At 40.4% G+C, this 573397-nt stretch overlaps 29 protein-coding genes and 2 long non-coding RNA genes across 66 annotated transcripts; 16 read left to right on the top strand and 15 right to left on the bottom strand.

The window, feature by feature from the left end:
- Positions 1 to 89163: 89163 nt before the first annotated feature.
- On the bottom strand, positions 89164 to 236008 carry tns1b (tensin 1b). 15 transcript variants are annotated; one of them, XM_026296460.1, is made up of 34 exons: positions 235881 to 236008; positions 198344 to 198458; positions 185448 to 185485; positions 154769 to 154807; positions 143767 to 143808; positions 138910 to 138959; positions 135623 to 135794; positions 134886 to 134936; positions 134681 to 134803; positions 131823 to 131887; positions 131054 to 131137; positions 130377 to 130489; positions 130227 to 130287; positions 126654 to 126729; positions 124138 to 124267; positions 123865 to 123930; positions 123377 to 123499; positions 106334 to 107848; positions 105222 to 105302; positions 102285 to 102478; positions 102068 to 102206; positions 99045 to 99140; positions 98212 to 98389; positions 97003 to 98045; positions 96817 to 96903; positions 95481 to 95609; positions 95155 to 95247; positions 94285 to 94362; positions 93844 to 93912; positions 93633 to 93659; positions 93023 to 93191; positions 92393 to 92461; positions 92224 to 92253; positions 89164 to 91904 (listed from the first exon to the last, which is right to left on the bottom strand). In XM_026296460.1, exons 1-34 carry the CDS (start codon positions 235977 to 235979, stop codon positions 91766 to 91768), a joined length of 5583 nt encoding a protein of 1860 aa, XP_026152245.1. In that variant the 5' UTR covers positions 235980 to 236008; the 3' UTR covers positions 89164 to 91765. The 15 variants fall into 15 exon arrangements, with proteins under 15 accessions (XP_026152245.1, XP_026152253.1, XP_026152246.1 ...); XM_026296468.1 differs by having other exon boundaries at positions 102131 to 102206; XM_026296461.1 differs by having other exon boundaries at positions 106334 to 107845.
- A 3980-nt stretch (positions 236009 to 239988) lies between these two features.
- cyp27a1.1 (cytochrome P450, family 27, subfamily A, polypeptide 1.1) lies at positions 239989 to 247421 on the bottom strand. The gene is made up of 9 exons (XM_026295765.1): positions 247174 to 247421; positions 246450 to 246631; positions 244977 to 245176; positions 244692 to 244889; positions 242748 to 242911; positions 242287 to 242453; positions 242131 to 242212; positions 241774 to 241974; positions 239989 to 240122 (listed from the first exon to the last, which is right to left on the bottom strand). Exons 1-9 carry the CDS (start codon positions 247411 to 247413, stop codon positions 239997 to 239999), a joined length of 1560 nt encoding a protein of 519 aa, XP_026151550.1. The 5' UTR covers positions 247414 to 247421; the 3' UTR covers positions 239989 to 239996.
- Positions 247422 to 249009: 1588 nt separating this feature from the next.
- On the bottom strand, positions 249010 to 251968 carry bcs1l (BC1 (ubiquinol-cytochrome c reductase) synthesis-like). Its single transcript, XM_026295517.2, has 7 exons — positions 251192 to 251968; positions 250922 to 251061; positions 250647 to 250841; positions 250266 to 250329; positions 249960 to 250132; positions 249716 to 249833; positions 249010 to 249320 (listed from the first exon to the last, which is right to left on the bottom strand). The coding sequence occupies exons 1-7, from the start codon at positions 251509 to 251511 to the stop codon at positions 249068 to 249070; spliced, it is 1263 nt and encodes a 420-aa protein (XP_026151302.1). The 5' UTR covers positions 251512 to 251968; the 3' UTR covers positions 249010 to 249067.
- On the top strand, positions 251943 to 261017 carry znf142 (zinc finger protein 142). Of its 3 annotated transcripts, none has more exons than XM_026295513.2 (8): positions 251943 to 252365; positions 252700 to 252986; positions 253093 to 253320; positions 254063 to 254887; positions 255031 to 255208; positions 256051 to 258916; positions 259461 to 259566; positions 259825 to 261017. In XM_026295513.2, exons 2-8 carry the CDS (start codon positions 252863 to 252865, stop codon positions 260334 to 260336), a joined length of 4839 nt encoding a protein of 1612 aa, XP_026151298.1. In that variant the 5' UTR covers positions 251943 to 252365; positions 252700 to 252862; the 3' UTR covers positions 260337 to 261017. The 3 variants fall into 3 exon arrangements, with proteins under 3 accessions (XP_026151298.1, XP_026151299.1, XP_026151300.1); XM_026295514.2 differs by having other exon boundaries at positions 252584 to 252986; XM_026295515.2 differs by lacking the exons at positions 252700 to 252986; positions 253093 to 253320.
- Positions 261018 to 261367: 350 nt separating this feature from the next.
- Positions 261368 to 274504, bottom strand: plcd4b (phospholipase C, delta 4b). Of its 6 annotated transcripts, none has more exons than XM_026295936.1 (17): positions 274245 to 274504; positions 273052 to 273121; positions 271881 to 271934; positions 271602 to 271760; positions 269436 to 269664; positions 268883 to 269012; positions 268382 to 268613; positions 267995 to 268196; positions 267463 to 267607; positions 266722 to 266874; positions 265075 to 265245; positions 264010 to 264166; positions 263677 to 263793; positions 262598 to 262776; positions 262320 to 262452; positions 262053 to 262202; positions 261779 to 261870 (listed from the first exon to the last, which is right to left on the bottom strand). In XM_026295936.1, exons 3-17 carry the CDS (start codon positions 271897 to 271899, stop codon positions 261779 to 261781), a joined length of 2268 nt encoding a protein of 755 aa, XP_026151721.1. In that variant the 5' UTR covers positions 271900 to 271934; positions 273052 to 273121; positions 274245 to 274504. The 6 variants fall into 6 exon arrangements, with proteins under 6 accessions (XP_026151717.1, XP_026151722.1, XP_026151721.1 ...); XM_026295935.1 differs by having other exon boundaries at positions 273052 to 273118; XM_026295933.1 differs by lacking the exon at positions 273052 to 273121.
- Positions 274505 to 276816: 2312 nt separating this feature from the next.
- On the bottom strand, positions 276817 to 283099 carry LOC113124007 (CCR4-NOT transcription complex subunit 9). The gene is made up of 8 exons (XM_026296448.1): positions 282677 to 283099; positions 282128 to 282313; positions 281898 to 282013; positions 281572 to 281681; positions 281365 to 281474; positions 280394 to 280492; positions 280175 to 280266; positions 276817 to 277135 (listed from the first exon to the last, which is right to left on the bottom strand). Exons 1-8 carry the CDS (start codon positions 282692 to 282694, stop codon positions 276967 to 276969), a joined length of 900 nt encoding a protein of 299 aa, XP_026152233.1. The 5' UTR covers positions 282695 to 283099; the 3' UTR covers positions 276817 to 276966.
- An 84-nt stretch (positions 283100 to 283183) lies between these two features.
- usp37 (ubiquitin specific peptidase 37) lies at positions 283184 to 296957 on the top strand. 4 transcript variants are annotated; one of them, XM_026296074.2, is made up of 23 exons: positions 283184 to 283338; positions 284295 to 284513; positions 285575 to 285725; positions 286421 to 286509; positions 286602 to 286717; positions 287091 to 287168; positions 287458 to 287546; positions 288285 to 288534; positions 289569 to 289700; positions 290541 to 290664; positions 290852 to 291096; positions 291193 to 291310; positions 291442 to 291521; positions 291720 to 291884; positions 292141 to 292194; positions 292455 to 292536; positions 292663 to 292894; positions 293232 to 293398; positions 293561 to 293621; positions 293935 to 294050; positions 294334 to 294403; positions 294953 to 295091; positions 295308 to 296957. In XM_026296074.2, exons 2-23 carry the CDS (start codon positions 284340 to 284342, stop codon positions 295393 to 295395), a joined length of 2820 nt encoding a protein of 939 aa, XP_026151859.1. In that variant the 5' UTR covers positions 283184 to 283338; positions 284295 to 284339; the 3' UTR covers positions 295396 to 296957. The 4 variants fall into 4 exon arrangements, with proteins under 4 accessions (XP_026151859.1, XP_026151856.1, XP_026151857.1 ...); XM_026296071.2 differs by having other exon boundaries at positions 292455 to 292602; positions 292675 to 292894; XM_026296072.2 differs by having other exon boundaries at positions 283184 to 283539; positions 292455 to 292602; positions 292675 to 292894.
- Positions 296944 to 298420, bottom strand: ybey (ybeY metalloendoribonuclease). Its single transcript, XM_026296078.2, has 4 exons — positions 297885 to 298420; positions 297658 to 297789; positions 297412 to 297480; positions 296944 to 297216 (listed from the first exon to the last, which is right to left on the bottom strand). Exons 1-4 carry the CDS (start codon positions 298092 to 298094, stop codon positions 297142 to 297144), a joined length of 486 nt encoding a protein of 161 aa, XP_026151863.1. The 5' UTR covers positions 298095 to 298420; the 3' UTR covers positions 296944 to 297141.
- A 37-nt stretch (positions 298421 to 298457) lies between these two features.
- mcm3ap (minichromosome maintenance complex component 3 associated protein) lies at positions 298458 to 316888 on the top strand. 3 transcript variants are annotated; one of them, XR_003294981.1, is made up of 29 exons: positions 298458 to 300862; positions 301636 to 301883; positions 302261 to 302342; positions 302587 to 302743; positions 302863 to 303056; positions 303147 to 303286; positions 303692 to 303889; positions 304038 to 304306; positions 304420 to 304582; positions 304799 to 304956; positions 305283 to 305512; positions 305656 to 305903; positions 306506 to 306606; positions 306792 to 306923; positions 307086 to 307199; positions 307307 to 307459; positions 307622 to 307819; positions 307983 to 308051; positions 308135 to 308269; positions 308394 to 308547; positions 308985 to 309249; positions 309456 to 309553; positions 310015 to 310405; positions 310546 to 310830; positions 310936 to 311065; positions 312562 to 312747; positions 314632 to 314782; positions 316025 to 316238; positions 316753 to 316888. XR_003294981.1 is itself a non-coding variant. In XM_026296069.1 (28 exons), exons 1-28 carry the CDS (start codon positions 298819 to 298821, stop codon positions 316184 to 316186), a joined length of 6855 nt encoding a protein of 2284 aa, XP_026151854.1. In that variant the 5' UTR covers positions 298458 to 298818; the 3' UTR covers positions 316187 to 316676. The 3 variants fall into 3 exon arrangements, 2 of the variants coding, with proteins under 2 accessions (XP_026151854.1, XP_026151855.1); XM_026296069.1 differs by lacking the exon at positions 316753 to 316888 and having other exon boundaries at positions 316025 to 316676; XM_026296070.2 differs by lacking the exon at positions 316753 to 316888 and having other exon boundaries at positions 298459 to 300862; positions 305283 to 305506; positions 316025 to 316676.
- On the top strand, positions 316802 to 326036 carry lss (lanosterol synthase (2,3-oxidosqualene-lanosterol cyclase)). Of its 2 annotated transcripts, none has more exons than XM_026296075.1 (22): positions 316802 to 316974; positions 317272 to 317440; positions 317678 to 317816; positions 317956 to 318064; positions 318510 to 318631; positions 318921 to 319017; positions 319675 to 319810; positions 320224 to 320332; positions 320545 to 320663; positions 320917 to 321014; positions 321252 to 321279; positions 321532 to 321588; positions 322681 to 322752; positions 323019 to 323069; positions 323192 to 323341; positions 323911 to 324007; positions 324402 to 324507; positions 324746 to 324811; positions 324891 to 324971; positions 325080 to 325250; positions 325488 to 325566; positions 325645 to 326036. In XM_026296075.1, exons 1-22 carry the CDS (start codon positions 316946 to 316948, stop codon positions 325780 to 325782), a joined length of 2223 nt encoding a protein of 740 aa, XP_026151860.1. In that variant the 5' UTR covers positions 316802 to 316945; the 3' UTR covers positions 325783 to 326036. The 2 variants fall into 2 exon arrangements, with proteins under 2 accessions (XP_026151860.1, XP_026151862.1); XM_026296077.1 differs by having other exon boundaries at positions 316897 to 317038.
- Positions 326037 to 334102: 8066 nt separating this feature from the next.
- hibch (3-hydroxyisobutyryl-CoA hydrolase) lies at positions 334103 to 353390 on the top strand. 2 transcript variants are annotated; one of them, XM_026295085.2, is made up of 14 exons: positions 334103 to 334227; positions 334395 to 334431; positions 334805 to 334936; positions 335542 to 335626; positions 335713 to 335793; positions 335977 to 336029; positions 342067 to 342145; positions 348446 to 348591; positions 349331 to 349417; positions 349546 to 349604; positions 349737 to 349818; positions 351103 to 351213; positions 351523 to 351556; positions 351681 to 353390. In XM_026295085.2, the coding sequence occupies exons 1-14, from the start codon at positions 334196 to 334198 to the stop codon at positions 351794 to 351796; spliced, it is 1134 nt and encodes a 377-aa protein (XP_026150870.1). In that variant the 5' UTR covers positions 334103 to 334195; the 3' UTR covers positions 351797 to 353390. The 2 variants fall into 2 exon arrangements, with proteins under 2 accessions (XP_026150870.1, XP_026150869.1); XM_026295084.2 differs by having other exon boundaries at positions 351103 to 351222.
- A 6018-nt stretch (positions 353391 to 359408) lies between these two features.
- Positions 359409 to 363139, top strand: mstnb (myostatin b). The gene is made up of 3 exons (XM_026296131.2): positions 359409 to 359990; positions 360347 to 360717; positions 361438 to 363139. The coding sequence occupies exons 1-3, from the start codon at positions 359612 to 359614 to the stop codon at positions 361816 to 361818; spliced, it is 1131 nt and encodes a 376-aa protein (XP_026151916.1). The 5' UTR covers positions 359409 to 359611; the 3' UTR covers positions 361819 to 363139.
- Positions 363140 to 363908: 769 nt separating this feature from the next.
- On the top strand, positions 363909 to 366530 carry LOC113123487 (uncharacterized). Its single transcript, XR_003294966.1, has 3 exons — positions 363909 to 364024; positions 364575 to 364692; positions 365880 to 366530. It is a non-coding gene; the product is annotated as an uncharacterized LOC113123487 (long non-coding RNA).
- A 156-nt stretch (positions 366531 to 366686) lies between these two features.
- On the top strand, positions 366687 to 374132 carry LOC117152795 (uncharacterized). The gene is made up of 3 exons (XR_004463358.1): positions 366687 to 367471; positions 373745 to 373904; positions 374032 to 374132. It is a non-coding gene; the product is annotated as an uncharacterized LOC117152795 (long non-coding RNA).
- pms1 (PMS1 homolog 1, mismatch repair system component) lies at positions 373564 to 386619 on the bottom strand. 2 transcript variants are annotated; one of them, XM_026295621.1, is made up of 13 exons: positions 386543 to 386619; positions 385981 to 386124; positions 385709 to 385891; positions 385367 to 385469; positions 384608 to 384771; positions 381849 to 381965; positions 379583 to 379705; positions 379307 to 379453; positions 378380 to 379188; positions 376057 to 376521; positions 375730 to 375860; positions 374026 to 374186; positions 373739 to 373939 (listed from the first exon to the last, which is right to left on the bottom strand). In XM_026295621.1, the coding sequence occupies exons 2-13, from the start codon at positions 386110 to 386112 to the stop codon at positions 373739 to 373741; spliced, it is 2736 nt and encodes a 911-aa protein (XP_026151406.1). In that variant the 5' UTR covers positions 386113 to 386124; positions 386543 to 386619. The 2 variants fall into 2 exon arrangements, with proteins under 2 accessions (XP_026151407.1, XP_026151406.1); XM_026295622.1 differs by lacking the exon at positions 386543 to 386619 and having other exon boundaries at positions 373564 to 373939; positions 385981 to 386112.
- A 259-nt stretch (positions 386620 to 386878) lies between these two features.
- On the top strand, positions 386879 to 391399 carry ormdl1 (ORMDL sphingolipid biosynthesis regulator 1). Its single transcript, XM_026295480.2, has 4 exons — positions 386879 to 387032; positions 389578 to 389757; positions 390577 to 390728; positions 390994 to 391399. The coding sequence occupies exons 2-4, from the start codon at positions 389584 to 389586 to the stop codon at positions 391127 to 391129; spliced, it is 462 nt and encodes a 153-aa protein (XP_026151265.1). The 5' UTR covers positions 386879 to 387032; positions 389578 to 389583; the 3' UTR covers positions 391130 to 391399.
- Position 391400: 1 nt separating this feature from the next.
- Positions 391401 to 396738, bottom strand: adat3 (adenosine deaminase tRNA specific 3). 2 transcript variants are annotated; one of them, XM_026295476.1, is made up of 2 exons: positions 396652 to 396738; positions 391401 to 394042 (listed from the first exon to the last, which is right to left on the bottom strand). In XM_026295476.1, exon 2 carries the CDS (start codon positions 394024 to 394026, stop codon positions 393010 to 393012), a length of 1017 nt encoding a protein of 338 aa, XP_026151261.1. In that variant the 5' UTR covers positions 394027 to 394042; positions 396652 to 396738; the 3' UTR covers positions 391401 to 393009. The 2 variants fall into 2 exon arrangements, with proteins under 2 accessions (XP_026151261.1, XP_026151262.1); XM_026295477.1 differs by lacking the exon at positions 396652 to 396738 and adding an exon at positions 394545 to 395048.
- alkbh6 (alkB homolog 6) lies at positions 395174 to 396733 on the bottom strand. Its single transcript, XM_026295478.1, has 2 exons — positions 396652 to 396733; positions 395174 to 396045 (listed from the first exon to the last, which is right to left on the bottom strand). The coding sequence occupies exon 2, from the start codon at positions 396038 to 396040 to the stop codon at positions 395336 to 395338; it is 705 nt and encodes a 234-aa protein (XP_026151263.1). The 5' UTR covers positions 396041 to 396045; positions 396652 to 396733; the 3' UTR covers positions 395174 to 395335.
- Positions 396739 to 396953: 215 nt separating the features above from the next.
- Positions 396954 to 400305, top strand: osgepl1 (O-sialoglycoprotein endopeptidase-like 1). Its single transcript, XM_026295809.1, has 8 exons — positions 396954 to 396983; positions 397070 to 397304; positions 397387 to 397774; positions 397867 to 398071; positions 398283 to 398431; positions 398849 to 398979; positions 399093 to 399164; positions 399266 to 400305. Exons 2-8 carry the CDS (start codon positions 397093 to 397095, stop codon positions 399348 to 399350), a joined length of 1242 nt encoding a protein of 413 aa, XP_026151594.1. The 5' UTR covers positions 396954 to 396983; positions 397070 to 397092; the 3' UTR covers positions 399351 to 400305.
- Positions 400306 to 400457: 152 nt separating this feature from the next.
- Positions 400458 to 405533, bottom strand: fkbp7 (FKBP prolyl isomerase 7). Its single transcript, XM_026295810.1, has 4 exons — positions 405113 to 405533; positions 404658 to 404809; positions 401369 to 401496; positions 400458 to 401098 (listed from the first exon to the last, which is right to left on the bottom strand). Exons 1-4 carry the CDS (start codon positions 405340 to 405342, stop codon positions 400937 to 400939), a joined length of 672 nt encoding a protein of 223 aa, XP_026151595.1. The 5' UTR covers positions 405343 to 405533; the 3' UTR covers positions 400458 to 400936.
- Positions 405534 to 416012: 10479 nt separating this feature from the next.
- glsb (glutaminase b) lies at positions 416013 to 448000 on the top strand. 3 transcript variants are annotated; one of them, XM_026295806.2, is made up of 18 exons: positions 416013 to 416405; positions 421802 to 421898; positions 422097 to 422218; positions 423165 to 423294; positions 427120 to 427199; positions 427487 to 427650; positions 429271 to 429329; positions 433435 to 433467; positions 433838 to 433896; positions 434813 to 434879; positions 435400 to 435450; positions 435829 to 436005; positions 436301 to 436432; positions 436938 to 437030; positions 445218 to 445279; positions 445654 to 445730; positions 446142 to 446205; positions 446719 to 448000. In XM_026295806.2, exons 1-18 carry the CDS (start codon positions 416098 to 416100, stop codon positions 446870 to 446872), a joined length of 1929 nt encoding a protein of 642 aa, XP_026151591.1. In that variant the 5' UTR covers positions 416013 to 416097; the 3' UTR covers positions 446873 to 448000. The 3 variants fall into 3 exon arrangements, with proteins under 3 accessions (XP_026151591.1, XP_026151592.1, XP_026151593.1); XM_026295807.2 differs by lacking the exons at positions 445218 to 445279; positions 445654 to 445730; positions 446142 to 446205; positions 446719 to 448000 and adding an exon at positions 437744 to 441447; XM_026295808.1 differs by lacking the exons at positions 416013 to 416405; positions 421802 to 421898; positions 422097 to 422218; ... (2 more) ...; positions 427487 to 427650; positions 429271 to 429329 and adding an exon at positions 429372 to 432462.
- Positions 448001 to 448533: 533 nt separating this feature from the next.
- LOC113123611 (signal transducer and activator of transcription 1-alpha/beta-like) lies at positions 448534 to 455951 on the bottom strand. Of its 2 annotated transcripts, none has more exons than XM_026295804.1 (24): positions 455802 to 455951; positions 455438 to 455562; positions 454563 to 454707; positions 454317 to 454412; positions 454136 to 454213; positions 453934 to 454012; positions 453791 to 453855; positions 453455 to 453606; positions 453186 to 453335; positions 452984 to 453076; positions 452573 to 452632; positions 452434 to 452463; positions 452266 to 452356; positions 452013 to 452054; positions 451600 to 451680; positions 451372 to 451473; positions 450926 to 451061; positions 450749 to 450789; positions 450576 to 450652; positions 450229 to 450368; positions 449772 to 449951; positions 449394 to 449457; positions 449225 to 449288; positions 448534 to 449019 (listed from the first exon to the last, which is right to left on the bottom strand). In XM_026295804.1, exons 2-24 carry the CDS (start codon positions 455560 to 455562, stop codon positions 448888 to 448890), a joined length of 2223 nt encoding a protein of 740 aa, XP_026151589.1. In that variant the 5' UTR covers positions 455802 to 455951; the 3' UTR covers positions 448534 to 448887. The 2 variants fall into 2 exon arrangements, with proteins under 2 accessions (XP_026151589.1, XP_026151590.1); XM_026295805.1 differs by having other exon boundaries at positions 455438 to 455567; positions 455802 to 455902.
- Positions 455952 to 457214: 1263 nt separating this feature from the next.
- On the bottom strand, positions 457215 to 472158 carry stat4 (signal transducer and activator of transcription 4). 3 transcript variants are annotated; one of them, XM_026295236.1, is made up of 24 exons: positions 472068 to 472158; positions 471772 to 471900; positions 470494 to 470629; positions 467544 to 467642; positions 466417 to 466509; positions 466253 to 466331; positions 466017 to 466102; positions 465689 to 465840; positions 464665 to 464823; positions 464249 to 464341; positions 464031 to 464090; positions 463878 to 463898; positions 463312 to 463405; positions 462790 to 462834; positions 462528 to 462611; positions 462338 to 462436; positions 460956 to 461091; positions 460756 to 460808; positions 460452 to 460546; positions 459828 to 459964; positions 459333 to 459524; positions 459170 to 459215; positions 458826 to 458931; positions 457215 to 458240 (listed from the first exon to the last, which is right to left on the bottom strand). In XM_026295236.1, the coding sequence occupies exons 1-24, from the start codon at positions 472109 to 472111 to the stop codon at positions 458217 to 458219; spliced, it is 2262 nt and encodes a 753-aa protein (XP_026151021.1). In that variant the 5' UTR covers positions 472112 to 472158; the 3' UTR covers positions 457215 to 458216. The 3 variants fall into 3 exon arrangements, with proteins under 3 accessions (XP_026151021.1, XP_026151022.1, XP_026151023.1); XM_026295237.1 differs by having other exon boundaries at positions 463312 to 463402; XM_026295238.2 differs by lacking the exons at positions 457215 to 458240; positions 458826 to 458931; positions 459170 to 459215 and having other exon boundaries at positions 459339 to 459570.
- Positions 472159 to 473519: 1361 nt separating this feature from the next.
- wdr75 (WD repeat domain 75) lies at positions 473520 to 490113 on the top strand. Its single transcript, XM_026296336.1, has 21 exons — positions 473520 to 473646; positions 473885 to 474014; positions 474730 to 474795; positions 476059 to 476158; positions 478467 to 478591; positions 479012 to 479082; positions 479310 to 479426; positions 479693 to 479781; positions 479896 to 480054; positions 480229 to 480288; positions 480739 to 480854; positions 482662 to 482837; positions 483328 to 483485; positions 484238 to 484418; positions 486506 to 486600; positions 486724 to 486819; positions 487228 to 487397; positions 487557 to 487616; positions 488364 to 488501; positions 488717 to 488808; positions 489208 to 490113. Exons 1-21 carry the CDS (start codon positions 473561 to 473563, stop codon positions 489425 to 489427), a joined length of 2505 nt encoding a protein of 834 aa, XP_026152121.1. The 5' UTR covers positions 473520 to 473560; the 3' UTR covers positions 489428 to 490113.
- Positions 490114 to 494438: 4325 nt separating this feature from the next.
- slc40a1 (solute carrier family 40 member 1) lies at positions 494439 to 499826 on the bottom strand. Its single transcript, XM_026296335.1, has 8 exons — positions 499790 to 499826; positions 499629 to 499696; positions 499142 to 499301; positions 498670 to 498785; positions 497097 to 497223; positions 496458 to 496703; positions 495662 to 496300; positions 494439 to 495152 (listed from the first exon to the last, which is right to left on the bottom strand). Exons 1-8 carry the CDS (start codon positions 499824 to 499826, stop codon positions 494836 to 494838), a joined length of 1710 nt encoding a protein of 569 aa, XP_026152120.1. The 3' UTR covers positions 494439 to 494835.
- A 5198-nt stretch (positions 499827 to 505024) lies between these two features.
- On the top strand, positions 505025 to 505937 carry asdurf (ASNSD1 upstream open reading frame). The gene is made up of 4 exons (XM_026296325.1): positions 505025 to 505202; positions 505428 to 505481; positions 505579 to 505654; positions 505796 to 505937. Exons 1-4 carry the CDS (start codon positions 505110 to 505112, stop codon positions 505834 to 505836), a joined length of 264 nt encoding a protein of 87 aa, XP_026152110.1. The 5' UTR covers positions 505025 to 505109; the 3' UTR covers positions 505837 to 505937.
- On the top strand, positions 505828 to 509504 carry asnsd1 (asparagine synthetase domain containing 1). The gene is made up of 3 exons (XM_026296323.2): positions 505828 to 507260; positions 507428 to 507609; positions 509096 to 509504. Exons 1-3 carry the CDS (start codon positions 505857 to 505859, stop codon positions 509349 to 509351), a joined length of 1842 nt encoding a protein of 613 aa, XP_026152108.1. The 5' UTR covers positions 505828 to 505856; the 3' UTR covers positions 509352 to 509504.
- On the bottom strand, positions 509345 to 511445 carry LOC113123928 (glucose-1-phosphate adenylyltransferase 2). Its single transcript, XM_026296324.1, has 8 exons — positions 511123 to 511445; positions 510887 to 510976; positions 510650 to 510729; positions 510436 to 510551; positions 510164 to 510261; positions 509922 to 509990; positions 509770 to 509828; positions 509345 to 509641 (listed from the first exon to the last, which is right to left on the bottom strand). Exons 1-8 carry the CDS (start codon positions 511312 to 511314, stop codon positions 509521 to 509523), a joined length of 825 nt encoding a protein of 274 aa, XP_026152109.1. The 5' UTR covers positions 511315 to 511445; the 3' UTR covers positions 509345 to 509520.
- A 400-nt stretch (positions 511446 to 511845) lies between these two features.
- On the bottom strand, positions 511846 to 522227 carry sympk (symplekin). The gene is made up of 27 exons (XM_026296155.1): positions 522086 to 522227; positions 521658 to 521747; positions 521389 to 521454; positions 521147 to 521200; positions 520668 to 520741; positions 520440 to 520566; positions 520001 to 520250; positions 519738 to 519908; positions 519350 to 519589; positions 518941 to 519092; positions 518695 to 518845; positions 518208 to 518430; positions 517957 to 518107; positions 517622 to 517857; positions 517353 to 517434; positions 517150 to 517263; positions 516915 to 517062; positions 516144 to 516304; positions 515457 to 515565; positions 515224 to 515324; positions 514930 to 515020; positions 513884 to 513985; positions 513584 to 513771; positions 513254 to 513430; positions 513062 to 513151; positions 512686 to 512853; positions 511846 to 512212 (listed from the first exon to the last, which is right to left on the bottom strand). The coding sequence occupies exons 2-27, from the start codon at positions 521724 to 521726 to the stop codon at positions 512048 to 512050; spliced, it is 3660 nt and encodes a 1219-aa protein (XP_026151940.1). The 5' UTR covers positions 521727 to 521747; positions 522086 to 522227; the 3' UTR covers positions 511846 to 512047.
- Positions 522228 to 523612: 1385 nt separating this feature from the next.
- LOC113123765 (solute carrier family 35 member F5) lies at positions 523613 to 538554 on the top strand. Its single transcript, XM_026296029.1, has 15 exons — positions 523613 to 523750; positions 524718 to 524859; positions 525538 to 525687; positions 525870 to 525932; positions 526020 to 526101; positions 526875 to 527065; positions 528715 to 528796; positions 529130 to 529217; positions 530363 to 530427; positions 530514 to 530618; positions 530847 to 531006; positions 531209 to 531299; positions 532854 to 533008; positions 535543 to 535641; positions 536724 to 538554. Exons 2-14 carry the CDS (start codon positions 524725 to 524727, stop codon positions 535622 to 535624), a joined length of 1449 nt encoding a protein of 482 aa, XP_026151814.1. The 5' UTR covers positions 523613 to 523750; positions 524718 to 524724; the 3' UTR covers positions 535625 to 535641; positions 536724 to 538554.
- Positions 538555 to 541202: 2648 nt separating this feature from the next.
- On the top strand, positions 541203 to 572779 carry gpr39 (G protein-coupled receptor 39). Its single transcript, XM_026294565.1, has 2 exons — positions 541203 to 542266; positions 570824 to 572779. The coding sequence occupies exons 1-2, from the start codon at positions 541483 to 541485 to the stop codon at positions 571285 to 571287; spliced, it is 1248 nt and encodes a 415-aa protein (XP_026150350.1). The 5' UTR covers positions 541203 to 541482; the 3' UTR covers positions 571288 to 572779.
- Positions 572780 to 573397: the final 618 nt, after the last annotated feature.

The following is a 573397-nucleotide window of genomic DNA, read 5'->3' as shown; positions in this document are numbered from 1 at the left end:
AATTACTCCGTCAATTCTGATCGTACAGATAAAAGAAGTATATCATTCAAATCTGTAAAGGGTCTAGTTTTAGTGGTATACCATCATAATAACAACAATTTTGTGCTGATTACAGTGTTATCAGACTTTAGACATTAATATGTTTAAAAAACACTGAAAAAAGCACAAATGTCAGGACATGTCAAAATTTGTCCAGGCCCCAAAAACCCCCTCAGACCCCAGAGGGTTAATGACACTCAATATGTCAAATGACATTATATGCCTACAATAATCACAAGCTCTTTGCTTGATATTCAGAGTTTACCTTAATGGTTTGGATTTGGAATTTTGTGCAGTGCTGTCCATGACAATCCAGCCAACTAGGTCCACACCTACACTGCAAGAAATCATTTTTGACTTAATAGACTTACCGAGTAAACATTTGGTTGAACAATGATTGTTGCAATTCATAAGGATATAGTCACTGCATTTCTACATTAACAATTTTCAAATGGCAAATTTTTCACTTATCCCTGTCAAACTATGAAGCCCAACGTGAATTAACTACTGTATGAAGTTCAGGTCACGGGACAGTCACAGTGATGGCAAGGAAAGGTCTCAAGAGGGCACAAACTCTCTCAACTTGCTCCCCGTAGTTTCATGACACATGATTTGGAATGCTAACATGTGCAAACAGCCTGGATTCATGACTGGAGGAAATAGTTCTGAACAATTCATAATCAGATTTAGACTTGTAATGTGCTTATGCTTCAGTGAAACCAGAAATAATAACACTTAAGATCTCATAATATGAGTCATTCCACGAAACTGGTACGATTTGGACTTACACATTTTTAGATTTTTTACCCAAATATATTACTTTTCTGAACACCCCACAACATTAATGTCATTATTTTAAGATATGGGCACTATTAGTCTTCAACCCCGTTATGGACACTATGGGAGATCCCTGAATATGATTATAAAATGTATTTGTAATGAAATCAGCATTTTCCTATTAATCAGATGTCCCTCACACTAATTCAGTATTTGCAAATATAAAAGTTACATATAATCTCACACTTTTGCTATACTAAAGCCTGAAATGGAACTTTTTGTGACAGCAACCTCGTCATTTTTGATCAAAGAAATGGCTTAACATCAGACTTTGAACTAAAATCAGTATTCTTGTGATTGCTCTGAACATTTCACACTAGTTCAACAAAAATGAAATTACTTTTTCATAAACTTAAAAAAATAATAAAACTGTAGGTGTGACAGGGTTGAGACTAGGATAATGGTTGAAGATGGTAACAGGGTTGAAGAGACAAATACAGGTAAACATATAAATAGTTGTTTTTTTACTCAAATTTACTGTAAGATTTTCTATGAACACTGTATTTCATTATATAACCAAGAAAGACAACAGATATAAATTGCAATTGAACTGAGTTTTATTAACCCGACTGCATGAAAAACAATAACACAGTATACATTAGAACATTATAAACTGATTGAATAGGTCATCAAAATAAAACATATAAGTTGTGGGGTCAGTTTGTGGCATTCAATATCTGGCCCACACCTCTTTCGAGATCTCCACATTGCGCTTTGTTACAGGCTTTGGGGGTAGAATGATTTCAAGTACAACCTCGAACAAGTACCAGAGAATATCATCCCGAGCCGGCCAGAAGAATCAGTTTGGCCCAACACGATGCATACATTTCACTTGCACGTGTTTCATCTGTGCTAAGGATGATGCCTGGATACAGCTCTTGGTCATATCTGAGCATGCACCACTGCCAAACCAGCCCTGGACTTCCACACTGGATTTTCTTTTCTGGCTGAGGCTGTGGATTCTCTTCACTGGCTGACTGTGGCACAGTAGTTGGTTCCTCCTGGCCAAAACTGAAATACCGTGCATTGAAGCACTTGCAGTTTAATTGCTGCCGTGTTGCGCACATGTAGCTGACATCACAGTGTATCAGTTCTCCTGGAGCCAGAGTAATCACCTGGTGGATTCTCATTGTTCCTGGGACTGCTGATATTTGCTTTGGCATTTTCTCCATTGCACGCTCAACATCCTCACTCTTCACAAAGAACAGTTTCACTGTTGTGTTTGTCTCAGTCAAGGCCTTGAACAATTTGTGTGCATTCAGGATATCACGTCCTTTTGCCACCATCATGTCAGTGGTTCTTTTTAAGGCTCCCCCGATGCCATCTGGGGCTCCTTTGCCATGGCTGACCTCAAAAAAACTCCAAGAGGCAGCCTTGGATCCTTTTCTGTATAATTCTGTGCTAAAAAGAAAGAAGTTGCCTCGTTGTTTGTGCTGTGTACAGGGGCCATCTCTAAAACAGTGCAGCACAGACACTTGTGGATGTGTGGCCTGAAGGTAATCCAGCACTGGACTGAGATATTGTCATCCTGCTGGAGGGCCTTTATGTCTGCAGGGAGAGATTGTGCTGAAGCACACAGGCTCACGTTTTCCACCAACATACAACACCCCTGTATGCAGAGTGGCCTGGTGGTGTGAAGCCCCAAAGTGGACTGCTTGGATCTGGGAGCTGTAGCTGTAATTTTCTGAAAAGTCAATATGTATCAAGGCCTCTTCCCCTGACATGTTCTTCTTCAGCTCACGGCAGAAGGCATACTGCTGCTTGATGTTGAAGTGATGCTGTTTGAACCGCTGTAGGTAGATGTGGAACAGCTCAGTGAGGTTCTCCTGTGTGCTCTCCACAGATTTTTTGATGGTGACCTTAACAATTGACCTCTCTTCTCCCTCTTTCTTTTTATCCATCTCCTTATCTTCTGTTACTCACTGGGTGAAAGATATTTTTGTCATACTGCTATATGTACCGGCTATTTGGACACTCTTGTCCTTGCAGTGTACACACTCTCCGTACATACAGCTCTTGTTGGATGAGTTGCAACATACCTTCTCTACCAATGTTTCAAGATTGTTGGTCTCAATAAGTTTCAGCTGATTGAGCTTCTCAGCCACAAAGCTCAGATTTTCATTCAATTTACACATGCATGTGTCTCGTTCTGAGATCATTGGATTAACACCCGAAAAAGGTTGGAGATGGCAAAAGAGAAAATATGAGATCTTTTCATCAGTTCTCTGATAAAAATCTTCTGTGAAGATTTTTTAGTGTATCCACCAGGAACCTTTTCTGCATCTTGACTTTGTTCCTTGTGAGTGTTTGTTTGGTCCCTGTTGTTGATCCTACTGACATCATCTCTTATACAGAACGTCTTCACTCTGTTCTTGAATTCATCAGTGAACCTATTTGGTCTTCTTCCTTTCAAAGTTAAGACTCTCCTTATGTTGCCAACGCTTACTCGAAAAGCCAAGTGAATCCTCAGCAAATCTCTGTAACTTGTATTTTTTGACAATTCTCCGTGTTGTCACTTTTGTAATTAGTTGTCTTTCCCTTTCTTTGGTGGTCTGCTGATATTTGTTACTGATGTCTTTAATCAGTGATTGGTGATACAGCAGCATCTTCCTGATTCTGGGGTTTACAGGGCAATTTGCTGTTAGCTCTTTTACCTTTGACCGTGGTGAATTGGAATGCTTCTTTAAACTTTAGTACCTTTTTCTGTATTTTTCTGTCTGTTCTTTTTGTCCAGTCTTTCCTGAAGTTGTTCTATTATCTTCTTCAGCCTGTATCTTTCTTATTTTTTTCTTCCCCTCCACATGTTGCCTGCTAACACAATCAATAGTTAGTAATGATGAGAAATGAAAAAAGGGGAAAGAACACAGGTTCATTATTTTTATGGGAGGAGAATGATTTCTGTAACGGGGTTGAGGGGTTACTGAGGTACAGAACCAAATAATATGATTTTAATGAATAATCATGAATTTACTTAAAAAAAATCATTACCAGCAAAAAAGCACAGAGAGATATTTATGAGAATGACAAATGACAACAGAAAAAAACAATTTAATTTCTAATATAAAGATAAAATGTATGTCATGTTTTTAAACCTTGTTAAAGGAAATATTTCAATTAATACAAAAAACTTTAAAAAATAGATTTTGGTGACCCAATAGATAAAATACAAAATGAAATATTATTAATTTTAACAGCCAATCCAAAAAATTGCCATTGTGGTCCATCCATTTCGGTATCGCCAACTTAGTCTGCATACAAAATTACAAGCACTCCTAACAATCCAAGAGAGACTCCCAACAGATCACTACAGCTTGCAAGTTGAGGGCCAATGGACATGGGTATAAAAGTGCAAGACTAGTTTTTGCTTGCTTTGTTAGCTTGTCAGGAAATACTAAAAGAATGAAGATGTACAATACTGCTGGCCTTTTGAAAATTAATAGCTAAAACCTTCAACAAAAAAAATAAAGCTTTCAATAAACTTGTCATGTTTCTTTATTCTGAGATAATCTCCCTCTACACTGTAATACATATAAATAGTAATAGAAAATACATGCCACTTGTTAATGTCGCTGTGTCACAAAAACCATCTGTGGGACAGTGAGGGCATGGCCCGTCCTGTCCTACCGTCCTGTCCTGTGTTTAATTTTTAGACCCAGCAGCCTGCATAAATATCTGATGCCATCGCCTGATAATCAGTACCTCACAGTCAGATATTCGTCAGGTAAGGCCAATGGATCCAACCTGTCCTGCAAGAGTCTTTTCACATCTGAATGCTAGTCTAACTATCAATGCTTCTTCATCTAATATCTCATCCAACAAAGGGCACGCCATTGTTAAGAGGAAACGTGAATGGGACTTCTGCCTACCTATACTGCCCTCATTACGGACTTAATTGAAACTACCTTTGCAACTTCACCAGATCTCAATGACTGCATCAATATAGGCTGTGTTCATCAAATCTCTGACAGCAATATGAACAGCAGTCTTCAGAAACAGTGTTACACTAGGCCTGACAGCAATGACTACCACATGAGTGATTATAAAAACAATGATTGTTACAATTAAAATAACAATGGGCATACTAAAATGAATGACAATATATCTTTAATTTTATTGCAAGATAATTTTCTTGTTCTTCATCTCTTTTATTTTCTCTAATGCAGGATAATTAAAATAGTGCAAGATATTTACACGAAACCATTGAATAAGAGTAAAAAAGCATTGATTTCTCATTGGATTGACAACTGACAGATTAGTCACTAGGATTAATTTTAGCCTGGCTTGCAGGATCTCCATAGCAATTTGACTGGGTTGAATTTAGCCTGTGTTTGTACAGCCGAATCAAATGCAACCCTAATATGAAGTTTTAGTGCCAAAACTTAACCAGTTTATCACTACCAATTGATGAATTGGTATTTTCGTCAGCCTCTTTTTCCAACAACCTTATGCATGCAAATTCACATTTCACATTTCACAATTTAACCCAAGGAGAAGAGAGTTATTGTTAGTAACCTTGTCTGCTGGATGCTCTGTGGGTTTCTCCAAAGGAGTCTGTGAGCGGGATAATAAATGTCAAGTTTAAATTTTATCAACCAGAAAGTTATAAATTACTGTCCTTGTAATGCTGAAGAGGTTCCATGCTGATTTCCATTCCAATACATTGTGGTTTCATTGCTTATCTTGGCAGACATTTCCACAATAATATTTACATCAGTCACGCTCTAGTGTGCAGGTCTCTTTCCTGTGTCCTTTTTGTAAACCCTGTGTTTAGGTTAGTGGTGACACTGGTTATGAACTGGTCATTTCCTATGAATGCAGCTCCCATGCACCTTTCAGCAAAGAAGGAAATCTCCAGATCTTTTTGACCCATTTCCCCTATAAGAAGACTGGTACCAAAATTAGAATGGTTGGAAACTGAGTAGACTACATGTAAACTGTGCTCAATAGAAAGTTATTATTAATTTGCTTTGCCAGGTTCAACAAAAGGGGAAATGTGTGTAACCATATAATCACTGTGTTGATGGTATCTTTGTAGACAGTAACATCAACTGTGGTGACAGTAAGTACATTATTTTCACACTAGAGATCTGTCTGAACCTCAGAGGAAAATGTAAGTAAAGGGAGTTTTTCCTCTCCACTGTCTCCAAGTGCTTGCTCATAAGGGATTTGTTGTTGTTTTTTTTTTTGTTTTGTTTTGTTTTGTTTTTGTAAAGTTCCTTGAGATGATTGTACTGTGATTTGGTGCTATACAAATAAAATTGAATTGAATTGAATTGAATTGAATTGAATTGAATTGAACTGAATACAGTAGCAAATACTGTTAGATATGTAATGTTTTAGAACTGTACATCGATGGGTGTTACCCACCTTGACAGGAAAATGCCAAGTCTCACTTAAAAGACACACAGTTCAGAACTCAACTACATTGAAGAATTGTTTTTACAGGCCATTTTCTTTTCAACTAGGGAAAGTTTGTTTAGGCACCAGTGTCTCAATTAGGTACTATGTTTTGATAAGGTGTGGTCCCAGTAATGTCCTTACTTCAACCTTATCCTTTTCAAATTATTATATGTTTCCACCATAGAATAAAGCACTAGTGCACCTAGCTTTTTCCTTAAACTATCTTGCCTTCAGGAATGTAACTCACCTTTGATATTTTCAATGTTATATCTTAGCTGCCAGTAATTGCTTTTAAGACTCCCATACAACAGTGGTTGACGCTTTACCTTCTTACATGCCAAAAATGTAAAAAGCACTTTGATCTTGGCTCAATTACCAAAATAAATATGTCACTGAAAAGAGAGTGTAGCATGACAGTGAAGGCGGGTATGGGAAGTGAAGTCTACATGAACAGTACTGACTTGGCAGAGTCCACAAAGAGCACGACAGGATCAATAAAGCTGCCTGTTGGGTGGAAGTAACACAATCTGGAGGTTCTTTTAAAAAACATCAGCCCTTATGATTGACTCTGCACTAACCTCGGGAGAAATGCTAGGGATTTGGCCAGTCAAAACATTGCTTTGTGATTAGGGGGAAAGGAGAAAAAGAGGAAAAAATGAGAGGATATTTATTGTGCTAGCCCAGTAACTTACCCAAGACAGAAAGCCTCACTTAAACACAAAAATGATGCTCTTTAAAGTTTGAAACCCATTCTGGGTCTTTGCCTTGTTTTATAGTTAAAGCCATAGTAGACATTGATGCCAGAGGGTACTGCAAGAAATTCAAGGACTTGAAGTAAAACACAGCCAAGGTTTTTCATAACTTTTGCTAAACCTTCTTAACAAATGCAAGTAGTTGTGATGCTGGGAATCTAATGTTCAACCCTAGAATATTTTAACTACAGCATACTAGTTACTGGTTATAAGTTATACCAATCAGTCTAGCCAACTGCAAAGTTTGCTCCAACAATAAAAAAAGAGAAACAGAAACTCAGATTGAGATATGGAAGCCTCCCCAAAAACTAAACATAATAGCTAAAATTCTGAGGCCAAAATGGTGTTGAGGTAAGATTTAATTTGTTTTAAACAGCTGAAACACACCTCTTGCAAACCCATTCTTGATATCCACTGTAATTCTATTAGTATGGACGTTTTCTGGACTCCTTATTCAGTTTGCAATTCAATTTACAATTGGCAATTCAATACCCAATTCACTTTGTATAATATTGGTTACAATTTTAAAAGAAAGCAGAATCAACATGTCACACTGCCATGTTATTTTTTTTAGGGCTGTCAAAATTAACACATTAACGCAAACTCATTTTAACAGCACTAATTTTATTAATGTGCAATTAAAGCAGCAAGCATTTCCTGTTTGAGCCGTGGCCTAGTCCGTAATCGAAAATGCAGCCATAGACAGTAAAGAGTGCAGCAGTAAACAGAAATGGAGAAAGAAAAAGGTCTTCTGAATGATAAACTTATTTACAAAACGATGTCTGCAGATACTTAGCAACACCTGCCACATCTATACCTTGTGAAAGATTGTTTTCACTGTCAGGGTATGTTGTTCAGAAAAAGTGAGCTGCCCTGTCCTCTGACAATGTAAACAGGCTTGACTGTTTGAGCAACTGGCTCAATGCAAAGAAAGAGAAATAATCGGAACTTATTTTTTCTATGTTCTTTTTTTCTGTGTGTTGATCTCTATGTGGCCCTGTGATGGACTGGTGACCTGTCCAGGGTGTACCCCTGCCTTTCACCCAGAGAGAGCTGGGATAGGTTCCAGCATATTCCCTCACCCTAATTAGGAATAAGCGGGTATAGATGATGGATTGATGGATAAATAAATAAGGATTACTGACAAGGTCTAAGATGTTCAGAAGTCTGACAGTGCTGGGGTATGTACTGGTCTGGAATCTGGTTGTTCTTGTCTTAATGCTCCTCAGTCTTTTGTTAGAGGGCAGAGAGTGAAAAATGTAGTTCACAGGGTGAGACAGGTCTTTTAAAATCTTAAGTCCTTTCCATCAGTCTGGTCTGAACCATGTTATTTAGCTGGCTTTCGTCCTCTGCAGACACATTTCCAAGCCAGACAGTGATACCAGAAGTTAAAATGCTCTCTATAGCAGCTTGATAAAAATGAATCAACCCACAGCCACACTCCCCATTTTTTTTTTCTTTTAAAAAGTATATTTGTTTGATGGGCTTTCTTCAAGATAGCATAGGTGTTGTTTGTCCATTTTAAGTCCACTGCAATATTAAAACCCCAAAACATGTATGTCAGGTTGATTGGTGACTCTAAATTGCCCATAGGAGTGAGTGTGAGTGTGTGAGGTTGTTGGTCTCTATGTGGCCCTGTGATGGACTGGTGACCTGTCCAGGGTGGACCCCTGCCTTTCAACCAAAGATAGCTGGGATAGGCTCTAGCAGATCCCCGTGACCAAAAATAGAAATGTGGGTATAGATAATGGATGGATGGATGATTTCAACCTCATGTCTATACATAGTTTTATTCTCCAAACCTACCAGAGTGATGTCATCAGCAATTTGAACAACTTCACAGACTGAGAGTGGGAAATGCAATCATTTGTGTACAGTGAGAACAGGAGGGGTGAAAGTACACACCCCTGTGGAGCCCCCGTGTTGGTGATTAGGGGCTCAGTTACCCTGTTGTTGATTTTAACCGCTGGTCAAGAAGTCCAGTACCCATTGACACAATGACTGTTCAACCCCCAGGTCCAAGAGTTAGTTATGCAGTTTAGATGGTAAAATAGTATTGGTGATTGTAATCAACAAATAAGACACTTACATAATTACCAAAGCTCTCTAGATGTTGTAGAATAGAATGCAGAGTTAGTGATACAGCATCATCAACTGCTCTGTTAGCTCTGTATGCAAACTGATAGGACTCAATGGCAACGTTAGATAAATAATTACACACCAAGCATTCAAATATGTCAAATATGATGACAGATGTTAAGGCTACAAGTCTGTAATCATTTAAACAACTTAGACAACGTTGTAGGCACAGGTACAATTACAACCAATTTAAAGCGTATCAGAACCTTCTGAGATGCAAGGGACCAGTTAAAAACATCTGTTAAAAGATAGCGTTTTAGGCTGGCAGGTGATATTTGTCTGGCAGGTGATATTTGGTCTGGGCCAGCAGCCTTTCTGCTGTTTTGTTTCCTGAGTAAACCTCTGACCTCATGCTCTCTGATTAGAAATGGTCGAGCAGTAGAGATAGGTGTGGATGTTATGACACTAGAGGGCACTTTGCTATCTTTGGCCTCAAACTTAGAATAAAATTTATTAACTTCATCAGGCAGGTTGAGGTCACTAACAAGGGAAGTATGGTTGCCTTTGTAATTAGTGATTAGTCCCTGCTGTCCTTAGAGTTCAGCTCGTTTTCTTCCGATTCTTCCGATAACCCTTTTTTACTTTCTTTAAAGCCTTAACACATTTATATTGGGCTGGCTTCTATAGATCGCTGTTACCAGATTTAAAGGCTTTGGCTTTGTCTTTCCATATTATTTTAATGTCATTATGTTGTTGTAATTAATGACATTTAATTTGAATAAAAGGCCCAAAAACCTATCGTAATATGACAAGCAATTGATTCTGCTTTCTTTTAAAGTTTTAACCAATATTATTCAAAGTTATTTGCATATTGCATTGCCACTTTGCACATTGAATAGTCAATTGGAAAATGCATTTTTAAGTTGTATGTTGAAATTGAATTGGTTACATGTGTCTACTGGTATATAAAATCCCATTCCAGGTGAGTGCAATTGCTCAGTGCAAACGAGAAACCACCACTAAAGCAGCAGGTTTCAGTCTGCTGTTATCATTAGCAGCAGTGCAAATAATGCTTCAAAAGCAGTACTGGTTAAAAGTATTGTTTAAACAAGTAGCCTTGCTCTTTTCAAAGTCAAAAACATCTCATTACTGAAGTTCAGTTAACATGCAGTTAACAATTAATTTAACATGCTTCTTTGTTTAAGAGGTGGTTTTCATATGCATAGTACTACATATAGCAACCTCACTGTGATGTCTCGTTTCCAGGGTGTCCATGTGTCCAGCTGTTTTTTGATAAGGAATAGCTATAGTACATAACTTCTTGTAAAACAATGTCAGTTAGATATTAGTAGTTAGTAGTATTAAACTTCATGCCCTCAAGACAGACTCAGAGGCACAGCAAATACCAACGTTTTCACTACCATATAAAGACTTTGGAGACTTTACAATGGAGTCCATGAAGAAAAGTTCACTTGATGTCATCCACTTAGGATATGGCATATCACGCTGGCTCTGAGGTCATCCTGATGACATTTTCACTTGGAAGCCGACCTCTTCTCTGACGTGGGGATGACATCCAGGAAAAATGTCAATTTTTGGACCAAAGAAGACCACAACTTCAGCTGGGTCTTCTTCCTCATCAGTGTCAGTCTTCCTCACTCTGTCACTCTCCTCTGACACTTCCTCCTCTAAAGCCTCCTCACTGTCAATCTGGCTTGTCTCCTTCTGATCACTGCCATGGTCAAATATGTGTGTGTGTGCATGCGTTTACGTGTGTGTGTCTGTTCAAAGGTGCGTGTTTAGGTGGGAAAGGAGTGAAAAAAGTGGTTTAACTTTGTTTTATACACTAATTTTAGTCTAACACATTCATTCATTTTTGAACAGGAACACCATGGGTGTAAGAAGTTCCATAAAACAAATTTTTATAAAATTATTTGAAATTTATTTTATGTGCTAAAATACCATGTGTGAACAAAGTCATGGAACCTCATTACAAACGGATGAAATTTACTGCACTTTTTTAGAGAGGAAACTTGTAAAACAGTCAGATTTGACCAGAACACAACAGGAGTGTTAAGGCATCATTCATTTTTGTCTCTGGCATTTATCTTGTTTGTATTCAGTTATATAGATACACTGTAGTTTGTCATCCTTACCCTCTGTCATACTGACCTTTGTTACCTTGTCACACTCAGCAGATTGAGTACGACTCATGACATTTTCCCATGCTGCATATTTCATGTAATGAGATGGAGAGACTGATCTGGGTGTCGTCTGTGTAAACAAACTGTGCATGGGAGTAACTTGTTAGCTAACATCACTCCCCAGTGCTGCTGATGTAAGCAGAGCTATTTTCCAAATTTTCCAAGTCCCCTACTCAACTGTTTAGCCTTTACCGTGACTACATGATAGTCAATATCATTCAATAATGTTTATAATAACTGTAATTTCAGTGTAATGATAATATGCTAAATTGAATTCTCCAGGACTTACCCTGAGCAACCAGGCCAGAAACATCGATGTCATCTTTGACTCAGAATTGAACTTTAAGGCTCATTTATGTCACTAAATCTGCCTTTCATCATTTCAAAAATATTGCAAAAGTTGCTCACTGCCACAAAGGGTCTAACGCAGACTTTTATATAAAGCAGACTGCCTTAGACTGTAAGGAACTCTGATGCATTATACCTGTTTCAAACCCCTTACATTTTCTTCTGCCTAAGGATCTGAGCACAGCTGAAAGTCTTGATGTTAAACCCAAACCTGACAATTATTTATTCTCCTATTTTAATTAGGCAAGGAAAAATATTTTTACAGAGATTGTGCCTCTGTAAATTTGTTTCAGTATCACTCAGGCTAATTCTGAATGTTTGATGATAACTAACCTGTTAACCCTGTTACTGTGGGCAGCTGGGTTGCGTCTGTGTTTTTACAATGCTAGATGCAAGATGTTTGTTGCAATATATGCCTTCTATACATATACATAACCAGCAGAAAGTCAGCTAAAAGCAAAGCAAAACTGATTTTAGGAAAACTAAACACAATTCAAACAACGAGCAGTTAAATGGCCACGTATCGAAAACAAATTGAAGGTGCAAGACCTAAAACATATCGTGAGAAATCCGCCCAAATATCAAAAGCAACAATGCAAGCCCTATTTCTCTTCCTCTAAAACTCACTGAAAAACCAGCAAAGGAATTGAAGAAATAAATGTCTATGATTATGAATTTTATCTTACCTTTGCTGTTTTCTGATCATAAGTTGTTTTTATATAAATAAAGATTTTGGTTATGTCATTTTTCAGCAGTAGTCTTCAAAATGGCCCAGGCCCTAACAGGTTAAGTGTTATATTTTAAAAGTGATTAAGGACATACATGTTAGTGAGATTTCCCTGTTAACAGGGTTGAAATGCAGCCAGGACACTGACAACATGGAAGGAACTAAACACCTTTTATTAATAAACAAAAACGTGTCTCAGGTAATGCAAAACTAGAAGAACAAAGAAACTAAACATACAACCAAGTAAATATCACAAAAGGGTGAGGAAATCCAGTGCTACTCCCAGGTAGCTACTCCAAAGTAGTTATAACCTATTGAATTTATATACTGTACTGTGATCAACAAATTGTTGAACCTAAGCAACAACACACACATTGTTTGTCCCTACTTTAGAATAGGACTCATTGGACGCTTGCGTGATTACGAGACCTTTGTTGTCATAGAGGTTCCAATCCAATGCTCCATACAAATGTTCCACCAAAAAAATTCCAGACCTCACTCATCAAAGAAATAATGCAAAACACACTGTAACAGCTATGGAACTGTAATGATTTTATTATGTTTATGAACCAAAAAAATTACTTGTTTAGACTCAGAAAACAAAATTATGTAAACTTTAAAAAAACACCTTTTACAGTCACCTGTGTGGAAGTCATGTGTTCCCTCCTAATGCCCTCTATTGTCACTCTAACGTCACCTAAATTCCACCTTTGTTAAAAGTTTCTGCAGTCTCTTGAAGTCACCAAACAGTACATACAACACATTACAGTTGTTTCTAATAAGCTGCTAGCACAAACGCTAATCAGACCTTTAGAGGATAATATTATTCTTGGCAGACTTACTAGGGATGCCCACTGTTCCTGTACATTTACAAAAAAAATCAGTTGGTTTTATTCAGAGGTGAAGAATGCGTGACCACAGATAGAGCATGATCAGGATTTAAGTGTGTTCTGTGTACTTTCCAAGGCTGATATTAAGCTAAGAGCTGATGGTCAGTAAATACATCTGAGCTGCAAGCAGACAGCTTGTGCAAAGCATTATGTCTCATCTAATATAAATAGAGATCTTGTAGCATGTGGTCGTTGAGGCTTCAGAGTTATGTAAGGGCACCTTTGGCAGAACTGTGCAGAGTGATGAAAATAAGGTAACAAGAAATGCAATTAAGTACTTGCACTGGCAGTAATGCTGTTGCATAGGTATTATAGTATCATAAGCTAGGCTTGTGTGGTAATGTAGTTCACATTTAAATATGATTTAAATAGTTCTTGATTAGGGCAGCAGGGTAGCAATGGCAGAAAGAAGGGTGCAGAGTTTACATGTTCTCCCTGTGCTTGCGTGGGTTTTCTCCAGGTTTCTCCAGGTCTGGTTTCCTCCCACAGTCCAAAAACATGTATGTCAGGTTGATTGGTGACTCTAAATTGCCCATTGGAGTGAGTGTGAGTGTGTGAGGTTGTTTGTCTCTATGTGGCCCTGTGATGGACTGGTGACCTGTCCAGGGTGTACCCCTGCCTTTCACCCAAAGAGAGCTGGGATAGGCTCCAGCAGATCCCTGTGACCCTGGTTATACTTTTCGAGTGACTTTTAATGACAATGTCATTGACCTACAGCTGGGTTGTGATGAAACTGGTATAGGTTGCTTCGTCTAACTCTTGGCAACAACACAGTGTGTTTCCCAAAATGGTGTTTAAAAACACTGGCCAGTTATGAGCCCCTCTTCTGCCAATCCATCCATCATCTATACCCTCTTATTCCTAACCAGGGTCCCAGGGATCTGCTGGAGCCTATCCCAGCTCTCTTTGGGTGAAAGGCAGGGGTACACCCTGGACAGGTCACCAGTCCATCCCCTCTTCCGCCCTTTTGAAGCAATAACTTTCTCATATATTTTTACTGCGCTTCTACATAACTATTCTCTTCAACTATTCTTTTTTTTCCACTTTGTTTCATCTCTGAAATCACATCTTTCATCCTCTGTTTGTTTTCCCAATTTTTCTCACAGCATTACTACCTCACTTTTCCTTTTCTTGTTTGGCTCCAATTCATTTTTGCCGCTGTAGGAACTTACTTTCCATTACCATACTATTAATCACATCAGTCGTTCTTTTTCCCCTCCCCTCCCCTCCCATTAGAATTAGTCTTGTTTGACAGTTGTTATCTTGGAAAATGGCTGTAACGGCAAGTGTCACACAGAAAAGCACATGAAAGAGGAAAATTGAACAACTACCATCTGAATGCACATGCTGAATTACACTGACCAGCAACCCATCATAGGATGGGTGCAGACTCTTTGAAAGTTTTGAGCCCTTGTAAAAACAAGGCAGAGTGGATGAGGGAGCAGCTCAGCAGTTGGTCAGATTTTGCAAGACTTTGGATACATTGCTGTAGTGGACGCTTAAAACAAATGAAACGCCTGTGAGTCATCCTGGCCATTGGATAGTTAATGGTGCAAGAAACACTGGCTATTTGAAACTGTTCTTGTGCGAGTGTGTTTATTCATGTTTTCATGTTTATATTTGAGTGTGATTGTATTTGTCTGTGATTTTAAGCCACACTCTGTAAAAATGAAATGAAATACCATTGAAATAAAATGATTCATTTTGCTCAAGATCCTCTTGAGGTATCCCACTCAGGCCTGGGAAACCAGATATTTGATGCAACAAGTGGGCATCCAGAAAAATTAAGCATTAAGGTTTATTACCTGAACTGTACTATATAATAATTTAATTGTATGTGGTGCACTAGGTTCAACAAGGACAACCAGGTATTTAAAGAAATGGTTTAACTGAGGTCTGTGAAATGCAACAGCACTACTTCATATTGAAGGTGGACCATGCACTATGCCGTGCGTCATTATAGGCTAGCATGTCACATATATAATGCAAATGCTTCCTTGGGTACACATGCAAAATGCATGGTGGTAGGAACACCGAGCAAAGACTATAGGATACATTGTTTTGTTTAGGTGCTGTTAAGGCCTCTAAAGGGTAAGCATCTTTAATTGAGAAAGAGTTGCACAATAATTGCGGCTTCTTAGGTGTCTGACCTTTGCATAGGTGGTTGATGAGCTGTCTCAAATAACAATTCCGTACCTTGAAATTAGCACCAGACAACAGTCATGCCACCTATTCACTTAAAAATCTTTAACGAGAGAAAATCTACTCCTTCTTTCTTTATTAGCTAATCCATATCTGTAAAAGCTTGTTTATATTCTTTTGTTTTAGTTAAACTAGACTGCATGTGAAGGAAACAAATGTAAAAAAAGAAAAAAAAAAACTTGTCATTTTTCCATTATGCTTGACTTAGACACTCAAGACATGTATAGGGACATGAGCAGACCTACACAACAGAGAATCCATATAGTTCATGTTCAGGATAAGGACTGTCTTGTTATATGCTGGTCAAAACCTGAGCCAGACGGGTGCGGTGTTTCCATAATACTCCTGCAGTTTCACTCAGACTGAAGGCGACTGCATAGCAGGGCCACCCATGCTGTGCCGTGCCGAGGTTTGTGCAGTACAGTAAACATGGCAGGGGCCTTGTGGACCAGCTTCCCAGGGCCCTGGCCAAGCTGTCTGTCGTGAATGCCAACCAGAACTAACTGAAAAATTGTCAAAGTTGTCCTATAAGTTAGCCTTGCCAGTGTATTCAAAGGACTTGTTGCAGTGCATGAAATATTCACAGTGCTGCCAATAGAGATGAAAGTAACTGCAGGCACATCATTAATTTGTCAAACTTCTTTTTATTCTGAATCATGGCTTTTGAGAATGTGATGGATTTTCCTAATAAAGAAGAATTACTAACAGCAATGCTGCTCCAAATCTCTCAGTAGTAATAATTATGAAACACATTGGTGATTCTCAATCAATACAGGACTAGTTTTTTAAAGAAAACTAAATACAGAGCAAATTGTTTCCAGTTTAAACATGAAAATGTAGTCAAAGTAGGAATCGACCTGTAGTAACTTTAGATGAAGATGGACACATTAATTATACAGGCCACCCAACCCCTGTCCTCCTGGGCTCTTATTGGCCAGCTTTCCTGTTGTTATTGCCACCCAGTCAGCATGGGAAACCACACAAGCTCATGTAATTTTCTGCCTTTTGTAAACACTCCACCAAGGGCTAGATATAGAATTACACTGTCCAATTAGAAATACACTGGTCACTGCTGTGGTCAAAATTAGTGTGTATGTATGTAAGGAAGCAGCAACACATCACAATAGTGCCACATTAAAGAAACTCCAATCTCAGGTGTCTTCTCCAATCACAGGTAAGTATGCAGTTGAAAGTTTTACAGAAACGGGTGAGTGCTCTGCAGTCTCCACTTTTAAAAGAGGCTCAAAACTTTTGTGTGTGTGTGTGTTAGGCTCATCTTGTTCCACTCTGATCTATTTACTGTATTTATTTATGGTATATTGTACTGGCATTTTGTTGTCGCTGTTATTGCTGTCTATGAAAGGTGCTGTATAAATAGAGTTGACTTGACTAACCTCATGCATTTAAAAGTTGTAGTATGTCACTATAATAAAGTAACTACACTGAGTAAAGTACTGAGTAAAACTGTGCAAAAAAGTAATCTGATGCTACACTTTTATTATAATCCGATATTAATCAGTCCTACAGGTTGTGAGTAAATTTGCTCACTTGCTTACTTGCTGTGCAGTTGTTGCAGAGGGGTTTTTGTATTGCTTTTGAATATGATATTTTCCCAGTGCTGCTTGTCCATCCATCCATCCATCATCTATACCCGCTTATTCCTTAACCAGGGTCACAGGGATCTGCTGGAGCCTATCCCAGCTCTCTTTGGGTGAAAGGCAGGGGTCCACCCTGGACAGGTCACCAGTCCATCACAGGGCCACATAGAGACAAACAACCTCACACACTCACACTCACTCCTATGGGCAATTTAGAGTCACCAATCAACCTGACATGCATGTTTTTGGACTGTAGGAGGAAACCAGAGGACCTGGAGAAAACCCACACAAGCACAGGGAGAACATGCAGACTCCACACAGAAAGGCCAGGTTGCGAACCCATGACCTTCTTGCTGTGAGGCAACACTCAGCCACCATGCTGCACACTGCTGCTTGTGTCACGCTTAATTTAAACTTGTCCCCAACTGTGCATAGGTGTTGATGTGTACCTACAGTACAGGGTAAATGTAGGTTGCAAATGGTTGCAGATGGTCTGAGTCTGACATGAACATCTTAAACAGACGCATATGTTCCCATACAGGAAGTGATGCAGAAGTCCACATTCAGCTTTAGTCCAAATAAATATATAAAAAAAAATAATAAAATGGTCAGTTTCCTGAGGTTGAATTCTTAAGTGCATTTCACAAAGTCAATAAGCACTGCTCTCTGACAAGTAGTGGTGACATGGTTTCTTGATTAACTACAATATGGGAGGACTGACAAGCAGCTTCAGTGTAATACTTGCATGTCAAAAACCCAAAACCACTCTCTAGAGCTTTTGACAGTTTTTTTTTTTTTTTTTTTTGCACATTTCAATTATATATCCAAGTCATGCATAATCTTCTAAATTTGTCAAGCATGGTACAGTATATACAGGATCAGCCATAGTGATGCCTGTATATGACTAATATCCACAGTGCACTTCAATAGTCTCTATAGGAGGAATTATTCCCTAAATGAATTCATTTCATAAAAACCACCTACTGACTACTACTAAACCGTAATAGATAAATGTCCCTCCTTGCCTTTTGAGTGCCATTGTAAAGCAGAGATACATTAGGTAAAATAGCAGAGCCCTGTAATATAGGAACATTCATTCATCCATCCATTATCTATACCCGCTTATTCCTATTTAGGGTCACAGGGATATGCTGGAACCTATCCCAGCTCTCTTTGGGTGAAAGGCAGGGGTACACCCTGGACAGGTCACCAGTCCATCACAGGGCCACATGAAAACAAAAAATACAGTTCATGACACAAGATGCTGATGCAGCATCAGATGCTGTTGTGTTTCAGATTTGTTCAGGCATATATTACAGCTAGATTTTTCCATCAGATAGAATGAATTCACCTCATTATGTAGTGTGTCCATATTGTAAACAATATACCATACATAGCTTAGCTTGGAAAGTTGTGCATGTGGTGCACCTGTAATAGCAGTTACATGGTTGGCTTCTCATATGAAAAGAGGTACATATCACTCTTCCATACAGAGACATTAAGCCTTGTGGGGGGAGCTTCAGTGCAGCTTTTTGTGCTTGCTAGATATACAGTATATCTACTTATGTAGTAGATGTTGTTTTGTTTGTTGTTTTTCAGTTTTGAGTTATTTAATCACTTGAATGCTAAGAAATAATATGTTTGTGCATTATGCACAACACAATAATTCACCTAGTATTTCACAGTGCACTGAGGCAGCACCAACTCCCATTTGTGAAGCAATATGGTGTGCTGCTTATAACTTTTCCTCTGAATGAACTTCTGTCCTTATGTCTCATAAAATCTAAAAAAAATGGGCATTTACTTTTCAAATCATCATTTCCAAGAAACATTAAGTACACATTTTCTAAATTAAAATTGAACCTGCAAGTTGCACTTCAAAACATCCAAGTATAAACATTAAACCCAATTCCAAGCATCTGGGTGGAGCAGACCATCTGGATGTAAATCATACAAGTATAATACTGTCAGATTGGTACAGACAGTATTCATCACATTCCACAACAGATGCCACAGATGTAAGACCAGCATGTCTTAAATGCAGTGGAGCTGAGCGTGGTAAAGCAAAAACCAAGGAAATCTGAGCTGACTGGGGCACTGACAGAGAATGCCTTGAGATGAAAAATACCATTGAATGAACAGGATTCTTGCCATTTTCTCATCCGCCACGCCACACCACCCAAAATGTAAAATTGAACTGATGAACATCTATGCTGATAGATGCAATCACAAGCATTTCAACAGCAAATTAAATTACACAGTGTACTCATTCTATTCTGTATGAACTGCAGGTTGGTATCACAGTAGAGTTCGATTTAGATTCATTGTTTCTAGCACTTAGAAAAGCACAATGTCATATTCTTGATTGGCTCACAAAAAATACAGCATGTGTAGTACTACAGTATACTATCACAAATTATACTGTAGAATACAAACTGTTTATTTTCAGTCTAGGGCTGCAACGATTGACTATTTTCATAATTGATTAATTATGCTTTTGATTAACCAGATTAATCGATTAATCAGACTTTTACAAAAGAATATAGACTGTTTTCAGCATTTTATTGTCAAAATATGAACCCAGTTTGCTTTAAATGCAACTGGAATTATTATGTGTGACACCATTTTAACATATTTTAAATTCTGCTACATTAAAAAAGGTGCTTGCTTATGAGAATTTCAGACTGAAAACTGAGTGGCACATTAAACCTAATGAAGTGACATGCTTTCAGATATGCACTTGAACACTACTGGTGAGCTGCATAAATACAGCTGTCCAAGGAATACAGACCAGACTTTTTTCCTGCAAACTTCTTAGTTAAAAAGTCTGGGTAGTGCTGTGGTGTGAGCACTGTGGTATCCTATATACTCTACAAAGCCAACACTGCCCCTCACTGATATCAACTTCTCACCATGTGAGAACACTTCTCAGTTGGACAATCTCCCTATGTGTGCTGCATGTGTTAAAACAAGAACTCCAGACTATCTCTGGACATGAGTTTAAAACAGAAACAGTTCATCCACACAGATGACACGGCGACACGGACCTGCGTTCAGTCATCAGAACAGTGGTGTGCCGTTTTCACAGCAAGTCAAAGAAGCCTAAAAACCCAGAGGGTAAGGGTGGTATGTGTCTCATACCCATGTCTTAGAGTTAGTGTGGACTGGCATTAGATAAAATTCTGACCGCTTAGAACAAAAAGCTAGAACATGAAGGTAACACCAGCATCAATGCTGCTATACAGCCATGGACTCTGCTGTTCCAGGACTTATAGCCATAATAAACCACTTATTGACCTGAGGCAATCTTGATTTTATGTTTTTAACAAAAACATGGTTAGACAGCAAGACAGGAAATGCAGTTCTCATTGAATCCACCCCACCTAATTTTACATTTCTGTCAGAAACACAAGAAAACAAAAAGGGTGGTGGCGTATGTGCTTTTTTTAGGGATAATGTGGTTACCTACAGGCTGTCATTTGGGGAGTTCTTATCATTTGAGTATGTATCTTTTAAAATGGACCAAAAATGATCTCCCTCTGTACTCTATATAATCATTTACAAACCTCCCCAATGCTGCCAAAATCTTAATGATGATTTTACTGAGATGCTTTCAGTTGTCCTCACAGAGTTTGACTGTTTGGTTATTAAAGGTGATTTTAATGTTCACGTGGATAAGGCCTGTGACAGATATGCCAAAGAACTTTCTGCTGTTTTTGAAACCTACGGCCTTAGTCAGTATGTTAGTGAGCCGATCCATACCAGAGTTCACACTCTGGACCCAAGGATGTTAACATTTCAAATGTGATTAACGTTGCATCGTCTGATCATGTTTGTGTCTTTTTTGATTTGTTTACAATTCCCAAAGATGTAGCTGGACATACACTTGTTCAGAAAAGACTATACAGATAACTCTGTTAACGGTTTACATAAATGATAACGCCAGGTCACTGTTTATGTAGATGATTAGGTTTGAAAATACCACTTTCTCTCATGTTGAAGATTTGTTGAATTCATATACTTCAAGTGTTCTAAATGTCATGGATGTGATTGCTCCTGTTAAAGATAAATTGATTGGATTGAACAGGCAAAAGCCACCATGGAGAAAATGATGACTCGGTCAGGGCACAGAAAAGGGGGTGCCGGAAGGCCGAACGAAAATGGCGTAAATCAAAGCTCCAGGTTCATTATGACATTTATAAGCAGATGTTGTGTGTTCAATGAAACTCTACATAGAAAGAGAGAAATGTATTTTTCTGAAATCATCAACAACAGCAGTAACAACTCACATGTCCTGTTTGCTACAGTGAGTAGATTAACAAACCCATCAGAACTAATTTCAACATCTAAATGCAATGAGTTTGCATTATTTTTTAATGGCAAGTGTCAGGGTATTAAACAGGCTATTAAACAAGCAATAAACTGCACAACACAGATACCAACTCTGCAGCCATCCAGAAGACACTTGGTAGAACTGACACATATTACACCTGAAGATGACAAACCAGTAGAAGAGATCATATACAGTCTGCTACCTCGATGTTTTACCCACTAGAGTTCTGAAATCAGTATTAAGCAGTTTGTTATCACAACTCACTCAATTAGTTAATAACTCATTACAGTCTGGAACATTTCCAAGGGCCTTGAAAACAACTATCGACCCATATCAAACCTGCCAATTTTCTCATGATAAACAACTGCTTTAATGATTTTCAGTCAGGTTTTTGGCTCCATCACAGCACTTAGACTGTACTCATCAAGGTGACAAATGACATTTGTCTAAACGCCGACGCTGGCAGAGTCTCTGTCTTAGTACTGTTGGATCTGGGTGCTGTGTGTGACACAATGGACCATGTGATCCTGTTAGAAAGGTTAGAAGACTGGAATGGCAGCTCTGGTACTGCCCTTAAATGGTTTAAGTCTTATCTTGACGACAGGAAGAACTTCATTGAAATTGTGTCTCAGACCAAATGGCATTGACATGTGGGGTCCCCCAGGGGTCCATCTTGGGACCCCTTTTGTTCAATCTTTACATGTTTCCTTTAGGCCAGTTAATACGCAGCAATAATATGTCCTACCATAACTATGACACTCAGATTTACATATCGCTCACAACAGGTGAATATGGACCAGTCGATTCACTGTCACTACATTGAACAAATCACTGTGTGGATGCAAAACAACTTTCTCCAAATAAACAGTGAAGACTGAAATAATCATCTTTGGGCCACAGAAACAAAGATAAAGTGTCAGCAGTCACCTTGAGTATTTTTCCCTAAAATCTAAAAATCAGGTTAGAAATCTAGGGGTAATTTTTACAGCCACATTAAATCAATAACATCGTCAGCATTTTACCATCTCAAAAACATTGCCAGAATCAAAAGGATCATGTCTAAACCAGACTTGGAGAGACTCATCCATGTATTTATCTCCAGCAGGTTAGATTACTGTAACGGCCTGTTCACGGGGCTCTCAAAATGAGCTATAAGGCAGCTGCAGTACATTTAGAACACTGCTGCTCTGGTCCTGACTAGAACCAGGAAGTACAACCACATTACTCCCGTTCTCAGATCTGCACTGGCTTCCTGTTGCTCAGAGAATAGATTTTAAAACAGCACTGCTTGTGTATAAGTCTCTTCATGGCTCAGCACCACAGTACATCTCTGACATGCTGATGCCATATGAACCATCTCGAACTCTGAGAACATCAGGGACAGACCTTCTAAAATCTGAAGTGATTTATCTGCACTCATTCGCCTTTAATTTTATTTCAAGTTCATTTCCTACTGTTTGTTGGTTCTTATTTTGATTTTTGCGTATATACTTTTAACTTATTTAACTTTAACTTATTTCTGTAAAGCACTCTGTGTCACGGAGTGCGGGTGTGGTGTGAAGGAGGAGAGGAAGAGAAGGCAGGACCCAAATGCAGGACAACTGAGGCATTTATTCTTTCATGGGATTTCCAGGGCAAACACAAAACATTAAACTAGGAAACCGGATGAGATGGTAAACTCGAGAGAGACCGGGTGAAACGGTCAATACAGAAAACACACTTCTTCATTAATGATCCGGCGCCGAACAAAGGAAGACGGGAGGTATAAATAGGGAGGAACACAACCGGTGATTAAACTCAGGTGAACATAACGGGGACAGGTGAAACTCATGAACACAACTTACACAAAAAGCTGCCAGAGACCAGAACGGGGGGAAAACAGGAAGTCAATACAAAATAAAGGTCCTCTGACAGGAAGTCCCCAGAGGGACTCATGACACTCTGAATTACTCTGTGTTTGAATTGTGCTATATAAATAAACTTGCCTATCACATAACAATGTAACAATTGTTTAATTTGGAAAAACGTGACTTTCACTTTTCTTGGCTTTTGCTGTTTTCATTTCTGCAAGTGCTTATGTCTCACCAAGTGCCATCATAGTTACATCACTAGATCCAACTAATCGATAAATACATTTGTTGCCAATTATTTTAATTGTTCATTTTTATCAAATGGCAGCACAGAGGATTAGTTGTTAGCACTGTTGCCTCACAGCAAGAAGGTTCCTGGTTTGAAACCCATAGGGGCCTTTCTGTGTGGAGTTTGCATGTTCTCCCTGTGCTTGTGTGGGTTTTCTCCAGGTACTCTGGTTTCCTCCCACAGTCCAAAAACATGTATGTCAGGTTGATTGGTGACTCTAAATTGCCCATAGGAGTGAGTGTGAGTGTGTGAGGTTGTTTGTCTCTATGTGGCCCTGTGATGGACTGGTGACCTGTCCAGGGTGTACCCCTGCCTTTCACCCAAAGAGAGCTGGGATAGGCTCCAGGAGGTCCCTGTGACCCTAAATAGGAATAAGCGGGTATAGATAATGGATGGATGGACTTTCATGAATTTATTTATTAGTTGTTGCATTTCAGTATTATTTTTTCTCACTTTACAATAAATCCCTTGTGCCATGGTAAATTAAGAGTTGATGTGTGCTGCACATGCAGTTAGGACTTTGTGTGTAGTGTAGCATAAGGGTATGAAGTCTTTTAATATGGTTAAATTTATACAGTAACACCATTTTTATTTTTGTGCAAATATGTACTTCATGATTGCTGTTCATTGTATTTTAAATTTAAAACAAAGTTATGAAAGTATTGACAAAAATACAAAATTCTTAAGCTTTCCAAATTCCTGTCCCTTGTCTTGATATATTCTGTCAGTACGGAACATTCCCAAGAATTTTAAATAGATATATAAACTAACAAAAAAAAATAAATAACAGCAGCAGGACTATGAAAACAGGGAACAGATATTCTGCCATCATAGCGAGAGATCAGACATACAGTATGGTTTGTGAAAGAAAACAAGAATCTAGCATGTGCAGAAACTTGTAGCTTCAATTGAGGTTTGGGGTGAACATGCACATCTTTCATCTTTGACATTTTGTCTGTCTTTTCCTGCTCCCATCTATGACTGGGGCAAAACACCAGCAGCAGAGTAATAGTGTTTGATTGTGGTGGACCAAAACCCAAACTACTGACCAATACGTGTTTTGAATCAAGACTGAGGATCGAATTTAAAGTGATGGAGTAGAGAATGTAAGTAGGCAGAGCCCTGTGGGTTGGCAGCCATAAAGAGCTGTGAAAGACTGCAGGCAGAGGACAGCCAATATTTCCTTGAATCAAAGGTAGCCAGTTCTCTGAGTGTTTAAGCTTGAACTTGGCAACTTTTAACTAAAATAATAAGACATTTGATTTGTAATGTACCTTTCAAGCTTTGATGCCTCGATTGCAATATGCTGAAATTTCTGAACCACAGAAACCAGCGTTTCTTAAGTGTAGTCTTGTGGGTTAGGGTTCAAGTTAGTTTAGGGTTAGGGCTACATTTGTCATTTCAATGTGTAATTCAGATTTTGGAGTCCATTTTTAAATTTTCATTGGATACACATTGAAAAGAAAAATAAAAAAAATATATTGTTTTTTTTTCTGTTTTGTTTTTGTTTCATTTAGTTTTGTTTTCTATTGGAGCCTTGGGTTTGCTTGAGATGATGGGGTCTATGTTCCTGGCCCAACTTTGTGTGATTGATCAGCAGGGCAGCCCATCTAAAAGCTCATCATCACTCCTCCTTTTAAGAATTACATCTTGTCCTAAAACTGTCATTGCCACTTACCAACATGCATTCATGCAATCTGTTTTATATTTCAAAATATATATAAGTGTAGTTCTGTCTATGAAATCTCAAATTGGGCCTACATAACTGAACCCTACTCAAAAACAAAGGATTTCTAAATTTCTGTCTTGATCCAATCTGTCAGAACCTGAGGTAACAAAGGGTCCTGACGGGTTCACACAAACTTTCTTGTGCATTTTTGACTCTGCCCAAAGTGCAGCTTGTGTAACTCACTTGCATTCATGATTTGAAAGCAACCATGAGAGTAAGCAGAAGGAAAAATGATAAGCCAATAAGACACACAATATGTAAGCAGGTTGTGGAGCAGTTTAAATAGTGGAAGTACTCATTTCCATGACATTTTGTGAATTCTATCTGTTGTGAACTATCTGGTCCTCTATAAATATGCATCCAAAAGCTACAAACAAAAGAAAGAATCTAGCCTGGCACAGTATGTATATAACAAAGTGTATCGAGCAGTACATTTAAAGTTCACCAATTAACATGTTTTGTCTAGTCTGTACAAAAACCAAAGTATAAAAATGACATGGCTGTTTGTTGACTATTTTCTGGTCGGCAGCAGTGACTTCATGGAGTCTTTACTTGTTGCCTGGATTAAACAAATGAAATCTAACATGTTAATTAGTATGCTTTAGAAGTGCTGCTAGGCAGAAGGATGTTGTTATCCTTGCAGAGAGCCAAGCTAGCTGTTTCCCCATGTATGTAGTCTTAATACTACTGCTGAAAACCTATGTTTTCAGTCTTGATACTAAGTTAAGCCAACGATCTTGCCTTGGCTGTACCCATATATTATATATCCCAAAATGTCACACCTCACCTTTAAGCTACTTGTTATAAAGTGACGGTCTTCTCCTTAAAGACTTTGCCAGAAATTGAGGAAGTGTATTTTATAACATTACAAGCAGTTCCTTTAAAACAAAATACAAAAAAAAACAACAACAAAAAATAGTGCTCTTAAGTATATTCTCAGTAATAATAGTCATTTCTGGCATTTGCTTACAATGAACTGTTTATTGCACATCGTTCAATTTCTGGTACTAAAACTCCCTTTTTGCCTAAAGAAAAAAATGTATTCTAATTTTAATGACTTGTTTGGTATTTTAACATAGTTAGCCTGAATCCAGTTCAGAATGGCTTCCCGAATGCTGCATACATGTTTTTTCACATTTGGCAGAGCTGTCCAAGTCTTGCTTGTGTACTCTAAGTGTGCTCATGACATGTGAGAGTCAGCCAGCTTTGCCTGGGCTTTTTGACAACAGCTGGCTTGTATTTAACTGGTCTATAAATAGATTCTCCTCCAAATGCAAACCACCTGGAAGGGGTGTGTGGGGTCAAAACACTGCCACACACATCCATTTCAGTGCTTGCTATAAAGGACCGTATGAGAGGTAACAATAGTGATATAAAGTGCATTGAAAAGTTCACATGTATCCACCAGAAGCTTAGTTGCACTTGAGTGTTAGAATCATGTGGTCTGCAAATACTGAGCACACATATGCAGCCTTTTTGATGGCTCCACAGCTCACTATAAGTTCAGTTCAATAAATAGCTGTGTTTACTATGAGCCACTTTTAATGGTCTTGTAATGGTTTTACTGCTTAGTCCTATATAACTGATGGGATTTGGGTGGCCTCACACATGAAATGTCTGTGTTTGGTTTGCACTAATTGCTTTCACATGACTTGGTCACAGGTGTCAGGCAGACACTTTTGGAAAATGTTTGGCATAGTTGAGTAAGCAAAGTTTCTGTGCCTACCTGTAATAGTTTGAGGTTGAAATAGCAGCAGGGTGTTACCCATTTCTTTCGCCAGCTCACTTGATGCAAACACATATGAACTGATGAATTACAAGTTCACTGGAAATTATGACGACTTAGAAAAAATAAGAACAAATTTGCAGTAATTGCCATCAAACTGTTAGATCTTCCTGTGCAAAGGCTCTTGCGTGTTGGGAGTGTGGTGGGAGGTAGGTATTTTTAGTATCAAACTCCTTGTTCCAGTGGCATGGCACTCAAGCACAACATACCTTCTGTGTTGTGCTTTCCTCCTTAGGACAAGTACTTTCCCGTCTATGTTTTGTGTGTTGGGCAGGCTGCCAAAGCTTTGGCTTCATAAAGAGTCACTGAGCACAAGCTTTTAATAGAACTGCTTTTTGCTGACTCAAAAAAGAGCATCAAATCTACTGTCCATGGTGTCTGGATGTGCTTTTATTCCTCAGTTCAGTATGAGTCAGGATTTATACATAAAATGCAAGCTCAGCCTCAAGAAATTAACAACAGAATATTTAAATATTTTAAAGATTTTCTTTTTTAATTACAACACAGCCAGATATTTGATTTTTTAAAAGAAATGTTCACTTGGCAAGGAAATCTTGGATGCATAACTAGTCTAATAATATACGGCATGAATTTTGTTGAAATTAGTGCCTGACAAGCCCATTAATTACACATTTTGCTTTAAGATATCTCATAGATGCTTAGATGCCATTTTATAGAATAAATGACAATGACAACTGATTAGTTCAGAGTTAAAATGACCAACATCAATAAATGAGCTTGAGGTTGAACTTGAAAACCAAGATGAACATGCCAGTTTCACTATAGCCAAAAAATACATTCAATAGATGTATACTAGACTCAACAGAAATACTGTACACCCAGAAAACCACAGAAAACCACAAAATCACAGTAAAAGGGTAAAGTAAGAACATATTCAAGAAATAAATCTTCTAGTTGTTGCTGAAGATATTTTATTACAACTTTGGATGTATGTATGGGGTCAGTGTCATGCTGCAGATTAGGAGGTGGGCCCCAAATGGTGGGTGGGTGTTAGGGGAGCCGACCAAAGTCTGGGGGTCTAGCCCCAATAATGCCCCAGGACGTAGGGTGACCCAGATGGACGGCCCTTTAGACCTCTGTGAGCCCCAGGTTGCTCTAGAGGTCGGCCCCTCAGGCGAGTAGGGACCCAGGGCTTCTCAAGAGGACGACCCCTCAGGCGAACCAGAATCCAGGGTCGCTTGGGAGGAGGACAGCCCTTCAGGTCAATCGAGATCTGGGGCCACCCGGAAGGAGGACAACGCCTAGGGAGAGCTGGGGTCCCGGGCTGCTCTGGAGGGCGGCCCCTTGGATGAGCTGGTCAGAGATTGAAGTGAGAGGCAGGCCGGAGACTCAGGTGGGAGGCTCGCTGGAAACTCAGGTGAATGGCTGGCCGGAGACTCAGGTAATAGGCTAGAAGTTATATTTTGGTTTATGTACTGGAGGGTGGAAGAAGGGGGGTCAATATGGGGCACATGGAGTCATAAATTAAAAAATAATAAATTAATAAAATGACTTTACACTCTCCGCCTACTGGATGGCGCTATTTGCTATCGGATGACCACTGTTGTGGGTTGTGGCAAAATGTGTTGTATAAACGGGCTTGTGCGCTGGTCATGGCATGTGACTTTATCTAAGAGTGTCACCAGTAGGTATGGGTCTGAGCAGCGTAGAAAACGGGGGCAGAAACGGCGTCAGCATCAGCAGCAGTAGTAGCAGCAGCATCGGCAGTAAGCGCGTGGAGCACGTCGAGGGCGCGGGTGGTGACGCAATAAATGAACCTTCTACTACAGTAGCTATTGACTCATCTGTAAGACCTCATTTATGTTTAGTCTGCTTCTCTCTCATAGATCTCATCAACGTTTGTCTTAGACCCCATCCCGACTAGACTGCCTAAAGACACCCTGCCATTAATTAACTCACCTTTATTAGACTTGGTAAATTTATCTCTAGTATCAGGCTACGCACCACAGGCCTTTAAGACTGCAGTAATCAAACACTTGCTCAAAAAGCCTAGTCTTGATCCAGGAGTCTTGGCTAATTATAGACCAATGTCCAACATACCATTTATTTCTAAAATCCTTGAAAAAGCTGTTGCTAAGCAGCTATCAGACCACTTACACAGGAATGAACTATTTGAAGATTTTCAATCAGGATTTAGAGCACATCATATTATAGAAACAGCACTGTTAAAAGTCACCAACGATCTTCTCCTAGCCTCAGATAGGGGACTTGTTTCTATACTAGTCCTCCTAGACCTTAGTACAGCATTCGACACTATTGACCACAACATCTTATTACAGAGATTGGAGCATGTGACTGGTATCAAAGGAACAGCATTAAAATGGTTCCAATCCTATTTATCGGACAGATTCCAGTTTGTTCATGTCCATGATGAACCTTCGACGTGCACAAAAGTTAGTTATGAAGTTCCACAAGGTTCTGTGCTAGGACCGATTCTGTTCACCTTATACATGTTTCCTTTAGGCAATATCATTAGGAAGCACTCTATTAATTACCACTGCTATGCAGTTGACACTCAGCTGTATCTATCTATGAAACCTGTTAACACAAACCAGTTAACCAGATTTCAAGTGCGTCTAACCGACATAAAGGACTGGATGACCAGTAACTTTCTACTTTTAAATTCAGAGCCCTGGCCTCCAGCACTACTGTGAAAAACCTTGGAGTTATTTTTGACCAGGACATGTCCTTTAACTCACACATAAAACAAATCTCTAGAACTGCCTTGTGTAACATTGCCAAAATTAGGAACATCCTGTCTCAAAATGACGCAGAAAAACTAGTCCATGCATTTGTTACCTCAAGGCTAGATTACTGTAACTCATTACTATCTGGATGTCCCAGTATCTCCATAAAAAGCCTCCACTTAATCCAGAATGCGGCAGCCAGAGTCCTGACAAGAACTAGCAGGAGAGATCATATTTCTCCTATATTAGCTTCTCTTCATTGGCTCCCTGTAAAATACAGAATAGAATTTAAAATCCTTCTTCTCACATACAAATCCCTTCATGATCAAGCTCCTTTATACCTTAAAGACCTCATAGTACCATATTCCAATAGAGCTGTCAGAGTGCAGGTCTACTTGGGGGCAGTCGTGGCCTAATGGATAGGGAGTCGGACTTGTCACGGGTTCGAGTCTCAGGTCCGGCAGAAATTTGTCGGTGGGCAGAGTGAATAGCCAGCACCCTGTCCACCCCCAATACCATGACTGAGGTGAGACCCTTGAGCAAGGCACCGGACCCCCAACTGCTCCCCGGGCGCCACAGCATTGGCTGCCCACTGCTCCGGGTGTGTGTGCACAGTGTGTCTGTGTGTTCACTGCTGTGTGTGTGCACTTGGGTGGTAATGGAATTTCCCCATTGTGGGACTAGTAAGGGAATTAAGTTAAGTTAAGTTAAGTTTGTGGTTCCCAGAGTTTCCAAAAGCAGAATGGGAGGCAGAGCCTTTAGCTATCAAGCTCCGATCCTGTGGAACCAGCTCCCAGTGTGGGTTCAGGAGGCAGACACTCTCTTTTGAGGCTAGATTTAAAACCTTCCTTTATGACAAAGCGTATAGTTAGGGCTGGCTTCAGGTAACCCTGAACCATCCCTTAGTTATGCTGCTATAGGCCTAGACTGCCCAAGGACCATCAGTGCACTGACCGTTCAAGGCAGATGGCCACCCAAACTGAGCTCGGTTCTGCTGGAGGTTTTTTCTTCCATTAAAGGGAGTTTTTTCTCTCCACTGTTGCCAAGTGCTTGCTCATAAGGGATTTGTTGGGTTTTTTTGTTTTGGTAAAGTTCCTTGAGATGATTTGTATTGTATAGTGATGTATTGTATAGTGATTTGGCACTATACAAATAAATTGAATTGAATTGAATTGAAAGACTCAGACAAAGGGCTAGCCATGAGCTCAGGTGAGTGGCTGGCCGGAGACTGAAGTGAGAGGCTAGCTGGAGACTGAGGCGAAGGGCTGGCCGAAAACTCAAGGGAATCACTGCCGGAGACTGAGGTGAAGAGCTAGCTGTGGGCTCAGGTCAGTAGCTGGCCAGAAACTGAGACAAAGAGATAGCCGGAAACTCAGGGGAATGGCTGGCCAGAGACTGAGATGAGGGGCTTGCTGGAGACTCAGGCGAGAATACGGCCAGGGACTGAGGTGAGAGGTTAGCTGGAGACTGAGGCGAAGGGCTGGCCAGAAACTCAAGGGAATGGTTGGCCAGAGACTGAAGTGAAGAGCTAGCTGTGGGCTAAGGTGAGAGGCTGGCCGAAGACTGAAGCGAAGGGCTGGCCGGAAACTCAGGTGAATGGCTAGCCAAGGATTTAGGCAGCTGGGAGGGAACCTCAGCGGGGATGCTGTCATCGGTGCACTGAGGGTCTGGAAGCAGGGCTGGAGCCTCAGTGGGGATGCTGTCATTGGCACACTGAGGCTCTGGAAGCAGGACTGGGGCCTCAGCTGGGGAGACTGGCTGCAGTGGTGGGGAGACTGGTTGTGGCTCGGGCTGGAGATCTGGAGAAGTGGCTAGCCCTCTATGGTGGCGGCGCTGCCACCGGCGTCAGAGCTGCAGAACTGGGAGCTGGTGAGAAAGCCTGGAGAGCCGGCGAAGAAACTAGGATAAGCCGGTGGTAAGGACTGGAGAGCGGACGGGGAGACCTGGTGAGCTGGCAGTGAAACCTTGAGAACTGGAGGTGAAGCCTTGACAGGCAGCGGTGTGTAACGCCGAGAGCCGAAACGTTGAAGGTTCAAGTGCCGGCGGAGGGAGGTTGAGAGCTGGTGGTGTGGGAGGATGGGATGCCTGCAGGGAGAATTCGAGAGCTGGCAATGAGGCAGGGGAAGCCGGCAGGGAAGGGTTGGAGTGCAACGAGGCATTGCCGCATGGGTCGGGAGTTGCTGGCTCCTGCACACCTCCACCAGGGTGTGTAGAGAGGAAAAAAGTTCTGAAAACTTTTTTACCCCCTCCTCCGATACTCCAGGTGGGGGGTGCCAAAGCAGCTGCTCCTGCCGGGCGCATGCAGCGAGCGCCACCGGGTAGTCGCTGGAGAGTCTGAGGCACAGCTGAAAAGCAGTGAGGGACTCCCATAAGGGACAATCACCGAGCATTTCCCCCGCTGGATCTGCTGGGTCCACCGATGGCCAGAGTGTTCTATTATGTGTGTGTGTACAAGGGAGGAGGACCCACATGTTGATCCGACAATATTGAGTCTATTCAGACAGTATCAGGTCGGAGACGAAAGATGTCTCATTCTGGGAAAGTCTCTCCCAAGGAAGCGGCAGCTTGATGGCAGCAGGCGGAGAAGGCAACGACCCGGGAAGAAGGCAGCGGCACGCTGCTGGTAGGAGTTGGGAAGATTACCCAGAAGACACACAGCTGCAGAGTGGAAACCTGCGGGGAAAGAACATAGTAAGAAATTGCGAGAAGGCTTAAAAGCGCTGAGCCTTAATGTTGCTGCTACCGATGAGGTAGACTGACTAACAGGCACTGCCATAGGGGAGAGCAGGAGGCTATGTAGTGCTGGTGCATAATCAGGCACAGGCGCATCAGATCTTCCCGGCGGCGCACCTGCAAGAGAGAGACAAACACCCAACCCTGGAGAGGGGGAATGGATGAAAGGAGAAACTAAAGAAGTGGGGAAGGCAGGTACTGCCGCCTCATGACAAAAACTTTTTCCATGGTTACCACAAACTTTAAAGCTCTTAAAGGTAAATTCCCCAAAAAAACATACACATGAGCAAACATGTCCACACTCCAAAAATACATTGAATTCAGAGCAGCAGAATCCATTGTCATGACAACTATTACACAACAGGAGCCCTGCAGATTAACTGACAAGCCCACTGAACCCTACCCATTTCACTCCTCTAGGTACTCTTGAGCAGAAGACAGTGTCTTGTTCTCAATACTCATTTTGACAAAAAACTAATACCTAGACCACTATGAAAAAAAAAACTGTTGTCAGCCAATAGCCACCTGAAAGGGTAGGCTGCACCTTGCTTTATCTTGTTATAGATCTTTATAGATACATATCCTGAACTGTGTAGAGAAGTAAATGCCCTGACGGATACAAATGTCCATGCAGCGCTTTCACTATAGTATAAGGAACCGTACTTTTCAGTCCTGTGCAATATAATACAAATAATAAAAACTAAAAACATAGTAGCTTAGAAATTTAATATGGGCTGTTTTTTTCTTTTAAATGATTTGGGGCCATAATCTTGCTTTTACTTATTTTCTTTCTATTTCCTCTGTCTGAATGACAGATATTGAGACACCAATAGTAAACGTGGATTACAAATTTTAAATGGGCGTTTAGACAGAGAAATACATTCCAGGTATCACTGTGGGCAGTCCAATCAGAGGATTATCCCTTTGGCCCACCAATGACACAGTGAGTAATGTTTCTCATTCACCCTGTAGGGCTGTCTACAGCCAAAATAAGTACACTTCTTAGAAAGGTTTGGGGCAGTTTCAACCATCTGTCATCCAGTTGTATTAAAGTATGCTATGACAGATCTCTGTGTGCTTTATACAAGTACTTACAAGTGTATTTGGGCACGTGTATGTATGTGTACATGTGGTTTGCTGTCACACTTGAAAGAAATGGGAGACTCTCCTAGTTATAGTCTGATTGGGCCAAACAATAGAATCTAACACTTCTAATTAGACAAAGGGCTTTCTCTTCTAAATGAACATTAATCTTATATTTTATATATAATTACATCCGTCCAATTTTTTAATTTATTCTTATGTTGACAGTGTGTTATTACTTTACAAAAAAGCTTTTTGCTCCAAATGTATCTATCATGGCACTAGTATTTCATCAGCTGTATTTCAGTATTTGAATTTGTATCTCACCAGTGATCTGCTGGTTGATAACATCAATCAGTAAAAAGAATCAACATTCTAAATGAGAGAGATAAGAGGGATTATTATTACTGTTGGGTGTGTAATTTTTAGCCGCAGGCTTTAAGAACATCAGGCAGTTCTTGGAAAAAGCTACTTAATGAATCTCACCCCTCTTGAAATTCTACTTTCTACAATGCCAAAAGGCAGACCTAATAGGACTTGTACTCATTCCAGCTGCTGCAATTAGAACGAAAAGATGTATCATAAAATCTTTGCACAGCACATCTTTCATTTCTTTGATTAACCTGATCACTTGAATAGATGCTTCATCTGAACTGGAACTGAATATGTGCCAGTGATAGTTATAAAGACTATTGTGCATTTGTGTATTTTCATGAACCATTAGAGAACTGTAGATCTTTTTATACATAACCTGTACTTTTCATATGTGTAGTGAACATACTGTATATGTAAAGCTTAAACAAGCAGTTGAGTCATTGAATAGGGGAATTAAAGAAAATTCATCAGCAACAACACAGAGTGGTACTTGTTGAGTTGAGTCAAAACTGTCAGCTTCTACACTGGGAGGATTTCCTGCTTTTCCCTTTATAATGTATAGCACTGTATATTTAATATACAAGACATTACCTTGCATACAGCAAATGTAAACTCAGCTTCTGCACCTGATAACACTTAACTATAGTACTATCTCTAATAAGCTTATCTCTATTTCTAGCAGTTAAATTGTTTTTTTCAAAGTCATTTGTTCTCTGAACAGAACTCAGAAAGCACTTGGGCAGAGTCTACAGACAGTACTCTCCCCTCTCAGTTCACTGAGAGTACTGTCCGAAGAAGGCACATTTCTGCCTATAGCAGAGGTAAAGTGGGAGAAAGGATTGAATGCTAATGTCTGCCCATGAACCGTGGCCCCCTGAGTCTCAATGCTTCGGTGCGATAGCACGCACAAAGACTTTATGCAAACAGTAAATGAGTTTGAGACAGGGTGTGTCGGGCAGAACATGAATAAATTGACAGGCAGACATATGACCTGTGATGGGCTGTAGAGTCATTTGTACAGCCTTGATTTATATTGGTTTCAGATTAAGCCCAATCTTTGAATCTACACACTGGTCTTATTTAGCGCAACTCATGCTACACTCAAAAAAATAACTCATTGGGTGAACTCAATTTAATTGAGGGCAGGATTTCCATCCAATAATTATGTGTAGCCCCAACTCATAAAAAACAAATTCATGCAATGAAATGTAATTGAGTTTGGCCAACTCAATTTGATCAAATTTAGTTTAAATGATATTAATACATTTACAAAATGATTTTTTTTATGCTTGTTGAACTCAAACTAAAACATTTAACTATTTACATTGAAAATAAATTATGTAGAAATCCTTCTAATTGTGTTCCCCCTGAGAGACAAATCTTGACTTATATGTTGTAATGTAAAACACATAAAAACACATGAACATTACTGTACTTTATTTTTGTTTTACTGTAAAACAATCAAAACTTTGAGACATTATTTAACAAGCTGACAGTTAAATACACTGTTTTTAAACATCAGTCGGGTAATTTGCCTTTGTCAGCATGAGCAGCACATGAACAATCTTTGGTATGCCAAAGTCAAGTACTTTTAATAAGAAGTCAATATGAACTTGACCAATTATAAAGGTAACATAATATGAAACATTGTGCAGAAAACAAGAAAAACATCAAAAATAAACCATGAAGGCATCAGCATACAGTTGCACAGAAAACCTTCCATAAGACATGGGGTTTTTTGTGTTGATGTAGAAATCAACATCAGTTCCCAACTTAATGAGTGTGCCTCCAAAAAGTGCACATCTCATGCAAACAGCTTAATTTTAAGCTGCTGGATCTTTGCATTCAACTTATGTCCATCCATGTTCATTATGATTTTCTGGAAAAACTCAAAGGTGTACTTGAGATTGTCAGGAAAGCTCAAGTCAAGAGCGTAAATGAGACCAAACAGCATGATGAACGCCAAGATCACACAGTCTAGGTGGCTCAAAACTTTAACACCCTCGATCACAACTCCTATGTCATCTGGTCCTGTAGAATCTCCTCTTCGAATTGTGTAAATCCCCATGACTGTGCTTGCGATGTCATTTTCTGCATCCTCCATGGCTGAGGCCTAAACAAAATATAAAACACTTTGGTTACGCCTTGTTTAAAACTCAAGGTGATTTTTTTTTTTCTTTAATACATATACAAATTGCATTTCTACTTTTGAGTCTTACATTTAACGTTTTCCTTAACTTCTTGGACTTTTTGATTTGAAATACAAAAAAATGAATAGAATATCAATGAGGGAAAATTGTAATTAGAAAAATGTATAAACAATTTTTGGGGTAGAAGTATTAAAATCAGTGTATTTAATTGTAATGAATCAAGAAGGCCAAATCTGACCCTGTAAATATGGAGTGGGATGTCACTGCTAAAACTACGGCAGAGATCATTCAAGATCATCAACTTACGACTAGTGGACTGGAAGCTCAGTTCAAAGTACAGGTGAAGATAAGATGCCAACTGCTGCCACTGAGATCTTTCAGCATCATTACTACAGTCTTTAGTGCCATATGATTCTTCAGAAATCTTTCTAATATGCTGATTTATTATCAGTTTTGAAACTGCTGTAAACAAAGTTCAAAAGAACAGCATTTGATCAAATATTTTCTAGCAACATTAATAACATAAGTCTTTACTATCACTTTTTATCCATTTAACACTTCCTTGCTGAATAAAAGTATTGTCTTTTAAAAAAAAAAAAAAAAAAACTTTACTGACCCCAAACATTTGAATAGTATTGTATATTGTAACACAGAATTTCTATTTTGAATAAACACTGTTATTTGTAACCTTTTATTTATTAAAGAATCCTGAAAAAATTATCACAGGTCCCAAAAAATATTAAGCAGCACAACTGTTTCCAACATTGAGTATAAATCAGCATATTAGAGTGATTTCTGAAGGATTATGTAACACTGAAGACTCAAGTAATGATGAAAAAATCCAGCGTTGAGTCACAGGAATAAATTACAGTGGGTATGGAAAGTATTCAGACCCCTTTAAATTTTTCACTCTTTGTGTCATTGCAGCCATTTGCCAAAATCAAAAAAGTTCATTTTATTTCTCATTAATGTACACTCAGCACCCCATCTTGACAGAAAAAAACAGAAATGTGGAAATTCTTGCAAATTTATTAAAAAAGAAAAACAAATATCACATGGTCATAAGTATTCAGACCCTGTGCTCAGTATTGAGTAGAAGCACCCTTTTGAGCTAGTACAGCCATGAGTCTTCTTGGGAATGATGCAACAAGTTTTTCACACCTGGATTTGGGGATCCTCTGCCATTCTTCCTTGCAGATCCTCTCCAGTTCATTCATCTTTCCTTCAGTTGCAACCAGTCGTCCTGTCCCTGCAGCTGAAAAACACCCCCACAACATGATGCTCCCATCACCATGTTTCACTGTAGGGATTGTATTGGGCAGGTGATGAGCAGTGCCTGGTTTTCTCCACACATACCGCTTAGAATTAACGCCAAAAAGTTCAATCTTGGTCTCATCAGACCAGAGAATCTTATTTCTCATAGTCTGGGAGTCCTTCATGTGTTTTTTGGCAAACTCTGTGCAGGCTTTCATGTGTCTTGCACTGAGGAGAGGCTTCCGTCGGGCCACTCTGCCATAGAGCCCCGACTGGTGGAGGGCTGCAGTGATAGTTGACTTTGTGGAACTTTCTCCCATCTCCCTACTGCATCTCTGGAGCTCAGCCACAGTGATCTTTGGGTTCTTCTTTACCTCTCTCACCAAGGCTCTTCTCCCACAATTGCTCAGAGGGATTGGACGGCCAGGTCTAGGAAGAGTTCTGGTCATCCCAAACTTCTTCCATTTGAGGATTATGGAGGCCACTGTGCTCTTAGGAACTTTGAGTGCTGCAGAAATTCTTTTGTAACCTTGGCCAGATCTGTGCCTTGCCACAATTCTGTCTCTGAGCTCCTTGGGCAGTTCCTTCGACCTCATGATTCTCATTTGCTCTGACATGCACTGTGAGCTGTAAGGTCTTATATAGACAGGTGTGTGCCTTTCCTAATCAAGTCCAATCAGTTTAATTAAACACAGCTGGACTCCAATGAAGGAGCAGAACCATCTCAAGGAGGATCAGAAGAAATGGACAGCATGTGAGTTAAATATGAGTGTCACTGCAAAGGGTCTGAATACTTATGACCATGTGATATTTCAGTTTTTCTTTTTTAATAAATTTGCAGAACTTTCTACATTTCTGTTTTTTTGTGTCAAGATGGGGTGCTGAGTGTACATTAATGAGAAATAAAATGAACTTTTTTGATTTTGGCAAATGGCTGCAATGACACAAAGAGTGAAAAATTTAAAGGGGTCTGAATACTTTCCGTACGCACTGTATATTTTAAAGTGTACTAAAATAGAAAGCTGTTATTTTAAATTGCAAAACTTCACAAAATATTTTTTCTTTATTTTTGATCAAATGCATACTGCCTTGATGAGCATAACAAAAACCATTTTTAACAAATTCTAAAAAACGTACTCCTTGTAAATTTTTGAACAGCAGTGTATATCATGTCACCCAGGCCAAACACTGCTCAATGTAAATTATAGGGTATCTAGACAATATAACATTTGCTCTTAAGCAATGTGGATTGTAGTACTTACCACATATTCCTTGAAGAATGAATCTGGATCTTCATTGAAGTAGATAACAAGGCCTTTCAGGATGCACTCTCTCCTGATGTTTATGTTGTCACACTACAGCAGATGGAAAATAAATACAGATTTTAGCCAAATGTAGAAAGCTGTACAATAACTACACAAAACAGAACCTGTTGCATGCATTTCTACTAACAGAGTCAGTGATCGCCAGGGTACTTTTGAGCTTCTGCCCTTTTACTCCTCCTTTGCTCTTAAAGATCTGGATCAGTTTATCTGAAAAGTGGTCCAGCTTTGATAGGAATGTTGACTGCAGTGGCTTAGTAGTGATCCGCATGAACTCTGCATTCACCTGCATTCAAATAAAAAAAAACAAAACATAAATTTCTGTTTATTACTACCATAAAAAACAGACTAAAAACAAACACTCCATAACACATTTACTTACTTCACTCTGCTGAAAAAGAGCTGGCCACTGATTCCTAAAATCTTCAATCATGGGCCTTTGCTCCACAATCTGCTGACGTCTGTGGGAAAACGTCCTTTCCATTTTTGCCTTTATCACCACTTCATTGTCACGCTTTTTCACTTCTGACAATAAAGCAATTCTCTCTCCCTCCAAGCTTTCTGTGGATTCACCTTTTGGGTGCAAAGGAATGTAATTGACCTCAGCCTTCCTTGGTTTCTTGATGTTGGCCGCAGCTTTGCCTTGCCCTTTTCGTTTTTTCTTAAAGGAATTCACACAGATTTCAGGATGTCCAAGCCGGCCAAGCTTTGTGCGATAATTTTGCATCTTGTACTTAAGTGACTGCTTCCATCCCCAAATTCCTGTCTTGGAACCCAGTTGCCCCAAACAAGGATAGGCCCTAGTTAAAGCTGCTGCTACCTCTTCACACTGGTAGTCTTTAGGATATTTTGTGTATTTTATCATTTCTTGGGCGAGGCCATCCAGAATGATACCTTTCAGCTTTGGGCCAGGGTTAAAGTATGTCCCATTGGCCTCAAACTCTGCATTCTTTATGTTTAGCTCAAATTCTGCATTGTAGGTAAACTTGGGGACCATAAAAACTTTGGGCCATGGGGCTAAACCCGAGGGCATTTCTGTTGATGAATGAGACGATATATCCTGTGTATCAACATCGAAGGATGAGGCAAGTGATGAGGTTTGTGGTTCTGAATCAGTGGTAGTCTCACTAAATGAATTTACAGGGTACACCGTGATGCAGGGCTCATTAATCTGAGGTTCCTCAAGTGACAAAGCAGGCAAGTGTATTACCTTCAGTGTGCTTTTGTGTTCAATTTCAGAAACTGAAGTGAGGTTCATAAACTCTTTGAAGTCAGTATCCATGTACTGCAGACGGAAATCCTGATTCAAACCAAAGGCTGTCCTTATCACAGCATGAAGTTCTTCCACAGTCTCTGGAATTCCAGACATCAGGGACAATTTTCTGGAGTCAGTCTCATCACCAAAGATAATCCGTAGAGCAACAGCAGGACCCGTCATAATGGAACACCTTTAAACTATTGGGAAAAGAGAACTAGAAATCATCAAAATTGTTTTTGTTTTTTTTATTGGAAGTCTATACATATTTACAGATTTAGCAAGAGAGTGCCTAAATAATACTGTAGACAAGGGTCTTCAGACTTCAGACTAGACTAGGAGGATTATATTTTGAAGTCTTTTACTGAATGTGGATTGTGTTTCCGGTTTCGGTGGGTGTTAAATGTACTGTAAACATTGCTTTCAAATGTGCAACCAACAAACATACACTGAACGGTTTCATTATGCCTGAGATGCCCATTTATGTGTTGAAAATAATCTCTTTCTGTTGATAACTCCCTGCATGAGCACACATGACACTGGAATGTGGTTAATACTTCTGGCTTTAGAATTTCATGTTTAGTGTGTCTTTTGTATGTGTGATTAAGCAGCTTACTCCATGTACTAAATGTGCATGGGCAATCTGTGTATGGACATGGATAGAGCAAGCTGCCCCTAAAACGCACATGAGCCTGCCGAAAATGCTGCAGCAACAAATACCTGCTAGTTAGTTTCAGCGAACACTCCTTGCACTGCCACATCCTAAAAAGAAGAATGAAAAAGCATTAGATAACATAATTAACAAATGATTATTGTCATGTTATTCTGTAGAATTTCAACCACTTTTTTCTTTCTACTGTTACATGTATGTCAACTGGTGTACTATAAAGAGAAAACTACCCCACTGAGCAACAACTAAAGTGACAGGATTTTTTAAACATGTTGAAATATGACTATATTAAACTTTTTAAATATATCACACTAAAAAATAATGCTGGAGAACAGCAATGTAATATTGAATCTTCAGAATAGTGTTGGGGAACCATGGATTGGAAACATCATCCATATAACATAGAAAATAAATGGAAGAAAATTCAAAAGACAAATATTAATCACTTCAACAACTAATGCGTGTTTTATAGCGCCTATCAAATAGTCTGTTCACCATCTGTGTCGCATTTCATGACGCTTTTGGGTTTCATTTCGGACGTTGGGTATCTGCGGGTAATAAAACAGCGTGAATGCCACAGAACGGCCCAACGTTAAACCTGCAGCCGTGGCGGGGCTGCGGGAGAGCCGCTGAGCTAAGCTAGGGTGCGCAGCAAAACTTAACGTTGACGATTGGACAAGTGGATGTTTATCTAGCTAGTTTTACAGGTAGGAAAAATTATGGGGCTTATTTCACTCGAATCACTTACTAGAAAAAAAAAAAAATCAACTTTTCCCTGGTCTCGAAAACTTTAGAAGTTGAAATGAGTTGATGGCTTTAAGCAAAAGGCACGCGTGGAACATTTCACCTTACTTTACCGTACTTTACTTTACTATTATGATATTCACATTCTTTGACAGTGAAGTACATTTTTAACTAGCTACAAAAAAGAATACTTACGAATTACGAATCCAATTGCAAAGCAATCCGTCTCTTTAGAGTCCTCTCCAGCACAAGAAAATGGCGGTCACGCACTCTGAGTTGAGCTTGTTCTGCACATGCGCAAATGGCGACTGCAAACTCAACTAATTTGTGTTAATCAAATTGAAAAAAAACTCATAGATGACACTATTTATACATTTTATGTTGTATTCATTAAATATATATGTGTATTACTCGTAATTAGATATTTTTAAATTAATTGAACAGAATATTAATGTGTCATATCTACGAAGTGCTTGAATCATTTTTTTGAGTGTAGGTGTGGCATAGTGGCAGGCAAAAGGAAACCAAAACCAAATGGGCCTCAGGCTTGGCCCCTTAACAGCAGCCACCTCTGGTCCCTGCAGGAGCTGGCTGCTGCCTAGTGGCTGTCCAGGAAGAAAGGAGTGTAAATCAGGCTACATAGGCGTGGTCCGCCACACAGCCAGCCACACTGTAGAATTTTTGAGGGACAGTCAGCAGCAGACACAACCCTCATATCCTAACGTGCAGTGAGGTGCTCACAGAAGTTTGGAGAGGCCAGCTGTGTATGTTGCTGTTTCTGAGGGCAATTGCTTTTAATGAACAGGGACACCTCTGGCAAAACAGTTCAAGTAAGAAGAGGACAGGGAGTGGCGGGGGCAGCAGCAACACAAGGGTACAACGAGTGTACTGTGCCAGTACCATTGGAGGTTTGGAGCACTAAGAAAACAAGCACCATGACCAAACTTCATGAGGCGAGCAGTGAACATGCAGTCTGGGAGTAGGAGTAGAGGAGGCGAATAAGTGCCCTGCCAGACCTGAGATTTAAACCAGAGCTCTTGAGTTTGTTGACTTTCTCGTAAGAAGGCAACAGCCATGCCAAGTCCATTTTAATTCATATAGCTACTCTGTATGGGAGATGGTAAAAGCATACCACACTGTAAATAAACCTTTTTTTTTAATTTCACAGTTAGTGTGCCTGTGTGGGTACATGTTCTTACTGTTGGATGTGTCAACTTGTTTGTCTGCAGAGAAATTTAAAAATCTTTTTAATGTGACTAATATTGCAAACGCCAGAGTACCTTCCCAGTGGTTGATACTGGCATCAAGTTTAAGTAAAATGATGCAACACTGCTGATGTTTTGTCTCAGTATTTTCAAAACTCTGAGGTTTTCTGGAAGCTAACCAGTGGCTACATGATGAAGGTAATCTACAACATAAACATGCATGAGGCAATGTGATATGCATATGTGACAATACCCAACCTGTGTGCATACACAAAAGGTAATAAATACCACCCACGCAAATCAGCATTTTGCCTGACAGTATTAAAATCATAAACTTGTCAGTTCAGACAGATTCACAGTTTAATAGCAAATATCCCAGAGACCTAGTTTTCCAAAAACTGGAAGATCATGTGGATCAAACTCATGTCTGGCAACCTCTCTACTCCAATGGTTATCATACATGTATTATGAGGCCAAGGGCCCCTGGAAAAGGAGGCGCAGAGCCCCTCATCCCCACCCCGGTCAAGAAAATGTGTGCCCATAGAGCATGTACATTCATATCGAAATATCACAAAAATGTACATTTGAGCACCCTGTGATGGACTGGTGACCTGTCCAGGGTGTACCCCTGCCTTTCACCCAAAGAGACCTGGGATAGGCTCCAGCTGATCCATGTGACCCTAAATAAGGAATAAGCGAGTACAGTATGGATGTACATTTGAATACATGCATAGACTAATATTACAATAAAGATGTGTGCTTGTGTATTGACAGCACTGTAAGGACTATATATCATTTAAGACCAGAACCACACCATACCACTTATCACTCTACTGATACTCTCTGAGTTCATGAAACATAAAAAACTAATGCATGTCACATGTCAATCAGCTATCAACAAAAGTACAAAAACACACAAATATTATTATTGTGTGCAAGACGTTTCCACATTTTGTGCTTTGCAGAGGTCTCCACAATATCATTAAAATCCAAACGCATTGACAGTTCACACTCAATGGTAATGAGGGAAAGTGCTTTGAGTCCTTTTTTTCACCCTCTTCAGTTCAGTTCATTTTGATTTGATTTGATTTCATTCTGGACAGGAGTGAAAACAACCAATCTTCTTACGGACAGGCAGAAAAAAACCACAGCAATCGAACAACAGAACATTTTGAAAACACTGACTGCAGTCCACAGTCCAGAATTATTTTGAGAAATCGAGCTGGGCTTCTATCGTCCTAGGCCTTTTATGAATGACCTGAACTAAACCAGCTCGTCAGACTGGCCAGCCAGACTAATGCTTTCCCTATTCTATACAAAGAATTAGTCTGGAATTTCATGGGTTGAGATCGAATTCTTGGGCGCGGGCCAAGAGACACAGAATCAGCATCAGAGAAATGAAGGATATGATGCAAGCAAAGCGACAGTGAGACCAGTATCAACAAACAAACCTAGTGTTAATCCAACATGGCATGTGGTAGAGTAGAGACACTAGTGAATGACTGTTGTCGTTTTTGTTGTAAAAACATGAGAATACATGCGCCATCTTGGTTGTTTTGGATTTTTCTTCTCTGTTGCTAAAATCTGACTCATTGCTTAAAGCCTGCCCCATTGCCGATAAACAGCTGTGCTAGGCCCAGCTCATTTAAAGCTGCAGGAACAGATTCTCTAAGGCAGGGGCTCCAGACCCACATTCTTTTGCTAAGAAAGTGAGTGGGTCTGTCTGGCCAGGCAAGCAGCTGGCCACCACAGTGATGAGTTTGTGACTGTGTAGAGAGTGTAACATATAAAAATAGCTTCCAACTGCAAGATTCAATACTACTGACTCTGACCAGAGTTAAAGAGTTAAAGTTGCACAAGGGACATGAATCAATGGATTTCTTCTTCCCCTGGATCAATAAAGGTATTGCATTCTTTAGATTTTTGCATTTTTTTTCCAGTGTTAATGTGAAAACTGTTTCATTATTTGTTAGAGATGTCTCCAGCTGATCAGGATCAGTGCATATGCAGGTGTTTAATGGATTATTTCTTCTACATTATACTCTATTTCCAAGCTCTATAGTATGAGGATTTCACTACATAATTAAAACTTATATATTAATGTGAACATTATTTTGGAAAACCAGAGCAAATGACTCCAATTCCAGGCCAGGAGGTTGTCAAAGTGTTGGGATTTGCAATGCTCTGATGCTAATGAGTTTTTAAGCATATTTACCTGCACAAAAGGCAAATTTCATACATATTTACAAGTTCTGCAGAGGAATGTTGACTAAATATGAAAGGAAAAAACAGATTAATCATTAAAAGACCAGTGTATTAAACTTTCATTGTTGCATGTTCTAGCTAAACAGTCAATAAATTCAATAAATTCAAACTAACACTTCTTTTAAACGAATGTGAAATGTAAATTTTACATGTAGCCAGCAATATTTTGTCTATGGTCTCATGTGGATATATGTAATTATTACTGGTGGATCAGACCACAACTTAATATATTTAGTACCAACATACAAGCCCGTAGTAAGACAGCAGTCTGCTACCAAGAGGTATGTGAAAGTTTGGTCAAAGGATGCTGAGGAGGCCCTGCAGGAGTGCTTCAGGGTTACAAACTGGGACCTTTTCATGGACGCTCATGGTGAGGACATCGAAGGCATCTCACACTGTATCACAGATTACATTCACTTCTGTGAGGACAATATTGTTCCATCCAAAAAAGTTTGTTGTTTCCCCAATAATAAGCCATGGATAAATAAGGACATTAAAGGCCTCCTCAATAAGAAGAAGAGGACGTTCATGGCAAGAGACAAGGAGGAACTCCAAGCCGCACAGAGGGAACTCAAGAGGAAGCTGAGGGAGGAAAAGCAGCTCTATAGAGACAGAGTAGAGCACAAGTTGAGACAGAACAATATCAAAGAGGTGTGGAATGGGATGAAAATAATGACTGGTTATAAGAAGTCGCACACTGCTGTGGAAGGAGACTCAAAGTTTGCTAATGAACTTAACCTGTTCTTCAATAGATCTGACACCACTTCTGCTTCTTACTCTGATCCATTGTCCTCACACACCATCCCTCCTCCCTACACCATCTTAGCTGATGCCTTGAGGTCTCTTCACATCCCTCCACCCAACATCTCTGCCAATGCTGCCTCCCCATTGCCCACTGATGCCATCTCCTCTATCAGCAGCCATACAACATTGAAGTGTACCTCACCTCCAATAACTCCTCCCCTGCCCTCATCATCTGACTCCTCATCAACACAATACACAGGCCCAGCCTTTGCCACAGAACAGGTGAGGAAGGAACTAGCTAAACTAAAGGCCAACAAAGCAAAAGGACCAGATGAGATCAATCCCAGAGTACTTAAGGTGTGTGCTAGACAGCTTGCATAGGTTTTTCAGAAACTCTTCAACCTCTCTCTGAGGCTCAAAAAGGTGCCTAAGTTATGGAAAACTTCCTGTATTGTCCCATTACCAAAAGAACCCGTCCCAGTACCCTTAGTGACTTCAGACCAGTAGCGCTAACATCACATGTCATGAAAGTATGAAAGTGTTTGAGAGACTGGTCCTGCAACACCTGAGGTCCCAAGTGTCTGAATTTCTGGACCCCCTGCAGTTTGCATATCAAGAACACATCGGAGTGGAAGATGCCATCAGCTTCTTACTGCACAGAGCATACTCCCATCTGGAGAGGCAGGGCAACACTGTAAGATTCATGTTTTTTGACTTTTCAAGTGCTTTCAACACTATTCAGCCCCACCTGCTAAGTGCAAAGATGCAGGATATGGAAGTTCCCGCAGATATGGTGGAGTGGATCAAAGACTACCTCACTGGGCGGCCACAGTTTGTTCGCTTAGAAGGCTGCATATCTGATGTGGTGATAAGCAGCACCGGTGCACCTCAAGGAACTGTACTAGCACCATTCCTGTTTACACTCTACACCTCAGACTTCTGCTACAACTCAGGAACCTGTCACCTCCAAAAGTTCTCTGATGACTCTTCAATCATTGGATGCATCAACAATAATAGCGATGAGGAATACAGACACTTGATAAAAAGCTTTGTTGATTGGTGTAACAACAATTGTCTAAAGCTCAATATCAAGAAAACCAGAGAACTGGTGGTGGACTTTAGGAGGAACAGGAAGACCCCAGTCCCTGTCTCCATCCTTGGAGATGAAGTAGAGATTGTGGACTCCTACAAATACCTTGGAGTCCACATTAACAACAAACTGGACTGGTCAAACAATACAGATGCACTCTTCAAGGAAGGACAGAGCAGACTGTTCTTCCTCAGGAGACTGTTCTTTTGGTGTGTGCAACAAGCTACTGAAGATGTTCTATCAGTCTGTAGTAGCGAGTACACTGTTCTTTGCAGTTGTGTGCATCATCAGAGGTGGCATCAAGGCTAGTGAGGCCAACAGACTAAATAAGTTGATCAGGAAGGAAAAATCTGTTGTTGGACTGGAACTGGATAGTCTGGAGGCTGTGGCAGAGAGGAGGATGGTTGACAAAATAAACTCCATATTGGACAATCCTGCCCACCCACTTCAGGAGGAACTGTGGCGAATGGGAAGTTCATTCAGCCACAGACTAATTCCCCCTAAAGCCAAGACTGAAAGATTCAGGAAGTCTTTTGTGTCCACGGCCATAAGACTCTATAATTACTCAATATAAACAATAATGCGCACACACACACACACACACAAACACACACACACACAAACCCCCCCAAATAGATAGTTAATTACTTTATTACTTTATTAATTACTTTATGAATTACTACTAATCAATATAATTTAAATAATCTCAAATTTAATAACTGCTGTAACAACTGAATTTCCCCTTGGGGATTAATAAAGTACTTCTTCTTCTTCTTCTTATATGTAATTATATTTCTTCATATGTTTCCATTTGCATTTCTGAAACATCTGGACCTTATAATTTTTTTTTCTCTAAAAACATATGGTTCTATTGTATGGATATGTTTCATACCTAGATGAGATATGGCAGAATGATCTTCCCATGTTATTAGGAAGAATGCTCTTATGAACTCCCAACATCCATTAATTATTCATTTCTTTATTATGTCACATAATAGCATCAGTGGTTAAAAAATTGATTTGCTGTTTCCCTGCGAAATATCTTTGTGAACTGCAAAACATTAGGTAATAAAACTTAGCATAAGCTTACCAAAGAGTTATTAGTGTGCCTCAGCACACAGACCAAAAATTTTATCATCTAATCAATTTTGCATCATGTTGTGGTTCTACAGTATTTTTGGTTTCTTTGCCAGAAGGTTAACACCCACAGTTTCCACCAATAACTAAATTGATTTCTCGTTTTCTGCCAAATACTACCAAAGGGGTCAAGGCCCATTTTAATTGCCTTCCACTGTTGTTAACATTTTGCTCCCAGCTTCTTAAAATCTACTGTTTACTTTAATTTTAAGAGATGGATATTTTTGTCCATGGCTCTACTTTTCACTGTTCACCATTGTTCAGAAGTTTGACATTACAGACATCCAAAATAGTTTTACCATGATATGCAATGCACATACTGTATGTAGTAAAGTGCTTTATGCTGCAGTGAAGTGTTCACTTCTCTTTTAAGGTACCTGCATAACAACAAATGTTACTGTAAGTCTGATGAAAAGCAAGTATAAATGTCCTACACAGAACCGTTACAGTTTTGGACTGTGGTTTGTGTCAGTGACATGATCTCTGCTTGACAAAATATGTACTGCACTTGTACATTTGTTGAAATGAACACATGAATCATGATTTTTTTTTCCTAGTAATATTCTATGTGCCCTTGCATGTGCATAATGAAGTAAAACCTGACCAAGGCAATTAATTAAAAAGTAACCAAAACCAACATAACACATCCCTAACCAACGTCAATAAAAACACACTGGCTTCTACAACAGGACAATAATCCACAACAGACTTCAACATCCACCATAGACTGCTTTAAGAAACATAAGCTGAAACCTTTGGAATGCCCCTAACAGTCCGGTGGACTTTGAACACTGTTGAAAATCTGTCGAGATTTGGAAAAAGCGTCTGACAGAGTGCCGAGAGAGGAGTTGTGGTTTTGTATGAGGAAGTCTGGAGTGGCAGAGAAGTATGTTCGAGTGGTGCAGGACATGTATGAGAGCTGTAAGACAGTAGTGAGGTGTGCTGTAGGGGTGACAGAGGAGTTCAAGGTGGAGGTGGGACTGCACCAAGGATCGGCTTTGAGCCCCTTCTTGTTTGCTGTGGTGATGGACAGGCTGACAGATGAGGTTAGACAGGAATCTCCGTGGACCATGATGTTTGCAGATGACATTGTCATCTGTAGTGAGAGCAGGGAGCAGGTGGAGCAAAATCTAGAGAGGTGGAGGTTTGCTCTGGAAAGGAGAGGAATGAAGGTTAGCCACAGTAAAACAGAGTACATGTGTGTAAATGAGAGGGACTCAAGTAGAACGGTGAGGTTACAGGGAGTAGAGGTGAAGAAGGTGGAGGATTTTAAGTACCTAGGGACAACAGTCCAGAGCAATGGAGAGTGTGGAAAAGAAGTGAAGAGACGTGTGCAAGCAGGTTGGAACGGGTGGAGGAAAGTGTGACAAAAGAGTGTCAGCAAGAATGAAAGGAAAGGTGTACAAGACAGTGGTGAGACCAGCAATGTTGTCTGGTTTAGAGACAGTGGCACTGAGAAAAAGACAGGAGGCAGAGCTGGAGGTAGCAGAGCTGAAGATGTTGAGGTTCTCTCTGGGAGTGATGAGGATGGATAGGATCAGGAATGAGGACATCAGAGGGACAGGTCATGTTAGATGTTTTGGAGAAAAAGCCAAAGAAGCCAGAGTGAGATGGTTTGGACATGTTCAGAGGAGGGACAGTGAATACATTGGTAAAAGGATGCTGAGGTTAGAGCTGCCAGGAAGGAGGCCTAGAGGAAGACCAAAGAGGAGGTTCTTGGATGTAGTGAAGGAGGACATGAGGATAGTTAGTGTGGGTGAGGAGGATACAGAGGATAGGGTTAAATGGAGGCAGATGATTCGCTGTGGTGACCCCTGAAGGGAACAGCCGAAAGGAAAAGAAACAATCTGTAGAGTTAAGCTGGTTTTTTCAGAGGCACCAGTCAGTTACAGAAATAATGTCACTCCAGGCGCTGAAACATATCACTGATTAAATTATAATTTTATTTCTTTATAGTTGCAACAAATGTGGAAATTGTTATATTTTAGTTTGATTTCCTCACTGTGAAAATGGAAAATCTTATGTATAATTGTACTTAATACTTTGTCCATTACTGCAGTAACTGACAAATATTGTGACACTGAGTTTAGGTTCTGGGCTGGAAATGACTTAAAGGACTTAAAAGGAGTGAAAGGTCTTGAACATCATATCTTCAATTATTTCTATGCTATAATTTTGGACTGCAACTAATATTATATCCATTACTGAGTATGCTGCAGATTATTTTCTATATTAATTGATTGTCATCTGCAAAGAGCAGAGATGAAATCCTGTGGTCCCCGAACTGGACTCCCTCCGGCCTCCGGCTGCACCTAGAAATTCTGTCCATAAAAATATCGAACAGAACCGGTGACAAAGGGCAGCCCTCCCAGAGTCCGATATGCACTGGGAAGAGGTCTGACTTACTGCCGGCAATGCGAACCAAGCTCCTGCTCTGGTTGTACAGAGACCGGACAGCCCTTAGCAAAGGGCCCTGGACCCCATACTCCTGGAGTACCTCCCACAGGATGTCATGAGGGACGGGGTCGAATGCCTTCTCCAAGTCCACACAGGACATGTGGACAAGTCTAGGGTGTCCTGGTACCATGTGCACTGTGCACCCTTATGCTCGAACATGGTGTTTGTTATAGACAGACTACGACTAGCACAGTTCAATAGCAGAACACCACTCGGGTTCAGATCAGAGAGGGCATTCCTCCCACCTACTAAGGGCATATAGTCCCACTAGACAACTTAGCTCCTAAGTTCATTCAGACGCTCAAACCCCTCCACAACGATAAGGTGGCGGTTCAAGGAGGGGTTGCCCCAAGAAACACATTGGGACATCCTAACAGGGGAACAGATTGAACAAAGTTATTAGTGTTTAATTCTCTGTTGACTGAGTAATAGACTAATTATATCAACGGTTTTATAAAAAATATTGTGATTCCTAAAGTGTTACCTTTATTTTTTATCCTTCTCAATGGTGTCTCAATGATGCAAACATTATCTCACATGATCATAATCCTCTGCAGTTTTGTCCAAATTAACCTGCCATGAAAAGTTATGCTTTTTCTCATCACATCATATGAATCCAATATGTCTGTTTCCAACTGTGCAAAAGAGCAACCATTATCAGTCATCCTGAATCAAATGTTGGCTGTGGCTTTGTGATTGGATGAGGATGAAGTGGTTGTGTGGAAGGGCAGTACCGGTGTTCAATCAGTTTACAATAGAAGCTTAACTTTTTCCAAAGCAATATCAAAACAGTTCCACTTCAGATGTGACAGCAGGTTATGTTGTGTAGCTATCCACTAACAAGGAAGTCCAATAAAAATTACAAGAACTCTTTCAATGCTAGAACAAGAATTATTATTCAGATCTGTAATGATGTTAAAACCTCAAACAGCCTACAGACAATCGATCTTTAAGGAGGCTGATTGATGAACCTGCAGATTGTCTGCCTGGGTGGGGTTTCTGTATCCAAAAAGGTTTTATTTTCCATTATTTCAACTCCTAAAATGGGAAATGTATCATGATTTCCAGAAAATCTCTCCTTCTTTTTCCTGTCTTTTCTAATTTGTCTTGCAGAAAAGTCATCCAGATTTTATATGCTGATAACATTCAGGTTTTGCTGTGCTGTATATTTGAAGCAGAGTTGGTAACAGTCAGGATCGTTCAATAGTGTACATCTATGTCCTTGAGCACAGAAAAATATTGTTAAGTGCTTTATTCTCTCAGTGGTCTATTGCGTTTGTTTGCACTGGCTTCATTGTTGTGTTTGTCTGACCACTGCATGACCACAGTGGAACAAAATCCACTCCACACAAATGTAGTTATGGTCATTTGCATTTCAATCAGATCTTATCTCATGACCTCGCTCAGGTTTCAGTGGGCAAACTGTTAGGGGAAAAACAACAGCATTTCTAATTTGATAAAACACTTCCAATTTTGGCTTACCTTTATATAACACAAGTCTAAAACTGAAAAATATCCTCTGGCAACACAAAAGAAATGTATAAACTTCAGTCCTTACTGTATTTGACATGATTAGAAAGATTAAGTTCACAATAAATCTTAATATGGTTTTTCAGTGTGGTTATTTTCAAGGAAACGTTAACTTTTAACAAATATTCTATTGTCAAAACAATATTCTCAAAAACTCATGTAACTAACATTTTTTTCTGTTCCCTGTTTGTCATTCAGACTGTAGTCAACAGTTGTTGGATTTCAAATAGCTGCTTTGTCATGATGCCTGCTAAATCAGACACTACTATGAAAACTCCAGTACTTCATAAGCTGAGAGTTTTATTAATACACCACTTAGATTGTACATGTTCAAAATCTCTAATAAAAATGGTGCCCTATGGAGTAACAAACTTATGTACACATTTAGTGTTACTTACCAAAACACACTGTTTATCCTTTCAGTCAGTTTATCTTTTTGCAGAACTACAAGCAGCTTCTAGTGGATGGAGTGAGTGAGTAGAGTAACCAAACATTTAAAGAAACACAAAAGAAACCACTAATGTTGTTAAAGGAAGAAGACCTTTTCCTTTTACAACCTGTACTGTCTCTCATACATCATAAAAACAGCTTGGTTCAGAAATTCTATTTCAGGTAAGAACTTTGAGAACAAACCACACAGAACCTACCTCACCAATGATGTCATACACTGTATGTGTTATAGTGCCCATTTCCTGTATTTTATGTAGGAAATACATTTGCCAATTAGAACAAGAATTGCAGAACATGAATCAGCTACTAGGCTGGGGGGACACTAGATGATTTTAAAATCTTGACTGATTTTGAAAGAATGAAAGACCACAGACATAAGGATAATTTCAATTTATAATTGTCTGAACACACACACTAGAGGATTCAACAAGACAGAAGACCACCTTCCATTTGTAGCAATGATTTCACATTGGTGATTCCACAGACACAAGATTTCACAGAAACTCGCGTGATCAAACCCAACTTTGTGATGCATGCCAAAATTATTTCCCAATTCCCTGGTGGAAATTACAACATGAGGAGCCATTCATGTGCATTTTGCAAAATTGGACACTCGTATTTACCATAATTCCGATAGCACATGAAGGCAGGGTAAGAAACACCTTGGGCCGCCCCAACAGTGAAATGTTTACAATGGTGCATCATGTACAATGTGCGCATGACATCGGCAGTTTGAGTCCAGCTGGTGATATTTGTTGCAGGGCCCTTCCTCTCTCTGTTTCCCTCTCTTCCTGTCTACCTCTCCATGACATACTCCTGGTTAAAGGTTTAACATTTAATGCTGTGGGTGTGGATATAATGTATCCGTTGGAAATCTCTGATGTCACCATCAAAAGGAATTCATATGTTCCATGAAGGCATTCGCCAACATAAATTCAGTTGTTCACTAAAGTACACCTGTATTAATGTTATCCCACAATACCACTTCTTCAGTTAAACCCAGTCAACAGGATTTCAGTAAAAATCTGCAGAGCAGAGGGACAAGAACACAGTGTGCAAACAACTCAAGAGTCTTTTCCCCTGATTATTGATTACTTAGCTTTGTGACAGCACATTGTGACAGAGTGAGCAGTTGCAGAAGCAGAGAAAAGTGAAAGTCACGTTTTCAATAATTATTACATTATTATCTGGATAGCAGTGGTGCCTTCTTATAGTTTTTCTGTTATGTGGTCAGATAATCAGTCATCTCGTAAAACGTGTTTGGTTGTCAACTGACATTGACATGAGACCCATGTCCCCCTTAACCTCCATGCACACATTGGTCTTCTGATGATTGACCGTAGGTCATGTTGGTGTTGTTTAAATGTTTTTGTTTTTGCATCTAAACTCAGGACAATGTCATTAGAGTCATGTCCAGAAATAGTGCAGTTATTGTTTTAACACACGCAGTGTTAAATCCAGTTGATTCAGGCTGGGAATTTGATTTCATCCCTGGATGTTCTGTTTATGTCAAGACAAGCACATGGATGATTGTTACGCACTCTGCATCACTGAGAGACGCTATCACTCTTTTTTGGCAACACAGCAAGAATGGAAGTCACACATGATGCTAGGATTCTGAGAGATCTGTCAGCTTATCCTGCTGCAATGATTCCCTGGTCAAGTTGACTGCCCATGGCAGGCCGAAGGATAAAATGTTAAAAACAAATAGTTTTATAAAAATCAGATTAATCAAAAACATAATTAACCAATTAATCAATTATTTAAAAAGCTGTTTTTGTAGCCATATTTAAAAGTCAGTAGGATTACAGTGCATGACAAAAATTACAACATGCATGACAAAAACTACCATATTTTCTGTCACACTTTCTTTTTTTTTGTCATCTGGCTTGTCCTGCGACTTGTACAGCAAAGCAACTTCCTGTATATGTGTTACTTTATTGTCATTCTGTCAAGGAGTCACTACTAAATGGCACTCTTGATTCAACTGAAGATAATACTGTACCGCCAAAAAAGTAAAACACTTATGTTCATGCTAAACTCTAACCCCTAGTGTAACACGAGTGAAAATGCTGCCCAACAGAAAGAGCGATACTGCAGACTCCAAAGTGCAGGTAATAAAATCTGCAGCTGAAAAACAGTTTGGAGTGATTGTCAGCATTCAAGCAACCTGAGAGAGGAGGACACATTGCTTCACCTTCACCATGTTAGTGCAGTTGTTTAATGTTACTTGACACAGATGAATGAATTTTGTAATACACTTTGTTGTTATGCCTAGCCTACATTCTTCATAGGCTAATTTAGACTAAGTATAATAAGAAATTAGACTTATACGCCAAGACAGATTTTATATATTTTTTTCTGTCCAATAAGACCGTTGTTGCTACAAGCAACTAATATTCTAGTGCGACTTATAGCACCCACTCTGCTTTGTTTCTCTTTGGCTAATAATGTTAGGTTTGAGAGCAAGACCTGCAATGCTGTCAATCCATTGGTATGAAAACACTATTGACCAAAGCATGAGAAACTGCATCCGCAACAAACTCACAGTTTACCTTTAATTTGTTTTTTTTTTTTTGTTTTTTTTTTTTTGCATTTTTCCCTGCACAATGCCAGAGTACTTGAAGCTCCGAAATAAATAGGTAACATGCGTTGCAACATTTTGGGAAAGTCACACTTCAATTTTGCAAATAATTCAACCTCTGACCACTCTCCACTGCAGAGCCAGAACTTTGTGTGTAACTGCTTGGTTAATCAGAATAAGTTAAAACCTTTTCTCACTGTATGGTCACTCTGTCCTAACTCATCAAAGGGGCTCAGGTTGTGCTCAAAGAACACATTAAAGCTTATTCTTTATACTTTTCATTGCTGGCTTCACCTTCTGACATTTTATATAGGTTTAGCGAGGCAAAGCGAGTAATGTGTCCTGCCACATGCAAGCGACAGGCCACCACTACAGACTTCCAAAATTGGTCTATCATAGGCTGGTTGAAATCAAATAAAAGGCTGGCATCAACACTCAAACTGCACCCAACCACATCATAGCAATCCGGGGGCAACCAAAAACATTGCTGCTGGACACGTGCAAAGATGAAAGAGGTTGCTAGATCCCTGTGGTGCCAGCACCAGTCACTGGAAAAAGTATTCATGTGTGTTATGTTTTTAAAAGGCTGAAAGACAAAACCACTGCACAGTGCATCTGAATCTCTATTTCAGAGCAGCAGTTTTTTCACCTCCTTATCCTGTTAATTTATTATCTGATGGCTGTGTTTTCCACTCCTCCGTACTGATCATCAGATTCAAAGCATCAACCTAAACCTCTGGCTTTGTCTAGGAATTAATGCGTCTGAACCACTATAGTTCATTTTCTTTTTTGCTCTCAGTTCCTTTCATATGCTCAGTGGGTCTTTGGACCTCACCCAGCACAGGAAGCTGAACTTCTGGTGTCCACCTTTCATGTGACTCCAGGCAACAGGGAAAGAACAGGACACACACATGCACATACACACAAAAGACAGTGAGAAAGAGAGGAAAAAAGGGAAAAAGACATACAGCAAAAGCAGATTCAAAGGAGTGATTTCATTGTCTGTGTCTGGCGACTTGAATTTCTGACCTCTGCAGCTGTGAACACTGTCGCTTGTTGACTGCTTAGGTGCCGTGTTGATCACAGCTATGACTTAAACACTGTCCTCACTGTTGTATGCTATGACCAAATGTCTAGAAACTAGAATGTGTTCGTCTCTGCCATGTGTTCACACAGTAACTAAACCACCCAGAGATTTCAGTTCTGTTGAAAGACTATAACCAAATTATTGCAGGATTGAAAGTAAAGAAGGTGTCCATTATTCTCACCCCTACACTAACATTTTCACTCTGACACAAAAACAGGATCTTATGAATTTATCTTTCCTTCCTTCCTTTCCTTGCTCCTCTCTATTCCCTTATGTACTTTTTGCTCCACTCAATCATATTTCCTTCCCATTGCTTTTCGACAGTGCTCAAGTTCTGTAATGGCAATCCCAGATGTGGCTTAATAAATTCTCTGTGGCTTGACAACTGAACCTTAGCTTTCGCTAAGAAAAGTTGAAAAAGAAAAAGATGAGCCTGCTCATGAGATGGAAGATATTTTTACTCTTCAACACTAGAGCATGCAGGAGGCTCCGAGGCTGGGAGAGAACATACTTTTCGCACGCCTTAAGAGCATGTTTTGCATTAAGGACACGCCATTCTTCATGTCTTTTTATCAAGAAGATGGTCGGGAGTACACACTGTAAGGAGCTAGTGAGGCTGCAAGTTAAGACACAATAATGTGCCATGACTGAAGTTGTAGGAGTATACCCACTGAATGCACTGAAGTAATTTAGTGAGACTCAACATTAGCGGCCTGCATACACATCATGTGTTTACATGCTCAAGTGTTACATAAGCCTGAAGGGTCCCTGTCAACAAGTTGCGCAGACAGGCTGTGTAAAGACAGATAAGGTGGTTGGTATGCTGTAGATATAACTTTATAAAAGCCAGTATTGGCAGCATTTAAAGTTTGAGTTAGCCTATGTATGATTCTTTGAGGGTGTCTCTATTTCTGTTTTGTTGCAGTTTACCATAAATTTTCAAGTAGTACATCAGTCAACCAGGCCCTAATTTCTACATGTGTACGAAGGTACAAGTATGTGTATTGGCCTGTGTGTATGTATGTGTGGTTGTGCATAAAAGATAAAGTTGTACACACAATTTGTTTTTTTTAATTCTTAAATTAAATTATATCTAAAATACGTATTTTTGTGTAACCTTTTGTGTGAATATCATATTTATTTATGCATTACCGCAGGCTAACACTGCATTTCTGCCATGATCCGCATTGTCACGGAGTGTGTGTGTGTGTGTGTGTCAGAGGTGACACCAAGAACCAACGAGCAGATTCCAAGCTGAACAGGAGGGAACCAGGCTTCTTATTGCAGGGGAGGTGATTGCTGATTGGAGTGCCGTCCAGCCTCGCGCACCTGTGAACAATTAGCCCCGAGAGGGGGGAGCTGGAGAAACGGACGGAAAAGAGTAGGAGAGAAAAAGAAACAGGAAGCGAGTCCCGCCGCCTCATGACAGGACCCCCCCACGGGGCGCCGGGCTTCTCCGGATGGCAACGGTGAAACGCCCGCTCCAGGTCCCGATCCAGGATGTCGGAACGGGCCACCCAACTACGTTCCTCCGGACCATACCTGTCCCAGTCCACCAGAAACTGGAGACCCCTACCACGCCGGCGGACGTCCAGGAGCCGACAGACGGTGTAGACCGGAGAGTTGTCGATGAGGCGAGGAGGCGGGGGGGTGACAGCCGGGGCGTGTAGGTCGCAGGAGGAGACTGGTTTCACCTGGGAGACGTGAAACACGGGATGTATTCTCATGGTGGAAGGCAGAACCAAGCGGACAGCCACGGGATTAACTAGATGGGAAATCCAGAACGGCCCGATGAATCGGGGAGCCAGCTTCCTGGCATCAGAGCGGAGGGGGATGTCCCGTGTAGCAGCGAAGTGCAGCCTTGAGTTCCTGGTTGGCCCGTTCACACTGACCGTTGGATTGTGGATGAAAGCCGGAAGAAAGGCTCGCAGATGCCCCCAGTGCCTTACAGAAGGCCATCCAGACCCTGGAGATAAACTGGGGACCCCGGTCGGAGACTATGTCCTGAGGTATTCCATGTAGGCAGAAAACATGATCTGTCAGGAGCCGTGCCGTCTCCAGAGCAGTGGGAAGCTTGGTGAGAGGGACGCCTCAACCCAAGCTCCGCCTCTCTCTCTCTCTGTCGCTCCCGCAGCTGGTTGTCCAAGGTGACTGTGAGAGACACGAGAACTGAGGGACGACTCCTCAGTTTGCCCCACCAACAAGTCCTTTATGTCACCATTTAGTCCCTGAATATAAATCCCCATTAGCTCCTTGTTCCCCCAGTTAACGGCCGTAGCCAAGGTATTAAACTCAATGGCCTATTTCACCACCCGCCTGTCTCCCTGGCGGAGAGCAAGCAGTCTCTTTACCGCTGTACCGGCGTGGTCAGCGTAATCAAAATATGGCGGAAGGAGGTTAAAAATTGTTCAAAAGTCTGAGTCTCTATGGGGGGAGCGGCAAATTCGGCCTGGGCCCACGTAAGAGCCTCCTCCCTCAATAGTCCAGAAAAAAAAAGTAACTTGGACAGGTCAGTGGTGAAACTGGTGGAACAGGCCTTAAAAACATTCGTGCACTGAAAGATAAAATTACGGCACTTATCTGGTTCGCCAGAGAACGGAGAGGGATCTGGAACTGGCGTGTCCCGCGAGAGGGCAGGTAGGGCTGCGGAGCTGGCCTGGCTGGGAACCGAGGTGCCAGCTCCTGGCTGAAGGGCTGGGGGGTTCAGGCGAGCAGTGATGACGATGATCTGTTCCATCACTTGCGCCATCTGTAGAAGGAGCTGGTGATTAGTCTCCATTTCCGCTCGTAGTGCCCGGTCGTGTTCGCCCAGGAGCGAGCCCTGGCGTAGGAGTGCCTGTTGCAGGTCCAGGGCCGAAGAAGACGGCTCTGGCTTGGTGTCCGCTGGGTCCATCTTTGACCAGTTCGTTCTGTCACGGAGTGTGTGTGTGTGTGTGTCAGAGGTGACACCAAGAACCCATGAGCAGATTCCAAGCTGAACAGAGTTAATTTAGAATGAGCTGAGGAGTTGGCAGGCGTCGCCGATGAATCCCCACAGCGGGGAAGGAAGCAGGGCTGGGGAGATGGAGCGGAGCAACGTTGCCGGGTGAATCACCGGAGTAACCGCCACAGGGTGCGAGGCGGGGCTGGTAACCTGGAGATGAGGTAAGTGGTTAGACTAAATCTTTGCCAGTGGTCAAAACAACAATCGGTGCGATACTACCGGGAAGGTAGACGGACGAACTGGCGATCTGACCGGAGGGAACCAGGCTTCTTATTGCAGGTGAGGTGATTGCTGATTGGAGTGCTGTCCAGCCTCGCGCACCTGTGAACAATTAGCCTCGAGAGGGGGGAGCTGGAGAAACGGAAGGAAAAGAGTAGGAGAGAAAAAGAAACAGGAAGCGAGTCCCGCCGCCTCATGACACGCATCTTGTCTTCCTGTTAGAGGCTTTTGTTTTGAAGGATCAAACAGGATCTGGTTTTTCTCCATTTACTGTTTTTTGATTGATTTGCTGAATTGAATTCACCTGTGTGTCCCATTTTCTCAGATAAATACCATCCTTCTGCCATAGACAAACCGCCAGGTTGCCTGTTATCTCTCTCATGCTTTGTCCTGCGAAACTCCGGTGCTCTCCGCCACAGCTTACCTGTTCCTCGCCTGCCTTGTTGCCTTCTCGCTGCTGTGACCTCAGATTCATCAAGTTGCTTCTACCTCGATCTACTTCTCGTTACCGGACTGCTTTGTCTCGTCATACTAAGCTAAGTAACTTCACCTTGTGCTCTGGAAAGAGATTTTTTTTTACTCAAGAGGAGTTTATTGAATCAGCATCACTAACCTTTGGAGTAACTAACTCCCATTAAAGAAATTCTTTTTTTTTCACGTTTTGGCGGGTAGTTTTTTTTGCGCAAGAGGTATAATAGAGGAGCTAATTCCCACAAGGCTTTTGTTCTATTGGACTGAGATTGCACTGTATATCGTGTTGGCGCAAAAGGATTTGAGTTTTTGTTTTTTCCGAACAGCTGGGACTGTGGATGGGATTGTTGGACCCCACCAGGCTTATAGTCCGCCTTGTTTAAGACGACTGATTACTGGATTCATGTTTTTTCTGTCTTGATGTAGATGGTCACCAGATAGGAGGAAGGATTTGTTTTTTTTGTTTTTGTGATTAACTGATTCCCGTCTCCTCAGAGTTGTTTAACCAGATACCACAGATCCTTTGACCAAGGAAACCCGCTCTGCCAGATTTCGCTCTGTGGAAACCACCCGGATCAAACCTTCTTCATTAGTCACGACTACCTTGGTATTACCGAGTCAGGTCCTGTCTGTAACGTTGCTTCCAGAACTACTCTCCGGTTTTCAACCTCCATCAACTGGTCACTCTATTCTCACTCTCTCTATCTGAAATTGCAGAAATAAAATCGAGCCACCAGTGTGGGCGTATGCGGATCTCTGTTTTCCTCAAATCGTGACACATTTCTCTTAATTCGAATTTTTTAATTCAGCTCATGCCCCATCCACATACATGTAGGGCAAAAGGGTTTATGAAATAAAACATAACTAGCCACAAGGGAGCAATTAAAATATGGTAGTATCACTTTGTGGGAGCCGTGATGTCAGTCATCTTTGTACAGAGTCTATGGTTAAAACTCAATACTTTCGGGGATGGCAACGTAAGCAGGGATGCCCAGACTTCCTTTTCCCTGGACACTTTTTCCAGCTCTTCTGGGGGGACACCAAGGTGTTCCCAGGCCAGCCGAGAGATATAGTCCCTCCATCGTGTACTGGGTCTTCCCCACGGCCTCCTCCCGGTTGGACATACCCAGAACACCTCCCCAGGGATGTGTCCAGGAGGCATTTGGAACAGATGCCCAAGCCACCTCAGCTGGTCTCAGCTTGATGTGGAGGAGCAGTGGCTCTACTCCGAGCTCCTCCCAGGTGACCGAGCTCCTCACCCTATCCCTAACGGAGCACCCAGCCATCCTGCAAAGGAAGTTCATTTCGGCTGCTTGTATCCGAGATCTTGTTCTTTCGGCCTTTCTGTCATGACCCAAATCTCATAACCATAGGTGACAGTAGGAACGTAGATTCACCGCAACAAACCGATACATTGACCGCATTGCTGCTGTCGATGCACCAATCCGTCTGTCAATCAAATAAATCAGAAGTTAACAGAAGAGTTATTCATAAAAACTTAATAAAAATTAAGACCACTCCTCTTATTGAACAGAAAAACAGAACTGTCAAATGTGGATTAACAAATATCAGGTCTCTTTCATCTAAATCTCTGTTAGTAAATGATTTGATAACTGATCACCAAATTGACCGACTTTATCTTACTGAAACCTGGCTACAGCAGGATGAATATGTCAGTCTGAATGAATCAACCCCCCTCAGTCATAAAAATGATCATGTTCCTCGAAGCACAGGTCGAGGTGGAGGAGTAGCTGCAATCTTCCACTCAAACTTATTATTAAACTTTCATCCTCAGAACAGTTATAACTCATTTGAGAGCCTCACTCTTAGTCTCTCGCATCCAAACTGGAAAACACAAAAACCAGTTCTACTTGTCATTGTGTACCGTCCACCTGTCCCTTACTCAGAGTTTTTAACTGAATTCCCTGACTTGCTGTCTGATTTAGTGCTTAGATCAGATAAAGTCATTATAGTGGGAGATTTTAACATTCATGTAGATGTTGAAAATAACAGCCTCAGCATTGCATTTAATTCTATATTAGATTAAATTGGTTTCATTCAAAATGTTAATAATCCCACCCACTGTTTCAATCACACCCTTGATCTTGTTCTAACCTATTGCATCGAAATTGAACATCTAATAGTTTTTCCCCCAAATCCTGTTTTGTCAGATCATTCTTTAATAACTTTTGAATTTAAAATGATGGATCATGCAGCGTTTGGGAGAAAATTCCACTACAGCAGATGTTTATCTGACAACGCTGTTAATAAATTTAAGAAAATGATTCCATCTTTATTTACATCTATGCCAAGTATAAACATAGTGGAGGGCAGCTGCTTCAATCCCACGCCCAACCAAATTGATCATGTTGTTGACAGCGCTGTAACCTCACTGCGTGAAACGCTTGATTCTGTAGCGCCTCTGAAAAAGAAGTTACTGAATCAGAGAAGACTAGCCCCATGGTATAATTTACATATTCGTACCTTAAAGCAGGCATCACGAAGGCTGGAAAGGAAGTGGCGTTCCACAAACTTAGAGGAAATTTTTCTAGCCTGGAAAAACAGTCTACTAACATTTTAAAAAGCTCTCTGTAAAGCCAGAACTGCATACTATTCATCACTAATAGAGGAAAATAAGAACAATCCCAGGTTTCTTTTCAGCACTGTAGCCAGGCTGACAAAAAGTCACAGCTCTGTTGAGCCCAGTGTTCCCTTAGCTCTCAGCAGTGATGAATTTATGAGTTTCTTTACAAATAAAATCACAACTATTAGAGATAAAATTCAGCAGATGCTTCCTATACCTGCCATAAATGAATCTTCTACTACAGTAGCTCTTGAATCATCTGTAGGACCTCAGTTATGTTTAGACTGCTTCTCTCCCATAGATCTCTCTGAATTTACATCAGTAGTTGCTTCATCGAAATCATCAACGTGTCTCTTAGACCCCATCCCATCTAGACTGCTTAAAGGCACCCTGCCATTAATGAACTCATCTTTATTAGACTTGGTAAATTTATCTCTAGTATCAGGCTATGTACGACAGGCCTTTAAGATTGCAGTAATCAAACCTTTACTCAAAAAGCCTAGTCTTGATCCAGGAGTCTTGGCTAATTATAGACCAATATCCAACCTGCCATTTATTTCTAAAATCCTAGAAAAAGCTGTTGCTAAGCAGCTATCAGACCACTTACACAGGAATGAACTATTTGAAGATTTTCAATCAGGATTTAGAGCACATCATAGTACAGAAACAGCACTGTTAAAAGTCACCAACGATCTTCTCTTAGCCTCAGATAATGGACTTGTTTCTATACTTGTCCTCCTAGACCTTAGTGCTGCATTCGACACCATTGACCACAACATCTTATTACAGAGCATGTGATTGGTATCAGGAACAGCCTTAAAATGGTTCCAATCCTATTTATCGGACAGATTCCAGTTTGTTCATGTCCATGATGAACCTTCCACACGAACAAAAGTTAGTTATGGAGTTCCACAAGGCTCCGTGCTAGGACTGTTCACCCTGTACATGCTTCCTTCAGGATATGTCATTAGGAAGCACTCTATTAATTACCACTGCTATGCAGATGACACTCAGTTATATCTATCTATTAAACCTGTTAACACAAACCAGTTAACCAGACTTCAAACCTGTCTAACTGACATCAAGGCCTGGATGACCAGTAACTTTTTACTTTTAAACTCAGAGAAAACAGAAATCATTATATTTGGGCCAAAAAATCTGAGAAATAACTTTTCTAAAATTATAGCTACTCTAGATGGCATAACCCTGGCCTCCAGCACTACTATAAAAAACCTTGGAGTTATTTTTGACCAGGACATGTCCTTTAACTCACACATAAAACAAATCTCTGGAACTGCATTCTTTCACCTGCGCAACATTGCCAAAATTAGGAACATCCTGTCTCAAAATGATGCAGAAAAACTAGTCCATGCATTTGTTACCTCAAGGTTAGATTACTGTAACTCATTACTATCTGGATGTCCCAATATCTCCATAAAAATCCTCCAATTAATCCAGAATGCCGCAGCCAGAGTCCTGACAGGAACTAGCAAGAGAGATCATAGTTCTCCTATATTGGCTTCTCTTCATTGGCTCCCTGTAAAATATAGAATAGAATTTAAAATCCTTCTTCTCACATACAAATCCCTTCATAATCAAGCTCCTTCATACCTTAAAGACCTCATAGTACCATATTATCCCAATAGACCACTTCGCTCTCAGAGTGCAGGTCTACTTGTGGTTCCCAGAGTTTCCAAAAGCAGACTGGGAGGCAGAGCCTTTAGTTATCAAGCTCCACTCCTGTGGAACCAGCTCCCAGCCTGGGTTCAGGAGGCAGACACTCTCTGTACTTTTAAGGCTAGACTTAAAACCTTCCTCTTTGACAAAGCATATAGTTAGGGCTGGCTTCAGGCAACCCTGAACCATCCCTTAGTTATGCTGCTATAGGCCTAGACTGCCCGAGGATTATCGGTGCACTGAGCTCCCCCCCCCGCCCTTCCCTTTCCCTCCCCTCTCTTCCTCTCCTCCCACCTCATGTATATTCCACCATTGAATGTCACTAACCTTGTGCTCTCTCTCTCCCCTAGTTTGTGCTCTCTCCCTCTCTCTCTCTGTTCTCTCTGTACCTTCTGCAGGTGTCCCTGGTCCTGGAGCTGTATATCGCTGATTTGAAGTTACTGGTCCCACCAACCTGCAGTGTCTATTTGTTGTTTATTGTTGCTGTTCTTTTCTCTCTGCTCTATCCACTCACCCCAACCAGTCGAGGCAGATGGCCGCCCAAACTGAGCCTGGTTCTGCTAGAGGTTTTTTCTTCCGTTAATGGGAGTTTTTCCTCTCCACTGTCGCCAAGTGCTTGCTCATAAGGGAATTGTTGGGTTTTAGTTTTAGTTTTTGTAAAGTGCCTTGAGATGATTTGTATTGTGATTTGGCGCTATACAAATAAAATTGAATTGAATCTTACGCTCCATTCTTCCCTCACTCATGAACAAGACCCCGAGATACTTAAACTCCTCCACCTGAAGCAGGGTCTGTCCCCTGACCTGTAGATGGCAAGCCACCTTTTTCCAGTTGAGAACCATAACCTCGGATTTGGAGGTGCTGATTCTCATCCCAGCCGCTTCACACTTGGTTGCAAACCTACCCAGTGCACGCTGAAGTTCCTGGCTCGAGGGAGCTAACAGGACGACATCATCTGCAAAAAGTAGGGATGAAATCCTGTGGTCGCCGAACTGGACTCCTTCCGGTCCCTGGCTGTGCCTAGGAATTCTGTCCATAAAAATGATGAACAGAACCGGTGACAAAGAGCAGCCTAAGATGCACCGGGAACAGGTCTGACTTACTACTGGCAATGTGAACCAAAATCCTGCTCTAGTTGTACAGAGACCAGATAGCCCTTAGCACAGGGCCCCGGACCCCGTACTGCCGGAGTACCTCCCACAGGGTGTCATGAGCGACACGGTCAAATGCCGTCTCCAAATCCACAAAGGACATGTGAACTGGTTGGGTAAACTCCCATAAACCCTCGAGCAACCTGAAGAGGGTAAAGAGCTTGTCTAGTGTTCCACAACTGGACAAAAACCACATTGTCTCTCCTTCTACCACCAGCCGGATTCTCCTTTCCAGCACCCTGGCATAGACCTTACCTAGGAAGTTGAAGAGTGTAATCCCTCTGAAGTTGGAACACAGCCCCCAGTTCCCTTTCTTAAAAAGAGGGACCACTACCCCGGTCTGCCAATCCAGGGGTACTGTCCCCAATCACCACGCAATGTTGCATAGGCATGTCAACTATGACAGCCCTACGAATCTCATCCACCTCCAGTGCCTCTCCACAGAGACGCTGCTAAACTATCTCAGTGACTTCAGCTTGGGTGATAGGCGGATCAGCCTCTGACTCCTCAGCCTCTGCTTCCTCCATGGAAGACGCATCGGTGGGGTTGAGGAGATCCTCGAAGTATTCCTTCCACTGTCCGACAATATCCCCAGTTGAGGTCAGCAGATCCCCATCTCCATTGTATACAGTGTTGGCAGAGCACTGCTTCTCCCTCCTGAGGTGCTGGACAGTTTGCTAGAATTTCCTCGGGGCCGACTGACGGTCCTCCTTCATGGCCTCACCAAACTCCTCCCAGGCCTGGTTTTTGTCTCTGCCACCGCCCAAGCCGCAGCACACTTGGCCTGTCGGTACCCGTCAGCTGCCTCAGGAGTCCCACATGCCAGCCAGGAAGGAAACTCCCTTATGGATCTTATGACTCAGGATCGTCTCCGCAGATAGTCTGTGTTGAGGTACTTTTAGTCCATCAGGGATGGGACAAACTGAAAGTAGGGGACCCACAAATATGGGTCAGCGTGGTCCGATAGTCGATATCACAAGGGGGAAATATGGTAACAAAGTGGTGGCATGCCTTTTTATTCTTTATTCTTGCTTATGTATTTTTAACCTGTCTTTTATTTCTGTGAAGCACTTTGAATTACTCTGTGTATGAATTGTGCTATATAAATAAACTTGCCTTGCCTTGCCTTGCCAGGTGGTGGGCCCACAGAAGGGTGGCCCCACGTCCTCGTTTCAGGCTTTGCCCAACTTGCCCCATTTTTTCCCCACAAGTCCAAACTGTTAGTTTTCTTTGAGTGTTTACTTGACCCACTGACTTACAACATGCCATTGCACATTTTACCTACTTGTCTAGCTAAATGCAGCAGATGTGAACACACAAAATAATTTTTGACTCATTTTTTAACGAACAAATATCTACTGTTGTATCCTCCAGAAACATCCATCCATCCACTATCTATACCCGCTTAGTCTAGCGTCACGGGGGATCTGCTGGTGCCTATCCCAGCTCTCTTTGGGTGAAAGGCAGGGGTACACCCAGGAGTCACAAGTCCATCACAGGACCACGTAGAGACAAACAACCACACACACTCACACAATCACCAATCAACCTGACATATGTGTTTTTGGACTGTGGGAGGAAACCAGAGTAAACCCACAGAAGCACGGGGACAAGCTGCAAACGCCACACAGAAAGATCCCTGGCAGGTTATGAACCTGGTTACTTCTTGCTGTGAGGTAACAGTGCTAACCACTTAGCCACCGGCAGGGGCAGGGGCAGCACCCCGCCAGAAACAGAGACTCGTTATTCTGCTTTGAAGTCATCCTCCTGGTCTCTTGATCAATGCAAGTTCAACCCTCTCTGGCATTTTGCCCCTGGTTTGACCTCCGCTGACCTGCTGCTGGACAAATGAAATCTTCTGACAGCTGCTTATGGTGGTATGGTAGATGTTAATTAAGGAATCAACCATAAGGTTTATGAGCAAGCTATACAACCAAAACAATGAACCCAAGTATACATTCAAATCTCAATTTGATTTGCAATAAGAGGGTTGCTAGTTACCTCCTTATTTGCAGTGCAACAATTGATGAAAGACATCTTCCAGGAGACATACGTAAGCCCTAAGTGTAAAAATATACATCTCTGAGGGAGCGGGATTAGTCATGTGAGAATGCTTGCAGACCTAACAGTAGCTGTGGCTAACTTGGATTTACAGCAGTTACAATAGTGACCAGTTTTCATGTGTGTGTATGTGTGTGTGTTAGGGGGATGAAATAATCCATGGAAATTTCTCAAACTGGCAGGATAATCAACTTCTTCACTGATGGCATGCCCCAGGGACAGGGTGTTTTAATTTAAAAGACTGCCAGGATGCTGTCTTAAAATGACTGGATTATAGAAGGTTGGTGTCAAGCAGATGTAAAACTCTAGTTACTTCACACACATGCATTGGAGTGAGTGTGTACAGTGTAGTTGGGTTTGTTAGATGGCTAAAGGTTTTGCATGTGTCTTGTGTTAACCCAGACCAAAGAGAGACCTCTGCTTAACAGAAGATGTGTCTTAGCAAATTAAGTCACTATAAAACAGCACGAGTAAGAGCCAGAATGAGAGTTCGACAGGCAGTCACACAGCATATCATGTGTATGAGGGCATGTTCTGTTAGGTTATGATCTCCAAGTCAAATGTGTGCAAACCACACAACTGCACAACTGGATCCAAATTCACAAAGAAGGGTCAATGGCCTTTCAGCCATCATGACATACGTATAGTGCCATATGTATTCAACTTCACCTCAGTGTATTTCTTTTTCAAGAAAATAGTTTTGTTTTATTTGACATTGCCAACAAGAAAAAAATGCAAACCATATCAAGCAGAAATGGTTACTCATTGCAACAATGCAAAACAACCTTAAACAACTGTTTCATTCATTTATAAATCCATTGGAGGCAGCAGCCATTTGTGTAGTTACAATAGTTTGTGCTTAACATAAATAAAGGGAGGCTTTGCGTGAAACATTGATTTTGTTTATGGGGAGACTTTTGAGGTGGGGCTCAAATGTAGCATGATCTCATTCTGTACCTGGTCTCAATTCACAAACCTGGATGCAGTTAAATGTATGTGTCATGTGTACCTGCGTAGGAATCTAATGGAAAGACATGCCTTTGTATACGTGCACAGTTTTGTTCCTCTGTTTATTCAAACAAATTTATTCAAACACCGCCTTCCAGTAGAAGTCAGTGTTTACTCATGGGTATTTGTTTGTGTACAACACATACACCGAAATGCCTAAAAGAAGTAGGGGTTTATAAAAAATGTGTTCCCTTGGACGTGATGTTAGTTCTATGATGCCCTCAATTTGTTTGGTCTCTGCTGTCAAGCTAATGAGGTGAGTGAGTGAGGGCGGCCTGGTGGAGGCAGAGGTCAGCCAAGAGCCAGTGCTGCTTACCAGGCTGCTGCACTGTGAGGCTGTGGCTCAGGGCCTGACCACAACTCTTGTGAGGGCACAGTCCTCTGGCAAGGGCTGGCACAAAGTGAACCCATCTGCCATACAGAAATACACACAGCCTGACAAACTGTGTGAGCCACTTGTCCATGTAAAAAGTGTGTAAATTGGCACAGACTGTAAATATTGAAGGCTTGAAAACCACGCTCATGCACACATATACTGTGTAGTATTGAGAGAGATTTTCTTTTAGCCCCCACAAGACCGCCATGAGGGTGGACTAACCCAACCAGCTGCCAGTAGAACACTCAGAACGGATGCTTCAGTGCATGCATCAATATGAGCAATTCCTTTAATTATGGGTGTTGTGAGGCTTTTGCCTCTGTATTTCCTGGACATGGTTCCAGTTATTTGGTCACTCTTGCAGACTGAAACCCAGTCTGTTTACAATTTAAATTCCTGTAGAATTTAAGTTCAGTTTTTCAAGATGTTTTTCTTTGTATGTGGTATATAGTACAGTGGTGTGAAAAGTGTTGGCCCCCTTCCTGATTTCTTTTTGATTTGATTTAGATTTTTTTTTTTTGCATGTTTGTGACACTTTAATGTTTCAGATCATCAAACAAATTTAAATATTAGTCAAAGATAACACAAGTAAACACATCGTGCAGTTTTTAAATGAAGGTTTTTATTATTAAGGGAAAACAAAATCCAAAACTACATGGCCCCGTGTGAAAAAGCCCCCACTGTTAAAACACAACTTAACTGTGGTTTATCACACCTGAGTTCAATTCCTCTAGCCACACCCAGGCCTGATTACTGCCACACCTGTTCTCAATCAAGAAACCACTTAAATAGGACCTGCCTGACAAAGTGAAGTAGACCAAAAGATCCTCAAAAGCTAGACATCATGCCGATATCCAAAGAAATTTAAAATCAAATGAGAAAAAAAGTAATTGAGATCTATCAGTCTGGAAAAGGACACACAGGTAAGCTCTACAAAATGGGACGATAGACCATGTCCCAGTTTACTGTAAACAGTCAGAGGTCATTAATACATAACCATTAAATTACTTTATTAATAAACAAATTGAAAAGAAAAAGATAACCCACAACAAGACCCCTTCCCCCAACACACCCACACCCAAATCAATCCCAGGAGCCAAGGCTCAGCCGTGGGGGAATAAAGACCAAAGGGGAGCTGTACTAAAATAGGAAAACCACCCAAAACACAGCAAAAGAATAACTAAATTGTGCACCACAAACCAAGAAGGGGGAACCACCACCATGGACATCCACCACCATGACACCAGGGCATTGGCTCCTGTCACACACAAATAAAAATTACTACAAACAAATACAATAACCAACAAAGCAAATATGCAAACAATTAACACATACAATTCACTCCAACGTCACAGTGCAGTACAGAGAACCTACAGTTAAAGTTGCTATAAAGCAAGGATCGGACACAAACTAGTACGAGCTACAAGCCGCAAAACAACCCAGTCCAGTAGTTGCAGCATGAGTAGTAGTCCGTCAGGCTCGTACACACAAAAGTTCATCTGCCCCACAGCCCAGGTGCACCACCCGCGCTGGGGCTGAAGAGAAACTCCACAAGGCCCAGAAGGAACAGGGCTACGGCAGAGCCCGCAGCATCCAGCACTCAGAGTAGACACATAGCGAAGCAGCGGCAGTAGTGATGGGAAGTTCGGATCATTTTACTGATTCGGTTCTTTGAATCCATTACCTTCTTCTGTATACCCAATAAAATGATTAATTTCCCACGCCTTCTGTTCGAGTCGTTCGCGCATTACAATGCAAGTTCACCTTAAGGTAGTTATTTTTTCATTAATGCCTTACAATAACCTAAAACATGGACTGGGAACAGTATTTGGGAATAATGTGTCTTACAGTCGCTTTGGGAGGGGGATGCATAATATGGCAAGGGTGATTTCTAACTTGCCGAGATATGCCTCCCCTACGATATACATACGTGTGTTTATGTTATGCTTGTATAATGGTATGAACACAAACGTGATATTTCAATTAATACCAGTATGTTTTACGTAATGTGAACCTCACAATGAAAAAATCAGCTGTACAACTGTGTCAGTGGCTTAAATAATAGGGGATGCATATCTCGGCAAGTTAGAAATCACCCTTGCCATATTATGCATCCCCCTCCCAAAGCGACTGTAAGACACATTATTCCCAAATGGGGCATTCAAATCTCGGCAGGCATGCAGAACTCGGCTTAACACCGGAAGCCAAACAAAAAAGAAAGAAGAACACTAAGGAGGGCAGTTTTACAGGATGCCAACTAGTGCAAATGGCCAATGGAATCCAGACCTTAAGTGACCGGCTAGTCTGCGGCTCATACTGCCACACATGGAACAGTGGAGAACCTTCCCAGGGGTGGCTGGCCGACCAAAATTACCCCAAGAGCGCAGCAACGACTCATCCAAGAGGTCACAAAAGACCCCACAACAACATCCAAAGAACTGCAGGCCTCACTTGCCTCAGTTATTTTCATTGTTCATGACTCCACCATAAGAAAGAGACTGGGCAAAAATGGTGCATGGCAGAGTTCCAAGATGAAAACCACTGCTGAGCAAAAAGAACATAAAGGCTTACGGTTTTGGCAGAAAACATCTTGATGATCCCCAAGACTTTTGGGAAAATACTCTGTGGACTGACGAGACAAAAGTTGAACTTTTTGAAGGTGTGTGTCCCATTACGTCTGGTGTAAAAGTAACACCGCATTTCAGAAAAAGAACATCATACCCGTAAAATATGGCGGTGGTAGTGTGATGGTCTGAATCCGATTGAGATGCTGTGGCATGACCTTAAAAAGGCGGTTCATGCTCGAAAACCCTCCAATGTAGCTGAACTACAACAATTCTGCAAAGATGAGTGGGCCAAAATTCCTCCACAGCACTGTAACAGACTCATTGCAAGTTATCGCAAACGCTTGATTGCAGTTGTTACTGCTAAGGGTGGCCCAACCAGTTATTAGGTTTAGGGGGCAAACACTTTTTCACACAGGGCCATGTAGTTTTGGATTTTGAGAAGAAATCAGGGACGGGGGCAACACTTTTTCACACCATTGTATATGTGTGTGTGTTACTTTGGTTTGTTTTTCAATGTTATTTAATCATCAAAAGGCATACTTAGTTGTACAAATTATTCCTCAGTTGTCCGAGCCACATGTTGTGCTAAGATGCCTTAGAGAATAAATGTCAGATTAAGCTCCATAGTTCAGATATCAAAACCCCGCATCTCTGTCCCTTTTAAGAAACTATACAATACTGATTAGCTAAAAGCTGCATGAAATTGAAAGTTATAAAAAATACCACCACACAGTAGTATTCAGTAAGCCCTGAATATAGAACAGCCATCAGAACAAACATTTTTCCAGTTTATTTTATTTTGTCATAGTGTTATGACCCTAGGGGTCATTGTGTGTGTGGTTGTGTGTTGTTGGCTCTCCCCTCCCCATTTCGAGTGTGTATGTTTGTGTGTGTGTGTGACGGATGCTGGAGTGGGCGTGGACTCGAGGACCGTGGATTGGACTTCCGGGATTGGTCCAACACTTCCGGAAGGACTATAAGAAGCCCACGGTCTGCTGCCCCAGAGAGCTATTCTCCCACCTTTGCCATTCCCAGCTATTTGTTAGAGATTTCGACTTCGAGTTAGTTAGTTAGTTAGTTAGAGATTAGGTTTTTGTTTCGATTAAAGGATTTAGTATTGCTAGGATTTTCGTTATTTAGTTTAGAAATACTTAGAGATTTAGGCTACGTTTGTGTTTTGTTTTCTCCTGTTTGTTTTAGGAGTTTCCAGGCTAGTGACCTGTGATTTTGTGTTATTTCTTTTGATTAGCTATTATAGGGCTGTTTAGCGTTTTTGTTATTTGATCTTTTGTTTGTTTGAGATCGTAGGGCTATTGTAGCGTTTCTGTTATTGATTTTCGTTTGTTTGATATCGTAGGGCTCAAGGAGCGTTTTGTTTTGAGTAGGGCTAAATTAGCGTTTTGTTTGTGTTGTACATTCTGTATTGTATTCTGTGTTTAAACAGAATAAATATTCGTGTTAATTGTAATTCGATTATTCGTTCGTGTTTGTTGAGAGTGGAAGAGGTTTGGAGGAAAACTCCACAATCGTGTTACGCTCCGGCAACCCCTAGGCTGGGGCGTAACACATAGTCTTATTAACATCACTGAGTACTTTGTAAATAACAAAGCCTCAAATTCCATGTGCCCCAGCACTCCACAGCTCTACAGCTTTTGGAGGTGCAGTTCTGAGCAACACCTGCTGAATGCTGCAGCTGTGGCTGTAACAATATGTCTACATAAATGGAGAAAGGTTAAAGGTTGTCACCTCTCCTCCTCTCCATCTCCTTAGCAGTACCTCCCCATCCCCCCATTCTTAAACCTTCATAGTAGCCTAGTAACCCTGATGTCACATGTGCATATCACACACATAGACACAGCTCAGCACAGCTTTATGCAGGGGTCAAGGTCATCAAGCAAATGGTACTTTCTGTTATGTGTGGAGAACAAGAACTTGATTAGCCCTCTGCCCAGGGGACCTTAAAGAAACAACACAAAGAATGTTTTCTGTTCACTTATTTCACACAGTCTAAATCTATATAGCTATACTTCCAAAATGCACATATTTCAACACAACAGAGTTTTATTGTTGACAATTTAGGCAATTTGTCACACTTACTGTCCATGTGCTACTCTGAACATTATGTTCAGGGTAGTGTTTTGTCTAAAATTAGCCACAACAAAAGACACTGTGCAGACACCTTTAATTCAGTCTTTGTGTTTTTGGACCGAAAATTACTTTTAAAGGATGTAATTTTGAAAAACATCATTTAAAACTAAAGCCTTTTGTTGGTCACAATGTTAATTTAAATCTAAAAAGTTTATGTCACATTTGAATGGAGAATGTGTAGCTGCTTGTCTGATGTTTTTAAGAGAAAGTCTCTGAATTTTTAAGTGAGGAGAGAGAGAAGAGAGCTCCTTTTAATAAAACATTTTGTGGATCAGTTTAGACTAAAATGAGTGTAATTAGAAATGTGACTTATACACCTTACTTTTTTTTTTTTTTTTTCTGTTCACCAGTTGTGGATCAGTTGTTGTTTTATTGCTGTGGGAGCCAGAAGCAGAGCCAGTAAGTGGTTTTGGGTTCATGTCAGGGTCTCCTTTCTCACAGAATAAGTGCAAACGTGACAATGACGCCAGCTTCCACTGTGAGTAGCAGACTTCCTGCTCATCTGGCTTATGATAGGAATATTCATGAGGACAGGTGTCCCAAGCAGCTATTGGACAACATGTGACAGACTACTTTATGTTATGTAACAGAAAATGAAACAGAAAAATGAAGAACCCAGACTTTGAGTTGCAAGACCAGTTTTTGTTTTTTTTAGTATCAGTGTAAATCTATGGACACATAGGCTGAATTGGAGAAGCATAATAAATAAATATTTTAAATAAATAATTTACTTGCTGGCTTCAGTTTAGTTCAGAGTTTGGAGACTGATTGTCTTTTTAACTGAACCTTATCCAGATGTGATCCACACTGATAAAGGCAGACTGTAGTCACATATAGCATAGAAGAGGGATCTCGACATTACTCACGTGGTGACAGACATAGACAGACACATGCGCTGGCATGCAGCAAACATGAAAAGTAGACAGCAATCAAGTGAAGAAGGAAAAACTCATTACCTTAATGCTTACTGTTGCCACAATTAAAACCCACCCTTTCCACTCATGCACACATAGTCCCACCAAGCAAATGCATCTGCCAGTAAAGAACACTTTCCCAGAGATATCAGTGACGTACATATGTGAGCAAACTGGCTCACAAACACGTGCGGATGCTCGCCCGCACATGCACGCACACACACACACTGATGTCATGTCAGTCACCACTGGTTTTCATTGTTTTCATTTCTTGCTGTATTGCCTGTTTATTTTAGCAATCTATTCTCAGAGAGCTACAAAGGTCCAGTGATCCATTGAATCCAAAAGGTCTGTACTGACGCCTCTCTATTGTATCAAGGTTTTATAATGTCCAAAACATAACTACATCAATATCAGCGTGTGAGTCTTTAGAATATTATAAGCATAACTATATATTGTATGTATTATATTCATTGTTTTTTAAGAATGAGTAGTTAATCTCTTGATTCACAGTAGCCTGCCCATGCTTTGTGGCATAATCTGACACTGAAAAGAATGCGACAATGAAAACCTATGATTAGTGCAAGTCTAATAGGCATTTTGGGATTTGGGCTTTATGGAAAGGGTGTTGGTATGTTTGACAGGATACACAGACTGGAGAGAGGGTTGCTGAGGATGCCAGGGCAGGTAGGGTTGGAAACAAAAGTTCATATTAGCATTCTGCACTGGGCAGTGATTAGAGTCTAGATGCTTTGTAGGTACGACGAGAGGCTCAGTGTTTGCTTTCCAAGCTATTAAACCAATATAATACCAGTATCTCTTCTTCCTTTACTTTTCCCCTCTTTTTCACCTCAATTTCCTCCCCCAACCTGTGATGAAGAAGTTGGATTGTAGCCCACTAGAGCTGCCTAGAAAGGTTAGGGTTTTTTGACACTGCATACTTCTAACTTTGTTTTATAAGAAAAAGGTAGAGTTTCAGGATTAAATAGACATTTTGTAACCTAGTAATCATGGACCTTTGAAATTTCTGATTGATGTTTACAGAAAAGGGCCAATACAGAAAATAAATAAGAAAGCCTGTTTTGGATGAGCACAAATAAGAGAATTAATTTTAAACCCCTTTTCCCAAAATGCATCATATGCACAATGGGAAATTCAGTGTGAAAGAAACCTGGCTTTGCAGCCCTAAACACCCTGTTGAGCTTGACAGATTCAGAAAGCACCAACCTACACTACAAGGACATGTTAGAAAACAACTGTTCAGTCTGAGAAGGGTATGTCTGAGCAGGTACACTGGTGCTTTGAGCTATATGCTGATTTTAGCATGCTAACATACTCACAATGATAAAGCTAATATGCTGAAGCTATATACATGTGTACCATGTTCAAAAACTTCAACATGCTGACATGATATGCTAATATCTACCTCAAGTACAGCTCAGCATAATCTAAAATATGATGCCTGAATTTGTATACTTTCAGTATGTAAGTGCTGTGTGTCTTAGCACATTAAAGAAAATCTGTAAAACCATCTGTTAATCAATTAAAACACTCCTTCAGTAAACTAAAAAGGTCAAAGGTCCTGGGGGTAAAGGACACATTATTTATACTACCACACTGACCGGATTCATCAATCCTTCCTTGTGTCCTGTGTTTACTTTGACCATTCCCCCTCCAAGGATTAACTCTGCACTTTTGCAGGGCAGGTGTAAAGAGGTGCTGAGTAAGCTGAGTACAAACTTTTGGGGGATGGTCTAGGATCACCATACTGGCTTCTTGACCTGAAAGCTTGAGGAGAGAATCAGGAGGAAGGGACAAAAAGGCACATGGCCACATGCTATTCATCCACCTGTGTACTGACAGGCAGAAAGCCCCTGTCACAACAATCTCAAACACCCCTGTGCCCCAGCCTAACCTTAGCCAAACCCCTCCCTGTGTCAAGTAACCCGTGGTGACCCCTGCAGCCATCTGTTACAGGGCTCTGGGATGTGTTGACTGGCTAGGATGGAGTGGAGTGAGTGGTTGTACTGGGGTAAAAATTAGGAATCCTGAATTGGTGAAAGAAATTGAGGAGCTTTGAGAAAACATGTACACAAAGAATGGTGGGGGTCAAATGATCAAACACTGACTGTAAAACATAATTTTAACTGATTGCATATTAAGCTGTGAGCTGAATACCCCCTGTAAGATCCTTCACAGTGGGCATGTGTGGAAACCACGGCTGTATAATGGGAACTGGATATGGTGCCATGGCTCAGCTATGCAGCCATTTTTACCCAGTGGCTCTATAGTCAAAGAAATGTCTAGAACACTGTTGAAAGGACACAAAGAACTGCAAACCAGGTGAATTATCACTGTAAAACAAAGTAGTCCATTAAGCCACATTCACATTTGTGAAAGTTTGCCTAGCCTAGAGACTTTTATTTTTGGATTGTCATCACAAGGTAGTGATGTACAGGCCAAGTGGAAGCACGCAGGCTGGGCACTCGTGCTTACCCCGCTGGGGTCTCACTAAACAGAAGCAAACATAAAAGGGAAGTGTTTTGAAAATATTTCTGACTAACGGACTAGGAAAGAAATGTTATTTCAAGTTACTGAGTGCCATCTCTGAGTCTAGGACCATGCTCTTAAACTGGAGACAGTGAATGATGTGATTATAGGAAAATAAAAGAAAAAAAGTTACAAGTAGGGATGCAGCAATTAACCAAATTAAATATTAACCGTGCTATAATGCATCATGGTTAATTAATCATAAAAGGCTCTGCTACACCAGGTGTTTCTGACTGTATGGAATGGAGCTGTTGCAACCTGCACAAAACGAAAAAGTGAAAACAGTGCACCAGCTTAAAGTGGTGAAGAGACACAGAGGCTACTACACACACTAGATTAACTATGGCCGAGGGACCAAACAATGAAGCTTTATTTCTATCAAAAGAACGTCCGTCAGTAGTGTGGGAACATTTTGGGTACACCAAGAATGACCAGGGCGTCACTAAAGATGACAGATTATCTGTTTGCAAAACTTCTAAAAAAGTTGCTCCTAAACGAGCCAATCGATCAAATTTGATGCAGCACCTACGGGATCACCACCCAGCTTTGTACGCCCAAGTAAAAGTAATACATACTGTATTTTCTGGGCTATAAGTCACACCGGCGTATAAGTCGCTTTTAGCAAAAACAGCATTGGTGAACAGAAAAAAAAAAAAAGTCACTTTGTCACATTTCTAATTATACTAATTTTAGTCTAAAAAAGCCTGTGAACTCAGAAAAAGAAAACTCAGGAGTGCAGGAGCAGGAGCAGGAGTAGTGGACACGGGAATCTGGAGCTCATGGGGCGAGAGTAGGGAAAACAGGAACCAGAAAAAACTTGAACCAGGGAAGCTAGAGTCCAGGGACGCAGAATACACAAACCGAGGGAGAATCAGGGAAACTCAGGAGTGTGGTAGGGAAGCTAGAGTCCGGTAACATGGAACACAGGGAGAGAGGAAGAACCAGGCAGACTCAGGAGAGTATGGTAGGGAAGCTGGGGTCTGGTAATACGGAACACATGGCTCGTGTAAGGCCACTAGGAGTAAGGTTACACCCTCAGGGATCAGGTTTGGCCTTCAGGAGTCAGGTTTGACCAAAGACTCTCATTTAAGTAAAATCATTCTCATTAAAGCAAAGTTTTGTCTCTCTTAATCCCTGAGGTAAGTGTTTTGTTTTATAGCTGCTAGATATCCAACATAGTTATCAGAGCTTTTTCACTGAAAACCACTGGGCATACTGCTGGATACAAGGGTAATGAGAGGGGAATTGCAGCTAAGAGAAAAGGCTTAGTAAAGCAGAGGTGAAGTACAAAAATAATGAAAATTTTAAGGTGTCAATGTTTGTTTTTCTAGGTTTATTACTATGAAAATTATGACTATGCAAATACTTTTGACAGTAAACAGTTCCTTAGTAACATTATTACTGCTATATGACGTGTGTGTGTACTTTCATCTTAATTATTTATGGAAAAAAAATAAAAAAGAAAAAATAAAAAACACTGTGTCACACAGAATATCCAAGCCAGCCGTGTATCTGAGTTTTAGCAATAACATCCTGAAAGTAGTATTTTTAGTTAAAGTCTTTGAATTAAGGACATGAGGCGGGCAGCCCAGGAGGATAGTGACAGCACTCTGATGGTTTTGCCTTTGAGGCGCCAAGATGGAAACATTTGGAACGCGAATGAGTCACATCTACCGGTCACAGGATGGACAGTCAGTCATGACACCAGAAAACACACACAAATACAATTTGTGTTAACACATTGGTGCACATGAACACACACTGGTGCATACACACACATAGAGGAAAAGTAGTACAGTCCACATTTGTTAGTTCTTTGCATCCATCAGTGTGCTGTAAAAGACAAGAATGTAAACAAAGACACAAAGGTGCAACCTACATGCTACACACACAAAAGCTTGTATGCTTTTAACATCTCTATTTGCAGGCTCATCATGGTTAAAGAAAAATGAGGTCATTGACAGAAACCTTACATAATGTAGGGGTATATACCAGTTTGTTTTTAATGACAACAGGATTCTGTTTTCACATCATTCGTCACCACTTAGGTGTATTTATTTTTTAATATAATCTATTATATATGAATAACATAACCACAATACCGTACACATTTGTTTACTGCTTTGAAGGTTTATATTCTGTCTGGCAAAGTGTACACTGATGTCTCACTGCATCCAGCTGGAGGCAAGAGGCATGGCACATTTTCTTGCTCTCAGTGGTGACATTTTCCTCATGGGTTAACACACTTTGAAGCTGAACTCTGTTCTGGCTTTGCTCACCATGCCCCCTTCTGCCCCCTGCACACACAAACTCTGACCTCCAACCCAGAAAACAGGACAGGAAAAACAAATGAGGAAATAATGAAAAAGATAATTCTGTTGAACACAACGGTGAAATGTGCATTATTTCACATCTTTTAGAGTTTGTGGAAATACAGAAACATCTTGGAGCAACAGTGAAAAACGCACCTTATCTTTTAGTTTTCAACTTTGATCTTTATTCTGACAGAAGAAGATAAAGATATTATCAGAACAAGACTAAATGTCAAGTTCTGGAACAGTGTGAGATGAAACTGGTGAACAAAGCATTACAGAAATCAAGAGGTATGACCACCTTCTGCTGGAATATTGACTATTCTCCTACATAACGAAGGTGAAAGTAAAATGACATTTGTTATACCACCACAAAAAAGTGTTGTTGAGCAGACAAACTGTAGGAACAGGAGTCCGCATCTCTTCTAAGGGAATGCTGACAGTGTTGTTCACTTAGAACCCCTTTCTTAATCTCAGCCTACCTTAAGTCAGTCAACTATATTATCTATAATCACAGGGTCTGTCCCAATCCAGGGGCTGCATCCTTCAAAGGACGTGGTGAACAAAGACACAGCCTTAGTAGCCTACATAGACCACATAGGCCAAACGTTGCCGAGCCGAAATGAGATTGTTTAGTCAACGGAGGACTGTGTCACCAACTGTTCCTGCCCCTACTGTTGCGAAGCTCTGCTTCTGTCGCCTAGCAACCTTCACAGCTGTGTTAAATTACTCAATTATATTACTCAATTACTTAAACTCTCTAATGATGGAGTCAGATATTTGATTTTTCTTCATTTATATTATTTTAGTAGAAAATGAGATGCTTCGCCGCCAGTGTCAGTGAGCGATGTATCTCATGTGACGTCACTTTCGGTCAATGGTATAAACTTTAGCTAACGTAAGTTTACTAGCATTACTAGTGTTTTTAATTTGGATAATTGTATTTTCATGGTCACCGCCTCACTGCTAGTATCCAATATGTTCGTTTTTTGTCACCTTTCACAAAGATTCTTGGGATATGTTGGGCTGCAAAGATACATCAGATGCAGCATTCATCTCCCAGGGAAAGAGGAATGCATGTGTCAGCTGTATTTGAAGGAGCCTTTGAAATGGAACAGCCTTGTCATGACACTGTGATGCAATCGGCAGCCTATGAAGGATGCATCCCCTGAATTGGCACACAGCTATAGAAAAAGTCCTGACTGAGACTTTACATCAAAAAGTGATCATTTGTCATTGCTTTCCAAACCGACAGTTTGATTACCTGACACAACTATGGTTTATTGTACAGACTTTTGTTTAATTAAACTATAGACAGCACAGTGATCCTGATCAGACAAGTATGAATCAGGTAAGATTAGACTTCTGGCTAAAAACCAACCAACTCAAGGTCAACTCATTGGCTAAGCAACCAGCATGTGGCAGCCAGAGATGGGTCCAAAATGAAATAATCAAAAGCAGTGCACAAGACAGGTCTGGAATCAATTAGGCTACACACAACTGTCTGTCCACAAATCCAAGATAAGTCTGAATATGGAAAAGGTATCAAAATCAGAGAAAAAACAAGATATATATGCCTAGAAAGCTTGAAATGTCTTCTTTTAAATGAAACAATTCAAGTTGAAAACAAGTAATCGTGACAGACTTGGCAGGCCCAAACATACTGTGAGGGTCTGTTGGGAATGTATGGCCGAACCCTTTGTCAGAGGGGTCTTTAACTCCCACCTCCGAAAGAGCTTCAACCAGATCCCAAGGGAGGCTGGGGACACTGAATCCGAAAGGACCATGTTTTCCACCTCCATTGTCAACGTGGCGGCTAGGAGCTGTGGCCCTAAGGTTTCGGGTGCCTGTCGTGGCGGCAATCCCTGAACCGGTGGTGGACACCGGAGGTAAGGGATGCCGTCAAGCTGAAGAAGGAGTCCTACCGAGCTTGGTTGGCTTGTGGGACTCCCGAAGCAGCTGATGGCGGCAAAACTCGGGTATGGGAGGAGTTCGGTGAGGCCATGGAGAAGGACTACCAATCAGCCCCAAAGAGATTCTGGCAAACCGTCCGGCGCCTCAGGAGGGGGAAACAGTGCTCTGCCAACACTGTTTACAGTGGAAGTGGGGAGCTGCTGACCTCGACCTGGAATATTGTCGGACGGTGGAAGGAATACTTCGAGGATCTCCTTAACCCCGCCAACACGACTTCCATAAGGGAAGCAGGGGCTGGGGATTCGGAGGCTGATCCATCCATCACCAAAGCCAAAGTCACTGAGGTAGTTCGGCAGCTCCTCGGTGGCAAAGCACCTGGGGTGGATGAGATCCGCCCCGAGTACCTCAAGTCTCTGGATGTTGTTGGGCTGTCATGGCTGATACGCCTGTGCAACATTGCATGGTGTTCGGGGACAGTACCCCTGGATTGGCAGACCAGGGTGGTGGTTGGTTCCTCTTTTTAAGAAAGGGGACCGGAGGGTGTGTTCCAGATTGTCAGGGAGTTATTTGGAGAGGAAGCAGCACAAAAGGTAGATGGTTTGCCTTTGTCGGACAATACAGTGAGCAGATGCATAGTTGAGATGGCCAATGATATTGTATCACAACTTTTTGTCACGATTCGAGGATTTATTATTTAATTTCGGACCAATGATTCGCCCACAACTGGTACTCAGGGTTCAAATAAAGGTTTTATTAGAACAGAAAACAGATGAGGTGTAGGGGATGAATGTGGAGTGACCAGACCATGGAGAATTGCAGACAGTGGACTATGGGAGTTGTGGTTGCAGCCCAGGCCGGGTTTGATATCGCCAAAGCAATATGGACTTATGAATGAAAGTTGAACCGGGGGGTTTTGCAGAACAGAATCTGCCAGACGTTGGTTTTCCTGGTCAGGGGATCCGGATTATCTGAATGATACTCAAAAGGTGGCAGGGGTCAGGAACACTTCTTTCTTTCCAGAACAATGTTGCAAGGGTTAACAAAAACAAACTCTGTAGCTGGATCCCAACTTTACTGATTTTCAATTGTCCAATTCAAAAAATACTCGTTTCCTCTTGAGATCGTTCCATTTGAATCAGTTCAAATATCCAAAAGAAAACCGGGATCTCTTCGGCTCAAAAGAAAAACTCAAACATCCTCCTCTTGAGAAAAAACACAGAAAGAGCATAGATACTCCCCTATTGATATGAAACAAGGTTTACTTAGCTTTACGCAGTACGAGAAACACTTGATTCCATTGTTAGTGGTCCAGGGGTAGTTCATCACATGTCGAAGTAGCGAGAGACAGGAAATTCACTTGGCAAACAGCAGCGTGGAGGAAGCAGACAACCTGGCGGTTTGTCACTGGCAGAGAAGTGGTATTTATCTGGAATCAAAAGGCACAGGTGATTTCAATCAAGAAACTTATGTTACGCTGTACGCTGTTGCCACACACTGTATGCTTCATCGTGAGGCTCTTGTGGCCAAACGCATTGAAGATGATTTGCATTTGAAGTGCTGAGGGATGTAGTAAAAACTGTGAGCTATGTAAAATCACACCCCTTGAAACATAGGCTCTAGAGATGGGTGCTGATTACGAAGGTTTGCTGCTCCACTCAGAGGTACGCTGGCTTTCCCGCGTGTTAAGTCGTGTGTATGCGCTGCGCAGAGCTAAGAGAGTTTCTCTCTGGTGAAAAGCCAGAGCTTGCCAAATGTTTGAAGATGACTCCTGGATACTGAAGTTGTCACACATGGCAGGTGTTTTCCAGCATCTCATTGCCCTCAAACAAAGCATGCAAGGACACAATGTTCACGTGCTGAACACAGAAGATAAGGGGCGCCCATTCACGCAAAAATGATCCCTGTGGGACGTACATTGCAAGAGGGAGTTACAGAAATGTTTCTTCTATATAACCAGGAATGTATCTCCTCCACTGCTGACAACATCACTCCCGTAATTCAGCAACACCTGTCACATCATTGAACTGGATTCATAATCATCTGCATCTTATGTACATCAGTCATGCATGCACTGTAAATACCCATGTCCTATTTATGCAGATACGGTACATACTGTTATTACTCCATCCTGTTACCACAGTACTGACTGTGTTATTTTATTTGTCTTATTTTTATATTTATGCCATCTTATATTTAGTTTATTTTTGTAATTTCTTCTTAAAGTTATATAGCGGATGCTATTCTGTGTGTTTAACTGAGTAAGCTACTTACGTGCCTTGAATTGCCCCTAGGGGACAAATAAAGTTCTTGATTGATTGATCTTCAGGGCTATTTTAAACAGTATTTTCCTGATTTGAACAACACACACCTGGACTTTGTTAGAAACCCATTTGCACCAGGGGCTGGCACTCATCTAGATCTAGCAGCCCAGGAGCAACTGATTGACTTGACAAATGACAGGATGAAAACAAGGTTCCCATGCCTTCCTCTGTTACAGTTGTAGATGTCTGTGAGAAAGGACTACCCTGTGTTGTCTGAGAAGGCAATAAAATGTCTTGCCACAACTTACTTGTGTGAAGCTGGATTTTCAGCACTGAAAGTACTTCAGTCCAAGCACAGAGCCCATCTGGAGGTTGAAAGTGACATGCGCCTTGCTCTCACTAAAATGAAACCATGCTAGGACAAACTATGTAGAAGCCACCAGGCTCATCCTTCCCATTAGGGGTTTTTGAATCAGTGAATGATTAAAATTTCATAAACGCTGTTTTCTCAAAAACACAACCATGTATAAACTCGCAGCTCACATATTATTGTAGCCCAGTTTGTGCTGATTACACTGTTATCAGACTTTAGCCATTAATATGTTTAAAAGCAACTGAAAAAAGCACAAATATCTGGGCATGTCAAAACTTGTCCAGGGCCCCAAAACACCCTCAGACCCCAGAGGGTTAATGTTATAACCTCTGCTCCTGCTGACCCTGGAACAGGAGACCATCAAGTGTCAATCCATTTACACTGGCAGAAAAAGGAAACTGAATAAAGAAAGGAAAGATGAATGCCACAAGGCAGTCTCAAAGATTATTGTTAAAGGTTTGCTGCCTTTTTTTATAGTGGAGACTCCATGGTGGAGGTAAGTAAGCTGTAAGTGGTGTTGGCCAATAAGCATTAAGGTTGTCAGGTTTGTAGGTAGTCTCTTAACCTAGATAAAGTTTTTTTTTTTACCTTTTATAGTAAGAAACAATGATAAAACAATGCTATTTTTGCGTTTTGTGTTCTGATGATGGCAAATGATAAGCACCTTAAACCTCAGATATCCTCCTGAGACCCAGCCCACTGACTTGTGTCCCTTGTAGTGGACAGTTTGTTCACATCCAAACGGTCCTATGGTCCACTACAGTGGACATGCTATAAAATTAAAAATAAAAATAAATTTTAAAAGTCTAAATTGTAACATTTTAAACCAAAAATAGGTAGGAAATTACAAAAAACAAGAAATTGGAAGACACTTATTTTCCTTGGGTCTCAGGAGGATATCAATCCCCCAGTTGAGACATGCTCTCAAATACCATCATACCTGCAGCTAAAAAGGAAATGTCAAGAAAGAGTTACAAGATGTTAGGGATATGGCTGTGACTGCTGATGGCTGGACCAGCATTGCACAGGACCACTACCTGACAGTGTCAGTCCACTATGTGAAAAAGGGCTCCATGAAAGAGAAATTCCTACATACAAGGGCAATATACACATCCCAGACAGGGGACATTGTAGCAGAAGAGATAGGAGATATTCTTGATGAATTCAGTATAAAGGACAGAGACAGTGGATAATGCAGCAAACATGGATGTAGCAGTAAAAAAGATGAGTATTAAAAAATATATGCTGCTTTGCTCACACTCAGTCTCACAGGATCAGAGCAATGGTGGTGTGGCTGAAAAGGTCCAGCCTGGCCAAACCTGTCCTTAAAGAAAAGCAGTGTCTTCTCGGTAGGTAGAAATCACAATAGATCAACCTTAGTGCAAAACTCTTTAGCCAAATAGTTTAGAAAAATAATGCAGTAAAACATATCTGCTAATAAACAACCACTTTAATAAACACACACACACACACACACCTCTTTCTCACTCCAGGTCTTCCAGAACATGCTGTCGTCCTTGATATGAGAACAAGGTGGAATCGACTCTCACATATACTGACTTAAAACTGCTTGAACTTTATTAAAACTGTGATTAAAACTGTTTGCACTGATAGGTTGTGTTGATTACATTTTGTTCCTTTGTGATTTTTTGTTCCTTTATATAGTGGCTCAGGAAATAAACCTGTAAAAAGTGTCAACAACCTGATAAAATAAACTGGACTGGGAGACTGGTCAGGGTTGAGGGAAAGCTTAATGGAGCAAAGTACAGAGATATCCTCAATGAAAACCTGTTCCCCAGTGCTCAGGACCTCAGACTGGGCCGACAGTTCACCTTCCAACATGACAACGACCCTAAGCACACAGGAGTGGCTTAGGAACAACATCTCTGGAGAAACCTGAAAATGGCTGTCCATCGATGGTCCCCATCCAACCTGACCAAGCTTGGCAGGATTTCCAAAGGCCAATGGCAGAAAATCCCCCAATCCAGGTGTGCAAAGCTTGTTGTGTCATACTAAAAAAGACTCAAGGCTGTAATTGCTGCTAAAGGTCCTTTAGCTAAGTACTGAGTAAGGGTCTGAATACTTGTGTAAATGTGGTAGTTTTCTTTTTAATGAATGTACAGACAGTTCTAAAATTCTGTTCTCAATTTGTCATTATGTGGTACTGAGTGAAGATTAATGAGAAAAAATTAACTTATATTATCAGGATGCAACATAACAAAATTGAAAAAAATTAACTGGGTCTGAATACACTGTGTGTACATATACATATATATATATATATATGTGTGTGTGTGTGTGTGTGTGTGTGTGTACACGTGTGTATGTGTGTATGCCTTTTGACTTTGTTTTGTCTGAAAAGGAAACACTGGCATCAAGTGGCCACACATATTATTACAGATACACAAACCACTTCTACCACTATAACCATCAGACAGTTTAGTGGTACATTCTTGGAACATTACCAAGATGAATAAAACTATAGTAAATTATTAAGTCAGTGTTTTTTTAGATTTTTTAGAAAATACGAACTCCTACTTTTCCACTAATGCTGACTTTTAAACAAACCTGTTCTAGTCTTGTATCCACCTAATTAAATCTAATAATATTCTGAAATCGAAAATATTGAAATATTAATTATATTAAATACTTGTTTTGTTGTCACTATGTGTCTCCATGTCTCCATTAAAGTGGTTTATGGTTTGTCAGAATTAGTTTCTAAGATGAGTTGTCATATTAGAAATAAAAGTGTTTAAAGCTGTTCTGAACAACCACACTCAAACACATGAGGGGAGATGTTTAAAGTTGTGTAAACAATTATAAAAAAAGGAGCCAGAACTCTTGCTCTTTTCTCCAGCTGGCCAACCAATGGGTGTGAAGGTTGCACCGTTTGTCTGAGAAAGTCAGAAGTGGTCAGTCATGGAACCCCTCAAATCTGACACCGCAGGAGTGTGGGAGAGAAAGCTATCTGACTGTATTTGAAAGCTATCTGACTGTCTGACAAGCAGTTCAGCCAGGATATGAAGCCAGCTTTTGTCCAGTACAGCCCCAGGTTAACAGAGGGTCACTGCTGAGCACCAATTCAATTCAATTGAATTTTATTTGTATAGCACCAAATCACAATACAAATCATCTCAAGGCACTTTACAAAAACACCCAACTATTCCCTTATGAGCAGCACATGGTGACAGTGTAGAGGAGAAACTCCCTTTAACGGAAGAAAAACCTCCAGCAGAACCAGGCACCAATAAATTGCATACATAAAAATCCAGATTTACACCAGTGCTATGTACACTTGTAAAACAACAGATGCATAAAAAACAAGGAAAAAAAAAAAAGAAAATCAGCTCCTGCTTGTGGTAAACACTACATTGTTCATTTCAGTCAAGCAACCTTAACTGAAATAAAACCATAATTTACTATAAAGGACTCACAAGGACAACTAAAGAAATGGTAAACAGAGTAAGTAGAAAAATAATATACCAAACAAGAAGCTTTCCAAAAGTCCTGCAACCTAAACAACAATATATGTCACTTGTCTCCATACTGTCAAACCCTCTGTCTAGTTCCTTAAAATTTTGGTGGTTTGTTTTGCAGGTCTTAATAGAACTAACATTTGTCACATCATTTACAGACTTGAATCTGGCTAACAAGTTGTGTTTGTGCTTTAAGAAAATTTGCAACCCTTATATTCAATGTTGCGTCATTTAATAATATTGGTGCCTCATAAGTCATAACATGATTGATTTTTTTGTTTTTTAGTTACAAAAACTGTCTAATGAACAGCTGCTAGATTAATTTCCATGAACTTCTCAGCAAGTTTCAAGTAGCAAATATTTCCATGTTAACAAGGTAAACTGCAACAGAGTGAATATAAGTAAACATTTGCAGCTAAAGACCTGCATGTTAGCACCATCATAGAATAAATACATTTGCAAAGCTCAAAGCAATGCTATCCTGATATACCCATTTCAATATACAATGCCATCCTAGCTACACTTTCTGTGCAATTGTGTAGTAGAATTGTATTGCCTAGAGGCAGACAGAGCTGCTTTCACACTGGTGTTAAAAAATGTTTTGATACTGTCATTTATAGTCCAAATAAATGCTTAAAAGTTATTTAGTGCAGAGGCTTTATTCTTCCTTTAGAGTGGTAGTTTGTTTGCAAAGTGTAGCTTTTCAGCTGTGAAATATCATTTTCAGAAAAAATGGGCTCTTACTCTTTAGGAGTTTAGCTCTCTGTTCTTGCATTTCAAGGTCCTTCCAGGTCCTTCTGCAGTTTCACAAAACTATGTTTTGCATCAAATGGCATTTTTAAAGACTTCTCAAAGTATCACTTAAGAAAAAAAAACCTATATGACATCACTGAATGACAATGTTCAGGCAACTGTTCATAGTGTCACACCTCTGTCTGCCCATTTGAAATGGCTGCATGTATGTCCTCAATGACTTATTTTTTTTAAGCCAGTAAGGGAACAGAAAATTGCTGTCCATAAAATGTTATTATAACAATTTAAAACTTTTATGAAGTAAAGCAATGATGTCAAGAGATTGAACTACCAATGATCCCAATAGCTGAAGCTAGACTTGGCTATGTATTTTAACAGAAAAGCCATTGTTGCCATTTCGTCGTAAAAGACAAAGTGTCTGACTGCAAGAGACTACCTTATCCCCTAATCAAAGTGAAAAAAGCCCCTGTTACTCTTCCACTCAAATAAGTGAACTTCCTGTGCTCCAATTTTTCCGTTATTTAGTTACCACATACAGTATGTTACCGTTAGTGTAACATGAGAGTGGATGGTTTTGTCCTTTTCAGCTATCTGTTACAAGTTGAAAAACTGAAAATATTTCCACTTGAAATACCCAGGTGCGCTGTCGGCCATGTTTCCCAAAAGTTAAGGTGCTAGGGAAAAAGGAAGTTAAAGGAAGTTAAAAGCCATGTGAGCGCTTAAAAACAGGATGAGCCATTTGAGGACATTCATACAGCAATGACCTTTAACCTTAGTTGCTAAGACATGTCAGCTTTTAATAAATGACTAATAATATTATTCATAATAAATACTTATTTATAGTAAGTTAATATTATTAGTAATGGTGTTACTGCACTTACATTACTGCGTTTCTATGGAAACTAACAGGCCTGTTATTAAGTCACTCCCAACATTGTGCCAATAATCAGGCGCTAATGACACACTCATGGCTTTGTCATCATTGGATTTGGTCAGGCCCTCCAAACTAACATTACAAAAATAGTCAACATGATTGTTTCCTGATGAAAGTTCGGTTTAGTTTATGTTTAGATGGAAGATACCAATGTCAGAGTTTAAATAACTTCAAAGATTTAACTTAATCTTTTTATTTAACATTTCTAAATAACACCAACTATCGGAGGCACACCGGGCCAGTGGTTGAAGCCTCTTTTTTGTACCATAAATTAGTTTTTAACAGTTTTCTTTGCAGTAGTGAATTTTTAACTATCATTATATAATCAAAATTGATAAATAAAATAAGGTCATTCTCAATGCCCACACTTTAATAAATTTAGTAGTTCAGAATTGTATGTTAAAAATATTTCAAAAGTGCTTATTTTTTTTTGTAAACATGGTTTTTGACCTATGGTTTCCCAGAGTAAGGGCAACAGCAAAGCCAAAATGCAAGTGTTGTGCAAATGAAAACAAATATGCATACTTTTTAATTTGTACTGCTTTTTAATGTGTTTTTTCTTCAGAAATAATAAAGGCCATACAATGTAGCAAAACCAAAACATGACAAAGCTCTATACAGGCATTGTAGCTCATTCATACACAGTCCAGACTAATCTGTCAAATCTGTCAAAGTGGCCAGACGTCACTGGGGTTTCCATCTTGGCAAACAAATGGCTAACATTCAGTTTAAAGAAGAGGAATTCCTCATTTCTCAACAAGCATTTCTTAGGCAAAAATATAGAGTCATCAGTCTCATATACTAATAGTCGAGACACAGCCACCACACTAAAACCTGATGATAATTATGTATGGGCTGAAAAGACTGGTTGAGTAAAACTTGAGAATCCTGTGTACAGATTACAGCCAGCAGCATTAAAATAACAAATGGACTTGAGCATACAGACTCCTGCTAATAAATAATGGAACATTCTAGTCAGATATTAAAGCCCAGTAAGTGCTTATTTTTATTTTTGAAGAAGTATGTTTGCGTCAGTGTAGGGCCCAAAACTAACCCTTATCTAATTAGTTTACATCATGCTGCCATATGATTGTAGTGTATCAGGCATAAAGAAATCCTCAAATGGGATGTTAAAATGAACAAACATAAATTTAATTTGCATTAAAATGTATGCTCTATTAGTTAATTTCCTCAGTGTTCAAATTTACCTAAAACATTTACACTTCAACATGCCACAGCTAAAACACTGTATTAGGATTAAAGTGGTGCCTTTGTAATGATCTTTCTACACCACATGAGGGCAGCAGCTACCTACTGCACTGACTAATTTTTCATGTAGAAAGATAAGTCCCACAACTGTGGAGCAAGTCTCCCTCCATATATGCAATGATGATATGAAATGGGTATGTCAGCATTCATATCTTCTCTTAATTTATATGAACACACCAGTAATACTTAAACATTTAAGTGCTGTACTTAGACAAAGTATTTTCTAGGCAGGATTAACTAAATATAACAATTGTTGGCAACACTTTTGGGTAACTCCAATTTGGACTTCAGTGACAACATTCTTTCATACAAAATATTTCCCTCTTAAAAAAGCCTGCCCAATAAAACAAGAATGTTAACAAAAGAAGGTAATGCTGTGGAAAAAACAACAGTGATACACTTTAAATGCACACATTTTACACCATATATATGTCAATGCACTTGACTTTAGCCAAAATAAAAAGCTTTTCTTCTTTTCTTCTCGCGTTCCGTAAGTTTGATGTATACTTTATAATACATGTATACAAGATAACAAAGAGCAACAAAGCAAAAAAAAATAAATATCTTAAGTCACTGTTTGGAAGTTTTATATATATATATATATATATATATATATATGTATAGCTTACTTTTGGGTAGGGTGTTAGTGTTAACAGGTTTGGCCAGCTGACGCAAAGAGCTCCTTTCTATTGACGGAAACTTACAAAAGATAAAACTGAAGAGCAGTATAATGTGACAACAGTATTCTGTAAAGATCGCCCTCACAAAACGACTCTTGGCTGTTCAGTCACAAGAGTGGACAGCAGCTATGTGCTGTGCAGACTGAACACAGGCTGGGTGGCACAGGGAGCTTGCCTCACCAAAACAAGAGGCTTGGTTATTGACGATTCAGTGGGTTTCTTAAGGCAAATCCACAAAAGACAGGTTTAGTCAATTTTGTCAGACTCTAGCTGCACTTCAGAGAGAACTAACATTTGCAACTTTACCTGCACTACTGCTTCAGACAGGAAAGGACCTGTGGCATTTTTGAAAAACCACCAATAAGTTTGGGTATTTGCCTACTTATAACAGCCTGGGTACGTTTTATGTTTTCCTTTTTGTTAAAAAGCTCTGCATTAAAAAAGTCAGGCACCAAATGTTATCTAGAACAGTCCTACTCATAAAGCAATCAAGAATATTTACACAGACCTTGCCAGCTGCATAAATGTCCGAAAACACTTTATCCAAGATGGCAATGGTGCAGAATTGACCTACAGTATCAGTACATACAGAAAAAAAGTTCAGTATTTTTGATTAAGCAGCCATATTTGTTTTATAAAAGAATACTTCCAACCCTCTGACAGTTGCACACTATACATGCCCTGACTACTTTTTTTAAATCTTTGGTTGATCAATCGAAAGCCTGAAAGACCTCCAATTCATCTTAACAACACACAACCTGACTTCTTCTTTAAACATATAGATGAAACAGTTGCTAAAAAATGTACATTTGCACACACAATGTCTTCCTGTTAATGAGTTACCCTGCCAGGGAGCTTAAGATCACCTCCCATCCCACTGTTACACACAGCCACACCCGTCCTGCACTTCCTCTAGTCCATTCAGTTGTCCATCCAAGATGTAAAACACATGCATGCAATTCACACACACACTCTCATTCTCTTTCTCGTCTTCTCTTTCATTTACATACAACACACACAGACACACATTTGCTTAATTTTAAAACAGCAAGAAAAATAACGTAACACAGAAAATCAAATGCTAAATTGTACAAACCACAAAGTGTCAGTGGTTAAGGGAAAGAAAATAACCAAAGGGTTTTTTTTTTTAAAAAAAGAGCTTGGTTTGCTGAAAGTTTTCATTGTTTCTGCGAGGCAATTGTCTTTGAGACAAAGTTAACGATAGCACTGGCAGGCTGGTCAGGGTCCATCTCAGCGAAGAGGTGGCTGATGTTGTCAGTTGTGCTTCCCTGCTTACGTGCCACAAACCCAAAAAGCCTGGAAAGACAGTTAGAGATTTATTCACTAGGGCTACCATGTTCAAGCAGACTGCATCAAAAATTTAAACTGTTGCAGTAGACCTCTAAACTCATTGGTTAACTCATACAAACAGATGCACCATAGTTCACATTTATCTGAAGTCTCTTTTTCATAGACCAGAATTGGAAAATTTTGTAAGCAAAGTGATATTTCAGTAGTTTTGCTAAAAATTTTTACAAAATGTTGCTACTTTTGCCTTCTATTGTTAGGTAGAAACATGAAACTTAATAGCAGGAAAATGTTCTGTTGAGTCTCCAAGGAAGGAAAGTTTACTTACTTGGCTGTGCCTCCCTCAGGCTTATTCCACCTGATAAGATTTAATAAAGGGTTTATATTATTAACATTTTACTAAAAGTTTTGTTCAAGACACCAATTTTGCCTTTGAGTCAGCTATAATAAACCACTAATAGTACTTTAAATAAGCAATTTCATATCTCTGGGCTTACTTTCTGTCCTGAGGGTCAATATCGCAGAATGTGACAGTGTTGGTAGGGTAGTGGCGTCGGAAGAAAAGCCTGCAACAGAAAAAATCCACAAAGAAAGCATAAAGAAGTGGAACTGTGCATTGTGTAAAGCAGGAGATTGTATACTGTACAGTGCTCCAAATTTCTCTCTTCTGGAGGCAGCATATTTCAGCATTTGATGAGAGCACGACTGATACTGAGCTGCTAACTCTGAAATCTGTTAGCTGATCACACCCATTGACTATACTGAGTCCTCCTGGTTAAAATAAATGTTAATCTTTAATCTAACTCATATGAACATATATATCTTGGCACCCTACACTAAACAAATATGGGTTCATGATTCAAAGAAGTAAATAACAAGGCCCTGATCCTTTAATCCTGTGTTAGCAATTATTTATTGCTTCTGAATCTCTGCAGTGACTCATCTTGGTCCTTGCTATTTGCAAATACTTATGGCTCAAAATTTATGTCTCCAGACATGTTGAGGCATCATGCACGCTCTTCTAATCTCTCTGCAGCAAAATCTCCAGATGTCATGCAATGTTTACACTTGTGAGAAATCTATCAAACATCTCAGGACTTTGTTAGGTGTGTGGCATCCAGACTTACTTCCTCTGGTTGTCAGTCAGTGTGATGCCTTGTGAAGACACCTTGAAGTGTACAATGGTGGCAGCAGGTGGAGAAGCGGCAGCCAGTGTTTCAGATATAGCCTTGGCAACAGCCTGAGGGCCTGTCAGGGACTCCATCTCCACTGAATTGATGTAGAACACGTTGCATGCTGGGTAGAGAGCAGATATTCCTGTCATATGAAACCACTTATGTGAAGAAGAGCTAGAAATTTCAAAAAATGGGAAATGGAATTTTAATTCTGCAAAGACAAAAGAAATTATTTCAGAATAACTCCTGTATAATCTTCATGACTATTTAGAGAAACACAGTAGTCAGTAACCTGTCCATGCATAAATGTCTTCTCTTTAGAGAGCATGCTTTCTGGAACGAAGGAAGGAATCCATCCAAATCATCCCAAAGAAAACATTCTGCCATTTATAGACAAGAAGCTGAATGCTGATGTTAGAAGACACTTTTAAGAGAATTATGTTTAACAGGACCATTAATCATTTGTCTTTATTCGTGCAGGTAACAACAGATACAGACAGGCAACAAACATAGGATGCACATTCCAGAAGAAAGTTTTCAAATGAAAGTGCACAGGTTTTACCATGGGAATCAGCCGGGGCCCTCTGCACTGGGATAACAAGGATGTAATGTTGTCAGATCGTGAATAGGGTGATTCAGGACACAATATTACTGTTGTCATTAATGTTCGGGAATCCTAAACCTGTATTTCATATATTTAGTTCCCCAACACCGAGAGTGGTTGAAAATTAAAGGACTGAGCTTAAAAAAATATGAGTGAGTTGATGTTTTACCTGCTCCTTGCTTCAGTCTCTCAGCCAGTGGATTTGTTGTTGCAACCTCTGGCACTTCATTAATGAGATCTGCATAAACAGAGGAAGGAGGTTTGCAGTATTAGCATGATGTTAATTGTTTAATTGGAGCTTTAATTCAGATAACATTGAAGACTCATGTAAGGCTGCAGGGCCACGTCCAGTTGGATGCCTGGTTTTTTTATTCCCTGAAACTCAACACGAAATTCTCTATTATGATACAAACCTAAAACCACAGCCCTTATGATCTGACATTTGGACACTGATCACAGTAAGCAAGTGCTAAACTTGTGTATCCCTTTTTTCAGTTGAAATACAGCTTTTATCTGTAAATTAACATTGTATGTCAGCAGCTCAGAAGCAATATAGACTTTAAAAAAAACCATAAAACTAACGTAAACTAACATATTTCAAAGCACAGACCTGTGGTAGGGATGAGTAGCTTGCAGGGCAGAGCCAGTGGTGTTATAGCATGTTGGTAGACCAAGGCCGACAAACAGCCTGCCAAACAGATACAAGAGACGTGGTCAAAAGCAAGAATTTAGCCATCCAAACATTTTTGATTTTCATCTTTGGAATGTGCATTTCACACTGAGAATGAACTCAGTGTCTCCATACCTTCTGTGTCTTTAGTATTTCTTACTAGTGTTAACAATTTCTGTACTTGTATTAAAATGTCAGCATTGTTTTAGTGTTTAGTGAGCAAACACTAAAACTGTAAAATTCGATGTGAATATTTGAAACTCACTTTATAATGTCTAAATACAGATGTAATTTACAATGTTCTAAATTATGTAAATGACAGAAATAGACACATTTAGCTTCATTCAGGTCCAAAGGCTTATCGCTCCCCACGCAGTAACTCATTTGCTTGAATTTATAAAAATATCATATTTGTGTTCTTAAATCATTTAATTTTTTACATATTGAGGAAAAACATAAGTAAAAGGAATGAAGAGTGATGAAGAGGGAGTGGAAGGTAAACAAAAGCTTAAAAAAGTCAACTTACCCTGTTTTGGAAAAGAACAAATTTACAGTGAATGCATACACATATTACAGCCTTGCAGGGCACTTAGTAGGGAGACATTAGATCTCTTCAGTCAATACTATAATTACAGTAGGATTAAATATTACAGAATTTGGAAAGGAGTGCAGATGCACAAACAGGCACACAGAGAAGAGTACAAACATTTTGTTTTTCCTCCACCCTCATTTTGGCTGTTACTAAGCTGTCAGTATACATGTGAGTATGTTTGGGTAAGAAAAGATGTGGGGCAGCTGGCTCTCACTAACCAAAATAAGGCTCATTTGGACAACCCTTCAGCTTCACTCCTTTGGGGCTGCTCTCGATCAGGAAGTGCCTCACCAGCTCGTTGGTGATGTCACCTGAAACAAAAGAGGGGGCGATGGGCTGAGTGAGTCCATGTAATTCACAGCTGATTAACCTGCAGACATCACCTCATATCTTTGGCATTAAGACCTTAACTGTGATTCTGTAATTTAAAGACCAAAACAAGGAAGAGCTACACCAAACACTGGACTAAACAAACCAAAATACTTGTTGCATTTGTAACCACTTTAAAATATCTAATCATGTAACCACCATCCTACACACCTACCTTTCTTGTTCTGTTGCACAGAGGGCGGTGGAGAGGCCACTTTCATAGCCAAGCCATAAGCCCCCCTAAATGAGTGACTGTCCCGGATAACAAAGGCTCCAGGCTCCCTCTCTCTCAGCAGGTTAATAGCTGTAACACAGTTAACATTCAGTTATTTTGTGTAGATGACAAACTCTTTAATATTAGTCATGCTAATGAGGATAACATTACATATGAAACATATAAACCTGCCCAAACCAGCAGTTGATGAGGTAAACTGAGACAAGATGAGATGTGTGACATGCTAAGCTTTTGAAACTAAACTAAACTGCAACTGGATGTTGGGATTTGGAGGTAGGAGAAAGCACATTAACTAAACAGAAAGGAAGGAAATAAAGAATTACCAAGAAGAAGGTGAAATGAGTCCTGACCCTTTGTTTAAAAAAATGCTGCCAGTGTGTATTTCATTAAAACTACGACTACTTGTAACATGGCACTTTGCTTCATTGTTCAAGCAGACATGCTTTAGATCTGTTACTTCACTATTTAGTCCTGTGCCTTAGCCTGTTCACATGTGACAGTTTAAGGAAGGAAGATGGATGAGATGAGCAACACATGCAAATGTTCAGATGTTCCCTAATTCTTTACATATGGTGTGGCTTTCCCTCTGGGAATGCATGGCATTAAGTAAAAACCTTGTGTGTGTGTGTGTGTGTGTGTGTGTGTGTGTGTGTGTGTGTGTGTGTGTGTGTGTGTGTGTGTGTGCGTGTGTGCGTGTGTGCGTGTGTGCGTGTGTGTGCGTGTGTGTGTGTGTGTGTGTGTGTGTGTGTGCCTGATGTCATTGCAGTTAAGCACGTGCTTGTGTTTAACTTGATGTTATCCAATACGAGCCATGAGCAAATGCAGATGGGGCAGCCAATAGCCACTGACCTCACAACTAAAATGCACAAGAATATAAAAGTTCTGCATATACCAGTGTTGTATCTGTGTATTGTATAGACATGCATACTCATTATTGCGGTTAATTATATTGTTTGTTGCTTCCAACCAAGGTAATTGATTACAGCTCCCTACTACCAGACAAGCATATGGGTTGTGAGATACTTAAATTCATATTCAATGTGTTGGTTACTGATGGATTGTTCCTTAATTGTTTACACACTATAGCACACACTGAAAATACCAATGTCCGTAGCTCTAGCTGAGACCTAGAACTACGAAAATAAAAACAAATCCTCAAAAATGACTTTACCCATTGGGACATAAATCCTATTAAACAGATAATGGTAATGGCAAAACAGGTGAAGCATATTCAAGGAATAACTCTTTTAGTGAGTCATCCTCTATTCGGTCTTACCTTGCTCCCTGGAAATGTCTGGCTTGTACCAGAACTTGGTCGTGTCTTGGACAAACTTAACGTTCAGCTTGCTCTCAGGACTTCCATCTGCAGTAAAACAAAAAATAAAATCAAAGAAATGGCCTGGATCAATGATAATATTTTATTTAAAGTATTTCCCTTACTCTAGATAATGTATGTCCTCACCAGGCATATTGAACTTTGAGAAGTCAGAGAGAGTGTGGAAGTAGCTGGGTGCGCTTCCTCCACTTATCGGGGACATCAACTTCCCATTCAGTGTGCCATAGGAAAGAGCTCCATTTGGTCTGTCCCCGCTTGACATGCGCCTCTTCTCTGGAAGCTGAGGCTGGAAACCAGGCACTGGGCTACCCTGCCTGAACCCCACACCCATCCCCATCATCCCCCCATCCTGGTACCCTGCAGGTGAGATGGGAAAAGAGGGAGTGGGTGGACCCTGGTAACCAGAGGAACTGCTCTGTCTTGACAAGTTTCCATGTCTCTCATCTGGGGTGGTGTATCCACTATGCATGGGATGACGGTCCAGACTGGGGCTTCTCTGGGACACTGGTGAAACAGATAGGTGATGGCCCATAACTGGACTTTCTTGGGAGTGTGTGATAGATGGCTGTCGGCTGAGCACGGGGCTGCTCTGAATGGGCTGACCCAGGGACGGCTGTCTGCTGAGGACCGGGCTCCGCTGAGACCCCTGTCCTATAGAGGCCTGTCTGCTGAGGACTGGGCTACTCTGAACTCCCTGAGACAGATGACGACCTAAGATGGGACTGCCACCAATCCCTGGAATGCTCACATCAAAGCCATTAGCTGATGTTGTTTGCGGTCCTGTGATGGAACCGTCCTGATTGGTAGCAGAGCGCTGCTGAAGGATGGGACTGTGAGTGGAGCCAGTGATGTTGGTCCTGTGTTGTGCATGAGGGCTTTCATGGTTGAGTGCAAACTGGGGGGATTCAGAGGTGGACAGGCTGGTATCTGTGGACACAGAGCTTCCCACGAAGGTGTTGGGGCCAAGGTATGGCATTGCAGGACTGGTAGTGCCAATGTAGGAAGAGGCTGGAGAGCTGGAATCTGGGCAGGAAGTGATAGAAGTGTTCAGGGCTTGATATAACAGGTTAGGAGTGGGGTAAGCGCTCTCAGTAGCCTGGGAGCGGAAGCCCAAATCACTAGTGGGTTGGGATGGAGTGTTAACACTGCTCTCTGCTAAGACATGATCACTGGAAGAAAAATAGAAGAGTTTATTAACCAGCTGAAGCTTCTGTGTAATACTTGTGGTCATAAGTGAATGATTTTGTCCTTGTTATAAAGAAGCCATCTATGGTTCCCAAAGGCAATCCTCTTCATATCTGACCATGGACAAAAAGTATCATGTATTTAACTTACCCCTGTGAACTCTGGATGGGACTGCTGCTGGACAAAGGTGGGTTCAGTGTGGTTGAGGAGGGAATTGGACTTCTCTGCTGGCTCGTCTCTCCCGGTGGGCTAAAGCTCCTAGGCGATGTGGGCAGCTCTCCACCTACTGCTGCCGATCTTGCCACAGACTCTACATAACTTCTTGGTGCTGCATTTGAAGGGAAAGAATTCTTCTATGAGCCAAGATTTACAAAGGTTTTTCTGTTGAGTGTGACTATTATGTCATTTTGGATGCTTATTACATGGCATCTAATCACAGTTCATAATGTATGGTGCGAGAGTGGACATGGCTTTAATGTAATACTGTAATTCCATGAGAGTGGACACACTTTTCTAGACAACAATGAAAGTGGAAATGGTTTGGCCGTTCTTTACAGTATATATAGGTGGATAAATGGGGTGGAACTGGTTGACAACTTCATTGGTGATGATGATCTGTGGCATTTCAGCAGCACACTTACCTTCCTCACCTTCACTGCTCTCATCATCTGAGGAGCATCATTGGAGATAATCCAGAGAGACAGAAGAATGTAAGGGAAGTTTTTGTGTATCAGGGAATGTCAGAGGTTACTAGTGGTTGTGTTTCCATTTAGCCTTCAGGTGCACACAAGCTTGTTGTGTTGCTACACTAGATGCCAGGTGTTTAAAGCTTAATCCAACTCAAATGCCCAATTTGGGGATTTTCAGCCAGAAAATTAATGTTTTTCAAAAAATACTGATGTAAACAAACCTATAAAAGAATCAGAAAAGGGATTTACTTGCATTCCTTTTCATATCTGACCCAAGTCTGTGTATCAACGTACCTGAGCCTGTTTGAGTCAGAAGGATTTCCGCTGGGTTGTGTGGCTTTAACCCTAAGGCTGACAGTGGAGTCTTGGCAAGACCAGGAGGAGACCGACCTGAAGAGAAGTGGACAGTTATCACCTCACAGCATCATCACAGCCATCTTGACAGCTGTCACTTGTCACAGTCTAACACAATGACACAAGATAATTTTTTAAAAGCTTACAAAAACAACAAACTAAATTCAAATATTGATCCAATTTAAATATGAGCTGTAGGATTTTTTAATGGGAAATATTTCTTTTTAAAGTTGACCTTCAGTCACCATAATCATATACTAATACACAGGCAAACAGCTGTCAAGACATGACACAGTTATCAACACAGGTTAACACACAGGAGCAACGTGTTCAGGGGGCGTGCTCATGCCTCATGCTCTGATGGAGAAGCAAAACATGCATGTGACCAACCACAAAGTGACAAACGACTGGCTGTGACGATTCACTCTAGAACTGGTGTCTATGTGTGTCTAATGTAAGTTGGCATCCAAGCATAGCTGGGTCAAACTGAACTCATAAAGGAACCAGGGGTAAACTACAGTTCCTTTCCAAGAACTTAGATAATAGTGGTGGTATTTTTCACTTGTTCTTTTATGTGTGAATTTTATAGACTCTGCAGTTAGTTTTTATTTACATAATTTACCAAATTCTTTACACTAACAAATCTGCATGTCTTCATTAAATCGCTAGGTTACTACTTTATTATCATCCATGAAATAACAAGATCTTTGACACAGTCTTTACTGCTACATTAACGCTGGAGGAAAAGATGAGGAGCACAGAGTGTCGCTACAACAGCCTTAGTCACTAAAGGCTATGTTACTATAATAACCCTCAATGTATTTCAATCTAGGTGACTCTGTCCCCGTCAATCTGTCTAACCCATCTTCCTTTTAGGCTGCCAGCTACTCCTTTATTCCCTCTCCAGCATAAAGATAAAAAAACATAAATGGCTGGTTAATTAAGACTTCCGGGGGAGGGCAGGCACAGTGCTGGTTGCGGTGACACAAGGCAGCAACAGAAACCCAAACACAGATGGCAACAGCAAAACAGAGAGCAGCAACTGCTGCAAGTCCAGAAGTTCTCAGTAAATGTGTTTGTTTGCTTGATGTGTCTGGATTTACAATATGTGCATGTTTTTGGGTGCTTGTTTCATAGTTAATTTAATAAAAGTGCATGATACTCCCTATTCTTATCTATTTAATCCATAAAAGACTTAAAGTTCTTCACTTTTTCAACTAAAATAAGTGAAGCGCTCAATATGCCTGATGTGTTCTGGGTGTGTAATATATCATGATCATTTCATTGTCAGCGCTGCTCTCATGTGGCTTTCATGCCAAAGCAGTGCAGGACTGTCATAAGTGATGGGAAAATGGTCACTCAGGCAGAAAGAAAGGACAGGGATTTGTGAATTGGGGACATCAATATGGCTGACATTGTGATACAGTGGAACTCTGGCAGACAGACGTGCGTCCTCCACTTACCAAAGAATCCAAAACAATGCTTTGTACTTGCAACCTAGATGCCTCAGATTTCATTGTAACTGTTTTGTGAGGATTGGATGGATACATGGGTAATATGATTTGAGGACGCTCTTTGTATGTGCACTTATCAATTAGCCAACTATGCACCTTCAAGTTTTGCCAATAATTGCAAAACTGTACTGAGTTAACTGATGGCACTAGTTAGCTATATTCTGTGCTCAGCACAGAAAAACATACTTTGTTTTTTAATCAATTTAAACCTTAAAAACATAAGTAATGAGGCGATTCACATAAATGCTCTCTATCTCTCACAAAACCTTACATCATGATTCACTTTGTTTATCTCAGAAAATGTTACCACAGTATCTCTGTGTACGCAATGTTCCACTTTGAGCGTGAGGTGTCATGGGAGCAAGTGTTAAAAATATTTTGTGTGTTTTTATGACTAACTTTTATGGGTGTGCCTGAGGGAGATAGGCGAGAGGACTGGATGGGGTTATTGGTATAGTTGGCAAACGACATGTTACCTAATAAATCAGTCTTGTTTTAGTGAGGTGTGTATGTAAGGCTGAGAGAGAGGGGTGGTGGCGGGAACAAGGGGAGATATGTGTGTAGAGCTGTTGGTTTGTCTGCCTCTGCTGTTTACTTGACTTATTGAAATAGTCACTCTAAAAAAGACATAATTAAGCAGCTGGCCCAGATTACACCACACTGACTTGGCCTCTCTGTCTTATTTTTTTTTTTTATTGATTTTGCTTCCACTGAATGATGACTGCAGACATTCTTGTGAGACAGAGGGATTGAGTGTTTCACTAGATGTGGCCACTCAGGCATTCTGATGGGCCTACACAAGGCCAAAATGCTACTACTTCCCACTCATACACTAAATATTGGAAATGCAGACTGTTAGCAGTCTGAATGAAAATGTGATGAGGTAATAGTGGGTATATTTCTTTGCTACTCAGGATGTGTGTTGGCAAGTGGAATTCATAAAAAGAGAAATTACTATAAGTCAAGATAAAGTACCTGCCAGAAAATTCTGAAGATTTTCCAAGAGCAAGCTGAATCAGTATCAGAAGTTTCATTTGTTCACTTTAAAAACTCAAACTAACCTCCTCCTCACTAAAAAATATCCTACATTAACAAACTATGAAGGTTATCACCCAAAAATATAATATACACAACACAGTGCAACATTTACTTGTATATATAATGCAAATAAATTTCAAAAATCATCTGGATGGCATTTGACAGGTCAGGCAAGCTCTTTTGCCCAAAATAAATAGATTAAATGTGGTTACAAATGCCTACAATATAACATTTAGTCAGTCTTTGATACTTGTTTCTATGGATACACTTGTTGTACTGAATAAGGATACGAATCTAATCTCATGTCCAAAAAAAACCTTGGATATAAATTATTTTATCTTATGGAGCAGCTGATCTGAGAATCAGGCCTGAGATCCACAGTGCCCTCTGTCAGCCTGAGGGGGAACTTACACAGGTTGAAGTAAGGGGTTTGTGGTGAGTTGGGGAAGGCAGGGGTTTGGGGAAACACCTCACCACCAACTGTGGGTGTAGGACTGATGGGGCCTCCTTCCATTTCCTCAAAGGCCTCCCGGTAGCTGTGCATATTTCTCTGGGGAGGGGAACAACAATCCACATTAGTGTCAGGGACACAAAGTGCGTGTAAATATCCAAAATGGATGTTTTCTACCTCCTTTGGCCGTCCCCCTGGGTTCATCGCTATGGCACTGACAAACTCTGGAGAAACACAGCGAATGGGGGAACGAACAGGAACATCGGGAGAGGGACTGTCATCCGGACCGTTCTGATACTGGCCATCGCTCGTGGTGCGACGGCGGGGCAGACTTGCAGGCTCGTCCATTGACTCTGCATGGGCTTGGACACCTGAGATGACGCAGAAGTCTGCATTAAATTTCAGCATGTGCTGGTCACTGCTACTACATCACCTTGCTTTCCTCCAGTATTTCCAACACTGTGATCAGATGTTGATATTTGTCAGCCATGGTGAACGCTCACTGCAGAGGCTGTAGTGCACATTTTGCATACATGAAAACACTGCAAAGCATTTGCAGGAGGCTGTGCATTTTCAAATCTTCAAATTTAACATGCACACACAAAGAAAGTTAATGGCAGGTTAACCACTGATTAATTCACAACAAACAATTCCTAATAAATTCATTAATAAATCTATTCTATGAATGGTATCCCCGACAAGGCAAAACACACAGACTTTTGCAAGTCTTTCAACATCAGTAAAAGTTGTTCCTTGGAAATTTGTTTTAAAGTAATATTCATGCTTTCTAGCTACAACTGAGACAAAAATATCCCAACTATTTTGGAATATGAAGAGACAAATGTTCTCTTACACATATTATCATGGTTTTCTGATACCCTGGAGAACTGAATGTTAGTAATCTAATGCATCGGTGTGGCCAGTTCTGGCTGAACCTCAAAGCAGCCAATAAGCTCATTTTGGTTAATCTGGTGTGAAGTGAGGGAACCAGAGAAAAACAGAGTGCTATGAGGATAAAACAAACAGGATTTGAGTTTAAGGGGTTTAAGCCTACACGATGCCATTGACTGGCGAGTTGATGTAGCAAAGCATCAAATGTTGGCCAAAACAGCAAAGCCAGGATGAAAGACTTATCACCAGCTGCTCTATGCTTTGGAAAGAGATGAAGGTAATTGGAGAAAGAAAGCAAACACAATTGTTTTAGTAAACAAGTGGGAAAAGTTGTGTTGTTTGTGCTGAGGCAGTTTTACTATGTGACTTTTCAAAACATAAATTTTCTTTTGCTTCAAATTCTGTCATTTCTATTTTTTTCCTCAGAGGTGCTGCACAGGTTTTAATCTAGACCTGTTTTATAACTGACTGCTAATGCATCTCCTCCTTCACGTCTTAAAATTACTTAGCTAGGTGGAATAATCTCACAGCAGAACACAAAAAACAGACACAAGCTTTTAATAACCTGATGACGTTAAAAATATGGCTTAAGGTTTTTGTCTGTTTGCTGCTGACAAACAATTTTGTACATAAAAAAATTATGTAGACACCTGAATATTATGGAATCAGTGAAAACATTAGTTCGCCCTCTTCTAAGCCTGACTTTGAAGCAACATAGCAAGTTAGCTGAAATGTCAGTGGTGAAATTTAAGGCATTTTCCTCCATCAAGCCTTTGAAATCTTCTAAACACATATACAAAATAGGTTATGGCCAATCAATCACAGTAATTCATGTACTATTTTTACACAGTAGAATCATCATGCCATCTACTGTATTAGGATGCTTGGTTTGTCTCCAGCTTCACATAGATTGGTGTTGGCAGGGTGTTGGTTAAAATATCTTGGAACTGACATTGTTGAAAAGCATGTAGTCAACACCCCCAAACATAAACACACCCACTATCACACTAAAGCCTGGAAACTGAGAACCAGATGTACCCACGATGCACTGCTCTACAGCAGAGCACTGTCAAACACTGCGTTGTTGCCCTAGCAACAACTAATGGTTTCCAGCTGGGATGACTGGAGATCCTAAGGACTGACGTTTTTTTTTCTCTCTCTTTCTCTCTCCTCCCATTTTCCAGAAATTTAAAGTCGAGTTATCATGGAATAAGCAAGGGGTTGATTCCAAAAACATAAACTTGATAGTTGATCCTGTGGGTTTCTTTTTTTCTTCTTCTTAAAGGGAAGAAACCAGTCTCCATATGTGCACAACTACAACTGAGAGAGTTTATCTAAGGTAAGATTGAAGGAATTGAATTCTTGGCCATTAATAGTTTATTTCCAAAACTTTTATTCCAAACTATTATTAAACTATTAATAGTTTATTTCCACTATAAAACATATAAACAGTATAAAACATACACTTGTCAGGATGACTGCAGACATGACCTCATCAGAACTTCAATCCAACTCTACAATCCAAGGTCTCTGTAAAATTGAACTTTGACATAGCTTTGCATCCCTAAAAATGGGAAATGTGCCCAGATGAGCCCCTGACACTCTAGGGTGCTACACTGAACACTGATCCGTCTGCACACTGTGGCTGTCTCAGTTGACACATATGCTTTAGTGAAGTTTGCAGTCTGTGGACTGTGGTCTGCCTCCAATATTTGGTGTCCTTTGTTTGCCTTCGTAAACCTTTAAAATGGTACAAAAAAGCAGTCTTGAATTAGACTAGTATATCCTGGCCTCCGCATTGTTCCCTGCTGTGAGGCAAAATGGATCCTATGACATGCAGTCTCCTGGCAAGGGACAGAGCTTCCTTTGTGCTTTCCCCACATCTTGTTCTTGTGAAACTTCAACATTATCCATCTGGGGGTTTCTTCTACACCACAGCTAGGATAATTTCCTTACCTTGACATACAAAACTGCAACTCAGAACAAAGTATGGAGAATAAAATAATTAGATGGTTAGTTTGAAACCCGATGACAACAGAGAAAATAGATCATGTATGAAAGGGAGAAAGAAGCAGCACAAATGAGAAATAGTTAAACGCAAATGAAAGACCACCACACTCAAAGGCAAAGCAGACACAGACTGTAACTTAGATTAAAGGAACACTTGAAAAAAGGAACCTCCTTTTTATTAAGTGTTCCTTCAAACAGGATGGGAGAACCAACCCGAAAGGGAATGAGAACGGCGGGGTTCAGACTGAGAGGAGGTCATGCTGGGGATGACACTTTGGACACGAGCCGAGAATTCTGGGTAAAAAGATGAATAATGAGAGAGAAGAATCATGATGACAAAACTAAAAGGTAAAGGAATAGAGGCAGAGAGCAGACCAGGGTCTATCTATGACAAAAATAAGAAAACAAGAAGGTAACTGACATTTTCCATTGATATAAAATACTTTTGTTCCATTTTATAAAGTTTGGACACCAACATTGTAGGTCTAATTTGTATTCTCACCTGTGAATCCCAAATTAACAAGCATAAGTATACTTGTTTTGTTTTTACTGCAACCAAGCAAGTCATGGAAAAGGAGGATTTCTATGACGCAGGAAGTAGAAAGCAACCTGAGATGAATCTCATGTAGCTCATGTAAATAGCATGTAACATTATCATGTTCTGATGGTGTTGGACTTATGCTTGATGCTGTGTAATGTGAACAATTAGTCTACATTTAAATTAAAGTGAACTGTATTGTTGATTCTAGAAATTATCACATTATTACCATTATCACACCACTTTGTGTTGACTTTATTCCATTTCTTGCTGCTCTGCTATGTCTGATGTGCTTATCTAGGGACAGTCAACCTGCTGGACTGGAGAGAATACTTCCTATTTGAGCCTGAGTGATGGAGACTGATGAGGTGATGTGCAGGAAATGAGATAAGGACAGAGCAGAGTATCTTACACAATGAATAACTCTTGAACAATATTTACTTTACAATTTAACATTGATAATAGTTAAAGACCATAATGAATACTGGTTTAGAAACTCATGTATCAAATGTACAGCAATAGTGGTCAGGTGTTTTTTGGAAGACGCTAAAGTGGAGGCTAACCCTATGGCAGGCTTGGGTAATGAGCAGTCCAGTCTATGGAAATATTGTATTTCAGTGTGGGTCTTTTCCTCAAATCAACATTCTTCCACAAATCGTCATCATTACACGAATACCTCAGAAAATGAATCCTGCTGCTGGATAACAGGTTATTTCTGTAATTAAAGGTGCTTAGATCACAAATGAAACTAGATGTCAGGATGAAATAAGTTAATGATCAATCTTACCAGCCACTCTTTGGGCCACCAGACCTTCAACATTGAAGACTTCATCTGTCTCACTGTCTCTTGGCTGGGGTGATGTTGACGCAGCATTAGGGCTCCTCTGGGGCTCAGAGACCTCTGCAGACTGGGACAATGTGCTGGGTGGGTAGGTGGTGATGGGCTCGGGCTGAACTTGGCCAACTACAGTAGGGGTAACTTGTGAGGGTGGAGTGGTTGCAGCAGTTTCTGAAGTGTAACTCAGAGATCCCTGAACAGGTATAGGTTCTGATGCACTGGGCATCCCAGGTGACACCTGAGCTGGTGACAAGCGACTTGCCACGCTGGACATGGGGCCAGAAAAGTGGGTATGAATGACGGCATCATCCTGATAGGGAGGTCTGGCTTGGCTCTGTGAGAAGGATGGTTGTGTAGTCACTACAACGCTGTTTTCGTGCAGTGGAGCACTTTGGGATTTTGGCACCAACGTACGGCCTGGTTCTAAGTCCAACATGAGCAGATTAAGGGTTTCAATGGATTGCTCAATCTCTTGTTGGGATGCGCAGTGGTGATGAGGGAACTGTGGGAGGCTGTGGTGGCTGGGCATCACTGCTGCTGAATGTGGTGAAGTAAAAATGAGTCCTTCAGTTACTGGCTCCTCAGGCACACCATACTGCTGCCAAATATTGAGACCACGCTGGACGGCTTCTCTGCTACTGGTGGTGCGAGTGGGAGCTTGTGGCATAGACTTTGGCTCTGCACCAAATGACTGAGAATGGTACAGGTTACCAAACTGGGTGGCCATATGTTTACCCGAGTATGGGGCTGAATCAATTTGAGTCAGAGTGCCAGGTTTGTCAGATGCGCCAAACTGTGGGTGGACGGTTTCCAGAGGCTTTTCAGGGATGCTGCTCTCCAGATATGGCACATGGTCCTGGCCATTTATAAGTGACTCAGACTGGTAGTAGATATCAGCTGGGGTAGCTCGACCATCGGTGGAGGAGAACGTTCCTAGACTGTCCACACTGTTAGCCTCTTGACTTGTAGGCAGCTCATCATCTAAAATGTCTGTTTCACGGTCAATGCTATTGTGCCCATTGACATGGACCTGGGCAGGCACCAGGTGAAGCATCCCTCCAACAGCAGATGTTGGTGTGGACAGGTAGTCCTGTCGGTGCATGGGTCCCTCCAACCCACTCAGCAACTGATCCAGCTCCTGTTTTTCTTGGGGACTGATGGGTTGTTGTGCAGGTGGGGTGTGGTGATGAATTGGGCGTGGCTCCTCAGCCACAGTAACGTGTGTCTGGCTCACTGTGGAAGCCTGAGGGACTGCTGCAGCGTCATCGGTTCTGTCAGTTTTGATAGAGGCAGTAGAGTTTCCTGAGTCACTGCTCACTGATAAGGCATGGTCAACTGTAGGCAGGACATGTTCAACAGCAGTGGGTGTAAGGCCATTTGCTGTGACTGTTCCTTCAACAGACTCCTTTTTGCGAACCTTTGCATAGAGACTGCCGTCCAAGGGTCCTTGGGTATGGATGACTTCTGAAACAGACATTTATGACAGAAGCTTATTATGATCAAATTAGCAAAACTATTAACAGTAGAGCAATTTTCAATTTGCATATGTATTTCTAGAGCCATAATTCTTAGGCCATCACAGAAATCTTATAACTAGAAGCACGCAATATAAACCAGGCAATTAAGAATAAGGAGTGAGGAACTCTTAAGGCAGACGCATGGGCATTGGGCAATTGTGTGGACATGGCCAAAATAGCTGCAGTTAAATTAAACATTGGCTCATGTCCACCCATTCTGCCAGCTTCAGAAAATGAGCAGGGTCCGTGGCACACAGTGAAAAAAAGTGATAAAATCACAGGAGCCTGCCTTGCATTTTCCCAGGCTAACTGGGATAATCTGTGCCACCTGAGCAATACTGGCATAATATAAGATGAATCAGTTGTTGATTATATTTGTTAATGAACCCCACACCTGTGCACAGGACAAGCTGATATACAAAACAGATAGATGAATATAAATCACTGTTGGTGAATAAACTCAAAAGAAATGTTGCAATGTAGCCTGAATACTATACATTCACACACAGCCACACCCAATGAAGAGGACATAGGGTGCCCCAGTCAGAAGAATTTAGTCATCACTGGAAAATCAGGAGCAATAAGTAAGGAAAGTCTGGAGGTTTTTCCTGGCCTCTGAAACCCAAAGCAAAACAAAAACTAAACACAACGAGCACACAAGCTTATGTGCACTTATTTCCTCCCTCCCACATTCTATAACACAGTACACAAAAGTATCTCAGTTCCTCTGCATCATTTAGTAACAGATTTTGTAGTGTATTTCAGGAGGACAAAGAGAAAAACAATATCTTATCACGTCATTTCTCTGTCCTTGTCCATTAAAATTCCCAAGAAACTTCATAACCCATGATGAGCAGGTCATGATAACCAACTCAGATCCTACAGCTAGGAAAGGAGGTGCACAAAGAAGCAGTTTGTGTCTCTTTAACTTATAGATATCTCAAGCTCAGCTTTAGTGAATACAGTGCTCTGTAATGGAGCTTGGTGGGCGTAGACAAGCTGGGTACTGCAAGGTCTCTTTGGCTGGCCCCAGGCAACTTGCCAAGGGAATGGCGCACTATAGCTGCTGCACTGTCAGGCTACCAGTTGAAACAAATCTGGTGGCACTTGGTCACAGAATATCACAGCATGTATTTGCTACTACTAATCAATTGGGTTTGTTTACGTTACGGATCACATGCAGGTACAAGAAGTATCTTTTACCGTGTCTATTTGGATAATCATATTTGGACAGTACATGACCATTCAGACAGTGTTTTCCAATAGTCAAGAACCATGGTCTAGTAGACGCAGTCTATCAATGCTCAAGGTTGCCATAATTACCATAGTCAGTATAGACAGTTGCCAAAATAAGAGCAATTAAACTTTCTGACATTTGAAGTCAGTGTTGTCTCGCCTGAAAAGTTAGCTACTAAGGCAAGTGGCTCCAAATAAAGTCATTGATACTTATTTACACATCTCATGAAAGTGTTTATGTATCAGGTTAGAGGCTGTGCATTCCTATCCACATATGAATGCACACACTCATAGACACTTTTAACTTATCAGTCATGCTGATAATAAACCATAAAGTGTGAGCTCCCTTCACTTTCTCCATTTCAGTATCTTCTTAATCACCTGCACTGTAGCCAAATGTTACTCAAACAAATTACGATGATCAGTGAGACAGCTGAGCTGATATCACACCCTGAGTGCTAGAAATACATCACTTCAGCAACTCACCTCAAAGTAAACAAAAGCCTGGTTAAATGAAATGACAGAGAAATACCTCCACAGCAGGAGGCTGCCCTACCTGCGTAAGCAGTAGATGACGGTACACTCCCAAACTAAGTTGGGAAAAGCCCAGCACAGGAGTCCCGGAGGTGGTACATGAGGGATTATAGCTGGAGTTGGGGGAGTTGGTTTTGCCTATTGTTTCTTCTCCTTCTTCTATGGAATAGCTCAGTGTCTCAGAATAGGAGAACTGCTGCTGCTGCAGGCTGTGCCTCACACTAGCCTAAAGGCTGCTCCTGCTGTGTCTCCATATGTGGGAGGTCTATCGCAACAGCCTGTTTGACAGTGTATGTGGGAGGTGGATGGTGGGGGTGGAGGGGGTGGGGGTGGTGGGTAAACGGGCTACTAAAATCCAGAGTATAGAGTTTAATAGAATGTCAGTAGTCTCGTTAAGTTAGACTCTCACACAAAACATACACAGTGTAATGCATACACTAACATTCCCAGATTTAAGCCCTACCCATGGTCACATACACACAGATGCTTCTACACTGGTGTTGAAACCACTCGTAATGGAAAGATCTACTTCATGCAGCAACAGTCATTTAACAAGCTCTCTGAGCTAGGAAGCAGTGTGAATATTCTACCCTTGTGCAGAGAGATCGACAAAATGGTAGAGGTAAAAAACAGAGAGATAATTCATTGAGTGGCTCATGATTACATGATGTACAGAACATAAAAAGGCTTACCGTCCTACCAGTGAATACTAAATATGATGGATAAATGCAGATAATTTGCACTAGTTGCGCACTGGGATATAAAGATTGTTTACAAATGTAACATCCAGTCACATGCGGACACACACAGTAAAGTCTAGACAGTCACAGTATGAAATCCCTTCAGTATGTGATTGAGGTCATATCACCTAGCCATCTGTACATATTAGCATGTTGCACAATCGAGAACCACTTCAACCCCGATTTTTGCAGTGATAATTATACTAATGATGTAATAAGACCAGGTCCCACTCTCATATCAAACAAAAGTCCAGTTTAGGCCACCATTTTAACTTGCACATCTTCACTTCAGAGTTGATGAGACTTTTCACAATAAGGATGCTATTTATGTTGGGGATGCTTCTGTGTGTGCTGCTATTACTGCCCTTGTTTTCATTCAGTTTAAATGACCAGAAGTGAGCCTCTACAAATACAAAATGGCATGTGAATGTGTAACGCATACAGTCATTTCTTCCACATACTCTGCAAGGGATAAATACTGATGCTGTTATCCAAAGGACATTAGTCAGAAGAAAGTGCCTGCAGCCCTGACAGTATAGACCTTGCTAATTATCCAGCAGCAGAGGGAGAGAGGACCATGTCTGACAAGTATGCAATGACCAGTTGGTTATGTGATTACAACCTAGGTGGATGTAAAAATCATAAAATGCTACAGAAAGCTGCAGCAGACAGTCAGAAATGTAAAACATGGCAAGCAAAATTCAGTCTGAAGTGGTAAAGTGCTGACACAAATCCAAGTCTAGATAGTGACAGGTAGATTGTTATACATACATGAAAGCAAGAAAGAAAGAAATTAAAAATTAAGTGTTGCAAATGGAAGGTGTTGCCAGATATTTTAAGGTCTTAAGGGCCAGATGGTGCAAGAATGTGACCTCTTAATCTTTGAACTTTGAGCTCTGACCCCCAATGTATGCTATTTTGTTCACAACGGAAATAGCATGTTTCCTTTCTACCTTGCAAGTGTGTGAGAGAGTGTGTGGGCATTTCAGCTGGATGTCCATGTCCTACATGCCACACAAGTGCGACATCAATAAAAAGCAATGCTGAAACATTTTCTGAGAACTGCCCTCAGGCATCAACTACTGAAACCACTAATGGGGCGTTTCCACTAGCCCAACTCAACTCAGTTCGGTTTTTTGGTTTTCCATTAGGGGATAGTACTTGGTAGCAGGTACCTCCTCGGCCGAGGTTTCAGGTGAGCCGAGCCGATACTAAAATGTGATGTCAACAGACTGCGGGCAACTGATTGGCCAAGTGTTGACGTCCAAGTGCGTCGGACACAAGAGTCAAACCCGCCATTTTTAAAAACCGGCAACAGTGACAGTTTGATTTCCATTTTTATAGTCTTTAGTGATGCTACTCACAAAACAACCCAGTGCGGATGCATGTGTTTGTGTCATCATCTGCTACTAATCATGGCAGCTTCACGCCACCGTGCTGTGATGACCCCACCCACGCTGAAGTGGTACTCAATTGTAATGGAAAATGATCAAAACCGAGTCGAGTCGAGTACAGTAGAGCCGAGTAGTGCTAAAACTGTGTAATGGAAAAGTGGCATAATAGTTGGACAGGAATAAAGCTGTGTTTTTAGAAGCCCAAAACAATAAAGAGCCTCAGAATCTGTACTTAACTGTGTAACACTACATAAGTATATCCTGGTGCTATATTTGGTAAAAGTTGATGGCTGAACTATTGATTTAGTATGCCATTATTGTAGCGCATGTGGGGGCTCAGGGACAGCTATTAAAATAATACTGTGGCCTTGTAAGTGATCTACAGACAAGGCTATTACATCTTCTGAGCTGGATTAATTTGACAAGAAGATCAGAGAAAACAGATTCTTTAAAAGACTCAATAGAAAGCTCACAAAGTGTCCCTGCTAAAACTACACTATGTAACTACAATACAAATATAATGATTAGACAATCTGTGCAAAAGCCAGATCTTCCAATGTGAACCTGGGCGGGTTCACGCAACACATTAGTGGAGAATCACACCAGGATGTTCTCTCTAAATACAGTTGAGCTACTGCCAACATACATAGTCCCAAAAAGCATAGTCAAATGTAAGTACAGAAACTTCTTCTAGCTGAATGACAGCATACTCTGCAACTCATTAAACATACATAAAGGACTCCTGTGGATCAATGTTGGTGAGTGCAAACTTGCTAGGACCAGGGAAACAAAGCACAAGGTAATGTAGGGTGATTTGGAACAGGCTGGAATGGGATATTGATTGATGCGGATATGAGATGTTCTCTTCACCATCAGAAACTGGCCAAAGCTTACCTTGTGGCTATATGCAGCATTATTTAGTGTCTAAAAATATGACCGCTAAAAACATGTATAAAAAGTTAAATGCAAAGTAAATTGAGGCCTAATTATTTAAACATGCAAAGCAGCATAAACTTTAACCTGGTACGGTTACCTGTAGACACTATTGGCCAGAGGTAGTTGACTATATTTAGCACACATATCACACACCATATGCTATATTCAGCCAGACAGTTCATCCATGCAGAGCATTGTGTTTCACTCTGGATGCGGTTGTGTCTCAGGAAAAGTCATCAACAGTAGCAGGACTCCAGAAGGAAAATCTTGCGGGCCAAATGAGAAGAGTGTCTGATGAGCTGGCTGTAGCTATCTTGCTCTAGAGGTGAGGAGAAGCTTCAATGGGCTATAACTTTGTTCTGGTAAGACTACAAAGACTCATGTCTTTGTATCCATATCATTTTTCCAGAAGTCCTGACAGTTTATACAGATCATCTTCAAAGAAAGTTGCCAGCTCCTGTTCTAGTCAACAGGCTGGTAATCTGGTACTGTATTATTTCTAGACAGATATTTGGTATTAGAGCTGTATTGATATAATTCTTTACACTGGATTAAATCTTCAAGAATCGTCAAGAAACCTTGTATCGGTGAAGCATTTTGTGATTATTGGGAAATTGAATCTTCCAGATTCCTGAATGACTTTTTCTGCAGCTTTCCAGAATGTGAAACAGAGCAACAGAGCAAAAACCATACCTCATTGCCCAAATCTAATCAGGCATTATATCTTTTAGGTGGTGAGTCTTAAAATTTAAAAGTACAAGAAGTACCGTATTTTCTAGACTATAATTTGCACCTGAGTATAAGTTGCTTTAGCAAAAACAGCCTTAGTGAACAGGAAAAAAACATATGTAAGTTGCTTTGGTGTATAAGTCACATTTATAATTATACTAATTATAGTCTAAATTTGCCTATTGGTGGCATTTTCACTTGTGTTACACTAGGTGTTGTAGTTTAGCATGAACATAAACGTTTTTACTTTTTCAGCTGCGCAGTATTATCTTTAATTTAATGAAGAGTGCCATCTAAGACAAGTGACTACTCAACAAAATTACCGTAAATATACACATATAAATCACTTCGCTGTGTAAGTCACAGGACAAACTAGACAAACTAAAAAAGTGAGATTTATAGTCTGGAAAATATGGTAAATATGAAGCAATAGTGTTTTGACTTTTCTCAACCTTTTTATGTATTTGTATTCAAAGTATTTTTCTGCCATAATCTTCCCAATTTGGATTAATCAGTTATTTTGTTCTTTGTCTCATTTTACGGAGCCAATTCAATGTTTAAGTTTTGGCATTGTAAATAAAGTTTGGCATTGAAGAAAGAAGCATTGGCATTGAAACACCTTTTTTGCAAATGGGCATTAAAAACATATTTTAATTACTACTAATACTTGTTTTTTTTTTTCGAAGACGTTCTTTCTTGTACGATGCCTCTCCTTTATTTGCCAGTTCCAACTTACTTGGTTACGCTTGGTATGTAAATTATATGTAAATCATGGTGTCATAGCTCCTCCCCTTGCCCGTTTGGAAAAAAGGTGTTTCAATGCCAGTGCTTTTTTCAATGCCAAATTTTATTTTCAATGCCAATGCTTCTTTTTTCAACTTTGCCAAAACTTAAAGACATCGAATTGGCTCCATATAATTCTAGCTGCTGGCCTACACATGATGTCATCAGCCTCTTCTTTACACCCACCAACAACAACCTCAAGATGATGGCAAAACCCTCACAGAGGTTGTCACTCTCCCTTCACAGTCCATCCCCATCCAATCAGATACCCTGAACATTTGGTAGGTGGCACTGGTGCAGTGACAAGGGCACTTTCTTCCTGGCTTTGGGTGGTAGGAACACATAAGCTCCTGCTATCAGGTGCTAAATCTAGGTAGTGGCTTGACCATGTATTACCATGCACCCTGGAGGAAGGTACACAATGGCGAAAAAAGAACTTGGTCAGTACAATATGTGTTCCTATTACTACAATAGCCCAATACTGCTTTTGCCACAGTGGCTCTTGAGAAGTGGAGAAAACTGTTACAACAATGAAAGACTTATGAATAATGGCTCTATTTAAAAAGAAAGATAATAATCAAGGAGAGGCTAAGCTCCCAACAGACACTAAATGAAAAGTGCTGCACAAAACACAGTTTCTTTCTCCTTGTAAAACTCATCTCCAATGTTCATTCACCCCTTAGCTCTGGAGGGGTCTTTTCAGTAGGCTTAGTGAGCCATGCCCTAAGCCAGTAACACAACTGAAACAACAACAAACAAGTTTAAATCATGGTTTTCGTCCTTTACTAAGTGCAAAAATGACCTAATTAAATAACATATCCACAAAAAGGTTTCCTGTTGACCAATATAAAGTGCTTTCTCTGGATTCTCCTACTACTGTGCAACGACATCAATACTGGATAGAAGACAGATAAAGAGCAGATGTGAAAAGAACTTGTGGAAAGTGAGTGGAAAGTGATTATATCCTGGCACTACTAGGCCATTTTTAGCCAGATCAGCTGTGTAAAGAGAGCTGGAGAAAAAGAACAGGGAAAAAAGTGTCTGGCCAACAGCTGGAGTAAAGCTGTATCAGTAAGAGAATAACAGAACACTCATTTATTCTCACACATTATAGATGGCAGATAATGATCACTTACTTTTTTTCTTTTTTTTTGTTTGTTTCTTTTGGGGGGGGGGCTCTGATATTCATGCTTTGGAAAAAAAATTCAGAATACTGAAGGCAACACTTAACAGAAGGCTTCATATGCATGTGTTAACTAAGCTCTATCAAATGTTCTTTATTAGAGAAGTTGCTACCATATTTAGTGCCCCACAGTCAGTAACTGTTGCCTAGCAGAAACCCCTGTCCCTGTGCCCCCTGAGCCAAAGTCCAAATAGGGACACTCCACAACACAAGGCACTTGTTCTCTCTGTGTGTCCAATGCAGTCCTTACTAGAAGGCCTTTATTTTTCTGTCCTGGCTGTTACCCAACCTGACCGTGCAATGTTTAAAGTCAAAGCAGCTTTATCTGCCTAAAGCCTCAGGCCAGACTGAGGGGGCTGATGATTTGGAACCCTTTTGCCACTTCAAAAGGTCAGACTTTTCACCTCTGCATCTTCTTGGTGAACTGCCATGACCTGACAATGTCTATGTTTGATATACCTCGCAATGAACACTTCAGGGGGCTTTTTAATCATGACACAACTCATCTGGAACAGTTTGCCTATCATCAAAAGATCTGCAGAACGAATCACCTGAGAATCCATCATAGTGGAAGCAGAATCAACAATATCAGCAAGTCCCTACCCTGCTGAAGGGCACATGTTCACAATGCTAACGAAGGGTGCTATTCTGGAGCTGACACAGATCCCTGACAGCCTTGTTAGGGTCAACTGATCCCTACATGATCAATCTAAGTATTAGATTATTAGTAGCAGTTGACTTTGACCTCCAAGAGAATAGAGAAAACATGTTGTGATGGCAACATTTCAGTGAGATGCAGTTAAATTAAATAATGAGATACCTTTTGGCAGCAATTCATCTTGGGCCAATGGACCGTTTGACTCCCATTCATCCATTGGGCCCAAACACAGTCTCAGCAGTGATATCATTCTGTTGCATCAACTTCTGTCTCCAACAGGATTATGTAACTACCACCCCCCACCCCTGACTCCACCCCTGTCTGTAGCTCGGCAATTACAAAAATACAGACTTAAATTTGTCTTAACTCATCTAAAGCCGACTCTTATGCTATGAGAATATAGCAACTGTGGTCAGCAGTCTGTGCCCAGCAGGTAAACTCATTCCTGCTGTTGGATAAGTTAAGGCTATGGGGATGGGAACAAAGACATCTCTCTGTGACTAATGTGTATGGCATCAAAGGGAAAGTATTGACCTCCTGGAGAGAAAGTATAAAAGAACACAGACACACTTGACACACAGAAATGCTTATTGGACCTTAGATAAACAGTAACAGTAACATAATGGCTTCAGAAAATAAGCTTACACAGAGAACTCAAGGACACCTGACTCATTCCTTTCTAGAAATTGCTATAGTGCCTGAAAACTGTATGTAGCTCAAAACACTTTACCTATAGTCCTCCCTTTAAGGGCAATTCCATTTTGATACAGCTTGAGTCTTGTTTTTGTAATTTTGGTCATTATCGCTATCATGAAATATTATTGAGATCTGGAACACTGCTACTGTACTACATCAACGTGACCACAACTGAACCAAGAAGTCAATGTGTAAATTCTGGATGGATATTTTCAATGTATAATTTGGGTAATAATCTTGCATTTGTCTAGTTTGCAAACTGACTATGTGCCTGCAGCGTGCTTCACGTTTTTAATCACTGTTGCATTTGTAAAAGATTAAGCTTGCATTTGGAGCTTGGCTAAAGCAGTGAAAACAAGGAACAAATAAAACAAAGTGGCCAAGGGTTTGGATAATAGACAACCTGATGTAAATACATTATTGAGCAGATTTCCACATAAAGTGAAAACCAAGTTTGTCTCCACATCTACAATTCTACTGCGTGCTACTCACGTGGTGAAAGACGTCAGCTGCTGAATTTGTGACAACCTTTCCCTCCAGCGTTCTAAAGAGCAGAGGACAAACTCGACACAGAGTCACGGCTGAACTCTTCCACAGCTATCAAAGCTTGACAAAAGGCACAGGCTGCCTCACGCTGATGGAAAACCAAAGAAATGCTGGACACAAATTCGCCATGTAACTCTTAGAAATGGTCTGTCTGTGCTGAGCAGCAGCATGCACAAACCCACACTGACATTCTCTGTCACTCCTCCTCCCGTGAATGTGTGCTTCACACAAAAAGAGCTTCACAGTCTAGTGGAGGAGTCTGCCTTTAACTCCTCCAACTCCTCAGGAGAACTGGGGAAGAGAGAAAGGCTGTCTTAGTAGCCGAAGTAACAGTTTCTGAAGTAGCACAAAGTGCCAGTTTGAGACAGAATGGACTGAGCTGTAGGGGAAATGACCAAATATAATATAATGAAAAAGTACTATTGTGGAGGTTTAGCCACAGCCAAATACTCATCCTAATGATTTCATTGTACACAAAAACAAAATTTACTGTTAATTAAATCCTATGCACAAGATGTTTAGATATTTAACATAATCTACACTATGTAGTGGTGATGCAGTGATGAGGAAATCATTGGAAAATATTTTCTACTGTATTTTTACTTCCCTTGTGAATCTGTATCTTGCCTTGCCTTGTACCTGGCCTTGCTATTTATAATTTTTTCCTCATCTCTCATCTTTCCTTTTTCATCCCAGTTATCCCAGATATGCAGTGGTCAGTTGAACCAGTCATTGGGACTAGTTAGTAAACAAAAAGAGACTATCAATATCCACTGACAAAAATATGATCGTCCTCTTTCTGAACTTGAGCTTTCAGAATCTCCTACACATTTGCTCCTTATACCGTGTTTTCCTGTCTTCCTGTCTCTAAGGTTTGCTGGCATCAGGCTATATCTTGACATTTGGCTGTTGCTAGTGTCAGATGAGACACATCTTTAAGAAGGATCCACTTGTTAAAATACTGTTAAAATCAGACATTCATACATCAAGAAATTAATCATTATACAGGTAAATCTGCCTCCTTGAGGAAATTTTCAAAGGCTATACTGGCTGTACTGTAAACCTTTATGAATATGACTGAACTGAACGATTGGTTCCCCCGTGCTGCTGCATTACTCACTTATTATATAAACTTTTATCTCTTCACAGACACCTGAGATACTCAGTCTAACTGCAGCCTGCACCTGATTCGCAGATTTTAGACTGGCTTTAGAAGGCTTTCAATTGGTGCTTTCATTTCCATAAGATAAAAAGTGAAGCTACAGGTCAGTGGGTAAAATGTGCTGCTTGCCACACATCTTTTAGATGAAATTTGTTGTTTGACAACTATGGAATTTATTCTTAGAGCCGTTAACTGCCCATGAATTGTTTAAGTGTCATGACGTTTTGTATATTTACTTGGTTCTGTGTATGCAAGGTGCAAGCACAACAAAAATAACTGTGCTGAAACTGGCCCAGAGTGACTGCTGCTGTTTTTTACAAAATAAATACAATGAATGGCAACATCAGTCTTTGGAAGCCAAAGACTACATAGACAGTACTTACCCAATTTTGGTCCTAACAAAACACTTTATGGCTGTACACTGCAATCCCTTGATAAGCAAGACCTGCTGTAAGCAGCCTTTTGCTTTCCTCAGAAAAGCAACTGCAATCCAGGCAAATTGCAAACCCAACAACAACAATGCTTTTTGCTTCAACTATTACTTGAGAAGATATATATCCTTCCCTGTTTCCCATTTGGCTCTAAAAGCCACTCTGACAGAGGAGCTAATTGCCCTTTCAGCACTAACAAGTGTAGAGCTGAATGACAGTGGAAACACTCCAGTTTCCTGGAAACCTTTTCAGTGGCAACCATTTTTAACTGTTTCTTTAAATGCTCTTTGCAAGCTGAGTTCATTTAAAATGTAGTATTCATCAGTCTGACTGTGCTGGCGGAATGAATTCACAGCACAAAAGGCTATTATCGAACATGTTTGAAGTCTAATCAACTACTCTGAGTCTCAAACAGCTAAATAAGTGTTTGTGTGTAGTTTTGCACATCTGTCTGCTCATATTTGCCTGGAGCTTCTGCTCATGTCAATAGTTGAAAATGTTTATGTGTGTGTGTGTGTGTGTGTGTGTGTGTGTGTGTGCGTGTGCGTGTGTGTGTGTGCGTGTGTGTGTATAATCTCATTCAAGTCAAATTCAGATGTAACCACAGTATCATCATCAGATGACAGAAGGCAAGATGAGGCAGGCAACTTGGACCATGCACAAACAGGCACACACACACATACACTGGTTCACCTCCACTGAAACAGAATGAGAGGAGACTTACACCTGTTCTATTTTAGCAAGGCCTATTTCAAGCTGCCGACTGGTGCAGGCTAGACACTTTACGGGCACTGATAGACGGTAGCCAAAAAACATCTGACCTTTGACTATCTGGGAGACCAATAAACACTTACAGAGCGGCATCCTTCTTCAAAAAAAGTCAATTTCTAATTTTGTTAATAGCCCTGTAAACTACAGACACCAGTCACTTCTGACATAAAAATGGAGTTGTCCCTTGCTAAAAAATCTGATCAGTTATGTTCTGAATGGTGTCTAGTTTATACAGCATACCAGTTCTCGACTGTGATACATTTGTGCACACATATTTTTTTTTCACACTTTGTTTCTTTTTGTATTAGCAGCAGTGTTGTAGCCAAACTGTTTGCCTGAAGAGATCACAGACAGGGCTACTCCTTTACAGTGGGTACGGAAAGTATTCAGACCCCTTTAAATGTTTCACTCTTTGTGTCATTGCAGCCATTTGCCAAAATCAAAAAAGTTCATTTTATTTCTCATTAATGTACACTCAGCACCCCATCTTGACAGAAAAAAACAGAAATGTAGAAATTTTTGCAAATTTATTAAAAAAGAAAAACTGAAATATCACAAGGTCCTGTAAATTCTGACAGTTATGAAGCTGAATTGTCACTACAAATCACTGGGCAAGAATTTAACCTGCAATAGCTCAAATAATAGACTGCAAAGCCAATGCTGAACTTATGCAGAAAATTAGCTACTTTCTGGTTTTATTATTATCTGTAAATAGGTTATATTACTTTTCCTTTCATGTAATACACAACCAAGATTGTTCTTCAAAACGTTAACAATATCATCTTATTTTCTGCCCCGAACAATACGAAAGTCATTCCAGTGATTATAAAACAAGCTGGCCATCCAGACATTTGAAGGCAAAACAACAGGCTCTCTGCTATCGTTAAGGGTGTAGCATTGCTTCCTTTTTTGGGTGGCAGAGAAAGTAGCACTTTGGCCACAGAATGACCACTGCACCCTCAGTAGAACAGCTCTGTTCATGCCTGTGGCTGAACCCAAGAATGTCTCACAAGGCATTTGGCTTCTCTGCAGCCATAAGTTCCCCACAAATGAATTTAGTGGTATCACTCTCTCCTCCCTTTCAAAACACGATTTACCACTTATATCTAGGAGAGCATGAAGGCAGGCGTGGAATGATTTTTTGATACTTTTCAAAAATTGTTTCAATACCATGTGTACTCCAGAAAGTCAAGCTTGTACACAACTGCTTCACTGTGTTTTGTCTCATAAACATGCTGGTTTGGACCCAGTTTGACCCCTATTATGTGGGAGTTTTAAAGAACTAAAATTGTGAAAAAAAGTCTTTTTACTCTGTTAGGACACAGGCTAAATTTCTCCTCTGTCTCATGCAGAAAGACAAAAACACCCTTGTTACAGAAGGCAGCACAGTTTCTGTCAGAGTGAGAAAGGACGACCCACACTAACTTGCTCTCAACCACATCAAAATGCATTTCCATAGCCATATGTGCAGTCTGTATAATATATATGTAGAGTGACCTCTGACTGACAGACAGCTAATGAGTACACCTCATATGGTCATCCATAGCTGGAATCTGACTGTTAGTCAGCTGTGTTTGTGAAGTGTCACTTGTTTCATGAATCTGTCAATTTACTTGAGATTAGTTAGAAAGACAGGTTGTGGGGAAATGATTGCATAGTAGGCTAAGTTGCCATAAGGGCTATGGCTGTAAAGAGGGAGCTCGGCCTTCACTGTGTGGGTTTGTGCCTGTGCTCGCATGGTGTGTGTGTGTATGTGTGTGCTATGTTTATTTTGCTGCATGTGCAAAAGGTCTGACAACCAATCAATCTTCAACATCCATCATAAGTAACTCATCAAAAGGATATCATCCATCCATCCATTACCTATACCCGCTTATTCCTATTTTAGGGTCCCAGGGATCTTCTGGAGCCTATCCCAGCTCTCTTTGGGTGAAAGGCAGGGGTACACCCTGGACAGGTCACCAGTCCATCACAGGGCCACCAAAAGAATATCATATCACACAATAATATCCACAAGTGTATATTGCACATTATGCACTCATACACACCTGGACAAAACTGTTGCTACCCTTCTATTAAAGAAAGAACTAATGAAACTAATGAAAATCAGACATTGCTTTTGAATTGTGGTTCAGCAGAAAAATTAAAAAAAAAAAAAAAAACTAATGCAACTGGCCTGGACAAAAATGATGGTACCCTTAACTTAATAATATATTTTGTTGCACATCCTTTTGCGGAAATCACTGCAATGAAGGAATTTCTGTAACTCTCAATGAGACTTCTACACCTGTCAACAGGTATTTTGTCCCACTCCTTGTGAGCAAACTGCTCCAGCTGTCTCAGGTTTGTAGGGTGCTTTCTCTAGTCCGCATGTTTCAGCTCCTTCTACAGATGTTCAACATGATTTAGATCAGGGCTCATAGAAGGCCACTTCAGAGTAGTCCAATGTTTTGTTCTTAGCCATTCTTGGGTGTTTTAGCTGTGTGTTTTGGGTCATTATCCTGTTGGAGGACCCATGACCTGCAACTGAGACCAAGCTTTCTGACACTGGGCAGCACATTTCGCTCCTGAATGCCTTGATAGTCTTGAGATTTCATTGTACCCTGCACAGATTCAAGACACCCTGTACCAGATGCAGCAAAGCAGCCCCAGAATATAACTGAGCCTCCTCCATGTTTCACAGTAGGTACAGTGATCTTTTAATTGTATGCTTCAATTTTTGCATCTGTGAACATTAAGCTGATGTGACTGTCAAAAAGCTCCAGTTTTGTCTCATCTGTCCAAAGGACATTCTCCCAGAAGCTTTGTGGTTTGTCAATATGCACTTTGCCAAATTCCAGTCTCTCTTTTTTATGATTTGCTTTCAACAGTGGAGTCCTCCTCAGTCACCTTCCATTAAGTCCACATTGGCTCAAACAGCGACGGATGGTGTGATCTGACACTGATGTACCTTCACCCTGGAGTTCACCTCTAATCTCTTTGGAAGTTGTTACGTGCTCTTTGGTTACCATTAGTATTATCCATCTCTTCAATTTGTCATCAATTTTCCTCCTCACATCCAGGGAGGTTGGATACAGTCCCTTAGACCTTAAACTTCTGAATAATATGTGCAACTGTAGTCACAGGAACATCAAGCTGCCTGGAGATGGTCTCACAGCCTTTACCTTTAACATGCTTGTCTATAACTTTCTTTCTAATCTCCTGAGACAACTCTCTCCTTAGCTTCCTGTGGTCCATGTTCAGTGTGGTACACACCCTGATACCAAACAGCACAGTGACTACTTTTCAGCCCTTAAATAGGTAGACTGACTGATTACAAGTTTGAAGACACCTGTGATGCTAATTACAGGACACACCTTTAGTTTAACATGTCCCTATGGTCAAAGTATTTTCAATCTTTTCTAGGGTACCATCAGTTTCATTAGTTTGTTTTTTAAAAGTCTTCTGTTGAACCACAATTCAAAAGCAATGTGTAATTTTCATTAATTTTCAGTAAATATTTATTTATTATTCCTTTTGTCAGTTTCAAGTTATTTCAGTGACCATTATGGGTTTTCTTTCTTTAATGGAAAGGTACTGACAGTTCTGTCAATGTGCATAGTGTCTCTGTGCTTATATAGCATATATAGCTATGCAGGACAACCCAAAATATCCTCTGTTGTCCAACATTACTCACCGTCTGTGGTTTCCTGAGAATTTTGATTGAAGTTCTCATAGGAGTCCCAGCGAATCAGGGGATCCTGTGTGTTGTAGTCAACCGAGACGCTCGGCCCGTTCTCCAGGTGGTCCATACCTTGATCAGAAGTACAAAGAGGCAGAGCAGAAAATGTGAATGTCTTTACGTTACAAAAAAGTCAGGTCTGAGTACTGTCTGAATGTGACAATGAATGAAGAGGCTGTGGTATTCCCTTTAAATTAAGACGAAATTTTAATTAATTAAACAAAATATTTTTCCTATTCAGTTCATTGCATTTATTAAATTATGATAGATTTAAGTTACAAGATTAAAAAGCCACAGGGTGTTCAAAACAGAATCTGCACATTTACTATCTTGCTTCTCTATTATAAACAGTACTGTCAATTAAAGACAAAATGCCCTAAGTACGGCAGTAAAACATAATGTGTGGAAAATGTTTCCATAAAACCAGACACATTGATACTTACCATGTATTTTCTCTGGTCCAAAGGAGAATATAAATTCCACTTTTCCATATTCTGGAAACCTGTCATCTGCACAAGTGACATAAACAGACAACCTGAGTTTTTTAGTTCATTAAACTAGCAAATAAATAGAAGAATACAGTATTCCCAATGTAGTATTATTTTCAGATGTTCAGATTCATTAACAACTCACTGTATCAAAAAACCTGTTCACACACAGTTCATAATGCCAACCAATGCAGAGTTTTAAAGCCTGTTTTAACCCAGACCTCTAACCTTTAAATGTCTCATCAAGCTCATCTTTCCCAAAGACGATCCCAAGGTTGTGAACAGCACAGGTGTGGAACTGCACCCGGAATATCACATCTCTGCATGGGCTACGGTAGCGCTTGTGGTAGCACTTGAGCTGGAGGGTGAAAACCATTGGAATAAATTCAAACAATGGTGTACAGTAGTGCCATTGCATCAAGCAGGGCCAACACAACTCAACAAGTTAGGTAAATTGGATTAGATTGCAGATGAACACGTGCGGTTTGAGCTTTTACAGGCACAAAGAATATAAAAATAAAGATTTCAGAATATGACATTGATACAATGTGCCAATTCTGATTTGCATTTAAAACTTTACATAGGACAAAGGTGTGTAGTAAATTTGAAGACAATACAACACACCTTTTGTCCTCCTGGGTCAAATTGACCCATTCTGTTTTGACTGCTTATAAAGCATGAGGTATAAAATGATCACCAATTTTTTAGTTTCACCTTTTTAGTGAACTTGTCTCCAACATCTTAACATATATTTTACACTTATAGTAGGGAACCATCCATGTCATTTTTAGTTAGTTATATGGAAGAAAACCAGTTATCACACATTAACAGGAGGGTTAAGATTCCCAAATCCACACAAGCACAGATGGAATCAAGGATGAAAAGAAGGAAAAGTTAATGATCTTGCAGCTTAGCACAGCTGTCTGGGATAGAGGAGGAGGAAACCTCTGACTGAGAGGTCCTTTTCATGACAATACAGGTAACCAGAGTTTGTGAACAAAAAGCTTACAGTTGGGCCCTAACATATTTTCATTTTCATGCATCAACAAAAAACTCACTAAAGGTCTTTCCTTCTTCACTACTGATTATGTTTAAAGAAATATATGACATTGTGGGAAATAGGCTTATTGGATGTTGTTGCAGAGGCAGATGAAGAGTGACAACCATTGATGTATGTCCATTAAATATAAAACTTTAGCCAGGACACACTTAGTTTAGCTTAGCTTATCATGAGATAAATGTAAAAATGAGAGTGTTTGTGGATTAGCCAAGAAATGGTCCAGTACATAATTATTTGCCATTTTACATTTTATTTTTAACAGATAAAAGAAATCATATCATATCATAAGTGAGCTTTAGAGGCACTGATAGATGGGTGGGTTTTTTTTTACCATTTACCATAGAACCACAACCTTTTTGTTTATTCTAATCTAAGCTAACCGGCTCCTGTAGCTTCATGTTTCCAAAACAAATGTGAGAATGCCATTTTCTCATTGAACACTGATTAGGAAAACAAGTAAAAAATTCCCAAAATGTGGAACTATTACTTAAAAATTCCTAACTTCTTCGCTGGTTTTTTTAGTTGTGCTGTTCTGAAAATTTTGCATTATGTTTAGAAAGCTTTTCCTCCACAAATGCCCTTCTTCATCAACCCATTCAGCAATCAGTAATTTCTGGGCAGTCATAAAATCCACAACTCAACTCAACTGCACAAACAAATAGCATTACATTTAAAAATGTAATGAATTACACCCCATGCTGACTAATGTCTCTCCCATTTGGCATTAAGGCCACCATTTACATTTTCCATATTATGTGAATAATAACAAGCATCAGCAGGCAGCTTCAGCAGAATCCATTAGTTCATATTAAATAAAAAATGAGATATGACTTCAGCTCAGAAGCCAAAACAAAACAGCCTTGTGCATGCACACTAAAATTATGGGCCCTGAGGACATCTCATGGATAGCATTGAGGTCTAAATGATAGCAGAAGCTGAAACCTTGCTGATGTATGCAGCTCTCCCATCTGGGATATATGCAAATGTTTTATTGTATTGAGGAACTTTATCCATATCTCATTTTAAAGGTACAAATGGAATGAGTGTAATTTTAGAAAATTCATCAAAAATCAAATCAAAAATAATTCCAAAATGATAAAAAATCAACATTTGACATATAACTTTAATTGATGTCATGTTGTATTAAAATATTATCGTGTGTGATGTGATATTGTTGTTGGAAAGGAAGTAGCAATGACATTTTGCCATCATAGTTTCCAGGAAACATATTGTGTGCTAATGAGGGTCTATAAACTGAGGTATAGGACCCTGGCCAACTGTCCCTCCCTGGGTTTTTATGGCCGTTTTTCTCAGTGGATACTATAAACTGTTGCAGCACATGCACACATACTTAAACCCAAGTCAGTTTGGAAAAACCAGCATGATTCCCTCATTAGTAATAAAGATTTACGGTACTAACAATGGCTTCACTTGCAATCCATGCTAATCATCATTTAACTATCATCCAGTTTTCTTTTTTCTGGTAGACATTAAAGGGATACAATAAACATTCCCCCTATTGCTTTTACACTTCACTCAGTGATGTAAGAATAAAGAGTAAGAATTGTTTCCTATTTTAAATTCCTGAAATATGACACAAACAGCTGCATTGCTGAGTTAATATTTTGACCTATTGCTTTATCATGAGGTTCTAGCTACCGTGGTTTATGTGTGCTACTCTTACCAGGATGTCCCCCTTCAGAAGAAGACCAGGTTCAATGGTGATGCAGATGCTCGTCTGGCTATCTCCTTGAACATTACTGCAAAAGTCACAACACATTGGAATAACCAGTTATTAAAAGATAACATCACTCCATTGCATCACTTTTTCTTTTTGATGTTTCTTGTCTGGATATAACTGAGAGCACATGATCTACATCATCTGCTAACAATCCTTATTGGCTTTAACAGTGGCCATCATAGAGGGTAACCACTATGCCGATCTGGGCTAATATTTGGGTATTAGTGTCTACAGGATTGTCTAACTGACTGTGTAGGATCAAAGGGTGAAGGGTGCTAATAGGGAGCATGTGAGTGGAAGTGGAGAGGAATATGATTAAGAGCTTCAGGGGGTTGAGAGTTTGGAAGCTGGTATGGACTGACCATATCAGACATATGCTGATACGGACACTGATTTCCTGGTAAGAGAATTCACTTCCTGTGTGCGTACAAGCATGTTGTGCTGTGTGTGCTATGTAGCTGTGTGTCACAGTATCTCCATAAAAAGCCTCCAGTTCAAATAAATTGAATTGAATTGAATTGAACTGCTTCTCTCTGAATTCACGTCAGCAGTTGCTTCATCTAAATTGTCAATGTGTCTCTTAGACCCCATCCCAACTAGACTGCATAAAGACACCCTGCCAATAGTTGGCTCATCTTTATTAGACTTAGTAAATTTATCTCTACTATCAGGCTATGTACCACAGGTTTTTATGACTGCTGTAATCAAAACCCTACTCAAAAAGCCTAGCCTGATCCAGGAGTCTTGGCTAATTATAGACCAATATCCAACCTACCATTGATTTCTAAAATCCTTGAAAAAGCTGTTGGTAAGCAGCTATCAGACCACTTACACAGGAATGAACTATTTGAAGATTTTCAATCAGGATTTAGAGCACATCATAGTATAGAAAGCAGAACAACAACAACAGAAACTGTTAAAAGACACCAACAGTCTTCTCTTAGCCTCAGATAATGTGGACTTGTTTCTATACGTGTCCTGCCAGACCTTAGTGCTGCATTTGACACTATCGATCACAGCATCTAAGGAGGCAGTCGTTAGTCGTGGCCTAATGGATAGGGAGTCAGACTTGAAACCCGGAAGTTGAGGAAGTTTGTTCATGTTCATGATGAACCTTCCACATGCACAAAAGTTAGTTACGAAGTTCCACAAGGTTCTGTGCTAGGACCAATTCTGTTAATCTTATACATGCTTCCTTTAAGCAATGTTATTAGGAAGCACTCTATTAATTACCACTGATATGCAGATGACACTCACCTGTATCTATCTATGAAACCTGATAACACAAACAAGTTTTCAGGCGTGTCTAAAGGACATAAAGTCCTGGATGACCAGTAACTTTCTACTTTTAAACTCAGAAGATAGATTATAGTTATTGTACTTGGTCCTAAAAACCTCTAACAATATAGCTACTTCAGATGGCATAGCCCTGGCCTCCAGTACTACTCTGAAAAACCTTGGAGTTATTTTTGATCAGGATATGTCCTTTAATTCACATATAAAACAAATCTCTAGAACTGCATTCTTTCACCTGCGCAACATTGCCAAAATTAGGAACATCCTGTCTCAAAATGATGCAGAAAATCCAGTCCATGCATTTGTTATTTAAAGGCTAGATTACTGTAACTCATTACTACCAGGATGCCCCAGTATCTCCATAAAAAGCCTCCAGTTAATCCAGAATGCTGCAGCCAGAGTCCTGACAGGAACTAGCAAGAGAGATCATATTTCTCCTATATTAGCTTCTCTTCATTGGCTCCCTGTAAAATCCAGAACAGAATTTAAAATCCTTCTTCTCACATACAAATCCCTTCATGATCAAGCTCCTTCATACCTTAAAGACCTCATAGTACCATATTATCTCAATAGAGCACTTTGCTCTCAGAGTGCACTGCTACTTGTGGGTTCCAAAAGCAGACTGGGAGGCAGAGCCTTTAGTTATCAAGCTCCTCTCCTGTGGAACCAGCTCCCAGTCTGGGTTCAGGAGGCAGACACTCGCTGTACTTTTAAGGCTAGACCTTCCTTTTCTGGGAAGGGATTTGTTGGTTTTTTTTCTTTTTAGTAAAGTGCCTTGAGATGAGCTCTATGGACAGCTGTAGTGTCTTTGAGCTCATTGTTTTGGTGTTTCTTGCTTACAAACACAGCTCTTAGCAAAACTGCTTCTTGCTCAGGAAGTCAGGTGTTTCCAGTAAAATCCACTTTACACCACTTGTCCAGCACTAAACAGCAGACAGAAAGGTACAACTAGCAGCTAAAATGACCAAAATAAAGCTAAAAGGAGAGTGAATATTGGACATGTATTGGACATGCAGTAGCAGAACCAGAAATAATAGTGCAAGTGGGGTGATAAAAAATAAGGTGGGCCACTTCCATCTGGCAATGGGTGCCAAAATACATCCTTTACAATCGTACATGTATGATATTCCTCATTTATTACAGGTCACAGCACTGCAGTAGCTACGGGTCTGTGGACCATTACATAGCAAACTTCATTCAAGTGAAATTTGGAGAAAAGGCAAAATAAATATTTTATTGGTCACAGGTTTATGTTCTTCTTTTCCTTTCGGCTGCTCCCTTCAGTGGTCGCCACAGCGAATCATCTGCCTCCATTCAATCCTATCCTCTGTATCCTCCACACCCACACCATCTATCCTCATGTCCTTCCCACAATGGGGACTAGTAAGGGAACTATTACTATTATATTATATACTATTACTACTACTATTACCACCCAAAGTGCACACAGTAGTGAACACACAAACACACCGTGCACACACACCCAGAGCGGTGGGCCACCCGGGTAAGCAGTTGGGGGTCCAGTGCCTTTCTCAAGGGTCTCACCTCAGTTATGGTATTGAGGGTGGACAGGGCCCTCGCTGTTCACTCTGCCAACCGACAATTCCTGCCAGACCTGAGACTCAAACCCACGACTTTTTGGGTTACAACGACTGGAACTGCATGATCTAACTTTAGCACACAGTTCATCAAATTTTTTTTACAGGTTTTTGCTGTCAATCCAGTCACTGTGTATGTTATGTTTAAATTGCATTATTTTCAAATACTATGTAAATGTAACCCATCTGAGTGCAGAGAAGATTTCCCTTTCTATCCTCTCCTCTGACCTCCTCTCTTACCAAAACAATAACAGTAAGCCACAGAATCCATTGTTTCCTGTCCGGCCATGGGAACCAGCAGGGTCCTCTGGCAGGAAAAGCCTGTAGGCATCCACACAGATGTCTGTCTGCCTATTTCATTGGATCTCTAGTCGCACATAACACCAGAAGTGACTGAGAGATCTAAAGTAGAGAAACAAGAGCCTGCAGTGGGGGAGGCTAGCTAAATATAATAATGTGAGGCAAGTACTGAGTGTAAACCAGCAAGAGGGATGATGTGTGTGTATGTTGGAGAGTTAGAGGAGAAGCTATAAATGGAAATTTAAGTTTTTATTATTGAGCCATTATGGGCTTACCATCCTTGGAATCCTGTAAAAGTATTTGAGGGCGTTTTAAGACTTACTAGATCCCAGATGTGTAGAGGGGCTGCATGGCCTGGTAGATTTTGAGAAAAGGACGACAACCTGGAACAAAGAATTTTATAAATTGACCAAAAACAAAAGTTGTGTGTAAAAATGTGTGAGTGAACACAGGTTTTGTGCGTGACATTCACCTCCTTTAGACTCAAAGTTGGGGATGCCGTGCATGATGACATGGTGAAGGAACAGGGGTTTGTTGTTGATCTTGATGTGTCCAGAGAGCAAGCCGCTGAAGTACTCCACATACCTGACCAGGGCAAGGGAAGGGACAAAAACACATGCCCATGCTGCTAGATCTTCTTCCGTCAAATTATATTGTCATTCTTAATGTTTCATAACACAGGGATGAAGGTATAATCCTGTGTTCATCACAACAGTTTCAGACAATCTTTAGATTTGACCTCTACTAACAACAATGAATGCTTTCTGCATGTCAGCTGTGTTGAAGTTGCCTACTTTTAGATTAGAGTGTCAGGTTTTTTATTATAAACTTTACCAATCAACTAAATAATTTAAAGCTGCACTATTCAGTTTGTTTGTATTAACTATAAAACAATTATGTGTGACGTGAAAGAGGCTGCTATTAGTAAGAAATCCTCCCAAAAGGAGTGTAACTGTAATGACTTACATTCATTAGGTGGGAAGAAATGACTCCAGCTGATTGCTAACATTGGCTAATGTCTAAATGTTTGATAAGAACTATATAGGGTATTTATACAGCTCTACAGGGTAAGTATATTATGTTTGCAACCAAAAATGTATTCATGCAACTTCAAACTCATATGTTAACACGTGGTAAGGAAAGACTGACCTTTTCTGTGATGGTTGGCCCACAGGAAGCACTTTGTCTTCATAGAAGCGCTTCATGGCAAACCTGTCCAGAGCCTGGTCAGCACTGCATTGCAACAGAGAAATCTGGTAATTTACACATTTATCCACAATACATATTACAATACATAGAGTTTACATAAAATATGTATTCGCATACGACAAGAATCACTGTTAATACATGTTCTGGTACTTCAATGCTACAGAAGTTTTCAAAGCTGTTTCCTGCCAGCTTTAAAGTGGCATGTATAGAGAAATCTAAGGCTTTCAAAAAAAAAGGATGCAAAATAATTTCAGAGCCAGTCAAGACATTTTTAAAAACAAGTCATGTGCCGCTCTGATTGTTCAACAGTTTACATGTCTTAAAAAAAAAAATCCATTCAATTTTATCACATCTCAAAACAACAACAAAATATTAAACAAAAAAGAAGAAGAAGAAGAAGAAGAAAACAAAGGGGGACACTGATGCATTGGCTTAATCCCACACACACACATACACACACCCATTCTTCATCACAGTCTGTTCTTCAGATGTGGGCTTCAGTCTTGTGACTGTGTACTGGCTTATCTTGTTTTTCCACCCATATTCATGTCTCATGTAATCTCCCTCCTCTCACTTGCTTTCAACTTTGATGTTTCCAAAAAAATACAGCTTCATCTTCATCTTCATCAATCGCTTTCTCTTTCCATCTGACTTTCTCTTCCTTTCTCTAGGTCCATTAGTGAATGTGTTAGTTGAGAATATAACCTACCTGGCAGATATGTTGCTGTAATGCATATAAGCTGCCACCACAACGCCAGTTCTGCCCCGGTTACCCTAAAAAGACATCAGTCAAATCAGAGTCAACAGGAGATTTTATCTTCCAGTTTACAGTGGGTACGGAAAGTATTCAGACCCCTTTAAATTTTTCACTCTTTGTGTCATTGCAGCCATTTGCCAAAATCAAAAAAGTTCATTTTATTTCTCATTAATGTACACTCAGCACCCCATCTTGACAGAAAAAAACAGAAATTTAGAAATTTTTGCAAAATTTATTAAAAAAGAAAAACTGAAATATCACATGGTCATAAGTATTCAGACCCTGTGCTCAGTATTGAGTAGAAGCACCCTTTTGAGCTAGTACAGCCATGAGTCTTCTTGGGAATGATGCAACAAGTTTTTCACACCTGGATTTGGGGATCCTCTGCCATTCTTCCTTGCAGATCCTCTCCAGTTCTGTCAGGTTGGATGGTGAACGTTGGTGGACAGCCATTTTCAGGTCTCTCCAGAGATGCTCAATTGGGTTTCGGTCAGGGCTCTGGCTGGGCCAGTCAAGAACGGTCACAGAGTTGTTCCGAAGCCACTCCTTTGTTATTTTAGCTGTGTGCTTAGGGTCAATGTCCTGTTGAAAGGTGAACCTTCAGCCCAGTCTGAGGTCCTGAGCACTCTGGAAGAGGTTTTCTTCCAGGATATCTCTGTACTTGGCCGCATTCATCTTTCCTTCAATTGCAACCAGTCGTCCTGTCCCTGCAGCTGAAAAACACCCCCACAACATGATGCTCCCACCACCATGTTTCACTGTGAGGATTGTATTGGGCAGGTGATGAGCAGTGCCTGGTTTTCTCCACACATACCGCTTAGAATTAACGCCAAAAAGTTCAATCTTGGTCTCATCAGACCAGAGAATCTTATTTCTCATGGTCTCTGAGTCCTTCATGTGTTTTTTGGCAAACTCTATGAGGGTTTTCATGTGTCTTGCACTGAGGAGAAGCTTCCATCGGGCCACTCTGCTATAAAGCCCCGACTGGTGGAGGGCTGCAGTGATAGTTGACTTTGTGGAACTTTCTCCCATCTCCCTACTGCATCTCTGGAGCTCAGCCACAGTGATCTTTGGGTTCTTCTTTACGTCTCTCACCAAGGCTCTTCTCCCACGATTGCTCAGTTTGGCTGGACGGCCAGGTCTAGGAAGAGTTCTGGTCGTCCCAAACTTTTTCCATTTGAGGATTATGTAGGCCACTGTGCTCTAAGGAACCTTGAGTGCTGCAGAAATTCTTTTGTAACCTTGGCCATATCTGTGCCTTGCCACAATTCTGTCTCTGAGCTCCTTGGGCAGTTCCTTCGACCTCATGATTCTCATTTGCTCTGACATGCACTGTGAGCTGTAAGGTCTTATATAGACAGGTGTGTGCCTTTCCTAATCAAGTCCAATCAGTTTAATTAAACACAGCTGGACTCCAATGAAGGAGCAGAACCATCAAAAGGAGGATCAGAAGAAATGGACAGCATGTGAGTTAAATATGAGTGTCACTGCAAAGGGTCTGAATACTTATGACCATGTGATATTTCAGTTTTTCTTTTTTAATAAATTTGCAAAAATTTCTACATTTCTGTTTTTTTCTGTCAAGATGGGGTGCTGAGTGTACATTAATGAGAAATAAAATGAACTTTTTTGATTTTGGCAAATGGCTGCAATGACACAAAGAGTGAAAAATTTAAAGGGGTCTGAATACTTTCCGTACCCACTGTATTTTAGTCTCCCAGGAACATCATTTAAACACCACAAAACTTCTTATGTGCAACAGAAGACTATTTTTACAGGATGAAAATCACACCTCATCACCTGTCAATAGAGATTTATAAAAAAGGCTTGTTTACAATATTATGTCAGTTTTAATAATAAAAAATTATAACTGTATATACATTATTTATATGTCTAAAAAAGAAGATGCTAGGCATATAATGGAATGTTTACTAAGCTTAACTTCACCAGATGTTACTATGGTGATAAACCAGTGTTTAATAACATTCATTTTACACACATATCCATCTTTAAAACAAGGAGCAGTTTACAATCAAGTCGGCTGCTATAACAACTAGTGTTATTTTTTTGCAGGTTGAGTAATGCTAGTGATGACAGTAGGGCCTGGACTCTGAGTAGTCACTAATGTAGTAGCCCAAGATGGGTTTCCACATATCAACAAGCTAGTTCCCCTGGGCTCTGCAGTGTTTAAGTGGACATGATATTTAAAATGTGGCATGACCTTGTCTTCCACTGTTCTCTTTGGGAACATGTAGGAATGATGCACGGAGGTTCAGGATCCCATGGTTAATTCTTGTGTTGCAAAACACAACCAGGAACACAGTGGGGTTAACATGAAAATAATTAGGTATTACATCTGGGACATGGGCCTGGCAGTTGTATTTGGATATCCTCTTTAGGGCTTGTATTGGCATAGCTAGATGATTGTGGCTTGCCACAAGAGTATAATGTGATGCAAGTAAGTTTAGGCAACAACAGCAAAAGATAGATCACTTCAGTTTTTATGGCATTGTTAAGGATACAAGGGTAAATACGCCTAAGTAGCCATGATGAGTGGTGTGCCTTACTTCTCTAATTTGCGTTTTCCTAACCTTTTTCCAGCCCAAACTCAAAAAGCACAAAGAAGACATACACTCCACCCTAAATGTAATTCTTTTACTCAGGGACAACAACATTGCAGCAGATATAAACACAGAAAACAGCTGCAGCCTCAGGAAAAGTGAGGGTCCTGAGAAGAGCCTGAGAGTGCCCTCTACCGTCTACACATGATTGTGTCATTCCCACAACATCCTGTCATCTTTTAGTCTCACCTTGTTGTGTATGACCACCACATTGTGGCTGTCTGCACTCAGCCAAGTGTCCATGGCCTTGCAGATGCTGCAGATCTTGTCCAGGGCTGGAGCATGGTGGTCAGGCCAGCCAAAGTCCAACACCTAAAAGAAGAAGATATTGTTGTTCATAGTGATAGTCATAAAATACATGGGAGAGAAGAAGATATCTAGCCTTACAGTTTACCTTTGGATTAAGCTGATTGATGTCATAACGCTTCTCACTGAGATTGAAGAGCTATGGGAGAAGTAAAAAAAAAAAAAAACACCTTTGTTGTATATTATTGGCATTACATGACAGAAAAAGGAAAAGGTCATCCTCCACTGGTTTTTAAAGGTTCATCTGCTTACAGATTACAGAGCTGTCTGTACTATCGGATGATAGTAGGGATAAATGAACTGACCCTTCTCTAATCTCTGTCTGCTTTAGCTACTGCTCCTATGGCTGTAAAGCACTGGGATCTTGCACAACACTAAAGAGGTATGTAGTATGTAGTTGTAGCTAGGAAAAGCACTTAAGGCAGGTATCAGCATATGCTGACTAGTGTTACACTAGCTTCTACATGTGCATCAGTCCCTAACAAGAGCTTTCTTACATAACCTGTAACCCAAACTAATAATAGCTATCGATAATCAAACTAATGGCCTTGTAATGCCAGGACATGCATTGCAAATAGCAGTAACACTGGCAATGCTTAAAGGCTAGTATTTGCAAGTGTTTAGTTTGCAAGTGGACAGTGACCATCAGATAGCAACAGCAATAGTATCAGCTGTACTGTATATATGGATGTCAGCAGAGTGAGCAAAACCAACTAATCTGGACAAATAACATGTTCACATCTGATGTTTCACTTGCTTTGAAAATGAATTAAACTAATTTGCTAGATTTCTGCCAGTCACCCAGATGTACACAGGAAGCTGTACCAGGTAGTTGTGGCCATGTTTGGAACGCAGCATAGAGGCGACCTCCTGCAGGTTGGCAGCGTAGCTTTGCTCCTCCACACTGATGGGGAAGGACACAGAGATGATTCTCTCCGTGATGTAGATCAGGTCGAGCTCATAGCTCTCCTCCATGGCCTGCATCAGACTCACACTCCTGTCAAGAGAAACAGAGAAGCATTTGCTGCTACAGTGAGTTATGCTGCAAAAACAGCTGACGCTCCAATAAACAATATTTCTTTCTTCTTAATTTGCCTATGAAGAGGAAATGGAAAATAATCTAATTCACTTTCTTTCCATGAGATCTGTCAAACCTGCCAGTCAACTGCCTTTTAGCTTAATACAAAGACTGGAAGCCTGAAGGTAAACAGAAAACATCCACCCACTAGCACCAAGAAATTGTCCAGCATATTTTCCAAAACACTGAACTTTTGGTTTGATTTCAAAAGCTTTCTCTGACTCTAAAAGTGTGATGACAGATTTTAGGTTGACTGAGTTGATCGTCTTTTTTACACTTTAACCATTTTTTCAAATATCTATAGCGACAGAAAAATAGGTGAAGTCACTGAAAAAAAACAAAGTGGAGGGTTAGATGAAGAGGTTCAAGGGGAGGTGTCTGGACCCTCAGTACCCAGACTGCAGCATATTTCCCACATTTGTCAGCTGTGAGCAGCCCCTGAGGAAATTGCTCATATGTCTGGGACAGCCATACTACACACACACACTGTAACCTACTCTGGACATCTGGACCCACTCAAAACTTGCTTACTGGAAATTATTCATCACTAGAGAAGAGGAGAAACTCATGTAGATCACGTCCTCTCTCATGTGCTAGAAAAAACATTGGACAGCATTGTTTTTATGTTTTTTCATTATTACACACATCATTTTAACTGGATTTCTCACTGTTTGTTCTCTTCTTTTCCAAATCTTAGTATTTCTTAGTAATTCTTTCTTGTTTGCTTTTTTCTGTACTTAGCTCTTTCCATTTCTCTGTCTCTGCATATCTATGTCTTTTGCCTCTGGGTGTAGTCAGGGCCGATGTAGACCTGTTATCTGGTCCTATTCCAGATCCACCAGCATGTGCTGACTGACAGGGCACCAACCTGCTTCTCCTCAGCTGAAGAGATGAAATCATTGCTCTTTTTCTGCATATGGTGCTTGGCGAATAACATTATTTCCACATGCTCAATTTCAGCACTGCAGTGATCTTATTTGTGAATTTGGACAAACCCCTGTGAAGCAGGAATATTTTATCAGCATACCTAAAACAATGGGCTGTAATAAATTTTGTTTTGTTTTCTTAGTATTAAAATGAACCACCAGGATTTGATCCAAACTTGTGACAGGATGTGTTATACATTAGTGTCAGTTGTGAATACCTACATTTTCTTATGAACTGGATGGTAGCATGATCAATCTACTGCATTAATAGATGATTTTTTCATTAAGAATTGATCAAAAGGCATATACTATGTGAAAGGGATTGCTCCTAGAACACAAATAATTCCTTTAGCCTCTTTTAGCTCATGCTGATTTTCCAGCACACATGCTCTGCTCTTATCAAAATCACTTCCACATGCAGCAGGCCGATGTTTTCAGTGTAAACCCACTGTACATCACCTGTCCTGTACCAAACAGTAGAGACACATGCAATGACCAGCATTTAGCAGCTAAAGAAGCTGATACCTCTCCCAGAGTTCACAGAGACCAAAAGCAGTACCCAAGTATTCTGTCTATATTTGCTATTTGGACAGATAGCAAATGTTTTAGCAAAAAAAAAAAAAAAAAAAATAGGTACAGGGAATAATGTACAATGTGTGCCAAGGCTACTGTATATCTCAATATTACATGTATAGTTAATCCCAAGATCCATCAAGCCATTGATTATTATTATTCCTAGTTAGGGTCACAGGGATCTGGTGGAGCCTATCCCAGTTCTCTCTGGGTGAAAGGCAGGGGTACACCCTGGACAGGTCACCAGTCCATCACAGGGCCACATAGAGACAAACAACCTCACACACTCACACTCACTCCTATGGGCAATTTAGAGTCACCAATCAACCTGACATACATGTTTTTGGACTGTGAGAGGAAACCAGAGTACCTGGAGAAAACCCACACAAGCACAGGGAGAACATGCAAACTCCACACAGAAAGGCCGGGTTGCGAACCCAGGACCTTCTTGCTGTGAGGCAACAGTCCATTGGTAGTCTTTGAAATTAATTTAATTTAAAACAATGTGAGAATGGCCTATGCAAAATTTGAATGTATGAGAATTTTTGCATTAATTTTTGCAGTGTGATGCCCAGTTGCAAACCCTAAATATTAAATCATCTTCAAAATAGATTCCTGTGTAGTTCAATTCCCTTTATATGACAAGCTAATATGAACCATGAAGTATTGTGCTGCACAACGCTCCAGCAGATATGAAATCTCTATTCCTTCACAGGAATGTAAATAAGCCTGTCTGGACCTACTACTTTCATCAGATACCTCTACTCAGAGTATTACATAAGAGACCGCTGTCATGAGACTGAGCTGTTACGTGCTTTTGAAAAGATTTTTCCTATATATGGACAGAAACGGACTGTAGTCTATTCAGTAAATGAACTTACACACATACTCTGCATGTTCTGTTTAATGGGACAATGTATCAGATGTTGAACTGTTTCTATAAACTATATCATCTCTTTGATTTACCATGATGGATAAAGCCACCACTCACACCAGCACAGCACTTAAGCATGAACTGCTGTGCGGGTCAAGTTTTACACATTATTTACACAACCGACAACATCTGTGGCTCCCTAAGAACCGAGGTGAGAGGGGTTGTCACCAAATATCTTTTTGTCCAACAAAACAGTGTGAGGTCCAGTTCACTGGCAGGTCATATTGCTTTACTAATTCCCCTGGTACAATCAGCAACTATCATGCTGCAGCTGCACTTTTCATATATCAGTTGGACTGTAAAAGACGTTTGATAAAGTTTGCATTGTGACTGATTCAGTATCTTTCTGAACTTAAAACAGTTTAGATTAATTACTAAAATATTTCAGCAAATGCGCCCTGCAATGGACTGGTGACCTTTCCAGGGTGTACCCCTGCCTTTCACCCAAAGAGAGCTGGGATAGACTCCAGCAGATCCCTGTGACCCTAAATAGGAATAAGTGGGTATAGATGATGGATGGTTGGATTTCACTAAATGCATTCTCATAAGCCAACTGAAGAATTTAATAAGAAACCTGCAGTGAGAAGAGAAGGGTTCCTACCTCGATGGTCTGCGACGTGACTCCATGCTCTTTGAGGATTTTGTTGAGCCCTGTAAAACACAGAAAAACACCTGCTATATCATTGTCGTATACCAACGTTTCCGTACATACAATGAAAAAGCCATATTGTTTGCAGATCACCCGTTTAAAACCAGTTCATCATCAATGATTATGTTCACCACTAATTCCAATAGCTCTTCGTGTTCTTTGTTTCAATCCCTGAATAAGGATTTACCTGCTATTGATCAGCCTGTCATGAATGTTGTTGAATCTCATTCAGCAGTCTTGGCTAAACAAGGTAGCAAACTACTTTAAGGTTTTGATGTTTTATTTTGGAGCTGTGAAAGTTCTCCTGACAGGTTTCCTGGTGAGCAGGAAGTCTTCAATAAAGCAGTATTCAGTATTTCTGAAGGGAAACAATGAAACACCTTGCTCCAGAGAAAGTTTGGGTGAAGGTGACTGTTTGACTCCACTACGCCTGGCATGCATCACCTCCCTCTGTGACCCACTCGACGAGTTGGCTGCTATACATCACCATCCATTAGCTCAGATTGGCTGGCTAACAAACAGCATCATGCTCACTATCCCTGGTCTGCTAATGGCTGACTGGCTGCCAGTGTACAATCTTTATTGTTACGCTACATGTGGGCTGTAGTTGAACATGTAGCTATGTACATGTAGTTATTGAAGTCTGAAATGACTACGGTTTTATTCTTCAGTTTTGATATCTTTGGTAAATGATCAGTCTTTGAACTTTGGTCAGAGTGATACATACCCTAGGGGGAAAGCATGACCTGAGAGTAATAGGCCTGACGTCTAGTTTATATATTAAAGCCTTACAGCAGCCAGTTTTAAATGGAAAAAAGACCAAAATAATATATGAAGAATAGTTGCAGCCTGATTGACTAGGAAGGGATAACAGAGCACATCCCTATAGGCACATCTTCAGTAATATTTATCCAGTATTGGTATAGTCATATTCATACTATTGACTGGCTCCTCTTGATGAAATTGTTGGATGAGGAAACAATAGCCTAAATTTTAAATGACACTTCCAGTGAAACAGTCAACTACACAAAATACATCTCATATGATGTGATAAAAATGGACTCACTCAGTTAACTAAAAGGTAGGACATGCACCAGATCCATTACAGACTGAAGAGTATCGAAGTTATATAAATGCAAACAGAAGATTACGCCTTACAGAGGGGGCATTTAAACTCTTATTAGGCCTAATGTCTATCGAGCTCCACTCTAGTATCCCTGTGTAACTGAGAATTAAATCCAGATCCACTGTTGCTATGAACAAGCTTACTGAGGTTGATGCTTGATCTTTGCTTGTTTTTAAAATTAGTTTGAGTAAAAAGGCATTCCCATGCTTTGATCGTTTCTCTGAGAAAACGAAACTGCATTGACTTGTGAAATAAAATACGAGCTCTGATGGTACTGTACATTTTGACTGCACTTGCCTAAATTTGCAAATTCTTGGAGGTACTGGATGTCTGCACATACATATATGAACCCTGATGCACACTAACAATTCAGGTGAAAGCAAAGGATAATCTGAGGCGACACAAAGCAAATCCTGCCTTCTCTGTCTGTGCTTTGGCCTAAACGTTTCCATATGCTGTAAGGGCTATAAAGTGCAGTGAGTCAGGACAGAGATGAATGAGTAACAAACGGATTAAAAAAAGGGTTCAGAGGCTGATGCAGAGCATGAAGCGGGTTCAGAGTGCTCATGTTGAGTGGTACTGTGGAACGGAGTAAAAAAATCCCAAAGTGCTCTTAAATGGACCACTGTGATATCACCAATCCATTCGCAGATTTTTGAACGGCATGGTAAACACATCTGACAAATGCTGGTAATGTATATGCACAGATGACACAATGCCACCAGCTGAACCAGCATGTAAACAAAGAAGCAGAAACATGTTAGTTAGAGACTGGGATAGTGGAAAGAGAGCTCTGAGGAGATTTGGTTGTGTATTGTGCTGCAAAGGTGGCATTTAATTCACAGTTTTTGCTTCACGTTAGTCAAAATTGGTGTGCAGTGGCGTTTATGAGCCACAACAATTAAGTTAAAGAACAACCATATGGGTAAATGAAAGCATAGCAATGAAGCTAAAGCCAGTAATAGGACAATAACTGATGTTTTTGTCATTGACAAAGTGAAAGACCAGGTAGGAACAGGAAGTACCAGGAATGTATGAATGGAGTGTACAGTGTAAAACGGTAAATTGCAACAAATCACAGCTGTGAGATTTTAAGTATCTTCAAGTATCAATCAAAGAAGTTCTTTTGCTGGAGCAGCTCTGAAGCAGACCAATATTAAAGAACATTAGGCCCTCAACATCATACAGACTGCATCCTAAGACCAGTTTCACTCCTTTGAGAACTTGCATTGGGTAGGAGGGGGAAGCAAGGGGGCAAAGGGATGAGGAGGAGGAGGAGATGGGAACTGGAGTGGGGGGTCCTGCAGGCATGTTTCCAGATAAAAACCATCTGGGGAGGTTGACTTTACAAGCAGGCCATACAAATTAACCATCTGAGAAAAAGCAGTGGAGCGAAGGAGGGAAGGAGGAAGGGCAGAAGACGTTGGGGGCTGGTAAAGTCTGCGAAGGAGGCAAGAGAAACTATTCTGTGAAATAGGGAAAAAAACAAGCAGTGAAGAAGAGGACAGCAAAAAGCAGAATCTATAAGACCCATGTGGACTACTTTCCAAGTCATTATGCAGCCGCAACATGGTAAATCTCTCCAACCATCTATACATCTGCCCTTCATCTCATCCTACCTTCCTGAATAGGTAGCCTGTACTCCATCGCCATGCCCCCCTCAGAGAGGAGAGCCGCCTTCTCAAAGACCCTCCTGGGTTCATTTCTGGAAAGCTCCCTCTGTTTCTCACTGCTTTGTGTCCAGCAGTGAGGTTTCTTCTGTGAAACCTCTCCCTTTTCTCACAGCAGAGGAGAAAAGGAAGAAGAAGAAGGAAAAAAACAAGGGCTCTATTTTGGGCTGTTGCCTGCACTAGGCCACTCCAATTCAGAGTCCTCCACGGCACTCCTTCTGTCCGTCCTGTGTTCTCCCTTCTTTGCCTCTCTTCTCCTTTTCTCTCTGCCCATGTGCTGGCCACCCTCCCCCCTCTCACTCTGCCTCCCATCACGTTATCTCTCCCCCTCATATTCAACTTTTCCCTCCCGCCCTTGCTGCTTCTCATCTGTGTACGGATCTAAATTCCATCTGTAACCCGTTCTCTTTAGGCAAACATGTGGGGTTTGATGCATGTTTGTGCACACAAACACAATCAGCTGACTGTAACTCTGCCGTCCCATGTCTAAAGTCATGACCAGCCAAATGGGTTCTGTAAAGTCTCTTCTGAGTGTATGTATTGAGCTGTGAAGCTACATTATTAATGCTGTTGTTGTTCTGTATGTGTTTTTTGTATGTTTGTATGTATATTCACCCTTTTAGGTATATCATCATTTCCTGAGCTTTCTGTTGCACCTCAGATATCTGTATCATTATTAATGTATTAAGGTATTGTTTGTTAAACCTTCTGATTCAACAGTAATGCTTTACACCTACAGCACATCTAATTTTCTACTTCAGATCAGCAGAGTAAATCAACAAATAACAGTGAACAAGGCAAGAAGCTCAAGTACATCAAATTAGAAACTGATCCAGTGATGTGAGAAAGGCTCATGCAGTCATAAGACAAATGTTTTGATGCTCTGAGGCACTGAGGAGTGGCTAAACATCTCCCACACGTCACAGCATAACCACACAGAAAATGTCCATAACCTCTGCAGACACACACACACACACACGCCATGCACACACACACAAATACATACAGTACATTCATGCATATAAATTCACACGTGCATACCATGAAAACGTGATTGTACAGCATGCGTGAAACACATTTAACCACATATACACACTGGGTACTCCGTATTTCTGGTTTTGCCACTCAGTTAAGGTGCAGACCAAATTATGACTTGAGGGAAAACTCATTAGATGTGACAGATTGTCTCATATGAAGCTCTTGCACGACTAGCGGAATAACAAGCTTGTGCTCTTCAGTAGTACACTACAAGGAATAACAAAGGAAATGCCAATAAAAGCAGCCACACACATATAAACACAGAGGCCCACTGGTGCATTTGTGTTTATTTTGGTCCTTGCAGAGAAAGTGGGCACTTGGCTTTAGGTACTAACTATAAATTGGTTATTTGAGCCTTCCTTTCCCAGACAAAATAAAACTCACAGGATGTTATGTCATAGACAAGTAGTGCCAAGTGAGTCCGAGACATGCACATACTGGTCATTACTCTGAAGAGATGCTAAATATTTTACTTTGGCTCCATCATTATTTCCTAAACTATATAGGCATAGGTGTCATGCAAAGTTTTAAATGCATTAAAGACATCTTTTATTAAAGCCATTTCTTTCGGTATAGTTTGACAGGAATGTGTTCTGGCCAAATAATCCACTCTTCATGTATTTTCATCTATACACTATTTCACTTTCTAACAGAATGAATCATAGTCAGACCTCCACACAGGACAATGAAGTCATAGCACAGTGAAGTTACGCAACATCAGTGATTGGGAATTGAATATATCTTGATAATATTATTGGCCATAGCAGTGATCTCAGTCTATCCCTAACCTGAACATATATTGTAAAAAGAGAGAGCATTTGTTGTCATGAAATTTCTCTGTCCACAATTATTACTTTTCTACTGGCAAACAAAAAATTGTGTGTTCGTTATCCACCAGATGAACAGGCTCTTTCTGTTCAGTAACTAAAAGAGAAATTTAAGAAAAAATAAATAAACATGCAGATTGAAACTCACCATGGTGTCTACATGTTTGAGGGGGAGGTCACTGCTCGGTGCCTGTTTAGAAAAGACAGTAAAAATAAGTGGTGAGGTCAGTAGCTGCAACATATTATACCTCAAAAACTCACCACTGTGTTTTATTGTGTAATGTCACATCATCTCATGTCATCTACTGCTCATTTTGTATTAATGCAACGCTCAGCATCATTCTTTGCCCTAATGTGGCCTGAAGCAGAGTAGGGCTCCACCTTGAATGCATGGGGCCATCTATAATCCTTCTGTGCAAATATTTACACAAAGAGACGAGTCTGCTTCTATTAGCCAAGACCAGAGAGTCCATCCATGGAACTCTCTCTTTCAAGGCCATATACAGCTATGGAGAGAGATGGGGGGACAGAGAGGGACACATGATAAACAGGAATGAAAAAAAGGTGGATGTAGAGCCAAGACAGGCTGACTGATAGACGAAACAGAAAACGAAGACAGTTGAGAAGGCAGGCTTGTGGGGTATAAAAAGAGAAAGATGAAAGTAAAAACACACTTTCATAGTAGAGAGATGAAGCTAAAAAAACATCAGAGCAATCCATGATGTCATGAGCTTGTGTGGGCTTGGCTAACCTCAGACACACACAGATTCTACTCATTAAATGAAGCATAGGACGAGTCAGTCTACACAGCATTGAAAGCACCAGGCAGGGAGGAAAGTATATGTCTGAGGGCACTTTTTAGTCAAACAAAACTACACATTGCTCCCTGCAGTGCCCTGCATCATACATCCTTAGCAGGCAGGGTGGATGTAAAGTTTGGTCTTTTGTGATCATTAAATAAGGACCCTTGTCTTTGTGGATCTTTCTGTCTCTATGCAGAAGTGATGTGTGGACTACTCAGACATCTGAGTAACTGCCTGCACTTCACAGTAAAACATAAGGGGCACAGCATTGATACTGAAACTCATCACTTTTTCAATATTTCTATTATTAATATTAGAACCTTTCAGAAAATTGTAAAACGTATGATAAAAAGTATGACCAAACATTTGTATCTAGTCTACAGGAAACTGTAGATTAATACTATTTAGGCAAAAATGTTGAAAACATATTTTTATTATTCTCCAAACAAATATATCAAGAAAGCAGTTTTAATAAGATGTTTATTAATTTTTAATAAGATGAATTCAACCCCATGTTTTTAAAACTTAGTCACGTTGTTGAAATTTCTTATTCTCAGCAAATCCCATGGGAAGTCTTGAATCATTTCCCAATACTATGTGACTTCACAACCCAATCTCACCCAAACACCAATTCTGTATGCAACATATATGCCTAACTTGTTCTAATTATCTAATTATAAGGGGGTATTGGATTTGACTGAGCCTTCAAAGGATCAGTTCATTGTTGGTTTTGGTATTTTCATGGGATGTAATTACATTACATTATAAGATAAAGAACATCATGCCATGTCCGTAAAATAATTCAACAACAGACTGCCAAAGAGCTAAACACTTAAAGTGTTGCTTGGTAGTGCTCAGTAGCATGTCCCACACAGCGAGCTGGGCAGTGACACCAACGATGGTCTGCTTCCGTAAAATAGCTTCAGTGGAATATAAACAGTAAATGCAAAGGGTAAATTATAGTCTGGCTGTGCAAGCCCCAGAACACAGACTCCAAATGTCCAAACTTAACCACCAACCTGGAAGAGTGAGACCAACCTCAGAATGATTCTCTACTGCAGCCTCACCAGTAACATAACAACTTACAGTGTTTAAAACAACCAAAGGCAAAGAGAAAAGTTGAGATGCCTCTAGAAATGAAGGAAACGGAAACACCAGACGCTCTAAATGTAGTCTATGGATTCACTGTGAGGCCAGAGTTTGCAGCCGCAGGCATTTTCACACAAGTAAGAGGCTATTGTGTTTACCCAGAAAAACTCACAGAGACACAGACAGTAATATCTTCTCATGTGTGCATTTCCACTTTGTTTGACTGCAGCCACATGGTTGGTGTGTGTCTGTTCATTGTGACTGGGAGCTGCAACTAACTCAGAAAAATGAAAAAAATCCTTCAAACCTGTGTATCAGCAAAACAGTTCACAGAAGAAAGGACTGCAGTTTCTGTCAGACCTCTTCAAAGGATAACTACTGAGACCAGTAATAGTATCAAAGACTTTTAGTAAATACAAATTGTGCAAAATAAATCTGTCTAATCACCTATCCAAAGCCATATCATGAACTGCCATCACAGGTTAAACATCAGAACACTATGCATTGTAAGTTTTCCTCCTGAGCAAAGTCTGCAGACCTATTGAACTAAACTCAAAAAGTCAATTACAAATCTCAGCTAAGAAACCATAACATCCAAAATAGGACATCAAGCAGCACTGTGCTCACAAGCTGATACACACACATCAAATCAAATTCACAAAAAAAATCAGCCAGCAAAGATGCAGTCACACTACAGAACCAGTCATACCATTATTTTCACCAAAGTGCTGCCAACATTGGTTCATTTCAAGTTTGTAAATCCATGCTAAATAATTTACTATTAGTTTTCACTTTTGCATTTCTGTATTGTCACTGCTGACCTTTGACGGAATGGAGAGTCTTGAATAAAAAAGAAAAGTTATAGTTTATTTGCTGCAGCTACTTTTATGTAAACCTCCACTTCCCACTCCACAACGAGGAGCACAGGTTTTGTACAGTTATTAGACAGGAGTTATGGGTTTCTCCCTGCAAGCCCCGCAAGTAGTTCATGCAAATTCATTGCAGTGCTGTACCAGTGAGGATTATATTGTATGTGAGACAAAAGAAAATCCAAGAAATATGTCTGTAATGTGAATTTAAATTGATCATATTTCTTAAATTAGTCCAGGAGCACTGTGTCACAATAATTTTGCAACTTTCTGATCAACAGCTGATTACCTTAGAATCCCTGTATCCAGGACATACTGTTGTCCAACAGCAAATGTCATCACATACCCCGAGCAGACTGCTGCAGACTCCAAAAATGATTTTATAATTAATTACAAAAGATGCAAGACTAAAGAACAGGATTCATTGTTCTGCAGTCAAGAGAGTACTAATAACTTTTTTAAAAAATAAACCATTGTTCCCTGTAGATACTTATTTTTTCTGACTCCCTGGCACAGCCATGCCTTCACCTTAAACCAGCTGAGCATCATGTGCTTTGGTCTGGAGCTAAATATTGACTGTTTATCTCAGAATAATAGACAATGTGACAACATTTTGCTACAAAGGAAAATCAAGTTCAGTATTTCCCACTGCATGAACGGGCGTCTGGGCGGTGGCAGAGTGATAAAGATTACTTCAGCAGATGCAACAGACATCCATATTCTGTCAGAATCAGCTGACCGACTTTTCTCTGCTTAGATCAACTTCTGCCAGTATTCAAACTAGATAATGTCTACCTGAATGTCACTTTCTTCTTTGCACAAAGTCTAGTTAGTATGGTAGGTCAAAGTTTTACTGAGGGTTTGATTTTTCTACAACAGAGTCTAGGTAATCATTTTGCTAACCTGGGGTTTGCAACCAGTCTGATATGACTCCTGCTGTTGCTTGCTCCATCTGACTTATTTTGCTAGTTATGTTGTTAGTTTTGCATGTTCTCCCCATGCCTGCATGGGTGTCCTCAGTTTGGGGTTAGGTTAAATGGTGCGAACAGTTGTCTGTAGGTGTGAATGTGTTTTTGCCTGCCTCTTTGTGTCAGTGCTGTGATAGGCTGACCTGCCTGGAACCTGCCTCTCACCCAATGTCAGCTGGAATTGGCTGCAGGAGGAGGCTGCAGGAGGAGAGCATTCAGTATCCTTCAGCTTTTTTACTTATGCTCCAAAGTCCTTGTAAAGACTATCACATGAAAACAAACATGACTGAAGACCATTGCCACAGCCATGTGTCTCTCTGCTACAAGTACAGTACAACACAGCATAACTTTCACCCACAGCTCTTTATCTCTGCCACTGCCGTACCATGTGCTTTCTTTCACATGAGCACAGTGGCTCCTTTGACCAATTTACCAAATTATAGCCCACTCCTTTCGGAAAACAGAGGTAGCTAGCATGCTGGGAGTTTCCCCCCTTGAGCAGTACTTATAAATGTAGCCCAAAGCTGCGCCTCCTGGGAAATGACCATGGGCTAAATATACAGATGGGCATCTTTAGAGCTCGGGACACAGCCCATTTAGTTGGACCCAGCCAGCTCAGCATGGACAGCAGAGTGGTTAACATCACCGCTTTGTATGTGTGAGTGTGGGTGTGAGACGAGGAGTGAGAGTAGAAGTTTCCCTGAAAGGAAACAGGCAGCTCTGGCTGGGAGGGTGGGGAATAATTCAGTGTTTAGGTTCAGTCAGGGACCTGAGCATAAGATAGCTGATTCTGTATGAGTGTGTGAAACTGAAAAACTCAAAGAAAAGTTCACTTCTTAGTGTTTTTAAATTATTATGCATGATTACACTAAACATATACATGATTTTGAATGTGTGCTCTGATGCTACTCCCAGCCAGAGTAGTCTGTCGGACCGCACATGGAAAGCTCCAATATGTTGTTGTCCTTATGTTTATATGTGTGTCAGACCAAGTGTGTGTGCTACTTAGTCTAAATAGTGGTTGTCTCTGAGATGCCACTTGCTGTTGTGTCTATCAGTCTGAGGTTAAAATAAATTTGCAAATAGATTCTGATCCTGTTTCCATGTACTGGGAGCACCAGGACAGGTAACTTTGAACCCAGAGACTAACTTCAAAAGACTACCTTCTGATTGGCTGAATGCTCTGGTGTGTCTAACACAGTGTGTGACCCAGAATGACAGATATTTGACAAAGGACACCTGTAAGAGCTTTTAGCTGGCATGTGCTATAGTGCCTTCTAGTGGGAACTGACACAAACTGCAACCCTAGAGACAAGTTGGCATACAGTGATAAGAGTTCACCTGAATCCTCCTGAAAACTATGAACATGTGTGCCTTCAAAGTTAATGCACAACAGTTTGGCAAGTGACATGAAAGCTCTTCCCCTGTAGTGGCTGCCCAAAAAGGCAATGCTGCTTCACTAGTGCTGAAGCCAAGCTGAAGCTTTATTGAGAAGGTGATGTTTCACTAGGGGGCAAAAGGACCTGCAAAGGTTGAAGGTTCACTTCAGTTCATAGTGCAAAACATTCATTCTTCTCTCTAAAGCAAGAATGGACAATATGTGCATATGTACATAGTTTCCTCAAAAAACAAATGTATTAAGGTATTTTCTTCTAAAATACCAGGGATCCCTTAGGAGCAGTGGAGAGAGAGTGGATAGTTCCTGCTGTGGGAAAAAAGCCCTCAAGCTCTCTGTCACCCTAAGACTCTGTATGGCAGAACAAGTAAAGATCAAGTAAAGTAAAGATCAAATGAATGTTTAAAGCAGCAAACATTCATTTGACAAAACCCTCACCAAGAAACTTTGTTAGGAATCACTTCTTTTCACTGAGAGCTTTTGTAAAATAATAACAAAATATGATCACAATGTGGTACCACTAAAAGCTCATAAACCATATTACTCTACCAGCCTCACTAACACATATGTACAAGCACAGGCATACACAAACTCTCTCATGCTCCATGGTCCTTCATCTGCAGCTTTCACACAGCCATGTTCCAGAAATGTAAACACAGTGCTGAGGAAAGAGGGCCTGCACAGGCCTGTGTGAGTCCAGGGTTAGAGTTCAGGTTGAAGTGTGTGTTTATTCCCATTCCCACCCAGTTGGAGTTTGGGGGTGGTTTCTTCTAAAATACCAGGGATCCCTTAGGAGCAGTGGAGAGAGAGTGGATAGTTCCTGCTGTGGGAAAAAAGCCCTCAAGCTCTCTGTCACCATAATCCACCTCTGGACTTCTGTGTTTCTCGCCCCGCCTGTCCCCTTCTCCTACTGATACAGACCCCACCACTTAAGCTGTTATGTAACCAAAAGCCTTTTCCAACATGTGAGAGAGGAGGGAGTAGTCTCCAAAGGCATGTGCCAAGTATTTTTACTCCTGTGTATGTGTGGGTGTGTGTGCGCTGTGGGGGTCTCGTGCTCTTTCACACACACACACACACACACACACACTTATTAAACCAGTTCATTTTCTCCTTCATTCCAAACTCTAACTCTGCATAGAGGCTGATATGTGAAATATGGTCTATTCTGTAGGTTATCCAATAATTTGTGTTACAGTCATAAAGTACTGTATGTATTTTAGCTTCTAAGCCAAATTTTGTCTGTGCCTTCCAAAATGCCATTACAGATTGATTCATACCTGTCTTTTTGCTGTCTGCATCCATGCTAATAGCTAGTGGTCATATTAGCATCAGCCTAACAAGTTGGGGATGTAATTTCTAAAGATACAGACAACCCACGTCAGAAAACTAACCCAGTAACATTTGTAACTGTGCTAATAACTAAAGGTGCAACCCTTTTTTTATTACCTTAGACGAGAGCTATGAAATGTAAATGTTAACTACCCAATATGTAGTAGTTTAGACTAGCTCTATCCACTGTGCTCACAGAAAATCCATGGCTAAACTTTTTTGAAATTACAATATTATGAAATTACAAAAGATACTGTTACAGTTCATCCTTTGGAGGATATGAATGTCTGAATGTGTGAAAAGTCTCAAGCCTCTTCCAAACAATCTTCTGTGCTGTTTATTAATAGAGTAACTGAATCAACCATAGGAAACCAACCCAAAATGCAAGGTTGACAGACAGGAAAAGGAGGATGCTGGCATTTGATAAATAGCAGTTACTTGATTTTGGAAGGCCTGGCATAAATAAAGGGACTGAGGGTGACCACAGTCTGAACTGATGTTTCTTCATACGGCACTTTGTAACACTGGTAACTGTAAATTACAGTTTAGCATGCAGACCAGTCTATTATGATAATAGGTCAAAGTGAATGAGATTGGAATTGTTTTGCCATAACTACATCTTGACTTGTGGGATGACTTCATAAAACTGCAGTTTACAAGCCACTGTTTACATGTAATTTAGCACTGTAAACTGAAAAGCCCTACATTTTTTCAATCTATAAATGACACTGATTGAAAATGAAAACTTTCTGTTTCATAAAATTGAAAAAGTAAATTTCATTTTTATAACCTATATTTCAACAGTATCTCATACAGCACTTTTCAAAATGAACAATGCATAAAAAGTACATATAGGAAACAAACCACAGAATAAAGTTATATGACCAAGAACAGAGAAAAACAAGAAAGTGTTTTTTAAGCTGCGCTCTAAACATGTTCAGTGTCTTCTCTGCATTTGAAAGAATTACAAGATTTAATTTCAGGTAACTGTGATAAAATCCCATTGCATCAACTATGGGAGTATGTTTCTAATGGTTTAACAGAGGGGTTTTTTTGCCTTAGGACCAGGAATTGCACCCACTACACGTTATCACATCTTTCAATGGCCATTATCGGTTATCAGGACCACAGACATGTAGAGATAGGTTGGGGCCTACTCCACCTCCTAGATGGCTCAGCAGGCTGTTATCAGGCACCCTTTGGCACTGATATTCAAGGGGGAAATCATGTTGTCCCAGTACTTTGCTTAGTCATTGGATGCCTGCCTGTTGGATGTGTCTATGCAATATATATAGACTCTTATTAATGCTGGATTCTCTCAAAGGACTCTTAAAAAAACAGCGACACATGAAACCTGGCTCTTAGTTTAATTAACCATGTTGATTTTTTTGATCTGGCCAGTTCAGACATTCCTAAGGAATTGCGATCATACTGTATATTTTAACAGGACAGCTAATTGGTGATTGTATATAGAGCAGAAAACAGGACACATCAGGGAAATATGTGTGGTTCTAAACACAGCACTAATTAAACCACATCTAGATTGTCTGCCCTGTAGTTACTCATTATTCAGCAACGTCCTGGACCTGCTCCCCCACTGCAGAAAAAGAAGCTTGATGATGTAGGTGTTGGTGGTTTATGGTTTTCTAAGTACGCGTGCTAATCTCTGCGTGTGAGTGCAAGCATTCTTTATGTGCATCTCTCAGGGGCATGTGTCTGGGTGCACAGTCAACCTCATCACAATCCCTAATATCTCTTCCTCCATCCCCCCATCCTGCCTTTGTGGTTCTGCAAAATAAAACCTATTCCTGGCAGCACCAGCTGCTCCCGGCATGCTTTACAGCACGGCATACACTTCTAAATGTGGGAGTCTGAGTGGGGGTAGTCACTTCTGTCATCACCATCGGTGGATGGGATATTCCAGCCACACATCATCAATTACACTAAATGGACTGTCAGTTGGCATCACCTTTCTAGAGCTAGCTTCAAAAGGACACTGATTTAACACTCAGCATGTTACACTAAGTTTTATATAACCTACTGTTATTTCTGTCAATTACCAATGCTGTGGCTCTACTACTGTACATATGCTTAGAGGTTAACCCAACATGGACAAGAAATCCTAAAGATGCTCAAAAACAAATAGAATTCTGAACATCTACAATTCCTGAAATTGGCATATTCCTTCTGCTTTGCAAAAGGTTCAGGATTCCACTATTAAATGGTCCAAGTGGTGAGATTATTAACTACTGCCCCCAGGGCAAAAGAAGGGAATAAGACACACTCCCAGGTGAAGCACCTTGGAATTGGAGAAATTGCAATAGAAAAGTATAAAATAAAGGTGTAGACCTCCCTGCTACTAGTCAGGTTCTCCAAGAGGGCCACAAGAGGGCACCTGCTTTTTAACTCACTGACCACTCCAGCTTTATTGTGTGAAGTTTAATTTGATGTATGACTTTTATACATTGGAGCTATTGACACAATGACTTCTTGCATGTTTGTTCAATAATCATTAGTTGCAGCTACAGCCAGAATATCTATAATCTTGCAACCTGTAGACTTCACTGGTAATCAGTGTGTGCACCCCTATGTCAGTGTGACAATAAACTAACTAACTTTTTGAAAATCTGTAGTCAGCACTAGGTTTAAGTGCTAATTTTCCAGTTTTCCTTGATACAAGTGGTTTATTTTGGGTGGTAAGACTACGCCCACTCTGTTGTCTCCAAGTACAAACCACTGAAAATGGAATATTGATCATGATAGTCAAAAATGCAGTTATTTAATAGGTTTAGGGTATGAAAGAGTAGAATCACAAGGCAGCACCTGTTATTCTTCTACAACTGAGAACTAGCTCCATAAAAAAAATATATATGTATAATAAATATGATTTCCAATTAGTAGGAGCATTATCCAGTAACTTGTATTTGTTGTAGCTCGTCCATCTAATAGGAATGTTTGGATATGCAAACATAAGAATTTTTTTTTTTTTTCAACATTTTTCTCCAGCTACCCAGTTAATAAATGGCCGATGTTGCAATCAGTCTGCACCTGAGTTGGGCAGTAACTCATGTCTGTCTCTGGCCTTGAGTGAAGGAATTCACCAAACATGGGGTTGAGAAGTGCTGACACACTGCAGGCCTGCTGGCTCACACGTCCACACAAAAACACAAACAGAAACAGAAAGCAAAGCACATCAAGTTCCTGTTACACACCAGACGAATGAAAGTTGTTGTAAGAACAAGCAGAATGATCTTGTGTGTAATATGAACTTCAATATAAACTAAACACAATAAGGCTTCCCAGCAATACCCTAACTGAATTGAACTCTTTAAGTGCATAAAAGTAACCTGGATGTACTTCCTTTTCCTTCATTGGCAAGGTAATATTGTCCATCTGGCTGTTTTTTTCTTCTTTCTTACTCCACTTTCCTTGATGCATTAACAAATGTTTTACACCTCAGCTCATCAGCATTTACGAGTGTAATCAGCATCTTTTAATGCTTGCACAAAAGTCTCTGGGGAGACTCCTGTTGGCAAGTTGAGGAGAAAAGAGATATAATGGAGTGAGATGTCCGTTGGCTATGTCTAAAACTGTTCTTTTTCATAATTAGATAGTGAGGAAGGAAGGATCGAAATATAATCTGTGGTTGCATTAACTAATATAAAGTGGCAAGAAAAAGTATGTGAACCCCTTGCAATTAACTGGTATTCTGCATTAATTTGGTAACGCACAATCCCAACTTCTCATGTTTTCATTGAACACATCCATTAAACATTCACCTGTCACACTGCAGGGTATGTTAGTGAAGTGAATGTTTATGTCATACAGGTAGTATGGGAAGTGATGGTTGTGGTAAATTGTCGCACTCTGTGTCCGAAGGTGTTCATTTCAAATACTGATCAGCCCTTTAACAATGCCCAGAAAATTTGGCCCATGCTGCTGCAGGTTTTAAACCAATGTCTTCATGTAGAAAGTATCTAGTGTGAAAGCATTGGTAGAGGTTGATAACAAATTCTTTCTTGATTACTGCAGGCCTTACAAAAGTAAAACAAGACATTTTATGAAATATTTTATCTCTGAGCACAGAAAAGTGCAGGGGATATTTGCTTTGGTTTGTCAAGCACCCAATAACTATTTAAACACATAACATGCAAGAAAGAGCGTGAGTAAACCATATCCAAGTCTAACACAGCTTCTAATGCCAATACCAAATAAGGGAACAGAGCAAGCATGTTTTTATTGCCCTTGCAAAAACCCTTCATACTCAGACTATGGCCCACTTTGTGTTATTCTAAAAACCAAAATCCAGCATCATCATATAGCAGGTTCAAGGAGACAGAATTTACCATTATCTAGATTATTTTTTTGTTTTCAAAATTAATACAGCAATAGAATCACAACTTCAGTATATTACAGTTTTGGAAAAACATAGAAAACAACAGCCAGACAGTATTTATTCTAGTACAGTACAGGTTTATTTATATTACCCCTAATCACAAGTTTGTCTCAGGCGATCTCCAGATAATGGTTCATTATCTGCAACAGTAACTGCCATGTTAGTGTCACTGATAGAGGCTGTTACTTCCCAACCCTGTTTGCAATAATATTTCACTAGGAAAGACCCAGTAATGCCTGCTGGGCCTCTATGGCATGGAAGTAATTATTAAAATAAAAATAAAAATGTGCTACTTACCAGCTCATAGTTTGTTGCAGGAACACAAGATGAAGACACCTGAAAAAAAAAGAGAAATAATTATAGTGCAGTTAATATACTGTAAGCACAACATAACATTCCTGCGGTAACTGTATTTCGATTATACTTTATGGCCTCATTACTAGAAAATGCATCCAGAACGCTTTAATGTGCTACCGATACTGTATTTCACTAAAAATGCCAGTGAACAACCAGAAAAGGCTAGGCTTCATTTATAGATTTATACTACTAGCTGCACTGATCAACATATTTATACACAATAAGAAGAACTGCTGTGCAACATGAAAGGGAATAATTGTAGTGAAAACCCACCATCTCTGTGGGTTCACTCAGGTCTACAAATTGTTGTTAGCATCTTTTAGCTTATCATTGTACAGTCCACAAATCCACTGCTTTCATTCAGAGCTCAGTGCTCACTTGCCTCATTTCCAGCAGCAGCAGGTGAACATTAGTGAACACAGAGGTGCGTTTGGCTAACAAAGATATAACTCATGAGGTGATAATCTGTTAATGTTTCCAACAACATGTCATGCTGCCCTCAAGTGGCAAAAAAAAATCACTTAATGCTCCTTTAAATAAGACTGTTTATTGTATCTTTAGCAAACTGTATGTAGCATTTCCATCAGAAAGGACTATGTGAACCACTGGTACTGGTTCTGACCAAAATAATAACAACAGAACTCAACAATGCTAATATAAGTTTAAATGATAAGGTAATGGCAGAGTGGGCAGCTGAATGCACATCTCTGCAACAAGAACTCTGACTCCAGATGACTCAGTTGAGGTATCAGCTGTGGTTGGGCAGAGGTGGGATTGTTCCAACATAATTTATGATCTGTCAAGTGCCCAGGCTAATCCAATTACCATTCAACATTTTTTATAATGGTTCTGTGAGCGAGAGCATGAAAACAGAGGCTGATAAACAGGAAGGGTATAATGATAATGGCCTCTAACAGTAGATTCAAATTAAGTGCCTCCAGAAATGATGACACTTGATGAGGAAGAATACAAACAGGATGTCACCACTGATGTTTCCTTCCTCTGCATGGCTATTCTGTCCCTTTTGCCTGTTTTGCCATGTTTGTGAGACTGCCCATGGAAAAAAAATCCCTATAAACTATAAACAAATTTTTACTGGTTAGTCTTTTACACCATTCTATCATCTATAGATTACTGACACAACAGGAAAGCCTCATGATTCCTGTCAGCCTTTAACTTTAATATCCTTCATCATTCTTAACACTATATTACTCTAATATAATAGAAGTGAGAGCAGCACGGTGCTGAGTGGTTAGCAGTGTTGCCTCACAGCAAGAAGGTTCCTGGTTCAAAACCCATCAGGGGCCTTTCTGTGTGGAGTTTGCATGTTCTCCCTGTGCTTGTGTGGGTTTTCTCCAGGTACTCTGGTTTCCTCCCACAGTCCAAAAACATGTATGTCAGGTTGATTGGTGACTCTAAATTGCCCATAGGAGTGAGTGTGAGTGTGTGAGGTTGTTTGTCTCTATGTGGCCCTGTGATGGACTGGTGACCTGTCCAGGGTGGACCCCTGCCTTTCACCCAAAGAGAGCTGGGATAGGCTCCAGCTGATCCCTGTGACCCTGGTTAAGGAATAAGAGGGTATAGATGATGGATGGATAATAGAAGTGTGTATTTTTCTTAGTTTTGAAAGATTAATCCCAGAGGTTATCACAACTGTTAACATCTAAAAGCAGCTTCCATATTTGCTACTGCTCTACTGTTATCCAAGGCTAATTACGGCAAACTAAGCTTTCTCTTTTGTTGAGGTCTGCTTTGCCTTACATTTGAAGGAAGCATATTCAGCATGTGCTCACAAAACAACAAAAAAATCTAGTCCTCTTGAACAGAAAGTTGGCTAAAAAGCTTGAAACCCATGTTTATGAAAAACTGACAAACTGCAAAGATGGGAAAAGTGTCAGATGTACAATACAGATGCAAAAATACACACATACACACATGCACAGGTTTCAAATCACAGTCTTATTGATGCTAAAACTTTGGATAAAGTTTTAAAAATAACCTGTCATGATGCCAGAATTTATCTTAGTTTTCTAAATAAAACTCTGTAACTGCTTCAATGCCTGAGCTCCTTTTCTGAAAGCTTTAAGTTTCCTACGATCATAATTTATATAGTAATTTCTTGATTATACTACTTATCTGCCAGGAGGGGATGTTAACCAAACAAAAAGAACCACCGGATAACTGCCACTACAGTGTGAGAACAGCTGATTAGATTCATGAAGTTGAGGATGTGTGAGTCACCTTGGGTCATTATGTTAACTTTAAACAGGAAACAACCTTTATCAGATTGCATGTTTCAGTCCCTAGAAATAGAAGCAGATGCATTGCTTTGAAACAAGACAGTGCCTAGATTTAAGACATGCTCTGATACAGTGACTGTTAGTACACCCGTTAAACCCTCACATGCTTTTAAGATGCTTAATACACAAACACCAGTAGTGAAGTTATGATTGGGAAGTGAATGGATAGATTCTTGTTGGAAATAACTTCTCTCATTAGTTGCTAAAGTTCAAATCTAAAGAAACTCTAAAGAAGAATCTTTTTGTATATTTCACAGGAACAAAATGTTCCTCGGTGGCTCCTGTCTGTCATAGTCTGTCACACGTGAATGATGGCATCCCAGTGGAATGTGTCTCAGTCTTTGAGAGTTTATGTCTGGCATGATGGAATGTGTCTGGAGTTGACAGGGTACAGTATCTCTGTCTGGCTCAAATCATCTCAATTGCAAGTTATTCTAATTCTCCCACAACCACCTCCATTCCCCTAGCTCTTGCCTTACTCCTCAATCCTTATCACTCTGTCACCATGTCACGTCATTGAATATGCAACCTGTATCGCTAAATTTACTTACACACTGTATCCAGTATCCACATAATTGCAATATTTTTGGAATATCCTGTAAATATTCTGAAAATTATCCTAATTTAGAGAAACACAGTCATGCAAACAAGATCATCTAAACGAAAAGTTATTCATGCGGCACATTAGTGTCATTTTCTGCTTGCTACTTTCTCAGGGAGACAGTTACAAAGAGTAACCACCAGTATGAAGATAAGTGACCTCATTGGTATTTCATCTTGTACAAGTATATAACCTGCTACTTTCTGTGTTTACATAGACACTTAAAGCTCCCTGGTTGTCCACCCCTACCTGTGCTTCCACTTATTTCCCTGACTAGATGTCTTCTTATGACTGTGTGGGTGTATTAGTATATGTGGTTTAGTGACCTAATGTCAATGTCACCTGAGCCAGTCAAACTAATGAGTCACTGTGGGCAACTGTGAATTCATTGAAAGAACTATATAAAGTACATGCTCAACGAACTTTCTCTGGAAGAGGTACTTATTATTAAAGAGACATCTGAATAAACTGCATGCATCAACTTTAATTTTAGTAATAACACTATATGGGTGCAATAGGACAGTCTTGCATAAAATTGTTTTTCATCTATTTATGCCAAAGTGCACTGCATCATTATTACAATACACTGCATTCAGCACTTAAATACCTGCAAACACACACAGCAGGGAGAATACCTTGTATCTGTATCTACTGTTTTCCTTTAAAAGGTTAAGGCAAATGTCTCATTCTATTTAGGTATTCTACATTTACTGTGGCTGGATAACTTTACCAAGGTACTGTATACGTCCTATCTCAGTAGATCAGAAACTGCCATACAGCGTTCTAGTGTTTGACAGACTTGACATCTGGGTTCATCACTCATATTCTAGTCATAGTTTGTACCCCAGAGTTGTTTTGCTATAGTGCTATTGGTAATCTGTAGGTGTCTGCTAGATAAACAAAATAAACACTGCTTTGACCTGGCTATCTACTGCATTGTGAGGATGAAATGTAATTTTTAAATTCACCCTTTTAGGGACACTGTTCCAGCAGAGGTAACACAAAGAGCTAGTTCATGTCTGAGGCAGTTCAGTCTCCAAACAACAGAAACGCTATTGCAACTGACATTTAGCTGAATGTCATGTCTAATAAAATTCATACTCTTTATTTGCACTAAACAGAGTTAATTATGTTAGAGACAATATCAACAACAAGTTAAGAAGTGTCACCAGTCTAATAAAAACTCTGATGTAAAAGGTCAGATTGAGAGGGATAGTCTGCCCACACCAGAATAGCTCACATTCTCGCTCATGATAAGTAGCTACTGATGCTGGAGCAGAACTTTGCAGCCCTGCAGTCTGGTGAAGGAGGCACAGCCAGGATCTTCCAGAAACCACAGAGAGAATTCACTGTATCTAAAGGCAGGGGGTAGGTCAGCACTTAGCACTTAGTGGGCCAGTCACAGTTCAAACAGTGGGAAACCTCTGTGTGAAAAATAATCTGGACAAAAAAATTGTCTGCATGAAAATATATAATAAGGTGATAATAAACTTCTGAAAAGCAGCATGAGTTTCAGCCTGCTAGCAGCATGGCTCTAGAGATAATGATGTTTACCAGTCCAAAAATTTGAAATATCCCAACCCACAGGATAAATCCTACTTAGCGATTCCCTAACTTTTCATGACACTGTGAGGTTTATCTTAGTGGTCTTCATTGAAATGTCTCAACAAAGCTAACTCTATCTTCATCAAATCCAAATCTAAAAAAAAAAATCAATGTTTATTCTATTAGCCCTTTCAAGACAACAGAATTGTGGGCAAAGTGCTTCACACAAAAAACAACATAACTAAACAGAATAGAAAGACAGAATATAAAAACGAGACAAAATCTATTGTCCTTGTCTAGCATTGTGAACTAAATGAAGGCATCTAATGAGGGACTGATTAATTCCTGCATAGACTGCAATACAGTTATTTAGTGAGCTACTTATGAATAGCTTTTTCTATGTCAGTCTGTGAGGAGAATGACTTAAGCTTGGAAAACTGCCTACATTGTAAAAAATTACTACAAACCACAAAAGTATTTCGTTAACTATCTATTTTATGGTTACAGTCTAGAATTACTCCCAGAGTTCTCACAACAGATTTCATAAAGGGGGTTAATTCTCCTAAGGCAGCAGTCTGATTTGCAGAGAAACCAAAAATTATACTCTCTGTCTCTCTCTTCATTTCAGAAAGATGGGCAAATAAGTTTTCCAGGGCAATATTATTAGTCAGAGAAATAGGCACATCTGTATATCATCAGCATACAATGGTACTGGAGTATTTAGTAAAGACAGGACCCAGGGGCGTAAGGTAAATAGAGAATAGAACAGGGGCAAGACCTAAAACTCCTAGGAAAGGAAATATGGTTACCAATCTTCAATGACTGAAACCAGCATAAGGGAGCTCCAGTGACTAAATCTGCCAGTCAGTTAACCAAAATCCAATAGTCAACAGTGTCAAATGCTACAGTTACGTCCAATAACAACTCATGAAAGAGTGCCCATAAAATATAAAATGTCATTTAAAACCTTTAGTAAGATGAACTCTGTACTATGGTGACACCTAAAATCAGACTGAAATTTGTCAAATAATGATAATGTTAATAACAATGATTCTCTAAAAACGTCATCAACTGTGTGTATACAATTTTCTCCATAACCTTAGACAGAAAAAGAATTTTAGAGTGGACAAAAATAAACCAAGGGATCCAAATTTGTTTTTCTGAGGTATGGTGTGATAACGGCATGCTCCAAGGCTACTGTAACCTGGCCACATTCAAATTAGGCATTGACTGGATCAAAGTGGTCAAAAAGTGGTCTTATCAAAAAGATAAGATAAGATACGATAAGATAAGAAGAACCTTTATTTGTCCCACACAGGGAAATTTACAACAGATGGAGAAAAGGGAGAAACTACAGGATTAAGAACCTTGTTAATAATAGGACATCATGAACAAAAATGTACAGGATTACAGAAGAGGGAGACAGCCTGCCAGGCACACCAGTGCCATCTTTGTTTTCAGGTTCTTCAGGAAAAGCCAGTTGTAATGAGTATGAGTATTTTCAAGTTATCACAAGATAAGATCAGAACATACCACTGGTCTCAGTAACACAGAACTATAATCAGATATATATTTTTTAATTTGACACATCAGACGTGATGTAACCAATGGCTCCTGAATCACATCTGAATTTTGATGAAAACCTACACAAAATCTTTGTCCATAATCTGTGGTGCGTAGGCAAGAGGCCTGGTGAGAGTGTGTGTTGATGCTATCAGGAGTATTCAAATGAATGTAATATAATAATGGATAATTGTGTTGTTGCATTCCGTACATGCTTGTGTTAACAACATTAAACAAGGGCCCATTTCCTGCAGACAAAAGTCCATGTCAGACAACTCTGGCTTGTAGGACAGTGCTCACATGCAGTCAGCTTCCTGCTTACTACTGACACACTCCAGACACTGTCCCATTATGTAACTGATGTCAGTCTCTCAGGTCTGAAAAAGGCCCTTACTAATGGTATGACTGGTGCAGAGCCGTAGATAAATAGTGATTCATTATTTGGGCAACCAACCTTCAGTAAAATCTCTGCTCATGTCTATAAATCTCAAAATTAAAATAGGAAAATCAAATAGCAGAACGATACATCATGGCAGAGAAAAATACACTGCAGCTTTATTCCAAGAAGTGAAATGACATGCCATGCAGGATAGCTTGTTTCCACTGTGGAAAAGAGCATAGGACTATGCGTTGTTGCTTAAGAAACTTTCCCGGGCCCTTTGCATTGGCATATAAACACACGGCTGCCCTGAGTGCTTTTATGTTTATCCAAATCTCTGCATCTGGCACATCCCAGCAGAGCTATTCAGTGTGCAAATTCAATTTGTGAGGCATAACCAGTTACAGAAGGTTTTCTACAGCCGTGAAGGTGGAGTGTGCAAGAGTGTTGGTCTGTATGGTCTTACTGGGATATTATCAAAGCAGAAAGGAATGATGGGACAGCTTCAGTCGAAGTACTCCTGCCCTTTGTTTACTTTGTGATATATAATTATCAATTTATTACAACGTTGATGCATCAGTATATTGTGAATGATTATTAAACATATTTCTTCCTGTTTAGATCTACATTTTTTATTGTCTTTGTGAAAATTATGACTTCTGGTTTTCTCCAGGAAAGGTTGTGGAAAATCTCAGATTTACTGAGCACATTGAGCAGCAGCACATGTACTGACTGAATGGCAGACACTGTCTCCTTGTGTCTGCACCACTCTATGTTCCACAGCATAAGACAACACTTCACAAATAATGTGAAGTTGTGTTTGTCTATTTTTTTTTTATTGTTGTTTTGGTTTTTTTTGGCATTTATTTTCATATGCTATAGTTACTATCATTGTACTCTGTTCAATATAGTTTAACTTTAGCCTGGAACAATGAGATAAGTGTCTAAAATGGACAAGTGTTACTAGAAGTATTTGATTTTTATATTCTAAACAATGATTTGATTAATTAACAAAGACTAATGAAAATAATTGTTAGCACAGTAGCAGCCCTATTGTATAATGTGTATGTATGCGTGTGTGTCTAGTGCAATAAATGAAAGTATCATGGAACTGGTGGTTGGTCTGAGGTGATACTGGATAAAGATTAAGGTCAATGTCATTCAGATAAAATTGTGACAGATCATACAAATCTAAAGATAAACAACATAAAGAATACATACTGTATGTTAGTCTGCATGTGTATAAACAAGCTGAACCCCATGAGAGACCTAACAGTGTCAGCATGTCCCTGCCATGTTTCTTTGCCATGGCTGGGACTCAAAGTGGGCTTTAGCCCACCGGAGTGTCTGTTCATTCTCACACCGTCTTTGTTGGACAGGACTGACAGCACAGAGAGGGGGAGAAGTTACAGCTTGTTTCTTTTGTTCCAAAGCTACAGCGGGGGTTACGTTCCCTTCCCAGGCTCTTTCAGCTTAGAGCTGGTATTTACCAGTGCGCTGATTTACACATTTAGCATGGCTCTCACTGTCTGGCACTAGGCCAAGTGCTGGAGAACAAGGAGTGGGGGAGAGGGCAGCCATAAAGAATCAGTCTGTGTGTGTGTGTGTGTGTGTGTGAGGGTGTGTGTGTGTGTGTGTGTGTGTGTGTGTGTGTGTGTGCTGGGGGGGGTATGCCATGAAGGTCCCCTCCTTAAAGGGCTGGTTGAAAATCCAGCTATGTAAGATTGCAATCATCAGCTCTTTCTATTTTTGATAGGAAGTAACTCTTTTTCACTTTTTTTTTCTGCCAATCCCCAAACCAGTAATAAGGCAACACGTCAACATTTTGAAGAGTCAGATGATAAAATCAATTCCAATTTCATCTTCGTCTGTGAGGTGTTTTGTCAAACGTGGCTCAAAGACAAGCAGCAGGAGTAGACCGCTTCTGTCAAACATGAAAAATATCTTTCAGCTTCTCTCCATTTCATATCTTAGTGATGATTACATGACAAGATTTTTCCACATGATGTCATCGGACATCTGCTCACTCACAGGAGATGTCAGATGTTAGGAACCAGTGTAAACCCATGCAAATAGATTAACAGAACAAATCAGATGAGACAGACTTGAACGGAAAAGGGCTGTAGGCATGATCATTAACTTACAAAACCTTTCCCTTCAGCTGATAAATGGGAAAACAGTTTTTTAGTGTCAAACTCTGCCCACATATAATTATCATCTGCACTTTGAAGCGCAAACATCAATAAGAAAAACACATTTTTTGACTAGAGGGGGACTTTAATAAAGTGAATTCTACCATTAAACCACAGGACTGAATGCCAGGCCAGAAACTAGTCCCAAAAATGTTTGTGACGTATTCCTGGTACTGTATCCACAAAAATATGCAGAAAAATAACCACATAATGTGATACTGTGGTTATTATGGTTATTGTGGTAACTGTACACTAATATTTACCATTTTATGGTGCAGGATTTGCCACAGCCTTAACCGTAATCTTATATCACTCTTATTTTTAGGCAAACTGTGCTCTAGAAAACAGATAAAAGAAAAGGGATGTCATTGTTTACAAGACAAGAGCTTTTAGTCTTATCACTGGATGGAGCTGTCCAGTGGTCCAGGAGGTAAAACACTCTGACAATGACAATTTGAACAGCTACAGTTCCATGTGTCATCTTTAACACTTTTATCATTTATTTTGAAATCTCTTTCAGCAATCTACAATCATTTTTTACTACAATTACCTATGTCTGTGAAGATTTTCAGTCTTCCAGGTGAAGTTACCTAGAGGTTGAAGATTGTTGTCACAAGGAAACTGGACAAGCTGAGGCGAGCCTCTGCTACGAGTCGACCACACTGGCATTTAGCACACCACAACAAGCTCAAGATGAGCTGTTAACGTTTAACTCAAGCAAAAAGCCCCTGGAGGGGGAAGGATTTTATAGGCATATGTTAAAATTTGAGGATCTTACAGAAAATTACCAAAGTAATATATCTTCACGCCTACACACTTTTCTGTACCTGACCAGACGAATGGGTGGGTTTACCTCTTACAACTTCCTCTTACTGCTAATTTTCAACATGGATGCATTGGCAGCATATATGAGAATATGACAGACTTTATGTGAGACACACAGTAATATAGTGTAACACTAATTTTTAATGTTCTATATACATTTAAAACAGACCTAATCTTAAAAAATATGGATCCATTCACAGGTGCATAGCATGACTCCTGCAAGGATTTCTCACTGCTGAACTGCACTCAAGCAAAAATATTTCTATAATAAATATGGGTAATAAGCCTAGGATAGCAATCAACACTTCCATTACCAGGTCATAAACAACATTCTGATTTCAATCATTTACACACCACTTAAAAAACATCATAAAAGTTTCAAACAGAAAGACCCACAATTCATAAGAAATAGAAACATCTAGCATTTATTACATAGAACGTTTGAGAAAATGAAGTACACAAAAGTACCTATACATATTAATGCTGTATCAACATTGTTGTTGAGAACCAGACAAACATGTTGTTATCTTTTAGCTTTGATTCTGAGCTGCTCGGGTAGATTCAGGAACCTGGCACTGATGTTTCCTGTCTTTCTGTTCAAGCCCCCTTCCCCATCAATCAGCCATAAAAAGCAAACAACAATATCAGGGCAAGGAAACAGGTCTGCTTTCTATAAACATTCCTCAGAGAGCCATGAAGGCTTGATAAGGAAAAAAAAAAGAAAACAACCTTCACCTTCCCAGTTGACTGCTGGCACACACACACAGGGCACATATTTCACATAGTGTTCACGTGGATACTCAGTCATATGGAAACAAACTGCAGAGATGTTTACTTTGACTTAAATTAATGTAAGTCAAAGTTAATCTTTTTTCATGCTGTGTCCAAACATTTGCATATAGTTCACTATGAAATTACCACATAATCTTTAAGTCCTTTTATTGGAAACATAGTAATTATAGATTTAATATACAACATTTGTAGTACCACGTATTATTATTTGTATTAATATACTATATCTGTGGGTTGTGTAATCCACACCAGAACAGATATTTTATTTTTTACCTCACACGTGATTGATAGCAAGTCACTCCATCTCATGCTTATTAAATACAGTTTGCTAGTCATTTTTTACTCTGTTCATTGTGGAGCACACCCAGGAGCTGGTTCTTGAAAACTGATGTAAAAAGTCCATTAGAATTAGCTCAATGACTTGAAATTAATAGAAAAGACCAGTTCTTTCCTAAAACCAGCTATGAGGCAGACACATCTGTAAAATGTTTAAACACTGAAACTAAGCATAGACTGGACAGCTGCCACAGAAATGAAACAAAGATGTCTCACCAGACTGGTACAGAAGTGATTATACTGTATTATACCATACTGTACATTGGAAACGGATATAAGAGAACTACTGAGCATCTTCCAAAAATAAAAGTATACAGCCATCCAACAGCACACAATTCTCTCTCAATAACACATAGCCTATATATATAGCAGCATCAGACGCTGAATAAATCTACAGATCTGCAACTTCAAAACAGTTCACATGGCTGAAACTTAATATACCTTCAGCTGAGTTTCTCTGGAGGAGCCACAATCAATAAGCATCATGCTTTGCTCTGAAGCCAAAACAGGTTTCTGTTTTAGAGGTGGAGGCCTGCAAGGGTTATATAAGGCCAAGCTGATGATCAGAAATGTAAAGCTTCTCGTCAAACTAAAAAGCCATGTCAAAGACTAGGAAAGTGGGACTAAGAATGTTTTTTCTTTCATTCTCAATATGTTCCTTAACTATGAACCCACAACCGCTGTTCAATAAAGGGCCATTATACCAGGCCTCAAGCTTGATTGCATGGATTCATTTAAAGATTAGCCCTCATTAAATGTTTCACTGTAGTATCCCCCTTTTTTAGGGGTATTATAAGGACTTTATTTGTTTAAGGCGTATTTGACTACAAGGGTCTGCAGAAAGCTTTCATCTTAACCTGCTGGCACCAGTAATAATTAAAGGTCATATGGGGAGAAGCAAGGATTGTGGGCAACTGAATTCACTTACAGTTGAGGGCTTTAATTGTCAGAAACCAACAAATAACAGTGATCTAAACTTTCTATCAAAACGTCTAAAAAAAAAACTTGATTTTATGCACAATTTTGGTCCAAGTGAAACATTAGCTTGAGTTGTATGACAAAAATAAAATCAAACATTCAAACTAAAAACATGACATCATTTCTGAGGAGATGAATCGGCATGATTTGGTCCAAGCTGGTGGGCTTTCTCAGAATTCATGGTATTAAGTTGTTACAGCCTTAAAACATAAATTCTCTTCATTTTAAGCTCAAAATAAGTCTGTGGATATGTTCCATCATGCACTCTGTAAATGCCTTCCTCTGCGCCTAGAGCAACAGTTTCTCATATGTATGTGCCAGACAACTTGCTGTGCAACTATAATAAGTGAAACAATATATGGCTCCTTTTTAAAAGTGTGAAACTTTTACTGCACTGTCATCGGATGCTATTAATTATATTAAAAGCCCAAGGCTCTGGCACAGCTATGGCTTTTTTATGCTACTAATGTATTGCAGGTTCATAGTATGTACCAACATCAAGTCCAGAGGACGAAACATATAAACAAACTGCTGTGAACACATTTGTGGGCATACAAGATACAGCAGAGAGGATCTATTTTGTCACCTAGTGATTTATCCTAGGCTGTATACACACACTTTGTACAGTACGTTAGCCTCAGTGTAAGTATTTAAAAGTATCTCTCTCTGTATGTGCACTGGCTGTTGTGTATCAATTAGAAAAATTATTTGACCAAAGTAGAGTAACAAAAAAGGTTAAGCTGTGTCTGACACAAACACACACACACACACACACACACACACACACACACACACACCAAGAAGGATTACATCAGCAGAGGAATATGAGAATTCATGCTGTTTTTTTTTATGGTCTATGGACCACTGCCTCATCTATAATCCATGAAACACAAACACACACACACACACACACACACACACACACACACACACACACACGCACACACAGAATCACTTAACACATACCTTTCAAAACTGCCCAGCCCTTCTTACATGACTTCCCCAGCTGCATGTGTGGTTGTGTGCAGCTGTGGTTAGGCACCCAGCCTGACTTCCCTCAAGAAGAGACCAGGGGTTGGAGTAGAGCACATCTACCCTGACAATAATGACGAAAAATGTCTCCTCTGGAATCCGGTCTGACGTGGGCTCCCAGCCAGTAGATGTACACCATATTACCACACAAACAAGCGTCATAGCGGGGTTGCAAATAATGGGACTAAACCATTTAAGTTAACACAGAGAGGATAAAGTACATGAACATAACATGTCATATGGCGCACACTGGCATTAAACCTATCCGTCTTAATACACTATTTCACACACTGTGTGCCAACAGCTGTTGTGACTCCCAGACACCAACTATGTACAATATTCACACACTGAGGCACAATGTAATAGCACCGTCAGCTGCACAAACCAGGCACAGAGCGGCTGCACACACACAACATCTAACACAATAAACAGTAAATAAGAGTGATTAAGCACTAAGAAAGAGGATAACGTTTGAACACATATATGACACCCAGAATGGGAAACAACTCGTACCTTCAATCAGACATAAGAGACCAGAGCACACTGTTTACAGGTGTCTGAGAATGCCAGCCTGGAAATCAGTCCTCCCTGGCTTCAAGTTCAGTTAATCCATCAACAGCAGCAAAGTTTGACTAGTGCTAACAACACTACCAGAGTCAGTGCTAATAATGTTATTGTTGATTATCTGGTTCTGGGTGTTGGTAGATTTCTTGTTTGCCTTGAAAGTATCATCATCTTTGGCTTTCTTTCTAAATCTAATGTGAGCAAGACTTGCTTGAGTTTGCCTAGCTTTTGACATTGTTTTACAAAAAGACCTAATTTCAGTACCTGAAAATTGAAGGTACTGCAAAGACTTTGGTTCACCTTAAAACAGCAACTGCTGTGCGCAGGGAGAAGAAGTCAAAAAGAGAGGCAGAAAAAGGCTAGAGAGATGGACTTTGTCTTTAATTTGTATGTAGCTTATTTTATGATTGTAGAGGATAAAAAAATATTTTACAACACCCCCAGACCTTTTTTTCAAACATACAAAGTTTTAAAAGTTTTTATGCTTCTGGAGGACTCAGGAGCTGCAATTAAAACTCTGTAAAAGCAGACTACTACTGCTACACACATTTAAAATTTAAAGAGCAGCAGAACTAAAAGACATCCTGTTGACAGACAGCATAGTCATGATCTAATCCATATGACATGTTTACCACTGTAAAACCATTTGGCCTCTCACTAATGTGGCAACCATATATTATTTATTTTGACAGGCAGAATATGACAAAGCTATAGTACCACAGAACCCCAGATCCTTAGGGGCCCAAAAAAACCCAAGGTCCATTGTGCTTCAATTAACACTAAGGAGATCAACTAAGGTTGGTCATTGATGATTACTAATCATTTGACCCTATGCACCCGACCTGATAGGCTCTTGAGCGCAACAGGTTAGACACAACATGCAAAATGAGGCTGTGCAATCAACATCAACAGCCTCCTTACAACTTAATCCTGTTATGTAATTTCTGCTGATTGCAGCAAAAACTAATTGGACCAGCTTCTGCCTTTATTGAAATACAGCACATTAATTCATTGCTTATAGGTATACCTCATGGACCAAAGACAACTTATTTAATATGATGGGCTACTATAAGAACTACATCAAATACAAAATATGAAAAGCCTATTAAGAATCCAGACACCCACACAGACAAATGTGTGGCAAATTCAACCAGTACAGTGCTACCCTGCAAATCTGTTTAACAATATGTTCTATGTTTCCACACTGTGCCATTATTCTCGTTTTCCTCAATTTGAAGCAAATTGGAGGCAATTGCAACACACTCTATGTGCCAAAAACTCCCAAAGTGCTCTTGGGTTTTCTCATGCCTGAGGTCATGTTTTCTGTGCAACAACATTTGCAAGGTCCACTTGTGAAACACTGCAGCTTAGTTCATGGTTGCAGACACACGGACACTGAAATCAGTGAATAACACACACACACACACACACACACACACACACACACACACACACGCAAAACATAATACGCAGTTGCTCTTACTTTCTATCAGAAATGCTTATTGGCAGTTTCTTTTCAAACTGCACTTTGACTTCTGGGTTGGAAATATGAAGCATGAAGCAACACACACACACAACAAAGGTAACCTCAAAGGTGCTGTTTTCATGAATTTGAGAACAAGATGAGATGAGAAGAAAGAAACTGAAAACTACTGGAGACATATGACACCAGTATCATTCCAACTATGACCATGGGCCACCAACCATAAAACATGCTAAGCCAGTGAGACCACCCACAGACACAAGTCTTACAGAAACAAGCAGTGCTTCATTGACATAAATACATATAAATCCTACACTAGTACAACAAACAAATAAATCAAATTCATCTCTCTTATGGTCTCATTTATAGTAGAAACATTCTTGTCATCCACCAGCTCCAGTGAACATACAGCAAAAGCAGCACAATGCACTTGCAAGCATATACTAATGAATGTCCTGTTCATACAAATGCAAAATCCATTGTGTATCCACGTATATAAAAAAGCAGAACACAATTGGTCAGTAAAACCTGCCAACATAAACCACATTAGTTGGGCCAGGTCACATACATGCTTGAAAACACGCACTGTACATGTGAGAGCACTTACAGCTTCTCTCTCCTTCTCTCTACCAGTCAAGCAGATCCACAATGCAGAGGGTTTGCTCTGAATCAGAGCAGCCAAACACATGGGATAACCAGACAGGCAGTAGCAGTTTTCTCCTCTCACAAGCATACTCCTTACCTGAAACACTGCGGTGGCCATCCCTTGTCAGTGTGTGTTTGTATGTGTGTGAAGGGGGGAGGGGGTCGATCTCTTTTTCACTCTTTGGTTTTCTCTATCCGGCTGTGTTTTAGTGCTGCATCGTCCTTTCCCTTTTCCCCCTCTGTGCAACAGAGAGGTTTTCTCTGCGCTCCAACCAGATGGCTACAGCTAAATCCACTCACTGTTACCTTGATGCAACGCAGCGCTGGAGGAGTGTACAAGTGTGTGTGACAAACAGACAGAGAGAGAGAGAGAGAGAGAGAGAGAGAGAGAGAGAGAGAGACAGAGATTTGGTGTGTGTTTCGGGCTCCAAGCTAATAAGTCTGGCTAGTCTCACACTGTGTCACTCCTCCTCCAGGAAAACGAGCATGGAATTGTCTTAAGAGTCAAGAGTGGGGAGAAGTGCAGCCCAAGGCAAATCTTAACGTCCCACAACTGGAAACAGCGCAGTGCAGCACTCAGTGCTGAATAAGCAGGCAAGATCTGGCTACGGACTATAGCTATTTTCTTCTCTTTTGCTGCCTTTGTTTTCTCCTCCCTCTCGTTCAGTCCATTCTCACCCTCCTCCCAAATGTGGGGGACACATGAGTAACAAGAAAGGAAAAAAAATATTGGAGTGAATTTCCCAGGGAGATCTGGGGGAATGGGACATGAGCTCAGGAATCCCTGCTCGTTTCTTTCTGTGTCTCACTGTCTTTTTCTCACTCTCTCTCTCTCTCTCTCTCTCTCTCTCTCACACACACACACACACACACACAGACCTTCATCATAAGCTTCATTCTTCATTCGCTCCTTGTTATCAGCTTCTCAAGTTACAGGTTAAATATGAGTCGTCCCCATCCACCCGCCTTTTCTGTCTCTTTCCTTCTTTCTCACACACACACAATACTCACTGTACTGCTGCAACAAGAGCAAAAGTACCATGAATGAATCCACTGATTTTGTGGCAACTCCAAAGTCAAACAGTGTCAGCAGCAGAGAGCGCATGCATAGTTATTATCCACTGTGCCACTCAGTCATTTTGAGAGTTACACTCTGGCTTAATGTACTGATACAGAGCTGTGAATGTGAACTGAAGATTACAAACTAATTAATATATATATATATATATATACATCACTTTCTTTGATTTGATGACAGGGAAAATTGGGGACCACTTCACTAACCCACCAAGTCATATCCACATCTTTAGATATGCTGTAATTAATTACCCAAAGATACATGTAAACATCTTCACAGATCAACCTTTCACGTTCACACACATTTACAGTTTCTACACTGAACACTGATTGTGTTCAGAATCAGACTGTTACCACCAGCTGCATTTTTATTTTTAGCAAAATGTCGAATCTTGTTGCCTCCATAGAATCACAACACTATTTTGACTGGTTGATGGGTTTATCTCTGGGAGTTTTCAGTTTTGCAGCTTATATGCAGTAATACGAGCAGCTTTACTGGAAACATGGAACCTGTCTAATCATTGCAACAAAATATAACACAAGGCAACCAATGGTAAGCCTGCAAATGAAAACAATGTATTCAGTTGGTACAGCTAGTTAGTGTAGAAAGTATAGTTGCCTCAGTGCAAAGATATATCTAGTTTTATAGTTGAAGCCAATTGGCATGCTTACAATGTGTCTGATTAAATAGGGGCTTTTTATACAATCTTTGCTCTATTCTTGAGGGCCTGAACTTTAACTTTTTTCTCGTCATGGTTTGGCTTATCTTCAAGAGCACCTACATACAGTACATTTTCCAGATATTGGCAGCATTGTGTTACAAGCATAAAATACCCTTGGTCTTGGTCTTATTTCTACTTTTATACTCAGATGGGAATTTAGGTGCTTTGTAAGCCATAAACTAAAAGCAAAAACAGAATTCTTTGTGTATTTGGTTGTCATTTAAAGGAGCAGTAATTTGCAGTAAAACCATTACAGCAGAAACAGCTGTATGTTCAGGTTTACATATAATTATTGATTTGAGTAAAAACACAGAAAGAGTTAATTAAATAATTAAATGGCCCTGCTTTAGAAGTGACAGTGAAGTAGTCTCAGTTTCTCTGCTTTCTGGTTCTCCATAGATATCTCTGACCTCTAAAGCTTTCAGTGACTCAAAAACTGCTCCTGGAAATGACACTGATAAAAGCACTTAGACAGAATTATAATGATGGGCTTTGAAAACAAAAATATTTGAAATAAAGCCCAGAAGACTTGAGGAGAACTACAGCACTGCAATGAATCTCTGTGGATTTGTTGCAACCTTTCACATTAATTTTCAATAATTTTCATTTATTATTAAAAATATAATCTATATATAAATATAATCTCACCTGGAATCCCATTGATAGTCATGTCACCCTAAACCGCACCAGTTCTCACAAACTTACAGTAAGAAAGACATTTTATTTTCAGTCTGTTATCCAGTAGCAGACAAAGGGACATTATTGAAGAATGTTTGGTACAAATTTGTAGCATGGAAAGAATGGCCAGTGTCTTTGATGTTGCACAGAAGTAATTACATGGAAGGCAGCTCTGAAAGCAACACCTTTAACTGAAGTTGTGCTCACCAGATGTTGTCTCAGTAAGCTTTATTTAATTCATTATTAATGACAAGGGCCAGGAAGGAAGGGTGGGCTGCCACAGACATAACACATGGTTTATAGTAACAAAATGGCATGCTTGTTTATGTGATATACACAGATTTAATGGAGGGACAAGCCTTAGATTTGGGAAATGGGGATTTTCCTCTGCATCCCTGCCTTTTTTCCAGGTTACTGTCTTTGGAGCTTTATGTTGTCACAGTCACTGATGTTTCATCATGTTCCTGTGAATGCATTCAGCAATCACACTAACACTGTCACAGACAACCATCAGATTGCCATGCCACAATTTTTTATTTTAAAAAGACCAGGGATTATTAGTAGCAGTGTGCAAAAGATATACATCAAATCCTTCTTCTACATGACTTAAGGGCACCAATCAGGTGTCACTCTTCTTTAGTGTGAGCTTTCAAACATGTTGGCTTTTCCAGAAAAGCTCAGTAAGCAAAAAATAAATCGAGAGATGAAATGTTCCATAGTTTGGTAAAATGAGACGGATGCAAAGAACTGAGGACGGAGGAAGACAAACAAGCATTAGTGTCATAAGTACAGAAGAACAGTTCAAAGACCAACAGTGAATAACAAGAAAGACAGTGAGGGACAACTCTGTCTGGGTGAGGTTCAGCTCCATGACTCTGACTCAGGCTTTCCCAAGCAACAGCAGCAGAGTAGATCACTGTCCCCCAGCACCAAGTGGAACTTTTCACCAACGCCCATGCAGCGTACCAAACAGATTTACCATGGGTTACGCCACTAGACTGTCATGTTTAGGCAGCAGGTGTTCAGACACAGTGGGAGCAGGCGTGAGATGGAAAAGTTGTTACTTTGAATCAAAGGACAAGCTGAAGATATATGGGTGGGGAATTTGAAGAAAAACATGTCTCCAAACGCCCTTTAGTATGCAATGAGGAAATGTCCTCTAGAGGCAGGAAGCTGTTCTAATGGACAGTAAAGCTTAGTGCCTGCACAACAAATGCTCCTCAACACAACATTCATTTAAAACCAAGTATTGTAGGACAGTGAATCAATTGTCCTGTAACATATGCAGCTGTGTGTTCTATAAAGTCTTGCCCCTTCACTTGTTTCCTCCTTCACTGTCTCCTGTATGCACTTGGACCATTGTTGACATTCTTTCCAGAAACTCTTGATTACTCCATCATGTTAACGTCTGGGCGTTCCTGTTTGTTTTCTCTGCTGTATCTATGCACGTCGCTACTATGCAGTTATTAAATACGGCCATAAGCCACTGCTTATTGTGTAAGCACTTTGCCCACACACTCAAACAACATGAGCTGACAGATAAATGTTTTTTGTTTTTATGAAGTTCTGAAATCAGCAGCACTCTGTTTTTTAAGTTTGGAAGGTAAAAGTACTTTTAAAAATGCCAGTTGCCCAGTGCTTCTTTGGCTTAAGTTAGTGTTTGACAAATCAACGCAAATGCACTGTACATCATTCATGGTTCCCATTGTACTGGAAAACAACAGCAGGACCTAAAAAAAGTTCCCCAAAACAGATGTTCTAAGAACTAATATAGTTCTCAGGTCCTGTGATGCAGACAGACAAAAAATGGAAACTTCCTCCAAAGGTTCTAAGAACTATGAAAAGGTTCCTCTGGTTCGAAAGCTGCAATTTTTTTGGTTGTGTGGTCCAAGGTCTTGGTTCAGTCTCACTGCTCTCATTAACCAGAACCATTAAAAATGTTGCCAGCAACCTGAGTCCAACACTAATTTTGCCATGTCTGTTATACAGTATGTGTACAAAGACCAAAATTGCCACATTAGCAGTACCTTGATGAGTTTATATTTATGTATCACAATCATTGTTGTGTTTAAAGATTCTTCTGCTGTAAAAGAAAAAATAGCAGCCTTAAAGTGTTATCCCACTGCATTACCTGAAACAGCTCATTATGGTTAGACTGATGTATTTTTATTCTCATGTGTTACGGTTTGGAGAATTGAATTCCTGTATGGACTTTAATTTTGGATCCTGAGTTTCCCGTGTGCATATTCTAGCTAGTGGTAACTTCTCATTAGTTTATTTCGATCCACCTGTGTTCAATTAATTTGGTGCGTGACTGTATATATAGCACCTGCATTCTTTTGTTCTTTGTTGGAGCATTACTTGATGTATGCAGATTACAAGTTTATTTGTGCTCGCCTGTCCTCGCCGAGTGGCGTTTCATTCCCAGACAGAGATTCTGTGCTTGTGCCTGAGCCTGGGGAAATCCAGGAGTAAATAAAGACTTGTGTTTGTCCCGCATTTGGGTCCTATGCCTCTCCTTCACATCCTCACCGCCTCACCTCATAACACTCATGATATGAAATCCTGATTAACTAAAACAGAAACATCTTTTATGATTCAGTAAATGCTCTCAAATTAAATTCCATATGGTTTATTTTATGCTTAAGTTCCTGCAGATTGCTACTGTCATATGGATGACAGAGTAGCAAGCATGTGTTCTGTCCTGTGACTGCTAATTCAATTATCTTTAGAGCTGCCGGCCAGCTCTGTACTTGATCAGACTAGGAACCGCTTACTTCAAAGCAGAGTACAGAGAGATATCATGGAAAGGACTCAGAGGAATATTTTGATTATGACCCCACCCCAGCCACTTCATGTTTTCTCTCACTTGTTCACAGTGGTATGACTGATGTGACTTTTTGGTTATTTTCTTAACAGAAGCCCACCCCACGCTACTGCTGCCCTCTCTGACTTCCAATTCTCACTCAGTGCAGGGCCACCACATGGAATGGGAAGGAAGGTGTTAACGCAGTCACTAATATTTAATGCCATGGCGACATCTTTTAGGACTACATTTGAGGTCCATCTGTACTTGTAGTGTGAATTATTTATGAGGCACTTAGCGCTGTGATCATCTTGAAGTCACAGAATGGCTAAACTACACATTAAAACTCACTTAAACTGATGCCTAGAAAATATCTGCAGCACTTTCTGAGGAGCAGACACGTACCCACTAGGTAATTGGTCTTACACACTTTGAAAAATAAACTCAAAATGAACTGAGTAGAGTTGTATCAGCATTCAACAAGAATTACCACGGAGCACAAGCCAACATCTTGACAACAGGTATCCAATCTACTATTGTCAGCAAAAACTGAAATCCTTAAAGTCTAGGCTCACCAGTGCCAAAACCTCAGCACTATATTATCTATATGAACTTGAAAAAGCTTTGCTGGTGTTCTGCAGCAGTCAATTAGCTGTAATTAATGTCTGTATGATAAATTAGTCTTGTAGCAATGTGTGGTATTGAACTGAAGTCACTGGAACAAAGGATGTGGTTAATGAATGAAGCTTAACAGCTGCTGCTACTTCATGAGACTAAAAGAGGATTTCTTGGGTCATTTCTGTTCAGGTCCATTTTGAATAAAGTTTTAAAACAGTTAACCAATATTTAAACTAGTAGTATTAGTGCTAGAGTTTATTAGTGATTAGTTGAATAATACAGATTAAGTCAGTTAACTGACAGAAAATTAGGTGAGAATTTGAATGATCAATTCATTTATCAAGTGGGAAGAGTAAGCCTGCAGCCATACTAGCAGCTCTGTGGCTGCGCATAGCTAAATGCAACTGTAAGCATATGTACAGACTGACAGTGACTGTGCTTGTCTGCTGACTTTGAGCAGGTATTTTGTAAGAGTGCATAAAGCTTACTGTATTCTTCACATTAGCTAACAGCGGGGGCTAATGGAAAAGGTATTTGTAGTGCAGGCTTTTACTCAAACCAAACTTTGAAGTAATGAAGATGTTTTGTGGGGAATGAGATCATGAAATTTTTTACATCTCACTGTCACTATCATCTTAAAAGACAACCAGATTTCTTTAACCAATTTCATATCAAACAATTATTGGATAGTATCGTACAGCAAACTAATACTGTCAAATACATGGTGCCACTTCAAGGAAAGTCAGAGGATTGTAGGCTTCATCCTGTGTGAATCAATGATGTCTGCACAAAATTTTTGGACCTAACTGACTTAATTAAAAGTGAGTATCAATTTTATATTGATTGAGATACAGTATTGTTCAAAATAATAGCAGTACAATGTGACTAACCAGAATAATCCAGATTTTTAGTATATATTTTATTGCTACATGGCAAACAAGTTACCAGTAGGTGCAGTAGATTCTCAGAAAACAAACAAGACCCAGCATTCATGATATGCACGCTCTTAAGGCTGTGCAGTTGGGCAATTAGTTGAAAGGGGTGTGTTCAAAAAAATAGCAGTGTGGCATTCAATCAGTGAGGTCATCAATTTTGTGAAAAAACAGGTGTGAATCAGGTGGCCCCTATTTAAGGATGAAGCCAGCACTTGTTGAACATGCATTTGAAAGCCTGAGGAAAATGGGTCGTTCAAGACATTGTTCAGAAGAACAGCGTACTTTGATTAAAAAGTTGATTGGAGAGGGGAAAACCTAAAGAGAGGTGCAAAAAATTATAGGCTGTGCAGCTAAAATGATCTCCAATGCCTTAAAATGGAGGGCAAAACCAGAGAGACGTGGAAGAAAACGGAAGACAACCATCAAAATGGATCGAAGAATAACCAGAATGGCAAAGGCTCAGCCAATGATCAGCTCCAGGATGATCAAAGACAGTCTGTAGTTACCTGTAAGTACTGTGACAGTTAGAAGACGTCTGTGTGAAGCTACTCTATTTTCAAGAATCCCCCGCAAAGTCCCTCTGTTAAAAAAAAGGCATGTGCAGAAGAGGTTACAGTTTGCCAAAGAACACATCAACTGGCCTAAAGAGAAATGGAGGAACATTTTGTGGACTGATGAGAGTAAAATTCTTCTTTTTGGGTCCAAGGGCCATAGACAGTTTGTGAGACGACCTCTGAATTCAAGCCACAGTACACAGTGAAGACAGTGAAGCATGGTGGTGCAAGCATCATGATATGGGCATGTTTCTCCTACTATTTTGTTGGGCCTATTTATCACATACCAGGGATCATGGATCAGTTTGCATATGTCAGAATACTTGAAGAGGTCATGTTGCCTTATGCTGAAGAGGACATGCCCTTGAAATGGTTGTTTCAACAAGACAATGACCCCAAACACACTAGTAAACGAGCAAAGTCTTGGTTCCAAACCAACAAAATGAATATTATGGAGTGGCCAGCCCAATCCCCGGACCTTAATCCAATGGAGAACTTGTGGGCTGATATCAAAAATGCTGTTTCTGAAGCAAAACCAAGAAATGTAAATGAATTGTGGAATGTTGTTACAGAATCATGGGGTGGAATAACAGCTGAAAGGTGCCACAAGTTGGCTGACTCCATGCCACACAGATGTGAAGCAGTTATAAAAAACTGTGGTCATACAACTAAATATTAGTTTAGTGATTCACAGGATTGCTAAATCCTAGAAACAAAAACGTTTGTACAAAATAGTTTTGAGCTTGTACAGTCAACGGCAGACACTGCTATTTTTTTGAACATTGCAATCTTTATCATGCCCAAACAAAAACATCCTCTTACAGCTTTGATGGGGATATGTCTTTTAGGCTCTGGGAGATTGTGCTGGGCATTTTCTGATCAGGGTCAGAAATAAAGACTAGGTTTTGGGTTATAGACTAAAAAAATAACCAAATAATTGAAAAAGTACTCAGCAAATGTATTTAAAAAATTATATTTTTAGTCCAGCCCTGCAGGGAGGTTAACAACAGAACAGTCCTTGGAGTCCTTGGTAGAGATTCAGTTTTTACTTCAGCTGAATGTATGTGTGTGGTCTCTCAGATTTAAAAAAAAAAAGTCTTGCAGTGTAAGGACTTAGCTGACTCTACCTGGCTTTGCACATATAGCTAGCAGTGGTCACCAGGCAGCTACTATACCCTCCCACAGTTATAAGTCTAAGCTGTTTACCAGGTAATAATAATGTTAACTGCAAACACAATGTTTTCTCTTTAAAAACACATCTCACATGGGATGTGTCAAAAATGTTGCCACTAAATAATACAAGATATATGATCTGCCTTATTCTCAACTCCACCAAGAACTTTATATCTCCAAGTAACTTTAAGAAATGTTAAAAATGTATAGAGTTGGTAGCCAATGACCTGCACACAGTGCCAAAGTTACTGCTTGCTTAAACTCAGTGGTATGCAGGTTTATCTGGAGGAGACTTGAAAATGGATTTTCAGCACAGCAAATGGTTATATATTGTACTGACTTAATACATGGATTGGTGCATTACACTTATTCAATGGAGCACTGAAATGCAACTAAAGCTTAACAGTTTTCTTTAAAATGACCTACCATTTAAATTGCTAATGAATAAATATTTCTTTTGTCTACTAAATTATTTCAATAGGACTCATTTGTCAACCACGAAAACATTTAGAGACACAGGAATGAGCAATAGGACTGTTACCACATATAGCTTTTCACTTGGCACACAAGCTAAATGAGGACATATCCATCAACAAGCTGCAAACAACAGATTGCTTAACTGAAACATGTTGTGCACAGTAAAAGGAACCAAAGGGGTCACAAATAACAAATCTGAAATAACAAAGTCCCACAGTGGAAGTTAGCCAGCACAAAGAAACACATAATTTTTCACTGAATACACATTTTGAGAATTCAAAGGTAGTTGGGGAAAAAAATGAAAACAAATGCTTCATCGTTTTGGAGAGGAAAATGAAAAACTAGTTTAGAGGGATTGTGCATGTTCTTCCATTGTTTTATTCATTAATGTTGGAACATACTAGTTTCCTTCTCAAAACACACTTGACAAGCAACAAAGACTCTCATTTTATTCTCAGCTCAAACATGCTACCAAGCCTTATTAGCCAGTAATATGGAAACTGAAATTTGTTAAGTTCACAGCCAACGTCAGTGATTTGCCAAATGTACTTTAACGTACATATGTATGGATTAGTATGTCATGCAATATAAAAAAATGAACTACTTTTAATATTAGCCTTGATGATATTGTTCTTATTGACAATAGAATATCCTGAGGTCATGTTTTCATGTTCACATTTTGTCATTGTGTCCAAATGTCCACCCCTTGTCCCTAACCCCTCAGTCGAAGGGTCCCCTAGTCCCTAACCCCTCAGTTGAGAGCACTATATAGATCACTGTATAGTGCTCTCAATTAGCAGTTCAGTTTCGGCCACTCACCCACTACTCTTTTTCTGTCTCCGATTATAACATAGCACGGGCCACCAGCTTGTCTCCGATTATAACATAGCACGGGCCACCAGCTTGTCTCCGATTATAACATAGCACGGACCACCAGCTCATGAAGACTTCACTTCCTCTTTCTAACTCAAATGATTTTTATTGTTTTAATAATTTAGTGGTAAAAATGAATGTAATTCATCCCGAATGTTTTTTAAAGGCTGTTCATAATTTTCAGCTACAATCTTGAATCTACAATTATAACTTTCGGGTGTTTCCGCCATTCATCCATGCAACACATATCTATTCTGCCTGTCTAGTGACCATTGCTGCTCACTACTTTTTACAATGCATTGTGGGAAATTTTGAGGGAACTACTTTTCAGTTACTAGTGATTCCAACACTATATATAAGGCCCTATATAGGAACTATATAGTTAATAATCAAATTTCATGTAAATTAAATTTCTGTCAATCAACTAATCAGGTTGTTTGATTTATAAACCTCCCCCCTTGTGTGTATATATACTCACTACCTTCCCACTGTTCTCTGCCAGATCGTCTTGTACCCTTGTGTGTCAGCGTTCCAGTATTTCTTTACATTCCTTATGAGTTTGAACCTTCGAGTTGAGCATTTGAATGTTACTAACCTTGTGCTCCCTCTCTCTCCCCTAGTTTGTGCTCTCTCCCTCTCTCTCTGTTCTCTCTGTACCTTCTGCAGGTGTCCCTGGTCCTGGAGCTGTATATCGCTGATGTGCAGTTACTGGCCCCACCAACTTGCAGTGTCTATTTGTTGTTTATTGTTGCTGTTCTTTTCTCTCTCCTCTATCCACTCACCCCAACCGGTCGAGGCAGATGGCCGCCCAAACTGAGCCCGGTTCTGCTGGAGGTTTTTTTCTTCCGTTAAAGGGAGTTTTTTCCTCTCCACTGTCGCCAAGTGCTTGCTCATAAGGGAATTGTGGGTTTTTAGTTTTTGTAAAGTGCCTTGAGATGATTTGTATTGTGATTTGGCGCTATACAAATAAAACTGAATTGAATTGAATTGAATTTTGAGTTCTCATTTCTGTGTGCCATCTGATAGTATGATCTGGCTGCAAAATGGATTCAGCCGACCCCAACCAGATTTTGAATGCTTTATAAGCCCACGGACATATGACTCACCAGCAAGATAAGAGACTTACCTCCAATAGAGAAGAGCTGCGCAGTGTTGCAGATCAATATGAGAGTTTCCGCAGCACAGTATGTGAACAGATCAACAATCTCACTAAAGCCATTCAAACTACCCCAGTTCCCACACCCACTGCTCCTGAGACTGCTTCAGCTCCCATTCCAGCCACCATAGAGACCTCACCAGAGCCTGCTCTACCTCTGCCTGAAACCCACATCATTTCCACACCTGTCTCATCCTGAACGCTTTTCTGGTGACTCTGGAGACTGTCATACTTTTCTGCAACCTCCATTTTGAACTTCAGCCCTCTGCTCTCCTTATCACCCTAGCTGTCAAAACTGATAACCAGCTTTTTGACAGAAAGGAGAGAACATGCTACAGCTTTCCTTTCTCAGACCAGCAAGGCGCACCTACTCCCATCTCCTCTAGACAAGCTTCTACTGCTTTTTTGCCACTTCTGTCCACCCAGGCAACCACTGAGCCATCTGAGAAGCCCATGCAGCTTGGCCACACTCGTCTCACTCCCGCCAAGAGACAATGCAGGGTCCGGGAGGGCAGATGTATCTATTGTGGCCAGCTAGGACATTTCATCTCCCATTGTCCAGTAAAAGACAGGTCTCACCAATAAAGGAGAAGGGTACTGGTGAGCACCACACAGATATCTACAAATCCCTCTCGCTGTATGCCTACCGTGATCCTAATCTCCCTTTGTGTTCCTCGTATGCAGGTGGTGTTGGTGGACTCAGGTGCTGATGCTAATTTAATGAAAATCGTGTTTTGCGGTGAGGTTCCCAGCCCCGGCCCCAGCATCTCACAAGCAGGACTTTCCAGACTCGTGTTCCCCAGTGCTACCATGATCTCAAGGAAGTTTCCAAGAAGGCTCGTGCCACCTCTTTACCCCTTCACAGACCATATGGCTGTGCGATTGATTTGTTGCCCAGATTCTCTCTCCATAGGGTGAGGCTGTATTCCTCGTCCCACCCAGAGATGCAGGCAATGAAGGAATATACTGATGCATCCTTGGGTGCTGGAATAATACGTCCATCTTCGTCTCCTGCTGGAACTGGGTTCTTCACCGTGGGGGAGAAAGACAAGTCTCTCTGACCATGCATCAATTACAGAGGCCTGAATGATGTGACCATCAAAAACAGGTACCCTTTCCTTTTGGTCCCTTCCGCTTTTGAACATTTGCAAGGATCTACAATTTTCGCACAGCTCGACCTGAGAAATGTTTACCGTCTAGTCAGAATAAGGGAGGGGGGCCCCAACAGTTTTTCAGGCTCTGGCAAACAATGTTCTCCAGGAGATGCTCAATGTGTTTGTGTTTGTCAAGTCCTCCAGAATTTTCTAAAATGCCAGCTTTTCGTGAAGACCAAAAGGTTTGAATTTCACCAGCCCAAGGTGTCGTTCCTGGAATACATTGTGGTGGAGGGAGAGATCAATTAGTGAGCAGTTAGTGACTGGGCAGTTCCTTGTAATCAGAAGCAACTTCAGAGATTTTTACCAAAAGTTCATTAGAAACTTTAGCACTGTAGCAGCCCCTTTGAATGCTCTCATTTCCTGCAAGGCTAAGTTTCTGTGGTCCACCCAAGTCCACCTAGCCTTTCAGAAGTTAAAGAACTGTTTTGTCAGTGCCCCTGTCCTAGTGATGCCACTTTGGGATTGCCAGTTTGTGGGCATTGGAGCTGTCCTCTCCCAGCGCAGTCCACATAATAGTAAGCTTCATCCATGTGCTTTTCTTTGTCGTAAACTATCTCCTCTCGAAAGGAAATACGACATTGGCAACTGGGAACTATTGGCCATAAAGGTAGCACTCGAGGAGTGGAAACTGTGGTTGGAGGTTGACAGATTTTCTAAAATGGTACATTATTCCTATGCCTAAGTTACCATCTGCCAAGGCGATTCTGGAGTTTTAGGAGATTCTGCTGGTCTCCGACAGTGGACCTCGTTTCATCTTTCATCTTTGAAAGGCATTCTGCACCCTCCTAATAGCTAGAGGAGATGGTGCCCTGATGTCAGCTTGTCATCAAGGTACCATCCCCAGTACAATCTGTGGACAGAATGCCTTAACTAAGAGCTAGAGACTGGTTTGAGCTGTCTGGGTTCTCAAAACCCAACCTCCTGGAGTAAGCATCTACTGTATATTGCATATCAGACTTAAAGGAAAATATACTGAATTCCTTTCATCACAAATGAAAATTGTATTATAGCAGAAAACACGAAAATGGTGCTGTCGATGGGGATTGGGAGCTTCTACCATGGCTTTTATTACACAGTTTGGCTTTTATTTGTGTGAACAGACCATGAGGTTTTACTTTCTTTAATGCTTTTATGGCAGTACAGTGGGAAAGCCCCAGACACTCTTTAATAATGGGAACTGAGCAGAGGATGAAGATGTGTCAGACTCAGAAAAATGGAAATGCAAGAGTACTGTATATGCAGCACAAATGTACAAGGATTTTGCAAAATTACTCTTGTCTTAACTTCCAAGATGACCTAATACACTCTGTCTGGCTTCTTCCTGTCATCATCCAGGAGTGAAATTTTCCGGACAAGATTGAAAGCATTTTTCTCATCCAGTTGTAAAGAAACACACGTTTACACACACACACACACACACACACATACACACACATAACCATTTGCTTGCAGTTTACAGATTAAAATACAGGTCAAATATTAGAGTCTTAGAGATTTATAACCATATTGTTTACAAAGAAACTCATGACGCTTAAACTTAAGAAGAATCTAGATTTGTAACAGAAAATATTATACAGTATAATGATTGACAGCCTACAAAAAAAGAGCTTTATCTGGTTTTAAAAATAAATAATTAATCTACAAAAAAGTACCCAGCAGTTTTTCAGGGCTGACTTTGGGTCGATAATGATCATGCTTGACCCTGATATAGTCACTCCCTTGTTTTTCATGACAGGCTTGTTGGCAAATTGCTTCCTGCCAAAGCTAAGACATTTTTGGTTGAAATGTTTAGAGAAGGAAATGCTGCTGTGATTTTTAGCAATGGAAAGTTTCACTTTTGTATATCTAGACACTGAGAGTATGTTCTGGGCTGTTTTAACGTCTCCTCCCACAGTTTTGACCTTTGGTTTCCTGAAATTGAAATGTTATCAACAAGCATGTTTTGTATGTTTTCACTTTTATCACACTGTTCTTGAGTGGTTCTTGCATAAGGCCAAAAGTGTCAAATAAAAACATTTAAAATATGTTCCCAACACTAAATTTTTATTTTAAGAATTCAGCATTGTTGCACTTTTTTTTTCAGAAACAATGTCCCGGTTACACTGGGCAATCCAAAGAACTCACTATGAAGAGTTTTCACTATCGCTGCTAAAAAGTAGTCTATAGGCTATAGGAAAACAGTTCACAGCATGTTCTGTGTATTATTCAGAGTGAAGGGTGCATTGTTTCTGGAGACACACATCAATACTGAGCAAGGAACTTTCAGTGATGTCTGCACCTCAAGCAAATGTCATTCAGAGCTAATGCATTTGGATGTATCTGATTTAGATATCTCAACAACTATGCAAGTAGAATAATTTTGTTTGATAAATTTGCACTGGAGGCCTGTCCTGCTGTGTAAGGCAGACCAAAGCCCCCGCCTCACTGTTAGTGTGGCTGGTTGGCCCTACACCCATGGCATTTCCTGTGAGTAAAAAAAAGGGAGTGGGCAAAGCTGGCAACTAACACCAATTTCAATAATGGATACCAGATGAAGGGTGTGCACAGTATATACAGGTATGTGTGTGTTCACATGTTCATGTGTGTAAATCCTATTTAAAACCCCACTGGGCAGTTGAACCTTGACACACACAAAACATACAACTTTCCCACTCTAATAACCCTGCAGGGACTTCAGCTTCACTCTGTTTTCCCTCCCATTATCTTCTACGTGGGCTCCGTCTTTCAAAACAAGATGAATCAAGCGATAGCTCCATCCAGAGGGCTTTTATTTTTAGACACGGGGCGATCTCCAAGATGCAAGAGTTCATCCAATATAAACACATTCAAGTACAAAAAGCACTTGTTTAGACATTCTTAAGATTTTTGCAGGACATAAACTCCACCTACCCCAACATCTGCATGTATACACACATTGTGTCTTACACACACCCACATCTAGTAAAAGCTGACTCCACCTAAAACATAATATTTCCTTCAGATAAGCTTACATAGATTATAATGAGCAAGTTCAGATTGTGTAGGAGCCTTTCTCACGTACTTTTTACATGTGGAAAAATGATTGAATTTTTTAAAAAGGTTGCAAAAACCTCTGAAACATGACATTTTCCAATTTTTTTCTTTAAGATTGTATTTTCAAAAAATATTATGACTCTTACCTTGACTTCACATTTCTTGTGGCAAGCTATTCGGCATACTGGAGAAAACAGAAAAAGAGAAAAATAGATTTACTTCATAGTTCATAAAAATTTCCCATTGTGGAGAAACCCATTGTGGTCCAGTATGAATCATGATACTGAGTAGTTGTATATGAGGTATGAAAAAGCAAGCGGTCCACTCAAATTCCAGTGTTTGTTCTGTGGTTGACTTCTAATATGTGCTGTTCACAGGGTTATCTCTGTGTTCTCACAACACTATCTCCCTAAAAAAGGCTAAATGTATTGTTTCAGAAATGCTCAGCAAGTACCTGTACAGTAAACATATTTACTTTAGATCTTATAAATAATTCAAGGTGTTGTCTTTCTTTATGTCCCACACATTCAGTGATCCACCACCTAGAACCAACGTGCTGATCAGCACTGCTGCCTCACAGCAAGAATGTTCTGGGTTTGAATCCTATAGTTCTAAAGTGCCCACTAGTTGAACTAATGAGAGTCAAAATACTCACTAGTTACCTTGTTGATAAAATGCTAATAAGGAAGTGGCCAGAAGTGTGCACTGAGGCTTCCTACGAGCACTCCAGTCCAAAATGCAAACAAATCAGGACTAAGGAATTTGTCATATTCCTGACTACTTCATCTGCATGTTGCATACTCGTTAACATGCAGGCCTAAGGAAGTGCAAATAGTTACCTAGTGCATACATGTTACAGCTTCCATGTTAAATAGTCAAGGTATAAATGCTGACTAGTAAACCAGTTAAGGTCTGTTCTTACCTACTATTTAACTAGTAAGACTGAAAATGTTTACTAGCTAACCAATTAAAAACAAAAATGTCACCTTTTTGGCTTTACCTGTTAACTAGTTAAACACATGACCTCTTAGTGGTGAGCTAGTAAGGTCTAAAAAAAGTAATTAGTGGACTAGTTAAGATGTCAGACCTGTCGGCCCTTTATTGTAACTAGTTCAGCTTCGCTCAGTACTAGTGGGCAACTATTCACAATTAGTGAGACATTTATTTAACATATAGGCAAATTTGGCACACCAGATGATATTTGGGGTGCACTAGCTGTAAGTGTTTGAGTTTACCGGTGTTACTTCAGTTCATCATGGGGAAAACATGAACGTTAGTACAAAAGGTTCACAATAATTGAGCCAATTTTTGTCAAGACATTTCAGTCTAGACTGACAAATACTGATGCCAAAGTGACTAAAAACACAGCACAAACTGTGTGAAATCCAGAAAAAGTAATCAAACAAAATTAAACTTTAACCATATAGTTTCAACTCAATTTTGCAGATTCCCTACTGTCTTCAATCCCTCTCTGTGGACTCCCACTGGGTCTACAAATAAGGGTCAATAGGGAAGGGCACCTGGACCGGCAGCTCATAAATTTTCAGGACAGAGAATGAAAACACAGTTCAATGTGCCAAACCGTATGCTTTCCAAATAAAGAGAAGACTGTATGCTTTTATTGGAACACTCTACACCTTATGTAATGAGTTATTATTTCTGTCTTTAGCCAAATGTTTCAAAGCACATGTAATATCTATTGTGCTTCGTTGTTCAGTCAGTGATATGAAGTTGGGATTTTGCCAGTCCTCACATTGTGTGAGTGGAGATCATTCCTATGTTACACTATGTTATGCTGTCAGCCATATGTTTTCTGAACACTATACTCTCTGTAAATTTCTTTCCTCATATTTACAGTGTGTTCTCTCTGATGTACAGCATGCCTTTTAACTACAAACTACGTTACTCAAACCTTTTAAAGCCACATGTGCGCTAGACCCACAGTGTCAATCTCATGAACATTAAGTTTTAAATTACACTGTTTGCTCAGCCATGAAGCTAATTTTAAAGGCATCCTTCCTTAAGTACAACTCCACAAACAAAAAATGTTTACAACCAATTCTACAATTTGAATATATTAACCTTATGACAGATTAAAGCAAGTGACATCAGATCCAAGGCACTGAGACATGGCCTGATGACTTTATAGCTGAATTATTATAAAGACTCATTTATACACTAGAGCTTGTCATGGATTTGTTGCTATTTGTTTTTGTTTAACTCCTTTGTAACTTAGTAACTTTTTTATTAACCTTCACTAGCTGTTATTGTTATATGTTATTAGAAAGCACTCCATTAATTACCACTGCTATGCAGATGACACTCAGCTTTATCTATCTATGAAACCTGATAACACAAACCAGTTAGCCAAACTTCAGGTGTGTCTAAAGAACATAAAGGCCTGGTTGACCAGTAACTTTCTACTTTTAAACTCAGAGAAAACAGAAAAACCTCAGAAACATCTTTTCTAAAAATATAGCTATTTTAGATGTCATAGCCCTGGCCTCCAGCACTACTGTAAAAAACCTTGGAGTAATTTTTGACCAGGACGTGTCCTTTAACTCACACATAAAACAAATTTCTCTTTCGTAATATTGCCAAAATTAGGAACATCCTCTCTCAAAATGATGCAGAAAAACTAGTCCATGCATTTGTTACCTCAAGGCTAGATTACTGTAACTCATTACTATCTGGATGTCCCAGTATCTCCATAAAAAGCCTCCAGTTAATCCAGAATGCTGCAGCCAGAGTCCTGACAGGAACTAGCAAGAGAGATCATATTTCTCCTATATTGGCTTCTCTTCATTGGCTCCCTGTAAAATACAGAATAGAATTTAAAATACTTCTCCTCACATACAAATCCCTTCATGATCAAGCTCCTTCATACCTTAAAGACCTCATAGTACCATATTATCCCAATAGACCACTTCGCTCTCAGAGTGCAGGTCTACTTGTGGTTCCCAGAGTTTCCAAAAGCAGAATGGAACCAGCTCCCAGTCGGGGTTCAGGAGGCAGACACTCTCTGTACTTTTAAGGCTAGACTTAAAACCTTCCTTTTTTGACAGAGCATATAGTTAGGGCTGGCTTCAGGTACCCCTGACCCTTCCCTTAATTATGCTGCTATAGGCCTAGACCGCCTGAGGATTCTCCATTAGTGCACTGAGCTCCCCTACCCCCTATGTGCAGTTACTGGCCCCACCAACCTTCAGTGTCTATTTGTTGTTTATTGTTGCTGTTCTTTTCTCTCTGCTCTATCCACTCACCCCAACCGGTCGAGGCAGATGGCCGCCCAAACTTAGTCTGGTTCTGCTCGAGGTTTTTCTTCCGTTAAAGGGAGTTTTTCCTCTCCACTGTCAACAAGTGCTGCTCATAAGGGATTTGTTGGTTTTTTTTTGTTTTTTTTATAAAGTTCCTTGAGATGATTGAATTGTGATTTGGGGCTATACAAATAAAATTGAATTGAACTGAATTGAATTGAACTAGCCCGTAGCCTGATTCAGCGTTAAAGGTTAAGTGTTAAGAGGAGCTAGGGGTCAAATTAACAGCTATAGGGCCTTCAGTCTTATCTAGTGGAGACTAATTTTATATGTATTTTTTAAAGGGACATTCATTTGTTCGTTCAGTTTAAGGAGGCTAATATTTCAGTAGCCCATGCAGTCATGTTTAACTTCATTTACACATCACTAGTAAAACTCCTTCTTTGATACCATAACTTTTAGAAGGTGAAAAAAAAATTCTGTTCATTGTTAGATGTGCATTAAACATGTGGACTCACTTCTAGTGCACTAAATTAACAAGCTGAAACTATAGGGAGAGCAAAAATGTTCCTTTTTCGAACCAAATGTGTAATGATATCATGGTGTTTTCAGTTTCTATTTAAGCACTTCTAGGACTATATTTGCACTATAACATACTTGCTCTGTAACATTTGAAAGTTAGTAAGTTTGATTTCTAAATTGGAGGCCTAACACTGAGAAATCCTACTATGACACATGTCAGTCTCTTCCAAAAAGACATGACATCCTGACATACTGAAAGCTAAACTAAACAGAATTCTGCACACAGAGTCTATTACAGGGCACAGTCTAAGGCAAAAATGATGCAACAAATTTCATTATAATAAGTCTAAACAACATCCTATATATGGGGTTAGTGTTTTACTTTTCTATTCAAATTTTTTTGTTTGTTTGTTTTTTTGCAGCATGGTGGCTGAGTGGTTAGCACAGTTGCCTCACAGCAAGAAGGTCCCGGGTCCACAACCAGGGGTCTTTCTGTGTGGAGTTTGCATGTTCTCCCTGTGCTTGTGTGGGTTTTCTCCAGGTACTCTGGTTTCCTCCCACAGTCCAAAAACATGTATGTCAGGTTGATTGGTGACTCTAAATTGCCCATAGGAGTGAGTGTGAGTGTGTGAGGTTGTTTGTCTCTATGTGGCCCTGTGATGGACTGGTGACCTGTCCAGGGTGTACCCCTGCCTTTCACCCAGAGAGAGCTGGGATAGGCTCCAGCAGATCCCTGTGACCCTGGTTAGGACTAAGCGGGTATAGGTAATGGATGGATGGATGATGTTTTTCTCAACCCACAGTGGGAAAAATAACATTTCAATTAGGGTTTAAACTAACTTCACTTCAATCACTTTTATTATGATGGCTTCAAAAAATAATTACATTTATTATTTATTTATAAAATGTCACAAAATAGTGAATCCAAAGTGTGTAATTTCAGGCCTACTTGTTTGTGAGAGCAACAGTCCAGATACCGAAGAAATATATTCAGTTGTTACTGATAAAGCACATGGTCAATATGGTTCCTTGGCCGAGCTGATTCTGTTTATGGAGCGGCTGTGAGATTGAGCGGTTCGTCCACTAATCACAGGGTTGGTGGTTGGATCCACATTTTGTCCTGCCCACATCATTCTGAACCCAGAATTTCTGGGGATGATCAGGCTTGCATGGCCTTATACCGCCACTGATGTGAGTGTGCTTGGGAATGGGTGAATGATTGGCAGCTGTCATAAGTGAAATTTTTAAATGTGGTACTTTTTTAGTCTCAGTTACTACTTGCGTGGCAAGTCAAAGGCTCTGCACCTCCACTTGTGTTTTCAATTCCTGTAGTTAGGTGTAAGTTATAAAGTACATGATCTCAGCTAGCTCTGTGCACCAAGAATTATAATTCAGTAAGTGTTCTTTCACATTTGATGCTTTATTATAAAAAAAAAACTTACTTGCATACTTCAATTACATCATTTTACACTGTGGTATTACTACCTTTACCTACAGTAAATAAAGGATCTACTGTATATACTGAATGAACATACACTGAGACCTGCACAACGTACTTTGGTATTCCATCAGTCACATGGAATGTGCTCATGAAAATCAAACATACTCGGCTCCTCACTTGATCAGCATTAAAACCATGTGCCTGTTCGTCAGGACAATGTCCAGTGCGGTTCCCAGCATGTAAGTGCCCTGTAAACAACACTCCTGAGCCACATGGGAAGAAGATGAACTTCCATATTGGGTGTGAAAGCATCGAGCCCAGAAAGCTCGAGTTAGGCTTTACCTTGTTAGGAAGTTGGAGCTTTGGAGAATAAACAGAGCCAGGGAGGAGGGGGCAGAGATGAGGAGGGATGGAAGATCAGGAGAGAGATGAAGTTATTGAAGAAAAACATCTGCGTAAGGATAAATAATAGAGTGGTTGCAACAACTGGTCACATCAGTCAGTAAGAAAATGAGAGAACTGCAGGGACGGGAGTTGGTTAGAATGAGATGATGAAGAGTGTGGAGCGCTACTTGCTATCTGACTCTGGGTCTGTTGTGGGGGGATGGGGGGTGGTTGGATGGGTGGGGGGACTAAGGCTAGGTGATTTCCTTCCCCTGGTCTTTTGGAATGAGTGAAAACTCCCACCGGGCTGGGCTGGACCCCTTATAACACTGAACACAATCAGAGGGCAGGGCTGGAGAATTTCCTCTTCCACCCTCCACTCACTCTCACTTTCAACATCCCTCTCTCCTTACGCTCCCCTGTCGTTCCCATGTACATACAGTGCATTAACATACACAAAACACCACACGCACATACTATCAACTTTTTAATTTTTTTCTCTTACCTAATTCCAAGCCAAACATTTGTTATTCCACTGTGCCAAGTGCCTCCATTGTTGTTCAAAAAACAATGACTACATCTGTAAGACACACACTGTTGCACTGTGAGGACATGTTCCTTCATTGCCATGTAGCGTGACATGTTATTTATTTAAGGGCAATCCCACACGCACCATCCAGCTGCTGTAAATACTCAGTAACTCACCAAATCTGTATTTGTCCACAATAAATGCACATTGTCCTACTGTTAGTCTACTGAAAACTAAAGCATTTGTCTTATTTTAAGGATGATTTTTTTATTCTTCAGTGGGAACCAATGGTCTTCAATTTGAGGGTCACAGAGAGAAGGCAGGCACATGAGCACTGTTGAGAGACGGACTAACATTTGGTTTTCATGGGATTTTGTAACAATGAGAAAAATATGGAATATTCCCACTCTTATCCCTTAAGCTCCAATTACAGGTTATAAACTACCCAGCTATAGCATGCCCCTACAAGCCAGTATCTGAATTAGCATTTCTATTTTTTTACCTCAGCTACCTGAAAGAATCTCTGCCCACAGTTCTAAACCCAGATGTTATGATGCATTTTTGCCATTTCAATCACACTCCTGCTTATCTAGATCATACACAGAGTACTGAATGTTAAGGAGAGGCACCAGGGGATTTAAACTGACTATGTGCTGAGTACACTACCTTCTTCAAACTTTATCACCACATTTAAAGTTTGTGAACTGAGCATTCATATACATAGGCAGGGTCCTACTTTACCTCCTAGTAAACTCAGTAAGCCATTAGCATGTGATGGACATTTAATGTCACAGTTAAAATAAAAAACTTTCTTAAGTGCAGCTGGCCCCATAGCATAATTAAGTGTGAGTGTGATAACTGATAACACCCAGTTAATCGGCTGTTAACATTCAAGATAGCTGAGAGCACACTACATATTTCTGGTGTCTTATATAAGCCAGCTTTCAGATCTTGCTGTATCCCCTCTGGAAGTAGCAGCCAAACCAAGCTCTTGTAGTGAAGTTGCTGTAAGCAGCTGATGACCTCCACCTCTCTTCTAAACAGCTGAAGAAAACATTTCATACACCTATAAACTACAATTCCCAGGTGTGTCTGTGCATTCTTTGCAGGTTCCTTAAAGAATTAATGTTAGCACTGACACTCAGCCATTACTATCCCTCTTTTGACTCATCCATGGGCGTCATCATTCATCCGACACATTTTCCTCAGCTATAATCTCTGCCAGTGTTGGGTTTCTGTGGGTAAAGCCCCACCTTCAACCAGCTGCTAAAGAATTCTTGGGACATTCCTGACAACAGTGCAGGAGAGCGGAGAAACTCCTGAGCAAGAGTTTCCATGGAATTACTCTGTGTACTCAGATGTGTGTCAGTTGTTTGCGTCTTCTTGACGAAACAGAACTCCTGTTTGTTTACCTGTCTGTCTTTTCCACTGTAACTGGGAGTAGTCATAGTAGTCATACTTTGTTTGGCTGAAACAGCTGTTTCCTCTGATACAATCTTCACCACTCTCTCCTCTTTAGCCAAAAATTAACATGTAAACACAACAGTAGACCCAACAAATGTGGATTAAACAATCTGCACAAGTTCAGGACTGGGGTCTGTGCCAAAAACCTTGTAAATGTACTCTGGATTTTAGCTACAGATGCAGTTTGTACAGATGGAGATAGTCCATTTGAAACACAGGGCTGTGCTGACATCTGGTGGTTTCTACTGAAGCTACAGGTGGGTTTGGAATAGTAAGGGCTTGTGAGATTATTAAAATATTTAAGAATTAACTTTGATTCTTGATTTTTAAGCCACCATGAATGGAAAGTTTGTCAACATTGCAAAGTCTATCTGTTGAGTCATGTGATCAAAAGCTCCAATACAGCTTCCAAATGGCCATTCTCAACTTTTTTGTCCAAGGTCTAGAAAACACCATTAGAATTTTTTAATATTCTTTGGTTTCCTCTACCACAGGAAGCTTAAAAGGGTCCCATAAATGTTAATTTTCTTTGTTAGAAGTTAGCCTAATCCTTCCTAATATTACTTTTGAAAACTGCTGGAAGTGGCTGAAGCAGAACGCACAAAAACTCATACAACCTAATAGATAAATACAAACTAAAACAAACAACACCCTAAAATTGACTTCAATTGTCCTACGGAGGTTCATATACAGTTCAGGTGTAATTTTAAATTCATCCAACAGGGGACTCCCTGACTGCACTGTTCTGAAGCTGGGTTTGTAAGTGTATACATTTGTTAATGTGTGCATGTACATAGTATGTCAGCGTTACTGACAGAGTAAGTTGTGAGCAAGTAAGAGTGTAAAGTTCAGTAGAAGAAAGTGAAAGTGTTTTTGACAAAATCTTTTCCATTCACTCTTGTTGGCACTGGTTGGTTCTCTGCTTCCTGCTATGCTCTGCTCAGTTTAGTAGATTAGGGTAATGATATTAGACTGGGAGACAGTCACTATCCATCATCCACAAAAAACAATGATCTTCACCCATCTGCTCTACTTGTTAACCTAATGACTTCTGTTGAAGCAAGAAAGACAAGGTAATGGCAATTAAGTCAATGGCTATGACTCTGTGTATGTATACTTTATATGCAATGGCTTCAGAAAGTACTCACACCCTTTTACTTTCTGCAGTTTGAGTTGTAACTTTCAACTTAAATGGATAAAACTAAATGTGATCTCACTTATCAACCAACCCTCAGTAAACCTAGATGTCAAAGTGTGAATGTGGTATGTTAGAAAGTTTTGCAAAAAGCAAAAACTGACTTTACTTTTGTCCATATGCATTCAGACCCTGTGTGTGTGGCTTTGGACATGGCTGATGAATGCACAGACTGAACAGCAAGTGTTATAGTGCCGTACAAGAAATGAAACATTTTTTATATACTGTAGTAACACAATGTTTTCACGAACTAAGAATGTCACTTTAACGTCAGCGCATGACAACTGAAGCTCTATGTACAGACAATTCTGCATGTGTGTGTCTGTGATTGAACCCTCATTGGGATTTGCTGCATACCAGGTGTATGAGCTCAGCAGCCAACAACAGAGCCATGATAACCTCCACTCTCCCTTACTCACACACACACCTGCTATTGTAAAATGTCTCCAGCCAGTCTTTGAAGATCGCTGTTTACACTGCATGGACACAGGGGACGGTGGTGTGGTCTGCTCCAAGGACAACAGAGAACAAACCAGCTGGCCCAGAATAAAAGGGCGCCAAAGACTTCATAGAAAAACAGCTCAAACAATCTGCAGATTTGTCTTTGTTTTTTGTTTTTTTTCGCACTAGAAACTTGTGAGAGGCAGAAGAAATCTGATTGCAGTTTTCCTCCAGTTTGAGGGACACATTTAGGACAAAGCAGTTACTGTATAAACTTAAAAAAATTAAGATGACATCATTAACTATATCAAGTGCTAAAGTCTGAATTGAATGTTACCATTTAAGGGAATAACAGCTTTTATTGAGCTGCTCTCAAACACAAACAATCCACTTCATCTGAACTGTACTACAGTGAATGAATAGAAAAGCCAGTTCCTGCCCTCAGGCCTATTCTCCAAAAATACCTTACCACTGAGGGGAAAACTGCAGTTCTGACCTGCGTCAACATGCTATTGTCAAAGTAAGTAACACCTTGTATCCAGGCAACGGCTGAAAAAAAGAGGAAGTTCAAGCACTGGTGTTATTCTGAGACCATGTGACTACAGACTGTTAGTAAACAAGAGCATGAGAAGGGAAGTGCTGTAGGACTGAGGGAGTGTCTGGATCCTGTAAGGCTTTGGTCTGAACAAGGATCCCTTTGGTGTTACAGTGTGCATGTACCTTCAACAATCTTTAAGATTTATTTCAGCTTTGAATGCTTTTCATATTTCAGTCTTTCATATATATGGTTGTTGATTGTTTTTGAATGAAAAAAAAAATCTCTGAACAGCTACAGCAGTCTTAAACTCGAGAAATATGTTGAGATTTTTGGGAAATACAATGAATGAAATAGCTACATGAAGCTAGAACCAGCAGTCTGTCACCTTAGTTTAATACAAACCTTAGAAACAGGGGCTCTCCTTGGCCCTGCTGCTCAGAGTCAGCCCCAGCACTGTGGGGATGTGTTAGCAGATAATGAGCAATGTCTGCTAATTTACCAGAAATTATTCTAAAGGTGGTTTGATCTCTATAAATATGTATTCATTTGTCAACATGGGTTACTAAGCCTAGAATGATTTAACATAATAAAGTCTAGGGGTCTAAATACATTCTGAAGCCACTGTATAATCAGACCACTGTTTCAAGTATTTCCTCTCCAAAATGCTAAAGTATTCTAACACTGAAGTATGGTTCTGAACTGCAGTACATCTATTCTTCACCCTTTGACCCTGTCACTCAATTCTGCTAGCTGTTTCTAGTTTTGGCAAAATAGGAACCTAATCATAAGCCAGGGATGCAGACAGAGAAAGAGAAAAACAGAGCATCTGATTTCCAGGCAGAAGTCTACTGTTTATTTTACACAAATACACAAACATCATTTGCTTGGGCACATGACCAATCCCAGAATCCTACTAAGGTAAATTAAATCAGGAGAGAATCTTGTCATGATGGTTTATTTCCACTATAAATCAGTTCTACAGGACATTACACACAATTTTGGGTCTCAGATGCTGTCCAGGGTCCTTTTATGAAAGTAACTGTACACAAAACTGAACATCACTTATCCTGAATAGAGCAATGGCAGGGATTTCATTCCAAAATGTAACAAATCACTGTAGGGTTAATCATACATTATAATGGAGTGATTTGTTTCTTTTAAATGTTCTAATTCAGTCCAGAGAGTGAGATTAGCTTTCCATGGATTTAGCAGATTTTGTTAAATTTGCAGGGATACATTCTGCACAGAACAAACACAATCCAGTTCACCCAACATTACCTAATCTAAAGGCACTCTCTTTATGATTACACTCAGCATGTGTAACAGAGAGGCCAATCTGAGATTAACTGACATACACAGCACACTGCACAACCCACGGACATCTGGATTCACCAGTTAGATTAGAGAGTAAATGCTGCAGGTTAAATGCCGGTTGTGAGTTGTAATTTGAATTTATCCTGTAGCCCATTCTTTAACTATGTAAAGTATTCTGTGCCAACCAGGTCTTTTCATGTGACAATGTGCAAAGCATGTAACACCCAGCTAGTCAGTTCAGTGGCCACCCCAACAGACTGATGTTTTACTGACGTATCAACATCTGTCTGCTATGTAGCAGGCAGCGTCTGCAAAAAGACTAACCCTGAATTAATGATGGTAATAAATTATACATGCATAGCATGTGCTAGAACAACAGGAATTTCTGTCTCTGTCTCTTTAGAAGCAAAAAGGATTTCACTTTCACTTTTTTGCTTTGCCCTATAAACAACTAAATCTATCCTCGGTAGGTTTGTGAAGCTGCAAGCAGAATATTCCCTCCTGGTGTGCCAAACCAAACAGCCAGCCATTTCCGCCTGGTTTCATTTGACGTTATCTGTCTGAAAACAGACATGTCCACTACAGCATGACGTGCTGAACAGATCAGGATCATATACTCTTCAGTTTTGTTTTAACCCTCTTGGAGTACTGCAACCAGCTGTGAATACTGTAATGTATTAAAGTTCCTCTGTTACTTTCCTGCAATTGTTTGATGTTTCACATTATACTCCAATCACACCCAAGTGGCATCAGCGTAAGCTTAAAAAAACAGGAGCAGAAAACACTGCTTGAGATGGAGATCTGGATAAAGTTACATTAGTTTAAGGAAAAACAGAAATTAACATTTATTTAGAAAATACACGTTGCCATGGAGCAATGGTGGCTGTCTTTTCAAAAAGTCTTGAATCAAATGGAAAAACATTGTTGCATCTGTTTGCAGTAAGACGTCATGCAAATCACTCAGCTTAGAATTGAGCACTTTGGCTGTTCTGTAAACACCATTAAGGAAATAGAGAAGCTGTTAACCTTTAGCCTCTGTGCAGCCTCTTTTGCCCTCCTCTGTCACTGAACTGATACAAAGATGACCCCAGGTAACCTTGTACAACCCCTCATTCAGACAACTGATGGGTGTTGTAATAGATATTGCCTTCATTTCCCTGTAGGTCAAAACAGTTACTGCAGATTCCCACACATTCAAGTTTACATTACACATCTACTAAATGTTAATCATGTCGCTTGCATTAGTTTTAAACAATGGGCCAGAACAGAATACATTTTTGACCTGAATCGACCCAAGTGTGACAGGGGTGAAAGTCAACTTTTCACGAATATCCTAAAAATAGGATGTGATGAGATTTTACTCCTAACAGATTTCTGACTACAAAATGTTCAACTGCTTCTTCCCTGTAACCCTCCGCCACAACTCAGCAAGGAACTTCTATCCTGGGAAACTGGTCTTAAAGATACCGACTCCAAAAGTGAGACTTTTAGTGAGACAGCTGAAGCTTCCTTTGTGCCTCAGACGAACTTTGGTGTGCATTTTTGCACAGAGCAAAAGGCCTGCATATTTTATTTCTTTTTTTCTTTCTTACACAGTCAAGTTTCAGGTCAAAAGGCTCAGTGCGGAGTAGGAAAAGTTGCAAGAGCTAAGAGCAATTCTCACATACATAAGGGAAATTGAAAAATCCCAAATTTTCCCTTTCAAACCTCACTACAAGAAGAGCAATAGATGAAAAGCACAATAATGTGCACCCACCCCTGACTTTGGCCTACTGTAATTAGTTAGAAGGCTGAAGAAGTACCTCTGCACTACTGTTATATACTTTAGCTTTAACACAAGGCCAAAAATGTATGTTTCAGCAGTGTTTGGTTCCCCTTCATGGTGATAAAATAAATGTCAATGGGATCTCCACAAGAACAGTCCAAAAGACCAGAGTTTCAGTGTGCGGTGACTGACCTCGGCAGATGAGCCCGTCCTGGATGATGCTCTGCTTACAAACGCTGCAGTGCTTGGCCTTCTTGAAAGTCTTCACCCGGAACGTATGGGAATGACGAGCCTCCAACTCCTCTGGCTGCAGTTAAGAAAACAAAAACAAAAACAGATGTTAGTGTTAAAATGCTGGGATCAGGGGGGATTTCAATTAATGTAAGTGGTCTAAGACAATGGTACAGCTATTTTTGACTTTGCAAAAATGTATTGTACTTTCCAAATAGATGCATTTTATTTAAATGGTCATTTGTGAAGTATTAAATGAACACGTTTACACACATACATCCATAGTCACACTTATCTCAGAAGCTGTTCCTTTTAGAGAGCATCAGAGGCAGATGGTGAGAGCTTTCAGTTCTGTATGCTACATAAATGTTCAAAATGTCCCCTAAACGTCATCCAGTAAGTGAGGTTGCAGGTACTCAGTTGGCAGAAGTAGAGAAATGATAAAACAGCTTATTCTCTGCTGTTTTCTTTCTTTCTTTCACCCTCCTCCTCCCTTCCCCTCCCAACTTTTGTGTTGTCATCTCTTTCCCCTCCTTGCAGGTGTTTTATGCAACTCTGGAGAAACTCTCTGACAGTACTCCCCACCCCTGTTAAACATGCCTGTGTGTCTGTCTGGAGTCTGCTGTTTTTCCTCTACTGTATACCATCAACCATCCCTCCCCCAAACCCCTTTCCTGTCTGCTTTGTAAACCTGGCATTGAGGAATGATGGAGCGCAAACAGGAGAATCAACCTTTGAAAGTTTGACTGTTTCCTGCTGTGTCTTTACAAGGAGCCTGCATCGTGTTTCCATTTGCTCCCTAATGACCGACCAGGGGGATATGTGACATGTATGTGGTGTGTTTGCTCAGCTGGTCCCCAGTTTAGCTTTGACATTCATCTATGGGATTAGTGAATCCCCTCGTAAGATAGACTACCTTACTAAACTCTAATTTTAAAGGCAAAAAATAGGCTGTAAAAGTACTGCGCCACAGCAGTTTTTTTACTAAATCAAATACAGTGAAATACAATTTGACATAACCCATAATTAACTGAGTAAAATTCAAAGTTGGCACAACACAGAACAGAATACAAAAGAAAATTTACAGGAATGCATTTTCTTTTTGTTTTTGTATCCTCATTATCATCACCATGTGTAAAATGACACTATTACTGATGTGCAATTCATACATCAGTAATTCATACCAGCATGCATGCAATTCTTGCAATTACCATCAAATCATGAAGCAATGTGTTGAAATAGTCAAAACCTGCAGGTATGAATGTTGTAAGTGTTCTAGTCAGTCCTCTCTTTGATGCACCTATAAGTGACTAGGTTTTCTTTCACCTTTGTAAATCAGGAATAACTAATCTATGAACCATAAAACATCAGTGCTCACTCTCTGTTCCCCTAAAAGCCATGTTGTAGTTCACACACTGATTTTTTTTTTTGCTTTTGCTATGTTTTCTGGCATTCCTTTCCAATGGCAGTTTGAGAAACTAAAAGAATGAAACTGTCTGAATTGCCATTTCTGTAAAATGTAAATATGTTCTACACAGGGATTAAAGAATCAATACAGATGTGTTTTCAAGATAGGAGGTAACATTTTAAAATGAAATGAGGCTTCCATTAAATATATGTACATGCTGGACAGGCCATGTGGCTGGCATATTGGACAAATTCCCATGGGACTTTTCATATGTGAAGATCCATCATGAATGGTAAGGAAAATCTAGTAGTTCTCTCTGCCTTAAAGAGTTCCCAGACTACAAACCACAATAACCTTACAACCACTAATGACCATCTTTTTTCTTCTCTTCAATCCTAAAAGGCAACGTGTTGGAAAAGCAGCTTGGGGTGTGCAATTATCACACAGAACTAGCACTTAAATGACAAAGCAGACCCATATGTCACTCCAATCCTACAGGCTGTCTTTTTTCACATCTCACTCTCCTCCCTCCTGTTATTACCAGGAAAAAAACTGCTGAGCTGCTTGTCTGTTTCCCATGATGTCTTATTTCCAGGCAGTGCAGGATCCAGTTAAAAGACAGCCTTCAAACTGAGAGCCTCCAAATGTCCCTCTGATGTCCTCATTCCTGATCCTATCCATCCTCGTCACTCCCAGAGAGAACCTCAACATCTTCAGCTCTGCTACCTCCAGCTCTGCCTCCTGTCTTTTTCTCAGTGCCACTGTCTCTAAACCAGACAACATTGCTGGTCTCACCACTGTCTTGTCCACCTTTCCTTTCATTCTTGCTGAGACTCTTCTGTCACACATCACACCTGACACTTTCCTCCACCCGTTCCAAACAGGTATGGTACAATATAAAAAGAATGAGCACCAAAACCAGGTTTAGACATCCATTTCATGGAAAGCCATCCAGCAGCTGTGAGATATAAAATTAAAAAAGCAAAAATGTCAACTTCATGATGGCACAAGGGAAAAAGTCAACATCAGTAAGTGAACACTTTGCAAGACAATGACTGAGCCAAAACCAAAAGCATTAAGATTCTGCAGTAAGATGGAGCACTGAGTAACATACAGGCTACTGTATAATTATACATTACAGTCTCTCAAAATTGGCGGTTTTCCATCATTTCTGAGCTCATATGGATGTTTAGGTACTCAAACTGATATTATCTCTGGTGTTCATATTGTTCTGTGTGACAGTTCAGTGTTTGTATTTCAGACAACATGGCAACAGCAGGACAGTCGTCATTCCCAGCTACGCCTTACCACTACATAACATGATTAGCTTAATCTAGTTAGGCTGAAATAATCACCATGGCTGTGCAGGACCTGCCATGTTGGCAAGAGGCTTTTCTAGAGAGGGGTAGAGGTCTCTGCCTGGCATCCATACATTGTGTTATCCAAGGTGCCACCATACCAAGGCCATGACTGCCACCCGCTGAGTTGGGAATCTGGACATGGATTTTGGGGAACTGGAAAGGGGTGATAAGTGGGCTTAATGGTACTTGAAGTATGTGTGGGTGAATGTGTGTATCTGTCAGTCCAATATTCCAAGGTGCACCCTGTATAGTAATTCAAATGTCTAAGTGACTACTCTCAAACCTCATAATCCAAAACAGTTTTGGGTCCAAGAACATGGAAGTTTTGGGCTGCAATGAAGTAATCTGTATTGGTTGTAACTATCACAGAGATAGTTGGGACAGGATGTTTTTGTGATGTCTTTCTTTCTTTCTACTTTAGAAAAATTATTATCAAAACATGCATTCTATCAAATATTTTTTATCTGTGGTTTTGTATAATGACTTATCCATACAACACATTTCCCAGATTTCAAATCAAATTACGGCTTCAACCTGGGGTGTAACTTGTTAATCAACCATAACAATGAACAATGTTTTTCCACTGTAGATGAGTTTCAGCCACTGCCTTTAATGCCCTGGCCCACGCAGCTTTATCACATATCAATTAAACTTCCCTGAAAACAAGCCCCAGAGTGTTTTTAATTAACAGTAAATGGTAAACATGCAGTTGCACAAAACTTTAAAAAGTACATTGTTTAAAAGTAAATAGTACATGGTTTAAGTACATGGTTTAAATCCCATATTAATAAAACGTCTGATAGACCAAGACAGCCTTCTTCGCAAGACCAACAATGATTTCCTCAACAGGCCTGTCTTGCCCTCACTAGAAATCCAGCCTCAGTCATTTAACCTCAACATACTATGTAAATAGAGCAATATAACAGGACGCTCCCCTTTGTGAGCCCTTAATTGTTTCCGGTCATTAGCAGTGCACCCAGCGCTCAGAGTAGATTGGGGGACGACTGGGGTATACAAGGAGTCGCTTGACCAGACATGGGTGACAAGAACCACTTTGAGGATGGTGTGCACAGAATTAAAGATTTAATAGATAGCCCTGTTAATATGTTCACAGGAGATGTGGCGGTCAGTGATGATAATGGTATTATATTTGTATAGCGCTTTTCTACACTTAAATACACTCAAAGTGCTTTTACATTATTTTGCTCATTCACCCATTCACACACACAATCACTCACACATTCATACACCAATGGAACAGCCACCCAGGCAACTTAGGGCTTGACATGTGGACTAGAGAAGCCAGGGATCGAACCACCAACCTTTTGGTTCATGACCGACCAGCATGTTGCCGGACCATGCAAATGTTTAGTCCAACACATTTGTGTCACACTCTCACACTGAAATGGGCCACAAAGGAAGGAAATGGGTTCAGACAGGCAACCAGGACCCCCAAAAGCTGGGGTCAGGTTGTACACATAGCCCTCCCCCCTCAGGTCAGGCAATGCAGCTCCTGGGAACAGGCTCCCATTCCCTTAGAGACGCCTGCATAATCTCCTCCCTCACACTCATTAGCACACATGGGCAAAACAGGGACTCTTGTGCATAACAAATATGCAAACACACACACAGATGAACACACTGTTACACCACTGCACACACAAACATCCACATATGCAGACATACATGCCCCACTTCCCAATGCTAAAAGGTCTTAAAGAAGAGAAAGGTCTCTAGCTCCCAGCACCTCCAGCATAATCCATCCCTCCCATCACCAGCTTACTTTTTCCAATTTGTCCTATTAACTGCTCCAGCATTGATTATATAAGAATTTTATCAGCCTAGAAGTATGTTTGGATTGGCCCCCGTGGCTGTTGGTAGAGTTTCTCCTAGTTATCTGTTGAAATTTGTGCCATGTCATTTTACATATGTAAATTATAAGAACCTTCAGGCAGGTGTTAAATCAGCCCGCCTTAGCTCCTCCCCCAGGACAAAGGTTCAAAAATGTGTGGTCTAAGAAGAATATGGCCATCTCAAAAAAAATTAAAGCTCCATTGATAGACTTTTTGGATCAACATAAAACTGACATAAAAGTTTTTTTGCCTTTTAAAGTTGATATGTTGAAAGTGTTATCAAACAATTCCCTGTTTACAACACTAGCAGACAAAGACCAACATCTGCAATCTTTTTTGTCTGAGTTTTTCTGCCAAATATAATTCCACATTCTGGGCTCTGGTTTGGTTTCTTTGGCTTCTTAGCTACTAAAGACACAATTGTGTATGCACACTATGTTCACCAATTATTTGCCAACTATCTGTGCACCATTTGGTGGTAGGCAACTGGTGGTGGTTTATCACAGCTGAGGACAGCTGCCTACTGCAAATATAAATGAGGCTGATAAGACCATGAGCTGAAAAATAGACAAATAAAGGTAAGTTGTAAGGCTCCTCAAAGCCAACATGGCTGGGTTATAATTCTCTGTGGAATATGGTGGCAACTTAAGCATTACAGTCATTTGATTCATTCATAAATATATTTCAGTGAGTACAGTAAAACTGAGCAGATTTAGATGTTTAAATATCCATGTTTTTGTTAACACCACTGACTACCCATCACTTACTTCATATGCAAACATGGTCAAATGTAGCTTTCCTATATGCTACAAATGTGAGATCATATTTATTTGTGGTTATAATTTTGACACAGAGGCCCACAGGAAGTAAGCCTAATGTTGGATGGATTAAAACAAATCTGAGATATTCCATTCCTTTAAATATACAGTGACAGTGAGCCTCAATGAGAGAAAGGAAAACCACCAGACAAGCAGATGGGAAAAATAAGATGGAAAACCTGCACAAACTGACTGCCATCCATACTTGCAACTACAGGCCCTTGCTGAATTGTTTTCTTGCTGGTATGTTCATAATGTACATTACACATAAACTGATGCATGATCCAGTTTGGAAAATGTAGCTAAAATTTCAGTCATGTAACAAAAACACCTTGGTTTCTCTGTCCTCAAAACCACAAATACATCTCAGCCCTTTAGCAACACATAATTCATTGCAAATTACTGTAAATACCACTGGTGACTTCAGAATGCGTTAGGTAATGCTATACTATGGAGATAAACCATTCCAGATTCTTCTTAGCAACAGACATTTTAGACATTAGGGTAACCAAGAAAGGACTCAAAACTATTCTTTCAACTACTGTAAATTCACGGTTCAATGTAGTTCTGACTCAGAATCAGAACTGACTCTGACAGAACCGAACATCATCAAGGTCCTGTCAATTATAACCAGACTAAAGCCTTGACCATGAATGTCTCTACAACCTTTCATTGCAAGCCTATCTAATTTCCACTTCTTGTCATTTAACAATCGGTCTCAGAAAAAGATTACAGATCATTATTACAGCATCATTACAATATTACAGCATTCAGACCCAAAACAGCTTGTTTTATCCAGTGTTTTGTAGTGTAAGATGGAAAGACAAAGTCAACAACAACACATTCACAACACAACACAAGGAAAGGCAGGTTAAGGCTGAAAGACTTACAGGCAAGCCACTAGACGAGCCAGACGAGCACGAGCAGTCTGGCCTCCCATTCAGCACCGCAGTGATTTCCTAGTCTGAATGAAGTCAGTGAAAAGCATAAACACACACGCATCATCACCCCCTTCCAACTATTATTCATCCCGGTGCAGCCAGAAGACTGTACGAGACCTCTCCAGTCAACTGGGTTAATCAGCCATTGATGCCGCCGTCTCTCATATGGGACACCATATGTATGGATGAACAGTTTAACAAGACACACTGAGGTGACCACCACATGTCTCCATCTGTGACTGTGCTTGTAAGTGTGTGTAAACAGTATATGTGGCACCCGCTGACTCAGTGAGGAAGAAAACAAAACTAATTGCTAAGTAATGCAAAGGTTATTCTTGTTTTCCTATTTTTGCAAAATACTTCCCAAGGTCCTCTCAGCACACCACTTTTCTCATGTTTTGTTCTAACCCCCCACACCCTTCCCACTGTGCATGTTCCCCTGTTACAAGGGAGCCATTATTCATCAATCTCAGTTAAACACAAACTAGCTGGGGCCAACTAACCTTTGACCCATCTTCACTTCTCTTCTTCCCCACTGTCTGAACTCTTTCCCCACTTCTCATCCTCCTCTAGACTCATTTGGATTGAAACAAATCAGTCTATATACTTTTAAATTACTTTTTTAAAAATGTTGCAATTGAAACACATCTGTTTGCAAGGTCTATTCTCTTTCTGTACATAAACTGTATTTATAGTTCATTTCTTTCAACCCATGCCTCCATGCCTTCTTCTGCTACAATTCTGCTTTATTCCCTTTTTAACAAAGAGATCAGGACACACTCGAGACAGAGCCCTTAAGACATGTAAACTGTGAATATGATTTGCTGTCCAAATTAAATGCAAAACAAACTGGCTAAAGTGTCTTTTTAAAATGTATTTATCAAGTTGAAATGTACTGCCAGTGGATGATGCCTCACAGCAAGAAGGTTCCTGGTTTGAAACCCATCAGGGGCCTTTCTGTGTGGAGTTTGCATGTTCTCCCTGTGCTTGTGTGGGTTTTCTCCAGGTACTCTGGTTTCCTTCCACAGTCCAAAAACATGTATGTCAGGTTGATTGGTGACTCTAAATTGCCCATAGGAGTGAGTGTGAGTGTGTGAGGTTGTTTGTCTCTATGTGGCCCTGTGATGGACTGGTGACCTGTCCAGGGTGGACCCCTGCCTTTCACCCAAAGAGAGCTGGGATAGGCTCCAGTAGATCCCTGTGACCATAAATAGAAATGTAGGTATAGATAATGGATGGATGGATGGATGGATGGATGGATGGATGGATGGATGGATGGATGGATGGATGGATGGATGGATGGATGGATGGAAATGTACTGCACATCAGAATTATATTACTACAAATTGCACTGTGGATTAGTTTCATATTAAGTATAAGACAAAAAGTAACAATTAAATCTATCGTACTGTGTACATTTACATAGAAGACATAGTCTGGGCTTATGTTAGATAAATTTATATGCAACTTATTTAATCATGTCATTGTTTGTAACTTGTGTAAAATGTTTTCTGTGACATTTCAGAGTCAGAATGAGATATTCAGAAAATCTGCATATCTGTGCATTAAGCAGTGCAGTGAGTGTTGTGATCGAAGGCTGGTCCCTGACAGACAACAATGCTATCTGAAGGATGTTAATGTTAATTGTAAAGCAGTAGTAGTTTTCTGCTTTAAAAAAGTAGCAGCTCAGTGACTCTTAGGAGATTTTCTTGCTGTCCTGAAGGGTTTGTAAACAAAGTCACTAAAAATGGAAAAATGGAGTGTATATAAAAATGCATCTAGAAAGAATAAGCCTGGTTCCAATAGAGTATTTAGGCAGTCTATCCTGAAAAAATCCAGTCAGCAGTTGAAGAGGGAAGTGTCCATGAATCAGTTGACAAGTGCAACAGGCAACAATTCGCAACTAAATACCAGCAAGATCCTGCCTCCCTTCTGCTCTCCAGTTCCCACTAACCAAATGGCCTTACAATGAACAGTCACCTGCTTTTCATTTGGGGGTAAAATGGGGGCTTTTGCATTTCTGTTGGGCTTCTTTTACAAACACAAAAGCTTGACATAGCTAAAGATTCTTTGTCACAGATCAGAGCAACTAAAATAGATAAAATAAGTTATTTTATTTTAATGAGAACAATAATGTCATATTTTAAAGGTTGTCATCTACACTGCTTAACATGCTCATATCTTTGTATTCAAAGCTGAGTCAGACGACAATTGATGGGAACCTTGACTACTGTACATTTTGCTACAGTAATTCCCTGTTAATGCTGTTTATGAAGACCCAAATCACATGTTTGATGTGTCACGTGTCTGCAGTGCAAAGGCTGTACAACTAACTTTTCAAGTCCAAGAAAACCTGCAACGTGTCCTTAAATCTGTGGTGTTTATGGAAAATAAAATTAAACCTAGAAGATCCATTTAAAGAATAGCAAATGAAAAATAAACACACTGTTTGTATTCTCAGATCATTTTGAAATAACTTTCTCTTTCTGGTTTTGATTCTCAAAATACCTAAATGAGCCCCAGAGAAAACCAAGACAAAGCCAATGTTGTTTTAAAAGATGATTCTAACAGCCAAAGCACCTCAGACATCTCTGAAATAGTTAGAGAAATAAATAAAGCAAATGTCATAGTACCAAAATATTATACACTTGTCATCATAAAGTCCTGCATTAAAGAGCAGAAGGAGCAGTAAGTAACATCTATGTACTTAATCTACAGTGGAGAATAATGCTACAGTATATTTAGCTCTAGTCTCTTGATAAGCTATGCTTTGCTTACTGATGATATGTCCAGCTTTTCATTATATATCTACTTCTTCTTGCTCTTTGTGTGTTATACTGTATGTCCTCTTATCTTTGTGTAGTCGGTTGTTTTGTGTGTCTCCGGGGACCATAATCTGACCAGCACTCTGTGTGTAAAATGAATTCTTTATTATCATTGTAGCACAAGTGATATGGTCATTTCCTGGCCTGAAATCAGGTATGTGTGTTCAAATCTTACAACAAATCTATTTTAAGCAATTCATACAAGTTCAGTTTCATTTGTTTTCAGGGAAGATCTCAAAATTGCCTGAGATAAACTCTTTTTAACGAAAGCAAAGCTCTGAACTTTCTCTCGCAGTACTGTTATATAAGCAGCCTATGAAAATAAATTATACATAAAAGAAAGATGGCTACAAGCCCCAAATGAAAGTAAGAGGAATGGTTTTTGTCAATAGCATGGATGCCTAGGGATAAAACAGGTTTAATCAAATTTCATCATAAGAGCTAACTGCTGAGGGAAAACAGCACATGTTCCATATCACACTGGGCTGGAAGGGGCTCAGACTTGGACAAGACTGAAACTAAAACCCTAACGCCAAAAAGTTCTCTAGGAAGAATGGGGATATTTTGGGGGATTTTGTTCTTATGATTAAATCTCATAATTTCCAGCAGAGTGCCTCTTCTGTTCTTCCAGATTAGATGAAAACTAATTTCTGGATTGTTGCCTAAAATGCATAAGGAAAATCAAATAAGTCCAACAAGGATTTATCCAACATGAAATGCTGACAATACTGCAAAAGATGTCAGCTTACTTGAGTATGAATTAGAATAACTGTAAAACTGAAATCAAAATCTCAAAGGGATTTAAGTTTGAGGGATCCCAGACAGCACAGCAGGATGTTGTTAGCGTCATTTCCAATAAGGATTGTTTGGCCTCACACTTGAATGCATAGGTATCCACAGGATCCTCAGGAGGTCTTAGATCACATCAAGAGATGGAGCTTGGCATGGCATTAACAGGTTCTGTAGTCATCTCTCTGTAAAGACCAATGACTGACAGGTTTGACAAATGGCATTTTAGCAAGATCTCGATCTCCTCAAACAATCCAGAGATCTAAGTCAAGAACTGAACACTGGTGTTACAGAGAAAGCTCCCAGCTCATACTCCCAATCTCTGCAGAGTGCAGGGCTTTCATATTCAAATGCACATATGCTCAAGCTCTTGCATTTTAATAAAGTGACATGTTTACTGGATCAGTGTTGGTGCTTTTTCACTTAACAATGTCTTGTTAACATATTGTTGACAGGTTTAACTTGGCTGCCCTGTTCTGCTCTAGCAGTGAAAAGCAGAATGAAGTGAAGATGATGTGAAGCACATCCATATAAGGTGACTCTGAGTACTGAATGTGGTGGATAAACGGGAACTTTTAAGGCTCTGAAAACTTAAAACATACATACTTTTCAGGGTTTTTAAAGCGAGTTTATATACAACCTTCATGGTACAACACCCACTGAGTCCACAAATGGCAGTTAGAGTACACATAAATGTTTATCCAAGGCATGGCGAAATATACTGTAACAATTAGTGAACTTCGTCAGCATGTGTGATGTCAGTTGAAATATTTATTAAAATTCTGTTAGCATTAGCTACAATAAGCTGCTGCTCATACAGACAGTTGTACATAGAAACCAGATAGTGGAAGTGAACAGTGCAGGCAGTTTTTAAATTCAAGGAAGTATATGTGATTTCTCAAAAGTTACATACTCTTACTTATAAGCTGTTAACAATTTTCAAAATATGTCTGGCCAGTGTTTGTCTGAGATGACTGTATTGTGATTTGGCGCTATACAAATAAAGTGAATTGAATTGAATTGTTTACCTGCTGACCACTCAGTTATTAGAAGAGTCCAAAATGATTCCTGTCTTGCCAATTTAACACAAAGGATGCTTGTGTTATCATCAAAATTACTGTTATTAAGGTCATTGCTGACTGTAGAGGGAAACTGCAAGGGAATAGTTGTGTGATGCCACAGCTACAGTGTTGAGTGTCCAGATACTTGTTTCTTGAATCTTAATTGTTAACAGGTCCACGACCTCTGAATAATCTATAGCCAACACTGAATCTGGGGAAACAGTTGGGTCATTTCTAACAGTGACCTTTGACCCACCTCATCCTCAAGAGTCTAACAGGCGTTTCCTTGAGTGAGGTCATTGCTGTTGATTTACTGCCCACTCCTGAACAATTTAAGTAACCGATCAAATAGTATAGAGTAGGTTGTTGAAAATGAATCGGGGGGGGGGGCTTCTATTGTGTACAATTAGAAAGTTGTTCTATATGTTTCAAGGAAAAAAGGCCACAGACCAAATAGAATTTAAATTTTGAAAGTATTAAAATTGCAACACAGAAAGTTCAAAGTACCACTATAATGGTACCACAAATAATGTTGCTTCCATTGCACCCCACAATATTGTAGATGTTGGCTTGAACAAACTTTAAAATTTTAATTCTTCTTAGAAATTCATACAATTGTTACATTAAACAAAAAAATATAGTTGTAAAGGTGCTGCTAGAGGAAAGAGCATGAGGTAACAGCTGAGAGAAAAAAGGAAACAGAGGTCAGGTAACAGAACCTAACATTTTATAAATTACGAGTCCATATCCCTGGAAAACACATCCTTAAACCTAAACAACAATATCAATTGATTGTGCCTACCATGGGACGCTTTCAGCGGCACGATTACCAGACCTTTGTCATCATGTTAACATCATAAACACAATAAAATTATGGAACCATCATGGTTTCATAATGTTTAGGTACAAAATATATTCTTTAGGTTTATTACAAAAAGTACTTGTCTCATCCTGAACTGGGAAGAGAAAAATTAAGAAAATTAAAACCTAGTCAAATTTCTAAATCCCATAACTCCCTCCAAGGAAAACCAAGAGGCCATGGGAGGTTTAAGATGAATGTGCCCAGTGAAGCATACAAAAAGCTGGGGGTCTCTTCACGAAAGACAGGGGTGAGTAGGGGGTTACACAAAGCTCAACAACTCCCATAAATCAACTGAGCAAGGGTTAAACTTCCCTTTTTGTTGTTCAAGCTTTTTCAACCGATTCGCCACCAAGGGAATACATGCAAAGCGCAACACAAAGATGAAAACAGCAGTCTTGCAGGATGGCAACAACTGAGTTAGCGTCAAGCCAAGAAGAAACTGCATGGCAAATGTATTATAGCCAAAAGCATTCGCACTACATAAATCCAGATGTTACAATTACAGAAACGTTGATGTATTTTAAAAGGGGGGGGGGGCAAACTAGCAACAGACCATGAGCGAAAAAAGAGGTTCAAAAAGAGACAAGGACTGTGAAGGGAAAGAGCCGCAAATAAAAAGAGGACAGGAAGAAATTTGGGCATAAGGCATTTTTCATCAGAACTCTGACCTTGCTTTCAGAGGCAGATGTAAAGGTCAAAGTCAGTCTGAAACAGCAACAAGAATGAAGTTTGTGTGTACCCAAGTCCCAATAAGATCTAAAGTTCCTGAGATGACACTATTTCCCAGAGTGGTCTTTTGGAGACCTAACTCAAAACCTAAATGGACTGAGTGTGTTAGATAGATATTGATCATCCTGAGGAGTTCTTTGAACTCTGACAACTCTGAAGGTTTAGCCAAGGATCAATATTTGCATTAACACAACTGTGAGGCAGAGATCTGCAATCTGTTATGTCAGAGGCCTCTGGCCAGAACAACCAACACTCTTGCACCATCCCTGCCTGCTCTGCCCTCTGATCTTGCCCAGAGCATCTTCTATATATTTCCTTTGTTCTTCAAGTTGTTCCTGTCATTTAATAGAAGGAAACTCTCCCTATTTGAAGTCAAGCTAAAAAATACATGTTGTGTATGTCGTTCATGAAGAAGGGCTGCTTCCTGCATCAGTACCACCACACTCCCTCTTAGACTTCTGACTCCTACCTTTTCATTGCTTCATAACAGCTTTTGCAGCTGCCTGTACTTACTTCTGCAGCTGCTATGGTAGGTCTATGTGCATAATGTGAAAACCTGGTCAGTCTAACAGCTATCATCAATTATCTATTCCTAAATCCCTGTAAACCTTTAACATTTGACCAAAGATTTTTTTAGTAGGCACACCGTTGGGTTCCTTTGCAAGGTACTCTTTCATAGTTAGGGATAACCCAGATCCTGATCCTAATCTGCTGGAATAAAGCATGCCCAAAGTAAAGCTGTTTAAAAGTTCACTTTAAACCTAATCTGTTGAAATAATGTGTGCCCAAATTAAGGTTGGTTTAGAACTAAAAGAAGAACTACTATTAACACAGAGGCTCAGATTGAACCCCACCCCCTTAAGTGAGCTTGCTTTGTCATACAGTGCTCTGATGCAGTCAATCAGTGACCCAGAGCTTAGCTGGGGGGCTTTGAGATTCTTTTATGACCCCCCTTTCACCTCACCTCCCGCTCCTCAAAAGAAAGAATGGTAATTAACTGATGAAGAGCTCTGTAAGATTATCCAGCCTTCTTGCCAAGAACTCCAGCGCTGTCAGTGGTGTGCAGTCATGTCCCCAAGGACCACTGCAGAATGAGGAATGATGGATCTCAATGGTCTATTCAACTATTCTCCTCTTTCATCCTCTATTCAGTTGAAGAAGAGGAAAGCAGCATGCAGGGTTGTATATTTGAGCCAGGAATGTTCTTTCATATCAGCACAGATTTGTAAAAGCACTTACAGTGTTTAAAGAGAAATGTCAAAACCACTGTCACTATGATGCTTTTAGCGTGGGCACAAACACAAACACAGGTCTTTGCTGATGACATCACAGCTCCAAAAGCACACAAGTGCACAAACAGCCCCTCGCTGAGAGTGGGAATGCGCGGCAGATTGAATTCTACAAGAGAAAAGCAAAAATAGCTGCTTGTCCTAACCACCTAGAGCGAGACAGAGCACCCACTGGGGGAAAGGATGAGAAAGAGAGACTGACGAGAAGCAGAAAAGTTTTCAGTGTGTGCATGGAGCTGTAGAGAAAATGCAAAATATGTTTCTTGAGGAAGAAAACAAAACACGGATTTGTCTCACATTTGCACAGCCTTCTATTCTCCTTTATAATATCTCCCTCATTCAAATAAGGCACCAGATCGAAGGCCCCACACAGCTGGGGTCCCAACCCTCCACCCAAACCCTGACAAGCAGACCACCCAATAGATCCCCCAGCTTAAGTTGATCATGGTGCATCATCGAGTTAATTCTGCCCTGATGGTTCGACTCACTCATTTACATCATTATTCCACAATGTTGTTGAATAAGTTGTGCAACATACATTATGAAATTTACATGGTTAGGGTTTGCACAGAGGTAACCAATGTTGTGCAAATTGGTCAGAGACAGATGATCTGTGGTGACGCTTGACACACCGTTCATGATTCTGAGAACAAAGTCCAGCTGAAAAGTTATCTCACCCAGAACATGCAGGACAGACAGACCCAGGTGCGTGCAGGTTCAGCCAGAGCAGTTGGCAGGCTGAGCGACACAGATGGCATGGTGACACAGAGGAGGGATGATGATGCTGTTGTTGCTACAGACCAGTGGGCTTCCTTAATGATAATGCAGCCAGTAGAAGAGCTGCCCAGTGCTGCGAAGCCATGACTATCCCGGACACAAACACTATCCTTCAGCTTGAGCTCCTGAACCCCTCTTCCTCACTGTATGACTTCCTTTCTCCTCCTGCCGCTCCTCTAAACTGGATACTGACTGCCTCTCCTCTGCACTCACTGTGCCTGTCTTTCTGTCTGCCAGAGAAGGTTTCACAAAGCTTTTTTTTTTTTTTTTTTTTTGAGGGGGGTATCAGACTACTCCATTTCTCCACGAGAGCAAAGGGGGAGGGGTTATTGCACTTATTATCCATCTCTTTTGCCCCTCCTCTCTCTCTCTCTCTCTCAATCCCATCTCTCCTCCCTTTTTGCCCCTCATTCTCTCCATTTTTAATTTCATTCTTTCCTGAATACCACCCTCCCTCCCTGTTGGTCCCCCTCAGCATCCACGGCACTTCACCTCCCCCTCCCTAGATTGCGCCATTGCACAGCAGTCCTGTGTATGTCTGTACTGAGCCCATTTTTAATATTTTAGAAACTCAGTCTTCCCCTGTATTCACCCCGAGAGACATGGCTGACCACTGTCATTTCTTCTGACACTGGAAAATGTTACACGTAATTGTTTTGGATGCCAGTGCAGACACCAGCTATCGAGAGTGCAGTTTTTGTTCAAAACACCTGAAATCTGTGTAAAAACTGACAAATTCTCCTTTAAACATCTATTGTTCTCAAAACTTGCTTTACCTGATGCAAAGTTGTCAACTACCCTCCTGAAATTTTAACACACTGTCTCATTAAACCCATCAAAACTGTAAGTAATTCAAGTAACATCAGTTGTAGCCACCTTATTTTTTCATGTTAGTCCCAGTCATTGAAATTTTGTGAAATTAACATGATTGACTTTTATGGCTACATGTGTTATTTTAAGTAAGGGTATCAGTCCACACAGAACTTAAATTTTGGCAGGATGGATGAAAGCAAGAATAACAAAAACAAGAAGGGTCACTAATACGTAGTTCCAAGTTTAAAAAGGCTCAGTAGTTTCCTATTTTCAGGTAGGGATTAATGAATCAACAGAAGGATGGTGGATGTGGGATCGACTCTAACTACATTAAGCATGTGTCTTCATGCTTGGAACATGTTGCCTACTGCAGTATGAAGTATGTAATAGTCAAAATTGGGGCTCTGTGGCAGAGAGGAATGACAAATAACAGACTCTGGATACACACACAATACTTGTTGGATCAAGTGATTGTATTTTAATCTTTTCCTTATATTTGTTAACAATTATGAAAATGATATAAAGCTATACAGTGTGGCCGCACCAGAGTGCAAGTGCCCAATAGTGTCCGCTCTTAGAGGCTAAGCAGGGCTGTGCCTAGTTAGTACTTGGATAGGACACCAACTTCAAAGACCAGGGGCTGGTATCCTCTGACACTGAGGTTGTGTCAGGAAGGGCATCTGGTGTGAAACTTGTGCCAAATCGACAATGCGGATCAATTTATCTGCTATGGCGACCCTGAATGGGAGTAAGCTGAAAGAAGAAAATATGAAGATATACGGCTGAGGATCAAAGTCATCACCTCACTCCATGCACACGTCACCATAAGTGAGTCATGGGCTACATGCATGTCATGAAACATTAATTTTTAAACATACACACAAAGACTCAAAGACTCGCTCACATTATAAAGTCCAGGACCACTACTTCCTAAAAATATAAACCCACTTTTCTTAATCTATAAAACTCCTCATCCATCATCTATACCCACTTATTCCTAACCAGGGTCCCAGGGATCTGCTGGAGCCTATCCCAGCTCTCTTTGGGTGTAAGGCAGGGGTCCACCCTGGACAGGTCACCAGTCCCCTATCACCACATGAATATAAAAGGAAATATACTAATAACCACCTGTTTCTCCCGCATTCTCTCTCTCACACACAAACATCTTTCTCACACAAAGACAAACTCACCAACACACAGAAACTTAGTGGCACAGAGGATTTATTTCCTGGTATTACCTGTAAGCCACCCCTACATAGACAAATTCACTAAAGGAAACGACATTAGAGAGAAAACATTCAGACCTACTCCCACTCCAACCAACACCAAGCCCATTGTTTTTTTTTTTGTTGTTTTTTTTTTTGGTGTTATTACATATCTGTGCTTTTTTTATGGCCCTCGTTGAATGTGAATGCAGGTGTTATAATCAGCCTTATTTTTAGCTGAACTTTGCTGTCTACCAGAGGAAATATCTGGGTCTTTGGCAGCTAAGGGCTCCTCACTGTTCACCAGTTAGCCTCCAGGTCTGAGCTGCCTGCTGCAACTGGAAATAGGCTTGATGAGAGCGGTGTGACTGACCAAGAATAGTAAATTCAAATGCCAGAAAACCAAAAAATGCTTAAACTTTCTTTGCAATTGAGGGAAACTGTAGAGCTGGGTGATCATTCTCTGTCAGTGCATCTCTATGAGAGTCCTCTTTCTTATCACAATCATTTGTGCCTTCTGTAATATAAAAAATACTCAGTAGTCCTATTGCAGCTTTATGTTTTCTAACATGAAACCACTTGAGACTATTTTGAAACACAACACTAAGTCACTGAAATACAAGTCACTGAATGGCTATGCCCTTAAAGAACCCATTAGAGTTTACGAAGAACTATTTTCAGAGGCAAGAAGAACCACGAGTCCTGGTGATGGTCTGACCCCACTGAGCCCTGATCTCAGCAGTGTGGAATCAGTCTGGGATCACATGAAGAGACAACAGACACTGGGACAGCCTGAGTGCAGTTGCAGCACCCACTGGTGGACACTGAACACACCAGCACCACTTTTATCATCACACACGGACACTTGTTCCCAGTATAATTATTAACTATACAAAGGTATGCAGAGAGAATGTGTGTGTGTGTGTGTGTGTGTGTGTGTGTGTGTGTGTGTGTGTGTGTGTGTGTGTGTGTGTGTGTGTGTGTGTGTGAGGGAGGGAGGTTGTAATGTAGTAAAGTGAGGGTGGGCATCTTTTCAAGGCCAATCAGATTCCTTGTGGGATTTGTTTTAGTACCTCTTTAACCTTGACCATTTGTCTTTGTTTGTAAATGAAATCCAAGAGTGGATGGTGAGGCACTTTTAAGAGGCGCAATTAAGAAGATTAACTGGAGACCAAGAGACTAAAGCAAAAGAAATGACAAATAATACAAATAAATCTGCATTCTGATGAATTGATGGACTGATAGAGATATCAGATCAGATAAACACAAAAAGATAAGTAGAGGGTTCATATATAAACAGCAGAAGGGTCTGTTCTGTCATCTTGGCTGACGTCCTAGAACCTGCTAGATGAGGGGATGAGGGGAAAGTCACTTGTTGACAGACACACTCTAGCAGCCCTCCCACCCCCACCCCACATACACACAGAGACATGCACACACCCTTTCCCACTCCCATGACTCCCATCTGTTGAAAACAATACAGACAATACAGACCCAGGGTCTCCCTCCCTTTGCAGAACAGTCACATGTGTGTGCACGTTTTCCTCTGTTTCCTCTGCTGTGTAACACTGAGAGCAAGGACCACCACCAGAACACACTGACCCGTACAAACTGCAGTAATAGCACTACAGTGCAGGGTGCAAAGCTTTGTGGGTTTGCCGTCCTATTCTTTGAAGTGCAGCCATTAATAAACACTAGTGACAACTTGTAATGTCCTTTTTTATAAAAAGCAAACTGTGGAGCAAGCTTGTGTTTATGCAATTCACTCCCTGCAAATCACTTTTCAGTCAAAGCAGCAGTGGTGGCATTATACTACCTCAGAGTTACTCATTATGAAGTTTCATAATCTCTATATCCACCCTTTTGTGTGCGTGTAAACCACACGGCTGTCACTGCTTACTGCAGCTATTCACTTCATCTTCTGTTTATGTCAAACAGTCTACTCCTGTGCCTGAAAGGACCCTGGTTTTGGGTGCAGCAGAAAAAAGAGCTGTTCAACACAGAACCTTACTGTCAAAGACATACAAAAAAAAAAATCAAAAGAACAGCATTAAACGCATTAGTGTACAGTACAATACTTAGATGAACTAACTGCAGTGCCAAAGGTGCCTAGATCCTGTAGCTTTGGCATTTCAACAGAACTCTTCAGCAACTTTGTGAAAGGTACATGGTATGTTGAAAACATAACAAAGAGGAAGGAAATTACATATGCAAACATCATTTGTTAATACTAATTGCCACCATCAGACTAATGAAATGAAGGTTCAAAATACATCTAATCAACAGCCAAGACTGATCTCAGATTCCGGCGTGTTACTCATGCTGTGTGCCACATTTTCCACTGGACCAAATTGCGTTGAATTGTATAAGCATTTGGTAAATGCCAATAGCTAGTATTTTTGATCATAGATTGTTTCTTTTTTTAAGAAAAGTCAAACATTTAAACAGTATGAAAATTGCTACATTGCCTAACATTGTAGATCATTTTGGCGATTTGGATTTTATCTGACAAAAAAATAAAACATCTGATGGCATCAGTTTTGGGTTTAGAAAATTGTGATGGCCATTTTTAACTGCTTTCTGATTTTCCATTGATCAGCAGAAAAATATGTTATAAAAATAATCATGCTGCTGTATTCATCATATCAACTTTACAATGTGACACTGGTGTGGCCACCTGTTTCAGCTGCTCCCCAAAACAGCCAAAAACATCACAAGACAATCAGCACAACTGAATGCTGCTGGGAAACTTAGGAACCATGTGAAAGCCTGTTCGGTCAACTGAAGCAGAGAGCTCACAGCAGAGGGCTATTTATAAAACTGCATCTCGGGGTTCAACTACTTCACCCCACAAAGTAGTGACTCATTCAACCACTGAATTAACTTGCAAGAACTGCAGCTGCAGGTAAAATGTTTATTTACTCCCAGCTGAATGCCACCTAAAGGTACACAACCTTGCCAGTACCTGCCAGTACAGAAAGACGCACAGCCCCAGGAGACAGAGATGCATGACAAAGACCCTCAATGTGCCTGTGGCCAGCCAGTTACTCAAGAACGCCTTCTGCTTTAATTACGGGTGAGCTCAGTGTGTGGCTGCGTGTAGCCAAATACTGTGTGCTTATCAGTGCACACGGCAAATTGTGCATTTGCAGAATTAATGGCTCTTTTCATCATCACTAGTCAAACTGGCAATATCCTGGTGTGTGTGTATGTATCCTGATGTGCTTATCTTTCCATCCTGTTTCACTCTGCAGTCGTGTATGCCTGGGCAACATACAAATATTACTTTTACATCCATTGTAATTTACACTGCCAGTGTTCTTGGCAACTGCACATGGAAATGTTGAAACATTTAGAAATGGGGTTAAAAAAAGATCAGTGGTGTTTCATACATCCTGTGTAAGAGACCAGAATTCATTATTTCAAAGCATTTTCACTAATCAAATTGAGTGTTACCTCAGTTGTCCGACAAAGAGCATTTAGGGGTCTTTCCATCCAGCTTGAATTATGAGCATTTTAATGTGCACATAAAAAAACCCTAAATGGAAATGCTGGGAATTAAAAAATATGGAACCCCGCTTTTTTACACTATATCTAAATCTGTCACAAATTAGATGCAATTTCTTTGCTAAATTACTCTGCATAGTATTATATAAAAAAAACAATTTATGAATAAATGCATTTCACTTTCAATGAATTAAGAATGAATTTAAGCACAGCAATGAGTCTCAAGCCATCCAATCTGCTGTTTGGAGGCAGTGCTTAGATGCTGTGGTGCGCTGAGCTAATATACTGATGGTGTTGTGTTTACCATGTTCACCATGTAAGTTTAGTGTTTTAGTTTGCGAATATTATAACCTAAGGTATGGGACAAATAGGATTTTGAACTTGGTGGTGTTGTATAAAAATCTAAAGGATCCCGTGTTATTACAGTTCATCTTGCAATTGATCACATTGGCTGGAGGAAAAGTCAGGGGATCACCAAAGCCACTAAGATTTGTCCCCTGGGCAGCATAAATGTCTGCATCAAAAGTCCTAGCAAACCACTGAATAGTTCAGTTATTTCAGTCTGGGCTAAAGTGGTGGACCAGTCAACAGACAGACCAAACCACTGACCAGCTTGCATTGTCATCCCCAGAGGTGTACTGCTAGCTTCACTAAAGATTCTGTAATTTGCCTCAACAAAGCCAGGATTAAAGTGGTGGTGTTCCTATTAATAAGCAGCATGTATTTTGCCCTTTTTTAAAATTAAAAAAAAATCAATGAAAGCCACATATTCAAATTCAACACGCATATGCATAAAATGAGTAAACTGAAAAAGCTGCACATGCATCTAGGGTAAACTCATGACGCCCATCATGCATATTACATTGAAAACATAAACTGTACCTTGTTTTTGCATTTCTTTTGTTTCCAAAAAGGGAAGATGCAGTAGAAGAAAAATTTTGCCCAACTAAAGACTGTGGCGAGGCACCAACTTGTTCCGCCCATCCTCTCCTGAACACCTCCTCACGTCCTCTACTGTGTCACTACTGCTGCAGCCTGCTCAGCGTCTCCCTGCCCTTTCTAAACCTGTCCTTCAAAACTTGTGTCCAGCGTGACACTTGTAGTAAGTCCTGGACTGAATCCTAGGGTGGCTGCTGACAAGGACCAAGGAATTGCACGTTATCCTTCAATTTCAGTGACTAGAAGTTTCCTTGAAGCATAGTTGAGGTCATTGCTAAATGTACCCCTCCCCTTTTTGCCTAGCATCCTTACTGCATCCCTGCACCCTCCATCCCCTCTTTCTCTGGATGCTGCAGGTTCTTCCCTTTGAAATCCTGGGGAGGAAAGGATTAGGCGAGGAGAAGACAAGTGGGCGGAGGTGGGATGGGTCAGATAGAGCCGTCTGGTAAAGAAGGAGGCACTTATACTGATGGGAAAAGGAGGGGGTTCTGCAATTTAATGTAGAAAAGAGGGGGTGGCTTAAAGGAAATCTTGGATGTGAGAAAGAATAATGAGATTTGAAATGATTTGTCAAGTGAGTAATCATATACTCCCAGTGATTAAAATGAAGCTGTAAATACAAATCAGAGTATTAAACAGGCACTTTGCTGCTGATGGCAAGACGACTCTCTATTTAATGAGAGAGTTAGTTATAACTGAATACATGTGTACATGTGTTGTGGTTATAAATGTAATCATTTGAGTGTGCTGATGCATTTAGAGCCATGCATTTAGGGAGACTTAATAAAGACTGCCTGTCTCTGACCAATCAAAATGGTAGATGGAAACTCTCAGCCTGGATGCATTCTGCCTAATTGAGACCAAGGACCACATCTATGATTTAAGACAGCAAATAAACTATATGTTTAGCTCCATTTAGTAGTTTAGTTTGTTGAATAAAGTGAACAACACATAAAATAGATTTCATAATAAATAACAAAAATATGTCTGGAACAAAATTATGTCTATAAAAGCACATAAGAAAAAGAAGCCTGAATTATACATGCCCCAAAAAGATAAACTGAAACAGTGATATTTTTAATTACAATTAAAGTAGGAAATTAGATTAGATAAACTTTATTGATCCTCAAGGGAAATTCCTTGAAATCCTGCAGAGTACCTATGCAATATCACATTACTGTAATGAGGTCATTTTCGCATATATATATATATATATATATATAAACATTTATGTTTATATTCAGGAAAATATTACATTAGCCAAATAACCTCCCAGAACAACACACAGTAACTGAGTGATTGTCCCAGAGCTGCTGCTGGGCTACACAGGAATCTCCTTTGTTTTCTTTAGGGGAAACGAGAGAAGGAAGCCTCTGACTTTTTGGTGAAAACGCTACAAGATAGTAATAATGCCCTGTTTAGGTATATTCAGAGCTGCTTCCTGTTTTTCCTGCAGTCAGCTTTTTTCCACAACTGGCTCCAACTCTAAAAATCCCAGGAAGGTGGTGGAAGGTGCAACAGCAAATGAGCAGGGTGCTCATCCAACTCTTTCCAACCATGTCTGCTCTGATGCAGTAGGATGCTGAACCCAGCAGGTATAACGGAGAACAAAAGCTTATTTCTGCTCATTCTCAAATGAATATATCACTGTGTAAAGCTCTGCAAAATAAACAGTGAAAAGCAATGGAGCCACTTGGCCTGCACATAGTTTTAATACAGGAAGAGGTAGGGCACATGGATATAAATGATAGTTAACAAGGTGCATTTAAGTTGACAAATGCTGAACTAGAATGTAAAGCATCATAATCTTTCAATATGAGCTGTAGAGCGAATAACGTGTTTTTCTCACAGGCGCTTTGGTGAAGCTGAAACAATTTACCCGGGTGAAGGAATAGTCTCATCATTACATCAATTCTTCAATCTGCCTGCTAAAGATTATACAATACTGGCAAAGTGACAGAGGAGCTCCACAGAAGGCGAGAGGACAATATCATGCGCACTTCCTGCCTCACTGCAGTACACGTAATGGGCTGGTTTCAATCTCAGTCGGGCAACGTTAGGTCTGTTGTCTCTTCTAGGAAATTAGACAAAAAGGTTAGGGACTTGCAGGTCATTGTTCCTGGGAGAATAAGAGGTCAGCCATGGTTTTAATAAGGAGCTGACAGAAGTGTTTTGGTCACAGCTGGTGGTATCCATTCATCTGTTTAATTTGATATTATCCATCAATAACAGTCTCTTTGTAAAAAACACTAATGAATAAAACTCCTAAAGCTCTCTAGGCTAAATTTAACCAGGAGTTAGATTTTCCAGTTATTTAAAAGAACATCATATTTCTGTAGAACAATACTAAAATGTCAACACAGGTCTGCTGGATGTCAAGTCAACATGAAAAATGTAGCCCTGGGAGAGCTACTATTCATTAGGCAGTGCCACTTAGCCACAGCCTCCTCATCACACTTATTAAATAGACAGAGCTAGACAGCAGGGTACTACAGCTGAAACTGTGCTGAGCTTTCACCTTATTCCATATCTCACATGTACTTCACCTGTCAATAGCCAAGAGCCGAGCCACAATGACACTAGTGTTGTCTGTTAGTGCTGCACAAGCAGAGCAAATTTCAAATGAGGTTAACTAATACCTAATAATAACCTCTGCATCAAAGACCCACTTTAAATGTTATTGCCCCCAACAAAGTGCCTGTGATTAATGCAGCAATTATCTCCTGTCCCTCCCATTATTGATCCAAGGAATTCATTTTTTAGGATGCTGAATGTAAGCATATGGCAGAAAGCCAAGGGGAATTAAGTAAAAGCCTATTTCGTCATTGAACATAGCAATAAGTTACTTTATCTTAAGCTGACATATGGAAATGTTTTATGCAAATTGGCAATCATCAGAGGTTTCAGTGTGGACTGAAAAAATGGAGCCCACAATAATATATTACATTTTGGAAAAGCTATAATCCAAGCTGTTAAACCAAAGCCTCCTCAGACAGAGGCAGGCGAAAAAAAATGACAAAGCTCCCTGGGCACAGGTTCAAATCTGACACAACCTTTATAATATTAGAATGATGTCTGGTGAGAAATGATAAACAAGAATATGAATTTCATGGCATGCATTGGTAAAAATCCAGTACTGTAAAGCTTTAAAAACAGTGAGCAACTTTGTGGTGGTAATCCATGAAATTTGTGAATATGTAAAAAACACAAGTAGAGCAAGCAGACAAACACTTTTCTTCCATTGTAGCAGATAAAAAGAAAGACTTCTTAAAAACATAAAACACTGGATACAATGAAATAGTTCCCACATTTGTGGTGGCAATAGAACTAAGAGAATAAGAAGTTAAATAAAAGATTCTCTGCCAGTGTTACCCTTTGTGAGGAGCACACTACAAATTCCAAAGGGAATGAGGGAGCTATTTAACTTTTAATTATCATCAACAAAAGCACCCGCCACACACAAAGTACCCACAGTGACCATTTCACCTCCAGAGCAGCAATAATCACACACACCAAAAGCTTCTAAGTAATCAGCAGCAGCCTCATAAAAACCCAGACAAGGCAGAAAAATAGCCAGGACTGTAGGTCATGATGATGAAAAGGTACAACAGGAAGTACGCAAGGAAGTTTCTTAAGTTAATACAAAGTGAAAATCTGTTTTTAGAATTTTTTGCAAATGTATTAAAAATTCAAAAGTATTCAGGATTTTAATTCAGTACTTTGCAGAAGCTCCTTTTGCAGCAATTACAGCTGCAGGTCTTCTTGGGTAAGGTTAGGTTCTTCATGTCAGGGCCCCCTCTCCTAACATTTAGTCATTCAGGACTGAATTTACAAATGGAGCCACCATAGGCTTAAAGAAGGTGAATTAAAGAAGGGTGCTTCATAAGACAGACAACCAGCTGACACTGCCCACTGCATGCACAAGTCAGACATGGCTCCACCTCCAGAGATGAGCAGACAGACCCTCTGTCCCATAGTCACTGCTGTGAAAGTTATTGTGCAGCCATAAAGTAATCAGCTGTCTGGACACCACGAAGAGTGACGCTTCCACATCAGAAGGCAGGAGAAAAGAGAGGCAAAGAAAAAACAGACATACAAGCAAATGGACAAAGCACAGTCTGTCTCTGTGCGAGATCAAAACACAGTCCACTACACAATGCATAAAGAGCAGTTCACCTACATTCAGTGGATGCTACTCTGTGTTCCTCTTTGATTCATCCCTTACTGTGGACAAACTGTCAGATTAGTGTAATTTACTGTACAAAGTAAACCAGTGAACACATATGACTGGGAACAGAAAACCTGTCTTTCTGCCACTTTATTAAAGGTGTACTATCATTTCCACATAACCAAAAAAAATGTATTCACAGAAACTGAAATTTCTTCCCAATATTAAACACGAAACTTCTCAGTAAGGATTTAATTAAAATAATTAAATCTGGGATAAATCAATTTAACTTCTTATTCTCTTAATTTAAATGATATTACATTTCATAACTTTAAATTAGAGTAACTGCTGTAACAATTGAATTTCCCCTTGGGGATTAATAAAGTACTTCTTCTTCTTCTTAATCTAAAAATCAATGGAATCCTTTTGAACAATGGTTGTTTGGCACACAAACATGTTACTTTCATTACCTAAAAACAACCCAAACCACCAGCAAAGTCCTTTGACTTGGTTTCAACTATTTGTTCGACTGACCTCAGGATGGGACCACCCAGTTAAAAATGACAAGTTGCAACAGCACTCACCAGCCAGAGGGACATTGCAGAGTTTTCTTTGAAGACACCTGGAGCTGTAATTCCCTTTCACAGATGCAGATCTTTCTCGAACACTTACCAAATTTTTCTGGGACTAAGTGGACTATGGTATTGTCCCTCAAAGTTGAATACACTGACCAAAGAGAGACCAGTGGCCTGGCCCTTATCCTGACATACTTCCTGAGCTGCATTGTTAGCATCGAGAGAGGAAACACACACACACACACACATATACACAACCAGCATGGAAAACCAGTGTCAAGAGATCATTACATGGAAAGTGAAAATACCAGGAGCTGTTTGTTCTGAGACGTCCTTTTTGTCTTGTACTTTTGCCATGATCACCCTTTAGATTGTAAAGTGAACAGTTAAATTCTGGTTTTCATTTCCCCAGTTGCTTTGATGTTTATTTTTAGAAATTGCATATCCTTCAGTTCAGAGAGTGTCCTCAACTGACATAACTGACATAATCCCCTTAAAAATGTAAGCAATGTTTTGTGCTCGCAAATTAAAAATGAAGGATTAACATGATAAGTAGCTCGTTTTATTTCTCAAAGTCTCTTGCACTTTACCAGGCTACACAGTGTTATAGACCCACCTGATTATAACTGAAGCTGTCTGTTGTTGCTGAAACATTATTTGATGGAACACCACAGCTGTGTTGAGAAAGCTTGCTGAGGGGGACAAGAACAAACATAATAAATATAGTAGTATGACAATATGAAGGAATCAGTTCAGTTTGGTTTCTCTGTGACTGCTAGTGGGTTCTGTAGTATTGATCTCCACCAAACGCCTTAGAAAAACCTTCTAAGTTAACTAGATGTTAATTTTGTGTTGCTGCTGTTAAGTGATGGGCAGGCAATGCACAAAACAGCTGTGGCTGAAAATGAGATTGCAGACAGTAAAATAAAACAATACATTAAGGCCAAAAGGTGAGAACTGCTGAGTCAGTCGATAATTCTGTCTCCCCTCCTGCTTTTCCACAATCAGTCATTATCAATGTAACAATATTCATCATTTGAATTTTATGGAAAATACAGAGAAAACGAAATCGACTGGCTCTGGCTAAACACTTTTTCAATATTCCAAGAGATGGAAATCAGTTTCAGTCAAAGGAATCAGTACACTGAGGTGCTGCAAACTGAGGTGAAGAGGTCACCTCACCACGTAAATCCCAAATGAACAGGCTTCTCAGAGCTGCTTTTTTTAACGGATCCTTAATGGAAACCACCACAGAGCTAACAGATTCATTGCCACTCACCCATGAGCATGGAGGAGGCTTAGGAAACAGAGCATGCAGAAGGAAAAAGAAACAGGGTGTAGTATGTGACATTAACAGTCTTTAAGCTATTCTCCTCTTGACACAACTTTTACAAGGTTTTGGAAAAAGAAGGGCTATTTACTTTGAGGGAGATAAAACATGGTGGTGGCCTTCTGGTGTTAGAGTAGGACATATTATTGTAGCACAACACACAGGAGCCATACATCACTCCTACCACACATGTTCATCTTTAGCGAAAACATGTCTTCTCATAGTGAAACCATGTCATGTAATGGAATGTAATGCAATGTAAGTTATGTGAAAGTCAAAGTTGTTTATTTAACATTTTCTGTGTTTAATATACCTAGATATACAGATATGTGCATGTGATTGTAAACTCAAATTTCCAATGAATATAATGTGTTTACCTTAATATGTGTAATGCAGTAAATGAGTAAAAGAATCAACATCATTGTTAATGCCAAGCTGAGTATGTGTGTCTCCGCATGTGTATGCAGACGAATAGAGGGATCCTAAATGTGTCTGTGTTGTAATCTGTGCAAAACCCTGAGCCAAAACCCATACAGGATTCATTCTTCCAAAAGTCCTTCAATAACCCCTCAGCTGGATCAAAGTCTGCGCTGAGTGCATAGGTTTTTAACATGGAGGGGCCCTGGTCTAAGTGCTAAGCCTCAAACGGAGCCTCTACAAAAGCTGCTGCCAAAGTAGTATCTGAAAGGTCGACGTCCTGAGAGTAGTCCTCCCTGCAATGTGTGATGGGGATAAGGCAGGGGCAGGAGGTTTAAATTGGAAGCACATGTTGCATGAGCTCACACTTGTCGTTTCTGATTAAACCACATGAACACTACATAAAAAAATGTTTTTTGATACAGATAACGCTTGCAAGCTTACTGCACCAATGAATCGCAACACTGTCTGCCCCCTGCTGGTCTCTTTCACCAAGCTGCAGCAAACCACTTTCTGTGTTTAGTTGCACAGAGGGTGAATTCTATGGTCTCTTACAGGATTTCCAGGAAACATAGCTGTGGTACTTGAAAATTAGATGATTTCTGAGAGCTCATGTTGGAAGATTCTGCGAGTTCAATAAAAATGCAAATGTTATGCTGTTTTTACTACTGTTCTATGTTGAAGTACATGTTAGTGTTAGAAAATTAAATCAATTCAATAACATATTCATTATGAATGAAACTGATAAAAGTAATCTACTGAAACAAGCATGACTTCATTACTCTGCCTACACTAATGCAGTAAAACAGCTACACACAGGTACACAGGTTGCAGCTTGAATTTCTTGGCCAGCATTCAAAATGACAACTGGAATAGTCAATTGGTAATACAGAAGCAAAGAAAAACACATTTATATTTTCAGTCAAAAGATGTGTGACAAACAGAATCACTTAACCGAGTCTCCACAAGAGGTGGGTTATATCAGTCTGAACGCCAACTAATGAACACTTTATACAGAGTACAGAGTTGTCTTGGTATTATCCAGGAAATTATTTACCCTGACACTGTTTTGTTTGCACCTGAAGATGACTTGGCCTCATTGGATAGGTTTTTTAACGTTAGAATCTAAGTTTATGGTGAAGGCTTTAATCTGATTTAGGTCTATGCCAGGATTAACATTTGTATGCAAGCCATAGAAAAGAAACATAAGGTATTATAGGTATTAAGAAGCAAAAATGGTGTATAGAAATACAAAAGTGTATGGTTGTGTGTTGGTGGTGAGGACTTCCTGCCTGTCAGCTTCACAGAAGATGCACCACTAAACACAGAGCTGCGTTTTTCCACAGCGGCAAGTGTAACCCATGGCGATGGTGAAGCTGCCTAGTAGTCAGGCATTATGCAAATGTAAATCACGCTTGACTGGCCGCAAGACCAGTGTGTGTGTCCATCACACGGCTTCACATTTTGCCCAAGCTTTATTGGAGCCAGTGGCCCTTTGTTTGCTTTAATTCAATTAACTTCTCAGAAACTGACCTTGTTGCAAGAGAGTGATGGGACATTGCACAGCCATCATCTCGACATTGGAGCTTTTAATAGTGTTTACATTGGAATCATTCAGGTCTTTGGAAGAAAACAGGCTTTTCTTTTAGCAAATCTTATAACTTGGTAATATCTTCTTTTTAAGAGCAAAATGACACATTTGCCACAGCCCCTGAACATAACAGATTAGCAAATAAACAGTCCCCACTGATCTCACCCAAGGGAAAACTGTGCTGCTCAACTGTCTTCTGAGAAGCAAAGCATATTCTCATTTTGAGCATACTGAGCCTTTTTCATAAACCCTGTCTTTAAAAAAATATGGAGAAACTGCTAGAAAGAAATAAGGGAGCTCTTCCTTTGCATATGCACTGCTCTTAGATTTCATCTCAATGATTCATTTTGAAATATGAAGATAAAACCTAAATATTCTTGGTCAGCTTTTTACTGCCTAACTTAAGATTGGTTTTGGTTAGTTGGCTATGGGATGAATCTCAGTATCTGTGGTGGGACTGAGTTGGAAAAGAATATCACATACTTCTGTACTGTTCACAGAATTCAGCAGCACCTGAATCAAAACATTATGAGAGTCGGCTGCTGTTTTATTGCCAGGCTGCAGTAAATCAAATCTGTTAAACTCTTAATTAGAAATAAGTTAGCGTCATCTTTCATCATTGCCTATTAAATGTTCCTATGTTTTCAGTGGCTTTAAGAACAAACAGCCTTTATATGTGTTGCCAGCACATTAGTCTTTGCCTCAGCTCATTGCCTCGAGCAGCTGCATGAGTTCAATATAAAAACATTGGTAACAGCTGAGCAGAGGTATATTCATGGCTTCGATAATTTCACTATGTACTGTGCAAAAACACACAAACACAATATCCACCATTTTAATTTATATACCACTAATTACTCCTCAGTTTAAATCCATGGCTCTTTACAATTAACTGAGCAAATCATTGTTTAGGGTTGAAAAAAATGATGGCAATGTCCCCATCTGCTGGTTAAAAAGCACAATATCATTAAAATCATAATGAACAGCCTAACCTCTACTTTGAAGCTTGGACACAAATACACCACTGTTGTTTTGCCTACATGGTGCCATTTTCAGAGAAGGAATGCATTCTGTGTTTGTTGTGTGTCTTCCTTTTTCTTTCAAGTTTATTTGTCCCCAGTCAAAATGGCTCAGGCTGCGAGCAAACAGTGCCACATAGCTTTCCCCAACAGATAAAAGAGATGGAAGATTCAAGTGCTGGGCCAGTCTGAGATAATGTAAAGAAAACACAGTTCTGTCCTTTTAATGCATTACAGACTTGACCAGACTTGAAGCGATGTACTGTGTGCTGCTCAGAATGTGGCTGGTACTGTAGTTAGACATGTATCAAATGGCATCTGCAAAAACTCCTGCCTTACTGTAAAGCCTTGGGATTGTGGGGAGATTTAGAAAATTAGAAACTGAATGTTCACCTCAGAAAATAACACTAGGTATGGATCATTCTGTTAGTAACCAAGCATCTCATACTGCTCTTGTTAATGCAAAATAGAGAAAACTAGTAAAGCATGACACCAAAATTATGTGCGAAGTAGCATTTTCGGGCTTAAACGCTGCTGATGGAAAAAACATTGGAAACAATGATAAGGCTGCTTGCTGTATTTGATATGTTAAATTAACTTTCCACTCAAACAAAACAAAGATACTGTAACAGCATGAATTTGGTTTGCATTCAAAGCCATCTGAAGAAATTCTCTTAGTTTGAGTGATAGTTTTCAAAAATTAAACTTTTAATTTTCATGCATAACAAGACTTCCACATTGTTTTCTTTTGACATCTTAAAACTGAATGCAGTGCAACACATCACACCATGGTTCAGCTTCACCTAAACTGTCAAAACTATTATTTAAATGGGGGTAATTCTGTTGAATTTTTTTGGTACACTAAAGAGGGCAGCATGGCGGCTGAGTGGTTAGCACTGTTGCCTCACAGCAAGAAGGTCTTGGGTTCGCAACCTGGCCTTTCTGTGTGGAGTTTACATGTTCTCCCTGTGCTTGTGTGGGTTTTCTCCAGGTACTCTGGTTTCCTCCCACAGTCCAAAAACATGTATGTCAGGTTGATTGGTGACTCTAAATTGCCCATAGGAGTGAGTGTGAGTGTGTGAGGTTGTTTGTCTCTATGTGGCCCTGTGATGGACTGGTGACCTGTCCAGGGTGGACCCCTGCCTTTCACCCAAGAGAGAGCTGGGGTGGGCTCCAGCAGATCCCTGGGACCCTGGTTAAGGAATAAGTGGGTATAGATAATCGATGGATGGATGGTACAATAAAGACTTCAACTCTTTCACCTCTCAGAAGATGTGGAATATGGTAATGATTACTTAGAAAAATTTCACTTGCTACATGAAAATGATTCCACTAAGAAACTCAAAAAATCAGATCTCATTCCTGCAATTAAATGCACAAAAACAACTTGTTTTGACAGCTTACATTTTTTGGGGGGTTGAGCCTTGGGCCTCAGTCTGGCAACTCACATTGTTTGTACAGTGAAAGACGCAGACATGGAAGCGGGGCCTCCTGTGAATACTAATCTGAGCCTAAACTTAAAAATGCAGATGGCAGGTGTTAAAGGCTTGGCACCAGCAGAGCTTAGCAGTAACAGAAGACAATTGCACAAAATGACAAAACAATTTCAGAAATGTGCCACAAAATGACAGTGCTCAGAAATGTGATCCAGAGAGAAGTAACAGTTTTACAGTGGAAGGAGCTGTTAACTGATAATGCAGCTATTAGAACAGTTTACTTTGTTTAATCTAACACTGATTAAAAGGCACTTTATCTAAAGGCAGACTGCTATATCCATTAGTGTTATCTTTGATAAGAGAGCCCAACCTCTCAGAACAGATAACGAAAACCAGAGTGTTTTAGTCCACAGTCATAAACGGACCCTACAAACAACACAATACAATGCAATACAATCATGTGGCTGTATTCAAGCTATTTTCAGAGTTATGCCATAAAGCCTTGCCAAGGAAGAGAGGCATGTGGAAGGCGAAGTAGTAGTAGATTATATTCTCAGAACTACATTATGACTACCATAATGTAAAATAAGGTGGTCTTAAAGGTTAAACCTTCTCAATTTAGGTAATCCAATATGTTCTTCTTGATGTCTGGGAAAGCCCATGTGGAACCAGAGAAAATACATCTGTGTTAGCACTACAGGCATTTCCCTTAATACCCTGTTGCTGTAGTTGATCAGTGCTAATTTCTGATATTAGATAACAAATAATAAACACAGCACCATTGAAGACACTTGTGTACATGATACAAATATTATGCAAAAACTAGCCTGTCTATCAAAAAGCATTGCCAAGTACATTTTGAATTGTGAAATGTCACTCTTACAACATATAATGGTCACAATTCTATGAAAAATAAAAGAAATCAAACTGATGGTTAAAGTCTAGGATTATTAAGAAAAAGTTACTTTTGTCTGAAATATATATGTATACACACTGATATCAGTATCAAACTTAACGGCACAGCAACACTAACAAATTCTTATCTAAGCATTTAAATACAAGTTAAAATGAGGCTTGTAGTAAATATGTTCCTTAAAACAAGATGGAATGAATAGGGAGCAAAATGCCAATCAGCATTAGGGTAGGCGGGGCATGATTGGTTAATTAATGTAGCAATAATGGAAATGTGTAATGGTGATATGGTACTTTTCTGGGGAAACCCACCATGGTAACTATGGGTTCAAGTGAGTGGGTATATCTGCTTTTGGCTGACAAATCACTGTTCTATTAAAAACACTGCCATTTATAAAACAGCCCTGAAGAGCAGGGATAGCCACCACAGTAGAAAAAGATTTAACAAATTCTGCAGACAAATTGATATCTTCTTGTCATATATCACTTTATTGCCCAACCCTCCTGTAAGTGGAAACAGAATCAGTATATTTTCAGCTATAGTGTAAACCCAGCCTCAGAGGTACCGTAAATAAATTTCCAGCTTGTGTGTAGGATAAAAATGTGCGGCACACCAGTCATGCTTGCATAGGATTTCAGGCACATGCAACAAATGTGTAGCATCACATTCAAGAGTGTGATTTAATTTAAGATTGCTTTTCTGAGAGGGACACACCCATCCTCATTAACAGGGATCACGATGGGAACGTGGAAGATGTGCCTTTTGTTTCTTTTAGATGCAGGGCTATCATGTTTCTACTCATGTTCTTCTAATAGTAATGCTCTGAAAAACTTTGTCTACATAATAACTGTTGTTAACCCTGTGGGCACTGGGGACACACAGAGCCATTTTCCATGTATCAAACATTAATAAAAAGCATATTCACAAGGCTCCAGTCTAACTTTTTACATTGGTTGCAAAGTTGTGCCTAACGTCTTTATTTAGGTGCACCCCCACAATTATACATTTAAAGGGTTACTTTTTTTGTCATTTCCCATAGTTCTAAAAATCATTGTAAACAGCAAAAGCTGGCTGCATTTTTTTTTTTTTTTTGGTTTGTTTTTATTACAGTATATGCACTAAATTGGCATTGCTAATTATCTCATACGTCAAGCATGGGAACTGTGTGAACCAATCTTTACAAAAGGAATACATTTTAGCTTTTTTCGTTTATTTGCCCCTGTCTCTTGCTCGGAGTCTGATTACATTTCCATCTCCGACGCTGGGTCAGGGTTAGGGGAAGCTGTCCTTGTTGATGAGTAGGTCTTGATTTCAAACTCACAACGAACATGAAAGTCTGAGCCAGTCAGAGGTGAAGGCCCACTCCTACTTAGCTTTGGATTAGCTAATACTAATACACATATACACAGACATATGAAATATTAGGCAAGCAGAAAAAAAGATTCAATTTTTGATCACATTTGTGACCAAATTAGTCACACTCTGAAGCCCTGAAACAACAAATGGTTTTATAATACAGATCCTTTTTTTCCCTCTCTGCTGCCTAAAGAGTAGCATTATACAAGTGATCAAATGAATTTTCTGGCATTTCAGCTTTGCTAATGAGCCATCTATATTTATTAGACACTTTATGGCTACATTTCATAATCGTTCCCACCTGACCTCATCCATGGAGAAACCACATTCCCAGGCAAATACCTATGAAATTTCTCCCCCGCGGAATGTTTAAGTGTGCAAACATATCCATTTAAAACCTGTGAACTAGCAACAGTGATCTGCCTGAGCTTGTTACAAGCAGTAGTGCAAAACAGAGAGAGGAGAAAAAAAAAAATCAGGGGTCTTTCTTCCTGTGTGTATTCAGAGTAAATGCGGCATGTCAAAGGGGGGATTTATTAGGTCCCCAAAGAAAAACATTCTCCTGATGATGAAAACATGATTGGGCGACTTGAGTAGCACAGCTTAACTTCAGCTCCACTGTCACAGTAATTACCCTTGGAGCCCTGCAGCATCCTACTCTGAGAAAAAAAAAAAAAAAAAAAAATAGTCACAAACATCAACAAAAGGCACATTTTGAGGCAAAAGGGATGTGACCTGGGAGAGCCAAGCTCCCTGTCCATCACTCGGAAGTGTTGTGCAAGGCTACAAAAGCCCCCAGAGTGAGAGTTTATGCAGTTTCGACATTGCCAAGAGCGAAGGCAACGTTGCCCTGCCAAGTATTAGGGAGAAGACAAGAAAGTCCCCCCCCACACTTAAGAGAAATATCAACAAAACTGCAGCATAAAGGCCACATTCAGGGCTACACAGAGCCATAGAGGCTGGATGGGATGGGGCTGAACAGAATGTATTATGCCATGAGGGCTAAGGCAGAGGTGCAAGTTAGGTTTCAGCTTTACATTCCAAGAAGAGGGGCACACAACCATGAATCTGGAGAGAAAATTCAGTTACCTGTGCCTTAATCCATCATTCTGAATCTGTCATTCTAGCCACTGTGCATTGGCAAGTGAATTAAAGACACTTTAAAATGAACACCTTTTGTATCCCATTATTGTCTTGTTCCACAGGTTGGGTAAGTAATGTCTTGAAAGGCTGTTTGAAAAAGAAATATCCACTTGATTCCCAAATCCTTTGACCATGTGGCGTTGAAAGTAAAGGCACCAACTTCCAAAAAGTAGAGGAGGTTGCTAATTACTAAGACTATTCTAAGCTATTTACTGGCTCAAGTTCAATTTAACACAATATATCTGAACTCCCTAACAGCATTTTCAATATTCAGATTTAATAAAACTACTCAAACTATGAGTGAGCACATTGATATTAAATTTGACACTTTTGTGCCAAAAGGTTTCAATGTTTAGGTCATAGTGGAGCTTATGTCAACAAACAATGGATGGGCTCTGAAACTAAAACATGAGGCTTGGAGAACGTGAACTTACTCCGCTTCCCATTTCTTCTTTTGCTTTCCACCCTGGAATAAAACACCCACCAGAGGTGAAACTCTTGTGTGGATGGGCATTAAAAGCTAAAATGTCAGGGTGTACCTTTGCTAATGCATCGCAGCCCTGTCCTGGGTCAAGCACACACTGGGCACCTTTCCATGAAGGAACACACAGGGGTTTGTTCAGCGGCCCATGTGTGGGTCAGTGGCGGCAGGTAGTAGTGAAATGATAGGCCTCCCCAGAGACACAGCACAGAGGACACACTGTTTCCCCACTGCTAAAGCCTCCACTGGAATGCAATATGGGGTGGCAGGTAACTTTCAGTTCACCACATACCTTTATCGAAAATCTTCAAATCCCAGGAGAGCCTTACTTGTTGTCTGACACTATGGTGGGAATTCAAAAAGAGCAGGGATAAAGAGCTGGACTTGACAGACAAAAAACTCAAATAAGGTCTATTTTAAGGAGAGATACTCATTGGTCTTTCTAAAGTCAAATGTTTGGTCTGCCCATTGCTTGGATCCTACTAAGGGCTGGTGAATGCATTCCTGTCTCAGACTGAGTTAAATATTGCCTTCAAACAGTTAAAGTTTCCACATTTGTTTAACTTCTGAAGCTATAAACGAAACCTTATAAGAAAAAGAACTTATTCAATTTTACAGGGTCATTCTAGACAACACTTTAATGCTATTCCTGCAAATGTGACGTGTGTCAGCTGTCTATCAGCCCATCATAATAATAAATAACACAGCGTACATTCTTTCTGAAGCCTACTCAAGACCCCCCTCATCCGCGTCAAAGTCTCGGTTGTGTACTTTGGGTTTACATGAGGGTTTTACTTTTTGGTTGATTGTTATCACTCTTCAAAAGTTCTGCACCATAGCCCTCCCTGAGTGTCTGCCGACAAAAGCAGCCAAACTGTCTTCTTCGACACAAAAAAAACAAGCTTCACACATACACAAGGAGCAATTGCCACAGGAAGCAGTTAGTCCACACCTGGGCGCACAGCCGACACAAACACTGGCAAGAAAAAGCAAATGGTATGCAAAAAAATTAAATTAAATTTTAAAAAAATGTTTAAAAAAAGCAGCCGGTAGGTCTTTAATTTATAAAAAAAAAAAAAAAACTGCAGCGTTCAGGCTTCTTGTGCTCCTGTAAATCATAGGTGTGCTGCTATACTCAGCGTTACTGTAACTTGGCTACTTGACATGAGTGATGATTTTCAACACTTCAGCACCACTTCGTTATTTTGACCACAGCTCTGCTGGCAGAGTCAGGGCATTCATTTCCCACAGCTCTTTAAAAGTGTTACTTCAGTGTCACTTCCCAGCAGGCCAAAAATAAGACTGTTTCATATAATATGTACTGTGCATATGTCTGGCTGTACATGTGTATTATTTCAGTGACAAAATGATCTAAATCATCTAGATCAGGGCTACCCAGACCCGATCCATGCAAGATGATCATGGAATAGTTCCAATCATCCAAATTCAATAAAAAAAAGAGAACATAGTCATATTTGTGTTTTAGAGAAAAATGATCATTTCAATAGGATAGTCTAATTTCATTATGCTAAATGCTTCACCTCATCACCCGCAGCAGCTGTGCTTGAATGTCTGATGTCAAAACAGGTATTAGAGACACAATGTACCTGGAGTGTCCAAACTGTTTTAACGACCACCGCCTATATTCTGATCTATATGCGAACTGACTGTCAGTGTGAATGTGGTTTAAGAGCAGCTGCCCTTCACTCAGCAGACTTTCAGTCTGTCAAGTGGAAACAAAGGTTGAAAACAAATCTTATCTGAGTCAAAGGAGCTTAACGCAAAGACAGTCGGCTGGGTGGTGAACACCGGTGAACAGCTCCAGCTCTTTTGTCGTCATGTTTTGACTTCCACTCATGCCAGCCTCCACATTTCTTCTGCCAACCTCTTACCTTTGTCAGGCTCCCTTTCTTCTTCTCCTGCACATGCTGGTGAACGGGCATTTGCAGAAAGTCCTCTTCACAGCAGATGAAGCTCACTGTGCATCCCATTGAAGGAAAGCCAGAGCGCACACGTCCAAACCCATTCAAAAACAGAAAAAGGAAAACGCACACACTCGGTCCCCTCCACCCCACCCCACCCCCAGTCCTGTAGGTGACACTTCTGTCTTTATTCCGCCCGCACAGACAGACCCGCGCACTGTGGCCCGCGTCACTGCGCCGTCAGACGCGCATTCAAAGATGTTTTTCTACGCGGTTTCGAGAAGTTTCTTCCGGTTGTGCTGTCTGACTGCCCCTCTGAGGTGAAGTGACTTCCCACTGTACACACACTGGAGGATAAACAGGTAGCCCGCAGCGCCCCACACACTGTTGCGCTCCCTCCCTCTCCTTGACTCTCGCAGTGTGTCTGTGTTTTGGACCTGTGACTGGCGGGTCCAGCTGTCACTCAAACCCAGCCAGCATTAATTGTTTTATAACCTTCACACGTGTAGAAACTTTAATCATCCCCAGCTACAACAAAATCTACCGCAGCGTTGCCTTTTAGTGATGCGGTCGCAGGCGGTGTAAAGGAAGAGGACAGCCTGGTCACGTGTATCTTCCCATTAGTTGCTGCGTGTGCATGAATCCTGGAGAGTCTGCAGACATGTGGTCGGGCTGGGCTCGGTAATGACCTCCTGATCCGGAACCGACAGTTTCACCGAACCCCCGCGCTGAGATCAGCCAGAGCAGGAATCCCAGTGAACTCTGGAGTTTGTCTTCATGCAGCGAGGCCTCCCTCTGCTGGATGACTTGTGAAGTAGTAATCATAAATGTATATGCTTTTTATACGGTCTCCTATATTATATGTTGTTGGTTTTAGGCCCGAGCCCCCACCGAAGTTGAAGGCAAGGGACTATTATAATTGCTCAATGTGCAAGGAGTGAATAGGGGGGGGGGGGTCACCAGTCACCAAACTTGGCATGTTTATTCTTCGTGTCGGGCCAAGCAAAAAAGCTTATCATGTTGAGGTCATACGACCAACAGGAAGTCCACCAGCTTGGAGTTTTACTTGAGGTCATTGAGTTCGCTGTTTTTGCTCACCTGGAACTTGAACGAATTCCTCCTTGGGCTTTTCACCGAATTAACTCATTCTTGGTCAGTCTCATCTACAGGAGAGGGGCAGCTAAAGTCATCCAAGTTTCATTATTAATTTGGATGAGTGGTTAGCGCTGTTGCCTCACAGCAAGAAGGTCCTGGGTTCACAACCTGGCCTTTCTGTGTGGAGTCTGCATGTTCTCCCTGTGCTTGTGTGGGTTTTCTCCAGGTCCTCTGGTTTCCTCCCACAGTCCAAAAACATGTATGTCAGGTTGATTGGTGACTCTAAATTGCCCATAGGAGTGAGTGTGAGTGTGTGAGGTTGTTTGTCTCTATGTGGCCCTGTGATGGACTGGTGACCTGTCCAGGGTGGACCCCTGCCTTCCACCCAAAGAGAGCTGGGATAGGCTCCAGCAGATCCCTGTGACCCTGGTTAAGGAATAAGCAGGTATAGATAATGGATGGATGGTTTTCTTTTGGCAGACCCGACACGCTGACTTACGTTTTTGGTACCTTTGAGTTGAGATAAATCGCACACGCCTTGTTGGGTTTGAATCTAACCAACAAAATCTGATTCAACAAAATCACAATAGGCGCTATAGAGCCCCCCATATAACATTTTGAAAATTTCAATGGAGAGCCAAAATTTACTCTGTCAGAACTGTACCAAATTTGGCAGAAAAATCCTTTAGGGCATCCCGATCGAAAAAGCCAAATGGACCTATGCTCTATTTTACACGCTGACTGAGAGCCACCATTGTTTTTCAATGGCATTTTTACAGTTAAACATGCATTTGCTGTAGAAATATCTGCAGCTGCTGTGTTGCCAAATTTGAATCACTCATACTCCCCGCAGGCCTGAACCCACGTGATCGAACAAAGTCACAATAAGTGCAATGGTGCCCCCTCTGTAATGTCTTGCAAATTGCAAATTTGCATGGAGAGCCAAAAATTTACTGTCAGAACTGTACCAAATTTGGCAGAAAAATCCTATAAGAAATCCTGATCAAAAAGCCAATCAGACCTATGCTCCATTTTCCACGTTGTTGCCTTGCCGATGACAGAAAGCCATCAATTGCTGTAGAAATGCCTGCTGCTGCTGTGTTGCACTTTTGTGTGTGTCTGTATCACTGTGGCCTCAGAAATGTGCCCTCTGCAGTCATTTACAAATTACCCCACCTCAGCTTTCCACCTCAAATTCCTGCTCTTATTTAAAGGGCTCCCAGTGAAGTGACTGGAAACACAGGTTTACCTCGACGCAGGTGACGGATCGCTCGCAGCGGAGGTTCGCTCGAGGTGGGGGCCGTTCCTTTTGTGGTTATAATTCTTTTCTTTTTTTGTGTGCTTTGTATGTTTCTGCTGCATACGATGTATAGAACCCAAACTTTAAACACTGTAAGCACATATTTAATCTCAGCATTAAATAATATTTATTCTACCTGTTTCACTGCATGTCACTTTGTCATTCTGGGTTATTCAGACTGATGGGCAAAATGCCAATTATATTCATTTAAAAATAAATGAAAGATGCAATCAAATCTGCAAGAACTGAAGGGGTCTGAACACTTTCTACAACCACTGAAGGCATGGATGCATCAGCAACTTGATGATGGATGGATGCATCAACAACTTGTGAACACAGAATTACTGAGGCTAAAGAAAGGTTAATAGAAACACACTTCGACCCTTACTTGTGTCTCAGGGTAGAAAGCAGCACCCTCCACTACTGCCCAGCACTGGCAAGCCACAGGCTGAAAAATATTCCTAAACCAGGATATCTATATTATCTCACCTGTCACCAGACATCAGCTGGGCTTGGCTCCAGCACCCCCACAGCCCTGCATATTCCAGAACAAGCAGTAGATGAGATGGTAGATAACAGATGATTTTTTTTACACACACACACAGAGAGAGAGAGAGAGAAAGTACATATTTTTAAGTGTCCCATTAAAGAATAGACACAGTGATGTTTTTTTTTTTTCCACAAATCCCATAGCGTTTAAAACCAATGAATTTTGTGTGCTCATTTTGAAGGTCTATGGTACAGACCAGTACCCTAAACCAGGGTCATCATTGGTTTTAGTCTATGAGATGGAAACCCACTAGGCTTATCCACACCAGTAAGGCATTATAAGAAAACAGCAGGACCACAGAAGTAGCTCACCTAAGTGAGTTGGTTGAGTTGGTTACACCCGCTCTTCCTGCTCTGACATGCCAGCATGTCCGCTGTAAAAAAAAGGTCTGTTGCTCTCAGACATGTTTTATTTAACTGGACATTTTGGTTTTAGTTGTGTAGCATCGACCATCCATTAACATACTTAAGTTGCTACACAAAGATACAGCATGCTGTGTATTGAACATGTTTTATATGGATTTATTTAGTGTTTCAGTGATGAGCAGTATTATATATTCCCTTCTCAAAGAATACATACCTTTCCTTTTCACTGAAAATATCAGAACACTGTGTCATGTAATAAGTAGTTGCTTTCATACAGTAGACTCCAAATCACTGACACTCAAAGTAGAACGGCTTTTAGCAAACACACATGAAAACAGGTCCAGTCAAAGCAGTGAGGAATGGAATGGCAGAAAATCACAAAATCCCCCAATCCAGGTGTGCAAAGCATGTTGCATCATACCCAAAACGACTTCAGGATGTAATTGCTGCCAAAGGCGCTTTAGCTAAGTAACGGGTCTGAATACTTATGTAAATATAATATTTCAGTTTTTCCTTTTTAATAAATTTACAGACATTTCTAAAATCCTGTGATGGACTGGTGACCTGTCCAGGGTATACCCCTGCCTTTCACCCAAAGAGAGCTGGGATAGGCTCCAGCAGATCCTCATGACCCTAAAAAGGAATAAGCGGGTATAGATGATGGATGGATGGATGGACATTCTAAAAATTTTCACTTTGTCATCACATGGTGGTACTTATATATATATATATATATATATATGGTATAATCCAAACCAATCTGCAAATAATGCAACTCAACCTGCACATCCTCGGTCCACAAAGTGCAGGTTTAGTGGTTGGTCAGGTATCAGAACGGTGCGGTTGATGCATTTCACCTCATCCATTGTGGGGTCTGGTTTGATTTCAAACAGTCTGATTAGCTAGAGAAAAAAGAGACATACAGAGTAATTGAAGTCATCTCTGACCTGACTGAATGAGGTTGTGCAAACACAGTTGCCTCCTGACTCCTGCATTAATCACACAGGAGCTTGTTGCTCTATAATCTCCTGTGACTCATTTACTTTTAGTGGCTGCAATGGCCATCTTTTCAACTGTAAAGCTGCACTGCCCAACATACACCATTCAGCTATAACATTATGACCACTGACAGATGAAGTAAATAACATTGATTATCTTGTTACTGTGGCACCTTCCAGTGTGTTGGGTATATTAAGGATTTGATGTGTTGGAAAAACAGTGTGAGGATCTGAGGGGCTCTGACAGAGGCCAAAGTGTGGTGGCTAGATGACTTGGTCAGATCTTGTTGGGTGTTCCTGGTCTCCAGTGGTTAGTACCAACCAAAAGTTGTCTAAGGAAGGACAAACAGTGAACAGACGACAGGGTCATAGGTGTATAAGGCTCACTGATGATAAGGCTAACCTGCTGTGGATTAAACTTAGTAGTGGTGATATCACAACTAGAGTGGGGACAATGTTGAATTTGTGTTGAATCTCTAAGTTGGCAGCATGGTGGTTTAGTGGTTAGTACTGTTGCCTCACAGCAAGAAGGTCATGGGTTCGCAACCCAGCCTTTCTGTGTGGAGTTTGCATGTTCTCCCTGTGCTTGTGTGGGTTTTCTCCAGGTACTCTGGTTTCCTCCCACAGTCCAAAAACATGTATGTCAGGTTGATTGGTGACTCTAAATTGCCCATAGGAGTGAGTGTGAGTGTGTGAGGTTGTTTGTCTCTATGTGGCCCTGTGATGGACTGGTGACCTGTCCAGGGTGTACCCCTGACTTTCACCCAAAGAGAGCTGGGATAGACTCCAGCTGATCCTTGTGACCTTGGTTAAGGAATAAGCGGGTATGGAAAATCGATGGATGGTTTTCTTTTGGCAGACCCGACACGCTGACGCTATGAAAGCAAACATATTCACAGAAGATGCACAGTGAAATGCAGAGTGACACAAGTGCCGAACCTACTGCTGCATTGACTCCTGTGTACACAGTGTCAGGTGGTCATAATGTTATGGCTGATCGGTGTACTTTCACTATTACCTTATTGTGATGATTGATGGGACGCTACATAAAGACAATTTTTTTCACAAAAATTAACCGTCCAGATTTTTTTTTACATAAGAGATTTCTCTTGGTCTGTTGTAGTTTGTAGTTCTCTTTTTACTGCTTTAAAATGGACAGGGCTCAGACGGAAAAAAATGATGTCACATATGTCCATGCCAATTATACCGATTATAATGCAGCTACATTTTAATCAACCTATGATGAATGTTGCTATTTTGTTTGGTTACTGTAAATCAATTCCTATTAAACTCATGAATTAACTTAGTTTATCTCTTAATAAATAACTTTGTTATTGCTGCTGTAGTGAGGAATATTTATCTATATGGATTTGAACGACTTGAAGCCAGGTTTTCAGGGGCTTTAACAGGAATATTATGGTATGCACAGAATAAAAGATACAAGTGTGAAACACAAACATACCTGTTTGTGTTTCACACTTGCTTTGCAGCAAATTTATATGCGATCCAATGCGTTCAGTCAATGTAACAAAAGTTTTTCCCACTTGTCCCTTACCCTAAATAGAACCATATACATCTCAAGCTCTGCAATGCGACGGCCGACACAGCCTCTCACTCCAAAGCCAAACGGGATGGAGCCAAAGGGGTGTGGCTTCTTACGGCCATCACGGAGCCATCTCTCTGGCTTAAATATGAATGGTTCAGGGAAAGTGTCCTCATCATGGCTGATGGCATAGTGACAAAATGTGAAAGCAGTCTGGAAAAATGACAGTTAATAGATAAAATAAGGAAACTCAGATTATTTAGTTTTTTACATCTTTTTTGAAAGAACAAAATGCCTGTAATTTTTAAAGTCTTCAAAAGTCAGTATGTCTAATAATAGTTAAAAAAAATAATAAAAAATCCACCGCACATTCTTTTTAAAGTGATATCCACCAATAGTAACATTCTTGTCTATAATGATCCTTGCATTCATGGGAACCACAGGATACATCCTGAAAAACAAGAAAGAATTATGTGCAAAATCTGAGTAAAATTAAATGTAGATGACCTCTCCAACCAGTCTCACCTCAGTGCCTCTTTGACAACAGCCCTTAAATATGGCATTTGAGTGACCTCCTCAGCAGAAGGGATCCGGTCTGCTGGTATGAATGTGGACACTTCATTGTACAGTCTGCCCTGGATTTGAGGATTCTTGGATAGCAGGTGCAAAGTCCAAGTGAGGGTATTGGACGTCTTGACCACAAAAAAAAAAAAAAAAGTGAAAAGTAAATAGAGACATGCCAACATGTTTATGCAGAAGACATTTTGACATTTTATGATGATGATTATGGATTTAGAATATACACTATTATTAATAAACAAATAGCTTGATGGATTCAGAATGAGTCATAGTACAGATAAGGTGGTGTGGTTCTGGGGGTAAACTTCTTGAGGTATTTTTGCCTTTTATTGTATAGTACCAATATGACAAAGAAAAAAATAATAAAAAGTTTCCTGCCTTTGTTGGCATGTTAGCTTCACACTTACCGTGTCCACTCCAGCTAACAGAAGCTCAGTGATGCTGCCATAGACATTCTTGATGCTCATCTGAGTGTTGGACAGGAGGTACGTTAGGTATTCACCCTCCACACCCTGGTTGTTGTCAACATGCTGCTGAATGACCACCAACTTCTTGTCAATCAACTTTTTAGCTAGAGTAAGAGCAGAAATGTTTTTAATTTTAGTATTCAGACGATGGACAAAAAAGAACTTAGTCTTACAAACTCTAAATAAATCAATATGAACTTTGTTGCAGCATGGTGGATTAGTTGTTAGCACTGTTGCCTCACAGCAAGAAGGTTGTGGGTTCGCAACCTGGCCTTTCTGTGTGGAGTCTGCATGTTCTCCCTGTGCTTGTGTGGGTTTACTCCAGGTACTCTGGTTTCCTCCCACAGTCACACAAAAACATGTATGTCAGGTTGATTGGTGACTCTAAATTGCCCATAGGAGTGAGTGTGAGTGTGTGAGGTTGTTTGTCTCTATGTGGCCCTGTGATGGACTGGGGACCTGTCCAGGGTGGACCCCTGCCTTTCACCCAAAGAGAGCTGGGATAGGGACATCCACAGCTCCCAGATACTAAGGGGTGGTTCGGGTGAGATCTTCCCTAAGGATCGAACCGGTCTTTTCTTCAGCTGGCTCAAGGCTGCGCCCAATTCACAGATTCTTGGGTTACAATACCCTAACCCTAACCCTAACCCTAACCTACGTTCTTTCTCATTGGTGCACAGTGCTCTGGGCTATCACTATGGGTCAAAGCAATAGCCAGAAACGCCCTACGCCTCACTGGGCCCGGCCACACAGGAGAAGAGTCCGAAAAACAAAGGAAATGCGAGTAACCGCCTGACCCGAAACAAAGCACTAGGTGGGATACGTAAGCACTGGTTTCATATAAAGCTGAAACAGACGGATGCCTGCCCAGCATCCATGTAACAAAACACACCTCCGGGGCTTCCCAGTCCAATTACGACTGGGAGGCTCCCAGGACAGTGTGAGAGAGAGATGAGCTCACAACATCCTGCAAGTAGAAACGCACAAAGGAACACGGGGAGGCCCACGAGGCCGCTGCGCAAACTGAAGAGTATGGCCGCTGTGGATGAACTTGTCCATCCAGTGGTCCATCAGCAATGCCCGCGCCACTCTAGATAAGGGACAGGGAGTGAGCCAGGACGGCGATGTTATTAGTTGCCGCGGCGGTCTGGAAGGCACAGTGTTGGGACCTGTCCGCTAGCTTAGCAGCTAGCACGTCCTTCAGAGACAGGGGGGTGGTCGTCGCCTGGCCCGTAGCATGCACTTTGCTCAGAGCAGAGGGAGAAGGCCTCTCCTTAGTCTACCAGCACTCTTCGGCAGCAAGAATGAAGAATTCCGCCCTCTGGCGGAGTGCCTCGAGGAGCAGCCGCTTGCAGAATATGCAGTTCACCCTTGGGGTGAGGGCCCTGCTGGCGTGTTCCACTCCCACACACCGGGGGTGCAGATCGTCCCCGAAAATGTAGCCGGTACCACACTCGCCGCAGATTCTAGTGACGCCACGGTCTGCTGAGGTCATGGTTGCTCTCAATGCTTAGGCTGAAGAAAAGAAAGGGAAGAGCTCGCCCGAACTGCCCATTTATATCTGGGAGCTGTGGATGTGATTAAGACACTCGAATCGGGAGAGGGGGCCCACCCCGGGTGGGCGTAAACAAATTTCTCCTCAGTGCGCAGGCACGAAGAAGGAATATGACCCATAACAATAGCCCAGAGGGCTGCGCACCAGTGAGACAGAACATGTTTGCTTTCGCATAGAGGGTTAAGTGAGAAAACTGATATGGCGTGGTAGTCATAATAGTAGCATTAATATAGTATAAGAACAGAAACACAAGAGTCACATCATTATGATATTGCTATAACCTATTTAATATACTGACACTCAGCTGTATCTCATTCTTGCCAGCTCACCAAAGCTGAAGATGCCCTCCCAGGCAGCAATGTAGCGTCCCCAGTAAGGCAGCACATTCCGGCTCCACTTGGGTGTCACCAACACTGCCATGCTGTTGGAGAACATCTGGGCTATGGAGTTGATGAAGTCTTGTGTACCTGCAGGGATCTCCTTTTCCAGACACCCAAGCCTTGTCTCAAACAGGATGGAGGCAATACCTGGGTGGCAGAGTGCAGAAGGCAGCACTCATCACTGCCTGAGAACCTGAGATTGCAGCTTTTATTATCTTACAGATTTTCAATTACCCTCAAGTGAGAGTCGATAAAACTCATTGGCCATGTCAGTCACTAGTTCTCCTGTCAGACTAGACTGGCGCAGGTAGTAGATTCTCTTGATGAAGTCTGTAACCACGTCATTGATTGTCCTGCCATATTGGGCAGAGTCCTTTGGATGCAGCATGCGCTTGTTCAACATCGCCCTCAGGTTGTACCAGTCCTCGCCCTCCCTGGGAGCAGAAAGGGAGTGACAGTGAGGAAATACAGATCTTTTTGTTGGTGTTCATTTGAGGTTGTTTGGTCCTGTTGTATACCTTCATATCTTCAGGTGTAGCTATACTGTAAGTCATGACATACATAGACTCCAAAAAAGTTGGATTTACATTGATTAATAGAATAACAATGTATGAAACGTGAAGATAATGAGATAAACTTCATTCATCCCTGAAGGAAAATTCAGGCTGTCTTGTAGATAATAAGGAAGTCAGTAGTGAGGGTAGTCAGTTGTCATCTGTCGTTGGCTAAGGTGTTGTAGAGCCTGATGGCAGTGAGGCTAAGTCAAGACACTGTAACAGTAGGAAAAAACATCGAAATCAGTCATCACTAATTTCATGATTCACATGAGATTGTTCCTAATGTGATGTGTGAAAACATCTTGTGTAAAAAGCCTCTTATGTCTACACTAAAGCTACCAATTCTACGCTACAATGGTGGCAAATGGCCACTTATGGAGAGAAGGAAACAAGCTCCAACTCCAGACCTGTGTACAGACAGCAGTAATAATGAAGAGGTGCAGCCAGGGTAACTGGCACAAACACCATAACAAACAAAAGAATTCTCCTCTAAATTGTATTGTCTGTTGTAGTGTCTAACAATTCAAATCAGCAGAAGAACTGTACGATATATACGTATCAACATGCCTTCTTTAGAGAATTGCATGAGCTATGTTTGTGAAAAAGCTGTAGTGTAAATTATTATCTGATCCAGTATCACAAGATCATGAACAGAAATCCTAAAAGCTGGTAGAGTTGAGTCAGTACCGCTCTTACAACTAACCCTAAGACAAGTATTCATTACTGCAGTACTGTTGAATGATATCTAATTTCCTCAAGGCTGAGTGAGATAAAAGGACAACTGTGGTGAAACTAATGAATCTAGAAAAGGCTTTGAATTTCTGTTTCTTCTCGAAGCACATAACATCTGAACCACCATTTGAGTGGATTTGGGCAGGACAGCTGGATTGTAGCATAGTTTACCCATGGAAGTTAAAAATAAACAAATAAAACAAATAATTGAATGCTCCACATGTAGCCCGACTGATTTTGAATATTTTGAGATTTGACATTTTTAGAAATATGCTTTTTTGCAGAAATTTAGATGAGAATATTGATGGATTGATGTAACACTATCTATGTAAGGTGTTTTTTAGACATGGGACAGTGTTTGCAGGGACATGGAAATGGAGCATTGCTGTGCACATCATACAGTAAGTGGCAGTCTTACACTGTGAAAGGCCCATAGCCGACCCCTTTCATATCACGGTACTCTTTCCACAGAGACATGTCTCCTCGGCAGGGGAACTTCTCATCATTGCGCAGGAGTTCCTCCAGCAGGTCAGGAGTGTTCACGGACACTGACTTTAGTCCATCTCTGTATATGGGGCCGTATCGCTGCTTCTCATAGAGCTGATGGAAAGCAAAGTCACACTTGTCAGAGAGACTTGAGGTTAGGAGGAGGAGTGTAACAAATTGCAATGATCCTAATATCAACAAACTTTGAGTGTCTGTTCCACCATGCACTTCGTTGTGTAAACTACCAAAATGCATTGTACAGCTGTAAATCCACTGAGGAGGCACCACAAGTGTGAACATGTGAGTGTGACCGAATGCTGCTCATCTCACAAACAAGTGTTGTTTCCCAGATGGTAAACAATTCTCTCTTTTGTAAATGTGAGCAGAGATTAGGAACTGAAATCTCCAAATTCCTATGGGAACAAAGGTGCTGCAACATGCCTGGCATTCACAACCTACCCTGGTCCCTGCAATAAATACTGTAATCTGTCACCGGGTCACCTCAGAAACCAGAGCAGACACGTTATTTTTGGAGATTTCTGGACTGTATCAGCAATACACAACATTTTTTGACGCAATTAAACCGAGAATGCATCACTTTGGCAGAGAATGTCATCCAGAGACCAAGGACAGCTGTGTGCTGCAGCCTGACATACCTGTAGCTCATGCATCCGGCTGTAAAAGCCCTGAAACACCAGTCTGTAAAGCAGCTCCAAGAAGCTGACATATGGAAGTTCCTCCGCTGCCCGAGGCTTGTCCTGGGAGGTGATGAGGGCCCCAGATGCAGCGCAGGTGCGACCCTCACCTCTAGAGTAAACTCGGGGAGTGGCAACAGGGCACGGCAGCAGCCATCTGCCGCTCCTTTTCATTACTGAACCAAGCAGCAAGGCAGCCATGACGAGGGGAGAGCTGCAAATATACAAGATTCCTGTAACATTCAAGAGACTAACAGGGCAGGGAGGGGCCAAACCTCAAGGAATGTTTAACCCTTCAGGCCCATATTCCAATGAGCATTTAACTCAGATCTACAGTATGTACTGTTAAATAGCTGAAAAGTCATATTGAGTGTTGGGGACAACACGTGCATTGGTTACACGTTAGGTAATAATATTGGCTTTCATAGCATTATAACACGTTACTTAACACTATTACAGTTACTTATTGCAGTCAGAAACAACATGGAGATTTGTTTACATGTCTGATTATCTAAAGGTAACTAATGTAATCTGAACCAGTAACTAATTACCAGAGGTGGGAAGTAACAAAGTACAAATACTACGTTACTGTACTTAAGTAGATTTTTCAGATATCTGTACTTTACTTGAGTATTTATTTTTCTGACGACTTTTTACTTTTACTCCCTACATTTAAACCCAAATATAAGTACAAGTATAATAGTACTTTCTACTCCTTACATTATCAAAACAGGCTTGTTACTCTTTCAACCTCCACGGATGACAACACGACGTAAAAGACGTAACTAGAGGGAAATCCAGTGAGTGTACAGTTTATGATAGAGAGAAAACTTGCAGTGAAGAGGAAGAAAGGGATCCAGGAAGTGTTGGCGAGTCAGATGAAGATGCAGCAGATTCGGAAAAGCAAGACATCCCCCATCCATGGTCGTATTTAAAAGAACTGTTCAAGAATGATTCATGGTGAATGTGTTTTGTTTCCTGTACCAGCACTGTGCAGGTTGTTAATAAAAAAAGAGGAATTTCCTTTTTTTGTGTCAGAGCTTTTTTAGTTTTGTGGAGTTATCAAAAGATGTATTGTGTATTATTGACAGCAAAAAAACATTTTTACTTTTTTACTTAAGTACATTTCAGACCATGTACTTTCTTACATTTATTAGTAAAGAAGTTGAGTCAGTACTTCTACTTTTACCAGTCTTTTTTCATACAAGTATCTGTACTTCTACTTAAGTATAGAATGCGAATACTTTTACCATCTCTGCTAATTACTGTCTTAGTGATGTAATAGTGAAACTTATTGCATCTAACAAACAGTAATACTGCTTAATTCAGTCAACTAATGGGTAAATCACTCAAATGTATGGTAATGTTACTCTTTCATTTGTACAATTGTGCTACAGTTTAAAAGTTCTTACTTAAAGGAAGGTCATATTTGAGATGCATGACAATGTCCATATTAGCTTCCACATCACATATGATAATTTACTGAAGAGAAGCTACAACAGGATTCAGCTACACTACATTTGTGTAAAACACTAATGGTTGTTTCCTCTGGCTTTCTAACTTTTCAGCTGGACACTTACTTCATTCTCTGCCTGCATGCAACTGCTTTCACTGTTTGTACCATTTAAGTGTTTTCTTTTTTGTTTATGTTAACATAGTCAAGCTATCCAGTATACATAAAGTTTAAATGTAAAAAAATCATTTTTGATCCTACGCTGTAAGCTACAATCTATGGTATTAAATCCTATCCATCTTAGTATTAATATCAATTTAACTGGAAATGCAAAAACAATTTTCTCACATTTTCAGATTTTTATTCATTCAGTCATCAGTATCCAAACACCTTCCACTCCTATCATTCTTTTATTTGGGCAACATTGTCTATAGACCCTGCAGGGTCCATTTTGTGCAACAGAAAGTGTCCTTGCACCTGAGCAGCACTGATTTCAGAGTGTGCAGCTAATGCACATTCTGAAAACCGCTCTCCTTCAGAAGCAGGCTCCTCTGGGTAGAACCGCCGGAACATCTGGGCCAGCTGCCAGTGTGTACAATGGCCAATGTACTGCTTCAGATCTACGCGGCCAGGTCGGATCAGTGCTGCATCTAACCTGTGTGCAAACAACTGGAAATGAATGTCACCAAAAACACTCAGTGTACCTGAAACTCACTAGTGCAATGTAACACATATAGGTAGCCATAGATTAGCCATGCCTTTGGTTGCTTTGCTGGGGCAGGTAGTGTATACTGGGTTTATCTGGTGTTTTACTGAGAACTGCTGCTGTCTAGGACTGGAGGTAGAGTCAGGACAGCAGTGTCAGTAAGGTGGAAAACCAAAACAGAATGGTGGACCTCTGGGGAACTAGAGCTGGGTGATAATTCTCTCTGGGTTTGTAAGCAACATCTTTCACATTACACTTAGTCAGCTTTAGTTAGTTTAATTTACTGTATGCTTATTTTATTTGAAGACATTTTAGTTTTTGTGTTTTTTCACAAATGCCAGTACCTGTCAATGAAGTTGGTGGTCATAAAAACTATTCTGGCCTCTGATGAAGCCACTCCATCCAGAGAGTTAAGCAGACCACTGAAGGTCAGTCTTCCCATTCCCTGGTAGGCCAAAGGGTCTGCAGGGCCAGGGAAAAGTAATTTGAAAGTGCCTCAAGTCAGAATGAAACATTTACAGCTTTATAAGGTACCTTAGAACATAATGCTTACTCACTGCATACTTACTGCGTACATTGCATACTTACTCTCTGTGGGAAGGAGCTCTCGGCTGACAAAGGCTGCATCAACATCCTCCAACAATATGATGCTTTGTTGTGGTGCCACACTCAGGAGGTGGTTCAGACGGTCATCGGACAGGGTTCGGTCACTGAGACTCATCAGACAGATGCTGTAGCCCAGCTCGCCTGCCAGTGCTGTGCTGAAATACAGACAGTCACAAAAAGCAGATATACACAGAGTTTGATATATGAAGTAATACATGACCTAGTTCATCTCTGATTACACTTATTCTCAATAGGAAGGGTAAAACTTTCAAATTATGCCACACTCACATGAAGCTACTTTTTCCACATCCCGGAGGTCCATACAGCAGGTATCCTCTTCTGTAGGGAATACCTACATGCACAACAATAAAAATCCAGATGCATCCAGATAACCACCACAAAATAACTGAAAATGCTGCCATACTGAGCAATTTGTCCTACAATTTAAACATAATGTAGGACAATTCCTGTGGCTTTTGCACATTTGACTGTTGTATACTGCCATTATAATGCAAGCATACTACAATACACATTTCAGGTAGCAACTGGTTTCAGGCCCTGTCACTACAGTGTGACAATCATCATGCAGATGTGAAGCTTCATACTAAGTCATTGTTTAAAAGGCAAATTTCCATAAAATGCACAGGCTTGAGCCCCAGCAGGTTTTACCTCTGTCTGTGTACCACTTGGGGTTTCCAATGAACTCCTTCACATCGTCTACAATCCTCTCAGCCACACCAGCTTCCAGGACCACAGAACTGAGGGGTCTGCGTCGCCGTGGAAACCCAAAGGGCCTCCACTCGGCACCCATGGCTGTGTACATTACTGTCCGTCCCTCCTCCTGCTTCAGGGCCAGTTCTCTTGCTAAGGGGCACAACAAAAGTTACATGTATAGCATACAACATATATAGCCTGTCAGGTATAGTGCGCAGACCATACCATACCTTCTTGTAAGATATTAAAGAAGATTTGTTTGTCTCTTCCTAAAGCTGTGAATGTGACAGACTCCCAAGGGGTGCCAGTGTGCAGATCCACCATCTGTTTCTCTCTGGTCCTTTCCACCCTGATCCACTTCCTTCCATACCTGCAGACCACAATAGGTCAAGAAGATTAGTATATGTAGATATGTCTGCATTTTTATGCCATATATCTCAAACCTAGTGGTACCATGCCAAACTAGGTTTAAAGAGCCATTTCTAATGAATTGGTCTGACCAGATAATGTGGTTCCCAGGGCTTGGGTGGAAGTCAAACTGCGTGTGAACCCGTCCACTCTCATGTGCCAGGTAGGAGGTCTCCACGCTCAGGTGCTGAGTGTGCCTGGCATGCTTTGTGATCCAGCTCAGCAGCCAGTGGTAGCTCTTGTCCCTGCTAGGGACCTCCAGTGTGATCATGTAGTGCCTGCGGAAGAACACCATACCCACTTGGGCACCTTTCCTAGCCAACGCCAGCGCTGTTCCGACCCCAACCAGTCCAAACCCAGCTCCAAAGTACGGGTTGTCCTTCAGCCCGTCCACAAAGTCTGACAGGGGCATGGTGATGATTTCTGCACCAACTACTGCTGTGGCTTCAGACTCGATGCAGATGCTCCAACACTGTGTAAGAGCACAGATCTACAGACGAAACTCAGGCCCATTGGCAGATGTGCGCGATAGTCCAGTCTTAGTAAATGAAGGACACCTGTCACCCTTATCAGCTGAAGACTCACAGCCTGGCTGCTAACCTAGTGTCTGCAGGTTTGGTTGTGTATCTACCGTTAAATAATTAACATCCGGCGGAGTAGCCTTGTCTGTCTTCATCTTACGCAATAAGCACGGAGGACGGTGGCGGCTCCACGGTCCATATATCTGCTCAGTATGCTGCTCTTACACAGCAAAGCCCATGTGCTGCAGCATGAATGGGCTACAGTAATGGGAGCGACCTCTACTAGACTTCCTGTGTTTCTTAAATATCACTCCGACTCCTCGCCTGTTAAACAATTGGTCCTCTGCCGTACAAGCTCTCTCCTAAAAATAATTTTGCTCGCAAGCTAAGCTGAGTTACAAAAATGTCGCAGTTATAGTAAGTAGGCTATAGCAGTTTTATTGTAGACTGCATCGCCCTCAGCAGTCACATTAATTACCAGCAGAAACTGGTTTGCGACCAAAATTACAGGAAGCTAACGTTAGCCTTATCAGCGTTAACGTCCATGGCGATGCGGTATTATTAAGTAAGTTGATTTTATCAACGTGGAGCTTCAAATACTGTCACTTAGCGCTGCCGTGGATTCAAGAGCCCTGTAAGCAGTCCAGGTGTATTTAGCGTAAAGAGCGGTATATGTGTGAACGGATCGTGTTAGAGGCTGGAGGCACTGAGGAGACGGGCAGTAGGTCGACTTTCAGTTTCTACTGTAAGTAGTTAACGTAGTGAATGTGTGTCTTTGTGTATAACTGTGTTAGGGATTTGTAGTTGTGTCTGCATACTGTTACAAGTCACTGTGACGTGGATACAATAGATGAAGGTTTACAGATAAAACCTGCGTGAATAATGGTTTGTACATATATTCGATGTGAAAAGTGTGGACTCAGTTTCTTAGACAGTGACATGTTTACTTCCAACCCCTGTTAGAAAAGGCTGGCCTCTCCATCCAGTAAAGGGTAGCTGGATGGCTCCCAGTGCTCCCAGTGCAGTGAGGCCTTTGCCAAGCCAGGTGCTCTGAAACACCACTTTAATGTCATTCACAGTCGGCTTGACCCAAAAGACCTGTTCCCTTGCACTGAGCACAACTGCCCCTTCAGCAGCACAGACCGCCAAGAATATCAAGCTCACTTGACGTCCACACACAGTCTCACTTTTATCTCCAGAACCTTCTAGTCCTGCACAGCCTCCTTCCTCACACAGGCTGAGATGGAAAGACACCCGAGGGGCCACATGCCCTTCGGGTGCTTTCAGTGTCAGTTTGCTACTGAAAATGAGAAAGACCTAAGTGACCACTTCTTGGAGCACAAACATCTTCCAGCTTGCACTCAAGGTAAATTTACACTGCTAGGAGATTGTTATATTACACAAACTCAGAATTCTCAAATGTAACTCCTCATAAGTAGATTACATTAAAAACTTGGTAAATCTATTCATAGATAACATGACTGCATCCATAGCAGCATGCACCAGTGGACGCAATCAGCCTCAAGTGTCTAACAGACCAAAAAGAAAACTGAAATCCAAGCGAGCCTGTGCATTACCACTGCCAGAATATGGGCACAAGGAAGCACTTGAGAGGGAAGTGCACAGTATTAAAAGAGTGAGAAAGGCGATGGAGAGAGGTGGCCTTTCAGCAGTGGACACAGCACCACTGTCATCCAAAGGTATGAACACCAATCTGCTTGGTAGATTACAGCAAGCACTCGTCAGTTTTACATATGTGAAACCATGAAGTTCAGAGAAGTGGCAACAGTATGGCAACAGTAAACATCCCCCAATATCGAGGAAGAGATAATGCACGACTAGTAGTAAAAATATATTTTTAAATAAACATTATTTGAAATGGAAAAAAAAAAAATTCCAGGACATGTGAGTGAGATATGTTGCTATCAACAAAATACTGTAAATGACCTACTACCAATGCAAACCTGAACAGAGTGACTAACTGACTCCAGCAGTCTATACAGCTGATGAATGGTCCTGCACGGGTGTCCACTGTGTCACTGATGTATATCCATGCTACACTACATGGCCAAAATAATGTAAACAAATGAGCATCGCACCCATTTGTTATTAATGATCATGTCCATCCAAAGCCATTAGCTTTAATGTGCTGCTGTAATAACAGCAGATAAAATAAGATAAAACTTAATTAATTCCATAGGATTACAAAAGCAGTTTTAAAATATGTTATTGTACCTGCAGCAGACTACATAACTGCAGTTTTTTACACAGTTAAACTGGTGTGGCTAAGAGTCAACAATGGCTTCATTCTATTACCCTGTTCCAGTAAGCAATGATAATGGTGTCCAGTAGTTTACTGTTAATTCAATGAAGAAACCAATGACAAGCAAAATTAGTTTTATTTTTGAGTTTCATTTCATGTCAAATGTTTTTGTCCATCAGAGTACCTTGCAGAGGGTGCAGAGCACATGTATCGTACGCACACCTGCCCCATGTGTCGCCGCTGCTTCAAGATGCGCTCCCACCTACAGGAGCATCTCCATTTACATTTTCCCGACCCCAATCTCCAGTGTCCCACCTGCAACCGTTACTTCACCAGCAAGAGCAAGCTACACGTACATAGGCTCCGTGAGGCAGGTGAAAAAGTTCACCATTGCCACCTGTGTGAGTATTCAGCTGTGGAGCGAAGCGCAGTCCGTCGCCACCTTCTCAGTGTGCATGCTGATGAGGTGGAAGGTGACACAAAGGGTCACAGCTATCCTTGTCCCACCTGTGGTAAAGGCTTTCATCAAAGCAGGTCACTTAAAGCTCACATGAAGACACACAACATTCTACCGGACACCAAACCAGTGACCTGCTTCCAAGATGGTTGTTCTTTCCAGGGTTCACTGCGCAAAGAACTTTTTAGACACAGTATTGAAGTGCATGGGGTCAAGGCAGTAGAATGTCGTCATCATGCCTGTAGTGCCATTTTTCAAAAAGAGACAGACATGGAGGCTCATTATCGGACACACCTAGCCTACCATTGCTCACAGTGTGATTTCTCTTGTTCCAATAAAACTGTTCTCCTCCGGCACCAGCGGCAAGGTCACCTGGGGAATGACAAGCTTTCCTGTGACTTTTGCCCATTTGTCACATTCAACCCTGTTGAGTTTGAACAGCATATTGGGCATTTGCACGCTAATGAGAAGATCCATCGCTGTTCTCAGTGTGGCTACATGACCTCGCATAAACGTGGACTGAAGAGACACATGCTGATGCATAGTGGTGAGGATGGAGTAAATTTAATGTTCTCATCCAATTTCCACCCTTTTATATTCTCACTCTTTGCTTTTGTCCTTGTACATTTGTTGGTGTAGCTACTACTTTTTGACGTTAGTTCTCCAAATTATTTTTTTTCTTCTCTAAAGGTGAGAAGCCCCACAAGTGTAGCCTGTGTGACTTTCGGTGCCGTGATGAGTCCTACCTGTCTAAACATATGCTCACTCACTCAGACAACAAGAACTTTATGTGTGCTGACTGTGGATATGTCACTAAATGGAAGCATTATCTGAATGTTCATATGAGGAAACATGCTGGAGACCTCAGGTACAACAGAGTTCAAATGAGAGTGAAAATTGCACCTAGATTTAAAGTTAAGCTGAAACATGACTGATGAATGATAATGTTCCTTTACATTTGCTAGATGTATAAACGAGCAATTGTTCTGCGAATATTATGTTTATTATTATAAAATATGTTATCTTAAGAGTTTACAGCTTGTTTCTGCTGCACCTAAGTGTCTTTTTAATTAACATGAGAACAGATAAAATTGCCAGATTGTTTTTATGCAGGACAGTACGGTGTTTTAGTGGTTAGCACTGTTGCCTCACAGCAACAAGGTCCTGGGTTTGTAACCCAGCAGGGGTCTTTCTGTGTGGAGTTTGCATGTTCTCCCTGTGCTTGTGTGGGTTTTCTCCAGGTACTCCAGTTTCCTCCCACAGTCCAAAAACATGTATGTCAGGTTGATTGGTGACTCTAAATTGCCCATAGGAGTGAGTGTGAGTGTGTGAGGTTGTTTGTCTCTATGTGGCCCTGTGATGGACTGGTGACCTGTCCAGGGTGGACCCCTGCCTTTCACCCAAAGAGAGCTAGGATAGGCTCCAACAGATCCCCGTGACCCTGGTTAGGAATAAGTGGGTATAGATGATGGATGGAGTGATGTTTTTATGCAACATGGAGTAACATGTAACATTTGCTACAGCGGGTTTAACTACTCTTTATTTTTCAGTTATGTCCCTTTATTTCTAGAAATAGCATGCAATAATCAGTTGAAGTATATATTAAAAATGTACATACTAAGTTCTTTGCTATTTGTTTGACTAGAGCAAGGGGACATAGTTTTCCATATGTTCTGCTTCTGTTATGACTATGCTTCCTTTCTTCTCCAGGTACCAGTGTGATCAATGCCCATATCGTTGTCACCGCATGGATCAGCTAAACAGCCACAAACTACGACATCAGGCCAAGTCACTCATGTGCGAGATCTGTGCTTATGCCTGCAAGCGCAAAATTGAACTTCGCAATCACATGGTAGCCAAACATTCAGGAGAGGAGAAAGAGCCCTCTGTTTATAAGTGCAAATACTGCACATACACTACCTGCTACCGACAAGCACTTCAAAATCATGAGAACTGCAAACATACCAAGTTGAAAGAGTTTCGCTGTGCCCTCTGTTTCTATTTCTCATTCAGTAACATCAGCCTCTTCCTGCACAAGAGGAAAGTTCATGGGTATGTACCTGGGGACAAAGCATGGCTAGAGAACTATGCTGCAAAGGAGAAGGAGAGGAACTCAACTGGGACCCTGCAGGATTTTTACAATAAGCCCTCCACAGCTCACAAGCAGTCAGAACAATTGACTGAACCATCCCCACCATCTCAAAGAGAACAGCTGGATCTTTCTTCTGCCTCAGATCACAGTCCAAGCAACGAAACTGGACCCGGAATGCAAACTGCTGATACAGTGAATGTTTTTGACGTTGTTTCTCAAAAGGTTAATGAAGCTATTTCAGAAAATCCTCCTGTGAACAATCCAGAGGATTACTGTACTCTTGTTTTAACAACATTATCCACCACAGATTATCAAACTCACTCACTGCAAAATGCAGTAGAAAACCGTATAAATGCACCTCCAAGGGCAGCCAAGTCTAATACATCGCATGAAAAGGCAGACTTCTCATCTGCTAGTTCATCAGACGAAGATAATGAAGCAGTGCCTCATAAAGAGATTCAACCAAGTGACTTAGATAATGGGTATGAGGCCCAGAATATTTCAACCAGTCAAACAGTTCAGTCTGGGAAGTGTCAGACACCTGAGGTGGAAAGTGATGATGTCACAATCACTTCTACTTTGCCACATGATGAAAATCAGCCATTAGAATCTGAGGTCCGTCTGAAAGCCATGAAGAACCACAATAAGGACAAAGCAGAAGCCATGATTTTGGAGGGACAGGTGCAGATGCTTGTGGTGCCAACAAAAAATGTTTATCACTGCGATAAGTGCTCTTATGTAACCTCTAAGGAGACTGCTTTAAAGTACCACTGCCAGGCTTTGTGCCATGGAAGAGTAAAGGAACACAAGTGCCAGACCTGTGGGGCACAGTTCAAACAGAGACGAGGTCTTGATAGTCATCTTTCAAAGAAGTGCCCAGCACTTCCTCAAAAAACAAGGGCATATGTATTCAGTCCAAACACATATTTTACTACAGAGTGGAGCTCTGATCAGGGTAAGGAAGAATCCAAACTGCTGACCGAGAAAAGAAATTCTGATCAAACAGAGCTTCTGTCTTCACAAAATAAGATAGCTACAGATTCGGATCACCAAGAATTCCATCAAGCAGAGAAGCTGTTTGCATCTCATTTAACAATCTGCAAAGGCTTTGATAATAATGCCCCTGCATCCAGTGAATCAGGATATCAGCAGAACACAAACAGAAAAACACAAATAAATAGGATTTTAAACATCAAGCTTATGAGAAAACGGTTAAGCAAAGTTAAAGACAGAAGTGTGTCACAGCAAAAAGATTTCAGGAAAAGAGAGAATGAGATCCTTTCAGAAGTGGATGATGAGTGTGGTAGTGAGCCTGTCAAAGAAAAAGATGGCTTGGAGGATCAGCACTTAAAAAGCGCTGAGAAAGTTTTCAAGAAACTTCAGATCTTCGCTTGTCCAAGCTGTGCATTTAGGTGCAACCAGAAAAGAGCACTAGACAGCCACAAAAACAGAGGCTGCATGAAGCCAGGAGAGGTCCAATGTACCAGGTGTTCTTTTATAGCCAAATCTAAAATGACTTTGACTCACCATGTCCTATACGTTCATAACAGAAAGAAGTTTGGTGTGGCTAAACCTAAACATTTGCATTGCCAGCACTGTACTTTCACCTGCAAGCAGGAAAGATGCATGGCACAACATGTTACGCTCAAACACAAAGGTGTAAGGCCTCACCGTTGCAGATACTGTCCTTTCAGTACCACAAGGCGCTATCGCATGGAAGAGCACGAATCACTTCACACAGGAGTCGGTCGTCACAAGTGTAATGTGTGTGACAAAACCTTTGGGGCTGTGACCAAACTGCATCAGCACAAGATGCGGATCCATGACAAACATCCTACACATTTCTGTTCACTGTGTGACTTCAGTGGCTACACGCTGGATGATGTAAGACGGCACAACCTCAGATGCCACACAGGAGAGTTAGAGCATCCTTGCACCCACTGTGATTCTCGCTTTAATTCCGAGGTTGCATTAAGAAACCACTGTAAACGTAGGCACCAGCTCCAAGCCCGTTTCTCATGCAAGTACTGTGACTATTCATGCAGCAGTGAGATCACACTGAAGAGCCACCAACAATGCAAGCACACTCAGGTAAAGTGCACCACATGCCAGGAGTCGTTCGACACAAAGGAAAGCCTGTTGCTTCATCAGAGAACCCACCTGACACATCAGTGTCAGCTGTGCCTCTTTGCTGCCAAAACAAGGCAGCTGTTAGCTCAGCACCTTCTCAATGAACATGAGGAGGGACCTGTAGAGAACAAGCCTCTTAAGTGCAGCACTTGCAGTTTTGCTTGTCGGCACCAGCTGGTGTTAGAGCAGCATCTCCGTTCACATGGAGGCAAGCGTCTGTACAAATGCACAGACTGTGAGTACTCAACCCCAAACAAGCAGAAGATCACGTGGCATGTTCGCATACACACTGGGGAGAAGCCTTACAGCTGTGAGCAGTGCAGTTACACCTGCACTGATCCATCTAGGTTAAAGGTAAGTGCAAAGTTAACTCAAACTTTCTTGAAAGTGTTTTGTTTGTTTTACACCAGTGTATTTCATTAGCAGCATGGAATATTTAGTTGGTTCAGATACAACTCATCCTTTTTAGTTTTTCATCTCTTAAATAAGTAGGAAATTTTTGAGTGTAAATAGAAATTTTTTTTATTATATAAGTTATTTTTAAATTCTAACAGGTAGGAAAGATTGGTGAATATATTGGTTTGCAGATACTGCAATTTCCCCTTGCATTCATTGAAGGCATCTTTATTTTTTCAGTATTACGTAGGTTCTGTGGCAAATATTTATAGTATTGTATTGCTGCCTATAGTGGCAGCAATTGAGATGATTGGAGTTACAACCTTTTCATAGTTTGACAACCAACTGAAAAACTTTAAACCCTTTTTACTCAGCTTCACTGCTTCAGTAGTTTTTCTAATTTTGGTGGTAAAACAAGAACTATGGCTGGATTACCGTCAATGCACAATACAAACACTACATTTTATTATTTTCCTGACTTTTATAATTACTTCTACCACAGCTCCATATGAGGGTTCATCAAGAAGAGAAGAAGTACCTTTGTCCAGAATGTGGTTACAAGTGCAAGTGGGCCACCCAGCTGAAGTACCACATGACCAAACACACAGGTGCCAACAAGACAAAAGTCAATGATTATAATATTTAGGTATATTTTGAGATGAGAAAGCTACTTGAATGGAAAAATGTTCCTCTGTTAACAGCCTCCATTTTAACAAAACCTCCAGTCAAATAATGTATGTGTGACAGGGTGTTTAACTGGTAGTTTGTACAGCAACTTTCTGTGGATTTGTTAAGTGTAATGTATATGTATGTTAGCATTAAAAATTTTATACTCCTGGGAAAAACTAAACCTTTGTTCTGTGCAGGAGAGAAGCCGTATGGCTGTGATCAGTGTGACTACCGCACTAACAGAGCCGATGCCCTACGTGCCCACCGGGACACGCAGCATTGCGACGTGCGTCCTTATGTCTGTGAAACATGTGGTAAAGCCTTCAAGACAAGTTTCATACTGAAGACCCACCAGCGGCAGCACAGTGAAGGTCGGCCATACGCATGTGGATTGTGCCACAAGACCTTCCGGTGGCCGGCAGGTCTCAGACATCACTACCTCTCTCACACCAAGCAGCAACCTTTCTGCTGCTGCCACTGCTCTTACAGGGCCAAACAGAAGTTCCAAGTGGTCAAACATTTGCAGCGACACCACCCAGAGATGTCGGTAGAGCAGGGAGTGGTGAGGGACTCTGAAGCTGTTAGCCTGACCCTGAGGGAGGCCCTGCAGGGGACATTGGATGAGAGAGCAGCAGAAGCGGAGGAGGAAGGAAGAGCCAGTGAAGGAGATGAAGAGGTTGTGCAAAAAGGGGAAGATAGTGAGATATAACAGAAGAGATGACTCAGTATTATAGAAGAAGCCCATCACTGTTAACAGTCAATATATTTCACCACTTAATGTCATTGTACTATAAAGGATTAATAGATCACATAACTATTTATTCTCAAGTGACAGAATATGGATTGAACACCTGGTATTACTCTGGGGACAGAAATTTGTTAACACACATTGTGTAAGGTGCCTTTTTCATGCTGATCCCAACCATGTAAATCCATCCATTATCTATACCCGCTTATTCCTATTTAGGGTCACTGTGATCTGGTGGAGCCTACCATGTAAATCATGTGAGTATAAATCGCTGACATCCTAATTTGGGAACAAAAACAAGTACTCAAAGTAAATTCTAAACTTACAGTGACGTGGTTCAACGTGGTCTTGTTATCTTGACTAAAATACTTATGAACTTTAATAATAGTATGTACAATTCCTACACTTTACTGTCTAATAAGTTTATACCATAGAAGTGTGCAATGTCTGAGAAAATTGTAAGAACTTTTGTCTAACTACAGAATAAAGCTAGTAACTTTAAAACAACTCTACAGCGTATCTCCTTAGCTGGGTGCTTCTCTAGGAAAATAGGTCAGTGTTGTGTCTCTGAAGCACTGTGTGTGTTACTCTGATGTTTTTTGATAATGTACATTATACTGTGAATAAATGAACAATAAATTATTCAAATGTGAATTTTATTCACTGGCGTCGAACCATTCAGAAAATGTCTCACATGTATTTACAGGCCTATAAACAGTATGCATACATTTACATAGAAGCTCAGGTAGTTGAGCAGGTCAGCAACGAACCAAAAGGTTGGTGGTTCAATCCCTGGCTTCACTAGTTCACGTGTTGAAGTGTCCTTGGCCAAGACACTGGTGGCTGTTCTATCAATGTGCGACTGATTGTGTGTGTGAATAGGCAAATAGTGTAAAAGTGCTTTGAATGCACTTGAGTCAAGAAAAACATTATACAAGTATAAGACCATTTACGTTAGTATCAGAGTACAAAACATGATGCAAAGCCATAAGTAAGTTTGATAATAGCATTTTAATACTAATATTTGGCATTTGAATTTCTGTTATTTTAAAACTGTGGACCGTACACTTTACTGTGCAGGTACTTCCAGATGTACAGTATATTTAAAAGCAAATTGATACATTACAGCATCATACACATGCAGCAGTCCTTCATGTTCTATGTTACTAGATAATTAACATTAAAAAGTTTGTGGAAAATACTTCCATGAAAACTTTACTTAAAATTGCACATTAGGTGTAAGAACTGACAAGTTATTTTAAACTGTTTCATACATAACTCCCTATTTTAGCCTGGCCAGTGACCACAACCCAATTTTGGGTTTGTTCAAATAGTCAAATTCCTTGTCAGGTTTATGGAGACCTGAGATGACCTCTGGCTTCATAGCCTCAGATTTGATGTCTTCATGTTAGCTCTGTAATGCTGACGTTGACAAAGATGGATGCAGGAGGGATAGCTGTTCCATCTTTAGAGAGCAGGTGTATGTGACGATATCCTGGAAAGTAGCAGAAGATTTCTGATTGAGTATGCTTTTTAACATAGTGGTACTGAGTAAATCTGGAGTGTGCCTGTAACCTAAGAGTTTATCTAAATATTTGATAAATATTGTAGTGAGCTATAAGCTGGGCAGTTTCAGTGTCGTGCTTTGTACTTTAGCTCACTATGCAACCTGCTCACCTGCTTGGATGCATGTAAATGGAAGGGTGAACTGTCCAATGAAGTCATTCCTGGATGCCTTATCATAGTCCTCTACCACAAAGCGAACCAGGGCCAACTCAGGGGTGTGGATGATGAAATTCAGAGTTTCATTCCACACTGGATTAAACCCTGCAGAGGCCAGAGATAAACATTCTCAGCTGGGATTGGACTTGTATTTTTCAGTTTGTCCATTTATCCTATTGTTTTGACACTTTTACTAATTATATAACATATGAGCTGTCTCACCATTGTTGTTAATGTGACTGGTCTCTTCCTTGGCCTGGTCCTGCGGCACCCCATAGATCTCCACTCTGACCAGGGGATCTACAATAGAGCCCTCTTTCTGATTCACCTTCGGCAGTTGTTGTCCACTTATCACCTGATAAACACACATACAGAATACTATACAGAAAAGACATTTTTCTTTCTTACACTCTGACAAATTTTCTGCTTCATTATTCCTGATATTTACACTAACAGTAGTAGCTACCTATTACCATTATAAACCAACAGTAGTTTTAAACCTGTATGGATAACCGGAGTGGTCTGTAGTCTTTCCGCTCCTCAGGTTTCTCTGGAGTGAACTGAGTGTTGCCGTCTCTCATGAAGTCATGCTTGAGGACGTAACCACAGCAGTGGTTTTGCCTGAACAGCCCATCATTCAGATCCATTTCCAGACCAGCTGTCTGGAAGTTCAGAGCCACTTTGAGAAAGATTAGATATAATGTAATTATTGTGGTTGGTTTTACCACATGATTTTCTGGACTAAGAAACATCTAAAAATCCCGGATCACTAGTGACATTAAGGCAATCCTTAACCAGAAAAGGAGGCATTTAAAGATGGAGAAAAAAGAAAGGCTCAAACATGTCCAACATGAGCTGAAGAGGAGATTAAAGCAGGCTAGAGAGGTCTACAAAAAAAAAAAACAGAGAAAAATCTACAACAACAACATCAGAGAGGCGTGGAGGGGAGTTAACAACTTCACTGGCTAAACAAAAAAGAACAACCAGGCACCAATGGGTGATGTGGACAGAACCAATGAACTCAACAAGTTCTTCAACAGGTTTGAGACATCCTCCAACACTTACCCAATTAGTTATTTATTTATCACTTATAATTACATCCTAAGTTGCTTTCTGCCCTCTCCTTATTATCGTACCAATAATCAGATACATTAATGTAAGGAGAGATACTCTTTGGACTAAATACACAGAGTAAAAGTCTATATCCATTCAGGTAATCCTTAAATAACTGGACTGTTCACTTCTCTCTGGGTTTAGATATCCAGTTGTTCAAAATTTACAACTTCAGTTTAATCGCTATTCATGTTTTGAAATCTAAGCTGCACTATTTAACGGTACTGGTCCTGTTCAGGACCCAAAGAATTAAGTAGTCTTCATTATGGTCAGTTTAATTATACTCCAAAAGGCATAATTATTAAACATGCTACAATACCTGTAGCATGCATTACATGCAACTACGTTTTCATGTCAAACATAAATCAAGCTACAGTGTTGTGGATATCAGAACATGCTGGTGGTTAAAAGATTTAAAAGTTGATTGCTATTAAGATGAATCAGCAGAATGCATTCTTCCACTCACCTATCTGACAACCCACATTCCACATGTCCTGTGGGTTGTAGTTGGAGGAGTCTGTCCTTAATCCACTAGGGTAGATCCTGCAAAGCTGCCTTGTGTTGTACTGCACAAACTCTGTCCCTGAAGAAAGGTTTATAGAGATAATGAGAAATCTGAGAAATCAACCTGTTTATCTATCTGTAATGCTGATGCAGTTATAAATGGTATAATCATTCAAAATGATGTTAAACGTGTAACATATAGTCATAAAAACATATACTTTGGTCTGAGGAAGATGACATCCACTTATGATTGAATAGGTTACCACTCTTTTCTGTTCCCTCGCATTCATGCTACCTGCTTCCTTAGCTAGCCTCTTGGCCTTGGATTCGGAGAATGAGGACATCTCATAGCATTTGGCATGTAAACGAGCATGGTCAAAGCCATGGAAGTGCACACTCTTGCAGTAAACCACCAGATCTGACAGCTGCCTTGACAGTTTGGATTTGGATATCTGCAAAAGGGGTAAATAAAATGCAAAATCATTTGATGAGCAAATCCTATTCCCATTATATATGAATTATATCTAAGATGAGCAGCAGACAGATAGTTTGGAGGTAATCCTATCAGTTAGAAGCCAGTAAGTAAATAGCTAAATATTAACATTTAATTGGACTGGTGACCTGTCCAGGGTGTAATTTTGTTTAGTTGTTGGATAATTCCATTTAATTTACATTTTTAAAAATTTGGTTAAAATTAAATGTTAGCTGTGGACCAGTTATGGAGTAATTATTATCTGATTGCTGGCCTGTAATTTGCTATGTTACCAGTCTGAAAAGAGATATTCTTACATGTGTAATTTGCCCTCTCTGCCTCATCAGCTTTAATTAAATGATTAAAGCCACAAATGCATCCAGTTAATTGCCCACTGCCCTGCAGGGAATTGCTGTAGATGCACTGTGAAAATGTATACACTGTAAGCACAGCCTTGATAATCACATGTTCTCGGTTGACTTGCTCACTTAAATATAAAAAGCAGACATTTTTTAATAGATATTTTCACAGAGTTGTTTTTTTCCCATGGGCTAATAAGAAGCACATGGATGCTATTTTAAATTCTTACTTCACTGTCATTCTTCTTCGCCCCATATCATTCTTCTTTCAAATATCCCTGTTTCCTGTTTCTTTTCACTATCTCCCTTCTTTCCCTCAAGTCTCGCCTCCCTGTCTCTCCTGTTCCCTCCCAGTTTCCTGTCTCTCTTTACTATCAAGATCCTTTAATTCCAGTCTTGCTAACACCCCCTCTGATATACTGGATACTGTCTTTCTTCACTTCCACTGAAAACACCTGGTTTAACAACATTAAAAGAAAGACAGTCTCTCATGGACTGAACAGAGAGAAAAAGTGCTACATGCACCTACCTTGTCATTCTCGTTCATACACTCAGCAGGTGGGTTTTCTACAGTTGGGCTCTCAGCATCACCGTTGGCGATGTCTTCCTCATCACTAACTTCATCTGTCATGGTTTCATCCAGACAGTCTTCAAATCCACCAATCTTCTTGGCTTTCAGCAGAATTTTCCCCTTGAGTTCCTGGAATGAGCACCAGTAAAGAGGGATAGGATCGTGAAAGCACTACTGTAATGTCCACTAGTCCATTTCATCAGAAAGAAATCCATATTGTTCCACATGTTATTCACTCAAACTGCAGTTACAATGCTGAATGGGTGCTGGGATTATAGGATAGACCAACCTGACAGAAAACTCATATGTCACTATTATCAATACATATTGTCTTCAGTACCCAGACTGCTAATGAAGGTGCTCTGTCTTCCTGCACTTTGCTGTCTCCTAACTAAATGCACCAAGGTACTATTTAATTGGCAAAAACTCAATGGAACATTTATGTGTGATTACTTTAAGTTAGCATTGATCTCCTAAGTGCTCTAATGGAAAGAGTTTGAAAGTTGCTTTAAGAACTGGGTGGAAGATAAAACATTTATCTTTAAAACGTCTATGTGAACACAGTGCTATATGGAAATGTGGGATTAAAAAATAGTTACACTATATTTGGCCCCGACAGCCCAAGATTTTTATCTAGCGAACCATATATTACTAGAGTGCAGCTAATGACATGGCTGAGTGCAGTTGTGCATACTATGTACTCACCAAATGTGGTATAATGCATTTTAACACACACAGTAATTGTTGGTAATTTTCTGAGGCCTTCTGATATCCATGATCAATTTATTTTTAACCATGCTAACAACATGGCAAAGTTGCACAGCTGCATTTTGTCCAGTACTTGCCCAAATGTACTTTAATGTTTAGTTTTATTTACTGCTATGGTTAGATATTTTGGTTTCCTGTTTGGACTTTTATTTTGGTTTCTGAGTTTCCTGCGTCTCCTATTTCAGTTATAGGTAGCTTTATGTTCATGAGTATGATTAGTTACATTTGTGTTTGATTGTTCTTTGTTAAAAACATCTTTTGTTCCTTGTTGGAGGATTACTGTTTGCTCACATTAGTCCTGTGTGTTTGAGTTTGGTGCCAGAGTTGGCGAGACTATTTGTGGACTATTTGAAGCCAAGTGGTGGAGTTTCCTTGACGGCAGTTTTAGTATTTGTGTTCAGAGTGTGTTCTCTGTTGTGCCGGAGCCTGATGGATCCAGGGAATAAAAGACATTTTCCTGCATTTGGGTCCTGTGCCTCTTCTCCTTCACCATCACACCACCACCACCATAACAATTTACAATTAGCAATACTGCCTCTCAGAGTCCCTGGTGTGACTGAAGTTAACTCTTATTCCAATAACTAGAAATTACATATAACTTGATTGATGTTTAAGACAAAGCATCTTGCCTATTATACACATTCCCATTTTAAAGAAAAACACTAAAATAAATAGAACATTAATAGATGTCAATGTCATCACTGGCGCTGTAGATTTTGTGCTCTTTATAGAAGTTCCATAACAGACTGAAAGAAAATTAATTCTGATGTATCTCACCTTAAAAAGCACATTTGGCAAAAAAAAAAAAAACAAAGCAAAAAACAAACAGGTTCTAACCTGAGGAGATGGAAGCTGTTGTGGGACCTGTCCATCCAGAAGTGTGGTCAGTAACATGTCACCCAAGATTTGACTTAGGTGCTCAGCCATGATTGTCTGCTGCTCTACACTACAGTGATTCTCAAGGGACAGGATGACTGGGAAGTCTGATGCCTGTCAGACAGGAAGAAGACAAGTCAGCTCTAGTAAACAAGGAAAAATGAGAAGTATTACAGTTATTACAACAGTATTGTATATAGTTTCCATTATATCTTCCTAAAGTTGAGCAGGACTATTTGAGTAGAATAACACAGAGAAGAAGTGGAAACACATGAGATGTTCCTGGTTGTTTTCCATGTAGGTCAGTCTGCAGATTCCTGGGGCAGGGAGGGTTACCAGCCATTCTGTCTGGGTTTAACACTTCTCTGGGGACAGAGATACTGTTGCATGTGTAATTTGTAGGACATTTCTCAATTAACTCCAGTGGTAAGCATGCATTTGGTTTTATTTGTCCAGATCTTGAGCTATAACATAACACCCCAACAAAATGGAGGTAAGCAGAATTCCATTAGAATTGCTCAACAGCAATATTGATCCCTGAAACAATGTCCAGGCTAGTTTGGACAGTCCAACTAATGTAAATATTTATTGAAAGACATGAGGATTTAAACTTAATATCATAGTCTGATTGATGCTATGATGTTGTTTTGTGTAATTCAAGTGAACGACCCTTTATAGGCAAACAGTAACTTTGCTGCCCACCTTGAAGGCATACTCTTTGATTGTGGAAATTACATCTTTAAAGACAATCTTGGATGTCAGAGTGTGACCATGATATACGACTGGCTCCCCATCACTGCCATCCCAGCAGTCCACCTCTACACATCGGCAGCCTCTCTTCAGAGCCCTAGACACACACAAATGTAGGTTATGCCCATTGATTTGATCAAAAGAACACTTTTATGCTACTTTTTCATTAATGAATTTCCACTTAATACTGCATCTATTACTTTGCCTGTGGAAAATAAAGTTTCGGACAATGGCAAAACTTCAGTGACTTAAAGTAAATATACTGAAAACCTTGTGTTGTCTTTTAGTACTGGAAACATGATTTTTAGGTTTTTCCCAGGAGGAGAAACTTCAACTTTAACATCCCATCCCCCTGTCAGCTTAGCTAATTATCTTTCGGAAGTACACCAGATAAATTGTTGTCTAATGTCTCTGGCAACCCTTTTATTATCCTATTGTGCTATTATATATGAAGCATTTGCAAAGTGTGTGCAGCAGTCCCCACTGGATGTATGCCTCCAGGCTGCTCTGTCCTCGCAGCTGGTTCTCCAAGAGGTAGGTGTTGTGTGAGGAGGAGATGAAGTAGTGGCTGAGGGGCTGGCTCATGTCCTGGTATAGATCCCGGTGCTCAGGTTTAAATATGGAGCCCTGCTGGGAGCACAGGTACATCTGGAAACCATCTAGTGACATAGCACCTTCCTTCTTGGCTGCACAGCGGGTACGCATACACATACAGGTGAAGAGCAAAATCTGAGTTTACTTTATCAAAAAGAAAAAAAAATTGCAGTAATAATGGATTTCTAAAATTTTTGCTATTTTTTCTATCAACCATACCTCTAAAGGGTATTTTGCTTCAGCATTCAATACATGAGCAACTGGAAATGCCCTTTACCTGATTCAGATGGTTCATAGGAGTCAATGAGCTCCTGAGCATGCTGGGCACTCTGCTCTCCCTCCTGCTGCTCCACCCTAAGGAAATTCTCCAGCTCCTCCAACATTAACTTCTCTCCATCTCCAGAGTAGTCCTGGAACACCTTCCACACTTCATCCCTCTGAGTCAGTATCTTATAGAAGTGGACAAACTGCTCAATTTCCAGAGAGCCACTCTGTGACTTGTCTGCCATCTGGAATGAAAACGGAAGAGCTGTCTTGCTTTGGAAACAAAAAATAAAGAGTTGAGAAAAACTTAACTCTGCTCAACAACCTAGTAAGCTATGTGTCCACCGCCAGCAATATGTCATGTAAAAAGGAGCCTGAGCAAACCTCTGATTTTGGAGTTCAATGACAATGACAGCAAGTATCAAAAAAGTCATCATAGTGAAAATGAGCAGCACTGACTGTACATTCACAGGACATCAGGGATTACCAATAAGCAAAGATGTCAAAATCCTACCGTGAAGAGATGGAGAGCATGCTCTTCATTCATTTCTACATTCATCATTTTCAGCAGCTTCCGCACTTCTTTGAAATTCATCTTCCCATCTTTGTTCTTGTCAGCTTTCTGAAACCAATCCCAGACCCATCTGAGAAGAGGCTGAGGGAAATTCCACCTCACACATCTCGTGGAATACAAACTCAAACATAAAGAACTTAAATCGTTCCAATGGAAACTTCATGAATGTTAATATCCTCACTGGACTGGATAATTCCATTGATCCATTATCTATACCCACTTATTCCTTAACCAGGGTCACAGGGATCTGCTGGAGCCCTGGACTGGATAACTCTACTAGCAAATCAGAAATCCGCTTATAATAATAATACATAATCTGATGGGTTGCACAGTTTTAAATAAGAAAGAATGGTTTGCACATTTAGTCGGACTAGTTGGAGCTTTGCTCAAAGAAGACAAAATGATTAACCAGTATGTCTTATCATCCAAAGCCAGGATAAACATAACTGTTTTTCTGAAATTCCTAACAGTATGATACGTCACAGTAGGATACTGGTCTAGCCTCTCCTTCTCATCCATAGTTTGAGCCCTGTGAATAAGCTTGCGCACTCCTTGAATCCAGGCCTGGGCCTCCTCTGGGGATTCAGCTACAAGGTCCAGGTTACCTTGGCGACCGTGAAACACCAAGGTGAAGCAGAGGTCAGCACTGAACTCCTCAGCGATGCTCAATAGGACCTCGGACTGGTGTCCCTCACGCACCGCCTCCACCTCGGTGACAGAGACTGAGAGATTACCAAAGTGTGGTTAAAATGGTTTGGTCGGTGAAGAATTATGCCACTGTATTATAACGAGTTTGAAAATATGTTGAGCAGGAAATGTGCTCAGTTGGGTGGGTGCTTGCACTGCACTTTGCTAGATTTATATATTTACTGTAATCTGTCGTTAGCCTTCTGTTTATTTTTCATAATTACCAAAAGTACAAATCTCACAGGGTAAATTATCCTTGTGTTTCTGAGAGATTAAGCTGGTTAAACAACAATAAAGTTGGTTTGGGGTCAAGTCTTAGTATATCCATATATACAATTGAGGACAAAATTATTAGCCCCCCTATGAAATTTTAAGGGTTTTTTTTTTTCAAATTTTTTCCAAGTGTGTTTTTAACAGAGCAGGGGATTTTCAACATAGCACTTCTTAACATACTAGCTTTCTTTAGAAAGCATAAACTAATTGTATTTGCACACAAAAACAAAATAATTTTAGAAAAAAGAAAAATTACAAGGGTCAAAATTATTAGCCCCCTTAAGAACTGACCTTTTTATTGAACCAAAGCACAAACCACTGTCGTGTAACCATGTGCGTTAACTTTGTAATGCTCACAGCTTATAATCAATCAATGAGTCAAGTTAAAACTGAGGCTTTGTCCTACACTTTACACACAGTATAAAAACTTCATTAAGGGTTTGAGCTGTCTCTTGAGTAAGCATCATGCCAAAAACAAAAGAAATCCGTTTAGATTTGAGAGAAAGAATAGTTGATGGATACAAAACAGGAGAAGGATATACAAAGTTATCACAGTGTTTCCAAGTGTGAAAAAGTAGAGTGAGAAGTATCATCAAGAAATTCAAAGACAGCCACACACTACAGAACACATCTGGCAGAGGTAGGAAGCGAAAGATTTCAAAGATTCTGGAAAGAAAACGAGTGAGAGATATGTCTAAAGACCCTAGAACAACTACTAAAACATCAGTCAGTAATTGTAGTGCCAAAGAAGAAGAAGTCACAAGAGGCCTGCATAGAAATAGACTGCAAGGATACAGGCCAAGAAAAACTCCACTTGGGTGGGAGTATTATGCTGTGGGGATGCTTCAGTGCGTCTGGAACTGGGAATCTCGTCAAGGTTGAAGGAATCATGAAGAAAGGAGGATAAGTGCAGATTTTGAAAGAAAACCTGAAGCAGTCAGCAGCAAAACGTGGGCTGGGTCGTCGCTTTGTCTTCCAACATGACAACGACCCAAAACATACGTTGTTCCAGGTGACGAACTACCTCCAGAACACCAAAGTGAACATTATTGACTGCCCTGCACAAAGCCCTGACTTGAATCCCATTGAAAAGCTGTGGGTTAAATGAAGACCAGGGTCCATGTCAGAGGCCCATCAAATCTGGAGGAACTTGAGAGATTTGCTAAAGAAGAATGGGCTGGTATTTCTCAGGAGATGTGTCAGAGACTTGTTACAAACTACAACAAATGACTGCATGCTGTTTTCCAGTAAAAAGGATACACAGCATAATAATTTTGGTTTTTGGATTTTGAGAAATAAATTTGTTTCCAAAATATATATATAATGTATATTATATTATTTTTCCAAAATATAACTAGGATATTTGGAAAAGCTGTGTTAAAAATTCCTTGATCTGTTTAACAGGACTTGGGAAAAATTTCAAATAAACTTAAAATTTCATAGGAGGGCTAATAGTTTTGTCCTCAACAGTATACATCTTGTTTCCATGCAACCTGAGGGGAAATTATTCACAATATATTGAGGTTCACAGTAAATGAGAGAAATGTGATACACTGCTTGACTGGAATTAAACTGGGACCATTGCACCTTTGCCATTATACTACCAGTGCAGCCCCTAATTCACTTGTACTTACTACTCTCTCTGATCAATTTTATAATGGTTTATTTATATACTGTATGTTCATGATTCTACACTCACATGTGGAGTGGCCTTTCCCTGCCCATCGGGACTTGTACCAGATGGTCATGCCGTCCTCCAGGAGGCGGAAATGCCGCTGCTTCTTCCATGAGCGGGACTTAACTTTCCTCAGAGTTGACCCTGCCATCATCACCTTGACATCTAGGTCATCCTGGATACCTGAGCAGAGTCACATATAAAAAAGTCAAAGGTCATGATCATATCAGACCTCACCAGAACTGGCAGCCCAGAGAAATGGTAGGTAAGTAACTGCAGTTTAAGTGAATAACATTTACTCACAGGAGCCTTCAAGAGCCATTGCTATCCTTCAATCATTCCAATGGAAATTTGCTGCTGAAAAGAAATAGGTAGCAGTAAATTGTTACAGATGTATAAAAAAAACATTTGAGATATAATAACAGTAGGCTATAATATTCATTTTCTGAGCTGCCTTTGAGCAACACCCAGGTTAGAACTTGAACTCTAAAAATCTCACTTTCCTTTTCTTGCACACTGAGCAGGTTTAAGGAAACAACTGTTTCAGTATGTCATCTAGAGGGACATTACTACTTCACTTTGCCTGCTAAGAATTGCCTTGCTGATTGAGGGATGTGAAGCTTGTCCATCCATCACCTTCAATAACCGGCCATTCACCATTGAATGTTACTAACCTTGTGCTCTCTCTCTCCCCTAGTTTGTGCTCTCTCCCTCCCTCTCTCTCTCTCTCTCTCTGTACCTTCTGCAGGTGTCCCTGGTCCTGGAGCTGTTTATCGCTGATGTGCAGTTACTGGCCCCACCAACTTGCAGTGTCTATTTGTTGTTTATTGTTTTATTGTCTCTCTCCTCTATCCACTCACCCCAACCGGTCGAGGCAGATGGCCGCCCAAACTGAGCCCGGTTCTGCTGGAGGTTTTTTTCTTCCGTTAAAGGGAGTTTTTCCTCTCCACTGTCGCCAAGTGCTTGCTCATAAGGGAATTGTTGGGTTTTTAGTTTTAGTTTTTGTAAAGTGCCTTGAGATGATTTGTATTGTGATTTGGCGCTATACAAATAAAATTGAATTGAATTGAATTGAATTCTGTTGTCTCATAAACTCATAACCAGTTGGGGAGTAGGATGGTGAAGGGAAACACTATTATTTAAAGATCTGTGCTCAAAACAATGTGTTTTCACATAACTGCACTTGCTGAAGTGTCCTTGATGAAAATACTGTTGAGTTGCCGATCTTGTGATAATGAACTGGGGCAAACAAAATAACAGATCCCACAAAAGATTGTGGACGTTGAAGAAAAGTGGATAAAATAAGACAAGCTCAACTTTTCCCTGAAGGGAAATACAGGTAGACAGGCAGTATGTGAAACACTCACTTATACCAAGACAATCTGTGATAGACTAGACTATTTGCAATTGTTGTCCTAACTGCAAAGGAAAGATTCAGAGAGTCAGCATAAAGTCACACATCAGCAATCTTTACTCTTTCGATAACTGCAGGCAGGCTGAGAGGCTTGGCAACAGGGTACCCAGCAGCTCCCGTAGTCCGTCTGCTGACAAAGAAAAAAATCACACACACTCAGCAGTCCATGCTCGCCACAGCCTGGTCAGATAGAAACCAGGAGAAGATATAAAGACTAATTGCAAAAACATGCTATCAAAAAACAGAACTTTCATATATTGCTCTCAGCAGTGTAAGTCGTCTGACTCTTTGCATGCTGCGGAAAAGGTGCACAAGATGTAGTTTTCAAAAAAAAAAAACCTTAAATGTTTATAAGTGAAAGCTTATAAACTTCTCTCTGATCATAAAAGTGGAGAGAACACTTCCAAAAATGTAAGGTTTTCAAAAGTCTCTATATCTGTGTTCCTGTGTAAAAGCTATCCTTTCCTTTCATTGTCTCCTGAAACAACAGGATCTAATCCTGTGTCCTGCCTCCCAACCGAGTTCTCACGACAGTATGACTGACATGCCAAAAAGAACGCATTGAAAGTGTCTTCATAACTTAACTTCATCCTCCTACTGAAGAAACAGACTATTTTCAGAGCTATTTGCTCCATCAACTGCTGTGCTCTTTTAAGTTCTGTGCTTTCTCTGCAGCACCATGCCAACAGCATTTACTTTCATCCAATTTTTTCTGATTTGACTACTGAAAGTTAAACACACCATCCTTCATACTAAAATGAGGTCACATTGTTTTATTTTTGGGGCCATGTCTAAGTGTTCTGGATTGGCTGGATAGGCGAGTTGAGTCACACAACACGTCTTCAGGGAATTCACTGACCACACGCACAAACACATAAAGACATGACTCATGAGTATATCTGACAGGATGGAAATCAATGATATGCAACTCAGTCATGTTGACCAGCCACTTTATATTTATACCACATGCTAAGGTAGAAAGTGTTTCGTTTAAATTTGAATCCCTCATAGGAATGTTCCATTTCTCCGCTAAGGGGAGATTTGTGTCCTGATATTTATCCATGACTGCTTCTTTCCTACACACAGTTATGTGAAGAACTCAACAAACAACTGAGATCAGTGTCTGTTTAATGAAATTGATCTATAATAGGCTTGTGCAGAGTAAAGTCTGCATGTAATTGCAGCTAAAGAAATAAGCAATGACTCTGGAAACCTTTTTTGATTGGTCTTTGATAGAAAAAAGACAGACTTACCAAAAGTACAGATCTCCCCAGGGATATGATGAGTCAGACCTCTAGATAGGGGGTGCCCTTCAGACGACAGCTCTGCCAGCAAGGGTACCTCAGATACTGAGTGGTTAGACCTTGGCTTGAGAGATGGTCTGCGGAGACATGTACGTCACACTGGCCCTGTGTGCTGAGATCCAGGGACTGTTTAGCTCAGCCGAAGCCTTTAAAACTGGGAGTGGCCAAAAGGAAATCTTGCCTAGTCTCTCTCCAGTCTTACTGCTGGGTTTGAGAAATGTGATTCCCTAGTCACTGCTGCAGCAAGCTCATACGCTCCATGCTCACCCCTCCTCTACACACCCCTCCCCATCAGTTTCCTTCCCTTCGGTCACTCCCTCCAACACCATCCACAAAGGCCCTCGCTTCATTGAGTGAAGGTCACTCCCACTCCGCCTGCATCACCTCCTTCTGTCTCTTTCTCTCTCATCCTCCCAGTGTGTGGATGCTACACCGGACACCGAGTGACTCTAATGTTTCAGTTTCACCACTGTTAGTGGGTAACACAATTCTGGGAAAACATCTGTTGTGTTAAGAAGCCAAATAACAAAACAATGAGAAATACATATCGTGCAGGAAAACAATCCCTGTCTACAGAATGTATCAGAGGTCAACAACAGAATCTGCCTTTTTTAGAATTTCCTTTTTGCTGATGAAATCAGATATCTGCTGTTATCCGAGGACTATAATACACTTTAATGCAGAATTGGGCAGTATGCCACATATTACAGAGAAGAACCTGGATTGGTTGAAACAGTTTAGATGCAGTTAACTGCACAGCCTGCTCTAATGTATATTTCTAAGCTGTCTGACATGCACAGGTGACTCTATCTTGCTTTTAATCTGTTTTGACGTGCAAAAAAATAACAGGTGAATGTCAGTGACTGAAAATGCTGACATCTGAATCCCAAAATGGATACATGAAGATGAAAAACATCACTTTCCCTGTTCAAGCTAATGTACTTTGCATTGGTCCCTGGATCATGCTAATAATGACTTTAGCTGCTGTATCTCCTTCCTCATAAAAGGTAAACAGACAAAAAAAACACACAATGCATACTTCAGAACATCTCCCTTGGGGTCAGATTTGCTCACAAATGGAAAGCCTGAGTATAGGTGTTTCTGTTATGCATGATGTCGAGCCTGGTTGTATGAGCATAATGGAAGCTATGGGGCAACAATCTGTTAATGTACCGGTAAAAGGAAATAAAGACTCATTAGCGAGGGCTCTGGGTCTGGTAGATGGAGCACTCAGTGGGCATAGGTGAGGCACTTTCTCACTGCACTCACAAATAATGAACATAACTTAAAAATAAGATAAAAATCTCTGGAAAAACATAGATGCTTTTCTTTTACTTACATAACATCACTAACAAGAGTGACACCTCTTCAAAATAATGCTCATCTGAGATGCACATGTGTAGAACCAAGATTTTATAGACAGAGTTAAAACAATTAGTTGCTTATAAGACTGGAACAATTTGGTCCCACAATTTGGTCCCAGCCAGATAGATTTTTGGAATTCCTGATTTTTTGTAATTATGTCACACTTCACAGGGAAAGGTCTGAAAAATTATTTTAAGGCTTTTGCACATAGAACGTAGGGACATATTTTGCTAGTTTTCTGACTTCCGTAAATTAAATAATTGTGTAATTAAACAAACACTTTATTCAAATCATGCTCATGTAGTAAACCTTTTGTACCAGTCTAAACTGAAATAAAGGCCACAAGATCAGCTAAAAAAATCATCTTTCTATGGAAAAGAAAAATGATTTCTTTCTAAGAAATCTATCTTTCTGTATTCACATTATTATGCTATATCTGCAAAAACTGCATAAATATGTACAGTTTTGCAGTGGTGTAGTGCTTCTATTGTCAGGGTCTAAGTAGAATAATTCCCTCTGAAATGTAATAAGAATGAAGTATTAAATACCTCAACAGTCGACAGTACTCTGTTATACCCCGCCACTGCCAAATGGTATAATTTTCTTGTGTATATATAATTAAGACACTGATCCCACAAGACTTTGAAAAAAATGCCTTTCAAAATCAATGATATTCTGTCTTTTTACCATTTCAAATGGACCATTAATATCCTAATTGGGTTAGTTTATTTATTAAATATCTTGAACAACCTGCCCCAGACATTTCCCAGTGGACAGACATGTTATACAAAAATACATTCATTGTGTTACTAAACTGCTACATACTGTATCAGTCTACAGTCTTGCAAAAAAAAAAAAAAAAAAGAGACAGCCCATCATACAGAATATTAAGTCATTTAAAATGACTTAAAAAAAAAAAAAACAGTTCCTACTATAGGGTGGAATGGTAGAAAGAGTTTAGAGTGATAAACAAATTAACAATGGAGTGATATTTTGGGTGGGCTGATATGTCCAAATATACTGGCTTCAGTATGGAGATTTACTGTTCCAGTTTTGAGGAATCTTACCAAAACATTTTTATGTCAACAACAAGTATCAGACAAAAATGGACATCCCCAACACTGAAAATCTACTATTTGTTAGGTCTCATGTAAAATTTGTAGTTATTAATCCACCCCAAAGAAAAATATCTTCTGCTATCATTAAGTCATTTTGCTTTGCAGACAGTCTTAGCACCACATTGGGTAAAACATAAAATCGAGAGAGTGCTGAGGAAGTCCTGTGTCCACTGTCAATGCACACACTGTCACTGTGGAGCCAGTGGGATACCTCTTGCATCAGTCACTTGGCCTTCCTGTAGGTTCTTGACCAACTGTGCCAGCCAGCGCTTGGTGGTGGTGTCGTCCTTCAGCACCTGAGCGAAGGTGCTGTCTTTTAACTGGTCTGGCAAACACTGCCGCAGGGCTTCCCTGGCTCTGCAGGAAGGGATGCCACATGTCACAAACTAGTGTATTTCTCTCTTTACTATAAAATACATAACTTTTCATGATGGTAGTTCCAAAAGGCAGTGACAGACAGAAGGTCTGTACTTTTCCACACAAATAAGAATTATAACCGTACACGCACAGCAAAACCTTTTACAGAGGAGAACTTATTCTTCAGATAAAAATACCTACATATGGACTGATCTATATTACATTTCATGCACTGCTGCAAAGTGATTTCCTGTTATGCATTATTGATAATGCTTAAATGGATACTATTGAAGCTGTTATGGACTATATCTTTAACCATCATACTGATAAAATCTATTTGTAAACTTCAGTAAAACAAAGGTTCCCAAAGGAAACAGGTTAGCAGAGTCCTGAGATCTGAATGATACAGGGTTAATGCATCGACAGCATGTCAGAGTAGCAGAGAGAACTGTGGCTCTGTTACAATAACTGTCTTGTCTGATAAGGACAGGGATGGAAATGTGTTGACAGGTGCCACAAGTGTGATGGAAAGATGAAAGGAATACTTTGAAGAGTTGATGAATGAGGAAAATGTTAGAGAGCACAGAGTAGAAGAGGTGACTGTTGTGGAGCAGGAAGTAGCAAAGATCAGTAACGATGAAGTGAGGATGAAGAGTGGAAAGGCAGTTGGTCCTGACGACATACCTGTGGAGGTATGGAAGTGTTTAGGAGAGGTGGCAGTAGAGTTTTTGACTGGGCTACTTAACAAGATCTTAGAGAGTGAGAGGATGCCTGAGGAATGGAGGAGAAGTGTACTGGTGCCCATCTTTAAGAACAAGGGAGACGTGCAGAGACTACAGAGGAATAAAGCTGATGAGTCACACAATGAAGTTATGGGAAAGAGTAGTGGAGGCTAGGCTGAGATCAGAAGTGAGCATTTGTGAGCAGCAGTATGGTTTCATGCCAAGTACAGAGAAGGCCAGAAGGAGCTGCATTGTGTCTTTGTAGATTTGGAAAAAGCGTATGACAGGCTGCCAAGAGAGGAGCTGTGGTTTTGTATGAGGAAGTCTGGAGTGGCAGAGAAGTATGTTCGAGTGGTGCAGGACATGTATGAGAGCTGTAAGACAGTGGTGAGGTGTGTTGTAGGGGTGACAGAGGAGTTCAAGGTGGAGGTAGGACTGCACCAAGGATCGGCTTTGAGCCCCTTCTTGTTTGCTGTGGTGATGGACAGGCTGACAGATGAGGTTAGACAGGAATCTCTGTGGACCATGTTTGTAGATGACATTGTCATCTGTAGTGAGAGCAGGGAGCAGGTGGAGGAAAATCTAGAGAGGTGGAGGTTTGCTCTGGAAAGGAGAGGAATGAAGCTTAGCCGCAGTAAAACAGAGTACATGTGTGTAAATGAGAGGGACTCAAGTAGAACGGTGAGGTTACAGGGAGTAGAGGTGAAGAAGGTGGAGGATTTTAAGTACCTAGGGTCAACAGTCCAGAGCAACGGAGAGTGTGGAAAAGAAGTGAAGAGACGTGTGCAAGCAGGTTGGAACGGGTGGAGGAAAGTGTCAGATGTGAAGGAAAAGAAGAAGACAAACAACTTGGACCAGACCATATTAAAACACTTAATTTTAGCTACTATTTTCAGACTGGTACCTGACAGTGTACATTGATTTGCTTTTGGGGTGCATTTTAGGCATCATGTCTGCATTTCCCCTGGTGCATTTAGTTTTTTTTTTTTTTTGTTTGTTTTTTTTTTTAATAGTCATTGTCAAACTGACAGTGATAACACCACACAGACACACACACCGCTCTTCTGATGACTGAAGCAGGTCAGAGTTGGTGTGGATTAAATGTTTCTGTTTTCACAAATAAACTCCGGACAATATCATGAGAATCATGTCCAGAGATAGTCTGGAGTTGTCTTTTTAACACATGCAGCCACAGTGGGGAGGGCAATGGAGCTTGCATAAGGGGCGGACTGAAGTGATTCAGGCCGGGGATCTGACTCCATCCCAGGTCACTTTGTAAATGCAAGCAATATTGGTGGACATGCAGGTGGACTGTTGCTATGTACTATGGTTGCTCTGTACTATGGTTGCTTTATGCCTCGCCAAGAGATGCTATAACTAATTTTTGGCACTGCAGTGAGAGTGAAAGTCACGCTTTACGCATGGATTTAGAGAGTCTGTCGACTTATCCTGCTGCTATATTATCGCCCACAGGCCACCTAGAAATGTCCCAGTGCTCCTGACGGTCTGTCCACCACTGGCTCAAACCTCGACACTAGCCAGACTTTTTACAGTGAAGCTCTTAGGGGCCAAGTCTGGCTAATATTCAGACTGTATTACTCAGACAATTGTATTTTTACATGCAGCTCACCAACGTCTAGCTACATTTAAGTGCATGTCTAAAAGCATGTTGCTTCATTAGGGTTAATGCGCCACTCACTTTTAAGTGTGAAATTCTTCCCATTTATAATGTAATAAAAGTTAGGATCTGTTTAAATGTAATCAGATAAAAATAATTAGAGTTAAATTTTTGCTCTTACATGTGTATCAAACCTGTTGTTTAAGGTTCATATTTTGACAATAGGACGTTGAAAACAGACTTCTCTATATTCTTTTGTGAAAATCCAATTAATCGAGAATATAATTAGCCGATTAATCTATTATTAAAATTGTTGTTTGTTGCAGTCCTAAACCAACTATTTAGGCATATATTGGAATTTTATCAAAATGGCAGTGAATTAATTTTCTAATTACCTGCTAATTATTTAAATTTGTATGTAAACATTAAGTTCTGAAATGAAGCCTTTGAATGATCACCATGATCTAGTATGTCATAGCTCCTCCTAGTGGCGACTAGTGATGATCAACTTAGTCAGTCTGTCAGTCTGTCAGTCTGTCAGTCTGTCAGTCTGTCAGTCTGTCAGTCTGTCAGTCTGTCAGTCTGTCAGTCTGGTCTAAATGTCCAATCTCATCTTGCACATTGGATCACTCTATTGAGATCCTAAATTACAACAGGAAAGCACATAGAGCAAACTATGTTTGCTGAACACCACTCTACCTGAGATTATCTGAGAGGCGAAGGTAGCAACGAACAACATGCTTCAGCAGACGTGCTGATGGTTCTTTTGAGAGTTGTAGTACCATTTTGCCCTGCAAAGAAAATCATGAAAATGAAATGATCAAAAGAATCTCTTATAATTGATGCCAAATTTCATAGTGTGCAGAGCCCAGAAAGGTACAGTCAACAGACCTCTGATGTTACTCAAGGGACACTTACAAGTATCATGGCAACATGGGAGAAACGTTCATAAGTCTGACATATGTAGGCCAGTCCTGTGTCATCCAAAAGAATCTTCTGCAGTATGAAAGTAGCAACCTGCCAAATAAAACAAAGTGATGAATGCATAACCCTGTTACCATATTTTCTGGGCTAAAAGTCACACCCGAATATAAGTCGCTTTTTAGCAAAAACAATATATAAATATGTATAAGTCGCTTTGCTGTATAAGTCGCATTTCTAATGATACCAATTCTAGTCTAAATTAGCCTATGAAGAATGTAAGGTAGGCATAGCAACAAGCAGAAGTACATTACAGAATAAATTCATCTGTGTCAATAACGTTAAACAACTGCACCAACATCAGGGTGGATGGAGATGAAGCAGCATCTCCTCCTCCTCTCTCAGGTTGTCTGAATATCGACACTCAGTCCAAACTTAAGCTGCAGACTTTATTACCTGCACTTTGAAGTCTGCAGTGTAGCTCTTTGGTGGCATTTTCACTTGTGTTACACTAGGAGCTAGAGTTTAGTGTGAACATAAACATTTTTACTTCTTCAGCGGTACAATATTATCTCCAATTGCATCAAGAGAGCCATCTAATGCTAGTGACTACTCAACAGAATTACTGTAAATATAGACATATAAGTCGCTTCACTGTATAAGTCGCAGGACAAGCCAGAAGAGTAAAAAAAAAGTAAAAAATATTGTAAACACCAGTATAAATAAATAATAATAATAAATAAATAAATACATTTATTTTTCTATATTTTGAGAATACAGTACTGCTTAATTGACACAAAGGGATTAATAAGCACAATCTAAACAGTGGAGCTAATAAATGAAAAGAGAAATCAGGAGAAATGGTTGTGTGAGACAAAGTTTTAACTACTCTACCAATAGTTAACATTTAAGTTTGGGTATATGCCAGTTAACTGAGTGGTACGAAAGTAGGTGTGATAGTTAAGTACCGTCTTGGAGAGTTCACTGCCTGATTCCATAATGCGGAGACACAGTGGGATGATTTCAGTGGTGAGGAGGAAGTTAATCACTTCTTGTTCATCCGTTTTAACCAATGCACCTGTAGTAAAGACAAACAAGTTGTTGTTGTTGAGAACAGCCAAGATATTGGTTTGTAGAAAAATCAAGAAATAAAACACCATAGCAGCAGAGTTTACCTATGACTCCAAGGCTGGTAAGGCGTAGGTACTCAAATGGCCGTGTTTTGCTCACAGTGTGCAGAAAAGGGTAAAGGAAAAGAGGGATGTGAGCAGCGAGAAAAGCTGAGCTGGTGGGGGAACAAAAGCAAAAAATACAAGGTGACAAAAAATTCAATTTTCCAAATTCTGAGCAAATTATGGTGGAAATGCTCCTAACCCATATGTTGAACAACTACATGTTTCTGATGCATTACATTGGTAACGCTTTTAAACAGCCCTTAATTCTGGGCAGTAAAAGAAACATGTCACTCTGCAATTTTCCATTACACTAAACTCCCCTTTACCGTGTCTCTGGATGTGAGGCGACACACTGCAGAAGTGCCAGGGCGTTGCAAACTCTGTTAGATTGGTGAGCTGTAAGTGTAGGTGGATTTATAGATGGATAGATGTTCACTATCTCCTAAATAAGAAAAAAAAAAAAAACAAATCAGGAAACAAATTTTCTGATGAATGGATGAACACACAAACAGTGAGATACTATGTGCTACCGCTAAGGACGGGACATGGGCCATACCTGTAGCAGAGCGGCAATAGTGCCACAGGAGTGCCAGAGCATTGGCGCCAGGTCTGGCACAGACTCCCGTTTCTTGCTCAACTCCAGCAGGGCGTTTTCTCTGGTCTCTGGACTGGACAGCTCATTGATCCATTGGTAGATCTTCTCCCGGTCCACCTGGGCCAAGGCTGTGACATTAGTTACAGCCTGTAAATTGAAAAAGATCATATTAATTCACCATCACTATAATATAATTTAACCTTGAATATATGCTGAACGAGGGTATGGGGGGAAAACAGTTTCTGCATTTTTGATTAGCATAACAGTTTCACGAGCAGTTAATGCAGAATCTGGGGTAAACTATTGAATAGGTGGGTGCACTCATACAACACGCAGTACTGTGATTAAATATGTCGCCCATCGTAAACAAAAATGCTTCAATTAAGAGTTGGAATATGATACATAATAAAAACAAGAACGCGATACTTCCAGAAAGTTTTGAATAAAATGCTTTTGACAACTTAAAGTGAAGACAGGCCGTACAGTAGGTTAACGCTATTAGATACTTACTGCTCCTGTAGCGAGCATGCTTTGAACCTCTCACTGGTCCGTGGGTGTACTTCAAACTACTGTATTAGCTGTAGTGCCGCGTAGTCACAACCCAGTGATGCTGCAATCAAATCAAATCAAATCAATGTAACTTAGCTAACCGGAATCTCCACAGAGTTAACCACGCACCGTAACTTCACAGCTACAGACAGTTAGTCCGAGCTAGCTGCTAATGTTAACCCTATCGCCTAGACAAGTGGAATCTAATACCGCCATACGTGGACATTACAAGCATCATATCTTAACAAAAACAACTGGATAATAACCGATTAAGGTTCTTGTATGTATCAAGATGCTTTCTCAAACTCAAAACCAAAAGCTGGTGACAATAACGTGAACGTAATCTTGTGGCGAGTTTTTCTTGAGACAATCGAGACAAACACTCCAGATATCGCGAGACGAGGGTGGGCTCGGTCGCACTCTCGGTTACCATTTCCGTTGTAAATTTTCACATTCCCGCCATCACGGAGCAGCGCTGCGGAGCGTAGAGTGCGGCTCCACTGTCAACAACACGCATACTGGGAGCAGGTGAATGCCGGCAAAACAAACTTTCTGTCCTCGGAGGACCCACAAAAACGACACTGTGATTTAAAAGTTTCAAGACAAGCATATATCAACGGAAGGTACAGAACTGCGGTGGTGTAATCAAACCGGGACACTGTTTTCATCATCAAATTTCAATCAGGCAAATTAGCCAGTTAGCTAGCCCTAGCTAGTCTGCTAGCAGCTTTGCTAACGTCGGCCTCCATCCATTCAGTGCCTGCAGATGAACGGACGACATTACCTGCATCCTACACATTCAGCTGGGCTGTGCTGCCACGCGGGTTAGCTTTTCCTAACTTTGTGGGTTTGTGCATTTTTGTGATTAGTCGTCATGTCGGAATAAGGTTAACCTTGCTAATGTTAGAGCTAATAAACGGCTGTCGCAATGTGATGGCCAGCTTCGCTCGTCTGTGCAGCCGCCAGAGACTGGTCATTGGGCTGGTTTAATGGCTAATGCAAGCACGGGCTGCTTTGGCTGCTAATGGAACCGATAGCCAGCTAACACAATTCACTAGAGTTTCCTCACTTTGGAAACATTTATCCGTGTTTGTCAGTTTCGTTCTGGGACTATATTAAGTTATAAAGAACCGTATGCTGTTGTTAGTGCGGTGCTCTTGGTCGGCTTGGACTTTGTTGTGACTTTCGACAAGCGCTCAGCAGTCACGTTAACGTTGAAGCTTTTGCCAGTGAAGACTAACAGAATTATGTTTCTCGGCCTTATTGGCTGAGAAACATCAACTTTGAAATGTTGTACGACGGCCCTGTTTCGGTTAATAGTTTAGCGAGATTGCGAGGTTTAATGAGCCATGTATTACTGGTACTGATGGTTTCTAATCAGTGAGCTCTGTCATTGAGCTCATTAGGCTGCTTTAATGTCTGTGGATAGTAATGATCATCAATGCCTCACAATTCTGTTCACTGAAAGCAATCAGTTTTAGTACTTGTATGGTTAAAGCATGCTAACGTTAGTTGTATAACACTCATTGGACATTGCTGTTATGGTACTGGCAAAGATAATTTATTTTTTCTTGTGTAGGATTTGTGTCATCATACATCCCAGCCTTCATCTGTGTGGTAAGCCATGGCAACCATAGTGCCCAAACTCTCCAGTGGTGGCGCTATTAGGATTCGTTTTGTCAGCATAGATCTGGGCACCACCAGGTGGAGAGAAGGAACTTTTGAGATTCTGGAAAAGGACAACAAGGTTAACCTCTGTCTAAGGTTCAACTGTGGTGGAGCTTCCAAAACTTTCCAGGTATTGCTCAGTTTGTTTCTTACTTTTTTAGAAATGGGTGCAACTGATAAGAATGTTACATTATTCATAGTAATCGCCAATTTTTGTACTCTTCTTTCTTCACCTATAGCAATGTGATCAGGACAGTTACCCAATGCTTCTTTCTTAAATTTCTAAATACCAGAATCCTGCGATAAAGCAGATCGTATGCTAGGTAATTGTTGATGAATGTTGTTTACCTGGAAAGACACAGGAATGACTAATTCACACACTACAATAAGATACCACCTTATACTCTGCCTTTCCTTTAACTCTAAATTTTCTTTGTTTTAAAGTTTTCTGTGGCATTTACAGCAGATGTACAGAAATGTTAAGTGTTTCTTTCCTCAACATTTGTATAAGATGTGTTTTGGATGATGTGAAGACCGTGAACTCGGGTGATTGATGCTGTGCAGGATTTTAGTTCACTGTCATCAAAGTAACCTCATACTAACACCCAGGACCTCAGACTGAGTAGTGCTGCTATTCTAAGAAGCCACGGAAATCCTGTGAGAAGTTGTACTAAAACAGAAAAGCAAAGCATGACATATGTCAAAATCTGTGGTGCAATTATTACAGAAAAGATAAAGAACCAGTTACAAGTGGTACATTTGGATAGGGGTTGCTGTAGAGCAAAGCTTTATAATGATCTATACACTGTGTGATAACAGCAGTGTTTGTAGCACATTACATAGTGTAAACAAACCTCTTTTTTTTCTCTTAGATGGCATGGTGTTGGTTTTAGGACATGTCATTTTGTGCACTGAATGATTATTGTACTAGAAAATAAATCTCATTAATGACAGAGCCTCAGGACTGGAATTAGATCTGGATCAGGACCAGATCCAGGTTCCTTTTCCCATGATGGTCTCCTCTCTGTTTGGTTTCCTCTCTGTTTCTCAGAGTCATAAATGACTAAAAACATATGAAAACTGATAGATTAATAATAGTAATTTATAATATAGTAATTAATAATAACTAGTGAAGTATGTTAGAATATTTTTCATTTATAAATTTGTTTTTCCTCTCTTGTTCTCTCTTAGCTGAACCAGAATGTGAAGAGTATTAGCCAGAGTGCGACTCGAATCACTCTGACTTTGATGGACAAAAGTGTCATCACCCTCGATAAGATGCCCCAGCCTTTAGCCCAGAAGACTAAAGAGTACCTGGAAAAGCTGAAGCAGGGAAAGCAAAGTAATTACACCCATGTCCATTTTAAATACTCGCAAAGAATTGTTGATGGTTCACAGCATGATAAAGGTGAAAGATTACAGGGATGCAGTTCCTTTTTGTGATTTATATAGTCTTTGATTAGCTTTTTGACTGACAATAATGTTTAGTTACAGCTTTGATTTTATTGTATTTCTTAAATTAATGTAAGGACATACAGTCAGTATTTCTGTGCTATGAGTATTGACATATTACAAGTATGCATTTCTAAAGTTCTAACAGATGATAGTGGCAGAGTTTCCCCCTTCCAGTTGAGATGGCAGGTTTAATAATGCTACAATTCCACTGGTATCCCCAGGCACAAATAAAAGGCAGTAGTAAAACATTCTTTCCTTTTTCATAGTATATTGCACCATTTGTTACACATTGTTAATTGACAGTTCAGTCTAAACATTTTTTGAGCATAGCAATCCAAAGATGCAAGGATGCAGATACTTACAGGAACTTTGTATTTACGAACAGAATACAGTGAACTAGCTGACATGGTGAGTCTACAGTACGTCAGGGTTGGTGTCTGAGTATTCACAGGCTGTGTTAGTTAAAAGCAAAAATTATTGGTGTGGTTTTGTGAAAAACATTCATGATCCCAGTCTGCATTGTTCAAAGAAGCATTTTATTCACATGCTTTTTCCTGAGTATTTGTTTTCTTAATTTTGCAGTTTTAAAGTCTTCACAGGGAAGTGCAAACTTTAGTGTGCTTGGAAACCGCTCTGTGAAAAATGAGATAAATCCGTCCGGGGAGAGACAGGTCAGCAGCAACACAAAAGTTTCATGTTTAACTTGAAATGCTTAGACAGGGTTATGTTTGACTTAAATATTCAGACTCTTAACATTTTCCAGACAGCAGCAAGGCGGCAGAGTGCTGAAGGCCGTGAGGACATAACACCACGGAAGCCTCTGGGCAGCCCAAGCAGGGCAGCCTCCACTCCCACTCGCACTGGCCTCTCTGAGAACAGGTGTGGCATCATGTTACAATTGCTATACAAGTTGTCTTGTGAACAGTTTGATAATTTGTAAGTGTAACTTAAGGTGATAATGCTGGGCATGAACTCTGCTTAAAAGTACTTATTTTTAGCTATGATGCCACGTGATGTGGTATCCAGGAATTCTTAATAGGATTAATTTTGTATAGTATTCTACTTTCTAATAAGATAAAACTCACCCTAAAATCAAATGTGAGCAGTTAATTTTCCTCTCCACTGACAACAGTCTTCCTGCGTGAGACTCTCTTCCTGAATATTGCATTGTATCTGATAGAATAAATTCAAACCACAAAAGAATTTCTTCCATTTTAGGACTAGTCAGCTCAGGCATGTTACTGTTTTTCAGGAGTGAGAAGAGAAAAAGACTCCTTAATTCTGAAAGCGACTTGGCTGAGGACTACCCTAAAGAAAATGATTCCTCAAGGTAAAGCAAACACTGCCCAGACTGAGTTTTAGTGATGCTGGCTGCACATAGAATGACATGACTTGTAAGCTCGTGCCACGGCCCTTGGCTTGGCTTTTTGTATGTTTTGCTTTTCTGCTAATCTTATAGTAAGAAATGCTAGAAGGTTTATACCAGTGATGTAACTTGTAAAGATGTGTTCTGCTGACACTGCAGAAGGGACGATTTTAAACTCTTTATCAGTGTGTTTGTCTTTTCATTTTAAGCTCTCTGTTTCCAGTCATATAAAAATATGTATACATTTTCTTAGCAACAACAAGGCCACCTCAGATGTATCCAGGAAGTTTTTACTCAGCTGCAAAGATAAGCTGAAACAGGCAGAGGAGAACAGGAGCTCAGGTAAACCTCTTTATCCACAGCTCAGCTATAGTTGATCTGTGTCAAGTTATCTCAGGCAATTGCATTCACTTTGTGTGCTCTGATGAGTCATTTTTGCTAGAATCAGGAAAGATTTATTTCACTGGTTAGTAGTGGTGCAACGGATCACAAAACTCACAGCTCGGATCACATTACGGTTTTTGAGTCACGGATTGGACCATTTTTCGGATCAGCAAAAAAGGGGAGGAGACAAATGTAATTTATTTACTTTTCTTGAGAACAGTACAGCAAAGAACATTTGGTTTTAACAATAAGAACCTATAGAATCTATGATTTTGACAAAAATAAAATCAAGAAATAACCAGCTGAATAAATACAATTTTAAAATAAAATATTCAATACTCAGTTGTTAAAGTGCAACATGTGAAAAACAACCTGAGACAGACCAAATCTTATAATGACAAATTTTTTTTCTCTGTGTAACTAATTACTAATTACTTAAAAGCAATATATTTTCTCTGCCATTGCTAAAAATTTAGGATTAATCTACAAGTTTAAAAAAGGAGTTATTAATCTTCGGGTCACGTGCATGCCAAACCGTGGGTTGTGATCCTCACGGATCATGGATCAACTGCGATCCCTTGCACACCTACTGGTTAAATTTACCTGCATAATCTGGAGATTTTACAGCACTGTGCTGTGCACATTTTGTGGCCTTAATCTGACTGTGACACCATAGTCTTTTGTCCTAACCCTTAGCACCACTCAGTTCAACTCCGCTTCAGCCAACGTCATTCTATGGCAGCCGATCTGTGACTAAAGACTACAGCCAGAGCCACTTGTTTCTGGACCGACCATCAAGTACAGGACAGACCACCACAGCCAAAAGAAGCCTAATGCTGCCCAACCACTCCACTCCCTTCAAGAAAGTACGCCCCTCTCTGGACTATGGCGGCTGGAACAAGCAGAGGCCCTCTACTCTGGCACAGCCTCAGCCCCCACTGCAAGGGTAAGAATAAGACAGATATGTTCCATTAAATGTGAAGAGAGAACAACCTGCTTTTATAGTGAATATTGTAAAATTAAATGACACACAAGGAAAACAATAAAAAAACAAGGAGTCTTTGTTAGAAAGACAAAATATGTCTCCAAAAGTCAGTTTTGCAGTTGTGATTTGAATGTACCTTTACACAATAAGGCTGTGCAAAAAATTGATATTTAGATATATATTGATATTTTTTAAACCAATACAGTATCGATATTCCAGCCCCTAATATCGATAGTCCCTCTGGCTGCTGTAGGGGCCGTTTCCCTGACCTGCGGTAGATGGGGCCGGTCCTTCTTGTACAACGTGCATCTTTGTCTTTTCAGACCAGAAGGGAAGTGGGTGAATGAATGAAATGTTAGAGATTTTAGCAGCACCTTTGTCTTTAAATCAGATCTTTGGCTATATTTTGGCTTTAAAGTTAAAGATGGGAGTAATGACATGGGCAAAACAAAAGTTAATTGCAGGCATTGCCAAGTTCCAATATGGCATTCAGGCAGCAGGGCCAACTTGTAGGTTCACCTATAACACACCATGCTGAAAAGTTAGCAGTGTCCACTCAAGCTGTAGAGCTGAGGCAAACGCTACCTACAAACTAACATCTACCTCAACTTGTGTACAAAAATTACAGATTCGATAGTGCATTGTGTTTTTTTTTTTGTTTTTGTTTTTTATCTCCTAAGATCTGCACCCTTATAGTGTTGTTAAAAACCCAGGCTTGTCATACCGAGTTCTGTCTGCCATGATCTGCATGCACCATGTGGGAGTTCACATGGCTAAAGTGAAAACGCAATTCCTATTATGCAGTTCAGAAACATTCATGCACTTTCACTGCATTATTTTAAAAAAAGTCTGCAAATTTGTTGAGATTTCTTTTTTTTTTTTTTTTTTTTGGTTTTTGTTTGGTTTTTTTTTTTTTTCGTTTGTAGAGGCTGATGTAGAGCTTTTTTGGCAAGTGCTTAAAATGGTGTGCAATTTTTTTTCAACATACATTGCAGATTTTCCAACTTGGGCAACACTTGCTACATGAATGCCATCCTGCAGTCCCTCTTCAGCCTCCCCTCCTTCTCCAATGACATGTTGAGGCAGAGCATTCCATGGAAGAAGGTGCCCATCAATGCACTGCTCAGGTACTACACTGAGTTCATTCAGTATCTATAGATATCTGTAGATCCACAGATGCATTAAGAAAACATTACTCTTTCTTTTTGCAAATTGTTGTGGTTGGTGTTAAATAAAATACCCAGAACCAATTGAATTAGTCTATAGAGTGTCCCACAAAATAAATTATTTCTAAAAATTTGGGCTGCACCGAATAATCAAGGAAATCGCTAATTTTGATTACAAAAAATCATTGTGGCAAATTCTTTGCCTCAAGAATTCATTCAATTACTATCACTTACATTACCGGACCTGCTAAGCATAGGGATCATTGTTCCACACGGACCATAATCACTGTCGCACAACACATTTCAAAGTTGGCGCTATGGCAGCGAGCTAAACTATAAAGGCAGAAGATGTCCAAAGTTGGGATCATTTCAAACTTTAAAAAGATGACAACACGGTGCAATGTGTGTATTGTAAAGTAGAACTGGCGAACCACAACAACACTTGTCAATGCTTCAACATCTGAACTGAAAGCATCTGGTTGTGAACCAGACCGGCTCACTCAGTGGAGCCGGCACTCGGTAATGTCATTTTAAGGTAACATGTTGTTTACACAATAGAATTATTGTTTATAAATGCAAAAGTACAATTTGTCTGATTACTCGAGTAATCGCTGAAATATTCGGTACAATACTCCAAAAATGATCGATAGGTGCAGCCCTACTAAAAATAATAACAAATGCATTTCAGATAATTTTGCATTGGTAGTTGACCCTTTTTATCAAAACCTTTGTTTTACTGAACTTTGGATCCTAGTTGAAAATCTTTTACTTTATGCTGCATTCTATCTACATTCCCTGCAGGCGTTTTGCTCACCTTATGGTCAAGAAGGATGTGGGCTGTCCAGAGACAAAAAAGGACCTCTTGAGAAAAGTGAAGAGTGCCATCTCCTCCACAGCTGAGCGGTTTTCTGGAAACATGCAGAATGTAAGATCTCCAGTTCAGAGCAGCTGTGGCCTGCTAGCACTGGAAACATTCCTTAATAGATAAATGTTTTGTGTAGTTGGTGCATAGAAAAGTCATGTTACACACTTTACCAGTGAAAGAAAGAAACAGCCGTATTCCTGTATTTCAACCATGGTGCTAAACTAAGTTTCTGTGTCACAATGATCAGGATGCTCATGAGTTCCTGAGCCAGTGCTTGGACCAGCTGAAGGACGATGTAGAGAAAATGAATAAGAGCTGGACAAATGAAGCTACAGCCTTGTCGTCCTCTGTGGTGTCTGAGAATGGGAAGGAGGCTACATCTTTGGCACTCAAAGCAGAGCCTGGTGAGGAGGTGGACACCTCTCGCATCTACACCTGCCCTGTGGCAGTTAATATGGAATTTGAGGTGCAGCACACCATCACCTGCAAAGGGTAAGGCCTGCCTCCTGCTTGGTTTTCAGAATTCATCCCTACTATGCATCATTGTGAAGCATAAATCATATACCTTTATACCTATACCTTTTTCAGCTGTGGTGAGGTAGTGACCAAGCGAGAGCAGTTCAATGACTTGTCTATTGACCTACCACGCAAGAAGAAAACCCTCCCACTTCGTTCTATTCAGGATTCTCTGGATCTCTTTTTTAGGGTGAGTATTTTATAGTTCTAATTAAGTTATATCTTTGATGACTGAACAAGCAGCTAATCTACTATTAAACAATGGATCAGCTGAATATGGTTTGTTTGAACACGTAATAAGTAATTTTTTTCTTGTTGCAGATGGAGGAAATTGAATACTCATGTGAAAAATGCAATGGGAAAGCAGCAACTGTTACGCATAAATTCAGCAAATTGCCCAGGTATACACTGAGTGTTAATTGACAGTGAAATATATGTGCACAATGACAATTTGTCAAACACAGAAAAACCTTAAACCAGAAAAAGTTAGTCAGATTTTAAATTTAAGGACAGACAAAATTTTAGAAGCCACAAATGTCGTTTGTCGCTAAGCAGTTAGTGGTGTCTAAAATCAAATGACTTTTCTTTTGTCCTCACAGAGTGCTCATCCTACACCTGAAACGGTACAGCTTTAACGCTCAGCTGTCTTTGAATAGCAAGCTGGGCCAGCGGGTGGTTATTCCGCGATACCTGACCTTGCTGTCCCACTGCACTGAGTCAACACGACCTCCTATCAGTCTCGGCTGGAGTTCCCCAGCCTCCGTGTAAGACATCCTAAACACCTTTAAATGAAATCTATCAATAATAACATTAGGGGAATTTTTTTCATTGTGCTCAATGTTCTTGCTAGGATTTTATAAATTAGTTGGATTATCTCCTGAGTGATTAAGTCATTAAGATTTTAAATAAATGTTTTTCTATTTAAATGTATCCAATTTAGCTATATCAGCTGAGAGGTAATGGTTAATTAACATGTTTACATAGCAAGGCTTCTAAGGGTTTCCTTTGTTCTTGTCAAAGGTCGAGAACACTAAAAACATCGCAGTCAGTTAACTCTTCCACTGCAGCTCTCCGGTAAGTCCTGCTGATTTTGCAAGACGTTCAAATAATGATGGCAAACAATAGAAAAGAATTGACTGCTGCTCACAACTGAAGTTTTGAGTAAATCCTAAACTCCCAATTATCCTGCAACTTGTTCTGTACTCAGCCTCTTTTACAAGTGGTGTGTATAGTCCTTCATGTACTACATTGCTCTGACAAGGCCTTAAAGTGTGTCCAGGCTTGATTTCTGATTTTGACTTGTAAATTTATTCACTGTACCTATGACTGTGTAGAAGGACTGGAGGGAAAGTGGCAAACTCTAGCTGCACTTCTGTACTCGTGGACTCTGACAGTGAAGAGGAGCTGAGGAGAAAGGTGAACACATGTCGCAAGCGACGGCTCAGCAGCTGTCTTCCTGACAACAGTGACCGATCAGAAGAGGTAATAAACCTCAAAATGTATGATTCAGTCTCTTGTTTTCTCTGTTGCTGTTTGACACAGCTGTGTTTTCAGCGGGCAGCAACATTAGATCCATCAGACTTTGGTGGCATAAATGATGATGAAATGCTGGCGGCAGTGCTGGAGATAAGTCGTCAAGAGGCTGGAGTTCCTGCTTCACCTTTGCTGGAAGATGAGCCAACCAGCAGTCCAGACACAGGGTTTGGGGACACAGATGCCCATGACCTGGCCTATCACACAGATCTGCTGGAACCAGAAAGCAAACAGCCTGCCGGTAGGCCAGCATTATGGGGGTTGTTGTTGACAGTCAATAGATGGGCTTTGAACGGGTGACAGTCTGTTTAAGTTTTAAAATTTAATGACAGCATGAGATTGCATGACACAGTACAAAAATCTATTCACTTATTCTGGGTCAATCTTGCAAGTACACACTGCTTGAAAACATTGTGACACTTTGCATTCTCACAGAAACTGAGTCAGATGAAATATTACTATATTTCAGATGAGGTAGCATTATCATTATTAAACTGACATGTAGGGGTGTGTAATTGGAGATAACATAACTGCATGTTAGTAATGAACTGACTTGTGTATTTGTTGCTCTTGTGTAGATGTGCTGGATTCCTTGGACCTGACCATGGATGAGAACAAGGAGAACCAGACTCCAGATGGTGTGCAGCAGCAGGGTGAGCTGGACTGGGTTCAACAGTACAATCTGGATCAGGAGAGGGAGGAACAGGAGCTGCAGCAGGCTCTGGCCCAGAGCCTTCAGGAGCATGTAAGGCCAAAAGCCATAGCACTTCATGTTCTATCACAGCACTATAACGCCATGAAAAGAATACCTGCATTAAATATGCTGTGTTAATGCAGTAATATGGGTGACTGCCAAATAAAGAAACCACAATGTTTTCGGTTTGTTTGTGTGTTTTAATGCAATTAGGAGGCTCAAGAAATGAGGGAGGATGATGATCTGAAGAGGGCCACTGAGCTCAGCTTGCAAGGTATGTATGTATGTATGTATGTATGTATGTATGTATGTACGTCCGTCCGTCCGTCCGAAGGAGCTATCTAATATATTACACACCCTCAGAATGGATCAAGTCCTTCCCACTCCCTAATGTGAACATATCTGATGAAACGAGAAAAGTATCTTGTTATAACAAGATACTTGGCAAGTGTTTAGGCTGAGTCAGTCGTTGCCTAAACCATAAAACTGTGGCCAGCATGTACTCATGTACAAGATCCCAGTTGCCATTTTAATTAGAGCTGACTCTCAATGCTTAGACCAGCATAAATCCCCTTCTCACCCAACAGAGTTTAACAATTGTCTGCCTGAGCTGCTGTGCTCAGATGATGACTCTGGTAACGAGGATGTGCTGGACATGGAGTACACGGAGGCAGAGGCAGAAAACCTGAAGAGGAACGCTGAGGTACTTGGCATCCTGCTGCCACACAGTGTCTGCCTGTTATTTAAACTAGTAGAATTGTCTATCATGACAAAATACTGATCTGCCTTTTTTTATGGTTTCTGTAATAAATTGAAAAGGATGTATTGCCAATGTGCTGAAGTCAAAGTCCTTTCTGTATGAAAGAAGTATAATAACTCAACATTTCTAGTAAAATTTTCTAGCTTTACTAATAAGACACAGTATACGTCAAACATACTCGACCACTTTCACGCATAGTAACCTGCTTATAAACTCTAATCCACAGACAGGGGACTTGGCCAACTCTTTTCGACTCATCAGTGTTGTCAGTCACATTGGGAGCAGCTCCTCATCTGGTGAGCACAAGTCTGTTTGTATCTCAGTCCTGATGTAGATCAATCCTCTGGCAATGTTCATGCAAACTGCTGCTCAGGAGCTGTTTTACAGCTACTTGTTTACAAAAGATGACTTGTTAGGCAATGTCTATATGCTTTTCCAGTTACGTGACACTGCAGGGTTTTTTTTGTTTACACCCTACACTTACTTTATTATATTTATATATTAAGAGATTATATTTATATAATTTATTTTGGAGATTTGCACACTATGTTAAAGTTGAAAAAGTGGGTGTGCTCAAAAACCTGACCAGCACAGTGCCAGCTTTTGTGTACATGTGTGTTATAATGTAATACTTAGATTTTGGTATAACTTATCCACTGTAAAAAACATCATAGTTTCAACTACACTACAAGATGTTTGATCAGCTGATTGAGATTCAGCATCAAACCTGGTTGCATGCTAGTGAAATCTCCTGCTGTAGTATTTATTGGAATGACATTTCCACGTTAGACATATTATCTGTCTTCACCTAAGTGCCCATGAATGAACGCTATTTTCCAACTAAGGCCACTACATCAGTGACGTGTATGACATGAAGAAGCAGTCATGGCTGACCTACAATGATCTGGACGTGTCACGCACGCAGGAAGCAGCTGTCCAGCGAGATCGTGACCGCAGTGGATACATCTTCTTCTACATGCACAAGTGAGTTGGCAATAAGAGCACTACTACTTCCACTACTGTGGCATTTATAACCAGAATCTTTTCCATGTCACAGTGTGTTACATACATTGATTGATTAGAGCCTTTAACACCTTTTGACCACTTAAAGGTAGTATTTTTGTGTGCTCTTGGTATAGGGCACTACATCGGTCAGCTTTAAGATGCTCTTTCACACGTTCTTATGTTGTCTCTCTTCAGGGATGTGTTTGAACAGCTGTCTGAGATGGAGAGAGCTGGAGCCAGCAGTACTTCAGAGGCAGGAAGAAATGTCCTGCAGCCTCTCTGAGTACCACTTATTGCCATCCGAATTTTGGTCGTCTACAGCATTTCTTCTCCTCCGCAAATCAGTAAATGCTAGTCTCACTTAGCAAACGTAACACCTGTAAATGGCAACATGGGTGCTTCAAGCCTCTTTAAGGTACCAGTAATACAGATAAAAATTATTCAGTGGATCAAATTTTGCCTGCCATGTTTTTGGGGCTGGAGTTTTTCTTTGCTATGATTTTATCAAACAATAGTTTTGTAAAGTTTCTTTTTGTTTCTTCATATATCTTTAAACTTTAATTCCATTCACTCAGACTTTGATGTAAAGTAACTATCAAACACCAGATGCTACTGGTGCTACATGGATTCTGTTTTGCAAACCCTTTATTTCTTATATAAACTAAATAAAGATATATTCTATGTTGGAGTATAAGCTGTTATAGAGTTAGAGGGTTGTTGTATTTAGCGTGTACGTTTGGTGCAATATTTATGTTTTGGCACAAACTGGCCAATTCAAGCTTTTGGTCAGAGTGTATGGATGTTTTCCCTGTGCTTTACTTAAGAGCTCATTTCTTTGTGTGGCTGTCTGCATATTTTCTAGATTTAAAGTTAATGAAGTTCAATAGTGAGAAGGCCTGTTTTTACTCAGTGTCACCCCCCCCAGTAGAACCCACTTTATTCTGTAGTGTCCTATTCTGTAGATTTTGACCTTGTGCCTCCCAAGAAGACTTTTATAAATCTGTGTACAAGCTTTACTTTGAAAGTTGCACAATTTTGTTGTTTATGAGTATGTTTGTCAAACCTCACCAATGTGCAGATCAGATTTTTCTCTACAGGCAGCCAACAGATTTTTCTATTTATTATAACAGCGTTAATGCTAATAGCTCTGCCAGGGAAGCTGGCGATAGCGTAACGTAAATTTCTTTCATCTTCATTAAGGTCAGTTTACAGTACTTAACACCTTAAACCTTTGCTAACCTTGTTCAACTGACTCCTGTCAGGTGTGACTGAATATAGCTGGAACAAATGGGAGTGTTTTTGTATGTCTGTGCTGGTTCCCATACTAGACACTGGTTGTACAGCTCTTTTTCCACTAGCACTGTAAAAATAAAAGCACACTTCATTATACCACAGCTAAGGTGCAACAGTTAAACCCATTCAAATCACACTATTTCCCCACTTCCCATAAAAGCAGAAAATTTACATAAGTGTTATGAAACATATTTTTTAATATTAAAGAAATGTGTGAATCAACTATGATACTGACGCCCAGTCTTACAGAGGTAGGTTTTAAGAAGTGTCCAGCTTTATTAGCTGACTATCTGGAAGTACAGTATTTGGTTGCAACATAAACAGTCATAAAGACAGCTGTTTGTTTGTTTTTTTTTTGTTGTTTTTTGTTTTTTTTTTTAAATATCTGCTGTGGGTTTTCTAAAACGCAGTGCTTTGCTGAAAAGTGGTCCCAGATGCAGTGTACAAAGGATAAAATGTATTAGTGAAGTAAGAATGAGCTGTTTTTTCTATCCTTCATACATGACTGATTCTTCCTAAAGCAGATTTTAATAAAATATTAAGGTGAAAGTACAGAGTTTAATTTGATTCTTGAAACTCTTACACTCCAATGTTTTCAAGGATGTTCATGCAATCACTTCAGACAACAGCAACAAATACTAATTGAATGGCCATGTGGTCACAGGGCAGTGAGCTGTAAGGAGCACCATAGTACACTTAATGCAGTGTTCAGCTGTCACCTGTCTTGACTGCATCTCTACGTCAGTGGCTCAAGGTGTCGCCCTGTGAGTTTGTTGTACTCACGCAGAATGTAGCTCTCTTTCTGCAGCATCTGAAAACGAAATGTTTAAATGACTACACATAAAGATGGTAGAGGAAGGAGTCACAGGCTGATACAGTCACATAAAGCGAACTATGCACACGTACACCGCCCCTGACGCTCATGTAAGGGTTGCACTGTTCCCTTCAATCAGTAAAATGTGCATTACACATGAAGAGTATTTCACCATGTGGCCTCCATACAAACCTCAGCCCACTCATCGTCTGTGTCGTGCCTGTAGCCCAGCAGGTGACAGATACCATGGGCCGTGACAACCTAAGCCGTGAGCAAAGAAGGGCTATGAATCAACAGCTGCTACTGTCAGTCTAACAGCCGAATAACTGTGAAATAAACGAATCTTACTTTTACTATTACCATCACCTTAGTATTATTCTAATCAGCAGCCAATTAATATGTAAACTGTAATGCTCTGTGGACTGTGCAGCTACTCACAGTAAGAGCACCATGCAGATCCAGGGATTTCTCTTGGCACTGCTTCATCACAAACTCCACCCCCAGGAAAATGTCCCCAAGGTTCAGCTCATCTCGATGAAGGGGGCAAGGCAGCTTACCGGGTCTTATGTCCTGAACGCACACATTTAAAGTCAACACGTTACAGAAGCAGGTGTATGTCAGTGATTTCTTACTTTACTGTCTTTGTGCTGTTTAATCATATTTGCCTCGTAGAAAGGAAACGAGAGGACATCCGTGGGCACATTTTTCTTTCTGTAGATCTTATTGAGGTGTTGGATCTTGTTGTTATCCACACATATAATGCCCAGGTCAAATTTCTGGATGCCCAGTATGTGCCTCAGTGTGTCAACGTCCTTGCGCAGCCTGGCTCGACGTATAGGCACTACCTTTTGGAGGTTCCGCAGTAATACTCCCATTTTAAAGGTCCGCGTAAATCAGAAAACATCCAGTAAACACCTTCACACGGGGAAACATTTGAAGAAGACCACCTCCACGATGGGCAAACACAATAACTTAGTGATGAGTGTATGACCAGGTCACGTTAGCCGCATGGTTGTGTTGCCAGCTAGGCGCATTCATGTTGACACGTCTCGACAATGTCAGCATAGCTCCCCCAAGCCGACCATGCACGGTTTCTGCATATTCCACTAGAGTTCACAAAAACTAGACATTTTCTACTGTTGCCGACTGAATTTCTCTTCGAGCAATGTCACAGTGATGGCAATGACGGAACGGAGTTAGGAATTGAGAGGGGAACAAAAACCTGTCGGACCGGAAGCGGATGTAGGGTACAGTGTTTGAGTTGAACCACAAAAGTCAACACACCCAATGCAAAGTTTTTGTTGTGTTAAAACTGTAACGCTACGTGGCGGCTTTGTGTCCGCATTGACTCGGTATCACCACGTCAAGCGTGAGGAGACAAAAATTGCTAAACCAGAGTTGAGCGTGTTGTGATGTTAGCCTAGCTTATGCTAGCGACATAGCCACGCATGCTAATTCGTGGCTGTCTCCTGTTTGGCTGACTGGTTTCACGGCGAAGAACCTGGGGGTTGGAAAGGCGTTGCAGATTTTTCTGCTTGGATGCCCGAATAAGAAACATGAGATAAGCAAGGACACTACACATCCGCTAATATCTGCGCCATGAATCCATCTAATCCGTTTGGCAGTCCACAGGCTGGGGCTTTCCAGGCCCCAAGCAGCTCTACGAAGACTAGTCTCTTCCAGTCATTTGGACAGCCAGGTCCCAGCAGTCAGGCCCAATCTGGGAGATTTTTTCAGCCATCGTCATTTGGACAGCCACCTATGTTAAATCAGCTCGCACCTCATGGAAACACTGTGTTTGGACAAGGCCCAGCCTTTGGACAATCTGCACAGCCTCCTTCGCTCCCTCTGATAAGCCAGGCTCCAGCCTTTGGACAGTCTGCACAGCCTCCTTCTTCGCTTCCTCTGATAAGTCAGGCTCCAGCCTTTGGACAGTCTACACAGCCTCATTCGCTTCCTCTGATAAGCCAGGCTCCAGCCTTTGGACAGTCTACACAGCCTCCTTCGCGTCCTCTGATAAGCCAGGCTCCAGCCTTTGGACAGTCTACACAGCCTCCTTCGCGTCCTCTGATAAGCCAGGCTCCAACCTTTGGACAGTCTGCACAGCCTCCTTCGCGTCCTCTGATAAGCCAGGCTCCAACCTTTGGACAGTCTACACAGCCTCCTTCGCGTCCTCTGATAAGCCAGGCTCCAGCCTTTGGACAGTCTACACAGCCTCCTTCGCGTCCTCTGATAAGCCAGGCTCCAACCTTTGGACAGTCTACACAGCCTCCTTCGCGTCCTCTGATAAGCCAGGCTCCAACCTTTGGACAGTCTACACAGCCTCCTTCGCGTCCTCTGATAAGCCAGGCTCCAGCCTTTGGACAGTCTACACAGCCTCCTTCGCGTCCTCTGATAAGCCAGGCTCCAGCCTTTGGACAGTCATCAGCAGGGATGAGTAGCTCAGGCTTTTCTAGTAGCACAGCACCGACCTTTGGACAGACCAGTGGATCCAACCAGAGTTCTGCATTTGGGCAGGCTCCAGGATTTGGGAAACAGCCAACGGGGTTCAGCCAACAGGCCTCTGGGTTTGGAAATGCCCAAATGACATCTGGCTCTGCCACTGCCTTGGGGCAACCTCAGCCACTGGGTTTTGGACAGCCAGCATTTGGACAGCCATCATGTACCAACGTCACCACCAGTGTATTTGGCACAGCCCAGAGTGTGACCCAGAGCAGAGCCTTTGGATCATCCGACTTTAGTTTCAAACCAGCCACTGAGGCACATTTCAAACCCATCTTCAGTTCCAGCCCTGAGCCTGCTAACCCCCAAACTACTTCACTGTCTAGCTCACCTTTTGGCAGCAGTGGATCCCAGACAAATGCCACTGCTGTGGGTAGCAGCAGCACCACCACCACTGGTTTCCCTGTATTGACAAGTGCTAAGTCTGGGCCACTGGGCTTCAGCTTCTCACAACCGGCTGCAGCCCCCTCTTTCTCTGCTCAGAACAATCCACTAACGACTGGAAATAACAGCGTTTCTACAAACACTCTGCAGTTCACCTTCTCCCAGCCAGCTGCCCCCTCCAGCTCCAGCACTAAGGCATCCACCACCCAGCCCACCACCCCATCGTCTTTCAGCTTTTCAGCCAAAGTCCTCCACCAACCCCAGACAATACCCCTTTTTGGAGGAACCACCTTTGGTCAGACTTCAGCATTTGGTGACATCAAAGGTAAAGCAGAGGGTAGCACAGATGAGAAAGCAAGCAACCTTGAGCCACCAGGGGAGACAAGTATATTTGCACGATTTAGTAAAGGCACCAAGCGCAAGGAGGATCCAGCACTCCCCTGCAGCAGCCCCGAGAATCCTGCTGCTGAGCAGGATTTTCTAGCAGAAGGAGATTCACCAAGACACCCCCCTAAGAGGCCACTAACAAGGTCTCGTGGCCCACCGGGAGGCCTTTTCAGCAGGGCAGTAAGTGGTCTTCGCAAAGAAAGCAGTAACCCAGTACGCCGAGAGACTGTGAAAGAGATTCATCAGCTGGCGCTGGACTCTGAGGATACAGCAAGGGCCACTGTACAGGTTCAGTGTCACAACGTGACTGCTACAGTGCCTGTGGTACAAGCACTCAACAGGGACATGCTGGAAAAAGCTGAAGAGACAGGTGTGATATACATATCATTTACATGGTGTACTATCTGCCTTTTCTTGATGCAAAAGGCAGATAGATATGTTGGCATGTCTGTTTTAACTATCTGAAATTATGGGGAGTTACTTTAAAGGATGCTGCTCTCCTGAATAAACTGTAAAAATTTCACTTTCATTTAGTTGCATATTCTCCATACCTGATAAGAAATGTTTACATTTGATTATAATTGGTAGGAGTTAATAAATATTTGTGATCATTTATGAATCAGAAAACTGTATATGTTTTTATGCTTATTTGTGGGCAACATCAAGTCAGAGTCTGCATTATTGTCAATTCTGCCAGATGTAGAGCACATACAGAGAATCAACATTGCATTACTCTCAGACCCTTGGTGGATACAGATAAACTCTAGACAGTAAATAATGCAGTGTCAAAATTACGAATAAGGACATGCAAAATAAACCTAGATAGGATAAATCCACATGGATTGATTTTCTTTCCCATTTCTTCTACTACAAAAAGGAAAAAGTTTTGGGTTTTGTCAGAAAAACAAAAAGAAACCCTGGCAGAAATTTTCAACTTGCTGAATGCCAAGCACATATCTTTAATTTCAATATAAGTGGTTTTATTTGCCCACAAGGTATTTTATGGAATGCGAAGGTGGTCTTTGGCAAACCTCAGGTAGTGAAGTGTTTTTGAAGAGCAGCATCTCTGTGCATGTTGTCCTCCACCATTATTAGAATATAGTGATTCTGTGCCTCTGCCTCTTACCTATTATTCTTATCTAGATTCAGAAAAAGCTCCAGACCCAGAGATCACGACCGCAACCCCTGTGAAACGCAGCGTACGCAGAGAGAGTTCGGAGAGCCTCAGTGGCATGTCTCCCGCCAACTGCACCATCATCCAGTGCAGAAATGTGCCTCACAACCTCAACAAAAAGGACATAATTGAGAAGCACTTTTCCCGCTTCAGCAAAGTCTGCAAGGTCTTGTGTCGACCAGCCAAGAACTTGGCCATAGTACATTTTGATGACCATGTGAGTTGAACTGATCTTATTTACTCTTTTTTTTTTTTTTTTAAAGCGATTTGACCACACGCAGGTTCTCAGCCAACTTTGGTTTATGAGCACACATCATTTGAAACGTTACATTTTAATGGTATTTTCATAGTGTCAGCTAAATCACAGTTATTTTTATTATTAGTGAAACACTAGTTTTACCACCCCTTTATTGATGAGAGGGTTGTTCCCCTGCAACTTTGATTCATGGCATCACTGATTATGGTGCCAGAGCTCAGTTTACCTGTGAGCCTTGAGACTGAAAAGAATACACTGAGGGTGATTGTGTTGTCTTTTTCAATCAAATCACACCAAAATTTTACCCTCCATCACTGTTTAAATGTCATTTCTTTCAGGCATCAGCAGCAAAGGCCAAGAAGAGAGGCAAAGTCCTGCATGGAAGAGAGCTCCTTATTTTGTGGCAGAAAAAGAAACAAAGTAAATACAACATTTTTATGAAAGCTCTGTTAGTGTATTGAAATTGCTGTTCTGTTGAAGTGATGTTTTTTTTTTTTGTTTGTTTGTTTAGAGGTATAGACCCATGGAAGTGAGTAGTGTATAAGCCCGGACTTAGGACCCAGAATTAGATGTTTATGTAAATTGTCCTGATAAGTATATTTCATTGTATAATTAATTCTTTGCAAAGATTTACTACATTAACTTTGAAATTTTCTTTGTTCAGGTCCAGGAGAGAAAGAGAGCAGACCTACAGCAGAGAAGGAGGTGGAAGAAGACGAAAGTCATGAGGATAAGGATTCCAAGTCTACTACCTCCTCTACAGTGCGCAGACCTCCACTCAGAGCCACTGCAGTCAGCAGCATGATGGCTTTAAGCCACAGGTAGCACATTTTTATTATTATTATTGAACTTTCGCTGAAATGTCTTTTTGCACTTGGCCTGGACCAATGGATGCTCTACAAACAGCTGAAAAGTTTGCACATCTACTTTCATCTGTCAGCTCTCCTGTGACGAAGGCACCCCTGGTCAAGCCTTTACTGTTTGACACTGAGCCCCAGAAGGACAAGAGTGCAGAACCCCAGGGCTCTGAGCGCCCAGTCCCCTCCTCCCTGCTCCACCTCATTGGCCAGGAGGCTGAGACCGCCGAGGACAAGTATCGCCTCCTGGAGCAGAGAGACAAGATCCTGCGACAAGGTGAGGTGCATCTTCCATTAGTCTGGCGCAGCCTTTAACTGGGAAGAAAACATGAGACATTCTAACAGGGTGTATAATATGTCTGTAAAGGTCGGCCCAAACGGACAGACCTGGACCTGTCTAAGGTGTTTGTGGGGACGTGTCCTGACATGTGTCCAGAGAAGGAAAGGTACATGAGGGAGACACGGAACCAGCTCAGCATTTTCGAAGTCATCCTGGACACAGAGATGGTAACATCCTTAAGGCCGACGTCTCACATTCAGAGTGGAGAATGTTGGCTTGTTTTTTAAGCTGAGACAGTTCTGTGAGATGTAACGGCAGGTCTCTGGTGTTCTGAGGCTTGTTGTGGATTCTGTTTTCTTCAATCTGTGGTTGGGATTTGCAGATTAGGTCACTTGCTTGTTTATGAATGCCAAGTAAAGATGCATCATGATCCTTTGTAATTACTGCATTTAATTTATTAATTAATTATGGGTGTTATTAACTCGAATAAGATCCCATTGTAGGTGCATCTGTTTTCCTGGCATAATAAATGTATAAATAATTGTTGTAGCCTAAAGAATAATGGCAGTTGCAAGTGGGGCATTGAAGGAAAGGGTGGCACTGTAGACAAAATAGTCTCTTCTCCCAACTAGGTGGATCACACAGCAGCCATCAAAGAGTACAGTCGCTCATCAGCTGACCAGGAGGAGCCCCTGCCTCACGAGTTGCGGCCCCTGCCAGTGCTCAGCATGACCATGGACTATCTGGTGACTCAGATCATGGACCAGGGCCATGACAACTACCGTGACTGGTATGATTTTGTCTGGAACAGGACCCGTGGCATCCGTAAGGTAAGATAAGGTGCCCTCTTCAAATACTGGCTGTGTGATGCTGCTGGTGGTCCGAAACACTTTCAGGGTCCAGAATTAGATTTTACTGAGAGATAGACTTTCCAACTTATGCACATTTACTGCAGACCTTCCTTTGTCATGCCCGCAGGACATCACCCAGCAGCACCTCTGCTGCCCGCACACGGTCTCGCTGATTGAGAAGTGCACACGCTTCCATATCCACTGTGCCCATCACCTCTGTGAGGAGCCCATGTCATCTTTTGATGCCAAGATCAACAATGAGAACATGACAAAGTGCCTGCAGAGTCTGAAAGAAATGTACCAGGATCTGGCTACACGTCAAGTCTACTGCCCCCGGGAAGCTGAGTTCCGCCAGTACAGCGTGCTGCTGAAGCTCAACGACGGTGACATCCTGCGGTCAGTCCACAGAAAAACATATACTTAAATATGTTCAGAATGTTTGTGACACCTTTTTTTTTGCTAAGAAACCAACTAAAGAGAAACTTTCTCATGTTTAAATGTCCACACAGCGAAGTGCAGCAATTCCGTGACGAGGTGCGTAACTCCTCGGAGGTGAAGTTTGCAGTACATGCTTTTGCTGCAGTCAACAGCAACAACTTTGTGCGCTTCTTCAAGCTGGTGAAAGGAGCCTCCTACCTCGCCAGCTGCCTCCTACACAGATACTTCAATCAGGTCAGGAAATATATTTCTTCACTGATAAGTGAGACAGAGAATGTAAAGTGCTTTCCATTTCTTCAAGTGTTTCTGAAAATGTAAGTGTAAATGTAATGAATATTATCACTGGTCCTAATTTTGAGCTGCCAGGGTTGAAGTAAAAGAGACCAGTAATGAAAACGATGCATTATGGGGCAAACAGAAACACTGTTTTTTCTAAATGTGCGTGTGCAGGTTAGAGCCAAGGCCTTGAAGACCCTGAACATGGCCCACACTGTGGGTCCACGATCAACTGCTTTTCCGGTTGAAGACGTAGTTCGAATGTTGATGTTCCGCAACTCTGAAGAAGCAGCTGACTTCATCCAGCAGTACGGCCTTAATGTAAATGATGGGTAGGTGTCTACCAGTGATTTTTAGAATATTTAAACTTGTAATTACTGATATTAGCTCTGTCATACTGAGTAACACATTTCTCACCTTAGAATTAGAGATCTATGCACTGAAATGTATAAGTCTTGATAAAAGGCACCAAATAGAGCAATAAACCTTTCTGCATATTTGACTGAAATCTAATAATAGTTTAAGATATGTTATTAACAGACAAAGACAACCTATCTTTAGGTCAATTAAATTTGACCCTGTTCACCTGAGGAAGAAATATTTATGAATTACTGTATTTTGTGCATGTGTCCAATAAATATGACTGTTTTCTTCTCAGTGTGGTTGAGCTGAGTCGCATAGCATATCAGGAGCCAGAGCTGCCACTGTCCCACAAGAAGTCAGAGTTCATCCTTGCAAAGAAAACCATGTTGATCGGAGAGGTAGTGAATGGAGGCCCCCTCCCTAACCCCCCCCAGCACACGCCTACCTGCAGCTTCGACTCCCAGAACAAGTACCGTGGAGAGGCTTCTCTGCTTGAGCCCACCTCAGGCCAGTTTAAATGTACTGGTACATTTTTAGTAGTATTTCTGTAGTAGCAGGGACTGCATCATTTAACACTCATTATGAGAAATAAGCAGAAATGTTAGCACGTCTGTAAGAAAGTAGAGAATTAATCTCATTAATACCCATTTGTTTCTTTACTGGGTCAGCCAAGTTGGAGGTGAAGGCACCACCCAGCACAGAGTTGCTGGCACAGGTTGTGCCTGTCAGATTTATTGACACTCCAGCTGTGTGTGAACTGCCTCCGACTGTCATGGGTGAGACAGGAGAGCCGAGTGAATCACTTCAGCGCTTGGCCCATCGAGCAGACTCCCCGCAACTCTTCCAGCCGATAGTTCAGCCTCAGCCAGTCCAGACATCAGCTCCACCCAAACCTCAGCCAGTGTACAGCGATGAGGTGGGGAAGAGCTCACATCCCATTTCAAGAGCTGATTCATTCTCATTGAACTGCCTGTGATTTCTCTAGTGTATAGCGATTTTGCAGCCATAGCAACTCTTATTTAATGGTTTAAGAACAGTACTGAGTAGTCACTAAGAATATTTATTTTGTACATGACAAGACCTTAAGTGTGTTGTTTTATACCCATTTTACACTGCATTTCTGATGGAAACATGACACTCATGACCTTAGTGTATTTTTTGATGTACATATTTTCATTTTTTCTGGTTTCACCTTTTTAAACCTAAAGATTTAGAGCATTTATTTGTAATATGTGATTACAAAGTTTATATTTTCAGGTTTTGGATTGTTGGTTAGACAAAACAAGTGGTCTGAAGATGGCATCTTGGACTTAAGCAGAAGTTATGACAAGCATTAATTAATTTCCAAGATTTCAGAGATCCTGTGATTAATTGAAAAGCATAATCTGATAGAATATCAACTTACTGCAAAAATTGCAGGCCTGAGGTTAATACAAAAACAATTGCAGCTCAATAAACAACAGTGAACTGGCTTTCCCTTTTTTGTCAGTAATGGTGCGTTTGTGTTCCCTGCTGTAGGACATCATATCTGAGCTTGACTGTGTAATTGAAGAAGAGGTTGCAGCAGCAGTGAGGGAAGTAGCTGAAGCTGGTACCACCTATGCAACAACAGCACTTGCGTAAGTTAAATGATCCATCCATCCAATTTTTTTTTTTTTTTTCGCACATTGAGTTTACATAGCCTCATTTCTTCATCATGAGGCTATGTAGATTATAGCATGTAGAGTCAGTGCAGATCAGACCCCTCTGGATTGTTGTCACTGAGAGGCTTTAATTTGCCATGTTTCTGCCTATGGTTGTGCAGTGAGAGCAACGTGCAAGTGGAGTCCCTGCTGAGTGAGGTGTTAGGACTGATGCTGCACGAGGTGTCCTCTACTGAGATCAAGCTGGAACAGGAGCATGTCGCCGAAAAGAAACGCAAGCTTGAAGAGGCCAGGTTGGCCTGCTAAACACATCGTAACATTATTAGCCTGCTGATCTAACACACTGTGCTTTCTCATTGCCCTCAGCTTGAATGAAAAAAGGAAACATATTCTACCATAGGATTAGTAATTAAAGTCACCCCGCTTATTTCTTTTTATGTTTCTGTCTGTACCAGGAGGAGGCAGGAGCATGAAGCTTTCCTGGCTCAGTTCAGCTTCTCTCTCTGCACAGAGATCATCCATGAGGTTTTAGATGAGACCATCAAGGAGGTCACCACCACTGAGATCCAGTAAGACTTTAAAACTCATCTAAAACAAAAAAACATTGACCTCCTGGTTTCACAGATGAGTTCCGTTGAACTTAAATTGCTTTTCTTGTATTTGTTAATTTTTCTAGGCAGGCAGTGAATGAGAAGACAGAATGTGTGGCTAAATGTACAGAGCAAGTCTGTGCCACTCTAGTCGAGGAGACTCTGAATGCAGACGTTGCTCTGTTGGTTGATGAAATCCTCAATGCTGAGCTGCAGCGTATCCACAAGTACATTAAAAGGTAAGAAACGAGGACAGCCAGTATAATAAAATAAATCACCAGAAATGAAACCCTGATATTTCCTGTCCCACTGAGACATCACTACATGATTTTAACTCTAAAAGAGAGTAATCTGAATATTCTTTTCCAATGCCTGTTTTTTCCCGTCATCCGTACCAACAGGTGGCGCGATGTGGTGGCTGTCCGTCGGCAGTTGAAGAGACAGATGAGAGGCTTCCCTGCGGCTCCTTGCTGTGTCGACCCTCGCTTCAAACTCAAGGCTTTGGCTCCCAGCTCCCCTGCACAGCCCTCCATGGCAGATCTGGCACAAGGTCGAGTCAACTTGGGAAACGCGGGCACTCTAGCTTTGTCTAGCACCAGGTATGCCTCTCTAACTTGTGTCGTCCTCCAGGTATGTCTTTGTGCAGCAGAGACTGATATATACTAGTCTATGATGTGTAAGTGGTTGGTAAGATTTTTGCAGCATGTCATAAATTTTACTCTACTGTTCCATTAAGTATGACATGTTTAGTATTTTGTTAAGGTTATTAAAAGTGAGGCAAGAAGTGATCTACCAGATGAGAGTCCACTACTACTTCCAGCAGCTGCTCGAGTAAGTGTTAAGCTGATCGCCGTTTATTCAGTGTCTATGACACAAAGCAGCATTTTGATGCTCATTTCTGATTCTGCCCTCAGCGAGGCAGTGTGGGCGCCACTCGACCTGCCAGCATTGGTGACAGAAAACATCCCTGACCTGCCTGACAGAATCTTCTGGAAGGCTCTTCTGCTCTTACCCAGCAACCATGAGAGTGTAACCAGTCCAGCAGACAGGTAAGATGCTGTTGTGCAATATGACAAAAGGGTCACACAGTAACAGCAGCTGGGACACACAGATGGCATGGTGTATGTATGATGGCACCTTTTGTTAAGTTTGTCCTCATGTCTTTTCTATTAGGGTCTTGTCTGACTGGCTGGAGGTGAAGCTGGGTGGAGACAAGACCTCAGAGGTCAGGGAGGAACAGGCGGATGGCACACTTGAGACCCTCTGTGTCACCAACACACTGCAGGAGAATGGGCACCACACTCACAAAGTCCACATCAGTGTCAAGGTTAGATTACACTGAAGTCAAATGTTTGGATGGATCCTATTTATATTGTCATTTAACTGTTTATCATTATATTTGATTGTGTTTTTGTTAACTTTTAGCATTACAATTACTTTTACAGTATACATGCCTTGATGAAAACCTGGGTAACGGACAGTATTTCAGCAGCAATGTTTTACCGCTTCCACAGGGTTAGGGCCAGGGTTATAATAATAATAATAAAGTCCTGTTTTGACATGATGATAAGTTTTGAAGACCAGAAATCTCTCTCTTATTGTCAAGCTGTTGTTGAGTATTCATCACATATTCCATCAAAAATCTAAACTCACTGGTACATTTTTTTTTTACTGTTCAGGAAAAGAATGTTCTCCTTAGCTTGTTCCTGTATAACATGGGCCTTTCTGAACATATAACATATAACATTCTGTTGTGTGCCCCAGGCATTGCGTGGCCCGCTGACTGAAATCAACCTGTCCAAAACTGAGGACTCCTGTGAGCTCCAAGGAACAGCAGCTCTGATCATGTTGCTCCCCGCTCTACCTGTGGTCGAGCCCAGGAGTGGCGAGCAAGACATACCTCTGCTGTCGGCCCTGCTCCAGCTGAAACAGCTCCAACAAGCAAGCACCTGGCACTGCCCACTGCCTCTGCTCATACTGGTGCCAGGACCTGACAGTGGGGCTGGTTATACACACAAACTTGAAGAAGGTACTTTCTGTAAAAATAACGTGTCTACGCAAAGATAAATGTAATGCTCACTGATGTAAGCACAACCTCAAGGCAGGCATTTAAAAACATTTTATTGAAGCTATGTTTTTATCAAGAATCATTGTATTCATGGAAGAGAAGCTGAATGATTCTGGGTCATATGTAGTAACCCTGAACTGTTCCTCTCATGGTGCATTGTCCCTCAGCCCTGATGTTGCACACACTGACAACAGAGGGCCTGATCTCGGAATATACCTTTGTCTTCATACCAGAGACCACCAGTGACCTCCAGGGATCCAATCAGGTACAGCACATTCATTATAAAATAACACAACAGAAAACCTTTAACTGTTGTGTTTAATATGTTTTACTTTTCACCTGGGACAACAAAACAGTAACATTGTGTGCAGATTAAAGCCACTCTAATTGATATTTTATTATAAGAAATAATTAAGTGACAGAGCACCTCTCAGGAAGAGGTGGAGGATGTAAATATGTTAGGGATATTCGAAGGAGCAGGGAAAGCAAAACGGGCTGAGTGTTTAGGAAGGCGATAACAATCTGAGAGGTTTAAGAGGACCATTACCAACCACTGTATAATACATACAACCTGTGGTAAGATTTCATAACTACACCATGCTTCATTAGTCACAAAGGTTTATAATCCCAGATGTATATTAATTAAAATATTTCTTTTAGTTTTTATGGCCCATTTACCTTGTTGATCTTTTTTTTTCCCCCATCTGACCTGCTGTGTGTCTCTAGTTAAGCCAGGCTCTGCAGTGGCTGTTGGCCCGTGCTCCACCACCTTTCCCACTCTCTTGCCAGACCTTGGTGCAGTTGGTAGAGGGCAGTTTGAGTCAGGAGTTCAGTCCCAGAGTTTATACCCACCGCTTGGAGCGGGCGACAACGTATCTTCCTTCCCAGGAGCCTGCACCTGTCATCCAGCTGTATAATTCCGTTCTGGCTCACATTGCTGATAAAGTCTCATCCCAGGATCTCTGCAGACTGTCGTGGCCACCGAGCGAGTTCTGCCTGCCTGATACTCGTGACTTTGTTCCTCATCTGGGCTGGAACTCTGCTCAGCACATGGTCTGGCTACGCAAAGCCATCCTAGGCCTACAACTGCCACAGTGGGAGCAACTGTCTACTAATGGTCAGTGTGTGAGACATACTTTATTCATTTACAGTCTGTTAAATAGTTCTGTAATATCCTTCTGAGTACAAAAGAAACCAGTAATCTATTTAGGATGTTTGCTTCTCTGTCCCTTCTTCTGTTATCATCTCTTTCTCTAGATGAATGGACTGAGCTCTGCTCCTCCATCTTTCACTACGCTTCTCAGATCCCAATGTCACATCGCAGTCAGCCCCTCCTAATGTCACAACTGGAAAACCTTCTGGAAAAAGTCAGACTGAGAGGTCCCTGTAGCCGAGCTCCTAGGTTCAAGGTTACCACAGGATGCTGGGGCAGTGAGAGAGAGTGTCCAGCCTACAGTCAGATCCCTTGGGATGACGTGGTGATGGTTTGCATAGATCACAAGCTGAAAGACTGGCAGATACCTGGACCACCTCCCTGTAAAGGTTAGGGAATTCTTGTGGTTTACATCAAGAACCAACAACCATTTTCCATTTGTATCTCCTCATGATGTGTAACCCATTTTACAATATTTGTTTGCTCTGTTAAAGACACCATGACAGAGGACGGGGAGATCCTGGTGTTCTTTGCCACAGAGTCACTGAAGGGTTTTCAGCCACCTGAGGAATGGACCCTGGCCATCAGACAAACTCACAGGGAGAAGCAGCAAGAGAAGCAATGGTAAGGAGGTCCAAAAAACCCCTTAAAACAATGTCCAAAAACACTCCAGCCACTCCAGAACAGGAGTCCAGCTCAGCGCTCACATTAAAGTGGGCTAATTTTTTAGGATTATTCACTGCCTTCTTCCTGGAGCCCCCTTCCCACCTCCTCACTAGCACTGTTACCGGCTAAACACCTTTTACATACTCTGCGAGAAGCAAGAAATTTGTTCTCTCTCCCAGGGCTGCGAGGAAAAAATGACATTTTTTTCTCACAGCCCTGGTGTGGGAGTTCTCACAGCTTGTTCTCGAAACATGATCTGGGCAGAACTTTTTTTCTCAGGTGGTGTCGAGAACTATTGTGTGATCGGTCAGAAAGTTGAAATGGGCGTGGTTAATGCGGAAAGCGGAAATATTGTCTTCCCAGTTTTTCAGGTTGAGGTTGTCACAGCAATGGATAGTCTTGAGGAACCAGCTGCCAGAGGCAGTGAGGAAGTATGGAGATCTGTATAACACATCTTGTAAGGCATATGAACACACACACATGGCTAATAATTTGTGGGTAGAGGATACGTTGTGTATGGAGGAGAGCGTCTATCGTAAAACATGGCGATATCAGATATCTTATCCGCTGTATTGTAGTTTCTGTCAGATTCCCACAATGCTTAGCGCGTGTGACGTAAGCTGCAGTGGGAGGGACCTCCCAGGAGTTCGGCAGTTGAGTTTCTCGTGGAGTATGAAATGTCCTGGCGAGAACAAGAACAAAAATCTTGCTTCTCGTGGAGTATGTGTTATGCTTTAGTCCCTCAGTCTGTATTTTTACACCAGTCATACAGCACTTTTTATATTTAGCAGTTGCAAATGCTTAACTACAAAGCAGTAGAGTGTATTAAATGTTAAAAGTCAGTAGGACAAAAATGTTCTGGCCCAATTTTACTGAATTTCTACATATGAGCTTCTTGATTTCTGAAGAATAACGCTGGTGGTGTAAGAATTAAAAGACAGAAAATGTCAAAAACTGCGAATAGAAGAAACTTTGTGTGCAAAAGAATTATGATCAGCTGGTGGAATCCCATTGTCCACTAATGCTGGTTGATCCGATGTTAAAGCCCTGGGCCTGCACCCCTTCGGTTTAACTGTCCAAACCTCTTTCAGGCAGTTGAAGACTGCTGCTTTTATGGCAAAATCGGAAAGGTTTATTCTCTTTGTCCTTTAGCTTGGCCACCTGCCGTCCAGTCCTTCTGGTATTTTCCATCAACACTCCCAGTTCTTTATCACACAGACATGTCAAGACAATACATTAATTAAATAAATGATTCAACGGCATTATTCATAGGCCTATACGTTTGGACACATTTTCTCATTAAATTGGGTGTTCTCTCTTGTCATCAGTCTCCTAGACTTTTCCGTCCTCTAACAGCTGGATGTTAATTGCCATTTTGAGGAAGTTCAGTGTATCTCTTTTTTCCTGATGTTTTGTCCTGCCCTCCATTCTTACCCTCCCTCTTCTATGTTCAGGGTGAGTGCAACTGCTTGTGCCACACACACCAGTCTGTCGCTCAGGCAGAGGCTGTTCCACAGTCTGGTGGAGCCTCTTGAAGACCTGCCCACCCCACTAGACATTACACACACTCCCACATCAGAAGAGGCCCTAGCCCACGAAGTCCTGCAGAGTTTGGAGGAGGAGAAGGCTGAAAGCAAAAGGTACAGCAACAGCACTACTGTTAGACTAATGTGTAGGTTTGATGTTTATATTACATACCATGTTTCTGTCAACAGGATTGAAAGTGTATATTAAATAAGAACTATCATAAAGGGATAAACTTTAATACTAGTAGAGATCCAGTGCATCCTAGTGTCAGAAGAGTAGCATACAAATTTGAACATTTTAAAAATTGTCGATTACATTGTTGAGTACGCCCCAACACATTTGTCAGAATATTCCTTTCAGAATCAACATTTTCTATGGGACACTATGCTACAAAATACTCACACAAATGTGGGCCATTGATTGCAAATGAGATTTGTTCATTTGCCCACACAAAAAAGTATTTTTCCTAAAAAATTCATTCGAGACCATGTTGCAAAAATGAATCCACCCCAATGAAAGTCTTAGCAGCAAAGTGAAATTTTAGACAACAAAATCCTAATTAACAAGAATTCAACCATAGGTGAGTCTAATTATTCATTAATTCATTAATTCATTTTCCAGCAGACAGTTGATTATAAAAGGGTGTTACTTAAAGAAAAACCCTTCATGCTGTCAGCAATGGCACCAAATAAAAGAAATGTCACAAGGCCGGAAAAGGAGAATAATTTCTTTATACAAGACAGATGAAGGCTAGAAGATCAGCAAATATTGTAGCAAAAGTGATACAAAAATTTAACAAAGATGGAACTGCAACCATCTCACAGAGACGTCTAAGCCATTCACGGAAGTTAACACCTCGACAGCAGCGTCTTCTGATGAGAAGCGTTCAAGACAATCGCCATGGAAGTTCATTGCAGTTTGCTAAAGAAGTAGAAAGACAAAGTGGGGAAACTGTTTCCCATGACACAATATGGTGTACACTGCAGAAGAATGACATGCGTGGGTACCGTCCACAAAAGACTCTCCTAAAGCCCATGCACAAAAAAGCCCGCCTAGAATTTGCCAGGGCCCTTGCTGAAAAAGATGAAGACTACTGGGACTCTGTACTCTGGAGCGATGAGACCAAGATGAATGTTTTTGGAACTGATGGCTTCAAAACTATATGGCATTGCAAAGGTGAGGAGTGCAAAGAAAAATGCACGGTGAGACGTGGTGGTGGCAGTGTCCTTCTGTGGGGCTGCATGAGTGCTGCTGGTGTCGGGGAACTGCATTTCATTGATGGTATCATGAATTTACAGATGTACTGCCCTATGTTGAAAGAGAAGATGCTACCGCCACTCCATGCCCTTGGTCGCCCTTGCGCTTTTCCAACCAAATGAGCGATGAAACTTTTCCAATCCAAAACACACATCTGAGGCCACTGTTGCATTTCTCAAGAAGAATGGGGTTAAAGTGATTCTGGGGCCAAGTTTGTCTCCTGATCTGAACCCAGTTGAACAGCTACATGGAATTCTTGAGAGACAAGTTGAGTAACACTCTCCATCCAGCATCCAGGCTCCAAAAGAGGTTGTTCTTGAAGAATGGAAAAAGATAGATGTTGCAATATTGTCACTAACTTGTTCATTCCATGCCTAGAATACTTGGTACTGTCCTTAAAAATCATGGAGGTCATACAGAATACTAGATGTAGTAGTTTTTGTTGTGGGGTGTATTCATTTTTGCATCAACTAATTTGACTAAAACTGAAGAGTTTGTAATCTAAGTTATATTATTAACCTTACTTTCATGTAATGAGCTAAACAAAAACTCAGTTTTGTCAAAATTTTGGAAGTAGTTTTTGTGTTGATCGAGATAATGATTAAAATCTTACTTTTCCAAGGGGGTGTACTCATTTATACTGAGAATGATACTTTATGGCATTTGCTTGATTTTAATTGCCGTAGTTATTTGGCACAATGTGTGTCATGCCTAACACACACCCCTGTACGTCTCTATAGGACCATGGAGCAGCTTCAACGTTGGCTGGATGGTGACCAGTTGAACCATTTGTCCACACCACTCTTCATTCCATCCTCCACCCTGCTGTCCATGCCCACAACCTTAATACATGCCCCCATAGCCAAGGCGAGAGGTGCTGCTCCTGCACAGGTACATCTCTGCTCCTTCCATGGTTGGAGGGCTTTTTTGAGGGGGCAGGTTTGGCCAAACTTACTAATTTTTTCACTTAAAATTAGTTTGTATTGCATTTTCTACATTTAAGTACATGTGGCTGTAAATGTCAGAAGCTCAAATTTGGAAATTCTCTAAATGTAGAAGCTACACATTGGAGCAACCAAAGTGTTAAAGACTTCCAGTGTTCAGGCTGAAGCAAAAAACTGCAGGAGCTGCTTTTATGAAACAGTTCAATGGAGAGATATGAAAACATCTTAATGGAAAATAGTAACCTGTCAAATGAAAGAGGATCACAATGGAATAAGCCTTATGACTCATTTGTGTTTTTGTGCACAGTGATGGGAACCTTTTTAGTTTGTATGAATCATTTAAAAAAGGCAGCTAGAGCACAAAGTAGTTTTGCACTTTCAGGTGGGCCTGAAGTGTGTTGCTGCTTTATAGTTAGATTAGCTTGAAAGTAAGTTCATATTTCCTAACCTGGCTTCACACCACACTGTTTTGGTAATGAACAAGTCTGAGTGCTGTTTGATGCTCAGACAGAGCAGCAGCAGAGGGACAGTGATCTGAACATGTTCCTCTGATTAGTGGAGAGCAGGTGGTGAGTAGGAAAACAAAATAAAGTATCATGAAGCTTGATATCATGTGATCCAAATGTGTGTGTTATATTTAAAATTCCTTTAAAAAAAATAAAGTTTACATTATTACTGTATAGCGATGATACTGTATAGGACTGTCAGATTAAATCAGGTAAAGCTAAAGGTATGGAGACTGCCTGCTCTTACATTATATTTTTATATATTCTACAGTTATGTGGTGGTTGTGCTGAGTTGGACCCTGTGTGATATTTCTGTTTTGAAGCATTGATAGTTAAGACCATAGATATGTGTTACATTAGTAAAAGGATGCTGATGTTAGAGCTGCCAGGAAGGAGGCCTAGAGGAAGACCAAAGAGTTGGTGTGGGTGAGGAGGATACAGAGGATAGGGTTAAATGGAGGCAGATGATTCGCTGTGACCCCTGAAGGGAGCAGGAAAAGAAGATGATCATAGATACCTGTATCTCCAAAGCTCCTCAAGTGTCAAAAGCTTCCAGTAAATTAACACACAAGTTGAACATGATTAATCCCATCTATAATGATCCTGGCCCAACGCCACACGCCTGTGGGCAACAAAGCTCTAGGGTAAACACTTAATCATGGATTTTTGTCTTGACTTTTCAGGAACCTGATGATCTGTCAGAGAAAGAAGACTGGCATAAAGCCACCCCTGTTTCTATGGCACAGCGACTGAAGGAACTAGAGCAACAGATTTTGGCAAGCCAAGAGGAAGAACTGGCCTGCAGACTGAAACTGAGTGGTCTCCTGAGCATTGTTGATGACTGATGGACTGTTGCTGCAAAATCTTTTTAACAGATGTTTTTGCACTACTACAAATGTGAGGACAACATCTGTCTCAGAGATACTGATTTATTTACAGAGCTCATTCTGAGTCTGAGGCAACATGAGTTTACTCTGGTGATGTTCTCTTATTTCAGACCATTGAAATAGTCAAACCATGTCCCTTATTTTTTTGGTTTTTATTATGAACTCATAGTGTAGAAAACCAAGATTCTTACTCCTGGTTTAGTTTTGTAGCATTGCTTAAGAAATAATTACTTTAACATGTAACTGTGTGTATTTACATACGAACATGGGGGTGCCACACTGATTCTCAAAGTGTGTTGAGCTCTCCAAAAAAGCTGCTTTTCATGGCTCTTTGTTATGGGGATTGTTTATGCTTTGAATGGCTTTACTTTGAACCTGTTTTGTACCGCTGAGCTGTGATGTTCCCTAACAGTCACATATTGAATAAAAGTGTTATTTTTAAAATTGGCCCACTGTACCAGTTACCAGTCTAAAGAGCTGTGTCATCATAATCAATATGAACACATGTCTAATGTTTATTGTAGGCGAGCTCTGATTGGAGGACCTCACGGTTGACCCGCCTGTTTCTCCGCCCTGTCGCTTCGTGATTGGTCATTGAGTGTCTGCTCATGTCTCTCCATGTGGAAACGGGGTCGAACGGCACCGCCAGGTCCACTGGGAAACGTAGTATGAACTGTAGTGATATATACCTAGTTTCTCCAAAGCACTACAGTTCCCATGAAAAGGGGACCCGTCGTGTTTTCAGTGTAAGTAGAAGTTCATTCATACAGTTCACCGGACGGTTCAACTCAAAGATATGACTGAGGGAACGTGAGTGTTTTTATATGTTGGTGTCTATACATGTGTATGTGCATTATATGAGCTAATGTCAACAAAACTGCCTCCTTACATATGCTGATGTGAAACTATTGTGCCAAAGCCATGTGACTTTAAATAGTTAGATGCTGTGAAGACTGCCGTGTGTCTTGACATCATTTGATGATGTTTAATGCACAATAAAAAGAGGGACTACATCAGTAAAAGCTCAGCTGTGTGTGTGCCAGGCACTTGCGGAGGCGCGGGGGGCCGCACAGGACGGAGCCAGCCACAGACCTGAGCCGCTGGAGGCTGTCTAATGTCGAGGGCAGGCAGACCTGGCGCTATGTGGAAGACCAGGACACCTCAGACAGAGAGCAGACCATGCTGGAAGCCCACTCATTGGGTCTGGACACGGTGGGTACCACGTCTCGGTTCTTTTTTTTAAATTTTGCAGTCGTTTGTAGAACCTCATACTGGGCTAATCCACAATATATTGATATATTTTCCACTGTGTAGTATTGTCTTGTCATAACAACCAAATACACTCTGGCACAATGTTATAGACCAAAGGGGAGTGGGGCTCTGTTGTTATTAGAGAGAACCAACGTGGATGGTCGACTTCTAAAATCTAATCCCTCATTCAACCCACAGAGTAAGTTCGTGTCAGCCTCTGCAGCTGCCCACACAGCTGTGGATGCGGCTCTCAAAGGTATGCACTTCTACGGTCATCTCCAGGCTGAGGACGGTCACTGGGCAGGGGATTACGGAGGGCCTCTGTTCCTGCTACCAGGTAAGACAAGCCAGGCTCCCCATGACCTCTCATTTAGTTTAGTTTGGTTTAAATCTACTGACATCCTTCAGTGATGCTGTATGTGTTTGTGGGCATGTCTGTGTTTGTCCATGTGTACCTGCACCCATGGGATTACCAGGTCTCCTTATCACATGCCACGTGGCAAAGATCCCTCTGGCTGAGGCCTGGAAGAAGGAGATGGTAAGGTACCTGCGCTCTGTTCAGCTGCCTGATGGGGGCTGGGGTCTGTAAGTCAACATTTTTTAAAATCTTTTTTTTTATATTCACACATGCTTTATTGCTAATACACATCCATTGCAAAATGATTTCAAGAATTTCTAAGTAAAGTAAATGAAACAGGTACAGGTAGTAGATATACAGTTTTCTTAGTGTCATTTCAGCAAAGGTGACCTCCAAAAGAGCAAACATGTCCACAGAACCATAATTATGTCAGGCTGCTGGAGAAAATGAACAGTCTTAGGATCAGTCTTTGTACTGATGCAGAATCCTGACATACCCATCTGCATTCAGTATAAGAGTGATTGATTAGACCAGAGTACATATATCCTCACTGTTATCCTCACAAAATCATAACATGAGAAACATCCAGTAACTGTACAGAATGTCTAGAACATCGATTATGGCAGCATTGTTGCTGTTTGTTTTGTTTGTTTGTTTGTTTGTTTTTTTCAGGCATATTGAAGATAAATCTACTGTCTTTGGCACAGCGCTGAGTTACACTTCATTAAGGATCCTGGGAGTAGAACCTGATGATCCGGATATGGTTCGAGCCAGGAACAATCTGTACAGCAAAGGTTGAAAGGAATAAATTAGGACCATATTTTAAAGCACAAATCTCTGTTTAACATGGTTAGCTATGATTAGAGCTGCAGTCAGAAACCTAGAAATGTTCTACCATCCCAAAATGTCCAAATGTGAAAAATGATTTTTTTTGTAATAGAGAGAATGTTACAAATTTAATAAAAAATATCTCCTGCTAATTTAAGGAATATAATCTAAGTCCAGGATTATAATTATATTTATGACAGGCTTCCTTGTTCCTGTCTGTATAGTAAAGCTGTCAGTGTGTTTTGTTTTGTTCAGGCGGTGCAGTGGGTATTCCCTCTTGGGGTAAATTCTGGTTGGCCATTTTAAATGTCTACAGCTGGGAGGGAATGAACACACTCCTGCCAGAGATGTGGTAAGTTAAATGTGGTAACAACCCATTTTATTCTGCTCTATCCATCAGCCATGCTTTAAATCCACAGAAATAAACTTCAGGATCTCAGCTGAGATTAGAGAAAACACGACTATGTAACAGTAGTGCAGAGGTTATGTGATTCTGACATGGCAAACACCTCTGATAGTTTGTCTGTCTCCAGTGCAAACTGCTGTGGCTACAGCTGGAAATGGAAATGCCATCACTAGTATATATGACTCTTAACAGCCCAGCCCAGACATGGGGGCTTATTTGGGGAGTATGAACCAAATCCATTTGCTCTGTTGCAAATGGCGTGTCACCCTCTGTCGGCATGGAGTGTGTTGGCAACTGTCAGCCACACTGGACTACCAGCTGTTCTGTGATCCTTCAGGTTCCTCGGATGGCCAGACCGCCTCTGACAGGCTTGTGGAACAAAGAGCAGACATCTGGTCATTATCAGTAACTTTAAAAGCTTTCATGATCTAAGAACAGGCGGAGTCACTGCTGTTAATCTTATGTCAGCTGATGGCAAAGTACAGCAAAGCAGAATGTCACATCTTAAGAAGCTGGTTTTTGCCACTGTAATATATTTCAACAGTATGAACATGTTTATTGCTATGGTTTCAGAGCCTGATGGATGTATTTTGTCTACTCCAGGCTGTTCCCAACTTGGATGCCAGCCCACCCCTCTACCCTGTGGTGTCACTGTCGCCAGGTCTACCTCCCCATGAGCTACTGCTATGCTGTGAGACTGGCAGCTGAGGAAGACTCCCTGGTCCTCAGCCTCAGACAGGTGCTGAAGCCGCACTATCACACAAGGGGGCGCCACACTCTGTCTATTACACCCAGGATTCAATGACAAACTGGATTTTGATACATTTAGAAAAAAGACGTTGGTAGAGTACTTTTCATTAGTGACTCAGTGTTGTTATTTAAGTGTTTCTTTTCCAAGGTTAAATATAGAGCGAGGGCTCTGTCTTATCTGTATGTGAGGGTAGGAGTATCCAGGTCTGGAACTTTAAAATATGCAGAAAGAGCAGAACAAAGTTGTTTTTCTTTCTTTCTTCAGAGCATCTGAATCTAAAGATCATTATGAAATGTAGATATAACAGAACCAAAGAAAATACTGCAGATCTGACAGTGACGATAATATGCATGCCTTAATATGCATTTGTACGTCAAATTTGATCTTGCTCTCTCTTCTAGGAGCTTTATGTGCAGGACTATGACACTATTAACTGGCCTGCTCAGAGGAACAATGTGGCAGCATGTGACCTGTACACACCACACAGCACACTGCTCACTATGGCCTACAGTAAGCACACAGCACTATGGTGATAAACCACCACCTATAGCAGCATGTAGCTCAAAACAAGGAAGTGTAATGATCATTTTACCAGAATTGCTCATAATCCAAACTTTATATGCAGTGTACCCTGCAGATAGTGTGTTTAATTGGAGTTTCTCTAAAGGCCACCCTGAGACTTACCCTCCTAACCTTGTGACTTTGTTCCTGTTTTCCTGCAGTGGTATTAAATGTGTATGAAGCTCACCACAGCACCATGCTGAGAGGAAGAGCTGTCAAAGAGCTGTATGAACACATCCAGGCTGATGACCGCTTCACTAAGTGTATTAGCATTGGCCCGGTAATTCTAACACAAAACACAGGCTGAGTGGAGCATGTGCTTTCTGTATAAAGAACTAATGAAACAGACAGAGCTAAACCTTTAACAAGGTATGAAGTGATGCGAAGCATTGCACATAACACAAAACAGAACTGAACCTTGACATGCTACTAGTTATCTATTGTCTGTTTGGGAAGTCAATAATCTTAAAAACAAAACATTGAATTGAATATATTTTGAGTGTGTATGAACCAGTGTTGTTTTTTCTCCTTAGATTTCCAAGACTATCAATATGCTGGTTCGTTGGTATGTGGATGGTCCTTCTTCTCTTGTCTTTAAGGAGCACATGTCCAGGATCCCAGACTACCTCTGGTCAGTCTTTAAAAACTTTGTCAGGAAAACAAACTTCAGAACCATCCTTGCTCGATTAGGTGTTCAGGAAGAACTCAAGTGAAGCTGTTGTGCTGGATATTGCAATATTCATATATAATAAAGTATCTATCTAATATAATGTGTAAAACAATGAATTTGTTAGTAATGAATATTTAGCCAAAGTTGCACAGGAAAGTATGCAGCACATAAATTAACATTGTGTTCTCTGTGTTCCAGGTTGGGATTAGATGGCATGAAAATGCAGGTGAGGAATAACTTTCCTGCATTGACTGTTGTCGTTGTGCGTTGTCTGAACATGTGCAAAGATGTAGCAGTAGTTTTGAATCTGATGACTCCAGGTTTTGAATTCATGAGGGTGTCTTACACCATTATGGTTTTTGAAAGGCTCAGTGGAAATTCTAGATACAGAAATAGAAATGCTGATAGGAGCGGGTTCAAAGTACAGAATTTCCTTTCATTTCACATTTGGCTAATTTGTCCTGTTTGTTTCCCACAGGGGACCAATGGATCTCAGCTCTGGGATACTTGCTTTGCTGTTCAGGCATTCCTTGAGGTATTGCAAACCCCAACACGCAGTTTTAGTGTGGTTAATGAAAACAAGAACCATAAACGATAAAAGTCAAAGAAGTTTCTTTTTTCTTTTTTTTAACCAAAAATGAAAAATGCTGCTTCTTCCTTTTATGGGTTACACCTTGTCCAGTTCACCTTGTCAAGATCAGTTTCCACTGTGTTTGTAGGTGGAGGCGATGTGGTTAACACTGCCCCTCTCAGCAAGAATGTTCTAGGTTTGAACCCATTCGACCCCAGGTCCTTATTGTGTGGAGTTTGCGTGTTGGTGTGAATGTGAGTGAGATTTTGTATGTCTGCGTGTCAGCCCTGTGATAGGCTGATGATCTGCCTAGTGTGGATGCCGCCTCTCACCCAGTGTCAGCTGGGATTGGCTCCGGCCCCCTGCGACCTTTGACAGTGGGAATAAGTGGTAGGTGATGGATGGATGGAAGTCGAGCCCCACCCCCTTGGTAGTTGTTGTCCGGTGAAGGTTAGATTCAAATTAAACACAACAGTGCCACCCACTGTGCTAGGGTATGGACAGTTATACACAGTTGTCTCTTATGACCTGTTGATAGGGGTTTAGAGAGCCTGCAGCCTGGTTGATGTGACATGGTCAGTTATTTCCAGGTGATATAGTGGAAAGGATAAACTTGTACAATACACATTTTTTTAAAATTTGACTTGTTCTTTATTAATGATTTCATAAATTGCAATAGGCCAGAAGCAAAAATATCAGAAAATGAATCAATATTCTTTTTTGTGTACAATATTTGGTGTATAATTTTCTGATTTAATTTAGATATTCATTATACAACATTACAAATACGAGACCTGTTTTTTGTATTCTTCTAGTCAACAAAACAACAGAAAGGGTTCCTTCCTCTGATTGGCAGGTGCCTGTGTGGGGTAGGCTGGTTTGGCTTAGTGTTAGAGTTAGCCCCACAGGCAGAGTTGTTGTATTGTTATCAACTGTGTCAACTGCTACCTGATAATAAAAGAAAATGTCACTATTGTCACTACTCTTTTATCATTAAGGACGGCAAAAGAGTTTTCTGAGTGTTGTGGTTCACACAAAGCTCTTTGTTCCTTTCAGGCAGGGGCCCAGAATAACCCCAGACTGTCTAAGTGCCTCCAAGATGCCCATCAGTTTCTCAGGATCACACAGGTACTGATGAAAACTGTACTACCTCCAAAAGCGCCTCCAGCACCAAAAGAACATTGTTCATGTTCAGTTTTGAAAATGTTTACAGAATGGACTTTCATTTTCAAGAAACAAAAACAGTTTTCATGATTAAGCAGGAATAAAGTTGCTAATTTAAACTAGCTTCTATTTTTTACTGCCAAAGATATGCAGGTATGCAACAACTATGTAATAAGAATTAATATGAATACCCATGGTTTTTATGCTTGGTCGGTTTTCCACTCTAACAGATACCTGACAATCCTCCTGAATACCAGAAGTACTACAGACAGATGAATAAGGTACTAACTAACTCAAATGCCTGTGGCTATTTTAAAGAGGCAAATATGACCCATGAAAAGACTAGACTGTAGTGTACTGTAGTGTAGTGTAGTGTATAACCCTTTGTTGTTTTTTCTTTTAGGGAGGCTTCCCCTTCAGTACCCGTGACTGTGGTTGGATCGTGGCTGATTGCACAGCAGAGGGCCTGAAGTCAGTGATGCTGCTGCAGGAGCACTGTCCCTCTATCAGCCACCCTGTTCCTGCTGAGAAGCTCTGTGATGCTGTTCATGTGGTGAGTCTTCAGACAAAGTAAAAATTGGAAGGCCTTTTTAAAAGTTTCATACACAAACATGCGCTGAGTCTGTTTTATATTGTAAACCTATAAAACAGTATTTCATTTAATGAAAGCTCCAAATCTATAATTTTGTCGGTTGTTAGTTTGATTTTAGGAAATGTGCCTATATAAGAAAGCCAGTTAACAGTGGCAAGAAAATGTTCTTTAAACTACAATAAAGACATGAGAAATTAGAATAGTTCATCTGTTGTTGTGACTTAGATGAAGAGGAGATCACATTTCATGGCAAATGAATGCAGAAGATCTATTAATTCCAAGGGATTCACATAATGTTTTTTGCCATGTAGCTTAGCTTTGTATTCAGACTGAACTAGTGAGAAGGAGCTAGTGTGACTCTGTGCAGAAGTGAAAAAATCCAACTAGCAGCCTCATAGCTCATTATTTACTATGTTTTATACTGTTTCTCTGATCTATACACAGTTAATGCAGAATCAGACGTCCCTTCTATACACTTGTGTCCTGCAGCATAACAGCATTTTTACCATGTGCCTGTCGTCTCCTTGTAGCTTTTGAGCATGAGAAACTCAGACGGTGGATTTGCCACATATGAAACAAAGAGAGGTGGCCGACTCCTGGAGCTACTCAACCCCTCTGAGGTGTTTGGTGAGTCTGTTGTCAGCACCATAACAAATATTGGTTTCATGCATTCCACTCTCAGAGATGTTCTGTCTTAAAACATTGACATCATTACACAAACAAGTGGAGATAGAGAAATGAGTTATAGATGCAACATCACTTTGATTGCTTCATTATTCAGCTGACAGTCTGACAGTCCTGAGTTGTTTGCAGCAGAGTTCACATGTAAATATGCAGATAAGAAAATGGGACTCAGATGTAAGATGACATTTCTGAACTATTTTCATGATTTTTTTCAATACCAGAGGGAAAAAAGCTGTAAGATAGTTTCCTCTGTTAAAAAGAGGATACCATCTGTGCTGTGAAATGTGATGTTTATTATGAACAAGGTGCTCTCTCCCTCTCACACATACATAAACAGGTGACATCATGATCGATTATACCTATGTGGAATGTACCTCAGCGGTAATGCAGGCTCTGAGGCACTTTCAGAAGGCCTACCCTGAACACCGAGCAGAGGAGATAAGGTATACGCCACGTTTAGAGGTACACTGCTTTCAGCTACTGACACAGAAATGCCTGACTTATCACATAAGCCACAACAAAGCTGAATTCTCGTCATTCTGTTGTTGACCAGTGATTCTAAACTGAAAAAAGACTAAAAAAAAGACTTTCTTACCTAAGTGATTCTTCATGCTGAAGTTAAGGAACGAACTTTGGGAGAAAGCGTTGAAGGCTGTAAACAGTTAACCGTTTCTTCTTTAGGTCCACTCTTAGAGAAGGACTGCAGTACTGCAGGAAGGTGCAGAGGCCTGATGGATCCTGGGAAGGGTGAGCCTAAACCTGGGATTTTACTGCCTCACATCCTTCTGTCGACAGATCACATTCATTCTGTTTTGCTTGTGCTCAGGTCCTGGGGAGTGTGCTTCACTTATGGAATCTGGTTTGGCCTTGAAGCCTTTGCTTGTATGGGTCACATCTACCGTAATGGGTAAGAGTTCCAAGCCCTAATCACAGAATCCTAACACAATCACAGATTGCTGAAATTTACATGCTTCGAGCCTGCATGCTACATTGCAGTTGTGTCCTCTGTCACCAGGGACGTGTGTTTAGAAGTGCAGAAAGCCTGCCAGTTCCTGCTGGATTGGCAGATGCCAGACGGAGGCTGGGGGGAGGACTTTGAGTCGTGCGAACAGCGGTGCTACATTCAGAGCAGCACCGCACAGATCCACAGCACCTGCTGGGCTTTGTTAGGCCTCATGGCTGTCAGGTAAAGCTGCCCTCAACTCAGTGGGGTCTGACTGGATTTGATGGGTAGAATTGATGTTTATTTATTTTCTGTTGCTTAAGATCATATCCATGTTTTCTGTCGGTTTGTCCACCTGACTACAAAAGGAACTTCCACTGGTTCATAGTAAAGTCCAAAGTAGAGTCCAATCAAAATGAAACCAAATCCTAACAAAGACACTTATTTGAATTTAGTCAAATCTTTTGTCTGCGTAACTAGGTGCCCTGACACACAGGCCATTGAGAGGGGAGTGAAGCTGCTGATAGATAAGCAGCTGCCCAATGGAGACTGGCCACAGGTGAGTCACTGCCTTGCAAATATCACCTACTTTTTATGATATGATGATATGTGACATGCTATGCTTCCACCTCACCAGGAAAACATTGCAGGCGTGTTCAACAAGAGCTGTGCCATCAGCTACACCTCCTACAGAAATGTCTTCCCCATCTGGACCCTTGGCCGCTTTTCAACTCTTCACCCCAGTAGTCCACTAGCTGGGAAGGTCATGCTGTGAAGACCTCCTAAAGATTATCAGAATATGTACCAGGAAAAAAATACAATACAACAGTAGCCTCAATAAATTCAGACAGTCAACAGAAAGTGGATATATTTTTTAACTCTTGAAGAATAATGAGTGAGAATGAATTGCAGTCAGCCTATGAACAATATATAGTTTATGTGTGTAGCCCTTTTAGTGTCTTACATATTAGCATGTCAGTTTTCAGTGCTGGATCTATCAAATAAAGAACCACATCTGTGTTGACATTCCAGCATGGTCCCTCCACATCTGTTCTGATAATCTGCTGCTATCCAAGAACTCCAGTTAATGTGCTCTGATTCTAAATGTATAAAAGCCTTTATGTCCATGTGGCCTTATATACTCCTGTTCCTGCCTAACACTGACATTTAGTATAAGGAATCTTCATTTTATTGTGATAGTGCCTTCTGGGTTGTATCATGTTGCTTATGATCAGGCAAATGTCTAGCACAAATTCCAAATGGAAATTAAAGCACTTTTATTTGGCAAAAGATTTCCCTCTGAAGACATGTCATTGATCAGTCGGGGTTTTGATAGTATCAATATGACCATGAGTCTTTGTGAAAATGAGGGGTTGCTAACAAAAAAATTTACCTTTGTAACTGTTTTGTGAAACACAAGCATCAGGGATGTTCCATGATGTTTTAGCCTTTATTCATGGTGAGGTTGACACAACACAACCCTACACCTACACTTGCACCTACTGTTCATAGCTAGAGTATTGCTCTATGCAAAACCTGCAACCTTTCAGTCATAAGGCTACTTGTAATCTAGTTACGAATGAGCTCAGCCTCAGTGAACGTCACACTTTCATACCATATACAGTATGAGCCTGGGCTGTTTACAGTATTTATTCTGTAGAGAAATAATGAGGAGGCTCTTCCAGGGCAGTTGCTGGATGGTGACTTCAGTGGCAGATGATGCGGGGACACTGATAGTCATGTATGCCTTTATGTTCAATATTAAGAGATTGTCCAGTTTTCTCAGTGTGTGAAGGATCACAAAGTAAATGTAAAGATACATCTATGAAACAAAGTTAATAAGAGCCATTTGTGTGTAAGCACACAAATGGAACTGACTGCTCAAATAATCTGTTTTCAGATCTGTTTTCCCTCTTCACAAGAGAAAATACAGGTTTTGTTTTGTGATAACCAACATACCTGTTTGGCTTCGAGGAAAAGGTGTCAAACAAACTGGTTTGTCAAACAAACTGGTTTGTCAACTGTGTTGTGCAGATGAAAAAGAAGTACAAATAAACACACTGAACCCAGGCTTGCATGGCCTGTCTTTGAGCGTATTGGACTGGAGCATGGCACAGTACCTTGGATAATAGTTCATATTCTTGAGTATGATTTTACAAATAACATGAAAATGTTATTTGAACATATTTGAAAGTAGTATTATCACTACATGTACGACATGCTACAGCTGAAAATGCCACATAGAAAGGTCTTGTGAAGGGGTTGAGGTCCTGTCTCTGATGCACTGCTTCACATTGAGGTGTGGCTCTTAGTTCCACCATAATCAAACTTACTACTGTAAATAACTTGAAAAAACATGCAATGGGGATTTTTATTGGTTTCAGCTTTAGGGTTTGGAGTCTTGCAATGTTTAGGCTGAACCAAGGTAAACAACCAAGAGCACTCTCTGTGAGCAGGTGACAATCACAAGTGTGGCCACAAACATGACAAGCGCTCACAAGAAGAGGAAGCGCTGTCAAGGCGTAGGAGTCAGTGCAGTGTTCACAATTTAGTAAAACATGAATTGTTTCTGAGAGTGGGTTTAGTGCCTTAATGAAGGACAGCTCTATGCTCTCTCCCTTCTCTGTCCAGATTCATCCATCAGGAACACAATCATTTCTTTAATGCAAGAATAATAGACTCAAAATAAGGACTAGGTGTGGTAGTCTTAAGCAACAAAATAGTAGCTTGTCTCACATGTTCAGTTTTGGTAAAATTAGTTTTTTAATGAATCAAAAAATCTGAAGTGGGAAGTAAGTAGGTGGGAGTTGAGAGACAGCCTCTGATGATGAGCACTGGATTGTTTCCACATGAGGTGTGGCCTCATATAAAAGCAGAGCCATTTGACTGCTGTGCCTGTGGATCAGTACTACAGCACACAGTAAGTTTAACAACAGCTCTCTGTGAACAATTGCCATAAAGCGTGTGTGTGTGTGTGTGTGTGTGTGTGGAGAAACTGACTTAGAAATTATAGCTGTGAGGACATTTTTTCCATTTCTCACAACTTCTGAGAGTTTAAGGGTTAAGACCTGATTTTAAATTAGGTCTGGACTCAGGCTGTGCTTAGGGTTGGTTTTAGGAAATCAGTTGTGATGGCTGAGGTTAGAAAACTATAAGTCCAAACGTGTGTGTGCTGATAGATTGGCCAAGATTGCTGTTTTGCTTACATGTATGTTGTGTTGCCAGTGTTGTATTGTGTTTGTCATGTGTCAGGTGTCTGAAACACTGATCACTAAAACACTGATTGGTGGTAGCCTTGTCATGTGACAGCTTCAGTCATTGCACACAAAGTGTATGACTTCTGACCTACACTACCTGTTTGGCAACATTTACTGCCACAGTAAACACAATAGACTGCAGCTGTAGTTTATGTTATACAGCTGTTCACAGCCACATTCTCACAAAATGTCTTATGTCAAGAGCAGATTTCTGTGCATTTACATGACTTCTCTCACTTTCAGAGTTTGGATCTGAAAGTTAACAATGAATTACGGGAATTACGGAGGTACATTTTTCACCTGTCACTGTTTTTTGTTTATTCTCAGTCTTTTTGGTTGTTGCTAGAACCTGCTCCCTGTCACTTTGGCCAGATGTTCTTTATTGTTATTTTATGGATCAAAAATTGTCTTGAGTATTTCCAAACTGCACGTCATGAGCCTTACCTTTTTTGACCAGGAAACCAGTATCCTGGCTATCAGCCACCACCAGGAGGATACCCTCAATATCCGCCAGGCTCCGTCCCACCCCAGCCCTGCCCTCCCCAGCCTTATGCTCAACCTGGCTGCAATCCTTCACCTTTTGAAGGCCCGGGTTATGGCCCTGGGGCTGCTTATGGGTATGGGCCTGGCTATGCTCCTGGACATGGACATGGGTCCCATGGTCATGGGTCCCATGGGCATGGGTCCCATGGGCATGGGTCCCATGGACATGGGTCCCATGGACATGGGCCTCATGGACATGGGCTTCCTGGACATGGGTCCCATGGACATGGGCCCCATGGACATGGACCTGGATTTGGACATGGGCCCCATGGGCATGGGCATGGACATGGACATGGGCATGGGCATGGATATGGGCATGGACATATTGGTCGCCACAAGCACAAGCATGGCCACATGCATATCAAATGTCACAAGAAAGGAAAGCATGGTCGTGGGGTAAGCACCAGCTGTTTAACTGAACAATGGATTTTCCTTGTTTTCTTTATTATGGAGTTTCTTTATTGTACCAAATGTAGAGCAGTGATGATAGGTCACAAGCTATACCAAATCTGACTGTTGTGCTACACAACACTTTGCTTCAGAGCATGCAGTTTGAAATGCCATGACCTGCCATGACACTCAGTCCCAAGAATATGAATTATAATTAGATGTTAGGGTCCCTTTAAGATACTAGGTGTGTCTCAATGCAGGGTCAAGCTGTATTTGAAGTCACAGCGTCGCAAAAAGTAGAAAAATAAAACCAAGTGCTGAATCCATGGGTCAGGCTGAGTGTAAGTAAGAGGTTTCAACTCAGTCGAATACACAACAATACAAATGTTTAAAAACAGGGGGCCTTAGGGGTCTCTAGTCAGCAGCATCAAAAAACTAAATCTCTGGCTCCATTATTAGTGCTAATGTTCACTGTAATCTGTTCATCTGTTTCACCCAAGATCAACCATAGAAGATCCCCTATACACTGTCAATGGTTTCACCTAAAGCTGTCACTGTTGCCAGGCAACAGGAGCGGCAGGTCATGACTCCACAATGGAGGCAGAAACCAGCATGAGACATTAGACCAGGGGGGGCCAACCCTGGCCCTTGAGGGCCACTGCCTTGCTTGTTTTCCAACTATCCCTGCACTACCCACTGCTGATTACCTGGACCAGGTGTGTTCAGCCAGTCAGAAGCTGGAAGGGGAGAATTGGTTGGAAAACAGGCAGGGCAGTGGCCCGCGAGGACCAGGGTTGGCCACCCCTGCAGTAGACCGTCTCCTTTCGGTTCCGCCCATAGAGTGAAGTCAATTGCCATGGATGTGAAGTGAAGGTGGCTGCCTGAGAGCTGTCCTCTCTCCCTGGGTGTTTCCCTGGTCTAATGGTCACATTTCTCTCCATCTTTTCTTCGTGTCCTGGTCCCGCCCACAGAAGATACAAGAAATAAAGCAAGGACAGAGGAGAAATGTGTTTTTCTGAAGCACAAACTGGTTTCCAATAAAGACTTATACAGACTTATACACCCATGTAATCTAGGTTATAGCTCCTCCAGGCGACCTCCTTGCTCCTCCAAGCTGAAACAGAAGCATTGGGATGGCCTTCATCATGACCAAGGACCAATCTTCTAAGGAAACTGGGAAACACCCCTTGCAGTTTCTTCTTGCATCATTTCCTTGCATCTTATGTAGATAGATGTAAGACTTAAGGAAAAGATGGAAGTGAGGGAAACATGGATATAACTCTTGGAACTGGGATTCAGCCTTAGCTCAGCCTACTTGATCAACCCAGGCGAGAAGCTCATGCCTTTGTAGCCCACATCCTATGAAGGGTGGGGCACCTGAACTGAGCCACACATTAAATAGTAATATATTTCCATGCCATTTGCTTTAGACAATAATAGTCCTCAGTGTACTAAATATCATTAAATTATGACTTTTCCTCCCCACATGAAATGACAGTGTTGTGTTTCTTGTTGTAGTACTCCAGCAGCTCCTGCAGTAGTGACTCTGACTAAATGAAGATTATTACATGGGAAGAGAAACAAGACAAACTGCCACCTGGACATCTTCAGCTTCCTGCTTATTATAATAATCACTTCATTCATTCAAGCATGATTGTGTGTTTTATTTTTTTTTTAACTAAGATATTAAATGCAGCACAAGGATTTTTGAAAGTCATGTTAAGCTGTCACATATTGTATTGTTTTTTATAAAGCTAATACATTTTATAGTTAACAGTATACATATACAGCAGCAGCTACAATCTCTGACTGTCTTCTGTCGGTGAAATGACAGTTGTCTGTGTGACATTGTGTATTCTTTCTGTGTATTGATCATTTTGGACTAATTGCTGTTGTCTTGTGCTAAAAGAATATAAGTCTGTTCATCATAAAAGCAGCTAATCTCCACTAAGGCTTGCCTCTTAATTCACCAATTTCATTTGAACACAGTTTCTTATTCATTCCCTATGTGTTATCTCTTAGTATGTACACTTATTTTATCTTTATTTACCCAGGGAAGGTTGAATTAAGACCTTTGCTCAGCAGTGTTTTTCAGTAACAGTTGCACACACTGCAGTTCACTCAGCACATTCACTTGAATCCACCTGCATAATAAAGGGTTTGGTAAACTGTGACACTGACAAATAAGGGGTAGCCTGTTTAGTTTTCGTGTGAAGTAAATTATATCCATGTTACATTAAAAAAACACACAGACAACCTGTTGCACTTCTGCTCCAGAACCAGTCAGCAGTGTTTTTTTATGACAGCTGATAAAATAGTGCAGTGTACGGTACAGTGCACTTAATAAAGGATTGATGTCATGTTTAAACAAAACGTTTAAACAAACAAAACTAAGCCTGCAGTCAGGGTCAGTAAGGACTGCTGGATGAAAAACTCAGTAGAATAAATCTCTAAAGTTTGTATTTTTGTGTGGTTGTGTGTATATTTCTATCTTATGGCATATTGTATATGGTCTGTATGGAGTGATTATACATGCACACACTTATTTGTGATGGGAGTTGGGGCACTGCCCCTGATCTGCTGAGTGCACTGCTACAGGCTGAGGTGTGGCTGCACATATAAGGGACTAACAAGTGACACCTGTATTTGTGGATCAGCACTTCACCACACAGCACACAGTAAGTTCACCTCTGAGACTGCTAATGATTTGTCGCTCTTTGAGTTTCATAAATATATATGTATAATCAAAGACAATCTATGTTGATTCGTGTCTTTTTTTCATTTTCAGGAATTTTTGTTTCAAAATGTACGGGAACAACAATGGTAAACACAATCGCTTTCAAATAATGTGCTGTACATCAAATGCCCATTATGTGCTTGATATTAAGTATTGACTTTCATCTAATTCCTCCCTTTTCATTATGTTTAGGAAACCAGTATCCCCCTGGCTACCCAAACCATCCTCAACAAATGCCAGGTGGATACCCTTACAATCCTCCAGGCACTGTCCCACGAGCAAATTTTCCTCCTCAGCCTCACGGTCCACTTGGAGGCCCTGCTGGATATGGTCCGGGTCCTGGTTATGGCCAGGGCCAAGGGTATGGACATGTACAGGGCCAGGGCCAGGGACAATGCCATGGGCAAGGGCACGGGCAATGCCATGGACAGGGGCACGGGCAATGCCATGGACAGGGGCACGGGCAAGGCCATGGACAGGGGCACGGGCATGTGCACAAGCAGAAGCATAAGCACAAGCATGGTCACAAGCACAAGCAATGTCACAAGAAAGGAAAGCACAGTCATGGGGTAAGATTCAGTCATTTTCTCAAATATGATGCATTACATGTTGGTTTAGTTTGCTCCAGACGTCCAGTGAGCTATAACACCTAATAAGTGGTTCAGAACAACATAATATAAACTAATAAGTCACAGAAAACCACAAAAATGCTGACTGATCAAAGTTTAGTCACGACCTGAATGATAGGACGTCTTAAGAATCCTAATCTCCGTGTAGATGAAGCAGATCTTTACACAGGCTTATAGAGGACTGCACTGATTCATTTATGTCTGTCTTTTGTGTAGTACTCCAGCAGCTCCTGCAGCAGCGACTCTGACTAGATGGAAATTCCTGGCTGGGAAAGAAACAAGACAACTTCCCATTTGAACATTCACCTTATATTGTAATCACTTTCACTGCCTAATTGATTTTTTTTCATAATGATATATTTTTGCCAAACACATGCAGTTTTACAAAAATGGACTCTACAAAAGCAACCAATTTTTGTGGAAACGTGGGCTTTTAATACATTTGAAACTACATCTATTAATAAAAACACAGCATCTCAACATTAGATTAGCAAAATGTCGTATTTTACATTGTTTTAACGGATCATGGTTTGCTGACATGGAATGTTAACATCTCAACTTTAGTGTAAGAGACACATTGCAGACATTACTCAATCTATGCTTTATGACTGTGAAATCACATGAAATGTCAATAAATTACCTTAACAATATATTGCTTTTTTATTTTTAAAAGCTATGGTTCAGATCAGTGGATGATTCCTGTAAAGAACATAGTTTTGGGGTTTTTGTTATAAATGAACATAGCTCTAACCCACATTTCCAATCTGGCTTCATTGCCTGGACTTTTGTTAGCACAGATTATGCTTTTAACATAAATAGTTTTTCATTTATCAATTAACTTCATACAAAGTGCAGTAAAGGCAGATCATGGACAAGAACAATATAATGATTTTGTGTTATTAGTTAAAGTAGATTGTGTTTGTTCATAATTGTAACTTAGCTGAAGATCAGGTCATATTTTAAGACATAGCCTAACTTACATAACTTACATGCATAAAATGCAGACTAATACCAATTTCCAAAAGGGTTCATTTACTTTTCCATGCCACTGTACCCAAGGTAGGCTCTTTATTTGTCCAGAGAGCATGTTTGCTCAACCACACCTTAACCATAGCACTACACTGGAACTAGATCAGGGCAGTCACATTTGATAGCTTGTGTAATCAAGCACTTAGTTGTTCTTTTACTTTATTAGGAGGGCAGAGAATAACTGAAGGAAAAATAGCAATACCTGGATGTAAAAGCCTTGAGTGGAAATCTTGCATTCATGGTTTTACTTAAGAGAACAGAAGCATTAGCAAAAAGTAAAAGTAGTCACCATGCTGAGAATGTTATTTTCACTGATGCATTGCTACGTTAACAGCATAGAAAAGAGTCCATTAAATAGACTATAATGTATAGCTTCAACAGCAGACTACATTAATTAAATGTGAAATTTAAAGTTTCGCCCTCCTCTGCAGCAGGGGGCAGTGTCAGCCTAACGCAACTGGCTCCTCTCCACGGTGCGTAACGCCCACAGTGACGTCACCAATGTCGACCAATCAGGAATCGCTAGTTACCTCTTCTCGGGAAGTAAAACTTTAGCGGAGGGTAGAAAAATCTAATAGTGGCTCAACGTGCAGCAAAAAAATAATGTCATTAACGATTTTCAGCTCCACGTACAGGTAGGTGTCAGGCCACTGCGTCTGTAGCATAAACTGTGCGCTGTAGGTGGCAGGTTTTCCCAGCCTTTGCCGTCATTAACGACGGTATGCCAGTGAAGCTGCTGCATTATGTCCGGCATGTTGACAGCAGGGTGAACTGTAATGTTGTCTAACTCCTCCGCACCCAGGTCCCTGTGCAGACTGCATCGAATCCAGGGCCACATGGTGAGCAAGCCCCTCCAAAAACACACACCAACAATACTGCTAAATACTACTACATATGTATGATTGTTTCAACATGGTTTCTTTCATTTATTTTGTCCTTAAATCTGTAGTGTTATCGAGGAGTGACAACAGTCACTTTTTCCATAACTTGCTGTAGATAAGGACACTGATTTTGCATGTGGAGGTTTTTGGGTTGGACAACATGCCATTTTTTGGTCTTTAGTTTGTGTATCATTTAGTTAGGTTTGATTTAATGCCATCAGAGATTCTCTGTATTTTATTAAAATGATGATGCTCTTTTTGCTATTTCAGTCAGTTGGAGGCCATTATGAACATTTGCACAGATGTTGTCCGTTGTCTCTATTTTTATCAGATGTCCAGTCAGGTAAGTCCAGATGTTCTCCTGGAGAAAGTGGGCAGAGCTGGTGTGATCACCATGAACAGACCCAAAGTCCTGAATGCCCTCAACCTGACGATGATCAGACAGATCTACCCTCAGCTGAAGGTATGAGGAAAGCTTGGTTAATGCAATGTCTGGGATAAATGTGTAAATCTGGAGTGCGTCACATGATTTTTTTTTACAGCAATGTATTACCCATCCTAAATAACTCCTCGCATCTCATTTAGCCTGACTGTCTTGATGTTATTAGACGTTGAACCAATCTTGCTCATAAACCTGTCAAGCACCTGGATACTGTACAACACCCTTTTACAGAGTAATTTACCTGCTGCATTTATGTAACAGTTTAAAGAAGGTAATAGATGAATAATAATTAGGCTGATGTAATTGGATGCCAGAATCACATATAATGTTTCTAATAATATAGTCATCTCTCCCATAAGTAGAAATTGCGCTCTTGTTGAATTTTTAGTACACAATTATTGTTACATTTCAAACAAAAAACCCAGTCTAAGGAAGAGGCTAAAATAGACCAATATATTTCATATTACTAATCTCAGTAATATTTAAATTATATGTGAATTAACTGTGGTTCTCTGATATACTATTTTGAGTTTATGTCTAAGCTCAAACTAAATGGTAGTTAACCTTTTCCAGTTTTTGATGAAATGACCTCTCAATTTGTTGCTGTTTTTTTTTTCCCCTTGTAGACTTGGGAACAGGACAGTGAGACTGACATTGTCATTATCAAAGGAGCAGGTGGGAAAGCCTTCTGTGCTGGCGGAGACATCAGAGGTAAACAGGACCCTTGCAGGTTCAAACAGCGGGCAGCTTTTATGTCCAGCAGCATGACTGTAATAGAAACATGTTTTTTCTCACAGCGGTTATGGAAGCTGGGAAGGCTGGTGACTCTCTCACACAGGACTTTTTCTGTGACGAATACATTCTCAACAATGCAATAGGTAGGGTTAATAATTATGCTGATAAATGCACCTATATTATCAACTGTATTTGTTTTCTGTTGATATTTATTTACCTACCATCACAGCTTATCTGTTTCCAAACAGTCAGGACTCAGCTTTAAATTTGCATGTATGAAAAGTTTTTTGCTCCTTATATTTACACATTTTATTTCATCTTTCAAGGATCATACAAAAAGCCATATATTGCTCTTATTGATGGAATAACAATGGGAGGGGTAAGTACATCATTTTTATTAGACTGATATTTTTAGGTTAGCCTTACACAGTTTCTTTTTGACTTAAACATATTGAGACACTGACTAGACTTTGTTCCTGTTGCTAAGTAGAGAGATTTGTGTTCTGCCTCCTTATAGACTGACAAGTGTTATTGTGATATTCAGGTTTGCCAATAGGTGTCAGTAGAGTATTGGAGTATTAGTAGAGTACTGCTACCTGCTGGCAGGCCTCTATGCATGGGAGAGGTCGCCTCTGATTGGATGAAATGTAAAGGAAGTAATTGTTGTTGCTGCTGCCACTGTTTTTTTTTTTTTTTTTTCCTCCAGGTGTCAGATATGGTTGGAATTTGAGTTGGCACTTTTTCCCAGTATGATGATTTAAAATTCAGACAGAGCTAAGGCTAATTTGTTAGGAATTACTGTGATATAAATTGTTTTAATTTATTAATACTGTTTTAAAAAACTGGCTGGGGAGGATTCTGGTTTTTGGATGGGTCTGTACTTTTTTCCATCTTCTCTGTTGTGACCTTGACTGGTTTTAACTCCTGAGGTGTCACTAAGCTCGTGCACAGACAGCAGATTATGCTGGCTCATCACTTCGTCTGCATGTGTCAGTGTCCCCACGATGCAGAGAGGTGTGAAGGCCTAAACTACCCCCCACCCCTTGATCACTGACCAGTAGGGTGAGTTAAATTTGTTTATAGGAATTCTCTCAGAAGCATGTGATACAAAAGATAAATATGTTGATGTAGTTGTTTGTTGAGGAAGATTAGAAAAATCTTACAGTGATTTATTTTTTATTTTTGATTTCAAACTGAATTGGTCAACTTTTTTTTCCCACTACGTGCTTGTTTTGTGATTTTGGATGAAATGTAAGCTATTTCAAATAGAGGGCATCAGAAATATCGTGACATGAGAATGTTAGTGCTATCTTAGCAATATTGTCTTCCCACCTTAAAATGGTCTGGCTTATAAATGTCAATAAACAATGCTCAGTTTTTTTAGATAGACTTGGACATGTTCATCATTTATTTACACATCCCAGCAGAACACCATAAGTTGTGATGCTTATGAAATTATTTGCTATATGCTTATTGCACTATTTTGTTCTAGATTTGTGCTTTTGGGAATAAAGTGATGTGAGGTTTACCTTTCCTATTTGTCATTTTAGCAAGCAAACCATCCCCAGGGCATTGCTGTAAAATGTGTGTAGTTGTTTAAAACAGGCTAGTTCTATATATGGAAAAGTCCAACAGGCTCCAGAGGCCCTGTTCCCAGATCTGCTCAGGGCAGAACTCCCACATTGAACGAGTATTCGTGCGTCAGTGGTGATAAAGCAACAGGGAGCAAAAGCACATCATGAACTGGTCAAAGACACAAGCACACAGTCTCCTTGTGGCTCTGTTTGGTTTCAAAGGGATCTCATCTCATGCACATCATTCACTGCTCTCTAAGATTAAAGTCCCTAGAATTAAGATCCTGGAACGCTGCAGTGTTATTAGTCCACGTCAGCTGTGCTTTGCGTCTGAGCAGACGGCGTCTGAGTCTGTCTCTTTCTAGCCTGTTTTAGCTTGTTCTTCACATCTCATCTCAAAGATTTACATAGTCTGACAGTGGGCTTCTCACAAGACAATTTTAACAGGGGCAGCAAAGAGTCTGCTGCTCACTTGATGGATCTTTGTTGGATGACAGTAATTGCTTCCTCCTGGAAAACAGAGCTCTTATTTTCTGATGTCAACATTGCCTGATAATAAGACAACAGTGAGAGCCAAAAAGGACCTGTGCTCTCATCTTCCAGAACCATAAGCAACGCTTGTTTTACAAGTGGATACTTTATGCAAGATTGATGTTGAAAGTAATGTAACATGCATTTGGGTGTTTTCACCCATGTACAGCTGTTACCTGATACTATCATGTCTTCACACCAACAGAAAGGTTTCTGTATTATCCACACAGACCATTGCACTCCTTATAATATGCCAGCTATTGTTTTCTGATTTTGCAAAACTTGGCTAAATGTACTCCCTAATAATAACATTAGGGAGGGACACCCAGATTTCAGTTTGCTCAGAGAGCAGAAATGGTGCACTGGAGCATTGAGGAAAGTACGGCAAATACTGGAGTCAGTGACATTTTAATGGCTTTCACTTTACCTGCTCTATCAATATTTGGTTTCCATCAAGTAAACCAGATATCCAAATGCTGGCTTTATGGACCCCTTCACATTCTTGCCTGCTGGATTGTAAATTTTGCAGTCTATTCTGTTGTAAGCATAAGATATAAACATGCTTCTCTGCACACTTTTGCACTTTTCCATTGTTTACAGCAGGATCTGGAAACATGGTCTTATATGGTGCTTAGTGGAACCACACAGCATGTCACAGAGCATGCTCCACTACTTTTATGGTGAAATGGATAACGTAAGATTAAATGATCCCTCACTGCCCTCACAATGTTACCTTATTCATATGTACCTCTGTAATTGAATAATTAAATCATTTATGAAACATGCGGCAGTTTGGAAAATGCAGCAATGTATAGAAATGGACAAACTGATAAACATATGTCTTATTAAAACTCAATTATGTGTGATTTCATGTTTATTTTCATAGAAACTGAGTTTTTTGTTTTAAATACATTTTTATTAAATGTATTATTTTACTTGAAAATGTCCAACACAAAAAAAAATCAGTTTCATGACAGTGTTGACAGTAAGTCAACATGCACAGTATTGCTCTAAGTTTATTTTCTGAATGCTGAGAGTAATATTTACCCTAAAATCTTCATGCAATAGCAATATTCTTTTCGTCAAATATCCCAAGGTGTAACACTGTTATGCCTTCCAGAGATGATACAAAATGGTGAATATTGACTCAGTTTAGAGGGAGTAGTGAAGGAGTGAGTGAACACAGAAAGAAGATGTCAGTATTAAACATCATTATGCCATTACTCAATAAATACAGTTTGAAAAATAAAATTTTCATTTCATTTCAAACATTTCTTTAAGAATAATGTGTAATCTCCTTGCTGTTATTTTATAGTGCTTTATTGTTTGTTTATTTTAAATATAATGTCTTTTAATTTCCTTTTTCCATTACACACCTAACATCTTCTGAAAGGATATAAGCCAGGTACCTGTCTTTGCCCTGAGCCCAAGGGTTGACAAAGTCCAGTCATCATGTAGTATTTCAGCTCCTGAGTTGACAGCAGTCACAGTCTAGCCCCTTTGTGTTTGTATTGGGTTTGGGCTTTCTCAGAAACTCAGCTACTCTTGGCAGAGGCCTGTTTCATCTCCAGCCATTAGATGTTTTGAATTCTGTGTGGTCATTTGTCATGTAGTGTTAAGGTAAACCGGCAGCAGTGCTCTCTGACTCTGCACTTGTCTCTTTCTCTGCTGCTCACTAACAAGGTGAAAACAGTGCATCAACTGTAATCAAGCTGTCACTAATTGTTGGTTGGCAGCGATTCAGCCCACATCAGGTGGCATCCTTTATGTGTCTGTACAGTGTAATTTATTTAATCTGTTGCCATTATTAATCTTCAGTCATTTAGAGTAGAAACAAACATAAATGAAATTTAGAGGCTCTGTTAAGCTTTTTTTGAAGGTTTTTTTGTAGTTAGCTCTGTCACTTCACAGCAAGATGGCTCAGGGTTAGATTCATGTTAGACTTTGGGGCCTTTCTGTGTGGAGTTTGCATGTTCTCCCCATGTCTCTGTGGGTTTTCTCCAGGTACTTCAGTTTTCTCCCACAGTCCAAAGACATGCCTGTTGGAGTTAGGTTACTAGGCAATCTAGGTGACTCTAGATTGCCTGTTAGTGTGAATGTGTGTGAGTGTTAGTCTGTCAGCTCTGTGATAGGCTAGTGATTTGTCCAGATTGGACCCCGCCTCTTGCCAGTGTCAGCTGGGATTAGCTCCAGCCCACTGTGACCCTGTGTTGGATTTATTGTTATACAGAATGGATGGATGGGTGGACAGAGCCAAGATAACAATTTCCCCCCTTTTCTAGGCTTTATGTTAAGCTGATTGTCAGCTGGCTATATGGAGTGATATTTCACTGGTATTGATCTTCTCACCCAAATCATGGCATCAAAGTGAATAGAGTATTTTCCAAAATGCCAAACTTGTTTTAAAGCATTGTCCTCATAGACATTGAACACAACAAGCCATGAAACTGTTGACACCTCAAATGGCCCAGGTCACTTATTACTTGGGTTAGTGGTTAGCATGGTTGCCTCACAACAACAAGGTTCCTGGTTTGTAACCCATCAGGGGCCTTTCTGTGTGGAGTCTGCATGTTCTCCCTGTGCTTGTGTGGGTTTTCTCCAGGTACTCTGGTTTCCTCCCACAGTCCAAAAACATGTATGTCAGGTTGATTGGTGACTCTAAATTGCCCATAGGAGTGAGTGTGAGTGTGTGAGGTTGTTTGTCTCTATGTGGCCCTGTGATGGACTGGTGACCTGTCCAGGGTGTACCCCTGCCTTTCACCCAGAGAGAGCTGGGATAGGCTCCAGCAGATCCCCGTGACCCTGGTTAGGAATAAGGGGGTACAGATGATGGATGGTATTCTGAACCATGACTATTACTTCTAAACGCAATTACAATTATGTGTGTGATTGTTTCAGTGTGAAGACTGACAGACTCATGTGACCTGGGGAAACATATACATATACATACAGGCAGGTTTATGTGACTTAATTATTTCAATTAAATAAATCTGTAGAAATGACCAGCCTCTAGTCCATCATGGATGCACATTTAACTGCTGACTTTCCACTGTCAGTTAACAATCAGTCAGTGACATACTGGATACTTCTCTGACCTGTAGTATTGGTACAGTTAGGTGTCCAATCACAACATATATTGAAGATACCCTCATGAAGGAATCATTTTTATTTATTTTACATTTTGCCCTTGTGTTGTAAGCAGGGTATCAGAACGTTAAAATGAGAGTTCAGGCCTCTTGTCTCTTGCTGTTTGGATAAAGGACAGTTAATCATGAGAGGACAGGAAAAATACATTCATATTAATAGTTCTGAGAGGTTGTTTACCATTCTTTTTGTGTGAGATTAGCTTGTTGTTTAATGGTGCATAGGCTTTACAGCTGAAACAGTCATTAACAGCTGCTGTTCTGAGTTTGTGTGAGTGTGTGGGCGGCTTGTGGTTCGTACATCTTTTACCTGCATCGCCTTTATATGTAAGTCAAGGATGTATGCAAGGAGGTGTTGTTTCCATGGTAACCTTGTGATCTGACAGACACAGAGTCCTGACTGTGCTGGAAGTAAGGTCTGGCTAGCACTGCTCATTAGCCTTCACCTCTGTCCCTGCTGGGAGCCATGTTAATCTCTTATACACACACACACACACACACTAACACTAACACAGTTTGTTCACTTTTTTTCCATTCAGTGTCTTTCAACTCAAACTTGTGTTCTTTGAAAAGTAGGGCTGCAAACACCAACTATTTTAACATACTATAGTCGATGAATTAATAAATTATGTTTTCGATTAACAAATTAATAGTATTTTTACAAAAAATATAGAGAAGTCTGTTTTCAACATCTTATTGTCAAAATATGAACCTTAAACAATGAGTTTGCTTCACATATATTAACAAAATAAAACGAACTTTATTTTATGACATTTTAACATCTTAAATTTTATTTATTTTATAATATTATATATTTCATTTTATGTTAAAAAATTAACTTGTTTTCTAACAAATGTGACAGGGGAAATATAGACATGATGCTTGAAACACAACCATTTTCTGCAGCCGCTCATTATGTCACTGTGTTCTGCTGCTAACAGCTAAATTACTAGATCTATCCAATTGATAAATACATTCATTGTCAACGATTGTTAGAGATAATATTGATTCATTGCTGCAGCCCTACTGTAAAATCATAGTTTTTAATGTTTTCTCTTTGCCATGCATTTCCTCTGGCTTCTTTTTGTCATGGCTTCCACCTCTTTTCCATCACAGCATTGATTTGCATTTTCATTTTTTTGTAACCCTTGTTCTCCTCCACCTGCAGGGTGTAGGTCTGTCAGTCCATGGACGGTTTCGAGTGGCCACTGAGAAGACGCTGTTTGCCATGCCAGAAACTGGCATCGGTAAGACTGACCAGCTGCACAGGCTCAGCTCGAGGAAAGGGTGAGGGTGGGACACTGGCTGGGCCACATCAGTGTAAGTGGGTAACTCACCCATTAGATGTTGAGGACCAGTGATCAGTTACTGGCCCAGCTGGATTCAATTCATATGCATTCATACACACGGGGTCTAAGGAAGATAAGATACTGTGGAACTGAGAGAGAGAAGGGAAGTGGAGAGTGACTCAAGCAAACAAACTAACGTAAAGTGTTTGTTTGCTCGCTCAAACAGTTAAACAAAACCATAAAATGTGTTTGTTTAGGAGATAATATTTAGCATGTTTTTCTTCTTAGTTAATATTAGCGTTTAAGCACTTTTGCACTCACTTCCTGATATCAGCACTATACATTAAGCAGAGCTGATGCTGATGATGTCATACATTTTGAAGATATTTATTTATAAAATGAAAAGTTAATTAGATCTGATAATAGTTCTGGGTTAACATTTGATACAGCTCCTCCTGTTAGAAACGTGTGTCTAGCTTTCATGACTCTCCGTCCAGTAGTTGTCAAGACATTTCACTGTGAAAAGAATATTTTGACCTCATTATGGCATGAGAGAAAAAGTCGGGCTTTCCGCAAAGTCATTTTCATCAGAGTCAAAGTAAGTAGTATTGATCCTCTGGGGACCCTTCCACAGATACCTAAATTGAATAGTAGCCATTATTTGTGGAGATATTGCAGTCTAAAAGAGTGTGGGATTGATAGAGCAGTTTGATATCCCTGAAGCCACACCACTGCTATGGCTAGAAATTCAAGACAAGACATGCGTCCTGTGATCATGACAAGCAAACATTTTGTTTAGTATAGGTCTGTCATGGAGAAATGTGTTCTCATTGTTTATTGATATTCAGTTATGTTTTACCATGATAATGTTTTACTAATTATTGCTGTACAGTTCCAAGCGGAGTGCAGTTGTTGAAAACCTTGTTACAGTATTTTGCGGGCTATAAGTCGCACAGGGCTATTAGTCTCTCTGTGTCTTAGCAAAAACAGCCTTGTTGAAGATAAAAAACATATATAAGTCGCTTCGGTGTATAAGTCACATTTCTAATGATACTAGTTCTAGTCTAAATTAGCCTATGAAGAATGTAGGGTAGGCATAACAACAAGCAGAAGTACATTACAGCATTCATTCATCTGTGTCAAACGGTGTGTCCTCCTGTCGACACTCAGTCCAAACTTTGTTTCAGCTGCAGACTTTATCACCTGCACTTTGAAGTCTGCAGTATAGCTGTTTCTTTTTCACTTGTGTTACACTAGAAGTTAGAGTTTAGCATGAACATAAACGTTTTTACTTTTTGGCAATACAGTATAATATTTAGCTGAGTAAAGTTTGCCATCTAACACTAGTGACTATTCAACAGAATGAAAAGATATATAAGTCGCTTCACTGTATACGTCTCAGGACAAGCCGGAGAACTAAAAAAAAAAGCGCAACTTATAGTCTGGTAATAGTTAAGATCAGTTACTCTATTATGATTATTATATTGCATCTATTTTACATGGTATGATAAAAATTAATATACTGTAATCATTTACTAGCCTGGCCAGCCAGACTAACTCTTTCTATTATACAAAGTCTGGAATCTCTTCGGGTGAGATCAATTTCCAGGGCGTGGGCCAATGGACGCAGAATAAACCAATCGGAGAAAATGAACAATATAACACAAACAAAGTGAAAGTGAGACCAGTGAATGGCGTGCAGTAGAGTAGAGATGCTACTGCAAACTAGTTGTCCTTTTTGTTGCAAAAACACACCGTGAATACACCGTGTACAGTGAACAGAGTAAACTGCAAAAGCCAGTTGTAGAAAGCTTAGCAGACTTGACCCGGCATTGAGAAACGTTATGAACGAGTCAGTGCATATGTGCAAGGCTTGTTTAAATCTGATTGGACAACTGGAGCGTAAAACCCGCCCGATTGCAGATAAACAGCTGTGATTGGCCCGGCTCATTTGAGGCCAGCCCAGAGCGGGAGGAAAAGAGTCTCTAAGGCAGGGGTTCCAGACCCTCATTCTTTTACTAAGAACAGAGTGGGTCTGGCTGGCCAGGCTAATCATTTGGCACTTTCAATAGCCAGCATTTCTGATCCTCTGTATTTCCTGTAAGACGCTGATAATGGTACTATAGATATGTAACCAATGACTATAGGACACACAAATGTATCGTTGCATTTAAGATAAGTTATTACTGATACTTGCAACTTGAATCATGCGACACCACTTGGAAAAACATGTAATAATACATAACAGAATTATGTTTCAGTGGTGTCTAAATGACTCGGTGCCTGTAAAAATCAGCAGCAGCTTAATTACAGTAGGTTTGCTCTTTAGCTGATAGACTGCTGCTGACAGATGGCCTTCTCCTGAGGCACTGATGAGATTAGTGCCAAATATCTAACTAACAAGTTACAGCTGACATTATGACAAACTAGCCTGTTGTCACAAACATCCTGTAGCTTTTCACAAATCTTTATTTGCACACTAGCATTAATGACAATGGTTGTACATCTATGAATTTTTCACATAAACCAAACTGAATTTAAATTAAATTTATTAAAGTTAAGAAATTTTGTTTAATTAAAGATTGTCTCAACCCATAGAAAACAATTCTGCAGTTTTTCAGAGAATCGTTTGAATGAAAACATGTAACCTGAAAAGTAAGTACCTATAGCTGGCAGACAAAGTGCTGTAGCTGTAGTGCAGTGAAAACTATATTTGCCTGTCAGAGATACACTACACTTTTTTTTTGCGCTCATGCTAATTGCTGACAACACAGAGCAAAATATAATTTTCTAGAATACAGTAGATTTACATACCCAACAATATACAGCTGATTTCTCTATATATACATTGATATGTAAAATACAATTTCAGAAAACTGAACTCAGTTTTAATTTTTTCTGATGTTTTTTTACTGAAACATCAAACTTATAAGCATTCGTGGGGTCCTGAAATCTTTTTTAGGGTCAGTTTAAATGCTTTCAACACATTTTCTGCCCAGGTTTTCTTTGGGTTGTAAGTAGGTAATACAATCAGTATTTTGTGCAGAAGTAGTTACAAGGTTAATAGGTTTCCACACTGTTGTGGCAAAACAGCGGCAATAAACAGAGCAATAAAGAGAGTGCAGACAGATTGTCTTTTCAGAATATATTTCTTGCAAGAAAGGAGCAAAACAGAATAGAACACAATTGATCAGTCTCCCCCAGTTGTTCCCCAGTTGTTCCCCAGTTGTTCCCCAGTTGTTCCCCAGTTGTTCCCCAGTTGTTCCCCAGTTGTTCCCCAGTTGTTCCCCAGTTGTTCCCCAGTTGTTCCCAGTTGTTCCCCAGTTGCTCAGCTCCTATTAGGCTGAGGCCGCTACTTATACAGACATGCAAAGTAAAGGCAAATAATCATTTACAAAATCAGATAATTAAGTCTGTGCTTCCCTATTTTTCTACAAAGTGATTCCCTAATAAGCCTGTATTCTAAAACTATATTCTCATTCGACAGTTAACCCTCCATCCTGGGCGTGCTCTGTTATACTTGTCCTTTCCTCACACCTAGTGTCCTAATGAACCTATCTCCTATATTCCTCATCAACATCCTTGAGAACACTGTGTCCCTTAGTGTCAAGATTATACTAGGTCAGGAAGAACATAAACATCAGATATGATTATGAAAAACACATGAGCCTTGGTGAACTCTGTGAATCAACCTGTAAATGAAAACCTGTGAAACCTGAAAAACCAAAAATACAGTAAGAAACAATAAAAATCATAATCAGTAACAATAATCAATCATTGAAACTCATTTTTCCATTACACACACATTCAATATGAACCTGTTCACTCCCTCGCACTTCCAAGGACACTTACATCAGCCTCTATTTGACACACAAACACACTCGCACACACACACACATCAAGCTTATTCTACTGCATTCTGGGTGTGGAGTCCATAATAAATCTTGAGCTAATGTGAAGTGCTGTGCCGCGATGTCTGGAGCAGGATAAGGATGAAGATTATGTTGTCAGTTGACAGGAAATGTGTGTAGCAGAAGAAGGCTGAGGTTCTTGTTGATGTGGCCTCATAGTTCTGTATAATTTTCTCAAATCCAGGGCCACAGTGAAGAATGGGAGGAAATGGGATGATAATTCAATTACACATGCTGAGGATAGGGCAATCTAAGGGGATTGATCTACAGCATTTGGGTCTATCAGGGTGTGTCTGTAAGTGTTAATTCTTGCATCTGTGTTTCTCCTCGTGCATACACTGTTGTGCGGTCCAGTACTTGCTGGTGAAGTAACACATTAAACAAAGAAATACTTTGTGTTTCATCACATTTTATTGCTCAAGAATCAAGCTGGTGTCTTTAAAACACTAGTGGCTTTGGCAAGAGGACAAGAAACCTTTGCTAATCCTCTGCCAAGCTGCTGAGGTCACAACACTGTCATCATTGTTTTTACTAAAGACACTTGACTGTGAGGCCTCTGCACCACATGTCCCCTATACAATCAGAAAAAAAACTGGATTTCACACTGCACAGATTCCTTTCAAGAGCATCATGTTCACATTGCAGAGACCACAGCTGCTTTGAAACCCTGCATGCTTATTTTAGCCCAGATCCTGAGGAGGAATCCTCTCAAGAGCCTCTCGTGTGCCGAGATTACTGTAACTACATTCAGTGTGGATTCTTTTTCCACTGAGGTATGCCAGGATTATAGTGCTGGAAAAGTCTTGAAATTATTGAAATCAAGTTCCTAATTCCAATCCTGATACAGCCTGAAATACAGGTAAAGTCCCCATCACAGCTTCACCCACCTGCAACTGAAGCAGATGTCTAATTAGCCAGAAAACACCTGTGTGGGTGTGCAGGGTCTTTTTACTTCAATTATTTTTAAAATTCATGCACCCCAGATGCTTCCAGTGGTCTGCGCTTTGTTTCCCTCTGCTTTTGCCGTTCACTGGATTTGACTGCTAGGCAGTTTCTAATTTTTTTTTCCAGATTGTAGTTGGGTGGCGCTATGCTGGAATTATGCTCTTATCTGTACGATCATAGTTGACGGAGTAATTTAAGTTTGTTTCGGCATTATCAGGAGAAGATGCCACAAAACGTGCCGACGTGTTTGTCGACCCGAGAGTTAAAGAAGCTTTCAAATTTACATAGGGCACAGGTCTCCTTTCATGGAGGCAGCCATGTTGCGGTAGAATAACAGCTACTGTACTCTCCCTCACCCCAGGCAATGGGGGGTGGAGTTTATATGAGGACCGCTCACATTTTACATATTGCACCTTTAAATAGCAAGCACATCACAGGTACATCCTTCACATTTACATAATAGATATTGCAGAGGGTGGGACATTTCATTTAATTTAATAATTTGACAGCTGCTCCCACTGACTGTCCTGAGACTGAAACATTATCAGGTGTGTTAGTAATTCAGCTGAATGGACTAACTATAATGAAATGTGTGGCATAATTATCAGGTCTCACCATTCACACAATCTTGTATCTTGTTAGATACATAAAAACATTCCAGGATATATTTAGGACAAACCTTTGTCAACAAAACCAACAATCAATGTTTTCTGTGTGTATATCCCATGTGTTGTTCTGTGCCAGAGAACACCACAGTTCAGTGAGCCACATTGCTGCTTCTTCAATACCATGAACACACACTGTTTCTCTTAAGTCAATCCCACATATTCAAACAGGTTAACCCCTTCTGTGGCAGGATTAACAGATTTAACCCAGCCCTGCTAGCAACAACAGCCATAATCTGACGCATTTATGATATTACATTTTCAGCCACAAATCAGGTCAGCTTGTCTAATCCCTCACCAACAAAGCTGTTAGAAAACTAGCTGTGAGCAATAGAATATCACTTCCTGTCAGAAATATCTAAGTCAAATAGAAACATTATTTGTAATACAGAAAAATAAAAAGTGGTTGTAAGCCACATGTCTAACTTTATCGAGTGTGTTAGAAATCATTCTCTTTGTTAATGATTGATCATACACGAACAAAGATGTCAAACATGAGTTGCTTCCGACTTTCCACATTGCTGCTTTTCCTCATCTTGTTACATTATGCAAAATGAGATAATCTTTGGATTTGATCTTCTAAGCAAAGCTTTCTAGCTGCCAGTTGTCATATGTTTGATTGATGTGTTACTGATGGGGGTTTCTGACAGAGCCAGCAGTGACAGATGGTGATATTGCTTCTTGAAGTGCATGTGTATTGATACTATACAAAGATGTGTTCCGTTTTATTTTGACAGGGCTTTTCCCTGACGTAGGAGGTGGCTATTTCCTGCCAAGGCTCCGAGGAAAGTTGGGTCTGTTTTTAGCTTTGACAGGGTTCCGCCTTAAAGGACGTGATGTGCAGAGAGCTGGAGTCGCCACTCACTTTGTAGAGTCTCAAAAGGTATGGAAATTGAAGTTAGTCATAAAATGTGACAGCAGATAAAACAGACTGTTCCCTGAAGGTTTTATTTCAGTTCAATATCTAAACTACCAAACTGCCCATGCCCAGATCGGGTTGGTGCTGCAGGAACATGTGCAGGACAGGAACATAACTGGGGGAGGGGGGGGTCAAAGGTCCAAAACCAGATGCTGAGTCACTGGGTGCCTCACTGTTGTTTATAGAGGCCAATATACAACCTAGATTTTTGGTCCAGAGGTGACTTGTGTTTGCTGCTGGCATGACATCAAAGTAGTCAGTGGCACAGTGTGTTCATCATTGTAAGCCAAATTTTCAGGACAGATGAGCAGTGGGGTGGATTTAGTTTACTTAAATATTTTTGAGAGTAATGTTTTACCAAAAACAAAGTAAAGTCTACTTTGGTCAGGACTAGCAGCCCTCAGCCATCTATTTTTAAGATAAACATCAGGATTGTCCTGATGACTTCACTCCTACACAGCAGTAACTACATGTATCACTTTCTTTGTGAATCCCACCTAAAAGGGACAGTAAAACCTGTCGTGCAGTGTTTCACTGTCCTGAGTGATATTTGATAAGTTACAAAAGTCCTGCACATAGAAATCTGTCACTTTGCTTTTGAAAAAATGTATTATTCCAGGGAGCGTCAAAACAGCCAATCGAAAACAGAAGTTAAACTTTGTTTTTGTAGGTCTTGTTTATCTTAATCCTTCTGCTTCAACAGATCCCAGACCTGGAGAAGGAGCTGGTGGACTTGAAGTCTCCCTCTGCTAAAGATGTCTCCATAGTGCTAGACACATACCAGAAACAGGTTAGAATCCTTACACATTAAGATATTCAGAATGGCTCAAATAGATAATGAGTTCTGAGATATCTGTTTTCATTTTAATGCCTGAAAGTCTCAGAACTCGCATCTGTGTTGATTTTCTCTGTCCACAGAGCAGTCTGGATTCTGAAAAGCCTTTTGTCTTAGACAGGCACATGTCTGATATTGACAGGTATGCTTTGGGTGTCTGTTCCCACACACAAACATGATCTGAGCGATGTTCTGGGAAAATTAGTAATCAGCTAGTTAAAGTTACGGTAACCAGCTGAAAAACCTCAATTTATGTTGGTGTTTCCTTCTTAAGGTTGTTCAGCTCTAGCAGTGTGGAGGGAATAATGCAGAATCTGAAGGACGATGACTCAGAGTTTGCAAAGAAACAGGCTGAGGTATGTTCTTGGGTTGCATCAGAATCAGAATCAGTGAAATAAAACATTTGTTCTGCAATGTGGCTACAGTATGTCTCTATTGAGCTGTGTTTACATGTAGACTTATATTGTGATTATACAAACTGTATTAATGTTAATGCTACAGAACTGCTGTGACCCCAGCCTCAGATAGCTCCCACTAACAGAGCTGGACTGGAGCCAGGGCATTATTTGGCTTTGGCAGTATGTGTTAGTCATTAGTAGTTACCTCAGTCTAAGCATTTAATGGGGTTAGTCTTAGTCTTGTGCCTTGAGAGAGATTTCAAAGCTTTTAGCAGGCTACAATTCAGAAATGTATCTTAATGAAGCTTAAATGGACTCTCTTTGTGGATGTGCCTCCTCTCTCTGATTGAGTTTTTCCAATCATTCACAGTAAGATGTTTCAGTGAGTTCAAACCTGTGAAAAGGAGACACAATCTTATGAAACATTGCACATAGGTAATTAGACCCCTTCCCTCACCAACCCCACCCCTGATGCCTCAGAGTTGTATTTTGTATTGTTGTATGTATTTCTTTATTGTATGATTTCTAACATTTCTAGTTCATTTAATTGTTTTAAAGCACAGCAAACCTCCATGGGCAGCTGTCATTCAGTTGGGTTTAACGAACATAAACATTTCCAACCAGACCAAACACAACTAAATTATTTATCATATACCCACTTGCTTAGTCAGTGCTACACCACAGTCACTGTCCTGTCTTAAACTTTACAAATGCATGACAACCTCCTTATTTACACTTTGTATTGGCTGTTTTTTCCATTATATGTTGTATTATACTCTGAATTCAGTAGTTCATTACTGTCTTTTTGTTCGGAGGCTCAGGTTTATTTATTTATTTATTTTTTACTTGAATTTTATTTAAACTTTTCAACAAAGCCCTCGTAATAATTATTCTTCATAGATGTACTTTACTATACATCACAAAGATATATTCAATATAATGCACGTCAGTGGTTTAACAGTAGGTTCTAGATCATCTCAGCACCATAATGGGAACAAGAGATATGGTCCGTTTTGAAAGGCAGAACTAGAGGCACTCTTTATTTGCAGCTGGATAAAGAAAGGAAATTATTTGTTTGAATTAGTTGACCTTTATATTAATAAGGCCTCTGCAGGGCCCCACCACTAAATAAAGATTGTTTTTTGGAGTCTTAATGAGAATGTTATTTTCTTAGTGATGATGTCTGGTGTTCTGGAGAGGCTCAAATTTTTAAAAGTAGGTTCTCTGTGTCTCCTTCTGCAGACATTGTCCAAAATGTCTCCCACATCCTTGAAGATCACCTACAAGCAGCTGCAGACAGGTGCTTCTCTGAACCTGCAGGACGTGTTGATCATGGAGTATCGACTGAGCCAGGCATGCATGGTACCTGCCAACAGACTTACTCTAACTGGAGTATCAAACTTTAAACAATGTCCCTTAGCTTCATTTTCATATTCTTCACACTTGTAGTAATCGTGATTGGATGGGAATGAGGTGATTAGCACATTATCCTTTGATTTGAGGATTTCATTGAATTATTTAACCTATTATCTTGTGCTCATTTTTTAGGTTGTAATACCAGTGTCATTTCTCTACCACCATCTACAATTATAGACCTAAGCAGTGACTTTATGTTTGAGTAAAATTTGGTTGTGTCATGTGATTGTTTCTCTGATTTTGCAGAGGGGCTGCGACTTCTATGAGGGTGTAAGAGCCGGTAAGTCGCTGCAGCATATGGGCAATGGAGATAGTTGGATGTTGAATTTCAGTGAAACTTTGCAGCATCTCATCCGTCATATCAGATTCACTTTTCTAAGCTGTGATTTCCTGCATGTTTCTAGTGCTGGTTGACAAAGACCAGAATCCCAAGTGGAGCCCTTCAACTTTAGAGGAGGTGTCTGATCAGAGTGTTGACCAGTGCTTCTCCTCACTCGGAGACAAAGATTTGACTTTCTGAGGTCCTATCAGCCCGAAGTTTCTTCCCGTCTACACACACACACAGACACACTGTTAAGCTTCTGTAAGCAGCTGTTTCCTGTCCCCATGTGCCTTTAATGGTCATTTACTTTAACGGTTTGATTCTGTACTGCTAAATAGTGTTTATATGGTGACATTTTACAGCAAAGTTCAGTCTCGAACAAGCTGTTACTCTGCAGCTGAGGAAAACGGGCTTATTCATGTTCACAACCAGAGATTGGAAAGAAGAGAAGAGGTTGTTTACAGGCGCCGTGTGTGACACATAAAAAAATGTGTAGTGTAAATTTGTTCTGCAGTGGATGTGGAGTGTTTTCTGAATAACCAGCAGAAGAGTGACTCTGTTCTGCTGTAAATTTAAGGATGTGAACAATGCAACAACAGCAGCGTTGCATTAACCTGAGGCCCCGTGAAAGGAAAATGATCTCAGCAGCTCAGAGTGCTTTAGTGCATTTCCTGTGGGCGCGGGATGTCACATGGATCAGTATCATCTTATTGCTGCACTGTTGTCACTTGTTCCAACAGATATAATGTCATTAGTTTTCTCTTTTTTTTTCCAATTCATTTCCATGGTATCTGTACTTTCTAGATGTAACTTGAATATATAAAGGTATTCTCTGACACATTCAAACAACACATCCCCAAAACAGTTGTCAGGAGTATTTATTCTAATAGCATTTATGCACTTGTTGCTGTGTGGTTAAAAAACAAATATGGGTTCAGCAGTTGGAAATGTGTAATATTTCATGTTTCTGTATTTAAAATGACCTGCCTTTATAAAGTGCTTTTGTTATCAGCTCTAAGTCTCTGCTCAGATATGAAGTTCAGAAAGTAAACACGTTGATAGTAATTGCACTTTGGGCTGTAAACCTGTCTATTTTAACTGCAGTATAGGCAGGAGGTCCTGCATATTTAAGCAGTAAAACAGTCTGAAACATCACTACAAGATCATTATGTTTTACAAATGAATGATGGAGCTTTCAGTCTGAATAAGAATTCAAATTCAAGAACCTCATACAGGCTTAACTCCTGTCTAGTGAAGGTCACATTTATCTCTCGTTGCTTTTAATCTTCCTTTCCTATTCATGTAGTCAAACTCATTTCAATAGTAGCCTCTTAACGTCAGCGTGACGTATTTATAAAGCACGGAAAGTCCTGTCACATGCACTGTGACGCACCTTCGGTCTTCCACTGCTCTGCCTTTGCTGCATCTCATTGACCAGACTGAATGACTTCTACATTGTTAGACCATAAACACTATTTCTTTTGGCGTCACAGATAAGCCTTCATGCTTTATGACTGCCATCTGCTCTTTAAATGAGTGTTGGCTAGCAGTCATTTCTAAATCCTTTTGCTTGTCCTTTCTGCCACAAGGTTCTAACCTGCTTTGTACATTTTTCCACAGGATGCTGCATATCCGCATGTCTTGTTAGACAGGTATTTTAAACAAATATTGTAGAGCCAGTATGTGTCATGTTAAAAAGCACCTGTGTGTACTTCAGCCTTATCATTTCAAAACCCAAGAAGGTGTCCTGAAGTTGTGATTTAGAAAATAATAAAATATTTCAGTAATGACAGAAGGCATAAATTTCATTTATTGGCATAATTGTTTGGTTTTTTTGTTTTGTTTTTTTTTACATATTTTGGGTACAGTTTGCAAGTGAAATTAAAATGGTACTTAGTGCTAGAAATATACAAAATATTACCCATTTTAAGTTATTTTATGATGATATATTCAAAGGCTGGTATATATATATATATATATATATATATATATCATCTAAAAGAGCTGCCTTCTGGAGGTTATTTTTTTACCTATTTGGAAGCAGCCAAATCATGGAAATGGAGCAGGTGGATTCTATTGCCATTCATCAGGCTACCTGTGTTTCACTTAACATGAAATTGCCTGTACCAGGGGCAATGATACCACACCTGTGCTCTGTACCTGTCCTAGGCAGTACACCACTGACTTGATTTCAGGCTAGTGGGGAAATTCATGCTCTTAGACATATTAACCAAGACACTGAACAAACAAAGGAATTAAAGGTTAAACTAAGGTCAATTACCACCATTTGCATGTTCAGGTCTGGCCATTGCTCCAGGGGCATCTCCATTTTCTGTCCAAGTACTGTTATGAAATATTTAAAATGAGTGACCTTTAAAACTAAAGGGAAGCATTGGCAGCCTCTCAGTCAACTGGAAGACACATATTTGAATGAAGACAGGTGTTGGCATAGGGTCTGATTTTTAACTCTTCCTAGTGCAGCTGAAGTCTCTTACTGACTGTCTAAAGAAGGCAAAATCGCCTTCACTGCTTTTCTTATGAACAAACGCAAGAGTTTAAAAAAGAAAAAGGTAATCTTGTGAATTTGTACACAGCTGATACCATTTGTATGGTTTGATCTGTAAAAAAATATATTTTTTCATTGGTGATATCACACAGCAAAGTCAGCATTGGGGCAACATCTTATGTGCTGTATATATTCAGACAGTACTCTAAATCTAACTGAAGTTTTTTCTTGTGCCATAAAAAACAGCCTTTTGCTTTAAAACCTGACATTCACAGAAAATATTTTTCAGCACAACAGCTTTTATTATTTGATATAAAGCAGAAAACAGCATCCAATTAAGGCCGAGGAACATAGCGGGTGAAGAACAGAGTCACCTCTAATCATTAGGGTTTCCTCAGCATGGTTGGAATGAGCCCAGGAAATAATCTGAATTAATCAGATTAGTGCAAATTCTCTTATTTGCTCTTTTTTTCAGGGACAGCTTTGTTTTCCTTTTAGTTATTTAAAAGAGACAACACATATTAAGGAACATATCAATGCAAATATGCCAGAATTAGCCAAAAGGCTACTTTACATCTGTAGGGGAGGTGTCTTGTGAGAAACCTGTTCCAGTCAGTAGCACCTTGACCAGTCTTCACCCAAGCTCACCTGCACCACACAGCGTGAGAACTGTGGTTTTAAAATAGCATTAACAACTTTCTGAATAATGCTGCTCTTTAGTAAAGTGGGCACAGTTTAAGGCAGCAATGAAACAGCATCTGTACTAGTTAGACAATACACTGCAAGTTACACATGTATTTCACTGGTACTGACTAATGTTATGTCAGTACTGAAACGCCTGTAACGATGAGCGATGATCTAGGGGGAAGGCAGGTGGTAACAATTACCTGCCACTGTTTTATGGCTTATTATCTTGTGGTAGATCATTGTGATGTTAGTGGTTTCTTACCGTGTCTTTACAGTTATTTTGCTCCAACACTGTTGAAAGCTGTTGTCATTGCAAATAGTTGGCAGTTCAGGTGTCCTCATTGGTGCTAACAATATGACTTGAATTTTGGGTAAATCCCAGTGACATCAGTTGTATTACCTGTTTACAAATCTCCATGATTTGACGTCACAAGCCCCTCTGAGTACTGATACAGTATAAATCAGTTCACTGTGTTGGGCTTATAGGAACTTTCATTTAAGGACTTTGGCAGATATGAACTTTAGCCCAAATATATCTACTCTGTCTCCTAGAGTACACACTACTTTAAGAGGCCATATACACATATACTGGTTTGAAATGTCACGGGTTTCAAGACTTGCATATTTGCTCTGTTGCCCTCCAGGTCGGATGGCAGTATTTCTTAGTGGGGCATTGCACAGTGACACAATGTTGACAAAAAAATTAAGCCTACAGTTATTTTTTAACTCCAGTTCTGCTGACGAGCCTAATCCTTTTTAAAAAGTATAATCCTCATGCCCTGAATTCTTTGGGGCTGAGTGTCAAGCGGGTCTCTAATGTCAAGAACTAGGTGCTAATGTTAAAGTTCTTACAACGTAATTTGTGCATACAGAATATCCTGGAGTGCAGGAAATACATCATTTGTACACAATTTCCTGGACCCATTTTGAGAACTGCCTGCTGGATGGAGGGCTGTGGTCAGAGCAGCCTAATGGCAGTGGGATAAACAGAGCCGACGATGATGCTCCTCATTGCAACTCTACCACACGATCTCCAGGGAGGCCATAATGAGAGAACATCAGCCTTTTGCACCTTTTTGTCAGACCAGAAAAAGCAGGGCATCAGGGTGTATTTCTGACCTGGTAATAGCAGTGGAGGTTTTCAACTGAGAGCCTTCACCAAATGAAGAGATCTATTAATAACTTTCTCCATAAGAGGAGAGAGTCTTGGCCCTGGGACAGCATCAGTGGACAGGATAGACTTTCATTGGCAAACAGGAACATCATGATTCCAAGAAATATCTGATAGGATCTCTTGCTTTGTGTCAAGAGTCCAGCCAGCGAGAGCCAACATCTACTGAGAGAGACAACAAATAAGGTCTGAGAAAGATGATATCCCACGGAAGATGCTTTGCTTTAATATGGCACCAGTTTTGATTGAGATAATCACAGAAAGGTGGATAGGATCAAAGTATTTCGGTCACTTTGGAAGAGAATTTTTGGGCTCAATCCAAGTATGATCCAATCTGAAGGTCAAAACTGAGTTACAGCCCATTCACAGCAGGTAGATGGTTGAATGAACGTTTCACTTGTAGAACCTTCGGTATCAGTGTCAAAGCAGCCTGGTATGGCCTGGCCTTTCCTCTGTGACACACTTTCCCATGTCATGGCACGTCACATTCAATGTAAGGGATGTCGCTGTAGCGGCGGTCTACCTCCACCCACTGCTGCACAGCCCGGGCCACGATCTCCTCCGACAGCCTCTGGGCATACTCCAGCAGCACTGGGTTGACCTGAGGGGAGTTCTGCGCTGAGTCCATTTCTGACTGCACCAAGTAAGCTTTCTCGCCCCTCGTCCCTCTGGTTTTGCCTTCTGCTTTCTCTGTGGAGTTAGCATTTTGGGCTCCAGAGTTCCTCCTCTTGGATTTGACACACCCCATACTCTGGAGCATGTAGCATTGACTTACTTTAGGGTGGAAAGTGTGTGTTGGCAGTGATGTGCGAGAGTCTTTTGATTAGATATGCAATTTGCACATCGACATCGTCAGTACATCCCATAAGCAACTTCTTCTCCTTCTCTGGCCCCTTGGTGTTCCTGTCATCCGCTCCCCCTCTCATCCATGCCTCAGTGCCAACATGTGTGACAGTCTGGGATGGAGCGGGTGTTACCGAGTAGAGGGCTCTGGCAGGTAACAGGCTAGGAGGTCCATCCCTGTGTGGATCTAGTGGTGTTGAAGGTCCTGCTCCTCTTGCAGACTGGAGCTCATCTGCTCCTTAACTGCAGAGAGAAAGATGATGGGAAGAGACGGGGGCAGAGGGGGGATTTCAGTGATTTATTTTCTATCAGAGGCAGCCTAAAAATACCAGATGGCAGGAACGAGGAAAGGATTGTGAACGGTCTTCACAGTGGCTGCAGCAGCTATGTGGCCCAGGCTCCAGCGGCTGGCTAGAGGTCAAGGCCCCGGCGTGGCACAGCTCACCTCTGCACGGTCATTTTTAAACACGCTCTGCTCCTGTGAGCATCAAGCCTGTTACTCATCCCACCCTCCTCCCTCCTCCCTCCCTCTACTTCAGAGTGTTTTATGACTCAATCCCTCGGCCTATTTTGTGTAGCGTGACACAGGGACGTCTGTCTCTAGCTTGAGCGCACTGATGCCGTTTTGTTGTAAGCCTGTGTCCCCCATCTGTTCCACTAACTGAGCCTCTGAGCCTGATTCACAGTGACAGCTCCTTGTCTAGAACTACAGGCCCTGGCGCACAGGAAACATGTGCTTCATTCAGAAAGCTGCATGCTGTGATCTACACAACACGCAGGCCATGAATGATTGATGCAGAGCGGGGAGTCTCCCTGTGAGCGCAGCCACATTTGGAGGTCCAAATCTGAACTGTCACAAAAATCCTCCCCATACATCTGATAACAAACTATGAAACATCCATCCACCTGCGGACACATTTGAACAACACTTCTGTGCAAACCTCTTCCCGAGCCTCAGTGGAAACATCTGTAAACAGATTATACCGTGATACTGCAGAGCTGTACTTTTAAAGACAGTAATCCGACGACGGGAGAAATAACCCAAGGTCGTTCAAATAAATATTAATCCGGACATCACCTTGTGCCGCGCTGCTCCTCTGCTTTCCACACTGCATCCGAGCAATCCGAACTTGAAACCGGAGCGTTATTGTATGTGCGCAAATAAAACGACCTCCCAAGTTAGTGCTGGTCGTTGGTTTGGTTTCCTGCAGGATGGAGTGCTCCGTGTCAGATTTCAAAATAACCTGAAGAAAAAAATCAACCCACACTGGCGGAGCAGACGACGGACTGTTTCCCTGTCGCCTTCACGTCAGCCAGCGCCGGGTGCGGCTTACGCAGCTAAAGGGAAATTAGAGGTCCGGACTGACTTCAGCGGAATGACTCTCCACGGTTATTACCGAGCCGCAGCGGTGCCCGGGCGCTGCGCACTGGCAGCGGATCTGCACCTGCGCCGGGTGGTGCACGGCTGCCACCTGGCGGCCACACTGAGACACTGCATCAACAAACCTGTCCTCATTGATCCTCAGCCTGCAAAGGAAACACAGAGATCGTGTCCCGACGGTAAACAGCTATAGCACGTAAGAACTGAATGAACTTATCGGTCAGTGTGATGAACAACAGCTGCTGTGATTGAGTAGCTACATGTTCAACACAGCACGATGATGAAACAGGGACACTGAAGACGCCACCGCAAACCCCAACTTTGCTACCTGCATCAGTGTATCATGATAAGTGGAGCGACATACAGTCAATGAAAGGCCCAATCAGGAGGAACAGTCCCACCTTTTTTCTGTCCCACAGTGTCTCACATGCCAGGAGCCCACATGCTCCGTAATAACAGCGAGGTTAAGGTCCTGAGCCAAACAGGACGATTCTGTGTTGGTTGGATTGTTGAGGCTGTGGGAAGGTGAGTTCCGGTCAGGCACAAGGCTTTCACGCTGTACTGCAATAACAGGTCTCCAGGTGTTTCTGCTGTGCTCACACCTACCACACGATGGCACTGTCCTCTCATCTAATACAATCAGGTGCCGCTTTGGATAAAGCGAAGACTTCGGACTAACGGTTTCTATATCTGCATCGATTTTCTTTTTCAAACCCCCCATAAGGGAGACCATGTAATGTATTACCCGCTAATTTGGATTTTACGGGAACCGATAGTTACCGCCTGTTACAAGGAAACCTGATCGTAGATGTTGAGCCTCTGATCAGACAAGATCATTACTCTAATTTTTCCTCAAGGCTGAATTTCATTCCCGCATCAAACAGCCGCACCCTTGTATTGTAAAGCACCGTCAGTCCTCATGACTGTAGTTACAGTGAGATTAAGTTACTTTAACATGTACTCTGGACATAAGACTGGTATATGTCTATGCCCGCACTGTCTTGGTTTTTGTTTTTTGTTTTTTTTTGCAAAGATATAATGATTTGTTTTGTAAAATAACTTGGGGCTCGTCAGAACATTAAACACCCCACACAGTCTGTGTTCATTGCGTAACCACCGTAAGAACAGTGACTTTATCCGTCACGACACGCTCACAGCCTGCAACTCTTTATGGTTTGACAGCGAAAAAAAAAAAAAAACGTTTTCATGTCAGTCGGTTAAATTCATTGTTGCCTGTCCAGCCAATCATAGTTTTTGACGACACAAAAGAGGATAAAGTTGGAGTATAAAAAGGTGTGCGCTAATAAACTATGATGCCTATCAGTGTGCGGCATTACTCCAAACGCAGTGCAGTTACGCGTCAGGTCCAGCGCGCACCAAGCGATCTTTTTTTTTTCCTGCATCGAGCTGCACACCTTAAAGACAATGCATCTGTCTCAGATTGCGTTGTACTTTAGTTTGCTGATTGCTTTGGGTCCAGTAGTTTTGAGTGACCAAGAGACGCACCAGCAGCCCTCCGCCACCAGCCCAGAGGACACGGAGCAGTGCGCTACCTGCGAGGTCCGACAGCATATTAAAACTATGCGATTAAACGCGATAAAGTCCCAGATTTTGAGCAAACTGCGAATGAAAGAAGCTCCTAATATCAGCCGAGATATAGTAAAGCAGCTTCTTCCCAAAGCGCCACCGCTTCAGCAGCTTCTCGACCAGTACGACGTGCTGGGAGATGACAACAAGGATGTGGTCATGGAGGAGGACGACGAACATGCCATCACCGAGACGATGATGATGATGGCTACTGAACGTAAGTTTTTGGTTGTGTTTTTTTGCACAGTGAAAGGAACGCGCTCAGCTGTCTTTAAAATAGATATTTACGCACGACGCTGAGCGCACGGGAGACTCTATAAATAGACTTTATTCTGACAACACGTGGCTTGATCTTTCCCGGTTTTGATACTGGAACTTGTTGTATATAAATATTACCCATATTTAAAACAGGATATGGATCAGAACATTTTGGGAAATACGCACGTGGTTATTAGGCACAGGTTTTAAAAATGTACTGACCCGCTTCGAAAGTTCAAAGTTTTTTGAACATCACTTTATTTTTCTCAAACTGAAATCAAACAGAAACTCTTCTCTCTCTCTGTCTCTGTCCAGCTGACGCCATCGTCCAAGTCAATGGGGAACCAAGATGCTGCTTTTTCTCGTTTGCTCAAAAGCTTCAAGCCAGTCGCGTAGTGCGGGCGCAGCTCTGGGTCCATTTGCGCTCGTCGGACGAAGCGACCACAGTGTTCTTGCAAATCTCCCGCCTGATGCCGGTCACAGACGGGAATAGGCACATACGGATCCGCTCCCTGAAGATCGACGTGAATGCCGGTGTCAGCTCTTGGCAAAGTATAGACGTCAAACAAGTGTTGAGTGTGTGGCTGCGGCAGCCGGAGACCAACTGGGGTATCGAGATAAACGCCTTCGATTCGAGGGGGAACGATTTGGCCGTGACCTCCGCAGAGCCCGGAGAAGAAGGACTGGTGAGCCGAGCCTTTATTTCACATTCAACTGGTTTTACTGGCAGTCAGTAACTGTGCAGGAGTTAACGGTGCGGATGCAAACAGAGCTGTTTACCGCTGCAGTATCTGAATTCTGTGAATGTTTGATACTCCTGTGCTGCACAGAGGTCTTATCTGTAGGCTCCTCGACTCTTCTCTGTGCAGAGAGGCTTTGCACAGTCAGCAGGTGGCTAAACATTCATGCCATTCACTGACAGATGAAAGAATTAAGATTTAAAAGACTTTTGTAGGCTGTTAATCAACACAGACTCCATGTAGGCACACACCTGATTATGGACCACTGCCCAGTCCACAATAACCTCAAATCTTACTGCTTGATTACATAAAAGTTCACCTGCTTCACATTCCTTAAAGTACTCCGTGACTCTGCAAATCAGAGTAATTGCTTAGACACACAAACACAGACACTGTGCTACTGTCAAAGGCAAACACACATCATCTGGCTTAAATACCAGCACCAGGCTTGGGGGCAATTAGAATACCTAGATGGCTGTGTTTAACCAGCCGTCAGATGATTTGATTTCTTTAAAACTTAGAGTTTCAGAATATTATAATGTCACGTTTGAAGACCAGAGTGGAAGGTTGAGAGCACCAGATTACGAGATGTAAGCTGAATGCTGTCGTCCACCACTTTGTGCATACAGAATGTTTTCACAGTGGTAACACACACTGTCATTTCAGCAACCATTCATGGAGGTGCAGGTCTCAGAGAGCCCCAAGCGTGCCAGGAGAGATACGGGCCTGGACTGTGATGAGAACTCTCCAGAGTCCCGGTGCTGCCGCTATCCACTCACAGTGGACTTTGAAGACTTTGGTTGGGACTGGATTATTGCCCCAAAACGCTACAAGGCCAACTATTGCTCTGGGGAGTGTGAGTACATGCATTTGCAGAAGTACCCACACACCCACCTGGTGAACAAGGCCAACCCCAGAGGGAGCGCAGGCCCCTGCTGTACCCCCACCAAGATGTCCCCCATCAACATGCTTTACTTTAACCGCAAAGAGCAGATCATCTACGGCAAGATCCCGTCCATGGTGGTGGATCGTTGTGGATGCTCTTGAGGAGTCCCTAGTGAGGGGGTGGACGGAGGGGCTGTGGATCACTCCGGCCTCCAACTTCAGACTTGTTGGCACAACCAATCCACCAGTTCCATTGCTTTCCTGCAGAACATGGTGCAATAGAAGCTGAGTATAGAGGCCACAAACAGCCTGATCTTCCCACAGGGCAGCGCTTTCACAGACGACATAGCTCACACCTTCCTTTCCTCCAGTGAAATCTTAGCCATAGAGGTTTGAAATCAGATGAACGCAGGAACACACATACATACACACATATGCTGGACTTTGGAGTAGCCAGAAATGATCAATGTTATCAAAAAAAAAAAAACCTTTATTCTTTTATCTCAGTGTTCTGTGCTCTGTCCATTTACGCAAACAAACTGACAGATTATACTCTTGTCATCTACTCCACTCCAATCGTAGCCAACATACACATTTTGCTAAGCTATATGTTTGTGATAATCATTTAATTTAGGTTTTCAGAGTGAAACCAGGAATCCTCAAGGACTTTTTGAAAGGGCTCGGAAAAACAGCTGGAGAGGCTTTACAGTGATGCATCACACTGGTACAACATAGGTTCAAAGGTGTCAGAACTGGCAGCACAGCAAAACACTTTGTCACCCTCACTTTAAAAAATGCAAATAAAAACTGCAACATTAACTAATTTGGAAAATTAACCCTTTAAAGTTTAACTAACCTTTAATGAAAGATGCTAAGAACTTGAGAACAAAATCCTAAGTGCAGGTGGTGGTTTGGTGGTTGATCACTCCTGAGATCCTATGCACACAGAAATGTTCCACCAGAGTGAAGTATACCACTTTAGGCCCTGCCAGGTCTTGACATACTCTGCCACACACACAGCAACATACCCGACCGAGGAGCATTCCTGCTCAGTCATAATCTTCACTATCCAACAAAACAGCCTGATCTGCCCGATACACTTGAATTATTCTGATTGTAAATCCACATTACTGAACAGAAGGACTTGAACTGAAGGCACAATGAATGCAGTCTACAAATGAAAATGTGTTTAAGACAGAGAAAATGGATTGTTTAGATGTATGAATGTTGAGATCATGCTTAAACTCTGTCTTACAAACAACACAGTTTGCACTATGGCACACCAATAGAAAGAATTGGTTGCTACAAAAGTTGTAAAAACTGATTTTGATATGTTTGCTAATTTGTATTGTATACATATGCCAATGTTTCCATTAGGAGTTGCCTTTCTAAACCACTGTTGGTAAATATATAAAACCACAATCTATCAAGATAAAAAAAAAATGTAATACAGCAACTCTATACACTTGTTTTAACAAATAAAGTTTCTAGCTTGTTTGTTGAGTTCTGTTTCTTTGAAGACTGTGATTGTGCGTCACATTCAGACACTATGTGCCACTACTTTACAAGAGCAAGTACGCTCATCTTCAATAAATCAGATTGTTAAGGATACATTGTGGCAGTTATATTGAGTTACTGTTCATGTAAATGCATTGAATAAATCATCAACACAAGCTCTTCCTGCCTTTGTAAATCATACACAATATGAAATCAACATTTGCAATGTATTTCTAAGATGTTTTTGCAACTGTAAATCCTCATTTTACGACTACTGCTAGAATGATGTTTCAGAGCAAGCTTAGTGTCAGTCTGCAGACTCACAGCAGCTCCTCTCCAAACTTGACATTTCAGTGTCACAACAGCCTGAACGTCAACATCAAGCCCTAGTCAGCAGCTGAGACTGTATGTCTTTACCCTGTGCATACCCCCAAGTTACACATGCAGTATGCATACGGTTTACATCGGTGTGTATAAAAAAAAAGACTGGCACACCAGTCTACCTTACTAAAGCTGCACAATCCCATCACCATAAGCCTTTTTTATTGTAATGTAACTCAGCCCAATTTCCCTGACTTTGCTTTTTCTGGTGAAGGGTTGTAGAAAGTATTGCAGTCTAATGAGAGGAAGTGAACTCTGGTACGCTCTGACAGCGTGACCTATTGGACTGACGGCCTCATTGAGGCCTGACTTCCGCCCAGTAGAGGGCGAATAGAGCACTGCCCCTGAGAGCCACTTCCTTTCCTGCTGAGAGCTGGAAAGCTGCCATGAAGATCGGCCACAGTGGAGCGCCGACCCCGCATAGAGTGGATCCACAGAACCTCTTTTTCCTGGAGGAAGGATTTTAGATTCTACACTTTTCTGTTTGCTGGTGAGGAAAAAGTGAATGAAAATATCTGTAAATGAAAGCTAAATACCATTCAATATGAACATGATTGATTACTAGATTCAACAGCAAATGACACAACCAATTTACAATCTGTAATCTCTATTCCTACAAGTGTGCTGTTTCCATCTGCAGTTTGACATGGGCATGAACTTTTTATGAGTTTAATAGTCTCCACAGTCTCCCAGCTGTTTACTTTCACATTGTTTCTTATGACGCATGGTTTAAATATTAGCAGTTTAAGAATATAACAACATCACTGACCCTAGGTCTCATGTATTTATGCTCTAAAAAAACAAACTTATTTTTTTATTGTAATTCCCGGCATCCCTGCTTCTTCAGATAGTTAATATAAGGGTCAGCTTGTAAAATGAAGAACTAGAATAATACAAGTTGAAGATGATCTAAATCAGCTTTATTGTTGTCACTTTTCTAAAGATGCTGTTGTAAACAGCCAGCACCAGTATAAGCTGCTGTCAGCTCAGTGTTGTTTATCATGCCTGGGTGCATCATTTCATTCACATCTCTCCTGCAGTATGTGCTGCTGTCTGCTTGTTTCGGAGCTGGGAAACATCTTGACTGAGCATCGCTACATCTGTCAAGAGTCAGACCCTGGAGGACTGTATCCGCCAGCGACATTCCACCTCTGACAGGTGAGGAAGTGAGAGTGAGAGAACGGGAAGGAGGATGTGAGGGGGCAAAGGAGTAGTCCAAGGCAGCTGGAGACCACGTTATGGGAGAGGGTTCCTGTTGTGTAAATTAACAGAAATTGAATGGATAGAACCTGCATTCCTCTTCAAGTCCTCATTAACAAATGATTATTGTATGTGATAGGGCTGCTTAATAATGTTTGATAATAATATTAAAATGGATCCTGTTTTTTATGAATACTGAAGCACTGAAATGCTTTTCTTTTGCACCCTTACAACAAAGGATGAATTTACACAAATCATCATAAAACAAACACACACAAAAAAACATTTTATTGACTCTCAGTGGATGCTCTGGCCATAGGTATGTTTTTATTTTGTTTATTATTATTATTAGTTAGCTTTATGTTAGCATGCTTTGCACTAAACACAAAGCACTGCTGAGGAGATGACAGGAATGTCATCAGAGCCTACAATTCATCATGTATATCTGGCAGTCCATGCAGTAGTTCTCAAGACATCATAACAAGATAGAGGATGTGTCATTTATGTAGGCCCCACAAATGTCTGGACATAGCTCTGACACAATGCATATAGTACATATTGAGATAGTAAGACTTAACAAAACTTTGGCCTGCTGGTGACACCAGAGGAAGAGTCAGAGGATTACCAAAGTCATTAGTGTTTATCCTTGAATATATCTGTAGAAAGCGCAATACAAATCTCTCCAATAGCTGTCATGATGTTTCAGTCTGAACTAAAGAGGGTGATCAGTGAGATTGATGATAGCCATGCTGCTAGTGTAGCTAAAAATAGCAGTGAAACAAATGTGGTAATAAAAGGGGCTAAAATAAATTAAACAGAATTCAGAAGGTGGAAGTCCTGTGGTAAATTTAGCTCAGAGTTTCATCAACGTCAAGAACTTATGTTCTGATAAACATGGAAATCTGTGCCACAGTTTCTTACATTCAATGTGATAATTGGTGAGATAGTTTAGTCAGAACTGTAAATGTCTGCATCATAGTTGCAGTAGTGTACGGGCCAGCAGGTCCATCCTCTGTGCCTCATCTGGACTCATCACTTTTCCACCTATTAGCTTGGTAGAACTGATTTACTGCAACTCAAGAAAGTTTGAAGATTGACAGCATCATAATTTAAGAGCTACTTCTCTATTCCTCCCAATTCTACAGTAAGGTCTCGAGATTTCCCCAACATCTGGACAAAGGAGGGGGATGCCCTGTCCTGGATGTGGTGCAGGCCCATGGACAATGGGTGGGAAGAGAAAAGGGACTTGCCAGGTGCATCCAAAAACATCTGGAGCCTTAAACAGATGTGGGAACCATAGCATCTGGAGAAGTGTTTGTGCTGACAGATCACTTTGTGGCAAAGGTCTTCCTTGAAAACAACACGGTTCAAGAGTGATGACAGATCAAGTTGTCAAACCACAAAGAGACCAAAGCGGATACGTCAGCAAAGTTGGCTAAAATCCTGATGCAAACCTAAACAATGTTTACAGCAATAATGCACTGTGTGAAGATAAACAATTGCCACCTGTCAGGTCAGAGACTCAAACCTCCAGCCTCCACTGGTGGAAAAATCAAGGAAGATTTCTACTCTACGCAATATTTCTACATCAGCCTGATCAATTGGGGCGAAACAACCCCAGGAGGCACAATAACATCCATTTAGCCATGTTTTCTTTCTCTCAAACTTAAGGGGTATTTTTTCTCTTTTGTGGGGGTGGGCGTGGATAAAAGCAAGCAGAGTGCAGACGAAAAGGATAAATCACTGGAGAAGATAAAAATTACAACTTATAGTAGTGATTTAAACACAAAGCCTTTTTAGACAGATCAATTTTGCCTAACGCAGGCTGATGAGATTAGATCATTATAGTAAATTATAGGCTGTTCACCACTGGATGCAGAATTTCAGTTTTAGAAACAACTCTTTCAAAAACTGCAGCAGAGATGAATTCTTTAAAAACATGCTTTATTTTAATATTTAGATAAGAAAAATACCTATTTGGTTCATGTTTTACCACTGAGATCAATAAGCAACTGAAACTGAGTTGCAGTAAATGCCTTATTACATATAAAAAACCTGACCAGACTGGTAGTACATAGTGTCCATTGACCATCTGACCTTGCCACTTATTCATACGAGGACATGATGTTTAAGATCCAAACTGTAATCACTTAAACAACCAGCGATGGATGATCACCTCAGTCCAGATTGACAGGTTGTTTGTGAAAATCCCTCTTGGATCTACAGAAAGCAATGAAAAGCAATAAAATCAGCCAGTCTGAGACAAGATAAGGGCCAGATGGACCAGCTGCTGAATGCTACCTGTCTTCACTTCTCCAATGATTTATCCTTTCCGTCTGCACTCTGCTTGCTTTTTCACTTAGGGATGAGGAATCACTATTCCTACCCCACAACTGACAGCCACCTCTGGGAAGCTATCATATGATTAATGACTTTGTAAAGTTACTGGAGTTTGGAGAGAGAACAAATTTGGTGTTCAGTCCAGATATGTTTACAAAATTCCTCAATGTCAGTATTTGTTTGCACGGAGGGGGTCAGGTGACGAGCAAAAAATTGTGGCTCTGAGCCATCCAGGATCCAGGGCAGCGAAGCATTTTCTCTCTGGGGACGGAGAGTTGACAGTGATGAAGAATAGATGTTCCTCTGAGGAGATTAAGGAAGGGCAGATTATGGAAACCTGCTGTCTCCCGACGATATGCCTATGCTCTTAACACAGACGGATGTAGAGTAGTGTCAGGTATGTGTCAAAAGGACTGGATAGATTTTGACATCTCATGGTACATTTTTACAGATTACTGCGCACACTTAATTTTACAAGAAGCTTAGCTGAGTGACATTCATGCAACAGGCAGGACTTTCCAGAATTAGGCCTTGGTGAATAAATCCAGAGGACTGTCTGAATACAAGGTTGACATTTATTCATGTCAAGTAGTAGAAAATCAAAATGTTTATAATGTTTCAGTTAGTTTAAGGCATACTTATTTGAAATATCAATTTAATTGTTTATTAAAAATATTAGATTCCTATGAAGCCAAAAATATCAGGATTGCAGCTAAAGCTAATATTCCTTCAAAGCAGATGTCCTTGAGCTAAACATCCTGTGATCGTCACAATTTTAATCATACATGTTTTCTTCCTGACCAACCTGAAGTTACGCTTTTCTTTAATTAGCTAAAATGTATCCACACACGCTGGACTGTAACTCTAGAAGTTGCTGTGGGAATTGCTGACAAGCGATTAAAAATTAAAAAGAGCAGACTTGATGGCCCCATTGTGGATGCCCTTGACCCATGAAATTGAATGTGGTGTGGCTGTAAATTCTCCAACAGTTGAGAACCTGTAGCTTTTTAACACCCATCACATCAGTGTGCGCCTGAAGCCCATAAAAACTTAAGTGGCTCTTCAGCAGTTGGCACAGTGTACGGTCGCAGCAAGGCACCTCCACCAATTACCAGCTAAAAAACAAAATGTAGATGCAGAAACAATTTTATAGTCACTCCCATATGGAACATGGTATGGTTGCTGGTTTTAAGATGCATGATTAAGTCCTTCTGTGAAGCTGAGTGATGATTGTGAGTGCTGGACTTTGGTGACAGATTTAAAGACTTTAATGGCCATTCAGAGTCTTTAATGGTTTTACAAATACTCCACTTTTACAAATACATACTTTTAATGTTGCAATGGCAACCTATCAGAAAATAATCATGTGTAGTTTGTTCCCAGATCAAATCAGTTTATTTTTTAGCAAAACTCTCTGAACACACCGTATTAGATTTGCAAGTTATCTTATGATTCGAAAATTATCGCATCCATGTGACGTAACACTCTCCTAGGAAAAGCACAAATTCGCACTATAAATGAAGTTTGATTTTAAACACAAAATTGCAAGTACTTGATATTTTTAAAATTCAAATTTGCTGATATTATTCTGTCATTAGCCATTTGGTTGAACATTTCTCATTTACAAATTGTTTGAGTGTGAATGTGTGTGGTTGTTTGTCTCTGTGTGTCCATATGTCGCCCTGTGATGGACTGGTGACCTGTCCAAGGTGTACCCTTGCCTTTCACCCAAAGAGAGCTGGGATGGGCTCCAGCGTGACCCTAGTGAAGGAATAAGTGGGTATAGATGATGGATGGATGGATGGATGGATGGATGGATGGATGGATGGATGGAAACTGCCTATCTTTGGGAGAAAAGCAATAATACATCTATGTGTTGGATAGCTAGCAGTAATTAAGTGCTAAAGAAGGCAGTTTGTTTTAGTGGATATAACAGTCTTTTAAAAAAACATATGCAAACACACAGTATCTAACTTGCAGTCTTTGCACAGCTGTTCCACCGATGGTGCTGAATACAAAATGCTGTCTCATATTATTCCTTAGACAACTGCATTAGCAGTCTTTTGAATTTAAACTGATTTTCTTTAAAATGAATCAGGTGAGTGTTGAATTTAACACTTAACAATATGCAAAGTTACAAAATAACTGGTGAAGACCAAAGCAGAGGTAAAAAGGAGACAAAAATAATGCAGCTATATTCGTTGGATGGTCAGAAATGCAACTCCAAATTTAGTGTTCTTACTCTGCATCTGCTGGATGTGTAAGTGGTCATTTGCTAGTAGCCATTACTACTTAATAAGCTAATAATACAGCATATCAGTCTGGGTATCTGATTTTTAACGGTATTCTGCCCTCATGTGGACAAAGAAAATCAATCAGTGGAACACAAAGGCAGCAAAGCTGTTCATTGTTAAAGGCCCTACGCACCCACACCAATGTTAATTTCATTACGGAAGACAATGATGAAAAATGTTCATTAACACCCTTTTTTCAATGACCAGGACTTGACGCTGACGAGCTAAAACTAATACATGATGACAAAAAACTATGACTAAATGTTCGTTTGCCCTTTGCTGGAGAGACAGGACTAGAACACTGTTTGCCAGATATCAGACATTTAAAACAAGCTATCAGACTGGATCATGGACACGTGCTGATGGCATCTCATGAAATGTGACTAAGACGACTAAGTGTTTTCATCTGAAGACTAAGACTAACTCTAAAATAGCTGCCAAAATTAACACTGGTTGACACATGATTTCATAGTTCAATGTGTAACATTTGGAAAGGTCTATTAGCAGAAATGGAATATAGTATTCATAAATATGCTGTCCTTAGTGTGTAATCACCAGAAAATACCAACTTTTGCACTTTCTTAATCTCAGAATGAGCCTTTTAAATCTACATGGGGAGCAGGTCTACTTTCATGGAGGCAGCCATGTTGTGCTGCCATGTTTCTACAGTAGCCCAGAATGGACAAACCAAACACTGCCTCTAGACAGGAAAACATTTAGTTTTAGTTTTATTAGTTTCAAAGGCGATGGCTACTGTACCACTCCTAATGCCAGGAATAGGGGGATGGGATATGAGGGTGTTCAGAAAGTTGATTTCTGCAATCTCACCACTAGATGTCGCTAAATCTTTCACGTTTTACACAACGTACCATTCAGTGACTATGGCTCATTAGTCCTGGAGTCAAACAGGGTCTAAACCAGGGGTCACCAACCCCGGTCCTCGAGGGCACCTGTCCTGCTGGTTTTCCAACTATTCCTGCCCTGCCCACTACTGATTACCTGGATCAGGTGTGTTTAGCCAATCAGACACTGGAAGGGCAGTGATAGTTGTAAAACCAGCAGGACAGATGCCCTCGAGGACCAGGGTTGGTGACCTCTGGTCTAAACAAACCCACACTATGAAAGGTGTGTCAGAGGTGTGAACAGACAAGTGAAAACACCTATGGGGCTGGACCACTGTGTCCATTTTAATGATTTATCAGATGTGTGCTCACATTATTACTGTACAGTCTGTGGTTTGTCAGGAGACGAAAGAATCATTCTCAGGGCCAGTGCTGCAAAATTAATCAACTTTTATTGGTATAAAAGGAAACATTTGTTCATCTAATTTTTTACAAGGTTTTGAGAGGGTGGCGTCTACCCCACAACCCTTCAGGTTTTTAAATTCTATTTACTGTCCCTTTTATGACCCTTTCATTAACACAGTGTCTGTATGTCCTGTTCAAAGCACATTGGAAACTATGGTTTTAGGTTTATATGCAGATACTGGTACTGTACTATCTAAAACATTTTAGCCATGTTAGTGGGCAGTATCAGGGGGTCAGGTGGTCTAACCACTACCTCTCCTGTGGCCTCAGCTGGCTGTCATCTTTTGAAGAGAATTTTTGAATGGACTGGCATGAAGAGTCAGAATTCAAGGAATTTCTAAAACAAATTTGATTTATTTATTAATTTATAAGACTGTGTATGATGATAGGGATGACTCTCAAGAATTAGATGGCTCTGACTAGAGATGCACTGTTGGGTTTAAGGCCAGGATACAGTTGCAGTTTGTAGCTACTGTGAATTATGATGGTAGAAAAGTGGGGGGAGAAGCAGTTTCAGATGGTGTGTGGCAATCCGACCGATTCTATTGAAGCATAGTGACGGCCTTTATTATGGTCATTTTTGGCACTGTGGTTTAGAGTTAGTTTCTATTATTCATTTTGAATATTTTAAACTAGTGATATTGTTTTCTCATATGATGACTAAAAGTGTGACATAATTTAATGTATTTTTTCATACATTCCCACAGGGTAAAAAAAAAATTGTTTTCTTTCTCTGCATCTAGTTTCATATTTCTAAACAGAAGCAGCTGGTGCTTATAGCCAGTAAAGGGCAGAGGCTATATGTGACTACCTCTTGCAATAGTTCCAAAAAGTGTTTAATTATAGTTCTTGTCATTTTATTTTGGATTTGATGACTCTGTTAAAATGGATGATTACTTCTGGGTTGTGAGAGTGGTGTATAGTTGCCCTGACTGCTGAATACAACCTGAGAAGCAGTAGCTCGGCACATTAGTACAGTAACATGAGAACAGATAACTATCTAGGTGACGCCATCTGTGAAATGAGTATTCTTGTATCAAGATTTAGATATTTAACATTTTGCCTGTTTTTCCAATCTGTTCCTTTTTTCCATTCTTCACGTTAGATTAATCATTAGCAAATACCGCATTTTGGTTTCAGAAAATGTTACAAAAAAACAGTGCAACAGGTGGTTTAAAAGGCAGCTGGCAAAAAGAACCATGCCTGACCTTTTAAACAGTGTGGTCACATGTTAAAAAGATGATCATCAGTTAATCCTTCCCAATTACTCTGATATGCCCCTTGGGTGCCGAAGGCAGCATGTACAGAGTAGATTCTGCTGCTCAGGCATTTATGGACATAAGCAACTGTAGAGCACATATCCAACACAGAGGTTTAGAACAAGCCCAATGCGGGAGCGAGGGGAAAAAAGCTAAGGGGTGAAGGGTGAAAGGAGGGGCGGGGGTCCAGCATTTATCGTGTTCCCAGAAGCACTCTGCAGAGCACTGGCCCTGCAGTGACGCTCTCAGCACAGGCCACGTAAAACAAGATGTGTGCTGTGGTTTGACCTTTAATGGGTCCTAACTATAATATTATGATAACATGAGTGATCAGATTGCACTATTCCCTGAGGTGGAATTCAGTGCCCGTATAAAAAGGGTGATTCATGGGAATATCAGTCAATACTACTGCATTGATAAAACTGAATTTTCTCCTCTTGTATCTCTTTTTGACATATACAACCACACCATTCTATCAGGTCTATCAAACATGATGAAGAAATCATATGGAAAAATATACCCCATATACTTTTAGACTTTAACATTTGCCAGTGTCGTCCTTTTTAAGTTGCTGACCACAACCTAATCCAGTTTGTTTCCCCACAGGAAACCTCAAGCAACACTTAACACCAGAATGATACAGCAATATACTAATGTCTTTAGGAAGTGGCAGTGCTACAAGTTAGCGTAGTGTCAAGGATTTGCTAAACTTTGTGGTTGAAATTAGAGTGCAAATCTCTGAAGCATTTAATGCAGCTAGGGATAATATACAACTATCTGTCAATACTAAAGGCCGAGCAGCTGGCACTAATTTAGGGAAAAGAATTATGGGTCGTAGCTGGCACAGTGTACATCTTTGGCTTAGAGCTTGCCAATACCCATTTCAATGGTGCCACAATAAGGCTTAGTAGTAAGATACTCATAGCTTTTGGACAGAAATCAAGTTAGGGAGTCAGATATCACCCTGCAGTTTGAAGACTCCTGTTGTTAATCCAAGAAAATGCAAGCCATGCAAGAAAACCAAAACATCAGATATATAACTCAAACAGTGGCATCATCTGCTTATAAACTATACTACACTGCTGTTGTACAGTTAAATGAAACAGGGGTTTTAACTTTTTGGCCAGTCGTACCTGGTATGATACTCAGCCCAATCTGCTCAGTTTCATCAACTGACACGTTGAAAGGAGAGATTTTCATTGTTTCTATTGCAGAAACCTGATGAGTAATACTAGTGGCTTCAGTTGCAGCATCAAGTGTGACCAGTGTTTTTCTTTATCTTTTTTTTTTTTTTTACCACATATAAGAAATATCTAAATGTTGTGCAGTTCTGCACAACACCATCATGTTCCATGTTGATACTGTGCCACAGAAGTCTTTTGACTACCGTACAGTGAATAAGATAAACTGCTCAAATGGCCATAAAACAGTAGTTTACAGATAACTGTACCTGTTTGGATGTACTATGTGGAAATTCCCAATCATGGGATGAATAAAGTATATCTATCGATCAATCTATCTCCTTTCCCCAAGACTTTATGAACCAGGAATTCTGACCTGCTTCCTTCAACCAACACCATACTTATCTGTAAGGTATAAAAATGAAATATTCAAGGTTTATCAAAGCACAAAATGTGGAAAAATATATTTATTTATATGCTGTGGTTGAACATTCTTTGAGGAGACTGGAAACAAAGGAGATAGCTTACACAGAGAATAATAAGCTGCATTAAAATGGCAGTGGTTTCATAGATATTGCATTGATGCACTGCTTTCATCAAGGTGCTAACTTTTCCTTTTTTTTTTACAGCTCTAAAGGTCTCAGCAGAGCCTTAGCTTCCTGGTCTGTAGAAGGGATGTCAGACAGGTGTTGGAGAAACGGTCGTTCATGGATGCAGGTCCACTTGTTCTTACCAAGCTGCCGTTCCATTCGTAAGAGGGTTTCCTCCACATCTGCCCTGGACAAATTGGTGGGTAGCTGACGGGCAAGTCGCACTGCTTCACCCTGTGAGGGAAAATTCACAATTTAAATATTTAATTCAACTAATTATTACTCATATATGCTCATTCTCAAATCATAGCATCTCTCACTTGTAGGTAGTTTGTGACTTTAAGTGGCCGGCACTCCTGCACACTCCTGGCCTTCCTGTGGAGAACTGCAGTCAGGATCTCCCTGAGGTCCTCTACACCGAGGAAAGGCACGCAGTCTGCCATTGCTGTCACTTCCAGATGTCTCTCGGCTGATGTGAGACCTGGCCAAAACAAGCAGAAAACAAGGATTAATATACTCCAGACGCTACTACTATCTCCAGGAAAGAATAATAAATAAATATGGTGCTTTATGGCTGAACTGATGACCAAGGCAAACAAACGAAGGGCCAAATGGAGTGTTAAATGACTAATAGAAGCCACAGCACACTGGAAGGAAGTTGTCTTGTAGGGTGGAAGAATGATGGCTTCTCATTTCATGAGGAAATACCGCAAATCATGCACAATTTATATTTCTAATACATGACTTTGGATGAAAAATGAAGCCAGAAAAGTTAAAAAAAAAAAAAAAAAGGAGACGCAGTTGAATTTGCTGGTTGTGTTGCCTGAGCAAGACCTCATGTTAAAAATGTATGTAAGGAGCAACAACTGACAGAATATTCAATACTTATTTTTCTCACAATTTGTTTTTTTTGTAAGAAATCAGTATAAGCACACACTGTAGACAGGTTTTGGTAAATTAATATTACACATTTTCAAAACTCTTACATTAACAAAAGCGATTCAGCCAAGATTGTGCAATGAAACCATCTTACATACACTGCTACCTTCAGTCCCATGCACACCCACCGAGGCTGGCAGTGCCAAATGAGAATTCCTAGAATTTCTTAAAGGGCAACCATTCTCATCACCTGCACACTGGGGTACAGACCTACTGTGAGACCACGCTGTTGAGTAGTTAGCCAATGTCAACTGAGGTGAACTATTTCAGCAACAAAAACAACCACCATCCACAGGACACCCTATAGCCTTTGCATGCAAACAGAGAAATAATGTCACCTAGTCCTAGCGAGCTATACCAATATTAAAACCACATGTGAACACCCTCACAAAAAACAATACTAAATATCCATTCATATAAGTAAAATTATATTTTTTGATCAGTTATTTGAATATATCATATTACACTAGACTAACTGGCTCTTTACAGTTACCAGTATCACTATACTTTACTCTGTATATGAGTGTAAATATAGGTGTTTTGTTCAACACTGTTAAGACCAAGCTATAATAATATGTCAAAGCTATTATTCAAATTATTATGATCAATTGTAGGAGAAAAAACTTGTAATTACAAAAAAAAAAGCTTCTTTTACAAAATCCTGGTCTCTGTTTCATCTTTCAGTGTTTTCAGGATGAACTAATTTGTTGAAGGAACGGGAATATTTTGTTTTATGCAGGACTAATCCGAAACAGTCAAAAATAATTGCTTATAATCCAGTTACTGGCGACTGTATGTTTGACATTTCTAAGTGACTGGTGAACTATGACATTAATGATGGCAAATGGCTCCAGCATTTGTTACATCAAACTAAATAATCTATTAGACCTTTAAACTACATGACTGAATAACAATCAGAAAATCCTGGTTTTCTGATTGATTGGGTGTGTATGGTGCCTTTGTTTAGGAATTGTACTGTCATCATGTTCAGAAAAACACACCACATGGCAGAGAGATGTTCAGTCAATTGCACACATGTTGGCCTGCCTCATACAACAGTGTTACAGTCCAAATGTCCAACCTACCTGGACTGAGTGTGATTTTAAACCCATTAGCTACAAGCCTGGGATCAGAGAAAAGGACCCGTCCGTTTAGCTCAGGCCTTTGTTTCTCCATGTTGCATAAAGCTTCAGTATATTCAGCTCCCCCTAAACTCCTATAAGAGAGGGATAAAGGGATGCAAAATGTACAGCAGTGCATTTAGGTTAGCCTTATTAGAAACCAGGGTTTAGGTTTTCTTTAAAAGTCTCAAATATACATATGTAAAGAAATTGGATGAGTGTGCAGTTTTCCACAAGAAAAACAGCTGTGGTGGTTGATATAATTCTGATGAGAGGCGAGTGATACGTTACCCATCTGTTAACTGTATAGGGTTTTGCAGACTCACTGCTGGAAGTATATTATTCTCGAGAAGTCTCTTAAACAGCAAGGCTTCCTCCACTCGAAATGGGTTTAACAACATGAGCCTCTGACCACATAAAATGACCCAGGCGCTCTGAGAGGCCAGTCGGTTTACAAGACGGAGGCCCCTGGGCGCTATGCTGCTCTGGGATGAGAGGCGCTGAAGCTGCACCCGAAGGTCAGCCACATTGCAGGGGAGGGGCAGGGATGGCTTAAGTGCAGGGCTTTTTGTCTTCTTTTGGGGCTGTGCAAATAGTTCGTCCAGCAGCTGCTGGTTGGATGGTGTTGCTTTGCGTCTGTGGACCTGCATGTTGCTCCTTGAGGTGCTCACACTCGTCTCTCTGGGGCCTTCAGCAGAGACCAACTTGGTCCTTTGGTCATGGTGTTCCAGGTGTTTTTTTGCCTTCTCCTCATACCTGCAGAGTTCAACCAAATATCTTTTGAGTTAGAACAGCAGTAACAGCTCTCGTTATTATTAAGAATATTAACATTGGTATCCCAGCATGCACTGATTTGGTGAGTTATGGGACAAAATGATGCCCATATTGAATGTTTATGTGCAAAATTTATATATGAAATTCAATCTAGATGACACTGTGATGCAATGTAGGATGCTATTGAGTTTAACTGAACCCAAAGACCTGCCCTGCAACAAACACATTAGTGTACTATATTGTTGTGCCTGTTGATATCTTTAGCTGTAACAATACTTTACTGGGCTGCCCATGGTCAGTCACCCATGGGGAACGCAAATGGTATGTGTAACGTGTAAAAGGTAAATTTATAGTAACAGTTACGAGCTTGTATTTTTAGTGAGGCACAATTCCAACATCACTGGAATTACTACCGGCTACAGTACTTCTATGTAACACTGCTGCTAAGCTGCCATCTGTTGTTGTCTGCTTAGAACATATTCAGTATGTTCTAAATTAAGGACGTGGATACAAGAATAATTTGTTCCCTATGTACATGTAGAGAACATGTTGAGGATTTGATGTAAATAGGGCACTTTCCTCAGCAAAACTGCCAACCCATGTTTTCACAGATCTTCATGTCACGCATTAGGCCTTACACTCCAGCACCCCATTATCCAAGTGACTTGCTTCTTGTCTAAACTTGTGGAAGTATAATTCCTAGAAGTGGTGTGCCACTTAAAAGTGGAAGTGAAAGAAGCCAAGTACTTGCCACATCCTATTTCATGTTTCTGACAGCAGTTGAGCGAGGCGGGATTCTAAACAGATGTCTTTTTCCATACACTCTTCCATACCTTATATAAGGCCCCAAGAACTGCTGATAAACATTTTCCAACCTTGCAATTAATTTAAATTGGTATGTAGTAATGTAGCATAATTGGACTGAAATGCTCTGAGTCCAGTATAATGGTGTGCTTTCATGATGCTAGCTGAACAGTTGAACAGACAGAGATCAGCAACATCAGGAGTATGTATTTTGTTCCCGTGACAGTTGGTCTGTTCTGTTACTGACATGACCCTGTGCATATGGACCACTTTAGCACTTACTAATGACTGCCCTGCTGACAGCAACATTTTATAAACATTTTTTTGTTCAGAAGCAAACACACACCTTAAGCCAGAATGACTGAGAATAACTTGATCCCTGACTTAGCTTCATTAATGTAAATCCTTTAACTCAGAGGGAAGCAAGGATCAAACACAAACTCTCATTACCTCCATCTGTTCTGCGCCAAATCTGTTCTTGACTAGCCAACTATGTGTCACTTCTCACACCACTTATGAAGTAAGTGTAGGTGAGATTTCTAAATGGAAAAAAAAAAGACGTGCAAAACTGGAAACATGACATTAAAATTTTAAATTTCTGCTGGTGTCTCTAATTAGAAATGAATACATGCCAGTGAATTTCTTTATAAATTTAAATCTAAATCTAATTTAAACTTAAATTTTGTTATTAATGCCCATGTTCAGGACCACTGTATGGGAAAATGAAACAACTTAAAGGTCTTAATACTAAATATATGCTAAATCAAGAGGTAAGTGAGACATTTAAATTCTCTAGACAGATGACATACTTTGGAAACAATATTTCATTGTTAGTGATACATGTGGAAAATGTTGTCTAACTAGCCACTTATTAGGCACAGTTGTCTGGAAATTAGGAACACAGCTCGCATCAACACAATTTCCAGACCAGGCTTTTCACATGCAAATGACAGGTCAAACTTTCCCTCTGTCTCTGCCTTGCAAATAACAAGAAGTGGAAACAACTGCTTGGAAAGGTGAAGGTCTGGAAACTCACTTCTTACGGTCTTCCTCCCTCAGATTTTTCCACCTCTCATGAACGGCAACACTAATATCTTGCAGGCTGGCTGTAGGTTTCGCCCTCAGAATTTCAGCTCTGGCCTCCTTCTCAAACAGGGCAGCAGGAGACAGCGGTGCTCTCATGGCACGGTTACTGATCAGGTCATAGGCTGTCAGAGCAGCCCGCTTCTCTGTTATGGCATTGAACATCTTTTTGTTGGCACTACTCTGATTACTGACCTCGTCTAGCTCAGATAGACCAGGCTTTAGCACCTGATGGATTTTGACGGGCTGCAGGGGTTCGTGTGATAAGGGGTCAGTCAGAGCCGTCCCTCGGCTCCAGTCCTCAACTAGTAATTGATCTGTGCTTGCATCTGCAGCTGACACTGCATTTTCTTTATGTATCTCTGAAGATGTGCTTGTTGAACCAGTTTCTGTTGTCTCAGTGCAGCTCTGAGCCATTTCGTCACCATAAAGCGTGTTAGACTCAAGCTCGGCTGGGATCTGGTTGACAATCCAGTCCTCCGCTACAGACGAAGAAGAGGTGCTGTTTGAGGTTTGGTGTTCCAGCAAAGCACTGGTGCTTATTGCTGTGTCACAGTCTATAAGTACATGTTTAAGGAAGTCATGATTGTGATTAGTGACACTCTCCTTCGTCTCTACATTTTGTTCATCAACAAGTCGTGAAGCATCAGTCTGCGAGGGAGATGCCTCAGGGTCAAGCTCCTTCTCAGCTGGAGGGTCACTACTAGGCTGACAGCCATAGAATGAAACAAGCAATGCGTCCACTGCAGCGAGCACAGCCTCCTAAATGTCAGACAGATGACAGATGGTATAGAGTTGAATTTCTAGTCACAGCTTCTAGGCCAGGGTGTTCGGTTTATTTTCCCAATCATTAAATACACTACATATTCTACTAAGCTACCTTGTTGAGAAGAAGAACCTGGGTCTTGTCTGGGGTCAGGTTGACATCAAGTGAGGAGGGGGAAACTGTAATTTTAAGCATAAGGATGGGATAACGATTTCTGCCTGGGTCATCCAGATACTGAGCAATGTAATGGTGACACAATAACTGATGGTCAGTAACACAGTTGTGCCAGGACAGTTGCATGGAAATAAAGGAAAGAAAAGAATAGTGTTAAATACAAGCAGTGTTCATTGGATAAAGTGTGTCATATTGATTTATTCAAAATGGTTCTACCTTCATTATATCTTTATGCTGGACAGGCCGGTTGTTGACAAATATAAAGGTTTTGTCAGGGGTAGATGAGCTTGTAGAGGAGTGATCTGCTCCAGGCTTTGGGAAAAACCCATCTATAAAGAGCTGAATAAGTAATATATGAACAATCTATCAACAATACATCAAATGTTCTGAAATGAGTCATCTCCCACTACTAAAAAGAAAAAAAACAAAAATGATTACATTACATCACAAAGAATGTTTGTAATAGAAACAGAGTTTGGCTCTTTTGCATACATTTTCAAATTGACCTACTCAGCAGTTGGCTGGCACAGGGGTGTAACAAGTGTCGCTACTAGATTTAAAACTTGCCAATTACGTCAACTTTAGCATCATTACATCTTCCAATCAGTTCACTGAAAATGCACCATTAATTCTGGTTGTGCACAGCCAAACAGACTCTCAGGTCACAGCATAACATACATACACTGAAATGATGAGCAGTAGTTTAAAGCTACATTTGTTGGTGTCTGCATCTACATGCACCCTTCACTATGAACATGCACAACATAATTGGCACTTTGCATCACACATGATGACCTTTCACCTAAAAAATAAAATCACACCACAGGCAGTTCTCGTGAGCTAAGATTGGTGACTCAATGGACAACTGTACATGAAACTTCGCTATGAATGTAAGCTAGTAAGAAATTATGGAACACTATTAATGTTCTACAGATTGCAAACAGTGAAAGGTTCTTCCCCCAAATGGCCTAGGGCTCATTATTAGCAGCAATGCACACCAATGAAGTTAATAAATGAACTGCTGTTTCAGGTCACAGCACATATGCTTCTCTCTATTTCTGCTCATTAGGGTCACTTTATGGGAGCATGAATGGCACCTCTGGCCCCAAAGGGCCACAACTATGTGTCACACAGGAGTAGCTCTTACAACTCTCACAGAGTGAGGCCCCAGTGAAATTGTCAACTTGGTTCCCTTGATCACTAAGCTTTGGTCTTGGGGACAAGGAGGAGAAAAGTGCTCTTTCATTGCTACAGGGAGCAAGATGAAAAGGTGAAAGGTTGTTCTCATAACTGGGTACCAAAGTGCAGCAGCAAAATAACAACAACAAAGAGGAAAATGAGAGAGAAACAGGATGAAAAGGGCTGCTCCATATCTGTCAGACTAAATTAGTTGGGAGCCTGGCAGCAGGTATGAGCCCCATGACACCTACCGTGACCAAGCTGAAAGTTGCCGCTTGACAGTAATTCAATTACAATCAGCACAGTAAAGCTTAGCTAACAAAAATCACTCACTCTTCATCAGGGAAGAACTCAAGAGAAAAGGGCAAAGAAATAGTTGGCAAGCCACCAACTGACCACATTTGCTGGCTTGAGACCAGGCGTTCCTGATGAGGTTATTAGCTCACAGTCAAGTATAACGTGCATGCACTCATTTGCCCTGAAAAAATGATCCATCTTAACAAGGCATTAAATGTAGAACTAACAGGTAAAAGTGACCTTTCAAAAACAAATAAAACAAACCATAAGTCACTGATTTATCATCATTATTCATTTTAAATGAATTCATTCAAACTTGTTTTCAAGTTATTTTCTTATTTCTTAAGTCCCTTAGCAATGGTGTCACAATATGAGACACTGATATTTACAAGATTCCTGAAACAGGTAAAATGATATTATTTCACTGCATGTCACAATATTTTATTTGGCTTGGATTTTTGTCTGAAATTGAAACAGAAAAATGTCCTTTTAGGATGGAATTGTCTCCATAATGAAGGGCACAGTGGCATGGGAGCCACAGTTTGACAGAATGCAAGGTGTGAGCATGACCTGCGAGGTATAGCATGCAGCTCTGTGCCAACTCAGTCATGCTATGTGCCTGTGACACTCATCCATCAGGCTGCAATGCACTCCATGCAGTCCTATTCACATTAACCGCATCACTTGTTACAATGTTCAAAGGTTACTTTCTCCAGCTAAGCAATTGTCCCTTTGAGACAATAAACTATCAGTTAACCATGAAACCCAAAACCTATAAACGCATACCATGACATGACGCAATTTGACACACTGCCTACAGTTGGACAGGGTTAACTATTTCATACAGACCTATGTAAAATGTGCGCATACACGTACATTTCTACTACAAAAGAACATACACAAGAACACAAACTGAGGTATCTTCTCTAAAACCACAGTGTTTTGTTTGTCTTATAGAACTGCTCATTTTTTCCTCTTTATCTCTGCATTTTCCCCTTTAACTAACCTCTAGTTGCTCTTGGTGATGGTGGCAAGGGAGCAGATTGGCAACAGCACTTGGCCCCAGTGTAGCAAGGAGGGCACTTCTGTGATCGGCCACCTTGGCCTTCTGCCAAACCACCACCTGGAACAATATGTCAAGTTCAGATCAGGCAAATCACGCTGCATAAACACCTGTCAAGACAGTAACTGGCCACCAAGCCACCAATATATCTAGAGTTCAAACATTTTTGCTTGTTTTGAAGCTTGACTACATCAGTCTATGTAAAGCAGCAGGGCTGGGAACATGAAAGATATGGAAGAGTGAGTGTTGCTGAACAAAAAATGAATGAGTGTTTAACATTAAACAGGTCCTGTGATTTTAAAGGCATTATCTTAACTTTGAAATACTAGATTCAACAAATTATTTATGGAATACTGCTGTGAAAATAGTTGAGCAGCTTTGGGATTTGTTTAGAAAAATGTAGTTTATACTGTTATCTTCATGGATGGTATCAAATTATCACATGTTCTAAGAAAATCATTAAATTCCTAATAATTTCATAATTTTAGAAAATATTACAGAAGCATCATAAAAGAGAAAAACCTGATTTAATGGCAAACCTGACTCTTGTGAAACAGCTTTTTAACAGAAAATCAAAATTACTTTTATTTTATATACAAGTGTGGGCTTGTAGTTTGTGCTTACCAGTGAATATATCTTCTGGGTGTTCATTTCTAAAAGCACGCACTCTGTTGCAGGCCATATGTCAGCTATTAAATAATGTGGCTCAAGTAAACGTATCACTCCTGAAAACACTTCTTAAAGAAGCTGTGAAACATGACACAAGCCAAATAGCAGAGCTGGAAATAAAGGATAGGGGCAACTGAGTGCTGAGTGTGCAAAATAGATTCATCGCTCTCCTGACAACCTCCACGCTGATTTCTATGAAATTTATATGGTGGTTATGTGGCCTCTCTGTGACCACAGATATACCCCATGTATATATTCTGTGTACAATTTGCTGCAGCCTGAAACAGAATCTGGGGTTAAGTCTGCAGTATCTGTTCAGCAACTTAGTGAGGTGTCATAATCAGCCAAATCAGAGTTCACAGTCAGCCATATCTGTGTTTAAGGCACCTGACAGTTAAGCTTAGCTGTAGTGGAAAGGGTATAAGGGATTGTAATGTCTGTTAAGTAATTGTGTAATAATAAAAACCAAAAAACAGAAACTGTCTTTTTTTATAGTGTGCACCAAATGTGGACTATGTGGACCTGTATGATAGAAGGAAAAGGCGATTTAAAAAAAAGCAACAAAACACATGATTTAAACCAAAATAATTTCCCTTTTAAATTATTCACACCAAAAACATACATATATATTTATATATAAGCCTGATGACAAATAATGACCTTTCTCAACAACCGAGAAGTTTGTTTTATAATAGGCATTAGCAAACACCCCTTATTAAACTAAATACTGCAAAGTCACATTTTTAATCATGGAAGGGGAATCAAGCCTGTAATTACTATTCTTCATAGAGTCAAGGTGTGGTTGTTATGATTTATGATGCTGATGCCAGATAATTCAGGACCTTATACAGTACATTCATCAAGATCATGTATTTTTAAGTTTCAAGTTACATATGGTATTAATTGTTTCCTTGACAGCTGCTGCATCATAAGGTTTTACTACTAATATCTGTTTGTCCCAGAATAGCATACCATACCCTTTGTTTTTTTTATGACAACATTAATTCTGACACATCTCAGCAGGGATTTTCAAAATCCCACCTTAATAGTATTACAGAAAATGAGTTATATGTAAATACTGATTTACCCTCAATGTTTACACATTTCATCAATAAACGTCTTTAAAAAGAACATGTGCTGAAAGGACAAGTTGATCGATTTGAAAACGAATTAATTAATGTATCAGGTTAAAATATCAAACATTTTGAGGGTATTGATATTTTAATGTTATCATTCAGCTTGTATCCCAGTTTAAAAGTTACCTACTATATACAAATGATTCATATACCATTTAGCAATTTAGAAAATTTCTGCAGCAGTTGAATTATTTATTTTCATCCAAAAACAACTCTACTAATAGACGTGTAGATTTAAAATAAATATTCCAGTTTCTTTAAAAACCACATCAATTAAAACAGTTTTCTGACACATAATTACTCATTAATATTGTAGCTACAGTCACACTGTGCATGCATAGGGCTTTAAGACTTTTGAAGTTAATGACCAGAGCTTGAGAGGAGTAGCATCAATATGTTGAGAACTAAAAATAATCAAACACATAAACCTGAACTTTATTTCCTCTAAAACGTAGATGCAGCTTGTATGTGGGCACTAATCCTATGTAGCATGTAATCTTGCAGCAGTGCTCAGTGCTTTTACACATCAGTATGAGTGTTGTTTCTACAAATTTGACACTCAGCGCATATTGATAGAAACTCAAGGGGCTTTTGAACTAGTGATGTTGGCACATTCATTTGAAGACTAATGAGGACACCTGGCGGTTGCTGTGTGTGGGGAGATACATACATACACACACTGTTACAAATCACTATTCAGTGTTTGCTCCTGCAAGAAACAGTTTCTGAGTATCACATTCTGTAGGTTAGTGTTACTCAAAGTGACACAGAATGGCTAGTGATACACAAGATGGTCTTTAGGTTGCATATCAGCTTAAAAAACAAGCTGTTTAATAGTTTCTTGATAGGAAATGATTGGAAATTTACTAAGTTGAATCTGAAAAGTGAGTTACTGACCTTATTATGAACAAGCGTGAGCCTCAAGTCTGGTTTTATAATAGCATATGCCATCAGCAGTTCCTGTACTTTCTTCAGTTCCTCCTTGCACTTTTTGGTAGAGGAATAGTACTGCCTTCTCACTGGAAGGTTCTTGAAAAGCTTTAGCACACTCACTGTTGTACCTGGACACACAAAAGAGAAATAGGTGTGCAACAGCTTTTGACATAAAATGTCCTTTTCCTGCAAGAAGACCGAAGGATGCCTGAAGACTAAGTCTCCCTGCTATCAATTGGGACAACTGTTATTCTGTTCATAATAAATGACCAAACAACAGCTTTTTTTTTTTTTTTTTAAATCAAGGTGCTTTTACCATGTCTGTATTGACAAAAATATGAAAGCATAAACTGTATCCCATTTGAACTTGTATGTCATCAAATTAACTTTCTATTAATCTTAATGACCATAATTTTACATCTTCTGAGGGCTGTTACTAATTCCTGCATTACTTATTCCCTCAGGACAGCATTTTTTTAGAGCACCCCTCTGTTTGTTTTTCAGGATAATATGAACATATATAATCATTAAACAATGGAATAGCTGAATAATTTTATATTGATTGGATGGAAAATAATGTGACTCCTGATGGAAATATTCTGCTTCATAACATCCACAAAGTCTCCATCTCAGAGTTTTATTGAACATTCACTACACAATATGAAAATTTAACCGCAGATTTTGTTGGTGACTATAAGAGTGAGTAAACTACGGATGCCTTGCCTTGACCTAAATGAGATGGCTTCTGACTTAAAATGTCCCCTGTGAAGTTAAGCGTGTACTGGGTGCTGATGTCGTCATCCTCTGTTTTCGTGGTGACAGCCACCTAAAGAGAAACAGCACAAGACCTCATTCCCATTCACAAGCTGTACTAAACCGGGATGTGTATTTGTTTTCTGATAAATGAAAGAGTAACGCATTTTGTAAAACATTGTAAATGTATACACAAGTGACATGCAATGAATAAATAACTCTGTTATTAGGTCACTATATGTAAACTGTTTATGCAGCAATATGTATAACTTCCTTTGATCTGAGAATAGCCACAATTTGAATACTTCTCACCTCGGCCACAGCACAGATGGAGCCCAGAGCTTCACCTCTGAATCCGTACGTTTCCAGATGTTCCATGTCTTCATGGCTGCAAATCTTCGAAGTAAAATGTCTCACGGCCATCACAGGAGTATCAACAGCTTTGATTCCATGGCCGTTGTCACGTACTTCGATGCGGTCCAATCCATAGTTCTCCTGAAATGAGAAATTCACCAGATGACAATGGCAACCAGCCAAATACCACTAACAAACTTCTTACTATACCATCTGTAGTTGTGTTGTACCAGTTTAACATCAATGCTTGAAGCCCCAGCATCCAGAGAGTTTTCCATTAGTTCTTTCACAACATTCACCACAGAAGTGATGACCTGGGAGCTGGACAAGAGACGCACAGTGTCTGGTGGCAGCTGCTTCATGATTGCAAGTACCTGCTGAGCAAAATTCAAGTTTAATATTTTTGAGTCCTAGCAAGTTCCAACTGACTTACCTGGAAAGGACTTAAAGTACAGGTATGAACACGAAACACAAGCATACGATGTCAGCAAAAGCCACTTTTACGTAACCTTTCTTAGTGCAAGTTAATGGGTTTGAAACTATCAGAACACCATGCTAATCCAAGTTTACTGCTGGATGATGCACAAAACTGCGGTGTCAAACTGAACGCCTTAAGAAAACTGGTTAGCTAAGAGGCGTTTTACAGTAATGCTAGCTAAATGCTTTGCGACTTATCCGGGCTGCTTAGACGCGTTACCTTATATTATAAACCCAATGTTAACTTAGAACATCACGCACTCTTATTAACCTGAATATGATTGGCAATGACTCTATAAACAGCTAAATACTGACTTGAACGACCTCTCTGGACAGGATCTGCTGACTCTTTCATAAACAACCGACACGCGGCGGAAGCGACCAGATTCCCGCCCCCTGCATTGCTCGCCTATTGGTTAACGGCGACGGGGGGCGGGGTCACAAAGAAAATTTGGGCAAATTCTACCCTGACTTACGACTGTCAGGCTGTTCAGACACCCGGCTTTCTTTAGGATTAGTATACCAAACCCAAGTCAGGTGGCATCTCATTGGTAGTAAATGTAAAGACATGTCATCTAAACATCAACGTCACCACCTGCTTCAAAGAACTCGTGGGAGCGGTTCTAAGTCCGACAGGTTAAGTTAGGCATTTTATACCTAGCGCTGAACGCCTTGAAAACGCGTCTACTTCCGCTCGGACAGTCTCCGACGTGCTGTCTGCGCTGAGAAGTGCACACAACAAGAGAGATAACCCGGCTCTCTCCATAGCACTTTGAAGAAATACCTTCACTGCTCGCTACTACCTGTAAGTTTACGACGCTGGGTTCGTGGGTGTTTTGTTTTGCACGTTTAACCATGTAGGTTAGCGTTTCCTAACATATCGTATTTACTATTTGGTGCTGACCAACTTGGTTTACGAACAGTGGTGGATTGGATCGGGCTATGTGCTGGAAACGAAAACATGTCTGGGGCCGTTTCATGTTTACATGCCTACTTTGCAAGGCATGTTAGGCACTGTAGGATAGATAGCATTGGTTTACATTAAGTCGCTGAGATGTGTAATCAGTTTGCTTTCTTGTGTTTGTTTACATAGTAAATTTTAACAATACCGCAGTTTGTTGAACCACGAAAATTAATCAGCAAATACACAGAACCACTGGCAAAGGTCTGAGCACTAACTTAACGTGAAGTCAAATCATGTCTGACTGTCCAATAGTCATTCCTCCAGCAGGATCTATGGGCTTCTTGCCAGGTATGTTATATCAGATCATGTGTTATCTGTTCCATCATGTATGAACTTTGACTACCCACAGAAATTAGTAGCATGTTTTGCTGCAGAATAATATAATTGTGCGTAACCACTTCCTATTATAACGCATCCCCTCATTCACACCATTACACAACAGTTACATATTTTTTACAAAACGTCATTTTACTGCTAAAATACAAAACTTTCATCTTAAACGTGGCACGCGTCAGGCCTTGTTGATTAAGTCAGCTTTGCCTTTAATGTCTGTAAATTAGGCTTAGGTTTCCTTCCAACCTGACAGCAAAAAGCCAGAAGGCAAAGTTCAAGAAGATTACACGAGGTGTTTTTGTCACATTCGGACACGCACTGTCTGCCCTTGCAGCTAGGACAAAGTGTTACAGTGGTACTCTGGTAATATCATTTGATACTTCATGTAAATACTGAAAATTGTAGATGGTGAAGATTTACAGTAAAGGTTGAAGACATACTGTAGTCAATGTAAATGATATTTTCTGTGTTACAGTATTGTAGAATTCAGAGCTTGTGTCAGTCGGTGTTAAATTTGGCACAAGTTGCAGAATACAACCTTCTGAGCACCCCCCCCCCCACTCCATCCCCTGATTCCAGGCACAAGGAATGGTATAGTATCCATCCATTATCTATACCTACTTATTCCTAACCAGGGTCACAGGGATCTGTTGGAGCCTATCCCAGCTCTCTTTGGGTGAAAGGCAGGGGTCCACCCTGGACAGGTCACCAGTCCATCACAGGGCCACATAGAGACAAACAACCTCACACACTCACAAAATGAGTCCTATGGGCAATTTAGAGTCACCAATCAACCTGACATACATGTTTTTGGACTGTGGGAGGAAACCAGAGTACCTGGAGTAGGCTGCCTCCATGAAAGGAGACCTGCTCTCCATGTAGAAAAAGGTAAAAGGCTCAACCTGAGATTAAGAAAAAGCAACGCTAAGGACAGCATATTTATGAATACTATATTCCATTTCTGCTAATAGACCTTTCCGAATGTTACACATTGAACTATGAAATCATGTGTGAATCAGTGTTAATTTTGGCAGCTATTTTAGAGTTAGTCTTAGTCTTCAGATGAAAACACTTAGTCGTCTTAGTCACATTTCATTTCATGTCATTACGTTTTATGTATGTAATTTTCATCCTTTATAAATTTAGTCTAATTTTAGTTGACGAAAAGTCATTATGTTTTTGTTCAACTATTACTCATTAATTTAGTAAAAAGCAGTTTTTTCCTACCAAATCCCACAGGTGTAGAAGCCAGGTAACTGGCAACTGACAATTCAGGTCTCCTCTGCTTGCAGCTCCACTGTTAACTGTACTGTGAACTTCTTGAGATGCCATCTGCACGTGTCCATGATCCAGTCCGATGACAGACACACTGTTTAAGTGTAAACTGACCATGTAGCTTGTTTTAAATGTCTGATATCTGGCAAACAGTGTTCTAGTCCTGTCTCTCCAGCAAAGGGCAAACAAACATTTAGTCATAGTTTTTTGTCATCATGTATTAGTTTTAGCTCGTCAGCGTCAAGTCCTGGTCATTGAAAAAAGGGTGTTAATGAACATTTTTCATCATTGTCTTTCTTAACAAAATTAACATTGGTAACAGAGTCACATCAGCAGATATTACAACAAATATCAACCTGACATTTAAAACCCTTTCAAGTCCAGTAACGATTATTAATATAGTCAGGAAAACCATGGACAAACTACCACCAGTTTAATCTCCACATTAAAGAAAAATAGATACTTGAAGAGGGAGGCGTTTTGATTAGCACTCTTGTAAGATGTGAATATGAGTGTGAGTGTTTGTGTCTGTCAGCCCTGTACGAGACGATCGATCTGGCCAGGGTGTAGCTGGACTTAGCAGTATAGATAATGGATGGAGAGAGAAAGATTCTTGACCTCACCTGATGAGTATTCAATGCAGAAAAGTGACTTTTTAGTAATATCATAAAAGTAATTGTTTACTGTAAATTAGAAAGAAGAAAAGATAACTATAAATGTTACACAAAATTTATTTTGTAGGGTTATTGTTTTGGGGTTTTTTTTTTTCTGTCCATAGAACAGAATGAATGTGGGTGTGGCACACAGTGAGGTGAATCCAAACACTCGGGTGATGAACAGTCGAGGGATCTGGCTGACCTATGCACTTGGTGTTGGAATACTTCACATTGTGCTTTTGAGCATACCCTTCTTCAGCGTGCCAGTGGTGTGGACCCTAACTAATGTTATACACAACTTTGTAAGTTACACTCTTACTGTGTCACTGTTCCTCTCTAGACCAATATCAGCAAATTAGAGCAGTCAGATTATTGTCAGATTACTCTCCAAAACAATTAACAATTTTGATTTAAGGGTGTTTTAGATAACATTTTTAAGTGTAGATTCCAACTCAGCCTTGCGTTCATGTTCAGTGAAACAGCCTGATATCTTTTGATTTGGCAGTGCTTAAGATATGTTCTCTTTATGATAGGTTGTTGATGTGTGAACTATTATGATAATTTCTTTACTCCACATAAGGTCTGTAGCTAAATCTGACCCTTTATTGTTATATGGCTGGCCACAAGTAAAGGAACAAAGTTGATGTGTAAGACATTGAATAGTGCTAGCACAAAGCACTTTACAGGGATTGTGAATCACAGCCAATACGGAAGGCTATTAACAGCAGCAATTAAGGTCAACTATAGCCTATTGTTTTCCACAAAATACAACAGCAGTCTGCTGAGTACAGCACTTTAGTTACATTGCTTTTTCCTCTGTAATGCAGGTTTCCATTTAACATATAATCTCAGTCAACTTTTTTCTTTTTTTTTCTTAGACTGATGAATTTATTAAAGGCTTATGTGTATCTGTCAGATAAGAGGAACGAAGAAACAGACAAAATACCTGAACCAAATGAATCAATTTTTTTCCACTTTCATATAATTGATATTTTACAGTGACTGCAAAATTAATAAGTGACCTTTTATTAAATTCTGGTGATGAAAAACAAGATGCAAACACAAAGATCTGCTATGGTCTTCTCCTTGCTGTACTGTTGACTAGGTTTATATCTCTACAGGGTATGTATGTCTTTATGCATGCGGTGAAAGGCACACCTTTCGAGACCCCTGACCAAGGAAAAGCCAGGCTTCTTACACACTGGGAACAGCTTGACTACGGTGTGCAATTCACTTCATCCAGAAAGTTCTTCACCATCTCCCCAATCATTCTGTATGTATTAAATATCCCCTTTACTTTACACTAATTGAAATTTTTAACATTGATATAGGAAAATAACTTTTTATATTTTCATCAAACTTTTCTTACTTAGTACCCATAAAATATTTCAATGCTCAACTCTGAAACTGTTGATCATGGCTACAACATTAAATGTTTTAGGATAGGCATGTGTATAGAATCCCTGAAGAGAAACATGTGCACACCTTTTGTGTTATACAGCTCATTTGTGAATTAACCCACCTCTTCTGTTCTACAGATACTTCCTGGCAAGTTTCTACACAAAGTATGATACAACCCACTTCGTCATAAACACTGCCTCACTTCTGAGCGTCCTGATTCCCAAGCTTCCACAACTACATGGAGTAAGAATTCTTGGCATCAACAAGTATTAAATAATTGTAAATTTTATGCCTCATAGCAGCAGAAGTTAATTCCTGTGTAGTCTGTACCGCCAACGTGTGCGCTAAATTGTTCAGTTTGTGTAATTTTCACTGTTGTCGTTTAGATATAGCAGGTATAAGAAATGTTTAAAAAACAGGAGTAGGTTTGTAGATGACAGGATGCCATATGCACTACTAACTAATGTGAATATTTAATGATGTATTTTGGTCTGCATAGGCCTGGGCTGGCCCAGGCATCTGTAAGGTTTATGGTGGATTTTGGTTTTTTTTTTTTTGTTTGTTGTTTTGTTTTTTTTTGGTCCTCAATACACATGGTGACAGAAATTGTGAGTATTTCTGTTTCTAGTCACAGGGAAGTCCCAAATGTTTACTCTTCTGAGGGTAGGAGTCTGTGGCTTGCCATTTATTGGTACATTCTCACTTTACAATAGTTGAAAGACATGTTTATACTGAATGAACGATGGAATCACTCTTTATTTGCATGATTTTCTTGTTATGCAGATCATTTCTTATTTGCAACTCAGTCAAAATGTGGCTGTTTTTTCACTGTACAGTTTTTTGTGAATATTACATTGTGTATGTTTTAAAAAAAAGTCACGTATGTAGACATGAAACAAATCCTCATGTTACGTGTTTACTGAGAGAGGTCTAAGTGTCTTTGTGAGGAAAATTACACTTATGTAGCTGCTCTCTTCATATTATGACTTTATATCAAAGCAGCTAGTTCTGCTCTATTTGACCATAGCTCATAATTCTTGATATTTGTTTTTAATCTTATTAAAATATTTGTGCCCTCCAAATGCTGCATTTCCCTTTCTTGTGCATAGCATAATTGCTGGTGGAAATAGTATGTTTAGAATGAAATGACACTTCTCAGTACTTGTCAGAAAGATGATTTTAAAATTCTCAGATTATGAATTTTACAGATGAACCTGTTTTGTGAACTGTAGAATGCTCTGCAGAGAGTAGTAACACAGACAACTCCAGTCTTATAAGTGAAGGTACCAACCCACCCAATCTGGGTGTTTCAGTGCACTGTAAAAATACATGAAATGGTGGAGGATTACAACAAATTACACACGAATAACTTCAGCAACTTTCTGCACATTGATGTGAAGTATGACCTAATTTGTATACAGTATTATCTGAATACAAGCCTGGCATTCTTTTCAAGCTAATGGACAGTGAATTTGCATAAAAAATATATAAAAAAACAGCACCTATTTTTAAAAAAAAATCTGCAGCTGTAACACTCGTGGCACGTGTATTAAAAAGGTTAGGGCCATAACTTTTCACCTACAGTTCTGAGCTTAACATTACTGTTATCAGTGTATGTGCAACTAGTCTGACAAAAACTATAAATAAATCAGAAGCTACAGTACCACTCACATAGGTTGAATACTTTCTGATTTTTGTATGTTCTACATTTTGGATTAATAATGAAGTCACCAGTACCATGACTTATGAATCATGGACCTATGAATGGAATTATGTGTTAAACAAAAAAGTGATGATAAACTATATTTCATATAGACTCCACAAAGCAGCCTGTTTGCCTCGGTGACAGCTCTCACTATTAGCAATATGTGACCCAGCTTCAGGAGCATGAGTAAACCTCTGGCTGCCAACAGTGTCTGCTGTTGCCTCAAATTGAGCCTGCTATCTCTATTCAGGAGGTGGTCACCTGCACTGGTTTTAGTTACTAGGTGTGTCTTGTCCAGAATTTATGGGTGGAATTTAATAATGTGTCAGAGATCATCATTTGTGTTATGCTGTTGGTATATGGCAAGTAGCTATTTGACTGCTCAACTGAGAGACATAAGTCCATAGTTACTTTAAGACACTTTACTACTTTGGGGGATTTTAGTACTTTAAGCTATGTTTAGATCATCACAGTGCTTGCTCAGGATCCCTCTGTAAACCTCAAAGCGATGGTTCAGATCTCTCTGGGAGTGGATTTTGAACTTGGTCCCTAAAGCCCCATCTGCAGAAGCCATCCCATAGAATACACGGCTGACCCGTGAGTGGACCAGCGCCATGGCACACATAACACAAGGCTCTCGGGTCACATAAAGGTCATAGCCAGTGCATATGTATGGTTGGGAGCTCGCCTCTGTGTCAGGCTTACAGTGAGGGGTATCTGAGGCTGGTGAAAGAATTTGGCATGCAGGGTATCTGTCAAAAGAATAACATCCCCCACCTTGGCTCTGAGCCACGAGGTCAATACAGACCATGACTGCGTGATGGAGGGGATGTTCACCTCGGCAGTCGTGGCCCACTGCAATGATTCTCTCCATAACTGGGTTCACTATTACAGCCCCAACTGCCTCCATCCCCATGTCCTTTCCAGCTTTGGCGGCATTTAAAGCAGCCATCATGTACATTTGCATTGCAGCTTTCTGAGCTGGATTGAAGAGCTCCCCTCTCAGGGCGACCGTCACGTGCTTGTCCTCATGAAAGGAGGTGGGCCAGTGTTTGCTCGCCAGCTCAAACTGAGGTCGGGTCAGAGGCAGACGCGCAGGAACCTTAACCACAAACGGCTCACCCAACCCATCACATCTGACTCTGTCTGAAGGCAACAGAGTGTTGATGCTGGCCACTTTTACGTCCGGTGAATCACTAGTGAGGCACACAAGCACTTCCAGAGGGTGTGGGCTCCCCTCCTTCTTGCAGGCCCGCACCCTTTTGAGATGAGGAAGTTCGTTCAACGGGTAAAGGCCGTTCAGCTCTCGGACTAGTCGGGAGGTCTCTTTTTTGTTGAGAATGGGAGCAGCAAACGCCTCTATCAGCTCAACGTCTTGCGACTGCTCATCTGATAGCACAGGATAAGCAATCCAGGAGTCAGTGTCGCATGGTGACCCCTTCCAGCGTTTCCTCTGTGGCTCCATTGTTTTTGCCGTGTGCCTGTGAAGGATGATTTCACACCAAAGCAAAACATAGTTAGTGCATTTGCAAGTGTCACCAAATTAAGCCTGATCGAGCATTTGTTGACATGAACAAGCCAGCTATGACTCCAGAGACAACTGTGAATTTGTAATACTTCCTCACTCTGTTTAAAATGTTACATAGTTAATGGGCTACTGCTGTTTGATGCATTTTCCAGTTTGGTGCGGGGGGTCTTTGAATGGAAAGAAATATGTTTTTCTTAACCTGTACCATAAAAAAATACTGTTTTGCGTCTGTGTCAGATAAAAGAATTGAGACTTGAAAATGGACCAGATGGACAGAAACAATGCAAAACAAACAGAGTGACACAAACTTTGAGTGTGCATAAGAGACTTTTATAGTAGAGTCAAAGTGATGCTAACAGGTCAGGGCATACATTGGTATTGATGTGGGTAGTAAAAGAAAAAAAAATCTAATATGTTTGAAATATTGTATTTCGAATTGAGTTTTGGTGAGTAACCATTAAAGGGTAACTCCAGCAGTTTCAGAAGGGTGATAGATTCATAAGCAAGAGATCTGCACAAAAAGAATCACGTCAGCATAAGTTGAGCTCCAAAAAATACCAGATCTAGCAGATTTCCCAAAATGCATCTTCTTTAACTTACTTTCTTGACAAAGCTCTGTCCTGAGCCACTAAAGACAGACAATTGCTTTGATAGGTTTGTTAGGTTTTTGTGGCAAGCAAACTCAATTATATGTGTAAAGCTGGTGGAGTGCCCTTAAATTCAACACAGACTTATAGTGACTGTGTGTTAACTAATGCCTTTTACAGTATAAACATTAATTTGTCAGCACTCTGGTGGACAAACTTTGACACTGTTCTTAAATTACCTTAAACACAGCTGGCCCTCAAACATGTCAATACTATTATATCTGTGCAAAGCTAACCTCAGCTGATAGGATCATGGCCATTCTGATTGGTGGAGCTCTTTTATGCATATGCCAAGCACAACTAATTATAATTCCATGTATATTTTATGTATGTAGTGCTGTACATACAGTGCCGAAACAAATATCTCAATAAAATTTGAGCATCAGTTTGACGAGACTCATTTACCAAATGGATAAACAAAACATTTTGGTGTGTCACAAATGCAAAGAGGAAGAGCTACTACAGTTCCAGATGTACAATGACATCACTTGACCACCCACAGATGTTTAACAAAACTAGAAGTGATCCATTAAAGACATGAAAGATAATTCATAAAAGTGCTTAAATGGGAAAAGTAGCATAGTATCATGCAGTCTTTTTCATTTTCTTCCAAGTATAAGCTTTGCCTTTATGACTTTGGGCACATGTCGTATGGTCAGTGACACTCTGGTGTCCCGTATCAGTGTCTTTCCTGGCTCGCCCCCAGCAGCAGACAGGTTCGCCACTTTGTCTGTCAGAGTGTCCTGGGCACGCGCCTGGATGCCATGAAGGAGTTGCTGGTACATTTCATCCTGCAGGATCAGAAGACTGCGCGGCTTCACCAGCAGGGAGAACAGGTAGCGGTTCTCCTCCGTCTGCGGGGCATCGCCCTCCAGGCAGCTGACAGGTGCGTAGAAGTCAAGGAGGGTGTGAGAGCCCAAGCTAATGGTGGTGACAGTAGGGTGGTACAGAGGGCCATCTTCATGAGGCATTATCCCTTCTCCTTGTTTGTACTCATTCACCAACACATGGTTGGCTGTTTGCCCATTGAACGCACCTAGAGAGGAAACTTTCTCACAGTACGTCTGAAGCCAGTCAGGGATCTTCTCTGCCACCATGCCTTTAGGATGTGGTAATCCTCCCCAGTTCTGAAGTCTGCGGCCTGAAAGCTGGGTCCATTTAGTTTTTGGAGACCTATAGACCTGCTGCAGAAGGTAGGATTCCTCATCTTCTGATATGAAATCTGGGATGTAATACACTGTTGGCAGTGCATCGTGTACGACAAACTGCTTCAGCTCCTCCAATATACAAGCTGGCTTTTCCATGACTCCTTTAGAAAATCAACATGATAACATACTTGTTAAAACCCAAATCAAAAGTGCTAATGCGGGATAACCTCGCTGGTGGTGGATAACAGAATGAAGTGTACCACAACCATGTCTGATAGCCGCTTCTACAAACACTACAAATGAAAATCACACTAAAGCATCAAAAGTCAAGTACAAGTTATCTTATTAGAGAGCTAACAATATGTCTGCGTCCCCCATAAGCTTTTAGCTTCCTCGACCCGTTTATAGACCCAGTCCAATCCACTACAACCATACTGTGACTGATCCGCACTGACACTCAGCTTACATACTGCTTTGTTACTGTAGACATTTTTAGGTGGCCTTTTGTTGTTTTTTTTTTTTTTGGCTGATGATGCAGATAACCTTACTTCCGTGCGACTTCAGTCATATCAAATATGTTGTCTTTAAATGACACTACTAACTGTCAGCGTAGCCAAGAATACACTTTGCCCCCGAGTTAATGTTTTTGTCTGAAGTACCGCGACGTTTCTGGTGCCCCTGAAGGTAGGAAGGCGGGAAAGAGCGCCACGGCGCCTGAAAATACACAAACATAAAACTACATTATTTTACTCAAACTTCTAGTTTACCTTTTTCGAGAGCAATGCTTTGAGAAATATATCGTTTGGTCAAACACAGGGCTTCGTGTTCAACACCATGCTAACTCTCGTGTGCAACACACTAAAATGCTCCCTAAAACAAAGCATCAAACCTTTGGACCGATGTCTTGTTTTCGAGAAGTGTTTTCAAATGATTGGGTTGAAGGTGCAAGTCTGACAGATATAGTGTGTCGTTTCTGCCAAATATTCTTTGTTAGTACATTTCTTAACATCTTGCCTTGCTATCTATACTGAATGTAAACTTGCACGGAATTTTTTAAATGTGACCCAACCTGGCGGTGCCACAGGAAACAATGACAACTGTGAGCGTCGTAGTTTTTCTATTGTTTCTTTAAAGCCTATTGAAATGTTGTTATTGATATGTGTTGGTCTTCTCTTATTCTGTTAGGTGTATTTAAATCCAAGTGGTTCATGAGCATGTTCCCTTTCAAAGCACATTTTCTACGGAGGCTGCAGCAGTGTAGACACACATGTTGGTGCACCCCTTCACCTGCAAAAGGCTTTTGCTCCAGGCTGATTTTGGGCATTGAGACAAGCTGTGATGACACTGGAGCTGCTGTGTTGGATGGGAAAGGTGCAATACTGGGAGAGTCTCTACATTCACAGAAAGAAGTGCATCTAAGGTGGGCAGAGCGTTAATCACCTATCAAGGTCACTTTTGGGGGATTTATTTTGACACATATCTTTGCCTTTCAAACACTGCAGGGCTGGAGGTATCATCCCCACAGTGGCACAACATCTCCACAGAGAAAACATAGAGCGTGTTGTTCAGCAGGCTTTGGAGAGAAGTGGCGTGGAGCCAAGCCAACTCAATGCTGTGGCCACTACGGTGAAGCCAGGCTTGGCCCTTAGCTTGGGTGTTGGTCTTGAGTTTAGTCAGAGGTTTGTGAGGCAGTACAACAAACCATTCATCCCTATCCACCATATGGAAGCCCACGCCCTCACCGTCAGGATGCTTCATCCCATTGCCTTTCCCTTTCTGGTCCTGCTCATTTCCGGTGGTCATTCACTTCTTGCCGTGGCCCGAGGAATTGATGACTTTCTGCTTCTTGGTTACACTTTGGATGAAGCTCCAGGCGATATGCTTGATAAAGTGGGACCCTGAAACTAACACTAGGCTGTTGTTGCTGGTCATGGTGCTCCATTTGTGAACATAAACACAAATGTTTTTGTGTGAATTCACAGGTTGCGAGACGTTTGTCCCTCATAAAACATCCGCAGTGCTTCACACTGAGTGGAGGACAAGCTATAGAACTTCTGGCAAAGGATGGTGACAGATTGAAGTTCTCTTTCAGGACGCCAATGGGACAAACCCATGACTGTTGCTTTTCTTTTGCTGGGCTACGGAATCAGGTTACAATGACGATAATGAAGCAAGAGGCAGAGGAAGGTATAAGGACACACAAAGTCTCCTGAATGACCCCCATAATAACCACTAATTTACAATTAACGGTAACCCTTTGAATGAATGCTGTTACTACAGCATGCAACAAGCTTGACAGGTTTATGTGTATTTTTAGTTCTTGATAAAGTTACTCAGTAAAATTGTACTGCTGTATGTGCTGTAAACTTTGGCTAACCTTTCTTTCATCCCCCTCCAGGTATTGAAGAGGGTACACTGTTGCCATGCGTGAATGACATTGCAGCTGCTACACAGCACACTGTTGCCACTCATCTTGCAAAGCGCACACATCGTGCCATCTTATTCTGTAAAGCAAATGGCCTGCTGCCATCAAGCAGTCCCACCTTAGTGAGTGTTACTTCTTATGTCTTTTATTTAATAAATGAAAATAAATATAAGATGAACCTTTACTAGTCCCAAAAAAGGAAAATTCACAGATATAATAGCAAAGTAAACATAGGTATTATCTCTATAACCAATAAAAATAAATAATGATAGAAAAAGTTAAACTATATTCCACACTGATATGCTTTAAAGTAATTTGACCATAATATGGATAATAGAAATTTATGTCCTCAGAAAGAGCACAAGAACTGAGTGTCACAGACAGGAGGGAAGGACAACCTTATTGAATTGTCAGTTTTGGTCTTTCCTCAGAATTCTTTAGAATAAGTAAAATTCAGAATAAGACCAGCCTTATCCTTAAAATCAAAGCACATGGTGAATTTGAATTGCAAATTTCATCAGTACCTTTTTTTTTTCTAGGTGCTGTCTGGAGGAGTTGCAAGCAACCACTATATCCGGAAGGCTTTGAACATTATCGCTGAGACAACGGGTCTATGCCTGCTCTGTCCACCAGCCAAGTTCTGCACTGACAATGGAGTGATGATTGCATGGTGTGTATATTGTCAAGATGATCAGTAAGAAGCTTAGCAGTGAATAAGCATTTATGGTCTGATTTTATGAGGAACTGTGACTCATCAGATAAAACTTTTTTTTTAAAAAACAGGAATGGTGTTGAACGCCTACGAGAAGGGAAAGGGATATTGCCTCCACATGTGGATGTCTGCTATGAACCAAAGTAAGTCAACACTGAAGAGCATTTTCTATAGAACATCTGCGGGTGGATTTATCTGTATTGCTGATAAACAAACACTGGCTGACACATATGTTGCTTTCCAGGGCACCGCTGGGTGTTGACATTACAGCAGAGGTGAGGGCAGCAGCGATCAGGGTACCATCAGTCAGGATGAAGATCGCCAACTAACAGATTGTTGGTTTTGTCTCCTGGATTTTCACAGTTTAAAGTATATACTGTGTATGTACCAATATATATACACAGTGGTCAGTTTGTTAGCTACACCTCACAAAGTCAGTCAACTGCCACAGTCTTGCAACAAGTCCTCCTTAGATGAAGATGATAACGTTAATTTTTATTTAAATTGTTTTAGCAAGAGAGTTTTATGGACTGTACTTTGTGCTGCTGTTGAACTGTGCTACATTATCTACTGTACAGAGTGATTCACTAAGATTATTTACTGGGCTATTGTATTATTATGTTATAGTTAGCTTGGCTTGGTGTTTCCAAGAACCTGGCAATTAAGTATAAGCTTATATAAGCTTTCTTTATTATGGCTATATTGTTCAGTAACTTGACACCTTGAGAAGTAAAGCAACAAGCTAAGGTTTCTAAACATCATAGAAGCTGTCCCATTTTACTGTACCTTTGTATGTAAGCCCTACCTGTACTCTTTAGTATTCTTATCACAAGGAAACTCTAACCACAGCTCTGTCTCCATTAATAGAAGTGCTTTCTACTTGATATGAGAGAAAATCTGGCAGGTATTTGCTTGCTAGTCAAAGACTGTGCGGTAAAAAGGGGAGTACGCTACCAAACCTCTGAGATTACATGATCAGATCTTTTTTATAACAAAGCTACCATGCCCTCTTTAAGCCACGCATTTCCCTCTAGTGGTGAGTTTATCTATGTGCACATCAAACCTGTGGAGGGAAATTACTACAGTATAGCCTACAGTCTCATATATTTTTCTTCATTGGAAAACATTCATGAATCTATGGTTGTGACCAAGGAGACATATGGTTTTGATGGAGCATACTGTAGTTTTTCACATGTAACATGGTATGCATTTATTATATTGCTGACAGTATAACAAATAGATGTCCCAAAACCTGAAAACATATCTTAAACTCTAACATGTCATTACATTTATTGTACTATTATATCAAAACCACATTCATTTTTACATTAGCTCATTTTTAATATTCTATATAAGAAAATACTAGTGATTGAAAAATGTCTCTATAGAGTGGTACAATATTGCAGACTAGAAGATAGAAAATTCACAGGGAGATGTGAAATTTGGAGCTGTTTATTTTTGTGGCACCTTAAACTGTGTTCTTAGTTCTCACATGACAGTCATGTTGCAGTCTTAAAGCCACTGCCTCCACAGAACTGTGCGATCTTTGTTCACTATGCTGGAAATTGAATCAAAATATTTCAAATAATACAATTTAGTGATATTTACACAAAAGTAAACATTTTCACAGGTGTTGCAGACGTTCTCTCTTGCATAGGTTAATACTTTGTATAAAAACAGAGGTTAGTTTGCTTGTTTATAATGTCATCTTGGAGACTCTGAATACCTTAACACAGTTATCAGAGACACTCTGTTCTTCAATACCCTAGAATGAACACAAGGGTATGTAGTTGAAAACCCAGACTGACAATCATAAACAGTGTAAAACATTATTGAGTGGATTTGCCCTTTACCAATTTTCTCTAACTGATCAGATCATAAGCTAAAAACTGACCACAATCAACTTTGCCTGAAACTAGAGCTCATCATGTTCATAAATATTATATTCTTTCACACTGATCAGTCCATCTCTGTCATGGTCACTCTTGGTGAATATATCAGCCATAATCTTCTCATAGAAAGGCTCATCACGTGGCTTCCCTCCTTTTTCAAACTCCAGTTTCAAATATTGTTTCACCTGGAATTGAAGGAGCACATACACATTGAATAACAGACGTACATTGTATTTTAACAACACACTTCTTACATAACAAGCTTCTGCTGGAATCTTCTATCAACATATCACACTGGTGATTCTGGTATCAATAGCAGGCCATCCATTTCTTTAGCATCCGTTTGATATACTATGAACAGTCTAGAAAACACCATTACTATTTACATTTTGGCAATGTAATATATGTAATATATATATATATATATATATATATATATATATATATATAATTACCTCAGCCTTTGTGAGGCTTTTGTCTTTATCAAGGTCAATCTTTCTGAAAGCTTCCATGCTGCGTGGACCCCTTGACACAGAGTAGACCTCAACCTCAAAGACCACTGTAGCATTGGGTGGCACAGGATCTATTTCAGGCAGTAGAAAAAACTGTGAAAGACTGCATGCAATTATAATTACTTAACAGACATGGATAAAAACCCTTACACATCATCTTTTTTGTCCCACATGCTTTGCAACAGAATAAAACAGTGGCCACAAAAAATGATTAGTGCCCCTCAGAGGTGGTGACATATAAATCGACTGCACTGATAATCAATGGATGTTAGAGAAAACTATGTTTTCTACTTGAAAGGCTAGCTAACACTTTTAGCTACATCTGTAGTTACAACCAATTTTAACATGCTCTACCTTATGAAGCTAATTTGACAACATTTCAGGAAGAATGGTGGTTACACCTCATAGGAAACATGTTTCACTAAGTGAATCTGGTTTGTGGTTCAGTTATGTTATTGGAATAACAAAACAGCTTTTAGCCACATAAATGAAAACTGAAAATATTTGGTTTAAGGAGTTAAAAGTCTGCAAAATGTAAAGGAATTTAAGTTATCTGAACTAGGTGAACATGCAATCAATGCAATTTTTAGCAGGAAAAACATGAAGGCTGTACTGCAGCTGTTCATTAATGACTTTTCATTCAGCAGCTCAAACCCTGGATGGGTTTGACTTGTTCTAAACTGGTGCACGGGCAACAAAAGCATGCTTGCTCAGCATACAATTTACTCCAGTATGTCAAGTCAGCACAATCACACCACAGTGCATTAATGAACATCAACATGGAGAGATGAGTAGGAAATAGCAGTTACAAGTGAAAGACTAGTCAAATGTTACATTTCAGAAAGTGCTCCAATGCATCCAAGAAAAAGCGAAATGAAGTAGTGACCTTTAAACCTCATGCTTACATGCCACAGCAGGGACGAGAGGCAAACACTGCCCTTTCAACTAAAGTGCTGTAAAAAGAAAATAAGACAGCATGAAGGTAGCTCTATCATCACCACAGCGTTACACAATAGAGTTGGTAATCATTTTAAAAGGTTTTAACATATATTCATTTCAGTTATGCAGAGTAGCCTCAGCCTGTAATAACAGTTGTATTGTATAATGTCTTCTCCTGGTCCACAGGACCTTTCTCCTCTGAGAAAATAACTCAGGTGATGTCATCAGGGCTACTACAGATTTTTAACAGAAAGTCTGTGCCTCTAGCTTGGGTTGAGGAGTTTTTGTGGATGTTTATAAGACCCATACTGTTTGCTGAAAAAATCCCAATGAGTTGCATTGTGGGAAATGTAGAGCCCAGTGTTTTTGTAGCTTGACCAGACATTTTAGACTCTGGTGTATCAGTGTGACCATTCACTTGTAAATCTGTCTCATGTTAGTCCCTTGGCTAAACGTTCTGTAATACTAGACTTCCCATTGGTATTCAGTGAAGCGGTCAATATGATAAACCTTCTCGGTTATAGCCCCCAAAATAAATTATACTGCAGTTGTAGCTCATGAAAACCGTAAAAATAACATGATCTAACAAACGCTATTTGGCAATTGTCTCCTGGGGAATATATGTACAGTGGGTACGGAAAGTATTCAGACCCCTTTAAATTTTTCACTCTTTGTGTCATTGCAGCCATTTGCCAAAATCAAAAAAGTTCATTTTATTTCTCATTAATGTACACTCAGCACCCCATCTTGACAGAAAAAAACAGAAATGTAGAAATTTTTGCAAATTTATTAAAAAAGAAAAACTGAAATATCACATGGTCATAAGTATTCAGACCCTTTGCAGTGACACTCATATTTAACTCACATGCTGTCCATTTCTTCTGATCCTCCTTGAGATGGTTCTACTCCTTCATTGGAGTCCAGCTGTGTTTAATTAAACTGATTGGACTTGATTAGGAAAGGCACACACCTGTCTATATAAGACCTTACAGCTCACAGTGCATGTCAGAGCAAATGAGAATCATGAGGTCGAAGGAACTGCCCAAGGAGCTCAGAGACAGAATTGTGGCAAGGCACAGATCTGGCCAAGGTTACAAAAGAATTTCTGCAGCACTCAAGGTTCCTAAGAGCACAGTGGCTTCCATAATCCTCAAATGGAAAAGGTTTGGGACGACCAGAACTCTTCCTAGACCTGGCCGTCCAGCCAAACTGAGCAATTGTGGGAGAAGAGCCTTGGTGAGAGAGGTAAAGAAGAACCCAAAGATCACTGTGGCTGAGCTCCAGAGATGCAGTAGGGAGATGGGAGAAAGTTCCACAAAGTCAACTATCACTGCAGCCCTCCACCAGTCGGGTCTTTATGGCAGAGGGGCCTGACGGAAGCCTCTCCTCAGTGCAAGACACATGAAAGCCCGCATAGAGTTTGCCAAAAAACACATGAAGGACTCCCAGACCATGAGAAATAAGATTCTCTGGTCTGATGAGACCAAGATTGAACTTTTTGGCGTTAATTCTAAGCGGTATGTGTGGAGAAAACCAGGCACTGCTCATCACCTGCCCAATACAATCCCTACAGTGAAACATGGTGGTGGGAGCATCATGTTGTGGGGGTGTTTTTCAGCTGCAGGGACAGGACGACTGGTTGCAATTGAAGGAAAGATGAATCCGGCCAAGTACAGAGATATCCTGGAAGAAAACCTCTTCCAGAGTGCTCAGGACCTCAGACTGGGCCGAAGGTTCACCTTTCAACAGGACAATGACCCTAAGCACACAGCTAAAATAACAAAGGAGTGGCTTCAGAACAACTCTGTGACCGTTCTTGACTGGCCCAGCCAGAGCCCTGACCTAAACCCAATTGAGCATCTCTGGAGAGACCTGAAAATGGCTGTCCACCAACGTTCACCATCCAACCTGACAGAACTGGAGAGGATCTGCAAGGAAGAATGGCAGAGGATCCCCAAATCCAGGTGTGAAAAACTTGTTGCATCATTCCCAAGAAGACTCATGGCTGTACTAGCTCAAAAGGGTGCTTCTACTCAATACTGAGCACAGGGTCTGAATACTTATGACCATGTGATATTTCAGTTTTTCTTTTTTAATAAATTTGCAAAAATTTCTACATTTCTGTTTTTTTCTGTCAAGATGGGGTGCTGAGTGTACATTAATGAGAAATAAAATGAACTTTTTTGATTTTGGCAAATGGCTGCAATGACACAAAGAGTGAAAAATTTAAAGGGGTCTGAATACTTTCCGTACCCACTGTAAACAGAAATAGTTATCTGCTCCATGTACATGCCTTTGCCCTTCTCTCCAAATGCCAGGGCAGGTGGAACTGTTATTTTTCGTTTCTCTCCAGGACACATATCCATCATCCCGATATCAAGGCCCTTGATGACTTGCCCAACGCCCAGGACAAGCCACTGGGGGTGCCCAGCTTTGTCTGATCGACTGAAACAGAAATAATAATAAATGCCTTTTAAATGAATCAGCTCTCACATAAATATTTGGGCGCCCAAGTGTCTTAAATAAGTAGTTTAATAACACATACTAAAAAACCTTAGGATATAACATGCAACGTTAAAGCTGCGAGATTGGTCATCATTCAACCCAGACAATACGAAGCCACATAATAATGCAGTAATAAAATGCATGTCAAATTTGCACGTAGAATTTCAAATCCTAAACTTTAGACTAAAGTCGGAATGTGAAGATAACGACTAAAAGCTTATAAAGTGCAGCTAACCCACTAACCTGCAGTAGAACTGGGAACCATCTTTGGCCAGGAACCCATCATAATGGACGTTCAGCAGATCCCCTTTTTTGCTCTTTTGAGTGCACTGCTCTGGCTTAAACAAAAACTCAATCTTGACCTCGCCGTCCAGCTCATCTGCTGCGGCCCAAACAGACCACGAACCGAACTGCGAAGAAACAAAGAGGACCAGCACGCAGCCCACTGACTTCCACATCATTCCGCTGTGCATTCGTGGCAACTTGTGAAAAGTGACGCTTGGATAGGCGTGGACTTTACTGTCCCGAGTCTGGTCTGTCAGGGGTGTCCCCTTTCCACGGCCTACAAAACGCAATACAAAAAACTAGCCCGGACCCCGGGCTTAGCCCACTTAACTCCACTTAAACTGGAGAAGCTTAATAGACAGCCTTAACATAAACACTGCCTGACAGACTAAATTGCGGGCAAAACGTACGGGCCTGCACTGCTTCGCCCAAAACTATTTATGTTATAGTGCACATGGATTAAATGACTGACCAAAACCATAAAATTCAGTATTAAACCTTCTGTATCATAAGTGTGAGTTAAAATCCCTATGAATTTACTACACCTTTAAAACTTCAGGGGTCACTTTAGGGGCCACAGTGAATCATCTGCCTCCATTCAACCCTATCCTCTGTATCCTCCTCACCCACACCAACTATCCTCATGTCCTCCTTCACTACATCCAAGAACCTCCTCTTTGGTCTTCCTCTAGGCCTCCTTCCTGGCAGCTCTAACCTCAGCATCCTTTTACCAATGTATTCACTGTCCCTCCTCTGAACATGTCCAAACCATCTCAATCTGGCTTCCCTGGCTTTTTCTCCAAAACATCTAACATGAACTGTCCCTCTGATGTCCTCATTCCTGATCCTATCCATCCTCGTCACTCCCAGAGAGAACCTCAACATCTTCAGCTCTGCTACCTCCAGCTCTGCCTCCTGTCTTTTTCTCAGTGCCACTGTCTCTAAACCAGACAACATTGCTGGTCTCACCACTGTCTTGTCCACCTTTCCTTTCATTCTTGCTGACACTCTTTTGTCACACATCACACCTGACACTTTCCTCCACCCGTTCCAACCTGCTTGCACACGTCTCTTCTCTTCTTTTCCACATTCTCCGTTGCTCTGGACTGTTGACCCTAGGTACTTAAAATCCTCCACCTTCTTCACCTCTACTCCCTGTATCCTCACCGTTCTACTTAAGTCCCTCTCATTTACACACATGTACTCTGTTTTACTGAGCTCAGCTTCATTCCTCTCCTTTCCAGAGCAAACCTCCACCTCTCTCGATTTTCCTCCACCTGCTCCCTGCTCTCACTACAGATGACAATGTCATCTGCAAACATCATGGTCCACGGAGATTCCTGTCTAACCTCATCTGTCAGCCTGTCCATCACCACAGCAAACAAGAAGGGGCTCAAAGCCGATCCTTGGTGCAGTCCCACCTCCACCTTGAACTCCTCTGTCACCCCTACAACACACCTCACCACTGTCTTACAGCTCTCATACATGTCCTGCACCACTCGAACATACTTCTCTGCCACTCCAGACTTCCTCATACAAAACCACAGCTCCTCTCTCGGCACCCTGTCATACGCTTTTTCCAAATCTACAAAGACACAATACAGCTCCTTCTGGCCTTCTCTGTGCTTCTCCATCAGCATTCTCAAAGCAAATATTGCATCTGTGTTCCATCTTTCCATCACACTTGTGGCACCTGTCAACACATTTCCATCCCTGTCCTTAATCACCCTGACCTGCTGCACATCCTTCCTATCTCTGTCTCTCTGCCTCACCAACCTGTACAAATCCACCTCTTCCTCCTTAGTGTCCAACCTATCATACAAATCCTCATATGCCCTTTGTTTGGCCTTTGCCACCTCTACCTTCACTTTACGCTGCAACTCTCTGTACTCCTGTCTGTTCTCTTCTGTCCTCTGTGTCCCACTTCTTCTTAGCTAACCTTTTCCTCTTAACACACTCCTGAACTTCCTCATTCCACCACCAAGTCTCCTTATCTGCTTTCCTCTTTCCAGATGACACACCAAGTACCCTCCTACCTGTCTCCCTGGTCACTATAGCTGTAGCTGTCCAGTCATCTGGAAGAACCTCCTGACCTCCCAGAGCCTGTTTCAGCTCCTACCTGAAAGCCACACAGCACTCTTCCTTTTTCAACTTCCACCACTTGGTCCTCTGCTCTGCCCTTGTCCTCTTCATCTTCCTCACCACCAGAGTCATCCTACACACCACCATCCTATGCTGTCTGGCTACACTCTCCCCAGCCACTTCTTTGCAGTCACTGATCTCTTTCAGGTTGAAACGTCTGCACAAGATGTTGAATGTAATCAACTTGTGTGCTCCTGCCTCCACTCTTATATGTCACCCTATGCTCCTCCCTTTTCTGGAAAATAGTGTTCACTACAGCCATTTCCATCCTTTTTGAGAAGTCTACCACCATCTGTCTTTCTGCATTCCTGTCCTGTATACCAAATATACACATCACTTCCTCGTCACCTCTGTTACCCTCACCAACATGTCCATTGAAGTCTGCCCCAATCACCACTCTCTCACCACTAGGGACACCCTGAATCACCTCATAAATCTCCCTCCAGAATTTCTCCTTCTCTTCTAACTCACATCCTACCTGTGGGGCATAACCACTGACAACATTCAACATCACACCTTCAACTTCCAGCTTCAGACTCATCACTCTATAATAATAATAAAAATTTTATTTCATGGTGCCTTTCAAAGTCTCAAGGTCACCTTACAGAGAGAAAAAAGAAAGCATAGAGCATACAGCATGAAATACATAGAGTGCATTAAAACAACAATAACAGCAATATATAAACAGAGGACCAAAATGTAAAGGCAAAGGTGTAGAGTATCTAAGAAGTGGACGATGTACAGTAAAAGTAGATTGAAACAGAAACCCACGGGACAGAGCAATAATATGAAACAAGCAGAGGGTAGTAGAACATCACAGGCTGCTTTTTGAGAGTTAGGTGCAAAAACGCTATACTGAACAGATAAGTTTTGAGTGAAGATTTAAAAGTTGATAAGTCCGGAGACGACCGGATGCCATAAGGGCGAACGTTCCAAAGGCGGGGCGCAGTGTGGCCGAAGGATCTAGCGCCCATGGTGGCTAGGCGCGCTGTAGGGGTGCAGAGGAGAGTGGAACTGGAGGAGCGGAGAGTATGAGGCGGAGAATAGATATGTAGTAGATAAGTGATGTATGGTGGGGCTAGAGAGTGGAGGGCTGTGTAGATGAGAAGGAGGTTTTTATAGTTTATACGGAAGGACACGGGGAGCCAGTGAAGTTGACAGGGGTGATATGATGTGAGGATGGAGTTTTGGTGATAATTCGGGCAGCAGAATTCTGGACAAGTTGGAGTTTGTGAAGTGATTTGAGAGGTAGACCAGTGAGGAGTGAGTTACAGACAGTAATCCAAACGAGAGGTGACAAAGGCATTAACGATCCCTATCACCTATTTCCAGGGACGGAAAATCCTCCTTCAGGATAACTCCTACTCCATTCCTCTTTCCAGCCACACCATGATAAAACAGCTTGAACCCTGCTCCTAATCTATAGGCCTTGCTACCTTTCCACCTGGTCTCCTGAACACACAAGACATCCACCTTTCTTCTCTCCATCATATCAGCCAACTCTCTAGTTTTCCCTGACAAAGTCCCTACATGCAGCCATTGCAACTTTAAGTTTAACCGCGTCCCCCAGCGAACCGCCTCCCCAAGCGCTATTGCTCCTGAGGAGACCGCACCCCCCCAAGTAGACCACGTCCTTGAGTGGACCCCCGCGGAGGTCTGTGCCAAATTTGGTACAGTTCTGACAAAGTAAGTGCAAATACATAGGGGGCGCTATTGCATCTATAGGGTGTGGTCCAATTGGCTTTTTGATGAGGATGCCCTGAAGGATGCTTGTGCCAAATTTGGCACAGTTCTGACAAAGTAAATGCAAGTACATAGGGGGTGCTATTGCATCTCTAGGGTGTGGTTCAATTGGCTTTTTGATGAGGATGCCATGAAGGATGCTTGTGCCAAATTTGGTACAGTTCTGACAAAGTAAGTTCAAGTACATAGTGGGCGCTATTGCATCTCTAGTGATTTTCTTAAGTCACATGAATTCAGGCCAGTGGGCTCTACAATTCATCAATTGGACCGATTGAAATCTGACCATGCTTTTGTGAGTTATCACAATTTGAAGTTGGCAAATACATAGGTCAACATCCGGAGTCCGGCAACAAAAACCATAAAAGTTAGCAAAAAAATTTGGATAACATTAGCTGCCCCACATGTCTAGATGATGCTGAGCAAGAATCAGCTCATTCGGTCAAAAGCCCTAGGACGAGTTCGCTCAAGTACGAGGTGTGCAAAAACTGGACATTTTGTAAAATTCCCGTTGGAAATGAATGGCAAGATTTGGTCATCGCCAAGGCAACAGCCTTGAAAATAGGGCATGGGTCCGATTGGTTTTTTTTGATGGGCATGCCCTAAAGGATGTCTGTGCCAAATTTGGTACAATTCTGACAAAGTAAATGTTTTGGTTTGAATGGCAATTTTCAAATCGTTATAATTATGAAATTTGGATAACTTTTGCAGCCCCATGGGTCTAGGTGATGCTGACCAAAAATGAGCTCAATCGGTCAAAAGCCCAAGGAGGAATTCGTTCAAGTTCAAGTTGAGCAAAATCAACGAACTCAATAATTCAAGATAAACTCCCAACTGGTGGACTTCCTGTTGGTCGCACGACCTCGGCACAATAAGCTTTTTTGCTTGGCCTGATATGAAGAAGACACTTGCCAAAGCTGGTGACTGTACGATGACAAAAATGTCAGTGGGCCTCCCATTGGTGCAATGTATTTTCACTTTTGTCGGGGGCGCTGAAGAGCCATTTTTTTGAGTTCGTTTATGAAACCTATAAAATAGCAAATTTTCTGTGGCGCATCGCCACGTCATTGCGGGGTGCGAGTAGATGCTAGACGATGCCTAGAGCTAGTTTTTTTTTTTGGTATTTGGCTTCTGTACACCGCCACACTGCATTTTAAATAAAACATTACATTAGTGACGACTTTGAGCTTTAATTCAAAAGGTTAATTCAAAAGTTTGGCATTAACCATTTAGCAATTACAGCCATTTATATACATGTACCCCAATTTTGGGTAACTAATAAATGTTTCATGGCCAGGTATGGCCTGTTTCCTCATTAGTCCAGGACAAATCAAGCAGATAAAAGATAACATAGAATAAAATGCAGTTTAAAGATGTTTACTGGGTCATTATGTCTTTTTACACACCCACAATCACACATAAATATATATGTAAATGTATTAGGAACTTTTCAAAGCCTTGTTTAAAACTAAAAATGTTATTGTCATTTATTAACTTCACCATTTTGAATAGGAATCAGAAATTTCAAATTGAATATTTTTATGACCAAATGTGGGCTGGCACATTGGACACTGTTCAAGGTGACATCTTGAAATAGTTTGGCTTATCTATCAACAATTCACAACCATTAAGCATTGATTCAATTCACTTCAGTTTATTTGTATAGCAATACACACACTACAATCATCTCAATCATCTTCACAGAGAAACCCAACAAATCCCTTATAAGCACCACTTGGAGACAGTGGAGAGGAAAAACTCCCTTTAACAGAAGAAACCTCCAGCAGAACCAGGCTCAGTTTGGGCGGCCACCTGCCTCGACCGGCTCAAACTGAACATAAAGGAAAACTGGTTTTCCATGTGTGGTATTAATAACCTGATCTGATCCTAGAGATTCGAACCCAGAATCTTCCTGTCCAAATAACAAAGGCAGATTAGTTCTTATGACACCAAAATACAGAAACTACTCTCTTCTTCACTCGACGGAAGAACTTGCAAGTCCGTTGAAAAATAGTCCTACGCTGACCTCCATCAGATCTGGTCTTGTCATGATCAGCATTAGTGGGTCTGATGGCAGCTGCAGCTGTGTCTTTTGAAGACATGGAGGCTGCAGCTCCATCAGTTGGGCCAATGTCAGCTGAACCTCTGTCATTAGTGTTACTGGCAACTAGTAAACAGTCAGTGTTGGTATCGTCATCTCTGAAAGCTGCAACAGTGACTGAGTCTTCTTTACTTAAGATATCAGTGTCTCCGACTCCATCATAAAAATTTTCATGACTGGGTATGTCAGTGTTGTAACGTCTGTCTGAGTATTCGCAACTTGAAATCTCGATGTCTCCATCTGCACCGCTGGAACTGTCAGCGACTGCCTCTTCTCCAGCAGAATAATCCTCTTCAGTTTTAGAACCACTGTTTGAACAATTATAAATATGTCCCATAAAGTCTGACTCACTATAGCTGTCTTCATCTTCTGAGCTGCTTTCAGTATGGACTGACTGATGCAGGTAGGAAACAGTCATGAGTTGAAGAGCAGCATCTACATAGGAGCTGGTTCCCATTTCATCCACCAGGTGAACCATTGTTATGAATCTGTGTTTTAAGGCCTCCCCTGAACAGATTCTCCTTGCAGGATCAAAATGTAGACAACCTTTTAGAAGGCTTAAAAATGCCATCCTATCTTCATATTCAGTATCACCCCGTTTTTCGTACCATCTCGCTACTGCGTCCTCCAAATTTCTGGCATAGCTCAAAAAATCCTTCAAATTATCTGGCTTAATACCAGTTGCATCCTCATACTCCCCTCGCGTCTTCAGTCTCCACCTTTGAGTTGTGGAACCATGGTCCCTGCTGAAATACTTCCAGGTGTACATTGCATCATTCAGCTGGTGTTCCTCTGGCTGGCCCAGAAGATGCAGCACAGCTGCCCTCCACTGATATTTACAATTAAAAGGGAACAGATGATCTCCAAAATACATAAATCCCATGATGCAGCCCACTCCCCATACATCAACAGCTTCAGACAAGGGGAGGCCCAACATTACTTCAGGAGCCCTGTATGGAACGGCTTGCATTTCCACTCCAGCTTTCAACAACCCAACTGGATGGGCCAGACCAAAGTCAATCAGCTTGATCCTGAATGGCTGATCCTTGTGATTGACAAGCATCACGTTATCAGGCTTCAAGTCCAGGTGCATTATGCCAAGATCCTTTAGGGCCTCAAAAGCAACCATGAGCTGCTGAGTCACAGGGCGAATCTCATTAAGACTTAGCGACTTTCCCTCCTTTTCTGTCATCAGGTTCCAAAGGCTTTTGTCCAGCATTTCAAATGGCAGACAAGAGCAATCATGACTCTTAAAATCTTCTGTGAATTTTACGATGTTCTTTTTCTTAGTGTCCAGAGACCTGATTGCTTGTAGCATCTCCATTTCCCATAGGATGCTTTCACTTTCACCGTCTTTGTGGATCTTAACAGCTGTGGTCTTGCCTGTAATTAAGTTGAGGCACTTGAAAACCTGACCATAACTTCCCTCTCCCATAATGTCCATTACCAGGTAGCGAGTGGAATCGCTAAAGAGTAGATCACGCTTCATTACCAGAATTGTCTCACTTTCATCATCTGAACTTGAACTGTAAAATGAGGAAGACATTTTTGCAAAATTTTTCCAAACCTTTCCACACACAGCAAACTTCACGGATCTTCTAACTCAGACAGTAACCACAGAGTAATGAGCCAGGCCAGTTTCAACTCAACATTCTACAACTGCCACAACAGCCTTTGGTCAAATGACGTCACAGGATCATGTAAAAACATTGACTGGTCCAACACATGGCGGACTCTGACCCGTATGATGAGTGTGGTTGAACTTACCGCGCAACATGTACGTCTCTCCGAGCATGAGCAACCTGCACAGAATGTCGTACTGCTTAGCCATGAGCGAAAACTAAACTTTGAGAGAAAGCATGACTCTTCATGGAGCTGATGTCCTCATTCACTCTGCTGCTGGGTGCTGCCTTCATGACCCATCGGGCATTTTACTCTTCTGAGCTTGGAAGTCACAGCAACGTGAACCATTTTACAAAACTAAACCATTTCTATGAGTTTTAAAGAAATATAAATGACTATTTTAATTCTTTTTAACTAAACATTACACTCTGGCAAAAGTGTATAATTTAATTATAATAATTACGCCCCATAAAAAATTAGGATATTAATTATTTTACATATCTAATCCAACTATATAAAATTCGGTGGATGAGGGGTTAACACTGTTGCCTCACAGCAAGAAGGTCATGGGTTCGCAACCCGGACTTTGTGTGTTCTTCCCGTACTTGCGTGGGTTTACTCAGGGTACTCTGGTTACCTCCCGAAGTCCAAAACAAAATATGCATGTTAGGCTGATTGGTGACTCTAAATTGCTCACAGGAGTGACTGTGGTTGTGTGTCTATTTGTGGCCCTGTGATGGACTGGTGACCTGTCCAGGGTGTACCCCTGCCTTCCACCTGAAAGAGAACTGGGATAGGCTCCAGCAGATCCCTGTGACCCTGGTTAGGAATAAGCGGGTATAGATAATGGATGGATCTTTGCCTTTTGTTTTGACATGGTTTATTTCTTTTTATTTTACAATCATCACACAGTATAAATTACTCAGCCCAGTTCAGGCTCCTCGTACCATTTTAAAACATGGACCCTGGTGAGTATCACCAAGTGTGCAAAACTGATGACATTAAAAATAATACCAGTTCACAATATGTACGTGCAAATGAGTGTTTCTGTGTTCGATTACATTAGATAAAATAAGATTACATTAGATAAACTTTATTGATTCCCCTGGTATGGAAATACATGTGTTACAGCAGTAAGCAAAAAAAATGACATATGGAAAAAAAAAGTGAGTATGGAGAAATACACAACAACAACAGCAATAATAACAAATATAGCCGCAAGCGGCGATAAGCAGCCCTGGCCTCAAGCGCACCGCGTCCCCCAGCGAACCGCCTCCCCGAACGAACTGCCTCCCCAAGCGCCTCCCCCTGAGCGGATCACCCCTCTGAGGAGACCACCTCCCCCCGAATGCTCCACCTGTGCGCCCTCCTGAATTGGACAGCCTCCTCGAGCGCCCCCGCTCTCTGAATTGACTACCCCCCAAAAATTGGCTGCCTTTGTGAGTTATCACAATTTGAAGTTGGCAAAAACATAGGTCAGCATCTGGGGTTTTTGATGGGCATGCCCTAAAGCAGGGGTATTCAACTAAAATTTAAAGAGGTCCAGTTAGAGAAAATTTCTTGAAGCAAAGGTCCGGAAGATCATAATGTCTAACTAGTTAGTGTGATATATATTTAAGCAGCCTAGTAGTTTTAACATCTGCATGTAATCAATACCTGACTGTCAAATCAAATGAATTCAGTACAATTCAAAAACTTTCTGACAATATTTATTGTCATGTAACATACAACTGAACATATCTGTATGGCTGTAGATATGTATAATGTTCTCTCATTAACTAAGTTCTCTCTCTTTCTCTTTCTCTCCCTTTGTTTTCTACATGTATCGCTCTCTTTCTTTTTCTTTCTACTGTCTTTTCATGTGTAACTTGCCTCTAGCACTGTTTACAGTGTAGAGTCGTAATGTTTGCCGCCTGGGATGCACAGACTTGATTGGCTGAGTGGTATCACGTGGGATGGCTCAACTCGCATGCAATTGGTCTGTGCGTTTCCACTACCGTAAAGTCTAAAAAAGCTGAGCCAGTAGAAATAGAAGCGCCCCGTTTTAAATCACAATCTTCAGTTTTGGCTGTAGGTGCGGGTCCGTATGGGGCGGCTTCTGGGTCCGCACCCGGACCGCGGTCCACCTGTTAGTGACCTATGCCCTAGGATGTCTGTGCCAAATTTGGTACAATTCTGACAAAGTAAATGTTTTGGTTTGAATGGCAATTTTCAAATTGTTATACAGGGGGCGCTATTGGGCCTATTTTGATTTAGATTTCCGACTCCAATCCGACAATGCGTGCGCGATCTGCAACACCTCGAAGGTGCCAAAATTTTTATTCACAAAATTTGGATAACTTTTGCAGCCCCATGGGTCTAGGTGATGCTGACCAAAAATGAGCTCAATCGGTCAAAAGCCCAAGTAGGAATTCGTTCAAATTCGAGGTGAGCAAAATCAACGAACTCAATGACCTCGAGATAAACTCCCAACTGGTGGACTTCCTGTTGGTCGCACGACCTCGACATGATAAGCTTTTTTGCTTGGCCTGATATGAAAAAGACACTTGCCAAAGCTGGTGACTGTACGATGACAAAAATGTCAGTGGGCCTCCCATTGGTGCAATGTATTTTCGCTTTTCTCGGGGGCGCTGAAGAGCCATTTTTTTGAGTTCGTTTATGAAACCTATAAAATAGCAAATTTTCACGCGATTCTGAGTGGCATGCAAATTTTGGTGAGTTTTCACGCACGTTTAAGGGGTCAAATTTGAGGGAGTTTCGGAACGTGAAGAATAATTAAAAAAGAATAATCCTAAGGATTTCTGGGCCGACGCCCGCCCGGCACCCGCATATTATACATTTTCTGATGCCTGAAGCCGCCCCCCCGCTTATTCGTCCCTTGCCCATTGAGCAATTATAATAGTCCCTGCGCTGGGACCTTTGGTCCTTGCTCGGGCCTAATAATCATAATAATGACACACATTACATTGGTAAATCAATGAGTCAGAAGTGAATAATACTGGATCTCACTATAACCAGTCAGACTTTACTTACTGAAGCAGGCTATATCCAATTCACGTATGTTTTCAGCAAAAAAAAAAAAACGAACAGGAACTGATTAACACGAAGACTCGCCAATAGCCGTCTAGAGAACCTCATTAATTATGAATGAACGCTAAGCTCATCTTATTTCAACCAATAGGAGCAGAGGGGGCGTGGACGTGCCTCTATTTATGTTTGGACGCTGCTGTCAGTGAGTCATCGCTTCACGCATTCATCGAGGTTGTGTCTGGTCCTATTGACGCTACCGGACACGTTTGGAAGTAGACTTTATCTCCAATTGCCTGACAGGATTGAGATGTTACATTTTAGGGTTTCGACAGTGCTAAAGGAGTTTTTTCAAACCACCCTCAAGCGTCCCTTGTCCGGTTCTAGACAGAAGACCTGGTTACCGACCCGCCACTGCTCCTCCGGCGCCGTCTCCGTTGATGCCAGAGCTGTGTGTAGTCGACTGACGGCCCTCCATGTTGCTGTTCACCGCCCGGCGCTCCGCACCGCATCCCGCGCCGTCCCTTTCCGCTCTTACTGCACGAAACCCGAAGGTGCTGTGGAGCTGGACGAACAGCTGAGGAAGGATGGAGTCGCCAGCGAAGCGCCCAGCGACAAGTAGGTTACAGCCCTGTAAGCGGACTGCTCGATGGCGTCAGCGGCCACTCATGGCATTTACTGCCGCAAGCGGATGTAACGTTATCCGCTAACCGTCTTAAACGCTATATGACAGCCAGATTACACTGTGTTTAACAATTAATTAGCTGTATACAAATATACAGAGTAAGGACAGAGAACACCCAAACCGCCATGTTTGATATGTGATGGTACATCTAGCTAACGGTAACGTCAGCGGCCTAACTTATCAAACCATGTGTGACTCACCTGGTCGTACCGGGTGCAGCCTCCGATGCTCTAAGCCAAGTGGTTAGCTAAGCTGTATACAGACGACTGATTCAGGTATCATCAACTTGGCACAAGGGGATCTTCGTTGGCCTCGACCATCCTGGATGTAACGTTATGATAGTCACCCTTTCTGTTCGTCTGGAGGCAGCGTGGTGCCGCAGCTTTCAAAGTGAAACAGCAGCGGGCCTGTTTTCGGGTCAGGGATCAAGTGGGGGGTAAATTCAAGAAGCGATCCGGACAAAATAAAACGAAATTTAGCCAGAAAACTGTGCTGTCAAACTCCGAATCTAATCATACGGTTAAGAATGTTCCATGTTTCCATGTGTCCATTTACTTCCTGTCTTCTAGATGTTTCTACTGTGACCTTTCTCTGTGTGCGGTGTAGTGGCTGTAGCTCCCCAAGCTCTGAGCAGTTTATGAAGAAAGAACACTGCCGAATACACATAGAAACAAGAAACACCTTTCTAGTATTCTACATGCCAGACATTTGATCAAATATTAACGTATTCCAAAAGATTAGTCTTAGTGAGAAAATAATTCAGGGTGTTGGATCTAGATTTAGAAAATTTTGAAGTCATCTGTCCTGGTAAATGAATAAAGTCTATGTCTATATGAGTCCTTGTCAGTGGCAAAGCTCAAGTTTGTAGAAGACCTTTAGATCCACTTCTTCTGTCTTTTTGGCATTTTCAAATTGTCAGATTATTCCAGTTATTTCATTAACTTGTCAGGCATGGAATTGCAGGTGACTTATTTTTTTTATTTATTTTTTTTTATTAGGAATTTCTTTTGCTGTAGTTGGATTGCAGTGATCCGTAAGTATTTCAAATTAGCAGTTGAATTTTTTGCAGCCAGCTGGCTCTCTGTATAGTCACTGCAGTCCACATGCTTCACTTTTGAAGCTAGGCAGTTTTGATGTGATAAGTGCATCCAAAATTACTGTGATATTTCCTGACCTAGAAATGAGGAAATGGGAATGACAGGGCACTAAGGTCTGGATTGGTGGGTGGGGTAGACTCTGTGCCAATATAAATGTGCACTCCTGAGTTACATAGCCAGAATCCTCCCTGGGGTCAATAGCTTTCCAACCCTCTTATTCCCCCCACACAAGGAAAGTAATGAAATGTGACACAATGTGTAGTTTTTGTCACAGGTTTTGCTTTTTTCCATTGAGGTCCCCAGGCTTTGGGGGACAAATTCCTAGAAATAAATGTCAACACTTCACAGGATGTCTTGTCAAATACAAGTTCCAGGTATTCCCAGGCATTGCTGCCAATACAGAAGTCTTGTAGGATAAGTAAAAGTCTAGGCCACTAAAATATAAACAGAAAATCACCAAAGTTTTTTGAAAACCTCATGGTTGGGGTATAGGTAATAATACTCTGCTCTAAATGAATTATGAGCAGAGTATTATTATGCAGCACAAAAATCTTTGCTTTGAACTTGTGGTATGGAAAAGACAAATTCTCATCTGAAGGAGCGATATAGGCAAACCAAACATCTTCACCAAAGCACAGAGCTTCTGAATATGTGCGCACATGTTCAGATACTCAGGACAGCACCTTCTTTGGAAACTTACTGTTGTCAATACACTCCTGTGGTTCATATTTCATGGATCAGAAGATGCATTAATATGCTTTATGTGGATATTGCGTCTGTCAGATTACCAATGATAGTTCACAAGGGTTTAGCTTTAAAGCTAGTGGTGAATTAAGGGGGAAAGACCAAACCATTACCGAGTGGAACTGACTGGAAACTACACTGCCAGATTGGTGTGCCTCATAGACATGTTTTATAGTAAAAGCTTACTTGGCTCAAATCCATCTAGCACAAGCAAATTATAGGCTCAGTTACAGCTGTAGTATGTGGAGGTGGATAGGCTTAAGGTATCAAAAGCAGAGAAGTGACTGGTGTGCTACACATGACAGAAACAATAAATGAACGATACGCATGGTTTAACACACTGCTTATTAAAATTAAACCTGGGATCAAATATATGCCTGCACCCTCAGGCCAGATCACTGAATATTACAGTTAGCTTTTTGCAGCCTCAAATATACTTCTTTGGCCTCAAAGCACCTACTAGTAGTTTTAGTATTAGTTATTAGCATGGCACTGTTTTAACTGAACAGACAGGTAAATATGTTGGATGGCTAGACGTCTGGCATCTGAAGTGCGCTGAATAATAAAGTACTGACCATTATTACTCTGCTTTGACCCCAAAGAACTGCAGCTTTCACACAGATTTCGAAACCAGACTGTTCTGTATCTAGGCAACTCCTAACTCTAGTGCTTCACTTACACCAAAGAGCAGTCACATTTCACAGTATATACAAAAAAAAAACCCTGTGCAGTATCACTGACGTGTTAAATGATTCAAAGGTGTACCATCTTACAGTAACTGCAGTAGTTTAAGTTGGTGTATGGTATAATTGTTATGCATACTTAAAAACAAATTGGTTTGAAACAAGACCTCGGAGAAGAACCTCTGGGCAATTGAAATGTGAGTTCCAATTTCCAGAGTGAAGAATGAAAGAAACATCAGTTTACAGTTTTGTGGCTAATATCATCTCTGTCCATGAGGTTCCTGCATCTGAATCAGTCACCAAAAATAGACACATATACAAATTATTAAAAACTAACAAAAGAATGGAATCTCACTTGTCAACTACTGGTGCAGTTTGTTCTTAAACAAGGGGGCCTTTTGTTCTACATTAATCATTTAGTTCAGTTGATTTCACTCTTTTTGGACTTTGGGGGTTAAAAATATGCTGTGAGGATTTGTCATTAAATCATTTATTCGATGTAGTGTTAAGAGTTGTATTCAGTTTTGCAGTATACTGAAAGGGAACTGGACAAATGCTTCATACGTTGCCCTTTCTGCAGTGATTTTTGCAGTGGTTGCACATTTTGTAGCAGAAAGTGCACTCTAGGAACACAAACACTGTCACTGTTGGTGTTTAATGAGCATTTTGCAAACATTATTTCTGATTCCTGAACATGTGATGATGGAGGGTGTGCATCTTTGCAGATAGTTTGCAAGATGATGTGGGATCAGTGGTGCACTTATTGACTCTGGTGTATAGAAGGGCTGTTGTAGTGACAGATGCCCAGTCAATAACAGTTCTTTGAATTAGCCATGCCTGACAGACAGCACTTTAATCGATGTTTGTTTGCGCGTGTTCAGCTGCTGTTACCATGGCTGTACATGAAGTGTTTACTCTGTTGGGAAACAGAAAATGTGCCAGAAGGAGAGAAGGTGAAGGCATTGCAGGGGTGTAGACTAAATCCTGGAACTTCAAACGCTAATGTGGTCAGTGTGCAGCACAGCTAATATATTTGTCTGATGAGAAGCAGTATCTGTGCAGTGCATCTTCAGTTTAATAGGTTAAGTAGGAACAAATTTGGCTTTTCATTGGAATTTGATTGAAAGTTATGGTCGCCGATCCTGGAATAACGGCAAGAGAAGGTTGATTTTGAAAGTAGAAAACTGTAGAAATCCCACGCTTTGGATCTGAGTTCTCTCCAAAGCCACTCCTCCAGAACATGTGGCTGGCACGGCCTATTAATAATTCTAAAACTTCTTTTTAATTGTAGCTTTCTTTGAATAGTCTTCTGTTTGTGAACGAAAGCTGCAGTGGCTACGTTCATTAAAGCAAATGCTGCTAGTTGTGGATAAAAAATCCTTTATATCTGGATGAACAGAAATTATTGGAGGTTGGAGTGATTAAAAACATCTGTTGACTTGGTTAGATGTTGTTACTCCCACAAATGTAACATGAGGTTATCTCTTTAGATGCATCATACCAACTTTAAAGCTCACCCATGAGGGTGTGAAAAATTGACTCATCTTAAAAATCGAATGTATTTTTATCTTGTATTAAGTTTGGTTTACTGCACTGCAGACCTTGCAATTATCTAAAGACCAGCGTGTGAACAGGCCACTATGTTGGCTTTATTAATCCAAGAGCTGTGGCGGGCTGGGCAGGCCGAAGACGAGAGAATTCCTGGAATTTTGGCCTAGTCTTACACTGCTCCACACTCACCAAATATTCGTGTTAGTTGACACGTAGCAGGGGGCATTGTCTATGTATGAAAATATTCATATTTTCAGATTATATACCAAACTCCTTACACTAATGGTGGGGTCTGGTGTCAGCTGTTTGTGCTGAAAGACTCTTTTTAAAAAAAAAAAAAAAAAACTGGTGCTGAATTGAAGTACGACTTAGTTGTCAGTGCATTATTATATTTGTGTTTTCATCATGCTGGAGGTGAGCACATACTCATCCCAGGGATAGTATGCAAAATACCACTGTACAGTATAACGTGCAACACAGCACTGAAAACCAGTAAAGGAAAGCTGTGTAGCAGGCCACATTATCTTAATGCAGAACTGTTTAGCTATCTTACATACTGTCTTGTTGACAGTTTATACAGAGGAAGATATAAATTAGTTATCTGATTTATAATTGGTATTGCATAATTCTTAAGGATCAGGGCCACTCTTGTTGTGACAGTAGATAACCTACCCCATTTTTGTGCCAGTTCAGCTTCAGCTTCTGCTTTTCAGCTATCAAACATAACAGCGTCCATTTAGGAGAGCTACCAAGAGCCATCAGGAGACATTCTGTAATATTGTTCAATTCTACATTATGAAGACTTTGATCTTTTTTTGTACAAACACCTGTGTTAATGCTTAGACTTGGTATGGATCTTTCCGGTTTGTGTCACTGAAATCCCTCGCTAATGTGATAAGACTCTATTAGCAGCTACAGATAAGCTCTGTGTTTACAGGTGGGAAGAGTCTTAACTGTGGCCCATGCTCTAGGGCTGTAGTTCTGCAGTTGATATAAACCATGCCTCTACTACTGTGGAACTACAGTTTCTCTACAACTGTATTTTTTCTTTTCTTTGTTGCTATCCCCTGTATTTTAGTCAAGAGTCAACTCTAAAGAAAAATCACATAGGATTTTGAATAATGCAGAACAGTAGTAGTGCAGTAATAAGTACTTTGCTTCCTTGAAGCAAAGTAATTTTAGAAGAAGTTACTTTGAGTACTTTACTAGTAGTGCTGAGTCTTATACATGTCGGTATACTACTATCCATTCTAGGAGAAGAAATGCAGGCATCCTCCCCAGTCTGGAAGATTTACTCTTTTACACAGTCGCAGAAGGTCAAGAGAAGATTCCAGCACATAAGTTTCTCACAGTAAGTCTTTCAGATCCAGGTTATGTCAGTGCTTTTTGCTAATTTCAGTGTGACTAAGTGCATTAACTGTCATCTTAGTTTTTCCATAGTATTGAACTACACAAGTATGAAGTGGCATGCATAATTTCTATTTATAGTTGTTCTTAAACATTTTCTATATATATATTTATATTTATTTTTGGTATTTTATTATTTTAGGCACTTAAGGCCACAGGTCTTCGCACCGGAGATCCTCGTCTGAAGGAATGCATGGAAATCCTCAAAGAAACTCTGAAGAACACATCGGATGGTGTAACACTGGACAGGCACCAATTCAAGAAGCAAGTGTTGTCATGTTTAGCTGCATTATCTCCATCATGTACATCTACCACAGTGGCATGTTTTATTACGTTTCCCCAGAACCTGTATTCACTTAAGCTTAAAGCATTTAATGCAGTTTGATGACCATATTTTGAAGAGCAAATTCAAATATATTAATGTATATATTTGCATGTTGCAAACATCAAACAGCATTTGAGCATCTTGTCACTTCTCTAACCATATGCATAAGATCCTGCTATTCTGGCTTATTTTATTAGAATTCAGCCAGTATTTCTGTTACCCAAATGATATAGTAGTATTCTTATACAGTTACATAACAAACATAACATTTTTCCTGTCCTATAAGGAGAGATCTGTAGCTGCTTTGGTGCTTTGTAGCATTTATTCCTTGATTTTTAAATTGCACATGAATAAAAAAGCTGTTTCATATACGCTTTTAAGACTAAAATAAAATTGTATTAGTCAGGCTAGAAACGTTGAAAGCACAGGTTTATGTCATACTGGAGTCATGCATGTAGCAAATAGATGCTCGCTCAAAGAAAACTCTACAGTGTACTCGGATGAAAACTCAAACTTCCTTATTTCTTATTTTAAAATACAAGTGGAAGTTAAGATGAATTTTGTTTCAATTTTCTACTTGTTTTGCTTAAACCTAGCGTTGACACATCCCTGAAACCCATGGCTAATCACACTGTGACCATGAATTCCTACAGTCTGTTATCTGTCAGTAATCATTTATCACTATGTGAATTCCTGCTGGATTGCACTATGTGAATCAAAAAGCAGATGATCAGTATGCTATGATGAAGCTTCTTCATCATCCATTTTTAGTAACATTCACAGAAGTTTGTAAGACTTCAAGGTTGCAAACTTGGTTTTCAAACGTTTCCTTCAACTGCATGCAGTCACAATGTTTGAGCATGCTATTTGTGGTTTGTTCATCAGGTGTGTCCAGAGCAACATTGTCCTGCTCACTCAGGCCTTCCGCAAGAAGTTCGTCATCCCAGACTTCCAGTCCTTCACCTCCCATATTGATGAGCTCTATGAGAATGCCAAAAATCTCTCTGGAGGACAGGTCTGTCCTTAGACCCATGACTCTCTCTTTTTTTTTTTTTTTTTCTTCCAATTGATCGTAAATATTATTTAGCCATACAAACTCATTACCATCAGTCTGCATTCAGCTGCTGTTAAAGGTGTAGATCAGTGTTTGATCATAAATCCAGAACAAAAGCCGGCAGCATTCTGATCTCACTGAAATAAAAACCCACCCTAGAACATGTCAAAAGTATCAAGGTGGTGTTCCCAGCAGCAGTGAGCTGGGTGTTACTTTTACATATCGGTGCAGTAATTTTTATTTTTTATTTTTTTTTTAGGCAGCAGCTTACTATGTAGTGAGTCATGCCATTTTAGCTGCTGGCTACAAAAATTTTCAGACATTTGAAGAGAGGTAGCAACAATTCTGAATAAATGATGACATGTCCCAGATTATACAAACCTCCTGCAGTGCAACACGTGATCTCAGCTAAAAGGATCTGGTGACCACATCTGTACTAGAGGTGGCACATGGTAGTTCATGCCAAGTCAAAAACTGTGGATTGGAGTGCATGTAAGCCAAATTTAAAGTGAGGCAGTGGATGTACTAAGGGAAAGAAAGACTTCATGACTGGTTCTCAAAGTGCTTGCTGGAAAATCAGAATCAGAAATATTTTAATAATCCCTTGCAGGAAATTGTTTTGTTCCCATGCTCAATACCATATAATATTGGGGAAACAAAGTAAAGTTTAAAATGAGGATAAAATATGAATAAAATGAGTATGAATATGAGTAGAGAAAATAATGCATAAAAATACAATGTAAATGTATACCATTTAAATATACATATTGACATATATGTAAGTCTTGAACAGATTGGATAGCTTTAAAACTATGAACAGACAAATAGGGCAGGTTGATTGAGCAGAATGTACAGCCTCAACAACAGTAAACAGTCTGATTTTCAGAGGGAGGCATTGAACACCGGCAGGAATGAATTCCTGTCTGTGTTGCATCGTGGGGGAATGAGTCTGGCTGAATGTGTTTCTGTGGCTGAGCAGCACGTCATAGAGAAGGTGTGAAGAGTTGTCCTTTATTGATCTTATCCTGGACAACATTCTCTTCTCTGACATTGCTGTCATAGAGTCCAGCTCCTCTTCCACAACATGGCTAGCCTCGCAGATGAGTTTATTGAGTCTGTTGGCGTACTTCACCCTCAGTCTGCTGTGCCAGCACACTACAGCATAGAGCAGTGGTTCCCAATTCTGGTCCTCAAGGAACACTGCTTTCCAGCTGTCCCTGCCTTACCCACAGCTGATTACCTGGTTCAGGTGTGTTCAGCCAATCAGACGCAGGAAATGCAAGGATAGTTGGAAAACAAGCAGGGCAGGACTCATAAAACATCCTCAGGTGTTGAAGGACCTCAGCTGTCTCAGGGAAAAACAGTCTGCTCTGGCCCTTCCTATATAGGTAGTACAATTTATTGCCCACATATACCCTTAAGCATTTGTACTCCTCCACAATGTCCACACTGACCCCATGGATAGAAACATGCCTTCCTCATGCCTGCTAACAGGTCTCTTGTCTTTGTCATGTTGAGCTGCAGCCAATTCTGCTCACACCAAGTGGCAAAGTTATCCACCACACTACTGTGCTGTACTGTACTACTGCACAGTTGTCAGAAAACTCCTGAAGGTGGCAGGGCTCCATGGAGTAGCTGAAGTCTGGGGTGTAGAGGGTGAAGGGGAAGGGGAAGGGAAAGAGAAAGAGGACAGTCCCCTGTGGTGCCCTAGTGTTGTTAATCACTGTCTGACATACAGTGCTGCAGACACGGGTACTGTGATCTGCCAGTCAGGTAATGCATAATCCAGGACACAAGGGGGGCATCCACCTGCTTGCCGGCTTGTCCAGATGGGTATAGACATGATTGAGCCGGTAGCTGATGGTGTCCTCAACTCCTAGTCGGAGCTGATAGGCAAACTGTAGGGGTCTAATTGTGGTCTGACCATGAGCCAGAGCTGATTTAGGATGACTCGCCCCAAAGTCTTCAGGATGCGTGGTGTCAGTGCTATGGCTGGATTCATAGTATCAAATCTGTTAAAAGACAGATTCAGCTCGTTCACCCTGTCCACACTGCCTTCAAATCCTGCCGTTGGTTGGGCTGAAACCAGTGATGGTCTTCTTGCCACTACAGACCTCTGTCATGTTGTTCTGCTGGAGCTTCACCACACTCCAGCTTCCTCCTGTACTACTTCTTGGCCTCCTGGATCTTTTCTTTCACTTCCCTTTGGATTGTTCGCACCTCCTCCCTGTTGTCAGCTGTGAAAGCTGTCTATTTGTTCAAGATGGCTTTGATGTCTCTTGTTACCCACTGCTTGTTATTTTGGCAACAGAGGACAGTCTCTTCTGGTACAACAGTATCAACACGGAAGATGATACACTCTGTGAACCCATCAATATCCTGTCCATGCAGCTCACACAGTGTCTGCCAGCTTACATACTGGGTGAGCATTCATAGTGATATGATTATTCACCGGATATACAGGTGTATCCCAATAAAGTAGAATATCATCAAAAAGTTGACTTATTTCAGTAATTCAGTTCAACTTCCTGGGTAGGTAATATGGTCAGAGTCCAATACCACAGAATTCAATGTCTGGGCCACAGATACACTCCTTGATGGTGATGTGAGCAGGATTGCACCATCTGTTGTTGACAATGAGTCCCCCTTCTTTACCCTTACTGCTCTTGGTGCAGTCTCTGTCTGCCCTTACAGTATAAAAGCCCTCAGTGGAAACATTGTCATTGGGAATATCCTGGTGCAGCCATGTCTCAGTGAAGCACATTAAGCTGCATTCCTGATACGCTCTCTGATTCTGGGCTAGCACCGTCAGCTCATTCATTTTGTTTGCCAGGGACCTGACATGCCCCATGATGAGACAGACATGGCTTATATCTTCTCTGCTCTGTAAGCCTCAATTGTCTCAACCTGTCCATCTTCCGCCACTGTTTCTTTCCCCATCTGCACCCCCGTTGTTTTCTTCCAGATTTGAGCACAGTCAGGATCGCACCTACTTCATTTTATTTTATTCTAAAATTGTGTACATACTCCATATCTATATAAATGTTGGCACCAGACACCAAGACAAATTCCTAGTAAATTCCTAATAAAACTGATTTTGATTCTGATTATGAAGAGCTACAGTTGTGAGAGAGACATTTTCAATATTATGAAACTGAATCAGAAGGAAAGCGAGGTGTGTCTTATACACTTTGTAAGCAAGGTGTGTCAGATGAAGATTTTGGCAATACGACAACCAACCAACCAACTTTTATGGGTCCACCCTGAGTTGGATGAAAATCAACCAGTTACAATGCATCAATACATCGTTACTGAATCAAATCGTGGGCCTCCGAAGCAAAATCGAATCTAATTGTGGAACGCCTAAAGATTCCCACCTGTAATACTGGACCGGCTGGCCTCAAGTCAGTCAGCTGTTGCCCAGAGTGTTATTGTTGCACTGTGAAGCTGAGGAGAAACAGTACTGCAGCAAATAAACAGACAAAAAATAAAAAGACAAACATTTTAAACGCCACGATAAGAAGAAAATTAAAAGTAGATAAATGAAAACGCAAGTAGAGAAGTAAGTTTAAAAAAGTTACGTTTTGACAGCAACAGACACATGGATTGACGAATGTGCAAATGTGGAAATTGACTAGGTGGTGGTGGTAGAAATAGATAAAAAGATGGGAGAGTAAGTAAGATTTCCATAAGCATTCTGTTGAAACTTGAGTCTCAGCTGAAGTCAGTGGTGTATGGTGAACTGCTGCACCAACTCTCTTTCAAACTGTCTTACCTCTGTTTCAGGTTGCAGACTACATTCCTCAGCTTGCCAAATTCAGCCCTGACCTGTGGGCTGTTTCTCTGTGCACGGTTGATGGGCAGAGGTGAGACCAAGTTTTAAAGGGAAGCTGCAATGATTTTAGGGATTTGCATTATAATGTACAGGTGCTGGGTTTCCTGTGCTGCACTTTAACAGTTACTGATAAAGCTATACTTTTTATGTTTTTCCCTGAATAGTCCCATTTTTTTCTATTTATTAGTAATGACAAGCTTCTTAATTAGTACATTTTTTCATGCCTTCTGTTTCAGGTCCTCATTCTGAATGCCTTGTCTAATCACATACTTCAGCTGTTTTGCCTGCCTAGGTAACTTTACTGTTTGTCTTTCGTAGACACACAGTAGGAGACACCAAGGTCCCTTTCTGTCTGCAGTCTTGTGTCAAGCCTCTGAAGTATGCAGTTGCCGTGCACGACCACGGCACAGAGTACGTACACAGTTTCATTGGGAAGGAGCCCAGTGGCCTGCGCTTTAATAAACTCTTCCTGAATGAGGAGGGTGAGTTTTCTTCTTCCTTTTGTTTTTCTGTAAGCTTATCATCACACACAGTTGTTCTTCCTCACATAGTTCAGACAGAGGCCTAATGTAAGCTTGATAATAGTCTATTCCATAAGTCACTAACAGGCGGACCGCGGTCCGGGTACGGACCCAGAAGCCGCCCCATACAGACCCGGACATACAGCCAAAACAGAAGATTGTGATTTAAAACCTAACGGGGCGCTTCTATTTCTACCGGCGCAGCTTTTTTAGACTTTACGGTAGTGGAAACGCACAGACCAATTGCATGCGAGTTGAGCCATCCCACGTGATACCACTCAGCCAATCAAGTCGCACAGACTGCTAGAGTCGTAATGTTAACATTACTGGGATAGGCTTGGACACTGTCCATTAGGACTCTACAGTGTAAACAGTGCTAGAGGCAAGTTACACATGAAAAGACAGTAGAAAGAAAAAGAAAGAGAACCATACATGTAGAAAACAAAGGGAGAGCAACAGAGAAATAGAGAGAACTTAGTTAATGAGAGAACATTATACATATCTACAGCCATACATATATGTTCAGTTGTATGTTACATGACAATAAATATTGTCAAAACAGTTTTGAATTGTACTGAATTCATTTGATTTGACAGTCAGGTATTGATTACATGCAGATGTTGATAAAACTATTAGGCTGCTTAAATACATATCACACTAACTAGTTAGACATTATGATCTTCCGGACCTTTGCTTCAAGAAATTTTCTCTAACTGGACCTCTTTAAATTTTAGTTGAATACCCCTGGTCTATTCTATGTGGTGTCAGCACAGGATTTTATCTGAGTTTAGGAAGATTGTGAAATCAAAATATCATCATCAACATACACGATCCTAAAGTCAGAAGTTGTAGTTGGTTTGTCAGAGGAAATGCCACATTCCCCAGGATGGTACTTCAGCTGCGCACGGCTTGTCACATCCTGTGTTGGAGTCAACATATCACAGGAAAATCATGTGGTTGTTCTGTTATGAAAGGCGATCACGTCAGTGATGAAATGCAGGTTCTTTGTGTTCTCCTGTATGTCAGAAGTCCATTAACGTCAGCAGTTGACAAATGAATAAGAGGCATGTAACACTGTATTGTAATTTTTACATCAAACTTTTTCCTTCAGATGAAAACAACTGTCTTTGGCTCATTTTGGGCTCTGTGCTGCTCAGTGAACAGATAACCAATCAAACTCACTAACTCAAACTGGAGGAATTCCTTTAACTACTCTTAGCATGAAATATGTAGTTCCACAGCTGAATTTAGTTCATCCAAGATACTGGAGATATAACAAATGGCAAGCACAGGCTGTATGTGCACACTATTATATGAATTTGGTTACTTGCCATGCAAATTTCCAAAATGAAACTAAACCGTAAATACACACATTCTGCCACTTTTTTTATTTAGTTTATAAAGCCCCTCACAGCACAGCTGAATTTTTATCTGTGATATGTTGAGTCAATTTGTGCTCTCCTTGAATTTGATACTAATTGTTTGGTGTATATACAGAGCTCACAGAATTCAAGAGATGTGACTAAACATTTACACTTTGATCCTCTATGGATTATTAACTGGGCTCCTGTTGTTTTGCAGATAAGCCCCACAATCCCATGGTGAATGCTGGCGCTATTGTTTGTACCTCCCTGATAAAGGTAAAAGCAGTAATCCTCTTTTCCCCCTGTGTGTGTGTTTAATGTCCAGTCCGTTTCATTTCCACTGAAAGCGCGGGTACAACATTCCTTGTCTGGTGGGTATCATTGAGCTGCTTTATCTAGTAGGTAAAATGACAGTTAAGATAAATATTTGCAGCAGATAAGAATTGGTTGTTTTACAGTGGCCACACTATCGTGGTTTGTTTGTACACAATGAAAGCCAATGTAGAAAACTAGTACAGGGTTTTTCAGACTTAACATCCTGCCTGAACGTTGTCAGAATCTTTTGTAGTTATTATTTTGTAGTGTTGCTACTGACTGAGTAGACTATGGACCTCCAAGTGTGTCCAGATATTTATGACTGTTGACTCAGCTTGAAGAATTTTTAGGTCACTACCTTAGTCCACCGCCATGTGTCTTATTGTAGTGATTTGTACTAAACCTCCCTGAAGGGCACTTAGACACCCCGACCCACTCCCTGTTGTTGTCCCCACTGAAAATAACATGGACAGAGAGCTAATCAAATGCAGGTGCACACAGACAACAGCATGTTGCGGATGGAGACAGGAAGTCATATAGAGCCTGTCCCAATCCCACAAAAATGAATCACCTGTCATCCATCAAATCAAATTTCACGTTGGCAGTGCTGAATTTTTAAGCTCAAAGGATGAGATTTGGCAGTTCTCTATTTTTAGTCTATTTACCACAAATCTCACACAGAGCAACAATGAATTTGGTGTGCTCACTGTAATGTTTATGAATCCTCAGCCACATGACTGCACTGGGTGACCTGTTTTGTTTTTTGGAAAACATGTGGTGTGCACCTTATTTCAAAAACAAAATAATAAAACAAACGTGTCATCCAATGCAGGAGTGTGGTTTACCGCTATGTTTTTAATTGTCAGTCTACCAGGTCCTCGATTCACAGGCTCACATACGAGCTGTCTCTGAACACCTCAAGTATGTGCCAGCTCTGTTCTCTGCTACAGAATTCTAGGAATGGTATTTGACTACATGTTTTTCTAGAGGTGGGGTTTGTTATGCCCAGTTATGGCTCAAGCTTGTAGACTTTAAACTGAATTGCATTGCATGACTAATCAGATGCATCATCCTTGATGCATTCTTCCTGATGTTGAAAGAGACAATGTGCTGTTAGAGGTGTGGTGGGATTATTAGTTTTAATTTGACCTGAGAGGGAAAATATTTATTTAAATGGTACCAAAACCACTCTCTAAACGCCATGAATGTATAAAGAAGCATGCTAAAGCATGCAGACTGGGTGATGATGATTTTTGATGTTGGATCTCTTGTACTTAAAGGGAGTAGACAGCAGAGTATGGGTCCCAGGATCTGTGTGTTTGCAGCATCCATATGTAGTTAAAAACCTGTTTCTTTTTTCAAATTATTTTTTACACCTGTACTTCATGTGCAATATCAGAACCCTGCCAGGTCATTTCTGTTGACAGGGAAATCAGTCAGACATTTTGGGACTGATTTGCAAATTGTTGCCTTGCACAATTAGAGTGTGCTGTTGTGATGCCATGCCAGCAAATCAATAAGCCTTCACTTTGGTGTTATGATTACTGCAGTGCACAAGCTTATGTGACATTTTCATTACATCGGTACATTTGATACACAGTATTGTGCAGAAGTTTTAGACACTTTAGATGTTAGATTCTTATCACACTACACCATCATAATGAACCCACTAGAGTTCATGAAGAACTATTTTCAGGAGTCCACTAGTCCTGCAGCAAATGGTCTGATCCCTGCAAATGATTAGAGTAATAATTAGATTAAATTTGGTTTTCTTTAATGCACTTTGTATAAACTTAAATGATTGTTGAAAAACTATTTATGTAATTTATGTTAATAGCATCCCCTGTGTATTTTTGCTGCCTAAAACTTTTGCACAGTACAATAGTAAGTTAAAACAAATCACAGTGGCATGAATTGTATGGCAAAGTACTACATTGCATTTAGGTGCATAACAGGAAGAAGTTATCTATGACAAAAGCCATTAACATCTATGCAAGCATTCAGACACCCAAACAGTTGTCTACTTAAGTTTTTAGGACACTTAGAGGAATTGTTACTCTGTAATAACCTTAAACCTCAGTGAGCTTGCAGAAGCACTGGACATTGATTTTAAACTTTTGCCCGTATTTAAAAATATTTCTATGTGCACAAAGATCTGGCTTGAGTTGGAACTGTTTTGATATGCTACCTAACCAGTGATGCCAGTTGTCACTGTCACTCCCTGTGATTTTATTTTTTTCTTTCAGCATAGTGTACAAGACAAAACAAGTGTGGCCATTGAGACTTTCTGTTTCTGTTATTACTCAAGTCCTTGACTTCAATCACATGTTAAGTCCATGGTGTCCAGTTGAGTAGTCTTTAGTGTACTTCTACATGTCAAATTGGTAGCAATCCTTATGATAAGCTAAACATGTCTGGACTCCAAATCTGTATGTACACTAGACATTGATATTGATCTTATCCAACTCTAACATAGGAAGCATGTAAGTCTTTTCAAATGAAATGATGGACTCTTCCTTAAACATTGCTGGCAGTGGTGTGAGCAGATCTATGCTGGGCTAAGACAAAACACACTGTAATGACACATCACCTGTTACTGTATATGAAACATCCTTGTTCTACACTCGTAAACACTATATAGTCCAGAGTCTTCTTACATTTTCAATAGCTCCATTCCTGTGGTTGCAGTAATCATGTTTAACAAGTTGCCCAACAACTTTCATATTGTTTAAAGTGCAGAGCTATATGGTACTTTCATCACAGCAAACCTGCAAAAGTGCCTATCATGCTGTGTAAATCACACCCGGAAATCATTCAAATGTGCACAACCACTCACCACTGTCATCAGTGTCTCAATATGTTGTTTTGTTTTTCTGAACTGAAGCACAAATGCCAAGCCATTGTTCGGGTTGACCAGTTAGCCGTGACTTTGGTGGAAAAACTATTGGGTGGTAGCCCTGCCTGTATGCCCCAAACTGTTGTTACATGGTACTTCAAGGCTACATGTTGTTGCTGTTTTTGTATGTTGTTGCATATTTTCCAGACTTAGGAACTGTGGGAAATAATGACTGCTGCTGCAGGTCAAATGACGTTGGTAATTTTTTCTTCCTTTTCCATATCTATCTCCTCACTCTTTCCCAACCCCCTTATCCTCCCCCCTCTTCTCTCTTTCTCCTTTACTCAGTAGAAACCCCATTTTAGTCAATCTTTAACACCTCCATCAGCGTCACTTACCTTTTCTTCTACGCAGTTAAGTGTAGAACCTGAAAGTCAGTCACACTATTTTTCATGTAAAGTTAAAAACCATCCTAAACATAAATATTTTTGTATTTTAAACTTACAACAAATGCTATAGCACTTTAAATGTGCATGTGTGTCCATTTTTCTTTTGCTGTGTTTTCATTGTGGGAACAGGGATCATCAGCTAGCTTGTGATTTGATAAATGTACACTGAGCTTTAAACAGTGAATTTTATTGACAGAGGAAGAATGTCCCTCCCTTTTCTGCTCCCTCCCCACTGTTTTGGCTGACAGGCTTTTTGAACAGATGGCACGTGTTGATCTATACTAGACACTCATCCTATAACACGCGCTCACATACTTGCATTAAGCTAATTTGTAATACAAACTGGCCTACACACACACATATACACACATACCTCTATCCCATCACACTTTATGTAGAAACATACTGTACACACAGTCAGAGCTGTAACACATACTGTTCTTAAATTTTTACACTTCAGACACATGACGAGACATGTTTTTCTGGCTAAACTGGCAATGCACATGTCTACCACTAAATCTCCCTTTAACGCCAAAAGACTTCCTTCTTTATAACCTATTTGGAACACATCTTAATATTTTGTACGTAGATAATTCTCGGCAAAGCACGTGATTTTTATTTGTAATAAAAACTATTCACTTCTGCTAACTTTGTAGTTTTAACTAGCCAGCAGTAGTATTGTCAGTTCAGTATTACCTTTATGATGCTGTGCATGTCCACTGCAACATCTCTTGGTGTGAATTAAAATTGCTAACTGCACATTCTTTTGTTCTCTTCTTAGCAAGGTGCAAGCAACGCAGAGAGATTTGACTATGTAAGTATTAGACATCCAACCTGGGTCAAATATACTCAGAATAGACTTTTTCTTAGTAAATAGATGAGTGAGAAATAGTAAAAATAATGGTGATAAATGTGACCCATTAAGATGTTTTTCTTTTGAGCACTTTTTAACACCTGTGTCCCAGTCCCAAATGTTGACACTGAAAAGATGTTGATTCTAGGATAATTCCAAAAATGGCATGCTAAGATAACTAATAACAAATATATTGCATACTAGAGAATATTCACTTAGTATGTAATACATTTAACACCGGACAGGTCACCAGCTATTCATAGAGTTGAAGCTCATCCGATGACCTACTGTCATTTTGCCATTCTTAACCCGCCCACTGCTTTTTCTCTAGGTCATGAACTTTCTGAAGACGATGGCAGGAAATGAGTACGTGGGGTTTAGCAATGCTACGTAAGTCTCCATCATCAGTCCGCATCACTAAAGGCCCAAACCACCGTCAGGTCACAGCACGTGTTTTTAATCAGCTCTTCATTAATGTGCTTTAAAACCAGTGCGGCTCAGTGCTGCTTTAAGAGCAAAATAGAAACACTCAGCCTGTGACTTGTGCAGCATCAAAGCCAAATGCTAGATGCACTAATAAAATAAAGAAACGCAGCTAGTAAACCCACTTTGCCTGTGGTTTGTCATGGTTGAGGCTAATCCAGCTATGCATTCTCCACCACAGAGCAGCTTCAACATGTTTACTGTTTTTGATATTTTAGAAAATTTTGTTTTTATTTCACCTTAAGCTATTTAATCACGTATTTCAAATAGTTTTCCAGCCATGCTTTAAAAACCATTTTCATCGTGATTGTACATACAGGAGGTAAATTATGTCTGTGACATTAGTGGATTAAAAAGAAGACTATCAGCGAAGTTTGAATGCTCTGGACATTCAGCTCGCTAATTGAAAATGTTTCTGTTCAGCTAGAATAGGAGCCAGTTAGACATTGGGTACTGGAATGATGAGCGTAGTATGGTGATACTAAAACAGTCAGTGCCTTCACTGACTGACCTTTGTCAGGTTAGTATTAAACTTTCTCACTCTAACCAAAATAAAGCAAATTGTTTATAGAGCTTATTAAGGATGAGGATTGGAATTGGCATTTGTGTTGTGAAGGTCACATCCACATGCTTGATTTATAACACCTCATGCTGCCAGTGTTCCTGGAAAAAGGCCAGGTATTTTCATCCCATAGCATCAGAGCTAAGGCTTGTACCATACACGTGAGGGGTGGAGTGCAAACACACACACATTAATATACACTAACAGTGCAAATATTTTCTTGCTCTGTGTAATGGGAGTGTCCTGCTTTTTGTTTGGCAGATTCCAGTCAGAACGTGAGTCAGGAGACAGGAACTTTGCCATCGGCTATTATCTGAAAGAGAAAAAGGTCTGAGCTTGGATACGGTCTATTTCTATTTCAAGTGCTGGGTTTAGCTAAACACAACAAAGCTGAGAAAATAATTCATAAGATGTACATATTCTCTAAATGAATTCTCTCTGAGGTGTGGATTATGTGTAATTGTTATTTTAATTTAAAATGTAATGGCATTTTAAGGCTTTATGCTTAAAATCTATTTATTGCTGTTTAACTTTTGGGGGGGTTTGTAGGAGCCAGTAAGTTATTTCCAGAGGCTCAAACTGTCATTTTATTCACCACATAAATTACAAATATTTACTGTAATATAATTGAGTAGGTTAGAATTAGTTAATTATAATTCTGCTTTAATTTATATTTGCCCTGAAATAAGCTGGATTCTAATAAACTTTTAATAGACCTACTTATCTTTACTACAGCACATTTTTTGTTCTTCCTCTTTTCCTTATGTAGAAATGCAACATGGGAATTTACTGTAGTTATTAAATGTTTTTCTCTGTGCTTTACATGTTGTAACCTTTGTTTGCTGCAGTGTTTCCCAGAGGGAACAGACATGACATCTGTACTGGACTTCTACTTTCAAGTGAGTGTAGTGGTGATTTTCATTTGTTAGTTATTGATTTGGATTTTTTGATTTGTCATTTATTTAAATGTAGTTCTGTTATCCGTTTTCATGCTTTCTTGTTGCTCTTTCTATCACATTTTTCCCTTTCTTTCTGTCAGTTTTCTTCTGCTCTTTTTACTGTTTACTTCCTTGTCTGTATCACTGTATAAAAACCAATCACTTCACTTTGTGTGGAAGCCTCAGTTTTCATTCTCAACTTCATTCTGTCGCACTTGACTTTGTCGTTTCTGCTCTCCTGTTCTCCTGCCACCATAACTCACCATGCTGTGACACAAAATATTCTCCGCTGGAAACTGGGAGAAATGATACAGGTTGTCCTTTGTGTGCACCCCCCAGCTGTGTTCCATTGAGGTGACCTGTGAGAGCGCCAGTGTTATGGCGGCCACCCTGGCTAACGGCGGTATCTGCCCAATCACGGGGGAGCGTGTGCTGAGCCCCGAGGCAGTGAGGAACACCTTGAGTCTGATGCACTCCTGCGGCATGTATGATTTCTCAGGACAGTTTGCATTCCATGTAAGTAAAAACATGTTCTTTCCTCAGCAAGTTGCGTGTAGCTGGAGTGATCTTAGTTCAGGCCATATATCCCTGCTCAGAAATAACCAACATAATGTTGTGGCTCACCGAAGTCTGAAAAGTCTGTAACTATGACCAGTGTTAAAAAATCTAAAAGGTTTGTCACCTGGTAAAGTTATTGAAGCTCTGCTCTTTGCTTTTCCATTGTTAACAATGTGTTCTTGCCATTCTGATACTGCAGACACACATGGCTGATCTTCCTTTATGTAACTTATGTCTGTTTTCCCTGTTATAGGTTGGTCTGCCAGCCAAGTCTGGGGTAGCAGGGGGGATCCTGCTGGTTGTACCCAATGTGATGGGTATTATGTGCTGGTCGCCTCCACTAGACAAGCTGGGAAACTCAGTCAGAGGAATACAGTTCTGCACGGTATATGACATCTGGAAACAGAAGAGCACATTGTTACATGCTGCACAGACAATGTCAAGCAGGACAGGAAATAATACAGTTGCCAGTAGCAGGAGAATGGTTTGCCAGGGCTGACATTAAGCATGCAGTAGTCTACAGTACTTATGCAAGTACATTTTCTTTAGAGGACATGAGTAACTTCAGATTTTTCAGTCCTGCTTTCTGTATTTTGATAGTTTAAATTGATGTAGCTTGAAGAAAGTATCTTCTTTGTACAAAAACCACAAACTCAAAGAAATGTGGAAAAAAGGTTGTTTACAAGTGGAAATTGTGCAAATGTGTCCTTGGGGTGACTTGGCTGAAATAGTGACCAAACCTGTTTTAGTAAGTGGTAGCTGATTGATAACCTGGAGACCTGGCCCAGGTACAGGTCTCAGCTACCACTGCCACTAACACAGTGCAGCAGTCACAAAAGTGACAGAATAACTTTTTTCCCTAAGAAACTTATTCACTCTTCTGATTCCAGGACCTTGTGGAGCTTTTTAATTTTCACAACTACGACAACCTGAGGCACTTTGCCAAGAAGCATGACCCCCGCAGGGAAGGAGGGGACCAGCGGGTAAGGGCACACCACTCCAGCCAGTTTTCTCATTAGATAAGGTAACCAGTTCCCTGTTAGTATTCTGCACCCACTGATTTCCAGCCGTTTGCTGAGCATGTATCTATGTAGTGTACAGTACACCTGAAGCAAAACACACACGCACACACACACGTAATTTAAGACGAAGAGCAAAGCCAGACGATCTTTCTCCCATTTTTCTTGCTTGGATGTATTTTTGTGAAGATTTGTGGAAGGATATACAGAGCATTTTTCCCATTTGGCTCCCTTTTAAAAGTGGGTGGATATGCTTCATGTTTTTTATTTAACATGTAAATTTATTAGAATAAAAAGTCAATTTATACCTCACACTATGTTGCACTTTGGCGCATCAGCAAACCTTCACAAAAGTGACACAAATACAGGTAGGCCTATGTTGATCTGAAAAGAAATCACATGAACACAAGAATGCATAGGCTCATAGCAATCATCACACCATGTTAATTAAAGCGGTCCCAAATACTTTTGAAGTAAAGCCTAGTAAACCTTTAAGGTGTCTCAGAGGAATCTTTAAAGCCTTTTCTCCCAAGGCCTGGTGTCTCTGTGACTCAATGGATTTTGCCTCTGATTTTTCAAAAGCTGTGACATGTTCAGACCATACATCACATACACGCTGCACATACAGGGCCACAGAAGGAGTGACACTAATTTGCTATTCATGTTGATTAAAACAGCAACACTCTTTTGGACCCATGGATTACGAGAGCCTACAACAAGAGCTAGCTCTGAAAGCCCCTCTTTGGAAAAAGGTGTCTCCCACTGAGTCGCACCAGGACAGCTCCACCACTGTAGTCTATAGGATGGACAATGTCGCCAAGTGAAACTTAAAAATCGAGACCTGTCCCCCACACCCCCACCTCACCTGAGCTCTTTCTCCACCTCTCGAAACATCACCTTTCCTCACCCAGAAATATTTATATAAAAATTATGTAGAGAATTATTTATTGATTGTGAAGCAGTTAATGTGAGGATGGACTGGGAAGCTTGTTTTTATTTGTGATGGGGAAAATGGGATAAATTACTTATTTTGCTCAGAATCCCAGAAGAACTCTCAGCTTCTACCTGCTCGTTTGCCTTAGCGTGTGTAGGATCTAATGTACAGTGTACAGGTTGTGCTCTTGTTTCATTTCACCCCCCTTGTAATTTTATTTTGTTTTGGATTTTAAGTTTGAACTTACTTTTAAATAGAAGCTGAGGGTTGATTTGGAAATTCAACTTTAAACGTGTGAGCATATTTGCACGTGGAGAGTATCAGTGTCAGTGCTGCACACCAATGTCTAAGATAGACTAAACTATCATTTTACGTGAGAAACCACACACAAAATTGAGTTGCAGAAGATTTTTAAGGACTAATACTGCAACTTGGTACATGCTGAAACTATGTTTAATAGTAGACACTGAATGACATGTGTGCCTCCCAATACATCTTTAATAATGGAATACAAAATCCACTGTTTGTGGTTCTGTGCTTGTGAGAAAAGTGGGACCTGAACTCACAGTCAAGGCTGAGATACACAACTATTGTGCCAACTTAGACAGAGGTGGCATATTGACAATAGAAAGAACAGTGAAACAGGGCTTGCCTTTAAGTCAGTATTCATGCAGGAGAGAGCAGGCTAAAACACCAGGCTGTTGTAGATCCCTGCCAGTGACTGCCCCAGTCTGCTTTTGAGATTGTATGGGCATTGTATGGCAAATTGCTCGTTTAGATAGTTGGGCCGTGTTTGTCTGTGAGCATGTTCAGTGTGACATTAGCTGAGGGGAGGTGTGGTGTCTGCTCATGGTTCCAGTCCCCCTCATAGCATGTGTGTGTCCCAGTAGCCTTAATGCCACCTGTAGCGTCAAAACTAAATTGACTGCAGGATTTATCTGCTGTGTTTGTATGGGTTCCGTTCCAAAACATGGTGTGTTTACACAGTGCACCAAAATATGCTGGTGTTGACTCAGGATGCCTTAGTCTAGACATTACGCTGATTTCTACAGAAACTGAGCGTTGTTGGCGTAAAGATTCAGAAGTAAAACTAATACTTGCTGTAGTAGATTTGCAGGAAATACGGCTGAGTATCAAAGCTTGATACTTTTGTGCTGTTGCCTGAAATGTGTCTGTATCACGCTGTAACATTTAGCAGAAAATCAGTTGTGTGTACATCAGTGAAGAAAAGATGGAATTTGTTACACTGGATTTTACCGAATTTGGACCCAGCAGGACCCAACTCAGTAATGTTTTTGGGGCAATCATTCTGGGAATATTCTCCCTTTTTCTTCTTAGTGCCCCTGAAAATGTTTCATTTTCTTATTTTCTATATAAGATGAAATATCCCTGACTCAGTAAATAGTTAAAGTTTGGGAGGCAAGCATGCCTGGGCACATTAGACCCCTGAAGTCCATTTTATTTGACTTTTGTGCTCAGGCACGATACATTGAAATGTGCACCTGGTCCAATTGAAGAGCACACCCTAAGGGATTAACTGTTCTAACCTTGGCAGAAAACTGTTAATATAGGAAAAGGACTGAGTAAAAAGCTGAATGAGATTGTAGGTTTCCAGGAGGTTTTCATCAAATGTATCCCTGTTTTTATAAATAGTTACATTCAACAACTTTGGCTTCTATAGAAAAAAAGTCCATTTTAATATGTATGTCAGAGTAAGGGTTTGTGAAAGCACAGAAATGGTATCAAACAAACAGTATCCAGCTGTAGCAAAGGAAAAAAATTCTTGGAACTACAGTATAAAGTATCTGCTGTTGTTCAGTGCATTAGGTCCACTGATCCAGAAACATTGACCTGTTGCGTGTGAGTATGCAAACATGCAGAACATGTTTTCTGTACTGTTTGTAAAGTTCTCAAAGCGTTGCCCTTCTAATAAGGTTTGATATCATTTAAAACTCCTTGCATATTAATAATTAATTGACATATGCTCTGTGCTTAACAACAGGTGTGTGTCTGTGCACAAACAATGATCCTTTACAGCAGTGTTGAATACACATTTCAGACGTTCCAAAGAATCTAAATTTATTTCATCTCCTCCAGGACCTAGAAATACTTGCACAGGAATGTCATGTCAGCAGATGCCTTAGATATTGCTCTATGTGACACAGGAGGCTGCCTGTGTCTGTTAATCTGTTAATGCTGAAGGTGGTATGTGGTGTTTCATAGTGGCTTTGACTTGAGCTCCAAGGCTGTTAAAGGCTGCAGGAGCAGTAACAGCACAGTATTGTCTTTTAGTATTGTCGTGTTATGAGAAGACTTTTTTTTTTTTTTTTTTTTTTCTAAAGTCATGGACTCATGTCAGTCTCATTACTGTGTGTAAGTATTCAAAGGACTCATTAGTAATGCTCATTGATACGTTGCTTTGTATAAAACCTATTTCCTCACTCCTCCAGCAATGTTTTTATAGTATGCAATAAGGCCACTTTTGTGGCTACTTTAAATCGACTTCTTAGCTGCTACAAGGTCATTTTCCATTGACACAAAATCTCAAATATAGGTCCTACATGTCTACATGTCATGTCATGTCATGTCCTACATGAGCTGCATTACTTGTTACCATTCCCTCTCTCCTCAAGCTGCGATTGTTAGTCTGTACAAACAAACTCATGACAGAAGGGCTTCTGAATTCGGTTATGAGTATTCTCATGGAAATCTTCATGGGATGGTCTCAATTCATGTATTCAATATTTCCCATTGTTTTCTCCTCTGAAATTCTGTTCTTCCTCTTGCATGCATATTTTTGGATGATTTGATACATGGCTTTTGATCATATATATCATATGTCATATAATTGTTTTCCTTTTACATGTCTTTTTTTATGTTGATACATGTCTCAGATATAAATGTGACCCTTGTCACATGGACATTGTGTGTACATTTAAAAATGATCACTACCATTACAATTTTGTGACCTTGGAATTGTAAGGTTTCTCTGACGTGTTGGTCAGGTATTTGATACTCATAATGAGTTTTTTGCCAAAGATTTGTCAGATAAATGTTTTTGGATTTATTAAAATCCACATTCAAAAGTTGGGAACGGTGTTGGATTGAAAGCTAAATATCCCATAAAACAATTCTTCAAGCCTACAGTGTATAAAACCATGCAGTTCCAAGCTCACAGCTGTCAAATCTTTTTAGATTTTGAGTTCTTTTCTTGATCGACATGCTTGTAATTCTCTGTAAAGTCTCCATAAACTCATGAGCAGTCCTGTCTGCTTGGAGGTGAAGACAACACTAAGAACCTGTGTTCCATCACAATACAGAGCAAATCCTTCCATTTTTTCTTTGGATGTGATGGACTTGCAGTCATGACCATTAAAGTGGTGTCAAGATTTCTGTTGCCTTCGTGTCCTTTGTATAAAATCCAATAAAGTACTTTTGTCTAACATCTCTTGCTCTGTGCCCACAACTGTTCTTTAACAACCAATTTTTCCTTGTTTAGAAATGTTTGCACTCTTTAACACCTTTGTCCCACCACTCCCTTGCTCCAGTAGTTTAGCATTTAGCAAGGATTGTTCTGCATATTTAAGGTTGCTGAAAACTTGGCTTCACATCGTAATTATTTTTTACAACATAAAAAATTGCTTAAGTAACCAGCAATGAAGGGTAAAAAAAAAAAAAGTGACAATAAAGAACATAGTCTAATGTACAAATACATCTTGTTCATTTTTTTATTCCATTTTTAAAAGTAAGAGTTTGGTGTGGCTTCAAAAGTGTTTCCACATTTTTTTTGTTGGTTTGTGTGTTTTGCCAAGCAAACTGGCAGCTATCGGTAGGTTCATATTTTACATACAGAGAATGAGAGTGGTATTGATCTGTTGTCTGTTGGCCAGAAAATGAAAGAGATAAGTCAAAGTATTCTCTGAAGCTCACAAACTCACTTAATCCCAGAACCTAATTGAGGGTACAAATGGTTGTAGTACTGGATTAATTTGACATTAGCAGAAATAGATATTTTTCTTTAACTCATAGTGAAAGGTAGAAATCAGTAGGATGTGTAAGGCTGCTGATACCACCTAAAGGAAAGCTGTGACCATGACATGTGACAAATGTGCTACTGTGATATGTCGTGCCATATTATGTAACACGGTGTTGCTATTGGTGCTGAATTCCAATTTTACAACATCCTGTTGTCCTAGTTTTTGCTGCCAAGTCTATTTAAAATGTGCTTTTTCAGCATCTGTGGACTCCGATTTAGGCTACGTGGAGTCTAAAAATATATTCTTTGATTATACTGACATATACAGTGGGTACGGAAAGTATTCAGACCCCTTTAAATTTTTCACTCTTTGTGTCGTTGCAGCCATTTGCCAAAATCAAAAAAGTTCATTTTATTTCTCATTAATGTACACTCAGCACCCCATCTTGACAGAAAAAAACAAATGTAGAAATTTTTGCAAATTTATTAAAAAATAAAAACTGAAATATCACATGGTCATAAGTATTCAGACCCTGTGCTCAGTATTGAGTAGAAGCACCCTTTTGAGCTAGTACAGCCATGAGTCTTCTTGGGAATGATGCAACAAGTTTTTCACACCTGGATTTGGGGATCCTCTGCCATTCTTCCTTGCAGATCCTCTCCAGTTCTGTCAGGTTGGATGGTGAACGTTGGTGGACAGCCATTTTCAGGTCTCTCCAGAGATGCTCAATTGGGTTTAGGTCAGGGCTCTGGCTGGGCCAGTCAAGAACGGTCACAGAGTTGTTCCGAAGCCACTCCTTTGTTATTTTAGCTGTGTGCTTAGGGTCATTGTCCTGTTGAAAGGTGAACCTTCGGCCCAGTCTGAGGTCCTGAGCACTCTGGAAGAGGTTTTCTTCCAGGATATCTCTGTACTTGGCCACATTCATCTTTCCTTCAATTGCAACCAGTCGTCCTGTCCCTGCAGCTGAAAAACACCCCCACAACATGATGCTCCCACCACCATGTTTCACTGTAGGGATTGTATTGGGCAGGTGATGAGCAGTGCCTGGTTTTCTCCACACATACCGCTTAGAATTAACGCCAAAAAGTTGAATCTTGGTCTCATCAGACCAGAGAATCTTATTTCTCATAGTCTGGGAGTCCTTCATGTGTTTTTTGGCAAACTCTATGCAGGCTTTCATGTGTCTTGCACTGAGGAGAGGCTTCCGTCGGGCCACTCTGCCATAAAGCCCTGACTGGTGGAGGGCTGCAGTGATAGTTGACTTTGTGGAACTTTCTCCCATCTCCCTACTGCATCTCTGGAGCTCAGCCACAGTGATCTTTGGGTTCTTCTTTACCTCTCTCACCAAGGCTCTTCTCCCACGATCACTCAGTTTGGCTGGACGGCCAGGTCTAGGAAGAGTTCTGGTCGTCCCAAACTTTTTCCATTTGAGGATTATGGAGGCCACTGTGTTCTTAGGAACCTTGAGTGCTGCAGAAATTCTTTTGTAACCTTGGTCAGATCTGTGCCTTGCCACAATTCTGTCTCTGAGCTCCTTGGGCAGTTCCTTCGACCTCATGATTCTCATTTGCTCTGACATGCACTGTGAGCTGTAAGGTCTTATATAGACAGGTGTGTGCCTTTCCTAATCAAGTCCAATCAGTTTAATTAAACACAGCTGGACTCCAATGAAGGAGCAGAACCATCTCAAGGAGGATCAGAAAAAATGGACAGCATGTGAGTTAAATATGAATGTCACTGCAAAGGGTCTGAATACTTATGACCATGTGATATTTCAGTTTTTCTTTTTTAATAAATTTGCAAAAATTTCTACATTTCTGTTTTTTTCTGTCAAGATGGGGTGCTGAGTGTACATTAATGAGAAATAAAATGAACTTTTTTGATTTTGGCAAATGGCTGCAATGACACAAAGAGTGAAAAATTTAAAGGGGTCTGAATACTTTCCGTACCCACTGTACATATCAAATGCATTATGAGATTTATAGCTGAGGAATTGATATAGCAAAAAAATCCTGTTCACTCAGCTTGGACAAAGAAAGTCTGTTGTGAAAACCCACCTCAGTGTTGCCCATATACATCACTTACAGATGGGAGACAAAGGACAAACCAACATGAAGTGTCTTAGTAAAATGTTGGGTCACTACCAGCCACCTGGACACCTTCAGTGGGGCTTGTCATTGATTCTACATGTGAGGAAATATAACTATACATACACTGTAGCCTACAATGTACTTCATTCAGTGCAGCACAGCACAGCAGCCTCTGTGCAAAGTATTCACTGAATGCACTGAGTATAGCTAAAAATGGTGAGTGTTATTGATCAGTGTCAATACAGTTTGGAAGCTAATGGGACAGTTAAGTATCATGTGCCTGAAGCTATGCCATAGAGGAGCTTTGCTCTTTGCTGTTTCACCAGGCTGGAAGTCTTTACCTGCCCTCTCTGGTTTAAGGCCTCTTTCACTTTTGACTTCTGCATGTCTGTCATGCAAGCTTTAACTACTTTGCATCAGAAAAACACAGTGGATTGGTTTTTCCTCTTTTAGGTGTGGTGAGTTGTACGTCTGGGCAAAAATGCAGTAATTTCTTTTGGAAAATACCAATAATTGTTGGTTTTATTTCTCCTCCATGATATTTAACTGAACAGCTTTGGATTTTCAACCCATCTTGTTTTGGGAAATAAGAAACATTTGTCGCTATTCTCTGGTGTTTTCACTCGATCATTCAAGAGAATAATGCAAAGATTAATCAACAATGCAAACGGTGGCTAACTTTAGCTCTAATCATGTTACACTGCTGAAAGTGTCATATATTCTTTAAGATATTAGCTTGTACTGACATTTGAAGTGTAAGTGTGAGAGTTCATCTCTTTAGGTTTTGCTTCTAGGGCATGAGTGATTCCTGTTTGATGGTAAGTCTTGATTGATGCAGGGATCTCTGTGTTCATAATCTACACCCCTGTTATGTTGAGTTGTGTAGATGTGTGTGTGATAGATGTGAATTCTCACAATTTAATAGGTTAGTTTTCTTCCCAGAAAACATTTTGATCAGCTTTTGTCATATTATGGTGGTAATGTCCAATTTAAGATGTTTATATGCAAATGGATGATCCTGATGCTGATTATATGGGAAGTAATTGTTTTATCCCACCTAGTCCCAGAGTTTGGTAGTTTTTCCTATAACTGCTGGAATGGTAGTGAAAATGTGGTTCTCTGCAAATGTTCTGTCCCTGTCTGTCCACAGGTCAAGTCTGTCATCAACCTGCTCTTTGCTGCCTACACAGGAGACGTCTCTGCCTTGAGGAGGTGAACAGCTCACACTCTCACACCTTTTTACTAACTCAGTGTTGAGTTCAGGCTTCTTTGACTTTTTAATACATGTGAGCTATACAATTATTTGTCCTCTTAGATACATGAGACAGTTTTTGCACATTGGTAACCTCAAGTAGCAGAAAACGCAACCTCTGAAAGAAGTTATGCTATGGCAAAGTAACAACATGGAGACTATCTTTTTGTATATTCAATTATGAAAAAGGGTGAACATGCAGTGTTTCATACATGCAAAAATATCCTGTTTCAACATCATTCTGTGATACTGGCTGATAAGACAGCTGTAATTTGATGAATGTGATTAAAATTGTGTGTGTGTGTGTGTGTGTACGTGTACGTGTACACTGTAGGTTTGCACTGTCATCTGTGGACATGGAGCAGAGGGACTACGACTCCAGAACAGCTCTCCATGTGGCAGCAGCTGAAGGTAACATGCACATTTGCCCACAGAGCCAAGTGCAGAAACACATACTGTTTCCAGTTTGTCATAGAAGAACTTCATTGATTGCCTCATCCAAAACCTTTGGGGTGAGCTATAAACCAGGCCTGACTGTACCAGCCAGTGCTGGGCCTCACTAATGCTGTTGTGGCTGAAGAGAAGCAAGTGTCTACAGCCAGGTTCCAACAAAACTGAAACCAGAAGACTGGAGGCTGCTGTAGCAGCAGATTAATGCCCATGGTTTTGAAATGAGGTTCAGTGATGAAATGCACGTAATGCCTGTTGATGGTTACACATGCACTGTATTTTTGTGTTTGATGTGTGTGTGTGTGTGTGTGTGTTGGTGTGTGTGCACATGCATATACGCAGATACAATACAAACATCTGCTCTGCTTTCAGGACACACAGAGGTGGTCCGCTTCCTGTTGGAGGCTTGCAAAGTGAACCCAGTACCCAGAGACAGGTGAGTGTGGAGTCTGTGGTTGTTCCTACCTTCTTCATTGAAAAGAAACCCTCCTTTTTCATACCCAAATTAAACTAGCTGTTGTACTTACATTTTAAGGGTTATACTGATAAGCTTGGTATCATTGCAAAGGAAACACTTTCTAGTTTATAGTGACTTTTCAAATTTGGCCAAAGAGTTTTGGTAATACATCTGGAAACATATCTTGTGGGCCTGGGGTAGGTATGGGTATTTTTATTTGCTCCTCGGTTTGTATATTAGCTGGTATTTTTGTTTTCGTTCTTTATGTCCCCCCTCTTTATTTGGAAAATTTGAAAACTAAAAAGAAAATATGTGAAGTGGTAAATAGTAAAGTAGTAAATAACATTTTGACTTCAAAATAAGAAACTTTGTGGTTTTGGTACCTGATGGTCACATTGTAAGAAATAGATGTTTTAGTAAATTTAAACCTGGGAAAACAGAAGTGAGGTTTGTGCAAAGATGCAAACATTATTCAGTGTTTTCTTTGTACAGATGGGGGAACACGCCAATGGATGAAGCGGTGCAATTTGGCCATCACGATGTAGTCACCATCCTGCAGCACTACCATGACAACTACAGCCCACCTCCTGCCTCTGCTGCTGACAACAACAAGAGCGCAGAGAAGAGCTTGGACAGCCTGCTGTAGACCTGCTGTGATGCTTTGGGTTTCCACAGTTTTCCTTTGTGCTTTTCTGAAATCACTTGCATACATTTATGCTCTAAAGATTGAATTGTATGATGAATTAGTTCTTTGCTTTTCTTTGTTGCTGTGTCTCGTCTCACTTCTGTTGTAACGTGGTATGTGTTTTACATGAGTGAGCACCTTATTAATACAAATGACAGTATCTAAATATCTGTAACACACTGTTTACAGTATATTACTTATGTAATCTGTTGGTACTGTAAAACACATTTGTGCTATCACATGATAGTGTATTAGCTTATTTACAGTAGAGTTCTCTTTATACTCTTTTCTGCCTGGCTGTATTTAGGTCATACTCTGACTATTAGTTTTGTGAGATGGTGTGTGGCTTGTGTAATTGTGTAAAAGCTCACAGGCTTTGTGCTGCAGCCATGTGCCTGTTTGAGCTCCTTACATTTGCATCTAGTCTCAGGTTGTCCTCCTGACTGCTGCAAGGTCATGGGCAAGTTGGAGCCGTTCAAAGATTGTACTCTGTATTTTTGTGTGTGTGTGTGTGTGTGTGTGTGTGTGTGTAACTCTTGAAATAGAAGCAGTGTTATTTTTTTCAGAGAGGGACCTTTTAAAGTGTAACATTCATCTTAAGATTGTGGACTTTGTTGCATTTGGGATAAAGAGTTTATTGTTTCTGTTGGCATAGTTGCGTTTTCCTGTGCTTTTCAACTTGACAAAGAATGTTAATAGTATAATACTGATACTTTCGCCCCTATCCCAGTGGAATTGGAAGCCAGGAGTGAAAAACTGCCAGGGGTCCCCCCAGGTAGCATGGGGCACTGATCCACACCCCACCATGACGTGGGGATGCGCGAGACCTTTACGAAAACGTATATATTATGACTGACAGGTGGACGTGAGCCTGGAAATCGTTAGGAATATTCTTATTATACTTTTTCTGCGCTTTAAACTTAAATTTGACCCCCTGAACATATTTGAAAACTCACGAAAATTTGCCCACAATTCAGAATTGTGTTAAAATTTTGTTTTTTTAAAGGGTTTCATACATGACCTCAAAACAATGGCTCTACAGCGCCCCCAAGGGAGAGGACTGACAGTTTGCATTTCAATTTTAATTTTGGCAAAAGAAGAGCGTTGTGACAATGTAATCCACTGGGGGAATAAATATTAAGGTGTATTAGATGGATATAATATGCATTTTGTGTGCTTTTTAAATAATCATAAGTGAAAAATAGGCTTGTTTAACTCCATGTATAAATTCATTCAATCAATCTTTTAACTGTCAGAAAATACTTTTTACAATGAATTTTCATATTGTATGTAGTCAGTTTCATGTTCAACTCACTTGGGACTCCAGTAACTGTACTGAAAGTGCTGAAAATATAGACAAGGACTACAATACAAAAGGATATGTAATTCAGTAGACTTTCTAAAGAAATGTTTTTTTCCTGTTCATATGTTGAGTTTACATATATATATATATATATATACATATATATTTGGTGTTATTCAGCAGAGATCTCATGATATGCTGGAGTTTTGAGGACACGGGTTTCACACAGGACGACTGAATGTGTTTGTCCTTGTCTGTATAAATATAATCATAGGTTCAGTATTGTATAATCCAGATGTTATTTCTTCTGACAGTGGAATGCATTCAAATATGTTTATTTTAATAAACAAAATTAAGAACATCTACAGTACATGATTGTCTTTTTAGGAAAAGGCTCTTCTGCTACTGTGAAATTTACCCAGAAGTCAGAAAAGTAGCGCAAATATTGCCCAACACTGCTTGTATCTTTGTAAAATATATACATTTAGCAAAATCTTAATCTTAAACCGCCTGCGCATTTGTTCATCAATATCTATTTTGGTATTTTAATACAGAGTATTATGATTATACTATACATTATTATTATTATTGACATTTACTTTTTTTATAGTAAATACCCTTGTTTTGTTTTCTTATTTTTTTCCTCATTGTCACCCAATGTCCTGGCCCGCTTTTAGGAGCTCCTGGGGTCATCAAAGATGGCCTGATCCGTTTGTGTGTTGGGATAAGATGGCCAGAGGGCAGGGAACCCAGGTAAGGTCAGGAGATCAGAGAAGAGATCCTGAATCAGTTGATCAGGCTCCACCTGCAAATAAACAAAAAGATTTTGTTTAAGTTGACTGCAGAAGGTAGGTCTCATACAAACAAGACAAATCAGAACATCAAACCAATGTGATTATGTGCTTATGATCTGTCAGCAACTTGTTCAGTTGCCCTCAAGTGGCCAAATATATCAGTGCATGCAGCTTTAAAGGACTGTAGGGAAATTGGTTGGTACATTTCAAACTCACACATGTGTCTAGGTCAATGTCCATGTTCATCTCCCTAGGTGGAGATGAAGGAGGGGTAGGATGGCTGTAGAGAAAAAATACATTAAGGCAATTTTCCCCTGCACACAGAACAATACAGAATTGTCAGTTATTTGTTATGAAAAGCATTTATTCCAACATTATTACTTACATTGAGATAGGCACAAGTCTTCTGTTAATGTAGCCACTTACATCCTTTTTAGGTGCCAACATTGCTGCATGAACAGAGGTGATTACAGGACATGTGTTATATAATAATAATAATAATAACACAGTAAACCAAATAATCTCTCATTGTTGGCATGGGCAACATTAATGATAAATTCATAACATTTACAAGTGAGGACTGTACAGCTTTAACGCTGCACATTATTATGCAATACCAAGATGTTTAATTTATTTAGAAATTTTAATTCCGACAGTCCTTATGTAGAAAAAAAAAAAGCAATCGCTTGAAATAAATTCCTCTCTACTTTTGCGCTTCATAAATAAAGCGATTCTCTTGATAAAAGTCAATATGCGACGGTACCAGGGATGTTGTAGTAGCGTCCAAAGGCAGTATCTTTGGGGATGTTTGGGTAGAGATAGAGCAGAGGATTCCTGGTCTCTTGGCCCTGGGCTCTCAAGCTGTAGAGGTAAATAATGTCCGGCAGACACAAAGCCATCAGCTCCTTCTTGGTGTAGGGCTCCACTGCATGCACATGGGTCTCTGCAGGTGAGCCATATACAGAAAGAAAAGTCAGCAAACACCGTTAAACAAGTATGCCTTTTCGATATTATAATGATTTCTCTGCCAGTTGAACTGTATTATTACAGTACAAAAATGCTACTAGTGTTACTTAAAACTCGTAACAAAATAATATGGACATCATTCTAACGAAATTATAAGCATCAAAGGATACCTGTGGGGGAACCTGTGCCAATAAAACCCTAATGTGAATGAGTTTTGAATTCTTCCCAAACACACGTTCTGTACAGAAACATACCACCGTTGGAGTGCTCAACCCAGCTGAAGGTGATGGCTCCATCTTTGCTGCTCTCGCTAAAGCGGAGCAGAAAGGTCCCACTCTGTTTTTCCTGCAGCAGGACCCGTGTCCTCTCCCTGCTTACAAACCCCATGATGTGCCTGAGAACCCACATACACACAACACGACAAGGGGTTAGTCAACTAGGAAGCACAGTGACGAGCCACATTCCCAACAATAACTCAGAAGACAGCAGCATTGCTTTAGTGGTCACGTTAATCGCCGTCTCATTGTCAGTCGGTAAATGTTTGAGGATGACAATTATACACACAGTGATGATTGAAAACATTGCTTCAGATGTGTCTTACCCATCCCGCCAAAGATCCACCAAGTATTTTTTAATCAAATCCAGGATCCCGTCAATCCACATCCAGCTACTTTCATTCTAGTGCACAGGAAAGAAAAAGTCTGCATATAAAGTGCCACAGGGTGGACACACTGTGTAAACTACATTATGGAATGATTCTTGCTCAACACTCACCTTAGAGAACTTACTCCAGTGAACGAGACCATCAGGATCATCTGAGAAGAAAGCCAAAGTTACAGATAGTGTCAGCATCCTTTATAGTCCTCACGTTAACTCGTGTTTGATTTTTTTAGGAAAAAAAAAAATTCTTGTAACACTCATTATTTTTTAAATTAGTGGCAAAACACTCACCAACAATTTTGTCTTTTAGCATGGAGAGCTGGTTTTCATCAAGCTCTCGTTGGCCAACGGACAGAAACTGCCAGCTCAGAGCCTGTGACAGCTGCTGCCAGGTGAGTGGAGGAGGGTCTGCAAACAGCGCCAGGTTCTGCGCAAGAAAATCCGATCTTTAACAAACCGTCTGTTATGCAGTGATAAATGACATCAACCTGCTCTCTTTCACAGGGATGTGACCTTGACCATGATGATTTTAAAATTAAATAAAAGTTTTGCAAAAAATAAACTTTCTCAGCGCAATAAGAAGAAAGAAACTACCTTAAAATTAAAGAGAACAAGCTAAAATATTACGTGTACAATGCAAACAAAAAAGGTAGCTCAACAAGGAAACAAACCCTATCATGCAGGCGAACAAATCCTGATATTCTTTATCTGTTGTGTTAAAGGGGTGATGGCTTTACCCTTGGTTCGCTGGTGGACAGCATGTTGCACCACATGACAGAGGCCCAGGCACTGGAGATCTGATTGGTACTGGAGAGGACAACCATAGGCAGGGAGCTGACCTGAATCAAAACAAGAGAAGACTGCTCAGTGAACTCCATCCACCATTTTTTCTACCAGGATCATACGTTTGACACTGACACTGAAATTGAAAAACTTCTGTAATTTGCAGTGTCATGTTCACTCACCTCAATGTTACACTCCAGTCCAGCATACTGAAACACCGTCACAAACTTAATGATGTGGAGCTCTTCAGTCACTAGTACGCTCTGATGAAGAACAGGGAGAGACATGGTTTTAGAAAGGTAATATTTATTTCCAAGCACTCAGAAATAGTGGTGGGGAAAATGTAACCCAATACTATCAAAAGCTGACATGGAATAGTCAAGTCTTGTGCTGAAAATCTCCATGCACTCAGTTAGTTTGATGAAGCCTAAAGGTATTTACTTGCACACACAGTCGGACCTACATCCCTCTGGGTAACTGGATCCACTTTCACACAGAGGGACATATTAAAACTCTCAGTGATAGTAAATGTTCACAGCCAGCAGGTGGCGCCCAATACACGCAGTAATCTAATATATAAAATGTCTCCTCTTACCTCACACGATCCTTTGGATCTTCCTTTGATTTCCTTAAGTGACTGAAAAACATGTAAATATTTCTAAGAAACACGAACAGTGATTTATATACAATAAACAGTATTCGTTTGATTCAATTGAAGTAAGCAATATATTACATTAAAGATTTTATTGTGTGCCACATAGCTAATGTGCATAAAGCTCTTGTTCTTTGACCCAATGATTCTGTGCTTCAAAAGGCTGAGAGCTTCTTCAAGTTGTTGAGTTTCATACCATGTGGCCAAACTCTGCCACCAAGCCTCCATTGGGCGTGTCCACATCCAGCACCTTGCTGTTATCGCGGTTGAAATCAAAGTGACGGAACCTACATCAGAGCAGAGTGAGTAAGAATTTATAATGTAAAAAATGCAGCAGTTTTCACTTCAGCTACAGTTAACTTACCCATTCACTGTCCTGGCTTCTTCAACATCCCTTATGTTTAGAACATGAAAGGATGACAAAGGTTATGAAAAAGACAAACATGCAAACAATAATAATGTGTTATATCACTGGCTTAGACCATTATCTTTCTTTGACTTACTTGTCAAATACAGGTTTGACTTTGAGCAGGTTCTTGAATTCGGGGAGGTTTGCTAAAAACCTGAGAGGAGAAGTTAAAATGATATTACTGTCACACTCTACCATCATTTTTTTTTTATTGCACACTTGTCATACTATTAGCTCCTTATAGCTCTAAGGCTTGTATTTAGCAATTTACTGGTGAAGCAGTCATTGTTTGGAACATAATAAAGATACAGATAGTAAAAGAAGCTGATGAAGTGCATTTAAAAGTACTATACATGAAACAAAGACAAGTTTCTTGTAAAGTGAGTGGCCTGAAGTCACTCCACAGTGGACGGTTACTTCTCAAACGTGTCATATGGATTTAAGTGTTGGCTGTTTTTTTGGAATCAGCCTGTAGGAACATCTGATGGGTTAAGTGCAGTCTGACCTCACTGTTGCTGTGAACCGCACCCCAGTCTTTAGGATGAGAGGTCGCTGTGGTAAACTCAGCATGACAGGCTGTTTCTCAACAACTAGAGCACTGCAATGCAAGATCACAGGAAAACATGTCAGCAGTATGAAATATATCAGCCCGTGTGTATATAATGTTACTGTATGTAGTAGAGAAGAGTCCCAATGCCATGTCTCACTTTGTAAGAAGTTTGATGAACAAGAACGCTGCGAACTCAATTATATCAGGGAGGCTGGAGGTCTGTGCACTGTTGTATTTCTTGATCAGGTCTTGGAGTTTCTGCAGCTGTTGGCGGACATGCAGCAGTAGTTCTGCTACAGCTGAGAACCTGCATGGGCACACGCAATGCAGAATTTGTCAATGTACCTCATTATTTTCTCTAAATCAAAGTATGTCCCTCAACATGAACTGTGAAAAGCTGTGCTGTGGCACTCATGGAGTTCTCACCACTTCTGGAGGTGGCTCAGGCAGGTTTTAGCTGGACTTCCAATGCAGGCCATCTGCTGCTTGTGCTTCCATTCAGGCAACTCCACATCAGTGAGAACTGCCACAATCTGCTCTGCTTCTTTTAAAATCTTCCCTATATGCTCCAGCACCATCTGCAAGACAGATAAACACAGCAAACATTTTGTAAAGAGGAAGGGGGGGGGGGGGGGTTCTCTTTAAGCTGCTTGAACAATGGTCTTAACAATAATGCAGAGGTTGCTGTGGCTTAAAATGAATGAATGATAATTTATCATTTGCATCTACAGCACCAGCTTTGCTCGTTTTGATAATATTTACCTGTTTAAGATACTCTTTTTCAGCGGCAGCATGGGAGTGGGCCAATCCGATGTGGTGCTCCACAGCTAATGACAAAAACGACAACAATGAAGGATGAGCTCCCATCCAACCTATCATCTGTTTCTTTGTGTCTCCTACTATACCTTTGCTCGGCCAGGTCTTCTGTATGTAGTCGAGGTTTTCATTTAGTACCTCCAGTGACTTCACTTTTTTCTTTACCTCCTGCATTGGAGTTAAGGATTACAAATGTAGAAATAAATTATGGTTTCCTCAGGATGCAGCCAGGTGAAATACAAACCAGCCAACAACTGTGTAATCACCCCCAAAAAGAACAGGTGAGTTTACCAAAATCTGCCTTTTCAGGTCATTGATTTTGTAGTCCATCTCTGCCCATGTTTGTTCCACAGCTGGCCTGCCACTGCCCTGATAAAGACAAAGATACAGGACAACACAGTCATCTCCTCAGCATTTATTCAAACCAATACACCCCATTCATGGTGACAACTGAGATTACAAATGATCTTACCTGTTTTTCTAATGCTGAAGCAAGAACCCTCTTTTCCTCACTTAGGCATTCAGACAGAATTATGGCCAAGTTCCGTGGCTCATAATTAAAGTGTTTCTAGTTTTTTAAAAAAAAACAAAAAACAATCAAACAAAAGCTCTGTCTGTCATCCAAACAGCAAGTGCAGTCAAATGCAGCATAGTCCCAGAATGAAACAAATGCAGCACCATCGCAATGTTCAGTCCACATAACAGCATGTCTTCTTACCACCAAGTAGTCTTGCATCCCTGGAAAATCTGGCCCAGAGAAAACATTGTTCTCCTGGATAGAACGGTTCCACTGCTCTTCCAAATACGCCAGCAGTGCACAAAAACACATAGCTGCTTTATTTTCATCCTCAGCTGCCAAATCCCTAACACAGCAAAAAAACAAGAAAATGACCTTTGTTAAGTGATTGTGACTTTCTACATGTGCCAAATCAAAACTGACCTAGAAATCCATCCATCCATCCATCTTCTATACCCGCTTTTCCTGGCTCAGGGTCACGGGGATCTGCTGGAGCCTGTCCCAGCTCTCTCTCGGGTGGAAGGCAGGGGTACACCCTGGACAGGTCACCAGTCTGTCGCAGGGCCACATATAGACACACAAAGACAGACACACACTCACACTCACTCACACTCACTCCTACCTAGAGTCACCACATGTTTTTGGACTGTGGGAGGAAACCAGAGTACCCGGAGTAAACCCACACAAGCACAGGGAGAACATGCAAACTCCACACAGAAAGGCCAGGATGCGAACCCACTTGTGCTGTGAGGCAACAGTGCTAACCACTCCGCCACCATGCTGCCCCTGACCTAGAAATCATGTTAGTAAAACCACCTACGTCGACCACATCACTTCCTCAAACTAGCAGTATTTAAAATCAGCCAATGTGGGGACATGCAGAAGGTTGAACTCACTATTTAACAATTACCTAAGTGTGCAACAAAACAATTTATATACAGTCTTATTTATGTCGTTGTTGAGACTCCTCTCTTTTGTCTTCCTTATTATTAAATGGTAGTTACAATAATTAAATTCTGTACCTATAGTGTAAATATAGTAAATACCATCTAAGCAGAATAAAAACAGCTACTTACCAGTCCTGGCTCTCTATCCAGAAGCACAGAGAGTGGCGGATGTGTCTGGGGAATTTTTTCTCGTAGAGCTGGCTCAGCTGGCCCTGGAGTAGGTTCAGCCTTAGCAGTTCCTGCCACTGGGCCATCTGTACTTACCCCAAGAAACAACACTCGTTTTCTTTTGTCACAGTTGGTGCTGGCACGTTAACAACACTACACTCACCACGCAGCTAAAAACAGCAGACAATTTCTGAGACCTTTCCATTTTTATTTTTACAGGGACTAAACTTTAAAGTTTCTAGCTAAACTAACATAAACCACACACACTGTCAGCCACTGAAACAAAACATGAGTGCGAAGGAATACAAGCCGACGAATAACTTACTTATTGGCTGTCGCGGTTTATCAAACGAATTCAGTCAGATAAAGACAATATGCCAAAGCAGGAAGGATGACAGACCGCCAGCAACGACTTTCTGTGAATGGGAGGACGGAGGAGGCGTTTCTTATATCCACCGGCACACCCACAAAACATGTGATTCTCGAGAAATGAGCCCGCTGCTCGCTGTCAAGTCGTCTGGTGGTTACACAGACTTCACTTCCGCCGGCACATCCGTTTGTGACTGACCTACAATACTGTACTTTTATAATACGGTAAAAGATGACGGCCAGATGTTTAAAAAAGCAATAAACACATTTTTATGTCGCCTTTCTAAAAGTTAGCCAAACTTTGTTCATAGCACCCCTCAGTTCAGGGTCCCACTAGAGCCCTGGCGCACTTCTGTCCCATGAATATGAAGCGTTTCTCTCTTGTTCTTGGTATCTGCAGCGTTTGGCTGTTGCGGCGCGTTTGCCCTTGTCGGCCACCGTACGTTTTGGTGCTAGTTGAATGTGTCGACAGTGAATCAGTGGGTAATTATAGGTGCTGGGTGCTATGACTGAAATGGAGTCTGACCAATGTTGGCATGAAGAGTGACTGCCCAAGGGGTCAGGGGTCACTAGAGGAGAACTTTTAACTTCTTCACTGTAGAGTCTACAAAAAACAACAAAATGCAGTGACAAAATAGATGCAAAACAGCCACACAGCAACACAAAACTACTAAACTAAAAAGAGTGGGCAAACAACTCTAAATGCTGGAAATAAAGACCACAATATGAAAAAGAATAGACACAAAACAAGTATAGGCGCAAAATGAATAGAAAGATGCAAAATGAGTCACAAAAGACACAAAATTCCTGTAAATGGTGTAAATGGTCTGTTCTCATGATCATCCATGTGAAACGTGAGCCCAGTGATAAACATTATTTTAACCGTGTACTTTAGTTGACTTTGTTGCCACGAGTGTATTCACCATGTTACCTGTTGGTATTTGTCAAACAAATATAAATACATACACTGACGCGCGACTCTCCGGGAATCACGTGATTCTCGATAAACCCAGACAGTCGCGCGTATTAAGCCACGGTCTCAAAGGCACACAATCTGCCTTCAAAATAAAAGCTCCTTAGGATGGCTGGTCCGCCATAGCCGCACAATGCATTTTATTTGAGGTTTTTTAAAGACATGGCGGCTAGATTTATAGAAAACAATAAAAAAGAGAAGAAAGTAGCCGATTAGTTTTCTGGTCCACGTATGCAACAACATCGTCGCAATTTGAAGGCAGGTGAAGTTTTGAAAAAGGTGGGCTCTTAATTTAGACGGTGGACCAGCAAAGTGATGTTATGTAGCCTGCAACCTTTGTTGTTTAATTAGATCTTAGATTAGTCAACTGTTACATGGAGGTTTGTTAACAAAATAAATGTGACTTTGTCAGCTTTTATTACAAGTATATATTTACAGTGGTGAAACTTTTACTAAAATGTTGTATATACCTATACTATACCTGTATTGTACTTGAGTATTTCCATTTTATGTAACTGTATACATCTACTCTACTACATTTCAAAGGCAAATATACTTTTCATTCCACTACATCTGCCTTTTACATTTCTGACAGCTTCTTGTCTCTCCCACTGTAGACTAGTGGTTAATGTTTTGCATTTATTTGTGTCAATCAGGTCAGGTCAGGCTTCTGTATATACAGCGGCAAACTGACACAATAATTGCTTTACATGAGAATTGTAGTCCATCTAAATATTCCTGTACAATTTTTGATGATTACACCTTAAACCTAAGTCATCATCATAGCATCTTAACAGTCTCACCAGTAATACAGAAGAACACAATTAATACAAAATTGCACAGTAAGTACAAGCTGAAAAGTTTGGTTTGATGACAGTCTGTGTTTCTGTCACTTCCTCTCACCAGGCGAGTCACAGTTCATTTCAACCAAGCACGACACTACACAGTCAGTATCTGGCATGTGTAGTGACCATTAACAAATGATTGAATTATTATGTGAATGAATACTGTTTAACAGCCGTGAAATTTCAACTGTTGCCAGTAACAATCGGCCCAAAAAAAATAGTTGTGCCGCTGAATCAGAAATAAAAGAGCAAGCGGATGACCTTATACATTACAATCAAAATGAACACATCTAAATTGTTTTACATGCTGCATAGACTTTAAAGAATATCAGTTAATACTTAAAATACAGTTCACTCATAACCAAATAGATTTACAGTAAGAACTGACACAGAAATTTCACAAACAAACAAGTAATTTTAACCACGAACATCTCTTTGAAATAGCAGACTGTTTCATCGTAGTCAAATTGGAGGCGTTGTATAAAGGCTGGTTTTGGGCAGTTCAAAAATGACTTGCTGGAGGAATCTTTGAGCGAAGTGTTGCATGTTCGCTTTACTCTGAATATGAAGAACTCATCTGTGAAAGGAAAAGGAGAACATCAGCAGCCTTTACAAAATAAAAGCAAAATAACAGCAGCTATGGAACATTTGAGCTGAGCCTCTTTTTTACCTATTTATTTAGGAGCCTCTCTCTTTTTTTTTTTTTCAAAAAAGGAGCCCACAAAAACATTTAACAAGACTAAACGAGGTGAGAAATTTGATTAGGATACGTGTACACATGAATCCAGATGAGCTACAAAAAACTCTTTAAATGGAACAGACTGTTGACAGCACACACATCGGCTAGCGTACATAGATTACATTTATTTGATTTTCATTCCTACTGTCAACAAATCCTGATTTAGTTAAAATAAGCAATAGCTTCTGGACAGCTCTGGAGTGCTATAGCACAGAGCAGAGGACTAACCTGTGTTAGGTTAAACACCACACATACACACACACACGCACACACACACACACACAGATTATATGTTGGTTAGTTACTAGTTACTATTACTAGTTTGGGTTTTATTTTAGTAGAATTTGTTTACAATAAGAAAAAAATTGTATATTGTTGCCAGAAGTAGCACAGTCCAACAAATGACAGAGCATGCAAACATACGGTGTCAATGTCGAAGCAGAGGTGCTCATTAAGCATGTCAAACTCCCCGGGAGTCATCGGGGGCTCAGGGGACTGGCAAGAAGGTGGTGTGGTGCTCGCATTAGAGCTGGGAAACAAGGAAAAGATAGTAAAGGGACTGCTTCTCATCAGTGGAAATTTCAATGTAAGTCATTGTAAATGTGTATGTAAATGTCAGGGTAAAATTAAAAAGGTACCAAAGATAAAAACGTTGCCCAAAAATGTTTTTAATTAAAACATTTTTAATTGATCAAAAATGTTTTTAATTAAAACATTTTGAAAACAATGTGAATTGAGGGTCACATGTAATGTACAAGTGAACTCACCGCAATTCTGAGATGGGGATCAGGGTAGATGGAATATATGGATGGACTGGAAACAAAGATGTGAAATAGATATTAGAGTTGAAACTTACCATCTAGTCAATGACATTCAGAACATGCACTGAAAACATTAACTCCAAAGGAAGAAATAATTTGCCACACTTGCCTTTGCTAGGCTGACTGTTGTAAAGCCGCCCAAAGGCCTCGTCTTTGGGGATGTCGGGATAGAGGAACTTGAGTGGGTTCTCTGGGACAACTCCATCTGAGATTACTTTGTAATCCCGGATTATATCGGCAAATGGAAGAGCGCTAAGTCGGTTTTTAGTGTACGGCTCCACAGAGTTGAACTTGACATCTCCTGTTAGTAAAGCATGGCATCAGATCAAGCAACAGTCCAGAATTACCTGGAATTTACACAAGAAGATTAGGGCCATTACAAATGTTTTGGAGTAAGAGCTAAGAAAAATTCTGCAATGGCCCTAATCCTCTTCTCTAGGCACTAACCTGTGACATAGTGTATGCAAAAATAATTTCTAATGATGTGTCTACTTATGATCCGACTGACTTCCATAAAGAACATTTTAAACAAATCATCAGTTCATATATTTGTGTATTTTATTGACACAAGTGGTCTTGGTGGTATACTTGAAAAAGGCCGCACCGTTGTCACTGTGCTCCACCCAGGTAAACGTGATTCCTCCAAGGTGGCTCTCGCTGAAGCGTAAGAGGAAGGTGCCTGGTTCTCTGTCCTTCAGCAGAGTGCGCTCCATTTCTTTACTCACAAAACCCATGATGTAGCTACATGGATGGTCACAGAGAAAAACAATGATACTTTTATTCTTTGCATTTAATGTATTGTCTGTCACATTTTAATATTCTACTGACATGAAGTTGTTAAGTGGCTTTGTCTTTTGTTCTGCGTGTTACGTTCCATGTACATTTAGTAAACCTGGATAATGTAAAGTAAAAAAGTCAAAGAAAGTAATAGCCACTTTAATATTTGCCATCCTCAGGCAAAAATGGCTACTGCTACTGTTTTTATAGCTGCCATCTGTGCATTTTAAACTTGGACCCACTGCGTACAGAAATGCCCTAGTCTTAATTTGGATGCACAAAGTGTTCTCATGTCTGGGCATGTTCGGGTGCATGCATGCAAAAGACTATTCAGTGATTTCGTATTAATGTGAGTAGAAGCAATCCTATGGTATAGCAGAATTGAACTGGGACAGCTGAAGGTGTGGCGGGAGAGATGTGCCAGGAAGCAGTCAGCAAGTCATTGGCTTACTTCTCATTCCAGACTGGCAGCAAGTGCTTTTTGATGAGCTCCAGGATGGAGTCCAGCCACATCCAGAAACTGAAGGGCTTTCCTGGAATATTCTCCTTCAGTAGCATACAGCACATGGAGAGAGGTACAATAAGCAATTATTTGACATTTAAAGATCACATTATATAGCCTACGTAATGGATATCTGAGTCCAGGATCAACAACACATGACGGGGCACAGAATTTGCTTTCTCATTAGCCACTAGATGGCACAACCACATTGGACATGTGGGTATATCGTTTCACAAAGGTGTAAATTACTTACCTTACAGAACTTAGACCAGGACACTTGATAGTCACTACAGGAGGCATGCTGACCTACAGAAACATATAGCAACATTACAACAACAACACAAAACAATTTATTTGCATGTGTACCTCACACAAAGTAGTTGTCTGGAAGTGTCATATTTCTGGAGAAAGTACTTTAATTCCCCCATGTACAAAAACGCATGGGTAACGCACCTAGGAGCTTTTCTCCCAGCATGCTCAGCTGCTCTTTGTTGAGGCCCCTCCCAGCAAAGGTGGAGAACTGCCAGCTGAGGACCTCAGAGAGCTGGCTCCAGCTGGACCGAGGTGGGTTTCCAAAGAACGCCAAGTTCTGGGAATTAATTGGAAAGAGGAAGAAATGGCTAGAAGAGGGCACTCATGATATGGAAGTGTTTTTTGGACTCATGTCAAAATGCAGTATGGTGCAACTATACCACAGACTACAGTGTCACGACCGGTCACGTAGGTTTCCGGTTGTCTCGTGTTTTGTAATTTCCCCGTGTGTTTAGGTTTCCTGGACATCCGGTAATTAGCAGGCAACTCTGTCCACCTGTCTGTCTTTCAGGAGCCCACAGTATTTATCCTCCTCGGCCGCCACAGTCTAGTGCGGGATTGTCTGCTTCGCTTCACGAGGTATTTCTGCGAGACTCACCATTAGAAGATTCGAAGGGATATCACGAAGGAACTACGCGCTGATCGAAGGAAAGTGACCCGATCCTCTCCGCCACATTCCTCCCGGCAACTCTGGTAACAGTTTCTCTTGGACTATCTGTGAATTCAATGACTCTCAGCCCCGTTTTCTGCTATACGAGGTGACGTCTTGGTGAAGGACTATTTGCTGTATAGTGCCCTCCAATTCCTGCTTGGAGTTTCGTTTGGAGGTGTTTTGTGTTTCTCCGTTGCCCCGGAATTCTGACCAAGAATACACCGCACCGTGAGATTCTGCTCTGCGGACCAAGACCCGGTTTCATCCTCCTACCAACCTAGACCCCCCGTGGAGTTACCAGGCGCGGGCCTAGGCATAAACCAGCCTCCTGTTGACTACGTCCGGATTCTCCCTTCCACTCTTCATGGTCATCATCACAGCTCTCAACTCCCTCATTGGTTATTGTAAATAAACTCTCGTTCAGTACTTAAGTGTGTGGCATTTTTGGGTCCTCTGATTCTCCGTACCTGACACTACAGTCTCAAAAGTGACTATAAAGTTAAATCAGCACCTCTAAAACTTGTTCAGCAAAGATCAACATTATAACCTTCATTAAGGTAGGATTTGAAAACAGAAGTTATTGTATTTGGGCCTAAAAACCTCAGAAAGAACTTTTCTAAAATTATAGCTACTTTAGATGGCATAGCCCTGGCCTCCAGCACTACTGTGAAAATCCTTGGAGTTATTTTTGACCAGGACATGTCCTTTAACTCACACATAAAACAAATCTCTAGAACTGCCTTCTTTCACCTGCGCAACATTGCCTGCATTAGTCATAGCTAGGTGTAATTGAGTGATAAACTGGCAACTCGCATGCAGCATATTTAACACTTTTCATTTTAAAAAACACTCTTTGTTAAAGTCGGCTCACCCTTGTCTCATCTGTCAGAAGGTTATACCACATGACAGAGGCCCATCCTCCAGGCAGCTGGCTCACATTGGAGATGACAACCAATGGCAGGGAACACGTCTGAAAAAATGTACATACAGTAGACAATAAGCAAGCTGCATCAACAATAACAGACAGCCAAACATCAAGGAAAATCTATGCCTCCTCTGACCTCTAGATCAATGGTGAGGCCCTGCACTGTGAAGCAAGCCTCAAAACTGAGAGAGTGAAGTTCTTCTGTCACAGAAAGCAGACCCTGCAAAACACACAGCATATGATTTCCAGAGCTCAGGCTTCTCAGCACTGCATTAATGTTTATTCAGAAAATAATGCACAAACACAATAAAACTTTACAGTAACATATACTTTAGGTATTCAACATAGGAGTTACAAGAGCTTGGACAGTAGTGGTGAACCCTCTTTGCACTTCTTACCTCATTCCCCTTTGTGCCATTGATATATTTCTTCTCTTTCAGTTGCTATGAGACAGAACAAGAAAACCAAAAATCGTCACTGCTGACAAATTGACTGTTTTATATCACATCCAAGTACAGGTGAAAGTGGATTTAGTCTATTGCTAGTGTATGATAGCTACTGAATATATTAATACAATGACTTTCTCAGAAAGTTGAGTGGAAAAACAGCTTTTGTTTTCTTCCAGGAAACAATAGAGGGCTGGTTATGCATACACCCCACACAGTATTTTTTCAGTAATGATGTGGAAGACTGATTATAATCAATCAGTGAATGGGTTCAATTCAATTCAATTCGAATTAATTTGTATAGCGCCAAATCACAATTCAGTCATCTCAAGGCACTTTACAAAAACAAAAAACCCAACAAATCCCTTATGAGCAGAACTTGGTGACAGTGGAGAGGAAAAACTCCCTTTAATGGAAGAAAAAACCTCCAGCAGAACCGGGCTCAGTTTGGGCAGCCATCGCTTGTTGTCTTACCAGGTGTCTAAACTCCACTGAGAGGCAGCCATTGGAATAGTCCTCAATGTCCATAACTTTAGTGTTGTTTGTTAGGATGAAAAACTGACGACTTCTGACGAGAAAAAGAAGGTAAAAAAAAGCCCCACAGATTTGTCAAATACCAGTTCTATGCAGCGTATAGTATGAATTCACTGAAGGAAACTGTTTTTAGATGACACAATGCAACCATATCTGAAATCTGAATACATTTTTTCTGAATGGAATTTTAAAGATTAGGCTTTTGTAAGAGCTTTTAAAGCTTTTTTTATGTTTACTGTAACCGCTGTCAAAAAATAGTGAACACTTATGTGTATTTCTGTAGTAACAACAGCAACATTTTGAGCTAACTGCCTTCTTGAAGCAGCAAAGTGATGTTTTATAATATCTGAATTATGAAGACATGTCTAAATGCATTTCTGTAATCTGGTGTAGTGAAGTATTGGCCATGGTGCTTCAAAACTTCCTAATTTAATGTTATAGTGCCACGGTCTGTGCTTATATTAAACACCAGCAGTACTTCCTATATTGAAATTGTTTGTACTCACACTCTGCCAGGGGGGAGGTCCCTACAAGCACACAAACACAAACATATGTATAAGGATTTATGCTCAAATTCATCTGCAGGATGCGGCTAGATATTTAATGCTTCTACACTTATTTGTATTGAGTTTTTGAAAATTTAAACATAAAAATCTCACTTGTCAAAGGTTGTTTTCACTTTCAGCTGATAATCCACTTCTGGAAGTTTAACCAGGAGTCTGGGAAAAAAGAAAATAAAAAAATGCAATGCAATTTTTTCCTCAGTCAGTGATAGATAAAATAAGCTAAAAATTAAAACATTAAAAAGTCAGGTTTTAGTTAACTAAAACAAAGATAAGAAAACAACATGGAAACAAATCAGATTAAATAATGATACCTGACTTTGGTGGTGAATTGCACTCCAGTCTTGATGATAAGAGGTTTCTGAGGATGTGTGGGCATGCATGGCTGCTTCTCCACCACAAATGAACTGAGGACAAACCACACCTCATAAGATTTACACAGTTCTTATCATGTTCATCTCATGTGAAAGGGTATTCACAACTGTTTGCCCTGTGTTTAGCACCTTTCTATTTGGGGTTATCTGCTGCAAGTACAGGATGAAGTCATATTACTCTTTTACACACAATGGTGTTCTATGTGTTTACAGTCATGAAAGATAATTTTGCTACACACATTTGAAAATATAAAACAATAACATCTTTGGAAATGTTAAGATGCTAAAATATAAATGCTCCACAAAGAATATTGCATATTGTTAATTGTGCATCATTGTCCTGTCTTGGGGTGTACCTCTTGATAAGGTGATATATGAGGTATTTAACTTGCTCCTCCATCTGAGGTTTTTGCAGTGGGATTGGGTCACTCTCATAGGTCACCTTCACAACCAACTCCCCAAGTTTGTCCAACTGACGTTTGATCTGGAAGAGACTCTGGGCAGTCAGAGTAAACCTGTGGACAGGTGAGAAGACGATGAGGAAGATTAGGGAGAAATGTTATGTTCATTTCATATATGTGATCGCTAACTATTTTATGTTAGACTGATCTGGGCTTTACGGTACAGAGCCCCGGAAGGGACATGGAAGAGAATAAAGTAGATGGTTGGAAAAAATAAAAAAGATGCCCTTTTGCGAGATCTCGGAAATATTTTCATTGTAAATGTACTTCCCGGTCAGATTGTCACCATGGAAACCACAGGGTTTTGCTAACTGTTGTACTTAAAAACCCTAGCCTTCCAATGTGCCATTAATAATAAACACCTTCAGGTGTCTTCAGGTGTCTTCATGTGAAAACCGCGCTTACTGTAGAGCACAGATTTAACGTCTTTATATTTGAGGACAGTCTCAAAATAAAAACCTATGGACGTGACAGGTGCACTCCATCGCTGTGGTTTCCATGGTGACAATCTGACCGGGAAGTAGATTTACAATGAAAATATTTGCGAGATCTCGCAAAAGGTCTTTTTTTTTTCTTTTTTTTTTCCAACCATCTATTTTTTTCTCTCCCATGTCCCTTCCGGGGCGCCGTAATTATCTATACTATGGTGTACCCCTGCTTTTTTTTTTTTTTAGCTTTAACGATATCACAGACTAAAAATCTGAATCTGGCCCTCAACTGCTTTGATTGTGAGCATTTGTTTTTATTTCATCTATTGTGGGTTCTCTAATTCCTCTAAATGTTCCTTTAATGCATGTGTACATGTTCTGATGCTGTACATGTATGTTTGTATGTTACCTACATAGCAAGGTTTAAAATACCTTTACAAAAGCAAACATTGAAGATAATGATTTCAATAGACATTCACAATCCTCATTACCAGCTCTGCAGCTGGTCCAGGCCAGTGAGCATCGGACCCCCAATGGCAGCGATCTGCTGCCTGCGCTTCCAGTCCTGCAGCTCAGGGTTGAGCTGAGAAGTCATCAAATCATCAATCTCCTTGATCACAACATCCATCTTTGTCAGGCTTTCCTAAAAAAGGTATGACAAAGAGTCATGTTGGTTCACAGAAAGTAAATCATGCAGTTCAGTGAGTCTTTATTTGGAGACCCAAGAGGCATCTTAGTCACATTTATATTTGGAGACATTTTGTAAGATGCCCTTGTGGTCTCACATCTCAAAACTCTGCTGATGAAACAAACGTATACCTTTCTTTTAAAGTCGAGTCTGTTCAGCATTTCCTGTAGTCTTGTTACTTCCTGTTTCATCATATCAGAGTTCCTATCTGCTGATTCTGACACACAACCACAAACATATATTACTGAGCACATTCACGAGTGTTGTATTGGAGACAGTGCAGCGTTTTGCACACTAATCAGAAATAGCACTGTTGCGAATTTGTGAATGTTTTTTTTTTTTCACAACTTGTTTGGATACAACTTACCCCGAGACTGTAGAGTCTTGTAGCGGAAATCAAAATCATCCTGCATGTCTTCAATGTATTTCACAGCCTGGTCCATCAGCTAGATGCAGAACAACACACTTTTCTCAGGACATGTAGCCATATCTTGGTTCTAATATTCCTTAAAACAGCTGCATTTCAGTTACCTGCACACTTCCCCTGATGATACCGACTCGGTTGTCCATGTTCTTCTGCCTCTCAAAGGCCACAGAATTCTGCAGCGATTTCTCCAGCGGGCCCTGTTAAAAAAGTTTTTTAGGTATCATTTCCTTTCTACTCATTTACAAAGTGTGTGTTTTTAAGCTATGGGTCAAACAATACATAAACTTTTTTCAGTTTCATCTGTAATTTTGTTGTTTTTAATTATGGAATGCTGAAAATCAGAGGGCTCACATTACTGCCAGATTAGTGAAATGTCCCAGTTTAAATGCACATCACTGAACAGAGAGAATATCGAAAAATAAAACCCAAACACAACATGTCTTGAACTAATTTTAAAAAAATGATTGCTGTGATGAAATTCAAAGCTAGGTCTGATGTAGCTGTTCTTGAATCTACAGCCACACTAGTGGTTCTGTTAGTTAAATGCCAAACAATGAAATGTTAACATTTGATGTTTGGCAGGTACGGTGTACTGTGTTTGCCATCTAAGTACATCTGAGGTTGATGTGACATGTGTTTTACAGGTTTTGGTTCATTAATGAATTCTCTGAGGAGTAATGTGCCAAACTGCAGAGGAATCCATCCAATATTTGTCCAAAATTAGTGAACCAACCAATGGACAGTCATGCTTGGCTAAAACAAAGGATATACAGTTAATTCCTGTCAACAGTCTTCATCTTCCAGTAATGTGGTGCAACTGATAAAATCAGTGGACTTTTGCTATATTTCTTTTTGACAAAAATGATTAAGTTTTACTTTTTAACCATCCCGGGTGAACATTTGCTTTCTGTGTTGCATTGACATTTTGAATTCCATGGTGAATGGAATATAAAACAAAAGACATTAATACTTCTCGTTTTCCACTGAAGGGTTTCTGTTACTTTACTAGAAAAATGTCTCTTTTCAATGAAAGTGGTTATGTAATCCATTACAAAATCTCTTGTAGTTGTTGAAGATGAAAGTGTTTAAAAAGTAATTTCTTGGGAATAAAGTGAAGTGTTTGGGAATGTGGGAGGTGTAGACTATTTAGTAATGTCTTTCTAATAGCACACCTGATTTATGAGCAGAGGTTGTTAGTAAGGAACCAGGGGGGACTTTCCCTGTGACAAACCTGTTCCTGTGTGCAGGCACTGGAAAGGATACGCTGTTCTTCCCTGAGGCAGGTGGAGATAACTCTGGCCATGGAAACAGGATTGGTCGAGTATTTCACCTGTAGAAGCACACATATATCAGATTACAAAATCACCTGAGCAATGATCAAAATTGAATAATTAGGATAGATAGATAGATAGATGGATAGATAGATAGATAGATAGATAGATAGATAGATAGATAGATAGATAGATAGATAGACAGATGGATAGATAGACAGATAGATAGATAGATAGATAGATAGATAGATAGATAGATAGATAGATAGATAGATAGATAGATAGATAGATAGATAGATAGATAGATAGATAGATAGATAGATAGATAGATAGATAGATAGATAGATAGATAGATAGATAGATAGATAGATACATAGATAGATAGATAGATAGATAGATAGATAGACTGATTATCTTGCTAACCAGAAAACCAAGGCAAAACTGTCATCACTGAGACAAGAGGTTTTTACTGGAAGTGTTCAATCAGCAAAGGAATGAGGTTCAACTTGACTCTGGCAAGAAATAAAATGATGTAATCCGTAGTCAGAATGAAAGAACAAATAAGGTGCATGTACTCACAGGTACTTTGAGCATAACCAGTTTATTCCAAAGATGTTAAGTAACTATAATGTTTAACGCCAAAAAAATAATTAGTATTGTAATGTATTGTTATTTGCAGCTACTTGAAATTAATGAGGACTCATTTTAAAAGTAAATTAAAAGTGCTCATCCAAATGAATTACAGTGATATTACAGGAGGATAAATTTGGGTGTATTCATGTGGAATATGATATTTTGTTGGTGACTTTTTTAAATCAGCTTCTCACACTCATTAATGATTAAACCCAACCATCAGCATAATAACAAAAATAGAAATGAATATTAAAGTCTTGAAAATAATATAGACACAGTAAATTGTCTTGAAGGCATAATATACTGACTTTGAGACCTAAGTATATAACTACACAGTTCCCACAATGCAACCGTTAACGCCTTTCATTGTTTCATTGTAAGACTAACCCTGATGACATCACTATAATATCATCTAGGCTATCTTCACAAGAGCCATAGTTTTTACTATACTTTCTGTGACTAGCAAATTGTCAAATTATGTCAATTTTATTGACATAAAACCAGAAAACAATGCCAAGAGTCAATGCCCTGTGTTTCTCAGTATAATTAAAATATGGAGCACTCACAAACTTTCCCTTAGCCACATTCCTGCCTCCATATTTCAGTCTGCATCACAACATGATGTTCTCAGAGAGATCTACATGAAGTGCATGGTGTTCTTTTGCTCCTCAGCCCAATAAAAAGCCCACTTAAAAAAGTACCAAAAAATCTGCTGTGGGAAGAGGAAACTTTCTCTCGCCTCCAGATATGACTAAGCTGACATGCATCAGCATCATTGCCAGAATGTTGACTGAGGATACACCAACACACACCTACACAGTCACTTTCATGACAGTAACAACCATACCATTTATCCCTGGCGAGTTTAGTTTAGTATTTCTTAAGCAAACTCACTCTTAGTTGACCTGTGTTGCTCTGCAAAAATGCTTTATGGAAGTATTCAAACATGGATGGTTTAAATGCTGTGCTGTATAAACTGATACTACAGACATCACTCTCACCTAATAACAACAGCATGGCATAAACATTCTTGACTACCCCACTGGAGTGACTGCTTCCTCTGAGAGTGTTGACTTTGACATATGCAAACACATGTTCAGACACACAGGAAACAGTGGTATGAGTATCATAGGTTTGTTCTGCAAAAGTGTATGTCTTTCCAGAATAAAATATGTGCTTAGGCTTGTGACATCAGCTAGCTCTGACCTCAACCAAACATCCTGTGCAGCTCCAGGACACCTCAACCTCAACACTTTATGACAGGTTACCTTTACCAACAGTAGAGAAGAAGACAAGGGAAGAATTCTGCCTTAACCTTGGGATTACTGTACGTGTTTTAAGTATTTTCAAGCAGAAAATACTAAATTTGTAACAGATAGAATGTGTTCACTTTTGTCTAAAATGCCAAAAGGTCAGACTTAGTTTACATCTGACATCTCAACAATAAAAACTGTAGCTGCTTTTTCTTGATGAGAGAAAACCAGCACTGAAATAGACGTCAGTTACACAGTCAGTGACTCCTGTAATGAAAGTACAGCCAATATATTTTACTTCCCTTTTTACCTTGAGTACATACATGCCACGGACAGTAAAACTACTTCTCTTTATTACAGATGTTTTGAACTTGACCGTTATAAGCGGCAATAGTACTATGGTTGGTTTGTGGTTGGATTTCTCTCCCAACTAAGCACAAACCTTTTTTTTCTCCCCTCGCTTTCTATCTGCCTCATACTATTTGGCAACCTCAAGTGTTGCAAAGCAGTTTATACCAATGTTTAAATCTCATTCTCAAATGTACTGTACAGTTCCTGCTTTCTCAATTCGTTTTGATGCTAACCTGCATGGCTCCAGCACATCCTTTGTTTGCTCTTTGTTGTGAATGTCTGCCAAAAGAAATTGCTTCCCTATTATAGTGAAATGTGTTTGTGTCACTTTTGAATTACTGTATAAGCATGTCAAGAGAACTGTCCCCTAAAACTGGTATTAAATCAAATGTAAGCCTATGGGTTTAATGGTTTACGGTAGGAGTATGTGCTTGCCCCCAGAGGGACAATTATTGTACAGAGTACAATACAAAGTACATTAAAAACTTGAAGGTAAAACATGTTATTGTGTATTGCATATTATAGCAACAGATTTTAAGTACTCCTTAATAAACAACTTAAAAAAGGTCAGAATCTGTCTAAGAACTGCAAAGCAGCAGAAAATAAAGTCCCTGGTGAAAAGTGGTGCAGTGATATAACTGAGACATGAACAGATGAAAAGTGGGTGCCACACCTGTAGTTGTTGCTGTATGATTTTCATGTTGTGTCTTTGCAGGAAGTTCTGCTCCTGTGAGCGCACCCTCTCTAACTGAGACAGCAGGTTGGTGAACAGCACCGCCGCCATCGACTCATCATTTGCTGCTGTGTCCCTAAAAACACACATAGGGGCATGTTAAGGAGAGTCCTGGTGAAATTTATAAAGAAAATGGCTGGTATATTGCTGTTTATATGAAAACTCCAGTCATGTAACTCTGTGTTTGCAATTATGTTTTAAACTAACAAAGTGAATATCCACAGGGCTGCTCAAAGGAAACTCAGTAAAAATACATTACTTCTTTACCCAGAGAATATTAAAGGTGAGAACTGTTAACTGAATACTCATGCTTAACAATCCTTTTGGTTTCTTTGATGCTTTTTGTTCAAGTAAGTGATGTTAGCTTAGAATAAAGTCAGTATGAAAACGTGTACATGTTTGGTACACACATGCATGCATGTTTGCAGCATAGACAGCTGCTCATGCACGCAGGAATAGCACATAAACTAAAAGGCAATATTACGTTCAGCAATTTGCGAAGTAAAGCAAAAACAAATATTTAAAGCTGCATAGATTGATTTCTGAGATCTTAGGGGCAGAACAAAGAAAACAACATCTGACATACTATCACAAGTTGTTAAAGGTGCTTGCAGTTGCCTATTTACACCTTCAGCCGATGTGGAGCAATATAACTCATTTGATGTCTTATTTCTGTACAGCTGGCAGTCCAAAATTCAGACTCTTGACCTGAGGAAATATCCGGCTGTTCTGCTACTAAATGCTCCACCAGCTACAAAAAATAAAGTTGATGACAGTAACATAGAGAATAACACTGTGAGCCAAGACAATGAGCCAAAGAGGCCCTGTAAGGGGCTATAGAGTGTGGAGCAGTGTGATAATTCTCTGTGAATTTGTCTCTCTGATCGACCTCTTTCACGTTGCATTATTTGATCCATTGTAAGTATAAAACTATTGACTAGTAGGGCATTACACCCACATTACAATTTATAAGGTCAGTTCACCAAAAATGCAAACAACATACATCCTAATCTCATTTACAAGTTTTGACGGTTTTTTTTTTTTTTTATCCATGTTTGAGATTAATATAGCTCTGGTGTACCTGCTTCCATTGTTATGCACTATTAGCAAGTGAAATGTGATTTTTCTTTGATTTAGGTGAAGTGGTAATTTAAATTAAAATAATTGCTTTTTGTTTAAAGAGAAGCCAAAATATGGAGTGTGCACAGCAGGACTCACCAGTCCTGAGACTCAATCCAGCTGGCCAGAGCCTGTCGGATGTCCATTGGGAAGTTATCATCATACAGATAGTCCACATGTTCCAGGAGTCTAATCTCCAGCTGCTGAATCTGCTTCCACTGACTCATGCTACGGCATATCACAAAAAAACAACCCGTTCACTATGCTTAAGTTCATTTAAAAAATTCATTAAAAGCCACTCCAGCATTTTATTTATATTCTGGCATTTGTTACATTTAATATTTACTTATTTCAATAAAAAGTTTTCTAGTAGAGTGCTATTTTTTCTCTGTTACCTGAGACGTTTCTGCGCTGCTCTCCGGTCAGTCTCATTCACCATGTGCACTTGTTTCCCTCTTTGACTTTCGTTTTTTAATGCGCCTGTCAGTTCAGGAAGTGACCTAGTTCCCTCCCAGGAGCTGAGGAAACCTGCCCATCCAGTCACTGCACACACAGATACACAGTAACTGTAATCTGAGGTGAGACAGGGAGAAGGTGTGATTTACTGGTAAAGACATAAACCACAAGACTGGGCCTGTTCCCTCGGGGAGCAGTTGTAACGTTTTGAATTAAGTGATCGTAGCAATGAAATTATAAACATGAGGGCTGTGACTTGTAACAGCTTTAGGTGTAAAAACATTAGAGGTGTGACTTTGCACTCATGTCAGTAAGCCTAAACAGTTGGCCAGTGAACATTAATCATTTAACAATTGTTAATTACTTTTACAGTGTTTAAATAACATATTCACATCTGACTAACGTATCTTGAAATTATGGATATATCACAAAACTCCATAATGATTTTGGTATGAAGAGATACTTTTTTGTAATTAGGTGATAAAGAAGCCTCACACTTAGTGGTTGGCACTGTTGCCTCACAGCAAGAAGGTTCCTGGTTTGAAACCCATCAGGGACCTTTCTGTGTGGAGTTTGCATGTTCTCCCTGGGCTTGTGTGGGTTTTCTCCAGGTACTCTAGTTTCCTCCCACAGTCCAAAAACATGTATGTCAGGTTGATTGGTGACTCTAAATTGCCCATAGGAGTGAGTGTGAGTGTGTGAGGTTGTTTGTCTCTATGTGGCCCTGTGATGGACTGGTGACCTGTCCAGGGTGGACCCCTGCCTTTCACCCAAAGAGAGCTGGGATAGGCTCCAGCAGATCCCTGGGACCCTGGTTAGGAATAAGTGGGTATAGATGATGGATGGATGGATAGAGACACCTTAGATTTTTAAATGTTGAAGGTAGACATAACCAACTTTTATGGAAGAGCAGAATCATGACAATTCATTGACAGATTCATTACCGTAAAGGTTTCCTGACCCTTTCACTGCTAAGCATAGCATGTTTAATTTAGAAGTCATCCTTTGTTTTTGGAAAGTATAGATACATGTGGAGAATAGAAATGGAAAATAACAGTAAATTAAATGCAACAACATGTACTTAAGTAAATATACACACATGAATTAAAGGCTACCTCATGTAGGTATGTTAACTTATGTTGACCTTTAATTTATATATTGGATGTTGCATTACTTTGGTACAGTTATGTTCGACTAACTATAAACAAAAGAGCTGTACTAGTGTTGTAGGATTTTGTTGGTTGATTGTTGTACACTCATCAAACCTAAACTATAGGTTTTGCATAGATAATCAATAATCAAAGAGCAGTATTTTATGAGAGCCTTCTCGGTCCAGCAGGTGGCGGTAGAGCACGTGTACGTTCGCCCTCAAACACCAACGAAGAAGACGGGTCAGCGGTCAGAGGTGAAAGTTGACTTTTTTAGTGACAACATGGTTGCAGACGGGGACATCCGCGTGGTTCACCGAGGTGGCAGTAAGATCAACTCCAGAGAGCCGGTTATAACCAGCGACTCCAGGTGAGAGTGTGCGGTCGGTCCGGGGGTGTTCAGTGCTGAGCGGAAGGTTTTTTTCTGGATTTTATTGGCCTGAGAGCCGGTGTTAGCCGTTAGCATTAGCTGCACAAGCTGCTCACTGACTGTTGATGCTGTTGCTGCCTGTGTTATTGACACGACAGTAGCAACATGTGCACACCTTTCCACCAAAAACATGGGGTGCCCTCTGCTGTTCCCTAACCTGTGTTTATGTGTTGGACAGACTCCTGCTGTGTGCCTCAGGAGAGTGTGTGAAGGTGTTCAGCACCTCCACAGAGGAGTGTCTCCACAGCCTGCGGGCACACACCGACCTGGTAACAGGTGTGCAGCTCAGACCCTCCAACCACTTGCAGGTACTCGCATCTCACTAAGAGTCAAAGAGGATAGCAGTGTTTTTTTTTTTTTAAACTCTTGTTAAAATGTATAATAGGATAATATAATAGGATAACTTAAAGAGAGCATACAGCAATACATGCAACATTAATACAGTTTGATAACCAAGAAGTTAGCTTTTGATAGGTTGTTCTACTGATTGCATTGTATTCGTAAGAGGACTGAAGAAATGAAAGCATCTGCAGTGAAACACAGAGTCTGCAGCATGTTTACGCTGGATTTTTTATGATGGCGGTGTTTCATCTTGCCAGCAAGCTTGTAACTACCACTGGGAACAAGATTTATGGCATTTGTGTAATTATTTTTTATCTAGTTTTCTCATGTTGCTTTCCATTTTTACACTAATATATGCTCCCTAATTAAAACCTGGTTAAAATCATTGCAACAGCCTCATATTTCTGTCCAGTTTCATTGTAAAGTAGACAGAAAAGCTTGAATTCTGCCTCACCCGACCCTTGTTAATTTCTTATCTCCTATGCTCTTTCCATGAATATGCTTCTGTATCCAAGTAAAACTCAGTCTAGGTTATGGTAGTGATTGTAATTTACAGAACTTAATGTGAGGCTTAATGCTTTTCTTTTAACTCTGAAATTATACATGTGAAACTATGTCTTCTATCTATCTCACCCCCACACTGCATTTCTTTTGTGCCATTGCATTTGTGTTTTGTTGTAGGTCTACTCTTGCTCAGCAGATGGCACTGTCAGACTCTGGGACTTCACAGATGGCATCCTTATTAAGGCATGGCTTGATTCCTGTTTCTTTTTCTCTAAACTTTCATTTTAGGGTTGCACAATTAATCATTTTTCAGTCTTAGTCTCGATCCAGACTCCTCTGTGATCTCTTTCTGACATGACAACGACGACTGTCATGTTTGTATTATCAGGGGGATCCTTTGGTTTAAGCCCAGGTCCCCTTTTTTTCCTCATTAACCAATAACAGGATTGTGTTACATCACATGACAAGGTGTACACAGGTAGACTAACTCAGAAACACGTCCACCATGATGAAAAATTCTTCCAACCCCATTATGAACAATAATTCAATTCAATTCTTTTTTCTTTTTTTTTTGTATAGCGCCAAATCACAATACAATCATCTCAAGGCACTTTACAAAAAACAAAAAAACCCCAACAAATCTCTTATGAGCAGCACTTGGTGACAGTGGAGAGGAAAAAGCTCAGTGCACCGATGGTCCTCAGGCAGTCTAAGCCTATAGCAGCATAACTAAGGGATGGTTCAGGGTTACCTGAAGCCAGCCCTAACTATATGCTTTGTCAAAGGGGAAGGTTTTAAGTCTAGCCTTAAAAGTACAGAGAGTGTCTGCCTCCTGAACCCAGACTGGGAGCTGGTTCCACAGGAGAGGAGCTTGATAAGTAAAGGCTCTGCCTCCCATTCTGCTTTTGGAAACTGTTACTTATTGTAACTTACTGTTACTTATATTACTGTTATACGGTGTTACTTATTGTAAAATAAATGTGTCATGCATGAAACAAAATAGAACTCTTCATTGGTCAGAAATTTTTAGAAAAAATTGTGATTCAGTTTTAAATGGAAAAAAAAAAATTATTACTCATATTTCCCAGAATTGTACAGTTCATCCCAATCAGGCAACCACGTTTTACTGATTCTTCATCACATTTTACCTGTTTATTTATATGTGTAGAGCTCTCCACAGGTGTGAACACGAGTCTATGCCCAGTGACACCAGTACTGAAGGACTAGTGGTTAGGGTTTAGTTTGAGAGATAGACTGGAATTCAATTCCTTTGTCATTGTGGCATAGAGTACAACAACATTTAGTTTGCAGCTACCTTCACCAATGCCAGTACATAATAAAAGGTCATAGTTTAATAATTAACAAAATAATAATATAAAAATGACTAAAACACTTCTACCTATAGTTTCACTAAAAAAATCAAGCAAAAGTCAGTGTTTTTTTTTTTTTTTTTTTTTCTCTCTGATGTCTTGAAGCCATGTATGACAGTTGTGTGATCTCTTTCAGACTTATGTTATCGGATACCCAATTCACTCAATGTACACATCTGCAAACCATGAAGAAGTCATCTTTATTGTTACCAGCGTGCAAAGTGACAAAAGATCTGGTAGGTTTGACATTTATTGCAATTGTGATCATTGCTTGAGATTGCATCTTAAACTGTGGTAACATCCATCAGGCACCCCATGTGCTTGGGCAGAAGAAAACATTGGTGGGAAATGTTAATGTTACATGATTAACATTTAATGTTAATGACTTCAGTGTGACTTCAAAAACCTTAGCAAAAGAGCTGAAAGGGACCTAGTGAGTTTCATGGGTCTCAGGACAGATCAGGCTATGCATTGCTGAATCTGTGTGTCTTGCTTTATCTTTTTCAGTTTTGTCGATGTTAGGAATCTGACTAAACAGTCAAATTCCTACATGTCATACTGATTATAGAAATTTACAAGAGGTAGAGCAGGTCGGCCATGAACTGAAGTGTTGGTGGTTTAGTCCCTGGCTTCTCTAGTCCACATGTTGAAGTGTCCCTGGGCAAGACACTGAACCCCAAGTTCCCCCATCGGCCCAGCACAGAGCCTTACATGGCAGCGTCATTGGTGTGTGTGTGTGTGATGGTGAATGGGAAATAATGTAAAGTGCTTTAAGTACACTTGTGTGTCTAGAAGAAAGTAATATATAAGACCATTTAAACTTGAGTGGCAAATGTAGTGCCACTGCAGTTACCGCATTATGTCAACCATAAACCCTGAGCATGTCTTCTGATACAGATTCTAGACATCAGCCAGAGTAGCTGATGACTGCCATTATAAAGAAAAACACCCATTTTATATAGTTTTATAAACAGAAGTGGAAGTTTCCTCCAATCTAAAAAACATAATGTTATTAGAAACATCTCAGCCAAATAATGGGTGAATATATCGGGCAGGACCAGAACAGGTGGATGGTTGTCTACCATCCAGAGTTTAGATAATTGGGCTTTTTGAACAGGAGTGATAAAGAACCTTGGACAGTTTTTCCAACAAAACTCCCGACATGAGGCTGAGCATGTAGTTTTCCAGTATATTTTACGAAACACTTCTCAGTCTTTGTCTGTCATATTCAGCATCCCTATTTGCTCCCAGTTTTGACATACCATGTGTTGCTTCTTTTGAACTGTTAAAGGTCCTTTAAAGCCTCAAGGTGGTTTTCTGACACAAATCAGTCATATACTACACATACTAGAAAGTGTTTAGTGTGTCTGCTGTCTATCCCTTTTATTTTTTGTTCACATTCAGGTGTGAACATTACTATTGCAACAACACATCGTCAGTAGGGTAAAACTAACCTGTCTCACGATGGTCTAAACCCAGCTCACGTTCCCTATTAGTGGGTGAACAATCCAACGCTTGGTGAATTCTGCTTCACAATGATAGGAAGAGCCGACATCGAAGGATCAAAAAGCGATGTCGCTATGAACGCTTGGCCGACATTTTCCCCTGGTGTGAAAAAGTATTTTAGGGTGTAAGGAGTTTTGTCTAATTTATTATGAGCAAATGCTCAGGCAAAGGCACACCATATCAAAACTCTTTAGACTTGCCAGATGAACCTTGATGAAAGTTTGTCTCTTTTGGAAATTGTTGACCTGGTATTTTTCTTGATAGATTTTGGTACAGGTGCAATAATTTTGCAATACATTCATTCTAATTGATTTAATTCTTGAACTGAAGTTGAGAAGTGCGATAAGATTCTACTATTTATGTTTTTGGGTAATGAAAAAATCATTTCTTTTAAATAATTCCTAAGTCCTTATGCTTGTCATCAGATATTTCATTGATTTTTAGGCCCCATGTTATCTTATATCATGTGGCAATATCCTGTTGCCACTGGTTTGATTCCTCTTGCCTCGTTTTTTTTCAGTCTGAAACTGACTGATTGATTTTTCTCCTGTTACTATTTTACAAGTATTGTGCGATATTGGTGAAGAGACCTCTGCATTGTCATCTTACTCCATCTAATTTTTAATGTCTTCTTTTGCCTGTTTGTTCAGATTGAAAATACTTTTATTTTAATTTTAATTTTCTACTAGTTGAAAGTTTGTTAAAAGTATAAAAGTAGTCTTTCCTAGAGTGCATTGAGTTGGGGGTAGAAAAATAGGTACAGTTTTTTTGTTGGGTTTTGGTCTTTCCAAATATCAATTAGGCTGGTTTCTTTTAGCATTGAACAAAAATCTTTGTTTGGTTATTACTTTGCTTCAGGTAGGGTTTATGTAGTCTTGTTAGTCTTTGTATTTATTTTGTGCTACCACTAGGATTCGCCAAAAACAGAAAATGTCAGTGTACTTGCCTGGGCTACAACATGTCCATTAGAAACTGGGTAAGAGGTCACTGGTTAAGAATGTGTAACATGCTGATGCTTGTGTGTGTGTGTGCGTGCAGAATTGTTCCAGCTGGTTGCAGTCCATCTGCCACAGAGCGGAGATCAGTTGGTGGAGGCCCGAGAGTTTTCAGCTGTGCTTAGTGACGTCAGCTCCAACCCAGCAGCCATTGCCTTTGGTAGAGGGGTATGTTCATCACCGCTGCTGTCTCCAACCTGTCATCTTGAACTGATACTTTCCTAAACGTTATATTCCCCACTTAGTTTGCTGAAGTATCAGAGGGATAGTGATTTGAAAGCTTGTTGATTCTAGCAGATTTTTCAGCTGTTCCAAATTAAAATGATCTGGCAGACAAGATATTATATCAGACTTTAAAACCCCAGAAACTTTAATGGGAGCATAACATGAATAAATATGAAATTAAATTTAGATACTGATTCTTTTTTTACTCGATAATGAAACTTTGTACGAACCTGGTTCTGTTTTGTCTGACTGGCAAATTGGCACCAGTATTTCTTCAAGAGCAGGTTTGAAAGAATGTCCTTGATAGGCCTGCCCAACCCACATTCCTGCATTTGTGACACTAAACACATATCATTCTCATAGGGCGAATATATTGCATCAGCAAAAAGCTTGCAACTTGAGGTCTACTTTTTCAAGAAGCAGAAGTCATACAGGTGAGTCAGTGAGTTGGTTATTGTGGAAACATTTGCATCTTACACATTTTTTTGAAACTTTCCAGAAAAACTGTAATTCATTTACAGTTTTAGAATTCAAATGCAAAAAGGTATAGAATGTTTCTGTTTTGTAAAATCATAAAATAATATTAACAAGCCCACATTTTCCTACAAAGCCATAAGGATGTTTACTACCACAATATATATGTCTTTGTGTTGGCTACTAGATTTTTCCTCAAAGAAGACAATAAGAAAGGAGGCAAAAACACATTTACATGCATCACCTGCCACCCAAAAGATGACTGCATTGCCACTGGGCATGAAGATGGCAAGATTCGCTTGTGGTGAGTGTAATCAAATGAACCTAAAACTCTAAACCTCTGAGCCGAGGTTTAGACTAATAAATAATATTTGCTGCTCACTCGTTTGTATGTATTTTGGTGATATTTTATGTTTATAACAATATATTCCTATTTTTTCCTTATTCCTTTTTAGTCCTTGCAGTGGGTCGTGCTTATGTGTATAAAACAATTCATCTGAATGTAGATGCTCAGATGAAGGTAAAACTTTAGGTCTAAGAAGGGCTAACATTACTGTTTACTCTTTTCAGGAGAAACTTTAACCACAAAAAGGAGTACACATATTCTACCCTGCACTGGCACCATACTGAAGTCAGCTCAGTGCGCTTCACTCCAGAAGGTGTCTTACCATTTATTCCATTTCTTTTGTAATATGCAATAATGTTGAATCAATCTGAGTTTGTTTTAAGAAAAAGGCTCTGCCTCTCTCTGTATTTCTGCTTTGCCTTGCCAGGCACTAACCTGCTGAGTGGAGGTGTGGAGTCTGTGCTCGTCCAGTGGCGATACAACCAAGAGAGCCAGCGAGACTTCCTGCCCCGCCTGGGAGCGGCCATCACACATATCGCTGTTTCACCTGATGGAGCACTGTTCTGCACCTCACACAGTGACAACAGTAAGGAGCTTTTTACATGTATAAGTGCACACAGATGACACACAATGAAGAATTGTGCTAATAGTGGAAATCATCATGGATATAAAGTGTATAGAACATTTTCAGAGCCAGCATCCTTAATCCTGAGTTTTATGTATTAACAGTAGACTGACTTTGGTCTCTTCCTTCCTCTAGAGATCACAATAATCCAGAGCTGTGTTAAAGTGTCAGCTGTCATTCAGGGCCTGGTCAAAGGTGAGTACAGACAACTGCACGTAGACCCCATCATAAACATGCTGTATGGACTCATAAAGAGTACATAAACATATGCTTATTTTGCTTCTATGGAAGATCTTGATTACAGAGGAGGCTTCAACCAGAATTTTCATTTTCACCAATAAACCAGTCAGCAGATACTTCCACTCTAGTATTGCTGAAATATAATAGTTAGTTGCAAGTACCTAAATATGACTGTTGTAAACCAAATTAAACCAATTAAAAGACATTAACAGCTAACATCACTTTTTTTACTTTGTATTTTATTGAGGAAAAGCAATTCATTTTATGAAGTTGCATCGTTCTGAAGAGGCAGAAGTTTAAAAAAAAAAAAGCATCCTGTAAAACCATGGCAGAGTTTTACTTGTACCTCTCTGTCTCTTGAACCTGTCCAGTTACATGGTGTATGTTTGTTTTGTTCTGGTACAGGAGAAAGTGTCAGGACAGACTTGACGGTTGATCCACGCAGCAAGGCAATGGTGCTGAATGGCAAACCAGGCCACCTGCAGTTTTACTCCCTCCAGCGAGACAAACTGCTGTACAATGTAAGCACTTTGCATATACACTATGTGCACAATTATTAGGCAAGTGAGTATTTTGACCAAATTGTCATTTTAATGCAAATTTTCCAACTCCAATCTGTATAAACTTGACTGCCTATTGGATTTCAGCACACAAGGTGATGTGCATTTATTGAGGGAGGGTGTGGCCCTAGGAGACCAACACCCTGTATCAGGTGTGCACAATTATTAGGCAGCTTCTTTTCCTCAGGGAAAATGGGCCAGAAAAGAGATTTAACAGACTCCGAAAAGTCCGAAAAAATTATTAAAAGTCCTTCAGAGGGATGCAGAACTCTTGAAATTGCCAAGATATTAGGACGTGACCACAGAACCATCAAACATTTTGTTGCAAATCCCCAAAAGGGTCGCAAGAAACATGTTGAGAGAAAAAGATGCCAATTAACTGCCAAAGATTTGAGAAGAATCAAACGTGAAGCTACCAGGAACCCATTATCCTCCAGTGCTGTCCTATTCCAGAACTGTGACCTGCCTGGAATATCCCGAAGTACAAGGTGTTCAGTGCTCAGAGACATGGCCAAGGTAAGAAAAGCTGAAACCCGACCACCACTGAACAAGACACATAAGTTGAAAGGCCAAGACTGGGCCAAGAAATATCTGAAGACTGATTTTACAAAGGTTTTATGGACTGATGAGATGAGAGTGACACTTGATGGACCAGATGGATGGGCCCGCGGCTGGATCAGCAATGGGCATAGAGCTCCACTCCGACTCAGACGCCAGCAAGGTGGAGGTGGGGTACTGGTATGGGCTGGAATTATTGAAGATGAGCTTGTTGGACCTTTTCGGGTGGAAGATGGACTCAAACTGAACTCAGTTTCTAGAAGAAACTTTCTTCAAACAGTGGTACAGGAAAAAGTCTGCATCTTTCAAGAAGACCATGATTTTTATGCAGGACAATGCTCCATCTCATGCATCGAAGTACTCCGCTGCATGGCTAGCCAGTGAAGGCCTTAAAGATGAAAGAATAATGACATGGCCTCCTTCCTCACCTGACCTAAACCCTATTGAGAACTTATGGGCCTTTCTTAAACATGAGATCTACAGTGAAGGAAAACAGTAGACCTCTCTGAACGCTGTCTGGGAGGCTGTGGTTGCTGCTGCACAAAAAGTTGATGGTCAAGAAATCAAGAAACTGACAGACTCAATGGATGGAAGACTTTTGAGTGTTATTGAAAAGAAGGGTGGCTACACTGATTTATTTTTTAACATGATAAAAATTCTTATTTGTAAAGTTTGAGTTGTTTCTTTATTATTCTCACATTAACAGATGAAAATGCAAAAGTGAGATGGGAAAACTTTTGTTTTTCTTTGAGTTGCGTAATAATTCTGCACACTAATAGTTGCCTAATAATTGTGCACACACAGATATTCTTGTACAAAATCCACATCCTCACTTTCAACTTCCTTAAATATTCAGGTTTTAAGTTTGTAAACATTTTGGGTTGACCAAGAGCACTGTTGTTGTTAAATAATAAATCTAATCCTCAAAAATGCAACTTGCCTAATAATTGTGCACACAGTGTACTAGCTCAGCTAAAGACCCAACACACAAACCTCAAAGAATTTGTAGATTTTTACAGGCTCAATTGATGCATTGCTATTTCTGAGATATTATAAATATAAATGTTAAGTATTTTGAATCATCATTCAGAGGACAGTAACACAAATCCACCGCTTGAAACACAGTCTAACATAACAGTACTGCAAGCAATGTGTTGGTTTGAATTGACCTTAAATGCTAAATTCTGAGGTTTTCCTGTGTTTTCCCCAGCTGGACATTGTGCAACAGGAGTACATTCATGAGTTGGGCCTGCAGCAGTTTGAGGTGGTCAAGGCTGCCTTCAGTGCCACTGGAAACTGGCTAGCAACAGTGGAAGAAAGAAAACAGAAAGTTGCTGAACTAGAGCTTAACATGAAACTGTGGCAGTTTGATGAACACACACAGAGGTACTGGTGTCTAAACTATAGTCAGCTGTCCATTCATTAGGAAAACCTAGCTAAAACTAAATCTTTCTTCATGTAGGTGATAATTTTCAGATTTTGCTAAAGGTGTTTGCAGTTTGTGTTGCTGTTAAACTGTATGGTGTTATACTGACAGGTGTTCCTGTGATTTATATCAGTAAGACTCGACTGAAAAAGAAACATTTTTCTATATATGGTCCAGTTGCCATGACTCAACTTATTTAAGGAAGTTAAAGTGAAATTATGTCAGAATAACTTTCCCTGGATGACTGAGGATCTTCAGATATATAATGCAGTGTAGTTCAACAGCAACACAAACTAAACCCTTCAAAATGATCATACATGAGCATAATTACCTTTATGAAGGAGCATTTAGTGCAGTTTTTTTCTTAGCAGAAATAGTTTAGTAGTAGTTTCTTTTGTGCTCTTGATCCCCAATCGCCACACAGTAACATGTTCACTGAATCACTTGCAGTTTTGTGCTGAACACGACCATCTCGGCCCCCCACGAAGACTGGATTACAGCCACGTGCTTTTGCCATGCCACTGATAGCCAGACCACCATGCTGGTCTCCACCAGCAAGGACAGACACTTCAAAGCCTGGCAGCTGTCTGCACCAGCCCACACAGAAGGTATGCACTCAAGCGCACTCACTCTTTTCACTGTTCAGGCGTTCTTTATAAGTTAATTGCCTCTTTTGCATAGAATGTGAAGTTTCAATCTTTAACATTAGAAGTGCAGTCTCTTTTTCCAAAATAAAGCATAATATATGAAAAAAAAAAGAGCGTTGCACCATTAAAGGGACAGTAAACACATCACAGCAAAATCCAAGCTGAGTCTGTATGTTGTTGTATATATTTTCTCTATCAGTTACTATTTTTTGTTCTCAAAAGTTGATGCTGACACCACACGCTGTCACAACTGTAACAAATACAATTCATGTTCCAAATTTCTTTCTTCCTCTAAAAGTATTAAGGGCACTGTTAAAATACAGGCTCAATACGCAGTATTGATAAGAGTAGTAGTATCGTTAAAATCTTAACGATACCCATCCCTAGTAGGTTAGTTCCTAGACCTGAGTCTCTAGAACTGTTTGGTTCGAAAATGACTTAAATTACCACTTAGAAGTTGATAGTTTTAGTTTGAATTCTGTTCTAATATCTATACCACCATCAGGGCCATGGGGTAGAAACCTTTAGTCACAGTCCTTCATCTAACCATGTTTTGCATTTATTTAGTCTAGAAGACATCAACAGGGATCTAGTCACTGTGTTGGTGCTAAGCTTTACCCTTCATGTTTTGGCTAAATTGGGCTGTATTTGTCTTGAATCCAACACTCTCAATGTCTGCCTCCCTGTCTCCTTTTTCTTGAATGGGCCAACAGATGAAGGTCCTTCCTGGTCGTGTGATTTTGTTGGGGCTTATCACGGTCTGGTGCCAGAGTGCTGCTGTTTCTCAGCCGATGGTTCTCTGTTGGCTGTCAGCTTTCAGGAGGTGGTCACTGTGTGGAGCCCGAGCTCCTGGGAGCTCCTGACAACTTTGTCCCAGCCACCAGGTGCTATCAGGTCAGGGCATGGACATGCACACAAACACCAACACATTCAGCTGGATGTCGAACTGCAGAACTGTTTAATAATAAAAATGATCACTTAAGGATTGGCCATTTTCTTTATAGTGTGTTTTAGTCGGCTATCTTCCTACAGCAGTTTGTGGTAATGAGTAATTTTCCAATTTTGACCTTTTTACAGAAAGGATTAATGAGAATTAATACACATTTGGTACTCTAAAGAGCAGCATGAATGCGACAACATGAACACAATGAGATTTGTTAGTCCAGTATGTAGAGGAAGTGTTAGACTGCTGACTGCTGATAATAATCCTGGAGCTAATGAACTTCTTCTGTTTGACAGCAACACAGAAAATGTCCCACTGAAACATTAACATTACCTCCTCATCCTCAGCACATAATGTTCCATTATCTTTTTCTGCTGTCTGTATTTTAAATTAGACTATTTTACTGTAGTTTATAAACCGTCTTATTAAAAGAAGTGCTAATATCAGATCACAGGACAGAATCTGACTGAATATAATGTGCTTGTTATTGGCATTAGTGCAACAGGTCAGACAGCAATTTCTAAAGATGAGATATGTAAACAGACATATAGCCAGGTTCAACTGATGTCTAACATTATAATCCTGCAACCAGACACACACACACACATACCCAAACCACACACCTGCCTCTGATAGTAACGATTTCATGTCACAAACTCGTGATTTCACAGAAACTCACATGATCAAACTTGACTTTGTGACCTATGTCTTCCACAACATGTTAAAAAGATATTTATATTGTTGCCATAATTCAACAGGCATATTTTCTTTTTCAATGCTTCCTTTGACTTTGGTTGTATTTTTATGCACTGCCACGTTTGTGAGCTCTAACATAACATCAGGCTGCTCTCATTTGCTATTGTGGGTATATCATCAGAGACTCCCTGATCAGGAATGATATTTAAGATTGAGGCTCTGACTCCATGAGGAGCTGTACATATAATTGTATTGACACCACACATTTGAAGATTATTTAGATAAATAATCAGTTATAACAACACATGATGTGAGAAGTAGTGGAGAGTTAGTTAAAGCACAGCAAACACAAAAAGGCTCACTAAACAGCTGTTTACTAAACAGTTGGCGAACGTCTTTGAATGACCTTTCCAGAGCCCGTTTCCCACAGCAGAAACTGTTTAATGACTGAGCTAAAGAAATGCTGCCTGTCAGCCGGTTGAAGATTTCGCAACGTTGCTCCAGTCTCAAAAATGTTGGCAGATGTTCCCTCTGCTGAAGAAGGGGCCCCCAGGTCAATGAGGACATTAAAGCATTGTTGATAGTTTCTGTACCACTTCTCTGAAATCTGCTCGAAACCCTGAATCAGCATTTACTGTATTTCAAAGTAAGACATGGGAATGACTTGCAGTTCAATCTAAAAATGAAGGAACAAACATGTTTCAAAGGTGTCCCGGTCTACAGCACTTGAAGTGTTCTCTTGGTAGTTGGTAGTGGTAACTGGTAGATATTTATGTTTTCCCTCTCGGTGAGTGCAAACTGAGATAATGGATAACTGACAGGCAGCCTTGCTTGACAACCCACCCATATTCCAAAAAGCACTTTCAGTGAACAGATGTTTCTTGTGTAATTTAGGAGCTGAAGGGGAATTTAATAGTAATAGGACTTTAATGGTCAGCTCTTTGGGCAACTGCCCCTTATAAAACTACCACTTAAGGATGCAAAGCACATCTGCAGTGACTCCACACTGACTCCAGGCTCCTGACATGCAGCTTCAGCTCACCTGCTGTAGCTGGGTAAAATGGATACAGCTGACCTGAAGAGTCATTTTTATCAGTAACAAAATGAATAGCTTTTCTCACAGGACTGTAAATGATATGTAGAGGGTCTGACAGGCTGACCTTATGGATTTGTCTCAGACCCTGTGTGGAGGTTCTCATTTAAAGCCCATAAAGCAGAAAAGTCTTCATAAGAAACTCCAGTGAAATATGCGAGGGTTGAAGAGCTGGGTGGTTTTGGGAGGTACACATGGGTTTCTTTTCAGTCACAGGAAACCAAAAGGACTTTTTTTTTTCTCCCTCAGGAATCTTTGTTTTGGTCGACTAAGCTGTTCCAAGTATCTGCTGGGAACCACGGCCAGCAACCTGCTCTGCTGCTGGAACCTCCTCACCTGCTCCCGTAAGACCAGTTGTATACATGTCACATACAAATCTTCAGCTGTATGCAGAAGTTGGTATTTTAGTTTGTCTTTCCATATATATACTCTTTTCCTGCTTCATTGTCTCCTGATGTCTCTGGCAGTGGAGTGGAGCACGTCCATGGACGTCAGCCTGCTGCTGGCTGACCCCCTCTCTGAGAACATGGCCGCCTTCTGCTCCCAGGCTGGATGTACAGACTGTAAGCAAACACAAACATAGTGCAGATCAAACTTAAACGCACAGCAGCAGAACAATTTCATGATACTTGACAAATCTGTAGCATACAGCCTAGTAAACCTTACCTTTACAAGAATGAATAGAAAAAGTATAGAGTAGCCTTTTAATAAGCATTCATAAAATTAAAAATTGGAGTAAAGTTTAAAGTAGGAACGTAACCAGTGTCATCTACTGGTTTGCTAGTAAAAAAAACAAAACAAAAACATTTTATACTTTGGAATTAATACTTTATTGCAGTTAATGTAATGTTAGTGTGTGCCAGAGTTTGACTCCTCCATGTCTTTCCAGCTGTCGAATAAGTAGTTTAAACAAAGTGTAGAAATGCTTTCATTAATGACGTTTGCTGTTTTTGCCTTCTTCTCTGCTGCAGTGTTTGTCTTTAAGCCTACCGAACCTCGGCCACTATTTTCCTATAAGGCCTTATGTTCAGGGAGGGTGACTCGTGCTGTCTTTGCCCCGAGGGAGGAGACACTGGAGAGCTGTGAGGAGAGCAGTCAGTGGCTCAACCGCTCCCAGCTCTACTTCCTCACTCCGTACATGGTAAACCCCACTGTTGGAATCTCTCTGTTAAAGGTTTATTTATTCTGAACCTTTAAAAACAGGGTGCCTCCAGGGAAAAAGTGACATTGGCACGAAAAGTCCTATTATCCATAGTTATCCATAGTTACCCATACTAGATGAATGCTGACTTTCTTACAGGACCTCATGACGTTCACCACCAGGGTGGAGGAGGACAGACTGATGGCTTCCAGCAAACAGGTAACGTTCACCTGTGCACCAGTCACAGCTCTGCATCAGATGGCTGCCTAAATTAAAATGCTATTACTTTAGTAAACCAAAGTTAGCTAGCAAGTTTACACTATTGCCCAAAAGTAACGTTACACAATGAGTTGCATTGCTTGCCAGCGGTGGTGGCAAAGCATCTCATTTTCTTCCAAAATAATAAAAATCAAGAAATTCAAAATTTCTGGCTCCATCATTAGTGATTAATTTTAACTCTTGTCCAATGCAGCTGTGAAGGTTGCTAGGCAGCAGAAGCAGAGTTTTACAACTCAGCAGAATGGGCAGTTGGTGACATAAACAGGAAGTCCGTAAACTAGACTCTCATTTCGGCTCAGCCCAACATTCGGCCTACGTGGTGTATAAAGGCTGAGTTGGGACACAAGCATAGTGAGCATGTTTACATCGGTTTTCTAAAGTCTAAAGAAAGCTAACTTGCCCTGTGATAACCAGCGGTCCCTTATGGCCAGTGGACTAAAACAAAAATAAACTGAAGTGGACAGCCACCTGCGTTCAGTTGTTTTCTGTGAAAATGAACATTGAGGGTAAAAAAAATGATGTAGTTGGGCAAAGAAAGCACAAAGTATCAGGTATACCTCCTCTCTGTCCTTTCTCTTCTGACGTCCTCAGGCCCACTTCTTAAAACTGTTGGCCTATTTTTGTTTTGTACATCTGAGATGTTTCTTATTGTGCCTGAAATTACTTTTGATGTGTTCCCTCTCCAAGCTTGTGATTGCCGACGGTGTCGCCATGACACCCTTCTACCTGTTGCTGGGGAAACAGCAGCACGAAAACCGAGACACAGTGAGCAGCCTGTCAGCTGAGAGAACACCTCTGCCACAGGCCTCTGCTGCCATTAAGGAGGTCAGTGTTTCAGCCCAAATCAGTTTCACAGTCTGTGCAGCATTTGTTCTTACACCCACTGATGTTCACTCTGCTGGCAAAGTTAAAAACTAAAAAGACCCATTAAGTGAATGAGTGAAAAGTTTGTTTTGGTGCATCTCAGATTTGTGACATGGACTTTTAAGATCTTTGTAGTTTTCTGATGTGTCATGTTTCAACCTTACCTTTTTTAACAGCTCCTGCAGACCCCAGCCCACGTCCTGCCCTCCACCTCTTTCCTCTGCTCCATGTTTGTACAGTCTCTGCTCATCTCTGTCACAGACTCCAGGTCAGTAGCCCATCAAGGCTGTTGAGCTTCAGAATTACCACAGGATTTCTGAATCAGTCTTCAGCTATTAATGATTAATAATGAATGAACTAGCAATGAATAGGCAAGAAGAAATCAAGTCTTGATATGAATCAGATCATGTAAAGTCAGAGTGGTTAATTTTTAATGTTTGGCTGGAGAGTCTAATGGATTTGACACCTGACTTACTTAATTATTGCGAGGCCGGTGATGTTGGCGTGAGGTAACGTAACACTGTTGTTGTGCTGTGCTACCATGATTCAGCGACTTAAGAGCCTGGAGATTGGTGCACAGTGGAAAATCTTGTCTATCTTGTTTATCTCTGAAAATGTGCAAAGTCATGATAAGCTTTTCTTTCCATGTGTGTTCTCATGGGCTCAGAGAAGAAAACAAATATGCAGAGGAGGAAATGGAGAGCGAGAAAGAGGAAGGAGATTCAGAGGGGGAAATGGAGTCCAGCACCTCGAGACCGAAGCAGGTGTCAGTGGGAGGTCAGGCTACTGAGTCTGCAGGGCCCCCCCTTACCAAAGCCCAGGTTAGGGAACTGAGGAGGGTGAAGAAACTTGACTACAGCTGGCTCACAGGCCTCCTGGACTCTTGAATATACCTATGTACAAAGAGACACTCACACAGATACATTGTCTATAGAGGTTTTGCCACGGCAGTGGATCTTTTTTTTTTTGTTTTTGTTTTTTTTGTTTTCTTATTTTAGACAAGTCATCCAAATAAAAGACATTTAATGGTACAAGTATCTGTCCTATTAGCAGCAATTACATCCTTGAATCAAGGTGGACAAGTCTGTTTTAGTTTTACACCTCAGATACCTTGTTTATTGTGAATATTTCACTGACTCTTGTTTCAGTGAAGTTGTCACAGACTGCATTGAAATCCTCCCTGGTCTTATCAGTTCACAATATGCCCCCCCTCCCACCCGCCGAGTAGGTTTCACATAAATTTGTATTCATACTGTTACAACATGAAGTTGTAGAAGTTGGATGCTTGGAAACTATTGGAATCTGCATTTACATATTCTCAGCTTTGAGATGGTTAAATAAAATACACCTGGCTCTTCCAGATAAAGGTTTATATAACTATCATTCCTTGAGTAACGCACCTATGATCACACCATCATTTATTTTTTTTGTTACTAGTGACAGTTGCCTTTCTTGCATCCAGTTTTACAAGTTTCCAGCATAAAAAAGTCCAAAGAATGGGTGAAAACTTGACTGTATGCAAGCATATATATTTTCCTATACTTAAAAATGCAATAAAAATGTAAACCTTTCATTAAGCTGCCATCCTCAATCATTTTGCAGTATCTGTCTCCTTTTTACACATTAGTTTCTTCCAGAATCCACACTGGCAAACTTTTTAATGTGATATCGTCAAGTGTCCTGGCTGAAGGTTATAGTGTTTATGGAGATAACTCACGTTGTTGTATAAGATGGTGAACTTTGACACATTTAGCCAATCTGTTGCTTTCAGAATGGATTAAGTTGAAAATGCCAAAGTGTTAATGAACTGTCTGTGATGATATTGGGTTGTTGCCCTGTATAGTTGATATGATACAGTGTTTGCTTGCTGTGTTAAAAACAGATTTTTCTGGTGCCTTAAAATGGTACATTGTCGGTGCTGTAAAGTCAGGTCTTGAGTAACAAATCCTGAAGTCCTGATTAAGCTGTCTGAGAAGGAGATCACGTTTAGTTCTCAGGGCTGGATAACGGAGCACACTTCCTTCTGACAATTTTTCACTTTTTCTATCACATGCTCTGTGGGCTCCCACTGCCGAGCACAAGTCCATCATGCCTGTTCATGATTTCTGCATTTGTCAGATGTCCAGGCTGTACAGGAGCTTTGATCATGCAGGGTCACCCTATATATCCTTATCAAGTCCTACTCTGTAATATCTCTCACGTTTATTGACTTAATATGAGCTGTGATACAGGCAGATCTAACAAATATAGTAAAACAAGAACCTCCCTTTTCTTACAGATAAGCTTTAGCTTTTGCCAAAGTAGCACTGAATAGAAAAGAAACACCCCTGGAATTTATGGATTGGCATATAACAGTTTTATAGACTACTTTCCCTATATGTTTTCCTTGGACTTAGTCATGTACTGGAACACTAAGAAGCAGCAGCTGACAGTCATTTACAGAAATGTAAAATGCATGTCTTTTTCAGACAAAGCCTGGTTAATAATGAATTTGAAAATCAACAAGTGGACTAAATCAAAACTAAAACGTATTTATGCCACTCTCTCGACTGTAAGGCAAAGCTGAATCATAATATCCTTTAAGCTTCATATTTAACAGAAAGTCATGAGAATGGTGTCCTCTAACTGTCAGCTGCCTGTGACTACAGTATGTAGGTGTTTTTTTTTCCTTATCAGCAGGGGTATCTTATATTTTCTGATGTCACCTTTGAAGTTACAGTGCAGATTTTCAGGAAAGCTTGTTCTTCAACGTGTGAACATAAGGCTTTTCCCTAAAGCTGTGCCTCTGGAGGTAGAGCAGGTCGACCATGAACAGAAGGCTGGTGGTTTGATCCATATATTGTAAAAAAAAAGTGAGTGCACTTGAGTGTAGAAAAGCATTATACAAATATAAGACCATTTAAATACCTTTTCTTTTAGAAAATTGTCTCTTTATGACTTCTCACTAAGTGAGAAGACAGTCGAGTTCTCACATACAGGGAGGACGGTAACTCGACTAGATACTATATGTCCTTGAGTCCCAGTTCCTGTCTATAGACACTGGACTTTCACTGCAGTCAGCAGCCTTTTTTCTCTCAAGTATGCAGTTCTTCAAGTATGAGAGGCCCGAGTCACGACTGTGAAGCTTGAAGGTGTTGCTCCCTGTGCTGAACTTTTTGCAAGAACAGTTACAGTAAGTGTACAGCACAAACAGCAAGTGCAGATCAGTACTCTTACTGCTGATTTGTGTGCCTTGACTGTTCATTACTGTTCAAAATGGAATTAATCTTTATATGGTACAGAATTTATTTCTTACAAGTACCTCTATTTGTACCAGAAAAAGCATTTTTGTATTCATGGCTTAATGATTAACACTGCATTGGTATTTGGTGTTATGTAAATCTTGTCAAGTGGCATTAAGTCCATATGTGAGTGTCACAGTGTGGCCTGTGTACATATCAGAAATAAGATACTGAGGTAAATTTGGTTTTAAATGCTCAAATGAACAAAAAGTGAAGAGGCTGAGCCTACTAGCATATCTTAGACCAAGCCTTTCTGCACCTTGTGCTGTGCAAACTCAGGTCACTGGCATTTCAGCAGCCACACAAGTCCAGGTCACCCAGCCCTACTTACCATCAGTCAGACACTGGCCACTTGAAAAAAACGGATTCCAAGACGAAATTAGCAGCTAACTCCTCTGTGGTATGTGAACTTACACAGCAGCAGTCAAGTACCCCTGCAAACATAATACACTGCACGCACACACACACACACGACTATACAGATGAGAGTATAAGGTTTTTCTTTATTTAAGAGACCTCATGTAATACAAGAAACACCCACATACTCACATCCAGTGGAGTGTGATTATTACGTAGGAATAATTCCTTTATGATTGGGACTTTTCATCTATTGAAGTACAACACACAGTTGTGTGTGTGTGTATATAAACATATAAGCATATATATGTCACATTCACCCTAATATGCAGTATGATACAGATCTACTGAATGCAGTAATTTGCTTTACACACATTTCAAAATTTCAGAACCCTCAATTAGACACAAAATGTTGGTTACACTAGGTATACAAAAATGTAAAAAAAAAAGTTTACAGCATGACGTAGTATACACAACACATACATTTTTGTATATTTAAGTTTAAACTCAAAGTGGCCATTATTTGCATTAAAAATCTACTTTATGGCCATGTGTGATTTTCCTGAATCAGCAGACTGTTGTAAGATTTATTTTTGTTCTCATACCCAGACTGAGTTTGAGGTTACATTAGACCCAGACAGGACATGAAAATTAAACTTCACGGCTTAAGAGTCTGCATCCCGTGGCACACCTGCAGACCCACCACCAAAAGTGGCCTTCTGTTCTCCTACATCTGGTGTGGCTGCCTCTGCGTCCAACCCAAATACTTCCACCTAACATTACCCAAGTCCTTTCTACATTGGCTAGCTTTTTCATGGGTGGAAACTGGTCATTAACTGCACTTATTTCCATATATGTGCATTTAACAACTGTCAATGTTAGGTTACAAGAAGACATAAGAAATTACATAATGTGGAAAGGAATTAGTTACAGCTACAAACATTCAAGATTTGGGATCAAGAAAAGCAAAGCTAATTTCCCAGTGTCTGCGACTCTAAACTGCAGACACTCCTTTAAATACAAACGTGTACTCTGTTGTAAGCCCTTCACAGGAGAAGTAGCATGCAAAAAAGCCACAAACGTTTCACTTATTTTTGTGAGGTATTAATACATTTTCTGCACTAGTATAGTAAAACCAAATGTGACGACAAAAGACATAAGATAGAACTCTCACATAATTAAATGTTTTCTTCACTGTTGAAGCTTAAGCACAAAAACCCCACCAGAGTTCAGGTCCAGGTCTTGGACCTGGTAAAGGGAGATCAGATAAGGGCTGCTGACTAAGCTCCCTGGCAGGGAGTGGTGGTATCTGAGGTAAGCTTGGGGTGAATTCAGACCTTTTCACAGGAGGTACAGTTTTTCCTCAATAACATTTGGTGTTAAAATATGTGCCTTTCTGAACCACAATCCCCACACAGCACCTGAACACGCTGACAGTGAGATTGTACGTGACTGAAGGAAGTTTGTGTAGGGATGGGGCACTGATGGTGTCAGAACTTCAGCCTTGTGCAAAAATATTGATCAAATATCTGATTGTGCAGTGGGTGTAATGACAGATGTCAATCATTTAAAGTGCCTGTGTAACAATGACTATGACTGAAAAATCATGCTAGAGATTTCAGACAAAAAAAAAAAAAATCAAAGGGTGACAAAATTAAACTATTGGTGTAATCTACCAGAAAAACAACATGTAAATACTCAGAGTGGGTTACAAATGTTCAGATATCCTGGAGTTGCATGAAATTATTAGTGAACCTACTTTCACCTGATGTAGGAATATATATCTGTTATTCTTCTGACATATAACTGGTTTCCCTCACTTCCTTTGATGCTGTACATGGACTTTGACTTTGGTAACTGAGAGAACTATTGAAAAAGGTGCATAGGACTTGTTTCTACACAATCATGAGCGTGTAAGACAATACTGATGATACATTATCATAAAAACCACAGCATTTCCTGAATAAACAGTCAATTGAATAACCCTCATACCCACGTATTGAAGAGACTAAATCCTAGTTTTACATTTGGTCAAATAACATGTGCCCCCCCCCCCCCCCCCCCTCTTCCTCCTCCGTGCCCCCCCTCTTCCTTCCTCCAAGACTAGGCTATTGGACAACAGCTAGCAGACACAGCTACAATACCAGTGACGGCAGTCGGCAAAGTCCTATATTACTCTTATTTTAAGATCTTAGTACTGCTCCCTCATTTTGCCCTTTTGTTAGCAGTAGAACCTTTTAAAAAGCTTTACAGCTTGACCCAGGCTGTTAGGAGGAGGAAATATTTTATAGCACCATATCCCCTGATTTCTTTACAAAAATAAAAAAGTTTATAAGCCTACAAGTGATGGATCCTTCTCTGAGAATGTATGTGTTCAGAAGCACAGACCGATTCATGAGAATATCATCTAACTCCCAGACCAACAAAGCTAGAGAAACCCTAACTTCCTGTAAGTTAATGTGGATTTGTTTCTCATGAGTGCAAGCTTTCTACTCACCTCCTTCTGCTAATGATAAATGCTTTATTAATCGCTATGTATAGCATGTTATGTTACCTTTCTCAGGTTATTGTTAGTTTTAGCATTCTGCCAGCTACAAGTAATGATGTTAGATAAATAGGCTGCAGAGATAGTGTAAGGCTGAGACTCTTTAATGGGGTTAGACAGTGGTAGGAAGTGAGGGGCTGTCTACTGTCTCCACCTTCTGCTCTGGTGAGCAGCAAAGGAAGAGACGTCTTCCCAGGCTCTTGAAGGCAAAGCGAAAATACATGATGTGACCCATGGCCACGAAAGAGACAGAGATGATGACGAGTAGGCCAAAGGCCTCTGGGTTTGGAGCCAGAATCACCATGATGAAGTGCAGCAGGTCTAAGAGGTAATTCATGGAGTTCTGGACACCGTTGATCACACCTCGCTCCGACTCAATCACATTCTCCTGGATGAGTTGGGTCACTGTCAGATCAAAAGACCACAGGCCTGCAGGACGGATATCAACAGTCAGGCCTAATGTTTTTTTACAACCACTGTGAAACAACTTTAGAACTAATCGGAAGCAGGAAATATGAGGTTACATTATTGGTATCAAAGGTTGCAAATATTGCTCTGACATCCATAGACAATCCACAGAGCTCTGGTGTGAAATTCTGGTGATGTATGAAATAGCTCAACCTGTGGACCTATTATTGACAGCTTGAGTCATCTTTAGGAAGTCAGAATTTAGAAACAGCCTTTTATAATCTAATGACAGGAAGTGAACATGCCAACTAAGCATGGATGCTCAAACACTTAACACCTTAATCTCCTTTCAAATAAACAAACCTCAACTTAGACTATGCACCACTTCAGCAATAATCTATGCTAATTTACACTTTGGAAAAGCTCCAAAACAAAGTAATGCTATCCAATAGGTACAACTAGTATTTACACCACTCCTAGCACCAGATCAAAAAAAAAAAAAAAAAATCAGTGAGAAGTACTTCACTTACCAACTCTAGCAGCAATGACGCCAGCAAACAGTAAACTAACAGACATGTAGTACTGCAGATGTGGCAGCTCTTCAGTCGGTGCAGCAGTAGTGGTGTTCTCACCAGCCTGGACGGTGGTGAGGCTATAGTCAGCCTCGGGCAGAATCTTCTCTCCAATCAAGTGTGTGTAAATGTCCTTGAAGGGTGAGACAGTGAGGTCGAAGGGGCTCCCGGGAGCAAAGACGGAGGCTACGCACAGCATGAGGCAGGACAGCTGAGCCACACCCGAGATGAAGCCCGTGCGGATGAGGCCGCACTTCTTGCGAACCCAAGTGAAGGCTACAGTGCCACAGATGCCTGACACAGCCGAGGCCCCCATCAGCAGGCTGAGCACCGAGCCATTGAGGCCCTGTGTGTAGGCATAGCCTGTGGTGATGCAGTCGAAACCAAGGACTGTCATGTAGAGGAAAGCCAGGGACATGCCGGCAAAGAAGATGTTCTGGTTGTAGTAGGACACCCAGCCAGCCTTGAAGGTGCGTAGGGGTTCCATCACCTGGTAGCAACAGCTGTTCTCCTGGTGAGAGTCTGCCTTGGCCACCACTGAGTTTTCACTCATCAGTGGCTGAGAAGACTCCTCAGGGCTCTGGCCATTCTCCAAGTCTACAAGAAAGAAGCGTAATATTAGTAATATTCAGGACAAATCATTGATCAAGCCAGAAACTCTTGAGCCTGCTTATTACCCAAATAAAACACAATTATAACATTCCAGTAGGGATTTTTGTTTCAAGTGACAGAAATACAAGGTTTTTGTAGCTACCTCCTGGGGGGCTGAGCTGTTTGAGCTCCTGCTGCTGTTCTTTTTGCCCAGCTTTCACAGCCAATGCTGGTGTCTTCTGGTAGACTTTCCAAAGCAACATGTACTCCAAACACATGGAGCACAGGTTCCAGCCAGAGATGAAGCCGCAGCCAATGAAATGAGAACCAAAGGCCATTATCTGGCCCACCACCATAGGAGCCAGGATGTTGGTCAGCTGGTCAATAATCCGCACTGTGGCATTCATGTCTGTTTAATATGAATGTGGAAGGAGGTGTACAGCAGGTTAATATTAAGTAGCAATTTTGGGAAAATATGAAAAAACAGTGGTCCATTATTGTCTTCACATTTGTGGTGGGGTTTATACATTCATATGACTGCATTTTTTTCTAGAATCACAGTACTAGCTCAGCTGATTGATAAGAGTCATCAAGGTCATAGTGCTGAAAGTATTTTCCACCATGTGAGCAAATCTTATAAGCAGCTTGTAACAATCAAGGGGAAACTGCAGGGACATAAAAGGTAAAAATGAGAGTGAGTCAGCATTCAAGGTTCAAAGTATGCCCCACTGAATAGATCTGATAACAGGTCATGTGAGGCCTACATTTGATGCTAAGCTAAAAGCAGGGAAGAAACACTGACCTGCCAACTTGCTGCTGTCCTGACCTGCCACAACCACAACCCAGTCCCTCTGGATGGTGATGGAGGTTGCCGTGCTGGCTAAATTGGCGATGTTGGCAATCGTGATGACCAGAATGTAGCAAGTTGTCTGAAAAACAAAATGAAGGGAATTTTTCATTTTTCATTGTTAATCTTGTCAGTATCTATTTTGAATCATTAAAGGAGTCTCTAGAGTCACCAAACCTGAGACCCCTTAAATTGAGAATATCTGCTACAGTCGTGGTCACATTGTATGTAATATAAATAATATAATTATTTTGTCTCCTGGGTTATTCTGTTTCAAGTGTTCCTAGGGGCCTGAAGAGGTGAAAGTATGCAGTAGTATACAAAAAAGGGAAATTTCTGAGAAGAGTCAGAAAAAATTGATAAATTTCCTCTCATTTGTTTGATCATTTGGGGACCTTTTAGATTATTCTTCTCATTTTTGAAACCATAGATTTATAGATTTAAGTCTTGGTATGTATTGAATTTGGCAGAAATTCAGTACTAAAACTGACTAAAACCTAATTGCTAACTCTGCAACATCAGAATGTAACAGTAAAATATGGCTTAGATCCTGAGCAGTTGTCAGTTTGGAAGTCCATATTTCACCTGGTGTTAATGACAAAATATGCTATTAGCCAGAAGCAAAGTGCTACTATCAAATCATCTTATGTAAACTAAAAAAGATCAATTAATTCCTAGAGTTTACATTGCTATCATTTTGTGCAAGAGTGTGACAGATTTAATAATCCTCAACATGTGACCTCAACTAGAGCTTCAACAAAGTTATAGCTGGAGGACAAAAATACATAAAATCTCTACTATATTTTGGTCAGATATAGTGCACATGCAAAACACACTAGCTACTGTTTTGCTGATATTTGTGTACATTGCAATGAAGGTGCTCTAGTCAGGCTTTGCTCTCCTCTGCCTTTGTGAGCGCCCATGAACAACTTGCTGAAAAAACACAGCCTTCAAAAAGACACACAATCTCCTGTTTCAGCCACTTCTCTCCACCTCCACACACACTCTGACAAAAGCCATCCCCCTAACCTCTCTGACTTAATGAAAGCTCATGAAGTTTAAACAAGCCTTTGCAAATACTGACAAACTAAGACTTTTGAGTATGTGTGTGTAATAACCTATCATGCTTTGGGGCCTCGTGACAAGAAAGCCTGCATTACAGTAATGTTTGTTTCTGTAACAAGGAAAACATGCTAAGTATCATGAAATAAGACAAGAGTTGTTTGATACATAAAACTATTTTATTTAGGAAACTAAAATGTTAAGAACTGCTAGTCTACTATGTCAATTTAAGTTAGTGGAACAGTCAAAGGTCATCAGGGAGTGAACTACCCTCATTTCACTCATATGTTATAGCTGTCCAAGTGGTCATAAATCATTCTGACAGTGGATACCATATCAGTAAAAGTCAGCAAGTTTCAATCCCGGGGTCAGAGTGTTGTACATGAGGGTAAAAATGCTTTTAGTACAATTCCCCATTATGTGAAAACAGCAAGCATGTTAAGGGACAGCAAAGGGGGGATCTTACCAGAATCCATCCATTGTAGAGCTCCACAAGCTGTTCTTTGAACTGGAATACAAGCATCAGGAGGATCCCACACAGGATGACACAACTGTTCTGGACAAGCAGCGAAGTCCGGGCCACTGTGGAAACATCATGCCTAGTATTAGGGGCAGAAAGCTGATCAAAGACAACAGATTTCTGTCTAATTAAACTAGTTCACTGGACTGCTTCCACAATAAGGCTGGATACACTCAGCTCCCTGATCTAATAGTGTCTTTGACAGAAACATTCACAAGAGCTTCAATTAACTGTTAAACTGACAGAGGAAAACTGCACATTATTATAAACTGCAATATTTGATACAACTCTACAATACTGAGAAGAGATATATATTTTTGAGATGCAGCCTGCAAAGTTTTCGCATTTTATTCATGACAAACCTGAGTTACGACAATCCAACACCGCTATATTTGGATGTGACTCTGTACTGCTTTACCTTTGAGTCTGGGGTTTCTGTCCACCCAGTCTCCAATGATGGCCCCCAGCAGCAGCACAGAGCCGGCCACCACCAGCCCATACACGGCTGTGAGCAGCAGGCTGTTCCCATAGAGCTCTACCAGGAAAACAGCCACAGCAAAGTTCCACATTCGGTCACCCTGGAAAATCGAATCCAATTATAAATATGTCAAGATTTGCAGGCTTGTAGGCAATGTGTTTTCAGCTGCATAAATAACCCCCACCCCCCTTCATGGGTTCAACACCTAACACCCTCTTCACTTGCTTTGGCATGACAGCTATTTGTAAAAACATATGAACTCCACAGGAAAAACATGTGGTTTAGTATTGTAATGGTAGTCAATGTAGCAACAACACATTCATGCTGTATTACGGTTATATGTGACCCGCTATCATGATGGTAACTGTTAGAGCATTGCTTGTCAAACAATACTGTGGCTGACTACAGTAAGGGTAGCGTTACTTACCCATGTTGACAGGGCATGTCCCATGTAAATAAGGAATTTCGCTGAGGTGAAGAAGTCTCTGACAGAATCTGGAAAGGAAATGTGGATATCGTTCATTGACTTGATAATAACTGAACTGCGTAATATTATTTTAAAATGTCCTACATTTAAGAAGAACCTACCGCAACGGCTCTTCTTCTTAGGTACAGATTTATCCATTTTAAAGCTGTTCAAGTGCCAAAAAAAGAACCCAGAGATTTTTTTGTTCGCTTGTTTTTCTCTAGGTTAAGGGTTTAGGGTCTCTTCTTTGTAAGGTAAAAGACGTCGACACCGCCACAGCGACACAAAACAAGAAAAAAGAAACACGGCTTTTCTCCCCTTGTCTCCTTTCCAAACTTAGCTATCACTGTAGCTGAAGTTGGAAAGAAATGATTTTATAGCCTCAAAGGCTGGTTGGTGTCAAAAAAAGACAAAACCGGGAGCCGAACCGAGCGCTGCACCGGCGGCTGGATGCTCTGCACTGCTCCGCTCTGTTTTCGTCCTGGCCCAATATACCTACTCTGTCACGTGACCCTCCATTGTTTACACTGTGTCAAAACAACTGATCCTCCTCCTCCCACACGCACACGCACACGCACGCACGCACACTTTGGACCACGTCTGCACAAAAGGTCTCACTAATATCGTAAATAAACGCTTCAGATCTCTTTACCTCGTGCGTGTGACTTGGCTTTGTGTTCGCCTACAAGCAATGTACACACGGCACATATACGGACTGTAGGCCTATAGGCAGGTCTCTGTTTGCCCACTCACTGCACTGGTTTCTTTCACCTCATCTTAAGCAAAACCTGCTTTTCCACAGCGTGAAAATACTGTAGTCCTGCGTTCAGCTTCTTTTTTAACCTGACGTGCTGATTGGAAAATGTATCTAAAGTGAGTAAGCTCCCTTTTATGCAGACGTTTACAACCAGCATGTTATGTTATTATTCTATTATGTGAATTTCATTACTCGTGCCTTAATGTGTAATGATTGCCGCTGGTCAAGGTGACACTAACCCTTACAAGTCTTTATGCTGTTAGGTAGTTTAATTTGCATCATATCTTATAATCTTATCAGATGTTTAATATGTGAAATTTTGATCTGAAATGTACAACTGTTAAATACATGTACTGAAGTAAAAGTGTGATTAATTACAGTCTTTTTTATTTGATATTTCCAGGTATAATGATATGGTCTTTTTTTAGGCAGTGAGATTTACAAAGGGATTGTGCTACTAAAGAAACTATGGCCAATACCATTAGAAATTCCAACAATTGAACACAATCAGTAGTTGATTTATCTTTATCCTGTTGGATCACTAAACTTCTACTCATGTTCATCCAGAGGACAGCGCCCCAGACAGCAGTGACTTCCTCTGTGGCGATGCCATGGATGCTATGCACCATGATTTTGGTATGATCGACCATTGAAGAAAGATACTAATGGCAATGATTTCTCTAAACCTGTAGCTGTTACTGTGGCCTTCTTCTGTACCTCACTGAGGTCCATGTTCACCTTTACAGAGAGCAGCCACAGCTCTAAATCATCTCCATTTATAGTCAGGTTAAGTGTGGACTGATGAAGTGAAGATCGCAGTTCTATTCCAGCTTTATATAAAGCAATAGTTCATCAACCATTGCACAGTGGTGCAGTGGTTAGAAGTGTTACCTCATATCTATGATATGATGGATTTCCTCTGTGTACTCCAGCTTCCTCTTACAGTTCAACCACATGCCAGTTATGTTGATTGGTGACTCTAAACTGGTTGTAGCTTTGAATGTGACTGGTTGATCTGTCCAGTGTGTACTCCGCCTTTCACACAGTTTTAGCTGGGATTGGTTTTAGCCCCACTAGAACCTCCAGATGATAAGTGGTATAGATAATGTGTGGAAGTCTTCTGAGACTTGTTTCTTGTGACGCATGGTTCACATCAGCAGATGCTTCTTGTGAAGGTCAAACCCAACGTGTTTGAGTCTTTTATAAAAGGCAGGGAAGCTCTGCTTCAGTGAAACTGGTACACTGTGAATGTTTGAATAATGTATTCAGCATGGACAGGAACAATACAAAGATGTGTATGTTATTCAGTAAAACAGATTATGTTAGTTCATTATTGTAACCTAAATGAACATCTTACTACTGTGTATAAAGTGAATTAAAGAAATAGTCTACTTAAGTGTTACAAAGAAAAACTAAAGAAAACCAAAAGGCAGAAAAAGTTAACGATTAACTGAACTTGACCGTAGATGTAATCAAATTAAAGTTTAACATTTTGAAAATTTTACAGTGGAAATTGCCATTATTGCATTGGCCTGGTGAAGCTGTTTATCAAAAAGCCTGTTGCAATCCAGCTTGGTGCTGAACAGAGAAAATCTGTATACAAAGTACAAACTTGGATGACTTGCATTTGTCCACCTATGTCAACAGAACAGGATCAGAAGCTGTAATTACAGGCTCCATGGATGAGGGTTCCTTGGCTTGCATCCATAAAAAGTAATAAACACTAGCTCAGAGAGCATGTGGCTAATGTGTTTCTTTATCTTGACACTGTGTAGTGGACTACAGAAGGCTCTTATCAGTTGAGAGGGACCCCTCCATTGTCTTGTGCCACCACTGACGCCTCATGTCTTACATGGTACGTTTTGGGCTTTTCATTGACTGACTGTATAATGAATAATGCCAGAACAGTGGTGTACTGCATTTTAGAACAGCTGTTTCTGTGCAATTTTCATGTTATATAAGTGGACACCGCAATGCACTAACTCCCACACTCTTCCTGCTGACTTTTCAATTTTTAAGCATTCCTTATTATGCTATGTTGCTTAGGTAGGGCAACAAAAATGTATTTCATCAAATACCTAATCTCCTTCAAGCACACACTAAGAACTCACAAAGACACTCACAAACCCCCCAACCTATGTCCTAAACCAAACAATGTTGACAAATGTTGAAGAGCCTCTCATTCCTTGTGACAGATTTTAATTGCAGTCCTGTTGATCCAGTAGACTTTCATTATTATATCCAGCCCTGTTACAACATACTGTGAAGTGTGAGTTCAACGTAGAGCCAAATTCCTGGTATTAAGGCAGTAATTACACGAAAGACTTCCCATGGGTACAGTGTACAGATGCTTTGCCATGTCTTCAATCTATCTATCTATCTATCTATCTATCTATCTATCTGTCCGTCCATATTTAGGTGAAAATATGTTGCTCCTGGACTTGATAAATCTTATTATAATAATTTTATTTTTTAATTCTACCATTTCTTTTTGGCACAAAGCAACAGACTGCCATCTCATCATGAGGGGGATGAGGGAGCAAAAGTAACATAAGCACATATTTTGAGCCATGTGATGACAATAGGCACTTCAAATTCTTTGTCACTATTCAAAGATCACTGAGCGCTTTCAGTCACTTGAATGCCTACACACACTGAGCTGGTACAAACAGATTACCAGCCACACTATTAGTGGGTCGATGTGTCAGCCAAGTTCAGGTACCTGTCATCAGTGGTTAGGTGGCTGCTGTGTCATTTTGTGGCAATGTGAGCTGCAGATATATCTGCCCCATGGAATCCTTTTTCAGCCTGGCTGTGGAACAACAAGCTATGTTTACATGGACTAAATTTGTACTCTCAGGACAAATATATGAGAATGACTTGCCTCCTGTGACCTTAAGTTGTCTAACACTCACAAGCCACAGCTAAAGAAGAGATAGAAGTGTTGGCAGGATATGAAATCTCACCTTACACTCAACAGCGTACATGAGGCTGGGTCAGATTATTCATCTATTCTTCATGCAGGGCTTTTGTTCTTTTTGTGCTGAGCTCTTAGACTGTGTTGCAGGAGAGCTGAAAGGTATTAAAGACCAATGCTCTTGGTTCAGGTATTTAAATGAAACTGAACTTGAATGAATGAGGCTGGTGCTCTCGAGGTCTGACAATCTCATTACAATGGACAAAAAAAGATTACCAACCATCTGAGTGACCAAAGAACACCAGAGACCACGATGATGATTATTATCTATATCTGTTTTTGCAAAAATAAATGTGATTTGTTTCTGTGGATACGTACTACTGCCTGAGATGACCTGACAGCTCCTCTCAGTCCATCAGAGAATGATAAACATCAAAGGTCACTGCCTTTGATGAGATGACTAACTTTCCCAAATTGACAGCTCTTTCCAGGGAATTAAATGGTAAACATTATACAGCTGTTTTAGATCAATACATCAGTGGGCAGATAGCCATTGTAAAAACTCAAACAGGTGTGTTTGTCACACTAGAAGGGTGTTTGACCAAACTCTGGCGCAACATTTGTGTAATCCACTATAATTGTAGTTTACTGGGGCCAGGTTGATTATTCAAAATATATTTGTAATGTTACTTTACCACATTTGGACTTTATGAGGTTATAATGCGGGTCAGCAACATGCTGAACAGCGGTTTTTGACTGGAAGGTTGGTAGTTTGAATTCTTACATGCTCTACGTAGGTAAACCTGGGGTGGAATAGTGTCATGGGTGTAGGGATGTCAGTTTCCTGTTCATTTTCTTTTATCAAAACCAGAAAGATTGTCATGTAATTTAATACAGATATATTCATGGTCCCCAAAAGATGAATTCTACTGACTTGATTCCCTGAATTTTCCTTTAGAATATGGTTGATATTTGTGTTTTGAGCTGAAATGGCTTGACAACTATTACATTTGACACAGACTCATTTTCATTCACAAAATGAACTCTAACAACTATGCTGATCCTCTGACTTTTCTTCTAGCTCCATCATCAGGTCAAAATTTGAACTTGTCTAATAGTTTGGTGTAGGAGTGCAAAGTAACAAAGTATTTTTTACTCATGTACTGTATTTAATTTTGAGGTACTTGAATGTATACATTTTCTGCTACTTTATATTGTATACAGTTGTGAACCCTTTGGCATTACTTGGATTTCTGCATAAATTGGTCATAAAATGTAGGCTGATCTTCATCTAAGTCATAAGAATAGAAAAACACAGTCTGCTTAAACTAATGCCGTCCAAACATGATAAAACTAACAATATTAATTAAAATATCCTGTAGAAAGGGCATTCTGCTTGATATTCAACAAATGTAATCAGTTATTGGAAAAAAAAAGAAGAAGTTGGCTACTCTGGAAGAACAAATTTGAATTTGTGGTTTCTGAAATTATTTTTTCTCAGTTTTAATGCATTTGCTTACTATGGGTTTAATAGAGAGCTACATACAATTTTATTTTTATTTTGGTGGAAAACGACGCATGTTTGTGTTTGTGTCATGTTTGTTCTGAAGTTGTGGCTAGTTTCGTCTGTGTATCAACCGCCCACCTGCAGGGGGCAGTACATTCAAGACTCCTCACCCGGAAAAGCTTTCACAGACGCTGAACATGTGTTTACATCTCGGTATCTTCACTGAGGTTATTTTGCGAGTAGCCCTAACTATCTTCTTCTATGTTCCCTTTGATCAAAATGTCTTTGAAAAGCCGGGACAACGATGACAGCTTTGATGGAGAGTCTACACTTAAGGAAGAACTGAACAAAAAGGTAGCAATAGCCAAAACACGTAGCTGGAGGTAACATGTCAGCCATGTTAGCTGGTAAACGTCCGTTTATATGGATGGCATTATAACCCATTTAGCGGGATTAATGCATATATTTATGTGAATGTGCAGACTTTGGGGTTCTCCTCGCTGCTGTCTAGTGGGACCTAAAGTTTCATTTTGAAAAATGTTGTGAGGTTAATGAAATAATCGTGCTGCTAATTTCCAGATCAAGGAGCAGAAAGTTGTAGTCGACGAGCTGTCCAATCTGAAGAAAAACAGGGTGAGTAGAGTATCAATATCGACATTTATGTGATTGAATGTGATTAGGCCTTGCAACAATGAATACAAACATTTTGTTTTTTTGTTTTTTTTTTCAGAAAGTCTACATACAGCAAAGGAACAGTAATATATTCTTCTTGGCAGACAGGGCTCAAACACTGGGTTCATGCAAAGGTAAGTTAACATTTAATTGATAAAGTTGTGTATGATGTTGGCCCAATAACTAATAATCAAAGTGTGTGTAGATGCATTGATTACATTGCATCATTTAGTAGATGAACATAACAGTTGATATGTTTCTCTCTCTCTCTCTAGAGGAACTGGATAATTTGAAAAAGGAACTGCAGGAGATATAAGCCCCAACACAAACGCAACTATGTGCGGCATCTTTTGTCTGTTAAGCCTGTCACCCACTCACTTTGAGTGGGACAAATTAATTTATGAACATTTGAAGAAAAGAGGGCCCAATTCAAGTCAGGACCTGACAGTTACAGGCAGAAGTCCTTGCTATCAGTGTGTATTCTCTGCCCACGTTCTTCACATGAGAGGTTGTCTTAGACCTCAACCAGTTGAAGACAGCACGGGGAACGTCCTGCTGTGGAATGGAGAGATTTTCGGAGGTTTGTCAGTGATGCCAGGGGAGAACGACACTGCTGTTGTCTCTCAGCGGCTGTCATCCTGCAACAGCCCCTCAGAGATTCTGTCTGTCCTGTCCAGTATACAGGGACCTTGGGGGTTTGTTTACTACCAAAAGGATAGTGACTACCTCTGGTTTGGCAGAGACTATTTTGGCAGGAGAAGTTTGCTTTGGAAATTTGATGCAGAGGGTTTGACCCTGACTTCTGTGGCAGCTTACACTTTTGGCCCTGATCAGTCTCCTTGGCAGGAGGTCCCAGCAGTTGGTGTGTACAGGGTAGACCTGAAGGCAGCTACAGAAGCTGGCAGTGTGATATTTGAGGTTTATCCTTGGGCTCATAGAGGAAATGATGCCATCTCTACTTTCAGTGAAACTACATTTGCGTTTGTTCCAAGCAGCTCCACTGTTGTGATAAGCCAGTTAGGACTCACTCCACCTGTTTTTCCCCTTAATATGTCCATTCCAAAGTCATTAAATGAGACTGAAATTCATCCAAACTCAAATTCATCTGTCAAGGATCTGGCACAGCTGCTTGCAAGCAGAGAGAAAAATTATGAGGTTAATTCTCTTGTTGATGTTCTGAGTGAAGCAGTAAGACGACGTGTTCAGTCTCTGCCTTTTGAAATCCAAGACCAGCCACCTCCTAATAACGGCCATTCCAGTGTTGCCATACTTTTCTCAGGTGGTATTGATTCAATGATTCTGGCTGCCTTGGCTGACCGTCACATACCCACTCATCAATCAGTAGATCTTCTCAATGTAGCGTTTGAACTGCAGGAGCAGAAGAGGCAGAGTCAGTCAGTAAAGAAACCCCAGAAGCACAAAAACAAGCCCATTGATCCCAGGACTGATGGATCTGCTTCCCGAACATCCAGCTCCTTTGATGTTCCAGATAGAATAACCGGAAAAGCCGGTCTCAAGGAATTACAAAGCTTGAATCCTGAAAGAAGATGGAATTTTGTTGAAATCAACATAACGCAGGAAGAGCTGCAGAAAATGCGCCATGAGCGCATTTGCCATTTAGTGCATCCACTGGATACAGTGCTTGATGACAGCATTGGATGTGCTGTGTGGTTTGCAGCAAGGGGAACAGGGTTCATCATAGAAGATGGTCACCAGAAGCCCTTCACATCATCAGCAAAGGTGAACAACAAACACCCCACTTTACACTCTCCAGTTGACCAGAAACCAGATGAAACTGTTTGACTATTAAAATATCTCACAAATTATTTGTTACAGGATTGATGCAAAAGTGACTAATTTACAGATGTTTCATAATTCTTTTCTGCCTTGCTGCTTTGTGAATACAGGTCATACTGACAGGAATTGGAGCAGATGAACAGCTAGCAGGTTATTCCAGACACAGGGTTCGATTTAAGATGTCTGGACATAAGGGGCTGCTTGAGGAACTAGCTATGGAGCTGGCCAGGATCTCCTCCAGGAATCTGGGCAGAGATGACAGAGTAATAGGGGACCATGGAAAGGAAGCAAGGTAGTTTTTTCAAATACATACATGGGGGCATAGCTTCATTCTTTGTGTGTTACCACCACCTACTGGTACTTAGCAGAACAGCGTGAGAACAGCCTTTGTCCATGATAACACAAGAACCCACTCGTAAAAACATTGGTCTACAATGAACTACTGTTCAAAAAAGTCCTAGATCTATTTTTAACAAGAAAGAACCATTTCAGCTAATGATTTCAGCATTAATATTAATATTATGATTTGTATTAGGAAACTAAAAAGAAGAAGCAGAATCCAGAAACTGGGCTTAAGATAGACAGGGAATGGACACATTGGCTAGTTACTGAGTAGTTTAGCAATTTGTTGGTCAGCAGTGTTTTTGTAGTAGCCTGATTAAATCCCTTCTTTGTGTAACTGTGTACCTTTTTTATGTGTTGTCATGGGTTTTCTCCAGATACTTAATCTTGTACAGGGTCATAATAAGCCTTTTGCACTGCTTATCAAAGACTGTTAACTGGTAATCATTATATATGTTATTAACTGCTGTGCTTTTTCTCACTATGTCATGCCAGAATGTCTGCTGTAACAAAGGTCTATTATGTCAGACCAAAGAAGAAGCAAGACAGTGTTAAAAGTAGTTCTATAACTACTACTTCATTTAGAACATTATTTATTATAATGAAAAACTGAAGTTTTCTGAAGTTTCAGAGATGGGCAATTCCAGTCAAGGGCCACTGCTCTGCCTATTGTTCAACTGGGGCTGGTCAGCATGGAGGCTGAGAGGCTAGCACTGTTGCCTCATAGGGACCTTTCTGTGTGGAGTTTGCATGTTCTCCCTGTGCTTGTGTGGGTTTTCTCCAGGTACTCTGGTTTCCTCCCACAGTCCAAAAACATGTATGTCAGGTTGATTGGTGATTTTAAATTGTGTGAGTATGTGTGGTTGTTGGTCTATACGTGGCCCTGTGATGGATTGGCCCTCCTAATACTCTTAAAAGTCCTCCTCCTTACCGCTGAGTTTTCACCCTAGGAGATCTTTTAAGGATTAAGATGCTTCATGAAAAACATCTGTCTTTACTGGGATCAGCACTTATATTTTAAGTGAATTAGTTGGAAATCGATCACAGTTATAAGAATTTACTTAGAATTTCTTCATTAAAAGCTACTTTTTGCACTAGGAATATTTATGAATACAGGTCCAGGTAATCAGCAGTGATAGAGCAGGAATGGTTGGAAAACAAGCAGGGCAGTGGCCCTTAAGGACTAGGCCCACCCCTGGTTTAAGTTATCAGCTATTAGTTATTGTGATTATATCTTTTGTTGTTGGTTTAATCAGCCAGTAGTGAAAATGTTTGTGGGTCAAATGTTCCATTTTGTTACAGTGCCTGATGAAATGATCTGTACGAATTGTTGACATTACATTCTAGAGAAATGTGTTCATTGGTTATGCAGCTTCTTTTGTATACATTTTAAAATAGAAAATAGAATGTGACAAATATGATTGTCGCATCTGCAGATTTCCCTACTTGGATGAAGACGTGGTGAGCTACTTGAACTCCCTGCCTGTATGGGACAAGGCAGATCTGTCACTTCCTCGAGGTGTAGGGGAGAAACTTCTTCTGAGATTGACAGCAAAACAGCTGGGCCTCAGCCAATCAGCTGTCCTTCCCAAGAGGGCCATGCAATTTGGCTCCCGCATTGCAAAGATGGAGAAAAATCATGAAAAAGCCTCTGACAAATGCACAAGACTTCTCACTCATTGTAATGAATAGTATAGTAAATCATTTTAATATAAAATAATCATTATAAAATTACACTCTTGTTATTTAGTCATTTACACAGTTCAGATTCTTAGCAATGCTTTCACATTCGAGGAGAGTTTCCTGTCTTCATTTTAACATGGAATAAAAAATATGGTGCTTTTATCCATTTCTGTGTGCTTTATGCCATGTACAACTTGACATCTTGCAGTTTTTCTCTAAAGTAAAGGTCACATTCAATATAGGAAGCCAAATTTCCAACATCAAAACGTCCAGAAATCTGATGGACGTATACCGGCTTCCTAAGGAGGAGAGAGAAAAAAAGGTGTTTTTATTAAACAGCACAGGAAGCAGCTGCCTGTCTAAAAAAAAAAAAAATCAGGATGGATTATAAAATTATTGAAATAACTGAGTAAAACCTAGAAATTACCTTGGAATGAGCCATGACACAAAATGTCCAGGGGCATCTTTCTCTTCGATAGGAGCTTCCTATAAAAACGAAGTTGTCCATAATGTAGGTGTGAAATTAAAAAACATTTTCTACTTTTAATCTGTCACACTTTTGACTTTTCTTGCATTCACCTTCTTTTCCTCAAGGAAGGTATCCAGCAGAGGAAGGCTTTTCTTTGAAAATACATAGAAACAAGGACACTGGAACACAAATGGTGTAATCAGGGAACGTTGGCGCTGATGTTTGTGTCAGAAACATTAGGCAATATAAGCACTATGTTAATCTTTACTCAAGGTTTCAGGTTTTGTCACCTCTATTGGAGTACATTCTTCTTTTCACACTGCTGTTTGGCTAGTGTTGATGGTGAACTTACTGCACTCCTGGACTCTGTCTCAGACGGAAGAGGTTTCTCCTTCATACAGTGGACACGGAGATGACTGTCTACTTCCAGAATCCCGTATTTATGGGTTTCTGTTTGGACGCACTACAGAATTAACTGTGCAAAGCCAATACTGAAATTCTAACTTGATATTCATCCATTTCAATAACAGCTGTCATAAGGCCATACTTAAGGCTGAATTTGTACTGTTAGGCTGCACGGTTCAGTCATGCCAAAGTCAAAAAGGCGAATGTTGCAACCCTCACCTTCATCTTTGCACTGGTAGGAGAGCACCAGACAGCTGTCCTCACACTTGGCCTGGAGGTCAGAAAAGGTCTCTTCAACTGTCCCGAGACTGAAATCTTCTTTGAAGAGGGTGTCACTGTTTAGGATGAAGACAGCGTCATATCGATGTGATTACACAGCTGTTAACATCTGTCTCTGCATGGCAGTATGCATGATATCAGTTTAAAATCATACCCTCCAATAACCACGACATGGTCATGTATCTTGAAGTGCTTCACCGCAAGCTGCAGGCAGGCCACAGCACCGAGACGCTCCTGGTGGGATTAGCTTTAGATGTTTATGAATTAAAAACACAGAATAAAATATGTTCCCCTTTCTGATTTAAGTGTTTCCAAGCCTAACACCATAGTCTGCTCTCTAAGAGCCAAAGCATGCGACATAAAGCAGTGATAAATATATCTGGACTTTTACATCATTGCTTCTTGTCTGATCGCTGAGGATCTCCACGTCTGTGAAATGTGCAGCCCACTCCTCAAAGGCAGTACGGTAGAGAGCGTTAGTCTGCGGAGAGGGAAAGGATGAGAAAGGTGAAGGCACAGAGCTGATGTATGCAGTAGGCTCCTTACAGATTTATCTGTGAAGTTCAGTACCTAAAATCTACCAAATACAAGCACTTCTATCCACATAATCTACACTGTATTACTTACAACAACGTAAATGCTGTCCACAGAGCCAGAGGCGTGCAGGGCATGGACCCAGTGGGATATCAAGGCGCAGCGCCCCACAGGCAACAGCGGCTTAGCTGTCCCGGCCAGGTGAGCGAACCTCCCGCTGGTGTCGGCCACCACATCCCCCTGGAATCTGGTTCCGTACCCGGCGGCGAGAATTACAGCCTTCATTTAAGCTCCAATCCGATACAAGCGTCGCTCAGTGTTAGCAGCGATCTGCTAGTTTCTTATAATACAACTCCGCTATACACTGCGGTAGTTTGGAAACAGGCCACAAACAGACTTTTCTCGCGAGGTCTGCCGCCCGGTCACTGGGCTGAAGTCTAGTTTCGCGAGACTAGCTTCCGTTAGAGCGCGTCCGGTTGCAATCTACAAAATAAACGCAGCGCCTTTCCGGACGACTCACAGGAGACAAACGTAGCTTTACATTCTGGTTAAAAAAAAAAACTTGAAAATTTACCATCAAATTGACTGTATGAATAAAAACTACCAAGACAAACAGAAACGGACTATTGAACATTTTACAGAGTTGTCTTTCATTTAACATATCCATGTCTGGAGAATGCCCAGTAGATGTTCTTGGACCATTTTTAAAAAAAAATTTGTGATATTTTCTGTTAAACATGCACGCAGATGACTACACACCCCACCTGAAGGTCAGATTCATGAACCCCAGGGTAGCAAAAACAAAGCAGACAGTACACCAGTGTTTTGTTGATTTATTTGCCAACTTGTCATGACATGAAGGCATATGGAATGCTTTCACGCACCAATTGCCTTTGTATTTTTTCCTCAAAATCAGTTTTCTACAAATACAAAAAATAACCAATTTTCCTAACATCCCATGGGCCGTTTATAGGAAAGAAATGTTCATTTATTTTGAGTGCATGTGTTTTGACTGCAGTCATTCTACATCTTGGCTGCTGCCTGTCTCAGGTCCTATGACTTCAGCTTCAACATCTTTTTCTGGCTCCTGGAAGTCTGAAGGTTCAGGCTGAGATGTTTCCATTGGTTCCTCGGCTGGTTCAGGTGGTGGTGATGGTGTTTCACTAAGTCTTGCCAACTCCACCTAGGGACAACCAAAAATCAGCTTACAGTACCTCAACAGGAGTCAGCAAAACCTTTTAGTTATTGTAATCTGTTTATATAGATAAAACTAATTAACTCCTTGTTGATTGTATTGCAGATGAATCCTAAAATCTAGTTAATTTAAAAATACAATCTTCCATATATTTACTCTACAGCTCTACATATATATTTTTATGTTTTTATTTTGAAATACCACAGGTTTTAAAGCTTCATATTGATGGAACCTCTATTTGAAAAGTGAGATTTATAGATTTATTATATATTTTAACACATTTTCATACTGTTCTAGATTTTTGTGACCAGTGGTCCTGTACTGTGGTTTTGGTGGTCCATTCTATGCCAAAAGATGATGTACTGCACTAACAAGTGTGTTTTTTGAGCCTCAATTTCCACAGGGACATTTAACAGGTGTGACTAGTCAATTTAATATGATTCTACTCAACCTCACTGTACCTGGGAAACAGTGTTAACACCTTCCTCTTGTATCACTGGATCTGACTCTTCTTGCTCCATTGGTTCTTCATCTTTTGTGACAGCTGGATCTTGCTGAAATGGCTCTCTCAGCATTGTTGTGGGAGCCTCTTTTAGAATTAAGACAGCTGGGGCAGCAACTGGTACAGTCTGCAAGATAAAAGACAGGGACAGAATTATGAACAAATGCCTTTTTTAATGTTAAAACAATGGCCCATAATAAATCATTTCATGAGGGATGAGTTTGAGTTAAGAGCTGGCTAAATAGTGACTCTTAAAAGATATGCAATACATTTGTCCCCGAGGGGAACAAACATTCACAGCACAGAGAAGTGTGCGCAGCATCTCTATACGTTACCTCTTTCTCCATGACAGGCTCTACAGGTTTGGGCTCTGTTTTCTTATGTGCTTCCAGGACTGCCATAATGGAAGCAGGTATGTGAGCTTGCTGTTACACAGAAAAGCAAACAGTTGGTACATAAGGAAATCCCAAGAGAAGCAAAATTTTGCACTGTGGGTGAGGTTCAATGAACTTGAGAACAACTGTCACCTGATGAGGGGTGAAGGAGTGGACATGCAGCAGAAGAGGTTCTCTCATCTCCGGGCAGCGTTCAAACACGCTTGTCAGTTGGGCGGGCGGCAGCTGGAGAAGCACGCTGTATGACTGAGGCTTTGTCCTCTGGCAGCACTTAACAAATCCCTCCCACACTTTGGGATACTTCCACACCTGCAGGAGAAGATGGCAACCAGTGTAACACAGCAAAAATGATGCTTCATTTATAGACAATTAAAAAGTTTCAGTTTCATTGGTTGGAAAAGGATTTATGTCTAAATGTCAGGGGCATCAGTGACCACAGAAACTCTAGAGCGTGGCGCTGACCTGCTTTGTGATGAGGCGTGACAGGATGTTCATGACAAAGCCGACCAGTCGGGGATACATGGTGAGGGACTGGATGACTGTACGCATGAGCAGCATGGGGAGGGGATTCTGCTCCATCAGCTGCTGCATCACCACTGCCAAAACCTCAGATGTGTACACGTTCTTTTCCCCAAAGCACAGGTTGGTAGCTGCAGCAAAGAGCGTATTGTTTCATTTTTGTTGGTCATCTGCACTTGAAATCTGTTTCCCAAAATGACAATGATCTACTTGAGAGGAACTCAAACAGCTTATTATTTTTACCTTTTATGATAGACTTCATATCACATTTGTTTGAGTCTATGCTGTGCAAGGCAATGAGCAAATCTCCTGGGGTGAGAGGAGAAACAGATGAACTTCCCTCACCTGAAAAACAACACAAACCAGTCAGAGTATGTTGGTGTCCTTCACCTGAAAGGTCTGACCTTGAGCTTACAATAAACCTTCTCAATTGAGATAACACTATATTTAACAAACATATCAAATGAGGAAAAAAAAAGAACAAGATACTCTTGTTCTTTTTTTTATAACTGTCTCAGGTCCTATGAGGCCTCTGGTAGGTCAGTTCATTATAACTGTATTATTAATTAAAATTAGTGCTGGGCAACGATTACATTTTTAAAATCGCGATTAATTGCATGATTTCCCTGCAGTTAATCGCATCGTTAATCACAAAATTCAGTGATGAATCCAAAAGTAGTGTATAGCACACTTTTATTTTAAAACTACTGCTATATGAACAAAAGTATAATGACATTTGCTTGTGCTAACACTTTAAACAAGTAATGTGCTTTTTTACAGCAGTATTTCCTTTACACAGCTGCAGTTAAATAAAATATTTGTTGTAAATCTCAACTTAGACATGAATGTAATCAAATCAAATATAAAACCAAAGCTATTTGCCACTGTTAGGGCATTAACATTTTATCCTGTTTGTTATAGAAAAACAAGTTACCCACAGGATCCAGAGCCACGATCATAACATTTTTGTTTATCCACCCATGGTTTGTCTGTATGGGTATTCAGAGCCAGTGAGCAACCTACTTTCTAAATAATAAAAATAATAACAAAAACTGTGTTAATGTGCGATAAAATAATTGTCTGCGTTAATTAATTAGTGAGTTAACGTGATGATGACACAATAACTTGCCCAGCCCTAATTAAAATAAAAACAAAAATATTATTTTCACTAGTTCATCATAAAAAGTGTAAATGTGTTGGTATGGTCCTTAATGTAAAAAATCACAAAGGTCATGAAAAAGGAAGTTGGGCAGAATGACATCCACCTGTGGAAAACGTAAATTACTTACTGTGCTGAGTTCCCAAGAGACGGTTGAACACCTCTTTCACTACAATCGGGTTGAGCTTTATCAGCTTGGGGAGAGCCTGAATGACTTCATTCTACATTGGAAATAAAACAGAAAGTAAAATTTAGCTAAGGACTCATGATGATCATCAAGAGATAGCTGGCATCATGTAATATGCTCTTTGATTTTGTGACCTGTATGTTCAGTGTGATAAACACAGTATAGACATATAACTTCAAATACACTATGTGTACCTCCCTTTCCTAGGTTAGTATGGGCTGAGTTTCAGAACATTACCTTTTCTAGGCCATTAATCACAGGTATTAGAAAGCGAACATCCGGCACACGTTTGTGGTAAAGGTCCCGCACTCTCTCCACCAGCTCGGGAGAAGGAGGCACTGAACAGAGGAAAGAAACACCTAGGTGTTTAATTCATAACTATATGTTTTACTTCAACATCAATTTTTCCTGTTTTCTATCTGTGTTGACTGACCTAAATCCTTCCATGATCTGTTGTACCTGCTTCTTACCTTTATCTGTCAAAATGTGCAGACAGCGAGTAACTAAAGTTTCTGCTCCTTTGGGACAGTTTTCAACTAGAAGCAGCAGCTCAGGAGAGTTCATCCCCATTCCACGGATCTACAGAAAAGGTAAACAATTTTTTTAACAGTATTCATATACAACACAACTCAATATACTTATTAGTTGAGCAGCTTAGATTTTTCCTTTATGGTCCAGGTTTGAAACTCCAGGTGCATTTACATAACTTTAGTTTGTTTTCTTTGGAAGGTGTACTGTGTACAGTTTGCTTTAATTCATCTTCTCTTGTGGTCAAAGCAGTTAAACACACATGAAACAGACAAACATTTAGTGCAATAGTCCAGACTTTGCCCTCAGTTGGTTATTAGCAAGCATACCTAATGCATGGTTGATGGAAATCTATATATCCACAGAACTTTGTGTTTTAGGGTTAATTATTGTTTTGCTTTTTATGTGGAACACAGTTCATTAGTGTTGCCTGAGTGTAAATATCACTGTTTCTGTAAAAGCAGCTTTGACCATGCTTGAAAGGAACTCAGACCTTGTCTGTGCTGATGATGAGTTGACTGAATTACTTCCCAGGTATAACATCAACAAATCCAAATGGAACTCTTAACAGAAAATACAAGATGAAGCACTCCTTAAAAGACAACAAAAGACATTAAGAAGTGACCTACAGGCTGCTCTATTGCTCGAAGTACGCTGCGCTTGATGTCAGCAATGGCCTCAGTGTAGACAGAAGCAAGCTCATGGACCAGCCGGTGATTCAGTGGCAGCAGGGACAGGTAGAGGAACAGGCACTGTCTAACAGTGTCCTCAGTCCAGGGGGCAGCCACTTCTGTCTCAACAAACAAACAGAATCATTGGGTTACAGCAGTGGACCTAGAAGCTTGTCCATATCAAAAACACCCATCCTTAAACCACTGTTAATTTTAACATCTGAACTCTGTTTCTCAAACAACTATTGTCATGTCTTCCAAGAAGGATTTTGACAACATCACAGGACTTCTAATTAAGCTCTTAAAAACATCTGCTTAAACACAGACAGCAGAAAAGTAGTTTTGTATTTTTGTTCATTGAAGTTGAGTAACACTTTTAATTATTTAATCATGTCCTCTTCTTCTGTAATTGTTTAATGACACCCAACTGAAGCTTTAATACTAGCAACGGAGGTTTTCTGGAAATTCAGTTACAATTTGTGCTAAGTTTGAATGGAAAGCTAACTATTGTCAAATCAAATTTAAAACACAGTCAGTCCTGTTGAAACAGATGAGCTGCAACAGTTTTTTCCTTTTAATCTCTCCGAGTACTTGCTGAGGTGCAAACTACAAACTACCTAACCACATTTCTCACTGAAACTGCTCAGTGTGCTGCAGTAGATGTACTTGGTATATATGGAATATAATTGATGAGCTACTAGTGGCACGTTACTAATCATCCACATGAACCTGTGTCTTTGTCAGCTCCAAAGAGCAGAGATGGAGGGTTAGGGTGCACCAGAAGCTGCATGTAGTTCAGGGCGAACTTCTCAATATATTCTCTGAGCTGGTCTTTCTCATACATGCGCTTTAGGAAAGCCAAGGCAGTGGTCCGAACCTGAAAATACAACCTCCGATGAACATGACAACCAAACACACACACACACAAAAACTGTTCAGTAATCTGTGAGAGTGTGAGCATCACCTTCTCTTTCTCATGTGAGCTGAGATCCAGAAGCACATGCAGATACTGAAACTGCCTTGAGGGGCGTTTGATGATAAGCTCCTTCAGAGTCGTCATGCCCAAATACACTCGAGACTGAGACAAAGGATACAACAAGCATGACTAACATGGACATGCAGGGTACCAGCACCATGGCAGACGTGTGTCTTTATCATGTAATGTACCTCATCCTCACAGTACCGTCGAATTACGTCCAGTGCTGATTCTGTTATAATGGGAGCCTCCAGTACCAGTTTGGTAAAAAGTCTAAAACAGGCGTATAAAAGACAAAATGTGATTTAGTTTAGGCTCACAGTATTGTTACATAAAAACTGTCTCACTATTTTCAGTCATTACAGTAGACATATCAGTAGACCACATCTAATCTTATATTTAAATAATAGCTAGAAAAAAGGAATGCTGCAAACACAAGGAAATGATGATCTGTGCGAACCCATCTCTCTGCTCAGGTTTCTCCTGCAGACCAGACAGCAGAGTGTAGAGACAGTGGTCATAGCTGTCCAGCAGACCAGTGGGCAGCTGGCTGAGGTATGTGTTGTACTCTTGGTAGAGAAGAGAAAAGGCCAGGTCACTCCTTGTCCTGATGTCATCCAGAATAAATTCCAGCACATCTTCTTTCATCATCCCTTCAAACTGCGTGACAAGCCTGGAGAGAAGCTTGACCCGAACCTGCCACACAGATTTAGTGTGTTTCCTTCAAAATGCAGGCACTTGTTTTGTTCAGAATCATAATAAAACAATCAAAGGAAAACTGGGTTGAGTACTTACATGGGACATGCCAGTTTGAGCAATTGCCTTCTCTGAATGCAGGATTCGCTGGACTGCCTTGGAAGTTAATTTTTCAATCTGGGTGTCTGATAAAGGCTGGACAACATCTGACAACCTAAATACCTTTTTCCTCCCACTCACCCCTGCCATTCTGTACAAGAACAAAAATCATATACAACACAAAGTGTGACTTATGCAAAAGAAAGAGCTTACAACACTGCTGCCAACTTTGTGCTGGTACTAGAACTCACTTGGTTTGTGTAGTAGGAAGGATGGGCTCGGGTAGCCTCTTGACCGTGGTGGGAGTCTCAGTGGCTGGAACCTTTTCTGCGTATCCTCCCACCACAGAGATCGCTTGGCCCACCATCACAGCTGGAACTTTGCGCTTGATGAGAAGATCTTTAGCACTGGAGTCTTCCTCATTTCCTTCCTCTTTGCCTGCATCGTCCTCTCGGGCTTTGCACTGCTCAAGTCCTAAGGTATACAGTAAATATTGGGGCTTTTCCACTAGCACGTCTCAATTCGACCTGGTAGCAGGTACTTTTTTAGACAAAGCTATTAATTGAGAAATAACCTTTAATCAATAATGAACAATAAAAATAATTGTTATTTGCAGCCCTATCTGACTAGCAAATTTCTGACTTTGGTTCCTTTTTTTATACAACAGAGTGAAAAGCTATTTAAATGCAAAACAACACACATGATGCACTAACTTCTAACTCCTTTAATTGCACAAACCTGGACCAATCCCAGCTGCAGTCATCTGTGTGGCCATCAGTCTGGCCAGATGTTTAATCTGGGCATCAGTGCCTGCTGACTCAACAGGTGTGTATGTGGCCTGGAAGGATGCTGGCATGATGTCAGGCAGATACACCATGCTGATGAGCACCTAAACAACAACAACACAGAAACAGAAGCTCAACTATAACACAGTTGGATTTGAAGTGAGAAAAACAAACAGAAAGAAAGGCCACGGCAGCTCACCAGGTTGGCCACGTTCTCAGGTGTGAGCAGTGGGTGCAGGAACTTGGCTGTGAGGTCAATGGCAGACTGTGCGACTGGAACAGCAGCGGGTTTAGGGACTGAGAGAGGGGCTGGCTCCTCTTTGTCCTCATCATCTTCAATGAGGGTAGGCTCTGAAGCCAGAGGAACAAATGTCATGAATACCAGAGACAGGATGAAACTGCAGGTGTTTTTACTTTAAGTTCTAAACATCAGAATGTGTAAGATGGCAAGTGTCTAAAATGACAAAGTGTAAAGTTTCATAGTATTTTGAATATATAGTAACAATTTTAGAAAACCACAAAGTGTTTTGCATAATTTTTTGCACTTCCACATGTGTTTAGCAAACAGACTCGACTACAATCAATGTTTGTGAATGCTCACTACTCACCCATTTTGACCTTTTTCCCCTCAGTGTATTGTTCGTGGCGAGGTCGTTTGCGCTGCTCACGTGGTACGGGTGTGGAGCGGGTTATTTCACTCTGGGGCATTCCCAGGTCCAGCAGTAGAGTGCTGATTTGACCATGGAACTCCAGGCTGCAGGGGTGTTTGAGGACAGCCACCAGGTGCAGCTTCAGATTCTTTCGCACACTGCTCACCTGAGACTTGGCCAGAGTGGGTGGCAGGTTGGCTAAAAAGAAACAATAGCACAAGAAAGAAAATAAAGAATTATTTTAAATGTAATATATGAACTTATACATTACATTGTAGAGCTAAATTATGTACTCAGCACACTATAAAAGATGCAGACAAAAACACACTGACTCACAAGCACTTACCATGCAGTGTCTCATACGCTTGCACCACTTCTGACATGAACATTGGCCTCTGACGAGCAATAGTAGCCAGAGAGCCCAGTGCTGTGGTGAGATTGATGCTGGAAATAGCTGGGTGGACCATGAACTTCAGCAGCTTCTCCAGTGCTATCTTTCCCTCCTCACACAAAACATCTGTTCAGAATGATGTTAGAACTCAAGTATGACAGTGTGATTTCAAGCAGCATATTTTACATGTCCTTTCGACAGATTTCTAATATTCATACCATATCGAATGTACGAGTGATCTTTGGGAACTTTGTCCAGGCTTATGTCACCCTCCTGTCGTTTGGGGATGTCGGAGTCTGATGTCCGTGGGGACAGAGTGATAATCAGTGACTCTGTGAACTTGATGGCGTGAGTGCGCACACCATCATTTTCAGAGTCTAGCAAGGCCAGAACATCCCCTTTCATCTGTGTGACCAAATCCCAGCATGCCTCTTGCATCTCTGACACTGCTTTCGAGCGCACCAACCACTGAGAAGAAATAAACAGAAAAGGTGTGAAAAAGCAACACGCAATTTTACTAGTAACTCGATCTTGTTGCGTATTACTACAAAAAGGCAAACTGTTTCAAAAATACGGCATTTTCTCTTTAGGGTAAATCACACAAGTCCAAAGTCTGTACACTTATTCCATACATGAGGTGTGAGTGAGTACGTTTACCTGCAGGGTAACCTTGTACAACTGGGTGAGTGTGAGGATGGCTTTCTTTACCACATTCACACTTTCATCCTTCAGCAACATGTTCAGGTTGGCAATCAGTCTGAGGAGGAGCTCATTGTCCCTTTTGCTGGCAAACACAACAGCAAAGTCTAAGAAAGTCGCAGCATATTTTCTTTCACAGACATGTAGCTGACAACCACGCATTGATAAGCATGTCTGTAAACTCACCATGCTTCCTCTATGAACCCAATGACAAACTTTCTCACTTCAATAGACTTGTCAGTCTGAAAGGCGATCATCTCCTACAGGATGAAAAGACCAATGGCAGAATCATTACAGTGTTTCCCTGCCCCCCAAAACGAAGGCATTTAATAAGAGTTAACAGAATTTACACACTGGTGACAGTAACTGAACACAACAGTCTGCTTCAACTCTCACTGCAATCCACTTATTTATCACTACTTTTGAGGGGAACCGATCATTTTATTTGGGCCACTGTAGAGGATCTTTGAATAGGCAAGATGTCAGCTTTTTACACAGCTTCTTTGTTTGGTTCTATGGCACACAAGCCTGGGCTGAAGGACAAAACAGCTTTTATGTGAGGTAAGTGTAATTAAATATAGTCTAATTAAATATAGTCAAGAATATTTTTGCATATAACAAGCTAAGTCAGTGAGTTAAGAAATCTGCATATAATGTTCACTTACATCCAGGAAATTATCAAGAAGAGAGGGATCTTTATTGATGATAAGCTCCTGGACCTGAGAATTAGACATATGAAACTGATTCAGTACTGACATATAAAACTGTATATGGCTGTGGATCATATTCCAGTTAAGATTTTACACAGATTATACATAAAGCATTGAGTTCATGAGCATGAAACTGATTATATTAGAAGTTCCTTTTAGAGATCTGGCAGCAGATTTAAAGCAGTCAGACTACAAACCTGTTTGAGCATTGTTAGCTTTTCATCAGTGGGTGTCAGAGCAGCCTGATTCAGAAGCTCCACTACCTGAAAACAAAACAAATCTAATTCATCTCTCTTTATGTGGGCCTTTATTTTACTGTCATCATTTTATACTGAAGGTTTGGTATCATTTAACTCATATCACACATATAGTCACTGATGGATGGAGTATAACACTTCCTTTGTGCTGCTCAACACTAAGACCCAGAACAGGTTGTGCACTGGGTCAACAAAGAGCCCGCCGGTACCTTTTCACTGGTGGTCATGTCGACGACATGGGGGGGCCGAGTTTCCCCATCCTCCGAAGACAGCTCCATGACACTGCTTTGCCTCCTTCCCTGTGGAGAATATGGCATGGTCTTCAGAGATGCTAGTAATGTCTGGACCCTGTGTTAACACCAAGTCCACAAACCCTCGGAGACAACCGAGGTGATGCTCAACAGCAAGCGGGAGGCTCAGGTTGGTGCACAGCTTGGTAGCAATTACACCAGCACGCTCCAATGCGAGACATCTCATTTGCATTTGCATCATTTTATACACGGCTGGTTATAAGCCATTAACAACAAGCCTGTTGTCGCTCATCACACTAGTTATTGCGTTTTCACCATGCTAACCGCGAGGCTAACCCTGTCCATTTAGAACGGCATTTTATAAGACATTTGTCCCAGCTACTTACCTTTAAACAGACTCTTTACTTCGCCGTGGCGTCACACATGAACTATGACCAGTGTTATCGCCTTATTAATATTACAGCTTTAATTTATTCAATATGCACCGCTCCGCTAACTAAAAGGACGCGGCCATGTTTAATTGGAAAAGCGGCGCCACTCTTCTTCTAACACTATTGATGAGTTACACCACAGAGGCAGCGCCACCTGCTGGAGTCACTGGGCCCCGCATGTAGTTAAGGATGTGGCTTTCTGTATTTAATTTAGTGATGGTTTTGATAATAGTTAAAATATATATTGCAACATATAGAGCTGTTCTTTGTTTTTATAGAAGCTGTTAGACTTTATGTTTGCCACTTGCCTCATGTGATCCCTGCTGGACAATGAGACTCCAAGCAGCCAACAGCAAAGCAGCCTTCACATCTGTGATCACACATCTGACACATCTCCATGGCTCCCAGTCTAATTATACAATGAAAGAAAGACAAATGAAAACTGGCGAAAGGCTCAGTTGTTACATCAGCTAAAGCGTCAGATTCAGATTGTTTGCATTTACCATTACTCTCACTCTTACAGTCTATCTATCTATCTATCTATCTATCTATCTATCTATCTATCTATCTATCTATCTATCTATCTATCTATCTATGTTGTTTGTAAAATATAAACAAATGTAAAAATAAGAAATAATTGCCTGTTTTATAAATAGTCTTTATATAATCTTAGTGGTGGTCTGCATGTTGTTATTCATGAATCATAAATCATCATAAATGACAATGACTATTTAATTCAGAATACACTGTCATTAGTAGACAGGGAACAGTTCAGAACTAGTAATGTTTTTAGTTGAGTAACATTGTAGTTTGTTCTGCTGTTCATGCACTGGAAGAATGAAATAATGACACTGACAATAAGCTTTCCCATCATTTAATTCTTCCTCCTTGAACAGAAGATGGTGCATCTCAATGGGCAATCCCCCTCAATAAATTAAATTCTCGGACACTGAAGTTGAATCAAAGCCATGTATTTTAAAGCATACAGCCCATAAACTCTCTCTTATTCCCACATATTAAACATCTAACTGTTCTCTGAATGATGATTTTATTTGTTGTTTTGTGATTTTGATTTTTGCTTTGTATTTATGTATAATTCAGTACGGCCATGTAATTTAACATGCTTATAACTGTAGTATGTAGTAGCCTTTATGATTTACTGTTTACTTTAACAAATATTTTTCTATTATATTACCAATGAGAAGAAAAATACAATTTTAGTGTGGATGTGTAAAATGTCTTTGCAGGAAAAGATGTTTAGCTATAATGTTATATAACTACACACGGCCATGTATAGGTTATTCAGTTATGTCTATACAAAACTGCTAACCATCAGGGGACAACTGCACAACCTGTCGAAGATGGCAAAGTTGATTTAACATACATTTTAAGGCAGCCAGAAAGGTAGAGGGCAGTGTTCGCCGCTGTAAAACTTCATATCCCAGAAATCTGTGCACGACATAAGCAATGTCACCTGATACTGACGAGGGCAGGGTGTGCTAATGTTTACAGGCACTGGGCTGTCAATAATTTGATCGTAAGAACTGTGTTCTTCCACAGAAACACATGAAAAGACAGGCGAATAACAGGCCAAACTAAATGAGCTCCGCTGGCATCCAGGTAAAACATACGGGCTACTTCGATTAAGCATCTGATCACTTAAGCTTAGCACTTAGCTCGCCAACCTTATCTGTTGGGAAATAATCAAACGTCGCACCGTGATGTTACTTACTAGCGCTAACTAGTCAACCAGAGGGACTTGAACCAAATGTCGGTAATGAAGTATTGGGAGTGTTACGCTGAAACACAGCCTCACCTGTCTCCTCCAGCCTGTCACAGTTTAGCAGCTGCTGACATAGCCAGCTTGTCGCTAGCGTTAGCTTTCATGACAACTTTGCTGGGATTCAGAGAGAACAGCTAGCTGCACGTTTACACACGGTTAACAGTCTGTTAATAGGAACACAAGAATGAGTCCATCAGTGAGTTATTTACAAATAAATGCACTCTGCATAGCTCCTGACACCCCGCTACTGGGATTTAGCTAGCTGGCTCTTAGCCTAAGTTACTTCCACAGTCTTAGTTAACACTCAGATAAGTGGACGGGTAACAGTAAACATGTATAAATACACAGGTCACAGGTCACAGGCTCCTTGCCTTTAAACACGTTTGGTCCTTATTGCGGCAGGTGTTTGATAACTGGGGCTGTCTTTGGTTGTGTGCACTGGAGTGTAACCAAAAAGCAGGTTGAACATTTGTTTGAGCTTTGTCAAGATGTTTTAGTCATGTAGTGTCTCCTGCCCCCGGCTTGAGGATGTGTCCCTGAAGGCGATATTGTTTATTGAACAGCACGATAAATGTGGTGGAGACAATGTCTTGTGTGTTCATGGCAACAGTCCTGCGTGACTAAAGGGAGGGATACTGCAGATGTTATTTAAAAAGCGATACAATCTTTGTGTCTTTGTATTTTAGGGAGGGTCTGAGAGATCTTCCTAACTAACTGTAGTATCACTGTATGCCTTTGTGAGGATCGAGCGACTACAATACTGAACTTCAGTAGCTGTGTGTTAATGTGTGCTTCCCTTACCAGGGTCCTGATGGCGTGGGTTTTCATCATGAACCGGATGAGCGCTCAGGGTAGCTCTGCAGCCCAGCGGAAGCGGATGGCCCTGGGGGTGGTGATACTCCTGCTGGTCGATGTTATCTGGGTAGCCTCCTCTGAGCTTACCGCAGTAAGGACACAGTCGCACAGCTTTTCACACCTGCTCCTTCAAGCAGTAGAAGGTCACAGATATACTCATTAATCAGAATGCATCAAGATATATGGGGATGAACAGACAGAAGTCTGAAATGGTAGCATTGGTATACAGCAAATAACTGTATTTCATCACTGTTGTAACCCATATTATGGCAAGAACTGCTCAACCAAATAATGGAGAAGCGGTGATAAAGCCATGAAGACAGTCAATCCAGAGAAAGTCAAGAACGTGGAAAGTTTGTTCAAATGCAATCACAAAAACCGATAAAACACTATGATGAAACTGGTTCTCATGGTACTCATGGACTGCCTGAGGAAAAAAGACCAAAGTTTTCTCTGCTGCAGATGAGAAGTTCATTAGTTAACCAAAAAACAAGAAGCAAGAGGAACTGACATTCGACCAATGAAAATCTGTCCCTTGGCCTGATGAATCCAAATTAGAGATTAGTGTCTTTGTGAGGTGCAGATAAGCTGAACAGATGGTACCTACAGGAGTGTCCCAGGGGCAAAACTGGGGAGAAGCACATTTGATTTTAGAGAGCTGTGAAACCAAATTGCCCTAAGGCCTAAAACTGTGAACCTCATAGCACATGTTAGTCAGACAGTAAAAAGCTTATTCCAACAGCTTCATCTTTTTGATTAATCCCCACAGTACATCTTCAAGCATCAGGAGTATAACAAACCCTTCTTCAGCACATTCACCAAGACCTCCATGTTTGTGCTGTATTTGCTGGGATTCTTGCTGTGGCGGCCCTGGAGGCAGCAGTGCACTGGCACTCTGAAACATCGCCACTCTGCATTTGTAAGTAGTAAATTCACACCCACACTTTTTTCGTCCAAACAATCTATGACATTGTCACAGCCTTAATGATACAGAATCATAAGGCATACCTTCTGTCAGGTTTGTGGACTTTATTTTCCTAATCTATATCTTTAAAAGTTGTTGAAAATGTTCTAGATTTTTTATGAATGGTCTTTCTGCAGTTTGCTGAGGCTGAGGCTTACTTTGCACCCTGCACCACTGACACCACTGTGAACAACTGTTTGGTATGTAATTTAATTCCAGAGCAAGTGATAACTGTAACTCTCAGCACAACTATAACAATCTCCCTTTTTTCTTTGACTCTTATGCAGAGTGAACCCCTGTATGTGCCAGTGAAGTTCCAGGATGTGCCTGCTGAACACTCACGCTGTTTAACTGAAGACTGTGAATCCTGTGAGTATAGTTGATACTTTCTCACTTTTAAAAAATTAAACATGAAGCATATTTTTGCCTTGTTAACATTGTATCCTTTTCTGAATTTACTAAGGTCTCATGCTCAAGTGCTTAAATTTCGACTAGTGCAGTTGATAACCTCATCAAGTTGGTCTCATTACTTAAAAACTGGAACAACAGAGGGCAGCGGTGAGCTATGAAAATAGACGAAATCATTGTTTAGAGACTGAAAGAAATGTAATAATTAAAAACTTAGCTTTTTTAATGGTCCTGAGACTCAGTCCGGTATTTTATCTCTCCTCTTTTTTTCACATACCTTCACATAGCTTCATAATAAGAACAAAAATTATGAACAGTGGTATTTTGCTCTCCTCTGTCTTGGATGGATTGTAATTTAAGTGATGCCCTTCGCATAGCTGTGAATGACCTCAATTTCTAGACCTGGATGACTGTCAATGAAACTCCAAAATCCAAAGCTGCATAGTGGAGCTTCAGTTATTAGGTTTTCTGTTTTTGTGTGTTTGAATTACAAGTATTCATATATTTACAAAGATTCATATATTTGGTACCTGTATTGAAAATGATGATGCTTGTGTTCAGCCTTTTTATGCATGAGCACTTGTTAAGGGTGGTAATTTGTGTAATACAATAAAGCAATACAAATACAAATAGATTATGTTAGGCTGCATTGTCTGTGTTAGGGCATTTAAACAAAACCTGTTTTACTCTACCTCCATCATTTCACACCTCTATCCATTTCCTTATCCCTGCAGCTTCCAAAAAGCACCGGGTGCGTTTTAGTAATATAATGGAGGTGCGTCAGCTGCCCTCAACTCAAGCCCTGGAGGCCAAGCTGTCCCGCATGTCCTACCCAGCTGCCAAGGACCACAAAGCCATGTTGCGCACAGTGGGCAAGCTGACCATCACTGACGTGGCCAAGATCAGCTTCTTCTTCTGCTTTGTGGTGAGTTGAAGTCAGCAGGAATGCATGCATTTAATTTTACATTGCTGTTTCAAATTATTGACAGGATGGTGTCGACAATTAATATTTTGTAGCTGCATTAGAGATATATATTGCAAGTGCTGTAGCAGAAAATCACTTAAAGCTTCTAATTCAAAAACAGTTATACTTAGGCACAGAAATCTGAGATCAAAACTAATTTGGGGAAAATACACAATCAAATATGTATAACACATGGAGGCTCATGGAGAGCATCCAGTGTAGCTTTCACACACTTACAGTAGCACTTTGCATCCTTGATACTGTCTTGTCTTAGCCTGTTTTATTAACTTTATATTTTGGAGAAATCTAAAGTTATATTTTACAGTTTCAGTATTATTTGTTGGACCTTTTAAGAGGTTAAAGAAAATTATTATTATAAAAATGATAGCAGAACATATGTAGTAGAAAAGGGAATTTACAATAAAATGATGCAGTATGTAGAATATGTACATAAATAGTGTTCCACATTATAGTGGTATCTCTTGGTCAACTGCATTAATCTTTGTGGCCACTAGAGGGCAGAAATCCATGGCAACTGTATTAGCATCCTGTACCATTTCATCCTTTCATTATTCCCTTTTTGAATGCATTTATATATATATATATATATATATATATATATATATATATATATATAGACATTTACAGATATTTGTAAATACAGTGCAGCAACAGCTTTTCCGCGTTGCTTCCTTCACGTTCATTATTGCCACCACGTTACCATCCTTACTGTCTGTGTTCATGGTATGCATTGGATGTTAATGTGATGGTAGAATGGTAGAATGAGATACAAACATTACATCAAAACATAGCTCTACAGAACTCACTGTCCTTGTTTTATATTTTGTTTTTATGTAGTCACTTCTATCACACACTCTTGAGCTGTTTGTGTTATTTGCAAGCCAGGTGGAAACAAATGTGTTTTGCTTGTACTTAAAAAATGTAAGAATTCCATGACTGAGCATAGAGTAATGGATTATGAGTGCCGACAGTGCGAGTTAATCATGTTGTCTTTTCAGAGATGAAGTTCTCTTAGCACAATGAAGAACTTCTAGAAAATATTAAAACAGAAGTTTTGACATAGACCTGATCCCTTAAAGACCTTGTAGAGTTTGGGAAATTATAATTTTACTAAAATAGCTGTGACATGCTTTTGGAACTACATTAAATTCTAGTATTTGAGGTTGTCAGTGAGTGAGCAAGGTGATGCTGTTATGTTTATACTTTCTAATAGCTAAACTATCTGTAATCTTTGTGACTTATGTCGGACAATTCTGGCAGAAACCCTGTTGGCTCATTTTAAATTATATTCTTCTCATTTTCCTTCTCCCTTTTTTTTCTTCTTCTGATTCTTCTTCTTCTTCTTTCTCTTATGATGATGATGATGATAATGATGATGATTATTATTATTATCATTGTTGTTAAAAGTTCTGTGACTTTTTAGTAGAGTAGATGCTTACTTAGTGACACAACATCATATGGCTCTCACAACATAGTTTGACCAGTGAGTTAAATATCAACTTCAGACTGTTTGTAAATCCAGGCATTACAGTATAATTTACTGTTATAAGGTAGACAATGTCACATCACTGACTTTGGTTGTCTTCCAGTGGTTCCTGGCAAACCTGTCCTATCAGGAAGCCCTGTCTGACACGCAGGTTGCAATTGTCAACATTCTGTCATCCACCTCAGGTGATTCTCTCTCCATGACTCTCATGGTGATAAGTAATTTATATATAATAAATAATATAAAGGTGAGACTATATCACCTAAGACTTGTATAAGGGAAACTGGAAAATGAGTCTCAGTTTAGCAGTGTTAGCCATTGAATATTGCATTCAGAAAGTATTCAGACCGACTTCATTTTTTTCAATTTTGTGTTGTTGTTGCCTGATGCTACATACCAAAATTTAAAAAATTGAAGGGCTCTCTATGAGCCTCCGTGAATACTTTCTGAATGTGCTGTAGATGTCTGCACCCTCAGTTTGCTGATTCAAATATGCTCTTTCACCTTTCCCTCTCCAGGCCTGTTTACTCTCATCTTAGCAGCCATATTTCCCAGCAATAGCAGCGACCGTTTCACCTTGTCCAAGCTTTTAGCTGTGACTCTGAGGTAAGGACTGAATTAGAGTTGGAACTTAAGTTGACAAGGGCATGTGGGTCTCTTATCTTTGCATGAGAGAGTTGTCTTTTATTTCTCTCTACTTTTTAGTTTTTCAATCTTTTTTTTTTTTTTTATCATTTTATTATCAAAAAAATCCCATGAAAAGAAAAACCAAAAAAGGACTGAACCTGCTAGCAACAAATGTAGTTCATTCCTCCCAGTTTGCTGCTTCTGCAGTTTTTCCTGTGAATACACTGGCTCATATTTGAATCAACCAAATCCAACACTTGTGAATTATTTCTGGCTGCAGCTTTAAACCCATGATACTGATCATCTTGTGACATAGAAACTGTAATTTTCACATCATATTTTTCTCCCAAAGTGGGTAACGATACATAGTCATGCAGTTCTGTCACCACAGAACAGCTACTCTGATTATGAGCTCTAATTTGTGACCGAATAGAATCAAATGAAAATCATGTAATGGCATCAGAAATGGGTAAATGGGATTTTTTTCCTTAACTACATTTAGCTTGTGCTACCCAAAACATGTCAATAACTGCTGGCTAGATTTCCACCATATTTTTTGTAGCTAGAGAATTCATGATCCCCGATGCTACATTCAGGACAAAATAGAAACTTTGAGCACAAGATATAAAATTTATTGACCCCAACACCTTGGCCTGTTTTGTCATACGAGCATTCCCTGTGCAAATTTATTAGCCCTCAAGGTTTGTCTTAAAATGTCAGTTAATAAATTATTAACGGTATATTTTGCAATTTTAGCAAATACTTTTTTTTTTTTCTTGTGGAGAGGCATTTTTATTTGTTTGCTTAACTTAGCATAAAGACCAAGGAAACACCTGGTCTTTATACTGCAGAAATCTTCCTGCTAACGTCTCTAAAGTTAATTGGTTTTTATCTTATATCCCACTAGTTTGAGGGGATGGAGGCACTTCTGGAGGCAGTGGTCCAATCATGAAAGCGAAGTGTATCTCTCAAGACTATATTTTTATTCCAATTGGTTAGAGATCATTGTACACAATGTCCTTTTCCCTAAAAAAAACCAAACAAACCATAATCTATATTTTCAGCCAGCTGTTTTTTATTGTTATTTTGTTATATTGTTATTTATTGCAATATGTCTTGTTTAGCGTGGGAGGTGTTGCTCTTGTGAGTTTCTCCAGCATGGACAACCCTGATGAGAAAGGCGTCATAGGTAATTATGGAGACATTTCCTTTGTGTAATTTAATGTAGTGTGAACCCCTCTTTCCAAATGTAATGGCTTTAAAATTTTTATGAAGGCTCTTTGTGGTCACTGGCTGGAGCGATACTGTACGCTGTCTACATTGTAATGATCAAGAGACGAGTGGATCGGGAGGATAAACTTGACATTCCCATGTTTTTTGGTAAGCAAACATGCAGTATACTGTAAAGCCAGTCTTTTTTAATGCCCATATCAGACAGTTGTTTCAGTTACTAACGATAATCTTTGCAATGCCTGCACCATATTCATGCTCTGAAACACCAGAAAATAGTCCTCAGTAAGAAGTTTTATCACTTGAAGTAGTAGCTACTATTGCAGACAGAGGTTGGTTTTAGTTCTGTGTAAGCTGGAGTTGCTTTCTATCTCTCAGGGTTTGTGGGTCTGTTCAACCTGCTGCTCCTGTGGCCTGGCTTCCTCCTGCTTCACTACACGGGTTTCGAGGCCTTTGAACTGCCCAGCCAGCTGGTGTGGATTTACATCCTCCTTAATGGCCTTATTGGAACTGTTCTCTCAGAGTTCCTCTGGCTCTGGTGAGCGCCTAACCCATAATTTATTCAGATCACAAAGAATCGCAATTTATATTTTGTGAAAGACATCTTGATAAATCTTTGTTCAGATACTCATACTCTGAATAATGAAAATAAATTAATGTAAAAGAACTTTATTTTGAGTATTGATAGATGTAGATTATTTCAAAACCATTTTATTTCTGATGGTGTTTTGTGTTCACAGGGGCTGCTTCCTTACATCATCTCTAATTGGGACTCTTGCATTGAGCCTCACCATACCACTGTCTATTTTGGCAGATATTTGCATGCGGAAGGTAAGTTTTACATCACAGGTATTCAATTGGAGTCAGTGGTTGAAGTAATAATAAAATAATCTATGGTTAACATCAACTTAAATAATAAGTCAGTACAGATTGCAAAATTAAATCAGCATGATTTGGAGAGGAATTGAAATATTAGGCCCTGTGATGGACTGGTGACCTGTCCAGGGTGTACCCCTGCCTTTCACCCAAAGAGAGCTGGGATAGGCTCCAGCAGATCCCTGTGACCCTAAATAGGAATAAGTGGGTATAGATAATGAATGGATGAATCAATGAATTGAAATATTAATAAATAATATGTTAGCTTTAGCCTACTTGCCGTCTGATTTACAGTGTGTTATTTTATTTTCATTCATTCCTCTTTGTCACCAGCGTACCTATTTCCTGCTTTTTTTCTCCATCATTTAATATGTTATGGACAGCTCATTTTTCAAGAAAGCCAGCTTTGATGCTCTTGATTTTTATCATTTTAGACCTCTATAAAATCAAAGCTTTTAGAAAAACTGGTTTCCTCAAGGTAAATCTCTTTTATGACTAATCATGATATATATATAATTCCGGTTTACTTTTCTTCTGAGTATTGATACCACACTTATTATAGCAACCAACGATCCAGTATTAATTGTTGCTAGTCCTGCTGACTGTTCAGTGTTAATTTTGTTTGCCTTGAAAAATAGGTTGGTGACATAACAATTTAAAGAGTGTCTGTCAAACAAGATTTTTCAGTTATTGTTGGCGATACTTCCTAAGACCTGTGTTGTTCCTCAGGGCTCCATCCTTGGCCCCTGTTCTTTATATACATGCTTCAACTAGGTCATGTCATACATTTTTAGAACATTTATCATATTTATTTATAACTTCCTCTAGCTAAATGGAAATATAATTGAATTTGGTCCTTCAAAGTCTGTCTTCATTTTGCAGAAGAGTCTCTGCAAATATTAAACTGGCAGTCAGAAACTTTGGCATTGTCTTTGAGAGTGACCTCTCATTTGAAAAACAAGTCATAAAATCATTCACTTATGCTACTTCCAGTTGAAGAACATATAAAAAAAAAAAAAACTCATGTCCTTTTTCTCTTGTGCCAAACTTAAGGTTATAATTTTTATTTGTATTTTGTTATTATTATTATTATCATTATTTTACTTGTCCTCTAACCAATTCAAAGAGACAAGTTTATGTCACTCCTGTTTTAGCCTGTCTATACTGACTACTAATCAGTTTTAGAAATGATTACATTATCTCATTACTGTACATTTAAGCACTTCATGGACAGGCTCCAACTTAAATTGCTGAATTGCTGGTCCCCTACAACATCAGCGCAGGCCTTTTGGCGGTTACTAAGTCCTGGCTTAAGACTAAAGGAGGTCAGGCTTTTTTAGTTGGAACCTGTCATCTGAAACTCTGTGCTTGAGAAGCTTGAGACATGCAGAATCTGAGGCATTTTTCAAATCAATTTGTCTATTCCAAAAAGCTTTGTGTTTCATTTCTACATCTCAAAAAGTCCATTAAAAGTAGTTCTCACTAGTTATTTTGTGTCTGTGTGGTCAGGTACGTTTCTCATGGCTGTTTTTTGCTGGGGCAGTCCCTGTCTTCCTCTCCTTCTTCATTGCCACGCTTTTATGCCACTACAATAACTGGGACCCTGTCCTGGTGGGGCTGAGGAGACTATATGCCTTCATTTGCAGGAAACATCGCATTCAGAGGTACACCCTGGTTCACACTGGGCTTTTTTGTGATGTAATTTCTCTAGAATCTAAGTGGCCAAGCAGCTTAATGCATCATTTCATTTATTGTATGCTATAGTAGCTATGTACAAACATGCATATTTCCTATAGCTGCAAATCATATATACTTTACCAATGAAAGTGTCAAAGAAAATCACACTGAGGGGATAGTAGTAAATAACCAACCTTGGGCACTTCTTTAAGTGGTAGTACTGTGCAGTTCAGTCTCTGGCAGCAAAGCTTTGTTTTTGAAACGTGATCTAATGTGGTTATGTGCATTCCTGCAAGTGTACCAGTCTAGTTAAATGCAATGCTGGAGTGCCTCTGTGTTTTCTTCACACTGTTATCTTTATGTGCCAGGTCTACTGCCAAAGCTGCTTGCTCTAGGAGCTATACAATTAATCATAAATGTATCAAAATGCCCATATTTAATAAATGACCATAAAAGTTGCATTTAATGATGCTTTAATGACTTTTCCTGGTTGCATCATAAGAGAGAAGGAGAAAAAGAAGGACAAAAAAGAAAGAGAGGGACATTTCTTATGCTGTTAATATACTGTACACAGCATCAGAAGGAAAAACAGAATCTGTTAAGTCCCCTAAAATAGCTCTAGCCATTTATTCATTATACTTCCAAAACATCCTGAAACAATATTAGAAATGTGTCTGCTGAAAAAACAGACTGCTTGATGCCCTTCATTGGAAATGTGATAAAGTCTTATATAAAGTCTTAGTATAGCCAGAAAGTAGTGCAGCCAGTGGACATCTTGGGTGTTTGTGCTTTCACAGCAACACCATAGTTAAAATCACAGTATTTCCTTTTATTTCAGCAATCTCAAAAATATTTTTAATATTTAGATTCAACCAGCTTCCTAGGCAAACAAAAGCAGTGAGCAGAATTTAGCAGTGAGAAAAATCTTACCGGAGGAGAACATTGAAAAAAAACAGGCAGTCCACTTCATTAGAAAATGTTGCATTTCACGTTTGAATATGCTCACACACCATCAGTTATTGAATTACAAAACAGCAGTCTACTATGAGCATGTCTGAAGTCTCTGAAGCAATTTCATTTTCATAACATACCTGATTATTAATGGCATAATGTTACATTGACTGTATAAGTGCATTTGTTTCCATTTATTTGAGGCATGCATAATCACTGATACAAAAACAGGTGTTTCACTTTAGGGACAAATTAGTTCTCCTGTGTTACAGTTACTCATGTATGACGTGGAGACTTTATAATATATCTACACACTCATTGCCAGTGTTCTTTTTTTCCAGGTTGTTAGTCACAATAAGCCATTACTTCTGTACAGTCATTTTCTAGCGGTCTGCCTCTGTATTGTGAGATGTGGTTACCATGGCATCTGTGACGCAGCTGCAAAAAAGAGTGTAGACACACGCATGCTTATTGGATTATTTCTATTAACACATATGTGGGGCCAAACTAAAACTGTTCACACTGAAGTCTACGCAAAAGGCCAGTTTGTTACAAAATGTTATAAAATACAGTGGTTTCAGAAAGTATTCAGACCCTTTCACTGTCATCACACTTTCATGTGTAATAGATTTATTGTTAAACGTGTTAAAGTGTTGTTTTGAACATCAATGTACACCCATAAGGACAAACTGAAAATGTTTTCAGAAATGTTTGCAGTTCACAGTGCATGTCAGGACAAAAACCAAGCCAAGCCACAGGAGCTCTCTGTAGCCCTCTGTGATAGAATCATGGAGAGGCATAAAAAGGGAAAAGAGTCACTCAAACAGAGCCTCAGAAGTCAGGAGAACATGCCCAGGAGCATGGCCATCTCAGCAGCTCTCCATCAATCAGGACATTTTGGTAGAGTGGTAGCCACTAAAATGCAAACGGGCAAGACAGTCCTGGATTGGGTTCAGTACAGGTCTCTGACTGTTCCTGTGAGTTCCAGCCAAAGTCCAGACTTAAACTCCACAGACCAATTGTGAAAAAACCTGCAGGGGTCAGAACATAAACACGTCACATCCAGTTTAATGAAACTTGAGATAATCAACCACGAAGAAAAGGATTAACCACTCAAATCCAGGTTTTTTAAGCCTTTAGAAATTCAGCCAAACTATTTGTCATTATGGATTGTTGAATATAGATTGACAGGTAAAACCTTTTGTCCATGGCAAATGAAATCTGGTCAGTCTTTTAAATGGCTTAAAGCTTTAAGGTTTAAGTCATTTAAAAGTTTAAAATAAAAAGTGAATTGTTGTTTTCTTCTGTTTTGGTGTGTGACCTACTAAAAATGAATTGACCTTAGTGCTGACACCCTCAGTCTTTTCTTCTCTCCATTTGTAGCTCTCAGCCTGGCTAGGTTAGGTCTGTAATCAGATATACATGCTTGACTGACTACCCTTTGTGGCAGGTCTGCTGTCTGTACTTCTGTGAATGCTTGTTCACATTTGGTGACGTATGATTATAGTAATGACGGCTGTCGTGATGATGATTGTGATGAAGACTAACATGCTGTTTCTTCCGCCTACAGACTGCCAGAAGACAGCGAGCAGTGTGAAAGCCTTATTCCTCTACACACCGTCTCCCCCAGCGAAGGAAGCCTCTATTCGTGATCCAGCAGTCAAACAATGTAACTGATCTCAGCTCTTCCTGGAGTGTGTTTCTAATTGTTCATGTTAGTGTTGGTGAATATGAAGACATGTAAATAAGCTGGGTTTGTTAGAGCTTACCCATGGAAAAAATGTAAAACCTTTACCTAAAATTTATCCCCCTTCTGCTCTACAGAATCTTTTTTACCCTATTATAGCTTTTTTTATGGTTTTCCAGCCCTCTTATTTTTCTTCTGTTGTGGAGCATTTAGCTGCTGAGGAGCCTGATGTCAGTGGAAAGCTAGAAATAAAAATTTGACTTTAAGTTGCAGGTGGTGAGATCAATTTGTGGAGCTTGTGCGTCCTAAACACAGGATGTTATAACAGTTGATGAGGTTCAGAACTATTTCCTGCTTCTTTCATTTAATTGTTTGTCTTAAACATCTGCCAAGCATTTGTCTGACACCCTCAGTATTTAGACATGATGTTGAGTAAGAAGGACAGAAGACAAGCTGGACAGGATGATCATCACGTAAATATTTAAGATCTGAGATTGGCCACCCACTCCACAAAGTGCATCTCAGTGAAGTCATTATCTCTTCACTATTCATAGGTTTAGTGAAGCTTTTCTCATCTGCTTACCAAACCTGCAAAGTAATTGGCAGCAGAGTTTGAACTCAGCATGTGGTTTCTAATAGAGGCATTAGTGGTGAAAGAAAACAGGGCAATTTAGGACAGACTTAAACCTGTCAGCTGGCTGTGTAGTGTCAAATGGAGGAGCAAATGTCTGTGCATGCATGTCTGTGTCCACTTTCATAGACGTAGGGCTGCAACTGACCCTGATTTAATTATGATTTAACCTTTATCATTAAAGTAAGAAGGTTTTATGCCCAAACAGCCCAAACCACAAATATGTTTAATTTAATAATCGAATAAAAAGAAAAACGGTAATAAGAAGTAAAAATCCCAGTTTATGGCTCTAACACAGTCAGTCTTTCCTCAAATTTGTATTTGTGATAATTTATTCTTTTAACTGGCTGGCTATTATTAGCAATTTTATTTTTCAAAAATGAAAATTTAAAGGCTGATTCATTAGTAATATATTTGTTCTTTATCTCCCAAGGTGGCGAATCTGGATCTCACTGAGCTGACAATCTAGGAGCTTTCAGAGACATTGAACTACCCCAGTGCCTCATGTTAAACTATTTATTTTCTACAGCGTGGAGACAACCCATTTGTTTCTACAAACTTCACATTTCAGGCATCACAGACTGAGAGTTCATTTTTGCTTTTTGGAGGCTTTATTAAAAGATAATTTTGTGGTACTCAAGGTGCTGGACATTATCAGTGATTACTATAGTGTCATGTGACCAAATGAAATGGTACATGCTGAACTTGATCACATTACAAACGGAGGTGTAGCAGCTGCATTTGTTTCATTGAAAAACTCAATTTTCATATGTCCATTTCTATGCTTAGACAGTAGAACCTGGTCTTTCCTCTTGGTGTATCACCAAGGCAGCAACTCAGTGAAGCGCCTCCTAGAAGTACAGTATGTGTCAATAATTTCAACACCTGGGTGTGTAGAAGTTAGTGCAGTTTGTCATCTACAAAATGTCACTGTCACTTCAATTACTAAGGGAATCAAATCAGCCATAAGTCAGTCTATATGCTGACATGCTTTCCATCACCAATAATCAGTGAGAAATGCAGTACAGTGATGAGTTTATGTTTGCCAGCATCTGTGGCTCAGGTAATGCCATAATAAATTTTCCACTTCGTTTAAACTTTTAGTTGGTAGGAAAAACTGCCCTGATATGATTTGACTTATTTTCTAATCTTTGGGCATAAAATATCCTTTAAAATATCCTGCTACCAAGGAAAACTTAGCTATTGTGATGCTGGAAGAAGGAAAACAAAATCACTACAACTACAGACAGCATCCCAACAACTTTCATCTTTACCCTCGTTCCTCCGACATTACTTGTCCCTGAAGACAAATTACAGTAGACATAATTTTTGTGTTTGAGCTGACAGGAAGCCTTCCACCACAACATGCAAAATGTCTTGCTGCAATAACGGTTGTTTGCTTGAATGAACAGTTTCCTTTTTAAAATGGCTGTAAATAATGTAGACGGTGAGATGTTAGCAGAGTATTGATGTTTGTGAACTTCAGATGACCACTACAGATCTATCTTATGAGATTATGTATCACATTAGATTTTATGTATTAATGGAACTGCTAGAGGAAGAGTTGGCATCACAACACAATTGTGACTCAGACTCTATCAGTTGGGTATGTGATCCATTTGCTTCATAAGTGAAAAATGATTTATTGACTGAACTGTCTCACAGTCTGTCATGTAATACGGGATGTAAACACTACATTTAAAGGTGAAACGTCAATGTTATTCTACTCATCCTGTTAAATGTCAACAGTGTGTACATCTTTATGGAGTGTTTTTTTATTGCACTCACAATTGATTGGATATATGAAGAACCAGTGTGGGGGTAAATTAACAGGTTGAGCACTTTAAGTGACTTGTAGAAACTGGTTTCGATCTTGTTCATTATTGCACTTGCTGTGTTTTTGTCAATCAGTCCTACTTTTTATGAAAACCTTTATGATGATTAGTTTACAGGTGGTAATATTTCCCATGTTGTCAGCATAGACCTGTGTGAATCTTGATCAGTGGTGCCTGTAAAATCATGGGTATGATTTTTTTTCTTTCTCAGGTTCTTTGTCTTTTTTTTTATTGTCACAGCAGTTTCTTTATCTTTTAAGTGTCATTACTGGATATATAAGCTCTAAAACAATGCTGAGAAAAGCCTGAGATATTAACTTCCCTTTTCTCTTGAATAATCCCATTACTTTACAAGTCTGTTTTCATAGTTGCATTGCACTATTAAAACATGTCTTTTTACATCTCTGCATTAAATGGCATATTTCTACAGAACTGTGTTTCTTTTGTAGCAACAATGGTAATGTAAAGCATTTCTTCCTTTGGTACTACTGTCACCACCAGGTTAAGCTATTCTGCTATAAACCCATTACAGTATGGTAATGCCATGGAAGCAAATGGGAAAGTTGGTCAGACAATAAGTGCGGCCCATCACTCCGGACTGACATATTATGACAAATATTGTGTGAATTTTTCAGTATAGTATTTTTCAATATAGTTTCCAGAGGATGAAACCGAATGATTTTTTTTCTGAATTTCTAAATCCATAAGCAGGTCAAAGTTTTTATTTATCCAGTGAACAAAATCGACTAGAAAAAAATTCTATCCTGCACCATCCATCCATTCATTATCCATACCCGCTTATTCCTAACCAGGGTCCCAGGGATCTGCTGGAGCCTATCCCAGCTCTCTTTGGGTGAAAGGCAGGGGTACCCCCTGGACAGGTCCCCAGTCCATCACAGGGCCACATAGAGACACACAACCTCACACACTCACACTCACTCCTATGGGCAATTTAGAGTCACCAATCAACCTGACATACATGTTTTTGGACTGTGGGAGGAAACCAGACCTGGAGAAAACCCACACAAGCACAGGGAGAACATGCAAACACAGAAAGGCCCCTGCTGGGTTTCAAACCAGGAACCTTCTTGCTGTGAGGCAACAGTACTAACCACTAAGCTACCGTGTTGCCCCTATCCTACATCATTATTATATAAATATGTTGACCTGTTCAATGTCAAATCAAAAAAAAATCCAAACTCAGCATAAGCTTTACTTCATGGCTAATTAGGGTTTGTTGCTAATTAGTCTGGAAATGTTATATATACAATGACATGTTGTTCTAAGATGTATAGACTGAAGCTCCTAATAATCTTTAATCTTTTTTAGAAATTGAAATCATTCTAGTCATTGTGGGGAGATATTATATTTGACTGAAAACTGAACAAAATACACCCATAGAGCAGAGAAGAGCATGTAATTCTATCCATGGAAGCAAAGCTTTATTCACACATTCCCCACTTCAGGGCCATTTATGTGTTTTTTTTTTTTTTTTGCTTCCCTGAGTCATAAAAAAGCAGCTATATTTAATTTAGACAATTGCTTGAAATGCTGCACATTTTCTTTTTTCTTTTCTTTTCATAATCTAGGAAAACATTTCTGTCTGCTTAAGACAGCTTTTATATTCATTTTGCAGTGTATAGTGATGCATAATGGTTATAAGTTACAGTAATAAGCAATAGAGGCATAGAGACACTAACTGTGCTGCTTCATACCGTACAACCACGTGCATCATCGAACTGGACCTATAGACAGTATATATGCAGTGGCCGAGATGTTGACCCTAACCTGCTCTTATATAAAGATGTTTTCAGGTCTTACAAACTATAGAGTATATTTTTCCTGAGGTGTTTGAAGTAGACCTAGAGTTTGTTTCTCAGTTTTCAAGTGGAGTCTCAAGTGAACAGGCTTCCTCCTTGACATCCCTTTCAATTCCATTGTTTTTTATTAAACTGTAGAAATAAGGTGACCAGCACTGTAACCTAACAGTTTTCCTTATCACTCCAGTGCATGAGTGCATTTGTATTGTAAATAGTTAGCCACTATCTAAGCCCATGTTTGTGAATCATTTCATGTTGGCTTATTTCCCTTGACATCTAACAGCTGTGTACGATTTCTACAGTACTGCTCAGTGTGTTTATTTTAAGTCAGCAAAACAGTTTCATGTAATTAATCACACACAGGCATTTGAACACTAAGGCAGATAAATTCAAATGGCATCAAAGACATAAATAAACAGGCTTTAGTGAACAATCAACCTTAATGTGAGTTTCTTCACTTTTGACAGTCAATACTGGGCTCAGAGTGTGATGCCCTGCAGAGCGTGGTGGTTTAATTGACAGTATCTGACAATATTCAATCACAGCAAGAGAGCACTCAAAGCTTTTATCTAATCAGGTTCAGCCTGTCAGCATTATTTCAGTGTTGCCTTTTACAGAGGAAGTTGCCTGATTTAGTTTGGAGAAAATGTTATTTGTTGTTAAATGTTATGTTGTTTATTTTGTATAAGGAAGACGTGTCTGCATTTAGGAGGGGGTGTTCTTTGTGTTTGAAGGAAAGCATTAATTATTCTTTATCCTTAAAATACACTGGAACCAGTCTTTTTGAGTTCTACCTTTTTATTTACGTCACAAATGTGGTAGATCTGGCTGGACCGTTGCTCTGGAAACAAAAACATTTATACATCTACACAGCTGTGCCTGGCTTATTTCTGTCATTCCTCTTTGAATATTTCAGCTGTCCCACCTTGTCCAATTTGGCCTTTTCTGTCTTCCTAAAACATTCATTGTCTATTGTTTTCATTTCTTAAGTGCACATCATCAGCCATGTTTAAGGTGAGTGTCACTTTCAAGATCTCTTTAATAGGATATCCACACAGTTTGGACCACATTTATAGGCATGTTTCCTATCACAGCTGTAACTTAAAGTAAACCAAAGTGTTTCTTTGATAAGGAAATGCATTAATGCTGAAGTAGTCATGCTGCCTGCAGTAGTTTAATGTTTAACCGCCCTGCCCTCAGGAGGGAGGAGAATATTTATGGGAGTTGAATGTTGCTTAACACTTTGCTCAGAGTGAGTCAAAACCACCAGACTTTGGATTAAGACTGTGAGGACTCCTGGGGATCCAAATGGTCATCAGAAATGGGAGAAGAGTCTGAATAGTTAGAATTTAATGGACAGTACATATATTTTCTACCGAGGAGTGTCCTTGAAGAGTGATTTCAGTTTACGCTTTTATCTTGGAACACTGTTCACCTCTGGATCTTGGCTCCAATCATAGCGACTGTACCCAGCAGCACTGATAAGCTACAGAACAAAATCGATACCTGGTAAATCCTAGCTCACCACTCTGTGACCATGAGTGAGGAAATGGAGATAGCAGATGAGAAAGACTGGCATGAACTTGAACCAAACTACTCTGTCAAAATCTTCCTGACAGTCCTTTACAGCCTCATCTTGGTAACTGGCATTGTGGGTAATTCAATCACTATCAAGGTGACACAGGTGCTCAGGCGAAATGGTTACCTGCAGAAGAATGTGACCGACCACATGGTAAGCCTGGCATGCTCTGACTTGTTAGTGCTTCTCATAGGCATGCCAGTAGAACTCTACAGTGCCATCTGGTTTCCTTTCACGTCTGCATCTGGAAATGCTTCCTGCAAGATCTACAACTTCTTGTTCGAAGCTTGTAGCTATGCTACCATTCTCAATGTGGCCACGCTTAGCTTTGAACGCTACATGGCTACCTGCCACCCATTTCGCTTCAAAGCCTTGACTGGAAAACACACTTCTGCCCTCATCACCTTTGCCTGGCTGGTGTCTGCCCTCGTGGCCCTGCCATTACTGATTGCCATGGGAACACAGGGCCACATCCCCTACCTAGCAGATACACCTGCCCAGAATCTGACTTTCTGCACTAATCTAAAGGAGCACTGGATGATGTACAGGGTCAGCATCTTTGTGGCTTTTATCATTTACATGATAGTGTTCATCTGTGTGGCCTTCATGTGTCAAGCCATGATCATGGTCCTGCAGAAACCTTTGAATTCCATGGATGGAGTGATCAGTGGAACTCAAAGCGTACCCAAGCATGAAAGCTCAAAAGTCAAGATGGCCAGGAAGCAGACCATCATCTTTCTTGGTAGGTTGTGACTCTAATATCCTAAACAACTTACTGTGTCAGATCAAAGAAATGATTGATTGTGCTCTGTTTGTATTGTTTGTAGGCTTACTGCCTGAGTTTTACCCAATACCTTTTGGGAGCTAAGTGTCCATGTAAAAGCAGAAATCTCTGAGAAATGTGTCACAAGCAGAAATGATAAAGACAAGTTTAGGCTGCATTTCAAATAGATGACGGATTTCCAACACATCCTGAGGACAGTGTTGGTCTATTGGACAAAAGCTAGCATTGGCCATGGGAGGGGAGGGATTCATAGATGTTAACAGGTGCTGCTGCACCCCATTGCAGACTGACTGATATTAAAAGAGAGGGGGTCACACACCAGTACATACAGGAAAACTCCCCAGGTTCTTTAGTCATACAGCAAGCTGGCCGCAGACAGTGACTGCATGGATAAACAGTGCACTGAAAAGAAACAGAACACACATAAACTAGAGTAGACCAGCTCAATATAAACACACAAATATATATCAGTTAAAGCAGCTTTGAGCAGTCATTAAGAAGGTGATTTCCTTCTGTTCAATCAACATATGCAGCTTTTGAAGATGCAGATAAGATGCAGATGAATACTTGTGTGTCTCTTGGATGTGTAAACTTCTGGTTGCTTGCTAATACATTCATTATAACAACTCAAATGACAAAAATGAAATAATACAACTTCAATTTAGTCATCATGTTTAAAGAGCATCATTATCTGAATTTATTGTAAATATTGTCATTTTAGTTTTGAAAATGTGTAATTGCTCAGTGTTTTAATATAATACAGTGAACTTTTATAGGCACAATTACACACATGAAAATGTACCAGGGTTTTCCTTCAATCTATTTTTTTCATTTTCCATGTTCAAGACATCAGAGTATTTGTGTTAAAGGACATTTTTAGAAAATCTCTGAAAATGAGATGAGATTTATTTTGAAATCTCAGAAAAAAATGACATTTCATTGTACAGAGAAAAAAACAATACAGAATTCTCTGGAGAATGATCACATTTTATTAGTTGCAAACTCACTGTAAAACTTGCTCAATTCATGGGTTTTTGTTCACATCTAACCAAAGCATCATGGGAACTGCAGTTTCAAAACTTAAAGATACAGTAATTATCCCAAAAGCAGTAAGAGAACAGTAGGATTGAAATCCATTAATATGAATGTTTGAATGTTGTACTAAATCACCATTATATATTACAGAACTAACAACTAAGCTTCAGAATATGACTTTATCATAGTCCTTGTATCCCTGGAATACTGACAGTCTGCTGGGTGGTTGTGTATAGGGATCCAGCTGTTTCAATTTTATCTGACTGTGTCAAACTTTGTCTTAGAGTGACCAATATTAATCTGCATACTAAGTTTTGGACATAAACTGACATATTTTATCATTCAGCCCTGATTGCACTTAGAGGAACTAGTTACAAGAGTATTCTTAAAAGTGTGATAGTGGTAGTAGAACACACAACAGACCAATAATGAAGTACTGAAGTAAATAAACTCAGGTCTTCCTTTTCATTTTGTAAGGTTTAGCTCTGGAAGATGATTTTCACGATGACAAAATCTGTGTTATGCATCCTTAACACCTCTGAGGCATTAGCACTGTGACTGTAAGGAAAGTGAAATCCTCGGGACAGCCATGTATCAGCCACACACAATCACTGGCACATTTAATCAGCCTTGCAGCATCCTGTAGAAGAAAAGCTGATGATGGATGATGGATACATGTTGACTTTCTGCTAACTTTCTTACCGTTTATCATTTATCTTTTATTGAGATACTGACATATCAACTCGTCTAACACAAAGACTGATTCTTATGCATATAGAAAGTAACGAACGAATGAACACAGTGTGTCATTTTTTTGTGGTTGCTTGAGCACATGACTACAACACTCCACTTACCGAATTACCAGTCAATCGTACAGACTCCCTCATTATGTATTTAGTATTCAACAGTGTGTGAATCAATTGATTGAATCATTTTCTGTGCTCCGATGACCTCACATGGACAGGGAAGGAGTCAGCTGCATTACAACACCAATGCATAAAATGGGATTTTAGCTATTAGTCACAGTCTCTGGGCAGCTTAATTGCCTGACAGAACGTAATCGTTTCTTCCTTGCTGCACAAATGTAATTTTAAACCTGCTTACAGATACTTACAACAGTGAGGATGGTGACATGGTGATGGACATGGATGATGATGGAAATTAGTAAGAAGTGGGTGAAGTTATAGTGATTAGGAGAAGGTGGAGGATGGTGACTGACTGTGATGACATGGGTATTAATAGTGAAGATGATCCTCATGAATAGGAAGATGGTAACGATAAGAAGGAGTGGCTAAGTCGGATGGAGGACTAGCATCAGATATTAGGCTTTATGCTGACCTTTGTCAATTAGTAAGAGTGAAAAGAAGCACCATTAAAATGATTTCTTATGGCTTGAACTGGGGTGATATGTTAGTTTACACTGTAGCCTCACGACAAGATGGTTCTGGTTTTCAAATCCCATTCAACCATGGAGCCTTTTTGCTTGAAGTTTGCTTAAGCTACTTCCTACAGTCCAAAGACATGCAGGTTAGGTTGAATGGTGACTAAATTTCCTGTAGATGTGAATGTGAGTGTTTGTGTGTCTCTTTGTGTCAGCCCCGTGATTTCAATCAGGTTGTACCCTGCCTCTTACCTAATCACAGCTGGGATTGGCTGCAGCCCACTGCCAACCACCTGGGCAAGCAGTAGGTAATGAATGAACAGGTATAGATAGTATTTTTATTAGCAAAGTCAGGAGTGAGCCCCATTTGTCATCTTAGCTGTTTCCATGGCTGGTCTGCATTCCTCTGGCCTTATTTCCTAGGCAGGAATTACAGCATTATCGCTTCACAAATTATGCTATGTACAAATCATTTAATGCTACTGTGTACTTGTCAGAACAAACAACAAAGAAGCAAAGCACAACAAACAAGAAGGAAGCAGAACAGAACAATGGGAAGTCACGAGGGTAAACATACAGATTTCTGGTTACGCCCAGAAATCTACCACACCTACTGTACATTCACTACCTCTCCTGGCAGTCATGGCCATGACTTGTAACGTGAAAATTGCAGGTTTGAGTCTCAGGTCTGGCAGGAATTGTCAGTAGCACAAAGTGAATAGCTAGTGCCCTGTCCACTTTCAATACCATGACTGAGATGAGACCCTTGAGCAAGGCACCGGATCCCCAACTGTTCCACTGGCACCGCAGCACTGGCTGCCCAATGCTCTGGGTGTGTGTTCGCTAATGTGTGTGCACTTTGGAATGGGTGAAATGCAGAGCACAAATTCTGGGTATGGGTCACCATACTTGGCCACAAAAGTCACTTTCAGGTTAGTGGATCTCTTAGAGCCAATGATGATTTGAGCTGGCTTAATGCCCTGTGGTTCAGTTTTATTTGGGCAGCATAGATTGTATTGTATTGTATGTAACAAATATTTACAGTGGTTAACTCTAACTCTGTGTTTCACTCTGGAAATGTAGTAATCACAGCTGTGAGAAATACATACTCCCCAAACAGAAAGCTGACAATTTGAAATGATGATGTTTATACAGACAGATTCATTGAATAGCTAGATCTCATCAGTAATAGTTTAACTGCATAAGTGGAAAATAAAGCTGAACCAAAGACAATAACATGGAGAAATCTCTAAATTGTTTTTGTTTCAAAGACTGGTTGCTATTTATGTCATTATAGCCATTAACCACAAAATACCTGTAACAGAGCTGTTGGCTGAGCTGTGCTTTGGTTTTCAGCTCTGTTTTCAGAAGACATTCCTTTATTAAGATGAAAATATACTACAGGGTTATACTAGAGTGCATAGAGAAAACAATGTTTTTAGAAAAGGAGGAAGTTGAGGTGTGAGGCTGTCTTTCTTTATTCAGGCAGCATGTAATGACACCGCTCAGTGTATGATAGTCTCTTATACAGTTATTGTGGTCTTTATTTCAGTAGAAATTGTGTGACATTACCTGCTGTACATCTCCACAACCCTTCCCTCAATTTTTATAGCTCTACTTAAAACCAATAGCCTGGAATATTGACATATATATATAAACACTGATGCAGGATGGATTGTGTGTTTGTTATAGTTGGGATACAAGTCATGATGGTGTAAAATTTAAACATGTATTGTGCCCACATTCAGAGCAACTGAAGTGTGTGTAAAATAATAAAGATATTATTAGACCAACTGAATAATCAATTATTCATGTTTCTGAAGCTACATGGCCATGTACTAATGATCTCATCTGCCCTCCTCTTCAACATTATCATGCCTATCATAACTACTTCAAAATACATAACAACTCAGTCCCCATAAACAACTGAAGCAACAATACACTGTGAACTAGACTTCATTATTTTCATAATGGAATATTGCATTTCACTGAATATTACCAGGAGGGTCATGACATAGTCTGCTGGCATCAACAGCATTTGCTCACAGCCTTATTGGCTGCCAACTTACGCTGCTATTACTTGGGTTGGCATTTGAATATGAATTGAATTGTTATTGCAATTGGCAGACAGAAAAGACCTGCGGCAGATTGCATTGTGTTCTACTTGGATGCACATTTGAAAACAGCCATTCGTGTTGTAGGCACTGATCAGTCAATCTCTCAAGTGGCTGCGTTCCTGTCACTGCTTCACTTTACCTTGAAATAACTTTTAATCCTGGTTGGGCCCTGTGATTATGAAGAGTAATTAAAAGCAGAGAACATCCTTGTTAAGTTGCCCACACCTCACGTCTAGGACAGAAGGTTAATTGCTTTAGATAGGTTTTTCAGTCACTTTGAGCCAGCATCTGTGAAATGCATATTAATTCTGCTTTGCTGCCTTCAGACTTTGGCCTGTGACCTTTGACTATTGCAGGCCATTTGTGATGGAAGTGTTCAGTGAAGCTGAGGAGATGCAAAATAAAGCAGAAGAGATGCTAGAAGACTTGAGAAAAATAAGTGCAGTGAGTGCTATTGTTCTCACTTTTTATTCAAGATACCTGCAGTGTTAATCCTGTGCCTTCACCCATGTTACCACTACTGAGTATCAAACAATACACGGACTGTAGGGAGCTGAAGAATGCTATATCCTTATCTAGATACCACTATATCACCTGGACCCTTGAAGTAGGTGTGTATGTGAATGTCACGTTTACCTTGGAATGAGATGCAGACGAACAGCTCTTTAATCCTGCATAATTACTTATTTATCTGCACAACTGCTGCCTGCTGGTGAACATGTTCAGGTAGTCCTGTTCAAGCAAGTACATTTACATTTCAGTCTTCTTAGATTGTCTGAATGTTGCATTAGTCCACCTCCCACTGGCTACCAGATCCAAATACAAAAGAATCTAGTAAAATGATTTGACCTCTCTAAGTGCTGACATGACAAGCAGTAAAGTTGTGAGATTAGAAACAAAGAAAACCTGCTCCCACTATTCAAACACATGCAGTGAGATTGACTGGTGACTCTAAAGTGCCTGTAGGTGTGAGTATGAGTGTTTGTCTGTTTCTGTGTGTCAGCCCCTGTGATAGACAAATCTGTCCAGGGTGGACCCCGGCTCTTGCCCACTGTCAGCTGGGGTTGGCTCTGGCTGCACAGGATAAATAGCATAAATGATAGGTAATGGATGGACAGGTTCAGAATAAACAGGCGTTAAGACATTCAGTAAATATGAATGAATACATCACATGAAAGATGTGTGAGGGTGGTATTCCTGGATTGCATGGACCCCATGAACTTCAGGGTTCATTGTTAGTCAGGAAACAAGGACAAATCCAAAACCAGTTTTGCTAAAATAATTCTGAACTTTATAGAAAATCTCTGGCAACAGTAGAAGAAAGTGGCAGAGTGAAGAAATTGCTTGAAAATTGAACAAATTATAAATTAAATCTTGAAATTAATGCCTTTTTGTTGAAAAATATTTGTGACTTTTTTGACCTTGCGTTGTCTTGCCTGCTCTTATCAGCCACTTTCCATCAGTCTGCCAGAACAGTGCCATAGTTCATGAACTACTGTGACAGCCCAATTGCCAACCATGAACCTTTCTCTACTTTGGATCGATGGGATTTATTTATTGTGTTAGACTACAGCTTCTGACTCCCAGTTGGACTGTTTATGCTGCTCGGGTGGCCACTTTCAAAACTTTTACTATCAAATATAAAATAAACTTCAGGGAAGATTTGTCGAGGCTCTTTGGGCAGGTCGATGAATGTGCCTCACCATTCCTCCACTCTAGCCCTGCCTTTTAATCGAGGCATATACTCTGCACTGAGTGACAGCTGCATCGTTGAGCCCTGTGGCCCCTTGGCAGCCAACATAGCTAAGGGCAAACCTTCCTGCAAGTGACAGTCTGCACTCACCAAGTCGCCTGGGAGACAGTTCTGCAGATGGCTGAGAGAGTGTGTAACTTCATGTTGTGTCACCACTCAGAGGGGAAATCATGGGTTATACTGTGTGGGTGTATTTACTTTTCTGCTTTACAACACCATACTGTACCATGGCACACAGACTGACTGCAGCATGCCGGGACTTAGCACAGACTGCTGGGCTAGAGTGATGGGATCTTATTGTGATATCTTTTTGGTCTTTTTCAGCCAACAAAGGAAGATTTGACCTATTATCACCTCATAATATTGTTGCAAAATTTGCTGTCACAATCACCAATAGTGCTTAGTTATTATATGCTCCACCAGTGATGTGTCTGCTGTTTGGTGGTGGAGAGGTTTATCAGAGAAGAAGCATGAGCAGCAACATGAGAAGCTATATGAGCAACCTTTTCAATATTACAGTTAATGTGTTGTTAATATTGAAATATTGATAAGAGGAGCTTTAACATCTGGAAAATATAAACATATAGGTAACACATGAATATTAAAATCATCATAGGCTCAGGCAAAAACACAAATAATGATCAGCACTTGCATCAAGTAACCTCAGGTAATGCTCCCGCAAACACAAAGGAGAGAAGGACGTATATATAAGGAGCGAGACAAAAGACAGAGCAGGAACAGGTGAAAATAATTAATAAACGTAAGGCTGCTGGGGACCAGTACAGGGAAAACAGGAATTCAACACAAAATAAAAGTCCCTGGCAGGAATTCCCAAAAGAGAATCAAAAAAAAAAAAAAAAAAAAAAAATCAAAAAAATTCCCTTCTCACCCCTATGGGTGGTGTGTGTGCCTCTTCCTCAATCTCGGGTCCTGGCAGTTTGAGGGTTCTTCGCAGTATCCTAGCTGTTCCTAGCACTGCGCTCTTCTGGACTGAGAGCTCTGATGTTGTTCCTGGGATCTGTTGGAGCCACTCTCCCAGTTTGGGGGTCACAGCCCCGAGGGTGCCAATTACCACGGGGACCACTGTTGCCTTCACCTTCCACATCTTTTCTAGCTCTTCTTTAAGCCCTTGGTATTTCTCCAGCTTCTCATGTTCCTTCTTTCTGATGTTGCTGTCACTTGGGATCGCTACATCTACCACTACGGCTTTCTTCTGCTGTTTGTCCACCACTACTATGTCTGGTTGGTTAGCCATCACCTGTTTGTTGGTCTGTATCTGGAAATCCCACAGGATCTTAGCTCGGTCATTCTCCCTCACCTTTGGAGGTGTGTCCCATTTTGACCTTGGGACCTCCAGCCCATACTCGGCATAGATGTTCCTGTACACTATGCCGGCCACTTGGTTATGGTGTTCCATGTACGCTCTGCCCAGCTCTGTGATGCTGTACTAAGAACTAAAGTAGAGACGCTAACAGGCTCAATAAAATGTAAGCAAAGTAGTCAGAATATACCAGCCCATTTTGAAGGTAGCCAAATTAATTTAGCATGTTATTGTGTTATTATTTAATGTGCAATAAATTCCACAGCTGATGCTCCTAGGAATGTCATTAGCCATAGCATATATTTTATCATAAACAATATATAAACTTTGACCTGATGATGGTGTTAGATGAAAACTAAGACAAGTAAATTTTAATATTGAGATCCTAAATTTGTTTTTGTTTTTTATAAATGCTATGTTGTGTCACGACCGGTCACGTAGGTTTCCGGTCGTCTCGTGTTTTGTAATTTCCCCGTGTGTTTAGGTTTCCTGGACATCCGGTAATTAGCAGGCAACTCTGTCCACCTGTCTGTCTTTCAGGAGCCCACAGTATTTATCCTCCTCGGCCGCCACAGTCTAGTGCGGGATTGTCTGCTTCGCTTCACGAGGTATTTCTGCGAGACTCGCCATTAGAAGATTCGAAGGGATCCTAGGCATAAACCAGCCTCCTGTTGACTACGTCCGGATTCTCCCTTCCATTCTCCATGGTCATCATCACAACCCTCAACTCCCTCATTGGTTATTGTAAATAAACTCTCGTTCAGTACTTAAGTGTGTGGCATTTTTGGGTCCTCTGATTCTCCGTACCTGACAGTACAATCCCGCCACTATGGACCCAGCCGCCCCTGCTACGTCATCATGGTGTGCCAGCATCGAGACCGCCCTCCAGTCACATGAAGATCGATTCCTGAGCCTTGCCCAGTCCATGGAACGCATATCTGGCCAGCTTCAACAGATGATTCCCGCCCGTCCACCCCGCGAGGCTTCCAACCCTCCTGGGACCAACCTCGACCGTCAAACCCGGAGCCTATGCAGCTTGGTCGAGGCCGACTTTCCCCGACGGAGCGAGACCGAAGACGCACCCAGGGTCTATGTTTCTACTGTGGCAGATCAGGACATCAGATTCGTCAGTGCCCAGTAAAAGGCCCGGCTCAGTAAGGAGGGTGAGGTCCTTACTGAGCCAGCCATCGCCTGAACTGACTTTTTCACGTCCCCTCACCAAGGCCCTCTTTGGGGCGCCTCCGCATCAGAAGCAACTTCCAATACTCATCGACTCCGGCTCGGACACAAATCTCATCTCTCAGTCTGTGGTGGAGGCACTCCAATTGGACACTGAACCCTTGGGCCAAGTCCTTCTGGTCAAGGCTCTCAACAACCGACCTCTACATCAAGTTCAGGTCAGAACTAAGCCTGTTTTATTAACCATTGCTAATCACCATGAGTACGTTACTTTCCTCGTTGTTGATTCTCCCTTATCTTCAAGTGTGCTAGGCCTCCCTTGGTTACAGGCTCACAATCCCCGGATCGATTGGTCTACGGGGAGGATTTTGGAATGGAGTCCAAGTTGTCTTGCCACCTGTCTTCATACCGCCCTTAGTCCCAGCTTCCCAGTCTCCGAGAGCCGGTACCAGCCCGACCTGACTAAAGTTCCCTCGGTGTACCTGGACCTTCGGGAGGTTTTCAATAAAGAACGAGCCTCTTCTCTGCCGCCTCATCGCCCTTATGACTGTGCCATCCGGTTACTACCGGACTCCGTCCCTCCAAAGGTTCGGTTGTATCCCTTATCGGGGCAGGAACGAGAGGCCATGCAATCTTACATTCAGGAATCATTAGCCGCTGGCATCATTCGACCTTCGAGATCCCCAGCAGGGGCGGGGTTTTTTTTTGTTAAGAAGCGGGACGGGGGATTACGCCCTTGTATTGACTATCGGGGCCTTAATAACATTACTGTAAGGAACGCTTATCCACTACCTCTCCTCGCCTCTGCTTTTGAACTCATTCAGGGTGCAAGAATTTTTTCCAAATTAGATTTACGGAATGCTTATCACCTAATCAGGATTAAGGAGGGTGACGAATGGAAGACGGCCTTTAATACACCCAACGGCCATTTTGAATATTTAGTTATGCCATTCGGTTTGACCAACGTTCCTGCTGTATTTCAGAATCTGGTCAATGATGTTTTGGGAGATATGATTAATAAGTTCGTCTTCGTATACCTCGACGACATCCTCATTTTCTCCCGCTCTGAGACCGAACACATTCTCCACGTCAGGGCGGTTCTTCAGAGGCTTCTCCAGAACTGGTTATTTGCTAAAGTAGAGAAGTGCGAGTTCCACTCCAAGAGGACTTCCTTCTTGGGTTTCATTATAGAGCCAGGTAATATTGCCATGGATCCTGAGAAGGTTAGGGCAGTGAGGGAATGGCCGGTACCCCAGAACCGCAAACAGTTACAGAGTTTTTTAGGATTTGCTAATTTCTATCGTAAGTTCATTAGGAACTACAGCTCCGTAGCCCAACCCCTTCACCAGCTCACTTCCATCAGAGTTCCCTTCTCCTGGACTCTCGAAGCCAAGAGAGCCTTCAATTCTCTGAAGGACCGCTTCACCTCGGCGCCTGTTCTGACTATTCCTGACCCTGACTTACCCTTCTTGGTGGAGGTGGACGCATCAGACACAGGGGTGGGGGCAGTCATCTCTCAGGTAGAATCCAAGGATTCTAAGGCTCACCCTTGCGCCTTCTTCTCCAAAAGTCTGTCTCCTGCGGAGAGAAATTACGATGTCGGGGACCGGGAATTGTTAGCGGTGAAGCTGGCTTTGGAGGAGTGGAGGCATTGGTTGGAGGGAGCCAGGCATCCCTTTACCATCCTCACTGATCATAAGAATCTGGAACATTTTCAAACTGCCAAGCGCCTCAACCCACGCCAAGCCCGGTGGTCTGGGTTCTTTGCCAGATTCCACTTCACTCTGTCCTTTCGCCCTGGGGCCAAGAACTCAAAGGCCGACGCCCTGTCTCGTCTTCACTCCCCGCCGGACTCTAATGTGGAACCAGAATTCATCCTGCCGGCCTCAGCAAGACTAGGGGCGGCACGTCTTTCGTTGGAGCTGGAGATTTCACAGGCTAATGCTGGTAATCCTTCCCCTTCCCGTTGTCCTCCTCACTGTCTCTTTGTTCCTCCCCAGTTGCGTTCCAAGGTTCTGGAGATCTGCCACGCGTCTCGACTCCATGTCCATCCCGGAGTTAGACGAACCCTCCAGGTAGTCCTACAACGCTTCTGGTGGCCTGGGTTAAGAGGTGACGTCCACCAGTATGTCCTGGCCTGCACGACCTGCACCAGATTCAAGGCATCCAACCAGGCGCCCTCGGGCCTCCTCCAGTCTCTTCCGATACCCCGGCGTCCTTGGACCCACATTGCCATAGACTTCGTGACCGGTCTTCCTCCATCATCTGGTAACACAACCATTTTGACAATTGTGGACCGTTTCTCCAAGATGGTGCATTTTGTTCCCTTACCCAGTTTACCCTCGGCCTCCCGAACAGCGCAGGCTCTTGTGGACCATGTTATTCGCCTACACGGGGTCCCACAGGAGATAGTGTCTGATCGGGGCCCTCAGTTTATCGCAAGATCCTGGAGAGAGTTCTGCCGTCTCTTAGGGATCACTCTGAGTCTGTCGTCAGGCTATCACCCTCAGACCAATGGACAGGCCGAGAGACTCAATCAGGAATTGGAGAAAGGTTTGCGCATCCTTTGCGCCGAGGATCCGGGGACTTGGGCAAAGAACTTGGCATGGGTAGAATTCGCTCACAACACACTTCCATCTTCATCTACTAAACTCTCTCCTTTTCAGATTGTGTATGGTTTTCAGCCCTCAGTGTTTGACTCGCCGTTACCCCGAGGAGAATCATCATCGGCCACCGCGAGGTTTCGCCAGTGCCATCTGGCCTGGAGGAGGGCGAGGCGAGCCCTCCTAGTCTCTGGGTCCAGGTACAGCAGGCAGGCAAATAGAAGGCGGAGGCCGGCTCCTCACTACCAAAGTGGACAGAGGGTCTGGTTGTCGTCCGGGAGGTTCCCCTGAAGGTACCATATGCTAAGTTGGCCCCCAGATTTATTGGGCCTTTCCCCATTACCAAAGTGATAAACCCTGCAGCAGTTAGGTTACAGTTACCTAGAGCTCTGAGGATTCACCCAACCTTTCATGTCTCACGTGTCAAGCCTGTCCATAATAGCAACCTCTTGCCCCCTCCTCCGTCCCCCCCACCTCCCCGGCTCATCGACAGCGGTCGGCCTACTCGGTCCGTCGCCTCCTCCAGTCCCGATGCAGGGGTCGGGGCATACAATACCTGGTGGACTGGGAGGGGTATGGTCCTGAGGAGCGTTCCTGGGTACCTGGGAGTCGTATTCTGGACCCCGAACTAGTCAGGGATTTCCACCGTTCCCACCCTGATCAACCTAGGGGCCGCCGGGGGTCGGCCGTTAAGGGGGGGGTACTGTCACGACCGGTCACGTAGGTTTCCGGTCGTCTCGTGTTTTGTAATTTCCCCGTGTGTTTAGGTTTCCTGGACATCCGGTAATTAGCAGGCAACTCTGTCCACCTGTCTGTCTTTCAGGAGCCCACAGTATTTATCCTCCTCGGCCGCCACAGTCTAGTGCGGGATTGTCTGCTTCGCTTCACGAGGTATTTCTGCGAGACTCGCCATTAGAAGATTCGAAGGGATATCACGAAGGAACTACGCGCTGATTGAAGGAAAGTGACCCGATCCTCTCCGCCACATTCCTCCCGGCAACTCCGGTAACAGTTTCTCTTGGACTATCTATGAATTCAATGACTCTCAGCCCCGTTTTCTGTTATACGAGGTGACGTCTTGGTGAAGGACTATTTGCTGTATTTTGCCCTCCAATTCCTGCTTGGAGTTTCGTTTGGAGGTGTTTTGTTTTTCTCCGTTGCCCCGGAATTCTGACCAAGAATACACCGCACCGTGAGATTCTGCTCTGCGGACCAAGACCCGGTTTCATCCTCCTACCAACCTAGACCCCCCGTGGAGTTACCAGGCGCGGGCCTAGGCATAAACCAGCCTCCTGTTGACTACGTCCGGATTCTCCCTTCCATTCTCCATGGTCATCATCACAGCCCTCAACTCCCTCATTGGTTATTGTAAATAAACTCTCGTTCAGTACTTAAGTGTGTGGCATTTTTGGGTCCTCTGATTCTCCGTACCTGACAATGTTGACTATGTTTCCAATGGTCATTAAGTGGCTGGGCATTGCACAAACCATAATCTTACTGATATATCAGTAAGAAAGGAAATACTCTTAGAAGTCTAGCTGCATACCAGATCTAAGCACTGCTGAGCTTTCTCCTTGAAAATCCTTGTTTCTTCCCTAACAAGGATCCATTGTCAAGTTGGATGTTGCCGAGGGTAACGCTGCGGCCAAAAGAGTGAGCAGGTGGGGATGGAGGAGCATAATCCAATGATTTATGAATTGATAGTATTATAATGGCTAACTGGGCCTAGTTTTAATAACCAATAGAAACTTATTCACTGACTTATTTAATACTAACAAAGAAATACAACAACTCTGTCCATCCCCTCAGTGATACTGACAGTTTCAGTAGAAGATGACCATCTTTTATCTCACTTGTTTTTCCAGCTCTGGACTTGTAGTTTTTTTTTTTTTTTTTGAAGTCCAGTTGTCATGACTCAACCTCTAGAAACCTTCACCTGGACAACTGAGAATCTTCACAGATAAATGATGATGATGAGATGTAAGACGAATCCTTCAATGTCAAACTTTAGTGTCATTATGTGTATTAGTGTATTATTTAAATAATACTCCTTACTGTTTACTGTCAATGAACCAGGTTTAATTTCTAACTGAACTATGTCATTTTACAGTGGATTAGTGATTAACACTGTTACCTCACAGCAAGAAGGTTCCTGGTTTGAAACCCATCAGGGACCTTTCTGTGTGGAGTTTACATGTTCTCCCTGTGCTTGTGTGGGTTTTCTCCAGGTACTCTGGTTTCCTCCCACAGTCCAAAAACATGTATGTCAGGTTGATTGGTGACTCTAAATTGCCCATAGGAGTGAGTGTGAGTGTGTGAGGTTGTTTGTCTCTATGTGGCCCTGTGATGGACTGGTGACCTGTCCAGGGTGTATCCCTGCCTTTCACCCAGAGAGAGCTGGGATAGGCTCCAGCAGATCCCTGTGACCCTAATTAGGGATAAGTGGGTAGAGGTAATGGATGGATGGATAGATTATTTCATTTTGTCTTAGTGCACAAAACAAATGTTAGAAGGAATATTTATTTAGACTATGTGTTTCTAAATATCTGGATGACATTAAGCACTCACAGCTGCTTATTCAGATAACTTCTACCACTGATGACAACAAAAAAGAGTCCTTGATCAGAGGTTAGAAGGCTCCATTTCCTTATTATTGGACAGAGATAACAGATGGTCAGCTGCACTAATGCAAGAACAAATTCAACCATGGTAAATCTTTAATGTCATCTATCATTAAATAGACCAAACCTTTGGGGAGGGCAGTACTTGTGGTTGTCCTTGTACTGATAGCATGTTAATTTGTGATGCAGCATTTAAAAATGTGCATTAATTAAATAGAACTGACCACACTAACTGAGAACGCTGTGTTTTCAGCCAGGACTGGGATTGCTACTTTGAGATGAAACCAAATGTAAACTAAATACTAATTCACAGTGAGGTAATGCATAATTAAACACACTTTCTTTCATTTTAGTGCTCCTTAATGTTGTGGGAAAGCGCATAATCTTTGATAAACCAAATCTGACATAAATGGTTGAAGTAAGAGCTCTGGAATATGAATCTGACATTCAGAATAAAACAGCACAAATATAGGTTTCTAAAAAACGCCGTATTGGAGTGTCATGTTGGCTAAATGAAAGCACATGCTAATAAATGTTGTCACAAATATAGAGGAAATTCAAAATAATTCACAAGCAGGCCTTTTTTTTGAAGGTCAGAGCTCCATATAAGAAGTTCTATCCTTCCTAAGAAATTATTTTGAATGGGTGCTCTTCTAAATATTTTTCCTCCTAAAGTGTTTTAAATTATGTGCAGTCTGTCAGAGTCAGTGCATGGTTTGTTAATCTGTGCACTTCATTAAATAAAGGTTGATTTATTATTGCATTTTAATAACATCAGGGCACTTTATAAAAGACAGATAAAAGAAAGAATGTTCTGATTTTTGGAGCCTAGTGTGATAAGAATAATAGTAATAAGGTATGAGGGTTTTACACAGCTTGGAAGAGGTGGTCAAAGGGTCACTTAAAGAATGCATGTCTTAGTGTATTAGGGTTTTAGAGGCCTGTAAATGCCAACAATTTGTTTTAGTGCTGGTAAAGTCCTGAGGATTAGAGGACACCTGAACAAACATGAGGGGTCTTTTCCAATATGGCATATATAGTATATATAACAACGAGAAAACTCCACTGGCTGAGGATTACAAAAGTAAGTCTTCCTTGGGGAAGCCATATGGTTTATAAAGGAAATGACCCGTACGAGGAAAACATGAAAATTAACACAGTACTGTGGAAGTAAGCTATTATTGCCTATAAGAACCGTCTTAGAATATGTCCCACATAATGAATTGGGCATATGAATGAGGTGATAATTTCATAAGCTTTGTGGTGACTTCTTCAGTGTCTTGTATGCACAACGTGTATACAATAAGAGTATGTTGCTCAGAACGAAAGAGTCATACAAACTACCTGGCTGAAGAAAGTTATCCAAAGTTAGTGTTTATGTGATAAGATCTGACCATACAATTAGATGGGAAGATCAGTGTGAATTTATTGTGTGTGTGTTATAAGCCCAATGAAAGTGTAAGCACCAGTCCCAGTGAGTTTAGGAACATGGGGAATAAACCAGGCAAATGAGAAGTCTTGTCTGACTCTCTTACAGGTCCTGCTAAAATAATGACAGATAAATGGGGTAAATGTGTGGCTGTGGAATATTGTTACAAGAAAGAGAAGCAGAAGTGAAAAAGAAAAGGGAGGCAAAGAAGGAAAGAATAAATTGGCACTTTTTTCCAAAAAGTGGGAGAGGGAGGCAGAAGTAAAAAGAAAAAATCTGCTGCAGGATTAATGGTAAAATTAGAAAAGTCTGATGTTGAGGAAGATAAGAAGGATAAATAGAAATGTAGGGCAAGAAATAGGAACCTGCCTGCTCCATATGCTGTCTCTACGCCCATGGCTGTTCCACCAGCAGCACAGCCTCTTAGGCCCAGGTGGCTGCATCAGCAAGTACCCAGGGAGTTCAGAAGAAGAAGAAGAAGAAGAACATCTCACCAGCAGCTACATGTGATTACTGGCTGAGGAGCCAAACTAACAAAGGGGACATACACCAGATGCTGTGTGTCACAGGTTCTTCAAACTCTGATGGGCAAACATCAGACCTGCAACATGGTCAACCACGACAACAGTGGGATCACAACAACTCACCGCCACGATGGAAACACTGTATTGATGTACTACCAGCAGGGAACCACACAACCTCACAGAAGGGCCGGAAATACCATGACTAATAATGTAACATTTTGTTTTCTCTAATGGGTAATGTTTTACGATTGATAAGTGTGTTGACACTGTGTGTCAAAAGGGGAGAATGTGGGGGTTTTACACAGCTTGGAAGAGGTGGTCAAAGAGTCACTTAAAGAATGCATGTTTTTAGTATTTTAGGGTTTTAGAGGCCTGTAAATAACTGCCAACAATTTGTTTTAGTGTTGGTAAAGGCCTGAGGATAGAGGACACTTGAACAAACGTGTGGGGGCCAATATGAGTCCACCCCTTTTTGCCAAGCTATATAAACCTGAATTCTGCAGAGAAAAGGCAGAGAATTCTGTAGGTCTTCTCTCTGTGCACACGTCATTAAACCTGAGATGATTCGTCACACTTGTGTTTGATTCTGAGAATTAGCAACTCTCAAACTTAAAGAAATTTCCACGAAAAAAGTCAAGTTGAAAAGGTGAAGGATATCAGTCTGTTTCTTTTCCTTTATCCTTCTGTATACTTGTAATACCCCATAAAGGATGGCTCCATTCCCATTGTTGTAGGCTGTAAAAAGGCCCCGTGAAGCAACACTGCTCTGGAACAATGAACAAGTAAAAGCAGACTCTAAAGGCAGCTGCAGCTGCCAAGTTGTTTCTTTTCACAGTGGATTGATGAGAAGAAAGGGAAGACTGAGGCATTGTGCTCGGCTGGCTCTGTGTTACTCTGCTTACCCAACAAATGAAGCATTGTTATGATGCCTCAATTTAATCAGGGTAAAACCAACATCTGCTTCAGTGTGTGATACTCTCCAGCATTAGTGTGATTGATGCAGCCTTGTGTGTGATGATGTGGTGATTGGGGATGTGGTATTATAAGCACACTGGTGCAGCACTTACATTTGGATTCATAGAAAACGATCAAATGAGTAAAGTGTTATTCAGAGCTGAAGTACTTCCCGCAAGTTCTGATCTTAAGGCTGGTATTGAGAACACTTTCCTGGTATCTTGGATCTGTGTCGGTCTTGTGCCTGTGTTGTATTTGGACTCTGTGTTTTTCCAAATTGTAAACACATAATCTGATTAAAATGCCACAATATTCTATATAAATTGATCAAACACAAAATGTATTAGGATCAAAACAAGCCTTGATGAATGTTCTACAATTCCTTTAAAGTACTAATTCCAAATTAAACAAACATGTCTTATACTGTGATTGAACAGAACATAAGATGCACTTTAGGTACAGCACAATTGCATGTAACATCAGAGAAAAGACTCTGACTGTGCAAACTGAGGTGAAGGTGCATCTGTGTGAGTTGAAAATATTTTCCGTGAAAAATTCATGTTTGTCCTGGGATTTATGAATCTATTTCATAACTGTAAAAGACAAGAGCGAAAAGAGACAGGAAAGACCTGGTGTTCCTGGTGAGCTTGATGTTAGTCATAGGCTGAGTTGGATACACATGTACATGCAGTCTGGTTCCTGGCTGTGTGTACAAAATCATATGGGTAAACTATGCTGGAGAATTCATGACCAACAAGGTTATCTCCATATCACTGAAAGTTATTGTAAGTCTCTGCATACTGCTGCTCCATAGGGTGGCACCAGGATTTTACAGGGCAGGCTAGACCCTAGCTGTTCAGCATACATAGTTCAAAAACAGTGTGTTAACATTAGCATGAAATCAGTGGCATAAAACTAAAAGAATATGATATCTGACCTCCCTTTTGACTTCGAGAGCCCTTCCATTTATGTGAACCTGAATTGCAGGTCTTCTATCCTCTTCACAACTAATTACCACTCAATTCCTGTATTTGTTCAGCTCTCATGCTGGAGCCAATGTTTATGCACAGCAGATGTTGTAGACCAATTCTCCAAGCAGAAAATATGAATAGCCTACATCATTTGCTACATAAAAAAGGATTTATTCTGAAATTATGAAACTACCAGCTGTTTTACAAGAATTTAACTGGCTTAACAAAATAAAAAAATGGCTGGACAAAATATTCCACCTTGGATAAACCTGTTAATGTTGGAAAGAGTTGTTTAACCTGCATGCTTTAGAATTTGGATGGAAAAAACAAGAAACTGATCTAATAAACACATGGACATGCTGGAGTTACAACTATAAAAAGTGCTACTAATTTAATTACAATTCTGAAAATGTAGTCTGATAAAATACTAATTAATCAGAAAGTAATAATAATAATAATAATAATAATAATAATAATACTGTAAGGGCATTTTCTCATCTCATTTATCTGACAACTTAAAGAATAACTTCTCAACCTTTGAAAATCTTGTTTATGCTATACTCCAGTGGTTTACACTTTGTTGTGCTGATGTAGAAATGTAGAAATGTAGTAAATGATGTGCACTGGGATTAGATCACAGCTCTGCTCCTGTGTGCATAATCAATATCGTCCTGTCCAGGATTCCAAGAGAGCAAACAAGAATCTCCAGAGCAGGATAAACCAACAACAGGCACCCATGACTCCATGAGAAAATCTCTTTCAAATTAATTCAGTCAATTAATTGAAGCTTCCTGGATTTCAGCCCAACATTACTAACAGTCATTTTTTAATGCATTTGCTGTGGGAGGTCACTCTTTGTGCCTGATAGACTCTTAAATGACTGTTGATATTTCCAGTCTGAGAGGCTTTTGTGGCTTTTCAAAGATTTATTTAATGTTGTGCATTTGCTAGGCAGTGGAAAGAAACAATTTTCTATTTGCAGTCACTCTTCATGGTATCATTGAAGCAGCTATATATCAGTTGAATGTTTGCTTTGAAGGACAATACAGTTTATGCCAAAGATTTTTAAGAACTATCAGATAACCTGACTATTTGAAATTAAGGATCTTTTCTGAGATTTATGTCTACCTAGCACTGTTTGAGTTGGCCTGCTTGTTAAATCCATCCATCTGGCAACCCAAAAACTCATTAGTATGTAATTGTTATGCCAAAATCCCAAACTACAAAAAGCTCCTTTATGCTCTGTGTGGCTGTAATTCATGGTGGTTCTGTCTACTCTTCTGACAGTGAGTGTGGGTTCAAGGGATATTTGTACTCAATGTCCCAGGCTTTGATAATGTTTGGCTTCATTAGAGGTTGCTTATTATCCACAGGACAGACTTTTCATACAACTTCATCTAATGTCTGAGGAGAAAATCTAACCAGATCAATAACACTGCTGCTAGATTATTTACTCATCTCAGTGTTCTACATGACATTGATTTTCTCTTTCATTTTCTTTTCCCTCACTAGTACAGAGGTGGTTTGTATTCATGTGTGGCTACACATTTATTCACTCGCTCTGATACTATGTAATTAAACACACACACAGAGTTTATTACACAAGCCATGAAAGTGGCAACGTGAAGTAAAAACGAATCAAGCAAATCAAAAGTAGGACTGAACTGATAATAATAAATAAATAATAACACTAGTTAAATAATTGAGTGTACATGTTTCTTCATTTTTGAGTCACTTGGTACATACAGAAAACTTTTTATTCCTTTCATGCCAATCAGATTATAAAAAAAATTAAAACTTCATTTTACTCTCTTGTTTTATCTCTCACTTGCTCATTTATCTTTAACTTCCTTTGTATTTTTTTTTGTTCTGGCCATTCCCATTATCCTCATATTTCCAATTTTCATAATGAGCATATGATAATGAGATGTTCATGCCCATGCATATGCCAGGGCTTAGGGTGGGGGAATGGGCTTATGTGTGGGTGTGTGCTTGAGCAACACAGGTAGGTATTTAGCCTAAAGGTAGCAACAATAAACAACAAATAGACACTGCAGGTTGGTGGGGCCAGTAACTGCACTCTCTCTCCCCTAGTTTGTGCTCTCTCTCTCTCTCTGTTCTCTCTCTGTCAAGCACGGATTTAACGTCTTTATATTTGAGGGCAATCTCAAAATAAAAACCTATGGACGTGACGTGCGCTCCATCGCTGTGGTTTTACCCGGAAGTAGATTTACAATGAAATTATTTGCGAGATCTCAATCTTTTTTTTATGTTTTATTATTAATGCCTAAAAAAATAAAAAAAATCTCGCAAACTTTTTGCGGGGTCTCGCAAAAGGTCATCTTTTTTTATTTTTTCCAACCATCTATTTTTTTCTCTCCCATGTCCCTTCCGGGGCTCCGTAACTGAGTCATCCAGATAGTAATGAGTTACAGTAATCTAGCCTTGAGGTAACAAAAAGCAAGTCGGGTGGAACCTCAGCAGGGACTTCGTCGGCGCACTGAGGCCCGGACAGCTGAAGAGGAACCTCAGGACTGATGCAGCCATCGACACCCTGAGGTCATGGGAGCTGGAGAGGAACCTCAGTGGGGACACTCTTGTCCAATACCAAGCCTAGGAGCTGTGAAGGGGTTGCTTTGTGCCAGAATGGCCTTCTTTTCTGGATCCTAGACCTCCTCTCCGCAAGCTGTACCCGACTAACCATATCTTGATGTTTAAGAGCTCACTTTGCCTGCTGGGTTGCAACAGCTGACCACTTCCTTCCAGTGGTCAAGGTAGGAGTTGTTTGAGGGACTTTTGGGTCACGGACTCTGTCAGAGCCATTTCAAGCCTTATTTAGAACAGTTGAACTAAATGGTGAGACTGGACACAGGTAGCTCCAACAGTCCTTTCCCATACAGTGCTGAGTTGGTAATGCACCTGGGGAGGCCACTTTTTGGCAAAAGGACTAACCAGTTGCTCCAGCTTTTCAACCTTGGCGAGTGGGATGTCATAAACCGTCAATGGCTAGCTCAAGAGCGGGAGAAGCCCAAATTGCAGGCACCAGAGCTTCAATCTGCTGGACATTAAGGTCTTGTTGATTGTCTTTATGATAAAACAGCTATTTTTAGAACAAAATTTAGATTTTGTTTGGTTAGGACTGATGTTCAGTGTGTTTGATCAGTGGTTTAGCCATATGTTTTAAGCTAAGTAACCACAACTTCATTCTATTTTGCAAGCTGCACTAATGTAACTCACAGTATTATTTATTGATGTTTTGTTGTATTTCTAAACTTGTCTGATATGTCTTGTCACTATCGGCCTCCATAGTTTATCATTTCTATTAGCTAATAAACTATACACTGCACTGACAATTTCAAATAACATTTTTCATTCAGTGATGTAAATATGTATTTTGGTGGGTTATACAGTAAATCCCACTCTGATGCAGAACGTAAACAGCCACTAAAGAGTGGAATCAGTTTCAAAACATGCAGCAAACAAGTGAAGCTCATTCTTTAACCTTCCAGTCATGAAAATCTGAATAATTTCATTCCACAGTCATCTTCTCCTTCATTAGCACTTTTCATTTTGGTGGTTTTATAGATTTGACGTATGTTTTAAATCAATATACAATCAGGACGGTCATACAGCCCTTGCAATTCAGTCTGCAGTCAGGCGGTACAGTTCTGGAGGGAATATATCACTTCTCTTGATTATTCAGTGTGAATCTGTGGAGGCGTTTCCAATTATGGAAATGAAGATCATCAATGATGTGGCGATGCCCCCTATTTGAAAAGTTCCTCACTGAGTTATGAAAGAAATTGAGTGTTTTCAAAAGCCCCACTAAGCATTTATGCATTTTAAGAGCTGCAGCTGCAAGTTTTAAAAGTGATCATTTCAAAGTCTTCTGTTACTGAATATCCATTTGATTTACTTAGTGTAATAATCAGGTTTGGATCCAGACTCTTCAGTGGAAGATTTGCTTATTTATTTTGGATCACTGGGGTGTCTTAGTCGTCAGTGTCAGATCAGAGAGCTGCTTTAAATTCACACATTTTAACTTATCTTTTTTAACTTCAACTTTTTGACAAATTCAAAGTTCAAAACAAAATATCCTATACCCTACTAGCGTAGGATAAAATAGCTAACTATTTACACACTATGGTCCAAACCATGACAACATGATGCTTCAGCAGTCTCAGCATGGGCATGTGAAGGGCAGTGGGCATTTCAATACTAATGTATATAATAATCAAAAACTGGTACTCATTTCATGAACATTATAGGCTGAAGGAATGGATATGAGTATTGCTTTGACAAACAAAAGGTTATGTTTTTATTTCCAACATCCATGGCTGTAGGTGACAATCTGTTTTCTCTTCTCTGCATATGTTAATCATGTTTACTTGAAATAATGGCTCAACCTATCCTGTTCTCCCCTACTGTGTACTGCACCAAGGAACTGAGAAGCTCAATCAAACACACTAATTGCAGCAAAGGCAGACAAATAGACATTATTCCAATAATCTTGTTGAATTGCTTTCTAATTAGCAGACAGTTATATTTTGACCATGGCATCTACACATCATAACGTGTGTGTGTTTGGGACATCACTGCTAGCTTAGACTGCATTGTGCTGAGGTAGGTCCCTTTAGTATATCAACACGTAATAATAGAAATAATAACAATAGTCATCATCATCATCAATAACAAAAACATGTGACTACTTTGCACATACACAAAAATGGAGTGATCACATGCACTTTGACAACTGCCTGCACTTCTCTTTGCAGGCACGTTACTGAACTGTGCTGACTCAATGGCAATTTTCCACTAGAACACCCATGAACTGTGATCAGCGAGCTGATATCACAGGTATAAGCAAACTAAAAAAATTCATCATAAAGACAGATGATACTGCCATTTCATACACAATCTGATGCCCTGATCTGACTACAATCCCAGTAATAAAGACAGGTAACCAGCATCAAACTGCATTGTCTGTCTAAGTGACATTTTTAGTGGCCTATTAAAATTGTGAACTTTTTAAGTTTTAAAACAGCACAGATAACTATGGGGTTTTATTGAAATTGCATTAGTAGACTGTGACATATTGATAATACCTGCTGCATATTACATTATTATTATTATTAGAATTATTTAAATTAGAGCTGAACCAATTAATCAATCTAGCAATTAGCAGAAAAGTCAAGAAAACACACAAAATGAAAAAATAGCTGTTAGAAGACTCCATCTTGTGGTCAGGGAAATTTAAATTAATTTTACAAGTAAACTAATGGGAGTAAGGAGTGAATGCTGGTGCATCTTGCTGTCGCTGCTCTTTTTTGTTTTTTTACACGTTATTCTCCATGTTAATCTCCACTTCTTATGCATTTTAAATTAATTTTTTAATGAGCTATTCTGTCTGAATTGTTCATTTTTTCTGACATTCGTGTCTGTCTGAAACCACTAATATACCTGCTTGGCTCCGGGCAATCTGGCTTGTTGCTGCTAACTGCTGCTCTGGGGCCTGTTTACCACCACACCGGTCGCCATTGTGGGTCAGTAAGCTGTGTTTATGTGGATTGCTTTGTTTTCCATACAACACTGTTTTGACAGTACATGGCAGATGAACTTCTCCAACTGTGATGCTACCCCTTTGAGCCACCACTGTACTTCTACCCAGACATTATTCATCCTCTTCATCCTCTTCAGCGTAAATATGTCCACTGTGTATTCAGACAGAAATTTATTGCAGATGACACTAAGCCAATCCAAAACCTCTGATCCTCCTTCCATCGCCTCCTGAAAAGAACAGGATGTGACATGTACCTAACCAGTATTGCTACTACCAAATGGCGCAAAACTATCAAAACTTTGGCTAATTTAACATCCATTCATTGATCAACAAGGGTCCTCTAATATATGATCTACTGAACGATCACAAATTTGACATTTTTATGTTTGACATGGCATTAACGTAATGACTTTCACTAAAATCAATGTATTCCTCCTGCATATGTTTACATCTACAATTTTTGTGGAAGATGATACTGTTGTCTGTCATTGCCCCTGTGCAAGCCTCTTTTCAGTTCACTGCCCTAAATCAATGGGGCAACTATTTTAGTTAACAACCTGAAGAACTTTTGTCCAATTTCAAGTGTAGCATTTCGTGATAAAATTCTTGAGGAAACAATTCATGTTCAGGTTCATGTTCACATAACTAATAATCTGTATGAAAAGTTTCAGTCTGGTTTTCTGTCTGGTCACAGTACAGAGACAGCCTTGGGTCACCAGTGACCTTTTGATGGCTGCTGACTCTCAGCTTCTGGCTATATTTGCTTGCCCCTCCCTCCCCCCGATTTACAGTAAATAGTAAATGCAGCTTTTGATAATATCTTACATTACATCCTTCTAGATAGACAAATTTTTTAGATCGTCAATCTAAAAATTTTAGATTCTTTCTTCTTTTCATGTCACTAATGGAGTTCCGCAAGTGTCTATGCTGGGGCCTCTTTAATTTATAACTTATTTCATACCTGTTAGATATATCTTTTGGGAATTTGGGATTCTATTTCATTCAGTCATTATCTATACCTGCTTATTCCTATATAGGTTTAATCTGCTGGAGTCTATCCAAGCTTTCTTGTACCCCTGAAAGGCAGGGGTAGACCCTGGACAGGTCACTAGTCCATCACAGGGCCACAGTGAGACGAACAACCTCACACACTCACACTCACTCCTATGGGCAATTTAGAGTCACCAATCAACCTGACATACATGTTTTTGGACTGTGGGAGGAAACCAGAGTACCTGGAGAAAACCCACACAAGCACAGGGAGAACATGCAAACTCCACACAGAAAGGCCCCTGCAACATGGAGAACCCATATACAACATGCCGCCCACAGTACAATCAAATAATCTAATAATCTAAAAAATCCTGGTGTACTGTCAATGTCAGTAGGAAGTATTCAACATTGGAGGGTGGTTATTAAACGTGACAGTTTTACAGTTAGCGTTAACTTTATTTTAATGTCCACAAGAAAGTTTGCAATTTCTGACCCAGGCAGACTGTGAAAATCTTATTTGCAATGCACCATCTTTCTTCGCAGCCAAGTCCATCTCTAGCAATCAGCAAAAATGAGCTACAAGCTGTGTGGAGCTGCAGAGTTGGGTACTAATTTTAAGTAGCTGCACCAGTAAGAGCAAAGCAGTATTACATTATGGAGTAATTTGCTTTACTTTAAATATTGAAAATACCACAGGTTTAAAAAAGAATGCAAAACCATCAGCCTTTAATGATTGCACCTCTCTCTTGTGAACTCATGAGTCATCCTCCCACATGGTAAATAGGACATCATGTTTGAAATCAAACTGCTTTCAATTACAACAACCCCATTTGTCCAATCAGTGATATTTTTCCAGGTTTCATCAGTGCTGCTTGAAGTGTGAGGACACAGCTTCAGCCAAAATTTGCTTTTTGGTAACATTTGGTTATTTTACTGCAACATGTTTTTGCTTGTGAATCTACCTGTCCTGTCTTTATCAACACCTGTTTTCATATTTTTATACAACAGTCAATAACAATTTCATTTTTATTTGTCATTACTATAGGCTTCCACTCTAGCTGTATATGTCCTTGAAAAACCATAAAAACATATGAAGCATTTAATGAAAAGCACCATGCATCTTGACATTAAACAGCCTATTACACTCCATTTCACCATCTAGAAAAAGCCTGACATCCTGGTGCTTCGCAGGAGGTTTTCAACCTCAGATTTTGTTAGATTTTAACAACTCAGAGTTAGAATGCTAAATAACACCCCAAGAGTTACTTCCTGTTGGGCCATAGATTTAAATAATGCTACAGTTGTCATTTAATTACAGAAAATGCTTATTGAGCCATAAACCTGTGATTGGCCTGACTGACCAGTAAGTGTTTGGGTTTTTGAAAACGTCAGAAGGAGAATACATATATGGACTCTTTGACAAGCAGAGACTCATTAAATTACCACTGTGCCTTTAATTATCTACCAAAAAATGAAAAAATGGCAACAATATTGATTAAAATAGTTGTAGACAAAGTGATAGGGACAGCTGTCAATGTAAAGCAATTCAATTCAACAACATCTTTCAAAATGATCATACAGTTGAGTCAGCACCTCTCTAAAATGAAAATGGAACATGATCACTTTCATGAAGGAGGATTTATTGCTGTTGTATTAAAAAACATTAGTTTTACTTAGGTGCACCTAATAAACTTCTAGCTGAATGAATTTGCTCTAGATTCAACTGATTTTGATTCATATACTTTATAATGTAGCCTATCAGATCATCCCATAAAACAATCCTCTATATTCCTCTTTATTTCCAGTAGGTGACATTTTCAATTACTGAATGCCAATATCATATCTAGTGATTGCATTTCTGGGGGATCATATTATTTTCAAATAATAAATATAATAAAAATCCTGCAAAAATTCAAAATAGCTGTTCAATAATTAGTAATTAGTTGACTGACACAGAAAGGCCAAGGTCTATTTTTAGCAGAGCAGAGATAATTGTGCATGTTTGAGTTGAGGGAAATGGGGCTGATCTTTCCAGCTAACAGGCTCTTTTGGACTTGCCTCTGGCCCTTCACTGAAGCTGTTTGCACATTTTGGAACCTATCATGTGGCTAACAATAAGTTGGGTTTAGCCTGCAAATGTCTGTTAATCTCCTACTGGCTCCACTATTTTTCTTTGAGGAAAGCTTTTTATTGACAAAATAAACTATCTAGTGTTTATACCTCTCCAGTGTTTGTTGTAGTTTGAGCCAGTAAAACAGAATCAGTTCTGTCCAAAAAGCGTAAAAACAAATTTCATAAAATTACACTTCAACTTTTTAAACCCTTTTACCTGAAAATTCAGAGAACATACTCTTGGTGTTGTCAGTGGTAACTATGGCCCTGGATAGTGTCTCTTACAAGCTCAGACTTAAACTGCAGTGATCAATGCTTGCTGACAGGAGCACTTGGACCAAATCCTAATGCAGGTGTTTAGTGCATATATATATATATATATATATATATTTGTCAAAAAATCATTTCACATTATTTATTTTTTTTCTTTCCTGATCAGTATTCCCCCAGTCATCTTGGAGTATTATAAATAAATTCATCAGCAGGAAGCTATGTCCCAAGCCAAATAATTTTGTGATTTGTGAAAGTCTGTTTTTTTTCACAGTGGAGTTCCCATTAAAACACTGCAGGGAAACGGATAAACACCAGATTAGAGACAGAGAATGCATTAGTCCTTCCAAAGACTAAGTACATGACTCAGATGTGACAGATTCGCTATATTAGTGGGCTGGTGGAGTTAGACTGTGTCCTGGAGGTCAGTGCACTGGCTTTCACTTTGGTGAATCAGTAAGAAATGCTTACCTGAAGGTGTTCTGTGCAGACTCTGTGGTTGATCTTTGGGTCATTTTGGAGCATTTGCAGTACAGTTGGAAATAGGATTAGATTGGGAGAAATGACATATCAGCAGGTATGACTAGCCTAATTTCAGTCATTACTATTTCCTGTTTCCTACCTTCTAAATGGAAAGAGTGATGGTGTAACCTGACATTGTTCTGACAGTTTGTTGATAGAGGAAAACTGTTTGTAGGAAACTAATGTCAAACCTCCAACAAATGAGTTTCATTGTACAGGAATTCACACTGTACTGCTTATTCAAGATTAAATAAAATTAATCTGATGACCAATGTCAAGAAATAATTAAGGATGAGACTGGGCAAAGAGCCAAACACACTGGCAGCCAACTGCTAGTTTCTGGTATCTATAGAGGATGTGACAAAAGCAGTACTGTACAGTTTTGCAGAGTGTGAAGTAGTATTTCCTATCAGCCTTCCTGCTGCAGTTCCCATCACACAAACTGAATCCCCACTCAGTGACAAGCACTAAACATATAATAGACAGGCTATATACCAAAAGTGCATCTATCAGCACCATCTGCCTGTTCAATCTGTATATTTTCAAGAGTTAATGTGCAGCATAACTGCAGCTCAATAAAATCTTCTTAATGTTTGTATTATTTCCTTAAAGGAATAATTCAACATTTTCGAAAATGCATTTGTTCACTTTCATTGTGAGAATTAGAGAAAAAAGTTCATGCCATTTTCCTATAGTTAAAAATAAAGCTAGAGCCAGAAAATGGTAAGCTAAGCTTATCATAAAGACTGGAAGCAGTGGGAAACATTGGGGCACTGTCCAAAGGTAACTAAACATACTTTTTGTTTAATCCACACAAAAATGACAAGTTGTTTTACGGTGAGCCTGACTCTGGTCTTCAGTAAGGTCTTTGTTTTTTGGTAGCCTCTCTTTGACTTTAAGAAGTCTCTGCACCTGGATTGGAAATAGCCTGGCACATATCACCACACATAACAGCTTGTGTGTGTATGGCTAAACAAAGAGATATAAGGTGTTTCCTCCTCCATCCAATCTTTATTCTAACCTAAGCAAACAGGCTGCAGTCTAATATTTACCAGACATGACAGAGATATTCATCTTGTCAGCAAGAAAATGTGGATTTCCACAAATATCAAACTGTTACTTTCACTTTATATTTTATGCTTCTGATTTTTCTCTCTTACTTTTTCTAAGGGCTCATCATAGGATCCTTGATGGTGTGCTGGCTTCCAAGCCAGATTCGTCGTCTTATGATGGCTGCCCAGCCCAAGTCCCGCTGGACTACTTCTTACTTCCGGAGCTACGTCACACTCCACCCTATTGCTGACACCTTCTTCTACCTCAGTTCTGTCCTCAACCCATTCCTATACAACCTGTCCTCCAGGCAGTTCAGGAAGGTCTTTGTGCAGGTGCTGCGGTGCCACCTCACCATCGAACACATCAACAAGCGCACGCTACAGAGCTCCCAAGCTGCTCACTCTCGCCAGCCTCTGTTAAGGTCATTGCGTCGAAGCAGGGCAAACCGCACCTTTCCACACTCTGAAAATCAAAGAGACTCAGGTGTGGCTTCAGGTACTCAGACGTCCATCTGCCTGACTGAAGAGCCGGACTCAATTCTTAAAACAAAGACAGATGAACCATCAGAGACTGAAATATAATGTGCTGTACAATTTAATGCAATGTAGTAAACTGCTAAAACAAAAAGTTAGGAATTTCATTGACAGATCACATTCAGCTAGCAGCTGGACACAACAGAAAGTTTGATGAGACCTCTTAACAGGACATATAACTTAAGGAATGTCAATTGCTATCAGGACAGAAAATCAGTCACAGTGTTTACAAAACCTTAAATATTCAACTAAGCATGAAGACTGAAGTTGAGGAGATGGAGTTTCTGACCACTAATTGTGCTTTGGAACACTGTTTGCAATGTTTGCATATATATTCAAGTTTTAAATTGAATTTGATATAGATTGAATTATGTCATCTTGTTTTTAAGGAGTTCAGAAAACACACCCACAAGAACAGTGAGTTCTCATAGAACATCTTCTGCTTTAAAGTAATACAAAGTCAGTTATATGCACTTACTGGTGACACACACATTGGTAACACATTATTGTTGACTGAAGAGGTCAGAATTGAAAATGCATGGTGCATACAACCCCCAGAACATCTAGCCACCAAAAATACGTTAAAATACTGTGTATTACTTAATACATCCATGTCCCCAGTGTCATGCTCTTTTGATAGTTAATTGTGAAGCCCCAAAGCCCCAAGGAACATAATGCATCAGAAGCGATGGCAGACTGTACTGCATCTGTCAACATATTCAAAAATTGGTCTTACAAATATTTTAAAGTAGGAGGAGGAAACACATTCAGTGTGATTGTTAGGCCGCAAGGATTCACACAGTGCTTTTTTCCCTAAGAAATACTGAACGTAAACATGAACTTTATTTATAACTAAACTACTTTACAAGGTTCAGGACACTTCCAGTGAAAAGGAAAAGCTTTGTATCAAATGCTCAAACCAGCAGGAAAGACAGTTTTTCATGTGTTCATTAGCCACTGCAAAAGCAACAGAATATTTTAAGTTAAGGAACTATAGTATCTTTTTCCAGCTTTCGCACACCACATAACCTCTTGTCATAATATACAGTATAACATAGGCATGTTGATGTTTTACTATACAACGTATCCCATGTCCGTATGTAACTAGCATAATCAATAGGATAATTACAACTACTTTCAGAGCCATAAAGTATCTTACTGAAGTAACAAATTGGCAAAAGTCACAAAAGGTTGGCACAGTCCTTCCTCATGGACATACTGCCCCGGAACCTAACACTTGTTTACTGCACGTTTACTGCACTACTCTTGCAAACCTCTAATTTCATTCATTAGTGGAGCAAAGAATATGTGGTAAGCAGTCAGAAAATGGGTTGTGTGTTTCTACATGCTCTCAGTTTTATGCAGCTAAAATCTGCAGCTAAAATCTGGAATAGTCTTCCTGATGATGTTAGACAAGCCTCATCTCTGGCAATGTTTTGCATGTCTGCATGAGAATTTTTAGCATATGACAACTGAAAGTGTTTTATCTAAAGTCTTTTATCTGCACTCATTCTCCTTTAATTTTAGTTCATTTTCTACTATTTGCTGGTTCTTATTTTGATTTTTGCGTATGTACTTTTAACTTGTCTTTTATTTCTGTAAAGCACTTTGAATGACTCTGTGTATGAATTGTGCTATATAAATTAACTTGCCTGACTTGCCTCATAGCTCTATGTACACTATTAGTCAGCAGGCTGCAATGACTGTTACAGAGCTAGTGGTGGAAAGCCTCAGAATATTGCTTTATGTTAGTGGATGGTACAGAGCTGTCACTGAAATGATGTTGTACCTGTGAGGGGCTGTATATATGTTTAATGTAATCATTGTCATATACTTTCATCGCTGTCATTTTTAATGACTTTGCTTTTTTCCTATACTCATTAAACAATATTACTGTCACTTAGTCTTTTTCAGTTCATAAATATACTCTGAACTTGGTGATTGTTAAATGTTTTCATGCAGAATAAATCAGTTATTTATTCTGGTGCTTTTTTCCTGTGGCTCAGGGAATAAATGATGAATCTAAACTTATGAATCTTTCTTGCATTATGCTTCATTTGACCTTGTAGTGAGAATTGAGATGAAAGGGGATGAGCCACTTGCTGTTCAATGAAGAGTTAGAAGCTGTCATCCACAGCACTGTCCTCCACCTCACCTT

This window comes from Mastacembelus armatus, chromosome 21 (genome assembly GCF_900324485.2).
Source record: "Mastacembelus armatus chromosome 21, fMasArm1.2, whole genome shotgun sequence".
In the NCBI taxonomy this organism is placed as follows: Eukaryota; Metazoa; Chordata; class Actinopteri; order Synbranchiformes; family Mastacembelidae; genus Mastacembelus; species Mastacembelus armatus.
The sequence above is the reverse complement of the archived record's forward strand: the minus strand, read 5'-3'. Positions and strand labels throughout refer to the sequence as shown.

What these genes read in the sequence shown, in the direction of transcription:
- bcs1l (XM_026295517.2), bottom strand. Translation starts at nt 251,511, where the DNA reads ATGCCCCTGTCAGACTTTGTGGACGGGCTGAAGGACAACCCGTACTTT. An exon ending in CCTGGGAACCACATTATCTG is followed by an intron (nt 251,062 to 251,191) that starts GTCAGACCAATT and finishes TGTGGTCTGCAG; the next exon opens with GTATGGAAGGAAGTGGATCA. An exon ending in TGTGGAAAAAGTAGCTTCAT is followed by an intron (nt 250,133 to 250,265) that starts GTGAGTGTGGCA and finishes TCTGTATTTCAG; the next exon opens with CACAGCACTGGCAGGCGAGC.
- osgepl1 (XM_026295809.1), top strand. Translation starts at nt 397,093, where the DNA reads ATGAGCATGTTCCCTTTCAAAGCACATTTTCTACGGAGGCTGCAGCAG. An exon ending in GAAGCAAGAGGCAGAGGAAG is followed by an intron (nt 398,072 to 398,282) that starts GTATAAGGACAC and finishes ATCCCCCTCCAG; the next exon opens with GTATTGAAGAGGGTACACTG. An exon ending in GATGTCTGCTATGAACCAAA is followed by an intron (nt 399,165 to 399,265) that starts GTAAGTCAACAC and finishes GTTGCTTTCCAG; the next exon opens with GGCACCGCTGGGTGTTGACA.
- alkbh6 (XM_026295478.1), bottom strand. Translation starts at nt 396,040, where the DNA reads ATGGAAAAGCCAGCTTGTATATTGGAGGAGCTGAAGCAGTTTGTCGTA.
- znf142 (XM_026295513.2), top strand. Translation starts at nt 252,863, where the DNA reads ATGGAAAGACACCCGAGGGGCCACATGCCCTTCGGGTGCTTTCAGTGT. An exon ending in ACACATGCTGATGCATAGTG is followed by an intron (nt 254,888 to 255,030) that starts GTGAGGATGGAG and finishes TCTTCTCTAAAG; the next exon opens with GTGAGAAGCCCCACAAGTGT. An exon ending in CCACATGACCAAACACACAG is followed by an intron (nt 259,567 to 259,824) that starts GTGCCAACAAGA and finishes TGTTCTGTGCAG; the next exon opens with GAGAGAAGCCGTATGGCTGT.
- LOC113123611 (XM_026295804.1), bottom strand. Translation starts at nt 455,562, where the DNA reads ATGGCCCAGTGGCAGGAACTGCTAAGGCTGAACCTACTCCAGGGCCAG. An exon ending in TGGATAGAGAGCCAGGACTG is followed by an intron (nt 454,708 to 455,437) that starts GTAAGTAGCTGT and finishes TTGCTGTGTTAG; the next exon opens with GGATTTGGCAGCTGAGGATG. An exon ending in TTCATCAAACTTCTTACAAA is followed by an intron (nt 453,077 to 453,185) that starts GTGAGACATGGC and finishes CTTGCATTGCAG; the next exon opens with TGCTCTAGTTGTTGAGAAAC.
- adat3 (XM_026295476.1), bottom strand. Translation starts at nt 394,026, where the DNA reads ATGGAGCCACAGAGGAAACGCTGGAAGGGGTCACCATGCGACACTGAC.
- stat4 (XM_026295236.1), bottom strand. Translation starts at nt 472,111, where the DNA reads ATGGTGAATGAGACTGACCGGAGAGCAGCGCAGAAACGTCTCAG. An exon ending in ATATATCACCTTATCAAGAG is followed by an intron (nt 464,342 to 464,664) that starts GTACACCCCAAG and finishes GTTTGTCCTCAG; the next exon opens with TTCATTTGTGGTGGAGAAGC. An exon ending in GTGAAAACAACCTTTGACAA is followed by an intron (nt 463,899 to 464,030) that starts GTGAGATTTTTA and finishes GTGTGCTTGTAG; the next exon opens with GGACCTCCCCCCTGGCAGAG.
- LOC113123928 (XM_026296324.1), bottom strand. Translation starts at nt 511,314, where the DNA reads ATGAAGGCTGTAATTCTCGCCGCCGGGTACGGAACCAGATTCCAGGGG. An exon ending in TGGACAGCATTTACGTTGTT is followed by an intron (nt 510,977 to 511,122) that starts GTAAGTAATACA and finishes CCCTCTCCGCAG; the next exon opens with ACTAACGCTCTCTACCGTAC. An exon ending in CCTTCCTTGAGGAAAAGAAG is followed by an intron (nt 509,829 to 509,921) that starts GTGAATGCAAGA and finishes TCGTTTTTATAG; the next exon opens with GAAGCTCCTATCGAAGAGAA.
- pms1 (XM_026295621.1), bottom strand. Translation starts at nt 386,112, where the DNA reads ATGAAGCAGCTGCCACCAGACACTGTGCGTCTCTTGTCCAGCTCCCAG. An exon ending in GCCATCTCATTTAGGTCAAG is followed by an intron (nt 384,772 to 385,366) that starts GCAAGGCATCCG and finishes TTGTGTGTCCAG; the next exon opens with GTACAACAGTGAGTGTGCTA. An exon ending in CCTATACAGTTAACAGATGG is followed by an intron (nt 375,861 to 376,056) that starts GTAACGTATCAC and finishes CCTCTCTTATAG; the next exon opens with GAGTTTAGGGGGAGCTGAAT.
- wdr75 (XM_026296336.1), top strand. Translation starts at nt 473,561, where the DNA reads ATGGTTGCAGACGGGGACATCCGCGTGGTTCACCGAGGTGGCAGTAAG. An exon ending in CACCTCACACAGTGACAACA is followed by an intron (nt 480,055 to 480,228) that starts GTAAGGAGCTTT and finishes TCCTTCCTCTAG; the next exon opens with AGATCACAATAATCCAGAGC. An exon ending in TTTGATGAACACACACAGAG is followed by an intron (nt 482,838 to 483,327) that starts GTACTGGTGTCT and finishes AATCACTTGCAG; the next exon opens with TTTTGTGCTGAACACGACCA.
- LOC113123765 (XM_026296029.1), top strand. Translation starts at nt 524,725, where the DNA reads ATGGCGTGGGTTTTCATCATGAACCGGATGAGCGCTCAGGGTAGCTCT. An exon ending in TGACATTCCCATGTTTTTTG is followed by an intron (nt 530,619 to 530,846) that starts GTAAGCAAACAT and finishes TCTATCTCTCAG; the next exon opens with GGTTTGTGGGTCTGTTCAAC. An exon ending in TCAGAGTTCCTCTGGCTCTG is followed by an intron (nt 531,007 to 531,208) that starts GTGAGCGCCTAA and finishes TTGTGTTCACAG; the next exon opens with GGGCTGCTTCCTTACATCAT.
- asdurf (XM_026296325.1), top strand. Translation starts at nt 505,110, where the DNA reads ATGTTCCCTTTGATCAAAATGTCTTTGAAAAGCCGGGACAACGATGAC. An exon ending in CCAATCTGAAGAAAAACAGG is followed by an intron (nt 505,482 to 505,578) that starts GTGAGTAGAGTA and finishes TTTTTTTTTCAG; the next exon opens with AAAGTCTACATACAGCAAAG. An exon ending in AACACTGGGTTCATGCAAAG is followed by an intron (nt 505,655 to 505,795) that starts GTAAGTTAACAT and finishes CTCTCTCTCTAG; the next exon opens with AGGAACTGGATAATTTGAAA.
- LOC113124007 (XM_026296448.1), bottom strand. An exon ending in CTATTGCCGCTCTGCTACAG is followed by an intron (nt 282,014 to 282,127) that starts GTATGGCCCATG and finishes TTTCTTATTTAG; the next exon opens with GAGATAGTGAACATCTATCC. An exon ending in CGCCTCTCAGATAATCTCAG is followed by an intron (nt 277,136 to 280,174) that starts GTAGAGTGGTGT and finishes CCCTTCCTGCAG; the next exon opens with AGCCAGGGAAGCCCTGCGGC.
- lss (XM_026296075.1), top strand. Translation starts at nt 316,946, where the DNA reads ATGAAAAGGGGACCCGTCGTGTTTTCAGT. An exon ending in ACACTCCTGCCAGAGATGTG is followed by an intron (nt 319,018 to 319,674) that starts GTAAGTTAAATG and finishes TGTCTACTCCAG; the next exon opens with GCTGTTCCCAACTTGGATGC. An exon ending in TGGTCCTCAGCCTCAGACAG is followed by an intron (nt 319,811 to 320,223) that starts GTGCTGAAGCCG and finishes TCTCTCTTCTAG; the next exon opens with GAGCTTTATGTGCAGGACTA.
- mcm3ap (XM_026296069.1), top strand. Translation starts at nt 298,819, where the DNA reads ATGAATCCATCTAATCCGTTTGGCAGTCCACAGGCTGGGGCTTTCCAG. An exon ending in ATCCACAAGTACATTAAAAG is followed by an intron (nt 307,460 to 307,621) that starts GTAAGAAACGAG and finishes CCGTACCAACAG; the next exon opens with GTGGCGCGATGTGGTGGCTG. An exon ending in GGAGCAACTGTCTACTAATG is followed by an intron (nt 310,406 to 310,545) that starts GTCAGTGTGTGA and finishes CTCTTTCTCTAG; the next exon opens with ATGAATGGACTGAGCTCTGC.
- mstnb (XM_026296131.2), top strand. Translation starts at nt 359,612, where the DNA reads ATGCATCTGTCTCAGATTGCGTTGTACTTTAGTTTGCTGATTGCTTTG. An exon ending in GATGATGATGGCTACTGAAC is followed by an intron (nt 359,991 to 360,346) that starts GTAAGTTTTTGG and finishes GTCTCTGTCCAG; the next exon opens with CTGACGCCATCGTCCAAGTC. An exon ending in AGCCCGGAGAAGAAGGACTG is followed by an intron (nt 360,718 to 361,437) that starts GTGAGCCGAGCC and finishes CTGTCATTTCAG; the next exon opens with CAACCATTCATGGAGGTGCA.
- tns1b (XM_026296460.1), bottom strand. Translation starts at nt 235,979, where the DNA reads ATGGGATGCACAGTGAGCTTCATCTGCTGTGAAGAGGACTTTCTGCAA. An exon ending in TCAAACATGTAGACACCATG is followed by an intron (nt 138,960 to 143,766) that starts GTGAGTTTCAAT and finishes TGTGTTTTACAG; the next exon opens with GGCTCAACAAAATCCTCAAA. An exon ending in TCTGACTCAAACAGGCTCAG is followed by an intron (nt 98,390 to 99,044) that starts GTACGTTGATAC and finishes CTTCAAATGCAG; the next exon opens with CACCAAGAAGTTATGTAGAG.
- fkbp7 (XM_026295810.1), bottom strand. Translation starts at nt 405,342, where the DNA reads ATGCACAGCGGAATGATGTGGAAGTCAGTGGGCTGCGTGCTGGTCCTC. An exon ending in GGTTCCCAGTTCTACTGCAG is followed by an intron (nt 404,810 to 405,112) that starts GTTAGTGGGTTA and finishes TTTCTGTTTCAG; the next exon opens with TCGATCAGACAAAGCTGGGC. An exon ending in ATTTGGAGAGAAGGGCAAAG is followed by an intron (nt 401,497 to 404,657) that starts GCATGTACATGG and finishes TGCCTGAAATAG; the next exon opens with ATCCTGTGCCACCCAATGCT.
- cyp27a1.1 (XM_026295765.1), bottom strand. Translation starts at nt 247,413, where the DNA reads ATGGCTGCCTTGCTGCTTGGTTCAGTAATGAAAAGGAGCGGCAGATGG. An exon ending in GCCGGATGCATGAGCTACAG is followed by an intron (nt 246,632 to 247,173) that starts GTATGTCAGGCT and finishes GCTTTCCATCAG; the next exon opens with CTCTATGAGAAGCAGCGATA. An exon ending in GGAGGGCATCTTCAGCTTTG is followed by an intron (nt 242,912 to 244,691) that starts GTGAGCTGGCAA and finishes CTCTTACTCTAG; the next exon opens with CTAAAAAGTTGATTGACAAG.
- slc40a1 (XM_026296335.1), bottom strand. Translation starts at nt 499,826, where the DNA reads ATGGATAAATCTGTACCTAAGAAGAAGAGCCGTTGCG. An exon ending in TCTACAATGGATGGATTCTG is followed by an intron (nt 497,224 to 498,669) that starts GTAAGATCCCCC and finishes TTTGTTTTTCAG; the next exon opens with ACAACTTGCTACATTCTGGT. An exon ending in GGACAGCAGCAAGTTGGCAG is followed by an intron (nt 496,704 to 497,096) that starts GTCAGTGTTTCT and finishes CATATTAAACAG; the next exon opens with ACATGAATGCCACAGTGCGG.
- glsb (XM_026295806.2), top strand. Translation starts at nt 416,098, where the DNA reads ATGTTACATTTTAGGGTTTCGACAGTGCTAAAGGAGTTTTTTCAAACC. An exon ending in AAAATCTCTCTGGAGGACAG is followed by an intron (nt 423,295 to 427,119) that starts GTCTGTCCTTAG and finishes CCTCTGTTTCAG; the next exon opens with GTTGCAGACTACATTCCTCA. An exon ending in CAGGACAGTTTGCATTCCAT is followed by an intron (nt 436,006 to 436,300) that starts GTAAGTAAAAAC and finishes TCCCTGTTATAG; the next exon opens with GTTGGTCTGCCAGCCAAGTC.
- plcd4b (XM_026295936.1), bottom strand. An exon ending in ATGCTCTCCATCTCTTCACG is followed by an intron (nt 268,614 to 268,882) that starts GTAGGATTTTGA and finishes TTTTCATTCCAG; the next exon opens with ATGGCAGACAAGTCACAGAG. An exon ending in GAGGCTAGCTAAGGAAGCAG is followed by an intron (nt 263,794 to 264,009) that starts GTAGCATGAATG and finishes ACCTTTCTTCAG; the next exon opens with GGACAGAGTTTGTGCAGTAC.
- asnsd1 (XM_026296323.2), top strand. Translation starts at nt 505,857, where the DNA reads ATGTGCGGCATCTTTTGTCTGTTAAGCCTGTCACCCACTCACTTTGAG. An exon ending in CCTTCACATCATCAGCAAAG is followed by an intron (nt 507,261 to 507,427) that starts GTGAACAACAAA and finishes TTGTGAATACAG; the next exon opens with GTCATACTGACAGGAATTGG. An exon ending in GACCATGGAAAGGAAGCAAG is followed by an intron (nt 507,610 to 509,095) that starts GTAGTTTTTTCA and finishes TCGCATCTGCAG; the next exon opens with ATTTCCCTACTTGGATGAAG.
- hibch (XM_026295084.2), top strand. Translation starts at nt 334,196, where the DNA reads ATGTCATTAACGATTTTCAGCTCCACGTACAG. An exon ending in ATGGAATAACAATGGGAGGG is followed by an intron (nt 336,030 to 342,066) that starts GTAAGTACATCA and finishes CTCCACCTGCAG; the next exon opens with GGTGTAGGTCTGTCAGTCCA. An exon ending in CATGCCAGAAACTGGCATCG is followed by an intron (nt 342,146 to 348,445) that starts GTAAGACTGACC and finishes TTATTTTGACAG; the next exon opens with GGCTTTTCCCTGACGTAGGA.
- ormdl1 (XM_026295480.2), top strand. Translation starts at nt 389,584, where the DNA reads ATGAATGTGGGTGTGGCACACAGTGAGGTGAATCCAAACACTCGGGTG. An exon ending in CTAATGTTATACACAACTTT is followed by an intron (nt 389,758 to 390,576) that starts GTAAGTTACACT and finishes ATATCTCTACAG; the next exon opens with GGTATGTATGTCTTTATGCA. An exon ending in ACCATCTCCCCAATCATTCT is followed by an intron (nt 390,729 to 390,993) that starts GTATGTATTAAA and finishes TCTGTTCTACAG; the next exon opens with ATACTTCCTGGCAAGTTTCT.
- sympk (XM_026296155.1), bottom strand. Translation starts at nt 521,726, where the DNA reads ATGGAGCTGTCTTCGGAGGATGGGGAAACTCGGCCCCCCCATGTCGTC. An exon ending in AGCGTATGAGACACTGCATG is followed by an intron (nt 519,590 to 519,737) that starts GTAAGTGCTTGT and finishes GTTTCTTTTTAG; the next exon opens with CCAACCTGCCACCCACTCTG. An exon ending in CTCAAACTGGCATGTCCCAT is followed by an intron (nt 517,858 to 517,956) that starts GTAAGTACTCAA and finishes TCTGTGTGGCAG; the next exon opens with GTTCGGGTCAAGCTTCTCTC.
- usp37 (XM_026296071.2), top strand. Translation starts at nt 284,340, where the DNA reads ATGGCAACCATAGTGCCCAAACTCTCCAGTGGTGGCGCTATTAGGATT. An exon ending in AGAGGAGAACAGGAGCTCAG is followed by an intron (nt 287,547 to 288,284) that starts GTAAACCTCTTT and finishes CCTAACCCTTAG; the next exon opens with CACCACTCAGTTCAACTCCG. An exon ending in ATCTTCTTCTACATGCACAA is followed by an intron (nt 295,092 to 295,307) that starts GTGAGTTGGCAA and finishes GTCTCTCTTCAG; the next exon opens with GGATGTGTTTGAACAGCTGT.
- gpr39 (XM_026294565.1), top strand. Translation starts at nt 541,483, where the DNA reads ATGAGTGAGGAAATGGAGATAGCAGATGAGAAAGACTGGCATGAACTT. An exon ending in GCAGACCATCATCTTTCTTG is followed by an intron (nt 542,267 to 570,823) that starts GTAGGTTGTGAC and finishes ACTTTTTCTAAG; the next exon opens with GGCTCATCATAGGATCCTTG.
- ybey (XM_026296078.2), bottom strand. Translation starts at nt 298,094, where the DNA reads ATGGGAGTATTACTGCGGAACCTCCAAAAGGTAGTGCCTATACGTCGA. An exon ending in TCTCGTTTCCTTTCTACGAG is followed by an intron (nt 297,790 to 297,884) that starts GCAAATATGATT and finishes GTGTGCGTTCAG; the next exon opens with GACATAAGACCCGGTAAGCT. An exon ending in CAGACGATGAGTGGGCTGAG is followed by an intron (nt 297,217 to 297,411) that starts GTTTGTATGGAG and finishes TTTCGTTTTCAG; the next exon opens with ATGCTGCAGAAAGAGAGCTA.